The 555,914-nt window shown below is 40.8% G+C and overlaps 23 protein-coding genes and 5 long non-coding RNA genes across 61 annotated transcripts; 12 read left to right on the top strand and 16 right to left on the bottom strand.

Moving 5' to 3' along the window:
* Positions 1-11,992: 11,992 nt before the first annotated feature.
* On the top strand, positions 11,993-19,656 carry f11r.1 (F11 receptor, tandem duplicate 1). The gene is made up of 10 exons (XM_034605693.1): positions 11,993-12,337; positions 15,224-15,283; positions 15,751-15,867; positions 16,309-16,449; positions 16,569-16,771; positions 16,863-16,965; positions 17,273-17,380; positions 18,242-18,254; positions 18,364-18,424; positions 18,542-19,656. The coding sequence occupies exons 1-10, from the start codon at positions 12,286-12,288 to the stop codon at positions 18,575-18,577; spliced, it is 894 nt and encodes a 297-aa protein (XP_034461584.1). The 5' UTR covers positions 11,993-12,285; the 3' UTR covers positions 18,578-19,656.
* Positions 19,657-21,667: 2,011 nt separating this feature from the next.
* Positions 21,668-42,161, top strand: ubash3ba (ubiquitin associated and SH3 domain containing Ba). The gene is made up of 14 exons (XM_034605692.1): positions 21,668-22,282; positions 34,344-34,397; positions 34,616-34,802; positions 35,905-36,103; positions 36,309-36,478; positions 36,581-36,789; positions 37,674-37,818; positions 38,036-38,156; positions 38,265-38,387; positions 38,999-39,091; positions 39,532-39,676; positions 39,774-39,880; positions 40,793-40,902; positions 41,003-42,161. Exons 1-14 carry the CDS (start codon positions 22,137-22,139, stop codon positions 41,138-41,140), a joined length of 1,947 nt encoding a protein of 648 aa, XP_034461583.1. The 5' UTR covers positions 21,668-22,136; the 3' UTR covers positions 41,141-42,161.
* Positions 30,011-34,322, bottom strand: LOC117773875. The gene is made up of 3 exons (XR_004615987.1): positions 34,031-34,322; positions 33,629-33,718; positions 30,011-30,245 (listed from the first exon to the last, which is right to left on the bottom strand). It is a non-coding gene; the product is annotated as an uncharacterized LOC117773875 (long non-coding RNA).
* A 21,747-nt stretch (positions 42,162-63,908) lies between the features above and the next one.
* LOC117773876 lies at positions 63,909-67,326 on the bottom strand. The gene is made up of 3 exons (XR_004615988.1): positions 67,058-67,326; positions 66,224-66,467; positions 63,909-64,193 (listed from the first exon to the last, which is right to left on the bottom strand). It is a non-coding gene; the product is annotated as an uncharacterized LOC117773876 (long non-coding RNA).
* A 26,222-nt stretch (positions 67,327-93,548) lies between these two features.
* LOC117773874 lies at positions 93,549-96,775 on the bottom strand. Its single transcript, XR_004615986.1, has 2 exons — positions 96,368-96,775; positions 93,549-95,841 (listed from the first exon to the last, which is right to left on the bottom strand). It is a non-coding gene; the product is annotated as an uncharacterized LOC117773874 (long non-coding RNA).
* Positions 96,776-115,099: 18,324 nt separating this feature from the next.
* LOC117774501 (beta,beta-carotene 9',10'-oxygenase-like) lies at positions 115,100-128,115 on the bottom strand. Its single transcript, XM_034606972.1, has 13 exons — positions 127,980-128,115; positions 125,432-125,636; positions 125,125-125,336; positions 124,364-124,479; positions 124,115-124,217; positions 123,447-123,575; positions 123,188-123,348; positions 122,933-123,100; positions 122,352-122,489; positions 121,066-121,248; positions 120,340-120,450; positions 118,381-119,456; positions 115,100-115,111 (listed from the first exon to the last, which is right to left on the bottom strand). Exons 1-12 carry the CDS (start codon positions 127,996-127,998, stop codon positions 119,340-119,342), a joined length of 1,662 nt encoding a protein of 553 aa, XP_034462863.1. The 5' UTR covers positions 127,999-128,115; the 3' UTR covers positions 115,100-115,111; positions 118,381-119,339.
* An 868-nt stretch (positions 128,116-128,983) lies between these two features.
* Positions 128,984-137,355, top strand: snx19a (sorting nexin 19a). 5 transcript variants are annotated; one of them, XM_034606969.1, is made up of 12 exons: positions 128,984-129,244; positions 131,106-132,599; positions 133,199-133,337; positions 133,423-133,523; positions 133,588-133,707; positions 134,052-134,170; positions 134,500-134,596; positions 134,682-134,832; positions 135,027-135,150; positions 136,357-136,541; positions 136,632-136,719; positions 136,933-137,355. In XM_034606969.1, exons 2-12 carry the CDS (start codon positions 131,127-131,129, stop codon positions 137,057-137,059), a joined length of 2,724 nt encoding a protein of 907 aa, XP_034462860.1. In that variant the 5' UTR covers positions 128,984-129,244; positions 131,106-131,126; the 3' UTR covers positions 137,060-137,355. The 5 variants fall into 5 exon arrangements, with proteins under 5 accessions (XP_034462860.1, XP_034462861.1, XP_034462859.1 ...); XM_034606970.1 differs by lacking the exon at positions 128,984-129,244 and having other exon boundaries at positions 131,069-131,711; positions 131,793-132,599; XM_034606968.1 differs by lacking the exon at positions 128,984-129,244 and having other exon boundaries at positions 131,069-132,599; positions 134,506-134,596.
* A 58,398-nt stretch (positions 137,356-195,753) lies between these two features.
* adamts15a (ADAM metallopeptidase with thrombospondin type 1 motif, 15a) lies at positions 195,754-209,474 on the bottom strand. Its single transcript, XM_034607745.1, has 8 exons — positions 208,284-209,474; positions 203,524-203,656; positions 203,226-203,393; positions 200,576-200,859; positions 200,301-200,478; positions 200,025-200,197; positions 198,311-198,486; positions 195,754-198,173 (listed from the first exon to the last, which is right to left on the bottom strand). The coding sequence occupies exons 1-8, from the start codon at positions 209,211-209,213 to the stop codon at positions 197,381-197,383; spliced, it is 2,835 nt and encodes a 944-aa protein (XP_034463636.1). The 5' UTR covers positions 209,214-209,474; the 3' UTR covers positions 195,754-197,380.
* Positions 209,475-212,626: 3,152 nt separating this feature from the next.
* On the top strand, positions 212,627-221,287 carry stk36 (serine/threonine kinase 36 (fused homolog, Drosophila)). Its single transcript, XM_034607741.1, has 20 exons — positions 212,627-213,791; positions 213,871-214,011; positions 214,100-214,177; positions 214,488-214,618; positions 214,712-214,961; positions 215,572-215,665; positions 215,788-215,975; positions 216,062-216,243; positions 216,332-216,437; positions 216,587-216,718; positions 216,810-216,986; positions 217,077-217,168; positions 217,280-217,343; positions 217,453-217,563; positions 218,277-218,351; positions 218,463-218,580; positions 218,684-218,810; positions 218,902-219,085; positions 219,294-220,158; positions 220,484-221,287. Exons 1-19 carry the CDS (start codon positions 213,708-213,710, stop codon positions 219,891-219,893), a joined length of 2,934 nt encoding a protein of 977 aa, XP_034463632.1. The 5' UTR covers positions 212,627-213,707; the 3' UTR covers positions 219,894-220,158; positions 220,484-221,287.
* Positions 221,288-221,655: 368 nt separating this feature from the next.
* Positions 221,656-226,048, bottom strand: atf5a (activating transcription factor 5a). The gene is made up of 4 exons (XM_034607743.1): positions 225,798-226,048; positions 224,689-224,943; positions 223,190-224,375; positions 221,656-223,101 (listed from the first exon to the last, which is right to left on the bottom strand). The coding sequence occupies exons 2-4, from the start codon at positions 224,828-224,830 to the stop codon at positions 222,915-222,917; spliced, it is 1,515 nt and encodes a 504-aa protein (XP_034463634.1). The 5' UTR covers positions 224,831-224,943; positions 225,798-226,048; the 3' UTR covers positions 221,656-222,914.
* A 5,647-nt stretch (positions 226,049-231,695) lies between these two features.
* On the bottom strand, positions 231,696-263,726 carry phldb1a (pleckstrin homology-like domain, family B, member 1a). 11 transcript variants are annotated; one of them, XM_034607731.1, is made up of 26 exons: positions 263,585-263,726; positions 263,118-263,167; positions 257,668-257,766; positions 256,868-256,991; positions 255,776-255,946; positions 253,894-254,034; positions 251,394-252,487; positions 248,273-248,509; positions 248,052-248,183; positions 247,348-247,485; positions 246,665-246,793; positions 244,999-245,154; positions 244,807-244,917; positions 244,588-244,677; positions 244,353-244,490; positions 243,433-243,555; positions 243,102-243,260; positions 242,791-242,931; positions 241,670-241,783; positions 241,506-241,584; positions 241,115-241,259; positions 240,693-240,783; positions 239,317-239,463; positions 237,703-237,922; positions 233,262-233,347; positions 232,559-232,699 (listed from the first exon to the last, which is right to left on the bottom strand). In XM_034607731.1, the coding sequence occupies exons 3-26, from the start codon at positions 257,725-257,727 to the stop codon at positions 232,559-232,561; spliced, it is 4,167 nt and encodes a 1,388-aa protein (XP_034463622.1). In that variant the 5' UTR covers positions 257,728-257,766; positions 263,118-263,167; positions 263,585-263,726. The 11 variants fall into 11 exon arrangements, with proteins under 11 accessions (XP_034463620.1, XP_034463625.1, XP_034463623.1 ...); XM_034607729.1 differs by lacking the exons at positions 263,118-263,167; positions 263,585-263,726 and adding an exon at positions 260,137-260,375 and having other exon boundaries at positions 231,696-232,699; XM_034607730.1 differs by lacking the exon at positions 263,585-263,726 and having other exon boundaries at positions 263,118-263,282.
* A 2,627-nt stretch (positions 263,727-266,353) lies between these two features.
* Positions 266,354-266,992, bottom strand: LOC117774971 (histone H2AX). The gene has a single exon (XM_034607744.1). It carries the CDS (start codon positions 266,907-266,909, stop codon positions 266,481-266,483), a length of 429 nt encoding a protein of 142 aa, XP_034463635.1. The 5' UTR covers positions 266,910-266,992; the 3' UTR covers positions 266,354-266,480.
* Positions 266,993-267,383: 391 nt separating this feature from the next.
* c2cd2l (c2cd2 like) lies at positions 267,384-285,366 on the bottom strand. The gene is made up of 15 exons (XM_034607742.1): positions 285,084-285,366; positions 284,342-284,786; positions 275,234-275,329; positions 274,880-274,999; positions 274,201-274,311; positions 273,461-273,574; positions 273,245-273,338; positions 273,022-273,154; positions 272,821-272,885; positions 272,451-272,572; positions 271,600-271,771; positions 271,398-271,490; positions 270,837-270,970; positions 269,975-270,188; positions 267,384-269,271 (listed from the first exon to the last, which is right to left on the bottom strand). The coding sequence occupies exons 2-15, from the start codon at positions 284,705-284,707 to the stop codon at positions 269,021-269,023; spliced, it is 2,085 nt and encodes a 694-aa protein (XP_034463633.1). The 5' UTR covers positions 284,708-284,786; positions 285,084-285,366; the 3' UTR covers positions 267,384-269,020.
* Positions 285,367-286,266: 900 nt separating this feature from the next.
* dpagt1 (dolichyl-phosphate (UDP-N-acetylglucosamine) N-acetylglucosaminephosphotransferase 1 (GlcNAc-1-P transferase)) lies at positions 286,267-291,246 on the top strand. 2 transcript variants are annotated; one of them, XM_034607062.1, is made up of 9 exons: positions 286,267-286,910; positions 287,037-287,157; positions 287,240-287,453; positions 287,924-288,070; positions 288,376-288,460; positions 288,587-288,775; positions 288,886-288,973; positions 289,926-290,081; positions 290,167-291,246. In XM_034607062.1, exons 1-9 carry the CDS (start codon positions 286,744-286,746, stop codon positions 290,230-290,232), a joined length of 1,233 nt encoding a protein of 410 aa, XP_034462953.1. In that variant the 5' UTR covers positions 286,267-286,743; the 3' UTR covers positions 290,233-291,246. The 2 variants fall into 2 exon arrangements, with proteins under 2 accessions (XP_034462953.1, XP_034462954.1); XM_034607063.1 differs by lacking the exons at positions 289,926-290,081; positions 290,167-291,246 and adding an exon at positions 289,422-289,840 and having other exon boundaries at positions 288,886-289,089.
* Positions 291,247-292,443: 1,197 nt separating this feature from the next.
* hinfp (histone H4 transcription factor) lies at positions 292,444-296,655 on the top strand. The gene is made up of 9 exons (XM_034607110.1): positions 292,444-292,917; positions 293,545-293,771; positions 294,057-294,168; positions 294,339-294,491; positions 294,600-294,677; positions 295,123-295,243; positions 295,334-295,472; positions 295,570-295,694; positions 295,779-296,655. The coding sequence occupies exons 1-9, from the start codon at positions 292,758-292,760 to the stop codon at positions 296,107-296,109; spliced, it is 1,446 nt and encodes a 481-aa protein (XP_034463001.1). The 5' UTR covers positions 292,444-292,757; the 3' UTR covers positions 296,110-296,655.
* A 200-nt stretch (positions 296,656-296,855) lies between these two features.
* On the top strand, positions 296,856-299,505 carry si:ch211-117m20.4 (sushi, von Willebrand factor type A, EGF and pentraxin domain-containing protein 1). Its single transcript, XM_034607112.1, has 5 exons — positions 296,856-297,626; positions 297,804-297,968; positions 298,062-298,229; positions 298,305-298,505; positions 298,685-299,505. Exons 1-5 carry the CDS (start codon positions 297,521-297,523, stop codon positions 298,696-298,698), a joined length of 654 nt encoding a protein of 217 aa, XP_034463003.1. The 5' UTR covers positions 296,856-297,520; the 3' UTR covers positions 298,699-299,505.
* Positions 299,506-300,266: 761 nt separating this feature from the next.
* Positions 300,267-303,457, bottom strand: LOC117774447. 2 transcript variants are annotated; one of them, XM_034606883.1, is made up of 4 exons: positions 303,335-303,457; positions 301,086-301,227; positions 300,837-300,970; positions 300,267-300,477 (listed from the first exon to the last, which is right to left on the bottom strand). In XM_034606883.1, exons 1-4 carry the CDS (start codon positions 303,423-303,425, stop codon positions 300,404-300,406), a joined length of 441 nt encoding a protein of 146 aa, XP_034462774.1. In that variant the 5' UTR covers positions 303,426-303,457; the 3' UTR covers positions 300,267-300,403. The 2 variants fall into 2 exon arrangements, with proteins under 2 accessions (XP_034462774.1, XP_034462775.1); XM_034606884.1 differs by lacking the exon at positions 303,335-303,457 and adding an exon at positions 301,407-301,563.
* Positions 303,458-303,768: 311 nt separating this feature from the next.
* Positions 303,769-319,483, top strand: abcg4a (ATP-binding cassette, sub-family G (WHITE), member 4a). Of its 2 annotated transcripts, XR_004616082.1 has the most exons (16): positions 303,769-303,934; positions 306,545-306,782; positions 311,386-311,503; positions 311,627-311,759; positions 311,842-311,892; positions 312,588-312,733; positions 312,837-312,960; positions 313,190-313,304; positions 313,384-313,517; positions 314,621-314,719; positions 314,822-314,990; positions 315,073-315,173; positions 315,249-315,407; positions 315,497-315,615; positions 315,714-318,471; positions 318,518-319,483. XR_004616082.1 is itself a non-coding variant. In XM_034606882.1 (15 exons), the coding sequence occupies exons 2-15, from the start codon at positions 306,554-306,556 to the stop codon at positions 315,937-315,939; spliced, it is 1,923 nt and encodes a 640-aa protein (XP_034462773.1). In that variant the 5' UTR covers positions 303,769-303,934; positions 306,545-306,553; the 3' UTR covers positions 315,940-319,483. The 2 variants fall into 2 exon arrangements, 1 of the variants encoding a protein (XP_034462773.1); XM_034606882.1 differs by having other exon boundaries at positions 315,714-319,483.
* A 3,673-nt stretch (positions 319,484-323,156) lies between these two features.
* Positions 323,157-333,525, top strand: LOC117774964 (histone acetyltransferase KAT5). The gene is made up of 16 exons (XM_034607727.1): positions 323,157-323,273; positions 323,355-323,421; positions 324,351-324,419; positions 324,557-324,693; positions 325,346-325,414; positions 325,500-325,682; positions 326,213-326,383; positions 326,475-326,549; positions 327,824-327,886; positions 328,200-328,448; positions 329,189-329,278; positions 329,372-329,512; positions 329,604-329,697; positions 329,808-329,967; positions 330,086-330,167; positions 331,841-333,525. Exons 1-16 carry the CDS (start codon positions 323,244-323,246, stop codon positions 331,973-331,975), a joined length of 1,815 nt encoding a protein of 604 aa, XP_034463618.1. The 5' UTR covers positions 323,157-323,243; the 3' UTR covers positions 331,976-333,525.
* LOC117774966 lies at positions 325,867-342,256 on the bottom strand. The gene is made up of 3 exons (XR_004616146.1): positions 342,246-342,256; positions 336,579-336,586; positions 325,867-326,036 (listed from the first exon to the last, which is right to left on the bottom strand). It is a non-coding gene; the product is annotated as an uncharacterized LOC117774966 (long non-coding RNA).
* zmp:0000001168 (signal-induced proliferation-associated protein 1) lies at positions 335,952-370,833 on the top strand. Of its 7 annotated transcripts, none has more exons than XM_034607721.1 (16): positions 335,952-336,111; positions 352,915-354,518; positions 354,915-355,039; positions 355,133-355,321; positions 356,730-356,904; positions 357,226-357,329; positions 358,392-358,549; positions 358,891-359,497; positions 359,583-359,857; positions 360,540-360,971; positions 362,162-362,288; positions 362,399-362,531; positions 363,947-364,045; positions 364,865-364,937; positions 366,134-366,212; positions 367,810-370,833. In XM_034607721.1, exons 2-16 carry the CDS (start codon positions 353,405-353,407, stop codon positions 367,951-367,953), a joined length of 3,834 nt encoding a protein of 1,277 aa, XP_034463612.1. In that variant the 5' UTR covers positions 335,952-336,111; positions 352,915-353,404; the 3' UTR covers positions 367,954-370,833. The 7 variants fall into 7 exon arrangements, with proteins under 7 accessions (XP_034463612.1, XP_034463610.1, XP_034463616.1 ...); XM_034607719.1 differs by lacking the exon at positions 335,952-336,111 and adding an exon at positions 336,744-337,073; XM_034607725.1 differs by lacking the exon at positions 335,952-336,111 and adding an exon at positions 336,744-337,073 and having other exon boundaries at positions 366,145-366,212; positions 367,710-367,953.
* A 1,475-nt stretch (positions 370,834-372,308) lies between these two features.
* LOC117774965 lies at positions 372,309-374,290 on the bottom strand. Its single transcript, XR_004616145.1, has 2 exons — positions 373,549-374,290; positions 372,309-373,508 (listed from the first exon to the last, which is right to left on the bottom strand). It is a non-coding gene; the product is annotated as an uncharacterized LOC117774965 (long non-coding RNA).
* A 1,804-nt stretch (positions 374,291-376,094) lies between these two features.
* On the top strand, positions 376,095-420,647 carry LOC117774963 (sodium/potassium/calcium exchanger 3-like). Its single transcript, XM_034607726.1, has 17 exons — positions 376,095-376,609; positions 383,537-383,647; positions 391,794-391,870; positions 392,163-392,237; positions 392,331-392,415; positions 393,246-393,349; positions 393,439-393,513; positions 393,606-393,631; positions 413,958-414,011; positions 414,106-414,248; positions 414,963-415,129; positions 415,208-415,445; positions 415,591-415,757; positions 415,918-416,032; positions 416,117-416,229; positions 416,362-416,427; positions 417,027-420,647. The coding sequence occupies exons 1-17, from the start codon at positions 376,507-376,509 to the stop codon at positions 417,135-417,137; spliced, it is 1,830 nt and encodes a 609-aa protein (XP_034463617.1). The 5' UTR covers positions 376,095-376,506; the 3' UTR covers positions 417,138-420,647.
* Positions 420,648-421,409: 762 nt separating this feature from the next.
* Positions 421,410-432,072, bottom strand: dpf2 (D4, zinc and double PHD fingers family 2). Of its 4 annotated transcripts, none has more exons than XM_034606878.1 (12): positions 431,922-432,072; positions 430,062-430,222; positions 429,594-429,701; positions 429,185-429,363; positions 428,999-429,097; positions 427,984-428,065; positions 427,471-427,512; positions 425,252-425,389; positions 424,996-425,127; positions 424,792-424,904; positions 424,611-424,692; positions 421,410-423,796 (listed from the first exon to the last, which is right to left on the bottom strand). In XM_034606878.1, exons 1-12 carry the CDS (start codon positions 431,951-431,953, stop codon positions 423,714-423,716), a joined length of 1,251 nt encoding a protein of 416 aa, XP_034462769.1. In that variant the 5' UTR covers positions 431,954-432,072; the 3' UTR covers positions 421,410-423,713. The 4 variants fall into 4 exon arrangements, with proteins under 4 accessions (XP_034462769.1, XP_034462770.1, XP_034462771.1 ...); XM_034606879.1 differs by having other exon boundaries at positions 428,999-429,091; XM_034606880.1 differs by lacking the exon at positions 427,471-427,512.
* Positions 432,073-433,072: 1,000 nt separating this feature from the next.
* On the bottom strand, positions 433,073-481,309 carry LOC117773981 (spectrin beta chain, non-erythrocytic 1). 5 transcript variants are annotated; one of them, XM_034605949.1, is made up of 40 exons: positions 480,637-481,153; positions 469,300-469,487; positions 453,669-453,820; positions 453,324-453,497; positions 452,914-453,005; positions 452,694-452,774; positions 451,511-451,626; positions 451,058-451,170; positions 450,647-450,834; positions 450,420-450,537; positions 450,001-450,159; positions 449,622-449,924; positions 448,112-448,265; positions 447,611-448,005; positions 447,223-447,486; positions 446,931-447,142; positions 446,531-446,668; positions 446,201-446,420; positions 445,501-446,037; positions 444,714-444,916; positions 444,530-444,620; positions 444,274-444,420; positions 443,767-444,030; positions 443,243-443,467; positions 443,076-443,165; positions 442,658-442,936; positions 442,439-442,569; positions 442,132-442,336; positions 441,675-442,049; positions 441,331-441,575; positions 441,104-441,242; positions 440,904-440,988; positions 440,130-440,326; positions 439,871-439,998; positions 439,705-439,780; positions 438,727-438,804; positions 437,441-437,619; positions 437,076-437,249; positions 436,864-436,906; positions 433,073-436,733 (listed from the first exon to the last, which is right to left on the bottom strand). In XM_034605949.1, the coding sequence occupies exons 2-40, from the start codon at positions 469,454-469,456 to the stop codon at positions 436,521-436,523; spliced, it is 7,140 nt and encodes a 2,379-aa protein (XP_034461840.1). In that variant the 5' UTR covers positions 469,457-469,487; positions 480,637-481,153; the 3' UTR covers positions 433,073-436,520. The 5 variants fall into 5 exon arrangements, with proteins under 5 accessions (XP_034461840.1, XP_034461841.1, XP_034461843.1 ...); XM_034605950.1 differs by having other exon boundaries at positions 438,727-438,801; XM_034605952.1 differs by lacking the exon at positions 438,727-438,804 and having other exon boundaries at positions 480,637-481,309.
* An 8,472-nt stretch (positions 481,310-489,781) lies between these two features.
* ltbp3 (latent transforming growth factor beta binding protein 3) lies at positions 489,782-525,295 on the bottom strand. 4 transcript variants are annotated; one of them, XM_034606764.1, is made up of 29 exons: positions 524,686-525,294; positions 508,621-508,899; positions 508,360-508,523; positions 508,177-508,282; positions 506,948-507,034; positions 506,634-506,750; positions 506,346-506,501; positions 505,505-505,612; positions 505,356-505,369; positions 505,199-505,265; positions 504,593-504,670; positions 503,183-503,311; positions 502,120-502,251; positions 501,905-502,033; positions 501,616-501,735; positions 500,986-501,108; positions 500,711-500,833; positions 500,410-500,529; positions 499,330-499,458; positions 498,833-499,003; positions 498,489-498,569; positions 497,644-497,772; positions 497,392-497,529; positions 497,166-497,306; positions 493,745-493,873; positions 492,338-492,499; positions 492,166-492,255; positions 491,897-492,025; positions 489,782-491,098 (listed from the first exon to the last, which is right to left on the bottom strand). In XM_034606764.1, exons 1-29 carry the CDS (start codon positions 524,921-524,923, stop codon positions 490,947-490,949), a joined length of 3,741 nt encoding a protein of 1,246 aa, XP_034462655.1. In that variant the 5' UTR covers positions 524,924-525,294; the 3' UTR covers positions 489,782-490,946. The 4 variants fall into 4 exon arrangements, with proteins under 4 accessions (XP_034462655.1, XP_034462656.1, XP_034462657.1 ...); XM_034606765.1 differs by having other exon boundaries at positions 503,183-503,308; XM_034606766.1 differs by lacking the exon at positions 493,745-493,873 and having other exon boundaries at positions 524,686-525,295.
* A 3,961-nt stretch (positions 525,296-529,256) lies between these two features.
* On the bottom strand, positions 529,257-533,437 carry si:ch1073-224n8.1 (zinc finger protein 70). The gene is made up of 2 exons (XM_034606974.1): positions 532,254-533,437; positions 529,257-532,100 (listed from the first exon to the last, which is right to left on the bottom strand). The coding sequence occupies exons 1-2, from the start codon at positions 532,948-532,950 to the stop codon at positions 531,163-531,165; spliced, it is 1,635 nt and encodes a 544-aa protein (XP_034462865.1). The 5' UTR covers positions 532,951-533,437; the 3' UTR covers positions 529,257-531,162.
* A 4,063-nt stretch (positions 533,438-537,500) lies between these two features.
* LOC117774613 (LRRN4 C-terminal-like protein) lies at positions 537,501-540,240 on the top strand. Its single transcript, XM_034607174.1, has 2 exons — positions 537,501-537,770; positions 538,522-540,240. The coding sequence occupies exon 2, from the start codon at positions 538,527-538,529 to the stop codon at positions 539,262-539,264; it is 738 nt and encodes a 245-aa protein (XP_034463065.1). The 5' UTR covers positions 537,501-537,770; positions 538,522-538,526; the 3' UTR covers positions 539,265-540,240.
* Positions 540,241-555,914: the final 15,674 nt, after the last annotated feature.

Genomic DNA, 555,914 nt, shown 5'->3' with positions numbered 1-555,914 from the left:
AGGCAGATGGCCGCCCACACTGAGTCTGGTTCTGCCAGAGGTTTCTCCCCGTTAATTAGGGAGTTTTTTCTCTCCAAAGTGCTGCTCATTGTTGGAACTGTTGGGTTTTCTCTGCAAACCACAAAATTATGTTATGATTTGGCTCTTAAATTGGACTGAACAGAATATCTTTTATTACAATCGATTCTTCATTTGGCCACAGACGTTTGTGCGAAGCACTTAGTAACCTTGTTTAGAAAAGTGCTATACAAATAAAGTTATTATTATAATTAAACCTGCTACACAAGATGTGACGTGACGCACACAGTCACTAGTCAATGCAATAGTAAATTAAATTATTGTCTATTATAGACTTTAAATAGAGTTTGAAAATATTATTCATTTAAATATATTATTCATTTTGTTAAAAAGATGTGTTTACATTTTCCAGGACAGCCAGTCCTTCATCATTTGTGCGTACACATGGTCTGAGAAAGTTCTCAATTTGTTCGTACTCTGCGAACAAATTTAAGTAAGAGCATATTGATGAATCCCAGATTTGTGCATCAAACGTTCGTACGCATGGTTTAAGGACTGTTTGTGAATGAGGCCCAATGTGCTTGAACACAACAGCTATCAAATTATATTCAATGATGTGTGGCTTTGAATCAAAGCTATAGAACTAATGGAAAACAAGAAATGACTTAAATGAGCACCTTACTGAATCTGTATATCTATAGTAGAAATAATTGGCCCCTCTCTGTAGATGGCAGCCTTTATGGCCCCTGACAAATCCTAGATCCACCACTGGAATAAAGGGAAAAGTCATAACAGTGATTTCTACTGACTGTGATGCACAGCCATGCTGTTCTCTTTCCAGCCGCTGCCCTGGTAAACCCTGCAGGTGTAGGTGAAAGGCTTCTCATCAGCCATCGGGGCCCAGGTGAGGCGGCACAGATTGGGAGTGACCAGGCTGACGTTGCTCCTCCGGCGGTCATCGGCGGACACGTAGATGACATCGTTGGGGTAGGTGCTGCCCACCAGCCGACTGTCCTGCCGGTACTCACAGTAGGGGCCAGGGACCTGGTAGGTGGGTGGGAACTCGCAGTCCACCCTGACGTTTCTCTCCATGTAAGTTAGACATGGAAACATCTGGGGCCCACGTGGAGCGAAGAGAAACGTATACACTGAGTTCACTGAAAGAGATGTGAGCAGGACTTACAATCAGAATACACAAAACTATAGTCTTCTTTTCTTTGTGTTCATTGTGAGATGAATCGAGAAATGCAAAGAAATCCTGGATAAAGAATCATGTTTCCAAAAAGACAAAGATCTGAAACTAAAACCAAAGCTACAATGACTTCAGTCAGAATTTAGTAGAGACACTATGACAACAGATTGAATCTATTATGTGGACAGGTATATTATTAAAGGTAACAATAAAACTTCGGAAGAGTTCGGATTCTATAATAACTTAAGTTTTAAAATTTTCTAAAAAGTTTAGATTAAGATATTGTTTGTTTTAAAATTGTAAAAAGTCTGGCAGCAAAAGTTGCCAAACTCCTAAAAAACACTTCTATGCAGATACAAAAAACAGATACTAATACATATGACACAATATGATATATCTTTTTTTGTACTTTTTTCATAGAATTAAATGCAATTTATCAAATCCATTAAGCAATTGAATGATCCTGTAAAATAAAATCCATAATTTCCTGTTATTACTTTACAGATTACAACTTTTGTTTTCTGATAAATATTTTCAATAAAAGTACTTTTATTTTTTTTATTCATAAGTATATTTTAATGTATTTGTTTGACGTATACACTTTTCGATTAGGAAAAAAAAAACATAAAATAGTTAAGTAAATTTATTTATCTTTTTTACAGTGCACATGGGCCAACTACATTTCCTCTAGATTTCCATTAAGATGTATTAATATAACTTAATTTGGGCATTTAATCATGTTAAGTAGAAGCCTAGTGTTTTGTTTCTGGCCACAACAACCTCACGTGTATCTTCCCTACATGTAACATGTGACATATGCCATGCCTGATATTATAAATACAAAAATTACATGGAATGACACATACTGTGAGTCTGATGAGTTATCATGATCCTGGCAAGGAGGAGACAGGCGGTGGTGATCAGGTGCAGCTCCATGGTGATCGGCCCGATCAGATCAGTCACCTTCACACGCACCACGTTAGATCACCTGGCAGAGTTCAACATGGGACAACATGAGAAAGTTGCACACACACGCAGGCCCAGAGCACAGTGATCAAAGCATGAGGAGCACGGGATGCGCATCATAACCTGCAGACTCGGTGTAAACAGGCTGCTGCACCGTGTATCGCATCTGCGTGGAGCCTGGATGAGCTGCTCTCCCTGCAGCCTGGATGCAGACAGGTCTACGCCCATGCAGAGAGTCTGAGCACTGCAGCAAAGTACCGAGCTGCACTCTCCCTCTCTCTGTGTGTGTGTGTGTGTGTGTGTGAGTATGCGCACAGCCTGTCCTCACTGCAGGGGACAGGGCCGGACAGCCAGGCGGATAACTAGCCGCAGCACCGATCTGATAACATGACATTTTCTACACTGACATGTCTGCGCCTGGTTCTCAGCCCTTGTGGATGCGGAGTGCTCGGTCTCACCTGGTGTTCGGTCCCGGTGTGGAGCTGGAGCTGCAGCGCCGGTGTGCCTGTGCGCAGCATCAGCACTTTGACAGGATGCAGGGATGGAGCTGATCTCACTCAGACACGCACATGCACAGCGGCTGATGGATGTGAGACTAGAATAAAAGAAGAAAAAAAAAGAAACTTATAAACTTAATGCAATTTTATCCAGAAACAGGAGTTTGGAGGAAAAATTAAGTAGATTTTCTTCCATTTATCAAAAAACGAAGTTTAAGCTCTGGACTCAGATTTCGTTACTCCCTCGTGTGTGACTCAGGGTTATAGTGACAAGGCTTTAATATAAGTGCGTACATTGGGATTCTACTATAGGGAACTGGAACATTGGTATTTTTACTGTATTGAGATGTTCGTGTCTTTATTTATTTTTTTCAAACATATTGGAAAACAACCAATCAATTTTCAATTCATCCATAGATGTGCTATATGAGGAGTTAATGTTTTCTTGGTGCAAAGTAAGAGCTCCCTCTGCAGGACAAAAAAAACTGAAGGCACCACCACAAAAAGTGACAAAGCAACTGAGGTTTTAGTGGCATCTAGTGGAGAAGAAAGGTGTGACACACTCTCACACCCCCTGCAGTGTGTAATCTGATTTAAGCATCTGCAATCCAAATCACTCAGGCACTGATTTATTTTTTATTCAACTTTTATTAGCATCCATGGAATTATTTTCAATGGTGAATACATTCAATAGACCAACACAGACTTAAAAAGTGAGCAAATAAAACAGGAAGCTTTTATCGTCCAAATTATCTCTATAGCATCCAGTGTAGTTTTGGTTACAAACCAAAAAGTTGTTTTATGTAGAAGTAAAACGTGTAAAAATACAAATTTCTTTGCAAATAAAGCTGATCAGCTTGGCATCACAAAATGATATAAAAATAAAATAGAAATGAACTGTGGACACACTGCGTATGGCACATATAAACTACATAGTCCTATGTCCCTCAAACACACCCAGTTCCTATTGAAAAATAAATAAAGGTAATTGCTGCATTTTAATAACTTTACCTAAATTTATCTACAGTGAAAATTAAATATTGTCATTAAAGAGGATCAATAGGAACAATTGACTGAGAGAATGTGAACCTGTACAGAGACGACTGCAGGCTGTGACACACAGGTTGCGGCACCATGGATATTCGTATCTATCTGATCCGATCCGATCAATAACCTTTACACAACTTCTTTGCCTGGCAGAGTTCGACATGAGAAGGTTGAATATGCAGCCCCCAGAACACCATCAGGGATTGAAGCAGAAACACTCCAGAAGCTTTCTGTCTGCGTTCAGACACAAGGTGTAAACCGTCCTGTCACTGTATCCCACCAGTACACAAACAGCAGGCCTGGATGTGCTGCTCTGACTGCAGCGAAACACAAACTGCAGGTAAGACAACACACTCTGTAGTTGGGGTCACTGGGGCACAAAGATCTCAGCCTTACAGCATAGATCAAGCTTTGATGTCATATATATATATATATATATATATATATATATATATATTCTATTCCAGAAAAGATGGGTCACCCCTGCAGGATAAAAATCTGAAATGCACCAAAGACACATTTACATTCAAAATAAACTTTAGTAGATTTTTTTATATTGATCAGTTTAACAACGTTGGAAAATTGATTTGTAACATATCATTTAGACAGTAGTTTATAGATGGTATAGCTTTGCATCCAGGCTGTGATGTACAGCGGCAGGGAAGGATCCAGCTGTGTGTTTATGGAGGGAAAACATATATAATATGTACTAAATACTTTTAAAATTATGAAAGCAATGCAGAAGAAAAAAAGCATTCTTACAATACATATATCTGTCAACACTTATCACACTTATCTTTTAAATACAACAATGCAGTTTTTGTCAGATACTAAAACCTAATCATTATTTTTACTCTTTTTGAATTAGGAGTCTAAATATGACGATAAGAAATGTTGTGACAGAAGCATGTAGCCTGTACAGCTTCTAATGACAACCATTAATTCATACATCTCCCGTCTTTCTCTGAGAGGGAAAGTAAAGGAGAGTCAATGTGTCGCAAAACACACAATATCAGGCACAGTAATATAAAGAGCAACATTAATAAAGGATGAGACAGATTCTGGAAAACAAACACACAAATTTTGATTAACATTGTAACAAGAAGAATATGTAATGGCTTTGTGCCTCATCTGCAGTGTATCAGCAGCAGCAGCATCCAGCAGAGGGATCTCTAATGAATACCTCTGGCAGGGATCCCTACACCTGCTCTCTCTGCCTCTGACCGTCAGAGAGAAGAGACTGATGAGTAAAAAAATCAATATATGTTGGTAATATTTAGAATAAAATACAATGTAAGATGGTAATTTTCCCTCTGCTTTCATTGTTTGCTGTGTTTGTGCCTTTCAGAAAACTCAGCAACGCTTCACGCAGTGTCCTTGTTCAGCTACTGTCGAGGAAGGACCTTGACAAAATGGATGAGCTGAGGGAAGAGGAGGATACAGAGGACACGGTGAGCCGAGCTCAGTGGATATAACAAGGAGGAGAGTGTGTGTGTAAGTGTGTACTTGTACAGATATCTTTTGTGAGGACTATTTTGAGTAAGAAAACCTGCAGAGTGAGGACATTTTGTTCGGTCCACACTTTTCAAAGGGTTGTTCGAAAGTTACGATTTGCTTTTATGGTGAGTGGTAAAGAATTAGTAGGTAAGAACTAAGTTTAGGGTTAGGATAAGGATTGGGGTTTGAGGGATTTAGTTGTGAGGGTTAGGGTAAGTGAATGCAAGATATAAGTAAAAGAAAATACTCAAAAATACAAGGAAGGATTTTGATGTGGGAAAAATACTCGGGAGGGAACTTCTAGTTGGTTAATTATTTAGAGCTGACAGGTCTAATGTCAAGGTTAAGGTATAACAATAACATGGCCAGCATCCAATAGGACTATAGACATGACCTAAAGCTTCCACACATAAATCAAAAAGTGACGACATCATGGCTTTACTAGGACGTCACACACACGATCTGTGTCCTGGATTAACCAATCATTCCTCATCATAGGCTTTAAATTAAGTCATGATTAAGGTATACAAAAAGATGTAGATGTGGGTAATATTCAAGATTATTTTAAACATATCTCATAAAAAAAAAATCTGTTCAAATAAAAGTTGCTCACTAAACCTAACATGGATAGCAGCTCGATCATGCAGTTAGTACAAGTCATTTAGCCCCTGTGGAGATTTTTGTAAAACTCAGAGTAAAATGTCATCTCGGTGTTTGAAGTGAACAAATGACGCTTTTCAAATTTTGCTGGTATAGTGTGAAGGCTACTCTACATTGTTAAATGGTAGAATGGTAATGGGGCTGTATTTATATAGCGATTTTCTAGTGTGTTCTTGTCTTATCAATAACTCAAATCACATTACAGTCCGAGTCTCATTCACCCCTTCACACACCCATTCATACAGCACAGCTACACACAGCACGTTTTCTATCACACACCATTCAGACACTGTCGGAACAGCCAACAGGGGCCATTTGGAGTAGAGTATCTTGCCAGAGGACACTTTGAAATGCAAACTGGAGTTGCCAAGGTTCAAACCACCAACTGTTTTGTTTCGATATTACCCGCTCTACCTCCTGAGCCACACCCGCATCAGTTGCAGCCTCCACATAGATACTCAGTGGTCTAATGATACCACTCTTCTACTGTGTAATATGTGCGTGGTTATTTATTATAAGCCTATAACAGAATACTCACAAACACAAATTTGTATCATCCTTTGTATTTTTTCAGTTTTTTCAGTTTTCTTCACTTATGCAGATACAAGTTGTGTGTAATAGATCTTTAATACATGTATTTCATTAATCTGTATGTTTATATCAAAATATATATGTTATAATTTATGTTGCCATAGGTGAGAAACTTCTTTCCCACACACTGAAAAATGAGATGTAGAAAATCAGCGGAGGTGCCCCAGCTCATCAAACCCTCAATACAATATTTCCATCTTTTGATTATGGGGCCGGAGGTTTGAGTATTGACATGTGAGCCGGTGTCCTCCTGTAAAACAGTGAGTACGAATCAATAGAAATCCTCACATAATACAGAGAGACGTCCCTAAAGTCCCCTCGCCGGAGCAGCATTTTCTCCCACCTTCTCTCTCCCCCTCCCTTTCTCTCCCTCCCTCCCTCCGTCCCCCTCCCTCTCTCTCCTATGTTTCTTCTATAAGCCGACCTCTACTGTATCTACCCCCGGCATCACACTGCAGAGCACTGAGGGAAGCTCAAACTGCATCAGACAAGGTGAGAGTCCTTCATATACTATCACATATGTTGCATCTCGGCCACACGGGATCAAATATGGTCTTTAACTGTGTCATTCAGAATGATCTCCTTTCTTTCTGTTATTCTGAATGATATCTCCGGAGTCAGCACGAAAGCAAATGTATGAATGAAGGTGCGAGTGGGTTTGCATTGCTGAAGTGCTCCGTGCATTTTTCTTGGCATCTCCAGTGGGCAGATAATCAACCCACAGGAATGCGTCAATGTTGGCAATTCACCAGAGAAGTTTGCAGTTCATCCCCGCGGAGCGCAAACACCGAGGCTGTATTGCACTCAGTGATTCAGTAATATGGAACACTGACTTTTCTACAACCTCCTCCGTGGGTGAAGAAGAGCTGCAGATGTGGTGGTATTCCGTCTCTGAAACCCGACCCCCTACGCTTTACGGCACAGTCAGCTTTATTTGTTCAGAACTTCAATAATGTAAAGATATTCAAGCAAAATGAAAAGTCAGGCAGTAGCCTCTGCTGCTTTGAGTTTGCTCTAACTCTGACTATTCTCACTGTTTGTTCTCGTTTCTTCGTCTATTTTCAGGAGAGCTGCAAGAATGTTCCTCCTCACAACATTTTTCCTCTTTGGTAAGATGATTTAAGGTTTATATGATGTGGATGGAGAATATTTTTAAATTTGTCATTTTTTTCTTGAATATTTTACTCTGGTATTGATTATATATGTATTTAATAGATCTGGTGAATGTCTTGTCATCTTTGTGTTACACTGTACGTAGGCTTTGCATCAGCCCAGAGGATAATACAGTTGACCTACTGCTCTATAGACGAGCACCACCTCCGCATGGATTGCAAATATGCGCTCTCCGGTGAGTCACCAGAAGCCTTTTGCAAGTACACACAGGGCGCACGACTCTTCGACACCACCGACCCAGATGAGGAGCAGCACGCCCCCTTCAAAAACCGTGCCAGAGCTCGCATCTTCCCGGGCAACAACTGTCGCCTGCTGTTTAAAAACCTGCCCAACGGCAAGTCCAACTTCACCTGCAACATCAAGCAGGCCAACTTGGCCACAGCGTCCAAAACCTCTGTGGTGGACAAAAGTAAGCTCTAAATGTTTTCCACATCTGTGCACATCCTGTCAGGGACATTTAACATTTGAGGTGCCGCCAAACTAACACTCCTCCTTCTGAACTTGCATTATTCTGTCTTATTGCAGAGCTCCTCCTCCCCTGCTCAGCGAGGAGTGTCCTGTTACAAAGCTGCAGTGGCCTACTGCTGACCTTGATGACACTTCCCATGCTGCTGGAAATTCACTGGCTGTGAACGAGGCGCCAAACTGCAGCATACGTTAACACTGCACCCATAATCATCCGGTGACTGCATTTGGCCTTCGCACGAGTTGTGCATATGCACAAAGTGCAACGAGTGGAACTGAATATATGTACGATATATGCTGCGTTTATGTGACAAGCCTGCATACTCTGCATCATGCTCCCAATACTAAGCACAATACGTGCTACTGCTGCATACTCTGTATACTCTACAGCGCACTCACATATAATCAGTTGTGGAAATACACCGTATAAACCTGTATAAATCACAGACGTGGTTCACAGGATGACTATCAAAAAGCATGAATGTGACTTAGTTCTGAAATTGAAAATCTATATTCTGTATCATTAATATCGATGTTCAATAACTTTTTTGATTCTACTCTACATAATCAAAGATATTGAGCTTTAGCCTCTAGTCTTAATAGCAAGGTGGGAAACTTGTCAATGAAGGCTGCACAAACGAGGGACGACAAAGATTTCAAAACTGCTTTTGCTTAAGCATTTTAAATGTTCCCAGCTCGGTAATAATGCAACACTGCACCCCGCAACGTGACATTATTGCTGAGTTGCATCGCTCTTTAAAATAAGCAATCTATTTTGCCTGACTGAAATCTGTCCCCTGTGTCTCTTTCTTGGCTGCCAAACAGTGAGGGGAGAAGGAGGCGACCTTGTGCCACACAGGTCCTCTGGTGGAAGATTGTGTTGTATTTGGGCAGGGCAGCACCTTTTGGCTTTGGCAGCGATCAAACTGATGATGAGGAGAGAAGCGAAAAACTTTAAAGCTACAAACTTTCGGAATAAGTAATGAAGCATGCATGAGCAATAAAGTCTCCATTCTATTGTAAGGAGATGAGGTATATAAAACCGAAACACACACTCAGTGTTTAATTTGCCTTTCACTTGTGCCTAAGACACATGATCCATGTTCAGCCGAGGCTGCAAGTGCACAGACTGTCTCCGAGGGCTAAAGGTCAGATCCACATCGATGGTCCTATTTATATATTTACACTGAATATGCTTTTTATGGTGCAATGTATTCTCTCATTATGTAAAAGATTTTGTACTCGTATATAGTTGAGTAGGTGGCGTGTGGATAAAGCACAAGCATTTAAATGCACTGAAGAGCTCCGCTGTATGTATTGTATGATGACAGTAAACTGAACTGCTTGTCAAATGAGACTAACCAACCAAACTGAATCATTCAACTGAGTGTTGAGACTTTTTTTCTCAAAAACAAATATAATGTACATGTTAAATAAAAATGGATGTGCATGAAGTCTGTTGTGCTTGTCTAGTCTGTCCTGTCCTGTAGAGGGCAGCACTGGGTTAAATCAGAAAGTGCTAGAAAGTGTCAAAATAAGAGGGATATGATGGCAGCGTTTTACAGACGTGAAGAAATAATGATGTTAACGACTATATAAAGGAGCGTTTCCTGTTGAGCAGGTAGTTTTGGGAATACCATTTGGTGCCCCCTAAAGACAGAAAAGAGAAAGCATAAACATTACGGGAAATGTGCTGAAAATCCAGAAATGCTACAAAAATACACAAAAAACTGATAAAATATAATTTTTTTATAAAGAGTTATGTTAGGGTAGGTTAAATTAGGTTTCTTTAGATTGGGATGGGTTGGGATAGGTTAGGTTAGGTTAGGTTTGGATGGGTTGGATTAGGGTAGAATAGGTTAGGTTAGTATAGGACAGGATAGGTTAGGTTAGGTTATGACAGGTAATCTTAGGATATAGGGTAGGTTGGGTTAGATTAAGTTTGGATGGGTTACAATAAGTTAGGTTAGCAAAAGCATTCATATGATGGTGCTGTTTATCTAAAGCCTTTTTGTGTTTTTTCATTTTCGACCTAGTCACACAATATTAACAAAGGTATGCAGACAGCCAAGTAAAATAAGTGAACGCCCATACGTTACACCCACAATTCCAAAACCGTTGGCATTAACATGTTGCTACAACATACTCTGCTCCTCTGAGAATCCTGCAAGATTTTGTAACCTGGATGAAGGAATTTGTCTCCAGGGATTTAAGGGCGTTAGTTAAAATGTACACTGACATTTAGCTTTGATAAGTTATGACCAGCTAGTATGCCAGTTCCTCTAAGGTCAGGGATCTGTGATGCCCAGTCAAGCTCTGCAACAAACTGGGAAAACCCTTTTGTGGACATTATTATGTTAAAACAAAAAAAAAGAATTTTCCAGAAAAAGTTGGAAGTATATATATTATAATAATTCTGTGTTGCAGCACTTTGATTTATTTCACTGTAATTGAAAGTAAGAGGCCGAGGCCAAATCATGAAAAACTGCCCAATCACCCAAAAGTCTGTATACTTTTGACCATAAAGTGAATATTCTGTTGTCCTTAGGAGTCAGCAGAAAAATATGTGCACACTAAAGTTAAAGTAATAGCACCCAACATTCCCCTTGTGGCCAATTATACAAGCTGCGCAAGGTGACTCTCACACTTGAGTCTCCATGTTGCTCAATAAATCACATTCATAACATAACATTACACAAACATCTACCTGCATTCTAAGCGACAGGATTCAACTGTTTCACTTCCAAACTTGTTTGTCTTGAAACCTTTATTGAACACTGCAGGTGGTGTTTTACATTCCTTGTCTAGTTAATTTTGGTGAATAAATTCTATTTACATGCATAGACATAAATCACATTATAGCCGATGTGGATTTTGTAAATGCTGTATATCTACTGTAGCCTATGCTGACAGAAGATATGCAGTAGATATAAATCAAATTACAAATCAGTAATCTGTCAAACTGCATTATATCTACATTATGAAACATCTGCATTTCCCAGAGAGGAACTTGTCATTTATCTACAGAAACTGAGGAGAATGGAAAAGGAAACTGTTCCCTGAAACCGCAGGAGCTCACAGAAGGAGAAAGGGGAAGAGGAGACGACATAATAGGCTACAACTGATACTCCTGCACTCAGACTGTGGCAGTGTTTGTCCAGCAGACATTAACAGACTGAAAATCTGTTACAGTTTTTTTTATGTATCCACTGTAGCTGCTGTGTCAACTGTAAGTTTCAGAATTCCATTATTATTATTATTATTATTATTTGTTGTTGTTGTTGTCATCATTGTAGTAATAGTAGTCGTAGTAGTAGTACTAGTAGTAGTAGTAGTACAAGTAATTATTAGATATTGGTTTATTTGTTTTGGTTTTTAAGGTCATGACAATAAAAGTAAAACAATAATAATTGTAATAAAAAATTTTATAAACAGCAATGTAACATAAGTATATATAGTTTTCTTTAAACTTAAAAAGAAATGTGTGTGTGTGTGTGTGTGTGTTTACTTTCAATGTATTTCATATGCACTTGAAATAGGCCCCACTTTGGTCCTATGCTGTGAACTTTGACGGATTTGAAAAGAAACTTACGCAAAAAATGTCATTAAAAATTAATAATGTGACTTTTATCAAGATAAATATCGAAACATCACTAGAAATAATGAAGAATGTTTTCTAATGTTCCTCTGACCTCATCGTGGATCACATCTGTCCGCGGTTGGGGGGGGGGGGGGGGGGGTAAGGGTGGGGGGGGGGGGGGGGGGGGGGGGTGAAACAGATGAAATACATAAAAATAAAGAAAACAGTGTAAACAGCGGTTTCCACTTGCAGCTGAGAGAGAGAAGAGTCCTCACTCCGGTGTGTGAATCCATCGAGCTGTTTCCTCTTCTTCAGGTTACAGGTGCCGTGTTTCCAGTCGGACCTGTTCCTCTTCTTTCTCGACACCTGCGAGCAGCCGGAAGTCACCGGGCGTCCCCGCTGCTGCTTGTCGTTACCTGGGCGGACTCCTCAGGTGAGAGAGAGCTCGGTGATCACAGGCGGACTCCGTCGAAAACAGCGGATTTAAAAACCGAGGGGAACATCTCACACGAGGAATTCACTCGACGGGAGGAACGTGTGTTTGTTTCTTTGGTTTTCCCACAGGAGAGTTTTCTTTGCGTCGTGTGAACGGAGCAAACATGCTCGTCTCCGGGCTGCTCCCCCTCGCTTTGTTCCTCTGCGCAGCCACAGGTGAGAGGTTTCGACTCGTAAAACTGAACTCGGGTCCACTTAGAAACGTTTAAACATCCGTGTTCGTGTGTTTTTTCTAACTTTACAACATCTGTCAAGGGTTCGTTGCGGTAGTTTGCCGCTATTTGTCAATATGAACCTCGGGGCCTGCTCCTGAAAACAACATGTTGACCTGCTGTGCGTAATGTCTCCTTTCTGTGAGTTAAGGAGGCTGGTAACAAGGCGAACTTCGTATAAACGTAATCATTTAAAAACGGCTCTTGTTAATAAATTACAAGTTATTTTGGTGTTTTACAACTTAATCTCTGATGTTTTTAATCAAAGGTGCACTCGGGCCTCAAATATGTGGAAACGAGAGGGGGGAAGGTTTATTAGTTCCTCCTCAAAATAAATGCCATTGTGATGTGGTCACTGAAGTGGAGATCGTGCTTTACTGATGGAGGAAGCAGGAAGGTTCACTGCATTTTCACATTCCTTCTCCCACTGTGCTGATTACTGGTTTGAAGATAAGATAACATTTCCCTTTTATTAGTCCCACAACGGGGAAACTTAATAAAGCTCACTAACAAAATTAGACATAAGTAAAAAGTAGTAAACCATGACATATAAACACACGGTGATATAAACACTGTATAAACAGAATAGACGAACATTAATTGTATTATTCCGCTTCAACGTCCTGATACAATACAACATGGATTAAAATATAAATAATATTTCCAGTGTAAATGGAGAATGTACAGTGTGAGAAGTATATATTGCTTAGTAGCCATTGAATTGCTCCGATAGAAATGAGTACAACATCATGTTTTCAGTGAGGGTGGATGCTGAGCCCCCTGAACGTCCCGCTGGGTTTGATTCCTTCTTTTGCCAAGTTTTTCATTGATCTTGCACGTGAGCTGCATCCTGTGAAGAAAGTGAAAACTGGGAACACAACCCAGGTCCCCAGCTCTCACCATGTGATCCAGCTACTTGGATTTAATTTGTCCGGGGGAACAAATGCATTATTCAAAGCAGCTGCTAATGACGTCCTGCTTGTTGGTAACGTCACATGTATTCTAAAACGTGATGCACGGGGAGCTGCGACTGTTAAGAATTTCCAGGTTCTTACACATCAGTGCACCCTGCTTTCTAATCTGCTCACCTTGTAAGTTATTTATCTCCCCAGCGCCGAAACTCTCAAATTATGCAAACAAGGAAGTCATGGAGTTCTCAGGTTTCACTTTACACAGGAGCCCTGTCTCTCTCGGCCAAACCAAAACTGTGACGGTGCTGCCTTATCCCACCTGAGACCAGCCTTTAAAAATGTCTGCAGGGCCCTGTCCTTAAAGCACCTGTCCAATAAACATGTCACTTGTAAGTTTGAATCATCAACTCAAGTAAATTTAAGGCCCTTGCTTTAGTTTTTATTTAGCTGTGAGCTGGGTTATGTACACAATGAATGACTCGACACACAGTTGATAATTAACTGGCTCCTGTTCTCTGTCGTCGTTGAAGTCTCTCTCTGACTCGTCAAACAACAAGGTAGTTGAATCATCTCACTCCCGACACTTAACGCATTGGCAGCGGTGTAATGTAATGTAAAGTGTTGCAACAGATGCATAAATGGGGCGAGAGACCGGCAGCATTAATGATTTAGCCAGCCGTGTCTGGTGTCAGCTCTGTCGTGCCCGATAAGACCAAGTATCAGTGACACTTGCTCGTGGTTTCACCGGAAGTTTTCTGGCCGAGCAGACGAGAGCAAGCCACATTTTTGTCGTCCACACCCTGAAGGCTCATAAGCACACTGGCATTGTTTTACAAGGGGCGTGTTCTCTGATCAAGTGCTTTTAATGGGAACTTTAGCAGAATATAAATAACGTGAGCTGCTTCTGAGGGGATGATGAGCTGGGTTCATACCCTTTTCATTTATTGGTAACACATGTAGATATTTATAGTCTGGTAGTGATAAAAAGTCTTGTTTGTAAGGCAGCAGCTAAATATTATCTTCACAATGAGCAATAATTACATCTTCTTGGCAAATCGACCAAATCATTTAGTCTTTTACACGTCAAATAATTTCATACCGAGTGTCATTTTCTCGAAGGGCAAATTGACTTCATATTATCCTTTAGATATTTGATTTACTATCAAAGAAAATGAAGAAATCCTGTAAATATTTAAATTTCCTGAGAGGGAGCAAGTTTTTTTTCTCTCGACTGATATGGACTCTTTGGTGCTGCTACCAATATTAAGTATAGTACAACATTTTGGCTACCAATTAAATCCATAAATAAATAGAAACACAAATACAAACCAATATACAAAACATGTTATACATAAAATGCGAACATAAATGTTTCTCTTTTCAGCATTGTTTATTGTATACAAGGTAAATAAAAGGCTTTGGTCAAACATAAACACTGATACCTATGTGACCTTAAAGACTCATATTGGCCAAGTGATGTATTGGTCAGGCTCAATTTATTTTCTTTAAAATGACAGCATCAATTTCACACATTATTCCTTAAAAGAGAAACCAAGAATATCTGCTAATCTCAATATCTAGGGCTGCTTCTTGTGTTTTAGCCTCATGAATATTACAACAAAGAGGGGTTTTTTTTTTAAATCCAGCTCTGGCCTCATACGAGGAAGACTAGAAATACAGGCTTCCCTTCCAACTCTAGCTACAACATGACCGTTCTGTCTGCTTTGGATTGGTGCTGCTGAAGTCCTCAGAGAACACTCCATCACCGACCTAATAATCATTATAATCATATTCATCGAGATTGAAAGATGTAGCTCTACTTACAGAAAATGAGAATTAATGCACAGCATCCTGTGGTCTTAAGATACAATTTACTCAAATAAGGATACGTTATTCTAATCAGTGTTTTTTTTGTTTAGGTGTAAGAGGCTTCACAGTCACTACCAGTACTCCAAATGTGCGGGCGAAAGAGAATGACGGTGAGTCCTGGGAGTATAAATGAATTTAAATGTATTTAGTGATGAGGGTTTGTCGTCATCTTGACGTTTGCACGGACGTCGCTCTGTGAGATGTTTGTGAATGCAAAGAGAAACACAACTGAGCCTCTTTCAAGCTGTCGTTTTTTTCATTCCATAGTTATATTCAAATAAAAAAGTTGCGTGATTGTATTTTATTCTTTGATGTCTTGGAGTAAAATCATGTTTTATCTGTACTATTGTAGTTATTATTATTATTATTATTATTATTATTATTATTAGGGGTGTAACAATTATCCATCTTGAGCTGATAAAACTTTTGCCCCTGGTATGAGCTTGATGATTTTTTGCGGTCGCGAAACAAGATTGTGGTTTTCCACTTGTAGTAATAATGATAGTAGTTATAATAATCATAGTGATATGGTGGATGGGTATTGTGCATTCTCTTACTGTGAGCTCTGTTATTTCAGGAGCTGACCTAAAATGCACTTATTCGGCAGACTTTGGTTCAGATGCCAGAGTTGAGTGGAAATTTAAGGACTTAAAAGGCTCTCAGGCGTATGTGGTCTTTGATGGGAAACCAACAAGTAAGTAGATGGAAGTTTCTTTCTTTTGTGTCTCTGTCAATGTAAACATTGTCTCACTTATGTGTTTACCTCCTCTGAGGAAGTTCTGTTTTTGATCTTATAGTCTCTGTCCCTATTTTAGTTAGCGTAACATCTCAAAAAATTCTATAAATATTTAAAGGAAAATTGGTAGAAAGTTTGGTCAGCTCACTCTATCCATGCCTACATTTGACCCATTTCTCAAAACATTCATATCTCAACCTGTCTTAAATTAATTTATTAAAATGGTCCTTTTTTATTTCCATATAATTCTCTTACACACACTTTAAGTTGACATCTGCATACAGCCTGTGTTGTATGATGCAGATTGAAAGTTTCTAATGTTGATAAATAACACATTTAGAGAATCAGGAAGCTTTGCCTGAATCTTTTTTGTTCTCTAATGCAACGACTTTTCTGCAGCGCCATATTCTGGTCGCGTGACAATGTACGGCACCAATCTTAGATTCTCCAAATTGACCCGTGAAGACAACGGAGTGTACGACTGTGAGGTGTCTGGTGGTGGGCAGTTTGGGGAAGCCAGGGTGAAGTTGACAGTTGAGGGTAAGGATTCCCAAAACAAGCCTCACACCACAAAATCAATGATATTTGGACATAAATTTAGTCCTGTGTTGCAATGTGCATGAGTAGACCTGCTGAAAACTGAACATTATGTCCCGCAGTGCCTCCATCTCCGCCACTGTGCAGGATCCCCTCGTCAGTGACGACGGGCAAAACGGCCATGCTGTCCTGTCACGACAGTGTTGGCTCACCTCCTTCCAAATATAGGTGGTACAGAGATAGCACGCTCCTGCCCCCCGAACCTCAAAAGATCGCTGCCTTCAAAAACTACACCTACTTGCTCAACACAGACAATGGCAACCTGGTCAGCTACCTATTTACTATGACTGTGTTTTGTCTTTACTGCGAGCGTTGTGGCTTTTTAAACTAAAAACTTGTCATGCCTGTCTGCTCAGGAGTTTGGCAAGGCAGCCAAGAAGGACTCAGGAACCTACTTCTGTGAGGCGTTCAATGATGCTGGTCCTCCTCAGCGCTGCAAAGCAGTGAAAATGGAAATCCGTAAGTGCTCTTCACTTTCATTTCAACAGCTTCAATGATACAAATGTATTGTATTCATTCAACAACTTCCAGCCAGTGTCTGTGGTCTATATGCCCTTAAAGGACATTAAACTGCTTTATCAATAGAGAAAATAATCAAAATTTCATCATAAAGACACAATCTTCATTTGCAATTATGTTTTAATAATTTGGGTGCTGAGGCAGTTTGATTTTAACTTTCGGTTATTTATTTATTTTTATGAAAAGTTACTAGTTTACCACTCCACTGTAATTCAATGTATCCTTAAAATGTGATGTTTTCTTTAAGGTGACCTCAACACTGGAGGAATTGTTGCTGGAGTAATAATTTTTCTGCTGCTTCTGGCCCTGCTCGGATTTGGCATTTGGTATGCCTACAAGAAAGGATACCTGCCCAGTGAGTGTTCAACATTGTATTAAATCATAGAATTTGAAATGATCATCTAGATTCTCATACTCAATGTTGAGTTTCTGCTAACCTTGGACGAGGGTTGTCACGGCGTGGACCAATCCCACATTTTATGTAGCTCTGGCTAACGCTAAACCACTTCTTCACTGCTCTAAAAGCTCTAACAAAAAACTGTACAACTGTGGTTTTGTAGCAGTGGATCCTTGATTTCTGGGAAATGTAATTTGCAGCTTTATCTGGGGGAAACTTGTGTACTTAAAGATCAGATTGGTACAGAGATTCACATATTCGCGATACCCCAGCCAGCATTTATGGGAGTATCAGATGTGGTATCGTAACATCTACAAACAGTTACTGTTAATGGCCGATTTGACGTACCTCTAATTGTGCCTGTTGCCAAATTAACGTAAACCTAAAGGCAAAGAAGGCACAAGTTTGCCAACTGCAAATTCACTGACGCCATGGCAACGTAATGTTCTCTATTCACATCCCCCTAAAGACCCCAGATTATGGGGATTATGTGTTGTCGTAATTACTTTTTCTGGATTGAAGCCCACAGTGTTAGTCTGTGATAATATGTAGGTTACGCCGTATAAGTTTCTATTTCTATATCCTGAATTAATAGATTTTATTTTGATTTACACCACAAAAGAGAAGATTCAAACTCGTGTTCCAAAATGAATAAGTGTCTTTCTGGTGAAAATGGAGTTTGCTCTTTTAAACCTCAACTTGGTCCCATCATCATGAGGCATGCCCTTCATAACAGAGTCATAACTGTCAGCTGTATGTGTTTACATCTGTACCAAGTACTTCATCTTACTGATGATGTTTCCCTTTTCCCCTCCACAGAGAAGAGTGAAAGGTAAGAGGATTTACTTTTTTATTGTTTTTACTGAATTTTAGCATATAATCAACAAGCGGATCTTCCATCTCTGTCACCAACCTCAACATGTTTTTGTTTTTTCCTGCAGCAAACCAAAGCCAAACGTGGTCTACCAGCCTCCATCTTTGTATGGCGGTGAAGATGATGATGTAAGGATGAACCTGCCTGTTTTTGACCTGTGCCATGCATTGTTGTTATCTCAAATCTTAATATCACAAGTTTATTTGGATTCTTTTGTGATATTTATTTGATATGTTTGTTTGCAGAGGGATTTCAAACAGAAGTCGTCATTCGTGGTATAGTCCACAAGGAGATGTCACTGCAGGAGATCACCTCGGGTTTCAAAAGGCTCTCAGCTTTTTTTTTTTCTGACAATTTTCTATTCTGTTCAGTAATTTACAACAGATAGATAATGAGATTTTAATGGAATGTGCTGTGACCAATTTTGGCCTCAGATATTTCTCCAGCTATGTTTTGAAGTGTGTGCGTTTGTGTTTCTGATTTGTTTTGTTTAAATGATGCATCTTCATGTAAATACTAAATATAGTACAGATAATATCAGCACCATCAATTGGGTTTTTTAAAGCAGTTTTTTGTGGATGTTCGTTGCGAACACACACAAAACAAACTACTTATTGAAGTACAATAGACACAATTTTAGTAAAGTACAATAGACACAATTTTCTCAGATAATGCAGTGTCTTGATGGAACTTTTTAAACTCTAACAGATTTTTATTATGGCACCTTCATTTAAGTCTAATATCTCTGTCTGTCTGTCTTTTAACAATGCACAAGCTGTTGTAATGTAAACTATTCTTTCTGTAATGCTTGACTAAGGTTTTCTTCCTTGTAAATAACATTCTTTTTAAATTACATCGGTTGAAACTAGGAAGTGTTTTTACCGAGCTCCTTGACACCAACTACAAACTTACTTCACATCATCTCTGGCTGTTGTTTGCATGACTAACATGTTTCAGGGGCACATTTTCCTGAACATATCATTAAGTAGTTGAAATATATTTTGTGTACACGTGTTGTCTCAGAAATACATTTGCAAACCTATCAGCTACGTTGACATTTAAATCATGAAATTAGTTTCATCAGCAAGCAATTAATGGTAATGTGTTAAACATCATGCGTCACCTTTTCATAACCATTATCTACCCTGACATGATGGTTCTGTAGTCGACGTCCAGACACTGAAATGACACAGATGATTTTGTATCATGCACAAACTCAGTTAATGTGTTTGGGTAGTTTGCTTCACTGCACATTTTCTGTATTGCTGGGCCTTTTTATAGACGTTTTAGAGCTGTTGTGTCAGCTGACGATTGTAACGCTGCTTAATGTATCGGTTAATAAAAAGTTTGTTTTTACGGCTTTTTTTTCTCTTGTGTCGACAAATTAGTGTTCAGCTTTACTCAGGAAAGCCTCATTAGAAAAAGCTTGTCTTTACTACTTTTGTTTTTCTATTCATGTGTGCGTGTCTGAGAAATGGAAAGTAGAGGTCAATTGCTGCAGATTACAGATGAAGACACAGCTTGGTGTACTAAATAACAAATTATATTATTTAAGGATCCAAGAATACCGTACAATACAAAAGTATTTTTACTATGAAAATGTGACTGCAACCTCATTAGCCCTCTGTTCCAAGAGCTACACTCATCTATTTCATCAATATATTACTCAAAAGTGCAAAGTCATGCAGTAAAGGCATAACGTACTCCCAAAGCAATGGTTCAGTAAAGAGCATGAAGCATACAGTCACTCGTGCATCATCAGCAGTCTGGCTGTAAGTGAACTACTGTCTAGGTTTTCTATGTGCTCATCCTTGTGTCACCCCCTTGTCTCCACATGGTATAAAGATGACTATCACTCGTGACTTTTAAACCAGCAAGTAAAACAAAGAAAAGAGGAATGTGTCTCCACCTTGTTAAGCAGTCACAAAAAACGTTTTCTGTAACTTGTGAGGGAGAAATGTTGAAACCAGTGGACATTTTAAAATTTTGAATCACTACTGGTGCAGTGAAATTATTGTTTCCATTTCTAACAATCAAGATATAAATACACAGAATATAGTGGAAACGTTTTAGTCAGTTTAGATGTTTAGATTCTTATCCATCATGCAGCACTATGAAGGAGGCATGTGATCAGTCCCAGAAATATCAGAGAGGAGGAGTCTGAACATCATGGAGTCATTTCACATAATATGAAGAGACGGAGACCGCCACAATCCACAGGTGAACCAACTTTATTTTTGAGAGCATCAAAAACCTTTGTTCTGAACTGCATATACATGAACCATCCCAGTCTTTTACAGTTTACATGAGTCCAAATCTGAGCATGAACCGAATGCCCAGTCACTAGGACCCAGCCTTTTTGTAACAATATGAATAAGCTATGTTTTTTCTGTAAGTGCATCCTGCTCACACGAGAGGGGGATATTCCCTTTAATGTTCATGATACAGTCTGACAGTTTGTGCATGTCCATGTTGTCACCACAGTGGGGTTTCAAAATAAAATGCATGGACTTAAAGTGTAGAATCAAAAGGTCTACACAAGTCCTGATGTTGACCACGATGGACTGTTAATTGCTGGATAACCCTAACCCCTTAATCTTAACTATTAAGAAATATAAATTATGATATCTCATACACCAGATTTTTATTTTATTATGTGCATCAAAGATTCAAGACAGGTTTTTCTCTCACTGTGTAAACTGCGTTCTTTCTCTCCAATACGAGTGTACTGTCCCTGTAAGAAAAGTGTCCTGTCTCTTTAAGAAGACTGATCTGTCTCTTTAATGAGAAGAGTCTACTGTCTCTTTAATTAAACTCTACTGTCTCTACTGTATTGTATTTTTAAGGAAAGTGTACTGTCTCTTTAAGAAGAGTGTACTAGGAATCTGTACTGTCTCTCTAAGGAGACTGTACCGTCTCTTTAAGGTAAAGTGTACCGTCTCTTTAAGGAAAGTGTGCTGTCTCTTTTATGAAGACTGTAGTCTCTCTAAGGAGACTATACTGTCTCTTTAAGGAAAGTGTACGTCTCTTTAAGGAAAGTGTACGTCTCTTTTATGAAGACTGTACTGTCTCTCTGAGGAGACTGTACCGTCTCTTTAAGGAAAGTGTACCGTCTCTTCAATAAGACTGTACTGTCTCTCTGTCTCTCTAAGGAGACTGTACTGTCTCTTTAAGGAAACTGTACTGTCTCTCTGAGGAGACTGTACCGTCTCTTTAAGGAAAGTGTACCGTCTCTTCAATAAGACTGTACTGTCTCTCTGTCTCTCTAAGGAGACTGTACTGTCTCTTTAAGGAAACTGTACTGTCTCTCTGAGGAGACTGTACCGTCTCTTTAAGGAAAGTGTACTGTCTCTTTAAGGGAAGTGTACTGTCTCTTTAATTAAAGGGACCGCAGTACAGGGCTGGAGCTGTTCTCTCTCTCTCTCTCTGCTCTGTATTCATTCATAAATAAGACATCTTGTGCAGAGGAAGCTCATCTGTTAGCATCATATTCTTCATCCAGTGAACCGGATGTGAAGGTCGAGCAGGAGCCAGACCCGCTCACCTCCTCTGCGGGCGGACAGTGAGTCAGGGGCCCGATGGAGCAGAGCTGACTTCCCGGGGCTGACCCCTTCATGTGCGGGCCGACAGGAGGCAGCTCGGTCCAGCCCACAGCGTCCGTCGAGAACCGAGAACATGCTCGTTTCCTCGCAGGGTTTGGTGTTTTCTACGCGCTTCCGCTCAGCACAAGTCCTCCCGGATTAAAGAGCCCGCCGACTCCTTCCTGCTTCAACCCTCCGATCGCTTCTTGATTCTAAACAAATGTAAATACGCCAGAGGAGCCGAGGAGCGGACACACTGATGGAGCAGCAGTCAGATATGGCAGCGAAAGAGGACGTGTACGCCAAAGTGACCCCGCGGAGGCAGCGCCAGAGCCGGCCGAGCACCGTCAAACACGGGTCCGCTCTGGACGTGCTGCTGTCCATGGGGTTCCCCAAGACCAGGGCGTGAGTACACACAAACACAGACAGACAGACAGACAGACACACACACACACACACACACACACACACGGTTTCCAGTCTGCATCATCAACATCAGCAGCTGCAAGGAGACACTACATGTCTGCTTCTTACTCCGCCTGTTGTAAACACACGTCCCAGGCTGTGGTTTCCCCCTCTTAAACTGACATTTATACTCTTCAATACACACTAAGTTCATCAACAGGACCATTCTACAAGTTTAAATGTATGTTATTCAGATTTATGTGTTTTCCCATTTTAGTGGCGAATAACACAGACGAAATAAACCTACATTAAAGGGATAGTCCACCCCAAAATGACAATCTACTCTACCACTATGCCGATGGAGGAGTGGGTGAAGTGTTAGAGTCCACAAAAGTATTTTGGTATTTCAGGGGTAAACAGCGTTGCAGCCAAATCCAATACAATCGTTTTTTATGTTTGAAGACGTTGTCCCCAGTTACTTCAATTCTATTGGATTTGGCTGCAAAGTCATAGTGGTGAGTAGGTTATGATTTTGGGTGAACTATCCCTTTAACATCAGTTTGTATGTTGGACTGTAACATTGTTCTATGGATGTGGCTGTTTTTCTTATATAATAGTGGTGGCAGAAATATGTTTATTACATTCATGCAACAGTGTGTTACACTGAAAAGTAAAGGTCCTGATAACCAAAGTTAAAAAGAAAAGTAGTGAAAGTTTATACTACCAGAAAAGTTTCCATAAAAATATTAAAAGTACTAAATGCAAACAGAGCAACTCCTTCTAGTCTTATGTTGCTATATATTATGCAATAGCATTATTATTACTGATGCATGAAGTGGCCTTTTAATGTTGTTAATGGTGAAAGTAGAGCAAATTCATATGAATGATGAGTTTAATTAATTATATTACAACGCAACATATATGAATTGTTAACTGTAAACCTGATGGCTCCTGAACACTTTGAGAATTTGCCAGGAGACGAGCAGTATTGGCTTGTGATTGTAGCCTGCGGATTATGTAATGCCATTCAAAAATGACGAGCAGTCATGAGTGGTCATGTGTAGTCTGCTCGCTGCTTGTGTCAGTGGGGTCAGACATAGCATAACGGTGAATGATTTATTGATGATATGCTCGAGTATTTGGTTTAGAAGTAGAGGATTGATTAAGTCTCAGTGACTGAGACCATCAATCAACAGAGGCATCTTTCATATAAAACCGGAAACCAGAGAAATGATAAGAATGGTAAATATAGACGTGTTGCATTGTCAATGAATCAGAGAATAACCTGAACCAGCCTGAATCATTTTACCCCTGAATACATCCTGTGACAGGGCTTCTGTGGCCACAGACACTTAATCGCTTCACAATTTCAATTTCAGTTCTCACAGCTCAGTTTTTACATCTCAGCCTCCTCTTTCTGCACCGGCTCTACCTCATCAGATAACCTACAGTCATAATGTCCCCGTCTCATTGTTCCTCTTCTCTGTGACACGCCCGTTATATATTAAGCCTGATGATTTGAACAGCCTCGTCTCACACAAAAACCTTTCTGAACGCACAGCAGGGCCCCAAACTGCCTCCAATGTATCAAAAGAAATTTAAAAAAAAAAGTTCACAGTCGTCAGTGGCAGGAATCATCTGGGAGCTGATTAACTCCTGGATCTATTACAGTATCTGCTTTGTCGGATATAAAACCGTCTCCCAAAGTAAAACCAGGGACTAACATTTATCGTGGAGTGTTGACAGTTTCTATTAGCTTTGCTAAGTAAGACAGAAATGGTGAAGAGTCACTTTTCTTTTTTCACTTTTAACTACACTGATGCCGTATCTCAAAAATACAACCTTCTTATCTTCCACCAAACTGACTGGAAGGTCATTCAGGCTTTGATGGTGCCAGACGCCAGCTCTGCCTCCTCCTGCCTCCTGCCCCACTGCAGACAGAGTGAGCAATTGAATTTGGTTATATGTGCAAAACTGGCATCTATTATTGATGACAGAGAACACACTTTGATTTGATCGAGGCTTTAAAATTATAATGAAGCAGAATAATTCAGCGTCGGTAACTTCAAGCCTGTCTGGTCTGATATCTGTGAGGACACAAGAAAAGAACACAAATAGTTGGATAATACAAAAGACGAACGTGTGAACGGCCTGAAAACCCTGATCACCCTGGGTGCTGGAGTTTGTTGTATTAGTTTGATGTGACTTTATTCCAGTAGTAACATACAGATATAAGTGAGAGAGTATTGGTTGGGTATCATTAGAAATATTTTCTTATCCTTTTCTAATAGGACATCCCATGTTTTTTATTAGTGTTAAAAAAGATAACCGTGGCACCTTCCTACTCTATTGATCATTTTAGCTTCTTTCAGAGTTTTTTTGACTCACAACTTTTTTTTGCGGCGGCTCACTTTAGTGCCAGTCAACCACAAAGTGACCTTCACTCACCCACACAGAAAAACAAGTGGGTCCAGGGTACATCATCAACGTGTGTGTGTGTGTGTGTGTGTGTGTGTGTGTGTGTGTGTGTGGCATAAATAACTGGGCATACTGGAGTCACATACCTGTTAACCAGAACTAGGAAACTACAATAATAAGACTTAATTTTATACTAAATGAGTATTGAAAGGACTAGTTATTGAATTACTGTAGTGAGCTAACCAATAACTTTCTAGCTTGTCCGACCCAGTTAGCTTTATTCACTCCCTTTTATCCCAACAGTTGTGTTTACATTTCCTGGAAGCTGCTGTCAGCAAAAGGCTCTTATATATACGCACTGTACACTATCTGCCACGCAACAAGCAGCAGGCAGGCACATTGGATTGCTTCATATCGGATCCATGTGAAAACAGGCAACTGTTTTGATAACAACTTCTCAATGGAGGTTTTGTTTTGGGCAAACATGAGCAGCAGTTTAAGAGTTTTGGCTAGATATAATACAATCTGAAACTGGGAAAATGTTGATTTGAATGAGGACGTGTCCAAAATATCAAAAATAAATGTCAGTTTTGCTCAGGCCTTTCCATAGATGGTGGTGAGAGAGGGAATAATAGGAAAATCAGTTATCAGTCATCGCTTCAGGGAACAAGAGCTTCATTGTGTTTGAGCACTAGGGAGCATGAATCATCACAAGCACACACCAAACAGCCTCTGTGATTTTAATTGGGGGGGGGGGTCTGCTGAGTCATTCAGGAATTGACCAGTGTAATCGGATAGGAGCTGTGTGGACAGGGACCTCTCTCGCTGTGCTGATCGAGCCTGATGGTTGGAGGCGTGCAACTTTGGGAACGTATCCGACTGAGAGTGTGACAGACACACAAGAGGCTATTCTCAGGTTATATTCCTGTGACTCTGGTAGCTATAGCGTGCAGTGAGTGGACCAGAGTAGGGTTAGATCAGGTTTGGTTGGACTATAATGAAAATTTAATTGGGCGGAGTGCTGTTAAATGCTTATGACCGCAACTATTTTCTGATGAGTAAGATCTCACTCCAATTGTCATTTGTTATTCAAAATTTGGGCTGTGACAAATTGTAAATGAGGATTATCACAATTTCTTGGACAAAACAATTAAGTGATTGAGTGAGAAAATAATCGCTTGTTGCAGCCCAAATATGGAACATTTTCTTAAGAGCTCAACTGAATGAACTGTATATAACATATCTGCGTGAGTACTTGGCCTCTACTTTACCCCAAATTCTCTAGTCCTAGAACTCTGGTGGCGAAATACTTATAGTCAACAAATAGTTTGTCTACAAATCATCATAAATGTGTTAAATCTTGTAAACTGTAGAATGTAAACTCTCCCCAAGGTTACTAAAACACACACAATTTCCTAAATAAAATACTGAGGAACACTGCTCTCATTCAGTGATGCACACATTCATGGAAAAACAGATGACTTAATTTCTCCTTCAGTGTGTGTGAATCATACGTTTGTGTTTCATTAATAGAACTTGTGTAACTAGCACTTTCTTGTATCACTGTGGTAAAAGTGGGTGAAGTATTAACTTCTTGTTTTGTTTCAATTTCCTTGGTATTCCAGTTATGTTCTATTGTGCTTGTGCGTAATAAAAATACTGGTTAGTCAACTGGTGACCGTTGAATACAGAACAGGCTGTAGGAAGTAAATTTAAATCGGCACATGTTTAGAGGAACCATTCTTTCAGTTCAAGTGAAGCCTGGTTAACACAGGAAGACAAATGATGAGTGTGTGTAGTTTTAAATGTTAAATGCTAGTGGCTAAAATACTGGAGCTGCATAGATGTTAAATGTAAACACTCATCACAAAGATGAGTCCCTCTGCTGCTCGGCTGGACACGGGAACCTACGGTAGTGGTCATAACGATACTTTAATTTAAACAAATGAATTGGTTTTGAGAAGCATTAGAAACTTCACAACAGCAAAGTGAGCAGAAAGCACGTCTGCGGCTCCGACATGTCAGCAATGCAACATGTCAGCAATGCGTACGAAGCACGAACCTGCCTCAAAGCAGCCGTGCAAAAAAAAAAACTCAACCGAAATAGAAACACATTTGACTATGATGCAGTTTTCAATCATCTACTGCAGCTTTGTTTAGTTTAGTTAGGGCAACAGCCTCAAAGCCTTTTTATTAATCTGGTACTAACATCATGGAGACGGTGGCATTGAACCAGAAGAAGAGGAGCAGTTTCCCGTAAAGGAGCACGACACTATCATGTGACATTTTACACCAATCACACACGTTCTTACAGTGACACTAGCCTGTGGAAAATTCTAAGACCACACTTTGGGGGAAAAAGCCTGTGCCCGGATATGGAGCCTGAAGCACATATGGTGCTTTATTATTTTCTTTCCAGCAAAAGTCATTTTTAAATAAGTAGTTATACGCAGATTTTAATCCTCCGTTGATTAAGTAATTGATTAGCATAGCATTAGCATAATCATTATTGCTCGACTAACCCCATGATAAGGGCCTGTAGGACTGACTTAGCCCGATGACATCTGACAACACAACCGTGCGTCATAACGGTTCGCTGAAATGTGAAAAGTAGCTTCTGCTTTAACATGTTCAACAGTGATACAGTTTTTTAAGGTTGCTCATTTGATGCACATGAAACTGTCTTAAGGCCCAGACGTGTTTATGGTGTGTTCCATCCTGCTTCCTTAGCAGAAAACTTAAAGGTCGCTGTGGTTACTGTGCTGCATCAGGCTATGTATGGTAAATTCACATTTTCTCTTCACCCAAGCTTTTGTGTGTTGAAGAGGAAGTCAGTGTGTGTGCCGACTACGTGAGACTGTGCTCTTTAACCATACACGTAAAAACCACATGTAAAACTTTTTTCTACCGTGGCAAAAAAATGCACTGTGACAACTTTGTCCCGTAAGAGCTCCAGATAAAGGTGATCATGACGCATTGTGTGTACAAACTGTACTTGGGAAACTTTCTGCGTGTGCAGCTCGCAAGCACACACAGCTTCTAGACGACCAAGAGGAAGTCGCCCATTTCCGGAAGTGGCTTGTGACCTTGACTGAGCGCTCTGTTGAGATGGTGGTTTGAGGGCGGCTGAAGCAGGGGGTTCACACGTCACTCGCAGTTGGATACACTGACTGAGTTACCACAGTTCTTACATATCTAAATCTTTTGACAGATTGACTAGTAGATCAGATTCCCAGATTTGATTATTGATTATAAATTAGATTATTATAGAGTTTGGATGTTTTAAAGTTTTTTTTCCTCTTTTTTTTTTTAAGACGCCTATTACGAATCATGGATGTAGCTCTCATACTTGTTTTGTATGACGCAGCCTGGGACTTAGAGGATTGCTGAACGATGCCTCACAGTTTTGGCATTGTGCCTCGGTTATTCTTAGCGAAATGTTTGCTTTGTGCACTTTGACTTGTTTCACTGGCGTCAGGCAGCGCTGAAAATAAAACAGCACTTTAGGTTTGACAGAAGCCTTGATTATCATTTGTTCAAACTGACAAGCTTGATGGACACCAAACTCCAATGAGGAATATTATTAACATCTTTTACACCAGACAGTTGGTTCCATGGTGTCAGTCTCTGTCTTCTGCCTGAACATGTGTACTCCTCATCTCTCTTCTCCAGAAATAATAAAGTGAGAGGAAGAGAAGCGGTTCCAGACACCGGCTGCACACAGCTGGCCTTGTTAGACATGTGGTACTGAAATGTTGCCTTGTCAGCTTCGGAGAAAAGCTTTATGAGCGCACATCACCAGGAGCTGGCCTTGTTAGTGGCTTTGCTGACCCTAAAATAAAGGTTGCGGGCCCCCAAAACACACTTAAATCTTATTTCTTATTCATTTTCTTGCAGAGAGAGGATACAGCTAGGTTGGCCCTGTCCAAAGGGAAGAAAATATAATAATAATAATGAAGCTGTACTTCCTATTTGTACAGCAGTACAAATAGGAAGAACAGCTACACTGCTGTACCAATAGGAAGTAAATAAAAAATAGAAAATATGTGTGCTTAACTTCTTTAATCAACAGACATCCATATTCTATCTGTACACAAACAGAAATGTATAAAGAAAAGTCCTCATATCTCTAATAATGTTTGGTTTCATGCTATGACTATAGTAAAGTCCAAAAAATAAACACAGCATCTTATTCCGGGATAAAGCTTCAACATGATAATTATTGAACTTCAGACTGCAGAATAGGTCATAAATCCTGCCTCCTCCATGTTCATAGACGGTTCATGGACCAAACAAAAAAAATTCTTTTAAAATTTTGAAGTACTTATTATTGGACCACGCTACAATGGATTCATCCCCATATCGCTGCTGCGCAGACTCTTCCTCCTGTGCTAGATGGCAGAGGTCCTATCTGTAACTTCATTTCTGGATAGCGAGAGGAAGTGGAGTGTTGTCCATCTTACAGTCTATGGACTCACATCAAATACTGAACAAATATTGAAAGCTGGATTCATATGGTCACATTTTCTTTCGTAATTCCCCCTGACTGAAGGTCAATGAAGAGGTCAAAACATCAGGTGTTTGGCTCGGTGTGGGCTGGTTGACCAGGCTGGACACAGAGAATCACATTTCCTCAGCTGACGGGGCTCTCCTTAGGGAGCAGTCTGGTGTCGGGCAGTGCTCTCAGTGCTCGTAGTGCGATAAGGGGTTTGTAATGTGTGTTCCCCATCGGCTTGTAAACAGGAAATGTTGAATCGCCCTAAGAGCTGAGTCAGGGAGGGGCCCTTGAGAGCATGTAGCTACAACTTCACACAAGTGTATTGCCAGGGAGGCATAGTTTTTCTCATTTCAATACACTTGTTACGTTATAATACGATCTCCTTGTTGTTTCTTGTTTCTTGGCAATATAGAGCCATGAAAAGCACGACATTATTTCATTGTCTCTGACATTTGCCATATGCGGGTGAAATTAAATGCTGTTTCCAAAATTCCCTGCAGCAGTGGTGCATGTGCAGAGGCCCTCATCTAATAATGCTCATTGTCATTTACTCACACAGTGCGGCTGATTTGAAACCATAGCTAATCTAGAGTGAGTTCTGTCCCTGGCTGTCTCTAATATTTTAATCTTTCTCTAGCTGTGAACAGGAAATGCAGTTTATAAATAACTTGCTTAGTTCTTTCTAAGAGCAAAGGGGAAGCCTTGGGGTTGGATGCAGTTATTGAGCACAGTTTGTCTGTCACCGTTTTATACATTTAAAAAAGGAACTTTCAATCGAGCAAAATCAAACTCTTGGTCACAAAAATATTGAGTTGATTAAAAAAAATGACAAAATGATCAAACAGCAGATGTTATGCAGAGAGCTGTGGTGCAGGATGTCCCAGCTTCCTGGACAAAACCTGCTGGCTCATAAGGGAGAGAAGTTGCCTGTGGAACGCCTCTGCTAACTCTGCCCGGCACAGCTCCATCTCCTGTCGTCGCTCGGCAGCTCCCTGCTACTCCTCTCCTTCTGTCTCTGGAGATGTCGGTGTCCCACATTTCTTTTGCCTCGGGAAATGGAAACCGAAAGAAAGAAAGTTAGTTTGACTTTCTTCTACTCTGGAAAACTAGGGTCACTAAACCACTGCTAACATCCAAGACATGTGTCAGGGAATGGACAATAGGGAAGGGACTAGAAAAAGGTAGAAGCAAGAGTGAGATCACTGACCGACACATCACAGCAGGTGAATTTAACATTGTAGAGTTGAATCCACTATTCACAATCTCATCTGCAGCTGAAGCAAAAACATTCCTGGACAAGAACTTAAAATCAGCTTATCAATGCTGGCAGATATCTGTGTGGACTTGTCCCTGTCACAAACCTCAATCCACGCCTGCTGTAAAACAACCATCAAGGGACCACCGATAAGAATAAAACATGTCTCAGCCTCTTAAAGCCCATTGCACAAACTTCTATAGTGAAGAAATAGCTTCGAGAGAATCCTCCTGATTACATCCAGATTGTTGTTACAGACACATTGTACCGTCTCCAGTTCTTGTGTAGACCAAACAAGGTCAAAAAGAGGATGCCATTAGTACAGCAGCACACACTGCCCTCCTACCTCCTACACCTAAAGAGCAGGGACAACTATATTTGTCTGCTCCACGGGTCCGTCCTGTAGTCTGCTGGCTCTACACCCATGACTGTGTGGCCTCCCAGAACATCACATCATCAAACTTGCACTGATGTCTGGGGTTAATGAGTCAGCAAGCAGGAGGCAGGTGGCCGGTCTGGAGAAGTGGTGTCAGGACAATAATCTCTCCCTAAACGTCAGCAGACGATAATTTATCCACGGACGAAGCGACACCCACCACTGCACATTGGATAGACTGAGGCGGAGAGCAAGCTCTTTTAAACTCCTTGGTGTTTACATCTTTGTGGGTCTCACCTTGACCTGCACCTGGTGAAGAAATACAAAGAACAAGTTGTCGAAAATTTGGCCAAGTATAACCCTCAGCAGCTTCTACACATGCACCGTGCACAGTCTAGTTTTGCAGCTGCACATATGGGTGTTGCGACGGGGTAAGCAAAGCATCCTAGAATGGCTGATTTTGTTAGTTCACAGAAACAACATGATTCGTATAGGGCCCCCCCCAGGTCTCTTTTGCCTGGGGCCCCCAATGGACGTTGGCAGGTACTCACTCAAAGTCACCCATGCATTAGAAAGGCCAGAAGGGGCATCAATACCCAGGGTCCCAACTGTGAAGGGCCCTGTGGGAAGCTTGGATTGAAAAGTTTGTCTATCTGCAATTTTTAGCATCATCAGTACATTATTGTTGTTGTCAGAAACAATAGTTTGAGAGATCATTTTCTGTGCCTATAACAATCATGTTGTTAAAAACAATTCTCAACACTAACGATAATTTGTGGTTGCAGCCCTGTGAGAAACAAAACGTGGATCAGCTGCAGATCTGTCACCAAACCACAATGTGAAAGCGTTAGGTGTTGAGAAAAACGACTTTGAATATGTTGCAGTTCCTGTTTGTGCAGACGGAAACTCAGACAAAATTAACGATGTTTGTATTAAATGTGTTTATGAGCAGTTGAGTTCTTATTGTGTGTGATATGTTAAAGTGTTGATTCAGTTTTATTTATAAGAAAGGTTATAATAAGCGAGGAAGATTTTCTTTCTACGAGCATGTTATCCATTCTACATAACTACATTCAGTGTTAAACCTTTGCTGTATGAATTCATCACATAGATAAACTGCATTTTCTTTTGAAGTGCCCTCTTTTGCTATTATAGGAAGAGGAGCTATTATTTATCTTGGTGGTCCACATCAGAAAAGAAAACCCACTCTATTTAACCTCATGATCTCTTTCCTCATCAAGCTGTCAATGGTGTCTGGACTTTGCCGTTCACATATGAAGAAGGCAGCAGGAGATAATCCGGGTCAGACATGTTCACAACAACAGGAAAGTCTCCGGAGCATTCAGGCGAGGGCTGGCGTCTGGGGAGAGCGTGTAGGAGACAGGACATGACGTATACATTCCGCTGTGGAAATCAAGTGTTTGTTTACAGCACACAGATACCGGCGCCGACCCTTATCACCAAACGCCCTCGTATCTTGTTGTCCTTCCAAGATGACATCATCTTTGCCGTCTTCTGCATGTGTGGTACCTCTTTATCATCCTCACGCCCACTTGCTCATGGTGAACTCTCCGGACATTTTCCTGCTGTATTCTCACATGGGCTGTCAGAGATTCTGTGGAGTTTTTAGTGCAGCGATTGTCCGAAGTTACTGACTCTTGACACTTGTGTTTTCACATTCAGTCCCTCTGAATAATTTCAGGAGATTATCCAGAGCATGTCTGTAAGCAGCTTACGTTTTGACTGTGCTTCTCTGTCTTTGTAGATTGTATTCAATCTTAGTTCAACCTGCATATTATTATATTTGCACATTATTATATTTGTGTGTGCATGCTATAGTAGATTTGTGTGAGCCATCTGTTTTGATGCGGTCGCATTGGAGCTCCCTGCGCTCTGCGCTCTGTCAGGGCACACTGCCCCAGGCTGTGGGGACTTTGCTCTATTTAGGACCCTCTCAGTGGGACACATTTAAAATGGCTCATTGGATTTGAGCGCTAGAGTGGCACAATGGGCACTGTTGACATTGACAACACAATATTGTGTTAACAGTGGATGTGTGATGGTACAAATCAACACGGCTTCTGCTCACTCACTTAACTGTAACCTCAGCTATAGATTGTTATTTTCTACTCATGAGAACAACCAGTCTGAACAGTGACAGGCAGTGCTGTCTTAATGGGCAGCAAATAAAGCACAGCAGCCGGATGGAGCTCTCGTGTTTGGATATCTGATGAAGTGAATGGGTGCTGGGTTGGTTCTCATTGACTTTGCATTTCGCTGTCGTTCACATAAAGAACTGGAGCTGAAAGGAGAAGTGCTCGCATGGCTTGTGGTAGAGTTTTAAAGGTTAAATTCTTCGGAGACGATGTGCGGGTAATTTTCTGTTGCTTCAGACTGAAAAAAGTTATTTATTTATTTATACGTCATGTCCTGCCTCTTGCATTCTCTACCCAGACGCCACCTCTCGCCTGAATGCTTTGGATGTTTTCCTGTTGTTGTTGTTGGGAACATGTCTGACCTGGACAATCTCCTGCTGCATTCTTCATATCTTAAAGGCAAAGTCCCGATTGGCCGGACATTTTCCGTTGTTCATGTCTGAAAACGGCTGTACTCTCAGCTCCCACCATTTTGTATCTTAAACATATACACACTCATTTAGGAATGTTGTGTGTAGTTTTTGCCAGATCGTTTTAGATCAGGCTGTATAAGAGTGTAGTGTGTTCAAACAGTGTGTCGCTGATGCGTTGATTGGCTGAGAGAAGGCCGGAGATGTATGTGAACCTCCAGAACTACACTCACATTTAGAAATTCTCCGTTCATCCTCTCTGAACAGAAGAGAAGAAGAAAGCTGCTCGACCCAGTGAATCCCTTCAGAGGCGGCCCACAATGCTAGAGGTTTTATAAAAAGACACTAATTAGATTATGAGCACTCAAGAGTCATCATGTTATCAGCTCTCTCTTGTTTCATCAACGTCTGGAGAAATTAGAGTCAACGAAATGACTCAGCTAAATCTCGTCTCCGGACACAGACACTGCATCTTTCTTATTATTGTTGATTATACTAAGACACAAGGGATTGATGATAACTTTTCTCAGCATCACTGTCACATTTTGAGATTTTAACATTGTGACCTTTTGCTGCTGCAGGAATTCATTGTCAAAACCAAGACTGAGAGCTGGTTTTCTCTAGAACCGACTCACCTGTAACAAAACCACATCCTGATTGAGCTTCATGCAGCGGTTGAACACACTAAACGGGTGCTGGAGCCGGAGATTTCAAACAATACAACTGTTTCAAATCCATATCCGAGCTGTTCCTCTGAACCTCCGGTATGATTTAAGAACCCCTGTTCCTTTTGTGAATTATAGTGCAGTTGTTGTCATTTCCCAGCTCTCTTGGGTTCTCGCTTTGCTGACATGTGGAAGCGCAGCAATCTCCTCCCAATAACCGCGTCCGGAAGAGAATCTATTGATTTTTCTGACTGTGTTCTGACCTCCTCTTTTCTCTTTGCAGCTTGAAAGCTCTGGTTTCAACAGGAGGCAAAAACGTGCAGGCAGCTTGTGACTGGTGAGAATTACACTTCTCCTTAAATGCTCTCTCACACTTATTAATGAAAATGAAAATGTTAACAAAGGTAAACCTGACATGCCCCTGACCCAGTTTAACGTTTGCATTGACGTGTCACTGTGCCGTGTCAACAGTAGTGCCCTCTGCTGGACGTTGGCCGTCCTCACCTTCAGTCTTATTGGTTGTGTGTGTGTGTGTGTGTGTGTGTGTCGCTCCAGGCTCTTCTCCCATGTGGACGACCCTTTCCTGGACGACCCTCTGCCCAGAGAATATGTGTTATATCTGCGACCCAGCGGGCCGCTGCTGCAGCAGCTCTCACTCTTCTGGCAGCAGTCCCGCCTCTCCTGTGGCAAGAATAAGGCGCACAACATCTTCCCCCATATCACCCTCTGCCAGTTCTTCATGGTCAGACTCTGTGTGTGTGTGTGTGTGTGTGTGTGTGTGTGTGTGTGTGTGTGTGTGTGTGTGTGTGTGTGTGTGTGTGTGTGTGTGTGTGTGTGTGTGTGTGTGTGTGTGTGTGTGTGTGTGTGTGTGTGTGGGGGGGGGGGGGTCTATGCACCATATATTTGTGACATCCTGTCTCATCTCACTAAAGCTCTTTATGAGCATACAGTCAACAACATGGAATTCATTAAATGTGGTTTTCCTCAAGTTTACTTTCATGTTTCTCTAAGAAACTAAACTAAATTTCATATTATCTTGTTAGTTTGCAGAATTCATTGACTCCCTGTCATTTCTTCATGATAAATCCCTGTTCTGACCCCACTTCCTCTGTTTACACATTTTATGTAAAAAAAAAATCTTCTTTCTCAATATATTTGGCTGTATGGATTTTTTTCATTTTATTTATAATATAGCTTAAACTGTAAAATATCATGCCTCAATTACATTTCTTTGTTATATATATAACATCTTAAAAATCAATGCTAATGTTTTGTCATATCCGCCAATGTATTGGTATCAGAAATATTTTACTCCCTAATATTGGTAACAGCATCAGCCCCCAGAAATCTGTATCTGTCGAGCTCTATTCATAATTTTTTTATGTGCTCCTTGTTACATGATAGATTATTTTGTAAAAGATACAGACCTTCATGGTTCCCAGAGGATAAATTCTACCAATTTTTAGTATCATACCACTTTATCTCTAACGCCAACAGCAAATATCCCAACATCTCCTGCATAGTTTGGTGCAAAAAGTGATTCATGGTTCCCAGATTATGAACTTTAATAACTGTGGTGGTCCCCTCACCAAATTCCACCATCTGCTCCAAAGTTTTATCTGCTAAATATTTGTTTTTTGACCAAACCTGCAAAAATAATATCAACCTCAGCTTTTTGTATTAAATACTCCTAGCATGGCTGTTGTTGGATCATGATTCCACCTCTTTGACGTTCATTTATGTCTCATGGGCACATGTGATGGATGTCTCATGTAATGACCGGGTGCTCCCTGTTTCACTGCTGACGCTGACTTTCCTGTTTTGTTGTCTCTGCTTTTTCTCAGTGTGCCGACGGGAAGGTGGAGGCTCTGTCCGAAGCTCTCCAGACCACAGTGGCCAAGTGGAAGGGTCGCATACCAATGCCCCTCCCCCTGGAGCCCTACACCTCCTCGAGCTTCATCGGCCTCTTCGTGGAGGAGCAGGTGGCGGAGGTGCTGAAGAGCTTCGCTGCTGATTTTGCCACAGAAGCAGAAGCTAAAGCAGGTTTGAGTCACATTATAAACTGCCAGATGTGGACTTATTGCATTTACTGTAATCATCTTTTGGGGATTATCGCAACTGTATCACCAGATGATATATATTCATTGTGTGTTAATGTCAGCAGAGAACCTTTATAATCCAAAGAATGTAAAAGGAACTTTACATCATTGTCATATATCTGGTGTTCAAATGTTCCTCTTTTATCCAGATGTTCATGTGGAGCCCCATAAGAAACAACTCCATGTCACTTTGGCGTACCACTTCCAAGCCAGTCACCTTCCAATTTTGGATAAGTTAGCCAAAGACGTGGATGTGACTTCGGGCTGTGACTGGCTCTCTGTGCTCTTCTCGCGGGACATTCGATTTGCAAACCACGAGGTAGATACAGGTTCCCTTACTTAGTTATTTGCATTAAGTGGAAGAAATGTTGAACTTCTTATCACCACTGTCTAATGGTTGTTCACTGTCTGCCCCCTGTAGACACTGCAAGTCATGTACCCATACTTGCCACAGAATGATGATGAGCTCGAGCTGGTGACGGGGGACTTCATCTTCACGTCTCCGGCGGAGCAGGGCAGTGCCAGCGAGGGCTGGGTGTACGGCTCGTCGCTGAGCACGGGGCTGTCCGGCCTGCTGCCCGAGAACTACGTCAACCGTGCCGATGAGTCAGACACCTGGGTTGTTCACGGGTACGGGAAGCCAAATGCGATACTCTGCACAGACACAAACAAAATCCATGGAGGTGTAGTGGAAGCACCTGAGATTGTGCACAGACCAGTGACAGATCATCACCAAAACCAAAACGTCCCTTTTTGACACCACTTCCCTTCTATCTCAAACTTGCAAATCTCTCCAGTGTGTTTTTTTTTACAGCACAAATAAGAAAATGTTGTCGTGGCAGCTGGAAAGGTTACAGCAAGAGAACAGAAATGAATCATTGTGTTAGCCTGCCTTCTTACTGGCCCTGTGACTGGGCTTCTTCGCCCCCACATTATTATTATACCCTTTGAACATGCTGTGTTTCACAGTCATAGGAATTTCTCAGCAGCTGACACTAAACTACAGAACTCACTTCCTCCTTCCATTCATTCCTCTCACTCTATTGATATTTTCACGACTTAACAAAAACAATTTTACTTACTATTGTTTTTTAATAATATAATAATAATACAACTTTCTGTAGCTAAACAAGGTTACAAAGTGCTTTACAAAATACAAGGGAATAAAACAACATATAACAAAACGAGACAAAACTAAAATAAGAAACGTAACAATAAACATCCATGAAAACAAGTTAAAAATAATTTAAAGTCTTTTGGATAAAAAATATGTTTTAAGAAGCAATGATTTAAAAACAGGTTAATCTCCTCAGGTAAGGATTTCAAAGCCTCGGGGCCTTGATGGCAAAAGTCTGGTCACCGTTTATTCCAGTTTTTGTGCAAGGTCATATCACTTCATACTGTTAAGTGCACAGTAGTTGGTTATTTAATTTAATTTCTTTTCTTACTGTGGATAAATGTATTACTCATATTTGAAACTTGAGTTGAGTTCTGTGCGTTTGTCCGATTCTCAGGTCACACTCCATCCTCAACTGTGCCTCTCCATCTAACTCTGGCAGCACTGTGGGCGGGTTGTTGTTTGATGGACAGATCAACGACAGTCTACTCGACAGTCTGGTGGATTCTCCCAGCCTCGCCGGCCTCTGTCCTCCCCTGCAGGTACAGTGGTTTTTGTATTGTGGGACTTCTCCTTTTAAAACTAAGTATCCTCAGGCTGTATGATGAAGTGAAAACAACATCATGAACCTTGCTGCTCTCTAGTGGCAATGTTGTGCCTTCCAATGAGTGCTGTGATTAGCTGTGTAGGCATCCAGCTTCAGATCAATGCTGTGTCAGCTTGTGTCCAATTCCTCACAATTTGAAATCTTCCTCTCAGGTGTCGAGGCCACCGAGTCAGTCCTCCCTGTCTAAGATGAGACTGTTTGTGTGTCGCCATGGGGAGAGGATGGACGTGGTGTTTGGGAAACACTGGGTCACTCAGTGCTTTGACTCCAAAGGTTAGCATGCAGGGGAGATGACACCTTTTCACCCTGCAGACGGACATCAGACACGTTTGACTTGAGTATTTCTGAATTCTCATAAGAGTCTCATTTGTGTCCGTGAAGGTCGATACGTTCGCTCTAATCTCAACATGCCGTCCAGCCTGCCGGCCAGAGCCGGGGGTCATCGGGACTATGATAAGGATTGTCCAATTACAGTGTTTGGCTCCACCCAGGCTCGTCTTGTGGGTAAGTGCATCTTTTTTTGTTGGATTTCTTTTCTTTTCCTGGTGTTGTTTAAATCAGTTTGTAAAGAACTAATGAATAGTTACCACAGATGACTAAATGATTGAAAGACGGATACTGCTAACACTACAAATGCTAGAATGGCTGTCAGTAGAGCACATACCTCCGCCAAGGCAGCTGTCCCCTCATGGAACCACATTTCATTTTACTCTATCCATATTTTTATTTTGATCTGCACCAAAATGCACACACTAATAGATATGAGTCCCCTAAACATGACTGACTTTTATCATCAAGATCCTTAATTATTCTGTAAGAAATCAAGGAAAATGTTGAAGAACATCCTATCTCACAGTGTAAAGAAAGTGATAAAAATTCCTGGAACCGCCCCCTCATCTGGATCTGTACCAACATTTTATGGATTCTTCTCTGACCCCTCCCGCATCCTTCCACCAAGTTTTGTGTTAGTCCGTCCAGTAGTGTTTGCATGATCCAGCTAAGTGACAAACAAAATCAAATCATAACCTCCTTGGCAGAGATAATTATGTTTCCTTAATTATATAACAATCAAGATGCCTGACATAAGACTCACAGTGTTTTTTGATCCATCGCAGGTGAAGCTCTGTTGGAAAGCCACACAGGGATAGACTTCGTTTACTGCTCTCCTTCTCTCCGCTGCGTCCAGACAGCTCAGCACATTGTGCAGGGTAGGAACTCGTCTTCATTTCCCTCGTCAATACTCCGACCACGGTCACAGACAACTGACACAGCATCTTTTTTCGGCTCCTCAGCTGGAATGGTTCACAGACAATGTTGGATCTTAAACCTTCAGTTTGGTTTAGATGTGTGGTTGTTTCATTATTTAAAGCATTAAATGTTAACAACAAACCTTCTCAGACTCAGACACTGGAGAAGAAAGAGATTCAACAGAAAGTCTAACTTCTTTTCATGTCTTTGCACCTAATGAATGTTTTTTCTTCTTTTTTAGAAATATTTCTTTGTCAAAACCTTGTTGCTGTTCACATTAAGATGTCTTTATAGATTTTATACACAAGTTCTAACAGAGCAGGTCAAACTGACATTGAGTAAATGCCAGTGTGACCAGAAGACACGACTTCCTCTCTGACATGCGTTCTCTATGCGGCAGGTCTCCAGCAGGAGGGAAAGACAAAACTCCGAGTGGAGCCTGGTTTGTTTGAATGGACCAAGTGGGTTTCGGGCACGTGTTTACCCAGCTGGATCCCCCCGGCTGAGCTGGCTGCTGCTAACCTGAGTGTGGACACAACATACAGGTACACAGCAAGTGCTATAGAATCTATGCACTTTTTTTTGGTAATCTGTGATGCTGCGGTTGACAATAACCCTCTCTGGTTACGGTTTTGCTCCTAGACCTCATATTCCCGTAAGTAAGCTGGTGGTTTCAGAGTCTTACGACACCTACATCAGCCGGAGCTTCCAAGTGACACGAGAGATCCTGGCCGAGTGCAAGAGCCTAGGTAAAGTGGAAATGTGCATCCCCGTGCTCGTCTGAAGGTCCCAATGCCAGAGTAGTGTTGTTCTAATGTGGGTGTGTTCATGTAACAGGTAGCAAAGATAAAAGGACAGGGGTGATAGGTGTTTAATAATAAAATATAATATATATAAAATGTCTGTATTGTCTAAAAAGTGGTGTGAGACACTTGTGAGAGATGGACATGCAGTTTGCAAGTGACAAAAGTTAAACATAAGACAAGTTCACATTAGAAGCTACTATTTAGAGCGAATTGTAGAATTATATTTATTGGTTTATAGATAACAAGACGCCTACAACTCAGCAACTCGTATGCCAAAATGTTTGCCGACTTTCAGAGTTGTTTTTCCAGCCGGGAACTCCTTTTTACGATTATTCTGACACCACGTGAATGCACAAGAACTGCCACGTATCCACGGTCTTTACGAAAACACAAAATGTCGGCAACATCCACTTGCTACTTTGGCTATTTTGTTTTTGAGATGATTATATTTCACAGCTTCCTGTTTTGATTAGTTTTTTCTTGTTGGAATTATAATCTATGGTGGCCAGTGCGCACCGAGTATGAAAGAAAAATGTAAACTGAACAATGAAACATGCTCCTGCTTCGCTGGCCCTATCCAAAGAAAATGTACCAGACTCTATATACACACATAATATAACCTTCAAAATTAATAGGGTAACATAATTGTAAAAGAAAATGCCTTGCCTTCAGAATCTAAATGTTTACTTTTGATCAGGGGGCCAAAAGCAAAAAATTTTCTGTTGATACTGTCCCAGCCTCTATGTCAAAGAGCCTGAACACTTCAAACTGCGTATAATGACTGGTGAGTGTTCATAAACATCACAGTGAGAGAGAGCTATCTGTGGAATGTGCGTCTCTACCTCTTTCTCACAGGAAACACAGTCCTGATCGTGGCCCATGCCTCTTCCCTGGAGGCCTGCACTCGCCAGATGCAAGGCCTGAGTCCCCAAAACTCGAAGGACTTTGTCCAGGTTGTCCGAAAGGTCAGTCCGCTCCCCTAGTGACGATGCGTCTTTAAATTCTATCCTCTCCGCATCTCTTTTTCTCTGATAACAATCTCATCTGTCTGCTTTTTCTGTGCAGATTCCTTACTTGGGTTTTTGTGCATGTGAAGAAATGGGTGAGACGGGGGTGTGGCAGTTGACTGACCCACCCATCATGCCTCTGACACACGGACCCAATCACAGTTTCAACTGGAGGGAGATGCTAACACAAGACTGAGGGATGCGCTGTTTGGCTCACTGTCTTTCAGCTGCCCTGAACTGCTGAAAAAGTATTTATTTTTTAACTCACACTGCTATAAATCCAGCCCAACGACCAAAAAAAGCAAACCTAACTATGGCTTCTGTCATCGTGCAAAAGAAAATATGCATAAAGCGAGGCAAACGTACGGCTCAGGAAAGAGAAAAATCCGGTTTGTTTGGAGATCACAGCCAAAACCGGAGCTACAGGTCGGTGGCATGGCCGTCAACATTCCTCTGCTTTGACCCAAAATGTAGAGGTGCAGCTAGAATATCGGGAGATTGCTTGAAGGTTCCTGATGAGCCTGGTTTTATGCCACGAGAAGCTGCGTCATGAAGCCCCCCGTCTGTGGCTCCAGCTCAGGAGGAAAGGGCCGATGAAGACTCTGCTCTGCTGCCTTCGCACACACACTGTGACAAGAGTTCAATGAGAGGACTTGTACCACAGAATTACTTTTTCCATGTGTTATTATTTAACCCGTAGCTGTGACCCTCCTGCAGAAGAAAAAGCACAAAAGAAATGTTGACAATCAGAAACGGAAGAACTGATCTTCATTACTTCTGGTGCTGTGGTGGGAAGATTATCACAAATGTTTTATCCCTGTAAATGTCATATCATTAAGCGATTCCTCTTAAGTTAACATGTGTGTGCCCACGTGAATCCTTTAAGCTTCCTGTGAGGTCGTGGTCTGCAGGCAGTATGTGGAGGCAATGCCGTTTCTGTTACAAACTTAGAAATCAATATAATGAAATGGGTTGTTACTTATGTCCAGATGCATTGACTAAACCTTGTTGCTTGTTAATCATGACCCTGACACACACTCTCTGTAAGCCTGATAACCACACTGCTTTTCAAACACGTTTCATTGCATTTCAGTATTTCTTTGATCATGTCAGATGATTAAAATGCTTTCTGCCTATACCACTTATTTGTTGTATGACACAGAAAATCTCTCACCAATGAATAAAGCAAAGTTGTGGAGGTATGTCGGCTTATATACATCAGCCTGCACCATGTGATCTGTAAAAACGTCTTCATGCCAGGAAGAGAAGTGAGGAAAACTATATTCACTATATTATTTGAATATTATTTATTCACTATATCTTTTTACCTTATCTGTATCAGAATTAGGGACATGGAACCTTTTATTTTACATTCTTTTGACTTGACAAGGCAGGAAAAGCTCAGGTGGAACAACATTGGCACTGAGAGTACATACAGTACCTGCGCCAAGGCCCCACACATGAAACTACATTTAAATTAACTTGATCCAGATTGTTATTAGGATCTGCACCAATTTGCGCACACTCATAAATATCAGTCCCCTAAACATGCTTGTATTTTTTTCATTAATATCAATAAATTATTCTCTGAGGAATTAATGAAAATTGAATGAATGTTATAGAAAGTGAAAAAAAATAAAGATACTGAATCCACCCTTTATATGGATCCACACCAAAATGTAATAGAAACCACAACCTTTCCACGTGGTAATCCATCCTGTAGTTTTTGTGCAATCTTACAAACCAACTAAACAAACATACGGGTGAAAACATAAGCTCCTTGGTGAAAATAACATAAAGGCTCAATTCCATTTAGTGTCCCAGACTGTTCTAGAGACCTGCCAAGCACAACACCAGGACCTCCACCAAGGGGGATGCAGCCGTTATTAATGTTATTCCATAAAGCTGATGTGCTTTTCCTGTTGTGACATGTGAAAATGTCTGCTGTGCCAAGTAATGAGATCCTGTAAAGTCAAGTATTTAGGACAGAAAACGTACATCTTTTATATATTGATATGTATTTATGTATATTCATGTCCCTAATCCTTGCCCTTCAACCGAATGAAATTGAAAGAAGAAGCACTCACTGTTACTTTATAGGTTTTAAGTGTTTCGCTTGGGTAGAGGAGTTTATCAAGCACTGACTTTTGCCATAAAGAGTCTGCATCAATAATCCAGGTCCCTTATCACCTCCCAACAAATAAAATATCTAGTTGTCTTCCCTGAATATTAATGTTGATGATTATTCTGTTATTTTTATCATCATTATAATTAATAATAGCTTTTTGTGTGTTTTGAGATTAGATTTTTGATTGTTATTCTGCGTTACATTTTAGTAAAAGAATGTAATTAAAGGCCAAACAACAGAATCGATTTAACTAGACAGTTGGAGTATCTTTATCTTTAGAGTTTGTGGATAAAATAATACTTGGAATTGATATCCAAACTTTGATCGGGCAACTGTACTGATCAGACAAACAGCAGCCAATCAGAAACGATCTCATTAATGTCCCAACGGCAGACAGAAGCAGCCAATTAGAAACAAGTGTGAGGAAACATTAGGCTCCTGGAACAAACAAGGATTTATCAGAACTTTTTAAAAGAAACAAGGTTCGGAGCCCTGTGCTTGGTGTTTTTATGTGGTTTCGCACCAATAGTCTCATCTGTGTCGTGTCCGGCTGTGAAGCTCCATTTTGGGCTTCACCATCCTAAGGTGGGCGGTGAAAACGAGGAGGGGGACATGGGTAAGAGATGTTCCTCTGTGTTACATTCACAAAGCGTATCAATTAAATCTGTGCGCTGATTAACGACGTTTAAGAAGATTAGACGAAGACATTTTATTAAGCAGCTTTTTAAAAGTTGTAAACTCACCTGTCTTAGCTGGACTCCACCACCTGATGGCGCTGCTGTGGTGGTGCAGGTGTCTGCGTTAAGAAAATAGTTATAGAAAATAAAAAACTATGAAAGTATAATCTCTGTTTAACATGATTTGATAATACAATGAGAGTCATTGTAACTTTAAGTGAAAAGTGAGATACACCGATTTATTGTTTATGCCCATCATCTGGATCAAGCAAGATGCTGCCTTCACGGGAACTCCGACAGAAGACAACTCCTTGTGTATATTTAAATTCAAGGCAATAACAGCGGCGTCATCGGAAAGAAACAGTTCACGCCATGTTGGTGCAATTTAAAAGTTGACACCCTGACGGTCGGAGTAAGAACAGAAAGCTGACAGAAATACTGAAGTAAAGCAAAGGGTCGTCTCAGTTCTCCTCATGAATCTGTGGTGTGATAAAGGAGCAGGACGAGTTAGCTCCTGGTAGCTAACACTTACAGCCGGTTATCCTCTGTTGCTAGCGCAGGTGAGACATTCTGTGTTTAATTCTTAGATATAATATGAACAGCAGATGTGTAGAGTTGTGTTAATGTCCGCGGAGAAGAGCAGCAGCTTAGTGAGCTTGAAACATCAGTTTCACATTTAACAAATTCAAGTTTCTATACATTTGAACACACATGACCACTTCTTTACGTGTACAGTTTATCATCCTTATCTCCTGTACGTTCACGTTCAGCTGCTGACCTCTGACCCCTCTGACAGCCCTTAAAGTGCTGTCATGAGAATACAAACCTTTAAACACACTGTTTGTTGGTAACACTCAGGTATTGTGATACAAAATGTATCTTAAATCATATTCGTTATATTTTAAAATAAATTAAAACACATTGCTTTAATGTGACTCTAATGTTCCCATTTTGAATTCACAAGTAGCTTTATCAGCATATCAACACAATTCTTTTTTTATCTAAAAGAAGTGAGTGATGAATTTCAAAATAAGGCCCAGTTATACTGGTTATAGTGTTTTTCACATGTGGAGAAATGTAATCAAATGTTAACGGTGTATAATGTATGACTTAAAAGACCTGGAGTCCATTTATATTTCCTTGATTGAAAAAAACAAATTGATATTCTGAAATATGATAGTCTATATAAAAATGCATGGGGCTCTACTATTACCAGTATTTTAAAATTGTTATAAAGGAATCTTCTGTGCACGCAACAGTAAAGTCAATATTAGCATGGTCCTGCACACCACTAGAAAATTGTATGATCTTGTAATGTAATGTTCTCTAAACTGTTATATCTGGTTATTTGGTCAATACCATAGACTGTAAACAAAGATGGATGACACATCTCCACTTCCTTCCAGATAATCTACTTTTGGGTAGCAGCAATGTTGTGCATTTTTATATACAGTCTATGGTTTATACATACTATGAAAGTCAACTTAAGATATACTATATCTTCGGCTAAATTAGTCACTATATTTGAACATGTCTTTCAAAATACTGTAAAAGGAAGTAAAAGAGAGTCAAGGACCTTCTTCCAATATTTACACCTATATAAGGTCATTTAATTTTGAGATTAAGCTCCTCATTTTCCATGATGTCTTAACGCAGCACATTCTCACAGACAGACAAGGTTTGTCACAAACACTAGATGGTGCTGTATGATGACCAATAGAAGTAGGAGCCCTTCTGTGAACTACATCCAAACACTTGGACTATCAGCACATTTCTGTATTTCGATTTTCTCTGCACCAAATTCAATAATTTTATTTTATTTTAATAGCTCATACCAAAACAAATCTCTTTAAACGTCAACATGCAATCTTCATGAAACAGCACTTATATAAAATAGGTTTGCTTGGTGCTCAGTGGTTATACTTAATCCATGCATATCCCTGCAGGGCTCGGAGGGCAGGGGCAGTGAAGGCCGGTGTCCCTGCAGGTAGCAGATAGGCGTTCAGTGACTCACTCCTCTGGATGGATGAACACCTATGAGGTTAGTTCTTGTCTCTGTTTCCACTCTTCTTGAAGTTAAGAATTATGAAGAAAATCAGTAGCAGAGCTGGTGCTCTTTTTTCACACATTTATAGTAATATATTTACTGTTAGTTAATGGGCATTTGTGAAAGTAATTTCAAATTTAATTTAGATTAATAATCGAGTTTCAATATTCAAGCTTGAACCAAAATACATCAGAATTACACATTAACTCCTTTTAATGTAATAATACATTTCCCCCTTCAAAAGAGTATCCTTTTACTGATGTCTCTTCTATAGTACTACATCTGAGTTGCTATTTGCAATATATCTATATCTCTCTTCATTTATTTTTTAGCTAGCCACGCACTGTGTTTAATATTAAACAATCAATCCTCAGACAAGTAATGCAGGCAGACCATCACTTTCATTGTCATAAGTTAGGACAAATATATCCTTCTTGTCTTACCTCATGCTCTTACTTCCTATCATCGAAGAAAGGGGAATTGGGCGTGGTGTACAAGATCTACCAGGAGCTTAATTTAGCATCTTTACCAGTACTTTACATAAAACTGTAAAACATTTTCCAAATAGATATTTAATATGAATAAATATTTGTTTTTCCTTTTGGTTGCAAAAGTATACCATACAAATGCTGTGTTGTCGGATCTACACATAATAACTAATGTCTCCCCAATTAGATTATATGTATCTTTAATTAAACCCAAACTATTCACCTTTTGGCCACTTGGGGGCAGTGTAACAAGCTGTAAACTTAGCACTGATATGGTATCTTCACATTCTTAATGTTAAAGGTCACATCTCGCCAACACTAAGCCACATTCAAAGTCATGTATGTAGCGGCCAGATGAGGTTCACCGACTGGACTATATCTGGTTCTTTATTTGTTAGATGTTCCGCCATGTTCAACAGCAGAGAACTTACTTTGTCTTTTGTTTGGGCAGGTAGCAGATGCCTCCTGTGACCAGAAACAAGGTTTATGAGAGCAGCGACGACGATGATGATGACGATGCTAAAACCCTTTTGTGGAGCTCCAGGGGAACAACTGAGTCAGGTGATACTTCTGTCTGAGTTCAGCATTACGTAGTATTAATTGGATTGAAACATGTAATTATTCTGTGCATGGTCATCTTCACAAATCAGCTAATTCGTTGTTTACTTACAAATGATTGATTTAATTCAGCAGTGATTTGCTACTCCAAACTTACGGAGCTGCAGCTTGCGGCCATTTCGTCCACAATGAAAATATTTCGGACTTTTGAAGTCTCTGTAACTTCTGACAACAGCAAATGGCTGTCAACCCCCTTCTTTGAGCAGTTGAGGCTCTTCAGACACAGCAGAGCAGTCGTGAAGGTATGAAAGGGAGAAGTATCTTAAGTGGCTGTCACGCAAGGCTGCTGGGCTTCCTGTTCTCAATGACATCAGCTGAGACACTGGGGGAACTGAAATCTTGGTTTCCTTTAAGATGGTGTAGAAAAGGTCAAGAGGTGTGACCTTTCCCTGTTAAATGTTAAGGCCAGTTGATGGCAAAACCCAAACAACACAAGTGGAACATAATGGTGCGTGGAACAGGTTTTGAATAGTGTGCGACGGGTTTCGGAACCAGGAAGCTGCTGGGCGACATGAACTTTTGCTTCATTAGATTCAGGCACGTGGCAGATATGTGCACTTGTTCCTAAATTTGTGTCTGTGTTGCACTGGATGCGGGAAAGTAATGTTAGCTATTGGGTCATCTTGATTTTATAAATTTTATAGGTTCCTACATTTCTTTTTTTGTTGCGTAGTATTTCAGTATATACTCTACAGCTGTAGGATACAAAAAGTTATTTGTCATTCAACCCTTTTTCTGAAGAAACTAAAACTTGTGGCAGATCTTTGTAGTGATAAGGAGATGGTAAACCTCCTCTAATTAATACATACAACAAATGTTTACGTAGAAAAATCACATTTCAAACACCATTCAAGGTTTTCCCCCCCCCTCTTCCTGCCATCCCATAATAGCACCCAACAGCGCCACCAGGTTCTCACGTCAACTCCCAATATTTGTAAATGTAGTGAATGGAAATGTGGTGGAAGCGCATATTAATCAACATTTTCTTCAGCTAACTTTAGAAGAAAATGAAGACGTCTTGAGTGATTTTACCGGGGTGAAGGAGTTTGTGTGATTTAGAGATTTCGTCTTTTAGCCTTTGAACAACAGATCTAGTCATCCTGCCCACTAACAGGGTTTGACACAGCTGTCACGAGTTATTGAGGCCTCTTAGATGGACCAAACCGGCTTCTGAAAGCAAGAAGTGCAATTCTACTGCACTGGAGCAGATGCTCTCTATAGTAAAGTGCTCCTAAAATACTGTCCAAGATAATTGATTTGAATTAAAAATTATTCAACTGTAGCAGTGACACCAAATAAGCTTTTTTAATTTTTTTTTTTTTAATAAGTATTATAAAACATTTCAGTTTAGCGTTGTCCTCTGTAAACACAACTTTGTTTTTCAGAAAATTTTGAAAGTGAGAGCTTGCATGTTCTGTTTGAGGGCAACTTTAGCCCGAGGGAGGCATTGAGTGATGTTTCCAAAAGTCTCCATGAGCCCCCCCCCCCCTCTCCTTTCTTCTTTTATAAAAACTGAAAGTTCAACACTGTCGTTGGAGGCATTCTTGCCTGCCTCGCTAGGCTGACACAGACTAGCCACTAATGCACACTTATGCACAGTTCTATATAATGAAATTCTTCCAGAGGGTCAGTTAAAGTTAATGTGTTCTTTATATTCTCATGTGAAAGATGCCATGCTCAGCGACCTTTGTGTGCACAGAACTACAGTACGTTTGTGAGTTTCTGTGCAACTCTGTTGTGCACTGAAAGCAGTATCGGATGAATTATATCATACTGCACAATGTGAAGATAAAGATGTAAAAAATCTGCACTTTCATCTCTCGTCTGCTCTCTGTGCCGCTGGCCTCTACAAAGATATTTGTAAGAAATAGGTGTATAGGTCAAGTTGATTATCTCTTGTGCTGCTTAAAATATTAACTCTACTAATACTTCTGTCGTTTGGAAATAAGCTCAACGTGTGAAGAAAGAAGAGAAGGGCTGTTACTGCGCCTCATCTTTCTTGTACATAAGCTGTTTTGTGAGTTATTCAGGCCAAAAGTAAAGCTTCTGCATTACACTCACAGCTGTTCACAAGAAGAGGCTCAAGAAAACGGCCGCTTCTGAGTCGTCCTTTCTTTTCTGCTCTGTCTTGGAGCTGTTTGGGAGAGAGGGAGGGGAGGTGCAGGGAGGAGGAGGAGTAAGGTTGGAGTCCCACACAAGGGGGAACCACTGGCCAAAGCCGTTTCATACTGTGTTCCTCTGAGCTGTTTGTATTCGCTGGGAGTGAGCGTGCACCTGTATCTTTCAGGACGCACTGGTCTCTCTCATTCCAACTGCTTGTTTGTGAGTGCTGTCATGCCAGCGGCTCGTGCAGCAGACCAGCAGGAGGGAGGCAGAACTGGACCGGGCAGTCTCAAAAATAACAAATACTCAGAGCAAAGGAATTGTGTTTGGAGAGTTTCTGCCTCCATTTTGAGACAAAAGAGATCTGAGCAGCAAACTTGCCTTGCCGGGGATGAAGGACTGACAACAAGCAACCTCTTGTGTGGAAGAGGGTAAGTCACTCACAAACAGCTGAAGTTATTCTGGCTTGTTTGGCTTCGACCAGGATCTGTATATAAAGTGTTTACCTTCTTGTGCAACTCCTTGTAAACCCTTCAGCAGACCGAACAATACTTTCACCGTGTGTGAGTGTGTGCATGTGGGGGCGTGTGTTGTGTTTGTTGAATTTCACGATGCCTTGGTTGCTCTGTGGTTCATCTCTGGATTAGACTCAGCTGCTCTGGTTCTCTCAGGGTTTGTTTTGTTCTCCCCTCGTTCATCTGTTCAGACATGAGCACACACACACCTCCACACACAGGAAGCAACTGGACATTGTGATGTTTTCCCTCTATAGGCCAGACATTTACCCCTGCTTGTTCAAATAACAAACGTTTAGTTGTAAACCATTAACCTGTAGTACTTCAGTAATAATAAGATAAAACAGCTCAGTCAGTCTGCAGTGTTGTTGGTAGATTCTCTCTGATTCTAGAGAGTTTAGTTTTGTTTCTTTTATAAAAATTGTGTTTAACAAAAATACCACATTTGATCATTCTGGGAAGTTGTCATTTAATTACCTGCCTTATGTGTTTTTTTTATTGTTTGTGGTCGGAGTTATTCTTCTGGTGCAAAGTTTAAATATGATATAATATAATTAAATATAATTATGATCAGGAACCCAAAGGACATACTGTATGCGTAGAGTTTTGTGCTAACTTATAGCTTTTCTTCGCACTGTTAAAATAGCATCAGAATGGATCAGTCTGGCAGTAGTTAATGCAGAAGGTGGCGCTAATTTAAAGTCGAATAAGTGTTGATTTTTCATGAATTCCAGGTTTGAATGTTCATCAGAGGTGAACAAAAAAGTTTCTGGTCACCACTGACACCCAGCAGTGTCCAGACATGACAAGATTTTTGAACCAGTCGAAAATGGAACCAATCAAAGTGGAAAACCAATCAAAACCGCATGTGCATGATCAATTAAACATGATTGTGAGTAACAAACACCAGATAATCAGAGCCGGTAGTTGTAAATCATTTGGACCCAGCCCGACATTGGTCCTGAGTCAGGTTGTGATGGATCTAAAGAGGCTTTCAAACCTATCATGCTTGGTCCGGAACTTCTGACTTTTCCGTTTACTCCAAACTAAAGTAACAGGTGTGAAAGGTGCCTCAGACCAAAGTTGGGACCAAGAGACCAAAATTTGGTTCATCCAAAAGAGGCGGTTTTGGTCTGGATCAAACAAAACCAGGATTTGGATCTTTTGCAGTGTGAAAGCACTTTCTTTAATAATGGAGACAGTCTCAAACAATAGAAGAAGAAAAAGAGGATTGCACACAGTCTTCGCCTCAGACAATATGTTTGAACAATGTTAATTTTGCTGGTAGTAATACCACAATGATATTACAGTGGCAATGAAAGTAACAAAGTGAACCGGTTCATTCATTTTCTCCATTCTCCATTCAACCACTACTTTCTTCTTTGCATTTTATATAGATATACAATAACCGAACTGACAACACGCGTAAGTCAAAGCCACGCAGGTGATGATGACAGGACGTACATTTGTCACACAAAAGTTTTTAGTGTGCTCCCTAAATTACGATATGAAACAAAAACTAACCAGATCAAATGAAAACAATGTAACAAAGACCATTGTCTGGACTTTCAGGTGTGAAAGCATCCTAAGCCAACCTGTAACGATCTCCACTTATCTCATTACAATAGGAAATTAAAATTTCCTTTACTCTGAATTAGTGAAGTCAAATCATTTTACCGTATAGGTTATAAACCCCGCCTCCTCCATGTTAGTTGATGTGACTTGGACCAAAGTAAAAAGTCAAAGTACATTGACATTTTTCAAGTTAGGTTCGTTTTATTTGGTTATTTAATGATAGAAAAACAGGGTGAGACATCATGATTGACAGCTGAGAATGACTCGCTATTGGTCGAGTGTGTGGTCAAGACCTCGACTGCTGCTCCGCTCCACGATCACTACTGTATAGACTCAGGCTCCAGAAGCACAAGATGGTGGAGCCCATGTCCAGGATGTTTTAGCATCAATTTTTGTACAGTGGTAAGAAGTGGAGACTTGTTGTCCATCTTTATGTGCAGACTATGATCCATACCTAAAGTTACCTGCTGAAAAAGTTATCGTTCAGAGCAGAGATAATGAAAGCCCGAGTGATGAATTCCTCGTCTCATGTCTATGAGGTTAAGCACTCGTAAAATGGCTGACCACTCTTCGGTAGCCCCAGTTAGGCAGTTTGAAAATCTACACGCTATCCTGCAGGGAAAAAGATTAAAATAGCTCTGCTGTTTTTCACAGGTCTCTCTGATGATTACCGCTTGGAAATACTGACCAGAGTCATTACCAAACTATATTTAGTGATCTTGCTCACAATGCTGCAAACATAGGAAAGTTGTGGGACAGGACCGACAGAAGAAAAAGACGTTGACATATAGGAAGATGGAGTTACCTTAGAGTACGCTTCATGTAAATCAAATTCAAAATAAAACGGAGGTACTGTACCGGGGTAGCAGCAAAAAATATTGACAAAAAAGACGTGGAGGTTGTTGGGAAGAGAAAGGCATGATTCAGCCTCTGCATGCTTAACATTCTTAGCTGCTGACCTCTATGGAAAATAACAACAGCCGGGCTTGAAGGTCGCAGTGCGGTGGCCAGTGGCTGAAGTTGACTGGGTACAGACCCATTATGTTAGAAAGAGATATTTTAACAGAATGATTAAAAAAATGATAAAAACGTAATGTAACCTTACCAGTAATGATTTTCCTTATTACTCAGAAAAAGACCAGAAGTGTTGAAGATGCTTGTTACCTCTTCGCTGTCCATCTTTAATGTATGTTAATAGGTCAGATTATTCTGTTTTACATTAGGACCACAGCTGTCAGTGGTGTTTTTGGACTCAGACTCCTGTCTGTACGATGTGTGGTCTATTCAGAAGAGACAGACATATATATATCTGAAAATAAAGTAAAGTTATAAATAAAGACATATTTACGTTTGATTGTGAGGTGTCATAGGTTCAGGGTGGATTATTGCAGTCAGGAAATAAGTCTAAATTTATCTTGCTTGGAAAATGGAAAGGACGGATCACGTAATTGGCATGAGGCTTAGGGTTGAAAAGACAGCATCATTACAGTGATCACAAACCATTTCACAAACGGTTCAGACTAATCCCTGAACAAACATGTCAATGCCAATGTCATGATGAGGCACCCGTGTCAACCCAAACAGGAAGTGTCTAAGGTGTTTTCTGCACATGGATTTAGTGTTAGCAGGGAGCAGATATTTTTGAAGTAAAGCATTAAGGCTTAAATCAATATTTTTCAATCAATATTTGCAACTTTTGTGGACGTTTTATTACTTGATGTCCCTTCATCCACTTCCGTCACTTTCCCTGCTCCTGTAGTATTTCCTATCAAAGCTTAAGACTTCTCATCTGACGTCAATTTATGTTTTTGGCTCAGATGACATTGGATGGTGGTAGCTTAGCATTGCTTCATATTTAGTGCAGTGCCTGCTCTAAACTTGTCTGTTTGGAGCAGGCTGTTTGTTTGGCCTGTGGCGAAGCTGCTTTCAGCTTTTCTTTCTGAAAGCGTACAAGTGCAATTATTGAGCTGCGGCAAGTAAAGACCGACTGCAGCTCTCGACCCCTGCAGAGAGCTGTCACCTGTTTATTCAAAGTTCAGTAAAGCTCGACTCAGTACACAGAATCCTGAATTGGAGAATCAGTTCTCTTGGCTGTTCTTGTAAACGTGCTGTTGTCTTGATCGATAACATCTCTTAAGTTGATGAGTCCCAGACGCCACTGCTACAGACCGATGGAAGTCTAGTAACATTGAACGTATCACGTGTCCAAATCGCACCAAATTCGACACTGCACTTCTTTGGGCCCTTAACAATACACATGCCAATTGTGAAGCAGATAAGATAAATGTTTCTCAAGATATGCCCGCCAAAGACAGAAGAGAGCATCCATTAGTAAATGGATGATGTCTTCAAAATATTCTATCCCTGGCCACAATCATAGGGTTTGTTGTTGGAAGCTTTGTCAAAACACAGACATTTCACTCTCTATTGTAGGATAGCATGTTCATTAGTTTGGATGAGTGGAACCAGTTTATTTTATCCACATTATACAGCTTTATCATCAGTTTGTGTGAATCCCAATGGCTCTGCGTCCATTCCAAGGACTGTATATGGTAAATGGACTGCATGTGTATAGGACTTCTCTGGTTTAACGACCACTCAAAGTGCTTTAGAGTACAAGTCCATCCACGTACACATCGATCACACACTGTTGCTACAGCCATCAGGGCATTTAGTGTCTTGCTCAAGGACACTTTGGCAGGTGGATCGAACCATGTTATACCTCCCGAGCTGCAGCTGCATACAGTAAGCTGACTGTAGGTTACCAGCCTAGAGAGGCATTATAAGTTGAAGCAAGTCCTCTTAAACCTTTTTATTTGAGCTGTGAACTGTTGGATGTGGATCTGTGGATACATATGGTTTGCTTATATGAGGAGAGAGTCAGTAGAGTCTGCTATGGAGCCACATCCTTGTGTTAAAGAGTGCGTAGAGATGACTGGTTTCAACCTGCTCAACTTTTTTTTTCAGTAAGGACACCTCCTCGTAAATGAAACGACTCTAATAAAGTAACTCCTGCTGCGCCTGCCAGACCACACGCTCGCTGTCGGCTGTAAAATATGACCGTGCTGCTTCCCTTTTTCTCTCCTCCGTCTTTGCACTTTCGACCCCTTCTCATTTCTGTTCTCTCTCTCCCACTTGATTTTTTTTTCTTCCTTTCTGTGGGTTCCTGTTTTGCCTCTGTCTTCTTTTGTCAACAATGTACCTCCCTTTTACTATAGTCAGTTGTTTCCCTTTGTCTGGTTTCAGCATGTTGTGTTATTGTTAATCGACAAACTGCACTTTCAGTCCTGGAATATTTTAAAAGCTGCCATACCATAGCCCACTACAGTACGCCCACATTTAAATCCCTAAAGAGTTTTAACTAAAATGGAGTGAGGTCATAAATCCAAACCTGACATTAATCATTTTGTATATTTTTACAAATTGAAAAAGTGTCCTTTTCTCTAATAACGTGTTCAACAACATTTAATAAGAAATCTGTTATTTTCGCTCGACCTTGGTGGCAGTGATGTTTACAATAGAAGTCAGTTTTTTTAACAGTCAGGAGACAGTTTTGTAGCACACATGAAGAATAATGAAATTAGTTTCTCTGTTGACCTTTGGTGATCTCTATCCATGCTGCTGTCATTTGTGAAAGTGTAGAGATTAAACAGTAAAAATGTCATATCATAGGTGTCCTGAATTATCAGGAATGTTTTATTGTGGTATTGTTTAAAATGTGCCGAAAATGTTTAAAAATTACTAAGGCTGTAATGATTCTCAAACCCTAACCTTCGGTTTCGGTTTGAGAATCGTGTGGGTAGACCGACTTTGTGAATATACGGACTGAACTCTTGGCGTTGAGACTGTGGGAGACATCTCACCAAGTTTTATATTTAAACATTATATTTATTATTAATAAAAATGATAATATAGCCACCACCATATCGCATGTGCAACATAAATATTAAAGGTAGAAGGCTTTAGCTGTAGAAGCTTTTTGTCAAAGCTCATTTTCCTGAAATGCAGGTTTCAATTCAACTTAAATGTAAAAAAGTTGTGCGAATTGTTTTCCAGAAGTCTTATTTCAGCTAATATCAGAATGTCATAATAATAATGAAGACAACAAACTAATAAGCTTTGTTTCCTAATGTTCAGATCCCCCTGACGGCAAAGTAGGCTAATTGTATCTGGGAAACTGGCTTACTTTGGTTAATGCTGGACAGTGTCAACCAAATCACCGCAGTTATCTGCCACGGTACCAACGATACCAGTAGCTGTTGGGAATTTTACCGTAGTTTACCATGTAGTCATTAACCATTTCATCCCTAGTGTGGGGATTTTATTTCCGTGACTGTCATGTCCACACTGTGATCACAGTAGAGACAGATACATTGTGGTGTAAGAACAGCTTTTGCTGGAATGCAAACAAAACAGTCGCTCACAGAAGAAAAGTCCAGCTCATGCTTGAGAATATAACAGACATAAATTGTCCTGACAAAAAGGTCTGTTGGCTGGTTCTTATCTTTTTAATGGGAAGGATGGCTCTGCTCACTGTACATATACTTCCATACCAGCCAGATCTTTTTCTGCTCTGCAGGGCCTCACTGTGTCAATCCCAGTAACCTGGTGGTTGCTTCTAAGAAGTCTGGCTATTGACCAGAGAACAGGACCAAAATAAACAACATACTGTGAGGGGATTAAGAGTGTTGGAGAGCTTCTAAAATTACAGCCCTCAGAACATATCCAGATGTTGCCTTTCTGATCCTCCTCAGGTAGCACACGTGACAGGGCTGTAGTGTGCAGAGGAGCAGAGAGGAGCGAGAGTGGCTCATGTACAGCAACCCTCTGGGTTAACCTCTTAACATTCTTCTGCCGCCCTGGACTCCAGCTGGTGTGATCAACCTGCTGGAGGCAGAGGGTCTCCCAGTGTGGAGCCGGCTCTGTGTCTGCAGCTGATCCCGTACTGAGCCGCTGAGAAAAATACACAGTGTGAGGCTCGCTGGAAAGAAAGGCTATTAACTCTAAGTCACTCACTTGTTCCTCTTCAGGCAATATTTAACCTTTCAAAGTCATTGAGTTTTACTCTCACTTACCAGAGAGAATAATTTAAACAAACAAAGCAAAGAAGAAGCAAATTTAAATTTTAAACACTGATTTTCAACGTTGACCCTGTGTTCACTTGAATATGACAATTAAAACGTCACCTTGAAATGCATAAATCTGAAGCTGTAGGAAGTAAAAACAAAGTTTAAACTAAATCTGAAACCAAAATATCATATGATTACCTCAATATCACTTGCATGCATATACATTTTAATTTCAACATGGTTCCCAAGAGCCCTTGAAAGTGTTTGTCACAAGTCATTAAAACATTAATTCAATTGGTGCAACAAAAAAAGAGAAAAATAAGTTCTTTTTGTAACGTAATGTTAGGAAAAGGCCACGTGTTGCTGTCTGCGTGTCTCCTGCCATCTCCCACCTCTTCTACTCTTCTAAATAAATCTGCATCTATCTGCTGAAATGAATGGTTTTGCTACCCTGCATTTTGTCCTCACAGAAACAAAATTATCATCACACTGTCCCCACAATTGTGTTATTATATTGAGCAGCCTAACTGACAAAACAAGTGATAAAAAAAAAAAGAAATCACACGTTATTTTACCACCCTGTGAGTTGGTTCAGTCCAACCTGTCGCTGATTGTTTTCCACAGCGTGCTCTAGCTGTCAATCACAGAATGGTGAGAAAAGTGCTGCTTAGCTTACCTGCGATTGTTCCCTGAAAACTGAAGACAGAAAAAAATTGGCCCACTGACTACTATCAAACGTCAAATTGGCTAAAAGTCACATTGTACTGTAGCAGAAATGTTGGAAAGAAACTGTGAGGCAACATTGGTTTAATTTGCCAGCTTGTACACTTAGCGTTGGCTAAGTGTCAGATAGGATTTTGCTGCAGAGACAACAGCAGCACCGTGCAGCAGCAAGTTATTCAGACCATCAGCGGAAAGTGAGAAATGCTCACCAATCTGTTAAATTGTTATTTCCTTTCCATTATGCTGCTCAGAGTCATCAGCATCCTCTTTGTCTCCTCTTGTGCCGGAGACATTATTAGAGATGGTCATCATGCATTTATCTCCTTTTTATCAGTATTGATTCATGGCTTAATTTATCTTGGTGTCAGAAATTGTATTACCTTTGTCCAATCAGTAAAAAGTTAAAGTTATCTTTTTCAATAAAAACATATGACAAATCCAAGTTTAAAATTGAGTCGTGCATTAAATAGTCCTTGATTTGATGTAAAGTAGGATAAAATAAACTGCTTTTCTTATGATTATTCATTCCTGTATCACACTACAATTACACGTAGTGGTGGAATTAGATAGTTGATGTAAGGCCCATTTCATTCATCTAAAAGGTGTTTTTTTGCAGTTTGTCGACCTCTAAGATGCCTTGTGACTTGAGAAATGCAGGCCTCATGCTTACTATTATTGAATCATATTTTTAATGATCAAAATCATCTTGTAATGTGTTGTAAAGGTATTTTTTATTCATATAAATGTTTGTCCTTGTTTGACCTCAATGATGGCTTCAGCCTGTAACCTCAAACTATTTTAGGCCACATAAGGGTTTTATCAACATAATTTCAAATATGAAACATCCATTCTTCTTATAATCATTTCCTGTCCTTATCCGCGCTGTTACATGCTGGTCTTGATGTGTTATTGGTTTTTATAGCCTCCTCAATCTAACTTAAATGGATCAGTGCATGCTGGCTGGAGCTTGATCGACTCAATCCAAGTGGTTAGGTTTAAATGCAGACAATCTGTTTTAGATCATTTATTTTTTTGTTTTCGGAGGGAGGACCCACAGATCCCTGCCAATTATGTATCTTTCCAAGTTTGCTTCCCCACTATATAATATTAACAATTAAAAATGATCAAATATTGCACCATTATTTGGTTTATCACAAATAGACAAATTAAAGATACATGTTTAAAATATATGTGTTATTGATGAAGCCGTATGATATGGGTGTAATTTAAGAGAAATTGTCCATTATTCAGCCTCTTATTGTAACAGGCAGTAGGAGACAGAGGCTTGAGAAACAGCTGCATTCCCACAACACTCTCCAGCACCCTGCTGTGTACTCCTTCCAGAAAAGCTCCACCAATCAGCTGGTTGTGTTTAGGTTATAGATTCCTAATGTCAGTTTTATGAGTTATGGTCTGAGTTGGGTATGCTAATCATGGTGAAGGATTTATGGACTTTTAGAAATCCTGTCTCCGCAGTGAAGTGGCTGCCTCATGGCAATAAAATCCCTTGGTCAGCAAAAAGGTTTGGTTATAGAAATATTTCCTGTGGTTTTTCCTACACTCAGAAGTCTGCCACATGGCTCAAAGATAGAGGATTTAAGATTAAACTCTGGATTAAACACAGAAACCAGCAATAGTTTAAAGCTGCAATTTTAAAAAGGAACTGTGCTGATATTACTGCTTTACTGCCATCAAAGTCTGCTGACAGGTCTTGGGGTCTATTGCCACATATGGGAAAAGATTCTAGTTGTCTTTGGTTTCAGAGAGAGTGAAAAGTATCTCTCTCTCTCTGTGTGTGTGTGTGTGCGTGTGCGTGTGTGCGCACACACAAAAGTAAAATGGGAATCTCTTTCTAGTCTCTTGAGCTTGGTAGACTTATCTCTCTTAACCAGGTACATGTCTATTTTGTATTTTCTGTAATTGCAGGTGAGATGGGAGTTGCTGCCTTCGGATTATCAAAGACAAAATAATAAGAATAGAGTTTCAGATTCGACTCTTGATCGACAATAGGATTCCTATGAAGAGACTTGAGTGTAGAATTAAAGCAATATTTTTAAACATTCTCCAAACCCAATATAAATCTATAAATTCATCTTTAATTAGCTTGTATTCTGGGTGTTTATACTGAATTCCCCAATTCTGGATTTTGAAGACAGTGAGCAAAAATGACCAAGACCAAGATATGATTGATATAACAGATTATATTAAACATATCTTTGGTATTTCTTGCTGCAGTTTCTTGTTCCACTTTGGCTGACATACACCCTCATTTTTTCTTTCAATAAACTGTGTGTGTGTGTGTGTGTGTGTGTGTGTGTGTGTGTGTGTGTGTGTGTGTGTGTGTGTGTGTGTGTGTGTGTGTGTGTGTGTGTGTGTGTGTGTGTGTGTGTGTGTGTGTGTGTGTGTGTGTGAATAACTCAACAACGTTTTAACAGATGCTCGCTAAAATTGGTGAGAATATTACTTTGGAGGTTATCTCTAGATGATTAACTTTTGGGGTTGATAAGTCAAAGCTCAAGCTAAAGGCGTGGTCCAGAAACACTCCAAGACATCTTGGATAATAAAAGCTAGAGAGACGATCTAAAGCTTTTATTGATTAGAATCAGAGTAAAGTTAGAAAACAATGTTATGCATAGTTTGAAAAAAAAGATTCTATATGGGACAATGGACGCAACCTAAAGCTTATGTAGATTGAAAATTATAAATGGTCATATGGTAGGACTGATGTCGTGATGTCACTCTGAACTACGAAGATTACATCATTCGTATAGTAATGCATTAACTTTTGCAACCGATACATTTATTTAGATTTACCAATTATCCGTCATCATATGGTGTAAGTGACATCATGGTGATGTCATTATGAAATGGCATTATTACAGAATGAAAAAGTAATCATTGCCTGATTGGGTTAGATGCAACATTTATGCAGGGTATGCTTTGCTCCTCCCAAGCTTTTTTAGTCTACTCTGCAAGTCATGTGGCTGCAGATAAAGAATATAGAAAAAGTTGTATCAGTGCTTGAGGGATGACCATCTGTGAGTGTGAAAATAAACACTTGGTTTTGGGTAGCTCTGCATTTCCTCTTTCTCACCACCCTCCATTAAAGATGGCTCCATTCACTTATCTCCTCAATCACAACATTCACGCTTTACTTCTTTGTGCTTATCACTTGTGCTAGTGGTAAGAGTGAAGAATCAAACTAACAGACAAAAGAGGATTATAATGAGTCCTATTAGTAAACTGATCTCGGACTGTTCAGTTAGTCTTCTGACAGATGACTGGTTCCTTTCACTGGACTGTTTCCACGCCAACAGTCACATCATTCCTCTTCTGAATATCCTCTCTGGTACCTCTCATCCTAATCCCACTTCTGGTCCAGACTCAATGGCCTCATGTATCCATAGTAACAACATACAAACAACTGGCCTCACAGACTTTCTGCACATCTTGGGAAATTCCTCTTACTGAGCGTCCTAAAATTTTGACAACCATTACATGGCTCCAGACTAACTTCAGTTGCACCAGCACGTAATTTAGATACACCCAAAATCTTTCACTGCGACTTTTGGATACCTATTATACATTTTCTTCACAGTTCCCATATATATTTGTAATTTCTGAAGGGCTTGGTATCGCCACTGATTTCCCAAATCGATTCACAACGTTTCGATTCGATTTCAGATTCCATTCAGTTTAAGGATATTTCATTCTATTATACCAATTTTACCTGGATATGAAAGTTCTCAGAGAACTAAAGCTGTAAACTGTGCAAGAAAACCTCTAAGTTGGTGCATTATTACAAAAGTATTTTTAGGTAGGCTCTTCGCTATAACAAATTTTGTTGGACAATATTTCTTCCCAGAATGATATTATTGTCATGATAATATAATAGCATTATCATGCAAGTACACCCTTTCATAGAGCAATGACCTTAATTCTTAAGAATATTCTGTCTGACATTTGAATTAGAATTCAAAATAATAAAATATCCTGAATAAATGAGACATAAACCAAACACAACCAAAACAATAAATAATATTTACTCTCTGGCTCTGTTAACATAAATTGCTCTCGAATAAATATTAAACATTTGGTACAGGATGTATGTTACCAGCTCGGTAAACAGGATGGGATGGTTATGATTTACATGAGCTTTGAGGTTTGTATTGTATTAAGTTAATATCCCAGTGTTTCCTCGAGGATTGCGTGTGTGTGCGCGCCAGTCCCATTTTCTTTGTGTTTAAACATGTGTCTCATAAACTCTGGAGCGAATCAAACAAACACAAAGTAAACTTCAGTACTGTTCAGGTCCTGATAACTTGTGATTAGTGTTGGTGTTTATTGTTCAAAGTATAAAGTGAGCGCAGGTCAGCAGGAGTTTGGAGGGAGGACACTGACACAGAACAAACCAACTGCTGCCTCTGCTCTGATCCTGAAGCAGCAGCGCTGATCATTTAGCGTGAGCGCTCCATATCGAAAACCCTGTATTCACACTTTTTGTCGCCACTGTTCAACAGTTTTTGCCTCATTCATCGCATCTAATTTCTGCTTCACTGTCCGTGTGTCAGTGTGTGAGTGAGTGGGGTGGGGCCTGTGTGTGTGATTGTAAACTGTGAAGAGGAGATGAGGAAGCAACACAACTCGCTAAAATACAGAGACACAACCAGTGTGACCAAGGACATTTTTTTGTCTCACTGCACAGATTTTGGGTCGCACTCTGGAGCTGTGTATTATTTTCTATTGTATAATCTCCGTAATGCATCACTGTCCTTGGGAGTTGATCTTCTTGCCCTGAACTTCAGATTTCAGTGCTCCAAGTAATGAAATTAGTTTTTTTCCTCTGGTCTTTTCTCTTTTACTGCCCAACATTCTTCTTTCTATCCGGCTATTCATCTCTCAACCTAAGCCTCTGCATCGTGGGCTGAATCAGCATCATGAGTGGAAATGCAGACCCTTGGGTCAGAGAAAAGGCATGAGTGTGCAAAAAAGGCTGAAGTGCACATTTCCTAAGTATCTTCTATCCTCGGATAGCTCCCATGGCTGTTGCCCGATTCGCCTTCCAATTTTTCATTCCTATTTGCGTATATAGTCGATGCTCGTATGAGGAAGAATTTGAGTAAAATGGACGAAGGGAACAGTTGTGTGTCAGCCTGAACATGATATCTGAACATCACAGGAACACACGTGTGATGCATGTTTACTGGAAAAGTTTTCAACCTGCATTAGGCCTCATCAAATTAATTCATGGTTGGCTGCGTCAGCGGAGACTTCAGTCTGAAGTCACTGCTAAAACCAAAAAATCAGTAGCACAATGATCAAGAAGTTCAATGCGGTTTTGCATGGAATTCAAACCGCGACGTTGCAGTTATATTATATGCAACTTATCCTCTCTGCCATCAGGACACCCCAGCCCTGCAGATATTATTCTAACCCCTCTTCACTCGTGCACATGAAAGCTGGAAATGTCAGACCTGCATGAAACCCAGGTCGACTTCAGGCTCACAAGTTGCTCTAAAAGGGCTATTTGTGAAACAGCAAGGGTCTTTCTTGAAGTGGACCTTGTCATTGCTCTTTGTTTGTTATGTTTCCAAGAGGCATTTAGTTCAGCGGCCAACACCCTACCTTCATCATAAGGATGTAGAAGTCACTTTAGGGCTGTATAGAAATGCAGTACAGTGTTATTTTAATCTATGTTCGTCTTTGAGCAGGATTACTCAAAATCTACTGAACTGACTGTGAAGGTGTTGGGTATGGCCAAAGAGGGGTCTCTTCTTTCTTTAATATGGCGAGATAGGGCGGTAGCCTGGGTGGAGGAATGCGGTCAACTAGCTGCCTTCTATTTTATTTAGTTGTCATAATACCTTTGCAATTACAGAATTGTGGAAAATTCAGATATTGTATTACTGTTGGTAATATTATTAAACCTGGACAAGGATTTCAAAAATAAATTACAAGAAAGGAGAAAAAAGAGTCGCACACAGTTGGAATGGAGACTATGGATCAAAATGGAATTAGGTGTTGATTTTATATAATCTGTTCAAAATGGAGATTCTAAATAATGTAATTCACACATTGAAAGTTGTAAAAAAACATTTTGGTGGAGTTAAAGTCCCAGAGACAGCCCCAATGGATTCTACAGTTTCTGCCTCAGGGCGAGGTTCCACAACTATCAACTGGAAAATGTATATTTTATGTTCTATACCTCAAAGACGATATTTCAGATTACTCTTCTAAGTTGTCCTGCTGTACCCTGTGACATGTAGACTCCAAACTCAGTGCTGCTAAATTGCTAAATACTGTTCTTCAATGTCTACCTGAAATGATCTCAGTCAAAAATCATGTCAAAGTTTGATTTGAATCTATTATTAATAGGTTTTCAGAAAAGCACTTAAGGGGAATATCAGACATGCTCCTGTTCCTCTATGCTGACGTCCTCTCCCACTCACATGCTGGCAGAGGCATGGAGGAACTAAGTAAACAAACTTGCGCTTGGGATTATAACAAGCCAATGACGTGGTTTTTCGTTTTAGAAATTCTTAGCAGTTGTATTGAAAGGCAAAGCCTACTGACTTAAGCTAATGGAAGAAACTTCTGCATGTGGGTTTTCAACAGTTCTAGTAATATTGTGATACCAATGTGGTCGTCCAGACTCTCAACATCTAACGGATGGATTAGCATGACATTTTGTACCAACAGTCAAGATCCCCAGAGGATGAATACCAATGACTTCTGTGACTTTTCCTCTAGTGCCACCATGACAATGGGATTTGTTTGTTTTTTTGTGAAATATCTTGACAAATATTTAAATGAACATGAACATGTGTGCCCCCTACAGGATAACTTCTAATACCATAGGTTATCTTCTTACCTTTCACTTAGTTCCATCATCAGCTCAAAATGTCACCATGTCCATTACTGCATTCCTGCAAAATCTCTAACATTCCCATCAGCTTCTGTTGTATCATGCTAAAGTTAAAAATGAGCTAAACATTTGCGAGTATTCGTGACCACAACCCCTTCAAAGTGAAAAACACCTTATAACACTGACACATATCACCAGTACATTTCTTTAGCTTTCAGATGATGTACGTTAAGAATTCATAGAACTGAGTGTTCATTATTATTAAGCTGTCATTTTAATAACTTTCCTGGGACCCAACATCTTGGGTTTCATTCACATAACGTAAAGTCTCCACCTTCCCTGGTATATTCAGGGTTCAGAGCATGTCATCCTGCAAGTTTAGCCTTGCAGGATGACACAGAGGCTGTGGAGAATGATTTATAAGCCGTTTTCAGACATGACCTTCGGGTAAAATTTGAAGAATTGGCTACGGAGTTCATCCGCAGTTTGCTTTTCACACATGCACAACACAGCAGGAGGTATTTTGCACAGACGCGTTCACAACAGCAACAAATCCTTCACATTATTCAGGCGACAAGTGGAGCAGCTGGGTGCAGCAGGCAGAGGCAGGAAGCGACGTATTAGCTCCTCTGCAGAGATCACATGATTTTCTTGACAACAAACAGACACCGGTGTCGGTTCTTATTGTCACAAACTCTCTTGACATCTTCGTCTGTTTGTTCTACGTGTGTGTGTCACCACTTTTTCAACCGGAGAAATTTGTTGTCTTTTAATTTTTTTCATTTTTGCATCTTGCGCGTGTTAGAAGCGTCATCACCTCCCCCCCATCGCTCGCGGTGAATCCAGCAGTGGATCCCCTGCTGTGTTCACACATCGACTTCTCCTGGATTTCTAAGGACATTAAGTCAGGCAGGGAAAGTCCGCAGATTCACACATTCACCTCCTCTGGAGAAAATATGGAGGAACTGTGGAGTTCAGTGCATATCTGAAAGCAGCTTAAGAAAGAACACAGTAACATTGTTCAACACTGTAAAACTACACACTTACAATTAGTGAAAGCATTATTTCTACAACGGTAGTATTTCTATTACTGTTACTCTCGCTTGCTTGCTTGAAACCTTTCCACGCACCAGTCTGTCCACACCTCTGCTTTATTTTTTAGAAGCTGACTGATTTATCAGTTGGTTGATATGAGCATTTCACATATGTATAGGTATCACCAATTGCTGATATTTATTTTATTTTACAGAATGCAGAAAAAGATGTGCATTTATTTTTATTTTCTTAAGCCAAGTACGATATAGTTGGTTGTATTTGCTTTCTTTTAATTTTTTGATAACGACATCTGAGGAATCAATGACATTTTTGCAATATATACATCAGCGGATATATTGGTATTAGTAATTTCTTACTTACTGATAACGGCATCAGCTCCAAAAATCGGTTGTGCTCTAGTAATTTAAACATGGCAGTGGAGGTTGATAGCGACATAGCCTTTTATTTTTGAGGCGCAGTTTCCCGGTAAGTCGTACATATTTTTACATATTTTTGGAGAAGAACAAAAACAAAGAATAGAATTACTGGAATTAAATGAAAGATGGGAATCTGATTTCTGCTGGATAATTGTAACCATCACACTTCTCAAACATCAGGATAATCACTGTAGCACAGTTTAGCCCAGTTATCTCCTCTGGCTTCTCCCTCTGGATCCCTCGATCGTCTTTCCTCTAATGAAGCTCCTTGTCTGTTTATAAATATGCCTGGCCATGAAATTGAAGTCACTTACTATCGTCCAACATGGTTAATTTGGTTATAAGATGTTTAGTCAGAGCCATGTTTGCCAAATCTCTATAATGGTGGTGCATGACCCACAGTCAGAATGGCCACAATTACGAGAACTAAGACACAGGTTGAAAAATAACAGGACATCCCTGTAACAGTGCTGCTTTGTACCTGATCATTTACCTCGGACTATTTCCATTTAATTGGCTGCAGCTGTTTCACCCTCCACTGAAGATACGTGCCGCTCTGTATGAATCTGTGTGCACGTTCATTGTGCGCTGTTTGCATTGAGCTGGATCAAATATCTCAGGTTTAAGGGTACATCGTACATATTCGTTTAAAATGAAGTTGTCTGTGTTTCTGCATTTTGGCTCCCCCCCCTACACACACACACACACACACACACACACACACACACACACACACACACACACACACACACGTAAACAAACAGTCGAGCACACACACACACACACGCGCACACACACGCACACACGCATGCTTGCGCGCCCTTTACCTAAATAGCAGTAAATTGGACAGAGAAGGGCCACCTGGTTCCTGTGTGTTTCAGAGAGCTTTACTTTTAGGGCGAGCCTCGCTACTTAGTTAAACAAAAGGGCCTCCGTGTTGGTCCTCTAGATAAACACACTTTCCTGAGAAAACACGGACACGGTTACACTTTAACTTACCCAGGGAGGCCACAGCGACATCCTCCCGGACAGTTTAGGTCGGATTGGGCTAGAGTTCAGACCCGCAGCGAGAATCATGCGCTGCACGTGAAACCATGCTGGCCTGTCAAACAATGGAGCCTTTGACAGCCCTGCCCTCCCTCCCCGGTCCACAGTACAGTCGGAGCACTGTCTCTCTAGGGCTTGGGTGTCACTCCCCATCTCTGTTGTGCTCCCCTGGAGCTGACCAGCTGGCTTCTAGGCTCTGGGATGTGAAAGCAGCCGCACAGAGGAGGTACAGTCAAAGTTCAGCCCAGATTAGCCCAGCAGAGAGGCCAGCAGCATCTCAGCCAAGTCCAAACTATTCCTACATAAATAACCTGATAAGACTGGACAGTTTAGAGGAGGCTGAACTGCTCCTTTTTTAGTCCGAACCATCTCAGATCCTCTCAGCTCTACTCTAAAACAATTTTTTATGATGTGGTATTTTTTCAAAGCATCTCTACACATATAAAACACTAGAATTTCTTTAAAGGGATAGTTAGATTTGATTTTTTTGCAATAACATTGTTGTCTTCCAGTGACACATTGACAAGGTTGTAGTGGAGGCATACTAACTGTTTAGAGTGGATTACAGGTGCTCTCTGCTATGCTCCAAGTTCATACAGTCATATCACAAGTATCTCTGTGCATGTAAAACACAAAGGAAAACGGAGGTAAGCTTACAGTATATCACTCCGCCTGAATCACTGGGATAAAAGAATGTGTTGAGTGGTCTTATGCAGAGACAAGAATGCGGTTTCTTTGGTATAAGGTCAACCCTGAAGCCATTGAGCCAGGATTTACAGTACGTACAGTCAGGTAACAGTTTTCAGTATTTCAAACAATGAATAAAGGCTCCTTATCTCCGTGGTGGATGATGAACATAAATGCAAGCAATAAGTGTTATCTGATGATGTTGTTATGTGAAGCTGCCACCTCCCCCCCGGCCCAACAGCAGTCGTGTAAACAGACAGCACTCTGGAGGAATGCTGTACTCTGTGACCTCCCGCCCAGAGTGCTGTTACAGTGCACTGAGTTCAGCTGAAACAGCCTGCCCCATGCTGCGCCTCCCCAAAGCTCCGCCTCGCCCTACCCCAGCCTGAGGCCCCTCAGGGTGGAAAAAAACACACCTCTTTCACCCAACACCACCGCCTCCTCACATACATACGCAAACATGAACAGACACACACACCCACACACACACACACACACACACACACAGACACAGACAGACAAGTGCTCAAGTGCTCCCTTTCTTTATCACCCCAGCTGTCAAAGCAGCAAGGTTAGTTTCGACAGTTTCAATCTATCTTCGTTTGAAAGATCTAACGAGTCAATTTATTATACTTAGCCCTGCCTCATACAGTTCATTTTTTGAGTAAAGAATGATGCATATTGTTGTTGGAAATATACTTTCAATAAAAGAACAGATTTTCATTATTAAACTTGTGTCCGGTACTCGGAAGCCCCTTTTAGTCATTACTTTATCTCGTCAGTCAGTATTCCACTATTCTATTTGCAAACCTCCTGACAAGCAGATGTACTGAGCTCGATTGTGCGATGGAAAATAAAAGTGCATGTTTTAAAACCAAAAGGCCACGTTTGTGTTTTCTGTGAAATTAAACCCCTAATTTCTCAGAAAATGTGGTTGAGGAGAGGCCGAGTGTTGTGTCAAGCAGACACTGCCCTCTGCTGGAGTGCAAACAGAGGAGAGAGGGCAGGTCAGGGAGGGAAGAGGCCACGAGATGTGAGTTTTGTGACACACCGATTCACTCATAAAGAGAAACAGAGAAGAGGTGAGGCACAGTCACTGAAACAGAGGAGAGACATATTTATATTCAGTCTGCCTCTCAAATAGTTGCAGCTGTCGGCCCATTCAAATGGAATGAATAAATCAGGTGAGACATCCGGTGGAAGTCGTATTTAACGCATCCCATGAAGTTGAGTTGTAGCTGCTTATACCTGTCATGGGTAATGACTGTGAAGTGAATTGTATCACTGATTGCAGTAAAAGGCTCACTGATTATCACTTCGCTGCACCTCATCACATTCAACACCAGGAAATTTACACATATTTGTGTTGCCATGCACAGAATGAAGACACATGCATGCCTGCGTGTGCGGAGGCATGCATGCACACACAATCGCAGTTAGCCGATGTCTGAGGAAACGAGGAGATGTCTGGTGCCATAGCAACCAATGCGGATATCCCACCCCTCCAGAGCGAGAGGGGGAAAAAAGAGAAGTGGCAGTGACAGATTGACAAGACCCTAATGAGATATTTGATACAGAGATGAACTCTATCCATCTATCCATCTATCTATCTATCTGTCTGTCTATCTGTCTATCCGTCTGTCTGTCTAATGTCCCTGTCTTTTTGCCTCTCTCTGTCTCTCTTTTTAGTGTTTCTGTGTGTCTGTCTTTCTGTCTTGTCTCTCTCTGTCTGTCGCTCTGTCTATATAATGTATCTGTGTCTGTGTGTGTGTCTTTCTGTCGCTCTGTCTCTGTCTGTCTTTCTGTCTATATAATGTGTCTGTGTCTGTCTCTGTGTGTGTGTGTGTGTGTGTGTGTGTGTGTCTGTCGCTCTGTCTCTGTCTCTCTGTCGCTCTGTCTATATAATGTATCCGTCTCTGTGTGTCTGTCTTTCTGTCTGTCGCTCTGTCTCTGTCTCCCTCTCCCTGTCTGTCTTTCTCTTTCTCTCTCTCTCTCTGTGTCTGTCTGGTTGTCTGGCACTTTGTCACAGTGACACTAAACGGGGAAGTCGAAGCCTTAAAATGTGGGGACAAACAACATTGGGGCGTATTTGAAAAAAGGAAAATGGAAGCAGCGGAGTGAGGGCAAGAGAAGGGGAGAACACACACTGATGAGGGAAGGGGAGAAATGAAACGAGGCAAGAAGAAAAAGACTCCGACAACTCTCTGGGGCACGTCTGTCTGTTGTGAGCACGGAGCCACAGCCTGAAAACACAGACACTGCCGCAGTCTGCATCAGCCTCCCTTTCACCGCCCTGACTCCCATTTGAACTGCAATCTCATATGTAATGCTATTATTCTGGCCCATATACCCAGTTACGTAACACTCCGAGCCAAATCCTGTCCTCATTCTACGTAGCAGCTACTCTCGCTCTGATCAAAATGTTGGGCTCTGTGTCAGTACGAATATTTGATGGTTTGAACAGCTATTTGCTCTTGTTACGATCTGATCATCTTTGTTTTTCTCTTCCTTAGCTTCCTGTGGGAACTTCTGTAGAGGATGGAATCGGCGACCATGTTTGCCAACGGTAAGTTGAGCCTCACTTCCTGGGCTGGCCTGCAGGTGGAAGTCACACCCACTGCTCTGTGCTCTATACACACACAGTGCAATACAAGCAACAACACCACAGTTAGGGGAAAGAAAATAAACTCCACTCCCATTTCACTGTGCCCGTGTCTGCCAAGTCTGGTGTGATGTGACAAGGCGACAGAACGTCGATGGCCACTTCACCTTCGTGCGACGCCGTGGCGAGTGGGAGGCCGTGTTTTTGTTTTGTCCGTTCGCTGTTGCTGATGCTTATGTCAATGGTTTATGGCAGAAGACCACATGAAGTGACTCACAGCACAGGCGTGACCTAATTTTTTATATTTTTTTTAGGCCAGTGTCACTGTGAGGTCTACGTGCGGCGGCAGCCAGCTTGACTAATATTGTTCCGCTTCGATGTGCTGCCCTGAAGTGAGTCGGTGCTGCCAGGGAGGGTTGAATGAGACTGTAATTATCTGAAAAAAAGTGCACGATAGATTTTAGATACAAATTTTGACCTCTCTTAAGTGGTGCGACCTCTAGTAGGTGATCATCATAAATAAACAGCTTTTAGCTTTTAACAGCGTTAGGGTTTTACCTAAAAAATACTTAACCTCATATGACCTAATCTTACTGTGTTGTTGAGACTTGCTGGAACAAGTTTACGTGATGATAATTCAACTTTTTCACTCAGCCCTGCAAAATCTTAGAACAGTTTTAGTTCTCCAGTGCATCCCTGTCCTCACCTCTCTGCGAATGAAACGACTATAAAGTGCAGGGAAAAGCATCCTGTTGCTCGCCTGCTGATGCTCTGTTACCTGGGGTAGCACAGAGTGGCTTGTCCGCCTCCCCCCCCCTCCTCCCTGGGAGTGCAGCCCCACCTGATGCACACATCTGCTTGCCCACTCGTCTACGCCACGGCTTGGGGGAAGCGGGTGGTCGTGGGGGGTGGGGGGGTGGGGGGTGGGGCAGTGGAGCAGGGTTGGAGCGCCAGCCAATGACGCTCCTCATCCAGACAGCGTTGAAGTGACTTGACACCAGTATTCAGCCAATCGCAGAGCACTGCAGCAAAGACAGCAGCAGTAGTAGAAAAAAGAAAGAAAGAAAAGAGTAAATACAGTCAGAATTTTTTACAAAGGGGGAATCTTTGCTGTGCTGTGTCATAGTGTTCAGTATGACAATATTTCAATTGTTCGATCATAATTATTCAATCGCTCCTGGATATTGGATCCAACTATTGATAGTTAATATCGTCTTTTGAATCTGGCACAGTTAAAGTTCTACATTCTGTGTTTTGTACGATATCTATGAAAATGATTTGGATACAATTGAGATACAATTGGTTTTATAATCAGCAACATCTCATCCACTCCTGTTATTCACAAGAACAATACCTAATGGGATGGCTGCCCCTGAAGTTCCATATCACTCTGTTCAATGTTAAAAGACAAAGGAATATGACAGGCGATGATCGGTCTCTGTCTGAGCACCATCTCTGGATTGCCCCTCAACTCACCTTCATCTGAAGCCAGATCACATAGTCTTCACACAAGGTCATTGTGACAGAAATCTGTGTCTTTTAATAACGAAAAGGAAGAGTAGAGTTTTGTCTCTCCCTTTTTATTGTCATTCAGTCCTAAACCCCCGTATGTCCCAAACTCACTACCTCAAATATGTGGAGCATTTTGTTGCTACTGCACTGTTCTCAAAACTCAGCCCTGTCACTTCTTAAAGAATTAACCCAGAATGTGGGTTGTCAGTTTCAGGACCTGTCGAGTCCGTCACAGCAGAAAAATCTGACTCATTACCTCGAGTGACACTGTGTGGCTGTACAGACTTAGCGGCTGCAGATATGTGTCAGACAGCACTGGCCAACCGGCAGAAGAAGCTGTGTGTCGGTGTGCACGTTACTGTGCATGTCACTGTTCCCTCAGTGCTGTTATTTCTGTGAGGGAATTAGAGGAGGACGTAGACGACCAGTGCACTGTTTCAATTGCAGTGTCTGTTGTTTTGTTTTTTTATTGGGGTGTTGACGTAATAAAATCACATCGGCACAAGAAAATGTTTCACCAACATGATGCAAGATGGAAACAGTCTTTCCGACCATCTGTGGGTCGACGCAGTCTTAAATTTATTTACCCGTCAGCTAATACTTACACAGTGAATACTTCTGAAGCTCTTGGAGCGGCCTGAGAATCATGCACATTAAACACAAACAAGAATAGTTTCTATAGCTGCTCATTGTTTTACATCAGAGTGACCTCATATTGCTACCACAGTTTAGTTAATACATTCTCAGCATGACCTCGTCCCCACCCCTGAAAGGGAGAATATTGTTTGTTCTTATTTGTGTTGAGCAAGATTGTTTCCGAAGCTTTCTTAAACTAACTTAAATTACTTTTGTTTGTTTTAAATGTAAGATATGGGTAAAAAAACAAGTAAATCGTTTTTGGTATGGGACTGCATCAGAGAGAACCCATTCAATTTTGGTGCAGATCTTTAACATTGCAAGATCTGGTGTTTTTTAAGTATTTTCTCCATTTTCCCACGGAGTAATTCATGTGTCCTGATGAAAGATATTTAGGGAACTGATATCTACCAGTGTATGAAATTCTGTGCGACTGTATTGTATTGAAGGGGGCTGATTGGGCCTTGACGGAAGTATGCGCTCTGCCAAGTGCCACTCTAGTTTTATCTTTTGGGAGAGAAATGTTCCCTCTAAGAGCTTTGTAACGTTTACTATTGATAAATGATGATGTTAAGCTGCAGAAGTACTTTTTAATTAATAAAAATATATTTTAAAGACTAGATTCTCAACTTTTCAACAACCTGTTTAGTGAGTTTGCTTTAAATCCATTTTCTCTGTGGAAGGTTCCACTGTAGTGGATTTATGGTAATATTTGTAATATAACATGAAAAATAACCCACTTATTTTAGTTTGACGAATTTAAAATGAAGTGTTTTTGAAAAGTCAGTGCCACTGAAATGACTCCCCCCTCAGACAAAGTTGAATATAACGTCTGCAGTCCTCTTAGTCTGTTACTCAAATTATGGCAAAAACACAGACGGGTCGATTCACATTATGGATCCGAGTCCAAATCTCACGGTAAATATCGTCCTTTCTGTCTCTGACAATGCTACATAAATTCATCATTCTTCTACGTATGCTCTGTCTTAGCACAAAGAATAGATTTTTGATAAAACAAAATTTGACTTAACTACTTCATAATTATTTTATATTCTCAACTTCCTTTACTTGCAGTCAAATAACATTTAAGGACACACAATGTATTCATTTAGGAGCAATAACAGCCATATGCCCACTCTTTAACAACACAGAAATACCATCCTGTCTGTAAAGGTATAATAACTGTCAGCATGCTGTACCTTCCATCTGTGTTTGAGTCAATAATATTCCGTTATTGATCTCCATTGTTCAAACAACTGGGATTCCTGCCACATAACTTAGATACTTTTCAAATGGGCATGACAGGAATGTCTTAACACCTTAACTCACAAACACCCGCGAGAGAAGAGACAGAAGAAGAAAACCAACCACTTTTATCTCAACAAAGTTAAAGTCAGTGAAACAGGAGAAAAGTCTGCCTGATAATCCCAATGAACTGGTTTAACCTTTCACTTCACTATTTAAATCACTGACTTGGGATTTGAGCTGCATTATAGATGTGTGGAACAAGGGGACCTGAAAATAGGAGATTCAACAAAAATAAAATCAGTATTAAGATATCAAAATAGACAAAAATCTTAAATTAAAATTAAATTGTTCCGTGTTATTTTGAGTTGAGCTAAGTTATGATGTAGCTTTCAAATGAGACGTCATTTTGTTTGAGTTTTCGGAACTATTGGGCTCCATGCGTAATGAGCGCGTTATAGGAATGTGATTGTCAGGCGCGACTTCTGTTGGAGCTACACTGAGGAGAGAGACTGCTGTGCCCACTGTGTGTATCTGTCCCCCTGCCCACCCTCCATCCCAGCTTCACAGCTATAGTTCATGACTCGCCATGTCGTCTGTGCATGTGTGTGTGTGTGTGTGTGGTTACACTCTATGGGGAGTCGTCTACCTTGTGTGGACCAAAAGCAAAGCAAATCCCCAGAATGTAAATCATCAAATTTTAAGGTGAAGACGTGTTTAGAGGTTGAGGTTAGGGTAATGAATAAATGAATAAAGGCAAACAAATATAAGTCAATGTAACGTGTGTGTGTGTGTATAGGTGTAGTTGTGTGTCAGCGCGGACTGGAAAGGTTAAGGAGGCACATTGCAGACTTGGGTGGATCTCTGCACATGGCCTCGACCACTGGACAAGACTTTGTGAAAGAAGAATATTCTTGATTGTTCCAGATTGTGGGTGTGGGTCGGTGTGTGTGTTCGCGTGGTCAAGGATATGACTCAGGCTGAGTTTCTTTGGCGGAATGACTGTTGGTTTCATGTGATCACTCCAAGTGAAAGTGCAACTGAGTCATCAGACAGACACAAGGGTGCAGGAAACCACAGTGATGTCTACACACACACACACACACACACACACACACACACACGCACACACACTTTTTAGGAATTTTTTTTTCTTGCTCATAAAGGCTTTTCATTGAATCATGTCCCCATTGGTATTTTAAAGACACACCCAACACAATAGTTTGATTTATTGGATTTGAAACAAAAGCATTTGTTCAATAGTGACAGACGGACACTGGTGAGACACTCATCTGAACTACTGACCCACAGACGATTACAGTAACTAGAACTGTGCTGTTTTGATAGTGTTTCCAGGATTGAACACGTGTATGCAAAGGAAATTAAAGCTTTATATACATGAGAGAGAGCGAGAGAGACAGAGAAAATTATGCTATAACAGTATTTCTGATATTTTCCAATCTTCCAATCTTTTCTGTTTAATACAAACTCAAAAATGTATCATTAAAACGTTAAAGCTTGAACAGAGATTTTCAGAGGCTTTAATTTGAGGGAGGAAGAAGACGATATAACACTGTAGAATATTTAATAAGGGAGCATGTGTTGTAGTTAACTTGTCATATTTGTTTGAGTTTCTTGGTAATTGTTTTTTTTCTGTGACTTATTGTGGTTATCATTTGTTTAACATTTAGTTTTAAACATCATTTTTATAATTTCAGTGTTGGAGGGGCAGGATTTTTCAAAGGCCATAAACAATGTGTCTAGTCCTCATTATAAGAGAATTAAAACACAGACATTTTGCACTGAACAGTAGGGGATAACCACTAAACCCTTTCTGTCAATGTTTCATTTTTGAGACCCTGGCCCCTCTTCTGCCCTGTCTACAGGTGACAGACCCATAGGTCCCAAACAACCACAGGAACAGATTGAAGCAGAAATATCGTTTATTTATAATAAGAAGGGAAAAAGTTTGCCTAAGTTGGCTTCAGGGTGGTCAGGCCAACGCAACAAACAAAAACAATCAAACGGAGACAGTAACAAACCTTCATTAACAAAACTATCGGCCAACTCATTCTTATTCAAACTCCATTAGGACATGAGCATGGAAGATATAGGCCGATATCTTGCATATCACAAGTGAAACAAGTGTTAGAGGAAGATGAGTTATGCTCTGCACATCCCTGATCCTGTTTAGACTTTTTATAAAGTTTAACTTCTCCTGGGAGGAGAAGTCGACTGTAGGAGCCGTCATTCTGTTGACCAATAGACAGTTTTTTTTTATCTGTTAATTCGCATACATGGTCACACACACGTCACATATCATATGTTCATTTACAATGACGGACATATCGAATCTAATTTGGAACACGCAACAAAATGACCAGAGTTGTATCAATCTAAGAAATACTGTTAGCCGCATCCAGTCTAAATTATGTCAAAGCTCGATAAAAACAAGTATAAAGTACAAGTATAAAATTAATAGAAAATTACTTTTACTGCACCTCAGAAAGAGTCAGTCAGTCAGACTTGTGTATACTTTAAGAATAAATAACTAAGAATAAATCAAGATTGCTAATTAGGGATAATTTAGAGTGGGCTCCTCCTGGCAGTTTGACACGGTGCAGGTAGAGTAGCTGAAGTCACGTCTTTGTTCGAGCTTGGAGTGAACTTTTGTTGCCTGAGAAAAGCTTGTTACAAACCTAAATTGCGAACTTGTTTGCTGTCCGACTCTGACTAACTCTTCCAGACTAATTACTGGCCTCTCATAGATCCAGATGATTGGCTGTCCTCCTCCTCCACAGCAGACATGTGTAACAGTCTGGTAATGTCTGTGTGATGTTTGGCATTTTCCAAACCAGAGCACGCCGCTAGCTGTTTATTAGCACAACTACAAGAGAGTGATGTCCCAAATGAAAAAGAGTAACTTGTTAGAGGTGAAGGGTGTGACCACAGACGGTCTGAGTGACATCAGCCGCAGGTTTCTGAAGGGCGGTTTTCACAACGTAATTTTGGGTTTGCCGACCCGAATTTGGACAGATGGGGAGGCGGTCGGCTGTGAAAGATGTAATTCAAGAGTTGCTGTGAGAGGCAGAGAGGCCTGTCAATCAAACAGAGACCACAGATTGTCAGAATGATGTAGCGAAGAGAACGTATGAAAGTTTAAAAATTGAATAAAATAGGCAATAAAAAAAAAGATTAAATAAAATAGAAATACACAGAATATATAAATAACAGCTCTACATCAACAAAAGTCAACCTGTATCACACATTATTGATTAGATGATTTCCTCTGATATTGTATATTAAATGGTGTCTGATTGTGTAGTTACTAACCATTTTTCCGTTCCCAATACCTGGACTTTACTTATCTGTCGATACCGATCACCGATCCAATACCTGCACATTTAAAAAAAGAACTTGTTAAATGTGTTTTTGACAGTTGTACGCCACTAACCCTACATTGAAGTGATGATTGCTGTCATTGTTCTGTGGTCCATTGCTAGTGTTGTAATTGGCAACACCCCTCGAAACTGAAGCCTTGCAATTGGTACACTTCCCTGTTTTGCTTGTGGGTCTCTCCAGCGAAACACCACCTTTGGCACCTTTGGTTGATACGCGGTCTTGCTGTGGCTAACTCATAGCCTAGATCTTCCAAATAGGTACGCGCCGCCCAATAGCTAGCATTCCACATGGCAAGTTGGCCAGATGTGGGATGTAGGCCAAATCTGGGCCAAAACAATTTTGCTGTGCGTCTATGTGTTGAAAATATTGAACTGTTGACTGAATTTTGCTGTAAGTCCAAAGAAACTCTGCGTTATCTTGAGCCAGCGTTGGGAGTTTTGCTGCTATCTTGGGCTCACCATTTATAACATTGATCGTGATTTTCTGTCCCATGTGTTCATTTTAGCATTTTTACTTTAACAGTATTATTTGATGGAATTAAATATCAGGTTTGTAACATTATAACAAGGACTACAGATAATCAGGGTGTTGTTGAATGTAGTTATTTTGTCTGTTTCTCTTCATTATCATTACATTCGGAAGTTGCCCACATTGCCATTAATTGTTTGCTTCTCAGTTGCACAAGCTTTCTGCATTATTCACCGAGACAAATCAAGTTGTGGCAAAATATCTCCCTTTAAATAGAACTCGAACCGACCAATTTAAATTCAATTACAGTTGACACATACTTTGCACACAGATGGAATGGCCTCCCCCTTGCACGCTTGGCTTGTTGGCGTCTTTGTCTGCTGAGGTACTGCAGCAATAATCACAGCCAAATAGAGCAAACAGCACCGTTTTTTAAATGACCTGCAACCTTTTATAAAATAAAAATCTTTCTTATGCTTCAATAACTGACAGAGCTGACAGTGCACAAATCATCGTGCAACTGGATATCACATATTACCTGCAGAGTCCTTCACAGACTTCCTTTCCTTTAATTGAATACAGGCCCAGGCACTGGAAGTGTCACTATATTAATGTTACAGTCAATTCCTATGAATTCAATTGACAAAATTAGATTTATTCGATCAGAAAAATTAAGCTGTTTTCCTGGATAAGATTTGATCATTCGACGCTGTAATCTTGTTAATTTAAAAATGTATATGCCTTTTGAGGTGCTTTTGTGAGCGATCCCTCATCATCTGAAGTCTATCTATTAGGCCAGCCTCTCCGCAAAACTGACGAGTCTTGTGGCCAAGCACACCATTAACTGGGGAATTAGAAACCCTGAGAAGTTGTTAACCACCGCAGTCATTCACATTCCACATAGACTCTACTCCGCGCAGGACCTCTATGAGCTGGGGAAGGGGCATGGTCTGGGGGAAGCTGGGCCAATGCTATTGGACCCAGTGGTCTTTAATTAGAGGGAGAGTTTGGCAGGGACTGATGGAGGAGAAAGGCTCTCAGGATGTGAGTCCAGGGTGAGAGGGTTCACACACACAAAACACTGGCTTTTCATCACTGCATGACTCACTCAGCTTGTGTGTAAAGTGCGGTGTATGTGTGTAAATGAGTGCACGCGCACAAGGCAGATAAAGTGAGAAAATGTGTGCACTCGTACTGTATGCATGTGTGCGTGCACGTGCGCGCGTGAGTGAGTGCACATGACAGCGCGCGCATGTGTTTCTTACCTCACTGCTCAGGCATTCCAGTAGAGAAAGTGGTGTGAAGTGAAAGAGCGGCTCTCACAGTGTGGGTATTCATGGATCTGGCCCCTGTGGGCCGGTCCGGGCTCCAGTGTTCGCAGACAAAGCCTCTCCAGCAGAACCCAGACACACTCACACACACACAGAAAAGGGGAGCAACAGAAGGAGAGGAACGCTGGTGAGGAGGAGGGGTGGTGGTGGGGGGCAGGTAACAAGGGGAGAGAAAATGGAGAAGGGGGTGGGGGGGCAATGGGAGATGGTCTGTGCGGCTGCTCCCATTTCTCCAAGAATGCAGGTGTGATGGGTTTTCATGTAAAACCGGATCAAACCAAAGCTGCTCAGCTTTGATCACAAATCTGAAGTGAGTTAAGAAACATTGTTCATTAAACCAAAGACCTTGTCTCACTGAATATTTAGTTCTACATGTTAGACTTTGGAGTTATAACAGTCCTCCTTTTTATTTGTTCCTCATCTTAAATGTAACTTTACAATAAGAAAATGTCATATTTGAATGCATTTACACACGCCCCATCCCCTCCACCACCTTTACACCCCCCCCCTACTGGCAAAGGACATGAATATGCTCTCTTCCTGGGGAACAGGCTCCTCCCTCTTTTTAACAACAGCCAATCCCCGTCCCGCTCTCCCAGTGCTCTCTACTCCCTCCAGCACTGAGCAGCTCGAGCTCTTAGGATTCCATGAGAGTTTCTTCCACTTGGCTGTCCTGTCACTGTTCCCCCTGCCTGGCCCCTTCCCTAGATCGGGTAGCCTGGTTCACTGTGTCCTTAAACAACCCATGTGCATGTACAGGAAAGGGGCCCCAAAGTGGGGAGGCCCATCTCTTACCCTTAGTTTTCGAAGAGACAGACTTGCGCTGGAAAAATCTCTTCGCTGAATTGTCTTTATTGATGAACTCCAGGGTGTGATAATTACCACAGTTGGCATCATCACAGCAATATTTGTGTTCTCTATAGACGCACACATTGTATGTGTATTTTCAGCATTTGTCCAACAATGGACAGGAAGCATTTAAAACAGTAATAGACATTTTGTCCTTGTGCCTTCTGCATTTTTGCAGGGTAGTTTTTGAACAGTTGCAGAAAATGGACTGAGATGCATAATCTCAAATCTGTCTAATTGAAAACCACTAATGATTATTTGTGAGAATCTTGAGGTTGACCATTAAAAATATTTGAAGTACTGTTATAAGACAATGCTGCTTCAGTATGAAGGTGGATAAAGATAGGCTGGATTTTATATTGACTTCTTCACTTTTTCAAAAGATTGGTGGATTACAAAATTTCAAATTTTAAGGGGGAAAAAAACTAAAAAATGTCATTGTGGACAAATTTTAAGTGTATATTAATCATTATTCTAAATACAGTTACGAGTCAAATCTTTTTTCTCATATACAATTGTATATAACTTAAGTTATGGAGAGCTTGGGCCTCTCATTCCTCTCCCTATAGCATGAACATGGGGCACCTGTCTGTCTCCAGATGGATGGGTGGCACCAGCTCGGATAAAATTGATGGCCTTGTCCTGAAGGTGCAGAGTCAATAGGCGTGCAGGCGTGTGCAGCAGCCAAGAAATGGACAGAAGACGGATGAAGTCCCTTTTGAAGTTAAACTAATGACTTAGGTTATAGTATACATAACTGTATTTCACTGGAGGGAATTCAATTCACTGACAAACCACAGATGCAACTGACACTATTAACTCCAATATGTTAAATGTTTGATGATTTTCCTGTATTGTCCTAAATTAATAAATCGGATAAATTAGTATTAAGAATGCCATGGTTGAGAATACTCTGTTCATGTGACTGGAGAATCGTCAGTCTTTATCTGTGCCAGCTCTAAAACTATGAAAGCAGAGCACAATGTGGCTGCTTGTAGTGAGACCTGGTCTCAATAAGTGGAGGCACAAGCTTCGCATGTTACACTGAAATGCACTGAAGTGCACCCGATTTGTCAGATTTCCTCTCTAGTGGAGTTTCTCTATCCATTTCCACTCAAGTTATGTCTCCGTGAGCCATGAAATTACCAAACTGTTGCCGGTAGGGGAAGAAAAAAAACCGATTTCACCAAGGTCACACCACTGGCACAAAATTAAGATTTACAGTCATGTTCAAGTGCATATAGCAGCTCTCCTCCATGCTCACTTGGTCCACCAATGCAACTGCATGTTTACATCCTAGAAGTGAGATTTAGTGGTAGACCACGGTACAATAGAGGTTTTTGGAAAGGACATAAATATATATAATAATGTATATATGTTTGATTTGGCAAATTATGTCGACAGGACACAGCAGAATCAAGAGAAACAGAACAGTTTACAGTAGAACGTGATAATGTGGCAGCAGCTGATTTATTTAGTCGTTGCCTGTCTGGTTTCTTTGTAGAATAAATTTTCTAAGATACATATTATGTTGATTCTGTACAAGGTAAATGTGGCCGACATGCATTTTATTATCGGTGCATATGTACAGTATCTGCTTTGCTCCCTTGTTGGAAAACCTTCATGAATATTCTCTGAAGGCTGAATCTTAAATAGAGTGCATCAAGCGACTCAAATGAAGGAAAAAGCACCTTGATTGAGTTTGATTTGCAGATGTTTCACTCCAGGGCTTGCGCAGAATGCATTTAACCTACTGCTTGGTTAATAATGGATGTGTAAATGAAGCTGGATTTTGTCTGCAGTGTATTGAAATGGTGCATGTTTTGTAAAAATGATATTCCTCTTCCTATATATAGTTGAATACCTATACCACAACATGGTTCAGACTACTTAAAAGATTTTCTGAGCATAGTTTTGCTTCACTGACTCGAAACATCTGTAAATGATGACCATATGTGTAACGCTCTCTCCCTCTCTCTTCATTCTTACCATATCTCGGTCAGCCAGCTCACGTGGGATGGATTATTGGATTTAATACACAACGTTAAAACCACTGACAGGTGAAGTGAAAAACACTGAGTGTTTCTTTACAATGGCACCTGTCCAGGATGGAGTGGGATATGCACTCATACAGGCTCAATGTTACAACCAGAAACTGGCGTGGTGCTGGTGTGAATAAGATAATGAGATGTGTTGGATATTTGTTGCATCAAGGTATTCTCTTATTGAACTGGCTATTTGTGATGCTCCATATTTCTTTTTTTTAAAGATATATTGTATTCATTTAATCATGAATATAAATCAGTCGTCTGTCGGTTTGTCGACTGCAAATAAACTTTTCTTTCTTTGGAATATTCTCTTTACGAAAACTACTATGATCTGCTTTTTTTCACACTTTTAACTGGAACATGAATGAATGGCTCTGTGAGGATATTGAAAGCACTACACACACACACACACACACACACACACACACACACACACACACACACACACACACACACACACACACACACACACACACACACACACACACACACACACACACGTACGTCATATGGCTTTATGATCCCTCTGACTCCTGATCCCCTCAAATCCCCGCTGACCCAGAGGCCAGGACCCCGGCATCTGCCACCAGTGGCAGAAGGACAGAACAGCCACAACTGTCTGAGTCACACCTACACAGATGCTCTGGAACATGACGTTTTTTTCAGTGAAAGCCTTTTATTCTGCCACTGACTGAAAGTAAGTCATTAGACATTAATCCTGAATTATTTGGCTATGAGCTACCTGATGTGGAGCGGTGCAGATATTAGGAATGACTTGTAAGGATTTGTGTGGATCTGTGTGAAACGCCTCATCACCACATTGTTTGCTCAATATTCCCTAATAAGGAATGCCATTTAAAATGCAGTGATCTTTTTGTGGTGCTGTTGTATCAGGACTCACTCCAGTGTCAAAGTTCTGTCACTGTGTCAAACCAAGTGCCTGCAACTCCCTCAAGGTAACAATGCACCATTGTGCTTGTGATTCCAGATGGGATTTTGTGGAAGGTTTCGGTGCCAACTTTTAACTGTGATGCACTGTAATTGATACACAGATTGAAGTTTTAGGCTGAATAGGCGTAATGTAATAATGACCTGACGTTTCACCCTGCAGAGTCCTAAACAATGCAATGTTGCAGTAGTAAAAGCAGGCTTCAAAGCCGTATTGATATCTGAGGGACTATCTCCATGTTTTAAACAGTTCATAAGTTCATATTTTTAGATTGGATCTGGCTTCATGAAGCTTTGGGAAAAAAGTGCATTCAATCCCAATCATAAACTGCCAATAAATGTCCAATTAAAACTGAAATTGAACGACCACCAGTTACTGATCCTCAGGGAAAATGAAAAATGCCAAACTCAGGATAAATCAGATGCCCGGTGGCACCCATTTAAGAATATGTTTAATTAATTTATACTAATACAACTTTTGAATAATGTATTTTTAAATAATTTCTAAAACATTAACACGTGAATGAATGAAAAATGCATGGTGCAAAACCTAAACGTTCTCACAAATTCTCAAGCATACATTAACAACTTAATGTGTTATAAAAGATTCTTGACATCCCGTCATAATTAGTGTTGACTCTTTTGACACTCATTGCAGTATAGTTTGATTTCTAATTACACATTTCTCACCTTTGTTTCTTTGAAAAACACGTTTTCAACCCCATCCATTGCAGAATTTTGGCAATTTTTAATTTCTTTTTTTTAAAGAAAATCCATTAATAGTAGATACAATAGAATAACACTATCGATATTTTGTCTCCGGATATTTGGATTTGATAAGTCATTGATGTTGAGGGTGGAAATTATGATTGGAATAGTTTGCATATTTTGATCTGCCAAACATTTTAATGTTGTTGCAGCTACACTGACATGTATACGTGTAGGTGCATGTTCGATTTCTAAGAGTGGTTCATTTTTTTTTTTTACTTTCCATGTGCTAGTTACGTGAGTGAGTACTGGATTTATTTGTCCGTGCTCTCACTGTGTGCAGAGGTGCGTAAATTCGAGCGAAGTATATGTAAGTGAAGCTGTTTGCCTCATTCCTCCCTGTGTGTTCTGAAATCTCCTCTGCTGCAGACGGTCTGGGGTACAGAGAAGGTGGGGGAGCGGTGGTGGGGGGTAGGCAGCGGACATGGCGGAAGGCCAGAATCAATTGGCAGTGTAATGAGATGGCCTGGTGCCAGGTAACCATGGAGCTACCCTCTTTGCCTGTCTACCAGTGCAGAGTTCAAAATTAAACTGAATGAATGAGAGAGCCCGGGAGGGAGGGAGGGAGGGAGGGGAACGAGGGGAACGAGGGGAACGAGGGCAGGGAAATAAGGGTCTTAAATTGCAGGAGTGGAGGGTGAGAGAAAGAAAGAAATGGCAAAGAGAGGAGGGTCGCTGATGAGGCACGGTGGGCTATTTCTAAGCACCTCTGCGAAATCTAACTTGAGCCCTTATTTCAGAGAAGGGAGACGGCAGGAGTGAACTCAAGATTCACCCGAGGCTTTCTACTCTGTATATATTGTGTCCGTCCATCCACATTTTTCTGCCGCATAAAAGTTAACATTTAAGGTTAAAAAAAAAAGAAAGTGCAAAATGCTGCACATCAATCATTGCTTTAATTTCCCTGTAGCCCTCTGCAGTTCTTCATCCCCTCTCTCCCATACCCCGCGCTCTCTTCCTCCTGTCACGGAAGATGTGTTAATATCGCGTATTTGGCTGCATTCTTAAAGTGATTAGTACAAGCCAGTGAATCCTGCAGATGAATAGAAATTAAGTAATTAATACAGTAATTAGATCTTTTCCTCCTTCCTACAGCCTTACCCCTGCTATGTCATTGTGCTCACTCCTTCCCTCAGCCCCTTCCGCGAAGCATCTTTAAGAGGCTGTTGTACTCTGAACTTTGTCTCTGTTCGATGAATGCTGTTCGCGGGGATGTTGTCAAACACTGCAGTGTAGTCTAACCATGATCAGCTGTACTTAAGCGATGATAATGTTGAAAGACAAAGATGTAACATTTTCATTTCATATCATTAGTTGTAGTGTAAGAGGAAACCAAAGTGCCCCTTGGTTCAGGTGAGATTAAATCCACCCTTTTTTTGGTGCATTATCTGTAGTGGTGAAAGTAAATGTTAAACATGGCTGAACATACAGGTTGCATACTGTGTACCTAAGGGCTGGAGGGCTACTTCTCCTGAGATGACCTTTACTTTGACCAGCAGGTTGTCTTTTTCTCTTCTTTAATCAGTTGTATGTAGGGGGAGGGCGAGTGTGATATACCACCAGTCTGTCTGTACAGTAACAAGAATGTTCGGCGTCGGGCCTCATGGCCTGTGAAAAATGCTCAGGCACTCGACGCTGAAACGGCCCAGACTTCGAGAGTTTTGAGTGCACATTAAGAGAGAGACGAGACAGTGGGCCAAGATGTCTGTGGTGTGGATTAATGGGGAGGACTGGAGAAAGGGTGCCGCAGTTGTGCGTGAGCAGAATATTTGATGGTGGTGGGGGAGAGCGGCGAGAGGAGGGAACAGTGAGGGACAGGCAACTGCAAGAGATGGCTGAGATGAAAGAGAGGGGGGAAAGAGATAAAAACCGAGCGAAACATCAAGAAGCAAAGATGTATGTTAGCTCGAATGAAAATGTACAGTAATAAATACTGCTGCCGTCTGGTGTCTCCCACTGGTGCTTTATCCTGCTCTCTTGTCTGATTACACTCTTCAGCAGAGGCTTTTTTTTTCACACTCCCATTTTGTTGCACCAGGCTGAATATCTACATGAAGGCCTTGTTCAAAGACAGCCGGAGTATACACCTCAAACACGTTCAATTATGGATATCTCTGAAGACAACACATGTAGGGAACAGAACCAAGGAGAGACCAAACAAAGCAAGTCATAACCACACTGAGGTTGGTTACGTTTGCTTTATCCAGTGTGTGCACGGCCTGTGTTTGAATTCACAATTAATTTGACTTACTTCCATGAAACTTAGAATCCCTGTGAGACACAATGTGTGCACAACTGTTCCTATAATACAATTATAGTTCATGAACTACATGTTTCTTCTGGCAAATGGCTGGCAGACAGGTGGAAACATCTAATGTCCTTATGTCTGCTTTTGTTTTTAAATTCTGCAAATGTAGTCCAACAGATGTGGGGTTTTTGGGAGTAGATACCAATATTAGGAAGTAAACAAATTCCGATAGCAATATATCGGCCGATATGTATATTGCAAAAAAATGTTGACGATTCCTAAGATGTTGTTATATAAACCCTTATGATGAATGTAATCGAGGCAGTTTAAGCATAAAATTATCACAAATTACTGAATTAAAAGAAGACACAAATACAAGCAAATATATTGCACCTGAGTTTAGAAAAAACACAAGATGAGTACTTATCTTCTCTGCATTGTTTATTCTGTCAAATAACAGTTTTCATATTAGCAACCATAAGCACTGATACATTCTATACCTATATATATTCAACCTATATATATTGATCGGGCCCTAGACACAAATAGTTTGCCAGACAAAATAATCCTGTTGCTTCAAATACTGTAAACACCAATGACTTTGATTTGTATGGATGTTTATAATTTGGAGTTGTAGATAGGCAAACTGGCCAATGATTGCGTCATTACTGTTTGAATTATTCAAACACAACTTAAGTCTGTGCAGCGAATTCACATTACAAAAGCAACCTATGTTTTTGCACCTTCTATCTCCATCCAGCCGTGCTGTGTGTGAACCCTGCAGTGTGCTGCAGGTTGTCATCACATGTGCGTTAGTTTTGCCAGCTCCTCAGATAATACAGCCAACAGACTGGATTGTGGGCGCCTATCTCATGTTTTGACTGCGCTATCCAAACAATTAAAATCAGCCATTTGCAGTACCTACCCCCTGGGATGGTAAATTTCATTCTCGTATGTACTCTGAGTAGGGATTGTGATTTTCATTAAAAAGCCAATAGATAGGAATCATAAGAGGATCATCCCTGGACACCCAGGTTACCAGTGGCTATAACCTGGCACATGTGTGGGTATTTGTAGTAAATTAATCCAGGAAAGACACATAACACAAATATAGAATTACCAAAGAAGTAAAATGCTGACTGTTATGAGAGGGGGTTAAATTATGAATGCTTGCCGAAGCCTTTCCTGGAATCTTCTTTTGATCAATATTAGAATAATATACCGTGTATAATTCCCCCTTTGTGAATTTAATTTCCTTAAACATATTACCATGCATAATATACTTTATTGTACTAAATAGATTAATAGTCATATGTAAATGAGGACATCCATGGGTTTTAAGCCATTGACATAATGAAGGTTTAAAAGAAGTAGAAGTGATGATTAAATGTGATTTTAAATTCAGTTTGTGAACAACACAATATGAAGGCATTTTAAGTTACTTGTGTAGTGTGGGCGACAGTTTGGTGAAAAGTTTGAACTCAGTCCTATAAGGGCATGGAGTGGAAACAGGAAACAGGGACCAGAATGTGTCTCTAACAAAGAGTCATTGATACGACCAAGATACGACAACTCTACCTGTATCGCTGCGTAATAAATAACTAACACTAAGTAAATTATTACTTTATGTCCACACAAATTTACACAGAAATGTTGTAATAGAGAGGAACAAATATTAAAATAATCAATTTTTAAAGTTGGGTAGATGTATAACACTCTTACAGGCCACCTCTAGGCCTAAGATCAACAGTGATGAAGAGAGCTACTGCAAGATTGATATAAGTCAATGGAAAAAATTTAAAAAATCGGACAAATCCAAAGACAATCAATGTTTTTTCAGGCGTGAATTCTTCGGCTCACCTGTCACTGCCTTTTCTGCCCCTGACCTTATGTCACTGTAAGATAAAAAATGTGGTGATGTTTTTTGCCCATTGTTGGCTGCCCACTTTTTTCCTTCCCCACTTTCCCAGGCTCTGAGAGTGCTTTCAAGGGGTTACCTTGTTAGAGGTTTGGGGTTATGCCCATGTCGGTCACTCTTGTTTTCTTCAGCCCTCTTTTTTCCCGAGAGGCCCTCCTCTTGTGTCGGCGCTGTGACAGGGTTCTGGGCAATATCCTGAAAGTCAAATCTGTTCATTTAGATTCAAGTGGTGACCATGGAGCAGACAGCGGCCCATTGGCATGCTGTGGCAAAACTAGTTACTAGGGCACTTAATATCCTGAACCCAACATTTGTCCTCTATCATAACAATAACAAGCTGATATGTGTGAAGTTACTTCTTGTGACTTTAAAATATGGCTCATACTGTTTCTTCTTGTTATAATTTGCTTATCAATTATGCACAAATTAGCTGATTGTTCTAGTAGAGATCTGGATTTTCATGTCTTGCTTGTGGCATATCAGTAGAGCAACTGCTTACATATGTGAGTACAGGAGTGTTTGAACAGATACTTCATAAGGCCTCCAATGTTAATGCAGGTTACCTCACTGGTGGGTTGATTTCTCATATGTAGGATGGAAATATTTTGTAATTGTTTTGTGTGTGGAAACCCACATCTGAACATTCTACCGGGAACAAGTGCTGCACTGTATAAAACAGAAAGCTTATTGCTGTAAAGGAGGAACAACAAGATCAAGTGTATGGAAGTGGATTTCCCCCGCCCCTGGGTTTCTTGCAACGGGGAAAAATCCAGGATGTGCTCACATAAAATAATCTCACCCGGTTGCATCATTCTTTTTTTATTAAATGGGGAGTTACAAAATAAAAATTCATTGCCTGTGTGAATGTTGCCGGTTGTCTTTTAGCCTAATGTTGCTTCTTGTTGTTGGATTCATATGGTGGTGTTAAAGCTGAAGCACCTTTCTCCCCGCAGTCCTAATAATTGTCAACTTCGAAATCGTGTCCTAAGTTCTGCTAACCTTTCTTATTTTTCAATTTTCTGCATTTTAAATGTTCTTTAAAAAACAAACAATGGAGCAATATCGATGAACAGAATTGGTCCATGGACAGAGCCTTGAGCTACTCCTCAGGATGAGGATGTCGTACTTGTGACTGCAGCAGCCTGGCTTTGAACAATGTGCTGTACTGTTGTGATATTAGAAGTGGTGCTGAGGTTAAGTACAGCGAGAAAGACTCTTGGCTGGAGGAGTGCATTCAAGTAACCCAGCGTTCATGATAAACAGAAGTACACACCTCCAGAATACTCACACACACACACATACACACACAAATATATGGGAAGGACAACAAAATGGATATATGATATTTATTTCTGTAAAATAAATTAGAGCCCAAGTGATATGGACTTATGAGGACTCATGCCAATACGTATATTAGGGAGTATAAAAAATGTCCGATTCCGATATTTCGTACAATACATATATTGAACAAAAGTGGCAATGAATCCCTAAGATGTCGTTATCAATCCCTTATGACAAAGAAATGTAATTGAGATTGGTATTTTACAGTTTAAACATAAACTTTATTTCAAATAACTATAACTAAAAAGTAATGTATAATATAATATAGAGAAGTTTTCATATCAGTGCAGAGCAGCAAAGGTAAACACTGATACATTTGTGAAGGGCTCACAATAGCTGATATTATCGGCAAATCAATATATTGGTCAGGTAAAAGATAAATAAAAAATATTCTGTGATCAGACACAAGTCATTTGTCCTGTAGTGCTTTACAGACACATCAGAATCATAGAGGAGGACGACACATGCACACAGACGACAGTGCAGAGCATCAGGATGTGGGCATGTGGGAGACGCACAATCAGCCATATCAGCCGCACTCGTTTACAGTTCTAGTTCTTCTCTTGCATGGTGGGCCAAGCAGAGTTTCTTACGGACTGACAACACAGCTGCTTGCCATTCGTCCGATCTGAAAGACGGCTAATGGGACAAAGGGCATGAGTGAGGAGAGGGGAAACGAGGGAGAGATGTTCGTTGAATTGCCCAGCCCTCCCCTGAGCAGGATGGGGAGCACCACTCTTCCTCTCTGCTCACAGCCGCTTTACCCCGGCCCTCAGCCATTTTGGAGAGAGGGAAAAGTGGCTGCTTTCTCTCTCCCTCTCCCACTACGTGGCATAGCTTTTGAAAGGCTTCGGTTGCTGTGTTGTAGCAGCAGTGAAGACACTTTGCAGCTCGCACTTTTGGAGATAATATGTTTGCAGGGGGAAAAAATTCTGACGCGAAACAACCTTCTTACGTCTCGACTTTTTTTTTACATTTTTTTTTTTAATGAATTTTTTTGTGTCCCTTGCTCTGAGCTGCTAAGCCTCTCTCTTCTTTGCTGTGCACTTTCACTCATGCTGTGACCTTTTCTTCAATAACTTGCGCTTTAGTTTTTGGTGGCTGCTTCCTTTTCCCCCTTGCATCTTTTGACATATCTTTTCTCATGTCTCAATTTGATTTTATGCAACAAAGTTTAAGACAAAGGGATATGTCTAAATTCTGGCAGTGCTACGAAGAGACAGAGCTGCAGCCAAGGATCCTGCTGAGATCCAAAAAAGCCAAGCAGAATGAAGCACCAAAAAAATGAAAAAAAGAAAACACCACCCTTTCCTTTGCTTGTCACAAATTCCACTTTCTCTGTAGCCAGCCCTGCGCTGCGACTCCTCCTCATCCACATCGTACCGCATTGAACCTTTTGCCATTTCTCTCTTGCCGTACCTACCTTTTTTTTTTTTTAAAGGCGATTTGAGGTTTTTGTACCCCGGAAAAATGGGGACTGGACAACGGGTTAGGAGGGCGTAACAGGGAGAGTACGAGGGGTTGTTATCTTCTCACTTTTTCATGTTTTTTATCGCTTTTTTTTTACTGTTATTGTTATTTCACCGTTGCTGTGGTTGTAGTTTTTTGTCTTTTGTTTGTTTTAAGAGTGTGCTTGGATTACCACGTTTTGTGAGTGTGCGGTGTTTGGAATGTGTGTACGGGTGTCTCATCTGTGCACGTGAGGCTTTCTGCTCTGTTCAGTCAGTTTGTGATTATTTGTGTGTCTGTTTTTATAGGTTTCTTAATTTATGCGAAAGCGCTGGCCTACACTACCGCTCAAGCCTGACTCCATCTGATTCCAGAGGACGTCTGACCATCAGATTCAGCCTGTGCCCCACTGGTATGTTGGCAGTTTATAATACTCACAGTTCTCTCTGCTAGCTTGGCTCAGTGTAGTTTCTTATCAGCACTATACGATCTGTACCTGATAATTTTTTCCACAGTGCATGTTTTTGACGGTGTTTGCTGATCACACTAAATATTTTCTTACGTCTATGGCAGGTAGTAGGGACAGGAGTAACAGTGTTCATTATGAAAACGCATTTATCTGACAATAGAAAGAATTCAAAAAAACTATCACTTTTGTTTTCAGAATTAAAACCGGGGTCATATTTTATTTTGTTTGCACGATTTAATATGATTTCACAGTCTCAATCTTATTTTTTACGCGAAGATTGCGGATTTCCTGTAAAATGCTTTTGCATCCTTGTTGTGTGACTTTCGCTTGTATCAGTCTCAGGCCATTTTATTCTTATTGTGGTAATTAATAAAAAAAGCCATACTGCGGCACAAATATATTTTCTAAATTAAAATCATTCATAAGAAGGTGGCATTTTGCATTTTTTTATGTCCAGATGAGAAACACTGTACAGAACGTTAACGTGTGACATTTTAAAAATAAATGTTGACCTCCAAAGAATGTGACCAGTAGGTCCATCTCACACTGTTCTGTTCTCTGGCCTGTTCACTGTACCGTGGTCTCATTTCAAGGCTCTCCTCGGGAAGACGAACACAAACAGGAAACTTGCTTTGAAGCCACATGGAAAAGGTCGAATCAGATGTAAATCATGAGCAACACATTAAAGGGTCAGTATTTTATTTGACTGTCTCTGTTTATCAGGCAAAGATTTATTCCTTGAATATTATGGAGAAAGTTAAAGTGGACTGAACTCTTGAGATAATTCGACGTACATCGACACTATGATCTGGTGCCAGTGTTTGTTCATTGTGACTTTTGCTTGAATGAGATGAGTTAATGTGCTCAGACGTTAGCATGAGTTGCTGTTCTGTGGGTCTCTGCCTCCTCATGTGCTCTAGAAGGGGTGACGCCAGCTGCCACAAACCCGTAGATCCGAACTTGTGGTGACTGGCTGCACAAGCTCGTATCTATAGGTATGTGTCTTCCTGGCAAACACAACACCTGCCCTATGCCTGTAAGAGAAAAAAAAACGACTAGCTCATTGTAATTACCTTCAAAGCACACAGTGCTGGAAAGCCATAAAGACGGGAACTTGCAGACTTTTTTACAGTCTTGTCTATAAAGTAAAAGTCATTTATAGCCCAATCAGAGCTCCTCATGATTTAACAGAACAAACCCTGAATCCTGGGATACAACATATTCTGTAGCAGAGTTATCCCACATGCTTACACAGTGTCCCCACCCAAACTACCAGAAATTAGGCCACTGGGTCAAACTAAGGAACAGGATCACTTCGAAGGAATTCTGCATTTACAGGATGTTTGCATAAAAGTATAACTAATCATCAAGGACCTCGTGTGTTTATTTTAGTTTTCGACTTTTACTTACATTTTCTAACAAACGGCGCAGTCCGTATCATGTTAACGTTCGTTATCAGCGTACACAGCAAAATGGCATCTGCTGTGGAAGATTTGCACCACACCTACTCAGCTGCAGCCATCCTGCAGTTTCCTCCAGTGCTCCGCAGGTTGAGGTAGTAGGTTGTATAGTTCAGAGTGACACCACAGGAGATAACTGTACAGCCTCCTAGCTTTCCCTGAGGAAACACTACACACTCTGGACACTGATGCACCAAGCACCAAAGTTTTCTGCTTCATTAGAGAGATCAAGGGTTTATCAGTTGGTATTAAATACACTGTCATTATATCAGGTGTTTTTTATATCTGGCCTTTCAAAAAAATTGATTTTTGTGAGAAAAGAACTGTCTTTGTGTGTGTGACATTATTCATCACATGAATTAAAAGAGAGTCTGGGAAAAAAGAAATGTGTTGAGATTTGTGGGAGAGAAGCACCAACGTGCTGCTGCAGTGAGGTCTGTGGGCCGCTCTAATGAAAGAGATGCCACTGAAGGGAAACACCATACAGCCGCGGGGGGAAGAACGCAACCTTGGCAGCCAATTATGTACAAAGTTCAGCTTCACTTAACCAAAACGATATATTTCCTCTGCACTGCTCTGTGGTTGAGACACTGCTGTGATCAAAACAGCCAGCAACAACTTTCACTGCTTCAAATCAAGGAAACAGAACCCTGAAGTCATCTCGGCCCCTGACAGCGGCGTAAAAGACGCTGATTTATTGCTTCATTTCAGGCATATTCAAATAAATGTTTTGGTGACTTTTAGCTGTTGTTCACAGACGTGTTTTAACTGTGTAGCCTTTATCTCTGTCGAAGACAATATTTTGTCAACGCCCAGTAGAAGGTGTTGGAATTTCAGTCATGGACTCCCATCAACACCTCCATAAAGGCAATCATTGTTAAGTCAAAATGTGTATTTGTTTCCGATTGCATTACTTGTACAGGGAATCGAACGATGTGGAACATTATGAGTAATTTACAGTAAATATTACAACAGTTGTAGGATTTACTGATTTCCCTGTTGAATCTTTATTTGAAGTTCAATGTAAATATGTCCCCCACCCAGTTTGTTGTCTGAGCTTATCTTATAAATAAAATGGGTCAGTAGATGCAGTCCTGTTGGGGATAAATGGTATCCCTGTAGTGCGGTGTGCTGCTGTGTGCAGATGTGTGGAGCAGGGAGTGGTATGATGATGAAAGACTGTTTCCACTTAAACTCTTCGCTCTCTGTCCCAAGGCCACCGGGTTCGACGGAGGTGGAGTAAGGAGATCTGTGGGCCAGAATGAATTAGGGGCCCTTGGTACAGGGCAGCTTCATCAGTATGAGAGACTGAAAGACTCATTTACAGTAGATCCAACATGCATTTACTGTGTGTGTGTGTGTGTGTTTGTTTCTCGGAGCATAATTACCTTGCTTAGTCAGATTTTTCCCTGCTCAAGAAGAAATATATTTGATTTACCATCGTGTCTGTGTTAAATGTTATTTTCCTTTTTTTCACGTGGCCATGGGGTAGTGTGTTACAGTATACAGCAGGAGGCATACAGGAGCTCTCACTTCCCCCCCAGCACACACACACACACACACACATATACACACACACACACTGCCCTCCTTGTGGAATATAAGTGTAGGTTTTTGTCTTCATTGAAAATGTCTATAAATAGTCCTGTTTAGCTGTTCTAATATGAGGTGCGCGTGTGTGCGTGTCAGCGTTACTGGAGGGAAAGTGGAAGTAGAGACATGTGTAAAAGTGAGACTCAACCGAACAGACACTTCCCTGCTCTGAAGTGCATGTGATGTGTTAAGACGACACAGCATGTGACTTCTGTGACCCAGAGAAATATATATATATTTCTAAAATGGTACTGGAATGGAGTCAGACAACAAATTAAAAATAAAGACAAATCAAGTGAGAGCCTTTGTTTATATATTTTTTATTAACTTAGGAATTAAAGAGGCCGCACTCTTAGGGAAAATCCATTTAAACCAGTGGAAGGAAAGCGGCCGATCATGTGGGACCACACAGGCCATTTTTTCTGCTGTCATTGATCTCAGCCCATTATGTGTTGTCCGTCAGAAGAACCCTGCTCTGGCAATCCACTCTTCTCCCCGCTCGTCTCCCTCTCCTACCATCTTGTCTCCCGTCCTTATTTTTTTCCACCGCGCTTTTTCTGCTGCTTTACAGCGGCTAATTCTGATAAAATATAAGACCACCACATCACCAGGCTTCCAGTTACATTTCCTTTACTGCTCCCTGAACTCACGTGTTTTCTCTCCCTTGCTCCCTCCTTTTCTCTTTCAATCCCACCCTCCTTTTCTCCATGAAACGCACACCGTAATGCCCAGTCACTCTCACAGACACAGAGGGAGAGAGAGACAGGAACAGAATACCGGACTTGCCGACTGAGGAAGGATTTTTCTTTTTTTTTCTTTTCTTAAATGAAAAGGAGCTTGAAAAGAGACATTGTAAGATAAAACTGTGGTTACCTATTTTTTCTTTCTCTCCTCTGTGTGCTCTTGCTTTCTTTTTCCACTCTTTTTCCTCCCTCTCTACCTTTCCTTATCTCTCCTTTTCTGCATACAGCCGGCCTTTTAGAATCTAAGTGATTTCAGCTGTGGGAGGAAATGAATGGATGTTATTTATTTCTCTGTCCCCGCTCTGCTATTGCTATTTCGATGCTGCATGTAACAGGCAGAGAGGCTCTACGGTTTCTCTGCCCTGGGGACTTGAGCCTGCGATCCATGAAGCATGCGAGGCAGAGGAGGGAAAGAAAATACAGAGGCACAGACGCAGACAGAAGAGGTGTGATATAGCGAGACTAAAGCGTCGAGCGAGAGCAGGAAGAGAATGTGAGACAGATGGAGCAGGGAGACCGACAGACCGACAGACAGACAGACAGGAGAGGAAAGAGATGGGTAGTAGTAGTGTCACATGGAGAAAGAGAGGGGTGAGTAGCAGAGGGACGACAGCAACAGGCGTTACACATTTTCTCCTATTATTCTCTCTTGTGGCTGGTTTGGCGCTCTATGCCTGCGCCTGTTTTCAGAGCTTTTAATCCCATCCGCTCATATCTGATGATAACAAGAATTTCCACGTGTTTGTTGCTTTTCTAAGGTCTGATGATGTAAAGCTGTGATTTATACGGGAACGATAGAGATTGTGGGCACATACCTGCTTTATTAGATTACATGTGGCATGTATGTGCAGTGATTTTGAATTAGCTTTTAATTTATTTAAGTAATCAGTAATGTATTTTACCTTATCTGACCTTAATAATGCTTTTCTTCTTGTCTGTCTGTCTGTTTTTTTTTCTTCTTTTTTCTCTGTCTCTCTATCATTTGCCCTTGCTCTCCTGTTCTAAGTAAGCATTCATGTTGCAGTGCAGGCCCATTGATCTGCTTTTTCTTGTGCATGCAATTTCACCTCTGGTTTCTGCTGCAGTGCATGTAGTTGCATGCATCAACCATTTTTTATTACGTATAGTTTCTGTTGCTTCTTTACATTTTAATGTATTAGTATCTTTACTCCTATAGTTTTCCAAATTTTCCAGTTTTTCTATTTACACCCATCTTTGCTATTTTACTCGTTTACCTACTTTACCCTTTAACCTTGCACCTGTCGTCCCTCAGGCGATCTCTCTCTCTCTTTCTCTCTCTTCCTCTCTCTTCCTCTCCCTCTCCCTCTTTCTCTCTCTCTTGCTGCACATGGTATAGTCTTGCATGTCTGAGCAGCAGACGGCTAGACAGCAGCCTCATGTGCTAGTATAGTCCGAGAGATCCATTTAACAAAGCGTGAGCTCGCAGCACTAAAATCTCTTCTTCTTCTGCTTCTCTCTACAGCTTGTGTTTCTGTCTGTTTTTTTCTTCTTCTCACAGATCACTCTCTTTCCATTTTGTCTGGCCACATCCTCTCCCCCTCTGTGCTATAGGCTGACCGGGACGGACAGACACACAGAGCAGACTGCAGCAGCCACCGCGGTCAGCCGGGTGAGTTTTTCCTCCTCTCCTTCTCCCCTTTTTCCTCGCATCTCGTCTCATCATCACTTGCCCCAGCCTCCTCCATTCCTCTTCCTCTTTTCATCACGCGGGCAGTCACATCTCATTCGGTCCACCTGACGAATTAGCTTTCCCTCCATAATGTCAGAGCCGCATGATTGACAGGTGTGGTCCCAGAGGACTGACGAGCCTGGCGTGCCTGGCGATGGGATATCTGGTGGGGGAGATTGCAAGCGGTAAGGAGCTTTGGCTTTTTTCAGCGATGGGGAGGGATTTTTTTCATCCGAGCGAGACAGCCCATTTTCAGTCTTTGCTGCTGTCCTTGTCGTCTGACTGGTGCTGCTGTGCATGTGCACAGTGCAGGATTGTGGCATGTTAGATGAAAAATATACAGCGTTTTACCATTAATTACCACACCATTGTTCGCCCGAGCCAAGCTGTGGCAGCGACGGACAGGCCAAAATATGCAGAAGCAGAACCATCCTTAAGAACATCATGTGACAGTGCTGTCTGTCTGGGTGTGTATGGCCATTCAGTGGTGACTACAGTGCAATGTGTACAGTAAGTGTGTGTTCTCTTGCAATAAGCCGATATGTGGTCAGTTTTTGTGTGTGTGATGTGATTGACTGCACGTATCTCTATTTGACTCATGCGCAGAACATCATGCTTGTATCATATCAGAATAAAAGTGTTAAAATGGATGAACTAATGCATGTGCAGTGCAGCCGTGCAGACCTTACCGGCACCAGACCGGACTCAGTAGCAGAACTGAGACTCAGGGTAGAGCACAGCACAAAGCCAGGAACAGCGGAAGCTGCTATTGTCTGTCTCTAGTCTCAGCCATGGCGCTCGAGCAGCTGATGATCTACTGTATGTCGCATAGGAAAAGGCCAGACAAAAAAAAAAGCAATCTGTACCTCTCTCAATCCCTGAGACCCTAACTTGTGACGTTTTGCTGTGATGTGCACGGGTTGGGTTCTTGGGAGCTGCGAGGGGCACTCACACATCTCTGTAACCTAAAACCTAAAAAAAAAGAGAGAAAAAGGGAAAAACATGGCGGAAAGACGGTCAGCGCAGCAAAGAAGGGACGTCTTTGCTTTTTTAGTTAGGCGTGGTGACAGAGAACGTTCACTCGATCCACCCACACAGGGAAAACGGAGATAGACGGAAAAAAAGGGGAGATCATTGGGTTTCTTTTGGGGTTATAGAGTGGGTTTGGATCCAGAGGCAGGCGCAGCACGAGGGGCGTACGAGGGGGAGATGGATGGAGGAATGTTGGGTATGAATGTGGGCATGTGACTGGGATGGAGGGATGTCCAGACAAGGTGGGGTGATACGGAAAAAACACTGTCACATTTACAGTATTCTTGTTTCTTTGGGGAGGGGGGGTAGGTACAATGAATGGAGAAGGAATTTGTGACTGTGGTTACACCCACAGTGACTAATGCTACACATGCTAACACAGACGAGCTGCACTCGGATCTCACAACACAGCTGGAGACACTTGTCTGTGTGACAGTGACAACGTATATATTCGCCAAACACATAATATCATCAGGAGTATATTGGCATTCAGTGCTTTACTATATAGCCTTTTCCTCTATAAGTCGGCCACTCAAACTGTCCGCGGGCTCTTCACGCACTAACTTGAGAGCAGCACAAAGTACTGGTGAGAGCGTGACACTGAAAGCTCAGTACACTTGTGTTTGACCTCATGCAAATTCTCATCGTTCTCTTTCTCCACCGCGTGTACCTGCCTAGGTTTGCACCTTTGCTACGTGTGAATAGCAGATACTGAACAGAGGAACCCGGCTCACAGTCGAATCAGAGACTCACACATGTGCCAGAGGGTCCAAACCCCCCCATCATCAGCTCATTGATACCAAGTCATTTCACTGGGGATGACAGCAGGTTGTTATGATCTGTAGTGAGTGAAGACTAGCTGATTCAATATGTCACGTGAGGCCAGTTTACGCACTCGGCTGCTGACGACCAGCGTTCGCAGTTCTCCTTAAACCAGCGTGTTGAAATGTGTCTGGTCTGTTTCTATAATTGGTCGGTGATCTGTGATCACAGTAGCCTCTTCACTTCCAGCTTTCCCCTCCCTTTATCCATACCTACCGTTTGTAATCCTTCACATGTCTTCTTCTCCTCCTCCTCCTCCTCCTCCTCCTCCTTCTTCTTCTTCAGCCACTCTGAAGTCGCTGCAGCAGCGTCTGAACAGCGGCGCCGTTTGATGTTTTGTCCCCATTCTTTCATTAGCTGGGATTAAAGGTGATGCCATGATTTTGTAGTTGAAGGACGGGCAGCTTTGTAGCTGTGAGCTCTTGTTCTATTTTCAGCTTTGATTTGAAGGCATTTTTAGCCACATCAGGTGAGCAGTTGAAGGAACAGCTGCAGTTCCTTTGGTACAGTCTCCCCATGCTGGAGGAATTTGAGAGATTCATTAAAAAGGAAATTTACTATGTGGTCAGTCGCTCCTAATGAGCAATGACTTCTGTAAATCTGCAACTCATTGGCATTGTCACGCACTTTGATATCTTACTGGGAGTTTTTGCTCTCCAGCCTGGTTTCAGTGTACTGTGTGAGGATGCTGCTGTATGAGAGGTTGCCTCAGACTAATGCAGGTTTTCTAAAAGAAAACATTAGCATATCATATCTTAAATCATGTCTACATGTCCTGATCCTACAACAGAAATTAAAAATAGAGTGCTGTGTAGAGCAGAACCTGTTGTCTGAGATGTCTGATCTGTGTCCCAACTTGAATAGGCCTTAATCTGTCATTGTCAAACTACTGAGCTCTCCATATGTATTTTAAGATGTTTTATGTGTCTGATGTTTACATCTATGTTATTGGAATGCCATCTTTCAGTCTGAGATCTGCATCTTGAACATGATCAGAGAGAGGAAGCATTTATTGTCAGCAGAAGTGAACTTCTCTCATTTGAGTGAATTCTTAGTTTTTTTTAACATTCAGATAGTTGGTGGGGAAATATCAATGCAGTCATGTCATGTTCAGTGGGGTTTCCTACTGGGAGCAGCAGGTCTGCGGCAGTAGGTCAAGGTGTCAGTGTTTGTAACCTTGTTCGACATAAAGCGTCCAGACAGACACTGAGGAAGAAGAGAGGAAGAAGATGTGCAGATCTGATTTCTGTTTGCTTTTGAAATGTCGTCCTTTTGTACTCACAAAAGAAAAATTGTAAAATAGAACTTCCACACGTGCAGTTTAACAATTCACAGTGTACAGTGCATGTGTTTCTGTGTATGTGTGTGTCTGTGCAACAATAAGACCTCCCACCGCAGCCATATCCCCCCCCCCCTCCCTCCGGCCTCTGCTGGATGTTTTTCCAACTTGTGAAATGGCCGACCATTTAGAGGACTATAGATCTCTCAGTGTCTCTCACTGACACTGACAGCTTGCTCGGTGTGTGTACAGTGTTACACTGGACAGTCTGTACAGCAGCTGGACTTGTGGTGGTGGAAATTATTTGAAGGAAGGAAGGAAACAAAGCAAATATTATTACGAACATCAGGCTGATTTTTAAGCATCCCATTTTTAAGCTTCCCGTTTTCAGCGTTGAAGTAAAAAATACTTGTTCTTGTTATTTCTGTCTCATTTAGATAAACTCACCTCAGTGTATGTACAGTGGTTTGTTGCCGTCAGCCTGCCAGCAGTGAGGTAATGTAAGGATCCAGCCACCTGTGTGCATCATTGTCATTTAATTAAAAACTGATTAAATGAGGTTTCAGAGGAGGTTTTGTAAATCGTTTCTAAATTTGATCAGATACTTTAACACTGCAGCAGCATATTACAAACCCTGGAGTTCAATATACATTTGAATACACTAAAGAATCAATGATGCTCTGTTAAAAACACAAACTACATGTTTTATTTAAGATGTCTAAATGCATGAATGAGCGTGTGTGTGTGTGTGTGTGATTTGTGTGTGTGTGTATGTGTGCGCACGCGCGCAGCATATGCCAATGTGTGTCTCTTTGTCTGGTCCGCTGTGCTGTGACTCATGCTCCCAGAGTCCTGAGATGCCCTCTGATCGCTGGATGAGAGGCCGGAGTGGAGGCGCGTGAATCCTGCTCGCTCTGTTGCGGTCTCTGCTGCTCCAGCTGCAGAGGCAGGTGTGTCTGTACCTCCTGTGCCACCCCATCCAGTGCCCCCCCACCCTTCCTGTTCCCCTTATCACTGCAGTACGGCAGCTCTGTCTGGGAGGCAGCCATTCCATTGTTCTTGCGGCCCCCCCCTCCCACCCTTCCCACCCTCCCCACCATTACCTATCAGTGCTTGTGTGGGTGCTGGCGCCGCTCTGCCCGCCCCACCCTTCGAAGGGACTGGCTCCAAAAAAGCGCTGTGATACTTGGCACCTAGGTGCCCTTAGCAGGTTACAGCTCACGGCTTTCCTTCTCCTCTTTCTCTCTCTGGACAGAGCTTGCTACACTCTCTGCTGCAGACCGCCGCCATCTTGTTACTGCCTGCGCTGCCGGTCTGCCCGCCTCTGCTGCACTCAAACCAAATCATCTAACTTTGCCTCAAGTGTTTGCCAGCGTCTCTCTCTCCCTCTCTCTTTCCTGACACACTTGGTTTGCTCCATGCATGCCAACACTGCCTCAGCTTTGCTTTATCGCAACACTTCAGCAGCTAATGGACACGTTTTTATCGTGGGACAGAGGCAGACACACCTGGAACACTTTTAGGTGTGTGTTACTTTTAAATGGTTTACATAGAGTTGAGTTTGCAGACTGTCGTCAGGATGTTTCCTTATTTGTACTAAAAGGATGCAGATGAGGATGTAGACTGTGTGGTTTTAACCAGGATTGGAGTTAAAACCAAGAACAAAACCTCTGTCACCAAAATAACTTCCTCTAATCTTGACCTGAATAACTTTCCCTGCAACATCCCATGCAATACAATATAAACAAGTAAAGATAAGTAACACGTAAGTAATAGTTGTTCACTTACAAATTATATTATTATTTTAAGCAGGACATGATGCATTTTAAGCAGGATATGATACATTTAGCTTTTGGAAACAGTAAATATGAGCCACAATCTGTATACATGAGATAAGAGTGTATATATATATATTTGCTACCAAACTGTGTGTGTGTGTTTGTGTTTAAAGAGAGAGAGAGAGAGAGGGCAAGATGGAAACCCTGAGTAGGGGTAAGACAATCGTTCTGTTTGACAGAAATGATGCAGTTTGACCACATGTGCTCAGAGCAGACTTCCATCATTAAATGACAGCTTCACAAATGCTCACGTCCGCTATAAACACAGTTATTTTCACTGAACACACGTCTGAACATGATTAGTCTGTGGAGATAAATCATTTTCCAAACGGTGCCATAAATTATAGCTACACTTAATATTTTTGAAGATGCAGTCATGTTTCGTAAAAATTGGAAGCAAAGTAGCTATTTTGCAATGAGAGAAAGATGGTGAGAGAGCCAAGGCTACTAATTCAGAAAGCATATTTTCACAGAAGACATTTTGACATGTCACGGATATAAATATTGAAATATATTCCTGGGACTGTTGAATTTGTCAGTGGCGTAAAACTCACCTGGTAGAGGTCCCGTCCCATGAGGCTATGCTTCTCTGCTGCAGTCTGGGTTCGATTCCAGCCTGCGGCCCTTTGCTGTATGTCGCCCCCACTATCACCCCACTAGGCTCTCTCTGTCCGATCAAGTAAAGGCCATAAAAGCCCATAAATATATATTTAAAAAGAAAAATTGTGTAGGAGATCTAGCAGTGAAGTTACATGTTGCTACCCCTCGCCGCACCCTTCCTTTCCAAACATGTAGCAGAACTTACAGGGGCCTTCAGATAAGATAAAAACATGAAAGGCTGTTACTAGACTCGGTTTGTCCATTCTGGGCTACTGTAGAAACATGGTGGTGCAACATGGGGGGGACTCTGTGGAAAGGGACCCGCTCCAGAAAGGGCTCATTCTAAGATCACAAAAATATAACAGTCTTTGGTTACAGATGATTGTACTCTGATCAAAACAGAATTATGAATGTTGTAATCCACTCGTGGCATTCGATCTCTACACACTGGACCTTTAATGTCATCAGGAACATCTTTCTTACTGTGACAAGTCAAAACGTCTGCTGTGAAAAGCAACTGGAGGTAAACAGAGGTAAATTCAGAAGGTCTTCATTCCTAGAAGGCTGAGAAGATACAATGCTAATGAAATGTTAAAGAATATGAAGAAAACAGACCGTCCAGAGTATATCTGCACACCTGAGGTTTTGTTTATTAAAGTTTTTTGTTCATGTACCTTTGAGGTGATCCTGCAGATGTAATGTCATCGGCTGCCTTGCTCCAGGGTTAAATGTTGTCAGCTTTTGTCTGATGTTCCCCTTTTCAGGTCAGTGGAGATGGCCCTCTGTCGCACCAGCTGTGAGTCGGTCACAGAGCTATTCAATCATAGCCGCCAGAATTATACTAATCACAATCACACCGAGTCTGGATGTGATGTGGGTCAAGAGAAAGTAGAATTTAATCCAGTTTTGTTTAAGCGGTCCGTCCTTAAATGACTGTTAATGCTCAAGCTATCAACGACTCAGTGTCGATGGAATCTCATTCATATGGTTCTTATATTAGAAAAGCACCTTTTCTTCAGGTTAAACCTTTATTCTGTGCTGCCATCAACAAGTGTTTTTCATTCTTTACAGATGATATACACTTATATTTCACTGATCGCTGAAATAACCATTGAGGCAGTACTAAAAACAATGAAGCAAATTACGGTAATATTGTTAAACGATAGAAGAATTACAAAATAACAGGAGGGCCTTATTGTATCAAGTGGTCAAATAGAGCAATACAATAAATGTTGCCTTTAAGAACCAAATACATTTTTAAACTACAATCGGAAAAAAACACTATAACCCTCACAACTGAATTTTGATTACATTGTGATGCATTTTGAATTGTCGTCATGATGAGCTGAGGTGACGGGAACAGGAACAAACACCATTATTCTCACGTCATCAGTTTTAGGGATGGAAATGTTGGTCACTTAGTCAGTTCGCCACTTTGATTACTATTAACTATTCATGGTCCCCAGAGGATGAATCACCATGAGTTCGATGATCCCCTTTATTTTTCAACTTGTGTCACCAAAATCTATGACATTAACCTGTCACAAAATTGGCTTCAGATGTTGGCAGACGATGTATGTTACAGGTGATCGCCTGACCTTTCCTCTAGCGCCACCATGCGGTTAACCTTTGTGTTTTTACGGTAAATATCTCAACAACAACTGAATGAATTGCTATGAAATTTGATGCAAGCATTAACATCCATCCAGAAACATTAACTTTGCCTGTAACACCATCCATAAGTCAATATTTAAATTTTGTTGTTTTACAACTAAGATGGGAAACATATCTTTTAAACATTTGCGTTGCCAGTGTGAGCCTGTTAGCATTTAGCTCAAAATACCACTAACTCTGCTAATGTACAGTGTCACAGCTGCTAGCATGACTGTAGGGACTATTTTCTTTTGCAGATATGAAACTGAACTGTTGCACTTTCAGCAGCTGCAACTACAACAGTTACATGCATATTTAGCCGACAGTTCCTAAAGATAAATTTATATTTTAATTCTCTATTGTTTTTCATGTATATTGTCACATTTATGTGAAAGATGGTGTAGTTCCTTTGTATGATTTTCCACCATGCAGGTATTTATTATGTGTAAACTACTGACCAAATACTACTGTAACAGTTTTTTTGTTGTTTTATTGCATATTTGTTTGAGTAAAATAAATCAATTAAATAAGTAAATTATCACATGAACAAACAACTTATTAAATATCAAATTGATTCGTATTTTCTTCTCGTGCCTTTTCTGTAACTGTACTGTCTCACTGTATATTCAGGAATAAGAGAACCAGCGTGTTGTGAATCATCTTCACGGCAGCAGAGGGGACATAGATGGATTGCATGACATGGTGCAGTTTGCACATGGAATGTAGAAAGATTTCAGGCGCTCGGTGATGAAGGCCAGATGTTTGAGTTATGCATAGGAAGTCAATTGTCTGCAGTCGCTACCGGGTATGACAGTGATGCAGCCAGGCACCAGCCCTGGTATCTGCTGTATAATCAAATTTAAGAAGACCCTCTCACGTACTGGGGCTCGTGTATGACCAGTGCATGTGCTTGGTTTGCAAAGAAAAGATCCCATAAACAGAAATACATGAGGACAAATAGAAACTGTATATATGAGAGGTTAAAGTTTGAATAGCAAATAATCCTGTTTGTTTTACTGTAGAGCAACACACGAGTGTTGATCACTGTGATTGGTCAAAAATGCAAATAAAAGCAAATAAAATCACAATCCTTCCTCCTGACTCAGATTTAGATTTCTTAGCTTTTGCTTTTGTATTCAGTGATTATATATCTTTGTGGGATTGAGTCAACAGTCAGTTGGTTCTTCAAAAATAACTGATTCGAAACGTTAAAGTTTGAAAAGACGGTTGGAAATATTTGTGTGCTTTGCTTGAAAAAAAAAAAAAAAAAAAGCTTTGTATGGATAAAGTTTTCATCCATAAAACATTGACAGGAAATCAATCCACTGCTGAATTCTTGAAAAAGAGTTGAGGGCTTCTGCTGGACGTGGGGGTCACAGAATGTGAGGAGGAATGCAAATCTATACAGCAGGCAGCGTTTATGCACACAGTAGAAACTCATCTCCTACTTCTTCTACTTTCCTTTTCCCTTGTTCCCTCTCCCTGCTTTTTCCTCCTCGTCTTACACACACACACACACACTCACACTACCAGCCTGTCTCTGCGTCTCTCTCACACACACACACACACACACACACACACACACACACACACACACACACACACACACACACACACTGTCTTTTGTTTGGAGTCAGACAGCATTGAAGGCAGATCCTGTGGCCCTTCTGAGGAGAATGTTAATATGCCCGCTCTGGTCTCTCTGGGGACGCAGAGAATGGACTCTGGCTGCTAATGCACTGTCACACTAACCCGCTCACTCTTTTTTTTTCTCACACAGTTAGCAACTGCAGCATTACTGCCAACACTGTGAACTCAGCTCACAACTTACTGGATCATTAAGAGTTGCTCCAACTAAACTCCAGGTATTATGGACATGTTACTGTGCACGTCAGTTTCATGGATTATACATTTTGTGTTTTCACCAAACATATCTACAAAAATCATTTGTGTTCCGTGCTATCCAAAAATGGGAAATGACCTTGCTCAAGCTCATGGCTTTTATAATATAGAAGAAAATTTAAAAAAAAAATAAAACTTTTATGTCACACCGATGCTCTTTGTATCCGATTCAACAAAAGATGAGTCATTCAGGGTCAAAACCTTTGCACATCAACAGTGAGACGAATAAATGGGACGAAATAGCAAATAATTCAAATAGTTTTTTGAAAGACTCTTCAAACAAATAAATGAATAGTGTCCCAATAATTAATCGCACCTCTGGAAAAGAAGGATTGAGTCAACATCAAGCGGTGATCATCTGGTCCTTTTACTTAATAAAAGTATAAAATGACAAAATACCTGCAGGTACAATATTGATAAAGAGACTAGAACTTTGTCAGTTTCACTGCTTGGTTCAGGAGCTTAAACTTTACCACAGCTACTTCAGGACGTATTTCTTGGGTTTCTTGAGTTTTACATTTAACTAAAGTTCCATTTTTTGTAAACTTTCCCAGTTGTGTGCATTTGGTTCAATTCTTCGTCGGGGATTCAGTCGCTTGTTGCTTAAATCTACTTCATGTAGTCTACATATCCTTGTAAAGACCAATAACAGCAATGGCTACAAAATAAATCAACAAATAAAGTTTATATCAGACTGAGGAAGATGTTCTTCTACTGCTTGAGGCTTAGGGATTGGTTAGATGTGTTCATGTCGGAGGCAAAACCTTGGAAAAAACGACCCAAAGCTGCAATTACACTCACTAACACTTACACCAAATTTCGTCACTGATGTAAAAGCTCGCAATGAGTGGATACAGGTTTGAAAATTCACCAGAAAAATCGACCTAATGTGTAAATGCCTTTAATCCCATTATAATAAGACATGCAATAATAGACTAATGGTCTTAATGGAAATGGAAAAACAAACTTTTTCCTCTGGTCCACACTCAAACAGCATTTTTTTAAATCACTAAAACTGATAATTTTCCAAAGTGCAGATTTAGAAAATCTCCAGTTTTTGTGTATCCGTGTGTACGTGTAAAACAGAGCATGTTCGCGTACCCACTGTTGTTTTGTGTACTGAGCAAGCACCAGAAACAACAACAACAACAATGGCGGCTATATAAAGCATAAAGCAGGCTCACAATGTTCTTCTCTGGTATTAGATATATCATTGATGAAGATATGGACGGATATATTTTGTAAAACGAAGGTCGAGTGGACCGAAATCTTTTTTTTTTTAAACAGAGGGGGAAATATCCACAGTAGTGTTGAAAAGGCTTTGAAGATTTAGAACTTCTTTGATGGTTTGAGGACACCTAATATTTTTTCATCATTATTTCAGTTTTTCCACATTGAACTCATTTAACAAAAATATTTACAGGACAAACTCAAGCTTGTAATATCACCTCACAAACAAACAAAAAGTGAATTGCCTTCGCACATTTACTGTATATTGTACTGTACACGTATAGACATCTAATAGAACAGTTATTTACATCAACAGATGTTATTTCAGAGATAACATCTGGGCATAGCAGTAGAAAACTGTTTCACGAAACATTTGCGGGTCGAGGTTTACTCACTCGCTTGTTCTGGAGCTTTCATCTGTATCGCTCAGTCTTCATCAGCAGACAATGGGTCAGGATATGCCACTGTCCAGTGTCAACCTGCATCAACATGCGTCAGTGCTTTACAAAGGCATCTGCTCATCTCTTACAGTACGTTGACCTTTTCTGCCGTTTGTGTGTGTGCTGCGTCCCATGTTTGTTACACTTAGTGTGATACATAACCAGGAGTTTAAAAACACAGGAATGTGGAATTAAGGGGATCTTATTGATGGAAAGGTGGATATTTTTCCATGGTTTCACCCATATTTGAGTGTTTGCGTGTTCCTGCTAAATAAAGCACCGTTTCCTATTTGGACACAATACAGGCCTTTTTGTGAATTACTGGCGTAGAATCTAACACCTGAGGAAAAATAGTGTGGTTTTACTAGGCAGCTATGGTCAAAAAGTCAAGAGGAAATGAGGCTAACAATCGACTTTCCTGATCAAACAGAAGAAAACCAACACGATTTTCATCCTGCTCACTCTTGCCCTGTCCGAGAATCATTATTATTGTTGAGCACACATGAAATAAAAGCAGCAGCCACATGAAACCCTGCACATGCTATTAACACTGTAGGTTTAAGCTGCTGCGGCGGCTTATTTTTAAAATACCAATTAACAGCTCTAACCTTTTTCGATATCACCCAGCCGCCCAAATATATACGAATTAGCTTCGTATAATTGTCATGAATGATCCATTTGATTATCACTTGACTCGTGTTTAAATCCCTCGCTTCAGTAAACTGTGAAGTCAGTGAACTTTTCCTGCGCCACACATCCGTACAGCAGAGTTTCTTCTTTCACTCATTCATTTCTTTCCCTCTGTTTCCCCAGCTGTGAGCAGGGGAAATGCGCTGCAGCGCACTGAAGTCCTTTCATAATGAATGGCAAGGTACAATAATGGCCTTCAGGTTGCCATAGAAATGAGACAAGGGCCCTGTATGTGATTTCTTTTCCTTTTTTTCGCCAAGCGTAAATGACAGTGGACTCGGAGGCAAACACTTTCTTCCCTCCACCATCGCAGGCAGCTCTGCACTTTGCTTCCATCTTCTCCTCCTCTCACGTCTTTTATTAAACCGGCAATTCTGTTGCTACATCGTCTGATTTGATGCGTTAATAAAAGAATCACAACTAGTCAAAGTTATTTATCTGCCATAAATTAATTAAAACAGAAAACTGATGCATTTTAAGAATTATTGAAACCCCCCCCCGATGTGTCTATTCACTTTCTATCACCACGAATAATCCCGAGAGTTTTTCAACGTGGAGCACTGAGGTCGATGGCGGTGCACGATTAGATCACAAACACCCAAGCAGCTTTTCAGAATTAGTGTTGATGCAGAGGAACGAATTAGGACTCGAGGTAGCAGATGGAGCGTTTTCACCACACGAGGCGTCCGCCCAACGCATGTCTCCTCCCGGCTCCGAGCATCTCCGTGCAGCTGCTGGTGTGGCTGTTGAAACTGAGCTCTTGTGATCTCAGTTCCCTCCCAACAGCTGCTCCCGAGCTAAACAAAGTATTGATCCAGTCCATCATTTTCACACTCGTGTGTCTGGAGGTTGGTGATGTGTTTATGTCATGTTTGTGCTGTCAAGAAATGGCCTGGTGGAAAAGTTTGACTTGTAGCTGCTGGTGTGCGTGTGTGTGTGTAGCTCAATTACACAGCGGCTGTAAGTTTCATTAATCATCAACAGGCAGCCAATGAATTTAAACAACTGTAGATTTGAACACATTTATCAAATATCTGCAAAACATTTCATCAACATAGAAAAGCACATCACTCCACCAAGGCTAACGCCCTATCGCCATGTTTAAGAAAGTAGGGATGGGCCCGTTTATTTGAATCCCAAGTTTTAATGGGTTCTTCCTGGGGTCATGTCCCAACCCTCCACAAGACTTTATGAGAATTTGTTCAGAATTTATTTTGAAGCAAACGAACAATCAAACGCTAAAGAACATTTTGTTCAAATTTAGAAATCAACATAGTTTGATGCCAAAACTGTGTAAATGCCCATGTGGTGAAGCTTTAATAATCGATTGTTAACTTACAAGCAATTGAGCAGAAATGAATCACCAACAAGTTCGATAATTGTTTGGCAAGAACAAACGAGCAAGCAGAGTGATTCATTCAGCTAATGTAGGAAGGTGCTGAGAATTGTCCTTTATTTTTTCCTCCGTCCAAGTTGAAATGTCTTGGAAACCACAAATGAATTTGTTTAGAAAAAGTCTGTTTCATTGGCGCCTGGTGTCTTTTGTCCACCATTTCCTGTTGAACTCTGTGGGATTTTGAAGGAAACTGTCCCCAGAGACGCACAAAGACTTTAAATCCCCCTCTCTCTATATAATCCTGCTAATGAGTTTATGATTAACATCAATACATTTTTTACTCATACATACTTATCGTACCATTCTTTGTCTAAATTTCGTGATTTAGTTTAATGTGATAGAGTGAATGCTGTGATTGGCTGACGGCTCGGATCGCGTGGAACTCACCACCCCTGCTTCCTGTCTAGGGATTTGTTGGCCAACAGCAGTAACCATTGAAATGAGTTGCAACTTATTTTCCAAATGGGAAAAAAAAATGCAGCTGTAAATCTTATTTCCTCAACAATATATCTCATGCATATAATCTTTATTTCTGTCTTTGCAGTTTTTTTCTGTATTTGACAGCCTTTAAAAAGAGACAGGAAATGTGGGGGAGAGATGTATGAAATGTAATAAACGTGGGGACCTTAACTCAATGTCATGCGGGGAACTGAACTGTGGATGTTGCACTTATGTGACTTCATCTCGATAAACTGGTCAGATTCTGCATGTGAATATAAAGAATCTGTAGGCGGGGGACGAGGTTCTTCTGGTTATGTTTCTAGTTTGACTAATCACATTTGAGCAGGCTTTGGTTGTCTGCAGGTCAACACTTAGTGTGGAGGGTAAAGGAGGTGGAACATGTGACCGCAATGCATCAGCTATATCTTTTTTAAATTATTTTTATGTATCTGCGTTAATATGCAGATAGCTGTTAATAGAGATTAGCCAAAATGTTGTCTGGTCCTTTAATGGTTAGTTTAAATCCGTTAGTTATGAACACATCCAGTCGTAGATGTCGTCTCTCAACTCCAACTTCAGTCTTGCATCTAATGTTGCTAGTTGGACTAAACACTGAACTGCGATTGGGGATTCCTCGAGACGCTTCAGCTGCCAATGTTTTCTCAGATTTTGTGTGACATGATGATGATTAGAAGACTTTTTTTAAAGGAGTTTTGATAATATCTATTTTTATCTTACTGTAAGTCAAAGTGACATAATGTGAGTAAACATGTGGAAAACCGTATACAATCTGACGGAGCAGGTTTATGAGGCTCCAGCTGTTAACATCCAGATAACAACCACACTTTGACAACACATTGGATTTTCTGTTTGAAAATGCACATTTGCTGTAAAGCTGAGGTTTGCCACAACACTTTGTCTCTGGGTGTGTACTGATTGTAATACTGTTGTTGTAGCTGCTGTACTACATAAATCTTTTACTGTAGCCTGACCAGGCACATATGTTCAGTGTATTCATACTCAAGGCTGAAATGTTTTCCATGTCAAGGACCTGGTTTGTCACCTCTTTTTTAAACTATGTTGCCTGCTATGTATTCGCATGAAAAACTGGAGAATTTAAGTAAACGTAGTACGACTTCAAAGTGAATAAAAAAATATATATTCTGATTAACATCCAGTTTCCCTCGCTGCGTGTTTTTATTCACCGAACATGTTAATTTCCGTTTGACCCAAACAAAGAGACAGAATGTTTTAACACACGAGCAACTGAAGCCTTGAAAAGCAAAGACAAAAACCTTGTCTGCTTTAACACTGATGAAACTTGGTGAGTGATCTGGTCAGTTTGTCACACTGTATGAACATATACGTTATTAAATCTAATGTCAACATGAGATGAGGTTATAGGCATAAAGAAGTAATATATCCTGTTTGTGTGTGTGTGTGTGCGTGTGCGTGTGCGTGCGCGTGTGTGTGTTGATTAAGAACGAAAGCTGCTTAAATTTCAAATGAGCTTATACTGTTGTGACTGCTCGCATTGAAGCTGTGTGTTTTCAGGATTAGATCACACTTCAGGTGTTTACTTCATTTTTATCTGACCGACGATCACTCACAAAAAACACGTTTTTTTTTTAAGTATATATTGGACTTTTCTCAATGACCTTTTGTGTGTGTCCTTAAATGGCATCAGTGTCAGTTTTTCTACAATATTATTTATAGTGTAATAAATCCTGTAAGTCAGTTTAATATCAGCATTCTTGACCCGTAGAGAAACTGGTTAGTTTACCCATTGAGTGCGATGCCAGAATCAGAAAAAATAAAATAAAAGATATCCAAACTAATCCTCCTTTAATCATGTTCATCTGTGGTCTCTTGACCTGAAATGTAAAATCAAACTGTTGAAATCATCTCAATAAAGGACTTCAAGTACACTGATTATCTAAAGATAGCAAGTTTATTTAAGATTCTCCATTTTTTTACGACATTCGTTTGAAATAAGAAAATATTCGAAAACTACTCCCAATACATATTTTACTGAAGAGGAGACATGAAAACCTTGACCATCATCATCTTCTGTATAAAAAGTTATATGAATTATTACTTAAAACCCTTAGAACTTGAAAGATATTGAAGGACAGAATGATTGATCTACGGTTTATTAAAAGCAACTGTCGAACTTTTAATGTGAATTAATGGCTTCATGAAACGGGTGAATCAGGTACAAAACAACCTTTTGAATCTGTTTGTTTGCAGTTTAGCTGTATTAGCTCATTGAACTCACATCAATCATTCAACATGCCGCTTTTATTCCAGAGGGGGAAACGGACAGACAGTTTATTTCCTCCTTTGGAAATAAACATCTGTCCTTTGACCTTATCATCTACCATCTGCAACTGCTCACATGTCTGTAACTCACCGGCAAGCGAATTTTAAGACGGACGCGCCGAGGGGCGTCCGTCTTTCTGTCACAGACCTGTTTTTCGCAGGTCTCTGCGGCCAGTGTAACCAAAGACCCTTTTGGCCAAAGTCCACGTGGCACAAAAAGGCCGCAGCATTCCTGATGTCTGTGGCTAATCTGTGGTGTCAGCTTGTGTTAACGCCGCACCGCCAAATTTGAGGGCACCCGGTGCCGGGGAATATTAAAAACTCCCATCAGCAGCATTCCTCCCGAGAAGGGGGCGGGTCTGACGAGAGCAAGGGTCACCTAAGGTTGAACGGTGGTTGAGTGTTAGAGCCGCTCGTACTGTAACGGTCTGATCCGCTGGACAGGAGGTGGGGCCGGTGCGGGACGGAGGGAACACACTTCAAAGAGAGAGCGCTCTCTCCTTGTCTATCCTCATTGAAAGTGGGCTAAATGAGCTTTGTGGGGGCTTTTGTTCCCGCTGTTAGACAATTCTGAGACTGGACGGAAGATGCCGAAAAGGACAGGAGGTCATGTTGGTAGTTAATTATCTGCTTCTCAACCTGCCAGACGCTTTCTGCATGCCACCCCAATTGACCTATAATGACCATGAGATATTGTTCTGCTAAATTTGAGAAGTCTAGCAAGTGTAAGGTCAGACTGTTCCTACAAGTGCCACATGTCAAATTTCACACAGACCTGAGACGGACTCTGTACTTGAGTGCAGGCATTTCTCTTCAGATATCCAACCCTGCAGCATCTGACTCTACACAGAACAGACGGACACTTTGCTCTGCAGCTCACAAATTGATTCGTGACTGATAAAGAACCTTTTTCATTTTGGGTGCAACTCAGCAATCTGTGACCTCCCCGTACCTGAGCTCACTAATAGCAACATGATAGGCGCAAAATTCGACATACTTCTGGTGGTCTGAGGCTGCTGTGCAGACATGTAACATGTGCTCTGCTCTCCCGACTCCCAGAGGGGCAAGGACAGGAATGCATGCAGGGTCAGGGGTTGGACAGTCCTGTGCACGTGCACCGCTGTAGCCTGGCAACAGGTGCTGTGCAGGGGCCACAGCCAAAGTTTTATCTTTTTCATCTAACAGAACATTTGCACACTACCTGATTAAATCAGTAGTTTTACCTGTCTGTTTTAGAAAGATACTGCATGTTATAATATTCCCTCTACGTTTTTATTATAGTTTTGGTTGAAAATGTTCGATGTTGGACAATCCGAGCTGCGAGTGGAACATCTGCAGAGAGAGAGAGAGAGAGAGGCTCATAGCTGAGAGGTTGGTAGTGTCTCGGGGAAATGATAGCTCTGTGCCAAGGTATTCCTTCTCCCTCCTGAGAGAGGCCCCGCCATTCAGCGCGGTGAGGTCAACAAGTACAGACCATTACCCACAATGCCCCTGAACGGGAGGGGAAAAAAAGGAAAGACTTAAATAGGGCTGTTCCTTTAAGATGGTAAGACAGGAGCTGCCTGAATGCACTCGGAGACAGAGCTGCAGCCAAGATGGGGAGGAGGAGGAGGGAGGGTGAGGAAACAGAAAACAGAGATGTCGGAGAGGATCAACTTGTGTTTCCCCACGTCTCTGCTGAAAAGCTGTTAGGTTGCAATTATTCATATCCTTAGAAATTATGGGTGTCAGTTTGCTGATTGCAGCGCTCGGAGAAAAAGGAGTCTTGTTGCTAGGAGAGGAGAGATTCAGCCTTCTCTTATTGGCCACTAGGATGCGTAAGGTGGCCCAATGAGAGCCCTCCCCCTAACAGCGGTGCAATAGTAGAGCTGCCCCCACATGCAGACCTGATTAATATGTCAGACATGTTTTATGGGTTAACGTGAATCAGGCTCGATGTATTGAAAAGGCTGCAGCAGGGAGTTAGTCGGGGGAGACTGTGTAAGTGTATGTAAGTCTATACAGTGTGCGTGCCGGGGAGCAGACACACACACACACACACACACTCACTCACACTCACAGTACTCTGAGGTCAAATGATGCTCTCGACTCTGAAAAATGCTCATACACACACACACACACACACACACACACACACACACACACACACACAGAAGAATAAGCAGCTCTCTGCCTGTAGTAATGGACTAACTGAAAACAGACTAGTAAAGACTGGAAATAGGAAATAGGATTCCTCACATGTGCATGATTATAATGGGAATGCAGCACACAAAAGAAAAACGGAAGCTGAACATTTGACTGTGGTGTGATGCAGTACATTTAAGACGTGCTACAGTCGAACACGTTGTCAGGAGTCACCTCCGATTGTCTGGAAAGGTTGTTGCCGTTGAAGCCTGCCCATCTCTCTCTGTGTCGGTGTCATCTCAAAGCAGAGGGGGAGGTTTAAAGGAAAATCAGTGATTTGACACATGAGCTTGTTTTCTGTCTCACCTGCTGTCGGATGAGAAGATTGACATCAGTTTCATCACCTGCACAGATAATCAAGTCCAGCGCTTGTTTTGCCGAGCGTACTTCAAAGACTGCAGGCAGAGGGGGAAGCGCTCACATGTCAGGAGTGGCTGTAGCTGTAGTCTTTACAGGCTGCTCAACAGTACAGTCAAGACTCACCTTCACATATCAGTGCGTGATGGTCACTGTGTAATCGTGTGACTAGTGTGGAATCACACAAGATGGCAGCACTTAGAAATGTGATCAAAAAATGAACGCTTGAACAAACAACAAGCATGTGATAACAAAAACCTAAGATGTCACCAACCATCTTCGAGTTGAATGTATTTTTTTGTGCATTTTGACTTTTTAGTTTGGTCCATGTCCCATCCACTAACATGGAGGAGGCTGGGTTTACGACCTATACAGCAGCCAGCCACCAGGGGGAGACGCCCAACTTTATATACATGCTGCAATCCCAGACCAACCTATCTAACTTAGACCATAGCTGCTAAACTGTAGCTTGACTCAGACAGTGTGACCGCATGAACAATACAAGAGCCTGAAAGTGAAGCAGCTAAATGGAACCCAGCCATCGTCACTATTTTATTTACGCCGATGTTTCTCCTTTTGTCATTCTCCAATATGTCTTTCATGGGAAAAGCCTTTTGGAAATGATATCTCAGGTTGTGTCTGAAATCAAACACTCGGATTCAGCCCTAAACTGACTAGAAGTTGTGCAAAGTAATTGCAGGCATCAGACAACGTGATTTTCAAAACCGGATTTTTTTAATTTCAATTGAGAGAAGATTTTTCTCTTAAAATTTGACATTTACCCCGACTGACAAATTATAGGGCACTGTGATGTTTGTACAAGAAAACCGCTGTTGTTTTAAAATGATGTAATGTAATAGTGTTTTCACATCTGACTGAGAAGAACTATCTGTGGACTTGCTGCAGTCTCCAGGGTAAAAATGGTGCCGATTTAGGATCATTATCTCCAGTTATGTTTAGACAGAAAACCGTGGACTCCAGGTGTTTTCACTCTCATGACTGTGTGGGCGTGTTCACACTGATTCACTCATTCCCCCGTTTGTTTCTTTTCACCTGTAAATGTCTTTACTTGTGAAGTTAATGAATCTTTGTGCCACTTGCCAACGTCACAGCTGTTGTCTGTCAGATTTATTTGTGCTGTCATTTTTTTTTTTATAATACATATAATTCATCAGCTCATAGGGATGGTAAATGATTTCTGAATCCTGGCAAAGATTATATTCATTGTAAAACGTATTAAAATCTTTCTTCTTTCATGTCTTTGTTTTCTGGTTTCATATAAACTCTGTGATCGTGGTAATTGTGACCTGCTGCACTGGATAACACCCATGAGTGTAATAGTTAAGGCTGCTCTGATCAATATTTGAATTAACATTTTAATTGCATCCACTGACTCTGTGTAATGTGAAAGATGTTGCTGGTCACTAACCCTGCAGTGGCCCTCAGCTCTGCAGAGCGTTCCAGAGTCTTCCGGCTGTTTGTTTTGATTTCACGTTCACAGTTTTCAGCTCCAAACTCTCTGTACTCTGTCCACTCAGCACCAAACCAGAGTAAACAGAGAGTGAAGGTTTTTTGACTGACATTTGTCTGGTGCACACAAAGTGTAAATAATGTTGCTTCTCGCCTGCACCATGTAAAGGGAAGCCTTTGCGAACACTTTTCCTATATCAACTTTAAAATGATGAAGGTAGGTCAGTGTTGTGCCCCCAGGTGGCCGAGTTAGTTATTTCAGGTTAAGATCGAAAGCTCAATGACGAACTTTAATCATACTTGCAGGGCCCTAAGAAAAGTGTTTTAATCTCCTGCCTGCTGTTATCCCTCCTGCAATAACTTCTGTAAACAGGCTTATACCAATAACAAAAGTATTATTCAGTTTCACAATAACACGATACAGTATATGTTTTAACAGTGTACTGCTGCCTGTGACGGGGCAGATGTTCTTCCTGTTATCTGACTTCAAACGTCTCCCAGATTTGCACAGAGGGCAGCAGAGCTATTCATATCACCAGCACCAAACAAACTAAAAATAAATGTTGAGCTTCTTATTCCACAGCTCATCACAAACTATCATCCTGCCAGAAAAATCACGAATCCTGACCCGGGACACGTCTGACTGCTTCAATAGATGTAACAAAAGTGCCTGTTACAGAGCCTGCATGCTCTCTGTAGCACAGAACAACAGAATCCAACCAATGGTCAGGCAAGCAAAAACACAAAGGATAAAAAAAAAAGGGTTTTATGTAATGTTTGCTGAAAATAAAACTAGAAATCTATATATAAATCTATCAGAACTTCTATGCTCTATGAAGATCTGAAGTGGAACAATGTCAAACTAGAGCTGCATACCGTTGCTATTACCACATAAATTTACATTTATATTCACTGGATCCAGATTTTTATTTAGATCTGCACTAAATGTCACACACTCATAAATGTTTGTTAATTATTCTCTGGGAAATCGTTGAAAATGTTGAAAATGCCCTCATTTAATAAACATCCTTCCACCAAGTTTCATGGAAATATGTCGAGTAGTTTTTTGCGTAACCATGTTTACAAACCAACAAACAAATCAACAAAACAAATTAATGGGTGAAAACATAACCCCCTTGATGGAGGTGATCACTTCAGCTTCCCTGTAAGCAGAACGCAGTGATGAGTACTCGAAAGTACACAGTGACACATTCTTCTGGAAATGTTCTTTTTGATTTTTAAGAATTGTTCTAATATAATGTACCATCTGCAGCTCCACCTCATAATATCCATCATCAATGCAAGTTGTGTACTGTAAGAGCATCCCTAACACTTTACAACTGTCCGGGGAGAAGAACGTTTTCGATTCAGAGGTTTCATTTTAAGAGTTCGGTTCCTGTTGCTTTAACCGTCTGTCAGGAACACACAGAGAGGTTTTTTCTTTTTCTTCTTTTCCCTTTTGTTCACTCCTCTATGGAAATGTGCATCTGTTCTGCGGCCACACACGCAGCCCAATAAGTGAAATGGCAAGCTGCAGTTAGTCTTCTGCTTTAATCCACTGTCGATTTTGATCTATTCCAATTCTTTTTATGTTTTGTTTTCTCTCTGAACTAAGGTGTTCCTTTACTTGTTCTTTTTTCTTCTTGTCCTTTCAGTTTTTTCCCAGTGGAGGCACTTTGTCTCAAGTGTCCTATAAAGGCGGTTGTTAGGGTCACAGACTTGGAAATAACCCGTCTGGGGTTCAATGCCAGGCCTCTGCAGTGTTTGCCGTAAGTTTTTGACGAGGCAGGGTGGGCTGGCGGTTACAGACTGTCCCATTGTCAGAGGGTCACAAGTTTGATCCCTCTTATAGCCGCTGTGCCCATGTTTAGCCCGCCTTCCTCAGAAACGTTACTCCTGCCTCTCTCCTTTGTTGAACCCGAAAGTGGATCCGTTAAGATTCGTAGAATCATTCAGCTGAAAGCAGAGAGCGGCTGTTCATGAGGGTCACAATAAAACGACTGAGTGCAACACAGTCATGTTGTATCGTTGTCTCTCTCAAAACCAAGATCATACTGTCTCCGAGTTTCACACAAACAACCCAACATGCAACACTTTTCTTGCCGTCTCTTTATTTCTTTCTCCTGGTCAGGTAGTGAATTCAGGTCCTGAATGCAGAATCGCTCCATGACTGGAGGGACTGAGAGTAAATGGTATCATGTGCTGCCTTCTAGTGGACAATGTGTGGAGTTCTTACTAAATAACCTGCATTCACAGTCATTTAGCATGTTTGTGTGCAGTGCTGGTCGGAGTAGACTAAAATCATTTTTTTAAATCCCAGAATTTGATGTAAATGAATGTAAACAAATGCATTGAGTAAGTAAGTACCTGTGCACTTTTAAATGTGTGCATCACACTGCACATAGTGGTTACTAAGTTCTAAAAGTCAATAATACTTGCACTGATTTATCTGCTGCAGAGCCCATGTTTAGACTTACTTTGTAAAAATCCATGTTTTGAAACTGTGAAACTGTTCATAATGAACGTCCGCTGTGTTTGTAAAATGTTTTGAAAAATTGTGAGAAATTGTACTTTGTGAGAGAAACTTTCATGTCATGAAAGAAAAGGAAAATGTATCATCTTCGTTCTACACAGAATTTAAGTAAAGAAAAGAAAAAACACACAAAACAAACTGACAAGAATTGTGTGAAACTGCAAAATGACTGAACAATGAACTACTGAAGGACAATGAAAACAATAATAAAAAAATACATGGAAGATATAAAATCCTACGATGAAAAGAGAAAGTGGGAAGGACAGATGCTCTGAGAATTTCCTGGTAAAAAAAGAAACAACAACATGGCCTTGGTTTCAGATACATTTAATGATTTCTTTGTCAGTGAAGTCTGTGTTTGACTGAAATTTTGTGGGAAGCAAAGTTGTATTAAAGAATCTATATTAAAAAAGGAAAACGGATGGAAAGGAAATAGTTTTAAAGATCAAGAGTAATAAACCCACGGTCTGGAATCATATTCAAATGTTTAGTTAAAAATGTAAATGAATGTACTGTTAAACCTGTGACTCATATCTGTAACCAGTCTCTAAAATGGAAAATTAACAGCTTATCATGATACATAATAATATATAAAGCTGAATATAAACTGCAGACCTTTTTCCCTAGCTTCCACAGTTACTGGATACTAATGCATATTCCATACAAAACCTGATCACTTCATTAGAAATCATAATACATTTCATATGAGCAGCAACATAGATTCTGAGCTGGTAAGACAACTTTGTTTGTATAAAAGGAAGATAGAAAAAAATAGAAAAAGCAATAGAAAATAAAGAATATGTAGTAGTGGTCATTCTGGGGGGAAAAAAACTAAAATTTGACATATTAGAGCAAGATTTACTATTTAAAAAAATACAAAGATCTGGATTTGGAGGGAGAGGACTCGCCGCGTTAAAGTCTTTACTGAACATTACCTGTGGAGTTCCCCAGGGTTTAATGATGACTATTGATATTTATTTTAGAATGTTTTGGTAAATGCTTTATTTTGTTTGCAATTTGTTCACATGTTCAAAATAAATTGGTTAAATCAAACAAATTACAAACTTTAGTGTAGAAAATAACAGGGGAAAAATGTTTTGAGGGGAAAACTCCCATCTACAAAAGTAACACAATCCATAATATGACGATTTTCATTTTCCAGCTGTTTTTACATGTGATCATATTTGTGAACAAACACCTTGGCAGAGATTTTGTGTTTTAATGCACAACTGTGTAACAGCACCTGAAAATTCACAACGGTAAATATTGGATATAAAAGTAAATCAGCCTTTAAAAAAATATAGTCTGAGACTAAAAAGAGTACAAAAGAAAATGTCCATTAGACACTTGGGTGATATAATAGTCGGACCATCCTTTAAGCTCAATATAGATTGATGCCTACATTATAGTAATAACTTGTGTATGATACAGCATTTTGTATTCTTTGTATCAGAAGAGTAACATAGTTCGATCTATGCAGATGCATTAAAGGTTCCATGGAAGCCATAAGGGATGTTAACAGGCACATTGGCTCTTCCCAACTCCTCAAACGTCTTGGCATCCAAAACCAGGAGGAATGTCCCTTTATCCTGTAGAGAAAAGTTTGGTAGGGATCACAATCAGAAACCACACAGAGCACCTAATCCGAATGATGTCAGTCATAGTGTCACTACAGCAGAATATTCCTCTGTGCACACAAACAGCTCAAACTAACATATATGATGTGATTCAGAGATATTTGATGTGATTCAGAGATATTTAATGTGTTTCAGAGATATTTGATGTACTTCAGAGATATATAATGTGATTCAGAGATATTTGATGTGTTTCAGAGATATTTGATGTACTTCAGAGATATATGATGTGTTTCAGAGATATTTGATGTGTTTCAGAGATCAAGTGTTTCTTACAGGTGCTAAGGGAAATAAAAGAAGCATGAAAAATACATAAACAATAACATCCATTTAGGAGATTTTGTTTGGTATACTACGGTACTTTAAATTAGTATTGTATCCTCTGAAAGTCTTCCATCAGTTCTCCTGCTGGTCACTATACAGTTGAATTTTAGCTTTAATTCTCCACCAGCGTTTTAACAGCGACAGCCAGGGAACACAATGACAGCTCAACATGGTTCAAACCCTTCAAAATAGAAATAGTAGGGTTTATCTCAAATTTCAATTAGAGCTGTGTAATGTGTAGAATTAACTGATTTGCTAAATTGAGTAAATCTGCAAAAATCCTGTGTGGAATAATTTGCAAACATTGTAGGTTTGTTTTTACATGAGGCACAAAAACGCTTTTGTTCCTGCTCCAGCATCCAACAACGATTTCATGAAGAGAAATATTTGTAAATTAAAATTTGGTAATTACGTAATTTTCTCTCTCTCTCTCAAACCATTGAACAAATATTTTTAAAATGTCCGTGTCACATGGGCTCTCTCTCATCAACTCCTGTATTAACTTGAGACTTACTTGTGAGGGGGTGAGAACCACAGAGAGGACGACACCATCATCCTCCTCCACGGCTTCAGGTGACGGCACAAACACAGGCTCTGAGGGGTAGAGACCCTTCTGGTACCAGACCTGTGGTATATCAAATTCAAAAGTGTTTCAGCATTCTACCTTTTACGATAGGGAAACGGAAAAGCTGTATTAAGGCATAAAGAGGATGTTGATCAAAGCGACCATTAAAAAAAAAATGTTTTAGGATAATTATGTCTGCGCTATAAGTCAAAAGTATTAGAACATCTGAATTTTACTAAAATATACATACGTCTGTGATTAAAGAATAAAACAAGTAAATAGTAAAGATAAAATAGGAATTTGTCGAATTGTAAATACTTTGTTTTCACCTTATTCCAGTTAATCCCAAACCAGCTCTGTAAACTGGAAAGACGTTTGTGCAGCACTTTGCATTTACTTCCATTCATTGTGGACAGCCTAACCAAAACCATATCTATAACCTGAACCATTAGCAATTCATACCAAACCCTAACCTAACCACAATTCACATAATACCACTAAACTTAGCCAGGACCTAAGCAATGATTTTACACACACACACACACACACACACACACACACACACACACACACACACACACACACACACACACACACACACACACACACACACACACACACACACACACACACACACACACACACACACACACACACACACACACACACACACACCTTAAACGTCTTGTCGTTCATGTCCATCTTGAGCAGAGAGTCTCCCACCAGGTGTCTGAAGCCACAGCCGTAGAAATATCGGTATGGTCGTGTGTTACATCTGCCATAGTTGATCTGAGGGAACTCCAGGCCTCCGTAGTCATCGAGGTCATCACCATGGAGATTCTCATGCTGGCAGAAGACCTGTCGACAAAGTGTCTAATGTTATGATGTTTCTGCCTTCCTGACATCCGTTCACTGAACATTTGCTTCAGTTTGAGACGCTCATTTGAAATGGAAGAATTTTCTCAATGAGGCTGGGAGCAAAATTAAAAAATGTCATTTCCAGGATCTTTAAATTGTTGAGCACTGTCTTGAATGGGTGATTTTTTTAAGACTAGAGTTATGTATTGTTGTATACATCCGCCAACCAGTGCAGTTTCTGTGTACAAATTTCCACATACTTTTTTCACTGTAAGATTTACCTTTGACAACTGAGACACAATAACATGAGGCCATTGTTACCTTGACCTTTGACCCTGGGCTACTTAGATGAAATCCAAGCTCAAGTGAATGTTTTTGCCAAATGTGAAAGAATTCCCTCAAGTCGTTTTGGAGATAGTACATTCACAAGGCAAACAATGTGCTTTGTGAAGTCACTGTGACCTCCAAAATATAATCAGTTGAATACAAGTGAATATGTTTCAGGGAATTCTTGAGACATCGCTTTCACGGACAGAGGCGTAAACACCTTGCAGTAGACAGCAACCATGTAAACATTCTCAAAACATTTCCATCTCAGATTTGTTTAAGATTGTAAATGCACCACTAATGCTACACATATTATTTACTCAATCTCAAACTGGAGTTTGTCCTTATGTGTTGAATCCAGTTTTTATAATTCTTCAATTTAGTATGTGGGGTGATCTGTTTGTATTTGTGGAAAGTAACCCACTACAATTACCAAAGTACTTGGATCTATAAAAGTACTTTGAGTCACTTTAAGAGACTTGTATTTTACTTTATCTCAGAGGGAATTATTGCACCTTTTACTTCACTACATGAAGAACTTAATTCATCATGACCAACTAAAAAACCCAAACACACTTAAAGGATTTGTAATGCTACTTCAGTAATATAATATTCAATAATACACCTGCCACAGGGCATTTTTTGTACCTTATGGTATTGTTGCTTCTATTAAATAGTAAAGGGTTCTTCCACCACTATTTGATTAATATAGATTGATTTGTTCGATTGAAATGATACAGCAGAGTTTATAATGTACGATTCATTTTCCAGCTCACCTTATCCGTGCTGACTTTGACACACGTTGCGTCACTGGAGGGCCGTGTGTTCAGGTTCTGGCCTGTTGGTGTTTCACTCGTCACATTCAGGGGCAAAACAAAACGCCGGGGGTAATTCTTGGCCAAGGTGTTGTACACCTGGGAGGGACACACCACAGGAACAAAACAATCGTGAAGTATTTTGGTGTCTTTGGTGCAAAGAAACAGTAAGACGGCAAAAATCGAATATTCAATATAAACACTTATTCTCCTAAATGTATTTCATAATTATTTAGCAGAAAATAAAATGATGATTAAGCAGGTACACACCTCAAGATGAGGAAAAAACAGATGTATTGAAAATCTGCTCTGATCCTTTCTGACTGTGTTAGAGGATGTGAGGATGGATTTAGTTGAGATTATTTGTTTATCTCTCAGGGACAGTGCACATTGACAACCATTACTGGGAATATGATAGACTTAACAAAAAGGGCTAGTTGTCATGTGTAGTCCCTGGTCAGGTGTTGTCTGGATTTGTTAAATTCACTTTAATAACTACCCAGAGTGTTAATTTATGTGTGCACGAGTAATTAAATTCTGACCTCATCGAGTGCATCTCCTGACTTGCGTAAGTTCTGGATGAGGTAGTTGTTGATGGCTTGGCCGTCGTCTGCGCAGCACATGTCAAGCATCAAGAGTCCATCCTCCTCGAAGGCGTTGATCTGATGGAAGGTGGCAAGGGCTTTGGCGTGGTACTTCACTGAGCTGACCTGCGGCACAGAACACATGGTTAGACCACCCAGGACCTAAAGCAAGCTTCCTCACTTCCTCACCTCTAACCATCCCACCTATCTCACCTTGCCTGTGTGCTTGTCAACAACATGGAAGACAGTTTCCAGATTGGGATCCCAGTAGATGCCTTCGCTCAGAGCCTTCCCCCTCATCTTACATGTCACGATCTTCAGCAGGTCCATCTTGATTGGCTGCTCGATGAACACCACACAGTTCTCTGACATGGCTGGAAGCAAGAGGATCATTGTGCTTTGTGGCTTAGGACAACAGGTGAAAGATACCGACACCACTAATGCTGAGTGATATCAAGGAGCCCTGACTTACCAAAGCTGTGATAGTAGGAGGGATGGGACTTGTTTGAAGGCACGATAGAGCAGAGCACTTTGGCGCCTTGCAGCGTGTCTTTGGCATCGGTCTTCTCAGGCGGCACTTTGATGATGTTGTACTGGGCTCCTGAAAAACTTTATCTTTAGGCATCTTTAACACACAATATTACCTCCGCCAAGGAGGTTATGTTATCATCTCTGTTTGTTTGTTGCCTGTCTGTTAGAATGATTACACAAAAAACACCGGAAGGATTATTACAAAACTTGGTGGAAGGGGCGAGGGAGCACATATGTGCATGGTTTGCTTTCTCGTGCAGCAAATTCTGAGTGAAAAACAAGTTCTTTTGTGTGAGAGAGAACTGCAATACATTCCACCTGCAGGTACACGCACATCTGCAGCTGAAAGTACGAGGGACATCTAACTGCTAGGACGATAAAAACATTATGGCTGAAAGCACTGCAAATAGCACTACACATCTCCTATGTTATTATAAGAAGTGGTTCATTATGAAACTGCCTAGCCAAATTAATGGGAAACACTGCTTTGACATAGCGAGATGGGGCATTAGCCTTGGGGAAGGTATGCACTTTTATTATTTGATGATCAGTGAGTGAGAAACAAATAATTAAGGTGTCAATTTTAATTTTGTGGACAATGGGACTAACCTTTGCTTCCATACGAGTTGCCCATATTGTAGGTGGTACCGTCAGGGTCATAGTGTGGGTGGGCAGTGGCTCCATTAACAGCAATAAACTTGCTCCAGTCCACCTATGAAACAAAGCAGTGACTATGAAGAATCAGTGTGTGTGTTAATAACTGGACTCTATTATGCATATATATGTATTTATGCTGCATGTAATTCATAAAACTTAGATTAATATTAATATCTTACTGCATGACGCTCATGTTAGTACCTTTTCCAGCGTTTCTAGATTCTCTGGGTTCACTTTGTGCATGAAGTTTGTCTCTGTGCTGACATAGTAGTCACCTTTGTACTTCACAAAGCTCACACTCGCATTATCCGTGGGCTCTGCAACAAAGAAAGACATGTTACTGGATTGCTGGGGGGGGAGGGGCTTTTAAATGAACGACAGCATTTTTCCTTTCAAAATAATCAGCTTCCTAAAGGACACTGCTTTGTTATTGCAGCTTGTAGTTGCACAAGTCTAGTTGGGGGTTGTAGAATATTTTGGGAAGGCCTCTCCCCCCTCTCTGATTCCCCACTGTGGGGCATGTAATTATATAACCTGAGAGTAAACAGGATTCTTGGCCTCAACACATTTTTTAAAAAGAAAAGAGCTTGTTCCTTGTATCCTGGCTGTTGTGGCTATCTTTCTCAAATGACCAAACTGCTCTCATGACTGTTGCCATTTTTGGATTCGAGTAAATTATGGATCTTGATGAAAAAAAAAAAATCAGGCATATTTAGGAAACTGATATCTATGAGGTTACGCAACATGGTGCAGCTAGTTTGAATTTAAGGGGACCACTGAGTGACATCCTATAGTTGTTATTTCATTTATACCTCGGAGCGAGACATAAATAGAACGAGGCAGCTTCCATGTACTGGAAGTCAACTAACCAACCGCATCTAATTCCCACAACCCCTCCTCTTTGAAAGACAACACCCCTTAACACTAGTTTTTTCCAGTCCCATCTTATTACATCTACTCACCAATCATCTCAAAGCGAGACAGGAAGCGTTGAAAGAAGTTTTTACAGGGGTCGGGCATGGCGAGTGTCCCGAATTCTGACATCATGATGCGGTCCCTCTCACTGTTCTTCTTGTAGGCATCGCTGCTCAGGAACCGGCTCCTGTACGTCACCTGGCCTTGGTCGATCTTGAACTGGTGTAGCATTGCCATCCCGTCGAACCAGTGGTTATAGCTGCGGTGGAGTACACAAGTCCAGGTTCAATCACATCACATGTATTTAGTTTCAGTTGTGCTGTGCAGCAGTACATCGAGGTGTTTCCAACTCACTGTGTGTTTCCAAACTCAAACTTCCCCGGGCCGTTGCGGAGGAATTTGCCATTGATCCAGGGGGGAATGCTGCCTTGCACTGTGGTAGCGATCGGCTCAGGGGTCTCCTGCGCAGACTGGACCAAAGGAGAAATTGTCTCCAGTCCCTTCAGTGGCGTGTTGATGGATTCCTTGTCCTTGCCATTCTCAACAGGCTTGTCATTATCTGTAGGAAATAAACACGTACACGGTATCTTACCAAAATTGCGGGGAAATGGCCATCTTTGATTATGGTGCATTCAATTCAAACTGGATGATTTTATTGGCAGATCTAGGGTGAACTTTGGAAAACACTACAGTTATGTTTCTTTGTCTGATAAGATCCGCTGTCAACAATAACCTACAAAGAAAACTCAATTGAACTGCTCTCAGCGCATTGCTTTTAGCCAAAAGATTTGCGATACATTTCTAGAATATGTCTTAAAGCCGACCAGGACATCTTAGTGTTTAGTCTGAGGCCTTGCAACCATGGAGAAGAAAGAAAAGAGTTGCTTAGAAACATTCAAGCTACGAGAAGCATCAACCATTTCATGTAGTGATGATATAAAAAGGCTGGATATATGAATGTAGTTAAGTATTTTCACAAAGATTACATCCTTACAGTCGCATTTCAAATGTTAATGCGGAATGCAACATTCATCCTTTATACTTTTCTTTACATTTATTTAGGTGTTCAAATTCTGTTGTAACAAGCCAATCTTCTCGAAACCGGACAAAAAATTTGAAACTCGACCTAACTCTTAAATTATATGGTAATTAAATGGTGCAGTTTTGTTTTATAGAGTAAATGTCACGCGGCTTGTTTCAACACTATATTTGGGCAAAAGTCAGTTTAGATCCTCAGCGGGAATAAACACAGGCGGCTTGGTCATTCTGCTCTGGCGTCAGTGCAGAGTTTTATTGACTCAGCCTCCCCGTAGAACTCCGCTGAGAGACGACTTCTCCAGTGTTTATGAAGACATCTGACTTAAATTATTGTCAACAGTCAGCTCCACTGTTACCAGGCAACGGAAGCCCTTATTGGATTTGCCCCGTGTTCAATTATACAACCAGGGAGTGACTTTTATATAATCTTTGAGTGTAAACATAAAAAGGAACATATGTACAGTAAAGAGGTATGTTGATATTTTAATGAATCGTTTTAATGAATAACCACATGTGAAGGATTCATATGGAAACCTGAATGGACCTGGGTCCTTCCTTACAACTAAGCGGTGCCAACTGGGCCACGCAAGCTTTTTATTGCTTGTTTCACACTTTTCAATTTCCCATCCGGCACAATGTTGCTCAAACAGCAGTGCACGTGTGTCCATATAGGCTCCCAATGGTGTGTTGGTCTTAAAATGAGGCTTGATCAGGTTAAGTGAGGCAGTGGAAAAGCGATTGCACTTTTGAACCCTGTTAAAAAACCTGGTCGGAAGTCAGTGGCACAGTGTTTATTGATATTTTAAGGTCACATCATGAAGATTGTAATATTTGCTCACAGAGGTGAGTGCACACAGATTGTTTACACATGCACAGATGGTCTGCTCACAGTTAAACTGACACCAGGCCTTCTGCAGAGAGGTGTCCTCTCTTATCCCCTGCATGGTACATCTACCATTACACCAGCAAACAGCCTATAGTGCACCTGACTTACATTAGGAATGGGAGATGACACTAGGTGGCAAATTCTATTTAATAAAGAGCGAGGTCAACGCTGGACTTTTCTGAGATTTAATCTCTGCAGCTGCAGATGGACTCACAACACATCATGCAAAGATTCTGAGTAAAGTGAGGAGGGGGACATCAGGGATCTGTACCCGTCACACATCTAACACTGAGAAAGGCTTTGGGAATTTTTCGAGCATGAAATCACTATTTGGAGGTGTCGAAATCTCCCGTCATCTTTTCTTCCCCTGTTCTTGGACATGCAGTGACGTGCTGCTGCTTACACACGTGTGTCGTGTAAACACGGCACCTTCTCCTGCATTTTAAGCCAGCGGATGGATGGATGGATATGGACACGCCCCCCAACAGCACTTGGGCTACGCGCAGTACCACGTGATTAGCTCTATAATAGAACTAACGTTTAGCCCGAACCGTACCAGCGCTGTTTTGATAGATCATGTGACTGCAGCATGCGATGAATCAACCTGCGCTAACAACAATATAATCACGTTCTTTTCGACATTCAAAAGATCCGCGAGCTGCGATCAAACCAGGCAAACTGGTCTAAAGCGCGCAGAAGCATAAACAGCTTGTTCTGCCATCATCACAGTCACATACAGGAACCCGCACTGCAAACTCACCTTTTCATAATAAAAGGCAACAACGTGAAAAATGAACCTCCAGCCATCAGTGTGTTGAGCTATTCAAGTGCGCACAGGTTATACAGGATTTAGCTCGGCTGCAGTCTCACTCTCATCTGTGTGTGTGTGTTTGTGTGTGTGTGTGTGTGTCATCAGCAGGTGGCTAATAAAACGGTGCTAATGCGCAGTTCGAGTCAGTGTCAGAATAAATCCCTCACCTGAGCTCACAGGAGACATGGCCGCGGTGAACAGGGAAGGATACAGCCACTGGTCGCTGCATCTGCTGCACCATTGACTGCTGAGCCAGTGGAGCTGCTGGTGCTGCTGCGCTATTACATAACCAGGTTATATAACACAAAGGGAGAGAGGGAGAGAGGGAGGGAGAGAGAGAGAGGGCAGAATGACAGATGCGAAAAAGTTTCCACCGTTTTATTATTACGATAATAACAAAAAAATTATTATTATTATAATAGATGGGGCAGTAGAGTAATGCATACATTTTTATTTTGTACATTTTATTTATTATTCTTTCTTTCTCTTTCATTTGTTTTGCGATGTAGAGGGCTGTAGAGGAATGCATAGATTGTTATTGTTATGAAAGTTCTGTGGAAGCTGGTGAAAGGAGAACTCAGGCAGCAGCTGGTGTCTTGCGTAGAAGATTTGAATGTGGACTTGATGCATCAGGGAGACCAGAAGGTGGAACAATACAACAACGCTAACAGAGCAACATGAGCAATTGTCACCCCCAAGTCTGAAGATGTCTCCCACAGCCTCCCCATATATCTCCCTCTACTTGCGTCACCCACTCTAACAGCACATCCATGAATGGCTACAATTGCTTGTCACTCTATATGTTACATGTAGGTGTTCGCATCCTATTGGATAGTTAAGTGTAACTAAATCACATTGCGTCCTTACGCCTTGCCACTGGTGAAATATACGCAAAAGAGTTGGAGTTGATGCCTCTGACTTTGCAACAACCCCAACCAGAGTGGGAGGGATGAGCCAAATGTATAATGACAAAGAACAGCTTCCCATCGGGGTGCATATTACAAACTAACCTTTGTCTTGTGCACCATGCTCTGAGCATTAAAGTGTGACAATACTGTAAGAGGTTCGTGTCTCGTTCCTCGTTGTCAGAGTGGGATTGCAGAATTGCCACGACAGGCCCCACCCTCCTACAATTATCATTACTATTCTTTCTTTCTTTCTTGTTAGTTTTGTTCGTGTTTGGTCATGTTTCCATTGACAGCAGCAGTGGAGGAACGTGTCCCTCCCACAGATCTGTAAACAATGGGGATGTCTGCACCTAACGTCTCCTTGTCCCTCCATATGGCCTGGGTGTGTGTGAGCATGTCCAACTAGACCGGCTGATCCTGATAATCTTTGTTGGAGGATTAGAGTCATGTCCCACAGGAGGAGGAGGACGTCTCCTTCAGCCCGTGTTCCGAATGTAAAGCTCCAATAACCTGGAACCTTTCAGGTAATATTTGCTGTCTCCTCGCTGTCAGAACATGTGGGATGAATATTACAGTACCAGTACCAGTATCAGTAGATTATAGTATAGCTGCTTGTGTTAGGTGAACAGTAGCTCCACCTGTGACCTCAGCTGTAAGCTATAGGTGTAGCTACACCACATTTGTAAACACATGTAGTCAAAGTGGTGAAGAAAAAGAGCAATAAAGTAATAACAGGCTGGTTTCACTGCAGGAGACTGACAGTTGATGGAGTTTGCTGATTGCCATGGCAACAGGTCCCTCTCTGATAAATGTTGACTTCAGCCCTTTTATTTTGTAATGATTATAATGTTACACCAGCTTTTAAATGTGTTCACTGCTGTTATTGGTGGGAAGTAACAAAGTAAATTGAATCAAGTAGCTTATTGAAATATTTGAGTGTCTTGTATTTGAGTGTTTACATTTTTTGCTCATTGATATTACTCTCTGTTAATGTCAGGAGTTTATTATAGACAAACATACTTTATACTTCACTACAATAATAGTAGGTTTAGTTTTCAAACTAGTTATTTTGTGTTTTTATTTGTATAACTATTGTATTTTATTTTTATTATAGAATATATACAAATGTTGGCAATAGATATGTTAAAATGCACTTTTTAAGGATAAAGATAAGACTTCATTGATCTGTGACGGAGCTGCTTCGTCACTGACCGCCAGCTGTCCACGCACACACACTCACACACACGTACACACAACCACACACACGCCGACAAACATTTTCACGCTTCCTGTTACAGTTCCTAGTTGATCGCTATTTAACCATCACCTACTCTGTTTAGCTGTGGGGCGACCGAGGGTGCACACTCGTCAGCTCCGCATTTGGGTTACACACACACACACACACACACGAACACACGCACACACGCACGCACGCACGCACACACGCACGCACACGCACACACGCACACGCTCACTTACCAGCGGTTTAGGGACGCGGCTTGTTCACCTCACCGTCAGTGTAGAGTTCGAGGGCTTAAACAGGGGCATAACTTCCTGTTTGTTTAAATAGTTTCCTGTTGTGTTTTTTTTTATGATAATTAGTTAGAGTTGTACTGTTTATAGTTGATACCTTTTGTTTTACAAAAGTCATTTGATTTGTTTAAAGATGATTTATTTGGTGACATGTAAAGACTTCATTGTAACCTTTTATTATGGTTTCCAAGCACTGGCTTTGCACATAATATTGTTTGAATTAGTAATTAAGCCCGGTGGGAGGGGCTAAAGGTTTAAAAGGGCAGCTTCAAGTCCGTGCGAGGATGAGTCTGAATCCAGTTACAGATGAGGTAACGTCAGAGCGCATGGGAGAGTGAGACAAGATTTTTTCCTGTTTTGATTAAATATTATTTTGTTTTGTATTTTTTGTAAAAATGTCCACGAGCACCTTGGGGAGCCGGCTGAGAATAAATTGAACACGCCTGTGTTTTCACACTCTTTGAGGAGTTTTTAAGAGAGACCCCGCCACATGATCCCTTGGTGAAATTCACATCTACTCAGCAATATATTACATATAGTCAAAAACAAGCCTCAACAGATGGCTCAATGTCTAAGTGTTGTAGTTAGTGTTCACATTGGTGAATAAAAGAACTAACTCAATTAGCCTCAGTTGTGTCAACATACATGCCGACAGTCAAATTAGAAAACTTGCAGCACAATAGTAGCATTTCAGTATTTTACCACTGAGTCATGGTAAGATGTTCTAATTCCCTGACAGTTTTGCCACCAAATGTTGCAAATGGCCTTATCAAGTATTTAGTGTTTATAAATCAAGTAAAGACAATAATGACTTCTTCATTCTCGTGACAGTACATGGTCTTTTCTAAACAGGACACACTTCTGCTGACTGTGATGCCTTCCTCCAAGAGCTCCGATCACTGGACTTTATCAGAGTTACTCGGGCAGAGGAGGCTGTTAGGCCTCGGAGCTCTCCTGGCATGGCTCTTCCTCTTCCACCTCCTCGTCAACGTTTGGCTGCTCTGCATCTTCACCAGTCTCTTAGTGGTCCTCGGGGGTTGGCTCGGGTCTCGTGCTGTGCTGGACGCAAACAGCCTCCTCCACCTGGAGCATTTCTTGCCTCTTGGCGGCATCCACGCACCGCTGTGTTCACCCGAACACGAGTGGAGGTTGAACCATGAGATCGACAGTGCCGTCCACAAAGCGGTGCGTGACTTTGTGTCCTCGTGGTATCGTACTCTGCTGCCAGAGGTGGAGGGGGAGTTTGAGCGTGCAGTGCGTAATTCAATGTTGGAGTCGGTGATGGAGCTGAAGGAGCGTGCAAGGCGATTGGACAGGAAGGCGCTGGTCCAACGGCTGCTGGAGCTGTACGGCTGTCACCTGCAGAGCTACATGACGGCACGGCAGATACAGTCAACGCACAGGGAGGTTTTCAGCCTGTGGCAGCTTTACAGTGAAGTAGATGCTCCTCACCCAGCTGTGAGCAGTGAAGCCGTTGAGCTCAGGTACTCCAGAGCTCTGGTTAACCTCGTCTTACATGTGCTTGTTCCGTACCCTCAGATGGAGACCAGGACTGGAGGTTACATGGTTACAGAACTCATCACCTGCAATGTTCTGTTGCCGCTCATTAGCAGAGTGTCGGATCCTGACTGGCTGAACCAAACCATTGTAGAAATAATCACCAGGTCAAAAGAACCACAGGATGAGCTCCCGACAGCTGCACTGTACAGGTGTCAAATCCAGCAGGACTCCTGGACCACCTGCAGGTCACTGTCTTCTTCTGAACAAGCAGGTCTCTCCAGCATAAGCTCGTCAGAGCTTGAAGATCAACAGAGCCTCAGTCTGACCAATGATCAGGACTCCTCACAGAGCAGCCTGGTCAGCCTGACATCTATGGACAAATTAGAAAGTTGTCACGCAGGTTTACTCACACCATGCAAAGTGAGCTGCTGTACTCTCCCCTCTGCTCATTACTCCCAGTCGTCCGAGTCCAAAATGATTTCACTGGAGTCTCTGATTCAGTCTGATTCAGAAGAGGACCTGACAGGAGGCTTTTTTGACTGTGGTCCTCCAACAAACTTCTGCAGCGTGAGCCCCTTGAGGGACGACGAGGCCTTCGGCTGCTTTGGACATCTGAAAAATCTTGGGCCGAAGGTGGTTATGCCTGAGGACTCCCAGTGGCCGGCGGGTATAGCCCAAAAGAAATCCCCGTCTTGTTCTCCGAAAAGACTTAACTCCTACAACTCTGATTCGCCCAACAACCAAGCTGCACCTGTGCATGTCCAGAATGTACAAATTTCTGGTACAGTCGCAGCGAAGGAGCTGCGTGGCACAGGCGCACATCCCTATACTCTCTACACTGTGAAGGTAACAACACCTCCTGCTGCCTTTAAAGCAACACTACTAAACCTCTTTCCCTTAAAATAGTATCCTCATAATTAGTTTGATGGTCCCACTCCCATTCCCACTTCACACTCCCAATGCCTGTTCTGGCTCTATGTAACTTTAGTATGTGGGTTTGATCTCCTGTGGGAAGTGTGCAATCACAACTTAAATCATCAGAATTAAATCCAGCAAGTTCAACACTAATGCTGACTGTATGTTTTAAGTTAAAAAGATAAAGAAGACATTCAAAACCGGCATTTATGTCTGATATTCAGCGAAAAGAAACCTTTAAAATAAGAAGAATTCTTAGTTTGGTGTATTTGTCACACCCCCAGTTCTGCTGGTTCAGGAAACTGGGGATCATGTCCGTTCTGTTTCAGTTCAGTGAGTGGGACGAAACAGTCAACAGATTAATAGTCTTTGTTTTTCTCTACATGAAAGCCACCCGCTCAGACACGTGGCCTAACAGAACTAGTCACCAGTTCTGGCTGCAGATGTGCTTACTAAACATGTTGCTTTAATGTTTGACTGAATATGTGTTATCAATTATCACAGTTTGCCCTCCACTTCCTGTTTAACAGTTTGAGACATTGGCTGAGGCAGAATGCGCTGCGTCTCTGCAGTCTGCAGCCTCTCACACTGTCAACCGCAGGTACAGCGAGTTCCTCAACTTGCAGACACGTTTGGAGGAGAAGCCTGAAGTCAAGAAATTAATCAAGAGTAAGAAGTTATCCTTTGCTTTTAATTGGCCATTGAACTGTGTCACGATAGATACATTTTTGTAAGTCACTATTTTGCATTTCAGATGTCAAAGGCCCAAAGAAAATGTTCCCCGACCTTTCGTTTGGAAATGCAGACAGCGAGAGGGTCGAGGCCCGTAAAAGCCAACTGGATACGTTCCTTAGAGTAGGTACCACTCTGCATTGTCAGTGATGATTTGTGTGGTCCTGTAAACTGTTTGCTCTTCTAGCAACTGAACAACATTCCTGAGACGGCCAACAGTGAGGACATGCAGGAGTTCCTGGCTGTAAACACAGATGTTTGCACATATTTTGGAAGGAAACCTTTTGCCAAGTCCAGAATTGATAAGGTGAGAAAACATCAAGACCATGCAGTATGATCAGGAGAAAGTTTAATTAATTCATATTTATTTAATATATATATATATATATATATATTATATATTAAAAAAAGAACCCTATAAAAAAATCTGGTCTTAAAATCATCATCCAACATATACTCATTTCTAAAATAGATATTTCGTAAATACAATCAAATGCAAATGAATGGTTCCTTATTTCATAAAACATATAATCTCTCCTATATCTTAGTTTTCTCTTCTGTATATTATCTAATATCTAATAACAAAGACGTACCATAAATGACTATGAATATAATTTTCTCATGTCTCCTCCAACTTAATTTCAATTGAAGATGATGGAAAATGCTCTTGACACGTTGAAGACAGCGTTTCCTTATCCTGAGTCCCTCAGTCCAACAGAGGAGTTTGAGGGAGACACTGATGTAAGAACACTGGACCACAGAAAGTCCAGGTGAGAGCTCAGTGATGGCCCAACTAAAATGTTATCCCTCTTACCCCTTGGTAACAAAGCATTATGCCTGTGTGACCCCTCATCCCAGTTTACACTTGACATTAAGATTCTTAGATTCGAGGCAAATTTGCCTGAAATAAATCTAATTTTGTGCAGCATGTTTATAAGATCACTTACAGTTTCCCAACGTTTTGGTCACTAATCACGTTTCTCTTTCATAACTGATCAAACAATTAGTTCAGTACATGATAAATCAGTGCTGGTTGTTCTGGTACACTGAGTTTTGTTGTATTAATGTAATTGGGGAACTTCTGGTTTTGTGTTTCATGTAGCAGGAGATCTATGTTCCAGAGCAAAATTTCCCCATCTCTCAACATTCCTGACCTACACCCGAAAGTGACGTACTGCTTTAGTGAAGGCAGCCCTGTAAGTTACCATACTAAATGTATTATCCCTGAATAATAAACCTATTTTTGAAATTGATACGGCTGACATGGTTGCATCGCTTCAGGTCCTGAATGGTATGACGCTGTCGGGCCTGGAGAACTTTGTCACAGAGCAGGAAAGACTGTTATGTGGGCAGAATGAGAAAGAGGCAGCCAGACAGAGCAGTGGGCAGCCGGCCAAAGACAGGAGGACTTCAGGGAAAAGTCACGGCACAGGTTCATATTTACACAACATTGCATTCCTTGCAGCTCTAGAGAAGCAACATACACTAACCTAGCGTCACCACTTGGGCGCAGCAACACTCCACAAGCAGAGACGTCCTTGCAGTCACTTTCCACCACTGATGTGATTTGCTTGTGTTTCACATTTAAGGTGTCCCTCATTTCCAATTGTTGTGTCTTATGTGCAGACACAGCTGTCGCAGATGTTGTTTTGAACATCCTGTGTCTGCTGATGAAGGACCAGTGGAGTTGGCTGTGCACTGAGAACATTCAGAAGACCATCAGACTGCTCTTTGGCACCTTCATTGAGAGGTAGCGCCTTCTTTCAGTGTCTGTGTAGTGTTTTCCTACTGAACGAGTTACATTGCATCATTTAAATAAACTCTGTTTCAAGTGTCCTGAAGAAGGAAGGCGTGATGATGAGAGCACGTTCATTGGGATAATATATTTTTATAATTACAATTGACCTTATATCATTCAAAGCAAGAAAGCGAATAAGTGTATTATGTAAAATCTCTTTTAAAATGTATGTGCCTCAGTGAAAGTTCCCTGATTTATTCATTGATCTATCATAATAAAGATACAGTATTATGGCTTTGGCAGTTTTATTTATGAAGCATAATTTATACACAGAGGTAGATTCAACCTGCTGCACAGGGACAATAAAACATAAGGAGGCAATTTAAAATAAAAAGTACAATTTATAACTATTTGTTAAAGCGATTAAAAAGAGCAGAGACAATGAGATTGAAATTAAATAAAAAGAATAAATCTCTATAACAAGTTAAAAGAGCCTAATAACATATATGGAATAGATATACATCTGTAAAAAGTGAAACAAAATAAAATAAAATGATGTATGACCTCAAAGTTTCTAAAATGGTTCTAAAAAAAAGAAAGAAAATCAACTCATCCTACTTCCAAATGAAAATGTATGACTGCAGATTTGTTTTGCTACATTGCGGTCACATTGTGGGACTCAGTAATTTTTTCTTCCTGCAGCTGAACATCACGACACCGGCTCCTTTTGTAGAACAAGTGACGGCTTTACGAGGTACAAAGTGGTTTGCGGTGCACGGAGGCCTCGTGAGAGTCTCTCAGATTGACTTTCAAAACATTATTTTTTCTTTTAAATGAAATGTTTATGTCTTTGCTGGGTATTCAGCTTTAGACAAAGACTTCTCTAGAATTACCACTGGGGTTTTCTTTCTGTGGGAACTCGGCTCGTCTAATCTCTGGTGTTCTGCTGTCTCTAACTGATTATTCTGGCCTCCATTTCTGGACTTGACACATGCCTCTGGGAGCTATCAGGTTCACTGAGAATGTCAGTAAATACTGTTCATGCCCCGGCAATTTTTTATAGACATTTAAAACTGCTTGTTTGTGTTTCTTCCCCTTGTGTGCAAGCACAATCAGTCTGCGTGATTGTGCATTTTAATTTGTTTCCCCCATGCAGTCACTGATATGTGGTAGAAAAAACAGACAACGTTTGCACTAAACCACTGGCTTTTGTCTCAGATGGTTGGACGTAGGAGTTGCCCACCTTACCAGTGCCCCCTGCTGGGTGATTTACCTGCAAGTGTTGCAGGAAGCTGTGTGGCCAGGGGGCACGTTACCCGCTCAACCCCGGCCTGAGCGCAGCGCTGCAGAAAGAGCAGAGACTAAGGAGCAATGTCTGGACTGTCTCGTGCAGCTGCTCCCAGGTCTGCAACAGATGTTAGGTTCAGATTGTAGAGGTTAAATGTTGTCCTGATTTGCAAGGCTCCTAAAACTATATTGTTGTACTTGAACAGAGCTCATCACTGACATGCTGGGCAATGAGAAGTACAGACTGAGCTTGGAGACCATGCTGGAATCTTTACAGGACCATCAGATAAACAAGTGAGTCAGCAGACAAACTGTTGAGTAAATACTCGTCTGACTCTGTGAGCTGAACATGGCCACATCACATAATTAAACTAAGAGAGAAGAAGACTTTACCACTTTGTGGTTTTCATACAGTACATTTAAATCTTTGATTTCCAAGACTGAAATCTGCTGTATTTACAGTCGATGAGAGTCTATAGTTGAGCGTGTTTGTGTGATTCTGTGCAGGCATCTGATCTACTGCATCTGTGACCTTCTGCTGGAGTTTCTGATCCCTGAGTCGTGTGACGAGGCCTTCCAGAGGTCTCTGCTGCAGAGCCTGGCCAAAGACACAGAGAAGGACAGTCCTCACTGATGATAAGCACATGATAACACTCTGATGCTTCACAGGTGGAGACGGGTGATGGAAGACATATATATATATATGTGTGTGCTGGAGTTGTGATAAATCCATAACGGTCTGTAGTTACTTGATTCTATCAGTGGCAGCAGTCAAAACACATGTTCTTCATGTGACTGTCATGCGGCTCCACCTGCGTTTAAGGATTTAGAAATAAACTTCTCGACCATGTGACTGTATCAAAAAACATGAGAAGGATGATATGTATGTGTGTATTTCTGAAACAGCCAGCAGGGACGCATCAGGATGAAAACAACCACTATGATACCAGCATCGGCGCTTTACTATTGCATGTAGTTATGTGCAGTTATCACTTGTTACGTTGAATGTGACGTGACAGGTATTCAGTTGCAATATGCAACTTCACCACTAGATTTCACTAAATCCTACACACTGAACCTTTAATAAATGGATCCACACATCTAACTTTACCTATCACATATTCCAGTTATCTTTATTGCTATCGTCTTCCATGCCCCCCTTCATCTCTGTTCTTCATTTTCTTTTTGTATAAATACTTTTAACATTGATACACCTCTCCATTTAGGTTAGACATTGTCTTTTCTCATAAATATTGTAAATATTGTCGTTTTGTTTATGTGCTCTGTTCCACGCAACATTTGTGTGGCTATTAACACACAATAGTTCCTCTCTGACTTCTAAAGCTCCAAAGATATGTTATTGGATGTATTTTATCTACATTTTCATCAGATTTTGAGTATTTACAATATCTGGATTCTGAATAGACACAAAGTAAGACCATCAGTAAACTGTACAATTGAAATAGGCTGATTCACATTACAAAACGTTGCTACTGGGGCAGCATTTTATTCTAATTGTGTGTGCGAACATAACTTTTGACAGTAAAACTGTACATATTAGCTTTAAAGCGGCACTGGATAATTTCCTCTGGTCTGGTTTTACCTGATATTCTGTGGGAAACATCCTTAGATGAATCAATTACAGAGGTCGGACCATGAAGAGCACTGTTCCATGTGTGAGAGGAGTTTAGGATTTGGCACATGTACTATCAATAATTCATCCAAGAGCCCAGACATATATATTTCACTGATAAAAGTGGTTTAACAAGAGTTAGTGTTCAGTCTCCCTGTGAACCACTTTTCATCCTGACCAGGCTTTAAAAAGTACTCACTGCTTCGGAAAGGATTTCTTTGATGAAGCTGTGAAAGATTATCGCCCCCCCCCCCCCCAAATTATTTTTGTCTATTTCAGGCCTCAGTGATTTAAAGGCAACATTGAAACTTCAAGGGGCATTAGTAGAAACTATAATAGCAGTAGAGTGCAAACCTCTGCCAAGGCCCATCAGCCCCCTTATGAAACCACAAATTCACAAGATCCACATCAGTCCCTGAAACATACCTGATTCTTTTCATCTAAATCTTTAAAAAAAAATTTGAATAGGTTCTTTCCTGAACCTTTAAAAGTGTTTGTGAAATTGAAAAATATCTCAGAGTCAAGTACAAATAAGCTTTAAAGCTTTGCAGACACAAATCCCTCTAGATTGAGCTCACCACACAGTGTCCTGTGCAGGCATGTGATGATGTGCCAGCTGTGATCGTAATGAAATCATTCATATTTTTAGTGTCAAAGTTTGGGATTGATTAAGACAAAGTCTGCTAATATTTCCTGTCTGCTCTGTCTTCTCCCTGTGGCTGGAGTTACGGATATTTAACTTTGATGAAATGATCATGTTTGTGTGTTCCTACTGGCCCCAACATGTATTTAGGTGCTGAACACCACATGTGTTGACCACCTCTTAAAGGGATGATTTGATCCATTCAGCGCTCCCTAAGGACACAGACGGCAAACCGATGTTTCTGCCACAATGAGCGCACCGCTTTAATACAAAACAAGTTCAAAACGATCCGAAAATAATTAAACCAGAGACACGTGTTGTCTGCACCGCTGAGCATTTTAGGAAGTATCAGAAATAACATGCTTCAGAACAGAAAGTCCATCCATCTAAAGTTTATCTATTCCGTTAATCTTCTGAGGATCACAGAGGAGCTGGAGCCAATCCCAGCCTGGACAGGTCGCCAGTCCATCACAGGGTCAACGCACAGAAACAAATAACCATTCATGCTTACATTCACACCTTTAGTGCAAATAGAGTCTCCAGGTAACCTAAGCAGCATGTCGTTGGACTGTGAGGAGAAAACCCACACAGACAGTGCTCACCACTGCACCACCATGCTGCTCATATCCAATAGTGTCATCTACCTATCACACACTTCTACTCTAAAGGTTCAGTGTGTAAGATTAAGGTAAAAGGGATCTATTGGCAGAAATTGAATATAAAATACTTCTAGTGTTTTTTTTTACTAGTGTGTTTCATCTAAATTGTACAAATTGTTTACCCTAGAATGGACCCTTTATATTTAAATACTGCATATTTACACCAGGAGTGGGTCATCTCTATGGAGGCAGCCATGTTTTTTACAGCTGTCCAAACTGGACAAACTAAACACCTTTTGAGTTTTTATGACAACTGAAGGCTACTTTCATGTTTGGAAGGGGAGGGTGAGGTGAGGGGTATTCAGCTGCAATGTGCACCTTCACCACCAGATGTCACTAAATTCTACACACTGAACCTTTAAGAGACATTTTTAGGTATCCACCTAATTAATCTCTGTCTGTATGTGGGTCACATTTCTTGAGAACCATGCATATGTGTTGTTAAAGAAAGAAAAGAGGACACAACATACGACTAGATGCAATCTGTGTACATCTCAATGCAGTACTCCTGTAACTAATACAGTACCATCTCTATGAAGCTTTAAGATGACTGTCTAAAAGTTGTCTTTTTAATGGGGGTGCACACAATAACAGGAAAACCTGAAAAAACAACACAATCCAAACAGCTCCTGACATCATCTTCTTCCCAATGCTGACGTTCACATGTAGAAACTTGTATCAGATGTCAGTATAAATATCCTCAGCCTTTGTTTCCATGTGTAGTTCAGATGGACAAATTCGATCTTTGGAACATGTAGCACAGCTCGCTTACTTTCTCATGATATCATGGCTTATACTGGCAGGCTCCCACCTCCTGCCTCATGCGTTGGGACTTCAAGGGGACAAAAACACTCAAGCTGCCATGATGGTGGCCCAGTACGTGTTTTCAGCAAAGATCTCTCAATGGGGAAAATAAATCTGTGAGATTTAATAACAAATAATCAATTTCTTGACTATATAATTAAAAATATATTAAAATGTGCTGTATTTTATTAATTGTATAGAGCTATGAATCTCCTAAGTTTTACAATCAAACCAAACGATATTTCTTTCTTTCTTCTTTCCTTTTTGGTATTTACAACATTATTGATATCGTGCATTTAAACCACATCGAAGCAAGAGTTGATCCTAAGCAAGAGTTAATTTTGGAGTGTACATCAACTAAGAGCATGTTCAGTGCTAAAGTACAATTACCAGGAGATGATACTTCCCACATAAATTAGGATTTAGGTTTAGGCAGCTGGACGTAGCTTTCTGATGTGCACTCAGCCTAAACACATGTTTCCAGTTTGACTGTATTAACCTTCAGGCCTTTTCTCCTATTTATCCAAAGCTCACGTCATGTAACGTAAACTTCCAACTCAAACTGGTTCAAACCCCACAGATAATTCTCAGAAACTCATAAGTGACTGGAATTACATCGTATTTAGTTCTTCTGGCACTGGTTAATACACTGATAAGTCTCCTCCAGCACCAGCATCAGGTTCACATTTGTGATTTGGACTTAGAATTTACATCGAATTAATACATGTACACTTTTACACCCCCCTTTGGAAGGGGTGAAGGAGACGTTCTCAACATTTTATAAAAATGACCATTATGTTTTAGGGTTGTCCGTCCCTTTCCTGTGAACACAATATCACAAGAATGCCTTGAGGGAATCTCGTCGAATTTGATAAAAAAAACGTTCGGTTTGACTCAGAGATGAACTGATTTGAATTTGGTGGTTGAAGGTCAAAGGTCAAGGTCACGGTGACCTCACAAAGACCTTTTTTTCCCTTGTGAACATGTTATCTTAAGAACTCTTCAAGAGAATCATTTTAAATATAGCACAAATGTTCACCTAGACTCAATGATGAACTGATTAGATTTGGGTGGCCAAAGGTCATGATCACGATGGCCTCACAGAACCTAATTTCTGCCTCTTGAACATGATATCTCAAGTCTGCCTTCAGGGAATCTGTTTAGATTTTGAAACAGTTTTCCCTTGGACTCAAATATAAATTGATTAGAATACAGTGTTAATAGGTCAAAGGTCACAGTGACCTCATATAAATCTGGAAGAAAAATGTATGTAGACTGAATCTGCACTGGTTGGTTGAGGCATACATCCACAGGGCAGTGATTCTCGTTATAGCTGTATATTACTATTTCCTCTCAGTTTTCAACTTCTATTATCCAACATATTTCCAGATATCAACTACAAGTACTCGATATACATACGCTATTTATGCTATCTATACCCTAAACCTAGTCTGTCACAGATGATTAGGTAACACAACAGGCTCTGCATATTACAGTCCTTCTCAATTCATCCCGAGGACTTTCATTCTTCACTCCGCTCTCCAATGCTTTTATCCTGGTGCAGAAAAAAACAAATAGACATAGTAATAACTTATTTTTGACAAGGAAAATTCAACAGTGTTTTAGAGATCCATCACGAGTCACTGGTCTTACTGGGTGTGTATTCGACAGAAACAGATGTTAATGACAGTATCTTTTGTCTGCTTCCTGGGCACCGGGGATGTTGTTCCCTGCTACTGTTTTTATATATTTTTGCAGACTAATTAGCAAAAGCCTCTGAAGCAGACATCCTCGTGGTGCCAAACAACACATGCAGTACAGTCTTTTGGGGTGCCAGCCAGAGTTGACACTTTGCTCACTGGCTGCAGTGAGTCCCACGTTTTAAACCACAGCGCTGATAAAGCAAACCAACAGCTGCATGACAAGAAGTGAATACGTTTTCAGGGGGAATTCCACCTTTTTTCAAAAATGAATGTACATTCTCATGCACACACTCCCAGATGCAGAGATGACTCAGAGCAGAGGAGAGCTGAGGTCGACAAGTGTGTCTGTGCTCCATCTGAAATTCCCGGTAAATCTATACATGAACATATTGCAGTTATTTCCACTAATTAAAAACAGGAATATACTTGAATCTTAGCAGGTCACAAGTGCTGTCATTTAACATTCAACAACAATTTCAGAGACACATGCATCTCCTGGTTTGTGCGCTCCTTTACTGCTGCATCTAGCGTCTGACCTTAAGATGAGGCGAGTCTGGTTCCTGTTAGCGGTGTGTCCTCCGCTGCACAGTGCACATGTGCCGTGAGGCCTTTAAGGAACTCCGTCTATCTGCCCTACTTCCATCTACTTAGACTGAGAACAGCTCAGATGACCACATTTTCTGGACAACAGCAACATATTTTAATCAAAATATGACTTAATCCAATTCCAATGCAATCCTCTCGCCTATTCTCCACCCGTGTCTCATTTTAGTTGACTGTGAAGGTCAAATAGAAGAGCGTCATAGCAGGCGGAGTGGTAGCAAACTGTGTTATTATTTAAAAATGTACTTGTGATAAGCAGAGGGAGGAGCATGATACCTCAGAGCTGGGAAGAGTGCAGGGGCTGACGGAAACACTAAATCGCTGACCACCTCGTGACCCCACCTTGGGCCAATTGTCTGAGTCCAACCATCAGTCACTCTCAGTTCTGGTAACTGTCTCGCTCTTATGACTCTTGACCTCTTTGGCAAGTTCCCTGAAGGTTCAGAGTCTCTGCCAGGTCAACACAACAAGTTTGACAGCCTGGTTAAGAACACAGGTTTATGTCAATACACGGAACTTGTGTCTTATGTTGCTGCTAAGTTTGATTGAACTGAATTGTTTGATACAGAGCAAGAAATCAAGGAATAATTCAAGGACTCTAATAACCTTCCAATACAATAACTTCTCCTTAATTAATGGGTAAAAGATGAGTTTGCAATTTTCCGGCCTCAGAAAACAACTGTTACTCTTTGCGTTATAAGATTGAAAAACATGGGAAAGGAACCTGAGGTTGTCAGTGAGCTCAAACTTTTGTTTACATTTTGATAACAGGTTGTGCCATGTAGCTAATGTGCTTGGCATCTATGGGCCTGCACTTTCAAGTCCTGTACCCCTACATCCACTTTTCAGGGGACCCCCCCGCTTATATATGTCATGCTTCTCCTCTCCCCTTAGTATTGTTGTACTCTTCTTAGGAGGAGGATTTGCTTTTCACTTGGTGTGTCAGAAGACATGGCGATCACCTCCGAAGACATTCACGGTCCGGCCTTTCCGTCATATAAACCACAACGCAGACATCGCCAGACTCCACCGACACTAACCCTGTTCCTTTTTCCATTTTGAGTCTTTATCGCTGATTTATTGCGTAACACTTTAGAAAAGGGTTTACATGTTCTCATAAAACTGGATGCACTGTTGAGTTGAAATCAGTAACACATGAAGAACAGAGACCAGCAGCAGCATTAACATACTCCTCACAAGTGAAGATTGTGCAGAGCAAATGTGTGAAAACTGCTGCGAACAATTCCTATACTTAGCGAAATGTGAAAAGGGAAATTTTTACGATGAGTGCACTGCCCATGCCTGTCATATGCATTTATAATATTAGACGTAATTCCCCCAGACACGAGTGAGTTGAGGCCGCAGTTTGGTCAGAGATGCTTTTCACTCCTTTGAAGCTTTTTCCAAGTCATGCTGCCACAAAACGTGCAAATGAAAACGCTAATGACATAATTGTCATGAGTAAAGATGACTCACCTTTACAACTGTTTGTAATTTTCATGTAGTGCAGTTAAAATGTATCATTATCATCTGTTAGTTTTTTCGTAAACAAGTTGTTGGAAGGAGAGGGTTGAGACAGGGAAGAACCAATTAAAGTCTTCTTTTTTTTATCTCTTTCTTTAACATTGCATTTTAAAAAAATATTTTGACATTTTCCCCATGGAATAATTAATGTGCTCTACCGAGTGTCATTGTAGTTATTTACTATGTCGGTATATCACTTATAGAGACCTGTGAGCTAAAGATTGACCAAAGAACATCCGAAAACAAGCGTGTATGTGTGTGTTTATCCTCCGCTGAAGGAAAATTTCACTTCTCAGTCTTTCCTCTCTGCATGCCTCAGGTCAGCAAGTGCAGAGCTGCCCTGTAGCGTCTTGCCCAGAGGCACTTCAGCAGGCCGAATGCTTGCGGCCACAAACTTTCTGCAGCTCCCTACTGTTACACCTCAGATCTAAACAGCCCGGGACATTTTAAGGGCGCTCTTACTGAGGTCAAGGTGTTCTGTGGGGTATGTGTTTCAAGAGTGGAATGTATTTTGTCGCCACCACAAATTACCATGTCAGAGATCTCAAAATAGTGCAAGTTGGTGCATGTTTGGCAAAAAAAAAAAATTGGTTGATCACTATCTGTATCTTTACTGCTTGGCCCATGCGTAATTAGTAGGTGTCATTGGGGAGGTTGTCCCCAACATTGCACACTCCCACTGTCCAGCTTGTACAACCACTTTTATCACAGGCTTGTTAAAGAGACTGACTTCGGGTGTCTTAGTGGAAAAACACATCCCAACCTTTTCACCTTGTTACCATTTATAGCCGATCAATACCGAGCCGTGACCCCCTCTACCAGCTTACACATATCAATGTTCTGTGAGCATTTCAACATAAGTGATATTAGATCCTCAGCTTGATAGATAATCATAAAGAAGTTAATTTCCCAGTAAGAACGGGGAGACTTTTAATATGGCATCAAAAAGCTGTAGTGATAGTGGTGATAGAGGATGTGTATCAGTCTCTGTTTCATTCAAGATCACTCATATCTTTGCTGTAACGGTTGGAAACACTTTACAAATGGTTAAATTGAATAATCAATTTTAATTTTTTTCTCATAGATGAGACTACAGTCAAAGGATTGTGCAGTTTGCACGTACTGAAGACAGGTCCCTCTTCTTGTTTTTAATTTAGCTTTATTGCTCATCTTAAGATAATTACTATTTACGATTTGTGAAGTAATGCTTGTTGTTGTTTTTTTCTAGTTCAAAAACTACAGATCTTAACTGTTACTGCGGTTCTTAGAATCGTAGTGGAAAAAATGTGTTGTTTTAGTTATCTCAATAATTCAGAGCAGAACTTCAATGAGCCATATAAGGTCAAATCTGCTCTTTTTGTGGTCTAATACATTTGAACAGTGTGTTCATGCCACTTCTATTGGTGTTTCTCACCTGCCAACACAGTATTATGCATACTTTTAGAGCTTGGCAATACCACATCACAATCACAGAATATTTGGGCATGCAGAGGTTGCGCTGCAGCTCCTTGACAGCTGCTGTCTCATGGAGATGAAGCAAAGCACGTCGGTGTGAATTCTCTGTTTCACCTGTGAACGGATGGTGAGGGAGAGGGGTGCCCCTTGAAGCTCACGTTATGCAACACGCTTGTAAAAGTTTTTTCCTCCCCCTTGGTACACTTTCTTTACATGATAGTAGTTAGGGGCCTTACCTCAAAGGAAGTGTAAAAAGTGACACCACCTGTCATTTTAATAACCAGCCTTTGTAAGCTCCGGGCAAAGGTCAGGCTCACGCTCAGCCTTGACATTAACGCTGCCATGGGGCTGCTGGTTTGATTTCTGCTACAGACTCCGCAGGGCTCACTGCACCACCCACAGCATGAGACATAATCATTTTAAACAACTCCATGTAGCATCTGTTCAACTCTTAAAATACAACAAACCGACAGAAGCGTGATATGTGATGATGAAGATAAGAGCAGATACCGTGTCCTATTTCAATAAGAGTAACATTACTCATCATTCTCAATGGGTGAATACGTTCAATTTCTTAATAATTTATTGCGCTTACTCACATTAGCCACTATGGACAATATACTGTGTTTTATCATACTTGACATATGGTATTACACAGTGGAGAGGTTGTTTGAGGGCACATTGTGTCATTATTCCTACAGTGTATGAGGATGAGGTCACTGCATGAGGAGCGTGGAGGCCGCAGATACCGTATCAGACCCTGATAGAAGTATTTGACTTCTGTCCAGGAATTAAACCAACCCGTCATCAGATATCTTGCCCTCCACACAGACAGAGAATGGACAGAGGAATGTGAACAGTGTTACTCTATGTGCGATAAATCAGCTCTGTCATGGTAACCTCATGGAACAATGCTGTTCTGCAGTTGAGAAAAGTAATGAGTAAGTGCTTCACGGTGCTGGCAGAGGTTTGGAAATGTACAGTTTGGTTTGATGATGTAATACCATTGTGGTTTACAAAGTTTAAAAAGACCCTTGGGAAGCATTACGCCTCCAGGATTTGTACATTTCTGCCCCAGAGGCACATTGAAAAGCATCTGGGCAAATCATGACTAATTCAACAGGGTTGTGATTCTGATTTATGGTCCTGATTCAGTTTTTAACAGTATCGTGACATAACACTGGACTTGCTGAGCAGACATGATGGTTCAAAGCAAAACTTTCAACTTTACAGTTCTTATGTTAAAATAGAAAAGCGGCTTATTGCGGCAATAAAATTGTAGCCCCAGTGGCATCGCTAGGAATTACATGTAATGCCAACAGTCAGCGGCTGACACAAGTTCAATGCAGAAACACCCTGTGGGTTTTCTCAAAGTCTGAATGAAACTGTTGTCTGTGAGAGTATTGGTCCCGTGGCACGTCCTCAGGATTTCGTGCCTGATGAAGTCGAGGCCTTGAAGTTAGGATTCTCCTGATGATGTTTCAATAAGGAAAATCAGAGATGAGGTCATCATGACAATTGAAATTGAAATTCTACAGCATAAAGGGAACTTTAAGTAGGTGTTGATTTATGTTAAACCGGTCTGATTGTAGAGTTAGAGACATGCACAGTGGTCAGAAACAAAAACCATGAAGTGCACATGACCTGTTATAAGACTGTACATCTTCACCCTCTCACCTATCTGCAATATTTGCAAAAATGACTGAGCGATTTCTTATCAACCTGTGTGTGACTGCAGCAGTCAGCTCCTCACACCTCTGTGTGTGAAGTGACCTGGCGGAAATGGGGCCTGATGGCTTCATGGGAGAATTGGGACTTCTGGGAAATAGCTGTAAGTGGATTAAGACTGTTCTCCTGAGGTGTGGAGCTAAAAACTGTTAAATACCTGGGACCAGCCTGGGATCATGCTGTGGCACCGGTAAACACAAGTCACATAGAACAGTATTAAAACTCTTTCAATCTTGTTGAAGATGAATTCACATCAGGGTAAAGATGTGTTTTAGATTTGTTTTCTTTAGAAACTATCTGTGTTCTATGTTGCTATAAAAAAAAGTATTGTATGTGACATTTTATTATGACTAGGTTTAGGATACGTGTTAAAAGAGGGGGAGTATCAGAAGATCAGCCTTATTTATTTCCCCTTAAAATTGTCTTTTTTCTAATTAAACTACAACTTTATTCTTGTAATATTAGGATTTTTCCCCTCATTTAATTGAAACATTATTCTTCCAATACAATGACTATATTCGAATAATATAACTTTGTTCTCATTAAATTACAACTTTCATCTCGTTATTTTATGATTCATTATTATTCTTTTAACATAATGACACTATCCTCATTAAATTACAACTTTATTCCAGTAATGATTTACTTTATTCTCATAAGATTACAGCTATTTTCTCATAAAATTATAACTTTATTAAATTACAACTCTCATATCGTATTGTTATGACCGATTTCTCGTTAAATTTTGACTTTCATTTCATTCTCGTTAAATTAAATCTTTATTCTTTTAAGCGTTTGACTTTCTTTCTCGTTTAATTACAACAATATTCTCATAATATTATAACTTTGTGAAATTACGACTTTCATCTGTCTCATGAGAGACTTTATTTCAACTTTATCCTGGAAATCTCCCATTTTCTTTTCTTCAATAGAAAACCCTAACCATAATAGTCCGGTCTACTAATAACCTTTTGGAATTTCCTCTCTCAGTTATTCCTGTGTAAACAGTGCAGCAGCCCCTAGTGGTGATGTTGGTGAACAACCAGGTGCACAACGTCACCTGACCCACGTGTCAGCAGCCTAATCACAGCAGGTGTGCTGAATGAGGACCAGAGGAGGACGTGTTCACCCGCTGCCATTTTGGATTCTTTTGTTTGGTTTTAATCTCAGTTTTGTTCGGTGAATTATATTTTTAGATGGATTTTAAAATGGCTTTTCATTTTGGAGCATAGTTTACATCACCACAGTCAACTGTCAGCAGCCTGTAAAAACCTGAGGACCATCTGAACCCCACTGCTTCATCCAACTGTGAGTAGCCAAACAAAACAAAGTAAAACACAGGGTCTGTAATGTCATGGCGGATATTTTTTTATATTTTTGTAGAAACCATAATATTATCCACATTCATGGGCAGTAAATCCACACGTCACTTCCGCCCCGAGTCCTCCTCCTGGCTGTGGACGTATAAAGAGGAGCTAACGTGAGAAAACACGTGGCAGTTCGCTCAGTGAAGCTGGTGCTGACATTAGACTGCCGCCAGCTCATTGTCTGTCAGGGATTAATTCTGCCATCGGTCATCTGATCCAAACTGACAGGACACAAACTAGGAGAGCGGTGTGTCTGCCAGCTGCCAGAAGATCAGGCTCAAAGAGGGAACAGGAGAAACTGTTTCTTACCAAATGCACTGAGGGGAAAAAAAAGAAAATTCAGGTTTTATTTGACAATAGATGGCTTATACAGTATTTGAGTCTGTTGTACTCTGATGTGTAAATCCTGCAGTTGCTTTTCTGACATTCACGTGTATCTGGTGCAGTGTTTGTATCTATTTCTATCTATCTTTGTATCTACTTATGATCCAGGAAGTAAAGAAGCATGGAATCAAATACTTAAAATTAAACCTTTTTTATTGATTATGGATTTTTTGAGTATGAAATACTTTTTTGAACTTTGAGACTGTTCTATGTGTTGCAAATTAATCCAAATTAGAGTCCTGCATGGGTCCACTGTTGGAAGCCCGCACCGGCAAAGCTCCGACCCATTACCAACACTTATTTCCAAATCAAATCAGAACCTGTTAATACATGTGCCACGATCCGTGCATTCTACGTACTTCACTGGGTTGGGTTATGGCCTCCCTGTCCTCCTGCTTTAGTGGCCAAGTTGTGTTCTTGGAAAAGTATCTGTCAATAGTTGCAGCACCTGTGCTCCTGCAGCCGTTTATGTGATTCCTCAGCGCCGATGTGCTTAGTTTGTAGCTATCAAAAGCTAAAACGTTTTGGTACTTTCTTCAAGCAGCGAATCCATTGAGAACGTATTCACCCCTGGCTTATTTTTTGTCTTTATGTGATCCATTTTTAGGTTCTATCTAGCTCACTGTTGGTAGTGAGTTATTTGAGCAGTTGAGTTGTGTCATAGATTTTCCCAATAAAACATTTCCTTGTGGCTGACTAGGTTTGATATAAGCTGATTCAGATGTTAAAAATACTGCACAGTCATTGTATTACTAGCTGCTCCTGGAAAAAAAAAACTTACTTCATTTCCCACCTGCTGCTTGTGACTATGAATTTATATAAATCTTACTCGTTACACAACTTTTTTTGGGTTATCCAGCAGCTACTCACAGGAACTGCTTACTAGTTATAAATTGCATAACCGTTGCTATGGTTACGTCTGCTGTCCACACTATTTTGGAGTTTTCGAGTGCCTAAAACTGAGGGGAAAGCTGCTGGCCCAGTTTTAGTTTGAAACGGTGGCATTGCATTCTGGACGGGCCTAAAATGGAGACGTTAGGAAACATTGGATGATGTAGTCACCTGCATTGGCTTCATGATCGGTTTTTATATCAGTCACAAAGCGACTACCTGTGCTGAATGAAAAATGTTGCAAACACTTTCTTCAATAACTCGTTGTCGGTCCAAGAAATGAAATCCCTCGTCCTACTTTCACCGTTGCTGTTTCCCATTCGTAGTATTTTCGGTGTAAGTAACCTGCTCCAGAGTTGACACAGTAGACATGAATGTGACATTGTCAGGTGTGTTGGTATGAATGGGGATTATTACTGATACAGAGCTAAAATGCTTCTATCGACGTAGATATGTTTAGTTTTAAAAATGCCATTTTACAATGTAAACTTATGAGTATGGTTGTAGCCATAGCTGGTCCTCCAGAGGGAAGTTGATTCAATAATGTTCTTGATTTACGTTACCATCAGATATCAGCTGCAGGGATGATGATGAAGAGAGAAGTATCACCATCTGTGCTGCTCTCGAGCGTGAGCTGGTTTCACCTCCTCCACTCTCCCGTCTGTAGAGTCAAAGGGTTTGCATTAACGCTTGGCTCTGGAGAGAGGGACTTTCAGAAACATTTTCTTGTTCTTGGAAATCCACTCTCTGCCACAAGTCAGAGCGGTCTTAGCAGAGAGTGGGGGGTTCTGCACAAACACGGCACTAACCGTCAGAGAAGACAAACTAAGTGTGGAGCAGTGTTGACACTTTGGCATCTTGCTGTGATTGGACTCTGATTACTGAGAATGGGTTTCATGAACTCATATCACCATTGAAAACCCCCATGTTCGCGCTCTTAAAGTTGGTGTTCTCATCACTTTTTCCCCTCTGCATGTCACATATTTATTTTGTTCATATGGAAACTGCAGCTGGTTCACATCCCAGGAGCTGTAGTCATGTTTTGAACCATAAGATATTTAATACCTGTTCTTTAAAAATACAACATATGAAGCGATCCAACAGCATAAAGAGTAATACGGTTTGGTTCAGATGCATAACTGCAACACTAGTCAATTTTATTGATAAAAAATGTAATTGAGTATTTGGAGCTGTGGCAGTTTGGCTGGTATTGTTTTCACCTTGTTGGACTGTGTGCGTCATTGAGGAAAAACTTGGTCCTGGAGACATCTACTGTAGCAGAAATTAGCTGGAGGAGGTTTTGAGTGACATTGGCAGGTGTTTACATTCTGTGTACAGATTTTGTCACCAAGACAGTGTCACAACTGTGCAAGACATAGTCACAAAACTGTACAGCTGTGCAGCTGAGATCAAAATAAAGGCTGCAGACGGGTGTGGTCTGACCCACGAGTGCAGTGTACTCATCTAGTAATAAAGACCACTGAGTACTCATGGGTCAGAACAGACAGATGTGGTTGGTGGGATCCAATCGCAAGAATGTCTTTGTTTCAAAAGAAAGACTTTGTGGCTTCATTTATTTAGTATTCACTGTCCTTCAAGCTGCCTTTGCTACTTCAGTCACAATTCACAGAATAACAATTGTTCTTGAAGTTTCTGTTATTGTGTTTTTCATTTGGGGTGTAACGATTTTGAAACCGAGACTAAAACCACAACGCAAACATCCACAATTTCATATCACGTAAAAGGGCCTTTCTTTCCTGACTCACATCCTTCCACCAAGTTTCATGGAAATCTGCTCAGTTGTTTTTGTGTAACCTTGCATACAAACAAATGGACAAGGTTGAAAACATAACCTCATCGGTGGAAGTAAATATCACGTGTTACTCCTGTTTTCGTTTCCGACTTCATGTGATAACTGACAATTTTGTTCCAATCATCCTCACGCCAGCGGTATTAATTTGGTTGGTGTAATTAGCTCAAGATGGATGATGATCCTGAGATCACCACAGGGACAGACTCTTAGTGGTTAGTGAACATTGTGGTTATCTCTCCCACAAAAACAAACAAACAAAAAATGCTGGAATGAACGGAACTGTGCTTTCTGGAGATTTTGAAGTTTTACCTTTGCACAAGGGGATAGGAACTACAAGAGCATTAATCTCCTCTTCTAGACAACATTTGTGGTCCCAAACAACATGTTTTATGGCTGTTTTCTTCTCTACCAAGCACCTGTAACACAAGGCCACCTGACCACGTCGAAGATGAGTCAACCTGTGCCGCCTCTACCCCTTCCCAGGCCTCCACCGCAGGCGGTTTTGTGTTCAGCGTCAGTAAACCCAGGTTGGGTTATGCAACACCTCCAGGAGTGGGCTGATGATTTATTGTACAGGTGTTGGGAGGCTCTGAGCCGGTGGAGCTCCAGTCATAAAACAATGCTAGGGGCATGTTCACCGACGAGGAGGGTCAGGACGCACATGTGGACAGGTGGAAACACACGTTTCAAACATTGGAAGCTTTCACACTTAGATATCATACAAGCGGACACATTTATTTGACGATTACAGCGAGGACACGAGTGTCTCTGGTTTTCTTCTTGTACACTTTGTTCTAGTGCCAGGTGTTTTGTTGTTCTGAAGTTGTGAGAGTAGGGAGGCCCGAGGCTTCACTACATTTGTCAAATCTCAGAAATCATATATCTCAGGGAGCAGTGGTCTCAAGTAATTTTCTGTATTTTTGTCTTTATGATCTACAGAGGATTCAGATGTTTTAAGGTGAGGTGGAAGGACAGATGTCTGTGTGAGGCTCTGCTTTCATGACTTTTTTCATATTTTAGACTGATTATAAACTGTTAGTACTGTTCAGATCTACAAAACTCACTTGTAGCACAGCAGTAACATACAAATTACAGTTTTACAAACTATCGGTGAAAGTTTTAGTTTGTTTGGCGACGCTGTCTTATTGTATTTAAAACAAAGGCAGAAAACCCAATATCATAAACATAGCTTATTTGACATAAATACAACTGAAGACAACAAGAACATGAATGCAACAAAGGTTATTGCAGAATAAAAGCCAGTCATGAACATTATTCAAAAATTGTGTTTGATTGGATGAAAATCTTCAGAAATGTAGAACTTCTTTTGTCTGGAGCTTTGTGGTCTGTGCATGTGCTCGTTAATATCTTTTAAAAATACTGAAATATTGTGATTATGAAGATGTATAATGTTTATCATTTTGTCACAAAGCCAGGACTTGGAGACAAAAACCTGCAGATTAGGCACGTGCAGGTCAGATAGTGGGAACTCTAAATCAGATGGAGCAGGGATCCCTGGCATTTCTGAGCAGAGTCGAGTGTTTTCCAAGTTTTTGTAAAGGTGACAAAGCACCCTGACCTCTCAGGGAGGGATATTAAAGGTTTTTTATCAGTCTGGAACAGACATGTCGACTAGAGGAGGACCCGATCTTGGCATAAGTGAAGAAGTATCATCTTGAGCAGATGCGTCAGACCATCAACTACTGATTTTACTGTATGTTGTCAGGTTTTTTTTGCAAACATGGCAGGAGGTTTGGTTTTATTCAGATAAAGATCATCTATCACTACAAAAAATATGAAAATATATGAAGAATACCCAGAAGTGGAAGCCGAGTGAAGATTAGGGATGTTACTGGAATTTCTCAACCAGATATCTAAATCCTTCATTAGGATTTATGGAACTATATCAGTGCACTCAGTTTATTTTCACAGATAATTTACAGGTGCTATGACTGTAATGTCATTTTTCCTCAGTTTGCACATGGACACATGGTTCAAAATAATGTGCAATTCTACAAATATCTTGTACTTCTGTTTTTATTCAGTAATGCTAAATGAATAGATCAAGGGACGCATCATGTTGCATTTTACTTTTGTGAGAAAACAATCTGTCTGAAATCTTACTAAACAAAACATAACTGACTTTAGCCCTTTTTAAAGGCATGAACGCTGTTAACATTGAGGCGGTCATTACCACAGCTCGCACGGGCGAGGTGAATCTGGGTGAACTTAACTAACAAGTGCAGTAAGGCTAAACAGTCACACAACGCTGCTTATCAACTCGGTAACGAAGGTGGTCAACCCAGGTTTGCCTCATCAATGGGGGCTGTTGAAAGTTGAAATCTTTGTTGTTTTTTCTTTTTCAGTTTTGCGTCCATCGTGTGTTTCAAACGTCATCAACACACCTACTTGCTTCCATTGAATTTTCTTGCTTGATTCTTACACGGTCTCACTCAGACATTTTGTGGATATTATACTATTAAGATGCCAGGAAAAGTTGCAGAAAATGTCCTGAGCAACTGACTCGAACATTTGCTTTCTCACATTTAGTCCCTCTGGAAAATCTCTGGAAAATGTTTGGACACCAGTCAGTGTCTGAAAGCAGCTTTAGCGTGTTGCCTGTGCTTCGTGCTTTATGTACAGACTCAACTTTTTATACAGTTTATATATCTGTGGACTTCAGGGCATGTTATAATTGAAACTCTGATTACTGCTCTGAACGGGGCCAAGTAGAATATATGTCTGTACTTGGTGAAGGGCCTCAGGGAAACTGTCTGTTTTCGATTAGCGTGTAGAGGTTACAGAGATCATGTGAAACTTCAGACTCGTCCGAATAATGCTGATGAACATGCTTCTCCTCTGGGTGATTGAAAAGTGGAGCTGGGACCAATAGATGGATCTTTGGTGCCTTTAATTTAAATTGAATGTGCTGTATAATGGGGCCCACAGTTAAGCAACCGTGAGGTGTTAGTCTTTCGCTTACCAAAAATCTGTTTGAAGTAAAGACATGTGGATAAGTTAATTTTCTCTTCAAAGTGAGTGTTGAAATGAACAGCCACTGCACTTGAAAAACCTTTATGAGGAAAATCACTGATATAAACCAGATCTGACTTAGTCACTCGCTCTGTGTGCTCTATGAGTTGTAACCACAACTTAAATATTCAATTACCAAAATGAGCCACAATGCTGGAATCACTTAATACGAAACTTGATTTAAAACTGTATTTGTAATGATTAAGACGTATTTGATTAACTGTGACACTACAAAAAGTGCTGACCGCTATCAAAAATATACCAACATGAAAAGCTTCTGAGGAGCAACACACCCTGCAGGCACGTTGCATACGTCACTGCAGTGTTTCCCATTGTTGCTTTATTGTAGAGCTGTGTGCAGCACTTTTTACCCTTCTGTCTTACACAGCATGAACATGAATACTTCCTGGATCAATCTTCTCAGGTGGATGTGCTTATAATAATTATACAACTTTTACTTTCAGCTGTCATGTCCATGTATAATAATGCAGTATTTATTATGATTCAGTTTTTTACTTAACAATACTATGTTCAGTGCACACTTGAGGCCTACAAGAAGAGAGCGGATGTTGGTGTTAATCTTTTGTAGCACTAACATCTGGATTCAGACACTTAAACGTCAACAAAATGTCAAACTGACAGCATGTTTCGTTCATTGCTGCTGTTATATAACTGAAACTAAAACTATTCACCATCTTTACAGATTTAATTTCTCAGCAGGATGCTCACTCTTCTTCCTGTTTCATGGCAGGTGGCAAACAGCATTTAAGTGCTTCACCCACACCTACTGAGGTCACCCACTCTCAACGCCTGCTGTGTTTTTAATAGTCTCCCATATTCAGACTTGCAGTGCTGAGGTCTGGCTACACACATTATCATTCTGCCCCAGGGGGAAAAAGCGGTCTGGCGTGTATTTCCTTGAAAGTTGTTTTTCTGCTTTTTATCCAGAGCCAAAGCTCGTGGGCAAATATGCAAGTCCATCCCCGTTAGACAGCAAATGTTGTAAACATTCTTTGTAGATCTATACAACCATTTATGGAAAGAACAAGCAGGCCTGCTCTATTGAATAATCCAAGTCTTCATAAAAAGGCAAGTTGAGAGGTTGTTGTTTCCATTAGTGAAGGGGATTTTGAAAACTGTAACATGCAGATAGAAGAAGGGAAGGACAATGCTGTGTGGAATACACAATAAATTTGGACATCATCCAGAGATTTTACTAGAGGGCCTCCAGGAGACGCGCTGGACTATTCCCAACTGACTCGAACACTTCTCACAGCCTCTCTTCTAATTTCAGGAGATTTTCCTCCTGGGCTTGTCTAAAAGCAGCTTATGTTCATTTTAATAGCCTTTTTCTAAATCATTGTAGTCTTACTCTACTTTCTTCTACTTTCCATCAGACTCCCAGCAAGACGGCAACATAGAAACTTTTCTATCCCTGTAAAACCTAATCTTTTTTTCTGAAATGGGCTTTCCCCTTGCTTTCCAAAGGTGCCGTTTGGAAGGGAACCTCCAGATGTGGTTTTTCAAAGATACTAGAAGACCTGAGAGCCAATGTGGTTTTCCTGCTTTGATGGCTGTTTTTCTGCCAAGCCGTGAAAATGTGCTGTAGTGGTAATGTGATGCTGACTCAATAACAACGTGGCTGTGAGTCAACCTCCAGGAACCCTGGGTTCGTCGCGCTGGGCCCCATCAGTCCGTAACAACAACAACGCGCCGATGTCTGAGAAGCACAGCATATGATTCAAGAGATTAGCTTCCCTCTAATGTTATTTTCCTCTGAGAGTTTGCAGTGGAAACGTTGAAGAGATCAGGGTCTATGGACACTGGAACATGTGAACAGCATGTCGTCAGCGGTTTTCTGTCTCTACACATCAGTATACATTTGTTTTTTATTATTTTGACCAGTTGTGGTTAAAATGTTCACGTGGCCATGTCAAGATTTGTTGTTGTACTAATTATACGGCACCATGGAGATAATTACCACTGCTCAATGGAAGTGAATCAGAAGAAATGCTACAGGTATTTATAGCCCAGCAGCAGGTCATACATCTGAAATGTACCATGAACATATAGGGGGTCTCTGTGCTGGATTTTATGTGCCCTAATGAGCAGCTGTCCTAGAAAGAGGTTGATAGTAATGAGATATCACAGTATGTTTTGCCATATACATTCTGAGCAGATTACAGTATATTACTGTATGGAACATTGACTAGTCCATGCCATAAAAGTGTCTTTGATTCGACCTGTGTGTGTTCACATCCTGCTGAAATCACTCATGATAAACCACAAGGTGTCTTTATTTATTTGCATGAAGGGTTACACTCACTCGTAGACAATGGGTGTACATAAAAACATTTGAAACAGAGCTGACCTTATTATGACATGCTTGCAGAGTTGTTGGGGAGCAATAAATAAGTGCTGGCAGCCAGACAACGCTGCTTTATGAAGAGAACTAGCAGAGCAGCTTGAGTAACAGACTGCAGGGTGCTGCGGGTTTATTAGTCCTCCCCTCGTTCATAGACAAAACACTTAATCTTGAGACACCCGGTGCTTTGAACTGCGTGAGGGGATTCTGGTCATCCTGTCTGTGCCGTCTTCCAGGAATCTGAAGCTCACGTGTGTGTGTGAACACAAACACACACACACACACACACACAGGTAAATGCCCTGGCACACAGTATGTCCTTAAAGAAAGACAAAGTCAAGACAAATATCATTTTAAAAGCTACAGCTTCAGTTTTACAATATAGAGGGACAGTGTAGTATCAGATCAGTTTTTTTCTTCTCACTTTAGCTGTGTGGCCACAGGTATGACAATGTCAGCCAGTCCACCCACTACTTTGATCATGACAACTATTGGATGCATTGTCATGATCTACAGAGGAATGATCCTACTAATGTTGGTTATACTCTGACTTTTCATCAAGTGCCACCAGAGGGTTGACATTTGTGGCATTCAGTGATATGTCTTGGCAGTTAGTAGTTGGATTTGTGTGTTGTTTGGTTCAGTTGTTCATGTTCCTCACAGGATTAAGTGTAAAAACTTTTTGGTGATTCCCAGACATTCTCATCAACCTCAGCTGTATCTTGTGTTAAGTGCTAATGACCAAATTGTCCCAATGCAAACTCAAAACTAAGCTCCTGAACATGTAATGAATTAACGAAATGGTAAACATCAGCATGTTAACATTTCCATAATGGACATGTTGGCATGACAGTATTTAGCTCAAGACACAGGCATGCCCGTCAGTACAGACCCACGTGTATGGCTGTTTACATTTGGATTTAAATCAGCACATTTCAGTTCTTTTTTCAGATTGACCCAGTACTGATGCTTGAAAAGGTTAGCGAAACAATGCAATCTCATATTCATAACGTTAATAACTAAAAATACAAAGAATTATCCTATTGTCATTGCTGTGTCATGGTCTGAGTAGGACAGCTACTCGTAAGTCTTACATCCCCACATCTATCTAAATGGTCAGCTCATGTCATATAATAACTAGTGCTCAGATAATGCTTAGTTTATATTTATATTCAGCCAGGATCCCAGTAGTTTGAACCAACTCAATATCCTCCATGGACAAGGTCATTTGTGCTCAGAAATTGCACCAATTTTACACAATAACTTAACAATTTCTGTTTCACGGCAAGCATCAAATATAATGCTCTGGCTCTAGTGATGAACATGTGCTTTAAAACCTTAAAACCTTACTGCAGCTTTAAAAGTTATGCTCAACCCACTGGCTATAAAGTTCTTTTTTTCTCTGTGTGTTCCCTTACATTTTTTAATTCATAGCACATATACATATGTATTTCATCTATGTGCTACATGGGTGGCTGTTGGGTTATTTTATTGGTTAGAATATCTATTTGCATTTTCTATCTCATTAGTTAGTTTTCTATGTTTAGCTGCAAAGCATTTGAGTCTACCTCTGTATGAAATGTGCAATACAGATCAAAATGTATACAATTAATGATACCTTTATGACATAATCTTCTCAGAAAACTGATTAGTCACTAAGTTTAAGAGATTCAGAGATTTTATAGATGAGAAATGAGGAGTTTTTCTGTCCAACTCAAGCTCTGTCGATTGTAGTGTTTACAGCAGAATAAAACAAATCTTACCATCTACGTTTATAGCGGCTGCTCCATCCCAGAATAGTCTGACAACCTGTCTGTCTCTCACACTGACGACCAGGTGCTTTCAATCAGTTTCCCTCACACTGAAATGTCCTTACATGGTGCTCTGCTCAGTCCAGAAATTTCTATTGTGCTATCCCTTTTCTTCCAGAGCAGCAATATTTCTTCATTTCTTCACCAGTCTTCTGAATTTATGGGGACCTGGCTCATTTGTTTAATGGGCCGATCAGACCATAACATGTTAGACTACAGCATAATTCTCTCAAAGCCCCGCACTCCGAGCTGAAAGAGGGAAAAACAATGAAACTCTACGCAAGTGGTGACTTTAAAAGGCTGGCATCAGAAGTGCGGTTTACCATTTCGCATAAACAAATGAAAACAAATCTCTCCTAAGACAAAACCCCTACGTTTTAGATGATGAAAGTTGATCGGTTCCAGCTCCTTCAAGCACCCATCTGTCCAACAGGTTTGTGAGTCGCATTGTACACCACACATAAACATAATCACCAAAGTAAGCATGGAAAAACATAAATTTGTGATTTGGCCAAAAGAGTCGAGAAACAATTAAATGCAAATGGTAATTAATCCAAAATAATCAGTTTAAACGGCTATACAATTACACTGGCACGCTTAATATGCACAAATGTTTATACAGATTTTCTCATTTCAGTGCCTAATCCAGATAATGTAAAAAGTATAAAAACCTTAAAAAATCCCTAACAAAGTCAAAAACGGTAACAGAAGTGAAAGTGGGTGACTGTCATCGTTTACAATAGACTTGAGTTTTCAAACTAAAAGGGGCCAGCAGTCTTTGCAAAAGTCTTCATTGTAGGGGCTTCAAAGTTCTGGATTCATTATTGGTTTAGAAGTAGGATTGATGTGAAAGGAACACAATATATTGAAACTATAGGCAGCTGTCAGACTTTTTTACATTTTTCAAATATATTTCAGGAGCATATTTTTACTCAAAACTCATTATATTTGTAATATAATCTCCACAAGTTGTACGTCAGGTCAGTAGCATTCATGAATTGTTTGTACCTGAGATAAAGTCCCAAATGAGGAGAAATCGTTAAATTCCCAAAATTCTTCTATGGTTACACTTGCATTGCAGAGCTCTTTTTCAACCCCTTCTGGCAGGGACAGTAATTACACAAATACTGTTGATCACTTTTTTTAGGTCTGTAATGATAATATAATGACTATAATGATTCATCTGGAATGCGAGTCTCCTTTTGATCTGGTGCATCAGAAACTTATCTTAGACACTTTTTTGATTTTTCTGCTATAGGCTGGGCCATGTCCATAATTACTGTGGCCAAGTAATATAGCCATGCATTGCTACCTTTGGGGCGATGCTGGTGTGTCACCACAGACACCAGATTTAAAACTCCAATATACAGTGAAATACAAAGTTATTTATGTAGAGTCTATTTTGGGGCTTCTGGTGTAAACAGCCAATATCTGCGCCAAGACTCTGTCTTCCGATCACTGTGCACTGTGTACAGACTGACGAATCAAAACCAGTCACGGGTTTCTCCACACAAAACACAAATGGCAATATGTTTTAGAAGGGGTTTTGGTCCAGACAACATTTTTGGCTCATCTTCATTAACAGTTATTTGCATACAAATGTAAATTAAAAAGCAGATAGCCGTTTCCTTTTTTGTCAATGTATTCCACCTCTTTTACTCTCCACACGGACTGTTTACTAAAGCCAAAGCCTGCTCAAACGTGATTGAGACGGAAACCAGAAGCTTGTGAATCCAAAATCTACTCGCATGCAGAATCTATTATGATGGACTTAATCAATAACAGACGTTCATTTATGTGTAAAGATCCAACAGTCCTACTTTAAGAATGGACCTTATCACACAGGTGGTTCTTCTTATATGCGTCATGCTTTTCAGCAGTGTTTAAACCTTGTCTCGCTGATGACACTGATCTCATCTCTCACTCATATTGTACACCAGCAAAACAACTCACAGAAACGTCCCTGTCCCTGCAGCTGCACCACCACACTGATTTATTTAACTCACACTGTACACGATTACTATAGTAGAATCTGTGTGCTTGCCACTTTTCATTACACTTCTGTTCAACAGTTTCCAGTTATTGTCAGAAAACATCTGACAGACACGTTTCTGGTCCCATTTTGATCCAAATGATGTAAGACTTGGGTAACTACCCACAGTGAGTATTTTCTTTTATATCCAAGATTTGAAACAACCATATGGTGGGTGTTTTTTGACCTTATTTTCTCTCCTATCCTTATTCTACCTCCTCTCAAATATCTTGCATCAAAAAGTTGGATCATGTGAGCATTGCGTAAATGTGTAAGCTCCCACAGTGTATATACTTTCCATTTCATGAGGTTTAAAGGTGGTAACTCGATGATGATGACATGTTTTTTTTTCGATCATGTAATCCCCACATAAAGCTATTTCAACACCAGTGAGAGCATTCACATCCCTACAGCTGAGTATAGCTCCTCAAAGGACATGCCGGAGGAAAAGGATGTAGGTCAGGACACACCACTGCAGGCACGTGTGTTTTCCATTGCTTAGGTTATATGCCAGTGGATCAGCTGTGGCCAGACAGGCATGAAATGTATTAATTTACCGCACAATGGCTGTTAAAGGAATTTGAAATTGTGTCATGAACTGGCCTACATGTTGCTGCGGCGAAATGGAAGTGCAGGTTTCAACTTGTTGGCTTTCCCGTCTTCCTGGCTGTAAGTGATCAATTAGTGCCTGAGTTTGGCTACAGGTTTTACACAAACGACTCTGTTACCAGGCAGGGTAATTCAGGAAACGGCGTGCAGGGTGGTGGCTGTGTTTGGGATAGAAACTGGCATCCATGCTAGTCTGTTGGGTTTGAGCTCCTTCCTGCTGCTGTGGTCATGTGTTGAATTTGAGAGGACAGTGGACAACGGACAGTTTATTTTCCGATTACCGTTTGTCGTCTGATTCTACATATTTTATATGTCCAGTTTCATGCAAACATGGGTTTTATTTTGTAGTTTTGGCTACCACTCCCCCTGTGATATCATACTTACTGGGGCTTTTTACTTTTTACTATTGTGGACTGGCAGTGGAGTCACCAGGAACAACCAACATCAACTGCAACCTTGTCTGACTGCTCAAGACATAAAGTGCTCTATATGGCAGCACACTGGAAAATATAAAGACTCTGCTGGACTAAATTGAGTATGGTATATTCTGAGGCAGAAGAAAACATTGTACTACCTGTGGGAAACTCCTTTAAAAATAAAAGGTGCCCCTGAGACACCACCAGAGTAGACCTGGTCCTAAAAGACACACATTAAACTGACTCATGTGTAACTTTGTTATTCTCAAAGAATAGTATATTATACTGTTAATACATAACTGTTCAGTAGTACTTAAATATAATACAGCCAAAAACAACCACTTATAATCAGTTTGCACAATTTTAGAAATGAAAATGTATGTAAAGTACACTACTATTAAGTGTTATCACAAAAAATGTTTAGGTGATTTGAATGAATTGGATATTTGAACAGTTTTGTGTTGAAATGTTGCAGTGCCTAATAAATCCCTGAATGAGATATCAAATAATAGAAATTCTAATTAGTTTAAATGATAGCCAAAAGTACAAACATGACAATACAATCAAATGATCCATCCAAACACACTCAAGCACATTTCTGCTTGAGATGCACTTGTAAGATGCTGACTGATAATGACAGCGATAAAAATGTTCCAACATGTTTTTTTATTTGTCTTGAACAAAATACCATCTCAGATTTTCTCTCTTACATAATAATAATGATTCAGATCGTTTCCAAATCATTGCGGACACTTGCAAAGGTTGTCCATCACTGTCTGAAGAAGGTTTAACTTACTTTCTCATGAATTGAAGGATGCAGGATGAACAGTGTCAGTAGTCAGCAGCGAGTCAACACACATAAGTCATCAACACAGTAAAATTCCACTGGCTTCATCAGGTCACCTAGAGAGCATCACCTGAGGGGCTTTCTGTCATAAATAGTAAAACTGACTCGGACATGTGCGGGGTTGCCCTTTAAAGAGAAGGAAGCTGTGCACAGGCTGAGAGTCATTTATCCAGATCATGTCCTGCAACACATGTTAGAGTGCAGACAGAGGGGAAATCCCTGCATGTATTATTGCAGAATTAGTTGATCAAATTGGCGATTGGTTATAGTTGGATTATTTAATGAGTTAAGAATGTTTACAGTCCAAACTAAATGTGATGCTTGCAATGACCTCTGAAATCTCTTGCAGGTTTAACAACAGATCTAGGAAAAACATTTGAAGGACATAGCAGGTTTTATCTGGGGTAGTGGGAGGAAAGTTACACACCAGCTGTATTCATCAGTGTTGGGACAAGCGTCAAGTACAAAAGTATACTGATAATTAGTTGACCGTGTGCTGGTGTGAAGACTTTCTCTTTATCAAAAAACTGTCATTTTAAACTTCTAAAGCTCCCAAATGTCTGACTGGAACTTTAATTCACCCTACTTAATTATTTTGGAATGTTCTCTCCTCCTTCACCTCCTTCCCTTACCCGGCCTACTGCTTCCTGCAGCTCCAAGTACACAATCAGGATAGGAAGCCTACTCACCTGGCTCACTCGTTCAGAACAAAGAGACCTGCCCGGTTACATGGTGGACACTTCATCTTTTAAAGTTTAGACTGTGTACATCAAAATAAACCATTCCAAATGACTCACCATTAAAACAATAGACCGCAGTCCATGTTTGTCTGTCCTGATCGACTCAGCATTGAGTTGATTCTTCGGCCAGATTATTAGAACAGTACTCATCCTGAAATAAATATTATTATTTTTATTATAAATTGTTATCTCGTCCTACACTGAGTCACAGGTTCAAACACAAAATAATACATGTTTGTGGGCTTTAATAACAAAATTATAGCAGACATTTTAAAGTAACCCAGAAGTTTCTTTCCATAATAACTTATGTCACCTTTATATGATAATATCTGTTAAATGACCATTTATTTGAATCATGTCTCCATAAAATCGATCTAGGTGAATTGATCAGACTGCATCCATTATATCTGCCTTGTCTATTGAATCATCATCTCATCTTTTGGAAGTCTGATTTAGTATTTTATTCATGCAACATGCCTGGACCAATGTTTCTCATTTTGCTCTGATTTTGCACATGAAACACAAATTGCAGGCTGTGCTGAGATCACAGGCGCCAAGCTTTGGCGAAGCCGAGCTTTATAGCACTGGCAGCGTTCGGACTTCTTGGATCTGATTAAAGCCACTCTCCTTTATACAAGACAGACACCGTGTTGATTTATGTCAAAACCTCTTTGGAGGTTGTAAATCATCAGGGCCTTAATATCTCTATATCTGTTAATGGAAGATATAGATGTACAGTTAGCACAAATGGATACATTGGATTAAGCAAAAGACACATTTTTTTGGGGTGTTCAGTAACATAACAATGGATGTTGTCTCTTCAAACACAGATTAGATTATAAGTGAGTGTTGCCACGTTGTATCATTTGGTCTTATTCAACAACCATATGGTGACCTGAGATGTTCGACTTCTGCTTGTGTAACTCTTTCTCCATTTCTTCTTTTAACACATCCCTCATCTCTCATGTTTCAGTGTGACTGCCGCCTGTAAAATGCACGTTGTTTTATTTCCGAGCAAGTAACATCAGGTGTTTCTACTTAAAGCGTCGCAGTGTCGGTGGTCTCCAGCCCCACATCCACTCTCTGTTTGTGTTGAGGTGAACTGCACTGTCTGGGACACGCTGCCTCTTCTGTCTTTGCATCCACACACAGTGTTGAAAGTAATAAGAATTGTATTCATGTGCTTATCATGCAATGTCTCAAAACAGGAGGAAAGTAAAAGCATGAAATAACTCATCTGTGTCATCATGACTTTAATATGACACGTAGTGTTTTATTATCCTTCTTCCACAATGTTATGAAATCACTTCTTGTTATCAGACCTTAGTTCTCAGAACTGGAAAAAGTACTCATGATAAAATCTAACAATAAGAAAACAAGATTCACGAGTCCTCTACATCTGGACAACAATCCACGATGCAGGTTGCATAACACATTTTCATTTCAAAACAAATAAAGTAAGGTAGGATGAGGATAAACCTTGTTTGATGGAGCTCAGAATTTAATATACTGCCCATTTCAGACTATTATGATGCTTCTCCTTTTTTATATTAATGCTGAATGCGTCAATAACACGTAAAATGAGACATATTATCAAATAATACTGCAAAAGCCTGAGTGTCACACAAACTAAATTGTTAGCTTTCCAAATAAGCATAATGTAGCCCTCTTCATATCTCTAATCCAACTCTTTTTCTTCTGCATTCATAATCCCCCCATGTCTTAGGTATGCAGAGGAGAGAGAAGATTCATGATCATCTCTGTGCTTCAGCTGCCAATTGTAATCCCCTTTCAATCTTGTGTGTTATGCAATTTAATATAAAGGGCCAAAATAAAGAATATTGCCTTATGACGCTGACAATTATTTAAAGTCAGTGACCATATCTGCATGTCTGAACAAAAAGCTAAGAATACAAACAACAGTTTGTCTTCCATTTGTCTTTAAACTGAGACAACAAAATAAATCATCTATAATTGTCCAACAAATTGCAAATTTTCACTACTAAAGCTGAAGTTCTAATGAAACTATGCAAAACCAACAGAGTCAAATAAAATAAGACACAAATTAGTTTCTCAAAACTGACATAAAAATCCCCAGGAAGACTTGGCTGATACTCCCTCCATCATTTAATCTGACTTAACTCCACACTGATTTTGAAAAATAACCTGCAGTACTTCTGTATTTCGTGTCCAAGCACAGTTTTATTTCCAAAGCTTAAGGACACTTTATTGTTCCAGTGCTCAGGGGCAGCTTTAGTGCCTTCTGTTGGCTCAGATGTGTTTTCCATGATGTTACTAGTATCCTTCATCCTGTCAGGCTCCTCCCTGATAGCTTTTATTGACCGGGTTGGGACAGTCCGTCCTGTTTTCTCACCATACTTTGAAAGAGTTTACTCCGGATCTATTTTTGAATAAACTAAAAATGTTTACTACATTGATTGCAGCTGCTGTTGTTCTGTAAGCTCGAGAAGTTGTTTGGACAGTCTCTACAGATTATATATTAGATGAATATTTTCCATCTGCATGTAGAGTTTAGTGGAAATGGGCCAAGACATCTTAAACAAACTCATCGTTCACTGAGTTCAAGTCCTGAACAGGTTGACACTATAGGTCAGTTTTTAGGGGCACCCCTGAAAAGCTGCACTGACTCCAAGTGCACTTTCTGATGCAGTGTTGGTGACGGAACTGAGTATTACTCATGTCCATCACTTTTAACTTTGTTGACATGCTGTTCTAGCTTCCTGATTTGTCCTGTATTTTGAACACGGAGCCAATGCCAAGACTCATGAAGTCTGTGTCTTGACTAGTTTTGAATATTTACTCTAAACTCATTCTTCGTGACAAAGACCTCTGAGAACTTTAACTCCTTCCACTCCAGAAAACGTACAGCGACCACATCTAGAGGGAAACATAATAATGACCATAAAACCATTTGATTTAATTGCAGATGGGAATTTCTACAAACAAAACAATTTCCAACAAAAAACAATGTTTTAGACACCAAGCAACAAACATTTTCATACAACCAAATTAAAGAGGGAGCTGTAATGACATGTGATTGAACTTAGTTAAAAAATGATTTGTTTAGTATTTCTTTAAATTGATGTGGTGTAGCCTGAAACATTAAAATGCCACAATATCCCCATTTGCACAGGCTTTATAAAGTCATTACCATTGATAGAAGAGACAAGCGAATTTAATGGATATGTAGACATAAAGCATATTTTGAATTTAGAATTCTTTGTAGAAGTTGCAATTTCATTTTAGTCTATTTATTTGTTGTAAAAAAACAGCTTCACTTTGTGGAGTCATTACGAGATTCCCAGACAACCAGCAGAGACTGAAGCAAATCGCAGAAATAGTTCAGTGCAATTTCTCTGTAAAGCCTCAAATTGTTGTGTTTACTATTTGGTTTTGTTCAGATTCAGTGAGACAAAGTTTTGATTAATGAGCTTTACGGTTGATGGTGTTTAGGTTGTTGTTACCCTTTCGACTGTCCAGTCAAAAACAAGCCCATAGATTGTTTTTGCAAGGAGCTTACTGTAACTCAAAGTTAGATTTTGTTACTATGTGACCTAGTGGCTGTAGTAATTATGACGGGAGCAATGGTGGAAGTCAGGTGACAGTTAATAATGCAATGAAGTCTGGGTTAGGAGCATAGACTGTATATAAAGACAGACAACATAACGGTGCCCCAAAAGCTTTGCACGCCCCTACTACAGTTTAGGTCTATGACCAATACTGTGGTCTTTTTCTCTGTGAGGTTGGTTTTATTTACTAATTTGATGCTATAAAAATGGGGTAAAACATCTAGATTGACAGCTGAGACTGACCTGTGATTGGTCGAGCTTCTGTGTCGTGGGACCTTGCTACCGCGTCTTGATCCCCCAATTGCTACTGCACAGAGTCTGTCTCCAAATGAAATCATTGGCAGAAGATGGCAGCATTGTTATCTGGGATATTTTGGCTTCATTTCTGGATAGTGTGAGGAAAGGGAGATACGTGGTCCTTCTTTGTTTCGATCTATGGTTTGGAGGAGGTTGGGGGTTGATGAATGGGTCAACAAAACATAAGATTATGACTTGTTCCTTGTTTATAAATGATACCCAATGTTGCTTGTTTTTACCATGACTGTTGACGCTGGTTGACCATAACCACAACCACTTGTTCATTATTGTAACAATGATGATAAAGGTTGTCCAACCTTAAGTAAGCACTTAGGTTAGGGTTAGGGTTAGGGTTAGGTTTTACAAACCAGACCTGTAAAACAACATCAAAGCAGAAAATGGCTCTGAACAAGAGAATACAAAGATGGTTTTGGTTGGTTAGGAAGAACCCAGTCTGGTTCTGACATGTTTACCACATAACAGAGAAGCTCAGTGTACTTTTTAACCAACACATCCCACAATCAGCGATTTAAAAACTTTAAAAGGATTTACAAGAAATCAAAAAGAAAAAGGGTTTTAAAATATGTATTTACATGAAAGTCACCTGCCACATGATGGATTATGTTGGGCAATTCTTCCTAGACCTAACCAAGAAGTCATTGTGCCTAAAATCCAACCAAACCACAACAGTTATACAACCTCAACCACAGTGTTACACATCCCTGATCTTTAAATCAAAAGAAATAGTAATGTGTCATTTAATGTGATAATTATTGGTATCGACTGAAAATATTTATCTTAATATAATTCTTGACCATATCGTCCTGGCCTAATGTGTTGGGACATTTCCAGTATGTATGTTGAATTGAGCTAACTGGTTGCTAGCTGCAGCTCCATATGCACATTTACCAAAATGTGACTCAGCCACTGTTCTTCATACACATCCTCCCCTTGAATAGCCTATCTAATTGTTAACTGTAGAGTAAGAGTAAGCAATAAAGGTATCACTAACCAACAACAGGCACAGTGTTTTCAAATTACTCAGATTGGCCACGATTTGATGGCCTCATGTGATATCGTATACATTTCCCCTCCTCCTCTTCCTCAGCGTGCCTGGCAGCCGTCCTTTATGCTGTTAAACCTGCTCTCTGGTTTAATCATCACTCTGGGATACATCAAAGCTGAAATTCTTGGATGAGTTCCACATCCAGCATTTTCTGCTTGCTCAGTCGATTGAACTGTTTGCAGGGACTGTAACACTTTGTTATGACCTGTTAAACCAAAGAATAACAGTGGTCGGATCAGAAGATTTTCAGCTGCTGACTGTAACTCATCACAGCACAATGTATAGAAATTTGGGATACAATGCATGACTTTAAAAACTGATATTGCATATTAGCAAGCATTAAGGATAAGAGAATAAATCCTCTCAGCGGGATTCCGTCAGTATGATCCTTAATAAAGTTTCCTCGCCATAGAGGCTGTTTATGTTCTTACTTTTAAATTACATTTTAAGTTTCCAAACTTTTTTTGTCTTTCTCAGTTTAGGCCAAACCACCTCCATGAGAAGAATATCTCTGCTGACAGTATCGTCCAGTCATGAAGGCTCATGGACGTATAGTTCCACACTCTTACTTTGATTTTCCTGGGGAAGCAGGAGGCAGTTAGCAAGCGACCAGATCTCTGAGTGATTGCTGGTGATGGTGATGATTTCAGGCCTCCTTTGCATCTGACATGACCATGTTTCTCATATCCAGATCGTCTGTAGATGTGGTTTAACTTCAGAGGAAGAATCCCTTTCTCAGAGCGAACCCCTCTCTACACAGCTGTTCTCATTACAGCTGTGGTCAGTGTCCCCACCATCCGGAGACGTATTCAGATGTGGGAGTGGAGATTAATGGGAAAGAGTTTTGTTCAGTTACCATCGGCGCTCTGCTCACTATGAGACCACAGAGTGCGTGTGCGTTTGGAAAACTAAGAAGCACGACGATGTCTCATTAAAGGATGAAGAGCAATCTGTAAGCATCTGTCTTACTTTCAGCTTCTCCGCTTGAAGTAGTTAAATCTGTTGATAAATGGAAATGTGGTTGAATGCAGTTCATTACTATTAGAGGGGATAGTGATTTTTACCCATCTCCAGTGCATCATGTTTGCATTTGCATGTTTTTACACTGTTAATATTTGGTGCTGGCAGAAAAAGCATCACATTATGGGATAAGTTCACAGACACACTTATGCAAATGCAGGCAAATGTCAAAATTCACTAAAGTTGAAGCAAAGGTTTTTGCCCCCTCTCACAGATTGGAGGTGAACGGGAGACAAAGGTTTGCCATTGCTACATTTGTGTATGTTTGACCTTGCCCTTGGGCCTAAACTAAACTTATAAGCTTTCTGTTAATGATTTGCAGGCAGGAGCTCAAGCTTGGGTTTGTAGATCTTTAAGTAAAAAAATAAAAGACAAAACAACACAACAACACAACAACCCGTCAACATTTATGGATTCCCAGTCAAATAAACTCATTGTAATTCTAAATTTACAGGCCCTGCTGGGCAACATTGAGCAAAACGCCTCCTGCTTTTACAGTTGTTTCCATATGCGCTCACACGTCCAGAGTTACTTTAATAATTCAGCAGATATATAGATAGTCCCTAAAGCCATGAAAACATTTGCCTCATAAAATGGTTTGAACCTGTTTTGAACTCATTCTGTTGTGATTGTCTGTCAATGGCTGCACAGTTCACAGATATGTTTAATGATGAGACTTTGCATTGCAGCACCATGATATTGCATCAGCTTTCAAAAAAAAATTTATAAAACAAATCTCTATAAATTCTATAAACAAATAAACCTGAAATAAAATAAAGTCCATATAAACATGACTGGATTTTTGCTTTTATCCTTAAATGTATAAAATGCCTCTTCAGACCGTAGAACTGTCAGACTTCATGCTTGTGTAAAAGACCGAATCTGCTCCAGCTGCTGGAAAATAATTTTCCTTCCAGCTGCAAGGTCTTCATTATTTATCCGTGCTGATGCGTCACATCCTGACTAAGAACAGTTACCGTAGACGTTGTCAATCATAGAAACATCATCTGTGGAGGGGCTTCTCTGCCAGAGCGTCATTAGTCAGAAAGTAAATATCGTCAGCAGTGTCTGTGGGCTGTATGGGTGTTAGGATGGAAAATGATACTATGGCAGAACAGAGATCAGGAGGAGGAGGTAAATGACTCAGTCCTCCTACTGAGGAGGAAAATGCAGATTTGGTCATTTCAAGGGGAACTCTGACTTTACACATCTAAGTCTGTAGGTGTACATGGGAAATGAATAGGCTCCTGAGGGAGTTGAGTGACGTCGGATAAATTGCTAGTGATGGTAACATTTGAAGCATAGTGAGTGGGGATAGCAAATTTGAAACTGAAAAATATCTTGAGTTTGGATTTAAAAAGTGGACCGATTGCCAGACCAATGTAGCCTGTTCGTCATGTCTGCTTAGGGGAAGCACCGTTGGAACAACTTTACCTCTTCCTCTGTGTAACCTGGTGTGTCACGTGTGTCCTTAGTGTGACTATCCCTGTGTTTGAGCTATGGCTCCCACCGAGTGGCAGGGCTTCACCATGTCAATGAAATGGTATGCTCACAATACGATTAATTGCACAGATAATAGTTACGTTATTTTAATTATCTGCCAAGGAACAACAAATGTAAATTAGCATTCTTGCTAACTGCGGTATATTTAATATGTAAAGACAATGAAAATGTTCCAATCCAGATCCACACCAACATTGAACCGGTTCTTCTCTGACTCATACCACATCCGTCCACCAAGTTTTGTGGATATCCATTAAGTTGTTTTGCGTAATCCTTCTTACAAATTAACATACAAATCGATTAACAAACAAACGAACAGGGGGGAAAACTTAACCTTTGTGATATTTCCTCTGTCTATCGCCTGATAAACCCCATGTTCCCAAGTGGGTATTTATGTGAACAAAAACCAACCATAAATATTTAATAATAATAATAATAAAGACAAAAGGGACTTTACTAGAACCTCAAACTTGCCACGTTTCACCTTGTCCTCATGAACAATTTTCAGTTTGGATCGTTGTTCCACAGTCGTCTCTGCCCTGCCTCAGTCTCCCGCTGTGCTCCAATCCTTCACCCTGTTCTGCTGCCTGCTTCACTAAAGCCTTCCAGTGCCTCTGCCAAATCCAGCTCCAAGATCTCCCCAGCTAAGCCATCAGATCCATCTATAATACTTTCATAATAAATTACCCTTAAAACCATTCCTCATCTTCTGGCTTGTATTTGCAGTCTGAGTCCTGAAAGGGAACTGTTGCAAGCGACTGGAGGCTACATTAGCTTCTACTAGCACAACATATCTCCAACTACACTTTTGGTGGCACAGTTGTGTTGTATTTGATATATACATGTGCCAGGTTTTGACAAGAAAGAAGAAACTTTGATCCTTTTGTTGTTTTAAAGCTGTCGCCCTAAACCCCACCGACCCCGTCTCCTAAAAATTACATTCACATGTATTAAGAAACAGTTTTCCCAATTACATTGCGGTGACAAACGTAAGCGCTGGCTGGATCGAGTTCAGAGGCAAATGTTTTTGATGACTGAAGCACTACATTTATTAGCGGCAGTGGATTTCCCACAGAGGTGGTCAGGGTGGATGGTGCCTGGGTGGGCAATCAAACATGCGAGCACACATTCCTGGCAGTTTACTTAGTGTGTGAAACTTCTGCTGCTTACCTTGCAAAGCCACCACGATACCTTTGTTGTAAAGTTGTTGTAAAACCCTGTCTCTTATGGAGACAGGATCTGGACCCTATTTCATGTCTCACTGTTACCTGAAGCAACACGCCCCCACCCCTTGCGTCGTTTTAATGCAGGGCTGTTCGGTCTGAAAAGCTGCTAACGGCGAATTGTAGGACCTGACGACAGATTCACACCTGCAGATACATTGATGGCTGAGGGCAAAACTATCCCAAAAACACCCAGCTACTTGAAAGCCTGTTAGTCTAAGTGAGGCTGTCATGTTGATAAGGGTAAACCTCCCACGTTGGGAAAGATTAAAGGTTTAAGAAAGGTCTATAGAATATCTTTATTGAGGTAATTGAAGGTTTCTGTTATGGACAAATGACAGGACAACTGGTACAACTAGCTACTGCACCTGTATTGTACTATATGTGCAAATAAGTAAAAACTTCACACACTATTTGTCAAACGGCTGAAGGCTGGAGGTCCTGTTTTCAGGAAATCTCCGTAAAGGAGGGACAAAACCCAAACTAGCTCCTTTCAGCGAGCTGCTGTCCAACAATGTTTCTCACAGTGTTACCCCATTTTACACAATTTCATGCCAGGATTTCCATTTTATGTGTCACACCGTTTGCGGGAGCGGAGCATCTCAACATGTGGAACCAATTTGCCACGAGCTAATGAGTTTCACAGGTGGTTGGAGTCATTGCGTGCTACAGTGTGGACGGGAACAGAGAGCAGATACTGCAGTTTGGCAGAGGTAACTCTTGCCTCTATTGTTACTGAGGGCACACATGTATCAGGTTCCACTTTTACCTCCGATATTTTTTATGATCACACGTCTGTACTGCAGATTTCAAAATTTAATGTAAACGTCACGTGTAATATTTTATCTGAATCAAAGTATAATTTAACTTTAATCGTTTGAACATGAACAATGTATCCGTAACTAGCACTGAATGGGAGCTGCTGAGAACAGTAGGGGCCCAATGTGCAGTGTGATACACATGTACATAAATTGTACAGGCAAGGTATTGCTGGTGATGTGTGACTTTTCTGCTCAGGAAATTTGTGTAACACCACAGCTGTTTCAAGGCCATTGCAAAATACAACGGATAGCTTTAGCCTTGGGATAGAGAAAGAAATGAGAAGGGGGAAAATAGAATATTCTGTGAATGACTCACAGTGTGTGAAGGGCGGAGTGATGTCAGCCCAGTCTTCACAGCTGAGTGTGTGTGTGTGTTTGTTGGGGGTGGAGAGGGGGGCACCATGAGTATCACTGGGGCCTTCTGGACCCAAGCTGTTGTTCTGAGCGCAGACTGATACAGTTACAACCACGCATGCATTCACACAAAGAATACAATGAAGTAAACCACACACACGTCAAACTTCTCTTCACTTGTTTGTCGTCGCTGGAGTGGACAGTGTGCAGCAGAACGTCAGCTGTCCTCAGACTGGGGTCACTCACTGACACAGACAGTCACTTTAATCTCAGATTGTAGCAAAAGTGACCAGATAAACATTTTCATGATTTTTTAGCTTTTCATGGAGAAATTGATAAAAATTTGCTCCCTGCTTAAGATTGAGCTTTCCAGTAACTGTATTTAAAATGTATTTTAAGTGTTGGACTGGACAGTTCTGTGGGTCTGAAACTGTTATGTCACTCTAGTAATCCTTGTTTTAATATAATGTCATTAAACCTGATATGCAGAGATGTAATCTACTGCAATCAGCACTGTATTGAAATGCTCAAGGAAAGTGTTTTTTCTATGCTAAAGTTTTGACTGTTTGAAAGAAAAAAAAAATCATTTCCAGTTGTGGCTCAGAGCACTGGTCGGCCCAGATGTTTCAGGTATTTTCACTGTTCAGGAAGTTGCAGAATGCATTATATTTATATATATTGTGTAGTATATAGTGCGTTTGTGTGTATGTGTGTGCAATATTTTAACACATCAACCATTTCCCCTCAATGTTCATTTCATCTGATATGTCTGTTTATATAAAGGGGAAATGTCTTTTAACCAACAAAAGAACATAATGGAGCATGATGAAACATTTATGGACATGCAGAAAGCAAAATGGATGCATCTGATTCAACATTCACTACTTAATGAAAATTGAAGTCACACCTATTCATAATAAATTTTAAAAAAGAACATCAAAAATGTGATCACTTTTTAAAATCACAAGCTTGTACCTCTATCCAGGGGGCGTCACAGCAGTAAAACACTGGTGTAGTTCACTGGTAACATTTTCTGTAGGGATGAATGTAAGAATGAAAATGTCAAAGTCATTTGCTCCAGATAATCTTTGGAGTTTTTCCAGCCTACCCCCATAGGTAAAAACTCGGAAATAATGTCCAAGTGAGCCCATGTGAGTATACAGCGGGAGACTATCCGGAGAATTCCCCACGGGCGATTGGGCGAGTTAATGGCCTCTCTAAATGAAAAAACAAAAGAATAGAAATATCTCAGGATGAAAAAGAGGATGTCAAAGAGGATGTCGAATAAGACGTCAACTTGGAAAGACAATGAGATATGAGAGCTTTTGGTGATGAGGGCCAATGCCAGTGTTGATGTGCTGGAAATGAAAATGCATCATTTCCAGAGAAGAACTTATACGTCATGTCCTGCCTCCTTTTTGCTTTACCCAGATGCCACCGCTCGCCTGAATGCTCTGGAGATTTCCCCATTGTTGTGAACAATCTCCTGCTCTGTTCTGAAAGGCAAAGTAAAGTCCAGGCCCAGTTGTGCAGATATAAGTTCAAGTCTGTTGCATTATTTTGACAGGAGACATTAAACAACATTAATTATTATGATTTATAATTAAATTATAGATGACAAGTATAAGTCTAACTGTCTCTAGTTAAATCTTTACCAAGTGGCTACGACTAAAGCGCATTGCAAGGTGGCACACCCTCTACGATAGTTTGTCTAGTTTGACAGTTTCAAGGTGGCTATACACTGTCATCTTGCATTAATACATAAATGTCCATGGGCAGATGTTGAAGTGCGAGTGCCCTGAGAAAAAAAAGATCAGAAATCATTAATTATCTGTTTGAACATTTGTTCTGTTTCAGATTAAACAACCTTTCACAGAAACATTAGCTGCCTCAGAACTCAGCTTTTATAAATCCGCTCTGTGAAAACAGGACAATTCAACAGCTGCACTTCATAAACGTTGTTGCGAGGCAGTGTGGTGACTTGGCTCTAACTTTGAATAACGTAGTTGCGTAGAAATCAGTTCAGCTAATAATCAAAAACGACAGCTAACCACTGAACAAATTCAAACACATTCCTGCATCACATTCTGCTGGTTGCACGTGAGCTTTTCAGCGGGTGAAAGGAAGACGGTGAAGGCAGGATTTCCTCCAGGATGATCGTTATGTGCTGTATGCATAGGAACAACCGTCAAAACTAAATAAGTTGAACAATGTCCAATTGTTGTGCTATTGTGGTTTTTAATGGGTAATTCATTCGGAGGTCCCACTGAAACTGCAGTGAATGAGTCACTTCGTCACTGACCCATTTCTTTTTCGAGAGTGGTGAAAAAAAACAGGTTCTGTTTGTTTCTCACCATGACAAATTATTTTTTATCTTCCCTGCTCCCTTTAATGACTTTGCTCTGCTCTCTTTCTTCCTTAATCCTCTTGTCATCTTTGAGAGGAAGCATGATGACATCATAATCTCCGTCTCGACGTTGCCTTTAAATTCCACTGCTCTTCTCCTGCTAATTGCTGTACCTTCAGTTGTCCGCATTGACCTCTCTCTTCTTAAACTGGGTGTGTAAACTGGCAGCTTCTTTTTCAGCACAGCAGTGACGCCTCCTTGATGACGTATCGTCACAACCTTAAACTGAATATTTACTAAACAGAGAAATCTCCTTCCTGCAACATACTGTTCAATCTCACCCCGTCTTTTGTTTTAACTTTATCCCATTGGTAATCTGCTAGTTGACACAAATGCATTGACTTTATCTCCTGTCCAAAGCAGGTGTATTTACACAACCATTCATCATACATTAGAATTTAGTAAATTAGTATGATAAAAAATTATTAGATACAAAATAGAATCCCAAAATCAAGTTTGTTTTTTTTCAGTGATTGAGCATTAACTCTTCACTGTTGATGACCGTGGAGACCTTTTAAAGAAGTGTAACCAAGCTCTGCTAATGAACAAACCTTGTGTTTGTAGTTAGTTATTAACCAGGAGGTTGTTTAAATACATTTCCTTCAATTAACCTTTAACTAACTGGATGGTTAGACACAGGCCGTTCAGCACCACTTATTTCATGGATGCACGAAGGAAATTCGCTCCCATGAGTAGCGTTCATTTAGTTCTTTAATCTTTTTACATCCAAGGAGGTTGTTTTCATCAGCGTTTGTTTGGTATTTAGCAGGATTATGCAGAAACTACTGGATAGGTTTCCATTAAATTTAGTGGAAGGATGTGGTATGGGTGAGGAAATAGACTGTTAAATTTGAGTGTGCATCTGGATCGTGGGTGGATAATTGTTTTACACTTTCTTCAGCATTGTGAGATAGGGCATTTGTCAACATTTTCCTTGATTTCTCAGAGAGTAATTAATGGATACTGATGACATTTAGTATTTATGAGCAAGTGCAATTTGGTGCAGATCGAAATAAATCTGGATCTTGTGAATTTAAATGAGGCTTAATAAGAGGACAAACTTACACAAAAATGCTACACAAGCTGTAGATCTGTTGCTCTTTATTCTAGTAATGCTGTGCGTAATGATAGTAAAAAGATATAAAGTAAATAAGTCGATTACAAAATGTGTTAAATTCATCCTAAAGTCTAAATTAGGTTAAATGTTGCTAGATTTCCCCCCCCGTATAAATGTCTATTTAAATGTTGGTCTAGATATGTTGACCATATTACCTCTTTAACTCTTCAACTAAATGGGTCATATGCTGATGTTACTTTTGTTAGTATTTAGCTCCATAGCACACGACCAACTGGTCATTGGATGCAAATGTTCAACAGAAGTCCAATGTGAGAACAAGTTAATGTGGTGGAACCAGCCACATTTTTAAATCCACGATTTATGCAGAACTATGCTGAAATGAAGATAAAATATTTCAGGTATCAACGCTGCCATCTCAAACATTTAGTGCCAGAGTCTGCACTGTAGTAATCGGCGGATGGAGCCGCAGTAGCAAGGTCCGCCGCGCTTGCCCAATCGTGAGTCAGTCAAACATTTTTATAACATCAGATAACTAAATAAAAACAATCTTACTGGAAAATTTAACACTTCAAGTGTGATAAGAAATACATTAAATGAGGAAAAAAAACATCTTTGAAAAAAAGTTATCTGACTTTTTAGTGTGGTCATGTCAGATCCACCAACATGGAGGAGGTGGAATTTATTGCCACCAGGTGGCAATCAAGATGCTGGGCTTCACTTTTAGGGAGCTGTCATATCGTCTACCTTTTATATACAGTCTATGTCTGGGAAAAAAACACATCACTTCCTCTGCTGCTACTAAAACTGCCTCCTGTACCACCTCTACCATATTGATATACATATTGTACAGTGAAACAAAAGAAGGAAAAAGGTGAGAGCAAAAAAAGGTTAAGTGCTCAGAGAAATCCCATGAGATTGACCTCAGGATATCAGCTGCAGGTCTAATGTATGCAGGACGTCCCTGAAGACACAGATTTACTACTCTGTCCTGTGTTGACATAAATCCATGCCCTGATGTCATCCCCTTATCTGGAACACTGGCCCAGAACCAAAACCACACCTGCATTAAGGGAAGCCAGAGATGTGTGTGTGCTGAAAGCACCCTGAGCTGCTGTGACAGCCATAATTAAGATATCCACATCCGCTCTGGATGAACATGAGTCTTTGGCTGTCAGCCAGATAGTGCCTGTGGGTCAAGGCACTGCAGGGGTGTTGAGTGAAGGACACAAAAGAGATGAATATCCTGCCTGACATGTGTGCACTTGATAACCTGTTTGATCTGGCCTTCTCTGTAAAATATACCTCTGAAGAACACAGTGTGAGGCTCTTCATCTGCCTCGCTCTGAGATTTTTAAGGGTGGAATATGAAAATTAGAGTATCTGCGAAAGAACATACTAAGAAAGCAAATGTTAAATGAGTAACACCCAAGTCATTATAGGATATTTAAACTAATGAATGTCTTCTGTTTTCAATTGGTTGTACAAACTTGCAAAAAAGTATTTTTTCTGATACTTGTCACCAGATATGGTTGATTGTGCATCATTAACTCCGCCAAGGAGGTCATGTTTTCACCCCTGTCTGTTTATTTGTCAGTTGATTGGTTTTGTTTATAAGCAAGATTGTGCAAAAATACTGGATGGATCAGGAAAGAACCCATTAGATGTTGGTGCAGATCCAGGAATTATTTTGTCACTTCCTTTAACATTGTGAGATGAGGTGATTTTTGACATTCTCACTGATTTCTCCAAGAATTTGTCCCGGATCTGGACCGGGGCTTTGGCGGAGATATTCGCTCTACTGAGTGCCACTCTTGTTTATTTCTGCATTAGTATACAAGACTGAGAAAATCGAAGTTAAAAGTTTTTTAAACATAGCTATTTTTGCAACCAAAAAGTATAGGTATGGACTCCTCACATTGGTTTCAGAGTGACCTATATAAAGTAAGGTAACACTGCATATAGCAAGTGTAATCTGTCGGAATTGATGCAAAGGAGCATTGATGCACCATGTGTCTGGCTACCAGCTGACTCATTCTTATGTATCTATAACCTGCCACTTCTTATTACTCTGAAGATTACACATCTGGTTTATTATCTTCCCTCAGTACTGTGGTTACCCTCACATCTTAAAATGATATGACTTTGAGTGTGTTTACATTCACTCGGCAAGAACCAAAACAGTGACACTGGCAACTAAACAATACCCTTAAATATATCTTTCAAAAACATACTTATTTGTCTTTGATCAGTGTTGTAAAATCAGTGCTGTATGTTAAAATGACTCCGTTAAATGCTACATTATTACATGACTGGTGCAGACAGCAGTGATGTCATACTATGGTTTCAGACCTTTAAGATGAGCCCTGCTTTTTTATAATAGCAGATCCTTTTCCTGTGTTTAAACCCAAATTTATGATTGTCATTATTTCACTTGTGACTGTGTGTTTCCAAATACCAAATGTAATGCAAAACATTGCCCTACATGCAGCGTGATTAGTCATCACTACCTCCAGAGGTCTAAGGAATAGTGCTTGAATACAGGGTAGGCTTGTATCATATGGAAAACCTTTTTGTGCCATACAAACAGGAAGCTGCTATAAACGTCCCAGACAACCCAATAATTAACTTGTTCTTCACTGCATCCTTTCGCTTCTCTAAAGGAACAGTTGATGTTCCAAATGACTAATACCCTATTTAAGGTCACGCCATAATCTTCTTTTTTTTCTAAAAGATCCTTCTTCTTGTATTAAATGGGAGAAAAGTGTCATTCCAGTTTTGTATATTCTACCTTCAGAAGGCATAACGTTTACTGTATGTTTATTACTGACTTTTATGCTCAATTGAACAAGAATTTGTAGTGAGGCTATATTCCTGCATGATTCATGAGGAGGAAGAAATTTGTCACAGAGTTAATATCTCAACATTTCTCTCTTTGACTTTGATTAGCCACGAAACCTCACCACAGTCAGTCCTATCTATGTCACTATTTAATCACTTCCCTTGTTTTTCTTTCTGTTTCTGCACACAATTAATCTCCACATGGGAGAAATTGTACCAGGTGGTATGTTGTGGTGGTCAGCGATGTCGCCTCAAAGCAAAAAGGTTCCAGGTTGGAATCCCAGTTTGGTCGGAGTCTGTCTGTCTGTGTGGAGTTTGCATGTTGTCCGTGTTTGCACAAGTTCTCTCCGGGTACTCCGGCTTCCTCCCACAATCCAAAGTCATGCAGGTCGGGGTCAGATTCATTGGAGAATCTAAATTGTCTCTGTATGTTGGCCCTGTGATACGCTGGCTACCTGTCCAGGGTGTACCCCTCCTCTCACCCAATGTCAGCTGGGATTGGCTACGGTGCTGAACAATGCTGTTTATTTGACACAAAGAGACGCATTAGTTGGCTTCTTTCCAACAAAAGTTTCTATTGCAACTTTTATATGACAAGAAAGATTCATTTATTCACTCAACAAAAGTATTTTATGTGTTAAAAATGGTTGCCAGTAAAACATTTCACGTCAAAATATAATTAAAGCATTATTTGAATTTTACAATGTAAAAACTGGAATAACAGGCAACAGTTTTGAGTAAAAAAAAGGCAACAAAAATATAATTTATCACATTATTTCCATGGCTCAGCAAGAATACAAACCAATCTGCTTTGTATCTCGCATTGTAAAGCTGAATAATGAGGGGAAAATCTGGTAATAGTTCCACATTTATAAGACCACATGTGCTTTAAAAAAAAAAACACAACGCATGCTGTATGAAGCAATTAAATGAGAAGCATGCACTGACATAACAAAATAAATAAAACAATAATATTGATCCTGTGAACTGATACTTTTAGGTTTCAGTCCCACTGATGGTATCAGGCTGGAATGTGAACTCTTCACCCAGCGCTATACATTTTGAGGACCTTTCAAAACACTATATATACAGCAGACTCCCATACTGAGAAGGTTGACTTGTTTTGAGAGGAAACAAAACAGATTGTTATTGTTGGAAATAAATCATATCCGTGATGAATAAATGGAAAACAGAAATCTTGCAGGCACTGGATGATTTCTTCAGACAGGCTGTTGGCTATTAAATCCATGAAACATCACAAATAAAAGAATAAATGAGGGAGCTACATGTCTGTTTAAAATGCCATGAATCTGATTTTATAAAACTTTTTATAAAAACTTAAAACTGGTGTTGAATTGTAGTCAAGCCTTTGGATGCAGTAGCAGCGAGGCACCATTAAAAGCTGAACATTTTTTTTTAAAACAAGCAAAGAAAAGAAACAGTCACAATCTATATACTATATACCTTTACATTTTTCTCACATTTAAAGTCTCATATGAAATTATATCAATGCAACATTTGTATTAAGCAACCCCTAACACACTTGAGTCTACACTGGTGCTTGTGGCAAGCCAGACCACGTAGCCAGAATATTTAAGCAATTTCATTCCCCAAAACTGTTTCCCAGCCCACTGTGTCACGACCTTGACTCCAGGGACAACTCCCAAGTTCTCAGCTAAAACACAAACATCAATCTTATTTTATACTTTGAAAGAAAGCGTCACGGATTGAAGGAACTCTGGCTCTACTTGTGGGTTTTCTGACCACCAGGCCTACCTTGTGTGTGACATTTATCAACCAGAAACTCAGTAAAAGCACCAAGGGAGACTCGCCAGCCGAGGCAAAGCTCCAAACCATAACATGGCCAAAGTCATCTTTAAATGTGGCTGGGAACGTCCCATGAACACTCACACACAAAATTATGATAATAACAAATATCACTTTACGACTAATATTTTAGGATTGAAATCTGCAGTTGGCTTCAGATTTTATTCCCTGTGGATGATGGATTTTTTACTGCTGACAACAATGTAATGAGAACGAGATAAGTGTATCTCTATAATCCTTTCATTATAAGCCATCCTGGAGTAATGCAGAGTAATAAACAGATATCACCCGCTTATTTAGACAAAAGCAGCCGATTTTGGACCATGTTGCTGTCGGGAGAGACAGGGTCTGGAGATTTCTTGAGGTAAAACATAACGTGGTATTTGTGTCCAATAGCAGTTCACATTGAAACTCTGCACAGACAGTGTTCCACCATATCAAATGTGAGCTGACTTAAGGATAGAGTGATAAAAGGTCTGTCCATGCAAAGTCTGCGCATGTTCTCATGGAGCTTTATCTCCATTTTATCCACTCAAAACAAAGAGACACAAAACAGCTGAGTTCTGCTTTGTGTCATCTGCGTGTAGAGAAATACCGTTTGGTTGAGCTGAGCCTTAATGTTTTTCCTTGGTTGTAATACAAGTGTGTGTTCTGCACAGCTAGAGAAACCATTAATGTAGGTGTGACGTGAGCATGAACAAATTAGAAAAATTACAAACATGTTCTTGGGCATTGCTGCAGTGTCGCCTTACAGTAAGAAGCTTGTAGGTTCGAAGCTGACTGGGGCTTCTCTGTGTGATGTTTGCATGTTATTCCTACCTCTGTGTTGGTTTTCTTTGAGCACTTTGGCATTGTCTCCTCTGACACCTCAAACACTTGCAGGTAAGGTTAATTGGAGACTCTAAATTGCCCGTAGATGTAAATTTGAGAGTAAATGGTTGTTTGTTCCTTTTAGGCATATAGCTGTTTTTAGAAGTTTAAATCCGAAGTTCGCCTTTCAAGAATGCAGCAGGAGATTGTCAGGATCAGATGCGTTCCAACAACAGGAAAATGTGTGGAACATTCAGGCGAGGGGTGTCTTCTGGGCAGAGCATACAGGGGGCAGGACATGACGTATAAATTTCACTTTTGAAGGCAGTGTTTGTGTTTATAGGGCACATCAACACAGCATTGCTGCTATCGCTGTTAGAACCAAAAGCTATTGAACACTCATCTTTCCAAGTGGACATCTTTGTTAGCGTTTTCTACATGTGCAGCACCTCTTTTTCATCCTGACATATTTCTGCATTTAAAGTTTTGTGTTCGTCCCATGTTAAAAACATCGTCAATACGCTCACTTGCTCGCTGTGACAACTTTCCTGCTGGGTTCTCACATGAGCTCATATTACTAGGGAGTTGGCAGGAAAGATGTTCCAGCTAACTCTTGAGTTCTGTGTTGTCACACAGAGCAAATCCAGAAAATGTCTTAAATATTTTTGGACTTCAGTGCATGTCTGAAAGCAGCTCACGTCAGCTGGGATTGGCACAGTTTTTTTTTAGTTACCTAAACCTAGATAATGTCATTATAAACAAAGCTCTCAAAGTGACCACAAAAACTCTCTACGCTAAAGGACATTCAAGAGCTTTTAGTAAATTAATCTTAGACAATGTTTTTCCCATCCAAGGTCACAGATTAATTGTGGGTTGGGGCAAAAGTGGCTTAAAAGTAAGAGAAATAACTAATTTTAGAAATGCGGGTAAAGCAATACACCATGTATAGTAATTCTGATTTCTACATGTCACCCAGTTCAACTTTTTTCCACTGATGTCCTATCCTGTGTGCATGGATGTGCGCACTTTCTCAAATGAGTCACCAGAGATTATTTGTGGGAATATACAACCAGGGGGATTCTTTCCAGTGTGTTCTCTGAGGAAAAAAACAAGAAGCAGTTATCCATCCATAAACATCCAAGTATGATGCCCCAGGGCAATATCAAACGCCAGCCACACAATAACTGAGTTGAAACAGTAAAACAAACCAATGAACATGGAAAACCCCCTTAATGTTGTAAGATCTTTTTTATCTCCAATGAAAATAAAACATTTGTTTCAGTGGTGAAGTCGAGTTTTTGTGTTCTATTCCATTTGAGTTTCCATAAATTGCCAAGAATATCTGTAACTAACTAAAACTGTGTCATTCGTTTGCATCTTATAGTTATACCACAGGGTTAAAGGCATATTTTTGGGTGGTGTTGACTCTTGCCGTTCATGCAGCTGCAATGTCTTTATGTCTCTATGTCCATCCCATTCTTGTGACACCTTGAGGGAACATTAAGTTGGACTCAAGGACGAACTAATTTGATTTCATAGGTCAAAGGTCCGGAAAAAACTGCACTGGTTGTGGGAGGAATTTAACCACAGGGCGGTAATTCTAGTTTTAATAGTTTATTGTTTTTGTGTCTCCTTTGTTCTGTAACTCAATGTAACAGAACAGCAAGTCTCTCATAGTTACACATCACTTCACTTGTAATTTGTTTCAGGCAGCAGCTTTCAAAACACTTCTGACTCCCACGGTGGCTTCATTCGAAACAGAGATATCAATACTCAAATGTGCATAATAATGACATTTTAGTAACATTAATTAGAGAGAATGTTTAAGTTGTCATTGACAGGCCAAATTAAGCATAAGGAACAAACATCAAACAACGTTGCCAATGAGCCTGGATCACTCACATGACAAGCATAGTGCACTAAGTGCTTTTAACATAATGATGAAACTGAATACAGGGAATGTTTTTAAGTATTCATCAGATCCGATAAGTAATGGTTGTGGTGGCAAGTGAAGAAAATCCCCCGAAAAAAGGTTCATGGATTCTATTACTTGTTCTCACAGTCGTTGATAGAACTTATATCTTTGATGAAAAGCTTCACTGTTTGAGTTCAGCTCTCACAAGAACCAATATGAGACTGTATATGAAAACGTACACTCATTAGTTTCAGTTGTAAAGTGCTGATAAGTTGAATGTCCAGTCCATCAATGTATTTATTGCATGTTCATGTTCAAGTATTAGTTCATGAAGGTTCTCCATAGTGCTAACGTCCTGCCAACATCCTGTTAAATACTGGGTCAGGAAAGGTTATGATTTCAGTCCTTGAATGAATAACTAAGTAAATATAAAAAGCAGCAGGGAAGTGACTCTTTACCTCTGTAAAAACATCACTAACTGTAAAATACATAAATCTATGTTTGCCTTCAAAATCCACAACCTCTCCATAGTTGGCAGTAACCGTACAGTTCATTACATGAGTGGTGCAGTGAGGGAAATAAAAGGGGTATCATTAACGTATGTTGTTTTACTCTATTTTGTTTAATTAATCAGAAATGTACAGAAGCCTCTGAGGAGTAAGTCAATGTGATTTTAAGTGCTTTGCCTGGAACCAGAGACACTTTATGTATATAAAGATGGACGACATGACAGCTCAGCAAAAGTGAAGCCAAAGTGTCTCAATCTTCATCTTGCTGTGTAGTTCATACACCCCCCTCAACAAAAGTGAAGCCAAAGTGTCTCATTCGTCATCTTGCTGTGAACTCCTCATCTATGTTAGGGGCTTGGACATGGACCAAAAAGTCAATGTACACAAATAGTTTTTTCTCAGTTTTTTCCTGTCATTTTTGAAAGCTGAGACTGGCTTCTGATTGGTCGAGTCGTGCATTGGCGGGACTTGGGTACCACGGCTTAATCCCCCAATTGTTACTCCCCAGATTTTCCTCCTTTTGTGGACTTTTTAGTCATGCTAGCTCTCCGTTAGTCAGTTCGCTCGGACACTTTGGTCCAGACTGATCCTTACTGTTGGATGGTTTGCTGTAAAGCTTGCTCACATCCTGATGACATTAATGACCATGTGACCATGAGGTTCACATTTGTGGTTTTGAAATATGAAATATGCCAACAAATCTTGTACAGATTACCATGAAATCTTGCACAGATACTCGTGTTCCCCTCAGGATTGACCATAACAATGGCGATTCCTTGATTCGTCACCCCATGCCATCATCTGGTGAATATTTCAATGTGTCCAAACCTCCAGTGCGTTAATGACCAGCATCCTCAGCTTATCAAATATTATCATGGTAACAAGCGTAACTAGGACAGTGAACACTGTAAACATTATACTTCATACATCAGCTCCTAGCATTGTCGCTATGAGCATTTTGTAATGCTGACATTGGCATTTAGGCCAAATTACTGCAGTGCCAGCTTCAAAGAGCTGCCAGCATGGCTGTAGACTATTGGTCGTAAAAATGATCTGTTGAAGGTCTTCAGTTTCAGGAAGAAAGCTGAGTGCCTCTTCTCATTTTATCACTCGATTTCAGGTTCCAAAGGTTTCCCAGGATTTAAAGCTGTATCACCACCACACTGTGTTTCCAGGGAATACTTTAAGAGTGGTTCTATTTAAACTCTTCATGCAAAGGTTTTTAGTTGTAGTGATCAACTTCCTCAAGAGCCTAGATCTTCTGCATCTAGAAAACAAAATGCCTTATTTTGTTACTGTCATACAGATTTTTACTGACTTGATTTTGTCGGGGGGGGGGTTTATGTGCCACACAGGTATTCAATGCTTGAAATACTGCATCTGCTTGTAAAACCTGTACACACCTTCCTCTCTGTCCCACTGGAAATGAACATTTACAGGTTGTTTTGAATCTGCCCCTGAGCCCTCTGACACTTGGCATCCGCACAGTTGTTGGTTCCCTTCAGTTCAAAAGGAACCTGAGAGAAGAAAACAGACACTATTCATCATCATGAGCTCAATCATTACTCATGTTGATCTTTGACTTTCAGAGCTAGAGAATAATATTCTGAAGCAGGTCCGATAAAGACGTCTCGCAAGAGGAAATACTTGCACAGACTGAAGCCCCCCCCCCCCCCAAAAAAAAAAAACAGAATAGCTCAAAGTGCACCTGAAAATAATTTATCATGTCTGGTTTCCACTCCTTTAGAAACCATATTGCATGTGCAACGAGAAAATACATTCAACTGTTATTGAATATATCTTCATACTTTTGGCAGTACTTGATGTGGTCTACTATAGAAAGAGAAAGGGTTTGTGATTTACTATATTATTTTTGTTTAAATATTAAAATGGTGGATTGATCAAAAAAAGAACTAAATGAGATTGGAAACATGATGACACTTCCCATAAGCTTTGGCTAAACATGAGAGAGACCTGCAGGGACATTCGCTATATATCCCTTCCACGATTAATGAGTTGCACTTGCGCTGGTTTTCTGATATGAATTCCAGCTCACCCCATGCTGACATTTAGAAGCCAAGAGGAAGCATACGTTCTGCTGCTCTTGCAAATTGTTCTGCTGGAAACATATGTCCAGTTTCTCTCTCTCGCTGCTTATTTGTTTTCTTTTCCTTCTTCTGTTTTCACTGGGTAAACTTCCACATCTGCATGTCATCTTGATCTGAACATCCTGACTTGAACTTGATTGTTAGCTCAATCCAAAGAGAAAAAAACCCACTCAATTTAAAAATAAGTGAAGTGCAAAAAAAAACTTTTCCTCTTAGGAACCTGAGGATGTATTAATCTAGAACAAACATGCTGTCGTTTTTGCATATCCCAAGAAAGAGAACATGATTTTACGTCTGTAGCCACTTACATGAGAATTATCCACTCTGCAGCATATGTCCTCGCTGTGTGTCTTTTAAACAGATCTGATGTATTTTCCAGATATTTTAGGGTGTTTTGCTCACAGCAGGTTTGGATTAGTGGGATCCTGGCCTTGATTGCTCATGTTCATAAATCATAACTTTTAATGAGAGCTCTCGACTTCTCATTTTGGGATTATAGACTTTAGGTAAGTAGGTTTTTGATAATGCTACGTTGTCTGCAGCACATTGTAGTCTACATTTATATCCAGATAGAGAATAAAATACCCTTACTCCTGTTAAACACCAAGTTTTATAGGTTTATAGCATCACCATATGACTTCATCCTCTTGTTTCTCCCTTCAGGATGCTTAGCCAGTGAGAAATGAATTCAATCTTTGGCGATGGGCAGGGCCAGACTGATGTGGCCAAAATCCAAACCCATACTAACCACAGGCAGCAGGGCTTCACCTCTTTTCTGAGCCAAGGTTAACGGCACAACTTGACGTTTTGAAATTCAGCAGATCATCTGTCTCTGCCAGCAGCTTGTCACATTTTGGGAAAAAAACTTGCCATTTTGTTTCCCTAAACTGACTCAGGAGCATCATTAGGACTCCCTGTTGAAACCAGGAGGCACAGCCAGCCAGCAACTCTGAGGGAGTCAGACATGTTGCAACAAATGACACGTGAATACATTATATTATATGCAATACTTTATCTTCATAAATGTACTTCTGTGAATATTTATAAAACCTGAGAAAATTAATTACAGATTTATTCATTCATTTGCAAAACTGTAACGTTTCTGGCCATGTTAGTGGCAAATCAAACTTGCAATAAGTTCAGGTCAAACAAAGGATCCAAATCAGCCAGACCACCCAAAATATTCACGAGTAAATTTATGAGCAGCCAAGCAGCCAAGCAGCCAGCTCTAACTTTCTCTTTCAGTGTGCTGTATACTATGTGACTGTCATCACAGCTCCGTGATTGGTGCCATATTTGTATTTGCCTGGGTTTGTCTTTGTGATCAAAATTACAGTGTGAAGAATAAATGTCAGACCGCTTAAAGAAGCCCTCCCCCCCACCCATTTTTGGGACTTACCATATCCCCTCTCATAGCTAAACACATGGTTCTATTTAATCTCCGTCTTCATTCTGGGACCTTAAAAACCTCTTGATTGGAGTAAATGGAATATGAAACCTCAGATTTAGGGGTGATGGTGTGCCTTTGGATAACAAACTCAAATGAAACATTAAATTATTTCTCATACAGCTGCACTGGAGCAGTGTTCATATGGCTGCACTACAGGACTTTGATGCTGTGTTTGAACACAGAAATATTCTCTGTTACAAACTGAACTCTCCAGATTTTGCTCATGTGAATATGAACAATATTTTATATATATATAAAAATGTGTTCTACCAATAGATACACTGCATTGCTTTAAAATACATAATTTCAACAACTAAATACACAAACACCGAGCATGGAGCAAAGATGACAACAGAATTGTTTCCAGAGGAGACAATTAGAAAGATGAACCTGGTCACAGTTATTGTTCAGTTCTTTTAAACTTTTGAAGTTACTGAAGTTGGCTACTCGTCAATAGATTTTTTTATTTATATTAACATTATGATTGCATGATTCAAATATCAGATAGCACCAGTGAACATAGCCGCAGCCTTAAAACTAACTTCAAATTCCCTGCTTGTCAGAAGACTATTATCATCTATTACCTACTTATTTTTTAAGGACAAAGGGATCTGTGTCATCTTTTTGCATTTGGACATTTTGCTAATAACAAGGTGGTATCTAAGACCTATGGCAGAGTTCGAATTACAGGTGTAGACCACCGTGTGGCTTTATATGCAGATGATGTGCCACTTTTCTGACTAATCAGAATCAGTTCATCTCAACTCTGATTTGTGTACAGTGCAGCTTTGGGAACCTTGAGAAAGTTGCATTAAAAGTAAGTGAAAATCAGACATGTTTAGGGCACTGATATTTATGGGTGTTCACAATTTGGTGTAAATCCAAATAAAGATCCAGATTAAGTGAATTTAAATGTGGATTCAGAAGGGGACTGTTGGGCCTTGGTGGAGATATGCACTCTCCTGAGTGCCATTCTAGTTTCAATCTATCCCACTTGCAACCCCTCCAAGTTTTCCTCAAACTTTAAGAAGTGTTTTGCCAATTTTAATTGGAATAATAAACATCCAAGACTTCGCCTCACTTTAATATAACTCCCATGTGACAGAGGGGACACAATGTGCTGAACCTTATATGGTACTATTTGTCAGCCCAATTAAGAGCTGCCCCACTGTGGTTTTCTCCATAACCACAATTGCCCTGGGTGAAAATTGAGCCATTGCCCACAAATGGACTTGATTTAGATGTGTAGATGCACTCTGATCCGTGTACGAACTTAAAAAGGACTCTCAGCCTATTTGTTCGAAATACTCTGTTGATATGGCACGAGGCGCAAAATGCTTTAGGCAAAATTCCCCCTACATCCCGATTTTCCCCTATTTGGGTTAATACAGACCTCAGACCTGGGAAGAATTACTTAGGATTCAAGCAATGGTCACAGAAAGCAGTAGTAGGATAATGGATCTTTATAATGGGGATACTTAGTAGTAAACATAATATCCCACTGTCCCATTTCTTTAAATATTTACATTTGGGGAACTTTATTAGCTAAAAGCAAAACAGTTCATTAAACTGTCCCTGCACAATAGCACTCGAACAATTGGCAACACAACACCAACATATTAAATGTGAGATCTCTCTTCTGTACATTTTCATCTCACTCTATTATATCTACAATCAAACTCAAACAGTGATGTAGAGTACCGTTTTTATATTTGCATGGCATAGGCATATGAATTGGCGATAGAATTATAAGTAATAGAATTATAGCCCAGGTTGACGCTGAGATGACGTTGCAAACTAATGTCTGGGTTTAGACGTCTTTTCAACTTTGATCAATATCGAATCAATTAGCTCTATGAATTTATTTTGAAAGCTGAGATCATAAACATTATTTCACATCTTAAGATGAAACTAGAGCTTTGTGCCATCGTTGTACTTATACTGCTAGACTATGTAAAATCCCAGTTAACAGCTCTTTCTTTGTCTGACAAATGTCAGATTTAACATGAAGGGGAACAAGTCCTTTCAATCCCATTGCAGACAGGTTTTAGGCGATTGTGTTCTGTGTCTGGTGTCTCTACTTACTTTGGCCTAATCTCATGAGCATCATGGATGAAGTCTAAAATGTCTGCATTGTATAACCTGCTATCAATGCTTTGTATTCAGAGTCCTGACACTAAATGCTGCGGTTCAGAAAGTGGTCATTGCTCCTCTTAAATGCTCTGAGATTTAGTAAATAATAAGCTCTGGCCAGAGGAATGTCCTCAGTGACCCTGTTGCACACAGACATGCCACAAAAGCACACTCAAACTGAAGTCAAGGGTTTATCTCTTCAGATCTACAAAATAGTCCCTGAAGTCGACTGTTTCCTGTCCTCATCGCTTTTAACTGCGAGTGTTTTCCTTCAAAAAGCTAAATCATATATACACTGTATATATATATATATATATAAAATCACCTTTAAACATAACATTTTTAAATAAACAATGAAAACAGCAACGAAAAGAGGAGCAGATTTTGTTTCCTGTAATGGAAATTTACTTAATAACTTCTTATTTTATGCTTACAGCAGACATTTCAATCTAGGGTACAGCTTATATAGCATGTGAGCCCATTGTCTATTCATGTCTTGCAGAAGTTGATCCTGAGATCACTTGAATTCTATAGTGACCCTTTGCTCTACTCTGGTTTAACTGTGTTTGTCCTTTGTTTGAAGAACTCAGCTGACTGACACAACACCCTCACCATACATGAGACTATTTCCTCTCCAAACACATTTAGGATGCAGCCTATAAGTCACACCTTACAGATGATACTTTCCAGACAAAGAACAATACATTCCCACACACCCCTCTGCATGTTTTTGGGTCAGGAGGTAACCCAGACAGAGATACTTAAATATGAGCACAGACACTTCACATTTAATCACACTTGCAACCTCCACCTTGCCTGTGTGATCCTTTCTGCAGAAAGCTTTTTACAAATAAATGTACAAAGACAACTTGTCTCAGAACCTCGTTTGTTGACCAAATTTCCACCGCAATTCTTTCTCTGTCCTCATACACGTTTCCCCTCTAGCAAGGTCAAAGGTGACTGTTACGCGTAATGGAACAATCTTTGTCAGGCTAAGCCCCAGTGCTGCAATCACACTATGCTACAAGATTCATTTTTTGCTGAATCTTTGCATCAACAAGATATTCCTGTAGTTTCCAAATAATTAAGAGAACAAGTAAGAATAACTTAGAATAACTAAGTGAGAATATGTTCATGAAAATGTTAGCTATTAGCATCAGTCATTCTCATCTAACCCTCAGAAAATGTTTGAAGAGTTATGTTCATTAGGGCTAAATTATCGCAGACTGTAAACCAACATTTTTTGAGCAATGGTAAGAAGCAGAGACGTGTCGTCAATCTTTATTTACAGTCTATGGTTGGGACCAGATGCTAAGGGATCACCAGAGACTCCCGAACAGCAACCAGTAACACAAACGGGTTTTGCCATGTTTGGACAGAGCCATAGGACACCTTTCTGTTTGTGCTGGCTCAGTTGGCTGTCAGAAGCAATATAACCATACAATTATTGTTAGTGATATCAAACTTCTCCTTTTAAATAAATAAGGGTATCTCCCAAACATTGTTGAGCTTTCCTTTAAGTTGCTGTTTTTGGTAGATGTACCTTTTAGCTTTACTCTTCAACAATGCAATGACTAAATACTGTTGTGTTGAGAATTGTTTTTGACTTGTTGATAATGTTAACAGATTACAAAAGCCACAACCCCACAAAAAAACTGAATGTGTCAAAAAAAACAAACAGGCATGCAGTTTAATTCAGCCACACCAAGCTGAATCATTAGAATAGTTTTGAATGAACAAAGGTCAGCTGTGGATCTGTCATCACTTTTGTTTGCAGACTGATCCAGTTCCTGCTGCAGTCAGCAGACCTCCTCACAGATGCGCATTAATGAGGGTGCATTCAAAATTACATTGACTGTGCACAAAGAACGCCTTTGAGAGGGGATATCTTTAAAATGCTCTGTGGTGTGCAGTGCGTCTGACTCAGCAAAAAGCTGCAAAATCAACAATCTGCTGCTGATCAGACAGAAGACGCCACATCGAAAATTTGTCACCAGGCTCTTCACTCTAATTACCTCCAGAAACTCTTACCCGGCTCATAATGGCTTTACTAATTAGGGTGAAGGCTTTCCTTGGTAGGGGAACTATATTAAGGGAGCAGAGGAATTTGTGTTATTTCTTTTAATTGCATGTTGCACTGGTGGCTGAGTGAAGCTAGTGGAGGTTGTGGTTCAATATCAAGTCTTCACAGCAGTGGTGAGTGAAACAGAACTTAACTGTTTGCAGATTTAATCCAAACTAAAAGGAAGTAAAGACTTACAAACAGTAGGGGCAGTTAGTGGTTTTGTGTTTTGCTCCAGGATAAAAGGTCATTCTGATTTGTAGTAGTTTTTTCTGGTTATAATGTACTCGCCAAAGTAAGATCTTGGAAAACTGCTGCATCTCTGCAATAGAATTTGATTGGGCCAAAAAAAAAATCAGGATTATAAACTAACCACCAATTTAGACAGATTATCTCAACCACTTTGGAGGCAACACTCAAATGTCTGTGGAGAAATCCTTTACTACACAATATCACTTTGTCCACATATAATTAGAGTAAGTATGGTAAAGTTGACCAGGAAGTTGATGTGTAGATGAAGATAGATTCTTACAAAGGCCAGTTTGGTCAGAAATTTCTCTATGAAATACATTTTTTGAATTTATTTAGTGATGTCATCTTGTTCCTAAATTTCTAAATAGAGTACAGTGCTATTGTTACTGATACACACATGTATCATGCTGATTGTTAACAGTTATCTTTCAAAGGACCAGTGGCGACAATCCAACCTGTGATTTGCAGTCATGTGACAGTCTGCAAAATTATAGAACTACACATATAACACTTAGCATCACTCTTATGGAAAAGTGTTTATATAAACTGCACTACTTTAAAGACCTAATTATGTAGGTCAATAACTCTAACAGTAATTAGTTCAAATAAAACATGGGCCTCCTTGTGAATTAGATACATTTTTCCGAATCCAAAAATTCACTTGAGAGAAGCTGTTAGGACCAAACAATCTTGTAGATAAGGAGTCTGGCCCAATTAAAGCCATGTAACCTGCAACTAGATATGACTGCAATCCCAAGCAAGAGGCAACGAGGGGAACAAATAAATATTTCCATTGGCTCACCTCCATCTTTTCCTCTATCTGCTCTAATGTAGGTCAGACCATTCTGCCGTTTTTGACATAAAATGTCTGGGACAAGACCTCCCATGCTAGACTCTGACCCTTTTCTCAAAGTCCTCAGACATGCATAAGTCATCGTGTCAAAGTTACACAATTCAGATTTTCCACCTTCTCACACACAGCTGCATTCTTGGACTGGACACAGACCCAGACAAGGAAAAAGAGTGCACATCACCCAGTGGAAAATATCTGTAGTTGCATGTCTGAAATGTTAACCATGATACAATTGCACGGCAGGGTTTCGAGGCTACAGTGAAATGCTACAGGGCGTGCTGGCCACCCATCTCTCCTACAGTATGCACATGTGCCCACATATGTTTTATAGTCCACCCTCCATCTGCTTCCTCTCCTTCTTCTGTTACATTTTTTGCCGACCCTCGCTATAAGGTCGCTCAGCGTGGGTTATTTCTTCCGCTGACATTTACATTTTGGGGGAAATATGCATTACTTTAACCTGAAGACAGGATTTTTAGTCTATAAAAATTCATTCATTGTTTAAAGAAAAACCATGACACATGGTCAACATCTCTAGAGTGACTTACTTATAATGAGAAGTTGGATTTTTAAGCTGTTAAATGCAAAATTTCAAACCTCTTCAGGACTATGAACTATACATATTTACCCCTTGTCAGCATCAGAGGAAGGCTGATATTATCTGGTGGACCTGGGACAAGGCCAGCTTGACTTACTTTAGTTCCTTGAAGACGTTTCACCTTTCACCAGAATGCGTCTTCAGTTCTGAATGGTCGAGAGGCCATGACCTCCACAGGATCATTTTGTTAAGACTTGAATTGTTGGTCCATTAGGCTGTGGCAGCTGTTAAACAGTTATAAGAGTAGGTCATGCCAGAAAGTGTCACCGCAAATTTCATCTTTGAGAAAAATTTGACTCTGGAAGCATGGTGAGGTAGAGTGACCACTGACTTTGCTTGTTGGTGCTGTAGCTGCATAGTTAGCTAACCACTAATACACTAGCACTGTCCTAAGCCATTCAATCCAATATAAAGTTATTGAAGAGGAAAAAATAAGTTTTCCCAGATTACAAGGTTGACAAGGTTTTTTTTGCAAGCTTGTTAATTCATTGTTTTAGCGTGGTTGCCCACAGGACAGTTGACACAGTTGATTTAACAATTATATTTACCTCAGCCAAAGAGGTTATGTGTTCATCTACATTTGTTTGTTTGTCTGTTAGTTAGTGAGATTGCACAACAACTACTGTTATCGATTCCCATGAAACTGGTGGAATGAACAGCGATGGGTCAGGAAGCTACCTATTATATTTTAGTGCAGATCCAGATCAGAGGGGCGGTTCCAGGGACATCTTTCACTTTCTTTACCATTGGGAGATTTCAACATTTTTTATTTTGTGATTTTGTTTTTCCTCAGATATAATTAATGGATTTTGATCTGAGAATCAGACATATTTAGGCGCCGGATATTTAAAGGGATAGTTCACAGAAAAAATTGTATTACCCTCATTATCTACTCACCTCAATGCTTTTGGAGGAGTAGGCAAAGTGTTTGAGTCCACAAAACACTTGTGGAGTCTCAGGGGTGAACAGCGTGGCAGCCGAATCCAATACAATTGAAGTCAATTGCGACCGCTTCTTCAAACGTATAAAACAACATAAACAACATAACAAGCCTCCATAATGCTCGTGTGGTGTCAAGTGTCTGCAAGCCCCGACATTCATATTCGACTCGAAACGGCCTCATTTACACCATGTTTTTGGTGCAGATCTAAATAATCCAGATCAAGTTAAATTAAATGTGGTTTCATAAAGGGACTGTTGGACCATGACGGAGGTTTGTGCTCTCTGAGTGCCCTTCTAGTTGTACCATGGAATTCTACAGAAGAGGTTTAATAAAAGTGAACAGTGCAAACACAGCTATAAGCTACGTACAGTGACCTCTCCACTTCCGGCCTCTCTGAGTCTCTGTTCCCTCAGAGGTCAGGCCTTTGTATAAAGATCTTTGTGGAGATATATAACCCGAATCTGCATTTCATTGTTCGAAAATGAGCAGGATTTTACCTTGACCTTGTACTGATCATAGCAACTTCATTGGAATGAATTGAATTTGGCTTTAGGCGCCAGGCCCGAAAACCGACATTAAATCACAGAACTGAAAAAACACAGTATGAGTTATAACTTTTCATTAATGGCTTTATTTTTGGAATAAATATTCTGAAGTCAAAGACAATTACAAATACCTGTGTAAAAAAGTATTTAAAAAGTATTTACATTATTTTTTGCACAGAGCTGAATAAATGTATACATAGTATACAGTACAGCCTCTGTAGGTCATTGGTTTCTTTTGCTGTACAAAGTGCAAAAGCAGATAAAAAAAATAAAAATAGTAATCCAGCTAACAGAGGATCTGTCCTGCAGCTGGATATTGGAGTGGACAATGTGACCCTTTAAGAAACAAAACAAGAATATAATAGGTTACAGGATTTCATCGAGTGTGCAGAGAGAACATCTTGGCTCAGACTGTGGGGCCATGAACAAGGAGATCCACTGAAACACATTCTGCACAGTATCACAGAGGGCTTGCCAGTTTTTTTCCCCCTCTTCATCGTTTCACTGATAATAAATTATCTGTGGTAACTGTGCCAGACAGGCATGACTTAACAGGCTTCACAACTGGCTGAACACTATGAACTGAGGAGACAATTGTTGTGGTCTGATGAAGGAAGCAATCAACATGATGAACACAGAGGGCGGGAATTGAACACAATACATGTGGGTATGTGCATGCACATGAGTGTGTTAACGTGTGAGACATCAGGATAAGCCCATATCTGAAATGAGCTGTGCAAGTTTGGGTGTAGCCCGATGAAATCACTGAGCTAGCAGTCACACCAGCTGACAGGGAGCAACCCATCGGTCATTGTTGCCTGCCTTGTTTAGTTTTATCTGTCATGAAAGTCACTAGTGTGACCTCCAATTCTAGTTAAAACTGTTTCCATGACTGTGCTGAGTGAGGTCTGCAGAAAAATCTGTCTACAAGGCTGGAGATTCCTTCCTGCTTTTGTGATGATGAGAAATGCTGGCTCCATTGTTAGTATTTGTTGCTGTGAAACTGTTGGAGTAAAGCATGTGTAACAATCACACTGGTTTTTACTGGACAATATATATCATTTTTTCCCTGTATAAATGATGTAGCAACACATGTAACTAGCATCAACTGTACAAAAAAATGTGGAAAGCACAAAAATGTCCTTCTCTGTAAAAGTGTTTTGCAGGGAACAGAAATGACATTTTAGTCGGTACTTGGTTACGAAGCTTTGTCAAACCTATGTTTTCTTCTTGAAAAATAAATGGAGTAATGTTTCTGGCCAACCAGCAGGCCGCACTGATCTATTTGTACAATCCAACTAAAATTTTGAAACCTGCACAGTTACAATATTATATATAATTCATCCTGACACATTAGGTAAACTAAAGTGATTATTTGCACATGGGCATTCTGCATAGACTGTACAAGGGATTCAATTAAATATTATTTGACCTTGTATTATGTTATTTTGCCATCAGATTTAGACATGGATAATGTCTTTTTGAAGTCAGAGCAATGACAGGGAAAAATATCTTCCGGCATTCATCCTGCGACTTTCACTCTCCTTCCAATATTCTCATTTTCCTTCCAAGTTTCCATCATCCTCTAACAGTCCCATGGTGCAGGTGGAAAAAACCTGAAAACCATGGTGTGTATAATACTTGGATGTGGATTCATTTTAATACAACATTTTATTTTTAATGGTTTTAGTCACTAGCAAGGCCTTAGATTACAGAAGTCCAGCTCCTGTGGTTTGCGTAAGCCAGAGCAGTGGTTCCTTGGGAGCAGATGCCCAGGTTGAGTTTTGCAGTGCAATGGTCGTCTCTTGAAGCCCTTCCCACAGGTTCTGGAACAAGGTGACCACTGCCCAATATGCCACTCAGGACACGGGTCTCCACAAACCCTGGTGGCTGCGGGTCTTTGCGAAGAATCACATTCCCATCCCGGCTTCCCATCTGGTTTCAGACACTGCACCATCCTCCTCTGGATACCACTTCCGCAGGTCACTGAGCATTCATCCCAGCCTGTCGATATCCATTTCCCAAGAATAGGATCTTCCTTGCTGTAAGCATCCTTCAGAGTGTCTCCTCCCTTCTCATTGACACTATACTCCGCCAGTACACTGTTATGGGAAGTAATACGCCCCTCTTTCTTCTGAGTCTTGTCCTCCTTGGTCTGACGTGCGAGGTAGAAGGAGTAACGGATTCGAGGAGGCGTCATCTGGCCTGCACACAGCACCTCCACAGTCAGGGCTTCTCCCAAGGGCTTCACAGCCTGCAGTGTCTCGGAGAGGCCAGCTGTGCCACTGTAGCGCAGCAGGCTGCTCCTGATCATGATGTCCCTCTCCCCAGCAGATACAACGTAATTCCCATTAAGAAGGTAATGGCCCTCGCTGTTCTTCACTGCTAAGTAGTTGTCATCACTCATGATTCCCTTGTAGCCTCGCTGACGGATGTCTATGTTGGCCGCACCCACTGGCAACATTACCACAAAGTTGTAACCGTGCCTGCATGCCAAAACACATTACAGTCAATAAGAGCTTATAATAGAAGGCTGAAGTTGATAATGCTATCATATTGATGTAAGAATGACATAAACAGTATTCTCTAAAGGCTCTCCCATGACGTTGTGGGTTTTACTCACGCAGGCTTTGTGAAGAGTCCCGACACCTTCTTGCATCCCTTGTTATCACCTCCACAGATTCCACACATATCAAACTTCTTGTTGGAGCCAATTTTTACATCACAGCCAGCCTTGATGCACTTTCCTTGGACACACACTCCTGTGGAGTCTGGGGAGCATGGAGTCCCATCGACAACCTGGAAACACAAGGTTAACTTTTCATATACACTTAAAAGTCCACACACAGTGAAAGGTCAAAGGAAACATGACAGATGACTGTACACAATATAGTCCACATTCTTTTATAAAACTAGAATTACCCCACTGCGGTTGTATGCCTCTGCCAACCAGTGCAGTTTCCGTGCAAATTTTCAGACATATGCTTTATATTCCAGATTCATATAAGGTCACTGTGACCTTTGACCACTGAAACGTAATAACTTTATCTTTTACAACTGATCAAAAGTTGAAGAAATTCCCTCAAGCAGTCTTGAGATATCACATGAGGCAAAAAATGAGGCCTATGACCTTTGACCACCAAAATTGAATCAGTTAATCAGTGAGTCCAAGTGAATTGTATCAGCTGTAATGAAATTCCCTATGGGCAGTCCTGATACTTCACATTCACAGGGACGTGAGGTCACTGTGACCTTGTCCTTTGTCCTCCAGGCACCAAAATGTATTCAGTTCATCTTTGAGTCCAAGTGAAGACATTTGGCTACTAAAATCAAGTGTTTTACTCCTTGAGACCAAGTGAATATTTGTGCCAAATGTCAAAGGATTCCTTGATGGCATTCCAGAGATATCACCTTTACATGGCAAACAAATGTGATTTGGGAGGTCACTGTGACCTTAACCTTTTACCACCAAAATCGTATTCTTCAGTTCATTCTTGAGTCCAAGTGAATAATTGTACTAAATTTGAAGAAATTCCCTCAAGGCATTCTTGAGATAACGTGTGCACGGGAATGGGACGGATGGAAGGACAACCCGAAAACAAAATGCCTCCAGCCATTGGCTGTCGCCTGTGCGGAGGCATAAAAACACAAAGCTCTTGTCTCAAAGACCTTGTGAACTACATACACTTTGGTTTACATCTTTGTCCCAGGTTATTGAAGGGGCTAGATCCTTTCTTATTCTATAGCTGTTCTTATTTTATAATCATAATCATCTTTAACCGTTTGTTTTCCGTCATTATTTCAATACAGTCAGCTGGTAACGTTTATCCTAATATATACTGTACTGTTTTCTTAAGAAATAGGGAAGCACATAGAGTAAACTTTGACATTATCACCTATAGACTATTTACAGTCAATACACAACCAGAATGATGTGATATAGTGTACTGTATATATGTGACACGAGGCTGTCAACCAGATCAGCTTCACAGTACTGTAAACTCAGTTTTGGTTTAAAGTAATGACTCTGTGGTTAAAACATCCAGCTGCTCCGTGATTCAGAGCTACGTGTCCCCTGAGTGCTCTAATCTACTCCTCCTCGGCCAGTATGATGGAGTGAAGTGTGAACTCTGCCTCACTGCTGCTAAAGCTCACTCCACACCCTGCTATCTGAAAGAGATAAACTGTCCTCCACCTCTCCCTCTCCCTCATTCCTTCCTTCGCTCTCAGACCAGAGGCAGCTGGCCTACTCACGTTAGCATTCTCCAACATGGACTCATATCTCAAGATCTCACCTTATTTTAGTCACATTTTTTTCTAATCACCAATCAAATTACCTTTGGTGCCAGAACGTAGAAGTAACCGGTGCCATTAGCCCTGCAGATGAGTTTACACCTGTCATCGCTGGATACTCCTGAGTACTTTGGTACCCACACCACAGACGAAGCCACGCGGTTGTTGTTGAAATTCCGGCCACCGTTCTCACACTGCTCTTCACGATAAGTCTTACCTGCACAGAGGGGAGGGAGGGAAGGTACAGAAGGTGAGAGGTGAGAATGCCCCAGGGGAAAATACGTCATTGGACATACTTGTCTGTTTTGAGAGACTCGTACCTTCGTCAGGGCAGTGGTTCAGGTTGCAGGAGCGGTATTTGACCCGAACCCCTTGGCAGTATTTACCCCCATTTGACGGAACTGGGTTGCTACACTCCCTTTTAGACAGTTGGACACCGCCTCCACATGTGCGCGAGCAGGAACCAAATGTGCCCCACTTACCCCAGCGGCCATCCACCTGGGAATACACAAATACAAGGTATAATCAAACCTTTCCTATCAAACCCCAGTCTAGGTATATGTTATCAAGAACTGAGTCCATGTGTGAGTCTTACCTTCACAGTTTGGACCTTTCTGTCAGAGCAGACACCTTGGTCACACACTAGTCCATTCCCACATTGGGTCCCATCTGCCCAGGGGAAGTGCCGAGTCATGCACACCAATTGACCATTAGACTTTCCAGTGCACCACAGACGACCACACGGTGGTTGCATGAAGGGACAGGGCTTGGAGCCTTCTCCGAATGCAAGCTCACACTGACGGTCCAGGACGTAGGATAGTCCAGGCAGCAAGTCAGGGAGGGACAGCGGTTTCTGAGGCTGGTCAAGCAAACATTCCCCTAGAAGAGGCAGATTCAGAATAAGTAACACACTGAATCTATATCAGCTGTCATCTCTGTTTTCTCTATACCAGCTGCAAACACTTTTATTAAAGTTTTAAGTTCCAATGTTTTACCAAAATCATGAAAAACAATGCATTCTATAATTATGCGTCAGTCTTTCCATAATCCTTTTCATGAAATGCGTATGTGTATGGGTGGGATTGTGGGTTAGGGGCAGTAAGCAGCTATTGCCTTTGTGATCTGGGCTCTTTGAACTGAAAGTGCAGCTTGATGCTGTGCATGCAGTCAATGCCACATACCACACACAGATACATACACACGAAACACGCACATTTCCCCCCACATACATCCACCCCTGCGCCATGCCATCCTTAAACTCCCCCCAAGCTCCAGCTCTCATGTTTCATCTCACCCTTGTTGCATGACTTGTACTTGGACAAAGTTATATTAGAAAGTTCAACTTTTATGATGATCAAGATTGCAGGTGGAAACACATTCGTCATTTTCACTGGAGAAAAACTGCTGCTATCTTTCAATTTGCATCCTTCCATACTCTTCCATACACTTGCTATTTTGAGTGCATACGTGCATTCACTTTGCCAAGAATGACAACATGCAGTGCACTAAAAATACCCAGATGGTGCACTCAAAATTGACAAAAGGTTGAGTGCATTTGAAATGCTGCAAACTTCTCTCCTTCAACAGTCACTTTTCTACCTATGTAGCGAAAAGGAAAGACCAACAACTTATTAAGGAGGATCGATTTTTTGGCGCCAATCGGGTTATAGTTTCCATGTTGCATGAAAAAACGTTAATTTTTAAATTAATTGAGCAAAGCAGACACTAGATACTTTGGCAACAAGCCTGGTTAAATGTTGAGATTATCAATTACACAACAGCCATGTTTGATTTGAGACAACACTGGCACTGACACTGTTGAAATTAACAGACTATGCCAGTGAACTGTATACATGATGTACTACATGAAAGTGTAATAAATTAAATATCTGATTCGAGATGCAGCATGGGCCCACATTCTTTGAGCTGTTTTAATGCCATGTCATGTTGAGGTGAATTAGCTCTAAGTGGTTGCAAATTAGTTTTCCCCCATTGCATTACAAAATTTGCAGAAAAAGCACACTGATTAACTGATAGTGCACGCTGAATAAACTGAGCCTCTCCTCTTCCTTCATAATCTCTCTCTAAAGAGCAATAATGGAAAACAATAGCTTGTATTCTGAGTGTTAGTGTGAGGATGAATAAACAGGTTCCGAATCATTCTGGGCGCAGAACTGCATGAAAACTGCCTCAAACATGTGGCAACATGCTTTTTTTTCTCCCCACAGCTTTTTGAAGTCTAGATATATGACAGACGGCCAGGACTAACAATCCACAACACCGTCAGATAGCAATCACTCCCTGTCAAGTAAAAAATGTTCCTCTACGTCTTGCTCTGGACTAGTTAGCGTTCTGTTGTACTCAGGCCATCTCTAAAATGGACACAGAGAGGAGCAGAGGAGTTTGTCTATTTGGAGTAAACCTGCATGGGAAACACTGGGCACATATACCTCGCTATCCAAACCACTGCGGTGACTCTCCCCAGAACAAGCCCTCTAATTTGGGACAGATGTGGGAGCATTTTTAAAATAAAATTCTAGCATTGCTTCGAGGCCAAGTCCTGTGGTCGGGCCTGCTTGGCAAACAGTCTGCATCCAAATGAATTTCTTTTTGGCTTCCGCGAGTCATTTCTATCAGCATGGCACTATGGGTTAGGCAGATGTCACATTTGACGCGCAGATGGATGCTGAAACTCAATCATGCTCTCGCTTTTACCTGAGAAGATTCTAGCTGAAAAGCATCTTGATACAGTTACAAACAGAACCATTCATAGCACTCAGTAGAGCACAAACCTCCGCCAAAGCCCAACAGTCCCCTCAAATTCAATCAAATTGCACCAAATGTCCCACATCAGTATCAGTTCGCTAAATGTCTTCTTTTTTTTTTTTTATCAAGATCCATGAATTACTTCCTGGGAAATTTGTAAAATGTAAAAACGTTTAATCTCAAAATTTTAAATAAAGTGAAATAAAACTTCTGGAGCTGCCTCCTGATCCAGATCAGCACCAAATTCTTCCCTGACCCATACCAAATTCTTCCATCGAGTTTTGTGGTAATTGGACCAATTGGTAATTTTGCAATCACAATGTATTTTCCTTCTATGTGATCAGTGCCCATAGCTGCATGTTTGTTAACCATGACGGCCTGAAGATCTTTGACTACATGTCTGTTTTTAAGTGTTTTGGCTTCCCACCTCTTTAAACTCACTGTGGGGCTGTTAGCGCACACGGGTGGTGGAAACTCACCGTGCCCACTGTCCAGAAATTCAGTGATGATGGCAGCACTGCAGTGGGACCAGGGGCTGGTGCGGTTGATCTGAATAAGTGTGGGAGACATCATGTGGTTGTCCTGCAGTTTGCCAAACACGTCCTCGCAGGCCTTCACGTTGTCGTGTGGCATGTTGAACACGTGTCCTGGAGACGGGGAACAAGATGTCAGAACACACCGATACTTTTATCTGTGATAGTGCATATGCATTCAGACGATAGGAAAGGCTGCAGTACTAATGTGTAATTAAGGATGAATGGTGTTGGCGGAGCTCACCAAGCTCATGGGCAGTGGTGAAGGCAGAAGGCAGGCCGTCCTCTTCGATCACAGAGCAGCTCCTCTTGGGGTCGCACATGGTGCCAACATCCGCCATGCCGAGAGTGTCACAGGTGGAAGCTCCACACAGGTCCTGGAGGAAAAAACAGAATTTGCATTAGTTCGTCTGAGCTGATCAGGGCTACAGAACATGACACTTTCTTAAACTCCAGTATTTTACTATATGAGTCTCATGTTTTGTAGCTTTGGCCTTCACCATCTGTTATGGTAAGACTGTACTCTGGTTTTAACAAACATCTGGGACACATCATTAGTGATATAACCTGGGGTCATTGTGTTTTGGATCTTTCAACATCAGACACCCCCACCCAGGCAATCCCACTAGATGAATGGGCTTCTCCAATTCTCTGGTCATTTGCTCTGATCTAGAAATATGGTGACATAAATCAAAGTCCAGTGGGGCAAGTAACTTGATCTTTCAGGTGATCGGACAACAGTTTTGCAGGATTATTTAAACCAATTTATTTGGTGTTTTTAAAAAAACTCTTCAATTAAGCTTCAGAAAAGTCCACAACACTTCCTCGCTGCACAAGCAAACTGCAGACAACTACAGCAGGTACAATGGTCAGTTTGGGTACTAATTTTACGGTTTGGTCTTTGTGTTCTTTCCCTTACACATCCGGTTAATGTGGGAGTTTGAAAGGGGTCTGATGGTGAGACTCTTTAACTTGTGTGACTGATTTTTAGTGATGCCTTTTTTGTCCCCTGACCTCAGCAATTAACTTGGTGAGGAAACATTTAAAAATAATAATAATAAATTACAACCAAGTTGCAATAAACTATACTTGAACAAATGATCTCCTGCCTCATCAGAACTGTGAAGATGTGGTTTGACCATTAGCTAACAACCCAGCAACTCTCTTCTTATTATATTTCAAATGCATCTCATTTGTGCTTATGTGACTTGTGACATATATGGAGGCTCCAGTCCTCATGCAGCGGCCGCAGGTTTGGTCCCACTCTCTCTCTCTACATTTCATACTTATCCTGTCCTATGACTATAGGTAAAATGCTCAAAAGATATCTTTAAAAGAAAGAGTAAAGTGACATTACCTTTTTTCCAAACAAGACAAGGCCACTTTCAACAAACAAAAATTGCAGGAACACCTCCTTCATAGAAGCTGACTGATAAAATAGGTTTTCGGGACCTTTAAATTCTGTTGTTGACATGACCTGAATATTTGTTTTCTTGAGACTATGGTAAAAGATTCGATAGTGTTAAGCAAAGCTTCCCACCACCCAGTCTTTAAATGTTTTTAGTGGGCAACAGTGTTTAGAATACACCTTCTCCCATGAGGTAATGTAACTGTCCCCAATCATAACATTTCCATGTTGGAGCAGAGTTTCCACATGACCTATTTCCCCACCACAGGGTTTTTAAAACCTAATCTTAGTGAGTATCCATTTGGAGCTGAACCTCCTAATCACAGGACAACTTTGGCACTAACCGCCACAGAGAACCGCCCATCTGCCTGCTCCCTAAACAGCACTGTCTCTCCATGCCCCAAAACACAGGAAAACTAGCGGTGGTCAGCTATTACAGATAAAGCACAGCCCTGGTGTAGTGTCGCCCAGACGCTACAATGCTCAGCTGCACTGAATCTACACACACGAAACGCACATATCCAAGAGACGACCTTGAGTGCTGTGACAAATCATTCCTAGAATAAACCGCAAAACCACAATTGTTGGTCGGTGCAAATCTAATCCAGATGTGCTTGTGTGCAGGGTTCATCTGAACGTTTGGGCCATTTATGAGGAAAGAATTATAAAAAACAACCCTGCAAGACAAATAAGGGAGAAGAAACAGCTATGTCAATGAGTTTGTTCTTTGTTTTGACCTATTTCCCACATCTGTCATCTATCTTTGTGTTTCTGCAATTTAAAATCAGTACGTTATCTCAGCAAAGAAATATGTGCATTTTATTTTGTGTACACATTTACAAGCTTTTAACTACTCTCCAGGCTGTTAAAGTTTGTGTTTTAGATGCATCTTAAAAAGTATCGTAGCTTCTTTAAGCACTTTCTAAACTAAATGACTATGAGGAGTGGAAGAATAGGTCTGACTCAGCAGCTTCGCTGACAGGGTTTATGACATGCAGACATGTTATTTGGGTGTATATTTTCTTTCTCAACTCATCTATTATGAAAGCAAAAACAAACATGCTATGAGTTAAAGAGGTACCACCCCTTCTCTCAAGGGAAATGCATCAGTCAGATTTACAGTTGGATTTAATCTTTTGGAGGATGGCTCTTGTACGTACAATGAACTTTGTGAAACAAGTTCACTTGCAACATTCTTAACACAACAGTCACGCCAGCTGCAGAATTTAAAGACAACCGCAATTGCCTCTGGACAACTCTGAGTGGGTCTTCATAAAACCATACAAATTAGACTTTGGGCTAGTAAACAACATATACTGGACGTGCTTTAAATACTTATTGAAAACTATTGTAAACCAAAACAATACCACGGACCGAACTGTCCAAAGTCCAAGTCATCAAGTCATGAATCAACAGATTTGACTGTTTTGACCTCAGCTGATTTGTCGATGGACATGTGTGCAGAAAAATATCCTATAAGCACCTTCTATTTAAGGTTAAAGTAAAATGTCACTACTACGACATATTTACACATTTGCTCGAGTTGTAACTTAACAGCAGCTTGGTTTGTTGGATGGTGATGAGGGAGATGTTGAAGCATGACAAAACACAACTTAAATATTTACGTTTCCTGTTAGTTGTACACTCTTGAATGCTGCTCTTTGCACCTACACAGTCACAATATTTACCCAACTATGGCTATTCTGTTTTTCTTGCACTATTAATGCAAGAAGTTCCATCAGAAGAAGTGTGTCTTTTTACACTACAGGGTTATGGCCAATCCCAGTGAATGCAAGGTCTCCTAAATTGACTACAGACCGAAGCCACACTGGTCAAAAAACCCACTGACACCCACTAACATCTGGCTTTTGTCTGCAGTGGGAACAGATACAATCAGCATTTACTCCCAGGTCAAATGACTCTCAGGTTATCGGCTCCAGCTCCTCTCGCCAATTTCTATTTCTTTATTTTGGCAGTCTCTGAACATTTGTGCGTAAAAAGCCAGGAACGTTTGTGTACTCATTGTTTTTTTTACATCAGCAACAAGGATTTTTTTTTCTTCGTATCACACAAGATGCAACCCTGACGGCAAGTTGGAGAGCTTCTCAGTTTCCAGTGCATTTGTGACGTTGAACGTGACTCACCAAGGGAAAAAAAACAAAGGAAAACTCCGACTGGCAATGAGAAAGGAGTGCATTGCGTTTTTGTTTAGCCATGTTTTAAAACCTGTGTATACCTGCTTATTTTGGTGTCAAATAGGTATAACCTCAATTCTGCTAGTGCTGTGAATGGTCCCACAACCTGGCAACACCCTATAGGTCTGCTTTCTGAATGTGCAAATGGAGCCTTGCAGCAGAAAGAATGAATGAGAGAGAGGAAGTGCATGACAGAATGAAAAATGTGCTGTAAAAGATGCATCTGTGCAGGCTGACTGCAGCTGTGCAGAGCCGCCCCTCTGGAGCGGCTTGTTTCAGAGGTGGGGCGAGCAGGTGGGGGCATTAAACACAGAGGGATGTGACATCGCTGACATCAACATAGGAAACCCCCCAATCCCCCTTCTCCCTCCATCTCCTCCCTCTCTCTTCAGGGGCCTGTTTAATGAGGAGCAGGCAATGTGGTGGGAAGGACTGGAAAACCCACAGCTGGAGGAAGACTGAGAGAAACAAGACACTTCCTACTAGTGGATCTCAGAGGACACTGACAGACATTATATTTGGTAGTTACAGGTTTAACTAGTGCTTAATTGAGGTTTTATATGATTATGTGTCTGTTTTGTTAGTGACAATAGCCAAAGATCATTCAACGCCTTTCATTCTAGAGACTGTGATTACATCTGCAGTTGAGCCTTTGGGTGAACTTCAGCATAATATTCTGTTTCTCAGTGATTGAATCTGCATCTGCTGTGTTGATCTGTCCACTAAATTCCAATCTTTAATACCACAGTGAGATCAAACTGGCCCACGTCCATCAGGCAGACGTTTCATCACAGTTCAGTGGGTTACACACTGACCAACGCATGTGAGCAATTACTTCATCTCTGACCCTGTAGCCTCTGCCAGATATTTGGGAGTGTAGGGAGACTCTCCACTCCAAGGAGGGTTCCAAGTCTACAACCCCCCCCTCCTCCTCCTCCTCCTCCTCCTCCTCCCTCCCTCTCTCTCTCTCTCTCTCTCTCTCTCTTTGCATGCATGGCGTCCACAAAGAGCAATCAAGATTGTTGCTGTTTTCAGCTCAAGTAACTTCCTCTGGGACTCAGCCTCAGTGTCGAAGCGGTGATGCTATTCACTGAGAGGTTGCTCCCTGATCTCCCCGAGGTGCAGAGCATGTTTTGAGAGCAAACCAATTAACTGACACAGCAGGAGTGATGGAGGGGAAGGGTGACATGTCAAGTCTTCAGCATTAACCAGTTCCCTCTCTTATCAAAAGTAAACATGCACGAGGAATGTTTTATTTCATTTGAGATGTCAGGACTGGTATATTTGCAGAAACGCGTAATCACGCATTTCTGTGCGTAATCGAACTTGATAGAACTGCATATTTGCTGCTCTGTTGTTACGTCACACTCTGCAATTTGAGTTGAAATAAAGCATTGTTACCTGTCTGGTGAATAGTATCGCCGTGTCCCAGTAGTCTGGATGCTTGTCGCTGTTTTTGTTCAGCTTTTTTTGCCAAGTGCAAAAGTTACGCAGCGTCATGGCTGCGTTCCCGGACACCTTGGGTCCTTTGTCCTCCTCGGTTATAACCACGATCTTCACAACTGTGATGCTGATGGAGTTGAGGATACTGGGGTGCTTGTAGAGCCTCGCTGCCACTGACATTAGTGTCAGGAGGTAGTGTTTGAGGTCATCTCCGTGGAACTGCGCCATGGACTCGTCCGCCACTACGAGCGTCTCCACGTATCGGGGGACGGAGGCGAATCGTTTGGCTCTCCCCATCCTCCTCAGCATTGTTTCGGTCACATTGCTATGATCTGACAGTCGCTTGTATTTCTCCAGCGATTGCGCATCCTGGACACTTATGTCGCTGTCCACTGCGCACCTCGAGGTCGAATTGAGCTTCAGGTTGTTGCTGGCCCTGCGCCGGATGATGTGAGCGCCTTCTATGCTCCTGCTTTCGTTTTGCACCGGGCTGATGAAATATTCCCATCCCTGGAAGCCAAATGCACCGTGTAAACCCTGACAGAGGCTCAGAGCAGCGTACGAGTAGCGATCATCGTTCACATACCCGGAGTAGAAACACCGGCTCAGGTCAGTTGTCACATCGGAGCTGGAGAGCCAGACTGCGTCTTGGTTAGAAATGGAAGGCGCAATGAATTCAGAGTCCTGATGCAAATCGATCACTAACTCCTGCTGGAAAGCTCGTATCTTTAGGAGACATTTCCCACTGGGCACATGCACGTCGTTGTCAAAATCCCTCCTGTCATGGTTTTCCAATCTAACTGGGAAGCAGAGTTCACTTTCCAAGCAGCGCACAGGTTTTGGGAGTGAGACCACAAAGAAGAGCAGAAACGTTGCTCTGATAAACATGACGATGCCTGCATTCAGTGAAGAATGCAATGAATGACGAGCGGAGAAAACAAAGGTGATGGTGAAGCTGCGAAACTCAGTGGAAGCGGTGACAGATGAGCATGCAGAGCATAATCCAGCGCGCAGGGACTCTACAGCAGTGCAGGTCGTACAAGTCCACTCAGAGCAAACTCCTCCTGGTCATGACCCAATCCCATCCTCCACCTGTGTGTGAGTGCTGAGTCGACCGCTGCCTTCTGAGGACTTAATGCATTTTCGTCATGTGTAAAAATATGGAAACTCAAGCTCTCTTTTTTTTTTTCTTTTTTTTTTCCTGGAGGGAGGAAGGGGGCCAGGCTTTGGACTCGTTCATTGGATGCATGCAGGCTTTTTCTGCGGCCACTATCACCATGTCCCAAGTTAACGCACTGTGATGGTTTAGTTCATCTCACACTTCCAGAGAGAGCTTCAGACTGCAGACTGCCTGACTCCACGTAATCTGCATAAACCCATCCAGTCATGGGGAATCAATTTCTAGGTCTGTTTTTCTCTCACTGAAACAGCAACAGAAATTAGTCTTCTGTCCCCAATTTTAATGTTCAACCAACAAGGATGCTATAATAACTTCCACATTTTAAACATCATAGAGCTGCAGGAACAGCAAATGACTATTTACTTCATAACATGTATATCTGACATCTAGTTACTAATTGAAAAAATCGAATATGTTATGGTCTAAACCACTCATCAGTACATAAGTAGTTCACTTAGCTGTACTTGATAAACAAGAGTAAAATCACTTTAATATTGATCTATAATATAGATCAATAGAAAATATACTTTACTATTATTAAACACTCTGGATGGAAGCATTATGCATAATGAGAACGTTTGATAATATAAAGTTCCTCCTCAGCTCCAAACTGTGTTTTAGTCTTTGTTACTTTGATTCTTCTGCCACCTCTTGGTATGAGGGAGTATCACAGCGTCTGACAAGTCCTGCTGCCCTCAGATGGCTGCAGGGATTTAATATAATGAACTGAAGGAGAAACTTCTCATACAGTAGAGGTAAGCTGTGGACAACAGCTACTGTAACACATATTTCATTTATTGATAAATACACCTTGATACTGATGTTCCTGCTTTAAACACAAACTTTTTAACACAGATTAATGGGCCTCCTCTGATCGTAGATGAATTGGTTAAAATGGTTTATTTACATTTCAATTATTATTCCATTATTGTATCATGTATTTACTCAGTTCTTGTCAATAAAATCACCAGAGTGGGAGTAGAATGACAAATACAGACATGGACCTGTAGTGTCTATTCTCAGCATAAAGATAAGACACAGTTGATATTAGGTGAAAAATGCACTTTCTGCCCAACCTCCTTTTGGTTTGCACCAGTTTGCACCTCTTCTTTCTCATGTGCGCTGTGCACACATTGGGGCAAAGTCAATTTCAGGGTCAGTATGTCATTTTTGGGGAATGAGTATCCCAAGTTGTACTTTGGATAACATATCTACATACTTGGAATTATTGAATTCTGTCCTGTGATTTTAACTGAATCGAGTGGTGTGATGCTGATGCTTGTTTTTAGTGTTTACTTTTTTTTTTTTTTTAATTCAGAGCCATCCTTCTGTGTGGTTTTCATTGTGCTTCTAATTCTGGTTGTGCTGCTAATGCTCACATTTGATTTTGGCAAGATTCGTCAATAAAAAGTGCAAAATAATTATGTATCGCTCACAAAATGCTCAAGTGATGCATTTGGCTGAGGTAAGAAAACAAATGTAAGCCCCAAACATTGACTCATATATCCTGTAATGGTTGTCATCACACAACAAATGTGTGAACAGAGCGACACAGATTTTGCTCATAATGCAGTTAGACTTAAAGTTTGGCCATTTGGTGGCACTAGAGTAGAGCTCATGTTGAGTCCAGAGAGGAATTTGTTGAATCTTACAGCGGCAAATGCACACAGTTGATTTGATGACATTTTTGGCCACAAAAACTAAAAATATAAGCAGAGTGCAAGTTAGATTAACATTAATCGTAATTGTCTAGTGTCCATGAATATTAATTGTCAAGTCTCCTTGAGATGTTCTGCTCTCAAGGGGGTGTTTTGACCTGATGGTGGTGCTGTAGCCTAAAGGTCAGTGGGTCATTTAAATCATACTCATTGTATGTTGGCATCAAAGTTCATGGAAATTTTACCAATAAAATAAAAAGCAGCATTTCATATCACAGTCGTGGACAAATGGACCCACTCATTAATAATATCATAATTATCTTTGCTGGTAATTGAGTGAACATAAAAAGTTGCTTCATAGCACATATGTGTTAACTGATCCGTTGTTTCACTCTGTGACTGAACATGTTCATATACTGTATGCATTGTTTTTTTTTGTCTTTTTAGATCAACAGATATCAACAAGTTCCAAATGCTTCATGAGTCAGTTCCTCCAAACAGCAGAGCACCTTCTACCACAAAGAGAAAGAAGATGACGGTCGAGAGGAGTCACTCTATCAGAGAGGACATCTACAACATGTTACATTGTATAACAATACCAGTAACAGCTGAAGAGCATACTGTGCACACATGGCTGTGGTCAAACCTTTTTTAATATGGGGTGGTGTTTGTATCAAATTATGGTCAAAACGATCCTATTTGCACATTATTTCCATCAATAGAGAATCAATAAATATTCTTGGACAACTGTGGTCGAACCTTTCACTACTCCTCTTGAACATTGTGATTATTTACAGTGTAGTTTTGATGGATGTGATTATAAATGAATGCACATTCATTACTTTTTACTACCGCCAACCAAGCCAGATGTCCACAAATTAGTGAAAGGATGGGACATGGGCTCAGGAAGAATGGGTTGGGTTTTAGGGTCTTTCAACATTTGCACCGATTTCTATAAGAACAATTTATGGATCTTGATGGGAAAAAAAACAGGCATGTTTTAAGTGGACTGATGTTTATGAGTGTGTGAAATTGGGTGCAGATCCCAATAAAAATGTGCAACTCTTGAGTTTACATGTGGTTTCATCAGGGGCCTGTTGGGGAGGTATTTTCTCTACTTAGAGACATTGTTTGAGCCTGCATCCGTCCCTACAAGCTTAGGAGAAGTGTAAATTAACCTTTTGGATGGAAAAAGAAAATGATAGCATGCTGATTCAAAACAATAGTTTTATTGTCTGCTCAACATTGATGTATAATGGTTATTTTGTGAGTAGATGTTAGTGCAGTGGAGCTGGAGACTCAAACAGGATGACAGCAGCAAGTTAGACAATTATATTAATTATTATATTAATGAATGTTTCATCTAGTTTTCAGGTTTTTTAAACAAAGCGTATTTTATTGACTGAACGAAATCAGCCGCATGCTTTGTTTTCAGTTGCCAGGGAAGCAGCAGCGGTTGCTAGGGCTAGGGACCCTTGCTTTGGGGCTGTCCACAGAAAAGCCAGCTCTGAATTAATTTTTTCGTTGTAAATAAATGTTTAAAAATTCTCAAAAAAGCGACTGAACTTCTACGCATACAAAGTTTGACTATATACCTAAGTTTAGTCAAACTCTGAAGAATGTTTTTTTTTTTCAAATCGTGGCAGCGGCAGCTCGTAGAGGCACTTCCGGTCACAACGGCACCGCCACTGATTTGTAAAGGCAGCTGCCGCGATTTGAGGCAGCTGTCAGTTGCCACAGCAGATCCCGTCCTAAGAGAAACATTTGGGACAAAGTCAACTTATGATAGTAAATAAAACTGTAAATGGTTTATATGCAATTTGTAACACAAAAACACTGAATACATGTATTCAGCCTAGAGAGAATAAATATAAATGGAGAGTGTGCCTGGTCCTAACGTTACTACAAACTTTGTTCCTTTGTAGTACTTCCATCTACTTTGGTACAGTTGTATTCAATAAATTCCTACATGAGCAGTGGCATCTCCGTGCATCATTGCCATCATGGGGCTATTCACCGTCTTATGTAGAATTGAAGGCAAGGATAAAAATGTAAATTTTCCCTTTGGTTTATCAGTTTACTCAGGCACAGTATCAGTCACACTGTAGCTCATGTTTCAACAGTAGCTGATACTGGGAATATAGTCTTTGGGTTCTTAACTATCCATAGACACCAAGATCATATCATATGAATCTGATAGATCTGGAGCTTTTCTTGATTCATTTTGAGTCCAACCCCCGAGAGCCAACACACTTTCTAATAAACTTTCATGAACCAGTATATATCTCATTGAATAAATCACAAACAGCTTTAGTTGCTCTGAGACAGTGGGGCGGCAGTGACAACTGTCCCCAAACACGTGTGGCAACAGTGGCAGCTGCCTCCAAACAGTGTGGCATCAAAGGCAGCTGCCGTTAAACAGTGTGGCACCCATCAGATGCGGCCGTCTTTACATATCAGTGGCAGTTTCTGTTGACACAGGAAGCGTCTCTACGGGTTACCGTGGCCACCATTTGAGTTTGCCCTAACTGAGAATTCGTTGACATGAACTCGTACCGCGTCCAGGAGCTGGTGGGTGAAGGCTCGTTTGGTCGAGTTTACAAAGGGAGGAATAGATGCACGGGTCAGGTGAGTGCAGCTGTGTGGAGTAAAGTTTGACCGCTGTTTGACTGTCGGCCACTTGGTTTGAACCGTGTGTTTCCTCCAGGTGGTGGCCCTGAAGTTCATACCGAAGGTGGATCGATCCGAGAAGGAGCTGCGAAGCCTGAAGAGAGAGATCGAGATCATGACTGATCTTCAGCATCCACACATCGTCCAGCTCTATGACAGCTTCGACACGGAAACTCACGTGTGTGAACTGTCGTGTTGCAAAACGCACTCAGATTGTTATTGTCCCACTGTCTTCATAATCCGGTGACTGAAATCCTTTGTAACAGGTTGTGGTTGTGACTGAGTATGCAGAGCGTCAGTTGTTCCAGATTCTTCAGGATGAACGGAACTTCCCGGAGAGCCAGGTATTCACTGTCACTGAACCGCTAGACTCCAAAATAAGTTATATGGTTATATGAAGATGAAAGATCCCAATATATTGAGCAGTCAGACAAATAAGTGCCCTTTAAGTAATTAAAAGAAACTTAATATCAATTCTAAAACGTAATGGAAGCCAGTGTTAAGAAGCTTTAACTTTTTCTTTTTTAATCGTATGTAAAGTGTCTGAGCATCGTTAAAAGCGCTATACAAATAAAATGAGTATTAGCATTATTATTATTACTAGACTTAACAGTTTTCACATGAACCTTTTGCTCCCCCTTCCTTCCGTCTCAGGTGCGTGAGATCGCCTGCCAGCTGGTCTCAGCCCTGTATTATTTACACTCCCATCGCATTCTTCATCGTGACATGAAACCACAAAACATACTCTTGGGGAAAGGTGGGGTGGTGAAACTCTGTGACTTTGGGTAGGTACAGTACATTTATTATTTTTGAAGCAAAGGTATCTGTATTAACTCTTTCCACACAGGATAACAATATGTGTTGCAATCTTCCTGTAGGTTTGCCAGGTTCATGAGCACCTCCACCTTGGTGCTGACTTCTATCAAGGGAACGCCGCTGTACATGTCTCCTGAGCTGGTGGATGAGAAGCCATATGACCACACGTCTGACCTCTGGTCTTTAGGCTGCATCCTCTACGAGCTCCACACAGGCACACCGCCGTTCTACAGCAACTCCCTCTTCCACCTGGTGCAACTTATCGTGAGAGATCAAGTAAAATGGCCAGACACGATGAGCGAGCCCTGCACGGTAGAGTAACGCTACATTTTAACAATGTTGTATCATGTATGGATCCAATCCAACAGCTTCACTGTACGAGTATGTGATTTCCAAAAGGGCCAGCTGATTTAACAATGTAAACATAAAGTCGTATCAGTCCTCTTTACAGCGAGGCGACTCAGACATGTTCTCAAGGACAGGATGTCCCCATAGTAGTCAGATATAAGCTGTTTTTAGACATAAACTCTGGAGAACGTCAGCACAACAGGGTCGAGACTTCTACGGTTATTCATCATGTGTTAGACATGTCCACTTACTTGCTGTGAATCCTCCAGCTGTGTCCTGCTGTATTCTAACATGGGTTAATTCTGACATTATTCAGAGTTTTTACAAGTGGGCGCGTAGGAGAAACTCTGGAGAAGGTCTGGAGCATTTGACTGGGACATTAGTCTTCTCACATACAGCCCCTGCGGATAATGTCAGGAGATTATTTGAAATTCAGAGCACGTCTGAAAGCGACTATACTGAGAACATGACTGCAGTATCTTCAGTTATAGACCTGCTAAAGGGGGACTTCATTTATTTATTTATTTTTTTGATGGGACAGAATAAATTGACTTATCTAATATTTTCCTTGCAGAGTTTTCTGAAAGGTTTGTTGACCAAAGACCCTGAGAAGCGGTTGTCATGGCCAGATCTCCTGCACCATCCCTTTGTCGCTGACTGTGTTCTAGGTGATGCTTTAAGATTTTAAGAGATTGTGAAATAAACAATTTCCAAGAATGCATCATTCTAATCTACCTTTTTCAGCTAATTCTGATGTCTGTTTTATCCCCATTTTGATGTGTTGGTACAGTGCTGGCAGAAACCAATGTTTTCAGCCCTCTGACCGTCTCACCCAGCCCTGACATGATGGCGCTTAAACTTCAGCAAGTGGCAGCGAAGACTGTACCGACTTCTGGACGTAATAGATTACTGCGAAATGACTTGGAGCGGAGGGACAACAGTGGCCGAGAGAAACCAGTAGATTGTGCTAAAGCTGAAGTGAGAAGCCAGTTCATTTTCCTTCATTGAATTAGTCCCATTGAAATCCATGGAGGAGCTATAAACTGTTCTGTGTACATTACTAGGTTAAAAAGCATGGACTGGGAAATAAAAGGGTCGACTCCGCAAAAGCAACAAAGCTCCGCAGAGCCACGCCCCACCCCAGTGATGGTTCTGTAACCCCAGTTGATTCTGTCAGAGCTAAATCCGAAGCTGCCAATCAAGTCCTCAACCCAAAGACTCAAGCCTGCGTGAGATCAAAACCCAGGTATTAATGGAAGTTAGGAATAAAGATACAATATATAACCAGAGCAGGCTTATGTGTGTGTTCACCGCTATGGGTATTACCTCTGCAGGGGTCAGATCAGCATAGACTACGAAAAGGAATTTCTGTCTGTGAAGGTCGGCCCACGACTGCTGAGTAGACGCAATGACAACAAACAGACCAGTCATAACCAGCAGGTCAGTGCTGGTATTTTATTTTTTTTTGGTGATATAAAGACATTTCGTTTTTAGTGTCTTGTTCCATTATATATGTATATATTCTCTTGCACTAGCAAATGTGCCGTGGTAATAAATAAAGTGTTTGCTGTCTTGTCTCGCCCTTTCAGAATGTTGACAGTGTGGAGTACTGGGAAAAACTGGCCCAAGAATCAGATCAGAGCAAACAGCAGGGAGAGCAGTTTAACTACAACACCATTATACCTCAACTTAGAGCCAAGATTCTGTTTTTTAAAATTCAGGTAATTAGGTAAAATTTTCAATTGTGCATAAATCAACACTTCCTCAGCGAGGATTTTAAATTTAATCTCTTCTTTATTGTTGTTTGGTTAGTTAACAGGTGGCGCTGTTGAAGACGCATGGCAGATTCTCCAACCGCTGAAGGTCTTGCGCAACCTGCTTCAGACCCCTGACCTTAAGAAGTCCAACTACATTGGCCAGGAACTGGGACTACCCCATGTCCTCTTGGACGTTGTCCACGTTACTGTAGAAAACTCAGACTACGTCCCGGTTGGTTACATATCACTTACTCATTAATGCATTGTCAGGCATCAGTCAACAATAGATTTGACCTTTCTGGTATGTGTCTTTCCTGCTCAGCGACCGTGGAGTGTGTCAGCACTTGGAGAAATTATCGCAGTCGTCATGATCTACTGGGATAAACATCCCGACTCGATAGAAGAAGATCACAGGTTTGTTTGGGTCTTCACTGAAGCTGATTCTGTTGATGTGTTGAATACTGTGTGTATCATACATCACAGTCCTTCATCTAATGCAGCTCATCAACTGTTCTCTTACTCTAGACTGGAAGAGTTCACCAAGCCCTTTCTCGCAATTCTTAGTCAACCAGATTTCTTTCCTTTGTCAGTAAGTACCCACTCAAGTTAGTCCAAAGGAGCTGTCAACCATGTTCACATATCATTTACTATGACTCTGGCCAGTTGTCTGATATACTGTAACTGCTTCTCTTTTTTAGCCTTTGGCTGCGTCTGTTTTGTGTCTGTTTACACAACATAACGTCGATGTCAAAGCTGATGTGAACAGTCTAACCTCCCTGCTGCAAAACCTGCTTTCGGACTCATGTGAGGTCAGTGTTGGGATGTAGCGAAGTACATTCAGTACATTTTCATGTTTCTGTACTTGGGTAGATTTGATTTCAGGGACTGTTTTAATCCACCACATATATCAGCAGACATCTGTACTCAACTGCATTTTCACAATATGATGTGTTACATGTTCATATTGTTTTATATACTTTTTAAGAGTAATAAATAGCAAGAGGGGATTTGTTGCACTGATCCAGTCAAAGAAGACAATTAGACCCCGCCTCCAGCAGCAGCATCACTGGTGAAGTAGAAACAACTGAAATGGATGTAGAAGATACCAGTGGCTGCTTAGATTTCACCATTAATTACTTTGAGTGTTTTCAGCAGTATCAGCAGCAACATTTTGTATTAATATGTCAGAGTCTCTATTATTCTTGTATTAAACAAAATATGCACTAGACAGAGTTAATGATGTAGTAGAATTAGCGGATAGGCCACACTGGGGAAGTATATTTAAAAGCAAGAAGCACTAGAAGCACTTTTACTCAAGTAAAAAAGTAATGTGGTAGTGTTACTTTTACTTGAGTCCATATTGGTCTAACTTGTAAAATGTTTTACTTCCTCCAACACTGTATGAGGTACTGAATCAGTGATGATTCATTTACTCTGCAGTATACTTTTATCAGTTTTTGATGCAAAGTTTAAAGTGATCCTCCTCTGTTTGAAGTGCTTCCCTCTCCTCTTGTCTCGTCAGCCGCTGCTTCCTCTTCCCTCCGGCTGGGGGCTTTGTGATGGTCTGCTGTCTCTACTCCTACACACACTCTCTGAGGTCAGACAATACCTGTAATGTAATTTTAAAAAATGTACGTGATGAATCCCAGAAGAAGACCTTTAATATTTTCCTGTGTTTTCCTTTTGATGTTTCTTTTTTTTTTAACAGCATGAAAATGGCTCTGGATCTTCAAGTTTAGATCCAGTTGTGTTTCTGGATTTGTGGAAAAAAATTGGAACCTCACTAGCAAAGACAACAGCAGTCACAGACTTCTGTTCGGCAAATGGTAAATATATTCTTCATATGCGGTCCAGCCTATTAGAACCACAGACTGTACATTAAGATGGTTACATACATAATGCATTTTTGTTGTTTTCTCTTTCCCTCAGGGCTGTTTTCCTTTCTGTCTACTGCTTTCTTCCTCTTCACCGAGGATCCACACTCGTGCATCCCTCTGTTTTCTGAGAGTGGATCGAAATGCGTATACACTCTTGGTCGGCTGCTGGGCGCTGACGGGTAACTTAGTTAATCTACTGTTTCATGTAAATGTTCGAGCGGCACAGCCACACCACTCGGAGCTAACAGTAACCCTTTTCATGCCCTACAGTCTTCATCTGTTTGCTGAAGATTGCAGTCCCAGGAGATTGGAAGTGGATCTGAGTCGCCACAGCATGACCACGTTGAGCTGCCACTTGCTGTGTTTTCCATTTGCCCTGGACCTGCCTTCGCACACTACGTCCACCATACTCCAGCTGTATGACAGTTGTGGTATTGTCGAAAGCCTCGCGCAGGTTCGAGCCTTCCCATTCCTCTAATAAAGACCTAGCTGACAAACTGATTCTCTGATGCAACACAGCACAACTCTTGCTCACATCAGACACACACTACTGTACATCTAAATGCCTCTGTACTTTTGTGAGAGGATTGTCTTGTTTGTTGTCGGCTGTTTGATGTGACAACTTGTCAGGATGTTTATTTATTTTTTCATGCTTTGTGCAGGTTATTCAAACTCTTCCTCCTCGGCTGTTGGAGCTGCCTCTCTCCCTGCTGAGCCGTTTGCTCCTGTGTGACCCCGAGCGCTCCGTCCCCCGCCTCAGAAAGGCCGCCTGTGGTCTGTTCTCACCACCCAGGGGCCGACAGCTCACTGCCTCCAAACACCAGACTCTGCTAACCAGAACTGCCAGCTCTCTGCTCTTTGACTTGTTGCAGCAGGATGAGCTGTGGGACTCTGCAGTGGAGCTCTTAACTCTGTTGTCTCAAGTAGCCCGTTGTTCCGCTCGGCCTGCCAGCCTTCAGCTACACCTGGACGCCTCGGTGCTGCACCAGGCGCTGGCTCACCCTCATGACGGCGTCAGGGCCACCACCTGCATACTTTTGGGCAATCTGGATCCGTTCGGGCCTCATACCCTGCCGCCTGACATTTTCAAAAGCCTGATAGGCTGTCTTGATGATTCCTGCTTGCCTGTGCAGCGAACGGCTTGCAGGACAGTTGGCAACTGGTTGGGATATATTGCAGCAAGGCCAGGGTTTAAAATGGACATGGACAACAAGGTGGAGCAACGAGAAGAAACAAAACAAACACAACTATTCAGACAGTGAGCCGGCAGGAGATCTGGAAACGGACGATGATGAGGGGGAGGTTGGGCGTCAGTGTCAGTGATGAGACACTGACGCCCTCACACGACTCCACTGTTGTGCGGCCCTGGGAAACCTGCTAAATGTTGACGACGCTGTGTCCTTGTTGTTAAAGAAAGACGTGTCCAGTTTACTTCTGAGAGCTTCATGCACGGATTCCCATAATGCAGTGAGGCGAGCTGCCATAGCAACCCTGTGCCTTTACAGCGAGCAGGACGCAATCCGTCAGGTAATGAAAGGGACGGGTGACAGCAGAGTATAGACAGTAACGTTGAGTCTGTTTCTGGTTTGAAAATTTGGCTAGAAAGGAGTTTTTAATGTAATTGTCATATGTTTTATTACAGAAAGTAAGACACATGAGCTTTTATAGTATATTTAGTTTTTACATAAGAAATTTCACACTGAGATATTTCTGTATTAGAAAAATGTCCGTACTTCGTTGCATCTTCTTCCTCGAGTTATTGAAATATCTTTTTTCAATCTCTCACACTTCTGTGTACGTGTGTGAGCACTTTAAATTCCAAAAGTGACTTTTCTCTCGTGTTTATTTGAAGGTCCTGCTGTCCCTCGACGCCAGTGAGAAACAACTATCAGCAGCTCATTGGACAGTGAGTCCGCTTCATGAGTGATGGCAGGTGGTAAAAAAACACTCTCACTTCTTACTTTACAGCAGCCTGTGACTTCCTCCCGTCTCAGAATGATGTGGAAGAGGATGACAGATGATCATTTCTTATGTTTTGTCTTTTTTCTTTAGTGCGTCTTATCTTATTTTAAACATATATATAGTTTTGAATTAAAATGATGCAAATAAAAACTAAACTTGTGTGCTTTGTTTAACTGTAATCTGAAGGTAATTTGCATGACAACAGTGGGTCCAATTCCATAAATGGAAGTGTTGCACAGAAATGATGGTAGATTTTCTGTTTAATTAGAGAGGAATATTTCTGAATTTCACTTGAACATAAAACATTCAAGGTGCCATGTTGACTGACAGATTTAAAGGTCTATCCTTTATTTGTTTCCCCTAGCAATAAACAGGTTTCAAGATTAAAAAATGACTTGATTTTAACTGTCAGGGAAACTGCGCTTAAAACACCACTATTAATCTTTCAGGAGGTCGGATGTTGAATCAGTGAAGTCCATCTGAAGTTCTCATTTTGCAGCATGGGCTAAAAAAATTGTTTTTAGTGAAGATGGATTAAATGTGTTGGCGCCTCTCGGTGAGTGTGTGGGATTTGTCCGGGACCAGGCCTGCGAGCTCGGGTCAGACAGGAAATGGAGTCCGTCGGGCTCCAGAGGTCTGAACTTTAACCAAAAGATATTTATAAAATCTTTAAAAATAAAACTTTGAATTCTCATTGTGGTGGCACCTCATTATTTTCGAACTGAGTGTTATCGGGGGCAATAATCTTCTTTTTTTTTTTGCTCTGAGAAAAAAAGGCAGAATAAAACACAACGGACTGAGTTTGACATTTTATTTTGAAATGGAGAAAAGTTGATGACACACAAAGTAAATATGGATAAATAATTAAATTAAATAAGATTACAAACCCCTATAATGTGCTTTTAGATTTGCTGTCATCAGGCTACACGTGTATTTGGTTTTCACATTCACAGTTGATAGTACACCGCAGGGCGGGGAGGAGGAACAACAGTGTGACACCAGTTTTTGTCAAAAACTAAACAAACAATATAAATAAAAATAAAAATGATTTTTTTTTTTTTAGAATAAAGCGAGAAAAGAGCTGGAAAATAATTTAGACAGAATCCTTTCACACCAAAGCCAACACTGCAAAAGCTTTGACAAACAGTCTAATTTTCTTTCGGTTTCTACAAAGAAAAGGCTGAAACACTCCCTGATTATACAAAAGTCATTACAAATTAGTGCAGATCAGCCAGAGGCCTAGAAAACTTATTGCCTTAACAAGCAGTTTAGAGAAACTCATTTCTGAAACCCTACATTTTCTATTCCAGAGCGAAAAACATGCAGAATGAGATTGTTAGTTACTACCACTACTTACAATATTTGTACATATGGAAAACCCTTTCTTTCCACTGGGAAAACCTGTAAACCTGTCAAATCTTTCCCCATGTAAAATGAAGAACAGAGGAGCTATTTTACAAGTCTGTAATCTCCAAATGTCTACTGCTATTTATAAGGATGTAGGATAACAGGCTGCATATCCTGAGCTGCAAGACAGATTGTACAATTTGCAATGTGCCAGAGAAAAAATATCACAAATTACCACAAAACGATAAAGAATGACAAGCTCAAAACATACAAATCCCATCAAGGAAATAATATTTAGGGCTGCATTGGATCTAAAGTAAATAAAATTGTGCACAAAAAAGTAACAATAATAAAATACATTTTTGACAATAGGTTATTTTCCTCATCTGTATGTCACCGGATCCTTCAGTCAATACATTTATAATTTCTAAATGATCACATTTGAAATGTCGTCCGCTGTTCAAAGGTGGATTTGAAATTATTCTAGAAAAATATTCTGTCTGAAAGATGTCTTCAAAATAAAACGATGCAGTTGACGCAACATATTCGACTACTTCTGCTACTGAAAAGGGCGACACAGTAACTGCAATTCAAAGTTTAAAGTAGGAAAAAAAATAAAAATTAAGCTCTATCGCTGACATCAATTCCAATTTAAGGCTATCAAAAATATTAAACCTGCATAATAAATTACAGTAACTATTCAGAAATAATTTGTAGATTCATTCAGTGCGAGACCTATTCAAAATGATTGTCGTTTTTAAGCATTGCAATGCCACAGTGCAGGCTCGAGTGATTGGAGTGCGAAAGCAGTGGAAGCATTGGACAGTGTTAATTTAAAATGTAAAAATAAAGATCACATTAGCGAAGCATGCAGTTACCCCTCTCACCGTGGAAAAACAACATTAGAAACATTCAAAAAAGCTCCACATTTTCCCTGTTACTCCCTCTTTAAACGGACTTGCTCGAGCTCGGTGTTACGCTGTCGTGTCCTGCTTCAGCCTTTGGCTACGGGCTTTGTAAACTTCGATCAGCAGATCTTTAACGTACTGGATTTCACGTTCTACGGACTCTGCCTTGTCCCGGAGCTCCCGGTTCCTCCCTTCGAGGCCGTGCAGCTGTTCCTCCAAAATATCGAGCTCCGCCCTCTTTCGCTGGCGATACCTGCGTTCAGGAGAAGAAAGATTAAATGGAGATTTTTATGTTTATGTATTTTTTTATGTTTGAAATTCAAATAGAAACTATAACTCACCTGTGAGCGGCAGTTTTGTTCTGATCTCTCTTCTTCTGTTTGCGTTCCCCGCCTTCACCCGGGGTGAGGTCCTCGTCGAATTCTTCTTCACAGTGGTCTTCCTTTAGCCTACATGCTTGTCTGTGCCCTGACGACTCCAAGTCCAGACTCTCCCTGGCCATTAAAAGACACTCTGGGGCCTGATCCTCAAGGAAATTACAGTGTAGATCATGTTGCCTTAACTGCAGACTCTCTGATTTGAGCTGTTCGTTGACACTGCCTAAGAAGCTAGGATAGGCCTCGGGCTGCGGTGGTGGAAGATAACAGCCTTCGTTGCTCTCAGTTTTCCAACAGCCAGTAGCTTTTGTCACCTCTACGCTGCTCTTGATACTGTTCAGCACGTCGTGGCTACCAGACACTCCACTGACCTCCCTCATGCTATACATCAACAAATCCTCTTTCTTGTGTGGGACATCAAGGGATCCACCGAAGCCAAAACCTCCACCAACAACTTTCCCACCACCGATAACATCTTGACTGAAACAGCAGTTTTTGTCCTCTTTGGCTAGAGCAGCACATCGTCTGACTTCAACTGCACTACCCAGGCAATAGTTCTTTCCTAATAGCTGCTCGTCTTCTCCACAGCAATAATTACCTGACAGGTTCACCGCTGAGTTACCTGAGTTGCTTCCTTTGGAACTCAACAAACTGTTATCATAACCTTCACCGAACCTCACACCATCAGGGACTCTTTTCCTACTACACCCACTGGGGCGACTGCAGCTGTACGGGGCGTGTCTTGGAATTTTGGATCGCCCAATGGGCCCGCCACAGATACTCAGCAGGTCCAGTTCTCCCGTTGCCAGGGTGACAAGAAGTGGGCTGGTGTCCGATTGGTTGGATGCCGAGTATGATGCGTATGGCAGCTGACTGTACGGCTGAGGACCCGCCGGCAGAGGAACCCTGTCGCATTTCCCTAGCCTCGGCCCCTTTTCGGGCACTGGCTCGGACAGGAAGTAGTCCTCTAGCTGGGCGAGTTCCTCCTGCAGCAGGGAGGTCATGACCTCCAAGTCAGAGGGCACCTGGATATCATTCTGAAGGGGTGAGGGGGGAAGGGAGGCATTGGTGGAGGAGGGAGGGGAAGGGGGGTTTGGGAGGTATGAGGAGAAATCCACTTCTTCCGTCATCCAGTCAGTGAGACCATCACCTATTGAGGAAGGTAAAAAATTGTAGTCGTTAAAAGCTGTCGGGTGGAGAAAAATGTTACAGCAAAAAAAGTGTTTGTAAAAAATATAAAATAAATATCAGTCATCCAACAGCGCACGTCGCAGTTTCCTAATCCCTAATCGACTAATAGTTCATGCAAAGAAGATCTTTTTCTGAATAAAGTTAGAAACTATCGGTCGCGTATATTAGACAAAGCTAGTTTTTACCTACTGTTCGAGAAGGACGTATGTGCTGCAGTGCCGAGCCCACCTGAAATGGGAAAAATATAAAAAAGCGTACTCACTGCAACTCACCAATTAAGTGCTGACTCTCCTCTGACACCTCCCCCCTGCACCCCTGTGATTGGCTGTGGTTAGCCTGTGGGTGAGAGAGAGCGAGGGGGTCTGCCGGGCAGACACGAAGAGCCTTCCAAACAGGAGCTGATGTTGCCATCATTCTGTCTGCTGGTGCCGCGATTCAGGCCAAGTCCAAGTCCGAGCATGTGCTGAGAGCAAGCGGGGTCTGACAGATGGGCCACAGAGAGCAGGGCTGGGTGAGCATAATGAAACCTAGAGGACAAACGGAGACAGCGTTCAGAGACAAAGAACAGATCCAACTTGTTCAGTCGACTTGATGGAATCAGGAAAATCACTCCTGACGGTGTCGCTGACTTCCTCCACATGATTCAGCCTGTTGTGATGAAAAATGAAGACATCATGTAGTAGGATGATGGTCTTTGGAGCAATCCTAAATATACACATTTAATCGATGATTTCAATGATTTCAAATAAAATTGAAATAATGAATTAAAATAAAAACAGTCCAAAATAGCAGTGAGTGATCCAGATGTGAGAGCTGTGACCTCTGGGACTTTGAACATCCCCAAAGGAAAATGCACTCAAAGCACGTGGGACCTGGTGACGCTGTCGGGGGCCCAACTGTTGATGAGAGGCTCCAGACTCTCAGCAGATATACAGCACATCCCTCTAAGTGAGACACACCCTGATCCTTAAATCGGATCAATGCAGATCCGCCGCTTCCAATTACATGTTCCTTTTTAATCAATTACACCGGTTTGATCACTTAAGCTCTTTAAAAAAAGGTCAATAAAGTGATTTCTATGAGAGGGGACAGAAAACTGAAAGTGACAGAAACGTGACGCCATCGTCATCCTCCAGCATAACATCACTTCTAACACAACTCTCTTACAAGAAGACGTTAGAAGAGACTTTGACCCTAAAACCCACTGTTAACAAAGTAAACAACACTGGAAGGAACCACAACAAATAACAAGAAACTATTCAGACGAATTCCATGACTTGAAACAGAGGTAACTGTAGAGAAACCAGCCAAATAACAAACTCCTCCACACACACACACACACACACAGAGAGAGACACAACAAACTACAACGACGACTTACTCCATTCTTGCGGGAAAACGTGGAGAGCTCTTGGGGGTGCGTTGCTGAAGCAAAGCACGGTTTATTCTCGGGTCCTAAAGCTTCACGAATTCAAAAAGCCATTGCTGTCGCTGTTGCCGTAGTTTTTTTGTTTCTCAGCTCGGAGAATATCCGGGGAAACGGCGAGTTGTTGCTTTGTTGTGTTCGAGCAGTAAACTGAGGAGCAGCTTCATAGTGGGGAAGCATCACTTCACTCACACCTAGCAACCGACTGCGTCACGGGGACAACACCAGATCCCTCCGCCCACTCCCCGCTGAAGGACGTCCCACCACCTGCTCGCTCGCTCGCTCGCTGCTGCTCCGCCACAAAAGTTCGAGAGCTGCCTCCTCGTGTTAGTTTCTAAAGTAAACCCGTCACTTTAATGACCCGTCTTACAAGCGAGGGGTCATTCATTCAATCATTCGCTCAAATGTTGACACAACACGGCGATTTCTGTCCACTCTGCTCCTGCTGAATAAAAGGAAACATCAAAGGCATTCAATAGAAATTAAGCAAATGTGACATGAATTACAAAATTATGCTATAGCGGAAGTAGATTATTGCGCAGAGTCTCGAACTATAGTTTGGTGAAATATTATGGATTTAATGATATCTTCTGATATCAATTCATCAATTGAACAGTTCGATTTCAAAGTGGAAAGTGTAAACAAGACACGTTGCGAGTCTATCAAATAGAAGTGTATCCGTGGTAATCTGAAATGTAATCAGATTACTGTAACGTTACACTTTGTAATCGTTTTCTCTTGTGGTCCCCTGTTGCCAAGGGAGACGGCATGGAGGGCAGATGCGTTTCTTACAGAGCGGACTCACACCCTGAAACTAACGTCCACAACCTGCACACACAGTTTGGATTTACGTGCAAACGACCCTCCAACACAAACCAGTAGAATTCAGATGTCGTTCTTTATAATAAGGAGGCATGGTGTTGTTTTGGAAGGGGACTATTTGATTCACAGCACTTTGTTGTTCAGCTCTGTTGCATCTCCGTTGCATCAGTGGTCCACGCTCAGAGCCGATTGGCTGCGCGTGCTGAGGCTTCCTTGCTGCCATTGGTTGGATTCTGGTAGATGTGAATTGTGATTGGTGGACGCTCGGGAAGGCAGGCAGAGCATCACTGTGTTTTTTTTCTCCTGCAGTGCAGAGTGTGCACATGTTTGAGGTAAACAAACCGGGCGTGGAGCTCAGTGCTGCGGTTCTTTAGAATATAACAGAGCTTGTTTCTTTTGTGGCCATTAAGTATTTTAAAAATAAAAGTCTCTGGTTATACAGTAGAGCAGGTAAATAGGTGTAAATTATATGAATTATGATCTCACTTGTGGTTTGCATTTGTGTGTTGATTGAAAATATGCTGTCATCATAGACATATAGTCCAGTCTGGAAATTACTTTATGAGGCTATAATTATGTCTAAATTGTATTTAATACATTTTTTTGCCATATTCACTCCGTAGTTGTCAGCTCGTAACTTCACAGAGACTTTGTTTGATAAAATGACAGTGAGTCTATGCACAATTGAAGTTAAATTATTCGCTCGATGTTGTCGACTCTTTTTTTTTTCCATTGCTAAGTTAGTGAGACACATTCATTTATTGGTAAAGACTGTCAATAACAGTTATGTGAGGAATAAAGCTTTGTTTTTCTCCTTCAGCTGAGTGAATGTGCTGCTCTCCTGTTGCTATAGTAATAGCGGACACTGCCCCCTATTTTAGACTTGTTTTCTGGTAGCTGTTGCCATGGGATTTGCATCTCTCTCTCTCTCTCTCTCTCTCTCTCTCTCTCTCTCTCTCTCTCTCTCTCTCGCTCTCTACCCCTCTCTCTATCCCTTCCGCCTGTTTTCCGTACCCCTCCCTGTCCAACCATTCCACCGGCTCATTTGCTGAGTTGCACGTCTGTGACATGATAATTTGGCCAAAACTAATGGTCTTATTTCCAGTTCTGCTGAATTTGCATGTTGATGGGACACTAGCCTCTAATGGACTCGTCCGCTGAGCGATGAGTTTGTGAATCAAGCGAAAGTCGGGAAACCTCTAACTTGAATTGATTGCACATAAAGACATTATCCAAAATGACTGCAGAGGAGTTGTTTCCAGTCAAGTGAAACACGTCCACTAAATAATCTACAGATCCTCAGTATTTGTAGATTACACTGAATCTTAGTGAAATGTTCTGTTGTTTGTGTTAATCTGAGTCATTTAAAGGGACAGCTCTGTTACAGGGGAGCTGTTCAGCAAATCGCCCACCGTGCGATCGCTGAGTTTTGAGCGATTTGTAGAAAGGCAACCTGATGCAATCTGGATAAATGTGATCGTAACGGAGACCAGATTGAAACAGCAGTAGCGGGTGAAGTCAAAGGGTCTCCCAGGAAATCGCTGACAGCTCTCTCTGCCTGTGTTAATTGGTCCACAGAGGGCTTCCTGTTTGTGCATCATAAGAATAAGTCCAAGGTGCTGCTCACCACAGTGCTGCAGCGTTTCCCTGTTGTCTCCACCATCAGCTTCAATTTCCTTTTCATCATTCAGGAAAAGTTGTGAAATAAGTCAAAATACCTTTATTTCTCCCTTTTAATTCTCGTCAAACAAATCATCCAAACTTGTTTGCCGCTGAACGAAATGAAGGATGTCAAATTTGGATCAAACCGAACATCAAATTATATTTGAGGTGTTTGTTATCACGTTTCTTCAGCAACACAAGGGCTGCCCATCAAAATTATAAACCTAAATTTATTGTCTGAATATTGTGTGTGAGCCCAGAAGTCAGGAAAGTCAATGCTGCATGCCAAGCGCACGTATGGCGCGTTAGTGAGGGTTACACCATCATTTCATCATCATCTCCCTCCGAATTTATTGTCCTCAACTTTTGCCCCTCTTTGAACATATGAGGAAAACACGGAATTCACTTCCAACTTGTGAATGGGAGCCGCTCGGAGGGGATCATCTGTGGATGTTTTCATGTTCAGGCTACAGCTCATTCTCATTTGTTTCTGGCACGAAAAGTGATAATCAAGCCTCCAAAAAGTGACAAGCATGAGATACGTCTTTTATTCATGAATGTTTATACAAGGCTAAAGTGATTTGCACAAAGCCATGACGGATCTGAATCAGTCAGTCACATGGTTATGTTGATTTTACCGTTCCTCAAGGACTTCATGGTGAAGCAGACGTGTGTGATATGAAGGACGACAGCATTTGTTGTGTCTTTGTTTCGGGATGTCACAGTTTTTAGACCATCACTCCAATGCGCTCTAACTCCTGCAAGCATTTTCATGAAGGTGTTCACGGCACATGAATCATAGCTTATTCTTAAGTGGTTTGATAAAGTTAAAAGTCCTCCTGTAAAAGTTTACTGATGGACACTGTAGATAGAAAATTGAGTGTTATACAAAAATGTATGTTGGAAAAAATATAGAATTTACATAAATGACATATGAAGCGTAGAAAAACAGATCATTGTTAAAAACAGAGTAATCAGAGTTTGAGGTACATTTACTGATCGTGTCTCACTTGTGCCTCTCATGTTTTTTTTTAGCAAACACGTCCCCAACATGGCGAACACGTCCCAAATGGTTCCTCTGTGTCATTCGCAGCACTCAGGCTGTGTCCCGCTGCTCTGCAGAGTCATTTAAACCCCAGAGGTTGGACGTCTGTCACCTTTCAGCTTTTACACATCTTCATTCACGCCAAGCGCTCCTCCACAGTTTATACAAGGGTGGGATGTCACAAAGTACATTTACTTTATTATTTTCATCCATTCTTTATGCATCTGTACTTTAGGTAACATTACGCCGATTACGTCCAGACTGGCTTTACACTGATACAGCTCTAAATAAATTTCTACTTTAATTAACTCACAAGAAAACAACGTGTCTGAGGCCAAAGGTCAAACCCTTAAAAGTGACCGAGTAGCAGAGAAGAAATTCTGAAAAACCGAGCTGGTATGTAATTGATCTTTATCTGATTTATTGGCATTTAAATTTACAGTGTGAAAAATATGTTGTTGTCTAAAAACTGGACATTATAAAGACTGAATATACACAGTGTGATAATACCAATGTTCTATCTGCAGTGAAATTGGTGAGCACTTCACTTTCACTGCTGGTAGTCAATGAAATAAAAAGTAGTTGGCTGCAGCTGTGGTTTTACAATTTGTATTTTTGTTGGCTTCATTAGGTCAATGCTGGCGCTTCTCCCCTCCGGATATTTTTCACATATCATTGTTGTTCTTGCCACGAAACTCTCCCCTCCCAAAAAAACATGTTTCTTCTATTACAATTTAATGATCTGAATGCCACGTACCCGATTCTGAATTAATGACTGTCATTTTACATTCTCCTTCAAAGAGAGCGGAGAAGGTTTGTTCAAAGCGGTGCACATTAGGAGCGGAACTTTCTCTGCTGTTTCAGATGCATTTACATTTATTTGGAGGCTTTCATCTGCCGCGTGTGCGTGCATGTGTGTGTGCGTGTGTGCATGTGGACATGTTTGGGGTTGGGCAGGAGATTTTTTTCTCTTTAATCTCCTAAATTACTCTGAACGCACATGTGGATATGAAAACGTATAAATTACAAACGTCTGTGGTGAAATGTTGTGATGGGTGAGGGAGCGGGAGGATTTGACAGGTGATTTTTACTATGAACTTGCCCTCCGAGCCGAGAGACATCTCCATTTCATCAGAGCGCTTGAGCTTGTCTTCAGACGAGGTTAATATCCCCCCATTAATACTGACAAAACCATGAGAGACCTTCACTAATTCAGCGGCTGCACCATCGTGCTCATGCTCCAGAGGCCTAAGGGAAAGGCCGGTCTGCATGTTTAACAGTGATCATCCTTGGCTCATTAATATTTCACCAACAATAAGGCTGGGTGTCACACATGCTCATCACCACGGTAATGAGCTCACATTGATCTGTTTATAATTCAGACAGGCGCACCGGCGACTCAAAGACACTGATAATAGCAACGTGTGTGAACGTCTCTCCCAAGGTCAGAGAGACGCGGATGTTTTGAGCGAGTTCAATGAAGCTGCAGATACTTCAGATTTTTTAAATACCTGAATTGGATGCTCATTTGAATCACTAAACACTTACACTATGGAACCAGGGATTTTTAAAAGTTTATATTTCCAGTGCTGAGTCTAATCGGTACCTGTCAGGAGCAAAGGTGTGTTTCAGTGATTACATCTGTTAAATATTTCAACAATCCCCGCTATAAATTAATTTAACGGCCCCCGCTCACATATTATTATCTGTCTGCACCTGCACATCTCTATCATAGTTTTGAAACCAAGGGCGTGAGAAGATAAATAACACGTGAATATATTTTTATCAAGGAATAAATATTAAAAAAACTTGTTTATGGAGAATTTGTGTGAGACGTCTTCTCCGTGACGTGTTTTTTTTTCCCCCCCTCGCATGTGAAATTTCTCGATGTTGAATCATACATGTTAAGTTGCATGTAATTTCAATACATGTTTATTTTTTCTTCTCATTTTTTAAATAGACTATAGTTCAGGGCAAGACATCAAATGAAATACACTGAGCCAGAAACACATGGCTTCAGTTCTCTTACAACAACTTCTACAGTTAACGAATTAATGAGATCATTAACTAATTCAACCACCTGACTCTTGTTGTGTAAATAGAGGAGTTGTAGTGTCTTGAAGCGAACACCTTTTGTGTGCTCTCCATTTAACATGAAACGTGTGGAGCGTTTAAGGGCTTATGAGGTTATTTAAAGAAAGCTGGAAAAAATTAATGACTTGATTGTGAGAAACACTAATTAAGGAAGGAGCTGGTTTGTAAGTGAACGTGTTCAGTTTAGCCCATTTGTCTGGAACCAATTAGTTTGTCAGATAAACAAAGCATCAGATGCATCACATACTTTTATTCATTAGATATACACGGTAGTTTTACAATATCATTACAGGACTATTATATAATTTATGATTTCTGTTAAAATGCGAATATGTTTTTTTATAATACACATGAATGCTATTATTTATCTGAATGAAAAGCCCTTATAATATTGCACTGTATATTGAGTGATATTAAAATTTGTATTGTAAAAATCAGATAAAAACATTTCATAAAGTATTTGGCACCAAAGCTGCGTAATATATGACTCTTTAAAAATATTTTAGAATACTTGCTACAAAAACTCTGTTTTCCTTTTAGTGTTTTTGACATATTAAAAGATACATTTTTTAATCGGAAGGTTAATAAACTGCAGGGAAAAGTACAAATGTATCAAAAAGAGAAACAAGTTAGAGTGATAACACTGCACATGCACAGATCGGCTTCAGAGATGTAAAGAGTTTGAGCTTATGTGAAGTAAGAAATGTTCCAAGTGTTCCTCCAGAAACCTCCAAAATCATATTGTAAGTATTGAAAATACATGTTGGTAATAGAACGTGTTTAATACGGCTTTGTTTCTAGAAAGCTCCCTTCATAGATCCAAAGGCAGGTTGCTCAGTCTGTTTTCCAACTTGTGAATTCTTTCAAAAAAAAGCACCTCTGTCAAGCCTTCATTTGCACCAAAGCATCAGGCTTCTTTTATACGAGCACCGGATCATGTGTCTCCTCAAACGTCCATCCGTGACACATCAGCCGCGTGTCCTCAGCCTCAGCTCCGGCCCCAGCAGGGGAGCAGCTCAGGTTGCCGTGCAGGTGTCTCGGTGCTCGCTCAGTCCCCATCATCCTCCAAACCTGTCACCCGACACATGGTCCCTCAGCTCATGAACTGCGTGTAGCCTTCGGCACCCGTTACTATGACATCCATCCAGATCCTCATGGCCTCCGGGGACGGGGCCACCATGTAGTAGAGCCGGTCGTGGGTTTTCACGCAGAAGGTCAAAGAAGGATTGGGGCTCTGGAGGATCACAGGGGGACAGAGAGGGAGACGTTATAGACCAGAGACTGCAGCTGCACCTGTTGCACCTTTTTCCTCCGAGACGTTTATCAGAACAAAATACATTAAAATATTAGCTGACACATAATTGTCTGTTTCAAAAATGTTTTTTGTAAATAGTCTATACACTTTTGTAAAATAAGATAATAAGATTAATTTATTGAGGTTAAAAATTGCAAATCCAACCAAATCAATCCAGAACCTGGTACATTTGTATGTACCACAGACGCTCAAAGTTTTATTCTATAATTATCATATCTTCTATTTTGAAAAAATAAGCTAAATTATATTGTTAAAATAAGCTTTATTAGTTGTAATTTAATTTAAAAAGTAAGAGCTGGTCCAAAACCTTCATTTATAAATGATGGTTTCTAAAACAGAACATCTGTGATTTTAAAATTACTCTACATTTTTCCCCCTAATTTGATTAAATAACATTTTGAGTCAAAAGCCCTCAGATTTTATTCCATTAAATCTATGATCTAATAGAAGCCTATTATAAAATAGAATAGAGAGTGTTTACCTTGGTGGCACTGCGTAGGTGATCATAATAAACCTCTTCAATCGCCTGAAAGTAAATGAGTCCTTTCAGCTTGGTTTCATGCTTGTCTGAGAGGAGAAAAAGGAAAAAAAAACATTAAGAAACATTATATTACGTCTTTTACTGATGCAAGACCTCTGCCAGTCTGAGCTCCAGACAGTACAACCAGCCGCAACGGTGGGAATACAGCTCATGTTTGTTTTTGGACAGATTGTCAAAGCCTGAATTCCTTTTAAAGCAAATATTTATCATTTCATAATTAGGGCCATGGATCCCAAAAATGTATTTAAAATGTCTAAGTTAATTGTAGTCATTTTGTAATGAAATAAAGGCAACTGTAGAATAATCTCACACTCTTAACAGCTGACTGTGATCGAATGGTGGACAGTTTAAAACATACACAATTAGATGGAAATAAATGAAAATTAGAAACTGAGTACGTAAAAACATATTTAGTTTCTTACTGGAACAACTGCTCAGGTCAAACTGCATGTGAGAAAAGGCCTAATAGATAAAGTGCTATGTAATGTCACACACAGTATCCAATAATTTACAACGAGTTCCAGCAGAAATAAAAGTTGTATGATCTGGTCATTTATTCAAGATAAGATTGTTTTGTACCTAAAATGTGACTTTAAGAAGGATTCTAGGTAAAAGCCAGGAATCTTATCTTCTTGTAGATGTGTCATTCTCCATCACTCTTAACATTTATGATCAAGCTAAACTTTCTCTTTTTTTTTAATCATTAACAGTGATTTCATTTCAATAAGCTGAATATTGCCCTCAGGGGTGAGCAATTCAACAGTGAATAGCATATTTACTTGAATGGATGAGTATTGTTTGTTTCTGCCTTAATTGGTTTACTTTGCAGAGCAATTTTGTGTCTTTTTAAGTTATTATTTCTGTCCGTCTATTCTACCAAATGTAAAATTAATAATATTTGAAAAATGGTGGCAGTTTGAGTAAAACAGAAGAAGAATAAGTGAAATGTGGATGGAGAAACCCGATACGGACAAAAAGAAGAAAGGTGTTTAACCCCCACTTTTCCCAGCAACACACATATTACATGAATAGGTATGAGCAGCAGCAGATCAGAGTAAAAGTTAATTAAAAGTGCAGGTCTATTTCAAGCTATGCCTCAAGTCTTTGCCATCCTATTAATTTGACTTGTTTTCTTCAGTCGTACCCTTTTTTTTTTTTTTTTGTCCCCGCTGGCGAGGTTGAGATCTTTTGTAAATCTTAAAAGGAAAAGCCTCTTTTGGATTTGATCTTCAACATTTTCCCTTAAAGCAGGTCAGAGCTCGTGTCCAGTAGTTGGTTCTTTGTTCCCAGCATGTACCTACAAGCAGTTTTAAGTCACTCCAACACTGAGGAGTGTTATGTTTCCGTAAATTTGCTGGATGGATCTCAGCGGATGCAATTGCAGGATTGATGTTTTTTTTCTAGTTTGAGGCTAAACTAAAGGCGTTTGAGTGTGAAAGAGACTTTTTTTTTCTCATCTCAGATCAATTTTCTTCAAATTACCTCAGTTTAAAGAGTTTCTGTCTGATTCCGGTCTTATTCAAACAAACAGTGGCCCTTTTCCTTCTGTCTCCTCCAGTGCACGCTGCGGTGCCCGGCTCAGAAACAAACACCCAGCGACAATTAAAAGGCAATCTTTTGAAATACGTTCAACACTTTCTCTCGTTCTCCCTCTTCCATAAGTCAAATCTGCTTAGTAATGAGATAAATGTTTTTGAAATGTGAGTTTCGTTTTATTAGTCACGAACAAGCCAGGAGCTAGCCTCCTCCCCAAGAAAAACACATCCAGAGAAAGTATTGCATCTTATTTCATCACCATCATCACCACCATCATCTTCGTCAGGAGTGAGGGGGTGAAAAGGCTAGGCAAGAGAGGAGAGAGAGAGGGGAGCGAAGAGACGAGGGGCGTCAGTAATGAAAACATACTCGGATTGTGTTTCGAACTTTGTGTCTCAAAATGTGACGGTCAATTATTCAAACTAAATGTTCTCATTTCAAACGTCGGGGACAGTTTAGATGTGAGTTGCCAACTAATTTACAACAGCAACAGCGAGGGCGGAAAAAATTCTACTTTGTGCAGCATTATTCACTGTTTGGCTCCCGATGAATAAAGAGAAGTGAGGACAACCACAACTTAGACAGTGAAAACAAAGAAGTCAGGTCTCAGCCTGGTGAACAGCAGGAAAGTTTTCAACAAAAAGTTTATGCATTGGCGGATCTAGGATTTTTCTAAGTCAGGGGCCACAATTTACACAGAGGGGCTGAATATATGTCCCACATCCATGAACAATTCCTGATTCAGTAAAGTTCCCATTTAATTAATTTCTTGTTTACTGTTAACTCTATAACTTTGAGCAAAACCACACATCATTAAAAAACAATTTTTAAATTGTTTCTTGTTCAGGCACAATGTGTTCTTCAAAAATGCTGGGAAAATACATTTTTGTTAATATTGTTATTAAGTGACAATTTTTAGACTAGCCCACTTCAGGGGCCAGTCAGATTTCAGATGGGGCCAGTGCCACCTGACCCCTCCCCTGGATCCGGCCCTGAGATTATATTACTTATCAGTGGATTGTTTGATAATAAAATGGGTTTGATCACATTCATCTGAAGCCATTCCTATAAACGAAGCCCGAATTGGAAGAGTCTGCCCAAGCAGAACTTGAACATTCCTTTACGGTGAGTTTAAAGAGTTCATTTCAGTATGAAGTTTAGGGAAAGCTCCGTCAGGAACACTGTCTTCTTGTCTCCTGAATCACATGCACAGTGCTCACTGTCTCTACGCTCCCATCAGCTCATTCTCTCTCTTCATCCAATCACAACCTGACTCCCTCGCCTTGAGCCAATCAACTGTGAGCTGTCAAAGTTTTAAAATGTTCTCTCTCCTTCCTGTCATTCAGCTGTCAATTATTCCAAGTACCACCTTCACCCATAACCGTCCAATCAGAAGCCTCCATGAGACGTCCTAACTTCATGTTCCTTCCTCATCACCACCACCAGTGTGGAGTCTCCTTCATATCTGAAGCACCTAATTCATAGGACTGGTTCCATAGTGGTCTACTTGCTGGGGTCTATGCTCCATAGTCTATTCCTGCTGTTCTCAATACATTTAATTTGATTCTGATTAACTCATTCTCATTTGTTTGTCTCCTGATTGATATCCTAACACTCCTTCATCCTGTTCCGTCCTGGTGGAGCAGAGAGAAGTTTCTAGCACGAGGTGTAACTTTGAGGCCTCAGGGCCATGACAGAGGAAGGAGGGAGGGATGTTTTTACTCAAGCTGTTCTGCAAACGTGCAGATTTTGAAATGCACTTTGATGTCACATGTCACATGTTGATAATACAACTTTTCTGAACTGATTTTAAAAGTACAAGCTCTAGTTTGTGGGGCTGCGTCATCATAAAGAGAGCTCAACATATATTTATAAACAAAATTTATTTTAGAGTCGTTCCAGTTATCAGGAAGACATTTTTACTTCGCATGAGGTGAATTGACCCACTTTTCTAAAGCACTGGAGACTCCTGACAGAAAGTGTGAGTTCACACAATCAGGCCATCAGGACAATAAATACACTTTATTCTATGGAAAGACACATATCTGAACATCAAGCGTGTTTAGTGTTTAAAGGGCACAAGAAATAATGTGTCAGAGGGAGGTTAGACTGAAAAAACTTCTTCATATAGAAAGATTTTGACAAAAACTTGATGCCTTTATTATATTCAGGTTTGATGGAGGAAATAAACAGCTTTCTGAATCGTACCTATTGATGGGACTGCATCATGCTGTGGGATATAATTTGTATGGTCACTTTTTCCAGTAAGGAGGTTATGTTTTCACCCCTTTCCATTTGTTTGTTGGTTTGTTAGTTTGTAGCCAAGATTATGCAAATTAACCAGATTGATTTCCACAAAACTTAGTGAACTGACGTGGTATGTGTCCGAGAAGAAGAACCCAAAATGTTGGTGATGATCAGAATCAGGGGGCAGATCTTTTTTTTTTAATCTTCGGGAGCCCCCTAAGGTTCCCTGGACTAAATATATTTTTCTCAGTAATAGCAAATGATCGATAGATAAAACGGATTAAGTTGCTTAATATTTTTTTATATCGGTTACTGGATAACATTCCTTAATGACAAAGAATCTTCTCATATAGTTAAATGGCTGTATGGGAAGCTGTTACTGGACAACCAACCTCTTGATGAATGAAGCTTGTTAGCATGTGACCATCACCACCACCCACTCCCATCAAGAAACCACATTTTAAACCTACATACAGCCCCTTCACAGAGTTCATGGTATGCGTGTAAGTCTCCCTGAGTAAACAAACACAACTAACAATTCAGCCATAATATTCAAGCTTAAATGTATCCACATTTCGGAAATAAAATGTATCCTCACCCGCGTAATAACAGAAGTTCCTCTTGAGACGGTCAAAAACGAACCAGCGTTTCTTCCAGGATTTGATTTTACCGCCCATCTTCACCAGGTGGCCCTTACACATCTTCTCCGTGAGGTTGACGAAGGGGCAGGTGTCGATGCTGTGGCCGGACGACTCCACGTGGGCGCGCAAGTCAAACTCCTCCTTACGGTTGGGCAGGTAGCGCGTCATTGGACGAGCCTGTGAAGAAAATGTTTCATGTTGTAACTCATAGACTTGGTGATGTAAATGCTACTAAATGATGTGATGGGGATAATCAGTAGAGCCTAATTTTATGGTTTTTGGTTGAGCACAAGTCAGGGCCCAATATGTTGCAGCCAAATTTCAAGTAAAGAAGGTGTTTAGGTCTGTTTGAAATGGATCAGGGAAGAACACTTAAAATTTTGGATGCATTGATCTTCCTGGAAAAAATCAAACATGTGATATTGATATTTATGAGTGTGTGAAATTTGGCGCAGCTAGATTTGAAACTAAGGGAACTATTGGGTCTTACTGATTGACATTCTAGTTGGAGTTATTAACACAAGTCAAGATTTGAGAACTCTGCTTTCAAGTTTCAAGTCCAAACAAATCCGTAGGGATCCAGAAATCTCAGAGCAAGTAAGGTGTCGTGTTTCTATTTCTGTGACCTAAACCTGCGTTAGCCACTTGGTATAATACTGATATACTGTCAGCAATCATTTGGATTTGAGGGATAGTAAATCAATTTTTATTTTGTGTTCATCAACTACTAAGGGAGTTACCTTCATTCGCTATAGCCTCTGATTTTTCTGTATAGTGTTAAGTGCTGCTGTACAGGGAGTTCATCAGAGTAAAAGGAAATGTGCGGCGTCTGAACATATCTCTGATGAAAGTGGTGAGAATGAACAAACACAGTGAGGGCAGTGAAACCAAAACAAGGAGCTGAAAGACACTAAAAAGCTGTGGGAGACTTTCTGGGTTCATCAGTTTGAGCAACAGCTTTCACATTAGATAAGTTCATCACCTCTTTTTTTCCACTTTCTTTAACTTTGAGAGCATCTTTCATTATTTTCATTGATTTCGCAGAAAATAATAATAATGGGTGAAAAAAGATTAGGCACGTTTAAGGGACTGATATTTATGAGTATGTGCAATTTTGTGCAGATCAAAATATAGATCTGGATCTAGTGAATTTAAATATGGTTTCATAAAGAGACTGTTCTAGTTTGATCTGTTATTGATAATTAAAGTGTTTTCTAGAACTAATAATACGTTGAGCTATAGGTGTGTTGATATTTGAGCATATTTGTTTACTTGTACTCATAAGAGAGAAGCTGGTAATTAAACACAGTCAGATTAAAGCGTGATGTATATCATATATGTTTTTTACTCCTCTCAGCCCCACCCATTTCTCTCTGCTCTTTCTCTCACCCTCTCCTCCCTTCCCTCCCTTCCCTCCATTCTCTCCCCCTTTGTCTCCCTTCCCTGACAGTCTTTGATCTTCTCATCCACCCAGCCTCTCTTTAGTGTCTCGCCTCTCATCCTCTCCCCCAAGTCTCCCTCCCTCCCTCCACTTCTCGCCGTCCGTCGTCTCCTCCCGCTGCTCCACTGACCTGGGAGAAGTGTTTCTCTCTCATCTTCACCTCCTCCTCCACCAGCCTCTGCCTGTGGGCCGTCTCGTCCAGAAGCCTTCTCTCGGCCTCCTCTCGCCTCCTCCGCTCCTCCTCCAACATCTGCCGCCGAGCCTGCACCTCCCTCTCCTGGGAGCGTTGGGAGTGGAGAGAGGGAGGAACAGATGGGGGAGAAGGGAAGGATATGTTAATGGTAGGCAAATATTGCGATACAAAGTGGATGACTGTCAGAGGAGGAACATGAGAATTCAAGTCCCAATCCAGGGTTTTGTAAAATATATCCCTCGAGTTTGTGTATATAGAAGCTTTGCTGATGTAAAATGATCCTTTGCCACTTTCAGACACTTTCAACAAGATTTTTCAAAGCACTGCTCACAACTTCACTTCACCTTATGATCACTGATCATACTCAGACTGTTTTTAAGACACACAAAACTTTTACCAAAATCCACCTTAAGTAGACCTGGTAGGTTTGGTGATTGGATGATCATATAATATAATTCTTTTATAGAAATCTGTTGTTAAAAAAATAATTTCATACAAATTATAACTAAAAAAACAGATTTATTTTAACCAGTGAAATGAGTAATGAAAACGGTGGAGCAAATTATTGTATGTTTTACATTGAACATCAATTTGATGAGTTATATATATTTTTTTCATATATTTGTCTAATAATAATAATAATAATAGTAATAAAAGTAAACTTTGTATAGCACATTTTAAGACACAGTTACAAGGTGCATTTACAAGCTAATAATGGAAAATTTAAACGGATAAATAATATATATCATGTTGGTGTACACTAATGTCTTACAAATATTATATTCTGATAGACTTGTGATAATCCATATCAGGATATCATCCTAACCATAAAAATACTCTGTATAGGTTGATAAGTCATCCTATACAGAAAAAATACTGTATATGTGTATACACACATGTGATGTAAAACTATGTAAATGTTTTCCACTAGCACAGCTTTTGTTACATTACTAATTACATTATTTCCCCTATCAATAAATTTATCAATCTCATTAATCCATCTTCAAAAATCAATTTAATAATTTAGTTTGAAAATGTTGGTTGGAAAATATTGACAAATGCCTGCGCTAATTTGAAGGAGATTTTTTTCATATTCTTTGCTAAGAGAGTTTGTAAGTTTTTTGATGTTTAATTTGAAAGGATTTAAACTATCAATTATCAAAGCAGTTGCCAAATAATTCTATGTCCATCGATTTATTGATTAATCCACTAATTTAAATGATCATGGAGATGATGTTTTGGACATGTATATAATAACTGATGCTCAGTCGTGTTCACGTCTAAGCTCTGCAGCACTAAAGCTGGTCACTCACTCTGTTCTCCACGAGTCTGGCTTTCTCCTGCTGCGCCTCCTTCAACATCTTCTCCATCTCCTCTATCCTCTGGGCCTCTAACCCGCAGGCACTGCAACACACAGAGGGAAGCGGCCTCTGATGACACAGCTATATGACACAAGGCCTTGGATGAAAAATGTACACAGACATGCCCGGAGACCAAACACAGGAAGGAGACAAAGGTTTTTCTTTATGAACAAACTGAGTCTTTGAACTTCACAAAAAAACTTGAAGAGGTTGGCATGGCAACAGACAGTGTACTTGTAGTCATGGGAGCAGACGTGTAACGGAACATGATGTCAGTGGGAAAAAAAAGCACAGTGACCCTTCTCCTGGAAGACAGGGCAGACTTGAGTGTTCCCATGGTAACAGAGCCAGCCTCTGATTTTCCAGTCTCTCACCTTTCCGGGGTGCAGGCGGAGTTGCCGGTGGAGACGCTGGTCTCCATGCTGTCTGAGCTCTCCAGACTCAGGGTGTCGTACGCCTGGTTTCCGCTCGGTGGCGACTGATGATGCAGGATGGAGTGATGGACAGTGGGAGACACGTCTGTGCAGGCAGAGAGGCAGAGACAGCCGTCACAGACTTGCAGTGCCCTCTACTGATGGTGCCATGTCACTGCTACCAGTTGGTTATAATCATATAATCAGACAGATCATGTCAAACTAAGTGGAACTAATACATGTTCCTGTAAAAATTACCACAGCTTTCCTCTGGTTAAAGTCACATGGCCACACCCAGTGAAAGTCTCCACTGTGCTAAATAAATCAGATGAAGACTGAAGGAGTCAAGTACCTTTGCTCTGAATAACCATCTGCCTCCTGGACTCCATGTCTAACGGCATTGACATCTCTCCCAGAGCTAACTGTAACCCCTGAGAAACACATGGAGGGCATCACACTGTGAACTACCTTTAAAGATTTCATTACATTTTAGGCGTATGTACCAGCTGGACTCACCTTGGTGGATGCGTTTCTCTCATGAGCGCTGGAGTGTGGCAGGGCTGGGGCACTGCTGGCATGAGCGCATGATGCCGCCAGTCCAACCTCGCCATCTGATTTGGACTTCAACAGCTGAGGGGACAAAGACACATCAGTTTTTTTAATTGAGGTTTTGCACAAAAAAGACAAAGGATTTTAGATTTGATTTTAGCGTGACTGGAAAGTCTGAACTGAGGAAATGTAGAAAATCCTACAAGCAGATAAACAAGGTGGTCGTGATGGTCGAGTTCAGCACCAATCTGACCTTTGACCTCACTCTTTCCGGGTCTCTGCTGATCAGTTAGGGACTTGGGTCAGTCCTCCATGTTGCACCTCTTCAGCCGAGTGCAACATTGACTGACTGTCCTGATCTCAGTCATGTGAGCTGAAAGACTTCCTTATCCTGCTCACATTATTTCTTACAGGACCTTTCATGTGCTTCACTTTGTGGCTTCGCAATCGATTGAACATTAAATTTATATCAATGTCTCTCCTTGACATTTCCTTTTTAAACCATATTTGTCTCAGTGGTACCACTGATATACTTTGGAGGAGACAGGAAACAGGAGATGCATGAACTGTCTACTAGAGTGCCGCCTAGTTACAGGACCAGGGATGCATTTGGCCTCTCACTAGCAGTATTTTGCAAGACACTGAATTACCAGACTGAAAAGACACAACATTAAAACATACATGTCGCAGTTTTTTTACGCTCCAAGCTGCTGGAAGAGTCTACCAGAGGATCTGAGAGCAGATGGACGTGTTTTAGCCTGGCTTTGGATTAAGTAGGGTTTTAAGATATTTGTTTATTGCCTCTATGCTTACATTTTTATTCAAGATTATATACGTCTGTTTATATCTTTAGTCTGTGTTTTTTTGTCTGAATTTATTTAGATATTGTACTTTTGTTGTTTTTATAACTTTTAAAATCCATTTTATGGAATTTCTTTGTGAGCATTTGTATTCGTCTTGTCTATTCTTGGCTCATCAATAGTTGAACTGCACTAATCTGTATGAAAGTTGCTACACAAATAAAGTTTGTTTCATTGACAGAGACAGACATAAAGAGGCGAGCAAAAGAGTGAAAGTGGAGATTTTACCTGCCCGTGTCTGCGTGCGGAAAAAGACTTGGCAGGAAGCGGTGGAGGACACGACTGAGCCTCTCCAGCCGCCATGATGTCCTGGTACCAGCGCTCGAGATTAATAGGAGGCATTGCATTCCTGCTCAGCTCAGGCTGACTCTGAGGTGATGAGAGGCAACCAGCCAAAGAGAAAAAAAGAGGAAGCGGTGAAGCAAGAGCATCAGTAAGACAAGCATCAGGCGGGGAGGAAAGATCATTGTGGATCAGTTCTGGTGGCATTCTCAGATCAGAAATATAGAAACTCATCATGAACTGGGAGAAAAACAAACCTGTGCAGAGAGAAAGGAGGAAGGACCACAGGCAGCTGAGTGGCACGAGAAGACAGATTCAGAAGAGGCAATGTGGAATGATGGAATAGAGGCAGTGGAGGAGGGATTCAGTCTCTGCATCCCAAAGATCTGACTTAATTGACTGACTGTGATGTACTCCTTCACACAGACAACACACACACATGAGGGAGAAGAAAGTGGAAAAGAAAGTTAAGAGGTTGGGACAAATTTTGCGATGGTATTGATTTGCTTGAGTGGTTTCAGTATTTAGCACATAGATCAGTCAGAGGAGGATATGGACAGTGTGGCAGGAAGCAGGCAGAGTGTCTACCTCGCATGGCAGAGCTGGAGATACAGAGAGGGAGAGGCAGTGGAGAGCAGCAGGGGAGGAAGAGTGAGGCTGCACAGAAGCATTCCCATACATCTTATAGACATCAGACAGCCTGAGGTACTCCTGCATCAACGGCCAAAAGAGACATGGTGAGAGGGCAGGAGACAACAAACTGTCAACGCCTAGAAAAAGTCATGCAAAGACTCACAAAGCAAACAGGAAAACATCGGAACTTATTCAGCCTTGAAAAAAGTTACATTTAGAAGGTATTACCTCTGCCAAGGAGGGTATTTCACCCATCTTTTGTTCTGTTTGTTTGTGAGCAAGATCACACAAAAAACAACTAGAAGGATTACCATGAAACTTGGAAGGATGTGGTATGTGTCAGGGAAGAACCCATTAAACTTTGGGGGGACAGATCCAGGGTTCTTTTTTTTTTTTTTCGTCTTTAACATTGGGAGATTTTCAACATTTTCGTGGATTTCTCAAAGAATAATTCATAGATTCTGATGAATAAAATCAGGCATTTTTTAACGGACTGATATTTATGAGTGTGTATAAATTGGTGCACATTCATTCATATTAGAAAAATTCAGATCTAGTCAATTTAAATGTGGTTTCACATTGCAACAGTTGTGCCTTGGCGGAGGTATGCAGTTTTCTTTTCTTTCTTTTTTACATCTACCCCTATGCTGTTAGTTTATGTCAAAGAAAACAATTCTTTAATCTCCATTCAATTTAGATGGGATAACCACTACTTTGAAGAATGTACAATCCTTTAAAGTTTAAACAATATACAGAGAATATTCACACTGCAAGCTCACTAATGTTTGTCAGTATCTGCTTGGACACCATCATGCCTATTTTTATTGCAGCAGCACAGGCACGATTAGGGTTTGTTAGTTTTTGGTGGGATTTACCTCTTGTAGTCTAACAGGGTAGAGTTCAGGGGAGGGGAGGTGAGAGGAGGAGGAGGAGAAGGAGGCAGAGGAGGGACAGGGGCTATCAGGAGGACCGTCCACATAAACAAGGTCAGGTTCGCTGATGTGAAGCAATTCCTGTTTAGAGAGTTCATCTAAGTTTGTTTTTTCCTTCCTTAATCCACTTTTTCAGTAATTACTCTGCAGCTTAGAGATCACACGTGTTCGCACCCACCTCCTTCATGTTGCTGCTGGGCTTCAGGTAACTTCTCTCTCCAGTCAACGTGTGGTGCCTCTTCTCCAGAGCACACAACCTGTCTTGCTCCTGGGAGGCAGAAGGAACATAAATAGATGGATGCTTTCACCGTTTTGTTATAGCTACCAGCATGCCTTGCAGCACTGTTATGTGTTAAATACAATGCAGTTGTGACGAGGTTCATTATGAGCAGTTAACCTTGTGTAACATCTGCAGAGCCACCGCCCTGTCTCTAACCATCCTCTCACAGTCCTGCGCGGCCTGTAGCCCCAGCTGCTTCCCCTGAGCCTCCATTGAGGCCATCTTCTCCTGTGAATCCACGTATGTCAAACTGTCAGGTCACACTCACATACGACTTAATGATGATATGCTGTATGTGTGTGTTCCTACCTTCCTCCGGGCCACGCTGCAGTGGTACTCGGCTCTCTCTTGGAGGAGCTGCGAGCTCTGCGTCTCCTTCTTCTCCTCCAAACTGCTCTCCTCCTCCAGCTGGCAGAACTCCAGCTCCTCAAACTGCTTGGTCCCGCACTCCACAGCTTCAGCTTTCTGTCCGCATACAAATACACACACACTGCATGAAACCACTGGCATCACTGAGTTATTGAAGGATGATTGATGACTGGCTGACTGCTGCTGTCTGTGTTTGCAAAAACTACAGTTATCCACTATTAACTGTAAACTATTAAAACAATATCACCAAGTGTTGCAAGTGATGGTCCCAACTGAAATGCTGGAGAGAAAGTATTGAGAGAAGGACTCAAACACGAATTGGTGTTAATGCACACGAATAAATACATAGGAAACAACAGCCTCAGCCTTTAAAGGAGACACATTAAGCTCATATTCAGGCTTTTCATGTTCAGAAAAGGGATCACTTTCCTCATGCTGCCCAGCACATCTCTTCAGCCTCTGTCTGAAATGCTTGGTTTTAACTCCTGTCTCTTTAAGAGTCCCCTCCCAATACAGCCCAGTCTGCTCTTATTGGTCAACTGGTTCACTCTGTTGTGATTGGTGAACCGCCATAAGCGAATGTAGGAAATGTCGGCCCTTGCTCTCAGTTTACCTGGCTTTGTTTTGTTGACAGATTGGTCATTGCTCAGGCCAACTGTGACATCAACACAACATTTTGTTCTCTTGCTTGAGGTGCTGTGACTTGGTGTCGTGTTCTCCTAAGCGATAGGTGTCACAGTTGAGAAAAATACAACCAGACACCTGGAAGTATGCAAAGAAGTAGAAGAGGACACCCAAACAGACTGGTGTTTGCCGCACACGCCAAATCAAAAAAGTTAGGAGGTGCGCTACCAATCAAAACGTTGATGTGCGTCAGTGGAAGTGAAGTTGTTTCTGATGTTTCGCTGCACGCAAGGACAGACACAGCAAGCTTAAACTGATTTTTAGGGGGTGTCTCAGACTAGCTGCTTGGCGTGCATTATGCAAAAATCGGGCATTGTGCTGTCATGTCATTGGATTTCCCTTTACTGCAGACTTTGGGCTTTTTAACTTTGCAGAACTTTTCCAAACACAAACACCTTTACAACACACTAGAGGAAGGAAACACTGAAAACGCCTCATATGTCTCCTTTAAAGTTCACAAGGGAATAGCAACTATTTCATTCCATCAGTTGTGAAAATGTTCTGCTTAAAAGCAAGAAGTGGCTGCAGGTGACATGAATAATAATCAGTTTTCAAAAGCAGGAGGCATGCAAACCTTTAGAGCAAAGCTGTTAACATTATTAATTATGATAATTAATACTTATTGCAACTGGCAGAGTCAAGCATCCAGAATGAGGGAACAGCAGCAATAAAGCAAACTGCTGCTGGAGATGCAAAAGCGTCATGCTTATAAATGGCTCTGCCATAATGAACCTAAACAAGTTCAAGGGCCACAGCAGAAAAAGAGGAAATGCCGCCTGCAGGTTTATGAGTAGCTCTGAGTGCTTCACAACCAAGTCAGTGTTATGTCTGTGGTTGTTTCTGTGCAGTTCATACAGTACTGTGGTATTTGGTACATTATAACTCACTGTTGCCAGCCAGTGGGCTGCGTGAGAACACTGACCCTGCTGAGCTGCTCCTGTAACTGTTCCCTTAGAGACAAGGGGCACTTATCAAACTGCCTCTTCAGCTCATTGTACTCATTCCTCTGCTTTTCCAGGGCCTTCCGCTGAGCCGACACATTAGCCCTGCCCTAAAAACACATGGAAACACACACACATGTACACACACACAAATTGGGTCCGCATCCAGACACACACCACCCAAGGGAGAAACAAAACAAAAATCACAGACATCTTCAGTCCATGCAGCCAAGCTTTAACACTAACAAGCCAAGGCAGTTAAAGTATTAGTTGTAGCAGAGGTTAGGTTTGCAGGAGTGTTAAGGTTTTCTTTACACATTGGATAACACCAAAACAAGAGGAAAAAAAGATATGTCTGAGTCAACATTTTAGTACGACACACATCCAGCTAAAAAGATTTATACTGTTTTTGTCTTTTCAAACACAGGAACTGCCGGACACACCGCAGAGAGAAGACAGCGCTTTGTGTTTCAGGACAGACATGTACTGATTAAGCAGTGCAAGTCAATGGAAATATCGAGACTGTTTGCACATTCGTGAAGAGGTGAGTTTTTATATTCACACACAGAGACTGAAGGACATGTCCAACATTCACGTGCAGGAACCAGTGAGTGGTCCCACTGTGGTTTACAGTATCACATTCCTCTGTGTTGGGGGCACCTACCTCGTCCTTCTCTCTCTGGATGGCCTTGTCCAGCTGGCTGTGTTTGAGCTGCAGCTGAGAGATGATTTCACTCTCAGCCTCCACCTGCTCCTGCTCTGCCCGCCTCTCGGCCTGCAGCAGAGCCTGCTCCATCTCCGCCTACAGACGAATACGCTGAGTAAACGCTTGGTGAAGGTGAAACATCTTCCTGTCCTCTCACTGGGAGGGTCAGTTGATCCAAGCAAATAAAAAATTGTATGTTTGTGTGTGCGCGCACCTATCTTAGTATCATTTTGAGCAAAGACTTTATGTTGTGGACATTTTGGCCAGTCCTCACTTTTTGAAAGGGCTATTTGAGGGTTAAGACTCGCTAGGTTTAGTTTAGGGTTGGGGTTATGTATTTAGTTCTGATGGCTAAGGTTAGGGGGTTAAATGTGAATTGTGGTTAGGTTAAGGTTAGGGTTAGGCACGAATTGGCCATGGTTAAGATAAGGGATAAGGTTTTGTTTATGTTGTCCACAATGAATGGAAGTCAATGCAAAGTTTAATTTTAGGTTTGTGTTAGGGTTAAGTGAATATTAACTTTAGTTAGGGACGTTAGTTAGTTAAGTTCATCAATCTGATGTCCTCTGAAGTCATTGAGACATAATTGTGTGTGTTTGTGTGTGTGTGTGTGTGTGTGTGTGTGTGTGTGTGTGTGTGTGTGTGTGTGTGTGTGTCCTGACCTCCTGTTTGGTCTCTTGTAGCTGCTGCTCCAGTTCACTGACTCTGTGCTTCAAGTCATCAACTCTGAACAAGATCCTGCTCCTCTCCTCCTCCACGTAGACGGGCTCCTGACCAGCCATCAGCTCATCACACTGACACCAGATTTATGAAAAAAGCTTTTGTCAGAGGACAAACCCAAACAATGATATTCTCTCCCTCCATGTGTATGAGTGTTGCTTACTTCTTGGTGTGTGCTCTCTGTGCTGCTGGACTCCTCTCTCTGGGTGTCCTCATCATTCTGCCTCGCCCTCTGAGGCCCGTCTCCCCCCTGGAGGAACATCCCGTCTCCTGTGCCTGGGCAGACTCCTACAGCGCCCCCCAGCAGCCCACTCCTCACCATCTCGGCCAACTCCACGGCACTGCCCTCCTGATTATACTCTGCACACAGATTGAGGATGGTCTCCAGCCTCTGTCGCTCCTGCGGAAGACATGTGAGACGTAAGCGTGCCGTCCTACGTCATAGCTCATGTTGCAGATTAGCTTTGAATGTCCTTGTGTGACTTTGGCCCATTTCGGCAGCTGTCCCTCCGTCACTGGCACGGGACCACTGTAACCTGACCGTAGGAGGGGGGCCGAGGTTTGTCTCTCAGGAGGGGGTTCATAGTAAAAATTGCGAGAGCGTGAGTTGTTTATGAACACAGAATCTGACAGACTGTGATAACTGTCAGAGAGAGACATTGCTGAATAACAGGATCTCAGATTACACTGTACACCAGTTGTTATTCTGATCAGAGACACTTTAAATGTTTCATACACTCTTGTTTTCTGTGTCTCCACTGTGCCAGCCTGTCGTCTCTCATCACTCCAAACAATGGGATGCTCGCTGAAGTCTGACAATAATTAGGAGTCTGGCACGACGAGGGGCCTCATGTTGTTTCAATAACCACCAGCATCTGTTTGTCTGGTATTTAAATTACTCTGTCATTTACTTTAACTGCAAGATTTACACCTTAGACTGTTGTTTATGCTTTTGTTAATGTCCAAGTCATTTCTTGATGAAAAGCAGCAGTATTATATATTCATCTGAAATGCAGGTTCATTAAAACATTGACATGAAGATAAAAATATTATTATATCTTAAGTTATAGTGATGCTGTAAGAGTGATTAACCCTCTTTAGCCTCTTCTCGGTGGAACTGATGCTAAAATGTACTTTTCTATTACTTCTCCTCTGCTTTAGCCATGATGTCCTTTACTTATACTGAGAGGTGAAGTGCAGACCAGATTTTTCAAAGTCCAGCAATACCAGTGTGTGTAGGTTAGATTCAATGAAGTGAGAATAAAAATAAAATCCTGCATATCTGTGCCACGTGTGCCAAGAGAGCAGTGTCCCAAATATAGAGCACTGGTTTCACTGAGAGGAAATCCTTTCTTTGTCCCTCTCCTCTAAAGGTCTACACTTCATCATCTATCATTTTTCTGCTGTAACCAACAAATCAAGAACCTAATCCCAGACCCCAAATATGGTTCCTCGTGCACCAGCTGGTTTGTCATTTAATGTATTGTATGAGTGGTTATACACTATTTATATATAAATGTGACAGGAATAACAGGAAAGCTAGAGCTGCCCTGCTAAAAATGAGCCTCGGAAGAGCAGAAGCAGCCGCCAAGGCCCAACAGACCTTTAAATTAAATCAAGCTGCCCCAAATATATCTCATAGATGTCAGTTCCCTAAATAGGAAGACAAATTTAAATGTCACCGAAAAACAAAACCCAATCTGACAATGTTAAGGGGCCTCATAAAGAAAAATACTGGATCAGCCCAAACAAACTAACAGGGGTGAAAACATGACCCTTATAATAATTCCACATACTAGCAACGTAGCACAACAAACACTGAAAAGCCTGGAAACCTCTGATACATTGATTTATTAGTCCATTTGTCAGGTGTGGATACTTTTCTATACCAGCACATAAACGTAGCATAATATGGCTACAAAATTATTATCATGTAATAGAGTGAATATGTGAGATTACACCTAAAATCTAATCAACAAATCAACAGGGGAGTGATGTCTTACTGTACATCGTGTGCACATGGATGACTCAGCAGGACAGATTAGTGACACAAACATCCGCAGCAGGCACAGTGCACCACGTTGTCAGTTACTCTCTTACCAGAAACCCTTTGGTTCCTGAAATAGTCTGTGGACACGGAGAATGTCCGGGAATGACACCCCCCCCCCCCTTCTGTTGTCCCTTCAGCTGTCAGTATAGAAGCAGGCCGGGGTGGGGGGGTACAGAGAATGGCGGGTGGCCTGCTGGGTGTGGATTGAGGATGGATAACGTGTGCAGTCTATGATCCAGTGTGGGTAGGAATATGAAAGAGCCTTCAGCCGGGCGGTGGCAAACTTTGAAAGTAAATGCCATTCGTCGTTTTGGTAAATATAGTGTTGAGCAATGAGCAGCCACGCCCTCCGCTCTGGACCTTAAGGCTGGTGGGAGAATGTTCACCCCGCGTCTCTTGGACCAAATGTGCTGACGATGACGGTAACGCTGTGGGGAGACGAGCCGGTGGACGTGTGCCAGGAGATTTGAACAAGATATCTGAATGCCGACATGATGTCTGTGTATGCCAACAGTCTCAGCGCCTCTTCCACTCATCTTTATTTAAATGTCCTTTAAAACCAATGTGGTTGTCAGTCTTCATCAATCTACCTGCTGGGTTTTTACTGCTGTGTTTTGTTCAAATTGTGACGATAAGGTTCCTGACAAACGTGAAAAATAATTATCTAATCATATTATTATTTGCTTTAACAAACAGAAAGTGAAGTCTACAGCCAGGAGCTTTTTAAGGGACTTCAGGGGCCAAACACAAAGGGACCTGTGGGCCCCCCGAACCATCGAACCAACTTAAACTGGTGACTGATTTAGTTCCAAATCTTTTCCCTATTTTCCACCGAGTGGCTGATGAACATATTTTCAGCAGATATCAGGATGAAGTCATAGATATTTGTTTTCTCAGAAGTGCACAAAGCTAAAAGCTTTTCTGATGTTCGATAGAAAATGTTTTAAAACGTGTTTTTGGCGAACTGTTCATATGCTCGGATGCAGCTGTGGCTCCGCACCTTTAACCTTGTTGTAATGTTTGGGGGGATTTAAAGTTCTGTATATACAAATTCTGTCCATACACAGGATATAGAGTAAACATGAAGTCATAGAGAGCATACCAGACCTGCAAATATTTTCTTTACGACTTCCGAAGCAAAATTCACATCAGCATCCAGATGTGGACTGGACCTACATCATGGAGTTATTCTCAAGTCTACTTTGAAGTCATATTTGAAAGGCCAATCACTCACCAGTTTCTCCATTTCCTGCTCACGCAGCCTCTCCTCTCTCTGCCAGCGGTGGTATTCCAGCAACTCGTCCTCATTGTCGCTGATCTCAGAGATGCTGTTCTTGCGCTCCCGTGCGTATGGCTTCATTAGGTTGTGTTCCTTGGTTGAGGATCCCGTCACGGTCGAGCAGGAGGTTTTTCTTTGGCTACGAGGGCTCGTCAGAGGAGATGTACCCAGACCTGTTACCATGGCACCTCCTGGCCCAGGTCTTAATCTCCTGCCTTCAGGCTCCTTCTCCAACCCAGAGAGTTGTGATGGACTCTGGGAGTACAGCGCTCTCATGGCCTCTGCTTTTGTTGTGAGTTTGCTGGGGCCCTGGGAGCTCTCGGGGTGAGGCTTAGCAGCGAGGCCTTGTGTGGCGAGGAGGGAAGCTGAGCCCTGCGATCCCGGAGTCCCCTTGCCAGACGTGTAAGGGCTGACAGGAGGAAGTTCTCTCAGGCCGCTGGGCACAAGCAGCTCTGGAGTCCTGAGCCTTTGAGGGACTTCTACACTGGTGACAAACTGACCCTGCTCTCGCATGGGGCTGGGGGATCTGTGTTGTAGAGTAGAACCTCTTACTCGAGGGCTGGGTGGAGCCGCTGGGGAAAATTTAACAGATGATGATTTGGGAGTTGGGCTAGAGTTGTCTGTGCCCTGTCCTGACCCTGAGCCTGGCGGTGTGGGGGTGGATCTTACATTCCTAAGAAGCTTTGGGCTCTCCTGGGCTCTGTGACCACCGCCAGCACTGCTCGAGGCAACAGACAGCGAGGTCCGCGGATTGGGGACAGGAGTGTGGTTGGTGTGAGCGGACCGGGCAGGTACCGGAGGGGTTTTGTCGCCAAGGTTCTGGCTTCCCAAGGTTCTGATGTTTTCATAAATGCAGTCCTGTGTTGAGGAGCTGTTTCTTCCATTGAGCATGTTTGGAGGAGAGGGCTGAGGAAGTGGCTGTTTCCCAGGTCCTGATGATGATATGTTGACCATCAAAGAGTCCTGGAGGGTCTTTGCAATGTTGTTGATTTTAGAGTTGCCGTTGCTTGAAAAGGACTGATGGCTGCCGTTAAACACACTGTGTGAGTCTGCAGAAGGGAGACAGAAACACTTGTGCATGAGCATTCCTGTTGAATAAATAAGGAGGTCACACACAGTTAACGAGACAGTTGTAAAAACACACACAAACAAACATTTGACATCCGCCACACCTCAGGTCAGTAGTGCAGGACGAAGGAGGCTCGCTCATAAAAGGAAGAACACACATGCCTGAATATGTTGTTGCACACTCACACAGTTTCCCGATGGCCCACTTTAAATAGTGATAAATGTCTTGGAGCCCACGCCGCCCCGTATATGAACCAAACCCAGTGATCGGGATGATGTGCTCCTCACTTGTGTTGTAATCCTACAGGGATCTGGAGCTGCTAAATATAAAAGCTGCAGCCGTGTAGCTCATTCAGAGCAGATGAAATCAGGGCCTGGTCAGGAAAGAGTGGGCCATGCATGCACACTGGGCAGGGCGTGGTGGCTCCCGCTGTACTGTTCCGGCTCTGACAGCCAAACCAGTAAGGTCAGGGGAGAATGGCTTCTAAATATCATCCACAGCACAAGGAAGCAGTTGCCACAATTATATAACATCATGTAGAAAAGAAAGAAATGATCCAAAAGCTGGTGGCAAAGATTATAACATTCCTCAGTCACAATAGGGTCACACACTGAGCCCAAACTGCAGATTTAAATGAACTAGATCACAATAATGTAGGCCACAGATAATTAGTTTAGAGCAAGGATAATAATATACCCTATCACAAATGTCCAGACCAACTGGGCTTGAGATATGGGAAACAAGAGCTGGTAGAAGTTTGAGTCAGATTGGAGACGTCAGATTATCTCACCATTCAAGTGTTTAGTCATCTTTCATCAGGGTGCATGGTTACTGAACCATTTTAATATTTGTGAGGATGTCATCCTTGTATATGTCATCCTTGAAATGTATATTTTAGACATAGAGTCGGGTTTCAAAATTGTTATCCTATATATCCAGAGAACAATGCCCCACAATTCTCTGCACCTGAACTACATGAAACAATCCCTGATTAGAACTAGAATGGTACTCAGCAGAGCAAATACCTCAGTCCCATTCAGTTAAGCTGCACCAAATTTCACACACATAGATGATCCCTGGTTTTGGGGTAATCTTTCTTAAAATCAACCAACCATCCAACAGACAGGGGTATAAACACAACATCCTTGTTGGACATAATAATGGGAGCTAATGCAACTTTTAAATTTTGACAGAAATGTAAAAGGAACACAAAATGCTTCTAACAGTTCGTGTGACAGCCTAAAGCATTCACTCTGCCCAGAATAGCTGCTGAAGAGGAAAGTGTGCAACCTTCATACACACAGTTGTCCATGAGCAACTTATTTCTGGAACACAGGAACTGTTCAGTCTGGAGTTAAGATAAAAGTACATTATAAATATCTTTACCAGCAGGAAGAGTTTTTGTGGTGCTGAGTTCCTGGCCTCCTCCTCCTCCTCCTCCCCCGGGCAGCATGCTCTTCATCCTCACGGCCTCTTCTGGATGGTTGAAGCGGAAAAAGGCAGACTGACCGAAACACAGCATGCACCCTGGCAGGAGAGATGAATGATTGTATAGGACGGTGTCAGTGGTGGTTATTAGTGTCAGAGAGGAAAGTTTCACCATAAATATTCTGCTAAAAAAACCTGTTGATGCAGTGAGGTGTAAACACAAGCTCTAACTCAGACTATACCCAATTACAATTTGACACAAGTTCAAACTTACACTGAATTTAATCTGACCATATAATGACTGTAGTCAGTTTTTATTTTAAGTGCTGTGTGTATGCAAACAATATCATAGTAGTTACTGCATTTAACAGTCAGTACACTGTTCTCAGTAATAATAATAATAAAAATAATAACACTCGCAATGATAAAAACACTCAAAATAATAAAAAACCTTATAGGTTCAAATAAGAGAAGAGCAATAAAAGTAAATAACTGTACAAATCATTAACACATAGATGGGTTGATAGATGGACGTAGAGTTGTCAAGATCTGAAATTAATTCAACCATTTCTTAACATTTAACATTTCGGCTTTACATGAAGCAAAATTGCTTTGATTTAAGAGTGAACATTAGTATCATGATTCCAAACTCTGACATGTGGTTATTGTTCGTGTGGTAAACTGGAGACCTTGCAATTTACAACAAGTGGTTTGGTTATTTGTGAGATTAATGTATTCGGGCTCCTGAACACTCAGCAGTGTATTGACCAGTTTAACTCACGTGTGCTTAACCAGTGAGTCAAATCAACTCCTTCTTCTCTCTTGCATTTCCGGTGGCTTTAACGAATGCCTGAAATATTTCCTGAGACTCTCACGCTTCAGTCTCTTAATCCCAGTTATAGATCCTCCACAGGGACTCCAGTGTTAACTCCTTCCCTCAAAGTGAAGTCAACATTGTTCCTTGTGGTATACGTGAAGCTGTTTCCTCCGGTCCTGATTTGTTTTGCTCAGGGTTTCATGATTGTCCTGTGAATGGAGCAAAGCCTGAGGTATTCTGGTTGAGCAGCTGCTGCCTCCTCACACGCCGGCTGATCGCCCCGGCTTCAAATGACATTCTGGTGTGGCTGCTGGCTCGGATCCCGTGGAGAGGGGACCGAGGGGGTTGGGACTGTTGTGCTTTTTTTTTTTAACAGTATAAGTATGCACGTTACTGGAAGGACATGGCACTGTTTTGCTATTGTGAAGCTGGACAGTATTTTTATTCACTTCCCCTCCAATTTAGACACTCAGCAGAACCAAGTTGTGTAGTTTTTGTATAGTTTTTTAGACTTTTATTTGTTTTTATCAAAAATATTATAATGTTATTGATATAAGAATCAATATCAACTAGAATGCCACTCAGTAGAGCACATGCCTCCACCAAGGCCCAACAGTTCCCTTATGAAATCACATTTAAATTCACTAGATCTGGATTTTTGTTTGGATCTGCACCAAGTTTCAAACACTCGACATATCATTCCTCTAAACGTGCCTGAGCCATGAATTATTCTCTGAGAAATCAATGGAAATGTTGTAAAATGCCCGAGCTCACAATGTGAAAGAAAATGAAAGGAATATCCTGAGTATGCTCTCTGATCCGGATCAGCTCCAAAATTTAACGGATTCCTTCTTGGGTCATAGTCCACCCCTTTATACAATTTCATGGAAATCAGTTCAGTAGTTTTTTTGTATAGTCCTGCTAACTAACAGAAATATATGCAGATGAACCATAATGTTCTTGGCGAAGGTAATAAGCTGCAACGGTAACAATCATATTTCTAAGTCTGTCATTGTGCTATACCTTGTGTCAGGCGATAAGGTCTGGTGATGGGGAGGCCATCCACAGCGCACTGGTTCCCACACGGGTACAAAATGATGACGCCCGCCTCATTTTCAATGTAGCAGTGCTGCTCTGCAATGCCGTGGCCCTGCAGGGGGATATCTGTGTCCCCACTGCCCAGTGTGGTTCTTCCTGCAACAAGAGAAACATTTTCTCAGTATCAGTTACCGGACGTCCAGATTAACATGTTAAATAGTTCAGTGAAGTATTCTTAGGTTGAAGCCAGAGACGGTGGGTGCTCAGAGGTCACAGCCTCGGGTGCAGGGGAGACGCCTCTAACCTGGCAGATGATTAGCATCTCGTCGGTGAGAATTAATACTAAAGTGTCGGCTTTTTGATGTGTTGTAATTTGTTCATCAGTTCTAATCCTACAGTGTCTGAGTACAAGAGATGTGATGCAACACAAACAGTATTTATATATATTTGTTAGCACAGATGATACTGCACAACAAAAAAACTACTAGAGGGCTTTTTTCTTTGGTGCTACAGTCACACCCTCTCCATTCTTTTCCTATGTGGTGCATAAACCAGTGAGACAAAAGGTACATCAAATACTGTGGCACAATATGAGCAACAATAAGAGGGTTAGTCACTGCAATGTGTCATCGCTTTTTTGTCAATTCATCACTCATGACAAGTTGTGCTGCTTACATATTAAATAACCACTGACTTGTTTTAAATAGTGCTTATGGCCCACTTCCTTTGTCACTTACAATAACAAAAGTTACAGATCCTACATAGTCAGAACAGACGTGTCTGACAAACAAGAGTGAAGCCATGTAGACTTTGATCTTGCAGCTCCTCTCACAGTTATCTTTAAAAAGTAATTATAGAGCAATGACAAGACAGGGTTGCACATTTAACAAGCTGATAGTGAGGATTCAGACAAACACAATAAGACAACTGTGAAATAAGTGGCACATTATGTTTGAGTGAGTATCAGTTTCAATTAGTATTGCAAAATGTATTTTACCATTTTGACGAAAGCCAACACTGTTAAGTACCCACTTATCCTCCCAACCCACAATAGACGCTACGCTAGAAGTCATTCACCTTCCTGCAGCGGAAGCAAAGTGATGGCCGTGCTCAGACGTCCACTTCCCAGACTAACCAGGTGGGGGCGTTCTGCCTGGACTCTCAGGGACTTGCCAGTCTCGATCAGGTCTAAAGGAGTGCTCTGTCAAAAGAAAGAGAGTCTCAACACTCTGGAAGAGGACATATAGATTCTGATTATGTCTTGAACAGAATCATTACAATGAAAATTAGACATATATAATAAGATCTAAATATTGATATGTTCAAATAAGCTGTCCAGTGTATGTACTTGATTTAAAAAGTCACACTGTGAAGGAGACATTAGTTTTGAAACTATCGACAGGACATTTCACCACAGAGGTTATATGAGGTTCCTGCATTGATACTGTCGCTGTCACATGATCATTAATATCCACCAGCTACATTTAATGATCCTAAGAATACAGCCTCATGAACAAGCAGCCCAGATGGCTGGAGCTGGAGGAATAAACACGGTATGGTTTTAATGAACAGTTGTTTCATGCTAAGTCAGAAAAACTTGGTACAAAGGAACTGAGCATGGAAATAACTGGAGATTGTCATGCAACATGTGTGAGCTTTAAAAGATGCAGAGATAACTCATACCAGAGTATACAGAAAAAAAAAAGACTTTCATTCTTTTCAGCACTGACCACATTCATTTGATTTCTTTGGAAGCTGCTTACATATTAGGCTACATTCTTCAGGAAATCATTCATTTCTCAGTTTTGTTGAATAACAAGCTGCTTCGCCACAGATGGTACGATAGAAACAGTCGCAGTGGATTTGACCCGGCTCACCTGTAGGACCTGGTGCATCTGTCGCCCCTGCTCCACTTTATTCCTCCTCATGCGCTCCATGTCCGCCGGACTGTCAGGACTATCTGACACGTGAAGATCCTGCAGCACACACAGAATGAGAGATGGGATAGAGAGAGGAGCACGGGATGAATGGGAGCTCTGGGAATACTGCTACTACAGTTGCACTACAATGGGAACAGTGCTTTCCTTAGAAACCCTCCTGCCCCAGTTATAAGCCCATGTGACCAAACCATTATACTGGGTAATTGTTTCTCCAGAACAGGCCGAACATAGTGATCCGTCAAGAAAGCTGGCAGTGATTAATGCCTCAATTTAAAAGAGATTACTGTCTTATATGTTACAGAATGAACACAAGCAGGTATTTGACAAAAAAGCCAGATATTGTGTGTGTATCCTCACAGCAGCAGAAGGTGTGAGTGAGCTCTGCAGGTGCCTGACACACCAGGGGCTAGATCGCCACTTCCTCTGACCCTGATGAGTCACCGTGACTCACTCGCAGATCTTATAGTCTATACAAACACAAACACACAAACAGTGCACAGACCGATTGGATCCAGCTGTCTGCTCATTGCGCTCACATCAAACGAAAAGGGAAACAACAGATCAGCAAAGGAACCAGACGTGTCTGGAACAATCACAGACACATAAGCAGTCCAGATGACTGGCCTTATTTTCCTGCTAAAAGATGGTATCAACTCAGAGCAGCTGAGCATTCCAGGCAAAACTGAAGTCACCTACTATCCAGTGACTGTTTTGTCTACTTTTAGCCATTGGAAAAAATGAATTGTGTCATGTCCTGACATGTCATTCTCACAGATTTCCTCACTTTAACGTGACAATATAAGAAAACTAGTGCAGTGGCAGTTGTAAACCTGCCTGTTTGGAATGGCCTGTTCTCTTGTCCTGTGTTAATGTTCCTGAGCTACTTCAGAATTATTTCTTGTCCCTTGTCCTCCTCAAACAATTCTGCAATATTCTGTCACTTTTGCGTGCTGGACGTTGTGGGTAGAGCTTTTTATAAACAGTCGATGGTGCAGAGTGAAATTAGAAAACTTTGTGTTCATCCTACCTGGTGTATTTGCAAGTTAATTGTTATAGTCAACATTTTTCATAAAATGAAACTGAATTTGCTTTCTTACTATTTACCTGTGTAGCTTCTATATAAGTTTGAATGATTTACTTAACTGGTGTTATTTTTTCATACATTGCATGTTGGTTATTTTAGAGGTCTGTTATGCAATCGACCCAATCTTCTGACCCATGTTGTGGAATTAGTAGGTAGATATCCTAAATACAGTGGCACTGCAAGGTGTGGAGTTCGGGTTAGCTTTAGCACAGAGCATCTAAGATGCGACTGAATGGATGAACATGATTCTTTTTTTTAAAGTTTTTCACTTATTTGGTGTATTGATGTTTTGTCTGGTATCCAAAATCACAGCGGGCTTTGATTTTTCACCAGTCAGTCTGTTACGAAATGACCACATCAACTTGAGCTTATTCTGTTCAAGTTATCCTGACATCATCTCTGATAAGCTAAGATTCTTGAAAACAAGATAACCCCCAAAAAACCAACCTTGGCTGTCATGCTCCAAGTTTAGCCCAGTCTCTCTGAGACAACGGGGCGTTCAAGCTGCGTCTGATGTCACGCCAGAGAGGGCTGCCGGGAAGAAAACTATACATACATCTGACAATCACGTCCAGTGTGTGTGTGTGTGTGTGTGTGTGTGTGTGTGTGTGTGTGTGTGTGTGTGTGTGTGTGTGTGTGTGTGTGTGTGTGTGTGTGTGTGTGTGTGTGTGTGTGTGTGTGTGTGTGTGTGTGTGTGTGTGTGAGGACCCAGTGACATGGAGAACAGACCATCCCTCTGTTCAACGCTGCCTCTGGACCCCTCATGCCTCTGCTGTCAGCCCACTGGCTGTCAACACTGGCCCTCTTTCAGCCACGCACTCAGACACAGGCCCGGAGAGTGGGCAGGGTAATGTGCCTCTGTCTGACTGACTCACACACACACACACACACACACACACACACACACACACACACACAAACACACAAACACACACACACATGCTCCTGCTCCCACAAGCCTCAGTGATTGAACGTACACACCCAGGCTGGAGAATAGTTTTAATGCTCACAAGCGCAGGCCTTTCCACAGCAACCTGTCATTACAGGGGCAGTTATGCGCTTCAGAGTTGCCATGAGCTTCTGAAAATAGACACCGCCAGCCACACAGTCTGGGCTGCTACTTTTAAAGAGAAAGAACTTCTGCTGAGAAAGCAGACAAATCACAGGAAGTCACTAGAAAATTCACATTTAAAATGATTAATGAAATAGAAGAGAGCGCTGTTTGATCACGGGCAACACAACAGTAGAGAGAAAAACACACCAGCTGCTGCAAAACACACCCAGCACTTCCACTACTTCCCTGACAGACATGCAGCTCTTACCATTTCTCTGCTCTTACAGAATCCAGACAGCAGCTATAGATCCATGAGTTCATCTGATTCGATTATTCATCCACTGAGCGGCGTCCACATTATTGTTTATGTCATGCTCCCAGCTTTTTTCATTCACCCACTGAGTTCCTGTGCTATTTCCCTCCTCCCAACCCCTTCTCCTCCCCATCCCGGTGCAAAGTTACATCCCCAACAAAACCCGGCATTGGCACTGCCCTCCAGAATGAGTTCTTACTTCTGACTCCTTTTTTTTTTTTTTTTTTTTACTTCCTCTCTCATTTTGGCAAATAAACCCACAAGTATATCTGTTTACTCTAACACTGAACTTTAAACCGTTAAGAGAGACGTTGGGTCAGAGTTCAAATCACTCCCCAAAGATTTCCACTGATTGAAAGATCAGATGGACCACACCAGAGTATCACAGGAGGCTGGAGGCTGAGCCCTGCGCTGCTGTGACTCTCCTCAGTGTTGGCTATTGGTAAAGCAGGTGTTAACAGTCGGATCCAGAGAGGAAATAACATATGGTGTAGGAGTCGGAGATGGAAAAGACCTTGTGTCTTCTGACTTCCTGCTCCAAGCTTTCTCCCACTTATGCAACAAAATCTGGAAAGAGGGAATTTCCACTGTGGAAAACTGTTGAATTACAATTTGTGATAGTGTGACGAAGCACGTCGACTTACGATATGTCCACTGATACATCACTGATGATGGGATAGAGACATAACAATGTTCCAGAGGAAGTGAGTGAACACGTGAACTGTCTTTTTCTGACTTCCCATAGGAGCGCTTTGGCTTCAAGACAAGCGGAGAGAGGGAGAGAGTGGGAGCGAGAGTCCACTATTGATCTCTCGAGGCTTTTCCCATGGTCGGGGGCCAGAGAGGAGCGATGGAGGAAATGAAGCAGATGATGAGTCACTGAGGAAAATAAAAACAAACAGAGGCAGCTAAGTAACCAGATGGGCTTTAAGTAAAGTCTGTATCAAAGTTTGAATTCCTGAGTCATTCGGCCTTAGTGAAAGCTGAGAGGACGAAAAACTGCTGAATGTCCTTTAAATGGGGATTTTGAATGTAGATTGGTCATTATAGCAAATGTCAGCATCCACTGACTTGGGAATCATATGTCTTTATATTCTATTTGAGAAGCAGACATCTGTGATGTGCTGTTTTGTCTTATCTTGTATTGTCTTGTTTCTTCTTGTATAATTTGTTGTTGGTCCTTTGCTCTTGGAGTACAGATGCAAATTAGCTTGAATATATAATCTGGTATGATGCATCATATGGGGACATGTCACTTTTAAATCATTAAATAAAATTAAATAAATGAATGAGCAATGAGAACTTGTAAGTTACAGAAACAAAGACGCTTCAGCACAATGAGAGTTTCAATTAAGATGTGATGTAATATCAGCTAAAAATCATCCAGGCTATAAAAAGAAAGTTCTTATTTTGGGTTTTCTGCTGTTAAAACATATATCTTGAGAATATTTTACTGACATCTTAATTATGTAAACTGAATATTGTTTAACATAAATGTCTTTCTGCCGCTTGCTCTTCAATATTATGTCGTTATGTAACCTGGTCTTGGCTGTAAGTGTTGCCTGCACAGTGGGATGATGAGAAAAGTTCACCACTGTTGGAAGATTTGCCAGCTGCAGCGTCAGTGTTTGTATTTGTTGATCCCACCGGTGTGAGGATTTCTCACAGGTGTTGAAAAATGTGTCTGGTGAGAGGATGAGAGTTTTCAGCTTGTGTATACCCTGCAGTTGCATTCTAATATGAACTGTCTAAACTGTACTGTGGAGCAGATGTGTGCAGTTTCTGCAGCACATCTGGACATGACATGACAGTTGAAAGAATGCTAGATAGTAATAACAAGTGGTGTCTCACTCAGAGTCTTAGGAGACTTGAAAAAATGCCTAATTCATACACCTGAATGATGTGTGCTGAGGAAACAACTGTCAACCGACAGATATGTGCAATTTGCATTAAAGCCCTTTAAGCTGCTTGCTTGTTATGTTTTTTATCAAGTTTTAATGTTACATGTTTGTGTCTGTTGTTGTTTTGAAGAGCGACCTGCACCCATATCTGTGGAGAACCACATTTCACTCCCCTGTGTGCTGTTAAGTGTATTATAGAAGTGATAAATTAAGCTGCATCTGAACCTTTTTAGTTGCCTTTCTCCTCTTATGAATCCACGTGGACTTTCTCGCCCTGATCGCATCCTCTCAAGCCGGACTTCCTTTCAGGCCGGCCACAAATCCTGCCTCTTCCGCTGACACTGACAGACCAAAATATCACCTTTGCCCTGAACTTGACCTAAACTCAAACATAGCCATCCAAATGGTGGTGGCGCTTGTTGGTGTAGCTTGTTGACAAGCTGGGAGGAATGCTGCATGGGAGACTCAACCCAGGGCAAGACATACCCTCATCCTGAAGGTATGTCCTGCATGGGAGACTCAACCCAGGACAAGACATACCCTCATCCTGAAGGAGGAGTGATAAGAGATAGATTCACAGATGTGTTCCATTGACAACATGTGCAGCACAGACCAGATGGTTGCAGAGCACTGGGCTATAATATGTTTTTCAATCTTGAAAACAGAAAAGTGTTTTAATACAGCAATAAATGAACCGTTCGTGCACATAAATAGTCATTTGAATCATCTGATATTCTCTGCTTCATGTAACACCCACGTCCTTACATGTGGCAACAGTTATAATACAATACAACAAGAATATCAAAATAAGACTGGTCCTCAGATGAATCATAAATAATGAAAACCAACAACAGGAAGCTGCAGATATTCCCAAAACACTTTTCTTTGAGTCTCCCACCAAACATTTATCACTTTATTTCTTACAGCTGTCCCCTTTGTCTCTCATAAATTTATATGATCAAGAAAACACATTAGAAGAATAAAAACACATCAAATGAATGGACGGTTGTTATTTTCTAGTTAAAATATACTCACTCAGGCTCATGTGCACCTCAAACTCCTGTCAGGGGAAATACTTCATCAACCTGTAATTCCACCAAAGTGCATTATTAGACGCATGAGCCCCTGAGGCAGCCTGATCTCATACACACACATGAAAGTGTCCATTCACACAGCCTTAATCTCTCTCTCTCTCTCTCTCTCTCTCTCTCTCTCTCTCTCTCTCTCTCTCTGAAACCAGATGACGTCCACCTGCAGCTCCCACTGCTCTGTTGTAATAAAGTTATGACTGGAAGACGTTGATAAAGGAACAAAAACAATCGAAAAAGGAATGTAAACTCTCTCACACACGGTCCATAGTGAGGGAGAAGTAACTGGGTCATAATGGGCTGCAACCACCATCGTAACCTGCCACAATAACCCCCATTATCTCCTCCTCTCTCTCTCTCTCTCCCTGCAACGCACTCTCAGACCACGAAGCAAATATTTTAGTTTCTAATTACCCAGGCTGGCTCGGCACATCAGAGATGAGGTGTCATTATGGGAAAAGTCGCCCAGTCCTCTCCTTGAGGATGGAAATATACTGTAGTTTCTTCACTGCTCGTTGATCTCTTGAGTTCTTTTCAAAGTCAAACCATCCAGAGGATCCACACACATCTTTCCAACGGGTCCACCCCTCTTTCCGGCCCTCTCTCTCTCTCTCCACTTATAATTCCTTCTTTTTTCTTCCCCTTCATTTGAATCTACCCACGCTGTATCCCTGCATTGCTCTGTGAGAAAAGACAAAACGTGGAGAAAAGTGTCACCAGGATGAGATCACTTCATAACTCATTGAGGATTAGACAAAGTGCAAACATGAGTTTGCATTTTGAGGGAAGCACGAGAGACTTTTAAAAGCCATCAAGTCTACCTCTCTTTTTCCTGCACAGAATTGCAGAAACACACAAAATGTCCATAATCTGATAAAAACTGCACATCTTTTACTTGACTCTACCACTAACAGTGAGTGAGAAGAGCGACAGTGGTAAATTTAGAGCCTTTGACAGGCTGCCAGTCAGGAAATTATAGTGATCACAGCCAGTGGACACTCCGGTTTTTCCTCTCAGGCTGGAGTTTTTAGCCTGGCTGTTGGTGTTGGACACGTTGTCAGGGCCCGAGTAATTGGTTCAGCCTGTCCTGGGTTCGGTTCAGACTCAGTGCGTCATGCTGCTTTTCCCACTAATAAAACAGTGAAGAGCAGACAGAAATATCTGCGTGCTCTCCTCCTGTGGAAAGGTTATGGGCGAGTTTAGCTGCACATGTCTGGGATGTGATGAGGGAAAAAAGGGATCTGCACCACAGCTGAGTTAAAAAAATATGTCATCTTGTATAAATCCCACAAAGAGTTGTTAAGTAGGACTGTTGGAAGGTGTGGTGTCTGCTCGAGATTCCTTTTTTTTTAAAAAAAAGATGTTTTACTGTTTGTCATGACACTAAAGGAAACACACACACCACATGAACACTCATCACACACATCCTGCATTTTCAGATATGAAACAGCTGACACCTAGTGGCAAAGTCAATGAAGTGCACCTCCAACATCATGATTGCATCATTTGCCCTGCAACTCAGTGTGTAGTCTGATTAAAGTACTGCAGAGTTGTGTGGTAACCTGGGGAGCAGTGCTGACATGTGGTTTGTGTGGCCGACAGATGTTTTCTTCAGCAGAGGTTTTATTTGGTCAGAGGAGGTTTCGTGGTTTGTCCTGACCCTTGTTTAAATAGACCACACTCCTGTCAGACAGGATAAAATACAACACTAATATTGTTGTGATGGCTAAATATAAGTTATAGTCGTATGAAGACGATAGAAAATGTACAGTAATCTTACTGCACTACCAGAAATGACTTGATATACTGTTTTTATTGACTGCTCAATTTCTGGCACATTTGGATGATGGGATTTGTGATTTAAAGAGATTATTGAGGCTCAGCTAAATTATGCTCCTTCACAATGTGATGGATTTTGTACTATTGAGTTGTGTATTTGATCACATATCACTGTGCTCGCTCTGCTAAACTGGCTGCAGGCGTTTATCTGCGAAGGATCTCCGTCATGGTATTTGCATGTGCACAGAGGAAACTGGACTTGCTTGTGTTTTGTTCTTCTGAATTTGGATTTCAGTGATCGGATCTCAAGATGCGAACAGGACACGTTCAGACCTGTACTTAGTGCTGTCCAATAAGGTGATCAGATCACTCAGGGCAGAGGTTATGAATGAGGCCTTGAAGACGTTTTACATCTCATCCAAGAGCCGTATTCAGGTCTAACTGAGGAGAAGACCCTTTGACTCAGGGAACCTCAACGAGCTTCATGTTTAACATAACGACCTTCAACATGAGTAGCAATCAACAGAAGTTTGATACCGGAAGCCTCCCACTAGTCAGTGAGAACAGATGTGCATTTGTAAAACTGTTGAAGGCTGCAAATGTTTGTCTTCACGTGTAACAAGGAAACACCTGGAGCCTCAAGCATAAAGAGCCGTTAAACAGACTTTAACCACAGAGATGCACAAACACGCCAAGAAAGAAAACCCCTGAGATGCTGTGTCTCTCTTGCCGTGACTAAAACTTTACAGACTTTGTAGAAGCATAATTAGGGAGACATCAATTCATCATATTGGTAATTTCTGAAGCATGTAGGATGTGGTGCTTTTATTTTGTTCACTGATGTAAAAGGGTGAGGCAAGTATTTACACAGCACAGCCTCCAAATGACTACACTTCAGATTTAATTAATCTTTACCAGGTTAATCTAATAAACTAGGAAATGAGTCTGAATAAAGATTATAGACTACGCAGTAAATTGAAGCCCAAACGCTAGTGCCATCAGCTGGGCAGAATATGCATTAGTTAGTTTGCAATGTCATGTAGTGTAGGATTTGTTTGTCATTTATAAAATAAGACTTGAGGGATTTATACCCAACTTCCACCAAAATGCAGTCTTGCAGGAAGCACGTGAAGGACAGTTAGCTGGCTCTGTTGCAGAGTCAGGCCCATGGACCACCATGCATGCTGGGAAGTTAATTTTCACTGGACACGTGATGCCTGCTGAGAAGCATTGGTGCATGTGGCAGTAAGCAGATCTTACTTTTACTACAGCCTAACATATTTAAAAATCATAAAGTTGTGGTTTATATGTACATCAGCAAAACACCCAGCGGCTACAGACAGTAACCACACCTCCCCCTTTACTAGCAAGAAGTCTATCATCACAACGAGGGTAACAAGCAACTTGTATAAAAAGCGTTTATTAAATTAAAAAGTCATGCTAAAGAGGAACACAAGGACAGACTGCTCTTTAACGGAGGAGTGGGTGGCCCTTAAAAGGGCCTTTGGGCTGAGAGTTATTAGCCTGAGAGCTAATACTCCTGGGACTGAGAGGAGGCCTTCTTTCCCGCCTTGCCGGAGCTGGGTGCGGACTGTCCGGTCTTCTTGGGCAGCAGGACGGCCTGGATGTTGGGCAGGACGCCGCCCTGGGCGATGGTGACGCCGCCGAGCAGCTTGTTGAGCTCCTCGTCGTTGCGGACCGCCAGCTGCAGGTGACGGGGGATGATGCGGGACTTCTTGTTGTCTCTGGCGGCGTTTCCAGCCAGCTCCAGGATCTCAGCGGTGAGGTACTCCAGCACGGCCGCCAGGTACACGGGAGCCCCGGCGCCCACTCTCTCGGCGTAGTTGCCCTTGCGGAGGAGACGATGGACGCGGCCGACGGGGAACTGCAGACCGGCTCGGGAGCTGCGAGTCTTGGCCTTAGCGCGGGCCTTGGCTCCGGTTTTTCCTCTTCCAGACATATTGGTTAGTTCGCTTCTTTTTCTCTCAGTAAAAAATACTGCAACACACCAGTGTCAACCAGGATATAAACCCTTCTGTTAGTCCCGCCCTTCAACGCGATTGGTACTGAGGATGAAATTAGCCGTGTGTGATTGGCTGTCAGAGGTCAAAGGGAACAGGAAGTGGGCGAGTATTGGCGCGACTGTTCTTACTTTAAGCCAATCATGGTGGGTTTTACAGAAGAAAGGCGGGCGCTGTTCCTCCTGCGTGTTGTGATAGGGTCATGAAACAGCGGCTGAGACGGATGACCAATCCAACGTCTTCCCTCCAGCTTCAAAGTTTTAGGCGCGTTTAACTTGAGCAGTGAAAGTATAAAATAATATCTAAAAGTAGTGTGTCTATATATGAGATTAACAGATGTTGTAAATTAACATTTTAAAGAAGCTGGAAAAATCCATAACGCCTAAAATAAAAAAGAGCCACAAGTCAACGCGGGGTTCACAGATCAATTGAGCTTCAAAAATAATTTATTTGCAATAAATTAAACATTTCAAATATTACAACAGAAATTAAACACATCTTAAAATTTCCAGCAACTTCCTGTTCACATTCCAGCCACATATCATGTAGTGTGCCTTTAGTCAACGAAGTGGCTTTGTTCGTTTATTCAGCATTTTGAATTGGTTTTATTTTTGTAAAGCACATGGTATATGATCAGTAGAGTTCCTTTGACAGCGTTTGGCTCCACGTTTTCTCAATCCTTTTTAGCAGGTATTCTTTTATTGATACAAATAAACATGACAATTCAATTATTTAATTTGATCTCTGAATTAATGCAGATGATTAAAGTATTTCTCTTTTTCTCAGACTAATCACAATTTTTTTTTGGCTTATGAGGATGCAGTATATGTCATTATATCTCTTGTTGCTATAGCAATTTATTTTCTTGCCCTGAGTGGGTCCACTATACCCGTTACCTTGTCATTAACTCTGACAATCTTGTTGCTTGCGATGCCTTGGCAAAATGTCTCAAAATACTTCCCTGCAGTCGCTCATGTGAGACTCAAGTCTGTTTAAAAAGAAACACAATATGATAACAATCCTAAATCTTACAGACAGGATACGTTTTGTAAGGTTTAGATTATAATAAGGAGCCGATCACATGTGCAAATGTCACATAATATACCGTATGCAAACTTGTTCCACTGTAATGATAGTTATTGCAGAAGTAAAATGTCAATATGGAGCATGAAGTTTATAATGCGCTTAACTGCACATTTCACTTATTAGAGTCAACACTAGATACAAAGTGAGCAGGACTTGATCCTGTCTTTCTTCCTGACAGAATACCGTCTTGTGGAGAGAGTAGTGGAGAGAAGTTTCCAAAGCAAACTAAAATGCATTTATGAGCTTCACTTCAAATGAAATCCCACAGAAAGTACCTTTTTATAAAATATAAAGCACAATAAATATATGATCTTTTCTGCGTCTTATGTAAGATACAACATTTAACCACATCCTAAAACCAATTTATAAACAATCATGAATGGACATTACAGCTAATTTAAGACAGATTCTTGTTAACTCACTTAAAACTAGGTGATAAAATTACGTGTGCATGGAAAAACACATCAACGTCTCTATTTTACAGGATAATGCAAATATGACGAGTCATTTTCTGGGAGAATGGAATGAATAGCACTTGTTTGATGTGAACCACATAATAAATAAATGACATTTTATACAACCCAGGAAGGAGTGCAACCAATAATGTTATACTGGCCTTTTAGTTTAAGAGCTTCCACCATTGGTCACAATCAAACACTCTGGGCACACAGCGTTTCATTGTAGTTATTTCCTTCACTTCACTCAGCAGCGGATTTCTCCTTGAAAGAAATAGATAATCACATTTAAACCTCAGCGATGTGATTAAACAGGACTTCTGTTCTGAAGGTGCGATAGTTAGACTACAGAGGAAGGCCCTCCCAGAGGAATCCTCCTTTCAACATGTACAGGTGATAACCCTCCGGGGGCTTTCAACCTGACATAGTCTGGACTCGAGGTTTAGTTCTGACAGAACCAACAGAGGCTTTAAAACAATCCTGTTGAGTTAGGATGAGGCCATTGATAATCAGTTGTCCAGCTCGCTCGCTCCTCCGTTGGTGGCAGAGCCTTTGCCTTTTGATTTGCCTGATGAGCGGAAAGAGAAGCGCTTGATGATACGCCGAGAGAAGCTTCCGGACTTTTTACGGGAGATGGTTGCGGCAGCAGCAATGTTATTGCCCATGTTTGAGATGTCTTCATGGGATTGGCTGAGGCAGGATTCCTTCTCTCTATGTCTCCTGCGGAACAACATCTTTGTCCCGCTCTGCAGAAAGCCCACTGCAGGAAGCAGACAGACAGAAGGGACATTGTGACATTGATGAACAGCAACAACCAATGATTAACCAATGATTTCAAATTGAATTGATCACTTATCCATTCAACACCACTCTTGTCTGGTTGGAGTATGTATCAACATGGCCTCTAGAGGGCGGCAGCGTAACTTTAGAGTCAGTAGTTCTACCAGTAGCCCCTTTTAAACAGCCTGTTCAAAGTGGGGATGTTGCATAATGGGGGCAACGTTCTTCAGCCTTTATGGGGCAGCAGAGGAATTCACAGAGCCAGATTTATGCTTGTGAAAAAGGAAGGGGCCAGCATGATGGGACAGGGCGATACACTGACACCAAGCAGACATGCTGTTTAAAGTCCCACCCTGGAGCAGCATGATGCAGACTTAGTTCGATTCAGTAAAAACAAGCAAAAGGGGCAAAATGTGGGGGTCTCCTTAAATGCAAGAGATCTGTATAAAAGTGGCTAGTGATTGCTCAATTGAAGTTCTGAATGTAAATCTGATGCATTTGACCTTTTTAATAAAATAACAGCTTTAATATGTTTTACAATAACGAGAAGGGGCAATATGCTAAAACTCAGCAAATATAACTTAAAGTTTACCATTAGTGTAAGACATTGTTGAACAGCTTCAGTAGAAATGAAATCAACACCTCAGATGATTTTATTCCACAGACCAAACTGCACGTCTTACCTTTGTGGTCTTTGAGGCTGCGGGTTTCCAAGGCACCAGCGGAACCAGTATCTGATTCCACATCGTCCACAGACGGACGCTCCGACACGTCGGAGGGTGTAGTTTCATCTGGGTCCTGGTGTTGCCCCGCCCCAAAGTGGTTGCCGTGCATGGCTGCATCCATGGCTGCAGCGTAGCCACTTGATAATGCACAGGCGTCCTCTGAGAGTGGAACCTGACGGGTGTTAGATACTGAATCAATTTACATCCTCTCAAAAATCTTATCTCAGTTGATCAAGGGATTAGACAGGACAGAGGAGGAATAAGTTAAGTTTGTAAATTCTTATTAGACACTTAACCTAAAAATGCTGCTCAAAACACTTTATCTGTTTACCATAGTTTTAAAATACACACTTAATCACCAACATTTTGAACATCACGACACCTGCAAATGTCAGGTTTCAAGTCTAGCCTCTTACACTTGATATATTACTGCAGGATTTCAGGCAAAATTGAGGTCAGAGGCCTGATGCTCCTCTAATGTGGTCCTACAGGGGGCTGCGACTGTGGACTAAATTTAGATCAAACTCAATTTGCCTGGTTCCATGTCTCTGTATTTTAGAATCCTTCTAATTATGTTATGTTGGTGAATGATTCCTGTACTATAAGTGAAGTTTGGTTAAAACAAAACCAAGTTGAAATATTATTCTAATTAATAAATGTAGCTTTGCAGGCAACTTGTATCCTACTGATAAGTGAACAAATACTGAAAATTACATTTTCACATCAAAATAATTGCACTTAATTAAACACACATTTGTTTTACCACTGGCAAGACAAATTCCACAAGCCACTGCCTTTGACACAGTTTCCATTCTCTGACCTTTGACACGCCCGAGATGATCAGCGTGCTCCTTTTTGTCGGTGTCTTCCTAGCTACTTTGGAGGCCGACTCCGTCAGCTGGCGAATGGCCGTATCTGCAACAGGATCCAGGCCATTAGAGAGGCGGCTGCTCTCTACGCAACAAAAAACGGAAAAATATGTAAATCAGCACTATACCAGAAAACTGCGAATTTGCTGTTTTTCAAAATGTACCTTCAGATTAATTCATTTTTTTGCAGTGTGATTTGAAAATGTATGGTTTATTAGAAATACATACAAAAAGAATTGTATGAAAGTAAAACATTAGTATTTTAATGTCTAAGAGATCATGTACATTAAATTAGTGTAGACCTTTTGTGCTTTGCGATGTAAAAGCATGTATTTTCCATTTTGTAAACCTGTTGTTAAAGTTGAAGGTTTTTGAACTGGAGAACCTGCATACACTTTGTGATGCATACTGTAAAGTGCCATTCTCTCGTCTCATGTTACACTGCAGCTTCTTGCTTATCCAACTTTGCATCTGTCATGTAAAACCATGTCTGGCCTTTCAGTCCGACTCACTGCTCGGGTTGGGGGTGGTGCTGCCATCAGACAGGATGGTGGGTTTCTTCTCAGTCACCTCCACTTTGGATGGGGATCGCAGAGGGGAATCACCTGAAAGGCGTCAACATTTTTTCATGCCATTGTTAATATGATCACAATATTTGATCCCTTATTATGCAGCTACCCTGAAGCAATGTATTACTTCTCTCAGTAAACCAACCTGGACTGCGTTCCACTTTTAGTCGGGACTGAACGGTCGTGACAGTGGTGATGATGGTTCCATCTGGCATGATGGTTCGGTCCACGTCGACTTTCTTGGTCGGGGTGAGCGAGGAACGAAGTGGCAAAGCATTGTGGGTGCTGCGCGGCTCCTCTGTTTCCACATACAGCAGCTGGTGGAGTTGAGAAACAGTTAGATTCTACAACATTTTATTAGGCTTTTACATATTTCATTTCACCAATAAAATGTGTAGAGTGGGTGGGCAATTCATCAAACAAGAGGGCACTGTATTTACGAGGTAGGTGCATTATTTAAACTGACATTTGGATCTGCAGGGACAATATTGGATGACCTATCAGTGGGTACAACAGGTTGCTAGAGGAGATGTTATCTTGTCTCCTGTAGGTTATTTTTTCCTCTTTGGTTAGAGAACCACAGGTATTTTACGGTCATTGAAACAAAAGCAGATCTCCGCAAGACGTAAAGAAGGCATCAAACTGGCTGTGAAAAGGCCAGAAGAGATCTTTGACAACTATTTCAAACATGGCAATGGACTGTTTCAGCGTTGCCTCTCCTTTTGTCTCGTTTAAGGTTGGTTGATGTTCGATGACAAACTGAGATGTAGCTGTACACTTTAAATCCTTGCACTTATATATTGCACTTGTAGTTTGGCTTTTTTGAAGCTAATTATATGGTTCTTGCTGTTCTGGGTTTGTACCCTCATGGTGGAATGCACTTATTGTAAGTCGCTTTGGATAAAAGCGTCAGCTAAATGATATGTAATGGAGTGTAAATGTCTTTGCAGCGGTTTTCTATCATTTTGTAGAAATATTTTATATCTTGCCACTCACTTCTGCGGTGATAGTAGTGTGTGGTGCCAAGCCGAGGCCGGGGCTTATTGACAGCGTGTGTTGTCCACTGAGAACTTTGCAGCGGAGATCCAAGGTGATGGAGGCGTGACCCGGCAGGAATTCTACCCAACAAAAAGACATATTTGTAGAAACAGCATGAAAGCCTTTGAAATATACTGGAGCTCTCGAGTCGGCACAGGAGAATCTCCTGAAATTTTATACATCCTAAAACGCTGACAAAGAACATTACCATGAGCCTGCAAGCAGAGCATTTTAAGCGAATAGTGATTTTTGCTTAGCCAATCTAAACGTTCCTGCTGATCAGGTTTCTGAACAGCCAATAGTGAATTGATGTTGAGTAATGCCTTACGTTCCCTCTTGCCATTCCGCTCCAGAAGTCTGACTCTCAGCTCTTTGGTGTCTGGGCTCAGCTCCCTTTAACACACAGAACGCAGCTGTCTGAGATTTAAAGTAAAACTCCACAACACAAAAATAAATAACTGCTTCATTTTGGCATGACTGTACACAATGAAACATTAACAGCAGTTTGATGTCACAGATGCCTTCGTACAGAGTCATTTCTTCACTCCAATCCAGTGGCGTGTTGGGGTTGCCGGGCACAGGCAGGAAGCGGGTCGCCCTCTCTGTGGAGGGTGGATCCAAACTCAGGACACAGCATAGCTCCTCTGATGTTGACCACTGACCTGCAGACACACAGCAACACAGTGAGTCGCCATTGAAAATCAGCGGGACGCTGGACGGAAATGATCTGAGGCCAATGGAAAATATCTGACCTTTACTTAAGGTCGCTCGGAGCTGCCGGAGCTGCAGTCGCCGCACCAAGACACTCTGGGAGTTCAATCCCACTGACAGGAGGTCCATGGGGGCCTGGGGGCGTTCAGAAAATGGGTGCAGATCTTAATAACATAACAAGTTCAAATATAGGATTTGTGGTACAGCATCCAATTGTAGAAATTTATGTCAGAAAACAATTAGTTTGTCTTTCTCACCGAAGGACTGGAAGCACAGGTCTTGAGGTTGAGGACCATGGCTGGCTGAGTGTTGAACAGAGTGTCCTCTATCAGTCCCTTAATCATGCTAAGGTCCACTTCACCCTCTGTCCCCTGAGAAGAAAAAAGTAGTAACTGATCACTCTCCAATAATTAACCAGTGTGTGTAAACCATTCAACTGAAACAAGCTGAGGCTTTGAATGCATTTTTTATGTCTGATGTCACTTTAACTTCTAATAATATCCAAGAGGAACAAATCAAATGTGATTATTTGCTGTTGCTTTAATCTAAAAAGTTAGTTTTTCAAAAAGCCTTGCGCCCTTGGGCCAGTCACAACATTTCCCAATAACTGCACTTGGCATGATTAGAAAAAAAATGAGAAAAATTTACATTTCAGATCTAATAGTATCCAGGAGATCTGTCTTCAGTAATGACACCAAATGCAGTTTTTTCTTTATTTACTTTGTTGCCATCTCAAGCAAAAAGACAATGGCATGAACATTTATGTTACACCATTAAGGAACGGCATTTCCTTCATGACTCATGATGAGTTTAACAGGGGAGAAAGTGACTCATATGCAAAACATTACATGATGACTGAGATTTATGAAGAGACTTTGACTGAAAGCGTGAGTGCAGCCTCAGAAAGCTTTGCATAATGTGTATTTCCTTATTTTTGGACATATGAAACCTTCCAATATGTAAAGAGGGTAGTGGTTCTAATAGCACATGTTCTCACTTGTCTCTGCAGCTTGCGCGGAGACACGCTCAGAGAAAATGACGGCTGCTTGGTGAGAGTCCAGGATATCAGCAGACCCTCGTCCTCCACCTCCTCCAGACACACCACCACCTGATGGAGACAGAAGGGGGGAACGAGGTTGGAAAACACATTAAACTCTACAATAACTACAATATTTCACTTTCGTCACATTAAGCAGAAAAGCAGTAGATGATACATAACATTTAGTGGATACTTTATCAGAATCAGAAATACTTTATTGATCCCTGGAGCGATATTGGGTAAATTGGTTTATTTTCTGACAGTGCTGTATGCTAAAGGGAGGGAAATGCACATGGAAAATCATTTCTAACATGAATCACTTCTTCAGTGACATAAGTGAGAAAAACAAACCTCACCAAGACAGGAAGCGACCTGATTTATGGGAAACAAGTTCTTAGCTCTGTTGAATACTGTTGCAGCCACACAATAACTAGAATAACACTAAGCTTATTCAAGTTCACTCGTTTAACAACAGTGACTGTGATGGCAGGAAAGAATTTAATGTGATTTTGTTTTTGTGTAAATGTACACATTTGAATAACAATGCAAATGTTGCTCTGACTTTTTTATTGGTGTCAGAGGCCTGCCCTCAAATGTGCAAAGTTCAAGAAAAACTCCAGTGGGTGTGTTTTTGTACCTTTGTCATCATAGGTGCGATGCTGATCTGATACGTGTCCATGGAAACGGCAGCAGGTGACTGCTGGGTGACCGTCACGGGAAATGTCACAGTGTCCACCCAACAGTTACAGTGTAAAACCTGTGAAACAAAGCACGCTACTGAAACGGGGGGGAATTATTCAAGGTTGTTATTAACAGTGCTGCATCATAACGTCTCTAAAATTAAAATTCACCCGTGTTCATCTTAATCTCACACAATTTTGTCCCCGGATTTTTTTTTTGTCATCCATTGTTCCAATTAAAATTCACTGGGTCACTGACTAAAGATGTTAATCCCTGTGTTTATTGAACATGGACCATGGCATGAACTCACCATTCTGTATGTAGACTGGTCTGTGCAGGTCACACTATCTATTGCAGAGGCAGCCGTTAGCTGTGGTGTGCTGTCAAAAGTGATCTGGATGGAACTCTGGGAGAAACAGAGGAAGAGAACAAATGTCCTGAATATTACATAATGGATGGAGCAGAGGAACTTGGGGATGCTGTAAAATGTATATTCAAATGCAAATTAACTGAGGATTTCATGAATTTTAATCTTGTTTGGCATCAACCGTCAAAAAACAAGTAATTGGTAATCACTTGCATAAAATACTTATGGTATATTCACAATCGCATACCATGAATCCTTAAAGACTCCTTTTTGGGTGCCATAATAATTATTGTGTTTACAATGCATAGCAAAGTACAAATGTGATTTTAAGCCAAGGCAGCTCTGTGGATTTGTGCGCTCAGATGAAAAGTGCCTGAAGATGCTGGCAATAAAATTACAACATATGTTTTGCCCAAGGGTTGTAACATTCAAGTTAATCTGAGTTTTTGTGATAATCCAGAAATTGTAATTCGCCTTTCATCAAACTGCAGCCTGCTCTGACCTGCATCAGTCAATGCTTAAGTCACATTACAGCACCCCTAACAAGACTGTGTGTGTGTGTGTGTGTGTGTGTGTGTGTGTGTGTGTGTGTGTGTGTGTGTGTGTGTGTGTGTGTGTGTGTGTGTGTGTGTGTGTGTGTGTGTGTGTGTGTGTGTGTGTGTGTGCGCAACCTACGGAGTGGGCATTTTGGGAAAGTGAGGACCTTTTGGCCGGTCCTCACTTTGTGACCACGCTTTAGCTGACTGTTTGGGGGTTAAGACTTTGTTTTAGGGATATTTTTAGAATCAGGTTTAGGTTAGGTTTAGGGTTAGGCATTTAGTTTGGATGGTTAGGGTAAGGGTCCACGGAATGCATAATGCCAATGAGTGTCCTCACTAAGACAGCTGTACAAACGTGTGTGTGCGTGTGCCAGAGTGCCAGAGAATCTGTTACACTGGATGGCTTTCACTGGCTCAGGAGATACAAGTGAGAGAAAACAAATCCCCTATTGTCAGGACATATGTTCCTCTAGGTCCAAGTCCAAGCTCTATCAAACACAACAGAGAAGGCAGGGCAGAGGTGAGAGGATGATGTAACAAAGTTTATGGTGTGTGTCCATGTTTGTGTGTGTGTGTGTGTGTCAGTGTTCCGGCCAAAAGGGCAGGAAGCTGAGCCAACTGCGATGCCGCAAGCTTGCGTAGATTCCCTGGACCAACACTGCAGTCACATGACTTCACCATACAACCGGCTGTGTTTTCGCTCTTGTTGGCTGGAGTCTCTAAACCTACTCAGTCACCCAACCGTTCATTACACCCACCGTAGTGCAAAACAAATATGCTGTGATGTATTTCATATTGTGAGGCTTTAGAATAACACATTAACCACAGGGTTGTCATCACCTGCAGTTAAACACAACTGCCACATTTGTAAATAGGCATTAATAGAGTGAAAAAAACATTTTACCCAAGTTGATTTGTTTTTAGGTCCATTCATCCAACAACAAATTTGTGTGATGAGAAGAAAATTGTTTAGTATTTTTCTAGATGATTCTTTTTGGTGTTTTACCCTCATGCAACAGGTTGGAGTTTAGATATATGAAAATATGAGCGGAGAGAGTGGGGCTGTGCATGCATTTATGGGCCCTGGTCCCAGAATCAAACTGAGGACTTAGATTATAGAGTGTTAGATTATGACCTCCAACCCAAGGAGATTATGTTTTCAACCCTGTATGTTGGTTTATTTGTTTTGGTTGTTTTGGTTGTGTGTTTTTTGTTAGCAGGATTACACAACAACTACAGCACAAATTTCCATGAAATTTGGTAGAAGGATGGGACAAGAGAGCACCCATTAGATTTTGGCATGGATCTGGGCAAATGGGCGGATCCAGGATTTGTTTTTTTTCACTTTGGGCCTTGCTTGGCAATGCACTACACTAAGTACCATTCTAGTATGGTAAGTCTTAACTTCTAGACCATCAGATGCCTCCTAGTAAAAATTCCTCGATTTAAAAACAAGTTATAGATTTGTGTTTTTATATCAAAAAAGCTAATCAAACTGACAATTTAGGGATATGCAGCAGCACATACTTGCCAAGATATGTCGGTCAAAGTCTTGCATTCCTGAGAGGGTTGTCATATTCTCAGTATGTTGTTGTTTCTGCCATGGGGTGCTGATATTTTTTGAGTTTACCAAAATGCTCATTTAACATTTTGAAGCCTGTATGCTTGGAACTTTGGCTATAATGGCCTTCATCCAGTATTTAGGTGAAGTGTGGCCTGAAAAGAATCCACTGAAGTAAAAATTTCCAAGAATATTTTGGGTAAAGCAATATCCAAAAAGTCTTAATTGTATTGTTTTATATTTGTGCAAAGGGAGTTTTACATCATTGGCTTCACAGGTAGCCATCTGGTGCACTGTGGTGCTGTTTATCCTACTGGTAATGGCTCCAAGCTCGTTTTGTCATGGAGAGGCAAATGCTTGCAGCATAACCACAGATTTGTCCTTGTGAACAATCACTGCTTAACTGAGTGTGTATGTGCAGGGTATTTGTGGAAAGAGACCGTTCCTGAGGACATTCATGGTGTCACTTCAGGTTTGTCAGCGTCGCCGCCTTTGGGTCTGACTGGCTGATCGCCTCTGAAAGCATGTGGGTCAACCAGAAATACACTCCCACCCCCTGTGGCTGTAGTTGACCCTCAGCCTCCCCTCCTGTGTGTATCTGAGGTTCAGATGACGGCAGTGTTTAAATATTGTGGTGGAAAAGAATTAATAATAAGAATAAACATGGTTATTATTACTTGTTGTCAAAATATTAGCAGTGCCATTGTGACAATGTTAGTATGCTGTCAGCATTAACGCCATACTTGCTATTATTATTACATGCTATACATCAGAATATTAGCGGTGCCATTTTGAACATGTTAGCATGCTGCTGTTGGTAGAATTAGCCTCACACTAGCTAGCATAATTTGAAATCGATAAAACCGTGCACACAGACTTTGGAGGCCATGTGAATGTCAGTTTATTTTACAGCACAGTGTCCTGTACTACTCTTCATGAGCTATAGCCCATACCTGAAACTGCTAAATGATAATCTATCAAATGCAGTTCATCATAATAAGTTGGAACAAAACAGTAGAGTCTCCCATTGTAAGCTTTTATCATCTACCTTTACTTCACACTGTATTCTAAGGTAGTGTGTATCAACGCACTGCATTATGTATGTGTAAATCATAATTGCTGAGTAAAAGGAGCAGCCTTGAAGATTTAATAATGCAGTTAATTTTTTCTGCTGCCGTTTAAAAGCGTGGCAATTTGAAAGCAGCGACTGGGGGATAAAAAGAAGAGTTTCCTGTGCTATCATAGCAAATGAGTGCTGGGTGCTGAAAATCCCCGGTCTTTCGGAGGGAATCTACTTGAGCATAATGACGGAGCATTAATCATCTACCAGCAGCAGCTCGCAGTCAGTCAGAGAGGGAAGACATGAGCTGTGGCCTCATGCTAAACACCAGGTTCTTTATAAATGCAGATCTTGAATGGACAGGGAACTTCCTTCCCTGCAGGCCCTCTCATATTCTCTATTACGCCTCCTTCACTCACTGAGCCCAGTGACGGTGGCTCGACATCATGTGTCAGCTGCAGATGCACACACAGTCTGATGATGCTGTCATGATCCGAAGGTATGAGCAAGGTCAACAAGTCCGGGGCCTTCAAGCCTTCACTTGAACTCATCCAGCCAGAGGCATCCAAATAGCTCCATATCAAGTTCACTCTGCCATTATTGTGAGAGGCTCCTGCAGTGATACTTTAGCAGACAGACATTTTCTCGACATAAACAACTGAGTCATGGAACAAGCTGCATCATGGGATACTGTCCAAAGGTGCAGCAGGGAGTCCACGAAATCAGATGTGCTGTTGTGCTGCTGCACAGATTAACTCCATACATCTATTCATATTCATACAGCTAAATTCTTATCACACATGCACACTCACAGTTGTAATGTTAATTTAAGTGTTTGAGGGCATACTTGTAAATGTAGTGAGAATGGTATCTCCAAGGAAATCAACGTTTAATAGGCACTTGAACCCATCTGGGTGCCTGTGGGAGTGTTGGTCTTAAAATGAGGTGTCGTCAGATGCATTGTTGGTACATTACTGTCTTGAGGCAGCGGAGAGCAAATGCAATATTGACCAAGAAAAACCTGCTCTGGAGTATTTCACTGTTATTTTAAGGGCAGATTGTTAAAATAGTAAAATGCGCTGGTGACTGAGACACAATGACAATTTGTTGTTCACGAGGAAAATCCAGGTCATGAAAGGGATATCACGTCTCACAATGATCTTATGAGCAACAAAGTACTGAAGACAATCATGTGATAAGGCAGACTACCAGGTTACACCTTAGCTCCTTTCAAACAGCATATGTCATATAAGAGAAAATAATCCATGTAATATGTCACAGCAAACTCCTTAGCTTAGAAGACTTTTGCCCGTATTTATATATACTGGATTTAATTTGTAATATAATTTTATTTCGTTTTTTATTTACTACGTATTACTGTTTATTAGTTGTATCCTTTTGTGAAGCATTTTGCAACATTATTATTAAGGTGCTGCACAAATAAAGCTCATTATTATCATTATTATTATTAGGTATACAATCAGGCCTTCAACAAATATTTTCCTATGTTCACCAATAATCAATCTTTCCTTATTAAACTAGGAATTTGAGTCAAGCTGCACCAGATATCATAGATATCAGTTTCCTAAATGTGTCAAATTTGTTGTCATTACAATCCATGAGTATTCTCTGAGAAAACAGTGAAAATGTTGCAAAATGCAATTTTCGCACGATGTTAAGATGAAAAAGTGAAAAAAACAATCCTGCATCCGTCCTCTAATCCGCACCAAAATTTAATGGGTTCTTTCCTGACCCATACCACATCCTTCCCGAGAAATTCACGGTAATCCGTTCAGCTGTTTTTGTGTAATCGTGCTTAAAAAACAAACATGCCAACCAACCAACAACTAGACAGGGATGAAAACAAAACCTCCTTGTCATCTGTTGTTTTGTCAATAAAATGTGTGAAAATAAAACAGCTGGAAAAGCCCACCATCATTTCTAAAGAGGTAGGTGGATCATATTTGAAATAACTTGTTTGGTCCAGAGAACAGTTCACAACCTGATAAGATATTTAGTTTGTCACGATTATTCAAAATAAAGAAAAACAGCATAAAGATTTGAGAAGTTGGAATGAAGCAGATTTAGCCATTTTTGCCAGGAAATCATTCTAAATACCAACTGATAAGATAAATAGTTTCCAAATAACTTTCTTTCGACTGACCAATCAAATTAATGAAGGATAGAAATGGATATTTGCAGTTTTTGCACAGATTTTGGAATCTGATTTCCTGTTACACTGGTTTAATAGTTGTCTTTATCATGATGGGTTTCATAGTGTTTCTCTGTTGCCTGGGCAAATACAGTGGAGCCTGCAGGGCAAAGGGTTTGCTGAACCCTGTTTGATGAGCATTGCAGGCTCATTCAACTTGCCTTTTCTTTGGATAAATTTCATCATAATTATTTAAAGACCTCTGTCAGCATCTCTCTTAAATGCCGGAAAAGTACTTAGGTTAATGCTATAAAGGATTTGCGTGCTAATCCCCACATGATGACACCGAAGCCGTATCTTCATCGCGCCGCGCTCCTCCAGGGAAGCTCATGTTTTGTCCGATGCAGAAACATAATCATGAAATGCAACTTAGAGGCGAGTGTGAGCATAGTCTGGGCAGTCGCTCTAGTCGTGTCTGTTTTCCAAGTGGCCACAGCAACATGCCTGGCAGGTGGCAGGTGCTTCGTAAGCAGCAAAGAATGCAAAGTGACTCGCTTGCGGGCATTTGTTTTCTTGCCATATTTTGACAAAGCAGCAGGTATTTCCAGTCATGTTTGGAGGGAGGAAGTGAAAAACCAGAATATAAAGGGAACAACAACTTACTGGGCCACCAATTACTTTCACATTTAGTGCATGCGATGTTGAAAGGACCAAGCATGTGACCTTGAAGGGCAATGTCATCAATCACCAGGCCTTGCCAGTGCCTAGATTAAGTCCTCCACAGGTATATCTATTCAACAAGACATGCAAGACAAGAGTGTAACGTGAAAAGTTTCATTAACAAACCCATTAGTGATTTGCATGCGCCCCAGACACATTTAGCAAAACAGATTGCTGCGCACACAGACAATGACAAGCAGATATTTCACTGTGATGAGTGAGCTCGGGAAGCTTTGGCTCACATTCACAAACTAAACACAGGGACAGACCAACATGGACAGCTATGCTATAAAAGACTGTTTTCTACTTAGTTTTTTCAGCATTACAACTACTTTTATGTTATTCTCCTGGGCTTTTTTAAAGCACTTCACAAGACAAGGTCAAACTGTCATTATATATGAAACAAAACACAGAGACTAAACCTTCAGAGAATGATGTTTGTAAAACACACAACCCTGTCTTCTCTCGATGAAGGTTAACTCCAATGATGTGCTGGTTTTGTTTAGACAACTGAGAACCACAATGGTCCCAATGGATCAACTAATTAGGCCCCTAGACTGTATACAGAGATGGATGACGTGTCTTCACCTCCTCCCACTATCCAGAAATGAAGCCAAAATATCCCGGGTTAGATTGCTGCCATCATGTGCCGATTTGGAACCAGAATCTGCGAAATAGTAATTAAAGGATGGAGCCATGGAAGCTGCTGTCAATTATGATGCTTCAGCCCATTTTTATAGAATTTAAAAAGTAATTAAAACAAAACATATGGGAAAACAACCACACTTGAATAAACATCTGTGAGATAAGAACTACCTAAAATGACAGAAACCATCTTTAAGTATTTGATGTGTGTTTTGACTTTTTAATTTGACTTAATTTAATTTTTTAAATGTCCTATCTTCTAACATGGAGGAGGCGGGATTTATGACCTATACGGCAGCCAGCCACCAGGGGGACAATCGAGTCACTTTGGCTTCACGTTTGGGGAGCAGACATGTCATCCATCTGCATATACAGTCTATGATTAAGCCACTGTAGGAAAATCAAACTGACACACACACCATTTACCTCCATGTAATAAAGAGAGGCAGTTCCACAGAACCACTGAGACCTGAGTACACAGAGAACATGCAAACAGATCCTTAGAGCATGAAGGAATCACATGAACATGAAGCGAGTGCAGTCTTCAAAGCTCTGCGCTCTTTGTGTACTTGTATGATGTTAGAGAATATACAGCAGACCTTTGGGTGTCCTCATATACACCACTGTCCTTTTCATATTCAGTTAACCCCCGAAGAGCAACACAACGTTTAGATTGTTTGATAAGTACTGTTGATTGATTGGGTGAACTGAGATCATGAATTGGTGAGCAAGTTACACATCTATCAACTAATTCCAGAAATCTCTGTCTGTCTGTGCCTCTTACATCTCTTATATCATGTGTATTGTTAAGTGCCCAACGAAGTGCAGTGCGGGATTTGGTGCACGTGATACGTTCAGTATTAATAAACTTTGAACAAACCCAGCACTCTGCAAGTCGCTGCTGGGACTCAACGTCAACATGAGTGATGTTGCTGATCACAACAACAGCGTGTTCACAACAATGGCTGCGTCTACGACAATGGCAACTACAACGGATTCTCCAGTTCAGGGTTCTGCAAGCTTCACCAAACTTTGAAAGCAGGTTACTTTTACAGTTTAAGAAAAAGAACTGCAAGCAGCATCACCACAGGCCAAACAAACAGGCAGGTTTAGAACGGGCACTACCCTGGTCTTTCTAATTTGGGCGCTAAAACAATGAGCCATTAATTCCAAGTTGGCTTTCAGTGTTTCTCTGGTTAGGTACTCATTGTTATTTGTCTGACTTTTAGCAGGATACGAAACTACTCAACTGATTTTATTGAAACTTGGTGGGAGGGTGGGGTGTTGGCCAAATAAGAACTCATTAACTTTAGGGGTGGATCCAGGATTTTTGTTCTCACTTTCTTTTACGCTGCAAAATCAGACGTTTTATTGTGAAATTCTCAAGAAATAGTGAAGAGATCTTGATGAAAATACTGACTGATAGTTTGCATTGAATATCCCTTGTACGTTCGCTGGTCTTTTGCACTAGTTAAGTTGGCAACCATCAGTAGATGCTAGCATATCTTCAGTTGTGTACCTTGGCATCAACAGGTTTTACAATCTTTTTATTACAAGACACCCTCTGCCAGGGCAGGCCGAGGTGTATGTCCCTAACATCATGGGGCCAAAGTGTTAACTTGAACATTTGAGGGGACGATTTCAATCTGCCAAGGTGAGCTGACCCCTAGAAATCCGAAACGATTGATGTGGATTGATGCCTTTAAACTCCCGGCCAACTCAAGTCTAACTCAGCCCACACACACACATACAGTTTTCATGTGGGGGCAGAGGATCCATCTCCTCTTGCAGTGCGCATTTAAACCTCTGGCTGGGTGGCAGACAATGATTCAAACACATCAAAGTGACAATTTTAAAGGCGAAAGACCTTTCAAATGTACGCTAAGCCTTTAAGACGTGTCTGACACTGACCACACTGAATCGGTGTTGTACCTTTGCTTTAATACTGCGGGTGAAGGTTATGAGCAGTAACAAAGGTGAGTCAACTATTCTTTTGTCGCCTCTTCCCACTGTGATCAAACGCAGCCATTTCCCCCACAGGCCTGGGTATCAGACTATTTTTAGGAGGTGTGGGTGTTCATACTGTAGCTACGCTCACTGGTCCTGCCTCTCCGCTCTTATCTGCATTGATTCAGAGCTGTTACGCAAGTCTCTGCCCCCCATCCTCTTACCGATTAGAGACACTCAAGCTCCCACACCTCCACCTCCCTGCCTACACACACGTCCACACATGGGCTCACCAACTGCCTTTGCTTTAACTATTTATGCTCCTGCTTAGTGGTAGTAACCCAAGGCATGCTCTTCCACACACTGCCACCAGCAGCTCCCCATTCCTCCTGTTCACCACTAAAAGATCTTAACTGGTCCAACTCACCCCATGCCTGCAGGCCTGCTCATTCAGAGCTTTGACCCAGGTCCTCTGCCAGTGCTCCCTGAAGGACTTGAAGGAGAACAGGGAGGTAAACAAGCCTTTGACCCCGGCCTCAGCTGCGGCTCCTCCATCCCGGCCCGGGCGGAGCTTCCTTAGGAAGCCCCACACACCCCCGCCCGGGCTGTGGTGGGGCAGCGTGAAGCAGAGCGGCTGCCGGGCCGGTGCTCCCCTGTCCGACCCAGCGGTCTTCCTCGCTCTCCAGAGCCGCAGTGCGCTCTGCAAGTACTGGAGCAGCCATGTCAGCACGATGAGCAAGGAGGCCAGAAAGAGAGCCACCAGACACAGCCAGGCGAACTCCTGCAGCTCCATCACTGCCTCCCTCTCATGTCAGCAGGTCCGGGTGGAAATATCAGGAGGTGTCAGTCAGAGCAGCTCAGCTCCCTTCAGCCTGTGAGATGGCAGTAAACACACACTCAGCCCTCCTCATCCAAACGGTATAGACATGTTATAACTGAGGAATAACACTGAATGCACATGTATGATGCATGTCAGCTGCTTGACTTTCAGTTGTTTGTTATGGGTCACGTTAAACACGGATAATGCGCGTGTGAAGCAGAAGCCCACGCACTGAAAGATGCGTAAACGTTACCCACACATCTCGGATATTTTGGACCATGCGTTAGTAGAGAGGACGATGCGCAGCCGGTTAATGGATGGAACTCAGATGATGAAGCAGGAAACCTACCGTGTCACTCACACGCTCCGGGCTGCGGGCTGCTGGGGATCGAACGCACGGCATCGTCAACGTGAAGCTGGATTCTTTGCGATGTGCAACGGTGCCAAGAACAAACACACTCGTCCCATCGTCAGTGTTCTCAGCGCTGTTTGTACTGATGTTACTCCAATGTCACCTTTCGATATTGAAACGACCCCTCTGCTCTCTGAGGCTGCAGAGGCTCCACTACGTCCGCTGTTCGAACCCGCCTGCCCGCTGTTCCGTATGCACAGCGACCATCTGACAGCTAACAGCCGCGGCCTGCAGGGGGCGCTGCAGCGGACAAAGCGCTACAGCAACAAGGAAGTTAAAAACTCCGCCTTCAAACTAAAAGCACACCACCCAAGACGTCTAAAAACATCTAAACAATCAATAAAAAAGTCACTCATAAGTTTTAGATTTAAGTGTGATTTGTACTTTTTGCAGAGCTCAATCTGAAACCCCGTCTTTTGTGGTAACTATGATATAATATTGATGAAATATCATACATTTTTGGGATAATCCCTGCCAAATTATGTCACATAACATAATATACATAAATTCAGTTTTCCATATAGAAATTAGAGAGAAAAGGACCAAATAATTTAAGAACAACAACACCAGAAAAATAGTAAATATATTTGAAACCGGTAAACTGTATGTCTTATAAATTTACTAAATGTGTGTTGTGAATATTTAAAATTATCTTAAATTTATCTACATGTTTTTTCATTCATTTTTTATTTCATATATTTCTTTATTCTTGTCAATTTTTTTCAGAATTTTTGCTCAAGTACAAAATCAACTGGATCCATTTAACCCAGTTCCAAAAACCCTGGTTCGTTTGTTGATGTTTTACTGATGTTGATGTAATATTAAGTCAATTTGTGTTGATCAAATGTTGACACACGAATCTAATATTGGTATATTAGTTTTTTATTAGTTTTGTTCAATAACATCATCAACTTGTTTCGTTCTAATTTTTATATTTGTAATGTGCCCACCATCGTCTTTATGATATCAGAGAGAAAAAAAAAGAAAAAGAAAGAGTCTTTTGATTTATCTTTTTTTTTTTTAAATGTCCTGACAGTTCACTTCCGTGTCAACACAGTTTTGACACTGACCGGAAGTAAAAAAGCAAATGATCGTTTACGGGTGAGTTGAACGAGGGCAAAAGTTTGTGTACAGGAGCAATTCCCTTCAAATCTAAAAAAAAGTCATTCTTATTGTCTAAAAAACAACACAACTGCATTAATTTACCACCATCAAAGCGTTATCCTAAACACAACACTACCCATCCAACCAGAACCATGAAGCTCTGCCGAAGTTTTGTTTTGAAGAGCTGAACAGGAAGTGTCAGGCTCGTCACACAGGAGGTCTTAACAGAGACGTGGAGTTCAGACAGTTGGAGGCGTGTGGACACAAACCACCATGAACAGCCTGTAATGAAACTTGCTATGGATCTGTACTGGGACCTGTGGACTCTTCTTCCCCTGACAGAGGTGTGTTTTGCTCTGAACATGGCGGTGTGACATGTTGTAGCTCCGTGAAGACTCCAGCCGAAGCTCGTGCATCGATCGTCTGAAAGGGGGGGAAACGTCAGATTTAGCTGGAAACCTAAACTTGATCTGTCGGACCCTGACTCGCCAATATGCCGGGAAACACGGCACCGGTCCCGGTCCAGCCGCTGGTCATCAACTGCTTCATGTCCTTCCTCGGCTGTTTGGCCACATTGAAACTCATCCCTGCTTTCAAAGACCACTTCATCAAAGCCAGGTTGTTCGGAATAGACCTGAACAAAACATCCAAAAAGGAAGTGTGAGTCATTTTACCCTCGGTCCTCTGATGGGTTTTTCTTTCACTTTGTCCTTTTTGTCGTCATTGTGCTCTTTTCCGGCAATAATTCTCGCTTTTGTTTCTCTTCCTGGTCACGTGTGTTTGCAGTCCCGAGTCTCAAGGAGTCATCAGTGGGACAGTCTTCCTCATCATCCTCTTCTGCTTCATCCCAGTGCCTTTCCTCAGCTGCTTTGTGGGAGATCAGTGCATGGGCTTCCCTCACGATGAGGTGGGTCTGCCGATGTCGTGTTTTTCTCACATGTTGACTGTAGTGGCCCCTGCAGCTCTGACCTGTGTTGTGTGCTGGTCAGTTTGTGCAGCTGATTGGTGCCCTGCTGGCCATCTGCTGCATGATCTTCCTGGGCTTCGCGGACGACGTGCTGAACCTGCGCTGGAGACACAAGCTCCTGCTCCCCACCATTGCCTCGCTGCCGCTGCTCATGGTCTATTTCACCAACTTTGGCAACACGGTCATCGTGGTGCCCAAGCCCTTCAGAGCCCTGCTCGGCCTGAACTTGGATCTGGGTGAGTTGTGCGGCAGAACTGTTCTTGTAACCAAGGTAACCACATGTCCGTTTTCCCCTTGATCAACTTGTCCAACTCCTCCTGGAGGATCTGAAGATGCTCCCAGTTGATTCTGACAGATTTATCAGTTGGCTGATATTATATGAGCCTTTCACAGACATACCAGTATCAGCATTTGTCCACCGATGTTTCCATAATGCATAAACATGTTTACCTTGTCCATTCAGCCCTCAAATATCTTCATCGTCTGGCTTTAGTTCCCAGGCCAGATCGGATTATATGATGATGTTCTCTGTCTGGCATCTCTTTTGAAATATGAATCTTGAAAGAAAAGAAACCTGCTTTTCTTTTGTACATAGAAACATAAAAACATCAGCTTGACTGTCCATTATGCTGATTAACACACACATTTTGAGGAAACGCATTATACTTGTTATCTAAACAAACAATGTAAATTCTGATCCCTGCAGGTATTCTCTACTACGTCTACATGGGGATGCTCGCAGTATTCTGCACAAATGCCATCAACATCCTGGCCGGCATCAACGGCATCGAGTCAGGTCAAGCCCTGTTCATCTCCGGCTCCATCATCGTTTTCAACCTGCTGGAGCTCAATGGTGTGTGTGGCTGCCTAGTCCCTCCTCATCATCATCACAGATCTCACTCTATACGCTGCAAATCATATGTTATGGATACGTTTGTTTTCCTTGAAAATCCCTAAAACAAGCAAAAATGCAAAAGTGGGGAGTTATCGTATCACGTCGGATACAGAGTTTATCACCTTTTTAGGAATGAATATGATACTTTATGTTTTAAAAATGTGGATGTTTTTTGCTGTGTAGCTCACCTGATGCACAGATATTCATTGTAACATACTAAGTTTCTAACATTTGGTTTGTGTTCTGGTTTTGTCATTAATCAGGAGATTACCGCGATGACCACGTTTTCTCCCTCTACTTCATGATACCATTCTTCTTCACCACACTAGCACTTTTTTACCACAACTGGTAAGTTAAACCCCCCCGCTTCACCTCGTACTGTAGGTATCTGCTCTATATTTGAAAGTGCGGTGGGATACATTGGTGTCCTTTTTAATGTAAACATTTTCTAACTTGCAACCTATTTTGCCACAGGTACCCCTCATCTGTCTTTGTGGGAGACACTTTCTGCTACTTTGCCGGAATGACCTTTGCTGTAGTTGGCATATTGGGACACTTCAGCAAAACAATGCTGCTGTTCTTCATTCCTCAAGTGGTAAACTTTGTCTACTCCTTGCCTCAGCTTTTCCACATCATCCCCTGTCCCAGACACCGGCTCCCCAGGTAACACACTGCCTGAGGTGTTTTTCTCATTCATTTATGCTGATTATATTCTCCAATTGTTTTCATTTTTACCCTTTTTGTCTTTTTCCCAATGTTCCTGCAAATAATAGACTGAATCGAGACACAGGCAAGCTGGGGATGAGTTACTCTAAATTCAAAAGAAAGGATCTTTCTAGTTTAGGTCACCTCATATTAAAGGTAAAGCTCTCATTTTTGTGTTATCTTATATACTTTTGTTGTGTTTATATATGTTTATTGTTTGATCTGATCAAAGGTAAAAACAGTTTTACTGAGCTGAAACATTTCCCTGCAGGGCTCCAGAGGACTTTTGTTTTGATTATGTATTATTCTATTGATATTTTTAAAAACGTATTAATTAGTTTAATCCGATTTTCCTAGAGTTTTCAAATGACTCATTATGTCTCATCAACAGTCAAATCCAAAGCTATTTAATTTAAAATTATATTTGGCTGCACCCAGATTTTATTGTTGATTTTGATTATTTTGTTAGTTGCTTGATCTAAAAAATGTAAAAAGACACAAGTGAAAGACAAAGATAGTCAAAGATAATTTAATAAGTAATAATGATGTAATAACTTCCCTAAGCCAAAGCTGATCGTCCCAAACCCCAAGACATTCTTATAAGTCTGTAAAAGTGGAAAATCCTCATTGTGGAGGAGTTGGTACCATCAGATGTTTGAAATTTTTTCTAATAATTTACATAAATGATCCTTCAATTGTCAAAATTGTTGCTGATCCTTTTTTTTTCAGTAAAGACTTGTGAATATTGCAAGAGGGTGACTATACCTTCAATACCTGAAATTAAAATGCAGTAAAACCCAAAACAATATTGCTGGTTGACTAATTAGTCTCACAGACCAGTCTCTGATTAAATGTGAATTCCCTTATTAATTAAACTGATAGTTAGACAGAAAATCCATTTGGTTTCACTTCATAATTTTTTACAATTGATTAACTAAAAATGGAGATGTGGAAAGCCAATGAGAGCTCTGACACCAGGTTAACTATTAATAAAGTGCATGTGGTAAGGAGTGGTGTAGGTGGGTAAACATGGGCGTGATGCAGATCAGTGGCAGGCTTCCAACTGGGTTTATTGGGTAATAACAGTAACATGTTTGATCCTCAACAGGTGGCAGAGTTATTGAAGCTGCTCGAGGTGCAAAGAGCTGAGGAGGGAGATGATGACTTTATTGAGTGCAACAACATGACTTTAATAAATCTGGTTCTGAAATTGCTCGGCCCCATCCACGAGAGAACTCTCACAGTCATCATGCTCACGATCCAGGTATACCAGAGCCGCTGTGTCCAAATACACTGGAAGTATATGAATGCTTCCCTTGGTGCTCATCTCTATCTCATTTCTCCTTCAGGTGATAGGCAGCGTCGCGGCTTTTGGGATCCGTTATCATCTGGTGCGTCTCTTCTATGATGTCTAGACGGCTCTGCTGGAAACACGAGCGAGTTCTGTCTGAGAAAATTGTTTTGGAACTATTTAACAGGCATCTGCCTTTTTAATAGGTTCCATGCCTCAGACTCGACCTGCAGGAGGGACTCAAGGTGCAAGGTTCAGAGCTGTGTTTCACTTTGCCAGAACATTTTCACATAAAAGCATAAACGGCATCAACCAACAGCTCTACTGTTTGTCATCCTCCTTTGAATTTCACTGATTACAAGCATGAACATGTGTCTGGAATTGTCTGTAATGTCCTCCCTGAAAGTACATTTTGTGTACTGGGTTTTTTAGAGGACAGAACAGTCCGTGAGGAAGAGTTTTGATCTTCAGGACAGACTCCGAGACGTTTATGGAGCTATAATTGCTCTATGAAGATTTAAATATAAATTAAACATAGTGGTCCATTGCTTGAATGTGCTGTTGAAGAAAAATGGCTTCGGGAAAATGTACCCATTCGCGCTTCGTTTTGCTTGACTATCAATCCATGCAGCAAAGTTAGTGTAGTGGGAAGGTTGGACATCATTTTGAATGTTTGGTTTTTACCTCCGAACAAACGCACACAGAATGGTGATTGTGAAGAAAAGATAAGACTAGAAGTCTGATGACTGTTGCAGGGAATTAGGTGGAGGCAGGTAAACAAAATGGAACAATAGAGAAGATAAATGAGATTATTATCGCTGGGTTGTTGTAAATTACTAAAAATATGGAAGGTGAAGGATGTCCTTACTACAATAATTAGAATTGATTGATTTCTACCTGTTTTTGTTTTATTTGGTACATAACTGTATTTTTTTATGACTGATATGCATTTACCTCCCCACACAAAAAAAGGTTCAGCAAACACCAATGTGAAGTCAACTAGCACTGGACTGTTTTGTTTAGGAATGTAACTACCTGTGAGAATCTGTTTACTGTCGAGATCGAAGGCTCAACTTCAGAAATAAAAACTGAAAAAAGTAATCTGACATCATTATTGGATTTAGTGTTCATGTAACTTGTAATACTGCATTACAAAAATACTATACAACGTATATTTTATTTTTATATTTATATGGACTTATAGTTTAAAATATAGCTGAATAAATGGATAAAATTGATCATTTGAAATATCCTATACATTTGTGTATATATATGTGAATATAGCAACCAAATAAGTAACAAGAATTGCAGTGCAGACATGCCAAAGATATGTTTAAGATACACACAGTATTCTGACATGTAACATGACATTAACTAAATGTTTAAATTGATAAAAAATAATTGATATCAGTCAATCAGTTAGGTGTTTTTTTACTCTAATACTGCAATAAATGATCATATTTTGTGAGTTAAAGCCAAAGTAGAAAAATAAATGTGTAGTGGGAGTACAACGTACCACATTTATGGAAACCCATTTCCATTACTTTGTTAAAAGAAAATTATGTGAGAAAATTTCTCAACATAATGACTCAGTAAATATAAAATAAAGACTTAGTATCTCAAAATAATAACTTACTATCTCATAATTTTGACTTTTAAATTTCATAATTTTGACTCACGATCTCTTAAAGGTTCCACGTGTAAGATTTAGGTGAAAGGGATCTATTGGAATTGAATATAAAATAATCTTAGTGATGTTTTCACTAGTGTGTTTCATCTTTTATATTTAAATACTTAATTCTTTCATCAGGAGCAGGTCCTCTTTACTGAAGCCGCCATGTTTTTTTTAAGTATTCCAGACTGGACAAACTTTTAGATACAGACCAACCTTTTGAGTTTTTATGACAACGGAAGGCTACCACAGGTTCTCTTACATGTTTGGAAGGGGAGAGTGAGGTGAGGGGTATTCAGCTGCAACATGCAACTTCACCACTAGATGCCACTAAATTCCACACACTGAACCTTTCATTTATCATAATTTCGTAATAATGATTTTGAATTTTGATTTAGACTTCATCGTCTTTCTTTCACTGGCAGGAATGGGCTTCCATACATACTAATCTGTAAGTAGAAAAATAAATGAGGAGTAAAGTTGTGTAGTTGAGTCAAAGTAAACAGTGGCTTAAACTAAAAAGTACATAAGTGAATTACAACAGATCAAATTAAAGTAATATTCTGTGCAAATTGTTTGAAATGATTATGGAAAAATCTAAAGGGGATTTTGAGGCAGAACCATAGAAAGAAACATAAGCGCACCGGGAACTATTAAACACTTGAGCGTTGTTTCAGGGGGGACTTGTATCTGCACTGCACACAGCCCGCGTAGTGAAAACAAACTGCTGTTTACATGATGTCAGTGCCTTTAGCAGGTTATTGTGTTGAGGCTGATATCCAAGGTAGAATTTGACTTCCTGTGTGTTTCCGTTTGTCGCAGAGCTCCAGGATAGAGCCTGTTAGCTTGTGTTAGCTCGTGTTACAGCTGCTCGGTGTTTTTAAACCTGCTGTTAGCTAAACACAGCCAGGGCTCCGCAGGTGATGCTCACACCTCGGGAAACAACGTCTGTAGCTTCGGCCTGACTCAACGGAGAGATGCCTCCCAACACGCGGATCCAGAAGAAAGCCCTGAAATTCGAGTGCGAGTGGGGCCCGTGTCAGGAGTCCTTCAGTCGGATGGAAAACTTCTGCAAACATGCGGAGGGTCACCTTAGTGCTGGGAACATGGCGGAGGAGGACGAGGAAGAAGCAGAAGGTGAGGAGACGAGTGTTGTCCATTTATATGTAAGAGGTAAACGTAATTGAGGAGGGTAGTCTGGAGGTAGTGGGGCACTGACATGGCTCTGCAACAGATTGAAATGACTGAAGTTCAAGTGTCATTGTGTCAAGTATCGTAGTGAATAGCTGAAGACCTCACTGGAGGCAGAAAGACCAACAAAACAAGTCTTTGCTGGTGTCTATTAAATATGATTACTAAGTTATACATCCATTTAGTTTTGTCCCCTAAAAGTGGTTGAATCAGTATAAAGGGGACTACAATTCCTACAGTCTTTATTTGACGTGTTTGCTCCTCTCACCCCGTCTGGTCCAGGCAGATGACCTCCCAAACGGTCCCAGGTCTGGTGCTGTCAGAGGTTTCTCACTGTTAAAAGGGATTTTTTCCCCCCCACAGTTGCCAAATTTTTGCTCATTGTGGTAACTGTTGTGTTTCTCAATAATATTGTGAGCTCTCGACCCGACTAAGTGCCTTGTATGTTGTACAATTTGGGGCTATAAAAATGAAACGTAATGTCCATCCAGTGCACTCTCTGTGCTGTTAAATGCTGCCCCAGAAAAGGGTGATTACTATTCCTTATGCATGGTCTCTGCTTTCCGTGCCAAGGGGAAAGAAACTGTCTCTGGAGAGACTGTGGTTTCTGCTCACTGGAGGGTCCTGAGGAGTTGCGGCGGCATCTTTTCTTTCACTGTTACCACACCAAGCTGAAGCAGTTGGGTCAGCAGGTGCTCAATGCGCAGCCAGAACTCGGCAGCTGCTCCATCGGCTTCCACAACCGCAACATCATCCCTGAAATCCCAGACAATTTTGTCTGTCTCTGGGAGGAGTGCGAGGTACAGTGGACCACAGTCTACACGTGTGAAACATGCCACACCAGCATAAATGACAACATCTCGGCAGTTGTTCCTCATAGCCCCAGTTAAATTAATATATCCATTTTTTACATCAGTTAAGAGATTTGGTGGAAACTTATTTTAAATGTGATGTAATTATGATCCAGTGACACGAGATAAATCGAAGGATTTCTTCCGTTTCAAAAGCTGTGAAGTAGACTTTAAACTTAAATGTCTCTCTGCCTATGCATTGATGGATTGTTTTTTTCCCCATATCTATCCAAGCAACCACCATATGAAAACCCTGAGTGGTTCTACCGCCATGTGGAGATGCATAGCCTGTGCATAGATATACCAACAGGAGACTGTGAATTCCTAATACGCTGTGGATGGAAAGGTAATGTCACATGATTCATCTTTAGATTTTATTTTAGACATGTTGATGTATCTGTAAATCCTATATAGTAAATTTATTGTGAAAAAGGTTTAAAGGGATGAGTAACTATTCTATCTAATACTAAGAATATGAGATTGTTGAGTACAAGTTCTGCACTTGTCTGTCATCAGATTGCGAAGCCACTGCGAAGGGTCGTCCTAAGATGAGGGAGCATCTGCGCAGCCACACCCAGGAGAAGGTAGTGGCATGTCCAGGCTGTGGGGGGATGTACGCCAACAACACCAAGTTGTTTGACCACATCATACGACAGAGCGCCATGGAAGGTAAAAAGAAATGTCAGAATCATGACCGGATGACTAATAACAATATTTTGCAACTTATTAAGTTTTGTAATTTAACATACTTGCTTTTTGGGCTTGTTTGGGCTGTAGGTCAGAGGTTCCAGTGTTCTCACTGTTCCAAACGTTTTGCAACAGAAAGGCTGCTGAGAGACCACATGAGGACCCACGGTCAGTCATTGTCACAATCAATTTTCTCATCTCACTCAAGGAATGAAAAAGAAAGTATTTCCCAAAATGTCATGGAGGATGTTCTCAAATAGTATTGACAAATAATCTATTAGTTTAAAGTAGTAGTTCCCTTGATTCAAAGCGTGAGATGAGCAGCTCTATATTAGTATGGAGGTGGACTAAGGACATGATTCCCACTGACCCCACTGAATTTGCAGAAATGAAGTCACACCCTTAAACACCAGACTGCACTTTCTACAAGCTTTAGCCAAATAATTCAAAAGCGTGCTCAGTTTATTCTATTAATCATTTTCAAACCGTGTCTTACATTTGTATATTGATCTCCACCCTTCACGTAAAACCTTGAAACAGTAAACCCTGAGATTCACAACCCCCCCACTGATGATACAACAAATCGCATTTGTCTTTTTCATTGTTTGTACAGTGAGCCACTACAAATGCCCGCTCTGTGACATGACTTGTCCATCACCCTCCTCACTACGCAGCCATATCAAGTTCCGCCACAGTAACGAGAAGCCATACAGCTGTGAATACTGCGAATACAGGTTTCACATCCACTGAAACAGCAGCAGTTTGAATTGACGTTAGATTGTGGACACACTTGCATTGAAGTTTTCTTCTTTTTTGATTTTTAGCTGTAAGAATCTGATCGATTTGCGTAAACACCTGGATAGCCACAGCAGCGAGCCGGCCTTTCGCTGCGATGTTCCCGCCTGTGGTTTCACTTGTCGTACCTCCACCACCATGAAGATACATCACAAAAAAGAGCACGAGGTAAAAGGGGGAATCCTTACATTTTTTAATTGCACTCTTTCGTTCAAGGAAGTTTTATATAATTAATTTTTCTGTGATGTTTCTCCTCCATAATCAGGGGAATTTTATACCTCGCTACAAGTGCCATGTGTGTGGTCAGTGCTTCACCAGGGGCAACAACCTCACAGTCCATCTGCACAAAAAGCACCAATTCAAATGGCCCTCTGGACACCCCAGGTTCAGGTATGTCTTGCAATGATCCGTTTAGTAGCACTGACTTTGAGACGTGTGGAGTATTGAAGCACTGAAGACCTGTTTTTCTGTCAGGTACAAGGAGCACGAAGACGGCTTCATGCGGCTGCAGTTGATTCGCTACGAGAGCGTCGAACTCACAGAGCAGTTAATGAGGGAAAGGCAAACCAGGCAAGGGGAGGAGGATGAGGATGGTGGACACAGTGAAGGCCAGGGGCTGGAGGAAGAATCTGCGGGTGCAGCTCCTGCAGAGTTGCAGGTGGAACTGAGGGGGGTGCTGCTGGAGGAGCAGAGGACTGAGCCGACCGATGGCGCTGAGGAGAGCAGTCAGGAAGAGGGCGTGTTGTACGTTCTCACTGGAGCTTTGTCACAAGAAGAGGAAGACTCTGCCATGCTGACTCTCTAGGATACTGCTCAGTAGCAAAGAATGCAGATGTTTTGACCACCACAGTCCTGAATGCACGTCCTTTACATGGAAGGACATTCTGTCATCAGCTCTGCTGTTTCATGGATGGTGAATGTATGAAACATCTTGTGGACTCTCTGACCCTTTAACGAGGGCTGGTGCAGAGATGTAGCTATGATCAATTAACATGTCTTAATGAAGGGAAACATACTCCAGGGTCCTGACCATAAGCCTATATTAGGTAATAAGCCTTTTTATGTTTTTTGTTTGATAATATTGAACCTGGTTCTTTTTGTATTTCAAATTAATTCATTGTCCTGCAGCATGATCAGATAGTTGAATACTAATGCTACAAGGTCTAGTGGATGGTCAGTCTCCTGTAGATGGGAACGCTGTCCAAAATTCTGAAATGCATCCACCACACATTAATATTCACCATAATGTGTGGAATCCAGCAAAGAAGACCAACCTCATGAGCTTGGAAAGTGTATTTTTTTGAAAATTGCTTTATAACTTAAATAAACTTGTTTCACAAAGGGTTTGAAATTAGCAAATACTTTTTTGTATTAGCATTAAAGTGTTTTTAATATGTTACACAATATTTCTCTGACATCTATCAAGTCATCTCGAGGAATATGCAGTGCCACTGCTGTGGTTGCATTACGGTGCCCTCTGCTGATACAATTGCTCAACTTCAGCTCTATTTTATTGCATAAATTAACTGTTCTAGAATGGACATGTTATCAATCAATGATGTACAGACTGCGCTCACAGTATGTAAACTGATATTAGTTGAGTCAAAGGCAAAGTGTTGACTTTCTAGTATTGTCAAATTTTTATAGATTTAGTTTTCATGCATGTGATTTGAAATGTTTTTGCCGAAAAAGCTAAGTAAATCTGGATAGACAGTGAAAAGGATCACTTTGTGTTCAAACTAATCTACTGAATGAGTTTTTTTGTATTATATATATATATATATTTTTGTATTTTTATTCTTTCCACCAAGGTCATGTTATAATTGCTTGGATTTATTGGCAAATATTTAAACTATGAAATTAATGTTTCACACCACACAGTCATCTCATGGGCTTTGTTTGCTTTATCTATCAAGGCTCTGCTGATTAGGTGATTTGAATCATGACAAATGTTTGCCAAAGCCGTGTGTGTCCAGTCACAGCATGATTTACAGGACATGGTGGCAGATTAGTGTAGTGGAGAAGATTAGGCAGCACATACAGCTTAGTTCAAGTGTTAGTTACTGCTCTCTGCTTCCTCATTCTGCAGCTTGGATACTCACTTCCACTAACTTCAAGTCTGTGGACTTCGCAAAGCTGATGATGTACAGTGCTAAGTTTCATGACAGGTCTCAGATCCCTCTGCAGATTTATCATAGGAATTGATTCCATCAGACATGGGCACCGTGAGGTTTCACCCTCTGCTGCTGTTTTCCCTGTTTGGATTCTTCCAGGGAGGAATTTCTCAGCTGCCTGAATGGACTGAAGAGGTGGAAGGTAGTGGTAAGACCTGTAATGGTAGTATAATGTTCACCGTACAGCTTTTATGGATCCCTATATAACAACAATCACATTAATAACAAAAGAAAAACCTCAGGAACCAAAACTTGTATTATGTCAATGTTTGTCCCATTCTAATGTATGAAGAAGTTGATTAAACATTTGGTTTTTTTACTGTAGGAGAGACAGAATGGAATCCCCAACCTGACTACATAGATGACATATACTGGTCAGGGTCAGCACCCCTTTGTCTAGGAGGCTGTAAGGCGCTGCACCAGGAGCTGAGGAGGGATCGCTGTGGGGACTCGAGCTGCTGCTGGCTCGGCTACAAGTCCCTGTGCAAAGGTAAAAACTTGGACTACCACACTGTTTGAAATGTCACTGTCTGGTCTGTCAACCTTGTTTTGCTTACTTGCTCATCTTTCCTGTGTGCGCCAGTGAACTGTGGGAAGCCAGCCGTGGATTATAATGGTGTAGTGTACGGTAACGACTGGTGGGTGGGCTCTGCAGTGAGGTACACCTGTCGCCCTGGCTTCATGCTGGTGGGAAACCCTACCAGAATTTGCCAGCCTAATGGTCTGTGGACGCCGAAACCGGCATGCCTCCGTGAGTAAACACTGACAGGAAGGTTGTGTGACCCCCTTTCAGCTCAGCATGTGATTCACTCTGACTGTCTTGTAGGAATGTGTCAGCGAGGCAGCGTTGAAGTAAGTGAGAGGGAACTGAACGGGACCTGCAACTCCACCTGCGCCTACAAGAGCTACTTCGGCCCGCCCAAGCAAGGCTGCAGCCGCATGGACAACTGCAAGAAGAAGGAGAGCGGCTGGAAGCGCTTCTTTGCACAGTGTGTCCCTTGCATTTGTGACTGCGCTTTATCATGTGGTGAGTAGTTTCCTCACTATACCCAAAAAAAGGAACGGACTCGTTGAACTAAAGTTATGTGAACATGTTGCAATGTTATCTCGGTGCAAAAACACTTGAATGTGGTTAATTATTGAACTGCAAACATTAATTTGCTGTCTGTCATTGAGGAATTTCATGCCTGTGTCTCTTCGTTTCAGCATCTGCAGGCTAGAGCATGGAGAAAGCCCAGAGTTGACTGTACGGTGAGACATCAGATGAAGAAGAAATGCACACACACACACTATGATTCTCCATCTTTAATCTCTCTGGCACACCCAATTTCTCCTTGAGAGTTTACAATATGACAAGAAGATGGCAGTCAGTCAGTAAGTGGTGAATTATGAGCAACTCAGAGCTGCTGATCTTATCTGTGTGATGTAGGGTGGCGAGAAAAGAAAAGTGAGGGGAATTAATGTTCAAACTTTGAACAGTCCTGTCAGACTTGGGTCAAACAATTGTTTGATATTCTTAAAATCATTTTTTTATAAGTACCTTAAGTGCCAGGCTGTGAGGTCTGTTATTATTTTAAGGTCATTTTGGGCAAATTATCAGGCTTTGGGGGTTTAGACAGCACTCAGACAGAATTATCATTTTATATTCATCTTTTATGTCACAAATTTAACCTCTCGGGTGTATTGAATATACTTTATTTAACATGTGTCTGTAAAAACATGCTTGGAAGGTAGAACTAAAGGAGAGAGGGGAGTGAAATCACAGAGATTAGTGTCTCTGCATCATTTACCTCCTCTCAGTCCATCTGTCCTGGACGGAGCTGAAACCTTAATCTTGTTACAAAGGGAGGAGCTGTGGTCAGAGATAACACAAGTGCTGTAGAACTTATAAGCTACGTGCTAACTATTTCTACTGACAGGAAGAATGCTATATGTTTTGATATTCAAATTATTTATAAGTGGAAAAATGGCACATAAAAACTTTGTTGTAAAGTCAAATTGTTATTTTTATATAGATTGATGGTGTAAATGTGAAATGATGTCTGGAGAATTTTAAAGGAATAAAATGAACAAAAACTAGCATGACTATTTGAACTCAACCCACAATGACATATTTTATATGAAGATATGAAGCGTCCACACACTTCACAACCAGTTCATTTTATTTGATTTTCATGCTCAGAAACTTTTGTTAGTTCTTATTTATTTTTGCATCCGGCTTTTCCATTGACTTGTGCTTACATTGCTGATACCAGTTTCTTCCCCAAACAGACAGTTAACAGAAGATAAAACATTATGCTACTTATAACTGTTAGTATAACAATCACATAATACTTCTCACCTCCCAATGTTATTTATGCCTTTTTTTCTGAAGTAATCATGGTGGAATGTGCCATTTCTGGCCTGTTGCCTTTCTTAATATTTCTATCCTAATATATGATTATAGTACAGTTTTATATGTGGTTTTCTGTGGCTACTCTGGCTTCCTTCCACAGTCCAAAGACATGCAGAGACAATGGAGACTCTAAATGATCCATATGTGTGAATGGTTGTTTGTCTCTGTTGCTCTGGCAACTTGTCCAGGGTGTACCCCGCCTCTTACCTAATATCAGCTTGGATTGACTCCTCGATAAACGGGAGAGATAATGGATGAATGGATTATTATATATTTGTAGTATAATTATAAAATATCTTAAATAAGCCTCTGTCACTCTTTGATTATTTGTTCAGATGTTTGATTCTTTGCAAACCCGTTTGATAGATGACATTACTCCTGAAAGCCAGCAGATGTTGCTATTTTGTTTATTCTCACAAACAGCAGTCATCAGCATCAACAATAACACACGATGCAGAGACGGTCATATATGCAAAAATTTAAAATAAAACAAATCTTGATCATCGACGTCTGACTCCACAGCCCTTCTGCTAAACGTGTTGAGGCCACACGCCGAACCTGAGGATGATGTGTTCATTGGCTTTGGGTTTGTAGCAGCCAATTCCTGCGATTAATAAAAAGACAAAAGTGTGGATCAGGTATATTTATGATTTAAGATTTAGTGCTGCTCAGTCGCTGCAGCGCTCTTGGAGTAAAAACAAGATAATGAGGGACTATTCATCCAGCAATTTTCTCAGAAATAATCAAAGAGGCGCTCATTATATTACAAAACAACAGACTGTAATTATGGACGGGCAGAAATAGAAAACATTCATTGTCACATCAATGCAGTTTTTTTAATAGTCGCACTGAAGAACATCCTGAGGCAGTAAGTGAAAGGACAACCAATTCTCCTGCTTCATTACAGCTCATTAAGTCCTCCACAGATACGTTGTGCTGAGACTCTGGGGAGGATGTACTCACCCACATCCAGTCTGCTGTACTCTCCTGAGCTCCCTGACAGGATCTCCCAGTACGTCTGCTCGCTCTCGCTGCCAGCCACTCCGTTCACGCTCTCCAGCATCAGTCCAAAGTCTGGGTCCTCCTTCACTGTGAACCTGAGAGACACAAACGGAGAGTCGTGTGGACATGTGGAGTTTCTTTGAGAGCAGAAGTGATCTTAAATATGCAGGAGAACCAGCCGAGCCGGGGATGTCACGGGGGGGGTCTTACTTGAAATCCTGCTGTGTGTCCTGAACTCTCCTCAGAGCGCCCAGCAGCACTCCTCCCTCCACCACAGAGCTGGAGTAGGTCTCAGGGGTCATGTTAGACAGGTCATTCTCCACAGTCAGAATAATTGGAAGAGACTCTGGACCTGTAATATCACATTGTTATAGCAATAGTTTTCATGATGCGCGCACACACACACACACGCACACACACGCACGCACACACACACACACACACACACACACACACACACACACACACACACACACACACACAATAGTGAATCTTTCAATGTTCTATTCCTGGATTCTGCTCTAAATTCACCATTGCTCATGAGAGTTGCTTGTGGGAGCAGCAGAAGAAAGCCCACGGAGAAGAGAGCCGTTGAGCTGAGTTCCATCCTGAGTGATCTTTTCCCCTCTGATGTGTGTCTGTAACGACACAGCAGCTCTGTACTTATAGGACGCCTAACCCCTCTTCTGGGAGCACACTCCGCTTCTCAGAATACCTCCATTGATGCTGTCACCTTGTCAATGTTCAGCAGACGCAGACCGAACGTAAAACTCCCACGAGTGTTTGCACTTATCTCAAAAGGTGCGACAGGTGCGGGCCCGGTTAATGTGCAGTTCATGAATAGAGAAACACTGTTATCTCTGACATGGATTAATGATCATTTGTACGATTGAACGATCTGCCTCCCGGTTGGTTTCTCAAACATTCGGGCACGAATGAGAATTGTTGGCTGCTTTTAGATGATTTACAGTTTGTGTCAAATGGGAAATTATTCTACAGACGATGGATGAAAGGTCATCCCTCTTTCTTCAAAGCTCATTTTATATCATGCAATCGGGATTTGGCCTTTGCAGAAGAATAACAGATTAAAGCAGCACCACTTCATGTGTCCCTGAATGCGAAACATTTGCACATTCAATCTTATTCTTTTTTATCCTTCTCTTTTATTCTGTCTCTCTTCTGGACTAATTTGAGTTAATTACCAAGTCAAGTTTCAAGTTAAATACAATTTCAAGTTTAAGTAAGTTCACAGAGGGTCAGTGGTACATTTAAGTGTTGGACAAGAGGGACATGTCAGCTCAGCAATGGTGTTACTGCAAGTGTATCTTCTGTAAGTATATGTAGGCCGTTTATTAAATCACCATTGTATCACATTAAATCAATTATTATTATTATTATTATTATTATTATTATTAATAACATTAATTGTATTATTCATAATTACCATTATCATTATATATATATATATATATGTTATAAAGAAAGAAAGAGCGGGATCTGTGCCTTTATTATTTGGACACTGAGACACTGATTCATCGCCATCAGATGAAGCCTGAGTCGTACAGAACATACTAAGAAGACATATGTTAGTTAACACTTCTAATCGTGTATTCTGAGTGTGATGGATTCGCTTGTTCCTGGTGTGTGGCACATCATAGCAGCTATAAGGAGGCACAGTGAGGGGGGTGCATGGCTCGCTGTGCTCGAGCTGCTCGTGCATGTGGCGACTCTCGTTATTAAACGTCTCTGATGAAGAGGCGCGGTGCGATTGGCTAAAAGTGGTCTTGATTCCCTCTCAGGGGTGATGTAAGACATGTAGGCCCCGGCTTGAACGCGAGTAACCCCGGCTGCTTTACCGAAAATAACCCGGGCACTGCAGCATCAGCACCGGGCGGGCAGCTGCGCAGGTGCGGCCTTTAAAGAGACAGACCTGGATGTCACCAAAAAAAGATCCTCCTCACGTTTACACTGACCGTCAGTGGCAGAATGAAGCCGTGCTGATCATATGACCCACATATGTATAAACAACAGTGTTTCGATTGCATTAGTCCCCGTTTCATCTTGTTTCCTCGTGGATGCGCATCAACCCAGAGTAGTCCCGGAATAGAAAATCAAATCATAACATGTTTAAATTGGCATCAGTGACACAGCCTCTGCACATAATCTGATTTAACAGTGAAGCCATTCCAACTTTTAGTTCATGAAATCCTTCAAATGTGTCTTTTTGATTTTCTGAATCTTTTTTTTTTTTTTACTCTGTAAGAGCGTATTTATCTAAAAGGTAAGAATTCCGAGGAGCAATCAATCAAAACCAAAACAATAAATGTAATTTATTTGTCCTCCTCCTGTAGCATCCTGCCAGCAACGCCCTGCAGCCTGTGCATCCATGTCTGTAGCCTATCCTAGACCGGCGTGCGCACCACACACGCACACACGCACACACGCACACACGCACAAACCGGTCCAGAGGATAACGGCGGTTGCTGCTGTATCGAGCTGGTGCTGGTGCTGATGCTGCTGCTGCTGCTGCTGCTGCTGGAGGATCTGCATCACTGTTTTGGCTCCAGATGTGAAGACTGTCCCCGCTGAATGAAGATGAGTGCGAGCATTTCAAGGACGGATGGATTTAACGAGAGGGACTAATAATAATAATAATAATAATCATAATTCAAACAAACATGCTGCCCTGACGATTCTCCTCTCCGGGATGCGGTCATAGTTTGAGGCCGGACATGGTTTTAATCTCATGAGTTGCTGTAGCTGTGCTGGATGCGGGATGATGTGCGCCGCACCCCGGGAGAGATACTAGACAATTGGAGGAACACTGCACGGGCCTTGAACGCATCATAACCGATCCGGATTTTTTTTATTTAATTTCATTTGTTGTGGTTCCTGTGAGCATCTTGTTGTCTGTGGCTGACTGGGACTGTGTTTTGGTTTCGGAGGAGGGGGACCTCCTAAATGTGGAGGGACTGCGTCTGAGAGGATCTGTTGCTCACACCCAGAGAGGAGAGCCAGGGCTGAGCTGCTCACCTTCTCATCTCTACACACAATAATAATAAGTATGTGAATGCATGTGCATGTGCGTGTGCGTGTGTGTTTGCAATGCAACACAAACACTGTAGAATACTGACACAGATGCTGTAAAGATGCCATTGGGAGAGGCTCATTTGTGAGTCATCCGCCTCAGAAACTCCTTCTTTGTCCATTTTCAGTATTTTAGATTGTGTTTTTTGTATTTTCTCAGGCTATAGATGGAGTGTCGTGCTTTCATCCTCATCAGTTTGTTGTTAACAGGTGCTTTTTGAAGAGCCAGGGGCCTCCTCCATCGGCGCAGAGCCCGGAGTCCACACACACACCACTGCAAAGCCTGTACATTTAATAACCATATTTCATCCCTTCAGCACACTTTTACTAGGGCTCTGTGTGTGTGTGTGTGTGTGTGTGTGTGTGTAGCGTGTGTGCATGCTCACGTGTCCTGGCTTTGGGGCCGCACATGACAAATCATGGAGAGGCCTTCATTTTCTGACTGAGAGACCATTAAAGTCAGCAGAGCTTATGCAGGCTGGTAATGGAAATACACTAATGGCAGTATGATCAATACAAGCCATGGTCAGTTGTCTTCACTTGGTCCTCTTCACAGGAGAATATTCTGTTGCACATAGTACAGGTCATAGTGCCTACAAGACTGAGTGAGGCATTGCATGGCAGCAGAAATGTTTGTATACAGTGATTACATGATTCACAAGGAGTGTAATTCAACCACGTTTTGCTGATAGGGATTTTTATTCTCAGTGTGATCTCTCAGATTGGTGGTTGTGTCATATTTGTCCGTTTCTGATACAGTGTCACAAGATTATCTTTTACGAGGATAAATAATTACAGCTTTGATAAAGGTGGATGAGTCGTAAATATAAACAAAAAGCTTCAGTAATTCATTTCTGATGTTAACATTTTTTTCCATCACCACAATCTGTTTATTCTCTAATATTGATTTTAATGCTTATTCCAGGTCTGCATGTACATAAACATACTCACACCACTGACTTTTGTATAAAAAGAAATGATCAAATTACAGTTTTCCACATTAGTCTGAATCAGTTTGAGAATATTCTGTTGCACATAGTACAGGTCATAGTACAAAAAAAAAAAGAATTCTGATTCTGATGTTCTTATAAGTAAAAAAAAAAAACTGTATTAGTCCTCAAACACGTTTTTATAATAATGCTCCCAAGAGTTTAAATGCAGCAGAGATATTTTCTCTAGTGTACATTTAAACCATTATATTTTGCATTAAATACAGGGGCAGGTCCAGGGGTGAATTTTGATTGGCCCCAGAAATGTCCCTGTCCTGTCAGTAGTCTTTTTTCCTTTTGAATAAACTAGTAATTTACTAACAATAGTTTTTTTTTTGGTACACAATGTGCTTGAACAAGGCTTTGCTCAAAGTTATAGAGCTAAAAATAAACAAGAAATGACTTCCATTTGCACCTTTGGACTAAATCAGGAATTGTGCATGGATGTTGGACATCCATTATAATTGGGCCCTCTGGGTAAATTGTGGCCCCTGATTTAGAAAAGTCCTAGACCCACAACTGTTGAATTTGACTGTAGACATTTAACTTGTAATTGCATGGGATTTATTCATACCTAAAGTACTGATCTAAACTTTTAATAAGTAATTACTGCAGTATTTTGTGTTAAATATTTACCTGCACAAAATGATATCTTCAGTATATACAGAAGCAATGTGGGGTTTCAGTCTCAGATAACCTGAAAGCTAATGGATCAGCAGGCACTATATGGTTTAACAACCACTTCAGACAGGCCGTCTTATCGGGGGAGGAAATTTATGTGAATCAGCAGTATAAGTGTGCTGCAGGACTGAAACCAGACCCTGGCTCCTCACACTCTGGATCTCATTCCCCTCAAGTAGCCAGTCCATAGAATAAAAGGTAATCAGATCATGTGCAGCGCCTTGTTTTTAACATGATGCCTGCAGTCGTCCTAAAATCATTCCTGCAACAGATGCTCTGTGTCCGCACATCTGGTTTAGTGAACACCAGGGAAACATTCAACCAATCAGTCACATGCTGATCTTGTTAACTTGGTCAGTTAATTTCACATCAACTTGGTTACTGTAGTGTCTGTCGGGATTTGTGTCAATGAATTTGTTACTTTTACACCTTTTAATATTGTGTATGACTTACAGTGCTTTTGTTGTACCTGTACTTTACACCAAGAATCTTCTCTGTTGACAGAGCGCTCTTATAATAAATTCATCTATTCAAGTATGGACAACTGAGGCTCATTGAGTTTATTCTATTATTCACTACTGAGAATTAGAAAATTCAGCCTCTTTAATCAGACACCTCTGCAGAATATCTTCATCAATTCTTATTTAATAAAATCCTAAAGCCCTTGACATGTGTCAGCCACACTCTTTAACTATTCTGTATGTTTATATCAAAAGAAATGTAACACATCACATTGTGTTGATGCAATGGAAGTTTGATTGATTTTTCAAATGAAAAAGTGTGTGAAACTGTAGGAATATGAGACCGGATTGATGGAGAGCAATGAAACATCCTCTTGTGAAGCAGAGGAGAGAGGAGGTGAACTTAAAAAAACAAGTTTTAAATCTGACATGTGTGTTTCTCCCCATGCAGCCTTTCACGATGGCCGAGAAGACGCAGGAGACGGGCTCGGTCAGCATTCCCATGGAGGAGACCAAAGTTCACACCGGAGCACCTCAGGAGGCGCCGCTGCTCATCCACCTGAAGAAAGTGGAGAACCACATCACCGAGGCCCAGCGCTTCTCCCACCTCCCACGTCGCTCTGCTGTGGACCTGGAGTTCAATGAGCTCTCCTACACCATCCGAGAGGGTCCCTGGTGGAGGAGGAGAGGTACTGAACGCTCACTTCACTATAGTAACCATGATGGATGAGCAGGAAAGCAGCGCCCATGACGATCAATAAGCTGAGAGCAGGAATTTCAAAGGAAGGCATTTAAAAGCCTTTGTGAGAAAAATATTTGTCTTAGTGTTGAACTCTTTATCTTGACCGGCTCTATTGTTCTGACACATGTAGCCCAGCCCAGTCCTCACACACACACACACACACACACACACACACACACTGAGTCCCCGCATGTTGTATAGCAGCCAGTGTTCCTATAAGCTCTGCTTCGCTCAGCAGAGTTTAGACATAGTAAATAATTTACACTTGCAGGTTGGCAGGCTGCTCGCCTTTCTTTTCCCTGTGCTGTCTGACAGTAGGCGGTGGCAGCGAGTCAGGCCCACGATTGATCCCGCTCATGAAATATGGACGGCATTTAAACTCACCGGCCTTGTCAATGACGAGTCTCCAACCTTTGGCCATTTAGCTGTTCGTCGACCACACCACCCTCTGTGAACTGTTGTGCTCTTGTTGTGCTCTGTGTATTCAGCAGGGTGGGTATGTGTGTGTATGTGTGTGTGTGTGTGTGTGTGTGTGTGTGTTCGGTGGGGGGGGGACGACTTCATAGGAATTCTTTATTGACATTCGCCACATGTTATTCTTAGGAGAGGCCCTGTTTGATGCATTGCAGGTTGTCTTGTGTTATTTTCAGCCTTGTGTAATATTGATGTGCATTATGAAAGCCTGGCACAGGAGTGTTTGTTGTTCCACTCAATGTATGGAGAGCATTAATGGCTGGGAAGAGGAGCAGTGGGGGAATCTCATGCAGGGGGACGCTTGATTTGACACCGATACTTTTCTTTAGTCATCCCATTAAAGATCGTCTCCTCGAGGTGCTTGCCATCGGGCTGATGATGTGTGAGCAGGAAGTGTCTCAGCTTTTATTAATTAAATGGTTCCTTTCATAAAGAGGCTGGCTTTCCATTTTACTCTTAGAATCTCCTGCCTTGCACATCCTGCTCCTGCCTTTCTAAATACGTTCCATTATCTATTGATGGTGCGGGGAGGCTGGAACCACCCTGGAGGAGATCGCTAGTCCACCACAGGGCCAACATACAGAGACAAACAACCATTCACACCAGTTATAGAGTCTCCAACGTGCATCTCCACACAGAAAGACCCATGGATTCAAACCAGGAACCTACTTGCTATGAGGCATCAGTGCTAACCACCACATCACCATGGTACCTCCGTACTCACATAAAATAACAAGCCATACCTTTAGCTTTACTATTAGTGTGTTGCCTCATATCTGACATAAGCTGTAGATCATTCTGAGGGACTTTTTGTCCAAGCTCAGCTCAGAGCTGATTCTTTGCACTTCCTGTTTCCCGCCCGATCAAAGCAACAAACAGGTTTAATCCCTGAGACTGTTGTTCTGCTTTGATTATTTCTCCTGGAAAAAAACATTACTTTATGTTCTGTTGAGTTGTACAGTTTTATATGTAATCGTGCGAGAGGGTTGGAAGGAAAGACGAGAAAGAGGATGACGTGTAGCACAAACCCTGAGCCTTAAACCCATGATGTCACCTTTAATTGAATGTGTTTTTGTCTTTGAGTCATGAGACACGCTGCTTATGAGTCATTTTTAAAAAGAAACGAGGGGGTCCATGTTTGATTCCACTCTTATCCATAAATTGCCACAGTGTGAATGTAAGACTTGTTTCTTTTTATTGTAAAAGGGCTCAGGAAGGTCAGCTGCTGCACAGGCTGCCCTCCGTCTGAGTTTGTTATTGCAGGCTCCTCTCGGCGAGGGCATCCATTTATCCCTGTTAGGATGAAGCTGCTGCGAGCTTGTTTCATGTTGAGGGTATTCTCCTCCCGAGGGAGACGACTGGTGAAACACTAACCCGGCAATGAGAGGGGGAGGGCAGGAGGGGAGGGAGGGAGAGCAGGGAAATGTTTACATGCCTTCAGGTGACTACAGATCTGCATTTTGTTTATTTACCGCCATTGCGTCTCGGCCACTGGGTCTATTATTTGAGTTGGTTAGGGAGAGAATTCGAGTGATCATTTTACAGAGATAAAATCACAGCTTACACTTGGCTTGCTTCTTGCTAAGTATAACATACCGGTTTTCTTAAAGGCATCAAAGATAAAATGTTTGTTGATTCTCTGTAGAGGACATTTGAATTTGACACAGCAACACGAGAGAGGAGCAGCGCAGGAAGAAAATGCAGCAAAAATTAAGAATGGCAACAGGATCTAGAATCAAATAGATAATAAACTAGAAATGTACGGCTGTTCTATGAATGTTTTGTGATTGTGCAATTTGTCAAAATTCTTTGTAATATGCAATATATAATATGTGAAAGCAATCTTTTTTTTTATTAGTTTTCAGTCTTAGACTGTGGGTGAAATTTATGACTGGGATGCAAATCCATGTAATCCCTGTATTGCAGAACAATTTTGAAAATTTACTATTCGCTTTCACCAGATTTGAAAAGATACTCCACACACGTAGCTCACAGTGATGTGTAGCAGTCTTGTATTTGCCTTTTTATTGATCATGTTATGTTGTGGACAGTGTGTCAGGCCAAGGGTAAAACTGAATTCAAAGTAATGCATTAGCCGTATGTATTTATCCTATGACGAATGGCAGCAGTTTATGCAGAGCCTGAGTATGTTCTCAATTTAACGGCCTCATGTGAGAGGGATAGACCACAGTAAAATGATCAAGGACATCAATCAGATTTTACTGCTTAATTTTGTTCATTTCAATTCTTCCTTTTTTATTTTCTGCTCACACAATTTCTCAGGTTAGACCGAATAAAACAGGTCGTCCTGGTTTATGGCAATATTATAATTCCATATTCCATTAGGCAAGTGATGACCCCCACATCAACCGTGACTCATAACAATTTGTCCAACACTTAACTTTGAGATCACCTGTGAGATCAGGCTCTCTGGAATCGACTGTCACATGCAGTTAAACGTGTGTGTGCACTCTGCGGCGCCCATGAGACCGGGTGATCAGGATGTAGCGGCAGTCTCGCACAGATGAGACCATTGCTATGCACGACCTACAGCACTGGGTTAGACCATCAGTATGCACCTCATGCCAGAGCAGGGCTGCTTCACTGACATCATGCCGCTCTGCTGTCTGGGTGGAGCTGTCTGATGTAAAAACACTGCCAGGGAGGAAGGAGCACTGCCATGAGGCTACCTTGCTCATAGAGTTTGAGTTTTGGGGGCTGGGAGCTCTGCTGAGATCCTAATTATACAGCTGGAGACAGGGAGAAATGTCTCTGAAGGGATATGTGGTATAAACATGGTGACAATAAGGCAGGATACATAACCAGAGCCTTTTTGAACATTCCATATGTGGAAGGGTTCGGAATCTACGTCAGTTCTAAACCTGTTGTTTCACCATTTCTGCTCAGCGTCAAGAGCCGCAGTGGTTAGGAAATGCATCAGGAGCAAAAACTAAGCCATCTGCATTAGCAGGCTACACCACAAACATGTTTTTAACTGCTGCAGAGAAGTTATACCTGTGGTTTTTCTGCTGGCGCCACAGAGGGCATCATGAATCCCCCTCTAATGCTATTTCCTTTTTTTCTGAATTATAATTTTTCCATTACAAAACAGTTCAGCTGCACACCTGACACCCAGCTCTCTTTAAATGCTGTGAAATAGTCTTCACATCCACTTTACCTTGAATTCTCTTACATTGAACTTCCTTACATTTTCTCACTAGCAAGTGAGAGACAACACTAAAGCTTCATAACAGTATAGGAGACCTTGAAGTGAGTATTAAAGTTGCTCAATAAGACATATTTCCCCAGACACTGATAACAGCTTGTCTTTAGCTCCCGTTTCCAGCATTCCTTGTATTTTAATACAGTGGCTGCACAGTCAGTGTAATCTGCTAATTAGGATGATGGTCATGTGTGACAACACGTGTGTCTGACGTTTTATGATTGACAGCATTGATACCTTTTCCCCTGAGAGCTCCTGATAGTCAGATTTACTCGTTTGTGTCTTCCCTCCTGCTGAAGTGAACCTAGACTTGAACTATCCATTTAGAATCTGTAAACTGAGATCAGTTCATTACACTGCTGTTCACTGTTCCTGGTTCATGTTGTCACAGTGAGGAGGATATACAGATATATAGAGAGCAGATGGCCCATGGCTGTGAAATCACCACAGGGTAAAGGACAAATGTAATTGCATCCCTCAATATTTGACCTATATTCAATCATTGACCTGAATCTTATTTTTAACCACTTATTTGTCAGATAAGCAACAGTCAAGTTAGCGTTATGCTTAGTTCTGCTTATAGGCTATTTCTCCCTTATTATAATGTTTTTCTGCTGTTGTTTAATGTTTTAGTTTATTTTATGCAGTCAGTAAAAATGCAATATTACTGTTGTTACATACTGTGATTTGTGAATGTTCAAAATACACTATCAGTCGTGTCTGTTTTTCCAACTTATCCTAATGTATGGCATACAAATATCCACGTAAAGTTAATATATCTAAGATGATTGTGAAGAACTAATTCAGAACAATTACAACAGTATAAGTAACTGAGCATCTTCTTCTCACTCAGGTTACAAAGCCCTCCTCAAGTGTCTGTCTGGAAGATTCAGGAGCAAAGAGCTGATTGGCATCATGGGGCCGTCCGGAGCCGGGAAATCCACTCTGATGAATATTCTGGCAGGGTACAGGTGAGATCCCTAACCAGATTATTTGCTCTCACGTATTCTTTTTTTTCACGAGATGATACTTTAGATTTGATTTAGTGCTTGGAAATTGATGGCAGTATAATTTTGTTTTCTGTTTGGAAACAGGGAGACGGGCATGAAGGGTAAGATCATGGTGAATGGACGCCCGAGGGACCTGAGGACCTTCAGGAAGATGTCGTGCTACATCATGCAGGATGACATGCTGCTGCCACACCTCACTACCAGGGAGGCCATGATGGTGAGGTCATTAGAAAGAAACAAAGACACTCCCAGAATCTCATTTAATCCTACCATTCAGAAATAATGTGTTTGTCTTTCAGGTGTCTGCCAATCTGAAACTGAACGAGAGCATGCAGGTCAAAACAGAACTTGTAAGTTTGAAACTATTGTTTCCATTGCATTGTACATATATAATGTTTCAAATTAATGAGAAAGATCCTTTTATGATGATATTATTTTACAGGATTTTTACATTAATATGTTGACATGCCTTGAAAATGACACATATCCATGTGGAGGAAGTCATGTGACATCAATAGCCTGGAATATTACAGATAACCAAATGCTACAACTTCACATGAGAGCATGTAATAGTTTGATGTACAGAAGTAGGCAAAACAACACAAAAGTTTTAAAACACAAAAGCATACAGAGGCTTGAGCCCTCCTGCAGCAGCCACAGATACAGTTCCACCCTGGCCCTTATACTGCTTATATCTCCCCCCATTCTCTGTCTCCCCATTTCACGCTTGCACTGTCCCGTCAATAAAGACAAAATTACCCCAAAATATCTTAATTTAATTTGATAAAAGTTTACTTTACCTGATCCAAATTATTCCACTTGCAGCCATGATGAAAGCAAATAGGAAAAGATCGAACACAGTATGACATCTACCATCTTGCCTGCTGCCGGGTCTTTCTGAATAACATCACAGCATTCGCCCACTATTGCAGTATACACTTCAAACATACCATGATAGCATATTGTTTCCACATTGCCCACTTCTGGTGTTGTATACTGTATGTGTGTTATCGTGTATTGACTTTCATCTGTGTGTGTGTCTGAGGTGGATGAGATCCTGACTGCTCTGGGTCTTCAGGAGTGCGCTCAGACACGCACCAACGCTCTCTCAGGGGGTCAGTGTAAAAGACTGGCCATCGCCCTCGAGCTGGTCAACAATCCTCCAGTCATGTTCTTTGATGAGCCCACCAGGTGAGATACCACACATCTGAATCTGTGTAAACCCAACATAGATCTGGACTAAATAGTTTATATATGTATATATATTTATATATCATCTTGTATCCTGTCCCAGTGGTCTGGACAGCTCGTCCTGCTTCCAGGTCGTTTCCCTCATGAAGTCTCTGGCTCTGGGAGGACGGACAATCATCTGCACTATTCATCAGCCCAGTGCCAAGCTCTTTGAGATGTTTGATAAGGTAACTTGAGTGCTCATAGTGCCGGACACGTCTGGCCCTCCATTAGCTGCCGCTCAGGCCAGGACGTGAAAGCTGGCATGATTAATTTTATCCAGCTGACAAGCAGCGCAGAAGTCGATATCCAGGCCTGTTGTTTTGTCAGGTATTCATACATTATTCAGGGAGTCAGTGTATTGGAAACTATGTTGGATGCCCTGTAACCGTGTTCCTCCTCCTCCTCCTCCACCAGCTCTACATCCTCAGTCAGGGTCAATGCATATACAAGGGCACGGTCCCTTACCTCATCCCTTATCTGAAGAACCTGGGCCTCCATTGCCCCACGTATCACAATCCAGCTGATTTCAGTGAGTCCATCCTCTCCCTGTGAGTGTGAGTGTGAGTTTGTGCGAGTGTGCTTGTTCTTACTGTCCTCTCTGTTCGCAGTCATTGAGGTGGCGTCAGGGGAGTATGGAGACCTGAATCCAGTGCTGTTCGAGGCCGTCCAGGGTGGACTGTGTTCCGAGGAGGGGAAGAAGAACTCCAAAAGCGATCCGTCCTGTCCCTCGCAGTGTCCCGCTGTAAGTGACACGAGCCCCCCCACCGAGCACCACACCATCATGTCACCAACAAAAACCTTTACTGATCTCAAAAAATTGTTTGATGTCAGGATATTGCAGAAGGTTTTCTCAGTTCCCTTTAATGGTAGCTGAAGAATCAACAGCATACATTTAAAAAATGATGGAACGATATCTCAAATCTACATCGGCAAAATCCAATGCAGAAATTATAAATGTTCGCCTCAAACTGTTGGTGGTGTCCATTTTGATCAAACGTGGCCCCCTGTGATACTTATTTAAATCTCAAACATAACGGACAATAAAAGATACAAAAATGTAAAAAATCTGACAAAAAATGTCTTCCCCTCTGTTGTGCTCTGCTCTCAGTCTCTCTCAGCTTCCTCTCACTCTTACTTCTCACTTAGCCTCATGTGCTTCTTTTGATAAGATAATCAGCAAAATGTCAAAACTGTAAATGCAAACCACCAAGAGCACTTTATGATACAGTTACTTATATAGTGTACTGTGCACTGTGCAGCTTGGGCCTTACATTTTACCAGTTTATTGATTTTGCAATTTCCAACCTCTTTAGACTCATTTGCATCAAGTATTTTTTCCCACACATAAGGATAATTTTCTGCTCTTGTTTACTGCGTCTTTCTTCATATTCATTGTTGGCCATTGCCTGCTACCTTTATCTTCTTTTATCTTGTGGTGTAATATGTAAACATTTTTACTGTAGATCTGAACCAAAGTGACACTGTGCTTAAACTTCTCAGCTTCTAGTTTAAATATCTGCCATTGTTCATCACCACCCGTGTTTCCAGTTTTTGTGCTAAGATAAGCTAACGTCTGCTGTCTGTATGTAACAGACAAACATGAGAAGTGAACAGTGTTGTCGGGGACATTTTGAGTCACTTCCTCCTGGGACTGATTCTGTACCTGGTGCACAAATGACACATTTCTTGCATGGCATACGAAACAGACATTTACACGTTATATGAAAATATCTAATCTAATAATTTATGACTATTTGCCTTCCTCCACTGTTAGAACAAACATTTATTTTGGAGAATGATTAGGGGATGATTCCTTATCTATTTCTCGCTGTCTTTAATCCACAGGAAACAGGAACTCTTGAGAAACGCAGCTTTGCCACCAGTACATTCACACAGTTCTGCATCCTCTTCAAAAGAACCTTCATCACAATATGCAGAGACACGGTGAAATAACTTTTCTGTTAAACTTTGACAGGAAAAACAAGGTGAGGTTGAATCTTGACCTTGTTTTTTATGTTGTGTGTTTTTGTTTTTCTCTTTTTCAAGGTGCTGACCCACCTCAGGGTCATGTCCCATCTTGCTGTTGGAGTGCTGATTGGTTTGCTTTATCTCAAAATTGGAAATGACGCCAGCAAGGTCTTCAACAACACCGGTTTCCTCTTTTTCTCAATGCTGTTCCTCATGTTCGCCGCCCTGATGCCCACTGTCCTAACCTGTAAGATGCTGCGTCTCTACCACTGATTTGTGTTTTGTGTGGTTTAAGTGAAAAATATTTGAACGCTGCTTCTACTCCACAGTTCCTATGGAAATGTCTGTGTTTTTGAGGGAACATCTCAACTACTGGTACAGCCTGAAGGCCTATTACCTTGCCAAAACTATGGCAGACATACCGTTCCAGGTAATGTTCTGTAATTTATTACTCCACGGTTTAAAAGTGTGACGACTATAAATTAATGACACTCCTCCTTCACAGGTTATTTGTCCAATCCTTTACTGCAGTATTGTGTACTGGATGACAGAACAGCCACCTGAGGCAAGTCGCTACCTACTTTTCATGGCCTTGTCTACATCCACAGCCCTGGTAGCGCAGTCCCTGGGTCTCCTTATAGGGGCTGCATCAACATCTCTGCAGGTTGGTGCCGCTGCGTATCATAAGTATCTTTTTACAAGATATTTCACCGAGGGATATACTGAGGAAAATACTGCTTATTTGTTCCACAGGTGGCAACTTTTGTGGGTCCAGTCACAGCCATACCTGTCCTCCTCTTCTCGGGCTTCTTTGTCAATTTTGACACCATTCCCAAATACCTACAGTGGAGCTCTTATGTCTCCTATGTCAGGTACTGTCAGATTTCTGAGAGTTTAACCACTAGTTTTAGGCATCTTAAGGCTTTCAAATGATTCTCTTTCAATCGGTTCATGTGGTTCTGTCTCTTAGGTACGGCTTTGAAGGGGTGATACTCTCCATCTACGGGATGAACCGGTCAGAGCTGGAGTGTCCGGTCTCTGTGTGCAAGTTCCAAAAGCCAGAGGAGGTCCTGCAGCTGCTGGACGTGGAGGACGCAAAGCTCTACGTGGACTTCATGGTGCTTGGGGTTTTCTTCGTGGTCCTCAGATTGGCCACTTACCTGGTCCTGCGTTACAAAGTCAAGTCGGAGCGTTAAGACATCCAGAGGCGACCGCTGGTGGATTCGGACACTCGTGACATATCCCGGCAGTGTGAGATAGTAAGAAAACGCGTAGTCTGTCTTTCACTGTCTCTACTTCACACACATGTACAAAAGACGTACACAAATCCAGCATGTGCAGTCATCCAAAAGCTGCTCTGCGTCATTACCCAAACTGTACACTACAATTACATCTTTCATTAAGGCTTGAAATACAACAAAAAGGAAAGTTTAGACTGTGACGAATGGTGTTCTGCCCCCTGCCCATTGCTAGCTGTCCTCCAGGTAATAGTATTTCTCAGATCACCATTACCTTCCCGCAATATTGTGTATTTCCACCGTACATAAACAGAATGCTCAGCAAAGTAGCAGAAAGCATGTTTCATTGAACTGAGAAATGCAGATTTATACTTGTTCGGCCAAACCAGGAAAGTGCCATGTGAATAATGAAGTGTCCAGTGACATGTAGCCTCTCAACCCAATGCCTGAGGAGGAAATCCAAGGCGAACGTCAGAATCCTGTTAGTTGATACTCAATTGGAAAACACCCATGAAGACATCTGAGGAACAAGATTTTAAAAATCAGGAGAAGAGGTAACGGCGCCAGGAAACTTCAGATTGGCTTCTCTCTCGCCTGGAGGATCGTCTTATTAGTCATCATCACCAAGACTGTGAACACGGTGGCTTTTCTTGACGGAATACAACCCTATAACAAACTGACTGCCGGTGGGACTTTCCACTCTTTCCCTCTCCAGTGTGATCATTTTCACGAGCCTTCTGCCCTGATATTGTCAACGGTATGTTCAGATGGGGATGAAATGTCCAGCAGTGTAACTGATCTGGAAACACCCTGGGACCAGGCCTACGAGTCCTTACTTGCTCCTTGTTATAACACGTGGGTTTCTCCCACAACATACAGTGAAGCGGGAGCAAAATGTGAAAGCAAGCGTGACTGCCGTCTCCAGCCTGACGCAGACGTCTTTCTCAATCATACTGCTTACACAGAGAGCATGGTGTTTTAGGGTGAAACGCAATAGCCTGTTCTAGAAAAAAGAAAAAAAATGTGATGTTTGACTAATCGGTGTTGCTCTTCTGACACAAATCTTTGAACTGCTCGTTTCCACTCGTCAGATTCTTCAGCTGCCGCCTCCAGCTGAGCTGCGATGGGAAGTATCCCTTTTTTCTCTCCTTCTCTTCCTCTCTGCTTTGCTGATGTCTGACAAGATGTGTGTTGTCCAAAAACAATGCCAGATAGTTGAACTGCTGGCTGGGCAGTTTTTGTGCCTCTGAGCTAGAATGATTTGAGTTTCCTCTGCTTCATTGTTTGCATATACACCTTATGTCAGCATACTGTACATGCTGTCTCTTTCTCTCACACACACACACACGTATACACATGCACGCACACACACATACGCACACACACACACACGCACGCACGCACGCACACACACACACACACACACACACACACACACACACACACACACACACACACACACACACACACACACACACACACACACACCCTTGTAATGTTTAGAAGCCTGCCTTTGTCACAGGGCAATGCAAAATTTTCCAATAGACTTGCTATGAAATATTTCTTACTCAAACTATGCTACTTAGTAATCCTTATTATAATGCATAAAATTATGTGAGCATATAATCAATGATTGTACAGTGAATATGTCATGCTGTAAACAAATGTACATTTGCACTTTTCAATGTATGTTTAATTCTTTTTTTTATTTATTTGGATTCGATTTCCTTTTTATATCTATCTATGTGACGAGTGCTGCTTGAAAGTATAATGGGAAAAACAGCAACTGAATGTTGCATGATCACTTTAGGAATGAAGTTCATGAAATATTAAATTTCAGAGAATAGCATACTGAGTTTTATTCCATCATCCAAATGTATGTACCCTGCGGTGTTCGAGGAGACGCAAATCCTCTGCTTTCTGATGAACATTTTTAGAATCTCTGGAATTAAGTGTGCATCACTGGTGTAGATTAAAAAAAGAGAAAAAATCACGAGTTGTGGAAGTAAAGTAGAAGTAGGTGAAACATGACAGATGGAAGAATAAACAACCAAATGTATGGTTATGTAGCCGATGAGACTGGTGGTAGGGAGCAGCTGGGTCAGAGAGAAATCCCTGATCTGCCTCAGTGTGGTGGCAGCAGGCGACGATCTGCATCAAGAGGCGGCTGCAGCAGCTGAGGCTCGGATTCTGTCATTAATAGCAATAGTCAACATTGTGAAATTGAATTGTTACATGTATACCTCCCACTGCTGTGGCATTAGATGTGTATATGTTTTATAGCGACAACTTGATTTGAGTCATTTTGTTCCTATACCTGTTTTATTATGTGCAATAACCATCCAAAGTTTAACTCTGTGAGACCAACTTCATGAAGAGAAATGTGATTCTGCAATCTGAACTTTTTCATCTTTGTCTTTGTTGCTTCAGTTAAGTTAAATTTGGTGGACATGCTGACAACATAATGATTTGACAAGCGGGGTGAGAGCAGTCTAACAATAGCTGGAGGTGCTATAGATGGGAGCTGAAGTTAAAGCCACTGGGCAGACGCTGCCACTTCATTATCAGAACCTGTCAAAATAATTGGTTCTCGAGTCAGTGCAGGAAACTTTGTAGCACGGGGGGAAATGTTGCATAAAGTCAGTTTTAACAGCCAAAACAGCAGATATGTGTTTAAACCTTCCTCAAATTATATCAAAATCCATGAGCTCGTAGGGGACCTGCAGCAATGACTTTGTAAAACAAAAAAAGGAATCTAGAAAAGAGACAGCTCCAAGCCAGAAACAAAGCAGGGATAATTAGCAAGTGCTGAAGTAATTAAACAGTCTGGGAGAGTCTCTGCCTCAGGTCTCGAGGCCTGTGGTACCAAAGAAGAAAACAAATCATCCTTCCTCTACTGCAAGATTTGAACTTGAGTGGGTGCATGTCTCTGTGAGATTATGTCACAGTGTTCTCATTAATTTTCGGACCAAAGAGAGATCTCTGAAAATGCATCCACACTGTTTGTAGGGGACCTTCCTGATTTCTGGATTTCTGATCCTCTTAAAACTGTTTGTGTCTATTGAGATGTGTTTTCCAGACACTGACAGACCCCATTAAGCTCCAGATACTAAATAATTGCATCTTAATATAAAGTAATCCTGTGTAAATGAGTGATCAGGGAGGTGTATGTGCTGGATGCAGCTGATGAGCCTATTCACTTTCTTGGACGCTTTTATTCATCATGCCACTATTTCGCCTGCTCGTCATAATAAGCCACTGGATTGTAGTGCACTCATTGCATGGTGAATAATAATATGCAGGCGATCCTGACAGAAAACTGATTGAAAAGTTAATATTGCAATGGAAGGCTGTTTAACACATGTTATTTTTGTTTATTTTTTGTCAGATATAATTTGTTTAACATTTTCATTTTAATTTTTGGTTTCTCAACTGAAAAAATGCAAATTCTGTGTAATGAATGCTGTTCCAAGGATTATAATAAAGATTATTTATAACCTTTGCCCCTGATTGGTGAGATGATTGGCTAAAACACTGACAATTGCTAGTTCACATTATTTACTCTATACTCTATTACTCTATTATATATATTTCTTTATTAGCGATCAGATATCTAACACAGGGGACGGTAAGTAAACTGAAAACTTTTTTCATATTTTCCAGTCCAAAGGGTTTCAACGGTTATAGATGTGGTTGCTTTAAAGGGGACATTGTATGCCCATTTTACCACAAGTTGATATGGTTCCTTGGGGTCTTAATGAAATGTCTGTAACATACTTTGGTCAAAATACCACAAGGATCATTTAAAACAGCACCCTTTTTACCCTGTCTAAAACAGCCCTCCACAGAGTGACCTGTTTTGAGTGCCTGTTCCTTTAAATGCTAATGAGCCAGCTCCCCCCTCCCCCCTCTCCCCCCATGATTTTAAACGATATCAATTACATATTTTATAATATAAATTATCAAATAAGCATCCCATACTTTGTATTCCCCTTCTGTTGTCCTGGAGTTTTAATTTTCCCAATCACATAATTAAATGTCCCCCTCTGCCCATCCACTACAAGCACACAAGCAGACAGACAGAGAGAGAAAGAGAGGGGTGGGGGGGGGCTATGAAGACCATCATTTACCCCCGAACCCCGACATTCAACGGGTACAACAACAAGCGGAGAAAGCAGAATCGCGGGCTGACCTTATATATACAGTCTGTGGGGCTGACCAGCGGAGAAATGCGCGTCCCGTGTGAACAGCCAGGCGGCTGCGCGCTTGGGAACGGCGCTGCGCTGCCTCGCAGCCTTGCTGCGTCCGGTGTAAACCCGGCGTAACGAGTGTGGGGGGACGGGGGGGATTAGGTGGGGGGTGGGCCAAGGCCATGTAGGGAGACTTCCAGTGCCTTGTTACGACACAATTACCAGGAAGCTCATTCGAGTCACTCAAGCATGACGTTTCTGACTTAGAGGAACATAACAAAACGCGCGAGTGTTTTTTTTCCACCGTTTTTGGGTTGGTAGACATGCCAGATACCCACATTAACGTGTAGAAGCACTAACAAAGTGGAATTTGCATGCTATGTCCCCTTTAAATGTATTTCATGCATAACAAATTTGTGTTCACTTTTCATGTATATTTACCACGAGACACTGATTTTAGCTTTTAAGTCACATCAGAGGCATTTTAACAAAAGCTAATTATAACTTGGCTACCGTTTCATGTCACGATTCAGGTAGGTTTGAACAGCTTTTTCAGGCTATATTACTGTGGACAAATTGTTAAAAGGAAATCTACCAGTAAATATCATAAATAACCAGAAACATATGACTTCCACACTTTTTTACACATTTTACAACAAGAAGACACCTTTGTCCTGGTGACTGTGTGAGCAGTAGTTGAAGACAAACACACTGCAGCATGATGACAGTGATTTAAGAGAGGTTATTAAAGATGTAGATTCACTGACTTAATCACATGTCTGTACTCAACTAGAATGGGTCAGGTTAAGAAACTAAATTTTAGACTTACGTCTTAAGTGACTTGAGTTACATCATAGTAGGTGAGTAAAAAACTAATAATGAAAACAAATTTATTTTAAATGATTATGTATTTACTAACAGATCTTCTTGCAGTCTTCATAGTTGTTGTTGAGGCTCAGATCCCATGTTATCAAACTAATATTGAATTCTCCATTTAAAGAAACACTTTTGTTGCACTTAACCCAGACAGCATGCTCTCTCTCTCTCTCTCTCTCTCTCTCTCTCTCTCTCTCTCTCTCTCTCTCTCTCTCTCTCTCTCTCTCTCTCTCTCTCTCTCTCTCTCTCTCTCTCTCAGGTCGTGTTTGAATTTATCAAACAAAATACGTGAATATTTTCCTTCGATGTTTCTAGATCAAGAGGGTTGTAAGAAGACGTTTCTATGACAACTACAGGAGTTAAAAAGGTTTAGAAAGTTAAGAGTTACAATGTTACAACTATTTGTTTGTCACCTGCAGACAAACATCATTTGCCTTCAAGATCCCGACGAGAGCAGAAGCTTCTTGAGAGAACGAATCCTCGACAACCACCAACCGACAAGAAAACAACAAACAACTTAGCAAACAAGAGAAAACTGCATGTGCATCAACTGTTTGAACTTGAGCACAAGTTTCTTCAGAGCTTCATCAAGAAGTAGATCTGCTCTCTGTTGTGAATCATGCAGCAACAAGACCTTGTCTGCACCAGGAGCCGCCTCAGCCCGAGACAAGCTGGAGCAGAGAGGTGGAGGTCAACAAGGAAAACCAGGCTCTGAAGGAGCAGGTCAAACTGCTGAAGGTCGGAAAGAGGACGATGGAGGATGAGCTCATGAACAAGAACCAGCTCACCATGAGTGAAACTAAGAAAAGGAGAACATATGCCAACACCTACATCTACTGCCTGGCCATGCTCGCTGCCAAAGAAAAGGAGCTGAAGAATAATTGGGCAGAGACGGTGGAGGTGAAGCTGCAGCAGGAGACGACTCCAACTGAGGGACTGAGCTGCAGAAAGGTGGAGGCCGTCAACTAAGATAACAAGTCTCTAAAGGAGCAAGTTCACCGACTGAAAAGTGAACGGATGAAGCTCGAGAAGGAGGTGAGACATAAGAACGAGCTGATAAAGACAGAAACAAAGGAGAGAAGAGCTTCCACCAAATCAATACCTCGCCTGCCTGGACAAGCTGAGTGAGACGGAGAACGAGCTGGAGAGTGTTGAGAGGAAGTGGAGGAGAAAGGTTGTGCAGCTGGAGACAGTGAAGGTGGAGGACAAAGACAAACTTCTGACCCCCCATCCTCCCTTTGAATACATGTAAATATTATAAAGATTTTAAATCTTGTAAATAAATATAACAAGTACAGTAAACTCTACCTGTGTGTGTCTTTCTGAATATAGATACAGGATTCATGGTCAATTAACACAGTGTTGGTTTTGTTTCTTTATATATTTAAATATGCCAAAAGTCGACAACAGGAGTTAAACACATCAGTGTGAATCATTTTGATGATGAAATGAGTGTTAATATATAAATAAATGAATATAACTTTTTCCCTTATTTTTTCATTATTATAAAAGTTTACTTGATGATTATCAGTTTGTAAATGTGAAACTTTGTCTATAATATATATACATATTTAGATATTATTATTATTCTGAAACCACATGAACCACACAAATAATCTTAATTTAAAAACAATATAAAGTTCACACATAAACTAACATGTGGGAAATCTGTTCCCCCTTTTAGGACAAATTAGTTTATAGACAACGTTGACCCCTGGTGGTAAGAAATGTATAGCACCAGTTCCCTAAAAGACAAAAGACAATACTTCATTATGGCTTCTCAACCCATTCAGGTGCACTGGTTATAATCAAAGAAAATATTATAAGTATTAATAAGTTCCAACCAAATTCTGCATGAGAAACAACAATGTTTTTATCAAGCCATTTGCAAGTGTTTTGAATAATAGAGTACTTTAAGTTCTACACACACAGGTACCCAGTTGGAACATACACTGAATAAAAAGATTAATCTAAATTCAGATAACTAATACATAAAGTTAAAAAAAAAGCTAAGTAACTAAATATAGACAATTCAGATAGTGCAGCTATTATTGCCTCATTTTCCGGGTTGGTTTTTATCGACTTCCGCTCACCTGACTCGCTCTTGGGTGTTTATCTTGCTTTTTGTTTCATCTTTGACGTGGACCGGCATTTTCCCACAACACCCCGCTGCTGCTGCTGCTGCTGCTCTCACTGATGACGAAAATGGCGGACAGCGGATCCTCGGTAGGTTTCCCAAAGATGCAATTTTATTTTAGACGTTTCTAACGCTGTTTGGGTGGAGTTTGACGTGTTGTCTTCCCACAGGTGGAGATTGTGGAGGGCTGTCGCCTGCCCGTTCTTCGTAAAAACCAGGAACACGAGGACGAGTGGCGTAAGTATTGTCCGGTTCTCTTCCCAGTGCTAAGCTAAAGCTAATGCTATGTGGCTAACCTTAGCTGTTGTTAACGGGCTCCGCTGCTCAGAGCAGCGTAAACACTCACAGGGACCCACGCTGGTGTAATGACTTTAATTTGGATGCTTACCAAGACACTGCTACATCCAATGAGTCGTTACCAAGTCATGTCCTGTGGGTGTTTTCATAAATAATACATTTTATCCCGAAAGATAAAGTGAAATCTGTGTGACAACTGGCTTTTGTTTACAAACGTAAATTACACCTGTTCAGGTGAAACAACAGTTTATTTGAATTCTGTCTGGCTCAGTTATACATGTCAACTTCAGGCCAAAGTTGTTGTGGTTGACTCTACTTGTTCTGGCAAGAAGAGAAAAGTAAGAGCCACAGTAAGATCTTAGTCGACAGCTCAGTGACTCTTACTTGTATGTTATTGACAAGCTTCAACAAACTTATTATGAGGCAGCGTTACCATTCTTACATTTCCATACACATGCACAGACTGACAGATTAAAATTTTACATCATTTTGGGGTTTGCGCAGTGTTTCCCTAAAATTGTGACCCTTGTAATCTAAGCACGAACTCCTCACCACCAGAATCATCTTATTGAGCTAATGCTTGTCATTATTCTTTACTTCATGCAATTTTATAAAACTGAAAGATGGCAAAACCCTCCAAGTGCTTGAAATTAAGTCTTTAAATGGCTTGTGTTTAATCAGTCTTTCATTAAATGATACTAAATTTGCATTATTTTAACAAACCATAACAGTCAGTTGTCATTTTTTATTAAAATGTTCTGTCTTTCTGCCATTTTAGCATTACTTGTGACCCATACATGATGCTTTTAACCCATTATATTGGTTGTGAGATATTAAATCTAAAATGTTATTAACTTCTCTTCATACAGCATTGGCTGAAATTCTAAGTGTAAAAGAAGTCTCTGCGAGGAAGCTCTTCTATGTTCACTACATCGACTGTGAGTATTTGTGCATTTGTGTCGCTCCTTGGTTTATACTGGACTGTATAACTGTTATAACGCTGTGTAGGCTGTATTACACATAAAACATCACAGCAATTGTGTTCTTCTCTGTGTAAAATGACTTGTGTGAAAAGTCAACAAGCGTCTGGATGAGTGGGTCACAGCAGACAGGCTGGACATGAAGAAGCTTCAGTTCCCTAAGAAAGAAGCTAAAACTCCAACTAAGAATGGTCTTCCAGGCTCCCGTCCCAATTCTCCAGAAAGAGAAGTGGTAAGCGTGTATAAGTACTACACCACAAAACGTTTATTTTGAACCGCAAAATATTGGCAGTAACTCAGTAATTTCAAACTTTGTTGCGAATATTGCCAAATGGCTATACTAGCGTGTATTGCTGTATATTGATATTTGTAAGCAGTAGTATTTACTACAAGCATCTTAACACTAGTTAATGAGAATAATTATTATCAGATCTTTTATAACAAAATTTCCCCATGGTTTTGTTTGTGTGGTAGAAAAACGAAACAAACTACAAGATATCAGCCACCAATCATATGGTCACTTTACTAATGACTTACATGCTGCTTGAATGATTTGTTCAAATCTACCCACAAAATATATGATTTGTTTCCGAGCCTTTATATGTTCAAAGCTTTTTGCCCATAATACCCTTGACCCTTTATGTAGAAAAAAATCCCTTGGCAGTGCAGCCTAGAGAAGTCTTCATTCTTAAGTAACTGATTTTTTTTATATTTCTGTTTTACTAATTCTTCAGATCTAATTTAGATTCAAAGAACTGCCACAGAAACTGTTAAATTATCTGTTTATGTTTACAGTGACTAATAATTATTTATACAGTATTAACCCTCTGGTAACATGACTGTGAGTTAACCCCCGTCCTTCTCTTCCTTTCTTTTCAATTCAGAGGAAGAGTCTAGATCTCAACGCTCAATCTGCCACAGCCCCTTCCAGAGGCAAAACTCTTCCCACACCGGTACAACTTGAATTTACCCATTCCAGAAGTGACTGAGACCTTGTTTAAGCCTGGTGTTTAACATGCATCTTGTATGATCATACAGCTGTCGAGTCATGGCGAACTGCATGGAACTCCAGAGACAAACAACCATGACACAATAAAGGAAGAGGATGATCCACTCGTGCAGATCAAATCCGGAAGTGATTTAAAACACAGTGTATCCAAGTGTTTGTCGGGTGTACGCACTGGACTTGTCAAGCCAAATGTCAGCTTCAGATCTTTCAAGGTAGCTGGCATGTTTTTTCTTTGTTGCAATCTTTTGTGTAATCATACTTTAATTGTCTGCAGACATAAAAACAAACAATATAAAACCCCATTCACAGAATTTATTAAATAGCACAATGGGAAAAAAGTGGAAAGTGGTTGATGCAGTTGGTATTTTAGGAGGGGGAATATAAAATGTATTGATAACTTCTTTGAGAAGACATATTTTTAGTTACATGGAACACACTGCAGTCTTACCTGATCTGTGTTTGTTGCATCTTAATGCAAGGATTACATGCAGACATTGGACAAAGTTTAATCTGACTATATCAATGAACACATTGTAAGTAATACTTAGATGACACCCCTCTATGAACTAGAACTGGAACCCCCAAGATGTAATTATTACATTGGTGATACTTTAAAACATAACCACATGCCTCTTGTCTGGCTGGAATCAAAAATATCTGCAAACAAAAATTCTGATTCAATAATGAGTTTGTTCTGTCTGAATTTAAATCAAAGTGTCTTAACAACATTTGTCTGCTGCAGAAAAGGAAAGTCGAGCCTGTCCCCATGGTGACTCAGGTACCCCCAGCCCCCCCGGTCCCCTCCCTGCCAAGTTCAGCTGAAGCCACTCAGGCATCTGTTTTTCCTGCTGTGCGGGAGACCAACACCTTCAAGTCCCGCGAAGACCATGACCAGCTCGCCTCGCTCACAACGGTACATTACATCTTCTTGGGCTCTTTATTTTTCGAGCTGAGGTGTTTTATCACAGGCTCATGTGTAACTTTTCATTTCTATGCAACGATAGAACGGCACTGCCCGACGGCTCATCCCCCCTCAGCCTGGAAGGAAAAGGAAAGCTAATTGTGGGGGAACTGATGAGGTATGAGGCTAATTATTTTCTCATTTCAAATATCAGTCTGCATTATTTTTGTTTTGAAGATGCATGATTATTTTTCAGTTTGAAATGTGCCAACTAAAATACATATACATTTTATGCTCACCTCTGGTAGCATTATCCATGTTAGAAGGTGAAAATCAATTGAATTGGTGCACAGTATTCAATTATGCACCACAGTCAAGTAACAGATTATAAAAATCCTTGTTATAATAAATATTAAAAGCTTTAAATGAAAACACATACTCTTTGTAGAGTTTCATAATGCTCTTACAAAACATGTTTCTGATAAAACACATTTTCTTAAAGTAATAAAACAAAGAAATGTTTTGTTAATGTTTTGTCTTTTGTTTTTACTCATTTAATTTTTCACCATTGTCATTTCTATGTCACCATTACTAACTACAAATATACAAGTGCATTGAAAACATATTTACTAGTAATAGGTAACTAAGTAGCATGTATTGCTGGGTTACCGTAGGTCACTGTTTTAGTTATTCTCTACATTTTCTCTTTTGTGTCTTTAATTTTCATATAATTTTTGATTGATGTTATATTGGCCTTGTAATTGTTGCAGCTGTACAGTGAAGAATTACAATTTTGAAACTAGTCATTTTCAAAGCTATTACACCCAAAAAAAACACCTCCCCCAAATTCATATTAATATTCATCTTAAATTTAAGCATTTGCAATTTGTATGTCAGAATGTTTGTGATCTTTTAACAAAATGTATGATGTTGGCTGCATAATCCAGCAGGAGAACGGATAATATTTTGGCAATAATATATTTTAATTCATACACATAACAAAGCAGTGACCTGCACTGAAAAAAACCTAGCACATCAGAGTTTCTATCACTCCATCAAGCTTCTCTCACATGAGCAGCTCAGATGCTGTATGGAATGAGAAAGTTGCTGCGGCTGGTATTTCTGCTCACATTTCTGAGGACTGTGGCCAGTGGGGTTGTCATATAAGTGAACTAAACCGTCTGTTAAACCCACTTGAAATAATTGGTGGTTTTGTGTTTGCACTTTTCCTCACTCTTCATTCACAGTTTGACATTTCTATCATTGTCAGAATTGCTGGTCGGCTACCGATGAACCCACCCTGAAATGTACTAAAACTACAATGTTACACTGAAGTTCATTATTGCTTTCAATCTGCCCCCTTAACCAAACTGTTCAGTGTAAATAAGAATTGTTTTATTCCCCTCTTTAGTTTCCTAAAGCCTGTGTTTTTGTCTTTTTTTTCCCTGCTAGATGATAAAGGTTTTGCAGTATAACAACCCTCAAAGTGCCAGTGTCTTTCTACCACCACCAGAGGTCTGTTTAATTTCCTATTATTGCCCGTTGATTGTATGTTGCTGTCCAAATTCAGCTGTGCCTTAGTGGGTCCCATAAACCTGAGGGGATACTTACCTCCGACCCAAGTTTAGTCCTTGTAGTAACGTGTTCAACCACTGTGATTACACGTGTTACTATAAGAAATCGAATTGTGTAAAAATACATAAAATAAAAAACATCTGCTCATTTGATCGAGCAGCTTTTTGGTTTTAAAACAGTTTTTTTTGCTATTAAAGAAAAAGCTGCAACAGGAGGTTCTAATGTTTATATTGTCCACATTGTTTACTGCCAGGATTCCCAGGACAGTTCGGATGGCATCCCATCTGCACCCCGCATGACAGGGAGTCTGGTGTCTGACCGCAGCCACGATGACATCGTGACACGGATGAAAAACATCGAGTGTATAGAGCTAGGACGTCACCGACTGAAACCCTGGTACTTCTCACCATACCCGCAGGAACTCACCGCGTTGCCCATCCTCTACCTCTGTGAATTCTGCCTCAAGTATCTCAAAAGCCTCAAGTGTCTACAGAGGCATTTGGTAAGAATCATCAGTTTGTTGTTTGCCTCTGGCGGCTTAAGCAGATTTTACACAACACCACAGGGAACAGGGTCACACACTACACAGCTTTCCCCAGTAGAAACCACCGACTGGTCCCCAAACATGTTCAATTACGAAAAAGACAAAGTGCATCTGACTGATCCTCCTGTTCTTCTCTGTCATGACACGTTGGAGGCTGGAGAAGAGATGAAACTCTCAATATCAGTTGATATTGTTTTTTAAAAATAGAGAGCAGCGCAGGTTGCTTTTTTCTGCCTGACCCGAACCAAAACCAAGAGACAACGAACCGAGCCCGACAGGCATTATTTTTTTTATTTTTTTTTGTCCAAACCCGACCTGACCCCGATGCAGTTAATATAAGCTGTGCCGAGTTTGTGTTCCTCTCCCAAACACACATGGTAATGGCTTGATTTCCCAGATTACAGACATGTGCAGTGTAAAAAATCAGGGGGCACCTCCCCATTGTCCTGTGCTCTTTTTGGTTGCAGTTGCCGCAGACTCCGACCATCAGGTTGGAAATCCGTCTGCGACCTTTGTAATCGCATCTTTGACAAGTTCACTCATAGCATTTGGCGACTGCCAATCGAGCGCTTATCAGGGCTTTAGTCTGTGACTTCCAAAACACATTGGAGACTGGCAAATTGGGCTGTAAATCATGTAGTGTGAACAAGACTTTGGAGATTGTTGGACATCGCTCTCATCCTCTCTCATCTTTACAGACAAAATGCAACCTGAGACATCCCCCAGGCAACGAGATCTACCGCAAAGGCACCATCTCATTCTTTGAGATTGATGGCAGGAAAAACAAAGTTAGTGACTGATATCTTTGTCTCTCCTCAACATTTGTACAGCATTCATTATTGTTATTATGTTTATCATTAATGTGTGCATTTATTTTTCAGATGTATTCCCAGAACCTGTGTTTACTGGCTAAATGTTTCCTGGATCACAAAACCTTGTATTATGACACGGACCCTTTCCTCTTCTATGTAATGACGGAGTATGACTCCAAAGGCTTCCACATAGTGGGGTACTTCTCTAAGGTACATAATTCATGCAGACGATTTTGAACTAACCTCTTTTTTATGTCAGGGGTTTCCAAATCTAAACATAATTAGTATTTACTGTATGCAGGAAAAAGAGTCAACTGAAGATTATAACGTCGCCTGCATCCTGACCTTGCCTCCCTACCAGCGGAGGGGCTATGGCAAACTGCTCATTGAATTCAGTAAGTGTACTATCAAAAACAGTGGCTCAGGAAATATTAGTATTATTTTGTTTTGGTCATATCTGTGATCCCCTCACCTGTGCTGATTATCTGCTCACTGTGTTTGTCAGGTTATGAGCTGTCCAAGGTCGAAGGGAAGACGGGGACTCCAGAGAAGCCACTTTCTGACCTTGGTCTTTTGTCCTATCGTTCCTACTGGTCACAGACCATCTTAGAAATTCTCATGGACCTTAAACCTGACAATGGTGAAAGGCCGCAGATTACCATCAAGTATGTGACTGCTGCCATTTTTATCTCAACTTAAATTCACCTCTTAACAAACCTTTCAGATAGAGAATATTGATAGTTTTCTCTTCTCTCATTTGACCCTTTCTTGTTGTTTTCTCAGTGAGATCAGTGAGATCACGAGTGTAAAGAAAGAAGACGTCATTTCAACACTTCAGTACCTCAACCTAATCAACTACTACAAGGTGAGAGACCCCTGCTCTGTGTTAAGAAATTGAAGTTCTGATCTAAAATGATCTAAAAAGTACGGCTGAACGATATATCGATATCAACGTGCGCAATAGACGTATCGCAAAACACAACAAAAACAGTGATAAGTGATGTTTCATGCGCCACGCATTCTGCATGTCAATATATTTGGCCAATCAGATGGAGCCCTAGCTTATAAATGAAAAACATTTAGATAATTGACAGGTTTTTCCGTCAGTGAATCATGTTCGGAAGAAGAGAATAGAGAGAAAACAGATTTGATGGAGCGACGCAGCTCTCTCTCTCTCTCTCTCTCTCTCTCTTTCTCTCTCTCTCTCTCTCTCTCTCTCTCTCTCTCTCTCTCTCTCTCTCTCTCTCTCTCTCTCTCTCTCTCTCTCACCCCCTCTCTCCATCTCTCAGCTGAAGTCTGTTGACTCGCTTCAGTTTAAAAGTTGATTTGTTTGTCCCCACAATATCATCACTGATCAGAGCAGCGCATTCATCAGCTGGCTCTCACTCACTCACTCACAAACAAACAATGTGATCGGACACGTGTATAAACTCAGTCTGAGTAAAAACAACAGACCTTATAAACTAGGTAAATGTATGTGGAGATTGAGGAGAAACGGCACGCTCCGTTTGGTTTGATGCAGTGGGCGCAGCCTACAGCGCGAATGGCAGAGGCACGAGAGAGGATGTAAATTACTGACAGAGCTGCTAAAAACTGTAAAAAAATAACTTTTCATGGTCCAAACATGTACGGAAAGACCCCAACTTGGTGGCGCTGCGGCTGGGCTGTGCACCTTCTCTCGGCCAAGGAGCTGTCCGTGGTCTCTGCCTCCGTAGCCAGGGACTGTTGTTTGTTAATCCCAAATCATATCGTCTTCGTGATATTACACAACGTTATCGCATATCGCATGTTTTCCTAATATAGTGCAGCCCTACTAAAGAGTAACATAAATGGAAATAGAAAAACAGCAGAAGTTAGTAACTGTGGCATTTTCCAGAAAATGTTTCTCAACTCTAAACCTTGAGTTTCCTAACATCATAATGGGAACCGCAGATTTGTTTGTTTTTAATAGATGATCACACTCACTCTTAATTCACCAGGCTTGCATTTCCCTAATGGATGATGAAGTGGTGAAGTCTCTCAATTTATTATTCAGTCATTTTTATTTATGAACTTATTGATCTGCCATACACAAAACGCACTTGGCAGCAATTGAAAGAAAAATTACAAGAATATGGAGCCAGCAGAGGAGACACAGAATGTTGCCTACAATTTCAACCCAGTAATTCTGATTGTTAAAGATAAGGGTTTTTAACAGAACTTTCTATGACTTTCATGAATATATATTTAAAAAAACAAAACATAACCATCCTGTTCTGCTATAGTTATTTCAAATGCACTGCAAAAAACATGAACCTATATTAGAATAATCTCAGTGTGAACAAACTGGTGGAAAGAAATCACTTGGAGATGTTTTGAATTGTAAGTTCAAGAATGTTTTCAAAGTCAAACTTTCTGTCAAATAAAGTGAAAATATTTACAAATTCCAGTGAAAAGGAACATTGTAGTTTAATTTAATGCATAACTTAAATTATTTAAAATGATATTCAATATGCTGTGGAGAGTATGAACTGACTTTGTCTTGTCTTCTGACTCCAGGGACAGTACATCCTGACTCTCTCGGAGGACATAGTGGAGGGACATGAGAGAGCGATGCAGAAGAGACACTTACGCATCGATCCAAAATGTCTTCACTTCACACCTAAGGACTGGAGCAAGAGGGGCAAGTGGTAGAGCCCGAGCCTGGTTCACAGAAACCCATCCCAGACTGTCAGATTACAGACTTAAAACAAATGATGGATCAGAGCAAGTTTTTTTTTTCCTCATGGAGAACCTCAATCAGACCCAGACAATGAACATAAACTGTGACTTGAGAAGCAGAAGCTTTTATTGTGAATATTCATTGTATATCTGTCAAACCCGCCGACAAGAAGAGAGACGGTGACTGCACACAAAAAAAAATAGTGTAAATGAATAGTTAATATTGCAAAACATACAAACCACCTAATGAAAAGGAGATTTCCTTTCCATGAATGCAACAAGGACAGTTTTATGTTCCTGTTTTGGCCACCACAAACATGAGTGTCATTTTGTCTACATTCTTTGTATCTGCCACAAAGTTGTGGAAGTAAAATTAAAAAGTCATCAGAAAGTTTTCAAAATTCCCTGTTTGACTTAAACCAGAATATTCCCTTAAGTTTTTCATACAAGTCATACTTAGAACACTTAGTTCACTATGATTACATTCATTAAACAATGCCATAACTCACAGTCCAAACCTTAGTAATCACTTTCTACATTGGTATGCAGACGTCAGCACCTCTTCCTGTCTACAAAGGTTTGAGTAGTAATAATAGTGATTGAAAACAAAACCCACTGATGATCAGACTGATTGTATTTATATATTTATATCAATGACTCAGTGTGATCAGTATTGTGATTGCATAAACAGGAAAGAAAGTCCAAGGAATCACACTCCAGTTCTGTTTTCAGTGTAAAGTTCTGCCCAGTCAAGCTACTCATAGCACACAGTGCTTATCCGTTTATTGTGATTCCCCTGGCGACGGTGCCTGAAGGGGAATAGAAATATGCTGCTAAAGGCTTCTGGATCCTTTTGTGTCAAAATCAAAGGCGATTATTACTATACGTATCTCTATATATACAAATATATATTCAGAACTATTTGGAAACAGACAAATATTTAAAACTAGACATAAGATCCGATGTTTTAATGTTGTTAATGGTCAGTTCATGTTTATCTTTTACAATAGAAGCTCTGCTTTTCATTTCCATGTATTTTAAATTGTTGGAAGAGTTTATGATTTTTGTTTGTGACCATTCAGGTGAATAGTTTGTTCTCCGTTCATCCCCTGTTGCGATCATCTGTACACAGTGTGCAATGAGACAAATCCATAAGTTAAACATGTTGCTTGTTACTGTACATATTGAACCTGATTATTAAAAAACCTTTAGAAGACAGAAGCCATGTTGAACTGTTAGAGGAATGTAAATTTTGTGTACAGTTGTCTTTCTTTTTTACTTGATGTAAACTAACAGGCCTCACAATATTAACAGGACAAGACCTTAAAGTGATATCTTACTTTCAAGTTTGTGTTTTTATGTTTACATGTGAAATAATTTAGCATATCTTTATGTGAAACACAGTTGGGAGTATGATTTGAACCTTTGATTTGAAAAGCTTGTTGAATTGATAAAAAAAAACATTGTAAAAAAAACCCTGTAAAGTGTCTTTAATATTTGATTTTAAAAGTGTACATTTCCCACCTCAGTATCCTGTATTGATTTTATCGGCACAGAGTTCTGAGAACCACGTTTAATAGCCTGCGAAGCTTGATGAACGTCACTAACATAGTGTAGTGAAGTTAAAACACCGGTAAGTATTGATACCTGCAAATTTCTGTCGCATTGCATAACTGCTAATTTCACATGTAAAGACATTCAAGTTAAAAACTCGCATAGAAGAATAGAAAGCCTTTGTTGTCATGTTATTGTACAAAATACAGTGAAATTACAAGTGCTACTTCTAGTTAGTACATACAATGTAAAAGTAAAAAAATTAATTACATAATATATCACAGTTAAAGATAATTAGAGCAATGCAAAAGCCAGCATATGGCACAGTCTATAGTAGCTTTTGCTCTGTAGCTTCAAATGTAGTGTTTTTTCATTTTGTGTATTAATTGTGACCAGACTTTTGAAAAAGAAACAAACAGGAAAAATAATCTAGAAAATAAGCTTGTTGGTATTTAACATTAAATAAGAAGACTTGGATTCATCAAAGTCAACTTTTACAAATAGGGAAAAAAAATGCATATTTATCATTTTTTTAGCAGAATGTGGCCAATCATGAATACATGAGCTCTCATTTCACCGTGTCTATATACAGTTTGTCCACCAGGCGGCAGCAGCGTGAATCTTCTTTCTTTTTGTGAAGTTTCATTAGCCGAGTTCAAACCACGAGCTGAAAGCAGGAATGAGTGATGCTCGTTTGTAGCTAAATGTAAAAGTGCAACCTGAACAATGTGACTCTGTTACAGGACTGACGCTCTGCATCAGATCAAATGTGGAAACCGAGACTACAAGATGCAACAACTGGACTGAGGAGGCGACCTGAAGCTGCAGGACAGAGCCAGGTAGGCAAAGACTCATATCAAGATTCTGCTGCATCTGCTCCTATTTGGATTGATGCTGTTAAATGTGTGTGAATCAGGTTTGAACCAGTCCCCATGTTGAGAGAGAGAGGAATTTCACACTCATCTAACATCCTCCTCCTTCTCCTCCTCCTCCTCCTCACTGTTTGGCTGTTCCTGCAGCATCTGGACCTCTGAGAATAAATATTGTTTAATTCTGGCACCATTTGCTGTCATAAAGAATTACACAGAAAACATTATATATATAGACTAGAGCCAAAATAATCCATTGATAAATCAATTAAGAGAAACGTGATCAAAATGTTAGAATTCACTTACTAAACATTCAGAATATCCTTGGGTTTAGGCCTCTTTAGGTGATGATTCACTGCTTTTCTCTGTCTTCCATATTTCACAGAATATCACATTGTAATGGACAGATCAAGCAGTCAGATAATAGTAGATAATCAAGATTATTGGGTGATGGAAATATCTGTTCTTCACACATTTAGGAATGATGATTTAAGTGCACTTTAAATGCCATTTTTGCTTATATACATAATTGTGCTGATGCTGGAGGAGAGTTCATTGACTGTCATTGTTTCAAATAGCAAACAGGAGGAAACTTTAAAATGTCAACCATGTTTCTCTGCAGAGCCGCAAACGTGACCGCGGTCTTAGCGGGACATGTCCACACGGTGTCACTGTAGCACTGATCGTAGTGAGGCCTTTTCCTAAATGACCTCTAGTGAGATTTCTGGGTGATTTGTGATGGTCTGAACTCTCAAACTGTTGTTTACATCAGAGGTCATTACCTTCGCCAAGGAGGCTTACGTTTTCAGCCCTGTCCGTTGGTTTGTTTGGAAGCAAGATTACGCAAAAACAACTTAACTGATTTCCCCCGAAACTTGGTAAAAGAATGTGGTATGGGTCAGGGACGAACCCAGAAATTATTTTTTTTACTTTCTATAACATTGTGAGATAGTTTTTTTTTATTAGACACATTTAGGAATCTGATATCTGTAAGTGTGTGAAATCTGGTGCAGTTTGATTTAAGGGATCTGTTGGGCCCTGGTGGAGGTATACGCTCTAGCTTTGTAAATGATATGGCCTTTTTCTACATCGATATAATATTATACATATATAACTTTACATCCTCCAGTAAGTAAAGAGCACCAAAGAGTATTGGTGTTTGAATTTAGTATTCATGGAAATGTAGGTGACATCTCTCCTGCTCTGAATGTTTAAAATGTGATCTTCTAAAGAACTGGTTATTTGTAATGGCTTCTCTTTGTCCTCTCCTTTCTCAGATTAAAACAACGATGAACCCTGGAAGCAACAAACTCCCTGATGAGCACGCTCTGAGGTATGTTTGTTTTAAAAGAAAACTGTTTCACTACTATCAACCAGTGCCTGTGCTCTTATATTTTCTTATCTCTCCAAGACACACATCACCAGCAACACAGGCTTGTCCTCCTACTCCTCCTCCTCCTCCCCCTCCTCCCCACCCCCAACCCCAGACCAGAGCCTCTGACCTGGTAACACACACACACACACACACACACATACACACGACCATATGGTACAGCCAGGACGAGCCTCCAACCAGTAATTAGGGGGATGGTGCCGGACACTTGGCTGCGCCGCTGCAGTGGAGGTTGAGCAGCATGATTCATCTTCTCCTCTCCTGAGCATCATGTGGTGGAGCCGCGTTCACAGGTACTTGTTCTGTAAAGATGCGGTGGGAAGGAAAGAGGCCGAGCTGTGTTGTTATTTCTCCTGCGCTCTCATTGTTCCTGAGCAGGTCGGTTGTTTGTTATGGTCTCGACCCACACTGGCTACGTTTGGGGAGTACACAGAGGTCTCTACAAATAAACACACTGTCACACACACACAAACACACACACAGCCATTTTCACCTTTGCCCTTTGGCCTTTGTCTCTGCCGTGCAGAAATGTCAGCTTTCGGTACCAGAGGGGGAGACTTCAAATGAAGGTGTTGGATATTACAATGAATATTCATCTGGCAAAGAGATCAGTTCAAGCCAAATATGTAGGTTGAGAAGTTGTGTGTATATTGTGTGTTGATACAACACTGGATCAGCATCTATTCTGCCACACAGTCCACTTGTGCATGTCATCTTTTGAGATCTTGAAATTCACGCTCTCTGAATATCAGTTTTAGACACAGAGAGCTTGGCCTGTCTCTCTCTGACAAGGAGCTGAGGAGGGGGGAGGAGAGAGAGAGAGAGAGGCCGGGTAATGCTCTGTGTGTGTGTGTGTGTGTGTGTGAGAGAGAGAGAGAGAGAGAGAGAGGGAGGAGGAGAAAGAGGGGGTTGGCACTAGTGTGATGTGAATGGAATAGAATCAGCACGAGAAGGAGAAAGAGGGAGGAGGACAGCACAAATCAACCTGCCTCTTGACTCCAACAGCAGAATAGAGGAGCCGGCACAGACACACACAGAGAGAGATCGGGAAGTGTGTGTGTGTGTGTGTGCGGTGCGTGTTTAAATTGTATTTCTGGACAGAGGAAGAGGACGGGAGGAACTGAGGGAGGAGGAAAGCAGCCTCACCGTGGAGATAGATAGCAGAAACATGCTGTCACGGGGAGAGAAGGGGAGGGAGTCGGCGGAGAGGAACAGGATGAGACAAGGCAGGGTCGAGCAGAGCTGAAATGTGGAGGTAAGCTTTTTCCTTTCCGCGTCGGGATTAATGGAGGATTCACATTCCGGCCGGCCCGCGTCCTCTTTTTCTGGTGATAATGAATTCAGGAGGATGGATGTGCTGCACCGTGCCACGTTACCTCTGTACAGGCACGCGTGTACTTACACAATCCGGCCAGAGACAATGTAATGAGAGCGACAGAGGATGTGCAGTAATGGCTCGTGTGGTATCGTATCATGGTCCAGCTTCCACCTCCGTGCCCGTTGTTTTGTTGTCAGCTCTTCGTTTTTATTGTGTGGCTCAGCGAAGCCCGGATCGGATCAGACCGTTTACGCGCAGCGATGTGGGTTTAAATCCAGCTTCCAACCTTTGTCGCATTTCATCCCTGGCCTCCCCCCCCCTCCCCTCCCTGTCTCCCGACACTCACTCCCCCCCTCCATCACCACCACCACCACCACCATCACCACCATCATCTCTCCTGTCTCCCTCCATTGTGCACCCTCTCCAAACCGGGCAGGGTCGTCTTTAAAACAGTGTTGTGACATCGCCCGGACGCCGGCGAGAAACCTGGTGGCTGCAGGACTCAGGGGATGAGGGCAAGGTGGGGGGAGGAGGGGATGGAGGGGCACTGAGAGAATGAAAGAGAGACAGAGTGGGGGGGGAGGAGATGCATGAACAAAAAAGAAAAAGAAAAAAAGAGGAGCGGGGATTTAGATCCAGATACATATTTTAAAAGCCACCAGTCAGGGGGGGATGTGCGGCGGTGGGTGGGTGGGTGGGTGGGTGGGTGGGGGGATTTGCGTGGATAAAGGGGATTGTAACGCCGCTGCATGTGACGCGCGCAGACAATGATGGAATGGAGGAGCACCAGCCAGGAATTGGGGTGTTGTTTTCAAGGTGGCACAGAAAATGAGGGATGCGGGAGTCGGGGGGCCCCCCCTTTCCCTCCCCTCCCCTCCTCACCTTCATCCTCACCCTCCTTGCTCACAACCCACCCACCCACCCCCTGCACTCTCTGGTTTAGGGATGGGGCTGTGTGTGTGTGTGTGTGTGTCTGTGTGTGTGTGTGTGTGTGTTTACGAGACGTTTGGGTTTCAGGGGCAGGATGAGGCTGCTGCTGCTGAAGGGAAAGAAAGGCAGGGATGGAGAGCAGGGGGGGGTTTGCTAAGCAGCAGCAGCTTACATAAGCCAGTGCACTCAAAGGACAGGCCATTTAATTTACATTGAGCCGCATGGTTCCCCGTACAATGTGGTATTCACTGTGGTTGACATGAGCAGTTTAAATGATAAAATGCAGTGGGTCCTGCCGTGGTGGTCGGGGGTGATGTGTGATGACTGGACGTGCATCGATTGTGTTTGTGTTGATGTTTTCCATCAGGGTCAACTCTAACTGTAGGGCTGTTACTGGTTTTCTAGAGGACCACTCACAGATCAGTTTTGCCATTCACCCCTAACAGTTTGTCTATTTGCTGCACTTTCTCTATCACACACACATACACTGCATTCACAATTGTCAGGGGCAAATGTGGGATTAAGTATCTTGCAGAACGGAATCAAACCGCCGACCTTCTGGTTAGTGGACGACCCGCCCTATCTCCTGAGCCACAGCCGCCCTGTGTGTGTGTGTGTGTGTGTGTGTGTGTGTGTGTGTGTGTGTGTGTGTGTGTGTGTGTGTGTGTGTGTGTGTGTGTGTGTGTGTGTGTGTGTGTGTGTGTGTGTGAATGAAGTTCACTGACAGCAGGATGCTAACAGTATGAAGCTTATTCCTCCTAAACTCCACTGCTGCAGACGTATGTGCTGCTGCCGTCCACTGCACTCACTGCATTTACAGCTTTCCTCTACTATATCAAAGCGCTGAGACTCTTAGTTATGTCTAAATAGTCAAACGTGCATGTATATGCATGTGCACATTTATTATTTTTAAAAAAACGACTTAAACCAGAATAAGTGAAGCCTCTCTAAATCATCATGGTATAATTTTCTTTCCAATCCCCATAAATTCTGAGCATCATCTGTATTCGGCATAAAAAACTCAATCTCTGAAGAATTTATTTCTCAGTTAAATTGATGGAATCTATTGGTAAAGTAGTGGTTTTCAATATTTAGCATAATTGAACCATCTCCAACAGTAACATGGATGACAATTAGCTGTCTGCTTGCTATTACTAAGTAGTTACTAAGTAGTTACATCCTTGTTTGTCATGAGAGACGATGGGCGTTTGGATTCAGATTGCACTTACAGTGTCTTTCATTTTTGGGGTTAATCTGTGGATTACTTTCTCAATCAGTGTTTCTGTCTCGTAGAATATTAGAAAATATTTATGAATCATTATTTCACCGAGCACTTTTGAAATAATCACATCCCTTGTTTTGTCCAAACAACACACTCAAACTCAGAGATATTCAGTTTACAGTCATTGAACATGATCATCACATTTCATCACATTTCATCACCTCTTAAAAGCTAGAATCAGAGAGAAAGTTTGGCATTTTAGCTTTAATTACTTAAGAGATCAACTATCAAAATTGGTGCAGTTCATTGATTGACTTCATGGGTTGAGATACTGTGACTTTCAGGATATATTTTTCAGTCTGGACACACGTTCAGTCCTCATGAAGTTTCTGCATGAACGTGCTGGGACTCAGTCTGTTGCTCCTCTGCTCAGCGGCCGTTATTCATTTAATATGTGAAACTATCACCCAAATTTATTTTGCTGCCCAAGGTCACCGATGGTCCATGAGCAAAAAATAACATACGTGCATACTGTCATTTTTTAGCACAGTAATTTACAACCTGTGTGTCTTTTCCTCAGATCAGTTTCCTCTGTGGGTTTCGTACTATTCCAGGTTGAGTAGGAGGGAAAGAGTCAGAGGACACTCTTGAATCGATCGGCCTACTTTTATTTCCTGCACCACACAAAAGTCAAAAGAGCTCGACTGGGTACCTGTGTCATGTTATGGATTCTCATGTATTCTTATTGTCCAACACAGAGGTAGAGCTGTGAATATAATCTTTAACCTTCTACATCAGAAACCGGTGCAGAGCTGTAGAAGACGGCTCTGTTTATCAGGGTCCGTAAATGCAGGTGCAGTAGTGAATAACCTTTTACAGTGAATAATGATGATGACAGTCCAGCAGCATCACACAGTCGTGCAGCACGATTGGGTTACTGTCGGAGCTGGTAGCTAATATTTTCTGAAGCAGAGTTTAAACTTTGCTTCTCGTTGTTTGTCCGGTTTCTGAACTGAATGATACCGTGACTCCTGAAATGACTCCACACCCACAGAGCCTCAGCTTCAGCCAACAGCTGACAACAGGCAGCAGTTTGCTTTTCACAATAAAAAAAAAAAAAGATGCAGACGACAAAAATGTTATTTCTAAAGGTCTTTGTTTTCACAAGGATCCTTATGTGTGTATTTTAGCAAAAACTAGAATAGATTTGAGAATAGTGACTCTAATGCGCTTTCTTGTAAAGATCGCTGTGGGAATTTAGATGAACGAGTTGCAAAGTTACCAGGCAGATTTTGCTCTGCTCTGAGTCAGCATCCTATCAGTCCTCTCATTTGGAGCCATTTTGCATGGCTACACCCCGGCAGGCTCCCTGTGGTGGCTCAGCGAGGAAGGCAGTTGGACAGGCGGAGCCTTCCCCTCGTCGGATGGCAGGATGCCGGCAGAATAAGCCACTGGGTGGATCCTCTTAGCTTGTGCTTGGTTGTCACCTGGCCCCTGTTGGCATTGGACCTAATGGAAGATCAGGCCTTATTGCTTTTATTTAAGGCTGTTGCCCTTTTGTAGCCGTCCAGTTGAACTTTGCACTATTACAAAGGACTAGAAAAAAAAGCACAATCACTCACTCAAAGTGTCAAAGTGGGATTTTGAGATAAATTAGTGTGACAAATATTCAGTGAAGTTCTTTATCATTAGGGGAGTGTTAGTCACTGTAGAGACACTATTCTCTTTCTGAAATGTAGCACTTAATGCTTTTAAAACGTCTGCACAAACACAATTCTGTCAAATGTTCAAAATTACACATGGGAATAACAGCCATTAATGTCACAGCATCCAGCAAAGAAGCTGATGCGTTAAGTACAAAGAAAGTCATCATTGCTGATGAATGATGTCGCTAAATAAATGATGTAGTAAGATCCTTGTACGCAGAGAGACAGTAACTGAACCAGGCACATCTAACAACAAAACCCTGATGTAATCCTCCCAAAATATGTGGATGCTTCCGTCTTTATGAGACATCTTTATGTAAGGATGTGCTGTGAATACTTATGAATCTTTCTGTTATATTTATACAACCCACGTTAATAAAAACTTGACCCACGTTCACACAATGCCCCTCTCTGTTATGTCACACATACATTAAACCATCCAGTGGTGCAGAGACTCCTTGCTATTGTCCACGTTGCTATAACAGGAAAAGTGCACTCACGGGTATTCAGAGCCACTGAAAGCAGACCAGGAGCGACCATTCATGGTCACACCGCGTCATGGAGATAGAGATCAAAAAGGCCGAAAACGTCCCTCCTTCTCCGAGAGGAGTGTAAAAATACCATCATGAAAACAATTCTGTTCTCGGCCCAATGCACGAAATACTAGAGATTATATATTTTCAAACTCAAGGGTTTTTTGGTTCTGATACATCTTCGTGGAGGTGGTTTCAACCGTATCTGTTCCACATACACGTACAAGTCATGACGAATACAGAAGTGAGAGCAGTTTACCTCTCAGTGCTGCGTCGTGTGTTGACTCTTACATGACCGAACAGCGACCGCACACACACAGGAAACTGACTACGAGATTTGACCTCATGAAGTAGCAGCGACGAGGGCTGGGGAGGGGGGAGGGGGGGGGTCGTCTCATGTTTGCTTTGAAATGAAGGTCAATCTTATATCTAAGTGAACAAAAACAAAATTAGCGGCCGAAATAATAATAGTGGCCCCCAGCCTCCAGGCAAACAGTAAAGTAAAATTGAGCAGGTTCTGTGCATAATGGCTCAATGAATCATTTCACGGAAACCTTAGTGTTTTCATTCACAAGTGTAAAACCACAGACGCACTGAAGCTGTTCCTTCAGTAAATCGGCTGCTATCTGCATCATAGTTAGCACATCGGTGCATGAGCTGCTCAGCTCTATGTAGGTCAGAAGGTGCAGAGCCGCTGGTGCAAATGACACAAGTCCACCAGGGGAGAAAGAAGCTGTAAACAGCAGCAGGTCCTTGCATGAACTGTGCAGGTGTAAGATAAGTTTTAGAACTTCAATGCGACAGTAAGATACTGAAGTAAAGCAGCCTATGATTACTCTCGAGAAAAGGTCAAAATTACCATTTGAGAAACAAACACAAGTGAAAAGGATTCTGTGACTGTCATAATCAATCCACATGATTCAGATGTTTACAGTTTATAGCCTCTATTTGTTTCTTCATAGATTAAATCTGCTTTTAATGCGTTTTTAATGGATGTGAAAGTTTTGCCAGACTGCCAACTTGTGAAAGCGTAATGCAGTAATGCTGCTTACCAACACGTCCACCAAAGCCATAATGGCATTACGGTTCAGTACTGATTCATAAAATCTTGATGGCCTCATGTTCTGTTTTATGAAATGTATTTTGAGATTTGTGAGAATATGTATTGCCAGGCCATAGTGCTCTGGGGTTGAGCACCCACCCAGACAATGCCAAGCACCCACAAGCCACATTCAGAAGTAATATCTTGTACAAGTAGCGCCTATGAATTGCCTAACAATTTCAGTTTTGCACTTTTTATAACATTATTTCATTTGGGTGTCATAAAAGCTCATTAATGGCCCAGTCAAGTCAGAGTGGGTCACCATGAAAGGAGACCTAACGTCACCTAACAAGTGTGTAATGTGCGACGGGTTAAGTGATCAGCACCTCGTCCCAGAGAAATAGTTCCAACCTCCCTGTATGAAATCGTGCATTATTGTAGCATTCCTTCAATATTAGTGTATTTTACAGTGGAAGACACGAATGAATAAAAATGGAAGGAGAGACTGAAAAAGGGAGAAGTAATACAAATCTCCACATAGAGAAGCTTTTCTTCAAGGAGTAACAGGTGTAATTTGCTCTTCAACCTGGCCTTGATTTCTCTGTCAAATGTGCCTGGTTTAGCAGCACGGCAGACTTTACCGATGCCCGCGCTGCGAGAGTCTATTTCTCCAATTAATGTGTCCACTGAAATCCTAATGGATATGGACTGGACGGGTGTAGATTGTGAGTTTTATGACGTCCATTTAGAGCTGGCCTTTCCTCGCCGCCGCACTCCCGAGTCATCAGCAACACTTATTGAGAGCAACCGAAGACAGATTTGGGAGATTTCCTCCGAATAAACAAAGATTTTCAGCTGAGAAATGGGAATGAGTTTGGGCTCCGTCGGCTCTGCTGTCGTTTCGCCGCCACCCGGCCACATTTCAGTGGACAATAGGGACGGCGAGGAAGCGGAGGAGGTCAGCGTGTCTTCCTCTGTAGGTGGGGGTAACGGTTCAGTGCTATTAGAGCAGTATTGGGCTGTTTTCTTGCCTCAGAGCCTACACAGATGACAGGGGGGGTAACAGTGAACCGTTGAGCTCGACATAATAGATACAGTCATGAAGCTGAGGGTCAGTTCCTTTCCCCCGTCACACACACATGCCTACACACACACACACACACGCACACAGGGGGGTTGCAAAGGGACAGCTGCACTTCCTGTCACTGCTAGGACAGTGTGCCACATCTTTAAAGCACGGATACTTATTTTATGTAGTCAGCAAAGACACACAAACCATCTCTCTCATTTCGGCCTTAAATCTGCAAACACACACACACACACACACACACACACACACACACACACACACACACACACACACACACACACACACAGCCTGCCACAAGGTGTATTTTCAGATACACAGGAAGTGGCAGTGCTCTGCCAGCACACAGTGTTGATGTCATGGCAAATAACACGTCAAACAATAGTAGTGTGAGTTCGGTACTTTCTTTTATGGAACATGCACGTAGCTTAGATGTCAGAAACAATAGCGCTTGAAAATGTTTTTTTTAAAGTGCATCACTTTTAGGTCGGGCTATTTATTACAAGAGGAAGTGAGGATTTTAATAAGAACAATACTATAGAAGGAGCTTTTCTGAGCAACTTCCTCTTTGCATTTATTGAAACAGGAGGTCCACTGTTAATGCATCCGCTTGGAGTAGAACAAAATAATAATAATAATAACAATGTATGCACTGATTGTTCAACTATCAGATTAATTGCAGACTCCCAGTGACTCCCAGTGTCTGACTCTACTACACTGTAGCAGCTCATTTCTCCATGAAACAAAAGCAGCCCAAAAGAAAGAACTGAAACTGTACCAGATGACGTTAAAAGCACGTCGCATGACCTTTTCAGTATTGGTTTACTGTAAAACATGAGCCAGACGTGCACAAAGACACAGACGTTTGGATATAAATCATAACAAATCAGCTCCAGTTTGTGTGCATCCTCGCTGGTTCAGGAGTGGACAAGGGAGCGACCAGGCCATGAATAATTAACATCTTGGTAACCCTCGCCCCCTTTCGCCCAGCTTCATTCATAATGTATGAGACCGAAGATTTATTTTCAATTTTTGAAGGACACATTTTAAAGGGGAGCAGCTCTCCTTGAAATTAAAGTTATTTGATTGTGCGGAGATGATGCTGTGGCCTACTGTACAGCCCGGGGGGAGGTTTGACCTCCACATACGGCGATAACAACGATGCCATACAGCAGAGCTGATGCAGACAAAGACGGCTTTTCACTGACCCCTTTCTGCTGATTGGTCCTTCTGCGGGAAAAGGCATTTAACATTTCCTCTGCGTTTCCTCTTTCTGGAGCTAAATCATGTTCCTCCTTTGAAATAGGACAAGACATATGCATTGAGGGGAAAACCCATTGTGTCCTTAAAAGATACAGTTATTATCAGTGTGCTGTGACAAAACTGACACAAGGAAAACCAAGAGAGGACAGGTGTAGTCAATGTTTGTGTTGCGATGCTCCAGTTGTCATTTGTTAAGGAAACAACTGCCAACCAGCATGTGTCTGCTCTTTTATCTGTCACCTTGACAGGCTGGGGAAACATTATTAGAGCAAGAATTCAGAAATCAACAGTCAAATTATCTCCACTGGTGATGATACATGCATAATATATAATACAAAAAAATGTGTGGCTCGTGCAAAAAGGAAATTAATGTGACAGAACGTTTTTAGTTTTTCGGAGATTTTTCAACAACCTGCTCTTTTCTCTGCCTCCTCAGCTGTTATATAGATACCGATATACCTGCAGATACATAAATATATTTAACCAGAAACCTTATAATAAATATCTACAGATAAAAAGAAAACACATATACAACCCAAATAGACCAAAATGCACATCTTTTTTCAGCACACTTAAACACAGATATCCCTGTGATGTAGCTCTCTGGCTCATTTAGTTTTTGCAGGTATTGCAGACAACTGCAACTCCATCTTTGGAGTATAAGTTATAGTCCCGTACCTTATTGTCTGTTCGCTGTCGGTAAACTTTGAACTGAATTATTTTTATTATTTAGTGTCTACTAATACCCACTTTTATTTTAATTGAATGATTGCACTGCTGAGCTGATCTGTTTCTTCTCATCACCTTTCATTGTACTGTTGTTGACCCTGTGTTAACTTGCACATGACAAATAAAAAACGTGAAACTAATACTTAACAATAAATATATATAGGCCAAATTCTGTCCGATGTCGATACTCACCTATGTTACTCTAATATCGGCAATTGATAAATCAGTTGGGCTCTATTCTTATACTCCCCTTTTCCTTAAACACCAGCCCATCGGACATCTGGTGCCAGGGATGCATGCTTGTCTTTGGGGACCAATAGCTCAGACTGACGTTTGCCAACCGCTTGAATGAGGAAGGGAGATAAAACACATGACAAAAAAAGACAGAGTGCTGCAGTACCATCCACTTAGCAGCCTCTGGACTTGGCCCAGTTCACTGTCCGCAGTGTGGTGAAGAGGAGGGTGGGGCCGGGTAGGGGGGGGGGGGGAACTGAGGATGCCTGGAGCAAGTGTTGGGCTTTAGAATTAAGTCATTTTCTGAATCGTATCCAGCCACGTTAATACCTATTCACTCTCTTAAAAGCATCGAAACCAGCTAAAGTTCAGATTCTCTTCAGCAGCAAAGCAGGGATGCAACCTGATCTGAAATGTAACAGGGCTGCGACGGATCAATAATGAGAGTGGGACTGAGTCTGGCTTTAAATTTCCCAAAATCAATCTCTATTAGGGAGTTGATTTAGACCTTGCGGTTAAGAAATCGGCAAGCTGGCTTTTAACTATGAGGATGGACACTGACACTCGAGCAACTGACCCCCACACTTTCTGAAAGAAGTATCCACCGAAGTGCAATAACATGTTTGTCACAGATGTTGGAGTTAGTGCCGGATTCTTCATCTTTACGTGTAATTTTAACATCACATGTCACAACAGTCGGCTGCTTTGAAACACCGCTTGCATAACACGTGGAGGCCTGCAGTGTATTTCACAAGTCTTTTGACACAAATACGGCATTATGGTGTGAATCTGAACAGCTGCTGCAACTTGACAGAGTGACGTGACGGAGTTGATAAGGCACAACTCATGTCACCCATCACATCTAATTGCTGCTAAGCTGCTAAGCGGATTTCCACGGCTTCACCTGAAGGGGAAAACAGATCAAATCTCAATCGTCTGCATCAGGATGCAAACCCCTTTTCACCATTAATCGGCATTTAGTGCGACGAAACCACACAAGTGGAAGTTAAAAGTTAATTCCAGTTACTGGCAGAGAGCAAACAACTGCTCATTCATGCTGCAGGGTTGCAGTACAGTCCACCATAGGTGTGGAAGGGTTGAGTTGGAATGATGACGACACCCATCCTCTCAGGGTTCAAAAGCCAGTCGTCTCTTCCTGTTTCACAGGACGCAGGCTTGCACGAGCGGGCGCAAAATAAGTCAAGTGGCCGTGACTTCCCCAAAATGGTGCGAGCTTAATGCAACTCTCTGCTGTCTTCAGTTTGTGTCCTGACGGTTTACGCTAGAGGCCCATTGACCTTGTCCTGGGCTCAACGTGGAAGTGGTCATCATTTATTATCATTAGTTAAACCAAACACGTATCCCAGGCAGCTGTGACCCGTCAAAGTGAATCTGGTGCAAAAAGGACAAAAGAATATTGTCTAAGCAACAAGATACAATCCTGAAAACAGATAAACTGATGCTGCTCCACCGGGTCATTTCACATTTCCTTCCTTTTCTTATCCAAGTGTTAAAAGCAGATCCTTAACTCTCGGTGATGTAACAACATCAAGAACACGAAACTGGAGCTGAGCACACAGAGAAATATATTTGATAAAATATAGATTTATATTTGTAAAATAAAGTCTAGTTTATCCGGACCATGTGAGCACGATACTGCGATCATTACAGTCTGTGCGCTGGCGGAGTTGCAGGAATAAACACTGCTGTCTGCATGCATTATTGAGTTTCTCTGGCACAGAGACTGGCGCTGGTACCGTGAGGGAATCTGCAGAGGGCAGCCGGCTCCCAGTGGTCTTAGTGGATTCTCTCAATCTTAAAATAAAAAATCCTGGAGAGCATCAGCAGGATGTGTGTGTGTGTGTGTGTGTGAAGAGGAAAACAAAGGAACTTTTATTTTCTTTATTATTTTTCATTGATAGTCCCAACAATGTGAACAACAAAATCTGCAAAAATATTGAGCAAACAGCTGTTATTATGAATGAGTCTGACCATGTGAATATATGTCAGCGTTACAATGCACGATTGGATTCATGTGGTGAATGGACTTCCGTCAGAGTAGATGACGGACAGGAGAATGACGTTTTTCTTTAATAGTTAAGATGACACATGGAAATATCAGTGATAATACAACCAGACAATAGTCATATCCATCCATTATCAATACAGTTTATCCTTTGAGGGTCCTGCACTTACATTGGGCGAGAAGCGGGGTACACCCTGGACTGGTCGCCAATCCATCAGAGAGGAGTCATACAGAGACAAACCATTCACACCTCCATTTAACCTAACCTGAATGTCTTTGGGCTGCGGGAGGAAGCTGGCGAAAATCCACATATTCACAGAGAGGACACGCAAACTCCAGCTGACCCAGAGTCTACCTTCGCTGTGAGACAGTGCTAACCACTGCATCACCCTACTGCTGCATGGTAATGTAAGTCATGCCAAAAAGGTCAGTAAGTCCTCCTTGAGGCCATTTAATACAAAGTGTTTAAGATGCTCCTGCTAACCAGCTGAAGGAGAGGCCGTGTTTCTGTCGATGTGGTGGTGGAGTTGTGGCTCAGGGAGCGTCAGAGGTCACACACGGTTTCCATCATCTCATAACCCGACGGACATGGAGAAATGTTCGAGCAGCACTGTGGACATGGGTTAGCTCATCCAACTGTAACGGTGCAGGGTGTTTGTTTCCTTATGAGAGTTGATGCGTGCTGCTACTTAATATTAGCCTGAAACTATCTCTGTAAGGATAGTAACCTGCTGTTTTACTTGATGATACACCCCAGTATGTCAGTAGCATAAACCATTTGAGGCTTCGTATTTAGTTTACGATCTTTCTAGTCTAGCATGTCGTCCAGATTGAGCCGAATCACGACACAAGATCTAAGAATTAGAAGTTTTAAACCTGTGAGATGCAGCATCATCAGACATGAAATGTCTGATGATGCTGCATCTCACAGGTTTTGCGATTGGTCGTTTCCATCGATTGGTCGTTTCCATCCCCCGATTGCTCTTACTCAGACTATGGAAATGATGTAAACAGCGCAAGATGGCAGTGTCCAAATCTGTGTTATTTTGGCTTAATTTCTGGATAGTGAGAGGAAGGGGAAACATGTCGTCCATCTTTCTGTATTTCTTATCGTCTCAAGCCTTCATCATGTCTTTAAACAGTTTTTAACTGTCACACAGTCAATCCTGTGGTTACAAAGTTATCCATTTAAGACCATATTAAGGTTTAGTTGATTAAAGCTCGTAACATTGTTTGGTATCAATGACCTTTATGTTTTTTTCATATGAAATCAAGATATTTGGATCAAGAGGTAGTTGTTTAAATGATGAAGCTTCACTGGTTTTGAGTTGGGGGGGGATGTACAGTGCAGTGACATTTAAAATAACTTACTGAAATCTAAAACAATGGGTTCCCAAATAGACAGGAACCCATAGACAGAAACCCGAGGGGGCAGGGACAAAACCCAGTTCTGCTTTACTTTGTACGTCTCTTTAAGGTATGTCACGCACTTCTCTATAACACACACAGAGGTCAGCTTCTATTCAAAAGCAGGCCACTTTTGCAGGAATTAGTATAATATATTTTTATTTTATATATATTTAACTGTAGTTTTCTGACTACCTGGTGAAGATTTGATTGTCGCACATCAGAAATGGTAAGAAAATGAGTATTTAGCTTTTTAAACGTTTGGCGCCTGCATGACTGAAACTAGACACCATCACTTTCTGTTCCCGTCTTTGATTCTGCTTCAAGCAGAATGTGTTTATCACCCTCACACAGCGGCAAACATAGATGACTAATAACTTCATAACACAGGACTAGATAGAGGCAGAAACACCAGACACATCATGTGGATGTGAATTATGCAAATGACTTGGTGATGAAATAAAATGGCTCTGTGCCGTTTCTCTTGAAATCAGGATCACTTTCTGTCCTGAATGATAAAAAACTTTTTCAAGTTAGACAACATTAGTTTAGTGTTTTATGATCAGGCTGTGATTCTAAGTAACTTATCAGGAATACAAATGTTTTGTTTTGCACGTTGCACGTTTTGAGAGAATTTGTTTCATCACAGGTTTAAAACAATTAAAAAAACAACAACATGTAAGCGTGAAAACGAGTTTCACGCTTACATGTTGTTGTTTTTTTAAGCTTGACGATACAGATTTAATCATGTTTATATTTATCCGCGACCTGTTTTCGTGTGGCCGCTCAACCCATTCAGGGTCCTGTCACACATATGCCAATATCTCACGTTGAGCTCTGAGCGAAGCCATGCTGCGATTTGCCTCACCACAGGAAGTAAATATTTTCTATTGATACATTTACATGTGTGTGTGACCAGGCCGTTGATACAACATCTGGTATTAAAGATGAAATGTGAATGAACCTGAAATTATTCCGTCAATCAACACTATCTTGTTTTGTAAACGGTTAAATCTCGACAGGAGCATTTCTCTGCCTTGTTTCTTCTTGTTGTATTTTTGCTGAGGAGTAAACACCAAGGTCACTGACCCAGATATCATCTGTCTCGGGCTCATTTCACAAAAAACGAAACCTTTTCTCCTCCTGAGTGAGGAAACCAGGGTTGTTATAAAACACTGGTGGACTGGATACCTCCTCCAGAGAGGGTGGCACCGGAGCGGTTACTATGGAAACAACGACTGATTCACGGGTCGGGGTCTTGAGAAGCTCAGGAACATGTGATTTGTACAAAGGCAGTGATTGATAAGTGTGCAAGCTCAACCCTCGCTGTGTTGGTGGACAGCGGGAGGGTTTCTCTCCGACCCTGGAAGTTCCGTTTGCTGTTGGAACAACATGAAGGCAATCTGTGATTTTTAATTAAAAGGGGGAAAAAAACAGTCATCCACACCCCCACTTGGAGACAGCAGAGAAAATTGATTGCTCACACTTGTTTGAAGGCTTTGTGAAACATGCAGATGATGCTGCGCCTCACGATTGCAGATAAGCATCGACATACACCAGTTGAACTTCTGCAGCATCCCTGGGTCATTTGAAGCGCATGTGACATGATCAAGATTAACAGTCACTCCGGCACGAAAGCAGGTTATTTTATCCAATGTTTTGTCCATTGTTCCACATATTGTTCAGTCATACATGACCAGACTGTCACCTCATAGCAAGAAGGTTCCTGGTTCAAATCCCAGCCTAGCCCGGGTCTTTCTGTGCAGAGTTTGAGGTTTTCTCCCATTGTCCCAAAACGTGCACATTGGGTTTTGGTTAATTGGGGTCAGACCTGTCCAAGGTGAACCCCGCCTCTCGCTCAATGTCAGCTGGGATTGGCTCCAGCCCCGTGCGAACCTTAAAGGATAAGCAGTATAGATAATGGATTGATAGATGGAGGGGTTACACTTTCTCTGCCAGACTTATATTCCATGCATTGCAGTAAAGGTTTTATGGCCTCAATATCACAGGGATTAAACGTTTAAAGATTTTGTGAGTTTCTTTTAGTCTGCTAGCTTTCCTAAAATATTACATCTCAGCTCAAATGTGAGCTCAAGGACGACCTGTGTGGCTTCCGTGAGAAGAATCAAATGACTGTCCAATAAATGATCTCCTTTTCATCTTCTATTGAGATTTGAAATGTTGTGTGACAGTGACCTTGAAAAAAAAAAAGTGAAAAGTTAGGGCTTCAGGTAAATTATGATAGTTTACCTACATATTTCATACATTTTTTAGAGCTCTACACTGCTGTTACAGAGTGAAAGGAGAAAATAGACAATGTGAAACAATAACATGTAATGTAATGTAATGTTGCAAAGCCCGGTACACGTCCTTTTTCTCTTCTTAAAGAGCAGATATAATTCATTACCAAGACCCTTTAAGATAAACTGACTAAATCTTCATCCAGTGTCACTTCCTGGTAACAGAGGGAAGCCTCACGTGTCATCGAATGTCTTCTATGATAGAAGTGCATGTTTAAACCTTGGCACACATTATCTCCTTACGCCATCAAAACTGCTGATAAATATCCACTGATTGTGCACAACTTGGAAAAATGGATGTGTTCTCTCACTGTGATGGAACAGACAGTGTGAGAGCAGGGGAGGAAGGAAAACAAACAGTTCTTGTGACTTCCTCACTTTCCTCTATAGCATTTTTTTTTACGGTATGTGTGTGAAAGGCTTTCCTGGTAGCAGCGCTGCACAACTGCACCTGCTCTTCGAGGCTGCAAACGCGAGCGAGCAGATGCGTGTGAGAAAAAAAAGAAAGAAGCTATAGACAGGAAGAAGCCTCTCGTAGCTTTTTGAAGCAACAAAAGGTTCCAGCTCGAGCAGGCTGGCTTCAGTTCGGTCAGGGACGGGGCATCAGGGACAGATGATGACAGGAACTGGTTGATCTGTGCCCGACACACAATCCACTTTACTGGTAAGTTAGAATGAAAACTTGTACTGCGACTTAAAAAAAAAAAGGGGAAGCACACAACTTCTTGATCCAAATCTCTTGGCTCTTTTCATTGACTCAGTGAAGAATGAATAACAGTCTTAACAACTGCTCTAAAACCTCATACTGATAGTTATCGATAATGTCTGTGTGTTATTACACCATAACATCATTGAACTACTACACTGTGTTTGTGTGAGTGAGGCTGAGAGATAGTTTACGCTTATTTCTCTCGTATGTTGGCACACGGTCAGTAAGCCAGGAAGGCCCCCTCCCCTGTGTTAACACTGTCCATTGTGAGCATGTGCAGGGTGGACGTGGGGAGCTTTAAGTCTGGAACTATTTAGGGAAACTTTGGAGCGGAAAGTGTGTAACGGAAAGAATAATAATGAAATAAAACAGAGGTACAAGGCATTACTCAACAATAAAACACACAGTGGACCGGCTCGCTGCTTTACTGTTGGATTTCAAAACTTGTTTTCAAAGCCAGTGTTTTCTGTGTACTCGCTGACAAGCTGCTATTGGGCTGAATATAAAGCTGTTGATTAAGATAATAGCGGTTTTGGAGAGTGATAAGAAAGACTAAGACGTTTCATCTCTCTCTTTTTTTTTCTATACAGGTGGGCAGGGGACGAAACCAAAAGGGAAGCTGCAGGCACTGAAGAGTGCAGGGGAACGGATGCCATGTTACAGGGGCTGATACACAAAGAGCCTCTTCTGCACAGTGGACAGAGAGTTTGGCTTCAGTGATGATCCCTACATCCTCACGCCACAGGAAGGAGCATCCCACATCCGGATTCACAGCAAAACACACATCTGCACAACTGGACGGAACCTTGCAACGAGAAACAGCCGAGAATTGCCTTCAGTCGTTTACGTTTACGCTCATTGTGACTTCAAAGTGTGGCACCTCACGCAGATGTCTATGAGAGCCCAGGGGGTCGAGACGGTTCAGCCATCTGAAGTGGTGTGAATCAGGACTGTTGCTTTCACTCAGAGGGGTTTTCATCTTTGTTAACACCAGCACCATAGAGACCAGGACAGAAACGTAACTGGGAGAGCAGAAGGCTCTGGGCCAAAGTGGAGCGAAGGTTTGGTTTCCCTGGCACCATGCAGTCAGATGACCTCTTCATCCGCAAGTTTCGCCGTCAGAATGTCCGGCCGCCGATTGCCTCCGTCAGCTTTGACCCCAAACGGGAAGAGGGTGTAGTGGAGTGGCCGCCCAGGAGGGACGGCGACGGAGTTGACGGCGACAGCCTCACTCCGAGCCGCGTGGGCCTGACTCTGAGGGCAGTGGGCCGGGGCCACATCATGCAGAGAAGTAACAGCGATGTAACCCTGGGGGACCTGGACTCCTCTGGTAAAGCAGGGGGGAAAGCAACACGGGCGGTTGGTGAGAAGGTGGGTGTGGGGGCTCAGGGCGACTCAGGGATGCTAATACATAGGGAATACGGCAGCCTGTCCTCACTGGAGAGACAGATTCAAATCCAGGAGTTGAGCACAGATGACCAGGGGCCCCTGAGTCCAAATGCCCTTAGATTCAAAGACCCTTTCCTGCTTTTAGGCCTGCAGGGCAACCCTCCGGAGCCTGATGGCTTCTTTCGGGGTCTGTCTGTTACCACAGGGGACTCCCCAAAACCTGCCAAGCCACCAAAGCCTGAGGGTCTGGGTAAGAAGTCCAAACCTGGGCCCCTGCAGATCCCTCAGCCCGGACCTTATGACAACATTGGGGGCGGGGCCTGGGTGAGGAACTTTGCCCACTATGATGTTCAGAGCATCTTGTTTGACCTCACCGAGGCGGCCACCAACAGAGACAGCATTGGGCGGAAAAAGAACATCACCTCAGGGGCTTCTGCCGCCTCCCAGCTGCGGCCCCTCTCCCAGGCCACCCCCTCCTCACCTGCACAGGGCGCGGGAGGCAACGGGGGGAATGCAGAAGACCCTGAGCAGTCGCTGCTGCTGGACGAAGGGGATGGCAATGATAACGAGCTGCTGCTCAGCTGCCCCCACTTTCGCAACGAGACGGGGGGAGAGGAGCAGGTGGGTCTGGGTCGATCCCAGGACCGGCGGGGACTCTGGTTAAGCCTGCGGACCCCCAACGATGCCGTGTCCGTTCTGGAGGAGCCCAGAGAGAGTCACATCCAGCAGCAGGGCAAGAGCAACTACTTTATCGGGCATGCAGATCTGGGAGCCCATTACTATCGCAAATATTTCTACATGAAAGGTACGTGTCGATTCTGCTGATTCTGTTTACCTGAGCTAATTAAGGGAATAATATTTTAGCCTCAAAAAGAGTGGAAGTACAATGTGGTCCTATTCAATCATTGATAAAATCACATTTTAACTATTTTTTAATCTTTATCAAGGTATAAAAAAAATTTTAGGTCATTTTTATTTCCTTCCCTTGTAAAAGTTTATATTTTTCATCAGCTAGTTCTCAGTTTAAAATTTGGTCAAAATATCAAAAACTCCTTGGAGGGTCTAGCTTTGTTTCAAAAACTCCAATACATTTCACACAGTCCCATATTGTATTTTGTTTTAACCCCAGCACTGTCCCAGTTGCTGCACTTCCATTATCAATCTTCACACTTTTATTTATGTGACTCCACTTTCATCCCAGAACACCAGAATTTCTTCGGCATGGACGACCGCCTCGGCCCGGTGGCCATCAGCTTCCGTCGAGAAGAGAAGGAGGGATCCAGTGGAGCCCAGTACAATTACAGGATCATCTTTCGCACCACAGAGGTACGACTGTGCTTTTCTCGCCTCGGAGCTCCCTTCAGGTTCAGTGTGTGTAAAATGGATTTTGACGGGATGTGATGAATGTGAATTCCTCAGATGAAGACGCTGCGAGGTTCCATCCTGGAGGAGTCTGTGCCGTCTGCTGCTCGTCACACGACCCCCAGGGGCCTGTCTCCCAAGAGGCTGCTGGAGTTCATCATGCCTGAGCTGAACCTGCACTGCCTCCGCTTGGCCTCAAACTCGCCCAAGGTCAGGGACACGCTGCTGAAGCTGGACGAACAGGGGGTGAGTAAGGACACGTCTGTGGATGCTGAACACTTTCTGCATGTACGAACATCTTATAGTGTCCAATAGCAACACATTTTTTTATTTATTTGAATGTCGCACCTAAGAACCCAGAGTCTAAAAGCAAGTACAGGTTTTTAAAAAGTCCACATCTCTCATCCGCTGTCCTCTGTGATCGATCAGTGTGCTTCAGTGAGAAAGGGATGTCATTAGATCTGTGTATTCTTACGTTCTGTGCTCTATAGTTTCCTCCTGTTCACTCAGCATGTAGGACTACACCTAATGATTTTGTCTGATGTTACCTACTGATGTCAAATAGGTCATGTAGTGTAAAAAAAAAGCTTATGTGCAGTAATCTGTAGCTTCAGCAACTCTACAACCTTTGGTTTACAGGCAATATTGATGCTTTGTTGTTTTCTATGATGTTAAATTATGTTGTAACTACAACGATAAAGTTATATATTACGAGAATGAAGTTGGAATTTAATGAGAAAATCAAACTATTGCAAGAATAAAGTCGTAATCTAACAGAAAAAAAAACAAAAAAACATTCTTAAACAAATAAGCAGCAATGTGAACCCTTGCTTGCAGGAGTTCTACTCCAAATGGATCCCAAACTTCGATTACCACGTCTTTGAATATCACTCAGATGTAACCAACGATAACCTCACACTTGAACCACTACCAAACATTTCTTCATCCACAAAAGAGACAACTCTGTGTGGTCTTTGGAATAGACACAGTTTCTTGCACAATCTTTTCAAAGTCCTGATACTTGCTGATGACCCAAAAGATGAAGTATTTTGTTATTTTTTAAACCTAAAGAATAACCAGATGCTCCACATTTCTCATCTTATTTCTGGTAAAATTACGACTTAATCTTCTAAAGCTGGGGCCCTAACACAGCAAAATCTTATTTTATTATAATTTCAATTATTCTGATATGGTAATAATGAGTTTGTCCATTTCCGTCTCTTTTAACATACAGTTGTTTCTCAGAGAAAACATAAAGTGCTGCCTTCTTTCACATGAATAGAGGCTTTATTTTTATGATTTTATTGCTGAGGCTGCTGAGCACTTAAATTCACCCACGACAGACGGGATCAAGTGGCAGCTTTGAGATGAACTAGTTCAGAGAAGCAATGAACAAGATAGACAAAATAAAGTGTCTCTCTATTTGAAGCATTGAGCTGCCTGAATCCTGATGTAAAAGCTCAAGGCCGTTGATAGGGTCAGTAATCTAATGTGTGCTGCGTAGGTTTGTGTCATTTCACCACATAAATGAGCCTTTTGAGCTATCGAATGATGAGCATTCATCAATATTTCTAAAGTCTTGGTAGTTGGAATGAAAAGAAGGAGAAGATGGTATAAATATGCATATTTGACTCATCTCTGTCTCTGGTTGCAGCTGAATTTCCAGAGAAAGGTCGGGGTGATGTACTGTCGGGCCGGCCAGAGCTCAGAGGAAGACATGTACAACAACGAGAGCTCCGGGCCGGCGTTTGAGGAGTTCCTGGATCTGCTCGGGGAGCGGGTGCGGCTGAAGTGCTGGGAGAAATACCGAGCGCAGCTGGACATAAAGAGTGAGCTGAAAACACGCGACACGCCCCCGATCTATTGGCTGCATCTCACCTTGTCGCAGGGCCATTATCCGAAGGGCATCAGTGCGCTACTGAAAGCCTAAGATAACTCCTATCTGGCCACATGTAATCTGAGTAATGCCTGCAAATAAGCACAGCGACTGCTGATTATCTCCATGCTGCTTTCCCCTCACTGAGCTGCAGAGAACGGCGGACGAGGCAGATTTCACCCTGACGGCGACACTTTGTTTTCATCCGGAGATGTTGACTGATTTTCCTTAATCTCTACCTCTTTGTCTCTTTGCGTTTGTGCGTCTTGTGCAGCGGATTCAACTGGAACACACTCCCTCTACACGCGCTACCAGGACTACGAGATTATGTTCCATGTGTCCACTATGTTGCCCTACACAGCCAACAACACACAACAGGTAAAATAAACCTCTAATGGAACGGAAGCAGAAGAGTTCCTCGTCCTGAGCTTTGTGTTTCTCCAAAACCAAGTTCTACTCTTGGGAGGCCACTGTTCTCAGATGCTTCACCTCTGTTCTTTAATTCTGCAGCAGTGTGGGTTCAAGCTTCATTGACGATCTTTGTTCACAGTGTCATGCTTTAGTAAAAGCCTTAGGAAAAACCTCTGTGCTCTGCAACAAGCATGACATAAAAATCCTGCCCCCCAGTGTTCACTCCCACCGTGAAGGGATTCACTGTGCAGCCTCCCTCTTCAGCTGACTGTCACTTCTCCATGTGCCCTCTATCCAAAGACCTGCCATAGTGATGCAGCTTCAAAGTTTATATCAAACTAAACTTTGGGATTTGATAGTTTTCATCTAATGATATTATTATTCTGATTTTAGATTTTGATATATATATATATTTATTTATTTGAAACAAGTGGCATTTTTTCAAGTTATAAAATGTTTCTCAATGTATCGTAATGATCTTGAAGTTACAATATTAACTTTAATTAATTGACTTCAACCATATTTGTTTTACAAGTTAACTTTTATTTTTCAATTAACAGCTTTTGATTATATGGTTTATTTGGACTTCCATTTGTTGTTGCACTGGCATCAGCTACTTCTTACTGTATCTCTCCTCCCAGGGTCTATATAAGAAAATACATTAAATCCTCAGACAACCTACAGTTAAGTAATATACAGTTAAAATATCAACATTGTATCCAACAATTATATTACATAGAAAACAGACAAATACACAGCGTAAAATAAAAAATAGAATGGTGTGATTGGTAAAACAATAATCAACTTGATAATTTATATCATAATAATGTTAGCAATCTTGAACATCCCCAAAAATATTTTTTTAAGAATAACCCAATTCTGCTATTTACCAAAACATTTATTTTGTCGATTATTGAGTCTTGCAAGCTGTTCCAGTGAGTTAAGGCTCGTTCTCCTCTTAGTTATATTTTACTGTGACTTTGGCCTTTCTGTTTAGTAAAATCCTGTGTCTTGGTTTTGTCTCGTCAGTTGCTGAGGAAGCGACACATCGGAAACGACATTGTGACGATCGTTTTCCAGGAGCCAGGTGCTCTGCCCTTCACTCCAAAGTCCATCCGCTCCCATTTCCAACATGTCTTCATCATTGTTCAGGTTCATGAGCCCTGCACGGAGAACACCTACTACAGGTAGGATTCTGCAAAATGCCATTATTGATACACAGGCCTATTAATCATAGACATTTTTAGCTCCCATTTTATTGATCTTTTAAGGTAATGAATACATCGCATGTGTATGTGTCTTCATAGGCAGTGGTGAGGTAAAATAAGTTATGGAAAGATCTGAACTCCGAGGAAAGATTAAAAAAAAAATCTTCATAGGGGTAGCAGTGTACCTCAGGGGGGGAAACAACAGCAGCAGATTCATTGTAAATGTTTGTTATTTAGGAGACATTATCTGGCACAAAGAAGACGTAGATTGACGGTTTCCACAGAACCTTTCATTCCTCTTTTTCTCTTCTCCATCTCAGGGTGGCTGTGACACGCTCGAAAGACATCCCATTAATTGGCCCGTTGTTCCCCAAGGGCGCCCGATTCCCTCGCTCAGCTGCCTTCAGAGACTTCCTCCTGGCAAAGGCAGTGAACGCTGAAAACGGCGCAGAGAAATCCGAGAAGTTCCGCTCCATGGCCACGCGCACGCGGCAAGAATACCTGAAGGACCTGGCGGAAAACTATGTGACCACGACACCCATCGACTCCTCCACCAAGTTCCCCCTGCTCTCCCTGGGTGGCAAGCGCAAGGACAAGCTGAAGGGAGCCAAAGGTGCCGAGTTGCACAGTGCCGGGGCGCTGGTGTGGGCCGTGATGGTCTACAGCAGAGATGAGGGGGAGGTGGGAGAGCTCAAGCTCCCCTGTCTGCTGGGGGTGTCGGCCGAGTCGGTGGTGCTCATCGAGAGGTGCACACGCAAGGTGGTGTTTAACTGCTCCTGCAGAGATGTCATTGGATGGAAAGCCGTGACAGAGACTAAGGAAGGGGGCCCTTGCTTGGATATATTCTATGAGCGTGGGGAGTCAGTGTCTATCAGTGTGATGGAGAGCCAGGTGGAGGACATACGTGAGGTGGTGCAGAGGCTAGAGGTGGGTGATTGTGGCCTGATAGGAAATTATACAGTGAGTTGTCTATGTGTTTCTGAATCATCCATACTTTTCTGCACATCTGCAGTTGGTTACGAGGGGCTGTGAGGCGCTGGAGGTCACCCCTCTGCGAGACGGGGTCGGTCAGCCGGGCTTCCTGATGAACGAGGAGGGCTTTGTGACGGAGCTGCAGCGGTTCTGCTATGCAGAGAGCGGAGGCCTGCAGCTGTGGGCTCGAGTGGTGCGGCTATGCGGACACTCGCTGGTTCACCTGAGCCCCGAGGAGAGGACGAGGCTGCTGCGCACGGCGCACAAGATCCACATCACTGTCATACCGCCGGACGAGAACGGCAAGCCTCGCAGGTGGGTGAGGCTGCAGATAGGAGGAGAGGGGGGAGGGTGAAAACTAACAAGGGCACGCTTGGGTCAACATAAACATGGTGAGAGGGGCCTCGTGGGAATAGAGCTGCGGAAAGTGAAGAGTGGTCCCAGTGAGGGGTGGCGCAGGGGTTGACAACAATTAAATGGGACAAATCAGTTGAGAAAAACAACAGAGGTGCCACTGAGGGGTCACAGTTCATTCTGCTGTTGATGGCAGTCGGCAGCCAGTGTCAAATCAGCTGGCTAACAACCAATCAATCCCTCTAACGACGTTTAATCACACTGGCACAGGCTGTCCCACTGTTACCAGCACGCTCTCCTTTCAGCTGTCACACAGATGGAATGTTAAAATAATGTAAATAAAACCAATATTTAACTGAACTCAGTTAAAAGAAGAAACGTTTGAAAGCTGGCAGCAGAAGTATCCTCAGAGAACCCCAGGTTTATTTATATTTCAGGCCTGAAATGCTTATTCTGTGACAACAAAGACGTCATCATTTGTGATAAGTGAATTCAAAGCAGTATAATACAATCTTAGACATTTTATCTTTCTTTTTGACTTCTCAAATAATGTATGACCATGAAATGAGGAGCTGGACGGAAAACACAGAGGTGTGACAGTTTTTTTTTCTCACTGAGTATGTTGTTGTTTTATGTTTTGCAGAAGTTTCTCTGAGTTGTACCAGAAAGCCATCAAGGATGCGGAGTGCAAGCCTGGCGAGGATCAGTCGGGAGAGGCTTGGGTGCTGGACGAGAGGGAAGACGAGGAGGAGGACGAGGAGGAGGACGAGGAGGAGGAGGAGGCGGCGAGGGAGGACGACCTCAAGGCGGATGTGGTCAACGAGACAGACGCAATGGAGGTGCAGCTGGCGGCCGAGGAGGCCCAGGAGGCCGAAGAGGTCGAAGAGATGCCGTGTGATGAAGGGCAGAGCGAGAGAAGTCTCGACTCGTTCCTCATGCCGCCCAGCTTGCCCTTGTTACGGGCCACGTCGCTGCAGGACCAACCGGCCAATCAGGGCCAGGAGGGCAGCGCCTCGAAGCTCCCGCGCAGCTTCTCTTTGGAGAGGCAGCCATCCTTCAGGGACACCTGTGATGGGTGAGTGTTAAAGTGGATGCTGCTGTTAGTTCAACCTGTCATGTGAGAGTTACAAGGTGTTTTAGAGAACAAGAGGGTTTCACGCTATAAAAACAACAGGAAATTTGCTTTGCTAAATGCAACAACCGATCTAGACACAACTGCAGATGAGTCGACTATGACCTCATCCAACATGGCTGAAATCCTCAAACTGAAGCTGATTCATCACAATTACATCACTGCGTAATTTCCGAGTCACAGAGAAAGGACTGTGACACTAGACTGTTTCCTTAATGCAGTGGTATTTAAATTATGATTCATAATAAACTTTCATTTTAGTAAAGATTTTACTTTTTTTAATGTACTTTACTTGAGCATAGATCATTTTATTCTTCAATGATAATTTTTTTTTTGTTTTTATGTTTTTTTGGGGCAATAATGACTGAAAACAAGAAAAGTAAATTGACTCTATTTATTTACACAGAGCTTTTCTAGTTTTATCGCTCACACAAAGTGTGACATTACAAGTCACATTTACCCATTCATTCATACAGTGCTTCTATATGCAGCACTTGTACTATCATACACCATCTATACACTTCAGTATCTTGCCCAAGGACACTTCAGAAAGCAGAATTGAGGAGGCGGTGATCAAACCACCGACCTTCTGGTTTTTAGTAGACAACCCTCTCTAACTCCTGCTCACAGGAATGCACATTTGTTTCCCTTTGTTTCCATAATATCTGCACTGGGGGAAATAAAATATCACTATTCTCTCATTTTTCTAGGGTCACAAGAATGTAATAAACCTGTGTGATAGCAGCACCACATATACATTATGTTCCTGCCTGTGAATTATTTTCAACACACTGATTGGTTTCACTCCAACAAGTCACATCAGCTTGAAGAGAACATTGTGCATAAAGGGAATATTCATGAGGATAATATCAAACTTAAATGAATTTGACTTTTCATCAAAGTAGAACTGAGTCATTTGACTGAGCTGCATCAGATATGATATTTTTGAAAGATCATTTTCTGAGTGCAGGATAACAAATGTCAATCAAGCCAGAATCTGTAGATTACTTTTCTCGGTGCTCCTGTTTCTGTTTTGACCTCTGGATTGGATTAAAATATGAATCTCACAAGCTATCAGCCACAGATTTACTTTGTGTTTTACCATAACTCTCCCTTTCCTCCTTGGCGGACAGGCACGTGTACGACAACGTGGAGCTCAAGCCGGAATGCCACATCTACGAAAACCTCGGCAAGCTGCGAGACGACACGCCTGATCTGATCCTGGCCGTCAAGCCCAAGGTTCCCCTGGAGGACGAACAGGTGACAGACTAAGACGACATGACATCTGAGCGGTTTCTACCCCCACAACGCGCCAGCTCCTCGCTGACTGTGTCGTTTCCCCTTTATCTCTGTCTTTATCTTGTCTTCAGTTCATGGCGGCTGAGTTTGGCGACGACAGGGCATCGGCGAGCGACTCCTCTCTCTCATCTTCCCGGTTGTCGTGTGTAGACCGAGCCGAACGAAATTCACGAGCCCTGAGTCTTCATAACTCCATCACCAAGAGTGAGTACTTCCCTCTGCCTATAGATTATTGAATGACCACCAAGTTTTATTTGGGCAGTGCTGATTTGCATGTTCTCCCTGTGCCTGTGTGGGGTTTCTCCAAGTACTCCAGCTTCCTGCTACAGTCTAAAAACATGCAGATTGGGGTTAGCGTTGATTGGAGGCTCTAAATTGACTTTGGCCTTGTGATTCGCTAGCGACCTTTTCGAGGTGTACCCCACCTCTCGCCCAATGTCGCAGCCCTCAGGATAAGCTGTACAGATAATGGCTGGATGGATGGATACAGACATTTTATTAATTTGTCAGTATCATCAATCACTCTACATATTTATTGTGTTGTATTCTTTAACATAAGGAATATTAGCACCATGAGATGAGAAATAAACTATGAATCTGATCCTGGGTTCAGAACAATGCTCCGTACGGCTTGAATGATGCCGAAATGGAACAAACATGCACGTTTCAGCCTCAGATTCCTTTTTTCCCTAATTTCCTCCTGCCTTAAATCCCTCTCCTCATTGTCCTCCCTCCTCTCCCCACTGCATCCCCCCTTTGTCCCTCCTCTTTCATCCCCGCTGCCCCCTCTTCCGCTAATCTAATATCACCCCTGCTCCGCTGCCACCCCCTGCCAGGGCTGGGATAAAAGGGGGACAGATGGGTAGTGGGGGGGTGGAGTTTTTAGGCAGCCCCAAATCAAGGAACCCCTCTTCCGCCATCTGCTCTGCCTCTGCAGAGACTATGAGACTCATCATTTAACAGCCATAAGAGCACACTCATCATCACACACGCATCCTCTCTTCAGATCCTTTTAGATTTCTGTGGGGGAGGACGCTGAGGCCTCTGATTGTTTCACATTACGTTCTTTCACAGGAGGCCTGCAGGTTTTTTTTATAACTGAATAATAAGATTCGAGGACTTAATAGATCTTAAAAAGGAACAATTGTAGATTCTTGAATATGTTATTTTTTTATTAAGATTGCATCTGATAATTTACCAAAACATTCTGATACTAAGCTGAATTTCCTGTATGGTGACGTTTATCTTCATTTTTTAAAGTTTTGTTCCTGCAGTAAATTTCATGTTAACTAATGTCAGAAACATCTTACAACCTTAGTAAACTGTTTCCATAGAAACCTGCAAGTGCATTATATATATATATATATATATATATATATATATATATATATATATATATATATATATATATATAAATCATGGCATTTCCTCCTTGTCCCTGTATTCTCATTTAACACAGCAGCACCCCCCAGTGGTGACTCTTTGTTACTGAAGAACCAAAGTGAATCTGTGCTCTTACACTGACTAAAATGTCACTGTTCTCCTGAATGAACGCAGCTACATTTGATTCCTTCACTACACTGAGTTATGATCCATAAACCACAACCTCTTTCTCTCAGTTCTCTCAGAGACGACAGATTCAACGGAGGAGGAGTGGCAGTCCATCGCTAACCTGGCCACAGCCTGCCGCAGCATCCTGGAGGCTTTGTCACGAGAGGGTGAGGATTACCATACGGTTTATATATAGATGTAAAATAATACAACACGATTTCTATATGGTCAACACAGTCACAACATCAAGAGAAACCTGGATTTGATTGCCAGATACCTTGTGTTTATCTCATCCTGACGTCTGTTTCAAAATCTAAAATTTCTAGTTAGACAGATTCGAACATTTGTATATGTATGACTGTATATATATTTATATATATATATATATGACCAAAAGTATGTAAGTATGCAATTTCATTCTAGATGAACAGTTATTCCGAATATATTAGGCAGTCGTGTGCTACACTGTGCGGACTGCGGCAGCGTTTTTTGTGTCAAAGGCTCTTACCTGATTCAACATGAAATGAAAACACGAAGATGAAAATAATGGTTTTCCCGGTTTGGGATGAATAAGAAAGACAAGTGTGAGTCAGGCCTTAGTAAAGTTGAGTTGAATTTTTTTGTTTAGTTAACAGGGGTCATGCGCAACACAGTACAATACAACAAAAGTACATCACTTACAAACAGTCTCCATGTTATAAAACAGTTCCAAAGGTCAATGATCAAATGTCTTATTTGTTTTGAGCCCTATTTTCAGTGTTATTTTAAAAGTACTGAAGTTTGTGAATTATCGTGAATTATCACTCAACGACAGTGACTGACCTCACTAAAGCTCTCATGGCTGCAGCCCGATTCTAAAATTATCCTAAAATCAGAGAGAAAGTGAACATCCCCCATCTTTTTACCCTCCCCTTTACTTTTGAGTGTTTTATGCTCTGCTGTTTTAAGTGGCAATAATGTATATAACATTCTTGTTAAAATCACAGACCGCAAAGCTGGAGACCCGTCACAAGCAGGAGCTGACCAGACTGATGGCAAGCGGAGAGAGTCAAAGGAGAGGTGGGTTGCTCCACAGTACAGTCAGGGTGAGACAGTTCAATGTCTCTGCTGTTAGTCTCTCTGTTTTCTTTATCTGAATCCCTGCACATGTTTCTCAGCTCGATTCGTCCTCTTCTCCTTTATTCTCTCTCTTTTTATTATTCAGACTTTATTGGCTTCATCCAACTGTTTGAGTCAATTCTCTCCCCTACGAACAGAGCTCTGATTCAGACACTCACACACTCACACGGATGCACTTACGTGTCTGACTCACCCTCATTGTCATCTTTCTGTAGAACTCCCACCCTAATCCATTCTATTCTTCTTTTATTCTTTTCCCAGATCCTTCTTTTCCTCTTTCATGCTGTTTCTGAACACGTTAAGTCCACAGTAGTGTTATCCTAAAGTGTGATGAGGCAAATGCTTGAAAAGAACATAGAACAGTACACTCCATATACTGCACCATTTTCTCACCCTGCCCCTGACCTTGCAAATTGCATTAGCTATTACCAATTGTTGCCCAAAATCTTAATATTTAGTTTTCTTATTTTCTATTTTTCAGTAAATACTAATTGAGTAAAATATGTAAAGGCAAAATAAAAGCAAACAGAGGCAAACTGACGGCATCTTTCAGGGAATTTCTGTCGTCAAATCTCTTTAAATGCTGAGATAACAAAAAGCACATCATCAAATTTAAAAATATACCACTTGGTCCAAATCATTTAACATCAACGCTGTGTTCTTTCCTCTAAAAGCATTATTATCATGATTCTCACATCACCAGGAGAGTGCCGGCGCTTTGCTCTGAAGGGTCTAATCATGATGTGTAACTGCAATCAGACGAAATGCATCCTGGGAGGACTATACTCAGAATAGGTCTGATTGGCGGCCGTAGCAGTAATTGTAAATGGATCTCGGGAGTATTACAGGTTACGTTAAAGGCAGTGGGGACCATGAGGGCGTGGGAGCGGCTCTAATGCCAATCAGGCAAATCAAAACGTTCACTCTGTATTAGATAAAAGTTAGTTTAGATTATTTATATAACACAAAATAAATAAATAATCTTTCTATAAAATGCAGCAGTTACCAGTGAAGACATCCGTCTCTCAAACAAAACCATGTCGACACCTTGGTTTCTATTTATACATTTTCCAATTACAAACCTCAAAGTGCTGCGATTGCTTTTGACGAAGTGTCACTGCGTCTCTTTGTTGCAGTGACTCTCCAGGCCACCTAGAGGAGAAGGTGTCCCAGCTGGAGGCCATGCTGAAGAAGCTGCAGGATGACCTGCAAAAGGTGCTTTGACTTTCATGACTGTTTTTCTCTCTAGCTGTATTTTCAGCGAGCTGCACAGGAAAAGTCAGCAGGTAGGAACAAGGATTTAAATGGATCAGCTCCTGTTACTGGAGGGAGAGGAATTGGAGTTTCTGATCAGCCCTTTTTTTTTTACTTGTACAAATCGTCTCATTCATACAACTATTTTCAATCACAGCTGATACACTCTAGAGATACACACAAACAAACAGACACTCAAAAGTCTTCTGAGTATTTTAGAATTTTTGGAATATTCAGATATCATACTTAAAAAAATAAAATAATAACAAGCTATTATATTTCTGCACAACTAAACGTAAATCTTAATTTTCATGTAAAACAATACTGGACGTGACAAAGTCCACTGAACCACAGCTCATGGTCTTCTTCAGTGGATGAAGCTGCTCAGTCAATGACAGACAAATGGACATTGTGTTGTGAATTTCTTTCAATACTGTGTATGTCTCTGTATGTACGAGTATTATTCATCCTAATCACATGGATATTTTTCTATTTTTAAGTTCTTGATTAGAACTGAAACCTATTTTCATTTTTGATGAATCTAATGTATCTTTGTCAAATCAATCATTTCATGATTCATGAGCTTAGTGACACAAAATGAATCAATAACAAAAACAATTCTGATAACTTTCTGTTAAATTATGATATATGTTTACTTTTTTGTCCTCTTAAATGTGCTGGTTTGCTGCTTTGCTCTGTTTTATATAATTATAAACTGAATATCATCACTTAATTGAACAGATTTGAAGACATCCCCTTCAGACTTTGCTTAGAAATTCTTATTCCCTATTCTTAGTTGCATCCCTGTAACAATTGTAAGTGATGAGTTACTAATTTATACCACAGAGTATTCGGGCCATGTTGAAGAAAACATTTCCTGGGATTTTGAGAATAAAGTCATAATATTACCAGAATAAAGAAAAAGAAACATTCCCTAGCAAACAAGCAGCAAGTAGAACTCGTGCCACAGTTTCACTCCTGGATTCAAAATCATGAACCAATCTCATCGTAAATTCCCTTTGAATATCATGCAGATGTAAGAAACGGAAAACTCACAGTCGACCACTGCTAATTTCCATTTGCTCCAAGTTCGTGTGTTTCTTTTTACACAAGCTTTTCAAAGTCCTGATGCATATAATACCTAAAATACCTAAAAGTGGTGCTGACGTGCCAAAATATTAAGTCTTATGTTATTTGTGAGACTTATACTAAAGTAAATTACATATTGCTTCTCGTAAAAATAGGACTTCATTCTCAGAATCTCAGAATTTCTTCTCCCCAACACTGATTTTATTCAATGCTGTAAACAGTGAAAATATCATATAAATGATCCTTTCAGTGACTTATTTACTGTTTCTGTGCTCTTTAGTGTATTCTTCCTCACTGCAGTGTGATGTGCCTCTCGACACTTGTTTGTGTTGTTTTATTTCAAGCTCTGTGTTTATGTGTGCCCACTAGTTGCCTTAACGCCACCCGCTGTACCTGTCGCTCCCCTCCCGTTCCTGCCACAGCGATCTGAGCGACGGCTTTTGTTTTGTTGTGTGCCGATGTCTTTCAGGAGAAGGAGGACAAGGCGGTGCTGCAGGCCGAGGTGCAGAGCCTCAGGCAGAACAATCAGCGGCTGCAGGAGGAGTCGCAGAGCACGGTGGCCCGCCTCATCAAAGTCACCGAGCTGCTGTGCAACGTCAACAAGCCCTGCTAGCTCGGCCGCCGCGCGCACAAACGCATGAGCTGATCAGCAGACAGATGCAAATCGAACAATGTCCCTGTACGCTCAGTGCACTTGATTTGTTCATGCATATCTGCAAAGGCAAACACACACCGATCCTCTTCAGTCTGTGTATTGGCACAGTCTCTGTCCTGAAACCTGCCTGTTGGTGAGGGAGTATGCAAATCAACATACAAAAGAAAAAAAAAGAAGACATTTTTAAGATCCCATGACCCTCATAGACTGACCAATGAGCAGCTCTCAGGCTGCTGTGTTGGCGTGCAATGCTGGAGTGCTTCTCTTGGTGTGTGTATAATACAGTGTGTGCGTGGGTGTGTGTGTGTGTGCGTATGAATGTGTGTGTGTGTGTGTGTGTGTGTGTGTGCGTCTTTACGTGTGCATCTCTTACTGTACTTTGCTTCAAATACTTGACAAGCTGGGCTGAATAGCACTTGCATAAAAAGTGGCAATTAAGACTGACTGAGAGACACTGTATAGCATGTTTAGTGGTGTCTTATCTGAAATGACCAAAAGTGTACATATATATATGTATATATACATATATATATGTATGTAGGTATGTATGTATGTATGTATATATATATATTTATATATATATCACCAATAATGTATGTGAACAGTAGTATTGCTCTCCTCTCTCTGCCAGACGTGTAGTTGCAGTGTGGTTCTGCCTGGCGCTGCCTGTGTGGAAAGCCTCGTATAGAAACACAAAAAGAGAAAAAAAGGGAGCATGACAGCGGCGAGGCTGTAGGCAGCCTTTTACTCCAAAAGATGTAATGATGCTAACTGATGTTAGGTCAGTTTCGTAAGGACGCCACCACTCCTGCCCTCTCCACTTCTTAGTAGTACTGTATTAAAGAGTTTTTAAGGCGAGACACATAACAAAAAAAACATAAATGAAAGGGATGTAAACTGGAAAACAAATAACTGGGCATGTTTTTCTCCCACGTGGAAGTGTGTATGAAAACAGTGTTGAGTGAATACCGAAAAAGGTTGATACCTCTCCCGAAGACACAGGCAGGAACTAGCTGCTTCAGATTCCTTCCGCTAACGCCTGTAGCTGTCCTCTAACCTCACTATTGTAGCAGCCATACTGTAGAAGATCTCCTGCTGGCCTGAACCACAACATGCCAAACGGCAGCTTTTCTTTTCAACTCGCAAAAATAGCTTTACATGTCTGGACAAAAACACCTTGGACTAATAGTGGAATACAGAATATTGTATTGAAATATGTTTTTAGTGTTTGGCGGACGTCTACAGTGACTATTTTTGGGGTAATAGTGAAGTAATGCTTATGAGTGGTATAGCGGTGAGGACAGTAGGTGAAATCTTACAACCTGATGTGTGTTTCTGTGTGTTTCTGTGTCATTCTTGCACTTTTTCTTTTCTTTTTTTTAAAATTGTGAAATCAGCACTGGACAGGGCCCACACTGTATTTTATTTAGCCTGCCCGGGTTATGTCTTGTTCAACATAAAAAAGGTGGATAAGTTCCCCCCCCTCTCCCCCCTGACGCCACCTTACCTCACCTTTTTTTTTGTTCACGGCTGACGGCGCCGTTCTATGACTGTGTGTTCAGAGGAGTTGGACTGCTTCTCCTCAGTGCCAACGAAAAATCCCAGGCAGCTCTCCTGAAACACTCCCAAACAGAACTGACTCAACCACAGACTAACCCCCCCCACCCCCCCACCCCCATGACCACGAACTCTGAACTCCGACGGAAAAAAGGATGCCAAACTTTCGCCAGTCACTCGGACTCTCTTATTTCTTGTACAAACTTCCTCTTGTAATTTTATTTTAGAGTCACTGTGAATACCTGGTACCAGCATATTAAGATACAGTATATACAGATTAAATTATGAATCTAAAACTTTATCAGTATGTGAAGATACTGTATGTACAGCCGAACTGTTCCATGTTATTTAGTGCATCGGGTTGTGTATGTCCTCCCTGTGCAGGGTGATCATGCAGACGAGGGTTGTCTCATCCGTCTCATCTCCTGTACACGCTGAAGCCTCGTATCTGGACAGGGAGACGATGAGAAGTGTGAGAAGACCTGTTTTACTGTGTCTTGTATAGTTATTTAGATTGTAGGAGGTTGGTCAAGCATGAGAATGTGCCAAGCAACTTCCAAGCTCCCCCTCTGTACGTGTGTATGTATAAAAAAAAAAATGTAACTTATTAATCATGCAAATGTGGATTTTCTTGTTGCTGTTGAAACTGGAGGGGAAAAAAATAATGTGAAAAGGGGCAGAAAGGAAGGCGGGCTTGGTGATCAATTTTAGTTTTATTTTGTAGAAAGCCAACAACCGTGATATGACACGACAAAATACCATCTGCAACTATGGCTGTGGTTCCCCTTGTCGTTCCAGTATTGAGCTATTTCAGCTACAGCTCGTACACATTTAATAAGGTCTTAAAACACCATGAGGTACGCCTTAATGAGTGAAACTCTTATTTCAGAATGGATGGTCAGAACTGGTCATATAAAATGTGAAGGCTTATTTCTCTGACTTTGTGCCTACCTGAAAATGTAATGTATGTTAATCCATCATAGAGATCTCCTCTCTTTGTCTTTGGTTGCACTTGCTGAGGTGTTTATTTGTTTTTGTGGCGGATGAAGGATTTTCTCAGAGACCGTCTCAACATCTGGTCTTTCATCCGCCGTGCGAGGAAAAGTCATTGGGTGACACGTGATCTGAAAGAACAGATGATGATAATAATAATAATAATGGTAATAGATGTGTGTTGTTGAGCGTCATTGAAGGTTTACAGCTCCATGAGTACCACAGATTGTTAAAAGAGCCGACAAATATATAATTTTTAAAAGTGAATTAAAAGGAAAAAGGTGCTTTGAAAATGACTGATGATGGTTGAAATCGAGTTGAATTGAGATGAATGTGTTGAATGGCCTATGCAGGAGGGTTATTATGAGGTATTTGAATATTTAAAAAAGAAAGAAAAGAAAAAGCTAAATGTGGCTGAATGACCTAAAAGGGACAAAAGCAGAAAAAAATACAGGCAAAAAGCTTTTTTTTCCCCCATTCAGTTTGTAGAAATTAAAAAAAAAAACTCCATGAGAGAGAGAGAGAGAGAAAAAAACAAACAAAAAACTTCCACAAGTCCACAAACAAGATCTCGAGAGTTTTAATTGGTGAAATTGGTTTTGGAGGGAAGAGAACTCCATTAACTTACATGAAAAAAACTGACCTCCACAGAGTGTGAGCACCACTCTCACTCCACTTCTCTGTTTACTTTTCATTCAGTTATCAAAGTTATTATATTTGGAGAATTGAAAACCTGAGCAGGAATAGAAAAATGCAAAAGGAAAAGTTAGGACATCATCGGACTTCTAAGAACCTTCCATCTCTTTACCACTTCATAACAATCAAGTAGTCAGAGATATTATATTGATAGTAATATATATATCTCACTCTGGACCAAACTGATGAGTTCAGAATCTTATCTGCATCTTCAACAGCTTTAATATCACAATCAGCTGTTTCTCATGTCATCAAATTCTTAAAACTCCCCAAATGCTTGAATGTCAGCACAAAAGTCCCATCAGCAGCTGACATTCAGTCCCTGAAATATAAAAATAAATCTAGCCTGCGTTGTCTCATAAACACATGTAGAGATTTACAGGGAGATAACACAGATTTAAAGCAGCTTGAAATCCTGATTGTGTGCACATTCCCGTCTCCCTGAATTGATGCAAGATGAGGTAAGACAAATACACTTTCCGAAGCTCGGTCCATGATCATAATACAGCACGACAACATCATACAAACATTTCCCAGGACTCTGTCCACTGGAAGGCTTTCCTAAACACTAGCTGGAGAAAAACGCTTTATCTTCCCTGCCCTGACACCAGCAGGGGAGCTGATGACAACAATGCGCCGGCCTATGTCTTTATTTGGGGTTGGAGCACAGGACGTCTTCACTAGGGGCTATGTGTCACACACAGCTCAAGGGGCTTAACGCCAGTTTGACTCATCCGTTTTCAGTAAATACAGAGGCCGTATGTGTGTGTGTGTGTTTCGACTCAGGGTAGTTGCATTTTAAATGGCCACTGTTGCTCCATACACACAACTTGCAGATGAGGCCTATAATATGAGTTTGTCTGCAACATGGCTGCCGACTTCCTGTCATAAATGAGACTTCACAACATTTTTGAGTTAGATTCCGTTGGTTTGATCGATGTCATGCATCCACAGATACAAACAGCAGATAAATATTTGATCCGAGAGGGCTCCTGATGTTTAGAAATACCCAAACAGCTGATTTTATCAGGCACAGCATGGGATTAAATTGAGGATTTCCATTTTTGGGAAACTGAAAGTTTGGTTTTGATGCATTTTGAACAAAATCAATACTGTCATAATGTTAAATTAACAATTGTAAAGAATTCAAAATCTGAACTTGAATAATTTAAAAGACAAGACCTCTTTGAGTTCTGCATTGCAGTGTTGTTGTCCTGCCGTGCAACAACCCATGACATGTTTCTGTTTTCTTTACAATCCAGCCTGTTAATAAGTGATGCCTCCACCTCATATAACAATTACTGTGGGTGATAAATGAATCACGTCATAAACCCTCAAGTCATAAACCCTGCATTCAAAGACATTAAAATATACAAAACTCCAGGGTGCTGCAGCTATGTATGAGGCTCCATTGACCTTTATTATTTGATTTAAAGTATGCCTTATCCTGTTTTTGTTGTAATTTTTAACAGCAGACATTATCCAGGCCACTTCCACTTACGTACATTCTTTTTTACGCAAAAGGGGGTTTGTGTACTTTTGCTCTTTCTGGGAAACTGGCAGGGTAGATTATTAGCAGACAGCATCACGGAGCTGCTTCTTAACCTTAACCCTGTTTCTGGAAGGTCTCTGTGTGACATGAAGTCTTGGTTTCCTAACACAGGCAGCGTGGCAGGTCCCCGTTTTAATATTTTTGAATTTTGTCTTAAATGAGACAATAAGACTGAAGAATTTATAGCGGAGAGAGAGAGAGAAAGAAGATTTATAGAATCAATTGCAAAGCATGTAACATATTTTACTACATTCTATTATTATGGATTTATTTTTGTCAAAACAAGGATTAATCCAAAGGTCTGTATGTCATTGATTTACGTTGTTTCTACTGGAATCAAGCCATTTTTGCCACCGACTCATTTATTTTTGTTAATAATAGTAATAATAATAATAATGTCATATTTAGTTTGTAGTCAGGATGGACATTTCCTGCAAGTGGGCCCAACAGAATATAATTAGAAGCATCTATAAACCCCACAAACAAAGTTTCATGCACAACTAGAATCATCACATCGTCATCAACAATAGGTACAAAAACAACATTGCTGATTGTAGCAAAGGATTGGACTATTCATCACACTTTATTATACAATGTGTATGGTGACTTAATCACCATCTTGTATCAGTGTAGACAGTATACACTCCATCCTGGTATGGTGTTACCATAACCAGTTAGTTCACTATTTGTTATATGGAGACAGTGTTAAATTAGACTTAAGGGTTAACTAGAATGTCATTCAGTAGAACGGATACCTCCGGCAACAGTCGCCTTAAATTGCACAAAATTTCACACATTCATAGATATCAGTTCCCTTAAAATGCCAGATTTTTTTTAATAAGAAAGTTATCCTCTGGAAAATCTATGAAAATGTTCTAAAAGCCTTATCTCACTAAGTTAAAGAAAGTACAAAAAAGAATCCCTGGAACTGCCCCCTGATCCAGATCCAGACCATTATTTAATTGTTCTTCTCTAACCCAGTGGAAATCCGTCCAAACAATCATACAAATCAACCAACAAACAAATGGACAGGGGTGAAAACGTGAGTGGGACAGTTGAGAGAATCAGTGGAGTCTCTCCCTCTAGTATAGATAGTCTCCCTAATCAAAAAGCACTGTTTCTGCTCCTCTGACTGACTCCTTGACTCCTGGGATCCTGATGAATGTACCATAGTCAATAAACTAGAGTGCATGTTGGTGTCTTTCCCAGAAGGCTGAACACTCTAACACCCGCCCACACATCGTAAAACACATCTTAGTAACCTTGAATATATGTAAATTATGAGCCATTAGGACTTTGTACATATGTCTGTATAATGTATATTGTAACTAAGACATTTATTGCACTCACACCTTCATGGACATTTATATATTTTAGAAGTTTTTTATGTTTTTAATGTTTACTTTGATGTTGTAGTTTAATCCCCTGCCCCTGAATAAACTATTGGACTTTAAATCATTGACAGGTATTTTAAGTCACAAGAGTTTTTTTCATTGCACCTTTAGGGTACACTGTCTAGTTTTAAACACAGATAGAAAAAATGCATGTTTCAAATATTCAACTTATTTACTTTTTTACAGCTCAAAACCCATCTTTTTAAACTGGCATATTCAGTCTGATCGTTTTCCATTTGGCCAACCTACATCAAGTTTTATTCACTGTTCATTTTATTGATCATTTTAATACATTGTTTTTTGTTCAGTTTTTATCCATGTCTTGTAAGGTGACCTTCAGTGCTGTGAAAAGCGCCTGTAAACAAAATGTATTATTATTACTTATTTTGATGTTGTAGTTTGAATCCCATGCTCCTGAAGAAACTACTATTTTTCAAAGTTGGAATATGAAGATTAACTTGAGCTTGGACTTTAAATCATTAAAGGGTATTTTAAGTCATTGGGGTAAGCTGTCAAGTTTTTTACTGCACAAATAGTGCAGTAAACATGAATAGAAATTATTTTTCAGAATATTCAAATTAGGCAATGCTTAATTTGGAAGCACAATGTGTTGGGTTTTTTTAAGGTAACGATACACACAAGATATTGTGGTGAGTGACTATTGCTTTGTTCTCTGCAGCCAACAGACAGTACATGGAGGGTCTTTAAGAGCAGGGTGACTGTGGAGCTGGAGGCAGAGCAGGTCATCCACTAATCACAGGGTTGGCAGTCAGACTACCAGCTGTGAACACAACAGCTGTATTTATAGCATATATATATATATATGTGTGTCTCCATGCGTCACACAGGTGTATTTTGCAGGGGAAAAGAGGAGCTGTCACTCAATATCAGACGAGCTCAGCTGCAGTAAGGAAGTGGAACTTACAGGTTTAAAAATCATCTGCTCGTGAAAGCGGCCGGATCTCAGTGTCTGTGTGAGAACAGGTTCCATCCACATGTTTCAGAGAACAGCGTCGTCATGCAGCACTCTGCGAGCAGACCTGTCTGTTGTGATGTAACTGTCTGTTGTGATGTAACTGGTGTTTATTCATCTGCATTATACTCTTGTTTTGTTTCCCCATTGTTGTACAACACAACCGTCAATATTCAGTGAAATGCAGTTACACCGTGAGTGATGTTGTTTTAGCATCTCTGACCAGATGACTCACAATGTTGAATCACTTAGAAACCGTCTCCCTGCTGAGTGGTTTCATGTTGTACTTGTGATAGCTGACTATCTATACGATCAATTTTATATTTTTCTAAACATTTCAATCAAAAGCACATCTTATAGTAGATCTTGCCCCGGTGTCTCCGTTCAGCCCAATGCAAAATGAATGTAAAATATGAAGCAGCTTTCATTATAACTGTTGTGTGATCTGGTTAATATGATTATTTGCACGCACTGGACTGGTGAACTTAATACATTAACTCACATCTGATTCTGTTTGTCAAATTATAAGTAACTGTTTGTGGAATGAAATGAGACGACGGACACTTTTAATTGTAATGGAGTGTTTTTCCAATAATATTCATCGATGTGTGGCTTTGCACAAACAGAAAACCAGGAATGGTTTAAATGTGCACCTAAGCGCATCAGGACTCATCCATGGTAAATTGGGCCCCTTTATGGCCCCTGATTGAAAAAACTCCTAGATCCGCCACTGCCCATATGTATAGATACCACATCCTTCCACCAAGTTTCATGGGAATCCATTCAGCTGTTTTTCAATAATCTGGATCACAAACAAACAAATAAACAAACAGAGCTGAAAACAAAACCACTAACACGCACCTCCGCATGTCCTCTGACCGAGGTTTCCTGAGTTTGTCGCCGCCTGGTGGCCACACAGGGGAGGTGTCGGTGGGAGCAGGGGGAGGTAGGGGGAGTGAAGGCGCACGGAGCTCAGAGCATGTCGCCTCCTGTGGCTGCACCTCACTGCTGTCGACCTTTCAGTCTGAGCACATGAACGCACAAAGCTCCTTTTACGCGTCTTCCTCGCTATGATCCAGGCGGAGGCTCGGCGCACTGAAGCGGCTCGGCCTCTGCTCTGAGCCCGGACAGCAGAACCAGGCTGGTCCCTGACACCAGCGGGGATTTCTGTTGTTTTTGTTCTCCTGTCTTTTAGAACTCAACTTGGCAGAGAAGTCGCTCGCTGCTGTTGTCGCCCCCGCTGCCCTGCCGGGAGGAGGCTTGTGCGCGGACACAAAGTGTGGAACAAGTGTGAGAAAGCCGGAGAGCAACAGATGTTTCTTGGTGGATATGCGGCCGGCTGAGGAATGAGAGCTGCTGCGAGGCACCGGCGGCCCTTCCAGCGGTTCTGCTGCTGTGGAGTCGGGCTGCTCGCCGTCATTTGGCTCGCTCAGGTCATCCAGGCACCAGGTGAGACCTTAATATAGACTCTCATGCGGTGCGCGCCCAGTCATTTTAATCCTATACATTCTTATATCTAGCCACAGGAACATAAACGACACAGCAAGGCAAAAGTATTTTTAAACAATTTATCATCTTATGCATCATAGGAATCTGTTTTTATACATTTGATGTGTGTGTTTGCCCTGAAGGATGAGAAGAGGTGCAGCCACCAGGAGGTCATAATTTACAAATAACCATATTTTAACCTTATATATAAAGATCATATAATGAAAGAGAGAAAAGCAAAACCATTTATATAAAATAAATCTTAAGAGAAATGAAACTGTAAAGAAAAAAGAAGATATATATGCTGTATGTAAGAAGATATGTATGCTATATTACCCGTGAACATCTATATAATATCTCACCTGTATGATCCATGTGTGCAGAGTACAACACGAAGTGCAGCAAAATCTCTAATAGGCCTCCCCTCTTGTCCATTGATCTCAAATTCCTCTTTCCTATGGATTTAAATATGAATATATATATATATATGGACTGTGCCCAAATTCTCCATCAAAATGCATTTGTAGGTTGAACGTATATGTTATTATAGCATAATAAAAGTAAGATAAGTAGGTGCAAAGGTTTCAAGGTGTGATTCTCCAGCTATTCTTAAAGCAAAGCTTTATCCTCAAAGTGATGAAACCGTTCACCTGAAACACAGCGTTTGAATATTCAAACCTTACTTACATTATTTTCTAACACGCCTTCTAACCGTCTGCCAGCTTCTGTCCTCCTGCTCATGATTTTTACTCGGCTCTTTCTGCAGGAATCTGACAGTTTGCTGATTACATAAATCACACCCAATTTGTGGCGTATAATAAATCTGCTCGCTGATTATAAGTTCAGTTTGGTTGTTGCAGGTTCAGCAGGCGTTGATTTGATGCCCTGTGTGACTGGGCGCGTTATGGATTTTGTCGTCTTGTCCCTTTTTATATTTCTGCGTCTTACAATAAGAATGTGTTTTTCATTCTGCCAAATAAATTCTTATTAAACGTAGACGAATATAAATGAATTCTATTTATCTTGAAATTATTTACGGTAACTGTCATTTCATCCTATTAATAACCCGATGCCATACACATGATTGACATTATCCCGATTTTCTGATTTCCCCACGGCCTGATTCCTCCTCTATCCCCACGGCAACATTGAACTTGACACAGTAAGAACAGCATCATCTATAAAAGGACATGTGGTGTTAGTTCATGTCACACAAATCATCGGTTTTATCATAGTCCATGACCAGACGCACCTTCACTATGCGACCCTCTCTGACACTCACACACAGACACACACACACACACACACACACACACACACACACACACACACACACACACACACACACACACACACACCCTTCCCCCCAGCTCATTATCCTCTCATCACCTTTTCTGATGTGGTCACACTGTCGCACACACTCTTCAGCAGCTTCAGTTTTCCCCCGTAATCCTATGTGTGTGTGTGTGTGTGTGTGTGTGTGTGTGTGTGTGTGTGTGTGTGTGTGTGTGTGTGTGTGTGTGTGTGTGTGTGTGTGTGTGTGTGTGTGTGTGTGTGTGTGCGCGTGCTGTGAAGATTTGAAGCAGTGAACTTTTTGTTCCATCTGCAGTGTTTTGATTCACGTTACGGTCTCATCCTGGTATTGCAGGATGCTGTCCTTCGCTGAAGAGTGTCCTGGTGAATGAGCCGTGTCATTAATATTTATACTTCACCTTTAAAATATGAGTGTGCCATCAACCAGAAGAGGTTTTTTGAACCGAGACCAAGGCCGCTCAACTTAAACCATGTAAGAGCTCTGGGCGAAGCATGTGGTCTGCTGTTTGTAATGGCGACAGGCAGGTTACGCTCGCAATGTACTCGGAAAATATGACACATCCTGTAGCATCCCGAATACCACGGCCTAGTATGACTATTTATGGTTGTGCCCGAACACTGCCATATCAATATTAGTCAGATTTAGTAAAACAACACGAAGTGACACACCAACACAAACTGTTTACAAGTGTATTTTATCACCATCAACTCTCAAAGGATTATGACAAACTGTACAAGCATCCACTGCCAAAAAAGCAACAAACATGGTTGAAAGCAGTGAAGAAGTAGGAGAAACTCTCTAAAGACAGAAGCAGCAAGGAAAAGCTTTTGTTATTTCTGTACTTTTTGACCTTTTGTCTTTATATAAGGGAGGTTTAATGCTTGATTGATAGTTTAAAGCCTTAGTAACAACATTTTATTTCCAAGATGGCTGTCTGGCAGCAGTGAGTCGAACAGCTGTCACACCCATGGACGTCACATCCGTGTTTGTCAGCACACAAAATGCCACATGGATCTTTTTTTTTAAGAACTTAATGTTAAACCTGGAATAACATTATTTGGGATCCCTGAGAGCAGTGGGAACGAGCTGTAAACGTACATCGGCATATTATTTTTCTGAAGGTGAAATAGCAAATATAGCAAATGTGTTCGCCAGTAGTGGCTTATTTGCACATTGAGCAGAGACACATCACCTCTGTCAGTTTGTTTATTTGTTTGTTGGTTTACTGGGTATTTAGCAGGATTACACAAACAGTACTGGACCGATTATCATGAAACTTAGTGGAAGGATGCTTAATTGGTCAGGAAAGAAGTTATTACATTTTTATGCAGATCTGGATCACGGGAGAGAATCAAGTAATTTTTTTCCTACTTTCTTTTCAACATTTTCTTTGGTTTCTGAGAAAGTAATTTATTTGATGGAAAATAAATCAGGCATGTTTAGGGGACTGATATTTACGAGTGTGAATTTTGTGCAGATCAAAATACAAATAAGGATCTAATGAATTTAAATGTGGTTTCATTAGAGATCTGGGCCTTGGCTGAGGTTTCCACTCTTAAGTGCCATTCTTGCTGTGTTTGGTCCCCACTGTGGGAAACCTCTGTCTCTTTGTCTCTTCAATGTTCTGCTGTGCTCAGTGGCTGGTTGCTTTGTCTGTCCCCAGTTTGGTGCTGGGGAGGTCGTGTGCAGTGGTTTTTTATCAGAGCCAAAAATAAAAAATACGTGCCTAAACTTGTTACAATCCTCTGTAGAGCTGAGGGAAGCAGATCAGTTGCAAATGATCCTCTGTGGGGTTATTATCACATCCAGTCATGTTGCCCATTGTTAGAATACAAGGTAAATGGTTACAGCCACTACTACTACTACTATGTAGAATCCATCCAGTGAGTCTATTGGTCTGGAAGCGTATACACACGAGATTGCACCAGTTTGATTCATTAGTGTGACAAACAAAAGTATTCATACACCTTCGCGGTTTCAGCTTTCTGCTAAAATCAATATATTTCCCCCCTAAATCTACCGTCGATATCTTGTTGTATTGTTATTTTGTTGATGTGGTTCTACTCTGTGCACTCCTGTCCGTGCTGGAAGAGGGATCCCTCATTTCTGACTCTCCCTGAAGTTTGTATGTTTTAAGTTGCGGGTTCAGGAAAACAGGATGGTGCCCTATGTGGGCTATACAAATACAATTTGATCGTTTTTTTTTGATGATTCTTGAAATCTTACATAGACATAAGTTTTCAGACCCTTTGCCATGACACTTGGAATTAGTCTCAGATATCTCCCATTTCACTCGACCCTCTTTAATTGCAGCTCACTCGTGGTACAGTCATGATTGGACGTGGTTTTGAAAGTCACACTCCTGTCTCTATAAGGTGTCTCAGCTGACACTCAATGTCACAGCAAAAACCAGGTCGTGAGGTCGTAGCGACTGCCTGCAAAAAGCTCAGTGATTGGCCAATCGGGCCTTGGTAACAGAGGCGACAATCACCTGATGGTCACTCAGACTGGGCTGCGCTGATTTTGCACGTCAAGGACTCTCAGACAAGATTCTCTGGTTTGATGACACCAAGATTGAACTGTCAGGACCTCGGACTAGACATCGACCCAATCAAACATCTCTGCAGCCTTAGAGACGGCTCTGCGCCCACAGTCAACTTGAGAGGACAGAAAATCCAGGTGCGCAACGCTTGTCACGTCATATCCAAGAAGACTGGACACAGCGATCATGGCCAAAGGGTCTGAACAGATATTCTTTTTTTTGTCTCAATCAATTATCAAACATTTCTATAATTCAATTTTGGATTTGTCATGGTCGGGTATTGAGTGTTGACTGATGAGGGAGAAAATTAATTTGAATCGTTGAAGCATTAGGCTGCAGAATAATGGGTCTGACTTTTCTTTTCTAATGCACTGCAGATTAGTACCAATACGGGTTTGACGAAAAAAAGAAAATGTAATCAAGTCAAGTATGAATACGTAATTGTTGCAGCTGGATGTGCAAACTCTCTGCAGTGAATATAAACTGGTTATATTAATTTACACATTAATAGGAGAAAGTTTACCTGATCGTACCGCGTCATAATCCTTTTTCAAGCTTTGGTTTTTCACTATTTGAACTCGGTGGTGTCTACGCTCAGATATTTACTGCGGTTTGATCCCATTTAAGGTCAAATCCAAAGCTCATCCTCTGTGTTTACTGCAACATGACACTGACTGAACGTTCGGTGTGAATGTCACAGAGAGACCTGCACGACTGCTCTGTTTTCTATATGAAAATGTTGGACTGAGATACAGATATTTATTTTACATTAAGCAATATCCAAAGATTCAGGTTTCAGATGCAGCCGTGTGCAACCTGCTTGTGGAGGATTTCCCAGTCAGAGACCACACAGGTTCACCACCACAGGCTGCAGTCACTGAGTCCCTGTGGAGGCACTGAGCCTGTTTGGGGTAAGAAGTGAGGAAGCCGGTCTGTTCAGTCGATGTGTGATTGATGGGATCAAATGTCTTGTTTTTGCTGACGGAAGAGGAGGCAGCAGTGGTGTGTGTGTCTTCTGAATGGAGCTGATTACTGTGTGTATGGCTTCGGGCTTTCCTTCAAATAATGGTTTCTTCTTCAAGACCTCGGAAAGTTAAAAAAGTTACAATGATTTTCAGCTCGTGTCATTCCGTCCATGTGTTAAGACTACAAACAAATCAATGAATGCATTTCACAACACGAGGAATACATGAGTGGCACAGAGCTTCAGTGCCAGTTCCCCGTGCTCTTTATTACCTCTGCCAAAGAGGTCATGTGCATTTGTCTGGTGGTTGGTTGGTTTGTTAGTTGGTTTGTTTGTTAGTTAACAAGACTAAACAAAAGGTCCTGGACGGATTACCACAAAACTTGGCGAAAGGATGCGATATGGATGAGAATAATTTATGGATCATGATAAAATAAATCAAGATAATTCATAGTGTGTGAAAGTTGGTGCAGTCTGATCGACTTTCAGGGGAGTGATGTGTCTTAGTGGAGGTTTGTGCTCTACATATAAGAGCTACAAATGTGAAGAGAGATGAATTGTAGTTTATATTATTTATACCTAACATGATGGTATTTATACTTACCTTTCTTCGTTCAAGCAGCGTGTTTATGCTGAGGAACGTGGAGGCAGGATTAAGATATTTCCACACAAACACCACATTTCATCAGCTTTCATCACTGATCCTTCTGTTACCTCTGCACACCATGCGAAGTGTCTTAAATCAACTGAATCTGGGAAAAAATAAACTTTTGAAAGATAATCACGTATTTTATTTCAGCTTTTTCTAATGAGACAAGATGTGGTTGAAGGTGTTGAAGGCTTCACCCCGGTTCGATGTGTGAAAGTGGTGCAGAGCCATCTGTGGCAGTAACCCATTTGAATTTCATACGTGTCGAGCCCCTCTTGATGCCTCAACATGAAAGCCTTCACGTCTCCTCTCAGCCGCGGCCGCTGCCCTCGCCAAACAGGCTCATTGAGCTGCATGCTACAAAGAGACACTACAGCGCCTGGCAATCACAAAATGCATCAGACACAGGCACCAAGCCGCTTCATAAATAAAAGGCCCCTGTGTAGTGCAGGGCGTAATAACCGTCTCGCTATCTTCTCGGGCCCTCGGTGGAAGGATCTCTGGGTAGCAGAGGGGGAATATGTGTATTTTTCTCCCCCCACGGAGGAGAGATGATGAGATAGATGATGAGACAGCTCTATCTGTGGGGAGTTCCTCAGCTGTCAGCCTAGTAAAGCTGTAAAAACTGGAAGCCAGACGGAGATTAGCTACTGAGGAATAAAATGCATGGAGCTGAAATACACACCTTTTAAAGATTTCAGTGCTGATGGCTCAGGACAGCTGACGGCGGCATGGAGTGAATTACTGAACATGCTGTTATCTCCCGTGGCCAGAAACATGAAACTACAGTCTGTTGAGCCCTCGCTCAACTAGAGACCAGAATAACTGGAGACACAATTAGGAGACGGAGAAAAAAGGGGATAATTGAGACTCTTAATGATGGTGGAGAATTGTACACAATTCTCAAAATAAGAAATATATGTTTTGATTGCTACTGAAACGATTATTAAGCGAAGCAGTGGGGGGTTATTTTTCTGCCAATCAACGAATTAATTGACTAAACCAATAAATACAAAAAAATCAGTGCTTAAACTATAACGGCACTTAGTAGAGTTCGTACCTCCCCCAAAGCCCAACAGTTCCCTTTTGAAACCACATATTAATTCACTAGATCCAGATTTTAATTTGGATCTGCACCAACTTGCACACACTCATAAATATCAGTCCCCTAAACAGGACGGATTTATCTAATCAAGATCAATGAACTATAAAACAAAATCCCTGCATCTGTTCCCTGAACCAGATCTGCACCAAAAGTTAGTTTTGCGTAATCCTGCTAACTATCAAACTAACACAGAAGAAGACATAACCTCCTTGGCAGAGGTAACAACAATCAAACCACAGTTTCTAAAGCTGGAGTGTGTGAAACTGGTTTTTACACTAAAACGACCCCGGTGTTTTTTTCTTCCTTCCAACAGAAACCGAATCTTCTGCTCTTCGGCCAGGCGTGAACGGCGGGACGCTGCGATGGACTCGCAGGCTGATGCAGGAGAAGTCAGACAACCAGAGCCTGGATCAGCCCCGAGCAGGTGAGTCACTCTGCTTTCAACCAGAAAGATCACGTCTGTGTTCCTCCAGGACAGAGCAGCAAACCCCCCCCCCCCGCCCCCAGACTGTCTGCAGCACTACCTTATCATTCATCATTCAGTGTAGACATGGGTGCTGTGGATAAGATCATCTATAAATCAGAATAACGTGATATTGCGAATTTTTTTTTTTTATACGTCTTTTCAAAGATGTCTGTTTTTTATGTATCCTGTGAATCAGCCCCCATGAAGGTACAGTCGAATTTCTTGCAGCATGAGTGCATTACACTGTCATACTGTCCAATTCATGGTATGATATTTGGAATGGCGCACACAGCCAGAAAAAGGTGCATGGCGAGCGTGGTATTGGTGAGGAAGTGCTGTAGAGAGTAGGTCACGTGCATGTGTGTGAGTGTGTGCGGTGTGTGCAGGTAAACAAGGAGGGCGGAGTGTACCAGAGATTTCTGCCTCTCCCCCCTGCAGGTGAACTTGAAAGGTCATGCGGACGAAGCATTGTGCCGGTTGTCAGGAGTGTGTCGTCACTGTCAAGGCTGTGCACTGAAAAACTCAGAGAGCAGATGAAGCACAAAAGTCAGATTCGATTAAGGTGTTTTTAAGGTGGTCTGTTTTTCTTTTTAGCGGGATACAAGTCACCTGCCTTTGCTTCTCGAGTCTGGTCGCACCCTGAATATTCTGCACAGATTTCCAACTGGCATCTTTGTGAAATTATCCCCGAGCCGTGCCGCCAATCGACAGCACATAATCAGACCTGCGCCTCTGTGCTTCCCAGGCTGATTAGCTGGCTGGCTGACATGAGCTGCATTCATCACAGCTGACAGTTTTATTATTAAAAATTCAGTTCGGGGAGGAAATCTCTTTATTGTTGTGTGGAGATAATGAGACGGAGTAGATAAAATAACAATGCTGCACAAAGAGAGAAAAGAAAAACCCTTTGCCCCTTCTAGGAGAATTCGACTCTGTATCTTCATATCATTTGCATTTACTTTATGACTCTGCTAATATTGGGTTGTCACTCACAATGGAGCATTGTATGAAGAACTGTGTGGGTTATTGTTCAGCTCTGGCAGAAATGTATGCAAGTCAATGTTAATGATATAAAGTGCAAATAACGTGTTAGGAGAGTGCAACCCTGAATATTTTACCCACACAATGAATCATTTTAATCATTTTAAGAATAGATTTGGGTAGAGGACCAGTGTCTGATCATTTCTGCGTTTCTCACTCATCGTGAAGCACAACTTCTCACATTTGTCTTTTTCATCACAGCCGTCGGGAAAGATCAACATGTCAGAGCAACTTAATTTATTCACAACAGGTTTATATAACACGGGCACAGGCGGGGTTTTCTATTTTTATGTGAGTAATGTGTAATTTGGAATAATTTTATTACTGACTTTATCAAGAGGTTTATTTATTTTGGAGGTCCTGGCTGTGACTTGGTCAGTTTATCCACCGTGTGACCATAGATGTCAGTTTTAATTCTCTTCATCGTTTTATCACCAAACCTTGTTCCTCTTAAGCCATTTTAATCTTAAAACCACTCTAGGTTCTGATAATCTGATCTAGAAAAGTAATTCCGCGTCTCTGTGATATTACATAGTTTATATTTTTGCGGAGCTCTGCAGGAACACGGACTCATAGGGGACAATTGATCAGACACCTCACTGTCTTGCTGTCACACATCCTCATCTGTGATGTTACATCAGAGATGTGTGTGTGTGTGGGGGGGGGTTCTTCCACACTTGAGAGCGAGAAATGAGATGAAATGAGAAAAATGACAATGAGAATCGGTGCATCTCTCCAGCATCGCTCCATTTGGTCTGCACAGCCATTTGTGTTTTGCTACCTGATAACACACTTAACCTTTATGAGGCTCCTCGTTATCTCTCACAAAGACACAAGCGGAGTACTTCCCCCGTGGTAAGACTCCGGAGACGTGCAAGGCGAACAAAAGGCTGAACAGGTAGTGTAAGGCGCAGCAGTGAGCGCGGCTCCGGGCTCAGGTTGCCGCCCTCCTCCTCAGCAGGCCGTCTGACAGTGATTGCATAATCTGTAGTGTGATTAAAAGCCTGCCCCGGACCTCGGGGGATATTATCTTGGGGATTGCACAGTAGCGTCCAGCCACAGGCTCTCTCACTGTCTTTTCATCCCTACTCCTCTCAACAAGATGGAGACGGTGTGATCCGCCTTCAGCTGACAAGCCTCGGAGGCTGCGGTTGCTAGGCAACTGAATGCTAAATTTTGAAACCCAGACAATTCTGTCTTTCAAGCATTAAAAGTACAAAGAACTAAAAATAGACGAGGAGGAGATGGAGGATGAGGAGGAGTGGGTGAATTAATCCGAATAATGTAAATGAAGGAAATGGCTCGTGTGTTGCTGAGGCATGTTATGATGTTTATTTTGGCAGGCGACACTCAGCTGAGAATAGTATTTTTCCACTGTCGTGTTTTTGGGGGGTTTTTTTGGAACGGCGTTGAGAAAGAGAAGCTGGCGGATAATCTAACACAAATGAGCCTGGAATGGTGTCGGACATTTACGGGAACAGACAGATTGTGGATGGCACACAAAGCAAACAGCAGTTAATTTGTAATCTTGAGGTTTTGGAAAATTTTGAGCAGAGTTTGGATGTTGCTCAATCCCATTTGCTTTCTGCCCACCAACCAAAATAAGTAAAAAATGTCCTTTGTCATGTACGTTTCATTTTATCCTTGTCCACCAGGCTGAGGATGTGACGGTGTTGTCTGAGTACGATTAGGCTGCATCAGATTTTGCGTTCACTTCTGTCACACCGGAGTAACATGGTGTTCGGTGTGTTTGTTGAGGGGCGAGGTGATTGGTGCGGTTTGAAGCCCTGCTGTCGTTTCATCAACGTCGTATTCAAAGTGCCTCAAAGGAAAGCAAATCAAAGAACAAATGCATAATTGAATTTACATTACACACCTGGATGAAATATTTATTTTTTGATTCCTCATGTAAAATGCAGCAGTGTTGCAGAGGTTTGTGTGTGTGTGTGTGTGTGTGTGTGTGTGTGTGTGTGTGTGTGTGTGTGTGTGTGTGTGTGTGTGTGTGTGTGTATGGATACACCAGCGGCAGTTCGGTTGGTGCATGATACGACTTGACTCAGTGTGCCAGTCGATACCGTAGCTTGACTCCAGGACACCCTGCCGACTTCCAGGTCGATAGCATTATTCCGTCCTGCCCACATTCACCGGCACTGAGGCCTCCTGCAGCAGATTGACTCAGAGAGACATCAGCACACCTTCTACTCAAAGATCTGATCTGCTGCACATGTACCATTATTCTGCACTTCAATAATAATACATATATAAAACAGAATCTGTGAAACAACCATAAACAGTGCTACACATATAGTTTTAAGTTCATCCCTTCCACCAGGGCCCAACAGTCCCCTTATGAGACCACATTTAGATTCACTGGATACAGATTTAATCTGCACCGAATTGCACACACACACATAAACATCAGTCCATTCATCCATTCATTTTCCGCTGAGTAATCAATGAAAATGTTGAAAAACATCCTATTTCACAATGTCCTGGATCTACATCAGCATTTTTAGTTTTGGTGTAATCCTGCTAAATAAAAAGAGGAAACAAATGTAGAAAAAAACATAACCTGAGGTAATACAAGACAGAAAACTGCTTTTCTTTTTGATATAAGTAATATCCAACCTCACACCAAAACAAACTATTTAATGCCCAGCTGCTGTTTGAAATAGGCAACAGTGTTTTATAATTAGAATGGCACTCAGTAGAGCACATTCCTCTGCCAAGGCTGAACAGACCCACACAGGATCGTCTACTTCTTATAGTAGTAATATAAAAGAAAAAAGGTAGCCTGGTAACTTAAATGATTTATTTTTCATAAAACATTGTAAACAATGAAAGTGAAAAATAATTCCTGAATCCATCCATTATTTTTCATCAGCACCAAAATGTGATGGGTTCTTCCGAGGCCTCATCCCTCCTCTCTGTTTGGTGAAACTCGGTTCAGTAGTTTTCCTGCGAACAAATAAACCAACAAACACACACGGGTGAAAACATAACCTCCTTAGTGGAGGTAATAAATGTTGTGGTGCCGCAGCTAAAAGCTAATAAAGTTTTATTGAGTGCACTCAGCGTGTTCCGGCTAAAAGCAGATGCATTAGTCAAATTTACACTTGGCTTCTTTTTATATATTCACCTCTTCATGGAAAAGTTCAATAAAACAAATAAATAAGTCATATAAACAACTCATAATTGTTACTTTGCCGTCAGCAGGTTTGGATATTGAAAAATCAGGAGGCACAAGGGAACGAGAGTAAATTAAAACCAATCGTCAATTCCTTCCCCTGCAGGCCCGGACTTTAGATGATGTTTCCGTCATCGTTCTTTTTCTCTAGGGATTAAAAAATGTAAAAGATAAAGTGTTAGTTGACTTCACATTAATCCACTTTATGTTAACATGTAATTTACAAGATGTTCAAATTCAGTTTTCTCAAGCCTTTTTTTAAACTGGGAAAGAATCAACATGGTTTGATATATATATCATTGGTCATCTCTCCTCTATTGTACAATTTACCGTTAAAGGAAATTCCGATTTTTTAATTTCTTTAACATTGAGAGATTGGGTGGGTTTTTAGATTTCACAGTTTTCCAAGGGAATAATTAATGGATCTTGATGAAAAGATTAGGCACATGTAGGGAACTGATATCTATGTGTGTGTGGAATTTGAAGCAGCTTGATTGAATTTGAGGAGACCTTTGGGCCTTGGTGTGTGTGGTATGTGCTCCACTGTGCGCCTAGCTGTCAATGGATCTAAAATCTATCTTAGCATCTATTGTTAAAACCGAGGCACCCAGTACACACATAAAACTAAGGACCCGTACACACCCGGTATTAACATGTGGTATTTGTGATCCGATCTCAAGTGGACAGGTCTAAGTACAGGTGTGAACGCACTCAGGTCGGATGTAGATACGATCACGTCAGAGCACATTGGGAGGTGGTCTGTGCCACAAGTGTCCACATTCTTTTAAGAGTGTGAACGCAAATCTGTCCTGGGCCACATATGAAGGACCGACTACTCAGCTGACGTCCTCCACTTTCACCATGAATCAAACTTTTTAAAAAATGTATTTGTAACCACATTATCAACACTGATCACCACATCATGATCGATACCTGCCTCGCTCGTGCAGACACACACACACACACAGAGTGACATCGGACACACCTGTGTGTTCAGACTGCGTAAAAAACGACACAGCTTGGAGGTGAGCTCCGATCTGAGATCCGATCACGAGACACAAGTAGGGCCACATTTTAATGTCAGGTGTGAACACACGCACTCAGACCTGTCAATTTGGGATTGGAACACAAAGACCACGGGGCCTAATTCAACAATGTGACAAAGTGTTGTTTGGTTATTCTCCAGTTTAGTCTGATGTTCTCACTTGCTACTGACGCAGTTTGTCACTTCACATGCTGCCTCACACCGACTACATCACCAGATCAAGTCATCACACAGCTGCAGCATCACGTGAAACCCAATGATGTGTTTGTAAATGAAGGAGGATGTAAAAACGTACACAATTCTCAGAGTTATTGAGCGATCGTGCTCAAGAAATCTGTCTCTTCTTTGCTGTTTCACCTTTTTATCAGTGAACGATGATTCAACCAGTTCATTAAAGCTTCTCTCATCACATCCACCCTCTTTGTGCTCTCTGCTGCACAGGAAGTGATGTTCCTCATGTCTGAGCAGACGCCACAGCAGCAGCTTCAGTGCAGCGACTGTTTGAAAAGGTTCAGGAAATAAACAGAGCCGTGTACACCTGTGGGTTATGGAGAAGTTCGAATGAAACAGAGATACGTGAACTGATGAGACGACTGTGACAGACAGAAGCAGATCAGAGGTGGAGGAGTTGTGGGAGCAGTTTGTGATCGTGGCAGAGGAAAGACACCAGGAGCAGTAATGTTGGAGGTCTGAGCACAGAGTGACGTCTCACCGCTTAACTTCTGACTTCAAAATCACTGCTCGTGTCGAGATGATATCCCATCTGGATTAAATCCCTGATTTTGGAAGTTGCAGATGTGCGATTTGTCTTCAGCGCGTGTGTTTCAGTTTGTGGCTCTGTGTTGTGAAACCACAGCGCAACAGTCTTGGTAAGGCACATTCCTGTCCAGCAGCCTTCAGTAAACCAGTACGCACTTTCTGTCCCTGTGTATCTTCTCGCCTCCCCCCCCCCCCCCCCCCCCCCCCCCCCCCCCCCCGCTCTCTCAGACCTCTCCTGAGGGTTTGTGAGGAAAAATAAATATTTTTAGACATTACGGTCCAGAGCTGCTGTCACTTCTCTTTTTTTTCATTTTTCATAAACCCCAACCATGGGAAACACAAATTCACCTCCCCCCTTTCTCACTGTTCATGCAATCGCCTTGCCTTTGGCTTCCTACTGCCACCCATCAAAAAAAAGAAAAAAAAAAAAGCTGCCCCCGGGGAGAGGGTCTCCATAGCAACTGCCTTCACCAGAGCAACTCCTCAAAGCGTCCATCTGAGCTGCATGTCGCAGCCCCTGTGTTTCCACCTACTGCAGAACCTGGGAGTTTGTGTTTTGGGGCAGAGAGGACGCTGGGAGTCGTCCAGGGCTGTGAGACAGGACGCCACAGGCCAAACAAGAGGGTGGAAGAAATAGAATCACAGAGAGCGAGAGAGAGAGCGAGAGAGAGAGAGAGAGAGAGAGAGCGAGAGTGCACAGATGTCCAACAGCTGATCAGCGTGACAGGCCGCTTCAGAAGACGCACACAGGGCAGCCTCACATTCAGGCTCTGCTCTGTGCAATAAGATGACAGAAAGTTTACATGCTAAGCCTCGATGATTTAGTGGATGAGCCCTGCCCTGCAATAACAGCTGGCACACGGATGAAATAGGTTTTTCCCCGAGTCGACTAAGCGATCAGAAGACAAAGGCACGGTGGCCCTGCCCGCGTTCACAAACCCACTCCTACTGCAGGCCTTAAAATTGACACACAAGAAGCAGTAGTAAGAATGCAGGCAGCACATGTGTAAACAGTGGTGCACAAACATTTACATTTTCCGACTGAACATGGCCAAGTCACTGTCCTCTCCCCGGGACCATATGGCCTCCTCCTCTCCGTCTCTGACACCACAGTGTCAAAGATTAAATCTCATATCCCTCATCGCAAGGGACCCGATCTTAATCCACGCAGTCTGTTGTTCAGTTTCCTTGCAGCCACAGTGTGCATCGTGACGGCTGCACTGTGCTTATTGTGTGCTTGTCGACCCACTGTTGTCTCACACAGCACAGGAGCTATAAATAGCTCCGTGCTCCCCCGTAGTTTAAATTCACCCAGCTCTGCTCCGAGTTGTAAATTGGAGCTGCACCTCTCTCTCTCTCTCTCTCTCTCTCTCTCTCTCTCTCTCAAATTGGAGCTGCACCTCTCTCTCTCTCTTTCTCTCTCTCTCTGGTAACGTGTTGGGAGCAGAGGGAGGCTGAGCTGTCATCAACAGTCTTCTTTATCTTTTACACTCGAGGAAGAACAGGAAGCAGCTGCCACTTTCGATTCGACCTCACTTCCTGTCTCGGCCTTGAGTGCAAGACTGTGTCTGCAAGACGTTGTGGTTTCTGCTGCGTCTGAAATGTGACAAACAGGCGGATAACACCATTTTTTATCTGCACGTTCACTTTGAAATGAGTGGATGTAATGAAAGAAGCAAACATCTTTTAAAAATAAAGCTTTATATCAGAGATCAGGAGAAACAACATCTTATAGAGAGAAAATAATTCAACTGTGTAATATGTTCCCTAAATTTAAGGGAAACATTTTGTATTCTGGATTTATTTTCCCGAAAATGAGCAGGCATTTGCTGCAGGCATTTGCTCATTTTAGGGCATCCGACTTTGTGACTCACATCATTTGAACCTGTCAGCATCCATTTGTCTTTGAGTGTTTTTTCAGTGAAGTGATGTCACGTTACATTTAGGCAGATTTTTATTTTATTTGCAGCTGCCAAAATCGACGTTTGTTTTTAATTAGAAAAGGAAATGGAAAAACTCTGAAAACTAAATGAAATATTCAAATCCTCCCCATGTCCGCCCTCCTCCCACAGCCATCCACGAGTTTCCAGAGGACATATTTACCAAGGAGCAGAGGAGGAAAGGGGCTGTGTTGCTTCATACGCTCTGTGTGAGTATTTCACACAATATTTGCCTGATATTTTTTTTCCTTTTTGTTTACATGCTCGACTCATTACGCTCATATTTGACATGATATATTACAAACAGAGGCAGGATGTGTGTGTGTGTGTGTGTGTGTGTGTGTGTGTGTGTGTGTGTGTGTGTGTGTGTGTGTGTGTGTGTGTGTGTGTGTGTGTGTGTGTGTGTGTGTGTGTGTGTGTGTGTGTGTGTGTGTGTGTGTGTGTGTGTGTGTGTGTGTGTGTGTCCCTCCACTCTCTGATCTGTGCTCAACAACTCTACAGGCCATTTACATGTTCTACGCTCTGGCCATCGTGTGTGAAGACTACTTTGTCCCTTCCCTTGAGAAAATATCTGAGGTGAGCATCAACCTGCCTTCGAATATACTTTTCTTCAATCAACAGGTCATTATTTGATTTGTTTTTTTATGGTCTGTTTTTTTTATCTTTCAGAACCTGCAGCTCAGCGAAGATGTGGCCGGGGCAACATTCATGGCGGCAGGAAGCTCTGCTCCAGAGCTATTCACCTCTCTCATTGGTGGGTAGCTCAGCCATTTTAGAGAGTACTTACTTTAGTTCATGATAATAAATTTTTACTTATTCAGATTTAAAGAGATACATTTTGTTTGTAGTTTCTGCAGTAACAGACTCATCCATGAGATGTCAGCAAAGTCCAATTCAAGTGAACTTCTATAACCCCAATTACATACTTGATTTTCACCCCCTCTCTATAGTCTAGTGTGTGTTTGTGTGTGTGTGTGTGTGTGTGTGTGTGTGTGTGTGTGTGTGTGTGTGTGTGTGTGTGTGTGTGTGTGTGTGTGTGTGTGTGTGTGTGTTTGGTCCAGCTATTACTCACGTTGTGGGGACCCAAATCTGTATACACACTCACATTATGGGGACTTGTCTGCCTTATGGGGACAAAATCAAGTCCCTGTAATGTAAAATCATTACATTTTAAAGTGAAAACGTGTTTTAAGGTTAGATTTAGGTTTGGGTTAAGTTTAATATTAATATTAGATTATGGTTAGGTTAGAATAAGGGTTAGGATTAGTCAGTTAGTAATTATTAGGTTTCAGTGAGTCTCCAGCAAATCAATGTAAGTCGATGTAATGTCCTCTAAAGGGTCTGTGTGTGTGTGCGTGTTTTGCTTTTGTGTGTGTGTGTGTGTGTGTGTGTGTGTGTGTGTGTGTGTGTGTGTGTGTGTGTGCGTGCCAGGTGTCTGTACAGCTGCCCACAGAATCCGACAGGAGATGACAGACTGCTGCAGTGATTTTTATCTCATCTGAAACCAAACAAAGCGAGACACTGAATGGACACATCTGACTCCCTCTCTCTCTCCCCCCGTCCCTCTGTGTCTCCCACCCGCAGGTGTTTTCATCACTAAAGGAGACGTCGGCGTCGGCACCATCGTGGGCTCGGCCGTCTTCAACATCCTGGTCATCATTGGCCTGAGTGGGATCTTTGCAGGCCAGGTAGACTTTTAAACAAAATGTTTTTACCAACATCTTCTGTGTAGATCTCACAGAGAATGAACACTAACATTTTTAACTTCACTCCTCAGACAGTGGTTTTGACATGGTGGTCTCTGTTTAGAGATTCCTCCTACTACATCCTCTCTGTACTGGCGCTCATCATGGTGAGATCTGCTTTCCTCCTCGGGAATCAACCTGTTTGTAGCTTTGACTTTTCCACATTGTGTTTAATTAATCTATTTTGTTCTCGCTCTAGGTTATCTATGATGCCAGAGTCGTCTGGTGAGTTCATACACTTTGAATTATGTTATATTTTTTATTCCTGTGTTATACTGTCTGTCAGGTGTCCGCATGTAATTTCAAAATTGGTCCAAACCTTCAGGGAAAGAAGATGTGATTAGATTTTGATGGTCGAAGGTCAAAGGTCAAGACCAAACAAAAGGGTCTTTTCCTTGTGAACGTGATGTGATACCTCAGGAAGACCTCCAGGGGATCTTTTCATATTTTATACAGACTTTCACAGATGAACTGATGGTTGAACTAAGGTCAAGGTCACAGAGACCGCGCAAATTTCCCCACTGTGGGATGAATAAAGGATTATCTTATCTTATGAATGTGTTATCTTAAGCCTCAAGGGAATCCTTTCAGATTTGGCATGAACGTTCAGTTGGACACAGATGAAATGATTAGATTTGAGTGGTCAAAGGTAACAGTGGCCTTTTGACCGGTTGATTCAAAGATGAACTGGTAAGATTTCAGTCAAAGGTCACCGTGACAGTCCCAGAGGGTTAAGGCCAGAGGATGTCAAAACTCGTACAGATTGTTTAAAATGACATGATTTTATGAGTCTGGAAAAAAAACGTTTTTAGACTGAAATTGCACCGGTTGTAGGAGGTGAACGACCACTTCTGCCTAAATGTTGCAGTAGTTGCTTTATTTATTGCATGAGACGATGTTTTACAATGTTTTAACAGATACTAAAAGTATAAATCAGTTGAGGTTTATTCTGGAGGCTCAGCTTGTTTGAAAGGTCTTTAAACTTCCTGCTCTTTCTTTAAACGTGGAGAAAAGGAGCTGAAATTCCTGTTTACACTAACTCACATTTACATCATCGCTGAAACGTCACCGATTTACTTTTAGGCTCATTTAAAAAAAGCAAAATCACAATAATACTGTTCCATTATAATGTATGAATAAATATGATGCTCTGAAAAATTGTTTTCATCAAGCAGTGCTCATATGATCACATTTCTGTAGCAGCACTCCCACAGTGGCTGTGTTCTGCATTCAGATGTGGAAATTCGTCTCCTTCGCCTCAGGCTCTGATTGGTGTCACGACCTCTTCCTCAAACCTGTGTCATCACAATCATGAGGTTGAGGGTGTCAACAAGGTGATTGTGCAGTCCGTGATTGAGCAGCACGTTGAATCGATTCAGTTCAAAAAAACAAAACAGCTCGATGTGTGTTTCCAGTCAGCCACTGCTCATTACAGAGTCGGCGCAGGTTCAATTTAAAATCTGCTGTCAGATGACTTTTCATTTGTCTAATTTGTGTGGAGGAGGTCTGTGTCATCTGTGGCAACCACTCAGCAATTTGGAGCTTGTTAGATTGATTTAGAAATAGTTGTTGCATTGATTTCTTTTGTGCAGACTTTTCCTTCTAAACACGCTCATTTATGCTTCCAAGCTGTTGCGAATGTTTTCTTTTGGCCTTTAAAAAAAATGGGCTTTCCATTGTTGTATATGTCAGTGGTTTTAATGAAAGAGTAGATTTAATCCTGGATTTAATGTCAGTGCTTTCCTCAGTGATAAATGACAGACAGTTATTGAGTTGCAGCGAGCGGAGCCAAAGCCGCTTGGCTGTATTTCACCTCACCCCCTGTTCCTCTGGATCCACTGTGGCAGATTTGTGTTGTAGCTGAGTTTGCCAAGTCACTGCATGCTCACAATATCTGAGTCTGCACATGTGCAGCAGTGCGGCCTCAACAGGCTCAGGGGGACAGCAAGAGATCAGTGTGGGTGCTTGTTAGGGAGGATGTGCACACACAGGTACAGTGTGTGAGTAGAAGTGTGCAAAGCTTCTTATGTGTTGTGTTGCATTTGTTTTCCATGTGGATAATATGACTAAACCCTCCTAAAGGAAGTCTCTCTCTGCAACTTTAAATGTTCATGACTAAATATAAATTGATATAAGTTCACAAAAGAAACATTTTGAGTTACATCTATAAGATTAATGAAGAACTGGGATTATTTTTTTTGCAAATTGCAATAATCTTTACATAGTATAGTATAAGATAAGATAAGATAAAATAGGACAAGATAGGTAAGGTGAGACTAGGGCTACGTTGTAGCACTAATGGGCCCGAGCACACGCATTTTGAAGCCTGTTGCGGTTAGTGGAGAGAGCGATCAATGACCAAGCGCACGCGTTGCATGCGTTTTGCGCACTGCGGCAAGGACAAACGCTTCACTTCCTGCGTCTGTCGAGCGATGTCGATCCTTGCCTGCTAATTGCTCATTACGGTCCACGCTATCAATTGCACATCACACTGTGAAAATTTTATGTAAATTGAATGATAGTTGTAAAACAAAGCTTACTTCCTGTTGCCAGACTAATATCTGTTCAAGTAGGGGCTCTGATGTAAGCGTGAGCAATTTTGTGTCAATTGGACAATGTTACAACAACATAATTATCACACTGATCAGTAGGTGGCGCTATGACCCTGCACTAATATTAATATATGGAGCGTCCGTCTGTCCGTCCGAAAAAAAAAAAATACGGACAGACGGACGAAAATCTGTCCGTCTGTCCGTCCCAAAAAAAAAAAAATACGGACAGACAGACGGACGAAAATCCGTCCGTCTGTCCGTCCAAAAAAATAAATAAACCAAGCACACGTCTCTGCGTTGCATGCGTTTTGCACACTGCGGCAAGGATAAACGCTTCACTTCCTGCCTCCGTCACGCGATGTCGATCCTTGCCTGCTAATTGCTCATTACGGTCCACGCTATCAATTGCACATCACACAATTCATTATTAATCTTAACGTAACGTAACGTAACTAAAAGTACGGAAGTAACTAAGTAACGAAATGTAACGAAAAGTAACGAAATGTAATGAAAACTAACGGAAAGTAACGTAACGGAAAGTAACGTAATGCAACGTAACGGAAAGTAACGTAATGCAACGTAACGTAACGTACAGTCACGTCACGTCACATCACGTCACGTAACGTCACGTCACGTAACGTAACGTAACGTAACGTAACGTAACGTAACGTAACGTAACGTAATGTAACGTCACGTAACGCAACGTCACGTAACGCAACGTCACGTAACGCAACGTCACGTAACATAACGTAACTAAAAGTACGGAAGTAACTAAAAGTACGGAAGTAACTAAGTAACGAACAGTAACGAACAGTAACGAACAGTAACTAAGTAACGAAAAGTAACGGAAAGTAACGGAAAGTAACGGAACTAACAGTAACGAAAAGTAACGAAAAGTAACGGAAAGTAACGTACAGTAACGTAACGTACAGTAACGTAACGTACAGTAATGTAACGTACAGTACGTAACGTACAGTAACATAACGTACAGTAACATAACGTACAGTAACATAACGTACAGTAACATAACGTTGCGTTGCATGCGTTTTGCACACTGCGGCAAGGATAAACGCTTCACTTCCTGCCTCCGTCACGCGATGTCGATCCTTGCCTGCTAATTGCTCATTACGGTCCACGCTATCAATTGCACATCACACAATTCATTATTAATCTTAACGTAACGTAACGTAACTAAAAGTACGGAAGTAACTAAGTAACGAAATGTAACGAAAAGTAACGAAATGTAATGAAAACTAACGGAAAGTAACGTAACGGAAAGTAACGTAATGCAACGTAACGGAAAGTAACGTAATGCAACGTAACGTAACGTACAGTCACGTCACGTCACATCACGTCACGTAACGTCACGTCACGTAACGTAACGTAACGTAACGTAACGTAACGTAACGTAACGTAACGTAATGTAACGTCACGTAACGCAACGTCACGTAACGCAACGTCACGTAACGCAACGTCACGTAACATAACGTAACTAAAAGTACGGAAGTAACTAAAAGTACGGAAGTAACTAAGTAACGAACAGTAACGAACAGTAACGAACAGTAACTAAGTAACGAAAAGTAACGGAAAGTAACGGAAAGTAACGGAACTAACAGTAACGAAAAGTAACGAAAAGTAACGGAAAGTAACGTACAGTAACGTAACGTACAGTAACGTAACGTACAGTAATGTAACGTACAGTACGTAACGTACAGTAACATAACGTACAGTAACATAACGTACAGTAACATAACGTACAGTAACATAACGTACAGTAACGTAACGCAATGTAACGTCACGCAATGTAACGTCATGTAACGTCACGTCACGTCACGTAACGTAACGCAACGTCACGTAACGCAACGTAACGTAACGCAACGTCACGTAACGCAACGTAACGTAACGTAACGTACAGTAACGTACAGTAACGTAGTGTAACGTAGTGTAACGTAACGCAACGTAACGTAACATTGCTAAACTAAAAGTACGAAAGTAACTAAAAGTACGAAAGTAACGAAAAGTAACGAAAAGTAACGAACAGTAACGAAAAGTAACGAAAAGTAATGGAAAGTAACGGAAAGTAACTAAGTAACGTAACGGAAAGTAACGTCACGTCACGTCACGTAACTAAAAGTACAAAAGTAACTAAAAGTACGGAAGTAACTAAGTAACGAAAAGTAACGAACAGTAACTAAGTAACGAAAAGTAACAGTAAGTAACGTAACGGAAATTAACGTAACGTAACGTCACGCCACGTAACGTCACGTCACGTCACGTAACGTAACGTAACGCAACGTCACGTAACGCAACGTCACGTAACGCAACGTCACGTAACATAACGTCACGTAACGCAACGTCACGTAACATAACGTACAGTAACGTACAGTAACGTACAGTAACGTACAGTGACGTAGTGTAACGTAACGCAACGTAACGTAACATTGCTAAACTAAAAGTACGAAAGTAACTAAAAGTACGAAAGTAACGTAACATTGCTAAACTAAAAGTACGAAAGTAACTAAAAGTATGAAAGTAACGAAAAGTAACGAAAAGTAACGAACAGTAATGAAAAGTAACGAAAAGTAATGGAAAATAACGGAAAGTAACTAAGTAAAGGAAAGTAACGTCACGTCACGTCACGTCATGTAACGGAAAGTAACATAATGTCACGTCACGTCACGTAACTAAAAGTACGAAAGTAACTAAAAGTACAGAAGTAACTAAGTAACGAAAAGTAACGGAAAGTAACGGAAAGTAACGGAATGCAAGGTAACGTCACGTAACGTAACGTACAGTAACGTAACGTACAGTAACGTAACGTAACGTAACGTAACGTAACGTACAGTAACGCAACGTAACGTAACGTGACGTAACGTCACGTCACGTCACGTCACGTCACGTCACGTCACGTCACGTCACGTCACGTCACGCAACGTCACGTAACGTAACATAACGCAACGTAATGTAACATTGCTAAACTAAAAGTACGAAAGTAACTAAGTAACTAAAAGTACGAAAGTAACTAAAAGTACGAAAGTAACTAAGTAACGAAAAGTAACGAAAAGTAACGAAAAGTACAAAAGTAACTAAAAAGTAACGAAAAGTACAAAAGTAACTAAAAAGTAACTAAAATTACAAAAGTAACTAAAAGTACAAAAGTAATTAAAAAGTAACGAAAAGTACAAAAGTAACTAAAAGTACAAAAGTAACTAAAAAGTAACGAAAAGTACAAAAGTAACTAAAAAGTAACTAAAAGTACAAAAGTAACTAAAAAGTAACTAAAATTACAAAAGTAACTAAAATTACAAAAGTAACTAAAAAGTAACGAAAAGTACAAAAGTAAGTAAAAGTACAAAAGTAACTAAAAGTACAAAAGTAACTAAAAAGTAACGAAAAGTACAAAAGTAACGAAAAGTGCAAAAGTAACTAAAATTACAAAAGTAACTAAAAAGTAACGAAAAGTACAAAAGTAACTAAAAGTACAAAAGTAACGAAAAGTACAAAAGTAACTAAAAGTACAAAAGTAACTAAAAAGTAACGAAAAGTACAAAAGTAACTAAAAAGTAACTAAAATTACAAAAGTAACTAAAAGTAACCAAAATCACAAAAGTAACTAAAAGTACAAAAGTAACTAAAAAGTAACGAAAAGTACAAAAGTAACGAAAAGTACAAAAGTAACTAAAAAGTAACTAAAAGTACGAAAGTAACTAAAAGTACGAAAGTAACTAAGTAACGAAAAGTAACGAAAAGTACAAAAGTAACTAAAAGTACAAAAGTAACTAAAAAGTAACGAAAAGTACAAAAGTAACTAAAAAGTAACGAAAAGTACAAAAGTAACTAAAAAGTAACTAAAATTACAAAAGTAACGAAAATTACAAAAGTAACTAAAAAGTAACGAAAAGTACAAAAGTAACTAAAAAGTAACTAAAAGTACAAAAGTAACTAAAATTACAAAAGTAACTAAAAAGTAACGAAAAGTACAAAAGTAACTAAAAGTACAAAAGTAACTAAAAAGTAACGAAAAGTACAAAAGTAACTAAAAGTAACTTTTTAGTTACTTTTGTACTTTTAGTTACTTTTGTACTTTGTTACTTTTTAGTTACTTTTGTAATTTTAGTTACTTTTTAGTTACTTTTGTAATTTTAGTTACTTTTTTACTTAAAATTATAAAAGTAACTAAAAAGTAACGAAAAGTACAAAAGTAACTAAAAGTACAAAAGTAACTAAAAGTACAAAAGTAACTAAAAAGTAACGAAAAGTACAAAAGTAACTAAAATTACAAAAGTAACTAAAAAGTAACTAAAAGTACAAAAGTAACTAAAAGTACAAAAGTAACTAAAAAGTAACGAAAAGTACAAAAGTAACTAAAAGTACAAAAGTAACTAAAAAGTAACGAAAAGTACAAAAGTAACTAAAAGTACAAAAGTAACTAAAAAGTAACGAAAAGTACAAAAGTAACTAAAAGTACAAAAGTAACTAAAAAGTAACGAAAAGTACAAAAGTAACTAAAAGTACAAAAGTAACTAAAAAGTAACGAAAATTACAAAAGTAACTAAAAAGTAACGAAAAATACAAAAGTAACTAAAAAGTAACTAAAAGTACAAAAGTAACTAAAATTACAAAAGTAACTAAAAAGTAACTAAAAGCACAAAAGTAACTAAAAGTACAAAAGTAACTAAAAAGTAACGAAAATTACAAAAGTAACTAAAAAGTAACGAAAATTACAAAAGTAACTAAAAAGTAACGAAAAGTACAAAAGTAACTAAAATTACAAAAGTAACTAAAAAGTAACGAAAATTACAAAAGTAACTAAAAAGTAACGAAAAGTACAAAAGTAACTAAAAGTACAAAAGTAACTAAAAAGTAACGAAAAGTACAAAAGTAACTAAAAAGTAACTAAAAGTACAAAAGTAACTAAAATTACAAAAGTAACTAAAAAGTAACTAAAAGTACAAAAGTAACTAAAAGTACAAAAGTAACTAAAAAGTAACGAAAAGTACAAAAGTAACTAAAAAGTAACGAAAAGTACAAAAGTAACTAAAAAGTAACTAAAAGTACAAAAGTAACTAAAAAGTAACGAAAAGTACAAAAGTAACTAAAAGTACAAAAGTAACTAAAAAGTAACGAAAAGTACAAAAGTAACTAAAAGTACAAAAGTAACTAAAAAGTAACTAAAAGTACAAAAGTAACTACAAGTACAAAAGTAACTAAAAGTACAAAAGTAAGTAAAAAGTAACGAAAATTACAAAAGTAACTAAAAAGTAACGAAAAGTACAAAAGTAAGTAAAAGTACAAAAGTAACTAAAAAGTAACGAAAAGTAAAAAAGTAACTAAAAAGTAACGAAAAGTACAAAAGTAACTAAAAGTACAAAAGTAACTAAAAAGTTACTTTTAGTTACTTTTGTACTTTTCGTTACTTTTTAGTTACTTTTGTACTTTTCGTTACTTTTTAGTTACTTTTGTAATTTTAGTTACTTTTTAGTTACTTTTGTACTTTTAGTTACTTTTGTACTTTTAGTTACTTTTTAGTTACTTTTGTACTTTTAGTTACTTTTGTACTTTTCGTTACTTTTTAGTTACTTTTGTAATTTTAGTTAATTTTGTACTTTTAGTTACTTTTGTACTTTTAGTTACTTTTGTACTTTTCGTTACTTTTTAGTTACTTTTGTACTTTTAGTTACTTTTTAGTTACTTTTGTAATTTTAGTTACTTTTGTACTTTTAGTTACTTTTTAGTTACTTTTGTACTTTTAGTTACTTTTGTACTTTTCGTTACTTTTTAGTTACTTTTGTACTTTTAGTTACTTTTGTACTTTTCGTTACTTTTTAGTTACTTTTGTACTTTTAGTTACTTTTGTACTTTTCGTTACTTTTTAGTTACTTTTGTAATTTTAGTTACTTTTGTACTTTTAGTTACTTTTGTACTTTTAGTTACTTTTGTACTTTTAGTTACTTTTGTACTTTTCGTTACTTTTTAGTTACTTTTGTACTTTTAGTTACTTTTGTACTTTTCGTTACTTTTCAGTTACTTTTGTAATTTTAGTTACTTTTTTACTTAAAAGTACAAAAGTAACTTAAAAGTAACGAAAAGTACAAAAGTAACTAAAAAGTAACTAAAAGTACAAAAGTAACTAAAAAGTAACGAAAAGTACAAAAGTAACTAAAAAGTAACTAAAAGTACAAAAGTAACTAAAAGTACAAAAGTAACTAAAAAGTAACTAAAAGTACAAAAGTAACTAAAAGTACAAAAGTAACTAAAAAGTGACGAAAAGTACAAAAGTAACTAAAAGTACAAAAGTAACTAAAAAGTAACGAAAAGTACAAAAGTAACTAAAAGTACAAAAGTAACTAAAAAGTAACTAAAAGTACAAAAGTAACTAAAATTACAAAAGTAACTAAAAAGTAACTAAAAGTACAAAAGTAACTAAAAGTACAAAAGTAACTAAAAGTACAAAAGTAACTAAAAAGTAACGAAAATTACAAAACTAAAAAGTAACGAAAAGTACAAAAGTAACTAAAAGTACAAAAGTAACTAAAAAGTAACGAAAATTACAAAAGTAACTAAAAAGTAACGAAAATTACAAAAGTAACTAAAAAGTAACGAAAAGTACAAAAGTAACTAAAATTACAAAAGTAACTAAAAAGTAACGAAAATTACAAAAGTAACTAAAAAGTAACGAAAAGTACAAAAGTAACTAAAAGTACAAAAGTAACTAAAAAGTAACGAAAAGTACAAAAGTAACTAAAAAGTAACTAAAAGTACAAAAGTAACTAAAATTACAAAAGTAACTAAAAAGTAACTAAAAGTACAAAAGTAACTAAAAGTACAAAAGTAACTAAAAAGTAACGAAAAGTACAAAAGTAACTAAAAAGTAACGAAAAGTACAAAAGTAACTAAAAAGTAACTAAAAGTACAAAAGTAACTAAAAAGTAACTAAAAGTACAAAAGTAACTAAAAGTACAAAAGTAACTAAAAAGTAACTAAAAGTACAAAAGTAACTAAAAGTACAAAAGTAACTAAAAAGTAACTAAAAGTACAAAAGTAACTAAAATTACAAAAGTAACTAAAAAGTAACTAAAAGTACAAAAGTAACTAAAAGTACAAAAGTAAGTAAAAAGTAACGAAAATTACAAAAGTAACTAAAAAGTAACGAAAAGTACAAAAGTAAGTAAAAGTACAAAAGTAACTAAAAAGTAACGAAAAGTAAAAAAGTAACTAAAAAGTAACGAAAAGTACAAAAGTAACTAAAAGTACAAAAGTAACTAAAAAGTTACTTTTAGTTACTTTTGTACTTTTCGTTACTTTTTAGTTACTTTTGTACTTTTCGTTACTTTTTAGTTACTTTTGTAATTTTAGTTACTTTTTAGTTACTTTTGTACTTTTAGTTACTTTTGTACTTTTCGTTACTTTTTAGTTACTTTTGTACTTTTAGTTACTTTTGTACTTTTCGTTACTTTTTAGTTACTTTTGTAATTTTAGTTACTTTTGTACTTTTAGTTACTTTTGTACTTTTAGTTACTTTTTAGTTACTTTTGTACTTTTAGTTACTTTTTAGTTACTTTTGTAATTTTAGTTACTTTTGTACTTTTAGTTACTTTTTAGTTACTTTTGTACTTTTAGTTACTTTTGTACTTTTCGTTACTTTTTAGTTACTTTTGTACTTTTAGTTACTTTTGTACTTTTCGTTACTTTTTAGTTACTTTTGTACTTTTAGTTACTTTTGTACTTTTCGTTACTTTTCAGTTACTTTTGTAATTTTAGTTACTTTTTTACTTAAAAGTACAAAAGTAACTTAAAAGTAACGAAAAGTACAAAAGTAACTAAAAGTACAAAAGTAACTAAAAAGTAACGAAAAGTACAAAAGTAACTAAAAAGTAACGAAAAGTACAAAAGTAACTAAAAGTACAAAAGTAACTAAAAGTACAAAAGTAACTAAAAAGTAACGAAAAGTATAAAAGTAACTAAAAGTACAAAAGTAACTAAAAAGTAACGAAAAGTACAAAAGTAACTAAAAGTACAAAAGTAACTAAAAAGTAACGAAAAGTACAAAAGTAACTAAAAAGTAACGAAAAATACAAAACTAACTAAAAAGTAACTAAAAGTACAAAAGTAACTAAAATTACAAAAGTAACTAAAAAGTAACTAAAAGTACAAAAGTAACTAAAAGTACAAAAGTAACTAAAAAGTAACGAAAAGTACAAAAGTAACTAAAAAGTAACTAAAAGTACAAAAGTAACTAAAAGTACAAAAGTAACTAAAAAGTAACGAAAAGTACAAAAGTAACTAAAAGTACAAAAGTAACTAAAAAGTAACAAAAAGTACAAAAGTAACTAAAAGTACAAAAGTAACTAAAAAGTAACTAAAAGTACAAAAGTAACTAAAATTACAAAAGTAACTAAAAAGTAACTAAAAGTACAAAAGTAACTAAAAGTACAAAAGTAACTAAAAGTACAAAAGTAACTAAAAGTACAAAAGTAACTAAAAAGTAACGAAAATTACAAAAGTAACTAAAAAGTAACGAAAAGTACAAAAGTAACTAAAAGTACAAAAGTAACTAAAAAGTAACGAAAATTACAAAAGTAACTAAAAAGTAACGAAAATTACAAAAGTAACTAAAAAGTAACGAAAAGTACAAAAGTAACTAAAATTACAAAAGTAACTAAAAAGTAACGAAAAGTACAAAAGTAACTAAAAAGTAACTAAAATTACAAAAGTAACTAAAAAGTAACGAAAAGTACAAAAGTAACTAAAAGTACAAAAGTAACTAAAAAGTTACTTTTAGTTACTTTTGTACTTTTCGTTACTTTTTAGTTACTTTTGTAATTTTAGTTACTTTTTTACTTTTAGTTACTTTTGTACTTTTAGTTACTTTTGTACTTTTCGTTACTTTTTAGTTACTTTTATAATTTTCGTTACTTATTAGTTACTTTTGTACTTTTAGTTACTTTTGTACTTTTAGTTACTTTTGTACTTTTCGTTACTTTTTAGATACTTTTGTACTTTTCATTACTTTTGTACTTTTAGTTACTTTTGTACTTTTAGTTACTTTTGTACTTTTCGTTACTTTTTAGTTACTTTTGTACTTTTAGTTACTTTTGTACTTTTCGTTACTTTTTAGTTACTTTTGTACTTTTAGTTACTTTTGTACTTTTCGTTACTTTTTAGTTACTTTTGTACTTTTAGTTACTTTTGTACTTTTAGTTACTTTTGTACTTTTCGTTACTTTTGTAATTTTCATTACTTTTGTACTTTTAGTTACTTTTGTACTTTTAGTTACTTTTGTACTTTTAGTTACTTTTGTACTTTTAGTTACTTTTGTACTTTTAGTTACTTTTGTACTTTTCGTTACTTTTTAGTTACTTTTGTACTTTTAGTTACTTTTGTACTTTTCGTTACTTTTCAGTTACTTTTGTAATTTTAGTTACTTTTTTACTTAAAAGTACAAAAGTAACTTAAAAGTAACGAAAAGTACAAAAGTAACTAAAAAGTAACTAAAAGTACAAAAGTAACTAAAAAGTAACGAAAAGTACAAAAGTAACTAAAAAGTAACTAAAAGTACAAAAGTAACTAAAAGTACAAAAGTAACTAAAAAGTAACTAAAAGTACAAAAGTAACTAAAAGTACAAAAGTAACTAAAAAGTGACGAAAAGTACAAAAGTAACTAAAAGTACAAAAGTAACTAAAAAGTAACGAAAAGTACAAAAGTAACTAAAAGTACAAAAGTAACTAAAAAGTAACTAAAAGTACAAAAGTAACTAAAATTACAAAAGTAACTAAAAAGTAACTAAAAGTACAAAAGTAACTAAAAGTACAAAAGTAACTAAAAGTACAAAAGTAACTAAAAAGTAACGAAAATTACAAAAGTAACTAAAAAGTAACGAAAAGTACAAAAGTAACTAAAAGTACAAAAGTAACTAAAAAGTAACGAAAATTACAAAAGTAACTAAAAAGTAACGAAAATTACAAAAGTAACTAAAAAGTAACGAAAAGTACAAAAGTAACTAAAATTACAAAAGTAACTAAAAAGTAACGAAAATTACAAAAGTAACTAAAAAGTAACGAAAAGTACAAAAGTAACTAAAAGTACAAAAGTAACTAAAAAGTAACGAAAAGTACAAAAGTAACTAAAAAGTAACTAAAAGTACAAAAGTAACTAAAATTACAAAAGTAACTAAAAAGTAACTAAAAGTACAAAAGTAACTAAAAGTACAAAAGTAACTAAAAAGTAACGAAAAGTACAAAAGTAACTAAAAAGTAACGAAAAGTACAAAAGTAACTAAAAAGTAACTAAAAGTACAAAAGTAACTAAAAAGTAACGAAAATTACAAAACTAAAAAGTAACGAAAAGTACAAAAGTAACTAAAAGTACAAAAGTAACTAAAAAGTAACTAAAAGTACAAAAGTAACTAAAATTACAAAAGTAACTAAAAAGTAACTAAAAGTACAAAAGTAACTAAAAGTACAAAAGTAAGTAAAAAGTAACGAAAATTACAAAAGTAACTAAAAAGTAACGAAAAGTACAAAAGTAAGTAAAAGTACAAAAGTAACTAAAAAGTAACGAAAAGTAAAAAAGTAACTAAAAAGTAACGAAAAGTACAAAAGTAACTAAAAGTACAAAAGTAACTAAAAAGTTACTTTTAGTTACTTTTGTACTTTTCGTTACTTTTTAGTTACTTTTGTACTTTTCGTTACTTTTTAGTTACTTTTGTAATTTTAGTTACTTTTTAGTTACTTTTGTACTTTTAGTTACTTTTGTACTTTTCGTTACTTTTTAGTTACTTTTGTACTTTTAGTTACTTTTGTACTTTTCGTTACTTTTTAGTTACTTTTGTAATTTTAGTTACTTTTGTACTTTTAGTTACTTTTGTACTTTTAGTTACTTTTTAGTTACTTTTGTACTTTTAGTTACTTTTTAGTTACTTTTGTAATTTTAGTTACTTTTGTACTTTTAGTTACTTTTTAGTTACTTTTGTACTTTTAGTTACTTTTGTACTTTTCGTTACTTTTTAGTTACTTTTGTACTTTTAGTTACTTTTGTACTTTTCGTTACTTTTTAGTTACTTTTGTACTTTTAGTTACTTTTGTACTTTTAGTTACTTTTCAGTTACTTTTGTAATTTTAGTTACTTTTTTACTTAAAAGTACAAAAGTAACTTAAAAGTAACGAAAAGTACAAAAGTAACTAAAAGTACAAAAGTAACTAAAAAGTAACGAAAAGTACAAAAGTAACTAAAAAGTAACGAAAAGTACAAAAGTAACTAAAAGTACAAAAGTAACTAAAAGTACAAAAGTAACTAAAAAGTAACGAAAAGTATAAAAGTAACTAAAAGTACAAAAGTAACTAAAAAGTAACGAAAAGTACAAAAGTAACTAAAAGTACAAAAGTAACTAAAAAGTAACGAAAAGTACAAAAGTAACTAAAAAGTAACGAAAAATACAAAACTAACTAAAAAGTAACTAAAAGTACAAAATTAAATAAAATTACAAAAGTAACTAAAAAGTAACTAAAAGTACAAAAGTAACTAAAAGTACAAAAGTAACTAAAAAGTAACGAAAAGTACAAAAGTAACTAAAAAGTAACTAAAAGTACAAAAGTAACTAAAAGTACAAAAGTAACTAAAAAGTAACGAAAAGTACAAAAGTAACTAAAAGTACAAAAGTAACTAAAAAGTAACAAAAAGTACAAAAGTAACTAAAAGTACAAAAGTAACTAAAAAGTAACTAAAAGTACAAAAGTAACTAAAATTACAAAAGTAACTAAAAAGTAACTAAAAGTACAAAAGTAACTAAAAGTACAAAAGTAACTAAAAGTACAAAAGTAACTAAAAGTACAAAAGTAACTAAAAAGTAACGAAAATTACAAAAGTAACTAAAAAGTAACGAAAAGTACAAAAGTAACTAAAAGTACAAAAGTAACTAAAAAGTAACGAAAATTACAAAAGTAACTAAAAAGTAACGAAAATTACAAAAGTAACTAAAAAGTAACGAAAAGTACAAAAGTAACTAAAATTACAAAAGTAACTAAAAAGTAACGAAAATTACAAAAGTAACTAAAAAGTAACGAAAAGTACAAAAGTAACTAAAAAGTAACTAAAATTACAAAAGTAACTAAAAAGTAACGAAAAGTACAAAAGTAACTAAAAGTACAAAAGTAACTAAAAAGTTACTTTTAGTTACTTTTGTACTTTTCGTTACTTTTTAGTTACTTTTGTAATTTTAGTTACTTTTAGTTACTTTTGTACTTTTAGTTACTTTTGTACTTTTCGTTACTTTTTAGTTACTTTTATAATTTTCGTTACTTATTAGTTACTTTTGTACTTTTAGTTACTTTTGTACTTTTAGTTACTTTTGTACTTTTCGTTACTTTTTAGATACTTTTGTACTTTTCATTACTTTTGTACTTTTAGTTACTTTTGTACTTTTAGTTACTTTTGTACTTTTCGTTACTTTTTAGTTACTTTTGTACTTTTAGTTACTTTTGTACTTTTCGTTACTTTTTAGTTACTTTTGTACTTTTAGTTACTTTTGTACTTTTCGTTACTTTTTAGTTACTTTTGTACTTTTAGTTACTTTTGTACTTTTAGTTACTTTTGTACTTTTCGTTACTTTTGTAATTTTCATTACTTTTGTACTTTTAGTTACTTTTGTACTTTTAGTTACTTTTGTACTTTTAGTTACTTTTGTACTTTTCGTTACTTTTTAGTTACTTTTATAATTTTCGTTACTTTTTAGTTACTTTTGTACTTTTAGTTACTTTTGTACTTTTAGTTACTTTTGTACTTTTCGTTACTTTTTAGTTACTTTTGTACTTTTCGTTACTTTTTAGTTACTTTTGTACTTTTAGTTACTTTTCTACTTTTCGTTACTTTTTAGTTACTTTTGTACTTTTAGTTACTTTTGTACTTTTCGTTACTTTTTAGTTACTTTTATAATTTTCGTTACTTTTTAGTTACTTTTGTACTTTTAGTTACTTTTGTACTTTTCGTTACTTTTTAGTTACTTTTGTAATTTTAGTTACTTTTGTACTTTTAGTTACTTTTGTACTTTTAGTTACTTTTTAGTTACTTTTGTAATTTTAGTTACTTTTTTACTTTTAGTTACTTTTGTACTTTTAGTTACTTTTGTACTTTTAGTTACTTTTGTACTTTTAGTTACTTTTTAGTTACTTTTGTAATTTTCGTTACTTTTTAGTTACTTTTGTAATTTTAGGTACTTTTGTAATTTTCGTTACTTTTTAGTTACTTTTGTAATTTTCGTTACTTTTTAGTTACTTTTGTACTTTTAGTTACTTTTGTACTTTTCGTTACTTTTTAGTTACTTTTGTACTTTTAGTTACTTTTGTACTTTTAGTTACTTTTGTACTTTTCGTTAGTTTTTAGTTACTTTTGTAATTTTCGTTACTTTTTAGTTACTTTTGTACTTTTAGTTACTTTTTAGTTACTTTTGTACTTTTAGTTACTTTTGTACTTTTCGTTACTTTTTAGTTACTTTTGTACTTTTAGTTACTTTTGTACTTTTCGTTACTTTTTAGTTACTTTTGTAATTTTAGTTACTTTTGTACTTTTAGTTACTTTTGTACTTTTAGTTACTTTTGTACTTTTAGTTACTTTTGTACTTTTAGTTACTTTTGTACTTTTAGTTACTTTTGTACTTTTCGTTACTTTTTAGTTACTTTTGTACTTTTAGTTACTTTTGTACTTTTCGTTACTTTTTAGTTACTTTTGTAATTTTAGTTACTTTTTTACTTAAAAGTACAAAAGTAACTTAAAAGTAACGAAAAGTACAAAAGTAACTAAAAGTACAAAAGTAACTAAAAAGTAACGAAAAGTACAAAAGTAACTAAAAAGTAACTAAAATTACAAAAGTAACTAAAATTACAAAAGTAACTAAAATTACAAAAGTAACTAAAAAGTAACGAAAAGTACAAAAGTAACTAAAAGTACAAAAGTAACTAAAAAGTAACGAAAAGTACAAAAGTAACTAAAAGTACAAAAGTAACTAAAATTACAAAAGTAACTAAAAAGTAACGAAAAGTACAAAAGTAACTAAAAGTACAAAAGTAACTAAAAAGTAACGAAAAGTACAAAAGTAACTAAAAGTACAAAAGTAACTAAAAAGTAACGAAAAAGTAACTAAAAGTACAAAAGTAACTAAAAAGTAACGAAAATTACAAAAGTAACTAAAAAGTACAAAAGTAACTAAAAAGTAACGAAAATTATAAAAGTAACTAAAAAGTAACGAAAAGTACAAAAGTAACTAAAAGTACAAAAGTAACTAAAAAGTAACGGAAAGTACAAAAGTAACTAAAAGTACAAAAGTAACTAAAAAGTAACGAAAAGTACAAAAGTAACTAAAAAGTAACTAAAATTACAAAAGTAACTAAAAAGTAACGAAAATTACAAAAGTAACTAAAAGTACAAAAGTAACTAAAAAGTTACTTTTAGTTACTTTTGTACTTTTCGTTACTTTTTAGTTACTTTTGTAATTTTCGTTACTTTTTAGTTACTTTTGTACTTTTAGTTACTTTTTAGTTACTTTTGTACTTTTAGTTACTTTTGTACTTTTCGTTACTTTTTAGTTACTTTTGTAATTTTAGTTACTTTTTTACTTTTAGTTACTTTTGTACTTTTAGTTACTTTTGTACTTTTCGTTACTTTTTAGTTACTTTTATAATTTTCGTTACTTATTAGTTACTTTTGTACTTTTAGTTACTTTTGTACTTTTAGTTACTTTTGTACTTTTCGTTACTTTTTAGATACTTTTGTACTTTTCATTACTTTTGTACTTTTAGTTACTTTTGTACTTTTAGTTACTTTCGTACTTTTCGTTACTTTTTAGTTACTTTTGTACTTTTAGTTACTTTTGTACTTTTCGTTACTTTTGTACTTTTAGTTACTTTTGTACTTTTAGTTACTTTTGTACTTTTCGTTACTTTTTAGTTACTTTTGTACTTTTAGTTACTTTTGTACTTTTAGTTACTTTTGTACTTTTCGTTACTTTTGTAATTTTCATTACTTTTGTACTTTTAGTTACTTTTGTACTTTTAGTTACTTTTGTACTTTTAGTTACTTTTGTACTTTTCGTTACTTTTTAGTTACTTTTATAATTTTCGTTACTTTTTAGTTACTTTTGTACTTTTAGTTACTTTTGTACTTTTAGTTACTTTTGTACTTTTCGTTACTTTTTAGTTACTTTTGTACTTTTCGTTACTTTTTAGTTACTTTTGTACTTTTAGTTACTTTTGTACTTTTCGTTACTTTTTAGTTACTTTTATAATTTTCGTTACTTTTTAGTTACTTTTGAACTTTTAGTTACTTTTGTACTTTTCGTTACTTTTTAGTTACTTTTGTAATTTTAGTTACTTTTGTACTTTTAGTTACTTTTGTACTTTTAGTTACTTTTTAGTTACTTTTGTAATTTTAGTTACTTTTTTACTTTTAGTTACTTTTGTACTTTTAGTTACTTTTGTACTTTTAGTTACTTTTGTACTTTTCGTTACTTTTTAGTTACTTTTGTAATTTTTGTTACTTTTTTACTTAAAAGTACAAAAGTAACTAAAAAGTAACGAAAAGTACAAAAGTAACTAAAAGTACAAAAGTAACTAAAAAGTAACGAAAAGTACAAAAGTAACTAAAAAGTAACTAAAATTACAAAAGTAACTAAAAAGTAACGAAAAGTACAAAAGTAACTAAAAGTACAAAAGTAACTAAAAAGTAACGAAAAGTACAAAAGTAACTAAAAGTACAAAAGTAACTAAAAAGTAACGAAAAGTACAAAAGTAACTAAAAGTACAAAAGTAACTAAAAAGTAACGAAAATTACAAAAGTAACTAAAAAGTAACGAAAAATACAAAAGTAACTAAAAAGTAACTAAAAGTACAAAAGTAACTAAAATTACAAAAGTAACTAAAAAGTAACTAAAAGTACAAAAGTAACTAAAAGTACAAAAGTAACTAAAAAGTAACTAAAAGTACAAAAGTAACTAAAAAGTACAAAAATAACTAAAAGTACAAAAGTAACTAAAAGTACAAAAGTAACTAAAAAGTAACGAAGTACAAAAGTAACTAAAAAGTAACGAAAATTACAAAAGTAACTAAAAGTAACTTTTTAGTTACTTTTGTACTTTTAGTTACTTTTGTACTAAAGTGCACTACGATTGGCCGACAAAAAATCGATAGGGACATGTGTCTTTTCATAACAAACAAATAAGTCTCTTGGATAGATATGCTAGACCAAACAGGAAGCCCGCCATTTTGACTTTAGTGGCCATTTTCCACATTTTCCACATTTTTACTTTGACGAACTTGTCGTAGGGCTTTCATCAGATCAACTTCATATTGAGGTGAGTGTCATCTCAACATGATGGAGATATAAAGTACCTCTAATTTTGCGTTTTTGTCACACAGTCTGACCGTGGCATGGCATTAAAGTTTGATGAGTCAAATCAAGATGATTTAGCTGCAGCTGCAATATTGGTCATAGAGGGCAGTGTAAGACCATGGTTTGCCCAAGGCACAAATCTTTTTCCCCAGGGCTGAAGAGTTCGTTCACACATTGTTAATATGTTGGAAACTAAATTAAACTTACTGATGTGTGTCAATTAATGTTGAGAGATAACTTTAGTTCATGATTAAGAGTAAAATGATAATGTATTATTTATTTTTTTGGATGGACAGACGGACAGATTTTAGTTTTTATTTTATTTTTTGTCTGTATTTCTTTTTCTTTCTGTCTGTCCGTCCAAAAAAAAATATATATAAAAAAAAAAGTTGATTGCGTGGACCGTAATGCGCAATTAGTAGACAAGGATCGACGTCGCTTGACAGACGCAGGAAGTGAAGCGTTTATCCTTCCCACAGTGTGCAAAACACATGCAACGCGGAGCCGTGTGCCCGGTCTCCGATCGCTCTCTCCACCAACCAGGTCCCGAGTTGCGTGTGCTCGGCCCCGTTCAGTGCTAAAACGTAGCCCTAGTTTTAGTTGTATTTAATTGATAAAAAACATGCTGTTTTATCCATTTGCAATAATATTTAAATAGTTTAGGATAAGCTAAACTTTATTGAATATGCACATTTCACTACAGACAGAAATATTTTGTGTAGAGATGTAAAGAACAAGAAGAAAGTGCAGTAGCTCAGGATGATTGTATGGCATAATTATAACTGCATAGATTTAACAGATATGGAGGGTGTGTACTGTATTTGTGCATATGTATAAGGCAACTTATATAAAAAATATAGGCAGGTATAGTGTTAACGAAATTGAAAAACTTAACCTAACCCTAACCCTGCTTTATCAGGACTGTGTGGGTGTGGTTTGATCAGGTTTGATTTACAATGTACAAAAAATAAGCCAACAACCACACAGATGTCATCACATGAAGATATCACTTGATCACATGAAGATGTCAGTGGTGCATAGAATTATATCACAAGTTTACAGCTGAGCCCAGAACACCAGTGAGAAAAATCAAGGATAAGAACACAAATATAGATAAATATTGTGTGAAATACCCAAAACTGTTCTTATTTTGTCATTTGTTAAGATATTAAGAATGTAGAAATAATAAATCTTTTTTATCTTTTAACAGTCTTGTTTATAGAGAGATAAGTAGAGAGATGATGTGTGAATGTGTTGTTTCTTATATTTTATAATATAATATAACAATACTCCAATAGTCACAATGTTAAAGAAAGTGATAATTTCCTGAATCTGCCCCCTGATCCAGATCTGCACAGAAATGTGATTAGTTATTTCCTGAACCGCATACGGCTTCCTTCCAAGTTTTGTGGAAATGTGTCTAGCAGTACTTGAGTAATCTTGCTTACAAACCACCAAACTAACAGACAGGGATGACAACATAACCCCCCATGGTGGAGGTAGTAAAAATGTTATGCTCTGTAATTCGGATCATACATATTTTAAAAGTGCCTTTAAAATGGTTCGGTAAGTTTGTTGTGTGTGAGACCAGACTAACACAAATCTATTGCTCACTGTGCAGGTGGGAATCCCTGCTCCTCATGACCATGTATGGAATCTACATTATAATCATGAAGTAAGTTTTAAAAAAAAGAACAAACTTCCTCATCAGTCATCATTTCTGACTCTGCATCTACGGATCTACACTAACAGCTTCTGTCGGGTCACAGGTTCAACTCCCAGATTCGGGCGTTGGTGACGCGTCAGTTGAGTAACGCCGATCCGTGCTGCCTCAGATCAGACGATCACAGAGAGGACAAGATGGGAGAGGACGCCTCCGCATGCAACACGTCCATGGTGCTGCTCAACAAAGGTCAGAGGACGTTACTGCTCAGGCTGATAAACATGACCCCGAGGTTTTTATGCCACTGCACCGGCGACAGACATTGTTTACAAGTTGTCCATCCGTCTCATTCTTGTGAACATGATATCTTGAGGACGCCTAAAGGGAAGTTCTTCAAATTTGGCACAAGCGGTTCTTTGGAGTTGAAGATGAACTGATTTGATTTTGGTGGTCAAAGGTCAAAGGTCAAGATCACGGTGGCCTCTTGAACATGATATCTGCCTGCATGGAATTTCTTCAAATTTGACCAGTTTTCCTTTAGACTCAAACTCACATGCTCTCGGAACATCCCAATACCTGAGTTTGGAAATCATTGTTTAGACTTCAGTTTGCTTTGAAGGCAGAATGTGGGAAAAACCTGGAGGCTGGTATTCAATTATCACATTGACACCTATTTCCAAAATATCTGTATTGGCTTAAAAGTCTCTTGTGATTTTAATTGTTAGAGATTCAGTTTGCAAGTGTAGCAAGTGACAAGTTGAAATTAGAAGCTATGATTTAGAGCTGATTGTGAAATTATGGTTTATTGGTGATGATGTCAGCAACTCATAAACAAAACCTTTGTAGATTTAGTTCGTTTTGCTGTGAAAACAATGTATGTTGATTGAAACTGCACAGGTTGGTGGAGTCATACATGTTCATTACTTACGGGGATTTGTTACGTGTTTAATTCTTTTTTCTCAGGACAATCTCACGGTCAGGAGCCTCATCCAGTCATCATGGTGGATGAGCTTCTGATCCTTAACCCCCACAAACTGTCCTTCTCCGAGGCCGGCCTGCGCATCATGATCACCCCTCACTTCTCCCCCCGCACCAGGCTCTCCATGGCAGGACGCGTGGTCATTAGTGAGGTACGTGACCCACACATCACAGGTTATTATATCGGCACTGGAGCTCCCTGACAAACACGTCCCGCTCTCCTCTTACAGAGACAGAGGCTGATCCGGACTTCGAAAAACCAGCGAGAGAGCGAGGCGAGCGCCGGGTCGAGAGGCGGGTCGACCAACAACAGTCTGAAGAGGACGGGCTCCTGCACTGTGGAGAACGGAGGAGGGAGGCCGGGGATAGTGGAAGCAGAGGTGGGAGACAAGCCGGGGGTCGAGGTGTGTCAGCAAGAGGAGGAGGAAGAGGATGAATATGGGATTTTCAGTCCTGTGCGGATACCAGGTGAGAAAGATCCAAACCTTTCTTAAATAGATCAGAGTAGTTTAATTTATTTGTTCACCTGTTGAATCCCTCAAACTCGAGCCGGCTGATCACTTCACATGATTAAATCCCTGATCCTGTCGGCCCCGGCTCTCGTTCTTCACAGGTGGCTGCTGTGCGAGGGTGAAGTGGGTGATCACGTGGCCTCTGGGCCTCCTGCTCTTCTGCACTGTGCCTAACTGTATTCAGCCACGCTGGCACCGCTGGTTCATGGTCACCTTCGTGGCCTCCACCCTGTGGATCGCCATCTTCTCCTACTTCATGGTGTGGATGGTAAGGAGGCAGGACCTAAGCACTGCACAAAGGGATTATGTGTCACCTTAAAATGTTCCCTCGGCCTACACTGTATTGTGAAAAGCTGCCGTTACCATATAGCACAAGCAGCACAACATCACTCCTGCAGCTCTGTATAGCTGAATTCTCATTTTATCAGGTCACCATCATCAGCTTCACACTAGACATCCCAGACTACATCATGGGAATAACCTTCCTGGCAGCAGGAACCAGCGTGCCGGACTGCATGGCGAGCCTGATTGTAGCACGACAAGGTAAAGAAAACAGCGTGCAACTTATTATTCTATATCTCTGAGTCCTTTTTCCATGTTTCAGTCACATTTCCTGTCTCTTCTCAGGCATGGGCGACATGGCGGTGTCAAACTCCATAGGCAGCAATATCTTTGACATCCTCCTGGGTCTGGGTTTCCCCTGGGCTCTGCGCACCCTGGTGGTGGAAAATGGATCAGCAGTATGCACTAACTTTATCCCTCCACAATACAAATCATTGTTACTGGTGTCTTCATGCACGTGACAGAACTTTTGGATTGTCACGTCTGTTCGAGGTCATAAAATGGTGACACTTGTCGTTTTTTCCTCACAGGTCTTCATAAATAATAAAGGACTGGTCTATTCTGTCGTCCTGCTGCTGGCCTCTGTGTTTCTGACAGTGAGTGATCACAACACACCAAACATTGCTCTATAAATGATTAATAACTGACAAATAAAATGTCTAAAACTCTAAAGCCCGATCGATATTGATCTTTGGGGGTTTGATACTGATTGCTGCGTGTCTTCCCCTGTGTTCCCCCATTCTCTCTCTTGAACTGTCCTGTCCACAAAGGCAAAATGACCCAAAAATGTCTTTCAAAAAATAAATTAAAGAAAATAAATGCACATCTTTTCTGTAGAGTTTATTCCGTAAACGTTTTCACAGTGTCGATATAGATGTGTCTGTGAAATGCTCATATCAGGTTGGTATTATCGGCCACCCAATACATTGGCTCCTATAAATGCAACCCTGATATTCCCTAGATACTTTCCAGGTCATAAGTTGAGTGTTAGAGGGAGAGAGCTGATTTAATTTTTTTTAATTTATTTTAAATATTTTGTAAATGCTGTTGAAATAATTGAAATTAATCTTATTATTATTATAAGAAGTCTTATATTTCTAGATTTACAGGATCATTTCTTTCAGAATTTGGTTAAAAGCTGTTCAGGTGAATCTTTTCGTCTCTCCCTCACCACTGTGTCTTCCCCCCCCCGCAGGTGATGAGTGTTCACCTGAACCACTGGAAGCTGGATCGTCGGCTGGGTGTGGGCCTGTTGTTTCTCTACGCCATCTTCCTGCTCTGCTCCATCCTCTTCGGGCAGATGTGAGGCCTTGAAGGGTCAAAGGTCGAGCCCTGTCAGACAAACGCACCGAGTACCTACCTGGCTACGACACGTACTCTTTCCCAAAGCCAAAACAAAAGAGTGACAGCGTTGATGTGTTCCTTGTGAGAGTGTGTGTGTGTGTGTGCACCTCCGTAAGATTCGTTAGAGTAACACATACAACTACACACAGACACACACTGAAATCTTTTATCAATAGCACAGTTGTTTTTTCTTTTTCCTCCTTTTCGTGCAGTGCAGTGTTGGGAAGTCTTTAATGTGTCAGATCAGGAAACTAACTGTTCTGGTCGTAGTTTGGTTGTTGCACACTGTTGTGGCTGTGCACTGATATTTGTTGATATTTATAAATCCTAAGTGGGCAAAAAATTTCAATTCTGTAACAATGTGACATTATACTTCATATAATTTTAATACACAAAAATGTATTAATTTCAAAAGAATCAGCCCTGCGTCCTGTTAAAATTAGCTACAAATCTAAACTGCTCTTGCTTGATAATGAATTATGTGTTATCAGTATTTCATTCAACACCCTTTGAGGCATTGACAAACTTATTATTGATTATCACATTCATCGTTAATGTCCCATGCATTGTGAAGGTCTTAATGACACAAAGGTCCGGTTCTGTCAGGGACCGTCCATGCAGCTCTTCTCCTCCGTCTACTGTTCACTTTATTTATTTCTATGTTTAATGTTTGTGTTCTGAACGCTGCTACAGCCGAGCAACTCATCTACGGACCATTAAAACGTTTATTGACAACACAAGCAAGTTCATTTTAACAGAGTGATATATTATCACCTACGCCAAGGAGGTTGTGTTTTTCAGCCCTGTCCGTGTGTTTGTTTGTGAGCAGGATTACACGAAAATAACAAAAAGGATTTCCACGAAACTTTGTCTGAGGATGAGATACGGGTCAGGAAAGAACCCATTCAATTTAGGTGCAAATACATTGTGAGATAGGAAAACATTTTTATTGATTTCCCAGGAAATAATTTGTGGATTTTGATGAAAACCATAAGGCACATTTGGGGAACTAATATCTGTAAGTGTGTAAAATTTGGTGCAGCTTGTTTGAATTTGTTGGGCCTCTAGTTTTCCTGAATCTCATTCTGCAGTAGTAAAGGGTTAGAGTTAGGTAATGATTTACTCCTGCAGTTTTAAATGAGACTAGCCAATAAAAAGCTCCACTACAGGCGACAGCCCAGAACTAAATAAGTTGGGAACCATAATGTGACAGGATTCATCAGGCGGCTGTGATGACTTTTATTTAACTCAATAAACATCTTTCCTCCAAAGATGTAAAAAAAAAAAAAGTGATACTTAAATACTTTGTCAACCATCAGATTATCAACTTGTCTGTGGACCTTGGGTTTGAATATGTTTTTGAATGTACACCCTGGCTGTGGAAATATTTACATGCATTGAAATGTAGCAGCAAAGAACCTGTGAACACACGACGAGGAATTTTCGCTGTGCAGCAAAGGGCACTGTGTATGTGCCAGAGGACTTTTAGAACAGAAACACTGATGTGAAAAATGCACATTATTGTGAGAATATTTAAACGATTTTTGACTCATTACCTAGAAGCAAGTATTGGTACAGGTTAGTGTATGTAAGAAAAAGGATTAACCTATTGTTACAGTATTTTTTAGGAGGTCTTATTACTACGAAATGAATATAATGTACTTCTTTGAGTGTCACGGACTTTGAGTGCAGGTTAGTTGTAAAACGTCACGTTTAGGTACGACAATCGATGTTCGTATTGTTTCTTGTACATTTAAAGAGATTTTAGTCACTTTGGTGGAACATTTTTACAATGAGCACAAACTCGTATCAGCGCACATGCAGAAAAATAATAATAAACTATAAAACTATATATTTATACTGTGTGTGTGTGTGTGTGTGTGTGTGTATTATAGCAAATAATGCTGCATCTTCCGCACATATATATAAACCAGCTGCTTTTCTGTTCTGCAGAGAAAAAACATTTCATTCCTGTTGATAAAAATGTGTTTTTAGGTTTTTTGATGACGACGATGTGCTGTCAGTTTTTGGTATTTGCTGTTGTTCAACCCATGAATTTAAAATCTGTTCCACCAAAGGGATGAGAGATTTTTTTTTTTTTTGGATGGCTGTATAATTATGATTGTCTACTTGACTTAACACTTTGTACCGTTTGTAAATGTTCAAATAATTGACATAGTTTTACAACAAATGTCTGACAGAGACTAGATTTGTGCTGTTTTTTGATATTTTTTAAGAAACTACATATTGTTAACCTGCTTGTGAATTATAATTATCATAACAGAAATAATAGATATTTTGTCACTTTGCTTAGTGGAACATGAAGACGTTAACTTTGTTATGAATTCTACTGCAGTTGTGTATTTTCATATTTGAATCTTTTCACCGTGACGTTTTTCTTTTATTTCAGTGTTGACTCATCGACATATTCAACCTCATGTCTCCTCGTTTCATGTGAGGGGAAACACAGAAAATGAGACTCCGGTTTACAGGTTGAAATTAAGTAGAAAATAGTTTTTAACTGTTTTAAAAGAATCTTCAAATTTACAAGAGTTTAGTTTTTCTTGTTTCAGTTTATTGAAACTATTTCAATTGGACACATACCAATTAAATATTTTCCCCTTTTCAAACTAAATTGTCACAAAAACATGAATAGTTTTTTTCCACTGTTCATTCTTTCTTTTTTAGAGACACAATTCAAAAGTGTAGTTCAATTTAAACACACTTTACTTCCCAATAATGCATCTTAATGTGTTTTCAGGGTAACAGGTGACCTTCAAAATGTCAGATCCAAAAAAGGAAAATGAGATCATTATCCTGTCCGACACAAGATGCACTTTTCTACTTGAAGCGAGACAGAAAACGTTTAATAAAGTGTTGATAAGTTGATGGACAGAAAGTTAACTGACAGTTATTCTGATCAATCAATTAATTATTTGAGTTATACATCGAGAAAAATTGCAGAACAGTCACTTGTCAAAGCAAAAGGAGGATTTGGCATTTTTCTCTTTGAGTGTGTGAAACAGCCATTACACAACACTGGGTAATTTATTGAGGAAAAACGATTTAAGGTTAAAAGTTAATGAAAATAATCATTAGTTCCCTTCTTTTAAGTTGGCATTTTTGGGAGTTCATTTTTTAATTTTACCTTAAGAAGAGACAGTCTTCTCACATCCTCATTATCCGTCTATGTCATTGTGCCAGGTGAGGACTTACATACTCAGCTGTTAGGGTAGTAAGGAGTTGTTGTGTTTAAATCTAGTAATAAATTCAATACACTCTTTGTGGCGAAAGAGGGACACAGCAGCAGAACGTCTTGGGTTTCACGGCTCGCAGAGGACACTGCGTTTGTTCTGCTGCGACCTTGGAACTAGACGATGTGTTCCCAGTTTAAATTTATTGATTTAGAGGTCGTATTGGATCATAGAAGACTGTTGTATCTTGAGTGCAATAAAAAAATGTGCAATAACAATTCATCTCCTGGTATTTTCTCAAGATAGCACTGATGATGAGACAGACGGCATTTAATCCTTGAGCGCCATCTATTGGAGTAAGATGCAAAAAAAACATTTGTGTTGAACAAAATTGTCTGAATCTCAATAAGGACTCAAGCACTGAACCCTCATGGACTTAACTGACAAGTGACTGATTGTGAGAAGCAGCAAGTTTGGATCTTCTATCTTATAGTCTTACTTTCTTTACAGCCGTGATGTTTGAGGGACCGTCTGCCTGATTTCAAGAGAAGATGATTTTTTAAATAATTAGTTTACTTGTTTCTTGGAAAAATAACTACACAAAATCTGTCTATGAATCAACTTGGAGCTGTGTTCATACTTCTATCTTGTAATATCAACTCCGGGATTGGTCGCTCCTTCCATGCTTATTTGTTTATTGTTGCGTAATCGTTCGGTTTGTTTACCAACATCACAATGCGATGAACTGTGGGTAAATCCCTTTGGTAAAATCTGGAGAAATGCCGACTTACAGTAAGTGTGTGAGAGAGTCAAATAGTCAAATAGTCATCCATTTGACTATTTGACAGTGGGACAGATCAGAGCCCTCACTGACTTACCAGGAATGTGCCTTGTGTCCTTGAGGGTGGACATTGGACCTGGGTCATTGCCTCATCAGCAAACGGGATGTTTGCACTTACGATTTTTTAATTTGATTTTTCTATGTGTCTCCCATGCCGTGGTCCAATCCTCACAAACGAAACAAACACTACAGCAAGTTATAGTGCTTAGTATTTTATTTTCCTGAAGACAAATTTCGTACAATTACATTCCATTACAATCCAAAATGAAAGTCCAACCAAAGAGAATTCACCTACCGAGTAAACCTATGAACCTTTTCAAACATTTTTTTGTTTTGAACAATTCTCTCCCAAAGCTAGAAACCAGAAAACCATACTATGGTATTGAACAGAATTATATATAACATGACAACAAAAGGTGAACTTCCTTGTTTCTCACTTCTGTCTGAACGCAGCCTAGAAATTGCATTGGTCCATCATTACTTAACCATTCAGTGTTGAAGGTGCCGCTCCATAGTTTGCCTCTAATCACATTACGGGCTTTGCTTCTCGTTTCGAGGTTTGGAAGAGAGCGGCTCAGTCCATCACAGGATTAACTAGAAAGCAACTTCCACCTAAGTCCCAAAATGTCCCACACATCAGGTTTGCAAACATCGATGAGTACAAAAACCACCCGCAAGAATATTCTAGTAGCCCCTGTCTCTACATAACTGTAAGTTCAAAACGTGATGAGAAAAGAAACCAAGATATATTTGTGTAATGCTTTAGTAATTGTTAGTTGGCTATTGAAACGACATGACAGCATGGTTAATTATATTACACCACTTCCCAACACCTTCACCGACCTAATGCTGAGACGACTACGAAGCGTATGAGAGTGCAGATGTTTACTGAGCATGCACTTGTTTTAAATGTAGAATGTGCAGATACTGAAGCAAGATACTGCTCCGTTCATTACTATCCATCCGTCGGCCATTAACCGATCTATCTACAGCATGTTTCAACATGTGTTTAAATACTATTTCTCTTTGAGGTAAAGTAACTGCTTTAGCAGTTCAGCCACACATTTTGCTTTAAGCCTTGCCACGGAAGGAAACCATTGCATAATAAATCTATGAAAGCAGTGACAAAAACAGCTGTCTTTCCATAGGACGAACACATCTTCATATATGTCTACAATATGGAGCCACCATCCACAATTTCTGTCACAGTTGCCTTGTCTGTAATCATTTCTGAGATAGAAAATTTACAATATCGCACATTATAGCCTGAACAGACTGTATGTGAGTCACTCTCATCCTGGCATATTGCTTTACATTGTCAGCAGGTGACCATCTGCGTGGTCGCATAGTCCTCAGTTACATACAAATAATCTAGTGGTGTCACATCTGCAGATATTGGATATTGCATGAATAGCGAACTGCTAGAACACAGCGATGAAGACTTTTTATCCATGAACCTGGCTGATAATGAAAGTAGATTTCATTTTTGATTTGACTAGAATTATCATCACAACTTTTGCACGTCTGTCAGGAAAGGGCCAAGTGTGCAGACTGAAGTCAAGTATCAGCTTGAACTGTCCAGCTGCAGGAGTTTTGTCAGCAAAGGCCCCAAAGCCTGAATGAAACATGCACGTCAGTGTGTCCTTGTGCGTCCTCTTGAACTCTGTGCATCTCGAGCCACCAGCAGCCAAGAGTCAACAACCAGATTCAAGTCTAACCTGCCATCCCTGAAGTCCTTCAGCCTTTGGAGCCACTTTGACATGCATGTCAGGGTTTCTACTAGTCGTCCCTGTTTGGGTGTGTTTGTGTGTGTGCCGGTGGATGAAATGGAAAGTCTTTTGCAGTCTCAGCAGATCCCTTTGACTCTACACAGTTAATCATCAAATATCAGCAGTGCCACAAAAAGAAAAGAAATGGTTATGGATTTTTCCATAATGATGGGATGGACACTAATATAAAGACTATTACATGACCATTCTTTTTCCAATCTGTACATACTTAACACTATTATATACCATAGAAATATATAAATACTATAAAACGTTTATTTTTTCACGATGAGCAAGCATTGGCATGCTTATTTAATCCAACAAGCTCTATTTCTGCTCTAGTCATGAATCCAGTACACTGCAGAATAGAGACAAGGGTTTAGCAACTTTATATCTGTGTATGTGTAGAAAGGCTGAACAAGAAGTCATATTTTGCTGTTTATGCTGTGAATCCAAAAATTCAGCACTAATCAAATTGGCTATGTGGCAAAGAGGTGAAAATAAAAATCTCTTGGGCTAATTCTGAGCTTGTAACTGTGTAACAGTCATATCTGAAGCTAAGTGAGACCTGTTTGGTAAGGTGTACTTCCCTTTTCACAATTTTTTGCCCGTTCTGAGCACACTCCCTCTGAGGTCAGCTTGTCAGGGGGAGCTCATCATCGGTGTTGAAGGGTAAATCACACTTTTGCTGCTGGGACGGTTGAGTGATGAGTGTGTGCGGGCAGGAACGGCCATCACGAGGGTGGGGCGTTCTGGTTCTGGTAGATGGACGCCTTGTCTTTTAACAGTTCCAGACATAGATGACAGCTCCAGCTCCCTGAGTGAGAACACAGAGGAATGTTTAGTGTCAGAGATGGTTTAACACAGAGTTTGGCTAAATGTCATTCTGTATGTCCTTGAGCTTCAGGCAGCAAGGACGTCCACTGACTGGTTCATAGAGGAAAGACATCCCGTCAGTATGGATCCATGATGAACCTTTCAGACATATTGGTATTGGTCTTTATGTATTCTGATATGTGCCAATAAAAAAACCTTTTTAGAAAATATGTGATTTATTTTTAAATTGTGTAAAAAATAAAGTTTATGATTAAAAACATTTTTCACTTTTCATTTATACTATTTCAAATATCTTTGACAACTGCCTAACTAATTTTACACTCTATTAAAAGGAAAATACAGGTTTCATAGAAAACTATTTTCCGGCCAAGAGGTTATTTTTGTGTCTGTGTTTGTTTGTTTGTTACTTAGTGGAATTACTCAAAAACTGATTTCCATTTAAATGTTTTGGTTTTGTTAACATGGCGAGATAACTCATTAGTGGAGTTATGCGTTCTCAAAGAAACCTTGTAGTTCTTAAATGGAGCTGTTGAAAACTAACAACTTGGTTTTGTCACATTAATGTCAAAATCCAACATTTTCAAATGTACCAACACTTTAACAAGTAGCTCATACATTTTAGTTACAAACTATGAATAATAAGTACAAACAGTCAGTGCTGACTCAGTAACACAAGTAGACGAGTTTCAGTGTTGTCCGACCTGAGGCTTTCAGGGTGTGATAATGTTCTAAATCATGTGCATTCATTATTTTCTACTGAGCGGAACACTGTTTCTTTCATGCAGTTCACTCACCCTCTGGAGGCTCAGACATGGGTGGGTTGAGACAGTACATGTGATAGCCTCGATCGCAGTCGTCACAGAACAGAAGCTGATCCTGGAAAGAAAGAGATGACGACAACAAACACTTGAGCCTTCGGCCCAAACAACCCAGAGTTTAGCATGCACTGTAACGTCTGATAGTAGGTGAACTCACGTCATTCTCTGAGGTGCCGCAGATGTTGCAGCACTTGCACTCTATGCACTGCCAGCGGTACGTCTTCACTGCGGCCATCATCACAGAAGTGAACTGCAGGCAAGACGGGTGGCCTGCATTGAGGAAAATTGTGTTATCACTTTATCTATGCAGATGTAACAGTGGGATTATTTGTGTAAACAATTTTCCCTCTCTAGAACGTACCTGAGCGTCCGCAGTCGGAGCAGGACACCAGCTCCTCTGACTGACCAGTCTTGTGGTTGGTTTTGGAGTCTCCCAGGCAGAAATCACAGTACTTATTAGGCAACGCGAGACCATCTGGGCCTTTCTTGGGAGCTGAGAAGCAAAATTAAAACACCCAGAGAGCATCAGTAATAATAACAAGGAAACATACAGTACAAGACAGTCCAGTTGTGCAATAACCCCAGCAGCTTAAAAATGAAACCTCTGTTTCACTTACTTTTCGGCTCATCTGGCAGCGGCCTGGCAGGCTCGTTGATCTCCACCTCCTCCTTCCCCTCACCCTCCTCCTCAGCCAGGTGGGAGTGGGCGTAGTGGTAACTCAGGCCGGGGCGGTTCTTGTAGCGCTTCCCACAGACTGCCACCAACAGCAGAAACACAACATGTATGAAAACAATGAAAGCATGAGTAACGTCCAGGTTGTACAGAGTCAGCGGTTACAGGAGGGTGACTAATGGAAAGGATGACTGGTCCCTCATGGTGCTTGTGTGATATTTTTCACTTCTGACCAATAAACACTGCAAGTCCTGCTGAAAGTAACAGAAACACCTGCTGTTATTGTTTATTTCCCTTCATCCAGGTTGAATCTTTTATGACGATCCGAAGACTTGCTTTAAGAACCAGAGCGCTGCAGTTTCCTACTTCAAACATAACTATGCTTACTGTACACGAGAAGGGTCTATTCAAACTTTTAACTATTCTAGTTTAAAATCAGTGACATAATAGTTATTAATAAATAATGTGTCAACATTTTGTGGTGGAAGCAGCGACCAAGATATATTCAAGTCTAAAACTGTTTATCTAAACAGACTGTAAAGACCCTACAGACAAATATGACCAGACTTAATGTGATTTCTGATCTCTCTGCCCTCAGATACTGAAATAGTGTAACAATCTAACCAAATTCATCTATTTTAATGTGGCGAAGTGATGACGTATGACAAACCAAAGAAATCGTGGTATTTAAAGAATCCTGAATAGGTTTTATATGCTATGTACAAAATAAACATTATTTGACTCATACTGTACACTGCTGCAGTGTTGTTTTAGCTCTTGGTCGGCCCCTAAAAAAGAAAAAAAGAAAAACAATATGCTCTGATTGGTCAGCTGACCCACTTTCTTGTGATTGGTCAATCACTTAGAGTGTGTGTCAGAAATGCCATGCCTCCTGATCAGCTGTAACCTCTAACCATAGTAACAAGGATGATGGCCTAGCTAACCAGTAGGTGGCCACGTTACTTGATATTTGGGGACATAGACACTTAAAGGAAAAAAGCGAGCAATGCAAACAAAGCATTCAAGGTGGTTCTCGATGGGAGAAGACTGGGGCAGAATTTTACATGCAAACAAAACTGTATGACCTGAAAACATAATAAAGACACAATGATATATGTTGGCATGTACTAATATTCGAGGTGAAGAAGTCTGGGGTTACTGCAAAGGTGAGCAATCTTTATGACACTGGTTTTAACAAAGTAACTGACGTGCAGTATCTCACTAGTGTTTAACTTAAATTGAAATGTATTTGTATTTTGTATCTATCTTTCTAAAATTATTTGTAAGGGTAAATGACCTCAGCTCCATACCTTCAATATTAATGTTTCTGATCAGTTTCTACCATCAGAGGTGGAAGGAGAGGCCAATGGGATAGTGTGAGGAGGATTATTTGACTTTAGGGAGGACAAAGACGCCACTGTGAGCAGCCGTTGTCACAGGGGGTATGTGAGGTCTGTCATAAGATAACACCCGAGGACAAAGTACTTCTTCTTTCACTACCATAATTTTCTGATTTCATTCCCTTAAAGCCTTGTGCTCTGTTTCTTCTAACTGCCATCTAAAGGAATAAGAACTCTATGGGACAGTTTTCTCCAGAGCATTTTTTTGCAGAAGAAACAGTGAGTCTCATGCCAATAGATTGTGAGGTGGCATAAAGACATGAAAGAATATTCCCCAAAGGTCAAACTGACTCAAAAGCACAGGCAGCAGTTCACGCTAAAACATGAAACACTGAATAAAACCTAACAGGGTGCAGGTGTGGTGAGAAGGAAGAGGAAAAAGTAGTCAAATTGAACATATTAAATAACAAGACAAAAGACAAAGCACAGAGAGGGAAAAAAAGGAGCAGAAGCAAGACTCTAGATTATCTAACTCTGTGGGAAGTAAAAAAAAAAAAAGAGTTTATCTCTTACCGGCTGCAACTGCTCATATATTTGTCTGATTAGAGACGACAGCTTAAACAGGGTGTATAATAACAGTGTTGACCTGAATCTAAATCTAGTTAATTACATTTAAGTAAAGGGTCTAGAACAAAACTTGTATCCAATGTACTGAACTACAAAAGAGGGCAAATCTACTTGGTAACAGACAGAAATGAAAAAACAGGCAGTGAAGACGAAAGACAAGGCAGACAGGAGTAAAAAACAAATGAGAGAAATATACCTCTTTCAGAAGGTTTTGAAATATGCTTTTGTTTGATAGTGTCTGAAAGAGAGAAGAGAAGGAGAAGAGAGCAGAGACAGAGACTCAGAGAAATAAGATCATAGACCGACAGGGAAGTGCAGCTGAAAGTGAAAATGCTTCATAAAGAGAAAAAAAGAGATCACATCAAGCAAGTACACAGTTTGACAAAACCGAAGAAGTCAAAAGAAACATCCCCTCCCCCCCACACATGAAAGATTTGAGATGCAAGTATAAGAGAGATTTGATATCCTGATGACAAACAGAAACAGCTGAGCTAAACTGAGACTAGCTTTAGAGATGCTCAGATACAGGAAGTCTAAAAGCAGAAGGGAATAAGGAGGAGGACAAGAGAAAAGGGAGAAGATGTAAAGGCGGATGATAAAGAATGAGGTACTGGGGCAAAGTCTTGCTTGATTAGATTACAAACATTACAGCTATTAACATGTCTTTAACTTGAGTTCACATGTTCTGCTCTCCACCAGCATGACTCACTGTCACAGGCGAACGGCTTGTCCCTGTCCTCCTGTGCTGCTGTATCCAGCTTCTTCCTGGTGCTGCTGCCCACTCCTCGACCCTGAGGACAGACACATTAGAGTCAACAGTCGGGCCGGTTTTAAACACAAACTCATTAACATTAATTGCAGTTTTTCTTATTCTTAAATCCCAGAATTGATCTTTGCATTTTCTCAATAAACAACAAATGAACTAAATGTTGTGTATGCAGTGTTTACTTGTTGTGAGTGGTACACAATGATGTCATGGTTTTGGGAACGAGTGTATTTTCATACACTATACAATATACTGTATGATTTATAAAATGTCTACAAATTGAATTATTTTCTAAACAGGTATTTTCCGCTCAGTATACAAAAAATAAACCATAACATCCATTTACAAACAACTACAAACACTCAAACAAGCATGCTGGGTCAGCAGGTAGCGATAAAGTCTACATCACTCGTTTCTCAAATACCAGAGAATAACACAGTGAGCATGCTGAGTGAGCTTAGGTCTTAAGTTATATTGGGTGAGGCTAATGCCTGTGAATGCCGGTAATGTGGGGCAGTTATGTTAAATTTAGCTTTAAACTTGTAATTAGCCCTAACAGTGCTACTCCATCATAGAGAAACCGGTATATAGCCACCATTGTATCATTGCTCACCCTGGTACATACTATTGTATGTACCAGGGTGAAAATAAGCACCAGTCTCCACTCAAATTCTGGTGAAGTAAGAAAGTGTTCAGTAGATTTCAGACACTAATTTCTAATTTAGTATTAGGTGGATTGTGAATTTGAATACACCCCATGTCAGTAGCTGGTAGATGTTTGCATTTTAAAAAGTATATATCCCATCCTGGTATTTACATGAGAGAATCTGACTGGACTTTGTGAATTGAAATTGAATTGGGAGATCAGAGCTGATATGTGTAAACCCAAAGGCTGTGACACACATGGAGTTGATGGACTTATTGAGAAGGTGTATCCATGTCCGAAGATGTTATTTACCTTCCCTTTCCCTTTGCCTCTTCTTTTAGGTGTATCTTCCTCATAATCTTCATCGTCTAGGTCGTCCAGGAAGTCGTCAGGCTCGACGATTTTCTGTGTTGATGCAATAAGAGAATGAGGCAAATAGTTGTTAAGTAAAATTACTTTCTTAACTCTAAAGCTAGCTTGTGCCTAACGCCAAAAAACCTTTCTGATCCGAGCTGCAGGGTTCAAGACTCCAGTGTAATCACTCGTGTTTGAATCTTCTTCAGACCCTCGGATCTCTGTGGTCGTACGTTTGTCCAAGGAGTCCCCCTTCAGCAGGGCCTCCAGGCTGCTGCCGTCCGACGACAACACAGTATCCTTCTTCACTGTTAAATCCACCTCTATGAATACAACAAAGACACAAAGATGCAAGAAGAAAAACTAAACGTTGGAATACTTGTAGTGCCCCTGCTTGTGATATTGACGGACTAAGTCACATTTCAATATAAAAAAATAATTACAAATGATTTGATTAGCCCATAAAATTACATAAACAACTACTTTTACAGCCTTTCATAAAGATGACACGGTACAGTGAGCTAAGCAGAGCTAAATTATGTCATGTCAATACCTGACTTGACAGAAGGGAAGACAAGTCGTGGGTCGTCTGGAGGATGAGATCGCCGTTTCTTCCTCCACCTCCTGGAGGGGTAGGTGTAGAGCTGCCCTGGCGCTATGCCTGAGGGACAGCAGAACAGATCCATCAACACAACAATCAATACTTAAATATAAAATCTCTCTCTAAATCTATTTTTCGGTTTTATTAAAAAAGGCATGTGGGTGTAGCTAGATTATATGCATTCACACTTTAGCTTGTTGTATGAATGTATATGACTTATTTTCCTCAAATATTCACTCTACATACATTTTCCCTCCGTTTTGTGCCATATAATTTACTCACCATCTTTCCCTTTCACCCATTCATTCAACTCTTACCTCTCTTAAAACACTTGTGGAGTATAATAATGACTGCACGTGAACTTCATGTTCTAGGTCTTAACCTTAGACCATGTTCCAGTGAACCTGTTTTGTATCTCACCTGGTCCCCTGTGTCTCTTCTCCATCCAAATGTAGCAGTTGCTCTGAGCTACGCCGGTCTGCGAGTCGAGGAACGGCATCCGGACACTCCTCTCAGCACAGAGCCTGGCGTTGTAGTTGTGACATTGCTCCATTGCATCTCTGTAGTACTGCTCCCCGAGCCTGACAGAACAAAACCAGAGTCAGACACCGGTTAAAAGACAAATCAGCAGGCTACTCCACAAAGAGAGAGGAGCTACTTCGAACTTCTGAACCCCTCTGACAGTTTCTGTGGTTGTGCTGCCACCTTAAGCTCACGCACCAGACAATGTCTTTGTACTTCAAAAGGAAATCATTTGAGAGAGCGCCACAGCAGGTTCCCCGTTTGTTGGTACATCAACAATAAAAAGCCTGGTCGTCAGCACAGTCAAAAGTGAGCTGTGTTTTCATCATAAATAAAGTCAAACAGACAAGGTTTTTTCTTTTTCCCTGTCAAGATTTATAAAGTCTTCCTTCAAGTGTGGCGAGCAGGTTAATGACGGAGACCTTACAGGGGGCACTGGAGCAAGGCAATGGATCAGCTTACATCGTGACCTCCACCAAGGAGGTTATGTTTTCACCTCTGTCTGTTTGTTGGTTGGTTTGTGTTTGATTGTAAGTAAGATTACTCAAAAACTACAGAACAGATTAGCACAACACTTGGTGGAAGATTGTGGTATGAGTCAGGGAAGAACATTTTTCATTTTGGTGCATCATATCCAAATATTATGTTTTGGTGTATGTATATACCTCTTACATAGTGTGTATATGATGATGGTCATACATACATATCTTACTTTATTACAACACTATTGCTACTGTATAATTACTTCTATTGCCATTATTATAACATTACGCTGTTCCATTCTTATTATTGTTACTATGCTATAACAGTACATTATTAATAGTATGTAGCGTGTGCACTATTATAATTATTATTAACATTGCTGTTAACATTATAATCATTTCATCAGCATGTCATCACCACCATTCTTTACACAGTATCACGTGTACCTTTGAACCTTGTGTATATAATCTCTCATTCTGTCGTAGTATATTTACTTTAGGTATGCTTACTTTGTATTTTATTGTATTTTGATATATCTGGCTGCTGTGACAATTTAATTCCCCCCCCCGGGGATCTATCATCTATCCATCCATCTAGTGTCATGGCACAAAGACATTTAAATGATCAGTGGAGAAGTAAACAGAGGAAAGTTTCAGTAGAAACTTAAATGTTTAGTTTGCACTGAACACAAACTGCAGGCAGCGGGAAATGGAAGCACGTTCTGAACCGGCTGGTGTGAGGCAGTGGAACCTTCAGACACTTCCGCAGAGTAAGTGCATGAGATGCAGAGCTGTCATGGATCTCCAGCGTGACACCGGGCTGAGGGGGTGAAGCGGGCTTTCATTCATTCTCCCCCGCGTGTCCGCTGACGACGTGGGCCACTACTACACTTCACTTTAGCTTGTTAGCGTGCGGTTAGCTGCTGCCCTCCACTGACGTTAGCCCCGAGCGTAGCAGGGAGCCGCGGACCTCCACAGACACAACAGGTGACTGTGCGACCTCTGTGGAAGTGTTTACTGATAAACAACAACACGGTCTGTCACACAGACTCGTCGGTGCCTGTTTGACAAACGTCAAACTGCGTGTTCGCTAACTTCCACTCCCACACCAGGATGTGAGCACACACGACGGCTCCCACAGGCTAACCCCACTAAGTCACTGTGGCTGAACTAAGCTAAGCTAAGCTAGCGACACGCCGGGTGGAGTGCGAGGGAGCCGCGGCGGTGTGCGCGCGGCAGGAGGAAGGTAAGGAAGGAATAAAAGTGCAGCACTTACAGTTTGACAACATTCTCAACAACAGCTGCCATCTTGCTTTGACACACGGGGGGAAGTGGCTCCGGGGAACTGTGCCCTCTGCGAGGACTTGCAGGCAACAGAGAGCGAGGAGCGTGGTGTCGGGAGCCCCCTGCTGGTACGGATGCGTCACTGCAGGAGTGGTCAAAGAGCTGCGATTCTGCAGCTGAATTATTCGTTTTTAATTTATTCAAAACAGGATGAATTATCCTCTAGTAGCACAACCTTAATCATGACCATACTAAAAAAATATGGTGCATGTTATACACAACATGCTTATTAAAGTGCTGCACAGCAAGTCTGAATTAAAACATGAAAAGACAATATTAAGCTGATACTTGTTTTCACGTGTGATCAAACTTCTTCTCTAGATCTAGGTGGACAGTTGTGCAACTTCAACTAGAATGACGCTCAGTCCCCTTATGAAATTAAATTTAAATTCACTAGATCTGGGTTTTCATTTGTATCTGCACCAAATTGCACACACTCATAAATATTAGTCCCCTAAACACATCAAGATCTGTGTTGTTTTTTCTCTCTCTGGGAAATCAATGAAAAAGTTGAAAATTCTCAAAACATCTCCTAGTGTCAAAGAAGCTTCCTGGAGCTGCACCAAATTCAATGGGTTCTCTTCTGACTCGTACCACATCCTTCCATGTTCTGTGATAGTCTGTCCAATTTTGACTCACACCAAGATATCTCTTGACTGTTTTTTTTTAATAAATCTGGCCTTTGTGATTCCGGCAACTTCATGGAAGCACAATAGTAACAATATTACCCCATTTAACCAGGTACACAACCTCTTAATGAACCTCTGGAAAATGTTAACTAATTACTTTAGTCATTTTTTTCAATTGTATATAGTTTGATTATACATAGTTTTTTGTCTCTTTGCTGTGCCTACGCCTGCTCATTGTGGGACCTAAGGTGTCAATCTCAAGGTGTAAAGTGACTTGACTTAATACAAATAAAATAGAATAGTTGAGGTATATTAAGACACATATTTAAACAGTTGAGTCCCAGATTAATAGTTTGCATTTTATAGATTTGTTAAGTGACCATAATTCAAACATCTAACTTCTTCTCTCTGTTTAGCACATTTTTTCAACATAGAAAAACCCAACATCCACATATTTTTCATTAAACCATGTTTTATTATTCCTAATATTAGATGTAGATACACAAGTCAACAAACATTATTTTCGATTCGTAATGAAAATGCTCCACAGCACACTGACATCGTGTGGAAGGGTCTGGTATTACAGACACGTACCTGAAAATGGACAGCAGTTATACTTTTTGCAATAAGTTGCATTAGTAACAGTAGTAGTAACAGTAACAACAGTAGCAATAATGATAATAATAGCAATTAATAATAGTAGTGGTATTAACAGCTCTGAATTACAGAGGGAGGAACAGACATTCGTCAAAAGTAAATCAGAAATGAAGGTTGTCGAACAGGCTTATCAAATGCTGCAAGACAGACTACTGGAGGAAAAAATACAAGCTCCCACTAGACAGCAAAGATCCTGCCTTCTTCTAAAAAAAAAGGAAGCTAAAATTATCACCAGTCTGTTTTCACTCATATCTAATACTCAACAAGTAAAAGTTGTAATTCTTTCTTCATGAAGTTCTCCGTTGTGACAAGTTCTCTCATAACCAAAGACTCATCTCTTTGACATCAATAATACACACGTCCCATGTTCTGCTCGAAGCTCACCAGTAGCACAGTGTTACTTTTTTTTTAAAAGGGTGCCATATGCAACATCGAATCAGCCAGCTGAGGACATTCCCACAAGACTGGATCGCCAAGGTCATTCTGCATTGAATATACAGTACAGTATCAATGTGTATGTGAAAGAGAGAGAGAGCTCGTGTGCAGTGTGTCAAGAACATTTTTGCTTCACGTGACCAATTTGGCCCAAAACTTATTTGAATCTTCACACATTCAAATGAGCTGATAAGAAAACACACTGTGTGAGCTATGAACTTGAACTCCCTATAACAGCGAATGGAGGATGTGCAGAGCAGTGTTCACTACAACCAGCTCGTCCACTGGGGGAGAATGATTCATAGGAAATTGTGCACAATGTGCTAAACTGCGTCGGCTCACCCGTGTATGCAATGACCTCGTTGACCGGTTGAACTTTTAGTTTGAGGTTACTTAAAGTGGACTGTATCTATAGGGAGCTCTGTCACGCACCCAGGATGCTAAGTCCCACTGACAGAGACAAGGCAGTGTTAGGTGGTGTCAAATTAACCCTGATCACTAATCGTCTCAAAGTGGATGTTGGGTGTCGGATTTGAACAACGTTTGCACATTCGTTAGGAACTGGAAAAATAAGGCCGACCAGCTTAAACTGCAACCAAATGCAAGTTTACTTCCCCCTGTGTGTGTTATCACAACACTTTGGTGTGACATTCCTGTGAACTCATCAGCCCTGCAAGGCCTGTGACGCATCCAGGCAGGTACCAGCTTTTAAGAGTTACTTTCAACATCTAAGACATGTCAAATTATTATTTAACTGCCAAAAATGCAACCTACTGAAGATTTTTTAAAAAACGTCTTTTTGCTTTTTGGCAGGTACAAAAGGCAAATTAACACTTGGATTTAAGTGACTGACTCGACTAAACAGTTACCGACCCCTCCAATGGTCTCTAGATGTGTCTGTGTAATTGAGCTACTGTCTAGTTTCACAATATACTGTGAATGCATCTTTCCTATCAATTATGTTCAGTATTTGAGGAGACTAAACATGGATCTTTGTTAGATTGCCTTTATATCTTGGATGAATGTAAATGCCAATTACAGATAATTGGTTGCTCTCAACCCTGAATATGAAGTGATTACACCAACACAGAAGAGAACAGATGAGACACATACGAGTATAAACTTACACGAAGTCATGCCACATATGCAAGAGCGCAAAGCTCGTTTCAGAGAGAATTCAGGGCTTCTCCCTCTGTTGATTCATATCTTACCTGCATATACAATCCACTGACATACATTAGATCATTGCCACAGGGCACATGTTTAACATTCTTATCATTTGTACTAAGAAAGCTTTCTTTAAGACTGTTTGAATGGGAGGTGGGTTTGTAAAAAAAAGGGTTCAGTGTATCTGTAGTGGGTTCAAGTAAGGCTCACTACACCTCTCTGTCAAGTAGCACACAAACCATATTCGTCACTGCCTATCACTTCCACGCCCCTCATTTCACCTGCAATAAGACCTGTCAGCTGTCCTGCTCACATGTGCATCAGCTTTTTATCTACACACTGCCCCGTGCCTTCACAACAGCAGATGGAGAGAGAACAGAAATAGATATTGAGAGAAACAGAAATAATGAAACCATCTTGAGGAACTTCATTGGTAATTTCTTCTTACATATAATAAAAAGCTAAAAAAAACAAAAGAAAAAGAAAAGGCATTTTGATGAAATAATTCCAGTAATATTGTGAGTTTGAGTTTGTCTGGCTTTTGTCTACATTTTTCATACCGAAAAGCAGCATCAGTCTGGCCACGTTTAATTAGGAATAACATAAACGTGCAAAATCCACAGCACCACAACTCACACGCGCACACACACACACACACACACACGCACACACACTAGAAAACTAATCTTATCTGCTTTGTACAGAAAAAAAAGGTTGAAAATCAAGCAGAAAAGATCACTCAAAAGAAATAATCAAATACAGGCAAAATTATAGATAAAATAAAAAATAAAACCACTTATTAAATATATATATATTTATATATCATTTCCCAATGAAACGTGTGATCACTTACGCCACGCTGCTAAAATTGAAAGAGTTTTATTTTTTCTCAAAACACCTCAATAACTGTCATAAAAGAAATACATACAAGGGCAAGCCCAACATTCTCCACTAGTGAAAAACTAAATTTATTTCTCTCCACAACATGAATCAAGATCATCTACTGTCAAATTAGTTTTCTCAAACCAGCAACAGCAAAAGATAAATAATAATAATAATAATAATAGCAATAATATTGGTCAGGTTAATAACATCAATACCGAGAACAGAAAAAAAAGACTGATGTGATCCTTCCCAAAGAGAGAGCACTTAAGAGTGAGGGGAATAAAACCAGAGTGCACCACAGTGGAAAGCCACCATCCAGTGTTTTATTAGTGGCACAGCATTAAAATGACTCTGCTAGTCGAGACTCACAGAAATGAAAATATTCATGCTGAAGAGGAGATTGGAAGTGAACTGGGCCTGGATCCCTGCTAACGACAACCAGACCTGTTACTGACTCACACCGAGCTCTGCTGGTTGGCTGAAACTGCCTTTGGATGAGGGCTTTCATTGTTGGGTGCAGATAAATGTGAAATAAAAACTGGGTGAACGAAAAAATAAATGACAGATAAAACTGGCGAGGGAGAGAAAGAAAAGAAACAAAGTTCACTGTGTGCCACGTACAGTAGCTGTCGACAAATTCCTTGGGGCCTGCGCTGAAAGCAGTGTGTTAGGTTGACCTGTTTGTACTTTTCATTCTGCCTGCGTCACTGTGTTGAAATTTGACAAATCTAGTTTCCATCACTGGTTTTACAAGTGTTCTATTTCTTCTTGCCAAAGAAGCTGAACCTCTTCTCTCGATCCTTGTCTTTCCCCTCTCTGTTGCGCATGGTGACGCCTCCAGCTTCACCTGAGCTGGGGGAGATGGGGGGCATCGTCATGGCGCGGCTGAGGGCCCGCGGAACTCCGGGTGAGTCTCCTGATCCTGTTGGAATGGAACTGAGGATGGAGCGGATCCAGGAGCTCATTTCCGACTTCAGACGGACAGAAAACATTATTATATGTCAGACAGAGGCACAGCAAGCAAACAAGATATTTTTTCACAAATTTATATATGGTTTCATTTTATTTTATAAATGTAATACTGTCCTATATATATCTCACCTCATCCTTGGCTTGGAACAGGTACTCTTTTCCATCCCCTAGCCTGCAGACACAGTAGAGGAGGTGAATCATTAGTCAGAGAGAAGCTATAAAGTCTAATACATCTCATCATTTGTTATTTTCTTGGCATTTCATTATGATCTCTTATTTTATCTATGAAATCCAGCAGTGTGACAGCAGTACTGTAACAGAAATCCTTGTTCTCCTCTCACCTGAGCTTGAATACATGTTTCCTCTTCTTATAGCCGTTTGCTACCTCACACACAGCCTCGCCGAGGCTGATGGGTACCTCTCCATGATATGGAATTCCGTTGCTGGCACTCTTGCCATCTTTATAGAAACCCAGACTTCCTTTTCTTAAGACACAGTACACGTTCTGCCAAGACCTATGGGAGCAAATACATGGCATTGGAAGCAGCATGTGTTGCATACAAAAACAGAAAGTACATATATTTTTTATATCTATAACACTCTTTTTTGATATCTTCCATTGTTATAAATTCTTAAAACCTCTCTTCAGTGTCTGCCCTCTCCAAGGTCTATTATGTTGTCTGACTGCCCTCGTAAGAACACTCACCTGGTAGCTGCCTTTTTGCTGTGGGACTCCATCTCCTGTTTTCGACAGAGCATCCCCTCCATGGTGTCTGGGTCTGACTCTGCTCCACCCCTGCTTGGTAACGTTGCAGACGGTTCGAGGCGAGAAGATGCCAGCCCACTGTCCCTACCTGGCCCGTTCACCGACTCCGACTCTGAGCCCTGTGGTGCAAACCAGACGTGAATGTGGGTATAATGAGGTAGAGAGAAAAAAAAAACCTTGAGTGGATGGAAGCAGTGAGCAGCAACGCAACCATTCACAGCCACACATGAAGAGCCATGATGACGTTAGCGCTGATGGCAGTGTGTGATTACCTGAGGTAACAGCAGAGCATGGGTTTAAAGGATCCACATGACCACAATTGCAGTACACTGATATTTAACAGGACATTTAAGTCGCTCATATGCGTAAGACATACAGTTAAAATGAATATCTCGGAAAAATGCATCCTATAATTAACACATTTGTTTAAAAAAACAACATCATAATGTACCAAAGGAACTTTTTAGATTTATTTGTGAGAGATTATTCTTAACACTGTGAATAGTTCCTGAAAATATCAGTAACTCTCTCTCCTGTCTTCAGTGTCTGGCCTCTGAGGTCTATTATGTTGCACCTGCCAGACTCACTTCATATAAACACTGACCTGCTAACTGCCTGTTTTCCATCCAAATACAAATGTGTCAATACTATGATACTAAAGATAATCTTCATTTTTTTCAGCCAATCCTCAGTAAATGAATAAAGGATGACACTACATTGTAACAAAAAAATGTTTACCATTTGCATCTTAAATATGAAATAGTTATATACAATATTAATTCCTCAATAAACCTTTTCTACAAAGAACTGATAATTGACTCCATGAAACGACACTCATCACAACAACTGTACACATAAAGGGACAGACTAAAACAAACTACATATAAAAAAAGCTTTGAACAGCTACGATATCACCACATTTACAACTCTGGGCTCCACATTTAAATTTACTCCTGTCCTGGTCAATATGAGCACAAATGCACCTGCAGGCAGCATATGTGATCCATGAAGACAATCTTCATGAATCTGCATCATGCTTTTAAACAGCAATGGGGCTCATTATATAAACAAAAATTAAAATAAAAAAGCAATGGATTGCATCTGTGACAGAGAGCAATGGCCTCCTGATAAAATAAAGAGGCACTGCAGTTGACCAGGAGCTGAGCAGAGGCTGTGAAGGGCACGACGGGGAAGCTACAAAGCCAAATCCACGGCTTGGTACTCACACGCTCCGGCTGCTTTGGCTTACACACACGTTTAGGTTCTGATTTCTTTCCCACTGACAACGATAGCGATACTGACTGCTGGTAAGAACGTAATAAAAAATTGTTAAAACGTCTTTGTCTGGGGCAGAAATCTGATCAGTTCATGCAGAAATGGCTCCGTCTCTTTGACTGATTCTTCTCTAGAGTATCAGCTGCAGACCTAAACATACTGTAGGTTCACTCCAGCAGCCACTGTAGGCTGTTTCCTAGTATCGAGTTTACTTTATCCTACCCCAGTCTCAACCCCCATCCTCACAGGTGGGCCTACACTGTAATTCTATAAGGGTCCCTGGATGTCACTCTGCAAACCTGATTCTCATTTTCAGAGATACCACTTCTTTGTAATGTTTATATGACCATAAAATGATAAGCAAAGCTCTAATGCTTGCCTCTAAAATAAAACAATGCTGATAGACATTATTGATTAGAAAAGTTATATTTCACAGAAAACATTTTCTTTTTTTTTTTTAACTGGGTAATAGCAATTCATCTGATTATATGACATGCACCGAAACAAGTCTGTGTATTGGGCTTGAACAGACAGAGACAGGGACACACACTGACAAAGTGTTGTACTGTATGAATGACATACTTAGAGCTTTGTTTTTTTCTTTAAAAACCCAAAGCAAACATGTTGTGTATTTTCATTTTATTCATGAGTTGCTGCAAACTGTTAACATATTTTTATAGTTTGCAGGGAATTGATACCAAGTGAATGATTCGAGGCAACAACGATGCCAGTTACCAATATTTTAAACTATTGTTTCTCTGTTGAACTTTAAAACAGATTTAGAAAAATAAAACCAGGGATGGCAACATGGGAAAAACATTACAGGACATTACACACAAGATTATTTGAAAATCTTTAAAATAATTATCAGTGCAACAGAGAACAAACACTGTGACACTCAAAAGTATTGAATCTATACTATGTCTTACCTGAGATGTGTCATTATCACTATGTACTCCATTCACTGACACAGTCTGATTGAGGGTGGTCTGGTCCAGACTGGTTCTGTGTTTAAAGAGGGGGGGAAAACCCTGTTAATAACAAAAAGATAAAATAGACCACAACCATTGTGCTCTACTCATAAGTCCCCTTTACCTGGCTGCAGAATCATGTGCATGACTTTCTGCCTCAGATTGTGCCACTTCTTCAACTGGGGGTGGTGTGGGGGGTCGGCGAGCCCTCTCCTCTTCCTCTCGCCTCCTCTGGATCTCCTGCTCCTCAAGCTGAAAAATGACAACGCAGCCGTGTTATTTAAATAAGTGAGGGCATTCTGTATATAGTGCATCTACCAGGCCAGGCAGGAATCTAACCAAGATGTGAATTGTTCATGTAATTATGATGTCACTGTACTTACTGTAGTGAGTTTCTCCAGAAGGACAAAGCGATCTTCCCAGGCTGCAGCAAGTTTTTCAAAGGCCTCGTGACGCTTAATTAGGCTCTCGACCTCGTCCACATTTGTGCCCAGCTCTGCTGCTCGCACCAGAGGTTCTTGACCTGCCAACCAAGACTCCGCCACACAGGCATCCCGTCCAAACTGCAGCACCTCCAGCACTGAGATGCAGAAACAAAGAGAAAGGGTATCAATAAATAGATAGTGAGTCAGCTGTACATCCTCTAAATTAACAAACACACAATAGCTCTTAAGCTTCTTTGATTTCAGAGAGACTGTTGGTGAAAGGAAGGTTACAAAGCAAAAAGGAGCCACAAGATAAACAATAAAAACATGTGTAGGCAAACCAAAAAGTTAATCTTGGTACTGCTTTAGCAATAGTGTAATCAATACCAAACAAATACATGGAAGTACACATGCCTTGTAGAGTATGTGTAGTATAAACCTTGGAGCATTGTGCGGTTTACCTCACGGGAACAGACAGAGAAAAAATAATGGCTGCCATGATAATTTTGTACAGTTGAACTGTACAATTAGAGAATATAATTGGAGTACAAATTGCTGTCTGGTTTCTTTGTCACAGGCCTTCAAACTGGACATACCTGTTTGTATTTTCTTTGCTATCTCTAACCTGTAGCAACATGCCCACATTAATTGATCTCTTGCGTTTTTTCACAATCGCACTATTAGATTGAATGTCCCCTTGCACGCACTTTAACACATGTTAAGCATGCTTACCAATTTGTAGATGGTCCATCTTGTCTAGCCAGTTTTTGTTGATCCTGTCTCTCTTTTCCTGGAGCTGAACCAGTTTCTCCCGAATCTGGGAATCAAAGAATATTCAGGAACATTAAATAATAACTTGTGATCATAATGTTTCTTCTTACTCAAAACATGCCTGAATACAACAATAGTGAAAGTGACCCATTGTATAATACCTCATCAGCTGCATAGTGATTGTTGTTAATGAGAGTATTTCCCATCTCAGTACAGGCAGTAAAGCTGTCGGCCCTGGTCTCAATCTCTGACTTGATGTCCTGATGATTGGCAATGACCAGCCCTGCAGATGATACATCCCTGGGACAACAGAAAGGAGAAAGGTGAATTTTGAATATACACGTACCACTGATCACAACAGAATTCATAATAATAAAATGACATTCACCTTGGACTGTCGTGTGCGTCAATTTGCAGGTTGACACCATCCATCCATAGCATGAGGTCTCGCACCATGTTGAAGAAGCGGAACTTCTCCACCGTGTCCAGCAGGAGGAGCCTGCGGGCCTGACCAGTCTCGAGCAAGCCCTCCCAGGCAGAAGTCACAGCATTTTCACTCCTGTGAATTTCATCAGCTTTCTCTCCAGCATAAGCTTTCTGCAGCCGTGCTGCATCCTCTTGCACCTGGTTCACCTATGAGGTCAAGAGGGAATTGGGGACATTCAGTATTCTATTAAAATTGCTCTCTTCCTTGAATCTTGCATAACATCTCTTTATCAACAGATAGCTGACCTGTCCACTGAGGGCCTGGATGTCATGTTCAAAAGTGTTGTGCTGCCTGTGTAGATGCTGGACAGTGTTCAGGTCACGGCCAAGGTCAGAAGGCAGTGCCTCATGCTTTTCCTTAACACGTCCGAGCACCTCCATGGCATCCTGATGGAAGCGGTGCAACTCATAGGAGGCAGCCAACATTTGTGTGCGTGTGTCAATCAGCTCCAGCAGATCTGCCCAGGCCTCATTTAACCCATCCTTCCACTCAGCCACGCTGGCATTCTCAGGATGACCCGACTCAATCAAGTCATCTGCCAACCCATTTACACCATCTACTCGCTCTTGGCCAATAGTGCTGGTGTCACGAGCAAACTCCCGGAACTTGTCCCTCAGCATCTGAAGAGAGAAAATCAGGGCGAATGTGAGCAACATAATTAATTCAGCTGAATTAATTTAGATGAAAAAAGAAACCACTCACTGTGACATGTTCATAGTCCTGTCCTAATTCATGGGAGCCAGCAACCACCTCCCTCTCAGCAATCCACTGTTCTAGGTCATCCACCTCCCGCTTCAGCTGGGTCAGCCGCAGTCTCTCCTGAAGCCGCCCACGACGCTCCTCAGCGAGGTCTTTCAACCCGGCATACAGCTTGTCCACTTGGGCTTGCCGTAAGGTGATTCTCTCACTGTTAAATGAAAAATTAAGGAAAGATTTGTCAGTGGTTGTGGGTGTATAACTTTTGCTTAAGAGAGGCGTGTGTCACTGTCAATATTCAGATCTACTTCACCTCTCTGGGTGTTCACTGGTGACCATGAGACGGCTGCTATTGGCTAGCTGGTGAATGGTTTGGGCGTAGTCTTCGAGTGCCTGTTCCACGATCTGGTGCTTCTTGACCATCACTAGTGCGCTTTGCTCGTCCTGAGAGAAAAACAGGAAATTATCAAGTTTTCTCAAGACATAAGATCGTGAAACAGTGGCAAATCTGTGTCTTATTTTATCTGTGTACCTTGGCCTTTTCTTCTGACATCATGTGTAGCTCTTGTTCGCCCATCCAGGCTTCGGCCTCCGCTGCATCAGCATAGAACTGCTGGGCGCGATTGGCCTCTATTAAACGTGCACGACGTTTGTCTGTCTCGCCAATCAGTTGGTCCCAAAGGTCCTTCAGCTCAACGAGACGCTCCTCTAGGACAGACTGTCTCTCACCATCGACCTGGCTCTGAGTCTTTCCTCGTCTGTGGATGTCATCAATGCGAGGCTGGTGGCCCTGGATCTCCTTATGTAATGTCTGATTCAGAAACAGAGGGTGTTCACTGGTGTGTTGCAGTTACATTTGCCATGAGTTAAGACATTCAATTAAGATTAAGATAATTGTAAGTCACTTTTAAATATGATTATATCATCCTGCATGTAAAAAATTACTTTACCTGGTTCTTCTTGATAAGCAGCTGAACGGTAGGCAGATCTTTTCCATGGTCTGTGGAGGTTGCCAGGGGCATCCTCTCTTTCACCCATAGCTGATAGAAAAACAGACTGAGTAAAACTCCACACTTCTTTATCTAATGTTAGTAGTCAGACAGGTAATCCAACTCACAATTTCATCTTCCAAATCTCTGTTGAACTGATGTGCTTCTTTGGAGGCGAGTAGTCTCTGTCTCCTCAGTTTGAGAGGCTCCTGGAGGTTTGAGAAGTTGTCAGTGACACGCCTTTGCTGACCATCTACCTCTGCTAGTCCAGCATCCTCCTGGGACAGCGCTAGAGCCTGAGACTGCAGGGACTGCACCTCCTTCTCTCTGACCTCCATCTGGTGCTCCACCATCTATACAGGGACAGTAAAAAGATGTAAGAAAAGAAGGAAAGGCATTTGGTAGTCTCCACTACACAGATTTGGCATGTTCCACCACATGCACTGAAAAATATATTCAACATAAAGTACAGATTCACTTATTTGATAGCTGTAGGTTTTTCATGACATTGAAAACCATCTTTTTGACACAAGATGTTTTGTGTTCATGAGAACTACTAATTGTGCAATATGATATTAAAGCTCCATGCTACAACAGTAATTATTGATTGTAAAGATGATATGGACATGGTTTGTTGCACAATGTCGTCTACCTGGTGCTTCTTGAGCAAGATGTTGACACTGGTCAAATCTTTGCCATATTCGTCATTATGCAGCTGACCCTCGAGGTTCTTCAGCCAGACATCTAGAGCGGAGCAGCTCTGTGTAAAGAGCTCAGCCCTGTTAGCATCGAACAAACACTGGGCCTTGGTGCGTGTGGTGCCTTCCAGCTCCTCCCACTGACGCTGTAGGTCCTCCAGGGTCTGCTGGACAACAGGTTTCAGCTCAGGCTTCTCTGCCACCAGAGCCTGACCCTCCTGTTAGAAACAGGAAACATACACACATTTATATTTAAATTAATTACATTAGTATAGCTGTAATTGGCCACACAAAGGCAAGCAGACTGGCCCCACTGTATAAGAACATCAACATCAATTATCCACTACAATTACATAACAGTCATGTAACTATCAGCAATCATTTCCACCACCTGTCCACATATCAAGCACAAAACTTATCACAAAGTTACCCTTTTTTTATTAAATCAATTATAGTGTCACCTTGTCAATTTTGTCCAGCCAGTCTTTGTTAGAGGCCAGCTCTGCCATGAAGGCCTGGTGCTTCTGCCACTTGCTGTGAAGATTTCTGGCCTCATCATAAGACATGTCCTGTGCGGTCAGCATCTTCTCATTGATCCACAATGTGAGCTATGGAAGAGAGGAGAGAATTACAGAATAAGCATTATCAACTTCACATGTTAAAACATCTTTATTCATTATGCTATTATTTCATTGAATCTTTAAAAGATGTTTTTACCTCTTGCCCATCTTGGAGGAAGTGTTGAAGTTCACGGTTGTCCTTAAGCTTCGTCAACAATTCATTTGCAGCCTCCTTATTCTTAAAATGCCTGGAGAAAATTAAGGAGAAAATTAGCCACTCTTCAAATATCTATTGAAAAAGGGGAAAAAAAGCAAATCTGCTTTCTTTTACTGTAACTAACCTTTCCTGGACAGAATCAACTTTTTCCTGGATCTTATCAGAGTTTGCATTAGAGTCATTCATGAGGCGCCGTCCGTTCTCCACTACACCAGTTATCTTCTCCTCACTGGCCTCTGCGGTAGTGAGGAAATCCTCATGCTTCTTAATGGCCTCTTCTGCTCCCTGAAGACTGGAAGGCATCTCTGTATGTGACAGCACATACTCCTACACAAAAAGGAAAGGAATGTTAAAACATTTATTATATGCAATCATCCAGTTCCAATGATTTTTCGTTATTTTGTCACTCTGAGTGATAAATTGATGAAACAAGCAAAAAGTTATAATCATGTGCTGCAGCTTTGGGGTTATTGTGAACTTTAAATTCCTCACTATTTTATTTCGGTGTTACTAAGAACTAAACAGTAGTTGATTCATCTGATTCTGATTCTTATTAAAATAAACTTAGTATTGTGGCCCACACCTACACAGATCGAGGCCTATGGGCCACTTACAGGTCAACACACTTTTCTCCCCCCAATTACTCTGATCTGAGAGCTAGCTGTGTGAATACATATAACTTGACACCAATGTAAACAAACCACAAAACACAATCATTATAAAAAGCGATACAGGGTGAAACCTGAACTAAAATATGTATAAAGAAGAACACTTGTGGTTCTGGGTTTGGTACTGGCTGCTGGACTTGACACTAACCCAAGAAGGTTGTGTGTTGATACTTGGTTTTTGTTTCATTAAAGCCACAGCTCACTGGCACAGGCTTTAATTTATATAGTGCTTTTGTCTCTAACCTGGCTGTTGAGGAAAGCTTCCGCCTGCTTTGCATCTCTTAGGAAAGTCTGGAAGTCGAAGGCTTGGGCCAGAAGACTGTGGCGGTTCTCCCACATGCGACGCAACTCATGCCAGCCAGTATCCAGTGCCTGGAGCCTCTGAGCCAAGAACATGTACTGGGCATCTGTCTGACCTTGGGTGACCTCCTCACCGACTGCACGCATCTTCTCATAGTCCTCCTTATAGTTATCCACCTCATTCTTTATATTCTCATGCTGGGCTAGTAAACTCTCAGCCTCAGGCAGAGAAGTGGGAATGTCCTCTGAGGCCACGGCTGTCTGGGTGCGGGACAACCAGGACTGGAAATCATCCAGATCCCTGAGGAAGCCCTGCAGCTTGCTGGCTTCACCCAGTGATTCCTCACGTCGCTTCATGGTCGCGTTCAACTCCTCCCACACCTCTTGAATCCCAGCCAGGCGGCCTTGGATCTCTCCTGCCTGATCTGGATGTTCCATGGCCAGCTTTTCTGCCTCGTTTCTTAGGTCATCCAATTTGCCCTGAAACGACAAGAAGATCGTTTAGATACTGAAATAATGACAAGATTTATTTGCCTAGCACCGAAATGATTCATTCATTAATTTGCCAACATTTTTAGTATTTATAGTTTTTTACGGTTTCCCATCTTTATCCTATAAGTCACTGCATGTAAGATCTCCATACCTGAATGGCCTCCAGGTCCCTCTCCATGCCGGTGAGTTTGCGTTGCAGTGCCATCACTCCAGCCAGGTCATTGCCCAGACTCTGAGTGGATTCAATCACCTTGGTCTTTTCCTTCATCCAAGACTGGATCTCATTACACTCCAGGTGGTAGTTCTGGATGTTGAGGGCAGACTCTAGGGCATGTTTCTTTTGACCAGCCAGTTGTTCAAACTCTGTCCATCTGAGGCCATATAAAGTGCAATATTTAGGTCAAAACCATTAGTAGTAGTAGAGCACAAACATATTTCTTTGCAAAAAAACGTTTATTTGGCTTTGTTTGTTAGTGCTGACCTGTTGTTGAGTTGGTCTTGTGTCTGGTGGATTTGGTCTTTACTACAGTTGTCAGAGCTCAGCAGCTGCTCTGCCACCTGATTAACATCAGTGACTCGAGTGCCTAGATTATTCATCTCAGGTTCAAGAGTCTCAAATCTGCAATTGTTAAATAAAAAAAAACAGCATTCATTTTCTAATTCTAAAGAGAAAATGGCAATTTAGACAAGATATTTCTGTAGATTTTAAAATGACATGTAAAAGAGATCAGTGATAATTTGTATACATTAGAGCAACAAAATGATGGTGAGTCTTAATTACTGTTTCACATCTGAACCTCAATTTCAATGTCTCCACCTTGAATATTTTTGGGGGATATGAACTGAGCAACATTTATCCCTTCTCTTCCTCACAGACTGACCTCTGCTGCACCACCTCCAAGTCTTCCAGTTTGGTTGGGATCTCCATGCTGTCTAACCACTGCTCCTTTTCTTCCACCCAGAGCTGGCAGGCACCTGCTTCACTGAACATGCGGTAAAGAGCCAGGGCACCTTCCAGAGCCTGCCGCCGAGCTACTGACAGAGTCTCCAGTTCTTCATAACGCTGTTCAATAGCAGGTAGGCGGCCATCCACCTACAGTCAGCAGTCAACCATAATTTAGAACTCTAATTGGCAAGTCATCATTAAAGAAGTATGAAAACAAAGCACCCTACCTGAGGGGATTGTATATAGGCCTGCGGTAGTGCTTGAACCTGCTCTTGCAAGGAGTCGATGACGGGGCGGTGGCTTTGGATCTCCTCATCTATCTCCCTCTGTTTGCGAGCTATAGTTTGAGTGGAGAACTCATCATGGCCCAACTCCTGACTTGACACCTGTCTAAGTGTCTCCAAGATCCAGGCCTCCATGTCACTGGCATCTGTTTGGAACTGATGCAGGGCCACAGCTTCCTTGAGTCTCTGCTCTCTCAGCTTAGTTGTCTGGGGGACAGGAAGAAAAGGAGAATTACAGAAACAGAAATATATAACAGAAAAAATATATATTTGGAGAAAATATCTTTATACTGTGAGCAACCATCTAAAAAGAGTCATGATCATCACCCACCTCCTCAAGATGTGCCCACTGTGAACGGATGTCTTCAATCCTCTCTGTGACCTCTGGGGCTCCAAAGTGTCCCTCGTTAACCAAAGCTTCCCCGGCAGCAATGCTGTTACTCAGGGGACCATAGCGGGCAGCCATCTCATCTCTGAAAGCCTCATGTTTACTGAGCAGGTGAAGAGCAGAAGTGAGGTCACGCCCACAGTCTCCACTAGCCAGGATCTGCTCCTGCTCTCGGATCCAGGCTGCCTCCTCTCCTACATCCCACATGAACTGCCACAGACGGCGAGAGTCCTCCAACCGCTCTGTGCGTTTGCAGGCAAGCTGACCAAGCTCTTCGTAGGCTTGACCCAGCAGGTCAACCTTTTCACTAACTAGTCCTGGCTCACATGGTTTGTAGGCTGGCAAAAAACAGAAAAGGAATGCTTAGATATAACGCACAAATAGGTCAAACTAAAGCTGTGTGATTTGTACAAGGAATGATTTAAAGTATGTTTTAAAACTCACCCTGTTCATAGGAAGTGAAGCGCTGTGCTGCTCCCTGCACTGCCTTGATCCTCTCTGCCTGAGCTGAAATGTCGGCCTCTACCAAAGTGTGTTTCTGAAGAAGGTCCAACACATCATGCAAATGTTTGCCACTGTCCTGAGACTGCAGACGACTCTGAAACACACAGAGGACACAGCCCATGAGAATATTTAGTTTTTCAACTTAAAATGTAACTCCCTTGCAGCAGCACCCAGGTAGGGAACCATGTCAGATATTGTGTCCACAAACAGAATATGACAGAAGAACAGGAGCAAAATTACTCAAAAATCTATTAGACAATAGATATTTATAATACATGGTGGCATTTTGAAAACAAAAAAAGATAATAGCTGACGACAATATTTCATCAATGATGTAGCCTTTGACAATTAACCTGAACACAACAGGAGCTATAACCTTATTCAGATGACAGCAGAGAGAGTCATAAGATTAGGCCATTAAATGACAACAGGCTATAATAAAAACAGATTATAAACTGTATACGAGCATTTTATTTATATGGTAATGACCTACCACTGAAGATTACAGAAGAAACTGATTAATGTCCTAATCAACTCCATCCCAGACAAACAAGTGCAGACATATACATCTCCACCCAGCTGTCTGCAGCCACATTCAACATCTACTTATAAACTTTCTGAATTGAGGAATATAATGAAAACATCAAATACTAAGTGTTTGTTTAAAGTTGGGGGTGAATAATGACGCCAAGTCCTAGGTGCTATGCAGACATTTGATCTGAGGAGGTGGAGACAGGAACATATTCTACTTTTTAAACAAATACACAACTAAGAAATGTTTTAAGTAAAATTATTAATGAAATGAACGTTGAAGCTTAATATTCAGGACACCTATACAGTACATTTAATGCCACAGCATATCAGCAAATTCAACCTCTTACTACAAAGTCTAATAAACCCCATCAGATGTCTAGAATCATATTTTCTGGGAGTTAACATGTGCAATATTACTGATATATAAATTAAACTAAATGATACTGCACACTTTTTAAACATTTAAGCCAGTCAAGTGTTAAACTATAACTGGCTACTTTAATGGTTGCCTAATTTGTAAAATGCTGTATCAGTGGCTATCAGGGAATTACATTTCGGGATACCAGTTTTTGAGACTGGCACAATCAAAGTTAATTAATATCATAGTATGTGGAAAGGGTGTCACTAAATATAACCACCTAAGGAGAAAGGCTTGGCCATTCTCAGTAAAGCCAGCAATGACAGGCAGCACAGCTCAGGCTAGGCCTATAAAAAGCTAATTACTCCTATTAAGTGCAGATACTAAACCTGCTGTGAACATATGTGAACAACTGAATGGATTAGGAAATTCCTTTTTGTTAATTAAAAAACAAAGCCAACTTAATGTTTGAATGGAAGCAGTAGTTCACCATACGTTAAAACAGTGTGAACCTTGTTAAAATACTGCAGGCATTCACTTTAATGATTGGGTCTTTACCTTCATATCTGCCATCCAGTCCATGATGTAGCGCATCTCCTGGAACAGCCTCTGTAGGTCACGGTGGGCATTCAGCCGCTCTCTGCGTGCAACCAGAAGCTCTTTCAGATATTCCCAGAGTCGAAGCACATTATCCCTTCGAGCAATTACACGCCGCACATCATGGTATCCCTCTGCTTCCAGCTCTTTTGCAACAGCCTCCACAGCAGCCACACGCTCCCAATATGCCCCAATGTCTGTCTCAATGGCCTCGTGTTTACGGGTGGCAGCTTCCACCGCTCCCAAATCAGTTCCAAAGTTGTCCTAATAGAGGAAATGCAACATATTGCAGTAAAAGTAATCAATGTATTCAAGTCAGAATAAATGTTCATCTCTCTACCTGAGACACCAGCCTCTGGTTCTCACTCAGCCATGTCTCCCTCATAGCTGCTTTGCGGTCAAAACGAGCAGCGAGCATCTCCAGCTTCTCCTGTCGAATCAACTCATTTCGCAGCGCCAGCTCACGTTCATGCTCTGCCTTTTCCAGTCGCTCCCATGCCTGTCACACCAACGAAAACACAAAAATAACATGGTAAGTTGGTGTCCAGCAACAAGGATACGTATACTACATGCATGATGACAATTTTGTGCAACCACACAGTCCTGTGGTCGACAACCTGAAAGTTTACATGACCAACTTCGCCAAAAGCACACAACAAACTGCCTATTTGAAATACTTATATTGACATTACATTATGAAACTAGAAACTTTCTCGATGGAAGGAGTTATTGATAACCTCTTCTCATACAAACGCATACCTTGTTGATGTCCGAGATAAGTTTGCCCTCTCTTGGCATATAGACTTTCTGGTTGTTTGCACGCATCTTGCTTTGGATGGTAAAGAGAAGAATCTCCAAGTTTCCTTTCTCTGTAAATCTGTAGAGATAAACACAAACTCTATGTAATATACTGTTGCTTCACACTTTTGGATCCTATAGCACAGGATCACCACTTAGTTGTATTAAACTAGTTGTCTGTTACTCACTTGGGGGGTTTCTCCACAGTCCGGTAGGAGTTAAAAGCCTGAAGCTGGTTCTGCACAGCATTCAGTGAGTTAGCTAGCTGCCTGTCATTGAGTGTCCCTATGGTCTGCTCAATCCACTGCAGCAGCTCTGAAGCCAGGCTTTCATACTTCTCTATCAGCTGGTCAGCCTCAATCGCATAGTCCAGCACCTGCAACAAGGAGAGATCTGTAAATGAAGACAGCTCACACTGCACACATTTACTCAACTGTATTACTCACATACATTCACACACACACACACACACACACACACACACACACACACACACACACACACACACACACACACACACACACACACACACACACACACACACACACACACACACACACACACACACACACACACACACACAGAGAGTGAGAGCTAACCTTGCCAATTCTTTTGCCCTCCACTGCCAGGGCCTTCATCTTGGAGAAGTAATGATAGTAGGTGGCCACATAGGTAATGATGGACTTTTCATCAGGCTGATCAACATTGACATCTGAAAAAGAGAATGCATTATCTATCTGTACCCTAACCCCCATTTCTTGTCTATTTTGTATAAAATTCAGCATGCACAAACTATACAATGGCTTTCAAAATAGCCTGAATTAGCAGTTTATTTGTTGCCAAACCATTACCATCTTTAGACAAGGTTTTTGTGATGTCACTATAGCTGATTTGTGATGTAGTGTTGTCTAAGCTATAATTAATTCCAGTAATCCTCTATAGTCCAACACCCGTCAGTCTTGCGGGGAGCAGGCATCAGCTTAATGTCTCAGTGGATGGTGTCAGGTCATCAGTGTGACGTACAGGAGTGCTTCCTGTTTTTACACACTAACCTTCTGGGTCCAGCAGCTTGGTAAGTCCCAGTTCCTTCTCAGCCACATTGAAAGCATTCTGAAGATTGTAGTGAGCATTGGATCTCTTCAGGTTGTCAAACTCAATCAGGTCAGATCTGCAGAGTCAGGGGAACAATTAGGACTTTAATAAATACAACAACAACAAATGGCAATGTCATTCATAAACCATCAACCCGCGGCAAAAAAATATTTTGCCAAGCACTGAAATATGCGTTTCTGTTTTCAGAGCAGGATACATAAAATAATCCACTGGATTTGCATAAAGTCTGCAAATGTGGATTATGCAAACTGCTCCAGCCAATTATTACACAATTTTGGCAAAACAATGTTTTTATACAGCCCTTACTAGTATAATATTGGTCTGGGAGGCCAGTAAGCATGAATTGGCATTCACAATACATGGAAATGAGATGGAAAATTACTAGTTTGCCTTTGACTTTCATTGATCATTAACTTCTTAGATTTTGGAACTGCACCATGGCCATGGAGGAAGCATATTCTTCATTCAAGAAACTTAAGAAATTATATTGTGAATAAGGGGAAAAAAAACATTACAAATAGTGTAATTGCCTCCTGTGGTGGCTCCTCTGTAGTTTGAATAAGGATCTGATCATGTAAACTGCAGCATCACAATTTACATGAATATCTCATGGTTCAGTAACTCCAGTGAAACCAATATTAGCATTCATGTATCAAGGCATTCATTGTCATGAACAATGCTCTCTGTTCTACTTGACACAAAAGTTGAAGGTAGACCTTTGGCTTAACACAAGCTGTTCGTGCTATTATTACCAGCAGGGTGTGCAAGTGAGTATACAAGCATAGGTCTTCATAGAAAATAAGTGGGTTATTATTTTGGTGATCTAGGTCATCTTACTCCCTATTTTATTTTCATCCTTTTAGCCATACCGCAGACTGTGTGAAGGATGGGAGGAGTGGGAGGAGACCTAAATAGAAGTGTGATTGTAAATTGACAGGCGCTCATCATTAGATAAAGATAAAAGAGCAGGGGGGATAATGGATAGTTTGGTCTTGCAGGATAAAATTCTCATTTGAAAAGCGAGCCCTGTTAAAAGTATTATTGAATACTGTTAATAATATACTAGTATGGGCCTAAAAGGGTCGGGTTGCATTCCACATCACACAGGAAGAAGTCAGTGACCTGTGTTTGTGCACGATGGCATTGAACGCCAGACCATCTCGCCAGCTGGTAGTGAAGTTGTGGATGTTGACGTTGGGATATCTGCAGAGGTCAGAACAGAAATGATTAATCATTAAATCAACAAAGCAAGATTAATCAGCAACACCATATATTTCACTTCAACATATTGACAGTATGGATCCTTTGTTATTACGCCCTCTCTCTGTCTCTCCTTTCTCACCCAGCAGTTTTCATTTGGCACCAAAGTAGCAGGGCATCTTTAGCTGACTTTTTCTCCTTGTTGTCTTCCGTCTCCACACTGATGTCCTGGATCTGTAAGCAGAATATTAATTTACTTCAAACTGAATTGTACAAAATTCCAAGATTATTAGACGATCCCACATTATTAATATGGGAATGACAGTAGGTTCAAGACTAAAATAACGACATGATAAATTGCCCCATAAATCACATCCCAGTGGCAGTAACCTCTTTTACCCTATTTTGTGAGTTTGCCTGAGGATGGACTCGACTACATGCAGAGACCAGATGTCTCACGGTCAAACTTCTCTTTGAAAGACGTGGAGAAATGTGGCAGATGAGCTGAGAGAGAATATAAGCAGTGCTATATTCTGCTACTTTATAAGTTACCTGGAAGCGAAGGATAATGGTCCAGATGAGACCCAGTGTGAGGCGGTGATTCCCGTCCACAATGTCATGGGAGCCCATGTTTTCTAGATGGACTTTTTGCTCCTTGAGAAACTGCAGGGCTTTATCAACATTCTCCAGGCAGTGGATACGCATGCGTCCCTTGGTGGGCTTTGGCTGTGGGGAAAGAAGACCTATGTTGACATTGTTGAACAAATTGATTACAACATAAGTTATGGGGAAAGGGAGCAGGAATTAAAAAAGAGGAAGTAAAAGGTCACGTGAGTGCCACGCTGCTGCCTGGGTCAGGTTTGGGACAGAGAATGGTAGTTTCTGCGTGATACTAACCAGCTGTTCTCCTGAGAGCACTTCCAGAAGGCGGATTAGCATACGGCCATCGCGTAGGTCGGTGTACAAATCACCAATGCGACAGGTCACTCGGCCTAAGTGAGAGTTCACCCATTTGGTAAAGGTCTTCTTCTGAACCGCTTCACGCTCATCTGCAAAGTGCAAAAAAGAGGTGGTGAAGTTACATTGCATGATTCCCTCTATGGACTGAGATGCCTCTAGTCCAAATATCGTTCCTATCCTATTAGAGAAATAAATACTTGCAGGAAATTAATTTTGCTCAATACAAACACCATTGTCTACAGCTTTGATCAAATCTTAGGACAGACAAGTAGCAGTAAATCATAAGGACTTAAGCCCTTGGCCTGAGCAGTTCATAAGCTGCACCATTAAGACTCCAGGAGTCACTGTATTGACAGCTTAGTGAGAGGTTTTCACTCTTAATGCCAACGTTTACTGATGGCTCTGCTCATGTGTGCGTTGCCAATGTGAGTTCAGGGGTGAAAAGTGACGATGCAAAATTGCGCGTAGAGGCAATGACATTTAGTGAGCACTGTTGTTACGTTATTAGAGCAGGACTAAAAAAAGAATTACAATAAATTAAGCTGTAACAGCAGCTCAGACATATGGACCAGGGGAGTAAGAAGCTAATCCTGCTCCGCCACCTAACAAGGTGACCTTATTTCTAGGACACAAGGTCTCCCTGCCTTTTGAAAACACTTTTCTAGCATTGTACTTAATGCACAGTACCTAACACATGCCAACACAGAACAAGCCTGAAGCAGACAGAAAATAGATCTGAGAAACAGCCGTGTACTAAAGAGTTCAACAAAACACTTACAGGCAAATAAAAACGAATGTAAAGGTAGAACAATATTCAATAATTTAATTACTAAAAACTCCTAATGTGTAACCCTTATCCCAATTCAGTTCAACTTACTACCAGTTTATTAATTTGTATATATTATATTACATGTTATTATGTAATATGTGTAATAATAAAAGGTTATAATATTATGAAATATTATATCATGGTAGATTTGATCAGGTTCCTACTACCAAAACACATTTTAATGTTTGCAAAAGGTCTTGTTTTCACTAAAGTAAACACCAAGTTTGAAAGATGTAATAATTTCAAATGCAACAATATTGAAAACCCAGCTTCAACCCAAAGTCAAGAACCAAATACCTCAGTGGTTTGTGTAACAGAGACTAAAGATAAGCAAGTAAAATAAAGTCATTTTAAAAAGAGATCAACGAGATCACCCCCTGAGGTCAGTACATGGCAGTTCTTCTGAAATTATTATTATTATGTATGTTTTAAATGGGGTATTTTGAGGTGAACAAAGACAGTATGTTGTGGAATCAACCACTGTGCCAACTGTCAGCTAAAAAAAGAACATTGTGAAATTACACACAAGCCTTCTAGGGTGGGGTAACACCACAGAACATAAAGCTGTTGCGAGCTGCAGGTGCTTCCGCTGTTTCATGACTAAAGATGTTCTCTCTTGAATCGATACAGTGACAGCAAACTGCAGTCTGCTGCTAATGTTTTTTAAACAAGAAAGACTGTCACTGATAAAGTTTTAACATCTACCTCAATGTAATTCAGGTATTGAAACGTATCCTGTAGAGGTGTTGACCTCTAGTGAAACTGTACAATGATATATTAATAAGCAGGTCTCCATATTGTTTGTTTTATTTATTGTATGTTTCACAAACACGCTCACATGGATGTTAATGTCTCCCAGGAGCATCAGGATTGTGTAACACAGATTCTTATTGACAAAAGAACGCTGCAAGACTCAAGTCACATACACGTTTGTTATGAAACTATGCTTAAAATAAAACATCAATGCACAACAGATTACCCTTCCTTGCTTGAGTTGTTTTTCTCCTAACAACACTGTTTGTCAAAGAACAACACCAACAGAAGAATAAGAAGGTGCAAAAGAACCTACACGTGTGAATCTTAAGAACATATGTTGTGTATTGCAATTTCCATATTCAGAACAGATACTGTGCATAATTGAATTTTCCATGAGACAAATTTGAATTTATTTATTTTTTTATTTTTTATGTTGGAGAGACAAATAATTATCTGGCTGCAAAGATACTGTATGTTAATTCAAAGCAGGTGATAGTCATGGCCTACAGACATGTGAATAGCCGGAGCTGTGTAAAACTCAGTCAAACAGCCCTGCTTTATTTTAAACCCAGTTGGCTCTGTACATACTGTAATATGGTGTAATACAGTATGATGTGCTGGTTGTTTGGGGATGTTTGAGTTTTGGGGACTTCTGAATCTGTTCAATGAACCGGCAGAGGTGGATTACTGTGGCAGGTGGAGTAAAGTGGAGAAGCCTACATTCCTCCTGAAGCTTGGTCATGTTGTGACAGCACCCTGCACTGAGGTGAAGGTAGTGGGGCAGTGGGCTGGGAATCTAAAGAAGACGTGCTGCTACCCTACTGGTGATGTACTAATAACAAGGCTACTGAACAAGAACACAAGAAAGACAAACACAGATATCCATCTCTTGTGTGTTTGCTCATTACAGCAAGCAAACACAAACTTGTCGTCAGTCGCAGAGTCAGTAGATAAGGGCAGAACTGGTGCAGCGGTTTTCTCTAATAATGTGACATTTGTGGATTGTGTTCGTGCAATGTCATCTGTCATTTTACTAACCTATGAAAATGGCCATTGTCCATTATTAACAGAGTATCCTGGTGACTGGAAGGTGAGAAAAGATCAAAAGGACCAGGACTAAGCCTCCTCTAAACAGTCAGATCATGCAAAATGCCTGCCAACACTGTTCTAAAATGACATATGGGACAAGAGAGAAGAGTGGGAAAACACAGAATGAGCTTAAGACAAGAAGCCTAGTAATTACTATCTAGTTTTGCGTCATCACAATCCCTCTGAAATGACTTTACACACCAGCCTTTAAGTACGCACAATTCAAAATGATAGTTCTCCCACACTGAAATGCATTGTCCCAAAGTCAGAGGCAACAAGATACGATACAACTGCCATATACTTATATTGACATCCCCGTTGATCAGCACAAAATAGATATTGGCTGCTGGGAAAATGGTATGAATCTTAGCAAGTATATACGGTGTCTAACATGGATTAAATAATCTAGTTTAAGATACTTTCTCTACAATTACAACTGCACAACAAGATTACTTTGTAGTGCATTAAAATAAATAGTTATTATAAAATAAAGAATTCAAAAAATTCCCCGACCATACAGGAGATCTACCTCTCCTCCTTGAGAGGAATAACAAGTGATTCCAATTTTTGGTGCCACGTTTTTCTAATGGTTTCTAATAGTATATCAGAACTAGTGGTTAGAGGCACCATTGAGGGTTTCCAAAACTATTTGGGCATGTCCAGTCACTTTGAACATGTTTGTCACTGGTAGTAAGCTTTAAGTATATGTCAGGACATGGACTGTAGAGTGGGGCCTTGTCCTTTCCACTGTGTACTGAACTCACAACTGATTTTGTATTTAACCCCAAACAAACTCAGACAGTGCTGATACTGACTGATTATTTGCACGTAATATGAGCAAATATGCTGCCAGGCTTAATCCTGTCTGCGTGGCACATGGGGGCTAAGATCGTGTTTGAAGATACAATGGAGAAGGATACAATACTAACATCGAATCACACACCTAAAGAGAGCATCAGAACAGCACGTGTGCAGTTTAATAAAAGTCTGTAATCAGCTGTACCATGTCCTGAGTTCATGGTTCACATTTAGTATTAAGCAGGTCATTTATTGTTACATGAACAAGTGTTGACTGATGGGAAGATCAAGTCGAGTTACATCATGGTTCAGTAAATGAATTAACGAGTGAACAGACGTCACTGATGCAATGAAATACTAATAAATAAGGTTATGGCTAGTAATGAGTCTTTGCTGTTTTGATCTGTAGTTTATATCGTGTTATTTCTTTTAATTAATTTTCTATAAAGTGTCCTGTCATCTTACCAGTTTCAGACAGTATGCTATGTAACTGAGGCAGTTGTCTGCAGAAGGAGTCGAGCTAACACACAGTGGGATGACCTTAAGAAAAGGCCGTGTCCTTCAGACAGCAAGACACCATTTGTCATGATAAAGTTTTTCTAGCTGCCAGCATGCAAAGTTTATGGTCATTGATGACAAATTTTCTTGATTGCTATACAAATACAGAATGTTCTAAATATCCAATACTGCCAAAAGCTGGTTGGAAGCTATAGGATTCAACCCAAAGGGATTTAATTAACTCTGCAGATCATTGATCACAACTAATTGAAGATTATGTCTGTGATGTTCATTGTTCACAATGTTTGGATAGTAGTGAAGCTTTATTGACCTGTACATTTCAGTCTCCGTGTTGGCGTGTGTTGCTGTGTACACAACAGACATTGGCCTGGTACAAGATGTCACCACTGCTGTCTCTACCCAGTGATCATGCCCTGTCGTTTGTTTATCCATCACAGAGACAAAGATAAGTGTGGTGGTAATTTCTTTTGAATAAAGAGCAAAAGTCAACGCCAGTCTTAAAAACTCCTCTGTGGCGAAAGACTAGACACAGACAGACTGAGTTTCTCTCCCGGTTCTCGTTAATGAATGCTCAGTGTTTTCTCAATGACTCCTGCATCCCTCTGCTGTGTGGCATGACACTGCACTTTTGGCTCCCATTGGCCTCACATCATCAGGGGGCAAGAGACTCCATTCACAAATAGTTTATCATAGTAAGCACTTCTTACATTTGGCAACAAATTAATATTGCAGATTTAGTCTCAACTTTTCAATTTGCTGAACTATTGTTATCATTTATGTATTTGCAAATATGTACCACGCTTTCAGAAGAGAGATAGAAAAGGTCAATAGCAGTATTGGCTTGGATTCAGCAAAGACTGTTCACTCAGAGTTGCTAACAACTTCATCTTGTGTCATTTCCTGCTCAGGTCAAGTCCCTGGTCATTACTGGTTCCCTTTGTAGCTAGCAAACACCCTTGACTGCATATGCTTTTGATATTCTGTCTCTCACCCACCCTGGGCCTATGACTCTGGTCACCCTGAGCTCAGAAAGAATGAGTAAACTACTTCCCTTAGTCTATTTCCTTTAATCAGCTTTAATGACCTTCTCTTGGACATTCCCACACAGACAAGATTATGGTATTGTGCCAAAGGGCACAGGGAAAGGCACTCAGCAATGGGAGTTTAACTTCTTTCAAATGAGTGTGAAACTTGTTTTGAATAACAGCTTTTACAGAACAAATTAAGCATCAATGTGATGTTGTAAACATGAAGCAAGTGACCTAAAAACCACATTGTGAGATGTGTGTATATACCTAGTGTGTAAAATGGACATTTTGGTTTGATACTTGTATATGTGCTCGACTTGACAGATGTGAAACGATACATATTTTGAAAAGTCAAAATATAGAAGAATATTACTTGAGATTTAACTGAGAACCTATGAACCTGCAATAGTTTTTTTAATGCAGCTATCGGACAGTTCATTGTCATATAGTTACCAGGAATTCTTCCAAATAAAGCTAAAAAGTATGGATTAAGAATCAATTTCTCAACCATCAGCACCTTCCAAACTGTCTGTTCCTTTCCGAGATTACAGAGTACATCCTAGGCACTCATTAAAGGAATACTTGTGCATCTTGAATACAGTGCAGAGAAAACAATAAAAACATCAGACAGTCCATAGCAGCTTCTCAGCTTTGTGGTGCATAGTTGTCATTTTTATTGACACCTATGAGAGGTTTGATCGGAGAGTCACCTATGGACATATCCATCAATTAAAACACATTGTGAGCTGAGCAATGTAAAAAATGAGGGCAGGCTGTTTGAGGAGTTATTTGTAAGTAAATCTTCAGCAACAGGTGGAATAAAATGAATGGCTTGACTCAAAAAAATGTCCAACTCCTCTATTTGTAAATGTTTAGATCTGTACAAAAAGACAGAATCACACATTAAGACATTTCCTTTATGGGTCAGAAGGGCATCTACACAAGGAACCTTCAATTAGGATGAGCAATAGAACACGCGTAAGACAATTTTAGTTTATATATTAGCCTGTATAAGTTTGTGTATTAATTAAAATCAAGATTATAACTACTACATCTTGAAGTCAATGTGTGCATCAATTACTGTACTAGGAAGTAAGCTACAATTTAGAAAAAACAAGTTATTGAGTAAAAATAATATTTCACTCATCTAACCCAGTGCTACCCACAACAGAGCTGTAGCCTTCATCCCTGCTTATCATTAGACCAATTCATTTATGATATTCAAATAAACAGTTAGCAAGTAATGACTGTATGATGCAAATTGAGCAATATGGCAAATATAGATGAACACACGCTTTGACATTTCTCTCCCTATAAAAGCGCAACAGCCTTTCCTTTGCTTATAACTTTGAAATTAGGGCTGTGGTAAAAACCGCTGTGGCGTAACTTATTTTTACACATTTAACGGTTTGAGGTCACCAGTAGAGAAACACATTGTGTTTTTTGCCCAACTCTCACAGGTTTGTTCTTACTGAGAATTCATGCCTCTCTGTGCCATCTGCAGCGGCAACTGATAACGGGGGAGGATAGGGAAGAGGAGGACTGGCCAAGGCCAATCCCATGAGAAAGGAGACAGAAAGAGGCACCTCTCAGCCATAACATCTGGACACAGGAAGGGTGTGAAATGTCAACAAGACAGTAATTGTCCTGATGCCTCAGAGATGGCACTTTCTTGTTGCCCTCCCAAGTAGGAAATTGTCAATATTAGTTAAACTGTACAAACAAAGCATCGTGCATGTGCGCCTACATGTGTGTGCATGGGTGTGTTTTGTGTGTGTGTGTACATATGGCAAACCCTGACCAAGGTAATGTGACTCTCTCTGGCTTGCAGCTGGAGGGCACTAAAGTCAGAGCTGTTGGAAATATCAATTTAGGATATACAATTTCAAGACTTGAAACTTGACCCACAATGTGACACTGAATGAAAAAGTAGATTGATTATACACAACTAGACACAACAGTGTGAAACTCACTTTTTCCAGTGTTTGTAAAAAAACAAAATACTGATAGTGTCAAAGTCCTGTCTGTCTGAATAAAGCCACCCTGCTAGAGCCTGACGGTCGAAAGTCCACAGCAGTAACTCAGAGGGGCCAGGTAAACGGGACAGTGACCCTTTGAACAGGGACCCTGCACCACACTAAACTCACATTCTATCTATCTCTGGACTGCAACATCACAGACATCATGCCGGTATCTTGGCACAGAGATCAATAACTTGAGATATAGGCCGAAGGCATTTGTCAATTAGTTAGTACAGGCAACAGACACTGTAAGAGTGCTTTGTGCCTTAAGAAAATACTAGGGAGGGGATTTAATGGTGCAAAGAATAATGCTGGGATGGGCTGGGAAAAAAGCTTTTAAAAAACAGCAACTCTCCCTCTTTTATTAAAAATTGTTCCATGGAAAAAAGATTAAAGTTTTTTTCCCTCTCACTTAAACTTCGCTGCAGCCTAGTCTTTCATTAATCCGGTCTCCCTTGGCCAAAGTTATTTAGTTACTCAGTTCATTGTTTACTGGTTAGATATCACTTACCAGAGAGTCAGATAATGCTAAATGGGTTTAGTGCTGGTGTTAGACTTTTATAGCACCTGAAAATCGTCAACCATTTCCAGCCATTACATTTCGTTGTTAAGATCTTAAAATGTTCAAAATGAAATGAATTAAGAATACTGTATAGCTCAGGTAAGTTTTTCCCAAAACAGACGTTTTGTGAATCAATGATTGCATATAAGTTGACAAATATTTCAAAATAGAAAGACACTCAGAGTGCATACCTACACCAAGGCCCCACATTTCTATTAACTAGATCCAGATTATTATTAGGTTCTGCACAAAATTGCACACACTCATATATCAGTCCCATACAGGCCTGTTTTTTTTCTTCATCAAGAACCATTAATTATTCTGATAAATTAAAGAAAATGTTGACCAAAGTGAAAAAGAAATTCATGGATCTGCCCTCTGATCTGAAGCAGCATTAAAATAGGTTAATGGATTCTTCTCTGACTCATACCACATCATTCAACAAAGTTTTGTGGTAATACATCCAGTAGTTTTTGCGTAATCCTGCTTATAAATAGACAAAGAATTAGAAATAGAAAACATTACCTACTTGGTGGAGGTAATGCAAACACACATGAATCTTTTCATATTCATACGAAAGTCAAGTCAAATCAGGATTATACACGGTAAACATAAGAACAGGATCTGGGATGACATTAAACGACTTCAAGGAACCTGAGTCACATGGCCTCCTCTCCACCATGAAGAAAGCCATGTTGGGAATGCTTCCATTTGTGTGAAGCAGTTGTATAATCACGCCAAACATGTCAGATCTTCTAATTAATCGTTTGAGCAGACTTCATGATTTAACACGGGGAGGCAGGGAGTAACATAAAGACTGAGCCTCGGGGGTAGTCAAACTGGAAATACAACTGGGTGTTGCCAAAATGTGTTTGTGTGTCTGAGTATATTTACAGCAAACTTCATCTAGCATTACCAGGCACAGATAACCAACAAAGAACATAAAAGAAGTAAAGTATATGTATCAGACATATTAATCCTAAATCTTAGATATTCTTAAATAGCTCCATTTCACAATATTCTTAGGGAAGTGTGAATAAATCCTGTCAGCAAAAATGTGGTTGTTGATCACTGCCCCCCAAAATTACACTGCAAGTTTAAGGTTTTCCTGCCTGGCAAGTTGAAAAAGACGCGTAGGTGTGTACCCTTTGTTTCTCTGTACTTCACGGTTGACTCTGACAATGTTGTAAATCTTGTACTTTCTTTGAGGTAAAAGATAACATCTTTTCCATGGGTCTTATCTCCAGTCAAGAGCACCAGTGCTGTCAGGGTGGAGGTGTACACATTTTCTTATTTAGATAGGACTGCACAGACATATGTAAATACATACAAACATACATGTCCCATCAGGAGAACAAAGTCTTCTTCAATGGCCATGAAGATATTATCTAATATGGGAGGCGAAATATTGTTGGTTCACTAAAAGAATGTCAAACATGCAGAAAGAGTAGACTTGCCCCTCAAGTAAACTCAAAGACAGCTCTCCATACCAGACAGCAACCAGGGAGGGACAGGAAACTAGCAAAACTGTGATCTTCTTGCACACCACTGACTGACAGTTTCACATACTATTGCACGTACACACTGCTACTGGAGATTCTTTACCACATGGCCTGTGAGTACGATTTGTAAAGCTCACAGGAACAAGCCACAGAATGATGCAAGAATTCTTACAAGGTACAAATGGTAATCAGAAAATAGGTTTTTTATCCCAAGCATTCCCAGATGTTAGTTAAGTACTTGGGAGTTACAGGTTTGATTAAATTAGTAATGAAAGTTTAGCATAACATTTTGTGATGTTGTTGTAACACTGACCATGTCAAAACTTTCACATTATTTCTAAAATCCTAAGTCACAACCAGTGGCCTGTGTGATTTCTATGTGCAAGACCTCACAGACCTAACAGGCTTTGGTCAAAGACAGAGCCATGCATCGTAATAAGATAAGAAAGGACAGGTGGCCCAGTGATCAGTGGCCATACTGCTTGCCTGCCTTAGAGCTGAGCTGAAGCCTACTGTGTATATCTACTATAACTCTACTTGATACCCTCTACATTATGCTCTGAAATAGTAATTAATAAGAAGATAAATAGGAGTCTTTTCAAGCTCTCACAGATAATCACTCATGCCAGAAAAATGCTTTATTTAGTGACTCATTCAGAACACAAAGCACCTGCTGTAGGACTACCACTTGTAAAGAAGCCAAAAAGCCATATATCCTGTTTAAAAAAAACAGAATGTGTTAAAGGGTAACAATTCTAAACCTAGCACAGTCTTATCAATTACCTGAAACACCAACAACTGTTTCCATAAGCCACACTAGAGACCTTGAGACTCCAGTCTGAGATGTCAATAGGACAACTGTCCATTCAAATGAATTTGCTTAACTAATTTAAACCATAAAAAGAGATAACAGATAAGCATATTTCAAATTACCAAATGGAATAGAAGTTGGTCAGTACAACTCTTACCTTGCAGCTGTTTAAACCTTCCTTCCAAGATGTTTGAGTATTGCACCTGATTAACAAATGCTGCTGGGGACAAGGAGGGCTCTCTTTCCCTCTGGTCCCACTCCATGGCCGCTTTTCTCTCTCTTAAATATTCCTCTCAGATATGAAGTGAATGGGAGTTGTTGTCCATAGCACAGCAGAGCAACCCTTTCCCACTAAAATGTATCAAATCCTTTAAAGTGTTTTCCAAAAGAAAAAAAACGTGGCTTTTCCAGATTCCCTCAGCGTTGTGCCTTAGTTAGGCACAACACAAGCTTGAAAATATTGCCGCCTGTTCTTCTCTTCATCTACTGTATGTCCCACCTTGTCCAATGAAAACACAGCAGTGAGCGCTGGGGTTTTCAAAGAAGCATTTCAAACAAAACCGAAGAACAAAATGTTCTCTGGTTTCACCTCCTCCTATGAAGAATTTCACCACAGTTGTGGCCTCTGAGCAAAGTAAAATCTTTTGGTTGCACTCCCTCGTGGTTCGAGCATAGGAACAGTGGCAGTTCCTTTCCCTCCAAACTCTGAACTCACACTTGCTGAAACAGAGCACAGCAGAGCAGGCTAACTGGCTGCGGTCGGATAGCTGTGTAAACAAAGCCTGCTGTGCCTTCTGAAAATTGTGGCATTTGCATAAGGTGTGTTTGAGGGAGGAGCACAAAGGCAGAACATGGTGGAAGGATGAGGGGAGGGAGGAGGTGTAGAGGTGGACTAAACCATTAGAATTCTTTGCTCAGTGTAGCTTGAGGCAGGATTATTAAACTCCACCTTAATTCCAAGGAGCAGCGGGGTGTGGCTTGCCAAATAGGTGCATCACGAAAGTCCCTGTAAGATTGTGACGTCTTATCCTCTTGTCTCGCTGTGTGGTTCCCTTTTATTCCTATCGCTCGCTAAGACAATGTTTGATCTCCCCTCTTCTGTTAGGGCGGTCTGCCATATCATAAGATGTTTAAGACAGGAAGGAAGTTGTTGAGAAAGTCTCAACACAAAAAGCTCTTTCCTGTCTCAACAAGATTTGAAAGTGTGAACCTGCATGTCTGTATGAAAGGAAGCGTGTTATAAGCAGTGATGGGGGGTATAAAGAAGTGAGTCAGTAAGAATAATGGACCTATACTATATCAACACATTTTACAACATTGGGGACAAATATAAAAATGATGCCTGGCACCTCTTGTTGAAGAAATAATGTATATTTTTAAATGTAGTATGGATTTAGTTTAGATTTTTGCAAACACTGGAGTAAAATGAACACGTAGTTTCAGTTATGCTTGGACTTCAAAACTGCCAAATATTTGTACCTATTTGTACAACAATGTATTTAACCACCTTAAAAAGAAGTATAGAAACATGTCAGAAGTGTTTCATTAAAGTCAGAACAATCCCACTAATCCGTACCTCACAAGGTCCCGCAACAGTTATAGATCGACACAGAGAGAAATTGAAAAAATACAATAAAAGCATTAAAGAGTGGGAAGAGGTACTTAGGCAGATATTTACCAAATGCCTGTATGTGCCAAAATTACACAACACTGTAAACACAGAGGTCTAAGGTCACAGCCTTTCTTGCAAGTGGATAGTCCGTCTGATCAGGGTCCAGTAGTTAAAAGGCCTGGTTCTGCGCTTGATCTCTGTATTTGCTGATGAGCTAGGAGCATCTGGATGGGTCTCATTAGATGACCAAATGCCCCGGGCCTTCTGTGACTGGATGTTTATAAAGGGGAACTGGACTAATGAGATCCAAAGAGAACAGGCTTCCTTCTGAGGAGCAGAGGCTACGCTGTGATCACATGCAGAGGGAGAACTAGTAAATCCCAGTAATGGTCATTTAAGATCCCAATGGGCATGTACCAAACATTGCAATTCGAATTAACATGAGAGGCAGCTGTGATGGCAAGTTTGTGTGTCTGGTATATGCATCTTAACATGTTATGTTAGGGGAGTTTCCTCCCTTTAAAACCCATCAGTCATTCAGATATACTAATAAATAAACACACTGGGTAGGATTAACTGTGATTTAATGAAGCTTGTGAAATATGAAAACAAACCGCGAGAAAGGCTGCCAAAGGGGGTTTATTTGCATTGAGCAAACTGGAATTAATGATAATTTATGATGGTCTGACAAGAAAGAGGAAAAGATAGGAGCTGCTGGAAGTCTAAGCACTGCCAGAAAGGCATGATCTATTGCTGAGCACGTTAATTATATCCATCCTACAGCACCACCCCTTCTCCAGACCTGAGGGAGGTCGGAAGGGCGGACTACTTAATAGAATCCCCAAAATCACTTGAGTGTTAATAACACTATTTCAAAACGTGAGAATTAATTGATATGATATTATTCGTGCTTCTGTGTTGTTTCTTAAATAATATCATGTACACATCATATATGTGTATATTAATTTGTGGTTTCTTAACTGATTTGTCACATCTATGCCAATGATGTGAAGATTACTAGTGTAAATAAAAGTGAAAAGATGCTTTTCAAAGTACAAAACTATGCTCTTTCCTACTCTGGAAACTTACACAGTACATTTGTGTAACTGTTTGTTTTAAGCAAGCCATTTCTAAAGGCAAATTTGCGTAGTTTGCCGTGCAACCTCCACAGTACAGACGAGTAGATAAGTGGTTATCTAAGCAAATTACAATGATCTTAACACAGGGGAGGCTCTTTCTGCGCTGTATCAAGTGGTGCACTGCAAAAACTGCAGTGTGAAGGTGTGAAGCAGGAAATGAGGAAATCATATTACAGAGAGGCAGTGTCACTGAATGAGAACATCAGAAAGATGCGTAAGAAAGTAGCTGCCTATAGAATGCAGAAGGTCTTGACATTTGGGGATCAGTTTAAAAAGATGGGCCTGGGGGCAAATAGCTGCTACAACATGTCAAAGAATGTGAACGTCAAGTCTAAACTTGTTAAACAGAGATGGTATCACAAGTATTCACACAGGAGGGTACACACACACACACACACACCCACACACACACACACACACACATAAACTCAAATCTACTCGAACACAAAGTTTTACTGCCCTCTGCTGCTTTCTTTACATGACAGCAAAATTAACACAATCTTTAAATTCACTACAACGAATACAAGCAAAAAGAAAAAAAACTACGTGTGTTTTCTTTTAGCATGAGGAAATGAGTCAGGCTGTATTTGTAAGTAAAATGAGGCTTATCTTAACTTTGACTACCACCATGCTCAAAGATAATCAGAGCATGTGGTTTTTACTTTGTGTGCATGACTGTGTGTGTTTTGGTGCCTGTCTGCCTCTTGCTCCCCTCTGCTGAATTCTCCATGATAATTAAACTTCTTAAGACTATTAATAGGGGGGGTTCATCTCTTCCTTACAAGACAAATCAATATGTGTCTAGACAAATTGGCCACAATAAGATTCAGGGAAGAACCATTGGGCCCTAAGTATTTGTTGCAATTCAATCTGACAATAATTTGCCATTGTAAACTAGAAGAAAGAGCTTATATAAAATTGCTTACCTTGAAATCGATATTTCATAAAATAAATCAAGTATTTTTTGTTGCTTTATGACAGGAAAAAAATGGAAGATATAATTCCTTTCAGAACTACATGTCTGTAAGTACTAAACAACAAATACAGCAAGCAGGATTTTCACCTGGGTCATCTTATTTGGTGTCTCCAACAAGACAGGCCAGCCAGACATGCACTTAAACATCTATAGTTTGGAAGGGTGTCAAGACTGTCAAGGGAAGGTGATGAAGGAAGAGAATAAAGCCATATTCAGACAGACATTAGCATTATATCCGAATATAGAGCCTTCTCATTCATTTCGGTAAGACACCAGCCTTGGCACAGCAATGCAAGAGGCTCCAGCAAATTTTCATGTCATGTTTTATTTTTTTTCAATAATCATTAAATGGGAAGACTGAAGAGAACACACAGACATTATTAAAATAACACTGTTAATCTTCTGGGTTGTGTCCCATTGATGGAGGATTTTCACCACACCTAGCCCTGAGGCATAGTCTTCCTTATTGCATCAATGCTTATTGCTCTTTGGTGGATTGACTTAACAGCTCCCTGGCTATGTCCTCCTTTTGGAGGTATTTCTGTCTTGCCCTATAAAAAAATTTGCCTTTGGGAAAGAATCAATTAAAGTTTGTTCCTTAGTCTACAGAACCTAATTAGATTTATGCATATTGCAGTTAGTCAGTGATTCTGTCTGTGAATGTGGTCTCTTTGTCATGTCACATTTTTAAAAATGTTTTAAAACAAGTTACCATATCAGACAAAACACAAGACAATGTTATAATTGGATTATATATATATATATATATATAATATTTACATTATCATCTGATGAAAGTAATGTAATATTTATATATTATATATATATATATTATATATATATATATATATATATATTATATATATATATATATATATATATATATATATATACACACACTGTATATATTCAGTATCACAAACTGAGAGTCTGTAGTGACATTCCCGGATATAGAATTTTGTTATGTTAATGCTAATGTAACATCTATGAAAAGATATCTGCATATGAATGCAGAATGCTAAATTGTCGTCAAATGACAGCCAATGCCTTTTGAGATTACTGTTAATGCAAACTGAATTTTTCTAACTACTGCAGCTTCAAAATTCACTTAACATTGCTATCGTTTATCAAAAAAGCATTTACAAATCAAGATGACGAGAATTTTCATTGGAACATTTTGAAATATTACAGGGAGTAACAAGAAGGAGCAGCCACAGTGAACTGTTAGATGAAGAGCTGCAGGCGACAGGCTGCACACCCCTAATATCTCAGCGAGGTAACACTCTCTTTTCATTGTGCACTGCTGTTTGCTGATTTATGCTGTGTGCAGCATTAAATCAGATCTTGGTTGCTCACTGAATGCTGAAAAAAAAGGTCAATTCTTCTCTGAGTTCTTTATTAACATGACATGAGTGTTTTTCTGCCCATGAAAATTTGTGACATGTAGTCTTAGAATGCATTTGATGTAACCACCAATAACTACAGATGTCGCTCAAGAAACTAGAAAGTTCATACACAGATGTTGTGATTGAGTGGTGTGTATACCGTCTAGTTTTGCTAGTGTTAAATTATGCATAATTTCTAGCCTTTTTGCTCCTAGACTGATGACTTTCTATACCTCCGTTTATAGAGCCCCTCCTAGCAGTTTTCCATAAGCACTAGCTGTCTGGACAGCCGGACATTAAAACATTTCTAGCTGACCATTTCCATATTGACTTATAGACTTTGTCATCATATCCTGCACGTCAGCAAAGCAAGTGTAGAGAAGATATGGTTACTAATGAATCTATACATGTTGCTAATCTGACAGAAGAAAAAAAAAAACACTTCTTCACACATTTGTCTGTCATCAGCTCACACATGCAGTAGGTGCATGATGACTTCATGCAGGCACTGTGCATTGGTGTGGCCTAAAGTGTAGCATACCTGCGAGAGCCTTGATTCGCGAGCGCTCAAAGAGGCGTGCTGAACTGTTCTCATTATCCCAGTCAGTCTCTGCTGCCAGATCCCAGCGGTTGTTGATGTCATTATACTGCTGCTGGATCTCCAAGCTGTCAAAGTCTGTCGGTGAGATGGTACTCATGGTGTCCAAGCTGGAGGAAAACACATTCAACCTACAAATCAAAAGAGACAGAAAAAAACGTCCAAAATCAGTGAAAACAGAAGGAAGAAGACATTGCTTACTACTGGAAGCTTCATAAAACTGAGCCTTGATCTGTTTGAGAGCCGATGTTTGGAACGTTCAGTTTAGAAACCAAGAATCTATTTCTATTTTATCAGGGGCATGAGGATGCACAGTAACATACATCACCCACACTCTCCACACAGCCTCTCAGCTTCACTTTAGTTTTATATTCTCAGATGACAGTCATATGCAAATAGTAGCTTGGACAGCACAACTGCCCGAGTATGTAATGAGATAAAAACTTTGAGATAAGTTCAGCAACTGCTATAAAGTCGTTAGGTTAGCCAACCAGTAATTGAATATAACTGCTCCTCTAAGCCGGGGCAGCGCCGGTAATTTCATTATAGCCTCAGTGTCAATGGCAGAAACAACCTCAATCTACATTAATTAGATCTTGACTTGCACACGTAAAAACCTAGAAAGGTACACGCACACAAAATTTATATTTGAGAAACCTAGCAAGCAGAACTGCTACACACATAGCAGTACAAACACAAAAACTATCAAAACCTCCCTCAGCATTACGCCTGGGTGGTTCTGACTAAAAACAATTAAACAAGTGCCTGAATATTGATATGCATTTTCAAATTAAAGATGGCCAAATAACAACATTAGAAGAAGCATGGTTCAATGTTTAGTTGCCACAACAGCAGCAGTGTATAAACTACTATTATTAATTCTAATATATCACGCTTGGGTGGGAATGAAAAGTGAACAAAACTGTGGTGTCTTGCTGTTGCTATGTCTAAAACAAAGAGCTTTTTCCTTTCAAGTGAGCGTGCATGTTGCACTGCTGTGATACGCCAGTTCCAATTTGAAGAGCTAAGGTAATTTTTTTTTGTAGCTGCAGCTTGCATTGACTGGGCGCAGCCAGTTTTGCGATCCAACCTTGTCGTAATCAATGGTGTAGGTTACATGGATGCTCTACCCCTGCTCTATCTGACAACTACTCATCGAAAAAACTAAACTCTGCACTTCCATGGGCCCTCAGCAGTACACCCACCAAGGTCAAGTCAATCGTATGAATGTGTTCATTTTGTAGTTATAGCGGTAGCTCACGGAGATATTTGACAGTCAACTCAAAATGTTATTTTTAAATTTCTCTAGTGCAGTAGTTTCCTGCAGTTTAATATATGTCTTCTCATATTCAACAATGAACATCCTGACCCCTCGCGGTGATGCTGCAAGCCCTGCAGCACAGACAACAACACAGATCAAGACACTGACCCGCATTTAATACTTCTTATGTGTTGCTTCTGGAGCTGCTGTTTGGGAGAAGCTTATTACAAATTTTCTGATTTACTTACAATACAGTAAGTCATTAGTCAATAAGTCAAGTAAATAAGGTCTATGCTAATTATAAACACAAGTATAACTGCTCACACCTTTTACATATGCACTAACATTAATAGGGCATAACTACATCTAATTAAATGGACGAATGGATGGATCAATACTGGTATCTTACAATCAGAAACAAGCTGTGATACCAGCTATTACAGAAGATGGAGTACCCTATGGTAATGTTTCACTCCAATACATATATTGTATAGATTTGCTAAAAATCACATGTTCTATCGGTAATAGGGCTTCATCTGTTAATAATTTCACTCCATTGTTTAAAAGGAAAAAAAAAGGTATGGCAAGCGCATATGACCAGACAGCCTAAGTCTTATGCACTGACACCCAAAGGGGGATCTACATCAAGATAAACCCCTCTCCAACGACCCATTAACTAACTGGGGCCATTTGTTTAAGAGCATTGGACAGATTAATAGACGAGGTTGAGGAGACGGTTTGCTAATACCTGTTACTTTATCTTTTGTTGTGTCTGGCAGCTGTGGCTGCGTTACCGTACACAAAGATGATGGAAGTAAGGTCATGGTGATGTGTTAAGAGGCATTTCTAAGCCAAGCTCCACGGAGGACTGCCAACCATGTGCTTTCATTCATGGTATGTTGAGTTCATTTTAGTCTATGTTAGATTACATTTTGCTATAATGAGACGATGAAGGAAAGAGAATCCTTGGGAACAAAAGAAGTGATAGTCTAGAGTAGATTTAGAAGGCCATCTAAACAGCATAATGCAAATTAATGAGACTACACATTCATTCTATACCATTTTATTTGCAGTGTGATTGGAAAACATGACAGCAGCTTATGAAAGAGCTTTATCTTGTTGAATATGAAGCCGACTCTAAAGTGTCAGCTTGGATCCATTCCTGGACTCATCATGTCATGTCAAATCAATGCATCCTCTAAATGAAACCTGGAAATCAATAGCAGACAGCAGCCAGAACCAATAAATATCAATACTGTATACTGCCAATGTGTAGCCACATTGGACCCATATCTTCGTTGCATCATTATATGCACACAAAAATACCCAACCCACCTTGAAATCTCAAATGTCATTTCACAGCACTAGTAGCTATTCTTTCTTAAGCTCCAAGAGGAGAAAGTTAAATCACAGTAATTATCTGCATCTGGATAGCATGGGGGCACATTAATGTGTGACTGAGTCACACTATCACTGCAGGCTTTATTGTGTTGTTTTTAAAAATATTTTAAACATACATTTTGGCAAATTTGCAGATATTAGATTGTTTGCAGTGTAGACACAAACAGAAAACCAGGTAGAATGAGACGGATGAATCAAAGGTCCATTGCCATAATTGAGCAAGGGGTGCTGTAGTTATGTGTTATGCAATTTACATCCGAAAGGCCACCAAGGTACATTTGGTTGATTTTTAAAGGAGGATGTTGTCATACTGTCATAGATTAGGCTCTGATTTTGTTGAAGCCATGTATAGCTACTGTAATTTTGGATTGCACTATATCAACACAACATCTACTTAAACATTATTAGGCCATTAAAATAGATACATGTGTAATGTACTAATGTAATGTAAATTATCTTTTAACGTAAATGTAAATTTACTGTGTATGCTGTTTTACATCTACAGACTGTGGCATACATTTTTATAAATATTGATGGCTTTAGTTTTGAGTCCTCAGACCATATAGTTGTCCATGGTCACAACACTAAAGTATACATCACCATTGTTAAGCCAAGTCAAACCAGTTTAACATTCCACCTATAAAAAAAATTAAACAAAATCTCAGCAAATCCCATTAGTGGCAGATTAAGAAGTGGCTGGCAATAGAAACTAAATGCAGGGATTAGAGAGGAAGGAAGAACAACGCCTCCACACTTCCTCCCGACCTGTCACCTCTCTACTCACTGACAACCCAGGACTTGGCTAGTACATCAAACACACCGAGTGTAGGTAGTCAGTATGTTTATTTAGTCCCCTGTTTCCACATTGGATATTCTCCAAAATACATTGATCACTAAATCAGTCCACAAAAAACAACTCTTCCATGCCCTGAAAAATAATAATATCACATTATGGGGCCAATTAAGTAATAAAACAAACTAATTAAACACACAGAGAGGCTGGTACTGATGGTGACGTGGTGCTGCTGACAATGAGCTAAGTGATAAGATTTCTACCCAACCTAAATAACCCAAATGTCATGGCATTGAGGCAAGAGCCACAAACAGCACAAACGATCCAGGACAGACCAGACAGCTATGATGTGCATGACAATCTATCTGTGGGAGTGGACCAGGGCAGGGGCTGGATGGGGGACGGAGCAGTGAGGTCACAAGAGTCTGGCAGTGGCAAATGGAGGGCAATCCTCCCGTTGTTGTGGATAGGAAGAGGCTCAGCTCAGGGTCTGCACTAATCGCTCCTCAATGGATCAGACAAACAATCCCCTGACCTACTATGATACAACATACTGTACTCATCCTCCACACACACACACACACACACACACACACACACACACACACACACACACACACACACACACACACACACACACACACACACACACACACACACACACACACACACACACACACACACACACACCAGTGTGGCATGAAACCGCACATGAAAGCTGAGCTGACCTATTACACCTCCCCCACCACCAACCCACACCCCCCCCCCACCACCACCACCACACCCCCCCCACCACCACCACCACCACCAACCCACACCCACAGCCTCTAAAAGGCACACATACAAATGCACCCACTCATGATGTAACCATATAGTCTATTTGCATTCAGCACACAAAATGGGTCGGTTGCACACTTACAATAGTGCGAGTCTGAGTGATACACAATTGCCCCCGCCAGTCTAGAAAGAAATCACATCAGAGACAGAAAAGAACCAAAAAATATGACTTTGCTGTGTAACGTTAAAAAGAATAAAGGGGCCTCTCCAGTCCTTTTTTCATAAACAAGTCTTCTAGGGGCATCAGATGTTAGCCCCAGAGCTACAGCAATTTATCTTCCAACTGTGTTTCTGATCATAAAAAAAGACACAGACAGGCAGTCCGACAAACAGATGTGACACAAAAAGCATGCATAAAGGAGGTTCTATGAAAGGAAATCCCCTCAAGGCCTAATCCACAGACACACATTAATGTAATGAAAGATTTCTAATCCGTCACATATCCTTCGTATTCCTTTTGCTAATAAAACATCATTGAAATAACCGGGTAACTATAGGTCAAGTGAACAGATTCAATGACAGAATGCATTCAATATAAATATTATTTTTATATTATAACCTGGGTGGAAAGGCTTGGCCTACATGGAGAATAGCCTTTGCAAACATGACAGCACAATGCTTTCTCTAAATTAAAATATTAATCACGTACTATAAGTTGGATTTTTCTGTGCTTCTGAAAAAAGAGAAGAGTGAAATTGGGACACAGACGAATGCCTCGAGGCTGAACCCCAGCTTCTGACCAGACACACATCAGGCTATTCCTCACAGCAGAGTGACACCAGCTAAGAAAGCAGGACAGTGCCAGCAGCATTATAGGCAAAGCCACCACCTCTTTCTGTCTCACTCTCCCTCCTCCCTTCCCAGACCTGCTTCCCTTCACCCAGCTGGCCAGTTTGTCAATGCACCCGTTAATGAGGGAGAGAGGAAAAGAGAAATAGAGCCCACAATCAGTCCCCTGCAGGGAATTAGGCCTGTGCACATTAGCCATCCACACAGCCACCACGCACCAGGGGAATAGGCAAGACACACACACACACACACACACACACACACACACACACACACACACACACACACACACACACACACACACACACACACACACACACACACACACACACACACACACACACACACACACACACACCAAACAAAGGAGCTATTACCCTAGCCATACAATAACTACCAAAAGCCATAGTATGATATTGGTATTTAAAATACACTTTAAAGAATTACATTTTAAATATTTTTGTGAAAACGAATTATAACGGCAGTAAAGAAGCCAAATTTACAGCCACGTTTACATAAATTTAATTATATGAATTTAAGCTGAGGTGGCACCTCTGTGTTGCCCCATAATCAGCCTGCCTGTGATGCCTGGATGAGCCTAGAGGGTGCGGTGGCAGATCCCAAAATGCAGTGCACAAAGCCTGCCCCGCCAAGCTGGCCCCATACAATGGAGGAGTCAGCAGAGAGTTGAGTCCAGCCGTTCGAGCCTTTCCTGTTTGCAGAAATGAAGCAGCCAGAGGCACACACGTATCGGAGGCCCCTCCACAGGCTGCTGATCCTGACCTGAATGCCCAGCTGAATAGGACAGCAGAGGTCCTTTGTTGACCTGTAGCATCACATTCATCAAAAACTCAAGCAGCCAGAATGCCCGCCACACGCAGACATGCTCCTTTGGTTGAAGGCACCAGCTCTGACCACAGCAGAGTGGTATTTAACTATATAATTTAATTTTATATAGAAGTTTGTTAGCTTTTAATCATAACTGAAAGTAAGTTAATATAAGTTATAGTTTTTAAAATAACTATTTGGTTTTCAGCTGTCAATCATATTTATACTACATCATAGTTACACCATTTTTAAAATCTATCAATACAATACAATATTTGTGGCAATTTCACTCTTAAATTTCAAGATTTCATTCATATCCAGATAATTTAGAAAATTCTTATTAAAAATAATTTACAAATGTATCAGTGTAGAAATGATAGAAACAGAACCTAATGACATCTTATGGAGGTTCCACTGTGTTCTATAGCTACAGCTGGACAATGAAGAAGTGCCAAACAGTGCAAACAATATCTGTCCTATATCTCATACCCAGAAGTGAAGTATATTATTTGAATTTAAATAAGACAATACTGTCTGACACCGTCTTTTTAAATGATTCTTCAGTGAAGCAGTGCAGCATTGACACATCACAAGTTAGTGGGGGAAACCAGATGCTTACTTCAGTCAATGAGAGGCATGAGCAAACAATAATAAGGAGCAAAACAAGTTTCACTGTTGGATTTTACAAAACATTTTCTGAAGAATAAACCACAAAAATCCAACTGATCCAAATGATATGCATATCACAATTTCTATGCTTTATAGTGAAGCGACCCTGATATATCTTCATTATCTTCTTCACAGTCAGGCAAATATGTTAATTTCAAAGAATTACCCTATAAATAAAAAGACTATTTTCTAGCTTAGCTTGTGCTCTTAAATACATTTGGCTGGAAATTGCAGTAGCAGCATCGATCTACGGCACTGAGAGAATTAAAAACATCAGTGAATTAAATTTGGATCAGGCAAATCCACTGTGGATTGGTTCTTGGCATTTTAAAAACACACAAGACACAGTGCAGGCATTGGGCCTGTTGGCACATCTATAGGTCTGCTCCTGTGTGTTAGGGATCTAATCTTGCACCCGGTGCAAAGCAGCGCCAAGCGCAACAGAAGAGTGTTTGCCAGACTAATGCAGTTCTGCTAGCACCAACTGAACCACACCTGGAAAACAAGCTGCATCATAATACCACCATCTGTTATTAGATGCCTTGAAAAAGAGCAGTTCCAGGAATAAAGAGCATGCTGTAAATATAACTTTAATGGTGTTAAGTACTGTAAATACAGAAATTGAAGAAGTTGTTAAAAACTAGACATGTTTTCCAGATGGTTGTGTGGAGGCGGCTGTCACATGTGACCCTGCCATGCCCGTATTCCTCTCCCTAAGCCACTGAGCATTTATCCGTGTTTGTCATTCCAACTTTGACTCTTACATGTTGCACTACAGTTATCATTGTGTCACCAGTTTTATAGCTTACAAGCCTAAGACACAAGGTTTTGGATTTATCGTTTCTATGGTCAAACTCATACTTGACAAGGGCAGTATTTCCAATATTCCCAAAGGAAAGCTGGATGCAAATTTTATAAAGCCCAGAAAAGTGCATGCTTTGCTTTTAAGTCACATTTTGTGGAGATAAATTAGCTGTAACATTTGTGCTGATTAACATTTTTTCAATTCTGAAAATGAAGATGGTATTTACCAATGAGTAAATGCTCAAATATATCTCCAGTTTATCAACTTTTAATGAACAAAGTTATGAGTCTTATCAAACCTAATCTAAATGGATAAAACTTGTAAAAATAGTTCATAAGCTCCATGGGTTGTAAGATTTTCGAAGATCTCATTTTAAATAATATATTTTAAAAATGTAAACTACTATGCATTTTATTTTCCAAAGCTTCAGGTCCAACAACAGTTAAAGGTCTCCCACAGGCGTGGGTGGAGGAAGGATAATGATTCTCTTATTGTCTACGTCATGGCAGCAGATTAAGAAAGAAACATTTTGACCCGGAGTCAACAGTCACTTTCTAGCCTTCACAACACAGGACACATGTGCCAAAAACCTTCCAGGGTATGTGAATAGATTGTCTGAACAAAAGCACAATACCACCCAATACTGAACCCTCTGATGCACTTTGAGATGTTGCAGAACAGAGATCTAAAACACAAAATGTTACATGAAGAACTGCACATCAGGAAGCAGCACCAATTACACATGACATGCACTGGGTTAGTGATAGTGTTCACTGCAGCACAATGAATGTGTGAATAGCAGGAACTGAAAAAAAGCTTTTTTGAGAGGGATTTTGAGAATCAGCACTATGGGGGGCCCACATTCACAGTGCCGTTCCATTGTTGAATGCTGTTCATGTAGACAGCCATCTAGCCAGCCAACAGTTATCTCTCTTTTATCTATCATCACAACCCGTCTGTCTCGCCGTCAAAAAGGCTCTACAGTTTTTGCAACAGGGCAAGAACTAGGCAACAATTCCGAGGGCAAGAATTATCAACAAACGTACTCAGCAAAGTCAAAGGATGCTGTTGATGTATTATATTCTGTTTGGTTTTTTTGGTACGTATTCTCTCTGGGATCACCAATGCAGAGCTAACTGCTATGAATGACACAAAGGATCACAATAACTACCCAAGTACCCAAGTGCATTTTAAATAACAATTACAGTGTTGTTCTCATTGTAATTTTCACATTTAGTGTTCAGTGCTGTATCTGTATGTGCTAATATCACAGCAGGCCTCTGCAGCTAGATTTCAGCCACAGCACCATAGGGATGTTGTTAATTATTAAATATACTGCATGTGGCCTACTTTAACCTTACACCGAATGCCGCCTGCAGACAATGCTCCGCGCATCATTTCAACCAAGTGAGCAGAAAGAGAAAGTCAGCATGTCGCCCTCTGCTGGTACCAATTCAAACTTACTGCAACCGTGTGTGACTTCTCAATGCATCTCATTTGCAGACCATTTACTTGGTTCTTAATCGTGTTGGCATAGTGACTATCTGTGCTGATTTGTAAGGTAAACTTTTAGTGGGTGTAGAGATGCTGAAAGAAAATATTCTCCATGACATATCCATGTTTACTTGGATAAAAGGTTCATCGAAGGAGGCCTCAGTTGGATGCTCCATTTTTTATATAGTGTATGATGAGTGTACTCTGCACAAAGTGGCTGCTTGGCTTAGAGACAGTGGAACAGGAAGCAGCAAGAACCAAATATCAATTATCAGACCTCTAACAAGAAGCAGTGAAACATTTAGAAGAGAGGGGTACCAAAATAATCTGTTCTCCTTAATACCTTTGTCTATTAGTGCTAAACAAAAACAATAATTTGCTGAGGATTATCCAATGCGATGTCAAGGCTGTACCCATCATTGTGACAGACAGTCGAAGGCAAACTCCAAGTAGGAAATTAAAAAGATTCAGGATGGAAGTCATTAACAGGAATTATTAAGAATGTTAAAGGGATAGTTCACCCAAAATTGAAAATTCACCCATTATCTACTCACCACTATGGTGATGGAGGGGTGGGTGAAGTGTTTGAGTACACAAAACCCTTTTGGAGTTTCAGGGGTAAACAGCATTGCAGCCAAATCCAATACAATTGAAGTAAATGACTCATTCTTCAACATAAAAATACACAGAAAAACACCACCCCTCCATCGGCATAGTGGTAAGAAGATGAGTGAATTTTCATTTTTGGGTGAACTATCCCTTTAAGAAACAGGAAAAACAGCAAAAAACATGGATACAAATTAAATAATTATAGTTTATGTTATAGTTTAATACTTTTGTTTATTGCTCATTTAGCTGCCTTCTTAAGTTAGACATTAATCTAAACTACAACTCTGTTTAAGTGATCTAATTTCAATTAAATAAATGTTCAGGTCACAAAGCAGAGGAGGATGTGGAAGTAAAGGACAAGGCATTTTAAGTTTAACAAAACGAACACCTGACCCCCCTCTAGATGACTGTGATTTATTGCATTAAGCTTGCAATCAATGAGCCCTGGATATAAAGTCAGCTGAAAACCAGAGGTGTGTTTTATTGAAAGACACTGATAAGAGATCAGTGATTGTTTTCCTGATGGAGACATCTTTATCTCTTACCAAAGTGTCCTTTAAACAACACATATATCCTGTGAACAGTCCTGGTCTAGAAAAAGCACTTTGTAAACGTAAGTGAGAAGACAGGTTGGTCAATGGTTTGTTTTTAGGCAGCGTTATCCTCCCCTTTAACTGCTGTACAATTCTGTCCAACAGTGTCTAATCCATTCGGCACTCTTTCTCTCTCTCTTGTTTCTGCTTTCAGAAAACCATCAAATAATATCCATCCATCGTGAAACATAGTCCTTCATCACCAATTCACTACTCCTGTTCTTCATCAGGGGTGTATGTGTGTGTGCCCACGTCATTGTTATACAAAAACCTCAAAGTAAAAAATAAAAAAAGCTCAACAACAATGATGATTTAAAAAAGAAAATCTTATTACATTATTATGGCACCCATGTGTTTTATATATTCTACCATTTTTTTCTTCAACGGGGTGATGCTGTCTGAGGGCCACGAAACCTGCTCCTACACGTGGTGGCCAGCCAATGTCAGCTCTGATCATCTGCTCAATTAGAGGAACGGTCTTTAAAAATGCTTAATGGGGGACGTGAACAACTTATCGTAGCGGTGAGCCCTCCGCGACCACTCATGTGTACCTGATGCATCCCCCTGCTATGACTCACAGGCTATAGGCCAGGCACGCAGAGTCAATCTCAGTCCTGTATCACAACATAACCACACAAGCCCCACAATGTCGGGAGGAGGGAATCAAACAGCGGCTTTTACACCGTTCTACTCCACATCTCGGCGTGGTTGGAATGAAGAATCTGGCTGGGACCTCGCGGCGGCTCGTTTGATAGCAGAGGTGTTGAAAGGCAGGAGAGATCCACAGGCTGGAGAACACGCAGATAAAAAAAAAAAAAAAAATGTGGCTGCGTTTGACAACCGATTCAAACAAAGGCAAGAAGACACAGACAGATAGAGAGAGAGGAGGTCCCCCCCACCCCACTAACCAGCACCCGCAGTCAGACCACAGCTCCACCGGGCTGCTAGCTCCCACCAGGAATGAATGAACGAGGGGGTTTACATTACACCAACATCTGTGTCAGAGTGTAACACACAATGTGTGGGTTATGTGTGGGCTTGGGAAGCTAATAGCAGGGGGATGCTAGCAGGAGTCACCTGAATATCACACACACACACACTCCCCCCACCCCCCTCTTTTCATTAGCTTTGTTATTAGTGGTTAGCCTGCTGGTGATGCTAGCGGTGATGGAAACAAAGATGTACAATAAAACACGCTCACCTCTTGGTTTGTCTTCTGGAAGAAAAAAAGCCTGTCGCTGTGGTGTAAAAAAAAAAATTAAAAAATCTTCCTCCGCCACCGACCGAAGCTAATTCGAATTTTAACGGTTAAAAAAAAAAAAAAATCCCAGGTGACGCTGATAACGTTTCTCCGTTAAATCCGCATCCTCTGTGGGGAGAGAGAAAAATGACGAATCCCCTCCGTCGCTGCTGCTGCTGCTGCTAGCACCGGTGCAGAGCGTTACGAAACCGCGACCAGTCTTTTCTTCTCTCGCTCTCTCTGTGTGTGTCTGTCTATCTGGCTTTCACGCCACCGGGGGGGAGAGGAGACACGACGAGCCCGTGTTCAGGAGGCAGGTGAGAGGCGGATATCCGCAGCAGCAGCAGCAGCGGCAGGAGCAGCTTCTTCCCCGCGCCGCCGAGCATCCGAAGGGCCGAACCGTACCGCGCGCACTCCCGCTCCCCGAGCTCCGGTTCGACAGGGAGAAGAACGACGAGGTGGTGGCGGTGCTGGTTAGGGGTGCTGGTTAGGGGTGCGTGTGGGTGCGTGCGTGCGTGTGGGTGTGCGCGTGTGTGTGGTAGGTGGGTGGGTGGTTGAGTGGGTGGGTGCTGCTGACCCCTCACAGTCACATGGGAAACACCGTCCTCGTTTCTCACTATATTCTTCACAATAAGCGAGGGAGGAAGATGCTCCGTGTGCGTGTGCGCGTGTTCGTGTGTGTGGTGCTGTCCCTGGTGCTAAAGCATCTAAGAAAACAGAGGGGTTTTTTTGTGTTTCAAAAAAGCCCCTTTCAAAATCCATCTGTCTTTGCACGCTACAAAGAGCAGCGCTGGAAAAAAACTACAATGTACATTGAATTGATTTGAATGTATTGAAATGACAGTGCCCATCTTAGTTTCGAAGGGTGCGCAGTGGCGGATCTAGGGTTTTCCTAAATCGGGGGGGGGGGGCCAGTTATGTGTCTTAACATCCACGCACTGTTGCTGATTCAGTGGGGTGCACACTAATGTCATTTCTTGTTTGCTGTTAGTGCTATAGCATCACACACTCTACGCAGAGAGCTCAACACACTGCAAATTAAAAAAAACATAAAAATAGACAACTATATCAATTTGACGACACGTGCTGCAGAAAGTCCCAACACATGCAAATACAGGAACGAGCTGCAAATTGTGAAAGCGATAACGGAGAGGTTTCCAGGGGACCCAAAAGAAGTGATGAACCTGGCTCTATAGTTCAATGCTTTGTGAAGTTCCATCACCACTGACGAATAGGAGACTTCAATAACATCACAGTAAAAAAATAATATACAAATTGTCACATTTGTTGTTAGTATTGTTAGTAAGTGACAATTTTTTTTTTACTGACAGGACAGTAGCTCTTTAGTTGCCAATCAGATTTTAGCTTAGGCCAATGCCCCCCCTGGATCCGCCCCTGCCAGGGGGTCTCATAAACACAATTACAAAATTGACAAACATGCAGCCAACAGCACTGCATACAAATACACAAATACAGACCACTCGCTCACCCTCTTCCACCCACCGCCCCAGACCTCAGCCACTATATCGAAAAAATCCTATAAATTAAAGGCACAGACAGGCTGTTTTGAGATGAGAAAGATAAAGATGACCTGAAGTAGAAAGAGGTAATGGATCTCAAAATGAGGAGGATTCTACTTAGAGGGAGTTTTTTATGCTATTTGAATGATCTACTTATGTACATCTGATTTCTTTGGAAATTTGGACCAAAAAACAGGGATATTGCAGTTGCCTGAGTGGATATGAGGACAGACATCAAACCAAAACAAGGAAGGATAATTTGATTGGTGAATGCATCACCCTCATTCAAAGCACACTTAAACATCTCCCTGATCCTCAAAGCTTCAAAGTCTCCAGGCATCTCCTTTATAACTGTTGAGGATTTTTTTTAAGGGACTCAATAAATAATTCATGAACAACATGTCCCTAGTGGCTTTGTATATTCATGCATACTGTATATCCTACTATATACATACATGATACTGTAGGATCACAGTATTATTCACTGAAGCATCTCACCTTGTAGTCACTTTCTATTGTGTCAAAATATCAATCCATCCATAAATTGTAGCTCTTTTGGACTTTGTGACTTTGGACCACAGGAAAAGGCTGTTTAGCGTACACACACTGGGAATACACAATCCCAGCTGGGGTTTGAACACATAACCCTTATTACTGTGAGGTAACAGCGCCAACCACTGCACCACCATCCTGAGACAACAAAAAATACAATTGCTCCAATCTTGATTTTTCAGGATTCGCTCCGTTCATTCCAGCGTTTTCCCTCTGAGGGTCTGCTCCAGCACTAAATTATTCCTGAGACTCGGTGCAGCACCTGGCGAGTGTGTGTGTCACCGGGCAAGTCATCAAGATCTGGGTTATTCATAAAGCCCCTGGAAGATCCTCATGCAAGAGAGCTTCTGGACGAGGAGAAGTGTTTCCCCCCCCTGTGTCTGTCTCTGTTACACAGTGGGTTATAATGTGTGCAGTGATTTGACGATTAGAGTTGGAGAAGATCTGGACCCTCTCGAGAGAAAATGATGTTGGGTGTCCTGAAGAGCGACACTGGCGAGGGTACCCACACTCCATCACCGAATTTATATTTGTGTTCTCTGCAGGGTGTGTATCTGTGAGTATGGGTGTAGCTGAACCAACAAAGTGGTAGTGGTGAGGGCTTTATGGGATGATGGGTCTCTTAGGGAGGGCCGAGCAGTTTGGAAAATAGCATGCTACTCATTATAAGCAGTTAGTGGTAATGAAAAAACTTTGCCGTGTTGTTAGCGTGGTTCCGGTGTGCTGCATATTTGCTGTAAACTTATTATTGCAGTTGAAGCTTTTCCAAAAAGACGGGGTCCTCTGAACTGCAGCTATATCATTGGCTTGCAGTGCCAATGAATTTCATCAAATTTGTGATTGTTCAAAATATTTGATTGACTTTTTAACCTCAGTCAAAAGACTTAGTTGACAGTGGGGTTGATGGATACTTGAGGTGAGGGGAGGCTTTAACTCTGTCAGTCAAAGTTATGGGAAAAGTGGGTGTTGTCACTTTTTATGTAATTAAAATTGCCTGGGGTTTTAGTGGTTGGACATTATATTTTTTGATTGGTATCTGTTTTGACAGAAATACAATATTTTGGATTAGATATTTTTAGGATTTTAATCTGTTTATCAGCCAAGTTCATAACATTTATTGTCTCACTGTCCCTGCTGAGGTGGCATCAACCAAGGCCCTTAATCTTCAACTGCTCCAGCGATGCTGATTAGTGGCCGCTTAATTAGACTGTGGTTGCACTGGGCCTCCCCCGGGTGTAAATGTTTTTAACTGTATGACTCTGACCTAAAAGGCCTTGTTGCTGTCTGAATAAATACATTTTATATTTTAAACCTTCAGTTACATTATTACCTCCACTGAGGAGATTATGCTTTCACCTGTGGCTGTTTGTTGGTTTATTTGTTCGTTGTTTGTAAGCAAGATTACACAAAAACAACTGAACAGATTTCCACGAAACTTGGTGGAAGGATGTAGTATGGGTCAGGGAAGTACCTTTTCAATTTTGGTGAAGCTCAAGGGCCGGATCAAGGATTTCCCCCCACATTTTTTGACATTGCAAAATAGGGTGTTTTTCAAATTTTCAGGGTTTTCCCAGGGAATTATTCATGGATCTTGTTGAAAAAAATCCGGAATATTTGGGGAACTAATATCTATAAGTTAGTTGAATTGAATTGAGACTGTTGGGGCTTGGTGGAGATATGCACTCTACTGTGGGCCACTTTAGTTAACTAATTATTACTTTTTTAAATTAATGTTATATTCATAAGAGCCATATAAAAAGGTGTGCTCTTATAAATACCAAGCAATACTTTTGGCCTGATACAACCCCAAATTGCAAAACCTCAAGTTCAGGTGGATTTACATTTTACTTCCCAGAGGGTTAACTATGAAACACATCAGGTTCTCTGTCCAGATCCTAGACAGTAAAGTGATTAGGGCTAAAACTAAAGCCCCGGGGCTTCAAAAATCACTCATCTGAGCCGTGTGCTTGTGGGTCAGCATTGACAGCACACTAACCCCCCCACACACACACACACACGCAACCTGTTTACTCCCCCGGCCCCAGTCCCCACCCCGGCTCACAGGCCCACACCCCAGCAGAGAGCTCATCCACAATCCACCATGACAAAGGGAAAGAGCTGAGTGCAGGATATAAGGCTGCCGCTGGCTGCCAGAGTGTGTCCAGCACAGTGCTTTCTGCAGATTGCAGCAGTTTGAGCTAAATCCCCCTCTGTCTGCTCACTATAGACGGGACATGGACAGGGTGGGGTCACCATCAGGGCCTGCAGTGGGCCAGGGTGGAGTCGGGGGGGCCTTGTGTTTGGTAAAATCGGTGCGACTGTACAGCTTCACAGCCGCGTGGACATGATCTCCATGTTTTGTTTTTTTTATTACCTCAGGATAAGGAGTGTGACTGATATTCTCAAACTTAAAGCTGAATCATATGACTCCAGTTGGTGGTCATGGAGGGGGGTCTGTGTGCTGCCCTAATGTGTCTGAGGGAGAGACATACACAAAGAAGCTGAAAGAAGCATAGTGAGGGTTTACTCCAGATACTGTAAGCAGGTCTCTGTGGCCTGGAGCAGCACAGTAAACATATCCAAAAATTAGAGTTAAAAGCCTGTCTAAAGAAGGCACATTCACAAAGTAATCAGTAGCATAGACTGTACTGCATTTCCTCATCCAGCTTTCACAGTTGCAACCCCACAATCAAAGTTGACTGTACTTCAAACATGTCTTTGTTATCACTGGGTGTTTTACTTCAGATTCAAACCCCTTTTCAAAGAGCATAATTCATCCTAACATGCTACTTTTATTTTAGCTGATCCACCCTATATGCCGGCCCCGCTGGGTTTGTTTCCTTATTAGCATCTCTAACACACTGAGAACGGTTCTCCCAAATTTGGCCAGACATGGAAATCTCTCTGTGCTAAAACATTTCACTTAGCTCAAAGTGCCGGGGACGGTTTATTTATTGATGAATCTTAGAACTTATGTATTTATGTTTATATATTAGCAAGAGAGTTGATGTTTTATCACTTCTTGTTGTCTTTTTCTTCAACACTGGCTTGTGTAGACAATCCATACTTCCTCTTTTTATTACCTCCACCAAGGAGGTCAGGTTTCCATCTGCATTTGTATGTTTCTTATTTGGCAGGATTACGCAAAAACCACATAACCGATTTCCAGGACATCTTGTGGAGGGGTGGGGCGTGGGCTAAGGAAGACCCAATTAAACTTTGGAGCGGATTTATAAATGGGTGAATGCAGGATTTATTTCTTTAAAAAAGAAATCCGACACATTTGGAGAACTGGTTCCTCTGTGTGAAATGTGGTGCAGCGTGATTGAGTTTAGGGGGACTGTTGGACCTTGGCCGAGGTTTGGTTGTAAAAATCAACTACTGCAATTACATGGATATTGATGACTGAACTGAACTGAAGTGACTGTCTGAGGGCCCTAAAGATGCTGTGATGTTTCTAACTATAAACTTGAGTCGATCTTTACGAGACCGCTATGTAGCAGTCATAAAACCTCAGATTATCTGGGTGTGTGTTTGCCAAGTCACAGATGTGAAATATGGAAGTCATTAACAAACATTATCATTATCTTGTTGTGTTATGTCATGTTGGATCCCCATCTTCCAAAGCTTTATTTGACCGAGAAACAAGAAAGTTTGGTAGCTGCAGGCTGCAGCCATCAGGACCCAGCGGGTTATACTCCGGTCAATGTGACCTAATAACAGGTATTTATATCCCCCTACCACCTTTTTGAGTCATCTCCCAAGGACAACTGGGCTATTTCTGTCATGGTTCTTGCTCATCCTCTATCTCTCCCGTCCCTTTTCTTATCTCACTTCCTCCCTAAACTAGTTGCTGGAGGTCACCCTGCTGTTCCAGTTTAAAATTACACGATAATTCGACAGAATGAAACTAGGACGGTGAGGAGCTGTGGTGCCACTATGGTGCAACGTGACTCAATGGGCTCACAGGATGAGGACTGTGTATAGATCTGGATTTCCTCAGAGGGAGTCAGACAGACAGCTTAGTGACTTATGACACTCATTAGTTGGCCGGAAAATCAGCAGAAGAGCTGTTTCACATGCAGCTAACATTGTTAAATCACATGATAATGCTTTACTCTCAATCATATGTTGCCTGAGAGGATTTGCAGGTGGAAAATAATAGTGTTTAGAATAAAACACAACAGGAGTGGCAGCCAGTCTAAAACAGACCTGCAGCATCTGCACATGACGCAGAGGAATGAAAGAGGATACAACGTCACTGGCACCTTTCAAAATGTTATACTTTATCCTTCTATTAATTATTATGTTCATTATATTGCACCAACGTCAGGAGAAATGTTTTGAAAGACTTTTCCAGACCTAATAATTGACAGGAAAAAAAGTTTATTTAATTGTAATATCTTTAATGATGCTGACACCCATGAGATTAGGGTGAGTTTTCCTCTTTTTATTGTAAATTTAAAGTGGAATGAGCAATTCCGTTAGAATAGAGACAGTATAGTGCAACATAGTGAAGTGATAGTACTCAATTACTTGATGAGAACTGTGCATGTATTATACTATACTAAATGTTTACTATATGTGTGTAAATGTCTGGGAATAATTAAAGGAGTGATCTTGTGTGAAAGTTACTGTTTCCTCCATAGTGTTCTGCAGTGTACGTTCAGTGTGTAAAAAGTCATTTGTTTATCATTCAAGGACATAAAACCCCTATAAATAGCTTCTTATCTCATGGATTATGTCATTACTTAGAAATATACTCTCCTCCACGAGAGATGACTTCACCATGCTGCACACATGATGACAGTGAAGACCCAGTTAGACGAACAGAAAACGTGTTCAAAAGTGGCTGCACCAGTACCAGCAGCTCCCTCTAGTGGAAGCTCTTGAGGATTTGCCCCATTTTCAGAAAATATAAAATCCCTTTTTGGCTGAAATGTGAATGTAGGAAAGAATGAAGAGAACTATTGATTTTATTAATACACCTGATAGTACATCAACACCAGTTTGAGCAACAAAACTAAACGATCCTCTGATTGAGGACTTAAATATTTTTCGTTTTGATTAACTGATAAACTGTGGGACAGATAGTGTTACATACCACAGCTGATATTTTGTGTGGGTTGCAAATGATCTCTTCAAACATTTCTACTGCCTCCATAGGACATTATGTGAAGAGGTGGGGCACGAGGAGGAACCATTAATCCTTGGTTTGGATCCAGCATTTTCACTTTCCACTGATTCCCCGCAGAATAATTCATGAATCTTAATGGAAAACATCAGACATATTTAGGAGACTGATATCTCTGAGTGTGTGAAATTTGGTGCAGCTTGATTGAATTTAAGGGGAATGTTGGGCCTTAGCTGAGGTATGTCCTCTACTGTGTGCCATTCTAATTTGTTGATACTAAACCACTAAATAACTGTGTTACTCTGTGTGGAACTGGAGTAAGAGTGCGCATGAATTAGGACATCTGTAGCTTCGTACAAGATTTTCACAGACCAGTGAATAATTAAAGTCTAATTCAATATTAAAATATGTTTGGACAAAATCAAACTCAAAATCCAATCAGCCTACAAATTAAATTAAGTACTGATTGATTAGGGTAGATTTGTATGAAGTCAAGTTTCATTTTCATTAAAGTGATGCCATTAAAGCAACACTGCATTTGACAGACTGAGGGAGAGTTGATTACTAAGGTTTTGACAAATAGATTTATTATTAAGAATCAGAGACTTGATGTGAATCAAATCACAATAGAGGGATTTTACAGATGCCTTATTTAAAATGTCATATTTACAGTTCCTCTGTTTGATTGTCATTTTGAGAGTGGATGCAGTGCTCCACCAGTACGTGATCCTCACTGCGCAGGGGTCAACCTCCACACACAGATGCTCCACCTGTGGGGAAACACAGTAACATGGATTGACATCATGTGCCGTATGAATATAATTGTATGTACATTATGTCAAATATGTGTCACCATCTGGACACTGACTGTACGGTGTGTTCACAGATGAACTGGATGACGTGGGCCTTTTGGTGACGTGGTCCTCTGTCATAGATATATTTAGTCTCAGCTGGATTCACTTGCATTGATGTCATCATTTTAATGAATAACACTACATCATGGTGCTGACTCTGGATTTTGCTGGCTTGTGTTACTGGCAGGAGCTGTAGCAACATAAAGAGGCCACAAGATGGTGGTGTTCTACAGGTGGGTAGTGTCATCTGTGGTGAAACAACCCCCACTGAGGTACTGCTTTTATTTTGTAACTGCTGTAGTTCTCTGATAAAGTCACACTGAAGTCACTCTCGACTCCTGAACCTGAAGAAAACCCTTAAAGCTAAAGACTGATGTCTGAGGTTTTGGAGAAAACAAACCCACCCCTCACTCCTCCACACGTCTCAGTGCCCTCAGACTACACTGATATCAGCATTTACCCTTTAATTCCTCTGTCAGCATTAGTAAACCTGCACCGAATCAGCAAGCAGAAAGACACATGCACTAACAGGCTGACTTTACACGATCACAATGAGCTTATATAGAAGAAAAGAGAGCATGTTTAACTACCCTTTCTGCTTCTTCTTCTGTTGTAGATTTGTACATTACAGTTATGAGCAAAAATAAACTACCAAGTCACTCTTTAGAGTTCGAGCCTAAGACCAGGCCCAAGAGTCATCTTGTGAAACCACATTTCAATTCACCAAATCTAGATTTTTATTTGGATCTGCACCAAATTGCTCACACTCAAAATATATAATTTTTTTCCATCAAGATCCAAATCTTTTCTGTCTGAGAAACCAACAAAAATGTTGAAAAACACCCTTTCTTGCAATGAAAGTGAAAAAAAATTCTTGTATTCACCAGTGATCCGGATCTGGACCAAACTTTTATAGACTCTTCCTTGGGTCATACGCCATCCCCTATATAATATCATGGAAATTGGTTAAGTAGCTCTTGCATAATCCTGCTAAATAACAAACAGAAACAGAAACTCCTCGGCAGAATGAACAACAAAAGTGAAAATGTGTTTTTAAAACGTTTTACAACTTTATTAAAATCAAAATCTCGTTTAAAAAAGTATTCAGAACCTCAAGTCACTACTTTGTAGAAGAGTCTTTGGCAGCAAAGTGACTTCCATTTGTCCGCTGCACCATGAAGGCCTCTATGATGGAGAGCTGCTGGGAGCAGCGTGGTTCTTCCAGCGGTTTGTCTCGTCTCTGCGAGAGGCTCTGTCGCCGCTGGCTCCTCCGTCACCTCCCTGTCTGAATTCTCTCTGAAGCCACAGTATGAGTGAACAACACAATGCTCCAAAACACAAGAACAACAAAGACATGACTGGTTGACATCATCTTTTTTTAAATTCAATTCTTCTCATCGGAACAGCGTCTTTGGTTTTCTAAATACTTTGATGCAGCATTAATGTCAATGAGTGTCAAACATTCTCGGATTTCTGGAATAAGCAAATATTCCCACTACATTTATTGCTAAGTGCATGTCCTTTCCTTCTAGCTTAACAAATACTTAAGTGTACATGTCAATTTATACAAACACTTCAGCCTTCTCATATCAAACAACATCAACAAATAACAACAACAAGGGGTGGGACAGGGACCATTCTTAAAGAAACTGACAAAATGTACAATAACACAAAATCAAAAGTGTGTGGTTAGAAAAGTTTAGAATTGAACATTTTGTTGACTTATGGGAATGTAAAGGGAAATGTCGTCATATCATTTAAACGTATACAAATATGAAATGGGCTGCAGCAGAAAACCTGGTAGGAAAATATTTCCTTATTAAAACAAGAGAGGGCTTGACATCAGCATTTCAAAGTAAGAGTTGAAAGATCAATGCAATAAGGAAATTAAAAGATGAAGAAAATTACAAAAATGCACAATTTATACTTAACAAAACAGTTTAAAAAACAATAATTACAAACAATTAAACAAACATATTACTTGTCTGAATTTCTTTAAATGTGAAATGGTGGGGTGAAAATTAGTTTGCCATTGATATGTTATGTTCTATCATATGAGCCCTTCCTACAATCAGGCTCCGGACGAGAGCGTGCTTTTTAAGGTTCACTGCACACAGTCCCATGTTTGTTCTGAGAGACGGAGGTGCATGTGTGGGGTAATTGTGTGTTTTGCAAACTTCCGACAGGCATAAACACAGGGACACGCAGAGGTTACCGAGTCCTGCGACGAAGGCATATGTTTGGCCTGCGTGTGGCCACGAAGCCGTATTTGCAGAAGCACTTGTATGAGCCGGCGGTGTTGACACAGCGAGCGTTCTTACAAGGACTGACACGAGCCCCTGGCTCCGCACACTCATCAATGTCTGAAAAAAAGATGAACACGAGCACTCATCAGGTTGTGTCAGCTAGAAGACAGTAAATCAAACATTGCTCAATAGTGATGAATACAAGGTTGATACATAAACTAATTAATGTTAGCAGCAACTGTAAAGTCCTTGAAATACAATAATGAATTCATATCACCCTGCGGTTCTAATCCTCCCCCATCCAGTGCAGTTGCAGTCTACATTCCTTTTTTCAGACTGAGTCACCGTGACCTTTGACCACTGAAATCTATTAATCTTTGGGTCCAAGTGACAAATGGTCAAAATGTGCAAAAATTCCCTAAAGGCAAACTGAAGATATCATGTTCAAGAGGCCAAAACATATTTTTTGACGCCACCTTGACCTTGGACCATCAAATCTTAATCAGTTAATCTGTGAGTGTAAGAGAACATTTTAGCCAAATCTGAAAGGATTCTCTCGAGGCCTTCTCAAGATAACATCTTAACGAGACAAAAACATGTTTTGAGAGGTCACAGTGACCTTGACCTTTGACGGCCAAAATCGAATCAGTTCATCCTTTGGTCCAAATGGACGTTTGTACCAAATTTTGAAGAAATTCCCTCGAGGCATTCCAGAGATGATGCGTTTACAAGACCAAAAACGTGTTTTATAAGGTCACACTGTCCATGACGTTTGACCTTTGATTCCCTCAAGTTATTTTGGAGATATCGTGTTCACAAGAATGGGACAGATAGACGGCATAAAAACATAAAAACACCACAGTATTTTTGTAGTTTTAGTCTAGTGAAGTATAGTATTCATGAATAAGTACAAACCTATACAGCGGGTGCGAGAGTGGTCCAGCCTAAAGCCTGTGTTACATTCACACATGGTGCCCAGGTAGGAGCGGACACAGCGGCCATTTGCACAGCTACATTCATCTGAATCCTCCTCTGAGCTGTCGCCTGTTTTGGACACACAGGCAGGAGAAAAGAGAAAATGTGGGATATAAGACATAAGCAAATTTAATACAGGGCTCATTTAATTCCATATATTTTAGCATTTCATATAAAATATTGACTGCAGAGAGGGTGTGCGGTTCTACCTGGGTTGTAGTTGGCGAAAGCAGCGAGGAAATCCTGCTCCCCATCAGACTCAGTCTCCAGATGCATCTCACACAAACGACTGAACATCTCTGAGCACAAGGAATGAACATTTTTAGATTTAAGGCAAAATGGAAAAGCTGAGCGTGTCAGTCGGGACAGCAGCTTGCTCACCCGAGTTTCTGGGTGGACATGTGTTGCACTCGGGCCCCCATCCGCGGCCGTAGTGGCAGCAGCACTCTGAGTAGGTCACCACCATGCCGTTTCTCGGCTCGCTGCAGATCAAGCCCTCGTCAACCTGCAGGAAGCACACGTCCTTGTGGGCTGCAGTGCGATCTGGGTTAAAAAAAAACATAGACATAAATGGTTAAGTGTCGTCAGATTTACATAAGGTTCATTACAGGAAGTCACAGTCAGGCTGTTTGAAGATTAATATCATGTAAAACAGTATCTTACAAGCCAGTGGAGAAAGTGCACAAAAAATTTATAGTAGGTAAATTTATAACTTTACAGATAAACGTAATTTCAGATGTTAACAGCATTCGAAGATGAAAAATCTATAAAAACAAAACATCAATACACAGACACTATTTTAAGACTTTCTCCATAACTGTTGCATGCTGAGGTTTTGAACATTGAAATGTTGTTTATCAAGCAGACGTAGCAAGAACCACTAAGTACATAAAATTTACTTTTTCCCTTTATAATCTGTGTATGCGTGTTACAGGTTGGTGTTAGAGAAGGTCAGGAGCTTTTTCCAAATATGCAGCTGCAAAAGTGCAGAAATGAGTCCGCCCAATAATACAGTACGTATTTGTGTAGCCTACAGTAGCTATAGAACTTTTTTGTTTTGCTGTGCCACACAGAATATTAATAGATACATTAAAAGATTTAAGTCCATTTTATTTAGATGAAACTACTTATTTGCACTTAAAATTTGAATCTACAGTTAATTTAAAGAAAACCGTGTTTAAAATGCTATCATCCTTAAAGTCTTATCAATGAAGTGTCCCTATACATAACATATATGTAGAGTATATATGTTACGCTATTACATATATACGCTGTTACAGTCCTGCAGTGTTAATTACAGATGTAAAACCAGCCATGACCATGACATGCGATACTGTGCTGTGAATCATCTATCTTACATCAAAATTAACCCTACAGAGTACATTCTCCACTAAATGAGCAGCTTTTAAATGCATTATCTGTCTTTTCCCTACCAAAACAATGACATTTTACAATATACATTACGCAGACAAAGGAGACACATGCGAAACATTCAGAAAAATGGCTAAAATCACTTTTGCTGACACTGATCATACTCTGATATTGTTTTACCTGCAAAGCCGTATACATATTTAGTTTTGGTATCTTGTTTTGGTATTTATCACTTAAGTGGGTGAGAGGGGAAATGGTGTAACACAAAAGCACTACAGGCTGCATGGGGACACAAATTAAGAAGAATTACAAAGAGCAACATGAGTGGCAGATGACGACGTAAGCCAAAACTCATTTTGATCAGTCAGGCTCAGGCGAGCTAACACTAATTTGTTTTTTAGTTTTTTTTTTACCCACCGTCATAGACGCACTGTTTCAGCGCTGCACTGAAGGTGAGGGGCGGGTCGCAAAAACAGTGAAAGGAGCCGGGCGTGTTCTCACACCTCCCATTCTTACAGTACGAGGGGTCCTGGCACTCATTCACATCTGCAAAGGGCACCACAGACACTGGTTACAGTATGAACATCTGCTTGGAGCCAGCTCTGGTTGGCAGGTGGTGGACACAGTAACACAAGCATCAGTGCAGTTGAGTTCAAGTTCAATTCAATAGTTCTGAAATAAATTCTCTGTTGGATGCAGAATTTCTTACACTCGTTGTATTGGCTTGTAATGTACAGTGTTATTGTGTCCATCACCTTTATTTAAAGTTTTCTTACTGTATAGGCCTCTATCATACATGTTGCATGCATGTTATTTCCCTCACCTGTATAAACTGAACTCTTGGTCATGCACTGTACAGCTGGTCTGTAGTTAACATGCAACCACACTGTGCTCCATGCATAAAAAAGAGGGCTGCAGGGTAAAACAGGAAGCTTGGCTGCAGCAACACATCAACTGAGGAATCTGTATCTGTCAAGATGTTTGCAGGCAGTTTGCAGAGAAAATGAATGACAATGCCAAGTAGGCAGGTGTGGGCTGAAACAGAGCAGATACTTGGATGAGGATTACTTCTGTACGGGGGAGTGAAAAATTCAATAGACTGATGTGGTGTTTAATATTGCTGTTGTTGTTCTCAGTTTGGGTTTACTCAATATACTTGAAGTGGGTCTAGTAGGGGGCATACTTATAGTTAAGTTAACAAATACATAATTATTAAAAACTACACAGGCTGAGAAAAAGAGACTTAGAAATGCTCTTTGAATGCAATGGAAATTAGCTCTTTTATATTTTGTTATTCTTAAGCCACATATTCTTCCCTCTATATTTTTTGCTTTTATACTCATACATGTCAAATTTTCTCTTTGATAATAATATACAGTATAACCTGTATTGATGATTTAGTTGATTTTGAAAGTTAAGTCAGAGGTCTAGGTCAGTACGGTCATATTCACTTTCATTCACGCCCTTAAACTACAAATCCAGAGCTTTGTGTTTCTCAAATTAACACTTTAATGACCAAAGCCTGTCCCTGGTTTTAAGCTCATCAGTCTGTCCACTTTTCAATTTCTAGTCATTCATCCGTGCCTTGGTTGCTGTGGTAACGGAGGCCTCTGTACTTTCTATTCTCAAGAATCCAGGACTCATCTGAAGAAATGCTGAACACTGGCTCCAGTTTTTATTTAACAACAACTACTACCACCACAACTCCTTTGTTCCAGTGTAGCGTTCGGCCAACCACACCTCACCACCACATGGCTTCAGAGTGATACTGTACACCATTCCTACATATCAAGCCTTTCCAGGCGTCATCCATCATCCAGCAGGAGGAACCCAGCTGTGCTGCCGGCATCTCCACGCTCTGACCCTCGTACAGCTTACAAGGGGAGAGAACGGCCCTATCAAAAAATTTAGCTACAGAGCTGGAGCCTGTTACTAAGCGTATACGTTACATCTGGTTGCACTCAGCTCCATGTACCACTCTGGTTGTAAATAAATCGTGTGAAGCGTTAGAAATCTCCGTCACAAAACCGCTTATGTATATAATTTGAAACAAGGTGAGTATTTTCAGATGGACGTAGATTTAGATTTCTCAGAGGGCAATTCAATATTTTTTAACTGCACCAGCCATTCAGACAGCAATGACGGTAAATTGCAAGAGCAACTAATCACTTATTGTTAAAATTAGATAACACAGGACTTCATGAAGCCTGAACTACTCTGTGGGTTTTTAAGACTTTCTGTTTATTAAATCTAAAATAAAGATGAGGACTGAACTGCATTAAAAGAAACAACACATCACGTGATGGTCTTCAGGCTTTATGGAAAAAATATCTGAGGGAAGTAATAAAAAATCCACTGATAAAAAAAGGGGTGATGAAAATGCACGTGAACTGAAAAATGTAACCGAGAAAATGGATCTGAAATGAAAAATGTAACTGAGAAAATGGATCTGAAATGAAAAATTTACAGATTAATCATCGAGTGATTTGTTTCATTTGAAGCTGATTTGTTGTGTTATGATGAAAACAGAACTACATTTGATCATTGTCCACATCTTGACATTTTATCGTTTACCTTTCACTACACAAAATTGCCATTTATCATTTAAGAAAAGTCGCCTCAAGGGTGAAAGTAACATAAAAAGAACTGGAAAAAATGGAAGTGATGAAAATGCTTACAAATTAATAATGGAGGAAAAAGCCTATAAAAAAGCACACGCCCACACAGCTCAACTCTCAACCTTTTCTGCCATGAGTTTATGCCTGAGGACATTATTCACGAGTTTGTGGGCGCTGCTTTTGATTTATAGTTCAGTCCGAATTTTAAAGAATTACATGTTGAAAATGATAAATTTTCAGTCAGTTAGGTGTTGTGAATGATGAGTTGTGAAACACAGCCCAGTTGATTATCAGAGCAATGTAGTTTTGAATAAAACGTCAATTAGTTTATCAAATCAAATGACAATATATCACTCAAATTTTCCATTCCCAATTTTCATCACTTCCATTATTTCCATTTTTTTGTTACTTCCGCCCCTGAGGCTACTTTCCTTGAATGATAAATGGCAACTTTGTGTTGTGAAGGATAAATGAGGAAAACGTGGAAAAAGATGGAAAACATGGTTCTGTTGTCATCATATCACAAACTGTTTTAATCAAATCACTCGATCATTCACTTAATTTTCCTTTTCACATCTGCTTTCAGTTCACATGCATCTTCATCACCTCTGTATTTATCAAATAATGTTTGTCACTTCCACCCCTAATAAAAATATGTTATGTCCATTCACTATATGTAACTTAGACCTTGATTTAAAAAGCATGTTCTGAACTGGTTTATTTATTGAATTATTTTATTTTTACTTTGTGTGGTTTGTGTGGTTTTAGCTCAGGATGACTATTATAGATCCTCTAACATCAACATCCTGCCGCCGCGGTTCGTAAAAACATAACATGAGGTGCGTTTAAGGTTGTTCCTATGTGGCGTTATGTGTTTATTAAAGACTCCAAGTGATAAAAATAAAAATAAAAAAGCCCCTTTCAGCCACTTAAAATGCATGGAAAACATTTGACATATTTAATATAGAAACTCACATAATTTGTGAATTAGTTCTGACTACACAAAATGCTAAGCTTCATGTTTCATTTTCCTGTTCAATATGATAAAAAGGGTCCTTCACTGTCTTTGGCTCTGAAATCAGTTTTATCTACCACAAATGCAAAGAGCAAAAACTAAGATTTCTTTCAGATTTTTTTGCGTTTTCCAGGATAACCTGCCGTTGCCCACCGCTGCCTTGTTGCTCTCTGTAACCCTGGCACTGCAGGGGGTCTGCACTCACCAGCCTGCTCCTCGGGAGTCACACAGCTGTTGCGGTCAGTGGCCAGGGTCCATGGCGGCGAGCAGATGCAGTAGTATGACCCCGGGGTGTCCACGCAATGGCCGTTCTTACAGTTGGCCCGGTCCCCGCACTCGTTCACATCTGTGCGAGCAAAGAGATGAACTCAGTGTTCGACATAATCCCACCAGTAGCTCGGCAAAATGGGAGAAGATGCCAGTGGACTCACCTGCTACTATTGCCATCACACACTTCTTCTTGTTGGAATCTGGAGTCCAGGGACGCTTACAGTTGCAGTAGAAGGAGCCCTCGGTGTTGACGCAGTGGCCGTTAGTGCACAGAGACTCGTCGTGGCATTCGTTCACATCTGAGGAAGAACATGCAAAAGCAGAATCTGTAATGAGGCCTCTGCAACATTGTTCTGTATTCTGTGTGAGGATCCATTGAAGTGTCATGTTTTCCTGTGTATCCGATCGCTCACCAATGCACTCCAGGAGGTTGCCGTCATAGTAGAAGCCCTGCTGACAGTAGCACTCGTAGCCCGGCAGCGTGTTCTCACAGCGGCCCTTCTTGCAGATTTCATCAGCAAACAAAGAGCACTCGTCGATGTCTGCAGGCGATAAAGGAATAATCTGTCCTCAGTACTTACAGGAAGTGTTGTTCAATGCAGTGAGGTCAGTGTGGGGCGATCTCATGAGTCACGACAACGGTAAACATTAGGAACTGACAACACACAGTATTTAGACAAGGTTAAGTACAATTACAGTATTTAATTCAGGCACGACTGTGATCATTTTAATGTTTAGAGCCCAATCGATATATTGGTTGGCTAAAAATATGTGATGTGAGCCTTTCACAGAAATGTCGTTATCTGCGTATATATCTGCCAGCATGTAAGACTTTTATTTTACAGATTTAATAACGGAGGAAAGATGTACATTTGTGTTTAAATTTCACACCCTTTTTTTTTTTTTTCAAGTTAAACATATTTGGTTGTATGTGTGTTTATTTCTTATTTCCATGTACAGTTACTTATAATAAAGTTTATGGTTAAACTGTAAAATACTAAACCTCAATGACATTTCTTTGTCACAAGGGTTCGACTATGACATCATAGGAATCATTGCAATTCTATTTTTAAATATATGTAGCAGCAAATATATCGGTATCGTAAATGTTTTACTCCCTAATATCAGTATCAGCATCGACTCTCAATATCCATATTGGTCGGGCTCTATTAATGTTATACCACAATGGATGCTTTGGTTCAAATAGCTGAATATTTCAGCACTGTGTAGCCCTGGTGTGTGTTAACAAAATATGTACCATGGAAGGCAGGCAGGCTGTACTGGAGTCCTTCTTCATTGTAGAGACCCTGTCCGTTTGGACACAGGAAGTGGAACTCGGCTGGGAAAAGAAGACCAAGAGGATTTTAATAACCACTGCATGAGATATAGATACAGTGTATGGCTACAATAAGGCTGCGTAACGCTAACGTTTAAGTAAACCAGAAATTGAATTCCCTATAATGGTGTTAGCACAAGCTACAACCATCATCCAGCCCTTGAACACACAGTATTTTCAGACTTTGAGGCTCAGGATGATCAATAATCTTCTGTAAGACTTGAATGAGTTTATTTGCATGTGTACACAGTAGAGTGTAAATGTACCAGAATGGGAGACCGGACAGGGGTAGATCTCACAGTGGTCTCCCCATCCCACTCCAATGGAGCAGCAGCACTCCTGCTTGGTGACGTTGGTGGCCAGGACGCTGTCGCAGAACACGGTGTCGTCGAGGTTCAGGTAACACTCCTTCTTCTCGTCCATCAACACATGAACGGCTGCGGGAGCAAACGAGGTGAAACAGAACAGGATGATTTAGCGTCTAAATCCAGCGACTAGTCTTCACCTTTAATCTGCGTTCCAAGTTGGTCTTCGTTTTAATTTACAGCTCTAAAAATCTGAACTGGGTCATGAAGAATACAGGATTTGGTCATTTATGACTAATGATTATAATTGTTTGGCTTATAGGCTTCAGATGTGGTTTACATTTGAACAGAAATGTTCTGGGTTTGGGACAAGCAGGGATCAAATGTTCAGGCCTGGTTAAAGCTCTGGGATGAATGAGGGTCAACAGTAGAGCAGGAGGGAATCCGTGCAGGCTTACCCTCACAGCTGTGTTTGTCCTCTGAGAGGACATAGCCGTGCTTGCAGGCGCACACATACGACCCCGGTCTGTTCTCACAAGAGCCGTAGGGCTGGCAGAGAAATCTGTCTGCAGCACATTCGTCAAAGTCTGAAAAGGAAATCACACAGGTGGCTTTAAGACCTGGTTTCTACCCAAACACCACGTGAGTTGCAAACAAATAGGTTTTCTTCTTTAGCAAAGTAAGAAAACATTTTTAATATATAAATATTGGCCAATGTTGTGCCATTGCATGAACACTATGGAGTTTTTATCTATATTCAAGAACTTGGTCTTTCAGGTTTTGTAATGCTTTCAGTCAAAACCCTGCGCTCACACTCAAATAGCTCCTGCTCGTGCTTGGTTTTGCTCTGCTTGTGCTCAAACTGCTCTTGCACTTTGTCTGTACGGATGTTCTGTGCTCCAGTTTCAGCTCTTCTTCTCGCGCTCAGAATTCTTTCGTACATGCGTGAAACATCTGCTCTTGGTTTTCGGGACAATTTAATTTGTCAACACTACACCTGGAATTCTGTTGGTTGGGGAACTTTGACAGACTTGTTGCACAAAAAAATCCAAGAGCAGACGTTTCACACACGAGTGGCTTGAGTGCTAGGAGAAGGGCAGGAAATGGCAGGAAATCTAAGTACAAACAGGGGCTATCTGAGTGCAAGTGCATGGTTTTGAGTGACAATATTACAAAATAAACAGTGAAATGAGTGCTGCTCTCAAACTCATATAGAGATAGAAAACACGGTACACTACTTATTAGGTAAAATCCCACAATAGAGATGTTTAGATTACAATGAATTAATAATTATTTACTTTATCATGCAGAAAATAAAAGAAGACAAAGACAAATGTGTCTTTAACAGTAACATCAGCTCCTAAAAGAGTTGAATGAGATTTTGAAAGGTTAAACATAAGGATACAAATTAAGACACTGCAAATAAAATCAACCTATTAACTCCTGCATAAGAGTTAGTTACTAGTTGGTGGCAGAACGACAGACAGCACATTGTTTTCTGGTAAAGGTCATGACCTTAAAGAATGTAAAAGACTGACCTTGGCATCGCCTGCCTCCGACCAGCTTGTAGCCTTTCTGGCACTCACAGTGATATGAGCCCATGCTGTTGATACAGTGGCCCCTCTGACAGTTTGATGGCCTCTCACACTCATTGATATCTGGGAAGGGAAGGAAATAAAAACAACTATGTCGGAATGTGAAGCATGTGTTGAGCAGTTTTAGATTCTCTCTTTAACCTGTTGGTCACTCTTTATGTTTATTAGTTATCAAGGGACAATAAAAAACCTATTACTTTAAGGTGCTAAATAATTGCATATTGGTTTGTGGAATTATTCCTGCCTTCGCAGTGGCTGCCTTCCTGTGTGCGCTGGTATCCCGGGTAACACTGGCACTGGAAGGAGCCTTCAGTGTTGATACAGTGGCCGTTAGCACACAGCCGCACGTCCTCACACTCGTCAATGTCTGATTGAGAGAAAGAACAGGAAAAAAAAACGCAGCTACTTTGATGATTCAGGATTCATATTAGGCACCAAACAGCCATCAGGTCACTCGAGTGCATTATAAGCAGCCTAATCTGTGTACTGGGGTGAAAGGGTTAGAATAGAACTTCTCACCATTGCACCCTTTGCTGTCTGCTAATGGAAGGAAGCCCTCGTTGCACAGGCACCGGTAAGTACCAGGGAGGTTCTCACAGCGGCCGTTAGGACAAATGCCCGGCTTCTGACACTCATTAATGTCTGGTGAAGCATCAGGGAGAAAATAGAGGAAAATAAATTACACATTTGTTGTATTGATTAGCTTTTTTTTTATTACCTCTACCAAGGAAGGTTTCCACCTCTGTCCATTTGTTTGTTAGTTGGTTTGTACAAAAATTACTGGATGGGTTATTATGAAGCTGATATCTATGAATGTGTGGAATTTGGTGCAGCTTGATTGAATTCAAAGGGACTGATTATTAAAACACGCAGTAACATATGATATCTAATATTTATCTTGTACTAGGTAAACATCTTTTATTTTCCCTCTACAGTATGTTGATCTGAGATGTTCCTCTGTAATAAATCCCAACACACTATTGGCAAAATTTAAAAAAATCTGTTGTGATGGTTTTCACAGTTTTGTAGATTAACAGCAAGATACCATATATCGGACAGAAGTATAAACTCTCTTTTTACTGGGGGAGGTGGTTAACTTTGTCTTGAATTTGAATTTTTAGCGTGATAATCACATGGGTTAACACTCACCATAGCAGGTGCCGGACCTGGCCTCGTGACCAGGCAAACAAGGAACACACTCATAGGAGCCCGGTGTGTTCTCACACTGCTCATTGGGACAGGTGTCGGGATTCAAACACTCATTTATATCTGAAATGAGGGAGAAAAGGTTGAACATAGCCTTGTTTGGATTTACACAGACACACATGCAGGGCACAGATTCAAGTGTATGATAGTTGCACACACATAATAAGTGTTTTGTCAGCGGAAAGCCTGCACACTAACATCCATGGTGTCATAATAATCAGCATCTTTGTACCTTCACAGGCTGGATGACGGTGGGACTTGCTCCTAAACCCGCTGTGACATTCACATTTATAAGAACCAGGCAGGTTTATACACTGGCCGCCGACACCACAGATGTCCTGCTTAGAGCACTCGTTCACATCTGCAAAACAGGAAGGATGAGGCCAATGCAGGTTTTGATATCTGATAAAAAAAAAAACACCATGGAATTAACTCAACTGAACGCACCTATGCACTTAAGTCTGCCGTGCTGCACCATGTGTTTATAGCCCTGACGACAGAGACATTTGTAGCTGCCCTCTATGTTGACGCAGAGGCCTCTGCCGTGGCCGCACGGCTCGGACTTACATTCGTCATCATCTGGAAAACAGGAGAGAAGAGTGATGTAAATACATATCATGGAAATTAAGTCAATTAAATCCAATAAAATGTGCAAATGTGCAGATTTAAAATCATTATAAACATTTATTTAAATAAGAATAGTGTCTTTTTAAAGATGTACTCAGTATTGTATTTTAAAAAAGAGACAAATTTAAAGACATGACGTTCTGACCTTTAACCTCTAGTTTAGGTCAAACTCTTAAAATACTGAATCCTACACTTTCCAACACGATGCAACTTGATAGCACCTTTCTTTAGACCCGTCCCCAAACTGGTTAAATACCCACACGTTCCAAACTTCACAGCCCCAGGTAGCAATGGAGGCTTTCTGTTACAAACTTTTTGTTTCCGAGCCCAAGCCAAAGTATTTTCTCAAACTTTGGAAAGTTCCCTTCAGAGCCACAGAAGACACACAACTGTTTTGGCAGCGTGAGTAGAACGCCTCTTGTTGAGTAACCTGACCTCTATGGGCTGCTTTACTGAAGCTAAATATTCATACAGTTGACTAGGAAACTAAAGCAATAATAGCGATATCATCACTTAATTTTAGAGTTTTGGCTTTAATGATCAAGACACAAATGACATAAGACGAGGATGAGGTTGGGTTCAGATAAAAATGACCTTGTCATTCATCTATTTTTGATTCATAAAAATATATATATTATATATAGAATATTATATGAAATAATATTTTTAAGTTAATATTTTCAAATTTAAGTTGCTATCCTTCCCGTTAATTACAGTATGTATCCATCAATGATACAACATGTTTTCTTGAACCAAACAATAAAGCAAACAAATAAAATGTCAGAATGAGATTGACCTGTGTTTGCAGCATGCATAAGAAATTACTCATCAGCATTCCATGCCTGCACCTCATCTAACAGCCGTCTCTACCATCGTCTCTTACCCTCACAGATGTTCCTCTGCGGGTTCAGATGGTAGCCAGGGTGACAGTGACAGATGTGGCCGTTCAGGCTGTTCTCACACTCGCCACGACCACAAATGTTCCTGCTTAGTCTACATTCATCTGTCACTGCTTCAAGGAGGGAACACAGAGTGGACAAGCATCATATATATATATATATATACATGCATATATATATATAGATAAATATATTGTCATTAAATATACACTGTATATAGACAAACAACATCCATGCAATACCTAGGATCTGCTATTTTGGGCCATGTTCACACTAATCAAGATTTGGTTTGACCTCTGAGTCTTTCACATCAGAGCCGATGACAGGTGTCAGTCAGACAAACAGAGAGAAGCTGTATTAGATTTCTTCAGCAGTACTTTCTAATAATCATAAATGAAAACACAAGACAAGTGTTACAGACCAGAATCTGGAGATGTGGAAAACACGGAAGCCCAACTGATATAGATTTTTAGGAGCCAATTCCGATATCCGTATTAGAGCGTATAAAATATTGGATACAATAAATCGGACGATATGTACGTAAAAATGTTTTTAAATGTAATTGAGGCTTGATACTTAAAGTTTAACCATCAACTTTTCCATAAATAAATATGAATTAAAAGAAAACACAAATGCAACGAAATATCTAGATCTTGAATTACGTAAACAAATGTAAACATAAATGCACATCTTTTCTCTACTGTAAAATAAAAATAAATAATTTTGGAGCATATCAGCAAACATAAACGACGATTCCAAAATGCTCATATCGGCTCCTATGATCAGCAAACTGATATATTGGTCGGGCTCTACTTTCCAACACTCGCCAAAAGGAACAGTGTTATGATTCTGGTCAGTGTTTTGTGTCTTTTAGGAATTTTCTTTTTCTTTTTATGGAAATGAAATATGTGTCACATAACCTGCTGTAAAAATGTGGTTATGGCAACACTTGCTTCCTAGAACACAAAGCAGAGTGTGAACATGGCCTGAAGGTTGGTTCATGCTTCATGGTTGAATGCACACGACATCCAAACTGTCCCAAAGCATCCGTTAACCCTGAGAGAAGCATGCGTCTGAGTAGATTTAACTTCATGTCAAACTGAGCTCTTTTCAATTTCTGATATTAACTCTAGCAACATGGATCGTCTTAGTGTAAAACAACATGTGTGTGACATCATAAAAAATAAATCTATTGTATAAATTAGCCTATCAGAGAAAGTCAACATGTCACGTGTGAGTGATGGACCCGTCTTTTCTTATCAGGGAATGTGGAGAGCTGGAATTTCCAGTTCTGAGGCGCATGAAGCATGAACCAGCATCAACAGGAGTAACTCACTACCAGGTTAATACAGGACAGATATTTGAGTCAGTTTGAAGTTTGCTGGGAAACTCACGAAAGACTTTAGTCTGTGTTTCGAAGGGGTCATTGCCTGGGGTCATTCTGATGATAGTCGGAGGGGTGGGTTTAACAACTGTGGATCCGACAAAAGACAGATGAAGCGGACAGAGTTTAGGAAGGAATAGAAGATGTTGAACTTGAGTCCTGCTGTTTTTGTCATCACCACACGGAGGATTGCTTATTGTTACTGTTAGCAGGAAGACAGAAATGTTTCCCTCACTGTGACAGATGAAGTATGTGAAGTAACAGGAGCAAACATTTGAGCTTCAACAACTTTGAACAACCTCCGCAAAGAGGTTTGTGCATGGAATCCATCGGAACGTGGTGGAAGGATGGGACATGGGCCAAGAAGGAGCCCATCACCATAACAAATGGGTGGATCCAGGAATTTATTTTCACTTCCTTCAGCAATTTTGCAGGAAAATAATTCATGAATCCCGATGATCTTGTGTGTTATGAGTGTGTGTGAAATTTGGTGCAGATCCAAGTAGAAATCCGGATCATGTCACCGATTTGAATGTGTTTTCGTAAGGGGACTGTTGGGCCTCGGCGGAGGTGCGCATCCTAATTTGTGTGATTCCAGTATCGAATGTGTGTTTACCGGGAACACGAGGACTGCTGGTGGTGGTAGGAGCCTGCACGGTGGTCGTTGTCTCTGGTGGCCTCTCCTGATTGAAAGAGTGAATCAGATCTTACAACACCTAAAACTTAACCAGCCATTATCGTATCGTATTGACGACAATAAAATAATGTCTTACCGGCCGCTTCGGCTCTGGAGGGAAAAAAAGACATAGACACATCGAGAGAATTACTATTGTGTATTCACATGAACCATACGAAAGAACGACAGGCTGAGAAATGCTTGATACCTGAGAGAAATCCTGAGCTGTAAACATGTTGGACTCACCCTCTTTGACAGGCTTGCGGGGGAAGATGATGGGAGGGAAGGCCACACTCTCTATAATGTCCTGGAGGAAGTAGCCTTTCCCAGCAGGGCAGATCTTACTGAAGGCCACTGAGCACCACATGGAGAAAGGGGAGAGGGTTTCACAGTTAGTTCACCTATACTGCAAAATACATAATGACTCTTTTGATATTTGAAAAGCACAAATTACAAATGAACCAACGGCACAGACAGTGGATTGTATATATGAACGTATAAACATCCTTTAAAGACACTGTGCATTGAAAAGAAATACAAGCACTTTCTAAGTCTTATTAGAACTTATGATAACAGAGCATTACTATAGCGTATTAGGAGAAAATACAGATTCTGGCTTATTGCTGCGTCCCAGTGTATGATCCCTGTTAATTAAACATAGAAACCTCATACATATCACAAAATGAGCTTAAAGAGCTATAAAGATTAGGTTTAAGTGTCATCACTATATTTTATTTTTCTACATCTCAAACTAAACTGAATATATTCTGATGAAATTGGTATTTAATATTGAGCCGCAAATGGGAGAAATTAATGTGACCAGAATCAGACACCAGTTTCTTTTTGGGAGGGTTGTAAAGCGTCACTGATTTTATTTTCTGCTTCTACTGTTTTCTCTGTCTGACTCTAGTCTGTAACATTTATCTAGTGTCTTCGTTTATGATTGTAAGAAAAATACCCTCTTTCTCTGTTAATATGCAGCGGGTCATGAAAACGTAGTGGCCCACACATCATGAACTGCAGCACATTTCAGTCCTTGGAAATCATTAGGGTCTCTAACTGCTCCTGTTGGTCTCCATCCACTCACCTGTGCCATCCTGAGGACATCTTTCACAGTTGCGGCCCCAGGCTTTGCCCACCGTGCAGCAGCAGATCTTCTGGGTGAGGTGGGTCGGCACCGCGTACTCGCAGCCCCTGGCCTCGGACGCCATCAGGAAGCACTGCGCCTGCTCAGCTGGAGACTCTGACAGAGGAGGGTTTGAACAGGGTTTGATTTTGGTGATTAATCTCGACCTTCCAGTTTTTAAAAACGACAGTTTAATGTCATTGGAGTGGGTGCTCTGTTAAAAAAGACCCAGAAGGCGCTCTCACTCACCAACGCATCGATGCCTGTCCAGCACTAAACCAGCCTTACAGGAACATTTGAAGCTGCCCAGTGTGTTCAGACAGTCTCCATTCTGACAGACGCCCTGCATGGAGCACTCGTTGATGTCTTCAAGTGCAGGAGGTGGGGTGGAAAAATTTAAATGTTATTTTGAATACCTTGCCAAAGACTTTATATCGTCAGTCATTTATCATATGGTAACTGTAATTACAATAAAACTGGATAAATTTAAAAAAAACACTAAAACCGAACTCTTAGGTCTAATTTGTGCTCCTTGTTATAAGCTACATCCTGCCCTGTGTTACCTTGACAGTGAGTGCTGTTGAATCTTTTATAGCCTTGTGGACAGGTCGAGCCATACTCTTCCACAATTGTCTGTTTGACTGATGCATCTGAGGGAAGAGAAGACATGGTAAAGACCAGAGACAGGACCAAAGCATAAGTGCAATGACGTGAGAGGAGCAGCAGACAGATGATACAAACTAAAAATATAACTGTGAAAACCCTATCTTGGATATTTTGGTGGGAGGAAGTGGAGATGCGTCGTCCATCATTAAACTCAGTCTATGTATGAGATCCTATCATCTAACTCTCTGCCAGCATGAAGATACGCCTGTATTCCAAACTCGAAAAATCTTTGAACACTTTACTTCTTTTCTAATGACAGATGTTTTTTACGAGGCCTATAATCAAGTGTAGCTTGTTACAGAATAGACAGCAAATGTCTTTCATGAGGTTTTGACTCATAACAATACAGGATTCTCCCCCTTCAGGAGCCTTAAACCTCCAACACAGAGGAATGTCCTATTTTCCACGAGGGAGTACAAACGTGTAAGGCCGTTTTATTAGAGCGCTGCGGGAAGATGGAACTCACACAAACATTTTGGAAACAGGCGATGAGACAACAGCTTACTTTTGTCATTTAGACGAATGGATATGAACGTAACAAAACAGGCAGCTCTCTGGGCAGGGATCCAGTAATCTAAAGACTAACCAGACACACAGTATCAGGTATTTTTTTTGTCAAAGGAGGTATTGTCTGAGTCAGAACTGAGAGGCGGAATAATAGCAGAGTGGAAAAAACGGGAGCAGCCAACTTTTTTCTTGAAACCCAATCTTCAGCAGTGTGATGACAGTCGTGCGCTGGGCAGGCCTATAGGAACATGCTTAAGTAGAGGGTTATTTTCCACATTCTGTTTTTCTGTCTCACTGTCTGTGTGTAATTCCCGTAATTTCTTCCGTTTTTTTTCTTCCCTCCCCAACGTTTGACACACTCCCTCACCCACTTCACCACTGACTTTCATCTGCACACTCAGACACATTTTTAAAGAGGTATGGAGTGATTGTTTGATCGTAGGGGCCATCATTTCAAAAGGGGGATGATAGACATTTACTGATTACTGTAAGAAGACAATAAGTTTGCACTTTTACACCTGAATATAAGCCAAGTTAACAAAGAGAGAAGGCCATCAACATAGCTGGAAAAAAAGGGATTGAGAGCAGCAGAGATTTTTTGATGTGCACTCTCACTCACTTGGTAGTTTGGGGCACTGATAACACTTGTTTTGTCCCCATGAATTTCCCACACTGCCGCAGCAATCTTCCTGGTTGGTCAGAACAGGAAGTGGGGTGCTGTTGCACTAAAGAAGGACGAGATGGAGAAATATTAACGGTGGAAATACAGAGATAAAGGAAGTTTGCACGTGACTAAACTCACAGCTTGTTTGGGCGTGGTCTCCTGGAAGCAGCGCCCCTTCGGTTTGTGTCTCTGGGGGAGCAGGCGGGGCACTGTCTTGTGAGGAAGCTTGACGTCTGATTGGTCGAGAGGTTGAATGACCACAGACGTGTCCGGCGTGTGGTGAACACGCACGTTAATCTGCACTGGAAATAGAGAAATGGTAGAAATCAGAGGAATGAAACATGTCACAAAACTGATTTTCACTTTCACTCAAACCAACCAGGGATAGAGGATAAGTACCTTCAGATGAGTGGTGCCCTACTTGTGAAAAAGGCAGGGTGAAAACCGAGTGTGTTTGCGTCAACTGGGTCCGCCCTATGCCTGACTGCTCCACCAGTTTGAGGCCGTCTGGCTTCAGAGATACGGGGTAGACGGGCTGCTTGTTGCCTCGCGCTGCCTGAGCTTGCTGCGTCTGCTGGAGTGGAAACTGGCAGAGCCGACCGGTGAAGCCTGGCGGGCAGAGGCAGTGTTTCCTCGAGCTGCATACTCCTCCGTTCATACATGTCAGGGGACACACAACTATGGAGAAAAAGAGAGGAGGAGAGATGTCAAACCAAGATGTGCAGAGACTCCCACCGGTCGACGGTTCATCGCTATGAATCACATCAGATGAGAGGAAAAACACAAGCACATAATAACAGAGGGAAACAGCTGATTTAAGGTCTTTACTTCAGGGGGGGTGATATGTTCACATGAGCGGCCTCATGATTTAGCTTTATATAACAGAAATATGGCAGACAGACAGCAAAGTTGCATGAGCAGTGCCACATAAAATTTTAACTCTGAGCTGAACCATTGCAAAAGTCACACCAGCATGACGGACTAACGGCCGGCAGCCGAGTCTGAGCAGGAACGCAGGTAAAGTGCCTGATCTGTTTGACAGTCCCACATATGGGAAAGATCTCGAAATCTATGGGAAAGCCGCTGGCTGGAGACAAGTTCGCGGCATATACTGTATTCATTGCAGTTTTATTAGGTCTCCCATTGTGTTTATTTTAAGTTCAGTTGGTTTTGAAATGTGCACAATAGAACAATTATAGGAAAGAGAGCGAAAGAGAGAGAAAGAGAAAGCAGGGTTGTGTGGAAAAGTAGTTTCAGCATTCAAGCAAAAAATATGTTTTTGATCATATTTGCATGCAAGTTTGAGCATGTACAGTATGAGCATATTTTTCCTCATTGATCAAGTAGCCAAACTCCTGAAATGCAAGTTTTGAAGAACAAAGTGCAGAATAAATCATTAACTCTATTTCAAGCACTAAATAAATAATTAAATCTAAAAGGAAAGGTTGATTGATTGGTAGGAAATTGATCTGCGACGATTTTAACCATGTGGAATATGGCAGATATGAGGGTGGTGAATAGAATAACTAAGCAGAGGCTATTTCTCATAATCCTGAAATAGCAAAAATGCCTAACCCATTTGTATTGTTGTTATTCAGTGCAGTGAAATGTTCCTCCTCCTACTTTGTACCATGACTGGGCTAAACAGCACATGCCTTCTCCAAGTACCTGTTAAGTGTCAGGTGTTACAGCCTTTCCTCATGTTCATCAACTCACATACATCAACTCAGCATCATCACAATCCAATGCAATCCAGTGCTACAACTCAAAACACAACTTTTGCAAATGGAATAGAAAAACTGGCTAGTTTAGACGAGAACGCCCTGACTCAGTCATTAAGTAAACACAAGAAATGATTATTACAAGTGCCTGTTTTAAACCTGCCTGTTTATTGGGCCTGTGGTGATGCTGGTTGCAGTTTTTCTCTCTGAAACTGTAAAAGAGACCTCCAGTAAAGAGCCGTTGCAAGTAAAGACCTGCTGCTGAACCCTGAAGCTGCACCACGGCTGCTGCACAAAGAGCTGTTCACCTGTTTATTCAAAGTTCGATGAAGCTTGGTTTATCAATATTGAGCGTCTCGCATGTCCAAATCGCAAAATATAAAAATACAAATGCCAAGTGTGGAGCCAATACGATGAACAGAGATATGCGAGAGATTTCTGGAATTATTAGCCATGTTAATGCAAATTAAGGGTCACATATTTACACTTGATCCTTTGAGCACTTTTCAGACCCACGCACACTCGTCACAATAGTCAAATCCAAAGTTTAAATATCGAAAGTATCCAAAGGTTGCATAGGAACAGAGAGGAGAGGAGAGCAGGCCTCTTTCTCCTGCTGAGCCAAGTGTGCACACATGGAAGTAATTAGGAGCGCACTGCCAGGGAGTCTGGGCCGTGGCGTAATTAGGGGACTAGATCACTTTCAACACAGCAGGGACATCCTCACATAGTGAAAGTCAGGCAGAAAAAGTCAAGGACATCAATAGAACAGCCAACTCAGAATTTCAAATCGGAGGTGAAGCTGACCTCCACCATCCACCACCATGTGACGGTGGTCTTTAACCACAAGGAATAAGTGCAGGCAGCAAGGCGCGGACGAGCGGCACACCGGAGAAAAGACCACTCAACTTTGTCCGACTTTCTTCTGACATACACTGAGAGAGTTTTTCATGGCTCCAATTTCGTCCAAGTACTGGATTTAGAATGAGAGGAAACTGGGAGAAAGACGCGGGGGTTGAAAATTGGAATTGCAGACACGGGGAGACAGGAAAAGAACCTCTTTCCAAATGTGATTACACAATCTCAAACCCACAGAGAGCGGAGAGATGATGCAGGGAAAGTCTGGGCTGAGGCCTCGTCTGGCTGGGAAGGTGTCTGAATCAGAGCGGGTACTCTGACGTAGCACGGTCAGGGTCAACGCCACAATAATGGAACTCCGACCGATCGAGGAGTCATGTTACACTTTTCGGGTTATGTTTCTTGGGGAGGGAAACCGTTTGATGTGAAAATGAGCCCCATGTGATGCCATGCAACAGACAGTGCCAAGTACAATACACAAGCTGTCAACAGATCTCCTTCTACAGTCCTGACAGGGTTATTCCTGTGTCAAGGAAGGTCCATAAAGATGTTTGGCTCATGAGTTGCCCAGGTGTTGTCTAGACCAAAATGATTTACATGAATTATTCAAAGCCAGCCCAGAAAGCAGTGATTTCTGCTGAAACAAAATCATATATTCAAAGGCGGGAGAATAAAAGAAAAGATGAGAAGGGGAAAAGAGGAGAAGAAATAATGCCCTCTTTTACCTCCCATTTAAAATGTATATTGTTTTATGGGAGGTAACATGAGGTCATCACTAGGACACACTGACTTTCATATTCACATTAAAAGGGCAATGTCGACCAGTCAAAACAATATAAAAACAAACTTTATTCGTATTGCATCTTGTACAGGCAGACCTGATATGACGGAAAGTTTTTTGCTAATTTTATGTTGGAACGTTTCCTTGTGTGCAGTAGTCAGATTTCAGTTATGTAACATGATTTATACAGCCACTGATTTTATAAAAATGGAATTAGAGCCACGGTGGTTTGGATGGATGGATGGATGGATGGATGGATGGATGGATGGATGGATGGATGGATGGATGGATGGATGGATGGATGGATGGATCTACCTGTAATGAAAAATACTATAATAACTAGAATGGCCTTTGGTAGCGCGCACCTCCACCAAGGCCCAAGAGTCCTTGAATCCAACTAAGCTGCACCAAGTTTCACACACTCATTTTAGTTCCTTCAATATGACAGATTTGTTTCATCAAAATACTAGAATTATTCCCTGGGAAAACTATGAAAATGTTTTCATTTTCACCTAAATTTATTACCTCATAATTCCACCAAGTTTTGTGGGAATCCATTCAGTAGTTTTTGCATAATCTTGCCTAAATTGAACCAACCAACCAACAAACCAATGGACAGGGTGGCGTGTCCCACTCAGCCCTACCACTTGGCCCTACCCCTTTGCTTTGCACGTGGCCGTGAAGGGGTAGTGTTGTCCAATTTCTCTATGTGATTAAGGGGTGGTGGCCATCTATCCCTTCAAACACCCCTTCAACTATTGTGTATTCAGGACCCCCGTAAAAACAAAAAACATTTCGGGAAATTCCTGAATGTTTTACGAACTGCGAATGCTGTGGGGCAAATTGCTCGTAAATGTAAGTATAAAATATTGCAAAATAACCATGAAAATGTTTTTAAATCCAGCGGAACATCTTGTTTTAATCCAGTAGCAAATGAAAATATAATTGAATCGCGGTGACAAGCTTTTCCGGAAAATCCCTATTTGCGCTGTCAAAACAAGCATGTAACCACTCTGAGTGAGAGTAACGAGTAACGTTCGTTGTTTAATGGCTTCTTCCCTGGCGCATATCGCATCCTTCCACTAAGTATCGTGGTAACCCGTTCAGAAGTTTTTGCGTAATCCTTAGGTGTACTTAATTAAGGATAAAACATTGCAACTGCACTGGTGGTAATATACCTGCAGAAAGGTTACCAGGTTCATCCCAGCCCCCGCACAGCATCAAACTCACAAGTAGTATCACTGCACTTCATGCCCATAATATCTTGTTTACTGGAGTCTGTCTGAATTAGTTGTCTCATTTCTGTTCGAGCTCCAGGACTGATTCATTTGCATGTTATAATAACACACGACGACGCCTCTGCTCCAGATGTGCCTCGTACACTCAAGCTCAAGCTATGCTGGCAATGTATGGGCTAATGCTTTCTGCAGATCTTGTATGAGAATGGGCGTGTTTGTAAGTGTGTGTGTGTGTGTGTGTGTGTGTGTGTGTGTGTGTGTGTGTGTGTGTGTGTGTGTGTGTCAAAGTTATTAACTGGAGGGTATGGTGTCTCCTGGAGAGCTGCTGTGGTTATGTGACTGCACCACATTATATTCTGAAAGGAGAACAAAGCTTTAAAGCTGAGATCATAACAAGGATTTGACTTTTCCAGTGGATTTTCCCTTTATATCATCACCTCGGAGTTCATTAGCAGAATTTATGATCCCAGATCACTCACTGAGTCTCATCGTCGTCGCCAGTGGGCTCAGCGTCTCAGAGGCAGCCCGTCCTCTGCTGCGTGCACCACACCTTTGTCGTGGTGGATCTAACACATTCCTGAGTGGTGGTGTGTCATTAAAAATCAAATGCACCTAAGAGTTAATGTGGCGGTCTGAATGAATGTGAGGCATGAACAGAGAGGACTGGCTGAATGGTGGAGGGAGGAGCAGTGTCATGAGCCTCATTTTCCACACGGCCTTGTCAAAGAAAACAGAGGAAGTCAGGAAACTCATACAACAACCACTCGTCCTGCATTTGTAGCATTTCATCCTCACAAATTCAATAACTTTAGCGTAGAAAAACAATTTGGACGAGGACACATTGTTTTGCCATTAAATATATCGCCACATTTTCGCCACCAAACGGCTTCAGTTATGCTACAAAAACATTCAGAGTTTACTTTATCTTTCAGGCCTTTAAAAAACCTAATTTAATATAGAACGTCAGCTCGCAGGTATGTGCCAAGACAGTCGGGAAGCATATAATTTTCCCATGCAGCGCTCACTCCAGCTGAAGGAGGGAATGGAGCTGAATGAAGAGACAGAAAGAAAAGGGGGAAAAAAGGACTTTGTCTTCAAGCTCCTCTCGTTCAGAGTATACTTCAAGTGACATATGAGTAAGCGCTACTACTTAATAATGTCATGATTCACCACAAGAGGAGGAAGACAGATCTCTTCACAGCATTGAGCTGATGGAGCGAAGGTATTATATTATTTATCTGGGAAAGTCAGGGATTAAAGCAGAAACAGTCAGAGAAAAGAAAGTATGACGTTGCAGTGAGATTGTTGTGATTCCCAGACACTTTTTCTTTTCAGGAAAAACTAGCTGCACATTCCCCAACTGTTTAAAAAGCATGACTCATGTAACCGACAGGATATAGTTTAAAATTGTATGTGGGTGAAAATACTGATTATTATATTTTTACCTTGGTAAATTAGTCTGTTCTTTTTTTGGAGGGTGATGAGAAAAATGTCTTTGCACAGGCAATAAAAGAAACAAATAAACAACAAATATAGGAAAGAAAGAAAGAAAGAAAGAAAGAAAGAAAGAAAGAAAGAAAGAAAGAAAGAAAGAACAAATGAACTAAAGGAAAAAACAAATGAACGATAGGACCAAAGAAAGAAAGAAACAACAAATGAACGGAAGGGATAAAGAAAGAGAAAGAGAAAACAAATGAATGCTATGACTAAAAAAAGAAAGAAGGAAAGAAAGAAAGAAAGGAAAGGTTGCCCTCAGAGTGCCCTGTTAGCACCCACCCACTCACTCCTGTCTGTCTGGAGATGACGCATCATCAGCCCCTCCCCTCCACCTCGTCCTCCCCGCCGCTGGCCGCACCCTCCCAGCGCAAAAACAACAAATTACAGCCCAACAAACCACAGTTGAAAAAGCTCCCCAGCTCACTGAGCCTGGAGCTGAGTGCAGACATCATCTCCCACCAGGCGCACGATACGACGAGCCCGTCTTTGAACACACTCATATTGTGGCAGAAATACAAACAGCAGTTTAATTTAACCAGTCTGCAAGATTCACACACACAAGTCTGTGGTGATGCTCTTTGAGTCACTTTCACTGTGATTCAGTCTGAATCCACCCACTCAGACAAGTCAAAATCGATGCCAATACACTTTTGGATCAATATGTGATTATTTCCAGGCTGATAGAGAAACCTGGTGTAGTAGAGTAACGGTGATGGATGGTTCGGATTCAGACTGGTGACACACAAGACCTCATGACTAAACTATGTCTCACTGGACTTTCACTGGAGGAACTGATTACATAGAAGTCAAACATCCTTTGTAACTTGCATATTTTTGTTGGGTCAACAGCTCATAATTAGCCATGGTCATCATATCACACATGTTGTTGTCATTGTGAGGTTACGGGCGACCAGCAGAGACGATACAAATAGCCCAAAAAACTGTCCCTGAAGTAAACCACTCTATTGAACAAACATATGTATTGTGTTAAAGACTGAGCTTTAGACATGGTAGCTTAAACCGATTTTTACCCTTTGGCAAAGTCAGAACCAGCTGATTCCAATCCTTATGCTAAGCTAAGCTAACCATCCCCTGCCTCCAGCTTCATGCTCCTTGGACACATGTATGTGTGATGTCAACCTTCTCATCTAACTCAAATGTCTTTTCTAAAAGCTCTGCCTTTGACTTGTAACTCTGGTTTGGTCTACACCAACTTCAGATTACAACAGCTGCATAAGTAATAAACTCAAGTTTTCGGAGCTGGAATTGGATACTCTGGTGTTTTTAGGAGGGGGTTGGCTACATGAGAGACTCAACCACATGGTCAGCGTCCAAGCGGGGAAATCAAAACAATGAGCTACAAATGGCTAAAAGCTGCTTAGAGCTACAGAGTCAGGTGTTATTACTATCAGTGGGTTCAGTGCTATCGTATCACACAGTAATTTCATTAAATGTTGTTTTCAACATTTTCATTTAATCTAAGTTTATATTTCTATAAGTATTCCTGTGCAATGTTTTGCTCCTGTCGAACAGTGTCTTTGTGGCCTTACACTTCCGAGGGTGGTTATCAGTGGCAGAGTTACAGTCAATCATAGCATCAAAACCTGTGACAGACAAACGTCAACAGGCCACAACATGCAACAGCTGTTCATTCTTCTTTTAGATAAAATATACTGTCCAGTTAGTTACCTCCGACAAGTAAGTTCTGTTTTGATCAGCAGGATTACGCAAAAACGAGTGAAAACATTTTGGTGACGATCTGGGTAAATTTGGCAATTCCTCTTTTGGGAATTTCTATTTTCTCTTTTCTGTAACATTGCGGGATATGGGGTTTTTCGAAATTTACACCAATTTACATGGAATAATTCCTGGATCTTGATGAAAATAGTGTATTCAGCAAATCTAGTGGCAGCCAACTTGCTTTTGTGCCTTTCCCATTGTGTCATAATTTCGAACCGGCCCCAATTCAGATACATGGTCAGTGGCCAGTGATTAAACATGAGCTTGCCGATTGGTCTGGTGTTTAGGCTGCCATCTTCCATGACCATACAGAACTGTGACTAAACAACACTGGGCCCCATTCACTGGAAACATATGCCCCAAGACCAACTGTTTGAGAGAGAATATAGGGGAATGGCTATCATTGTATGACGCGGTTGCCTTTACCATCAGGTCCAAAGCAGGAAACCACATCCCCAAAATACTCCTCCCATCAACTGGCACTGTGGGACCACATACCACGCCAAGTGAGAAAGAGCAACGTATGAAGTGGGTCAGACTCCTGCAGCTGAGCCAGACGTTGGGAGTAAATGACATAATCACTGCCTTTTGAAAACACAAACCTGCGTACGCATTCCTCCTCCCCCCTGCAGAACTCTCAGTGCTCTGTCAACCCCCTGAAACTGAGCAGCCTCGGCCTCAGCTATCCAAACAATAGCGCAGCCCTTTTCCCGGGTCCACCACTGTCACCGAAGGCATTCATTACCCCTCACAGTCAGCCTAAAACAACAGTTTGTTAACCTTACAGAAACTGGACGATGACGACGAGCAGACTCCTCCCTGAGAAACGGAGACAGCCATTGTCAGGAAGATCCGGATGGATCTTGCATTGAGGATTTAGCAATTATCCAAATCTAAATTAAAACTCTGCCTTGCACAATGGGATTTTTACATCTAATTGAAATATGCTTTGCGGTTTGAAAAGTCCTCGTGTGGGTATCCAGCGTTACCCTGTCAGTCCCCTCTGGCAGTGATGTTTATGGAAAGAGAGCCAGAGAATTAGACAGGATCTTGGCATGAATACGGATGATGTCATATAATGACTGTCTAAAAGCCTCAGCTAAAGGAACTGGAGGCAGGTAGAAGAGTGCTGACAGTGCTCCACTGAGATTATGTCAGATACCTGCCCTGAGGGAGAGTCAGCACTCAGCGCCGGAGAGCGGGGCAGGTAACGTCTGTAGGTTGCACACTCTCAGGCCACGTACGGCGGCAGGCAGCGCTGGCAAAAGCCGTGTTGTTCTGTTTACCCTGGCTAATCACTGCAGCTACAGGGTCCTGCACGGTGTGGGTGCAGCTCCTAGCGCTCGCATTCCTCTGAGCAGCTTTAAATAACTGCTCCGTTTCTCCCCCTCGCTAAGCAAATGGGAGGAGAGTGTTAAAGATGGCAAAGAAGGCTGTTTGTTTGAGCTGGATTCAGTACACCACTCTCGAGCACCAAACACACTTAGGTACACATACGCATGAAGATACGCACACTGTTCCCTTGTGACGTTAAAAAAAAAAAGCCACTAATTGCAGCTTTGTTTTCTGTGATGCCTTTTGCAACCTGGAAATTGTTTTTCTTGCAGAAAGTAATGGCACGGAGGAGTTTGATTTCATGAGGGACTTGTGTATGCTCTGAGTGAATGTTTTGATACAACCTTAATAAATATATATACTGGAAGAATTTTAACCCATAAAAAACACCTTTCTTTAGATGTTGCCATAAATTGGAGAGTTGAAACCCTTGTGATTAATGTGGACATAAACACACTTATCCCAAAGGCGTTTGTGAAGGTACTGCATACAGTACTAATAGTGTCCTTCTTGGGAAACAGAGGTAAAAGGTTAATAAAAATGGCAGATCCCCAAATAACCACGTGTGATTTCCCCAGCATGCATAAATAGACGGGGAGAGATGACAGAATGTGCATCCAAAAACATTAAAACGCGTCCTTGACAGGGAGTTGGAGCTCAGCCTCCAAGCACACATGATGAACGTTTCACCACAAGTAAGAAGCTTTTTCACGATAAATAAGCTGCAGATGAGCGTGCATGACGTGAGCGAGCGCAGGAGCCGTGCCCGACTTTGCCCCTTGAGCTCCGTCCAACCTGTGGCAAAAAATCCGGAGTGCTGCAGGTTTTTGGTTGCCTGTGTGAGACCGCCTTCTCCAAAGTTTTGGCACGGACGAAACAAGAGTGTGTGGGTAAGAGCAGAGGGCTCTGGAAGGTAAAATAAACTCGACTTCTAAATAGAGAAAATGCCGAACCAGCTCCGTCGACTGCGTTTGACCGACTTGTCCTCGTTTTCATGGCTCCCATGGACCTCTGACCCATGCCAAGGGAAATCCAAAACAAACCACAGGGCTACTACTGTCACTTTACTCTAAATACAGAACCACATGGGAAATCCTGAAATAGCCGTATCCACTTCTTATGATGCCCATTTTAGGTGAGACGTGGCTCAGGCTACGATATGATAAGCCCATTTCCTGTCCAACATGAGGCCCAGTGCTTTTATTTATTCCAGAAAAAGAAGATAATCTAAAGCAGCAGACGTGTGGAGGCCCGTTGAAGATGAGATGCGGAAGAGATGCGGAGGACAGATGAGGGTTATACGACTGTCAGGGAGCCAAGCTGCTGATGCATACACGTAAAAAAAAAACTTACATTCTCCAAGGAGCGGAAAGAGGCATTGTCACATTCTCTTCCTCTGCCTATCCTAGAATTTACAGCATGGTTTCATAAGCTGAGGATTTTAGAAAAATATGTCGACTGTTGGGTATTTCCACAGACAAACACGTGGAGATAATTACATAAGAAATGCTGGTAAACAAGTCCAGGTTCAAGGGAGCCATAGCACAACATGCACAAATTCAAGAGTTAACAATTTTACAATCTGAAAATCCAACTTCCCACCATTATCACATGCAAGCCCGGCTCCCTCCGTCATCCCTCCAGATTCTTTATGAACGCTGTCCTAAACCATAAATCCAGATGTAATAAACAGCACAAGATGCACATAAAGAGTAACAACGCCTCCGCTTCCACCCATGCACGGCCTTATGATGACTTACACAGATACGATGTGGAATCTAGAAAAAAAAAAAAAGGCACATTAGGCCGTAAAGTCTCAACTTTAATCCGCCTGCCAACGTGCCTGGGGAGGAGTTCAAGTTTCCGTGCTTTCATCAGTTTTTAAGAAGTGCATGGAGAAATAGAGATCTATTAGGGACATGTGGGATTCCCTGGAGACATGTGAGCGGAGCATTTCTGGCACGTTTTTACCGTTACTGCGGCGGATTCGAATGTGTCAAGTGAGTGTTCAGCTGTCAAGGTTTCTTAATCTGATAAGTATGTGGTTTGAATTGTAGTGTGTGCCGGAGCACGGAGAACACGTGTAAAATAATGATTACACAGATAGACTGCTATGATGTACTGTGTACAATGTAAGTTAAATAGGCCGGTGCATGAGGTCCGCTAACTGCTACTTAGCTTAACCGTAACAGATATTCTATCATCGCCGGCTGTCTGCGTGACAATGAGTTCAATGTTACAGCTGAGTCGAAGCTCGGCCCCCACACAGGTTCAAAAGTACAAAGCTGCGTGCTCGTTCACGTGATTTGTCCTTGTGTTCACGGCAGACTGAGACGATCGGTTCTGCTAAAAACATCTGGGTGGTCGTCTGTCCTTCTGTCTCACGCTGCGAAGGCGTAATCACACACTGCTCAGATCAGACAGGTCATAATTTACATTTATGACTTTGTTGAACTTGAGATGATTTATGTTTATGAGTGAATTTCTCTTTTTAAACAAAGATCATGTCTGTAAGCAAACAAATACACTACAGTGTCTGACAGCAATTCACAGGACAAATGTCTAAAGCTTCAATCGATATGGTTATAACTACACCAATAGCTGTGTCTCAATTCAAGGCAACATTCTTCAGGGGCTGCATTTGAGGACTGATTGCATCACAGCGGCTTGACTAGACTGTTCCATTTCAAAGGCTCCTTATAATGCAGTTTCCAACGGATGGATCCTTTGCGGCCCAACCTATCCCAGGATTCATTGCACTTTGGTGATGAACCGTTTTTTTCAAAGAGCTAATGGTGCCAGCAAGCCACCCAGTGCTTGAGTATCACGCTTTAATTCAACCGAATGTTGCACTCAAAACTTTTTCATCATGTCCAACCTCAGCTCTGTTGCTAGGCAACAGCAACAAGCTGGTGACGCCAATCAGGCAAATCTTCTGGAGACCAAACCTTCTAATTTCCGTTTAATTTCGGTCCAGCCTTTGCAGTTTACCCAGCCCATGAAGATTGCATCCTTCATGGGCCGAATAGACCGGATCCTCTGAAGTAGGTGGCGCCTGAAATTTGGAAACAGCTTATGTCCAAATGCAATTGCTCATTGTGACATGCATGGAGCGTTTTAATGTCTTTCAGCTAATTGTTTTGTTTTGTCAGCCCAACATCACTTCCATGTTGCCATTTTTAGCAAATAAAGTATCTTGAGTAGGATATAAATGTCTGCACCACATTTCATGACAATCCATCCAATAGATGTGGAGGTATTTCACTCAGAGCCGCAGACCGGTGATCAGCAACTTCAAACGAATTCATCTTCTGGGCACCATGAATGTCCGCCCCAGATTTCATGGCAATCCATCTAATGATTGTCCAGATAGTTCACCTTGCACCTAAGTCATGCACCGTTACATTAGCATGGCTACAACAAAGATTTGCAGGTGCGTTATCTGTGATCTGCCTCCTTTTCTCCTTTTCATATCTCTGTAAATGGAATGCTTTGGGCTTTAGACAGCTGGTCAGAAAAAATAAACAGTGTCAAAACATCTCCTTGGAATCATGAAGCCCGGCCAACACTGACATATTCTCCAGTTTGTTGTCCAGCTGTTATACTCTGGGGTATCCTAGCATTTCAAGGATTTTCTTTTGATAAACAATTCATAATCTGGTAAACATTCCTATAGGATTTAAAATAGTATTACTGCAACTGCAATTTTCCCTGTGTTAGTTAGTTTCTGTATTGTTTTCATAGTTATGGACATAAAAACAATCTTCATCTGCTGGAAGAAGTCCCAGATCCATCACGACTCAAACCTGACTGTTTCTTGGCTTGTCCACAAAACGCCAGCCAAATTCAAGAGAACTACTTTACAGACTGTGAAATGTTGTTGCATACTGAAACACAAAAAGGCCCTGAAAAGTATTTCAGCATTTTCCCAAATTCTCAGGAACTACTTTTCTTTTGAGGAAAGGTTTGGGTTCGGCTGAGTTTTGCTCGGCCTTTCTGTCTTGGCGTCAGAATCGCTCAAATATGGAAAAGTCTTCATATTGTTGCTGCTCTAGCCATGGCCGTTTTAACACGGGAGAGAGACATTTCCACTTGTCCGCACCACATTCCAGCCCTGACACTGAACATCATCTCTCTGAGCAGAAGTCAAACCCACGATCCTCTGCTCAAAAAAAACGTGTACAACTCAGGAGGGATCTGTTTTCGGACGCTTTGACTGTGAGGTCCAGGAGACAGGTGACTGCAGAACAGTTTCACTCCCCAGTCCGAATGTGCCGCACCGTGAGGTATTCCTGGAATTTTAAATGTCTTTCTCGGATTATTTGCCACAGAAGTCCCAAAATGCAACGCAGCACAAGGAAACTGAGGGAGAAGAGGAAGGCCTGGTGCCCAAAGCAACTCTCGGACTCTTCACACGTTGAGGAGGAAGAGCGCTGTAATGGCGCTACAAGTGGGATTCACTTGACCTTGATTAAATCCAGCCTGTTTACCTCCACATGGGCATACCAAAGAAAAACAGCTGGAGAGGCTCCATCTGTATCCCCAAGTACAGCTCCTCTGTACTGCAACACTGTCTGTGGTAACAGTAAGAAGCACCACAACCATGCACCTTAGAGTCAGTAACATGGATATGATTTGTATGCATTTCTTTTATAGGAAAGCCTTTTATTTTATGATTTTTATCTGGTTTTAATGGACGTTTGTTTTCTTTAATGCTATCTTTCTTGTTTTTGTTTTGTCTTGCTCTGTTCTTTGTTTTTTTATTCCCATATATTTTGAATAGCACTTTTTAAACTTGTTTATATATACGTGCAATAGAAATAAAGTATTACTATTGTATTATTTGCTTTTACTGACGCCCTGGATTTCTACAGCCCCAGATGAATACACAGCACTGATTGAGAGTCATTTTCATCCGGTAGTACTACATCTAACCTTCTCCTTTAAAATTCTAACATAAAAACACGTGTGTAATGATTCAGAGGGGCTGCTAAACTCTGGTATTACAATTAAGATTATAGGGGTGAAAAAGGTGAGAACAGAAAGTATACGACAGCATGCACACTCAAACTTGAGGTGCTGGAACAGAAGTGATGAAAACCAAAAGACAAGACATTTTCGCAAGGAGTTAATAAAGGTAGGGTCATTAAAAAGTTTGTGTGAGGCTCAACTGGTGCGCAGACATTTCTTATCTTTTAAGGAAACGTTAGGATGACGTGAGTTCGAGGAACAGTTCAGTTGAATGTGCTCCATTTCTTGTAAGACAGAAGATAGTGGTTCTGGCACTAATGTCCAGGGATATTTGACGTTGCATCACATGCCTCAACCTCTGAAGAGCTGTTATCATGTGTGATTTATTATTGTAGACGATAGTGCTACTTAATGTATTGGTTTCACGATGAATACAGGGTTTTTAATCAACCTTTGGTGAAACAGAGACAAACTAGAATAGTAGAGCGCATATACCACACACTCAAATCTCGGTCTCCTAAATATGCCAGATTTTTTCCCCTCTTTCTTTAAGATCATTGAATTGTTCCCTGGGAAATCCAAGGAAATGTAAAAAAAAAATCACTGAAAGAAATTTATAAAGAATTCTCAAATCCACGCCAAAATTCAGTCGGTTCTACCAAGTTTTGTTCAGTAGTTTCTTGCGTGATCCTGCTGACGAACTAATTTTGCCTCTACTGGTACAAAGACAGCCATGACTCGGACTATCCTTTATGGCACAGCACCCCTGTACTCCCCCAGAGACGTCAGTGAGCTCACTTCATCTCGTGCTGAACCTCTTTGGTCCTGGTGACTGTCTCATTCTCTACTCTGAGCGGGTGGGAGGAATAGCGGAGCGGTGGGAGTTGGTTCCGGGCCAGAGGCTGACGTATAGACTGCCAGGCTCCATGTCTCACCACAGCTGATGTGATGCAGCACGTAAAGGCTCCACTCATGCCAACCAGACGCTGGAGTCGAGGGGGGAAAGTATAGATCTTAAAAGTACATTTATATGCGACGTAATGAGCCATGCTTCACTAATTAAAGTGTAATGTGGGAGCATTTTCCAGCAATGCAGTGAGAGGTAAACCCTCCTCACCTCATCTTAACCTCCTATTTATTTACAAAGCCCAGTTTATACCCACTTGACATAAATCATGAATTCATGGTGGAAACCAGCTTGTGTTACTTTAATGTAAGATATAAAGAAGACAGACTCCAATTTTAAGGAGATAAAGGTACTGATTGTTTTTCTTGTTAATATCTACGACAGGAGGTCACAGAGGAGCACAGTTACTAAGGACATCGTGTTGGACAGTGTACTCTTTTTGACAATGTCCATTACTTACTCCATTACACTACAGAGATTAAATGTGTACTACATTTGTACTACTAGTTACTTGGCTGTTGAAAGTTTTGAAGGTGATAACATAACAATGTGAATGTGAAATGTGTTGCACTGTTGCAAGTTTAAGTTTCAAATTAACCAGACACTAAAAGACTACAAAAGTTTAAAAGGCTACTGCTACAGGGCTGGGCAATAAAACAATATCAATCATTGTTGCAATATCATTTTCGTCAATAGCAATACAACAAAAAGCCAATATGTATATCCATAGAATGCTTATACATCGTGCAAGCACAGAGTTGATCAACCTCAGATTTGTAATATTTTATCAATTCATCCTCACAAAGAAGCGTTTGGAACCACAACCTTCACCGAGGAGCAAACTTCTTTAAACTTCAAATAAATACTAATGTGACACTTATGGTGATAATTATCTCTATCGACTTATATGAAAAATGTTATCTTGACATATCGCCCAGCCCTATACTGCTGTATGTGCAATGAAGTAGGAATATAGATGAAGGACTTTTACTTGTAAACAAGCAAAAGGCACTGGAGTAATATCACCCCCCAACCCCATCTGGTAAGAACATTATAAGTGAGCAAATATATCCCTCAGTTTCCGTCTAAATAACTATTACAAGTAGTTAATCTCACAGATTAATGTCTGGAAAGCAGATAAATGTGAAGGTAGATCCAGTGCACTGTGATAAACAGTTAGATTCACAGCACAGTGGCTAGTTGTGTGAGGATTTCCTGCTTATCTTGATATCTAACTTTTTGATAACTCCACATAAAGTCCCTGTATGAGGCACCAACTCCCTCCCTTCACCTCTGTGCAGGGGCTGTGAACCCGGGGTCAGGGCCATTAGCTAATCTCAGCGGCCTACTTAAGAACCCCCCCCCCTCACAAATAAACACTATTGTTCCAGCCTCCATCGGGGCCCGTCCACTCACCGACCCTGAAGCCCGGTCCGATGAGCGTGTCGGAGGCCTGGCCGTTCTCGGCGATCAGCGTGGTGTTGTTGCCCTGCTCGCAGGTATCCTGACACTGGCCCTTCAGGCAGATCCGCTTGCAGATGAGGGGAGCGATGACCACCTTGAAGCGCTCCCGTGTGGAGGAGCGCTCCGTGCACCACGCCAGCCTCTGCACGCTCAGCCAGATGACGAGCAGATGGGGGATCAGAGAGGGCATCCTGGCATCCTTCACCGCCCTCCACACAGACCCGGGGACATCCACGGTTCCAGCTCCACAGCGCCTGCTTTATTTGCCTTTAAACCCGAGGCAGATTTTTTGACGTCTCATACGGCGGAGGAGGAAAAAAAGAGCGCGTCCTCCCTCCTGTTTTCTCTCCTTAAAAGCCTCGCGTACCCAAGTGATCCGTGCGTAAAAGCGACGCGCTTGGCATCTTCGGGGAGTTTTCTCTTTGCCGTCCCTGCTTGTTGTTTGAAAAGTTTTGTGGTTCTTCTTTCTTTCCTTCCTTCGTTCTTTCTCTCGCCTTGTTCCTTTGGAGAGAGTTGCGGAGAGAGTGCGTATGTGGGTTCGAGAGAGAGAGAGAGAGTGAGAGAGAGAGAGAGAGAGAGGGAAGGGAGGAGAAGGAGAAGGGAGTGAGCCAACCCTCTCTGGAGAAAGCTGGCAGCGGGCCAGCCAGGCGGTGCAGGAGCGAAGCTTCAAGTGGTTTCCTTGTTGGTTCATTCTCCCAACATCCCCCTCCCCAAATCTGCTGCCCCCACACTCACACACACACAGTGAGTGTCACTCGGAAAATAAGAAATATAGAACATATTACGCATTGCTGTATACACACCTTTGTGTCTGATGAGGGATTCTGAGGAGGGGAAATATCAACTATTCTCAACCTCCAGTGAGTGTAGCATGTCCAGAAACAAAGTGTTAGACATCTGTGATATTATATGAGTCATCAGGGTCAGTCTGAGATCACTATCAGCAGGGACTCTGCTGGTGGTGAGGATGTGACAAGATGGACATTATAGGTTTTTTGTGTCTCATAATAGTTGAATAAAGTCTAAGTCTGAGAATTTCAGCCACAGACTCATTGAGTCAGGAGGTCGTTCCTGTCGACTGCCATCAGACTTTACAACTCATCATATTTCTCAGCAGCTTGATTATTATACATTACACTTTGCCCCCTGGACATAAGACCATCACTATATTGCTTGGTATTTTTCATATTTTTTATACTGGACCTTATTTAATTGTCTCAGGGATGAAAACTGTGTTGTTTATTTTGTATTTTTGCATCTATGTGTAGTTTGTGGTCCGTCTGCCATCTATCTATCTATCTATCTATCTGTCTGTCTGTCTGTCTGTCTGTCTGTCTGTCTGTCTGTCTATCTGTCTGTCTGTCTGTCTGTCTGTCTGTCTGTCTGTCTATCTATCTATCTATCTATCTATCTGTCTGTTTGCCTGTCTGTCTATCTATCTATCTATCTATCTCCATCCATTCTTTACACGTCAGACATTTATCTGTCACATACCACCATCACAAACCACCATAATGGTTGGTCTAAACTCCAGCAGTGCATCATGAACTTCCTGTTTGTTTTGTGTACATATTTTGCAGAGAAGTCATAATCACAGTAAAAAATGAAAAAAACTCCAAAAGAAATATGGTAAAAGATAATAAGTAAACAAAAAAACACATGAAGACAGAAATGGGTGTATGAGTGTGTGTAATTTGGTGCAGCTTGATTGAATTTACAGGGACTGTTGCGCCTTGGCGGAGGTATGTGCTCTATTGAGTGCCACTGTACTTGTGCCAGCAGTTTTGGCTGTTGTGTTTTCCCCAAAACTGCAACAAGATACAGCCTTATACCTTTACACATGTAACCAAATAACCATCAAACCCTGCTTCTGTCCAGTCCGAAAGGAAACTGCAGCTCAGCTCGTCCCGAGAGAAGAAGGCCTCTGCCGCAAAACCTCATTTCATTCCTCTCACACACTGACCTCAGACTCTCTGGGAAAAAGTGAATGATAATAAAATACACAAAGTTGCACCGGTGTCGGGATCTCGTGAGTCGGCCTGTGTTTGGGGTCACATGGGCGAGGGGGGTGAAAGTGAGAAAGAGACAAAGAGAGTTGAGTCACTTCCTCTCAAAAAACCTGAGAGTGTTTACTTTCAGTCGCTGAGGAAATAACTGCATGGGCCTACGGAGAGTTCACAGGCCGCTCTCACATTTCTCTCTGCCTCTGCTGCTGCGCGCCATCACTGCGTCAGCGGCTGCCAAGACACACACACACAATGCAAATACATCGCAGGTCACTCATGAAACATCCCTGAGTATTTTTAATACAACATAATTACTTCCCGTCTGAAACTGAAACCGTAGCATTAGACGTTGGAGCAGACAATGACGCCAAACAAAAATAAACAGGTCTATTGAATGACCTATAGAGATGAATACAGCTGTGAACAGAGAAAAAGGAATTCTGAGTAGAAATATTTGGAGCCTTTAAAGTAAAAGTAAAAATCAGTAAAATTCTTTAATGTAAAAACACTGGCATTCAGAATTTGGCATGATAAAAAGTAAAAAAAATCTAAAAGTCAGAAGTACAAATAAAAGTAATGTCCATGCAGATGACGTTATATGGTACAACTACTACCACTGCTACTACTACTCATAATAATACAAAAATAATAATAATAACAAATCTTATGTTTTAAATATGTTTTAAGTAGTTTTGATTTAAATACAGGTAAAGTGCTGAAAAGTCCAAACTCCTCAGGCACGAATCCCAGAGCCTTGGGCCTGGTCACCCTTAGTAACAAGGTTTAAGTAAGGAACCCCTTGATTGGAAGATCTTAGGTTACAGCTCGGAGCATGCAGAGTTAGTGGCTCTGTACTATAAATGGGGGCCAGAAAGTGCTGAGCTTTAAAAGTTATAAAAAGCATCTTAAAATCAAAACTAAATTTAACTGGCAGCCGAAGGGAGGTAATAATAGGAGAGATCAAGGCCCATACGCTTGGTGTAGGTTCAAATACGAGCGGCAGCATTCTGCACCATCTGAAGCTGAGACACTGAGGATTGACTGGTACATGTAAATACTGCATTGCATGTACCGCTATATAAACTGTTGATTGAGAAACAAGTCAATAATTGTGTTATTTAAAACCATCGGATTCTGTAGTTTAAAAGTATAAAGCTAAGATTAAGAAATACTTATCGTGCATTCTTTTTGTTTTCATGAGTCACGGGCTCTGCACTGTGTGAACTTCCGCTGGCTGTGTTCATGGGGGAAATGTGTTTCAATGCCCTCCACATCACTTGTTTCAACTTGATGTCTTACCTTGCGTTTGTGGTGTGGATTGTCGAAACAAGTTTGTATGTCTCCATGTGAGTCTCCGGTTACCTCAGCTCAGCTTCAGTGCAGGGAGTCAAGTCTCTGTTTGTGGGCTTGTTATATTTAGGTCCACAAAGTCGGGGCCGAACATCCAATGGGGCCCTGTGTACGTTAGAGAAACTGTGTCTAACAATGTCTATCACATTACAGTAGCATGTTCTATTTCTACAGCAACAAAAACTTGGAGCATATACCTCCGCTATGGCATAAAAGTCCCCTTAAATTCAATCAAGCTGCATCAAATAACACACACTCATAAATATTAGTTGCCAAAATGTGCCTGATTTATTTCATCAAGATCCATTAATTATTTCCTGGGAAAACTGTGAAAATGTTGAAAAACATCTCACCATGTTAAAGAAAGTAAAACAAAAAAAAATCCTGGATCTGCCCCCTGATCCAGATACGCACCACAAGTGTAAACGGTTCTTCCCTGACCTATACCACATCCTTCCTCTGACTTTCATGGAAATCCGTCAGGTGGTTTTGTGTAATCTTGCTTACGAACACCAACCTACAGACAAATGGGGGGGGGGGTCACATGCACACGATGAATCAGAGGATTCGCAAGATGAACAAGTTTAATCAAGAAGAACAAATAAGTTTCTTCTGCTCTATAGAGATATATAATAAGAACGTCATTTATCCTGCACAGAACTATGGACTTGTATACAAAAACACATAAAAAAACCCTGTATGGAGGATTGTATCATGGATGGAAGGCCACTGTGCGCTCACGTGTTTTTCAGCCTGTTAAGCTTCAGTAATCACACTAAAGGCTGCCTCAAATAGCAGTTTATGTATATGCAAACAGACGCCATTACTCAGCATTGAGGAAGGCGTAAGGTGTTATTTGGGGATCTGTCTCTGGGCGCGTCCCCAGCACGTACACGCACTCTGGCAACTTTTCAGATGCCGTGGAAACTCTCCTCCAGGGTTAATGTGGTTTTCCTCCCACGATACAATGAAACGCACCGACTGAAAGTTAAGTAATAACGCTGGTATAAACAGACGGGGAGGATCTAAAGTAAGGATTAACCCGCGGCTTTGTCTTGGAGCGAAGAGTCACAATGTCGGATGAATTTACTGTGGTTTTACTTTTAATTTAATCTCAAGAGTTTGACAGTGAATGTGGTCAGGTAATGTAGCAGCAGAGAGACGAGATACAAACAAGGCCCTTTAATATAGTCACATTTACAGTTGGTAACAGGATGGATGTGAATTGTAGGAATATATTTTGAACACAGTGGCTTAAAAAAGTAATTCATTTTTCACATTTAATGATCTGTTAAGGAAGAATGCCATTTTAATTTAAACCTACATGCAAAGCCCCCATGTTTGTAACACTAAAAATAATAAATATGATCAACCGGCACTATGTTAATCTGCAAATCGTTACCTTGGTATACAGTGACTTATATTTTACATTTCGAGTGCCTTGTAAAATGACTTACACTTGTAGATGTACATAGAGATCATTAGAGTAGTATACATGGCAAATGACACAAGAGACCTAGAGAATAGCTCAGAGGGCTGAGAGGATTCGTCCGTTGTTAAACCTGATGCCTTTGTTGCGTTGGATTAGAGCATCAGGGACAACATCAGTAAGATATTTAAAAAGATATATTTACATCATGTTAGCATAATGATGGTTTAAAAGCACGGTACATGAAAAAAAAAAATTGCACATCCACTTTTCCACAAACGTCCACCCCTTATTAAACTGGATAAAATGCCTAAAACTATATTCTTATTTACATTAACACCCAGGAGGCATCGTCATCAGCGGAGAAACAAATATGCACATGCAAGCACCAAAGTCTGTCCGCTAGTGACCGCTAGTAACTGGCTGGTAACAATAATTATAAATACAGAGGAGAGGTTTTCTAGACAGAGTAGCAGCTTGAATTTGTAAAAAGAAGGAATGCTAAGAAATGGTCCATGTTTGATCTGTGTGAATGATGATGTTGTGTCACTCTTTAAAATAACCCTGCACGTTTGGTTTAAGAAAAATAAAACATTTAATGCTCTGAATGACACGGCGTCTTTAAACTCGAGATATACTTGACACAGATAACTTCAGCATTAGGATTGTGTAACTGACGATGGCTCTGCAGAGTGAGAAGCAGAGACGAGAAGGAGCCGAGCAGGGCTGAAGAGGAAGAGCTATAAATGTAGTCAAATCTAACCACTTCCATCAACCGGGAATTGGGTGTTTTTGTGGTATTTTTTTCATTGTGGAGAATGGAGAATGAGGTAGAGCTGGGAGACAATAGTATATTGTCCATTTATCACGATAGGAGCCAGTTACCATGTGGCATTTTTATTAATATTGCAATAGTTAAGATGTCTGTTTTTCTTGGTCTTAAAAGGATGAAAGTGAAACAATTGCTGCTCTGGCTGAGTAAACTGAAAATGGTCTGGAATGATCAACACATGATGATGTTGGTCACTTTCTGTTGTAGATCCTGTTTCGTAAAGCACCAGTAGTAGGGACCCACACAATCATCACATCAATGAATTAAACCATAACACTGTATGCTTTGGTTTAGCCCCAAAAAATACACGCCCAGCTATACAATGTGCATGGTGGTTTGTCCTGCACATGAAGCATGAACTCGCACTATGCATCTATTCCGGTCTACTGGATTAAAGCAGCTCAGCACAACCTAAAGCTTTAAAAAGTCACGACTAAAATCCTAACAGTTTATCCTGACTAACATCCGGGGACGATCTTAAACAGCATCAGCAGAGACTCTGTTGAAGGTTCAGTGTTCTTGTATTTTTAAAGTGAGAAAGCAGACCCCGTCCACTTCTCTAATTAAAACCAGTACGCTGCTACTTCTGCTGCTGCTGCCTGATGAATGTCCGGCGAAAAAAAACCACATGCTGCTGACATGAAAACAGGAAGATGTCAGATATAAACTAAACTCAAAGTCTAGGGTTATATGTCTTCACTCTAACAGCATGGAACAGAGATGATCGTATTCATCATATCAAACTGCCAAAACACCTTTTTCCACATTTTCTGATACGATTACTAACCGACAGTTAATCTTGAAATGATCCACTACACACAGTCCGCAACTGAGCTGTCGTCCTCCTCTGCCCCCCACTCTCCGAACCTCATCTGAGGGGACGGAGCTGCTGGATGGAGGTTGTTTATGTCATCTATGGCGTCTGGGTCTGTGTCTTCATTGGCAACAATTCCCAAGTGGCCGCCTTCCTCCCTGTGCGTGCGGATGTGTTTCCGCAGTGCCGCGGGCTCCTTGAAGCTGCGGTTGCAGAAGGGGCAGCAGCACGGCCTCTCTCCGGTGTGGATGAGCTGGTGGTGCTTGAGATGCTGCAGACGGCTCAGGCGCTTCCCGCAGATGGCGCACACGTAGGGCTTCTCTCCGGTGTGCGTGCGCCGGTGTTTTCGCAAACCGTCCAAGTGGCGGAAACAGTTCCCACACTCAGAGCAAGAGTACGGCTTCTCACCCGTGTGTATGCGCAGGTGAGTTTTGAGAGCGCCTGACTCGCGGAAGCGGCGGCCACAGACCCCACACGGGTAAGGCTTCTCTCCTGTGTGGATGCGGATGTGCTTCTTCAGGCTGGAGATCAAGCGGAACGTCTTTCCACACTCCAGACAGTGGTGAGGTCGATCTAGAGCGGGATCCACTACTGTGTCAGAGGCTGAAGGTCCTGCTGAGTCATCGGCCCTGCCAGGTGAAACACTGTCTCCTCTCCCAGGAGTCCTGGCCAGAGCTTTGTGTCCATCGAGTCCGCCCTGCTGCAAGGCATCACTAAGTTCTCGCCCAGGCCTTTGGTGCCGCAGGGGGTGAGTAAATGAACGCTGAGAACCTCCCTCCCCAACCTGAACGTAGTTGAGGTCACCGATGTTGTGAGACGACCGCTCTCCGTCGTCAGACTCCTTCCTGCCGGGCTGACCGGAGCCTGAAGCTAGTCCCTGCTCCTCTTTTATCTCAAACCTTGATGGTCCACCTGGTCCGTGAGGCTGCCTCTCGTCTAAAGACAAATCGAAACATACATGGTTATGGAGAAGTACTACTAAACTAAAACACTGAAGTAATCATGTGTCCGTTTACAGTAAGTTACAGGCTGTTTTTTTGCTTCTTTGCAAAGCAAATCCACAATACACAACACACATTGTGTATTTACCTGGCCGGCTGGAATCGGAGCACATATGAGATGCGTTGGACGTGAAGGAGTCCAGAGCGTGGTTGGTCACAGAGCCATCTGGTTGGATTGATAGCTGGCACATCTTGTAGTCATCTCTGGGCTCAAACCCGTGAAGCGACTCATCCACAGAGCCACCGAGACCCATGTCGACACCGGCTCCGTTCACATTCCGGGGGTTCTGGTGGTCCCGGTCCAGACCCGAGGTCAGGGAAGCCATGGAAGACAGAGATGGGGCGAAAACGGACTGACCGATAGACTGAGGGCCCGCGTACGAGATCTGCAGCTGGTCGATGAGCTTCTGGGCGCTGCTCAGACACTCCTGCAGCGTCTTCAGCTCCCTCTCCGACACCTCGAGTCGCACCTTCAGCCTCTCGTTCTCCTGCTCTTTGTGCAGCAGCTCCTGTTGGGTCTCGTTGAGAACGAGCACCACCTCGCCCAGCAGGGTGTCCACCGCGGCGGACATGGCAGTCTGAATGGTCGGGGCCAGGCGGGACTTGAGCGACGTTACGGTCATGTTGCCCTGCGCGGCCCCGTACGCAGCCTTGTCGGCTTTGCGATCATAACAGGAGTCGGTCCTGTCGATTATGCTTTGTTTGCGGTTCCCACTGTGGATGGAGCCGCTGTTGGATGGAGAGGGGTCCATGCTGCCCGCATAGCCCGTCCTCCTGGAAGTCATGGCTTTAATGCACTTAGCCCAACGTCTGCAGACGATGCTAACGTATCCAGTGCGACTAAAACCAGCCCTGGCTTCTAGAACAGCGGCTCGGCGGTGTGGGGGGTTGTTGCTGGGGTCAGTTCTATCTGCCGGTTCAGCGGTGCGAGAGGCGTCGCTGAGGGAAACACAGCAGTGAACTCTTCTTCGCCGGGCCTGACTCCGCTCGCTAACAGTAGCCTGCTAGCTTCGAGGGCTAACAACGCCAGGTGCTCCAAACAAGGCGCAGACACTGCGGCTGCACGGCACAAGTGCGCAAGTAGTGTTTTCAACTGCGTCACTCAAGTCCGCACGTTAACAGAGTGTGATGCCGCGGGGCGTCGGGGAGACTCACCCATTTCCAGCTGGAGTACGCAGGACTGTACTGTACTCACACTGAGGCCTGTCGCACAGCGATGACGTCGACAAAGCCGCATGGACGGTGTTAATCCTGCCCTGAGTGTTGACTCGAAGGAAGCTCCATCTCCTCCAGAGAACAGATCACAAGCCTGAGGTGTAGATTATCTTTACCTTATCATAACCTGAAGCCTATCTGCATGTAATAATAATAATAATAATAATAATAACAACAACAACAACAACAACAACAATAATAATAATAATAACAAAAACAAAAATAATAATAATAATAATAGTAATAATAAGAATTCAAAACAACTTCATTTGTCCCCGGAGGGAAATCCTAAGGCACATAGAGCATGTCAAGACAGCAGGTAAAACAAGAAAGAAAAGACGATGACATCAGTATAATGCCCATGGACAGTTAAAATTCAGTGCAGTATACTATAGTTATAAAGTAAGAGAGTAGTGTATGTGATTGTAAAGGGACGGTGAACAGGATAACGGCTGTGAAAACTGATTGTAGCAACGTAGATAAACACTGAATGATTAAAGTGATCAGAGTGCACTGAGGTCAGTAACACAGACATAAATTGTGTACAGTTAAGGTGATGAAGAATATATGTACAGGACAGGTAGCAGCAGATGAATAAATACTGTAGCGTATAAAATAAATATATATGCAGCAGATCAATATATATCTGACTGATCTCGTACCTTTTCCTCCTGTTGGTTTTTCTCTTTTAAGATTATAGTGAATACAGTGTGGGGAACCATCATAAGGATTCAATTCGTTTAAAATTCCACTAAAAACAGGAAAGAATTTATAATATATATTATATAAATTAAATAATCCCAAAATAAATACCAAACGTTGGTCACTATTTTATGTTTCAAAAAATGATGTATTCATAAAATAACATTAGAGTCAATATGTGACTTCACAAATTAATTGGTTAAAAAGATGACACTGTGGTCCTCCATAGATCCTTTAATGATATTTATAATTATTAATCATTTCGCTTTTTAAGACATGTTTTCGAGCATATTGACTTTTGATGCATGTCTCTTTTCACAAATAAATAGCTATTTGGTGACATTTTAAGTGCTCCTCAATCCAAGTCTGACAGATTTATTTATTTAAGAGCCAGGTGTCTACTCCACGAGCAAGTGTAATATGCATCCTGTTTTTCAGCCTGTCAGTCAAGGTTCGGGGTTAAAAGTGAACCAAACTTCCCGGTAAGGCAGCAGCCATTTGAGGAGAAACGCTGAACTTTGCTCTTTTCAGTTTAGAATTACACCATAGGCTTCTGAACCTAATGTACCCGTACATTCTTGACCTGAAGGTGAGGATGAGTTCAGACCCTGAAAGTGGAGAAGGACACTCAGCCTGTTTGTTTGTTGGAACCAAACACAAGGGGCTCAGCTCATCATGAGCACAAATTAATAATATCACCCACACCCAGTTGCATAACTGAGGACTCACAGGCCCTGCCAAGCTTTTTGCTTTTTCCATCCACCGGTGTCGGCTCTAGGAGGCACTGCAGGCTGCTTTAATAATAAATGATCCAGTCAGGTAATAAACCCTAAACATGGCCTAGACATTTCCCTTTGGAACAGCTCCTCACAAACGTGATAATACAGAAAACTGCTGGTTTTAAAAATAGTTTTATTAGCTTAAAAGGCACTGCATGGACTTACACGGACCACTTAACAGAACAACTTGTAGTTTGTAAACCAGGAAGGCCTCTCAGATCCTCTGGTTCCTCTCTATTAGTTGTTCCACAAAGCAGAACCAAACATATGCTGTTTCCAGCCACCATGCCGGAACAGGAGGATCTGAGAGGAGCTGAAAATGTTGATATCTTTAAACATGAATGGAAAAACCATCCATTTAGTTTGGCTTTTAACAAATTTTATAATTATTATACATCTTATTTCATGTTTGTTTGATTAAAATAACAGTGTTGATTATATACATTTCATTATCTCTTTCTTTTATTGCTGTTTTTTATTATTATTTATTGCTTTGGTATGCATTAGTCTCTGAAATAAAAAGAAATAGAAAGAATATTCTATAATTTGTCAAACATTTGCAAAATACTTACAATTGGATCTGGATTTAATTCAAATGAATCTTTTTCTAGATCACATTATATTTGTTTATTCAGAAAAGGGGAGTGAATCATACTGTCCTCTGAATACAGCCTGCAGGCGTTGTAATCCAAAAATGTTTGTTGCAGTGCCTCATTCCTGTGTGTCTACGTTGGCTGGATGTTCTCATGATGAATTAGTTTTTTTAAATGAACCAAAAAAAAAAAAAACATTGGCTTGTTGATTCTGATCTACCTTTGTCTCATTCAGGGGTCGGAGAGAAAAATCACAGCTGATGATTTAATCAACCAACCATTGGGAAATAAGTAAATTAATAGATAAATAATGGCAGTTCAGACACAGGGCATTGTAGTATTCATTTGCCTTCATTTCATTTCTATATAAAAAAAAAAGTGTTGTGTTTTGGTGGGGAAACCACACTTGTGTCAGCCAGATGTGGTGGCTGGGGAAAGAGTGACGTGGTCCATGGGCAAGAAGGGGAGGGTATAATGGGCTTATATAAGCATTAGCTGCTGTCTAACAGTTACCATCTGCTTGACTTCGCGTCATTTTTTAGGAAGTATATGTGACTTCATCACTGCCTCTTACTGGTTCCTGTCGTCAGTCACACCATCTTTGGTCCTGGTGTTAAATGTGTTTGCGAAACCTCCTTTTACCATAAACGGGAAATAAGGCAAAATATAAATACATGTTTTTCAGCATTAGATTCAGATATTAAACACAACCTGTATTACACAACATGTACCCACACATATCCTAGATGCAAATATATGCATCTCCTTCACACTTACACACCCACACTCCTTCCTGTGTGCCCTTAGACGCAATAAGGAAGAAAGAGAGACAAAAAATAAATAAACAACTGATAAAAATGTAATACTGATATAACAAATTAATATAATTTATATTCCTTCTTTTGGAAAAAAAAGGATATTTGTGATGTTATACCTGTTGGTTTCTTAATTGTACATTTGCCGGCTGTATACCAGGATATGACTCATCTGCTAAAACCGCTTAACTGAGGTAACTTCATCAGTTTGGTGAATTCCTCTGGCTCAGGACAATGAAAGCCCATTTTGGTCATTTTTGTGCAGCCTAAGCTTGAAGGCAGGGTGGAAATGTAAGCGTGAAGCTGTATTTTAAAGCCACAGCTCTCCCACAAACGAAACATCTTGTTCAGTCCCTCTCTCATGGAAGTGCTGTGTGGAGTTTACTTATCGCGATGTTGCTGGTGTGTTAAATGAATCACCACCTCTTCTTGTTACCTCTGACAAGAGGATTCGTTTTGTAATTGAACAGGACTACTTCAAAAAAACGAATCCACTGATTTCCATGAGATTTCATGGAGGTGTGGGACATGATCCAGATCAGAGGGTGAATCCAGCATGTATTTGTTTTCACTTTTTTTAACATTGTGAAATGTCTCAACATTTCCCTTGATTTCTCAGAGCGTAATTCATGGATCTATGTGAAAAAATCATGCATAATAAGGCGGCTGATATTTCAGAATGTGTGAAATGTGGGCAAGAACCAAATGAAAACCGGGATCTAGTGAATTTAAATGTGGTTTCAAAATTGTTGGGCCTTGGTGGAGACAGTGCCATTCTAATTTCACTTCTTATTTGAATTATATTCAGGTTTTTTTCAAGTTTGTTAAGTTGCATCCTGGCATTTTCATGCATCACAAATCATCCCCAGAACAAGTCCAGTCAGGTTCATACCCGCTCTTTGGGGAAGCAGCGGCACAGAATGTTTCAGTTTAGCTGCTATGATTCAATTCATGTCATAAATTTTATTTAGGTGAGGGGTTAGGCGGCTGGGATGATGGGATAAGCTGTCTGTAGCCACCGATTATGTCAGGAATGAGTAATTCCAGTAAATCAAAGCCATGGAACAGAGATCTCCCCTGATTTATTCAGCTCTCCTCGGCCCTAAAAGGAGAACAGCTCATCAACAAGTCAGACACGCTCTGAAAATCTTCCACTGTGAGGCAACGCAACAAGAGTTCACGTGGTTTATCTCACCAGAAATCAGACGGCGGTGATGTTACTAATAGCAGTGATACCACTAATAGCAAGTACACTCACTCACTCAGGCCGTCATTCACATTACTGAACCATTTAGCAAGGAGGGAGGAGGAGCTGGTGCAGGAGGGAATAACAGAAAGGGGGGACTGTGGGAGGACAGAAAGAAGGAGGTGATTGTTGGGGAGAAGAAAAATATATAAAGGAGGAGAGAGCAAGAGTAAGGAGCAAGTGGAGGGAAGACGAGGAGAAGAAGCTGCTTCAAATTTGAATAGAGATTACAAACTTTTATTTTGCAAGCAACAGGTAAGATCATAACTTTTCATACTCGACACAGACACATAGTTTCAGCTGGCACATACAGCTGAGTATTCAGTGGAGGCTCCTGCTCTGTTTTCCATGCATTTAAACACACACACATGTTCTTGCCTTTGAATGGACTTCATTGTTATCTGCATGTTCACCACCGAGCACATGTCAGGTACGTTCATGTGGAATCTGCTGTGGAAATCGCACATTTCTGTAACTTGATCCAGCTGACTGGGCAGCGCTGTGTCTTGGGTGTGTAGGCATTTGGACCTGTTGTGCAAGACAGAAGGGAATGTTGAATTAGTGTGAATATCTCCAAAGCTCAACAAATGAGGATTATTCCCACAAGCCCTGTGAGGAGGAAAGACTATAAATCATTGACAAATATGTCGCTCAGTAATGCATTTCTGCTAATTAGGTGTTCATGTTTTTCTCATGTGCTTACTCAGGAGCCTCCCTCTAGTATCAACAATTTATGCTTCAAAGTGAGGGAGATTTTTTTTTATTCCTCAGCTGAAACTTGGCTCGTATTGAAGCTAGCCAATTCAGTCGACAAGTCGCTCCCTTTGCAGTCGTATAATCTCTAAAAGTCTCAACACCCGGGAATAAACGTTGTTTTATTCAAGTCAACAAGAAACTAAATCTGAATGTACACATAGCTGGAAACCCAAGGGGGTTGTACTTATCATTCCTATGCAAAAAAACAGATATTCCAACACGACTGACTTTTACTTTTTATGATCTCCAGACAGCATGTTGGCTGCCAGCAGGGTCCTTCCTTTTCCCCCGGTGATCGTCTGCCTGTTTTTCATCAGCGGTTGCTCTCCCCTGCCAACATCATCACAAGTCGCAGGCACGAATCCCATGGGACCTCTGAGGCCACATGGGTTTTCCACCGAGGCCCTCAGACTTTCCACAGAAGATTACGACGAACTTGAGGACAAGGTAACCACCATCGTACCCAGAAGAGGTCTTACAGATGTAAGACCTCCTCAACGATGCAACTACGACCCCTGTCTTGAGGGTCAGATCTCCTGTTCTGTGCTTCGAGAATCCACCAAATGCTCGTGTCCGGGGCACACTTTACACAACCAGGCTCCAGAGGCTCCCAACTTAAGATCGGTGTCCTGGAATGGGTCAGACGTTGTGATTCAGTGGTGTGCACCTTATTCCTATGTCACAACGTATCTGGTGACAGTAGGGGACCAACAGCAGCAGATCTTTGGGAAGGAAAAAAGGAGTGGGGGGTTGGGCATCCTAGAAAACATTGCAGAGGTCTGTGTGGTTGCAGTGAACGGGATCGGATCCAGTCCAGGCTCATGTATGATGTACCACCCCAGAGACAGCAGTCTGCCCCTGACAGCAGGACTCATCGGAGGAGCGCTGGGCTTCCTGCTGCTCCTCTTGTTGGCCATCTTGCTCTGGAGGCACAAGAGGCAAAGGAAACAGGAGGCCAGCATCTCCATGCGTGACACTGCTGATACGCAGTGAACAGAAAACCGCACACGGCCGGGTGCTCAGCGAGATAAGACTTTGTCCCTTGAGACTTTCTGGGGTTATTGCAGTTAATTAACTTTGACTCCATTATATCGTCTGTGGTTTGATGCACAGAGAGGTTTTCTGAAAGCGCAGCAGGAAGCGAGTCTCATCATCTAACATAAATGTGTCTGCCTGCTCATGTTTTACTTCACCCTTAGTGGTGAGGTAAAAACCAGAAGCTAAAAACTACAGTAGCCTCCTTATCTGATCTATATTTTCCGGAAATTAAATTCCAGACAACAAACAATAAGAATGTTGGATACGGTTTAATATATATCAGTTTTTTTCTTTGCATTTCAAAAATACACTGTTCTAGCTCTGAAATATCAGGAACTTCTGAGCATGTCGTCCTTGCTTTATCTCCAAAACATCAGCTTTTCATGAGCGTAGAAAATATTTTGTTTTCAGCTTTTGCGTCTGTGCATTTGATCCAGTTTGTTTTTACATTAAGAATTAGCAGAATGTTCTCACTCATAATCCATAGGAGATGTTCTGCTTCTCTTTGCACAGATGACAGAAATGAACTGATCTGAATTTGTTCCGAGTCGAAGAACAACACGACAGAAAGACACAACACAAAAGGCTGATGGCTACCAGCAGCATCATGGCATTATAGACAGTATATTATATTGTTTTGAAGGTGTGAAGTTACTCTGAAACTCTCTGTTAGAGTTCCTCATTTTATGTGTTTAATTAAAGAGCGAGTGTTTTTTTAGGCTCAAAAGTGAACTATGTGTTGTATCATAATAATAGTAATAATGTCTTTATTTATATAGCACCAATAACATAAACATTTTTTAAAAATAAAAGAATGAAAACACCAAACGTGATTTTTGAGCTTTGATTTGAAGGAAGCTAGTGACTCAGCCTGTCTTTTAAAAGCTCTGTAGCCCTGAGTCTTCAGCAGAGACTATTTTGTATCATGACCACCATTTGGTTTGATGTACATTTTCAGAGTTGGATTCAAACTAAAGGTTGGAGAAACCGAGTGAAGTTTAAAGCAACGACACTTGTTTGTTGAAAGGGCTGAAATGTGGCCTTGGGTGTAGCCATGTGTGTTAGGATGTGTTTTACAGCTCTGGGGACGGGGGAGTTTTTCCATCTGTCTTACAGTCGGAAGTTGTGTCAGTGCACTGGAGGAGCACTGGTCTTCAGTGCTGTTTTCCCAGCTGTCATACAATAGCCTTTCAGCGGATATGGAATTTGTGAGCCTCCTCTCATTCCAGCTGAGATTTCCAGACATCCAGAACTGGGTGAGAAGCTTCAGGCTTTTTTTTTTTCTTTTTTTTGCCATGATGAGAAAGGGAAGAAAGTCCAATATTTAAATCCACCCTGTTTATCTCATATTCAAGCCTGCATGTCTCAAAGCCATGTTTTAATTCCTTTTTGCTCCGCTTGCTGCCACGGAGTCGTTCCACCACCCCTGGCGTTTTTCCTTTTCCAACTGCACGGCACAACTTACACCACTCCAAGCTGCATGGAAGTCATCTAACATGTGTAATTTGGAGATACAACAGACTGTTTTTCTCTGCTGCTGAAATGGCCTCGAGATTTGTGACACACATGCGGTCTGAGTGCAGTCAAAGTGGGAGGACCTCCTTAAAGATGGTTTACATGTGCGCAATATCATGACGCGGCAGCAGCCTGTTTAAAACAGACTGAGATGAAATGTCTGTAAAGCAAAAATGCAGAATTTGTTTAACCAAAACCACAGAGTTGATAGAGCAGTGCAGAACAGAACAACGTGCTCATTAGAAGACAAGTAGATGTAAAAATGTTTTATTTCCAAATGATGTTATTTGCCTTTTCAAACTTTGAATGTTTTCTTAATCTTAACAACTACACAAGGTTCAAAAACTTCTCAGTGAGCCAACTGGTCATGAAGCTAAAAGGAGAGTGAGGCGGCTGGGTGTGTCTGTTCTGATGTTCTTGTTTAAATGCTTTTTGATCATGAAAAATGCACAAACCAGAAATGTGTCACATCGAGTGTTACGTAAAAGTAAAGAACATTTTTAGTGGACTTGGTAAACACCAACATTTTCATAATCTGTCACCATGGAAGTAAAAAATGTGATTTGCATAATTTTCAAGGCCATTGAAAAACTTATTTTAACATGACTGGACAATTCAGTTAAAAACACTAATTTAAAGCACAAATGTGAAAATTATCTTTGAGAAAGAAAGTTGGTTAACACTAGGTTTTTGATTGTTTGATTAACATGTATAGATAAATATTCTAGTGGCTCATCTGCACCTCGCTATGGAATCACATCACTGACCGAACATTATACCTTTTCACTCAGAGCTCTGATAAATTCCAGTTCCAATAATTAATTATTTCATCTATGAAAGAGCAAACATTTTTTACTTGACTTGTTCTTTTAAAAAACTTTAAGCATTTTAGACAATTCAAGCAATGCAAATGTGGTTTTTGAATAGTGGCCACTTGAATTTAAAAAACTAGCTTGAATTAATACTTCGAGGGAAAACGTTACCTGAATTTAGGTTAAATAATTCTACATGGTTCTACAACATTAAGTCACATTTTAATTCAAATTCTTTCGACCTTTCTTTGCCTCCATACACTGATGTTAGTCTTCTTGGCAAGACTCACATCACTGGTAGAAATGCTGGATCGCTTGTAGATTCATTTATTTGATGAATTTTCCGATTTAAAATATCATCTAAAAACTAAAAACTAAATAATCACAAATAAATTAAAATAAAAAGCAAAGGAAGTGATATGTAAAGATCATATGGCACCAGGGATACACAGACTTACACAATTAGCTAATAGTTTGCTGATGCTGGGATTTTTTGGGGGGGGTTTTAATGAATGAGCCAGTGGAAAAAAATGCCACATTTTTGCAACAAAAGATCCGAAGCTCCTGAATGGGCAGGGTCTGTCTCAAACAGCTCACAGACCGGAAAGGCCCAGTGTGAGTAGGACCTGACCAGCTCATTATTCTGCTGCGGTGACTTGTTTTAGATTTTCAACATATCATGACGAAGCAGACAAACTGGTGCTGATTAATCTCACGATGCTGGTCACTTGGCATTTTTGTAGCTGCAGGCAAATGTTGGTCAGCAGCTGGGATGTGTGTTGACAGGACTCTTCTCATTCAAGAGGAGTCATGTTGAATCATATCATTCAGTAAACTGGTGACTCACGATGCTTTTCTGGTAAAGAGGTGAGTGATGACGGGGAATGAGCTCAATTCATGGCTGCAGGATTTCACAATAAAATATACCATAAAAGGCTGCCTACGTGACCAATAAACATTTCTTTATTTGTATTTATGCATTTTTGGAGTCTACCCACTGCATTACCACCACAGACAATGATGTTTGTTTGTCAATTAGCAGGATTGCGTAAAAACTACTCAACTGGTTTTCGTAACATTTTATGGAGGAATGGCGCATGACCCCAAAGAAAAACCCATTCAATCTGGGTGTGGATCCTGATCGGTGGGCAGATCTTTTTTATTTTTATAATCTTCAAAATTCTGAGATAAGTTATGTTTCATTCATTTCTCTGAGAACAATTCATGCATCTTGATGAAAAGGGATCATGCATGTTTAAGGGACTGATATCAATGAGTGTGTAAACATTTGTTGCAGATCCGAATAAAAATCCGGATCTAGTGAATATAAATGTGGTTTCATAAGGGGACCATTGGGTACGTGCCATTCTAGTTGCATTTGTGGCTAATGATGATTAAATACACAGAAATGAGGAGTTGACTCTATCTCTAAATATGAAATGTCAAATGGGCCCCGGAGCAGATGTGACATTTAAAAGGATTCGATTTTTAGAGTAAGTCAGAGGTATTTTCTTCAAGCAGATATCTGAGGAGTTATATATGGCGTAAGATCATCATGATGCAGAACAGGCCTCTGTAACCGCATGCAGGGGAGTATCCCTCTCTGCTGTTTACATTCAACCCCGAGGGAAGAGGCCAGAGTGCACGGAAAGGCACAAAAAGAAACATAATCATAGGGATAATGATGTCCTCAAATCTTCATTTTCGACTCAGAGCCAATTAGAAGCACACTTCAAAGTAACATGAGACTAAACAGATCTTCAAAGTGGGATAACTCACCTGCACTCAAACACTGCAGGTGCATCAGTAAAAAGTACTGCAAATCAAATATTTGACATTAACAATGGATCAAATGACTGTGTGTAGTGAAACACATTAACTATGAAGAATATGAGCATCTTTCAGCTCGTTGTTTCATGCTTTCATGTCTGCAAACCTTGGTTCACTTTCATCTGTGCAGTTTCCAGACGTAGCACTCGCCTATTTTTAGTCTAAAAACTTAAGTAGTAAGGTCTGTAAAATATGAATCCACAAAGATTACATCTGTAAATATAACGAATGCGAATAACAAAATTAAAATGTTTAAGTAAATTACATGTACCTCAAATTTCCACTTGAGCATACATAAAATATAATATATATAATAACGATGATTTACAGGAGGAAATATCAATACCACTTTGAAAAGGTGTCTAATACATCAAAATGAATAGAAAGCATTCAAGGATAGAAAATAGAAAAAAGGAAGTGGAAATAACGAATGAACAGTATGCAGCATAACGGGATTGAAACTAAGCTAATTGGCAAACCAAATGTATTCCTCTTTTATTGCAGCATTTGCAACATTGAATTATTTTTGTTATTTACATGATATTGTGTATCCTCTGTGTTGTATATGACATTACACCTAATAAGGAGTAATTATTTCATGTGTAGATAAAATCAGTCTCCTTCTACTAAGCAAATTTTCAAGGCTGCGGCTCGAGGCTTTAAGAGGCTTTACTGCAATGGAAGTGATTGTAGGTTGTAATATTCCGTTCATCTCGCAACATTATTCTCAAACCTACTCAGAAGCATCATTCATTTTCAGGCAATTAATTATTCATGAAAAATTAATTTGCATGTGGCTCTGGGAAAATGAATCTCAATTTTTATTATTAGTATAGTCTATCCCACCAGCAGGGGCACTAATGGCTGCTTTCTCTGCCCGCTGGGGTCAGCTTTTATAGGGCATGAAATGCTCTAAGTAGGTCAGACATCCATCAGAGCCCATTATTTGACCTGAACCATCCTCTACAGCCAGGCAAGAAATGTGAACACGCACTGCTTTAATCCTCCTGTCTCCCTGAATCCTCTATAGCACTTTGTAGACAGGAAAATGAATTGCAAAGAGAGGAAAATGAAAAGGTGTTGGTCACTAAATGCAGAATGATGGAGGTGTTCAATAAAAAAAAAGCAGAGAGATTTTTATTTTACAAGTAGAAACTGGGCCATGCTGTGGCCTTCGTCAGAGGAAAGTGTTGGTCTAAGTGGGTGGTGCATGAAACTGCCCCCCCCCCCCTCCTGCAGGCATCGCATCCTGTTTATTCCTGTTATGTCTTTCACAGTGTCTGTCTGTCTTGGCTCAAACCACAACTCTGTAAATAAAAAGAATAATGGTCTGAGTTACAGGAAGGATGCTCAGGGTTTATAGCTAAATCCAGCTGGGGTGTACATTAGTTTGCATTTTCTCCTCTTGGCATCATTGCCACCGAAAAGACAAGAGTGTGAGATCTTTCATCCAGACATCTCTCAGAACGCTCTCAGTGTGAGTCAGCACCACTCTCATTTGTTTTCACGGGGACCACTAGAGGTCATGATTGCAAAGAGCACTGAAGAAACCAAAGCCACCTCTGGCATGCACTCAGTGATAATGTAGTGGAAATGGAAATGAGTTACTCTGGTAGGGATGGAAATGAGTTTGCGCAAGTGATCAGCACAGCAGCATTTCTACAACAAGAGTGAATGTTTGTGTTTGAAGAGGCTGCTAATGTTTGCCCTTCAGTCACTGCCTCTTGACCCCCCAAAAATGTTCATTCACTGCTACACACAGGTCAGCGCTCTCCTCTCAACTCCCCAGGGTAGATCAGCGAGAGCGTTTCTCAAAGGAGAGGAGGAGAATTTCCTTGATTTTCCTCTTCCACCGTTTCCTTGTATGGAGAGCTAAGGTAACCATGGTAACCTGGCATTATACACGACAGAGCTGAGGAAGCTGAAACTGAGGAGAGTCATCGATCACTTTTGGCATTGGCATTGTCACACGTGCACATGCGAGGCACCTGCTCTTTCGCCCTTCACATGAGTTCACATGCAGGAATCATGACAGTGTTCAACAAGGAGTCCTCCTCAGTTTGCCATCCGCCCATTTGCCATGACACAGCACCTTGTAATCTTATGGGGCAACTGCGACAGTCCATAAAATTAGCTCTAAAGGGGCTTTTTTTTGCCAACAAAAGGCTCAAATTGTTATTCTGGGAATTCCTTCTGTCATTTTTCAATATAGGATTAAAATTAAGATTAAGATTCTTTTATGGTCATTTGTATGTAAGTATATAAAATGGAAATAGCGTTTCGCATGAAAAAACACATGACAAATAGAAAAAGACATTACAGTGCAATTATAAATAATAAATAAATAAGCATGAGAAAATAAAAGCTGATTAAAATAGCAGTGCTCATCAGCTATATCTTTCTGTTTGGTGATCATTTCTGATGCTTATGTAAGAGTAAACAATAATGATGTTATTTATTTTCTTTGCTGGAATACTGAAGGAACTATTGTATATTTCAGAAGGAATTCTGAAATATACAGGGACAGACAGACTATTGTGTCATAAATATGGAGTCATGACATATATCATAACATAGTCATATATATATATATATATGTGTGTGTGTGTACTAATAAATACTCATTGTTTTTTATTGTCTTTTACAATTTATTTGAATTTACAAGTGGTTAAGAATGAAATGCTGCTAAACTGAATGTCGTGTGTTTTAATACAATTCAAATCAAGAATGTATCGGATTTCATGAAAACACCTAGTAATATATAACATATATAACATACATATACATACATATAACATCTTAGAGGGACCTTTCAAATCAGATTGGTTTTATTCACAAAGCTTTAACATGCCACGGCACCACTTACACCTTGTCAAATTACCTGGCTGCACATTTTTTGCACATTTTTAGAATCAGCAACTGTTAGTGTTGTATGCTGGGGCTATATATGTGTTTAAATGTTTGACCACTGATATGTTTTGACTGGGTTTGTAAAGGACTTCAGTTCCAGCTCAGGTGCTGTCCACTCAGTTGTATTTAACCTTGTGAGGTAAAGCAGTTTTCCCACAGCAGCTTCACTGTTCCAGCCTCTCTGCTCTTCTCAGCTGATCTGGAGGAAGTGACTCTTCACTTTGCAACATTAGAAAACAATATTTATTGTTTGTTTCCTCAAAGGAGAATCAGACAGTTTAGTGCAAACGACATAGCCCTACCTATGAACACCCCAGCTACACCCAACCTCCATCCCAATTTATATTCTCTGCCTACTATACTGTTTCCTTCTCATTGTCAAGGGGGTACTGGAGCATATCCCAGCATGCATTGGGTTGAAGGAGGGGAGACACTTTGGACAGGCTGCCAGTCATTCATCAAGTCTCCACTCCAGGAAAAACTGGAAGTGAACACGAGTCTAAAAGCTAAACACCAGTCCCTCTTCATCAGCATCACTACAAAAACGTAGTTTTGTGCACATAAATAAAAAAATCATTGAGCTTTACATCCAATAAAGTGTTAAGAGTGGTGATCAAGTACATTGTGAGGGTACTATTACGCAGTTAGCACATTTAGATGAAATACTAGGGCATGAACTCAAATCTAGGATTGATGCATGGCCAGATGTTGAACAAAACAAATCCCAATTACCCCTCCCACTCCAGCTAAACACACACACAAACACACACACACACAACGCGCCAGGGCAGGAACAAGTGCTGGAACAAGAGAACAATCGGGGACAGATTATTCTGGATACAGACATAACGGATGACAGAGCTGGAAAGGAGAGTAAGGACTTGACCTTTTCTGAATATTCATGATGAGCGAGAGAAAAGAGATTAAAACTTCATCTGAGACCTAAAACCTTTGTGGAGTCTGATATCGGAAGGCAGCTTGTGAGTGCAAAAGATGAATATGTTTAGCAGGTGTAACATCAGGATATGTTGGCTGCCTTCCAGAGGGATCAATAGCCATTAACTCCATCGTCCACGCAGTCAGAGGACAGCAGGGATCTGTGGCTCTGTATTTCATCATGGTGAGAGACGCATTGGAAACCATCCCTCTCCTCGCCGCTCAGAGTGATGCTTTCTGACTGACAATGTCAACAGAGTGATGTGTATGCAAACACACCCAGCAGCCTGGAGAATCTGGGTCATTTTCTGCCTGGGATGAGAGGAGAGGAGGAGAGGAGGAGAGGAGAGGAGGAGAGGAGGAGCCATCTGGAGAAACACATAGCCACAAATGTGTGTTATGCTTATGTGTCAAGAGTTACGTCGTAATCCACATGCTTCGCCAATCAAGTGAACAAGACTCCAGTGATGATGAAAAAACGTGGTGAATAAAAGAATGTCTGGCAGGAATTAGACAGTGGATGTGGAATATCATGTGCTGCTTCTGCTCTCCTTTCTACTAGGGCCACCGGGTAAGACTTCCTGGAGGGTAAAACCAATAAGGAAGTGGGCGGGGGGAGGTTGGTCAAACTAGTAGGTTGTAGGTATTTTTTGTATGATCATTATTATTTATTCGTGATAGTTTGGTTTTATGTAAATATTTTAAGCAAATTTATATTGGGGATTATGTGTGGGATCTTAAGATGGTATGTGCCAACTTAGTCATTTAACAGCCAATTCAAACGGCAGCCAGTCTGATAGTGTGTGGAGGCTGTAACACCTGTGCACTATGGTGTATAAAATTGCTTCAAACCTGAACCGGACCTGTTTCTTGTGTTTTTCCTTGCGTCTGGACCGATCGGGCCAGGTGACACGATGAACAGAAGAGTTCTTTGTAAAATTCTAAGTGCACAACCTGGTTTGACTGCTGGAAGAGGCAGAGAGTTTGGCAACGTGGATAAAATCCCCCATTGTGGTTTAATTACATATTATGATATGGTATACAATAGGAGACACTGATCATATATTTTTGTTTTGTTTTTTGAAAATCAGAAACAGCAAATTATATGTAAGAAATTGACTCATTGAGGCAAAAATCACATAATAAGCCTGAGGGCCTATTGTCACGCGAGTGGTTCTGAGCTTCTTCTTCAGCAGGTATAATGTTAATCGTGTTACCCATCACATGTAGATGGTGGGATTTATGACCTACAGTCAGCCACCATTGATTATCCAGATGCTTTGGTTTCACGTTTGGGGAGCAGTCTTGTTGTCCATTCTTATACAGACTATGGTTTCTTCATCTTCACTAGACACATGAGAAGAGCCTGATCAACCAGTTCCTCTACCAGCTGTGGCTACAATGTATTGTGGGACTTTGCTTAAGACATTGCTTCAACAAGTCTCGCTCAAAGATAATTCTCATTCTCAGCTCTTGTGAGACTTGGGTTATTGCAGGAAGAAGGAGGTGGAAAGCTGGGTTAGTTGGAGGGAGGAGGTTGAGAGATAAATTATCATGGCTGAAACCTTTTCTGGTGTGGACAATTACGATGCTGCATTTTCATTTAAACTCAGTTTTACAGTAAAGCACAAAATTACAAAGCTTCTTCTTCTAATGTGGCCTCTTTTCAACGGCTTTTTCTTCTTCGGCCTTCAGCTCCATCTTGGCCTTTTTCCAAATCAGCCCGTGGCTGCATGATGGTCGCTTCCTGGCTCCTCAGGATATTGTCTTTCTCCTCCAACAACTGACTGACCACAGATTCTGTGATTTGCTGCAACTCACTCATGCAGAGGTGAGACATTTCCTTCTCATTATCCTGACGTTCCTCTCTGACCATATCGAGCTCAGGACCATCTTTGACCATTTGGATTTCAGGAGCCTCTTTGACCATTTGGAGCTCAGGACCATCTTTGATCATATCGAGCTCAGGGGTGTAAGGTTTAACCATGTCCTGGATGTAGACTGGAACCGATCCGGCACGGTACACAAATACTAGTTTTTTTAAACGGATGCGGGCAGCCACTGGTAACCAGTGAAGGGAGTGGAGGAGCGGAGTAGTGCGAGTGAATTTAGGTTGGTTAAAGACCAGTCAAGCTGCTGCATTCTGGATGAGCCACAGAGGTCGGATGGCACTAGCAGGTAGACCAGCCAGAAAGGAGTTGCAATAGTCTAGGTGTGAGATGACCAGAGCATGGATCAGAACCTGTGCCGCCTTCTAAATGAGAAGGGGACATATTCTCCTGATGTCCTCCATATTCTCCGTCGATTCAAGATTCAAGATTCAAGAGTGTCACACCCAGGTTCCTAGCAGTCTGGGTGGGGGCTACCACCGAGTTGTCAAAGGTGATAGTCAGGTCATGGGTGGGAGAGCATTTCCCTGGGAGGTAAAGTAGTTCGGTCTTGTCAGGGTTGATTTTCAAGTGGTGTGCATGTAGTAGTAGTATTTTGTTGTTGCGCTATATGTATTGAATGACAGGAAATTCCCACAGCTACTAAAGTAGACACTTTTATTTTGAAGGGGGGATCGTCACTTTTGTGTTAAGGTTATTTTTGTTTCTTTCTTGTTGAGTTTTCAGCATTATGTTTTGTCATAGTTCTATATAAGTATGTTGAACACCATGTTAAGTGTGCGAGACTCCTTGGGGGGGAGTCGGGAAGTACTGGCGGAAGTGGAGTGGGAGTTTTACTTTGACAATGACATTACCCGCGCTTCCATGGGTGGGGCTTCCTCTTTGCCTTGGATTCCCTTGGGAAGGTACGCACTTTCGTCGCTCTTCTGACTTTTATTAGTTTTAAGTTGTAAATAACATCAGAAGTTAGTGTACATGTTATATAATGTTGTTTTAATGATTTCCTGTTAGTTTGTTGTGTTGCCAAATATTGTATTTGTGTAAACTTGCATGTGATGAAGAGGTGTGTCTGCTGCATAGCGGGGTTGTCCGTGTAGGTACTGTTAGCATGTGTAGCGAACATTGTGTTGTTAGCCGAAAGTTAAGTAATGCTATGTATATTGTACAGGCGATGAGCACGCAGCAACTTCATGCAGACACTGTTTTGTTTCCACAACTGCAGGTATGTGAGTTTATGTATGTCTTGTTGTATTATTTTCTTGATGTCCAACACGTAAGTTAGATTGTTTAATTTATGTAAAGTGTATTTTATTTACTTTATTTAATTTGGTTATGTTAATTATATTATTTAGTTTTAGTGATAACTAATGTGTATATATATTCATTGGGGGGGCGTCCTCTTTGCCTTGGATTCCCTTGGGAAGGCGATGAGCACGCAGCAACTTCTTGCAGACACTGTTTTGTTTCCACAACTGCAGATATATGCTGGCGGTCAGTGTGGAGTACAAGGTCTGAAAATCCCAGTCATCTGTGTAGCTGTTGCTGGACGGACAATAAAAACAATTGTAAAGACATTGTATTTGAAGTGTGTCTTAAAAAGCATTCACAACGCAGAAGTAAAGACACTACATGCAGACATCCACTGAGAGATGTCAGTCAGACATGCAGAGATTGGTGCTGATACCTGTGTTTCAGATTGGGGAAATGAGAGGATTATGTAAATTGTAACCAGGGCTGACCCAGTACCAGAGGAGAGTGAGGTGAGGGGATTATCAGGAACTGAATGGTCTTACGATGGTTGCCAGAGGTTATAAGAGTTATAGGGGTGGTTTGGTGGGTGATTTTAGCCAGGTGTCTGCCATCTAGGGCATTCACCTCTATGGGTTTGGGAAGTGGGGTGAGGGGAATGTTACGTTGCGATGCGTCCATGAAGACGCATCGCAAGGTAACATTCCCCTCACCCCACTTCTAAGAGTCCATGAAGTTTTCATCAGCGCCTGAATCCACCAGGGTTTTGAGGGGACTGAGCGTCTAGCAGCGTTTGGGATGGGGTTCTGTTGCTGGAGGATTGTGGTTGGCTTAACAGTGCCTCCTTTCCCCGTTGAGCCTAATCTTTTGGCTGATTAGGGCACTGGGCGAGGGTGTTGCCAGGCTGGCCGCAGTATAGGCAGAGCCTCTCTCTGAATCTCATCTGACGCTATGCTGCGGTGAGCCGAGTCCTCCCCAGCGGCATGGGCTCCTCAGTGGGTTCAGCAGAGGTCGAGCAGGGTAATGGATCAGGTTGAGGTTCTAGTGAATGATGTTGGGGTTTGCAGGCTCTCTCTTTTTCTCTCTCTAATGCGATTATCAAGTCTGATGACTAAAGAAATCAATCCATCTAACGATTCTGTATTATCTTTAACCGCTAATTCATCCTTAATGAAATCCGCTAAACCTTGTGAAAATATGCTCTGTAAAGCGAGCGCATCCCAGCATCCCTCTCCGCGGCCAGAAATCTAACGTGGCGAAGGAACCCTGTACCCTGTCGGAGCGAATGCAAGTAACAAATGATTTAAAAAGACTGATCAAACAGCACAGGATCATGTGCAAAGTATGGAGTACTGGCCTGTACTTGATATAAATAACAGATTAAAAAGAGAGAAGTTAAAGGCTCCAGACCCAATTTAACAAAGCTAAATTATCATGCATAAAACAAGCACAGCACACTTTAAGAATCCCAACACTGGTGTGATTGCACCAGTGGATTATCACTGCAAGCGATATTATACAATGAAATGACAGAAGAGGGCCTCTAGTTTACAGAGCCAATAACTCACCAATATTCAAGCCATTAAATATTAGTGTTTGGGCATGGGTATGTGGGAATCACGGGAAGAGAGGACAGGGAGAGCCGGCGATGTCGGGGCTGATTGTTCCTCCGCTGGCGATCCAGTGGCTTGGTTGAGGTGTGCGTGGAGTTGCGTGAGCATGGCTCCTACGGTGTTCATAGAGTCCACTAATCCTTTCAGGGCTTGATCAAGCTGTCCGGCAGGTTTCCCTGTGCCGTGATGGCTTGGCGCAGTGCGTCTGACTCTGCATAACTCTGATTATGCTAAGCAGACCTGCCGAGAAAGAAAAACTACCACTGTAGTGACGAGGACGAACTGGCGATGACTGTGAGCACGACCAGGGTTGATATCCTGCTGGTGATCAGCGAATGAGCTGCAGGTGCGTTGGTGAGCTGTCCCTGGCCGCGCCTCCGCTGAGTCATCAGAGGGAGAATGGCAAACACCTGCGGAGGAGAGAACAGACAAGGGAAGGGGGGGAAACACTTGGGGGAACAGAGGAGCTGTGACACTGAGAGCTTAATGAAATGGGAACACAAAGTCTTTGATTTATGTAACTGCCAGTGTGTGATATTACTAGTTACCGAAATTCTTTGACTTCACTCAGTGCTTTCCACACATTTAGGAAAGTGTTGGGACATGTTTTTTTGTGAGACCACACTGCGGCCTATATGGTAGTCAAAAGCCTGAAGCCGCATGTCCTTTGTCTGGAGAAAACCAGAGCCTCCCGAACTCAGTCTCCCAGGGGGCATCAACCTCACACAGAGATGTGAAAACCCCCCCAGGGACACAGGTTTCAACTCCCATTGGTCACTCTGGACCCCATGACCTGTGAGGTCACCGGGCCAATATAAGGCCTGTCCCCACTTTCTTCTATCTCTTCCTACAATCCTTCCACAGGAGGGAAGGCTGTCGAGCCTCTTCTCCAGCTCACATCTTCTCTTCCCATCCAACTCTTCGAGAGGAGCACAAAGGTGCAGCTTCCATCTCATCTCACCAAGGGAACCTCCTCGCACTCCAAGCTCTACCAACCCTTCAAGCAGCGACTCGATGTCCTGCTTGAGAACCTCAAACAGCAACTGAACTCAACAGAATCACCAAGGCAGGAGCCACAAACCAGCCAGACGACTTCACAGAACTTCGAACTGCACAGAACGGAACCAGGGGTTGCGGGAAGTGCTCGATGTAACGGAGGGACTGCACGGTCGTAACGTCACGTGCGACAATTACTTCACCTCCTACGAACTCGCGCGGCAGCTCCTGGAGAGGAAGCTCACCGTGGTCGGCACTGTTCGGAAGAACAAGCCCGAGCTCCCGACCGGGCTGCTCGCGGTCAAGGGAAGAGAGTTGTTATCATCCAAGTTCGCATTCACGCCCACCGCCACTCTTGTGTCCTACATCCCAAAGAAAAACAGGAATGTGGTGCTCCTGAGCACACGGCACCCCGAGGCCGACATCAGCGACCGCGAGGACGGGAAACCGGTCATCGTCCTGGACTACAACCGCAACAAAGGTGGCGTGGACAACCTAGACAAGGTGATCGGAACGTACAGCTGCAGGAGGATGACCGCGCGCTGGCCCCTGGTCGTCTTTCACAACATTCTTGACGTCTCTTCCTACAATGCCTTCATGATATGGAGAGAGATCAACCCAGACTGGATGCCGGGCAAGCGGAAAAAGCGGAGGGTGTTCCTAGAGCAGCTGGGAAAGGCTCTCGTGACTCCGTTCATCGCACGAAGGGAGCACATCCCCCGCACAGATGCGTCCGCCGCAGTTGTGAAGGCTGTAAAATCCGCCGCCGCCGCACAGAGAGCTGTTGACTACGACACTGGACCCGAGTGTCCGGCCTCCTCCATAGCCCTAGCAGCAGCCCCGCTCGGGGCGAGTAAGAGGAAGAGGTGTGTTGTGCCATAATGCATCAAACGTGATACCATGAAATGGTGTGCCTTTCGGCATTCAATAAATTTGGTTATCAAAATAAAATATTAAATATTAATATTTTATTATTAATATTAAATAATAACTTTAATTGATTAAAGTTACCTCGGGGCACCACCCTTCAAAGGAAGGGAAAAGATAGCCAATTTATTGAATAAGTCTCATAAAGGTTCTAACTACAAATTTGGAACTCTGATTAACAATTAAATTAATAACTATAACCAAAATTACCATATAGATAGTTAGCTAAGTTGAAGGATATGGAGTTCTTGACAGTGTAGAGGTTGGCAAAATTCACTTATGCAACATTAATGAAAAAACATTTGTGAAAGAAAAACTTTTATTATGAATATAATGAAGTATAAAAACACAAATTACTAACGGTCTAATTGCTAAACAAAGATAGGTATGTGTGTGTCTGTGTGAGTCAGCGTGCTTTCAAAATGGTGGCTGGCCAAAGAGATAACACCCTTCCCCCACCTATTGGAATGTTTACGACCTGTAGAGATAATGAGGTGAAGAGTTATGCGTGTGTCGACACGACCAGAGCATGGATCAGAACCTGTGCACAACGAAAGACTGTGAAGAGCATAACAGACTAACATTTGGGTACAAGTTATTCTCAATAACTTGTACCCAAAATATCACAACACCACAAATCAAACTTATAAACCTCACACAGAATCGAATAAACAGTCTTGCTTAGCCTAGTATAATTATTAAGCCCAGTTGTGTTACCCGTCTGTGGAAAGGGGAAAAAGGAAGTTGCTGTGCAGTTCGAAGTTTTGTGTCGTCTTGCTGGTTTCTGTTGAGCTGTGTAGCTCAGTTGCTGGCTGAAGTTTGCAAGCAGGACATCGCGTCGCTGCTAGGACGTTGGTAGAGCTTGGAGGGCGAGGAGGTTTCCTTGGTGAGATAAGCTGGAAGCTGCACCTTTGTGCTCCTCTCGAAGAGTTGGATGGGAAGAGAAGATGTGAGCTGGAGAAGAGGCTCGACAGCCTTCCCTCCTGTGGAAGGATTGTAGGACGAGGGCAGAAGAGGCTTGACAGCCTTCCCTCCTGTGGAAGGATTGTGGGAAGAGGCAGGAAGAGGCTCGACAGCCTTCTCTCCCTGGAGGGAGTGTAGAAAGAGAGAGAAGAGCTCGAATAAACAGTCTTTATATTGGCCCGGTGACCTCACAGGTCATGGGGTCCAGAGTGACCAATGGGAGTTGAAACCTGTGTCCCTGGGGGGGGGGTTTCACCCTCTGTGTGAAGTTGATGCCCTCTGGGAGACTGAGTTCCTTGCTCTGGTTTTTGATGGCCCCTGGGAGACTGAGTCCTGGGGGAACATGCGGCTTCAGGCTTTGATGGCACATGTAGGCCGAAGTGTGGTTTCACAAAAAACCATGGCCCAACAGGTGTCAGATATGTACCAGGAAAAAGGATTGTAAAACTCACACCGTGTGCCGCGGGTGTAACAAATACATCTGCAAGGGCTGCTCACTTGTCTATTGCCCTACGTGTGCATCCTAATATGGGGTGGGCTATGTGAGGGGGCCAACAGCCGGGGGAAGCAGGGACAAGGGTTATTAAATAATTTTATTATTTTAATAATCATATTTTATGATTATTAATAATTAGCCAACATCAAGTCTACCTACTATTGCACAACACAGCCTTATCAAACAGTTCCGCTTCTTGGGCTTCTTCTGAAGTGGACTCTTTTGAACGTTTTTTTCTTCTTCAGCCTTCAGCATTATCTTGGCATTTTTCAAATCAGCCTGGAGCTGCATGATGGTCACTTCCTGGCTCCTCAGTGTATTCTCTTTCTCCCCCCTCAACCGCCTGACCTCAGTTTCTGTGATTTGCTGCACATCACTCATGGTGAGGTGAACCATTACCTTCTCATTTTCCTGAAAAAGATTGACCATTTGGAGCTCAGGACCCTCTTTTACCATTTGGAGCTCAGGAC

Source organism: Hippoglossus hippoglossus, chromosome 14 (assembly GCF_009819705.1).
Source record: "Hippoglossus hippoglossus isolate fHipHip1 chromosome 14, fHipHip1.pri, whole genome shotgun sequence".
Lineage (NCBI taxonomy): Eukaryota > Metazoa > Chordata > Actinopteri > Pleuronectiformes > Pleuronectidae > Hippoglossus > Hippoglossus hippoglossus.
The sequence above is the reverse complement of the archived record's forward strand: the minus strand, read 5'-3'. Positions and strand labels throughout refer to the sequence as shown.

Coding starts and splice junctions, on each gene's coding strand:
- f11r.1 (XM_034605693.1), top strand. CDS start 12,286: ATGCTCGTCTCCGGGCTGCTCCCCCTCGCTTTGTTCCTCTGCGCAGCC. Junction 15,284..15,750: donor GCGGGCGAAAGAGAATGACG/GTGAGTCCTGGG, acceptor CTGTTATTTCAG/GAGCTGACCTAAAATGCACT. Junction 16,450..16,568: donor GGTGAAGTTGACAGTTGAGG/GTAAGGATTCCC, acceptor TATGTCCCGCAG/TGCCTCCATCTCCGCCACTG.
- ubash3ba (XM_034605692.1), top strand. CDS start 22,137: ATGGAGCAGCAGTCAGATATGGCAGCGAAAGAGGACGTGTACGCCAAA. Junction 22,283..34,343: donor GGGTTCCCCAAGACCAGGGC/GTGAGTACACAC, acceptor TTCTCTTTGCAG/CTTGAAAGCTCTGGTTTCAA. Junction 36,104..36,308: donor AGAAGCAGAAGCTAAAGCAG/GTTTGAGTCACA, acceptor TCTTTTATCCAG/ATGTTCATGTGGAGCCCCAT.
- LOC117774501 (XM_034606972.1), bottom strand. Junction 124,480..125,124: donor GTCTCGCTTTGAGATGATTG/GTGAGTAGATGT, acceptor TCTTTGTTGCAG/AGCCCACGGATAATGCGAGT. Junction 119,457..120,339: donor TGGTTCTCACCCCCTCACAA/GTAAGTCTCAAG, acceptor TTTTCTCTACAG/GATAAAGGGACATTCCTCCT.
- snx19a (XM_034606967.1), top strand. CDS start 131,088: ATGGTCTTTTCTAAACAGGACACACTTCTGCTGACTGTGATGCCTTCC. Junction 132,600..133,198: donor ATACTCTCTACACTGTGAAG/GTAACAACACCT, acceptor CCTGTTTAACAG/TTTGAGACATTGGCTGAGGC. Junction 133,524..133,587: donor AACTGGATACGTTCCTTAGA/GTAGGTACCACT, acceptor TTGCTCTTCTAG/CAACTGAACAACATTCCTGA.
- adamts15a (XM_034607745.1), bottom strand. CDS start 209,213: ATGTTTATCAGAGCAACGTTTCTGCTCTTCTTTGTGGTCTCACTCCCA. Junction 203,657..208,283: donor CGATACTATTCACCAGACAG/GTAACAATGCTT, acceptor TTTTTCCTCCAG/GACCTGTGTGGAGCTTCCAC. Junction 200,479..200,575: donor GAAAGGTCCAAACTGTGAAG/GTAAGACTCACA, acceptor GTGTATTCCCAG/GTGGATGGCCGCTGGGGTAA.
- stk36 (XM_034607741.1), top strand. CDS start 213,708: ATGAACTCGTACCGCGTCCAGGAGCTGGTGGGTGAAGGCTCGTTTGGT. Junction 214,012..214,099: donor GCTTCGACACGGAAACTCAC/GTGTGTGAACTG, acceptor CCTTTGTAACAG/GTTGTGGTTGTGACTGAGTA. Junction 214,178..214,487: donor GGAACTTCCCGGAGAGCCAG/GTATTCACTGTC, acceptor CTTCCGTCTCAG/GTGCGTGAGATCGCCTGCCA.
- atf5a (XM_034607743.1), bottom strand. CDS start 224,830: ATGATGGCAACATCAGCTCCTGTTTGGAAGGCTCTTCGTGTCTGCCCG. Junction 224,376..224,688: donor GGAGAGTCAGCACTTAATTG/GTGAGTTGCAGT, acceptor CTTCCTCAATAG/GTGATGGTCTCACTGACTGG. Junction 223,102..223,189: donor AACAAAACTGCCGCTCACAG/GTGAGTTATAGT, acceptor TCCTGAACGCAG/GTATCGCCAGCGAAAGAGGG.
- phldb1a (XM_034607729.1), bottom strand. Junction 248,510..251,393: donor AGCAGGAAATGGAGAAACTG/GTGAGTGATTGG, acceptor TGTCTTCCGCAG/GAGCGACAGAGGCTGGAGAC. Junction 237,923..239,316: donor GAGAGAAACACTTCTCCCAG/GTCAGTGGAGCA, acceptor TTTTCTTCACAG/GCTCGTCCAATGACGCGCTA.
- LOC117774971 (XM_034607744.1), bottom strand. CDS start 266,909: ATGTCTGGAAGAGGAAAAACCGGAGCCAAGGCCCGCGCTAAGGCCAAG.
- c2cd2l (XM_034607742.1), bottom strand. CDS start 284,707: ATGGAGCTGCAGGAGTTCGCCTGGCTGTGTCTGGTGGCTCTCTTTCTG. Junction 273,339..273,460: donor CCTGTGCTTCCAGTCCTTCG/GTGAGAAAGACA, acceptor GAACGCCCCCAG/GCCCCCATGGACCTCCTGTC. Junction 270,189..270,836: donor TCATCTCGGGCGTGTCAAAG/GTCAGAGAATGG, acceptor AACACCCGTCAG/GTTCCACTCTCAGAGGACGC.
- dpagt1 (XM_034607062.1), top strand. CDS start 286,744: ATGCCGGGAAACACGGCACCGGTCCCGGTCCAGCCGCTGGTCATCAAC. Junction 287,158..287,239: donor TGGGCTTCCCTCACGATGAG/GTGGGTCTGCCG, acceptor TGTGCTGGTCAG/TTTGTGCAGCTGATTGGTGC. Junction 288,071..288,375: donor CAACCTGCTGGAGCTCAATG/GTGTGTGTGGCT, acceptor GTCATTAATCAG/GAGATTACCGCGATGACCAC.
- hinfp (XM_034607110.1), top strand. CDS start 292,758: ATGCCTCCCAACACGCGGATCCAGAAGAAAGCCCTGAAATTCGAGTGC. Junction 294,169..294,338: donor AATACGCTGTGGATGGAAAG/GTAATGTCACAT, acceptor GTCTGTCATCAG/ATTGCGAAGCCACTGCGAAG. Junction 295,695..295,778: donor TCTGGACACCCCAGGTTCAG/GTATGTCTTGCA, acceptor TTTTTCTGTCAG/GTACAAGGAGCACGAAGACG.
- si:ch211-117m20.4 (XM_034607112.1), top strand. CDS start 297,521: ATGGGCACCGTGAGGTTTCACCCTCTGCTGCTGTTTTCCCTGTTTGGA. Junction 297,969..298,061: donor CTACAAGTCCCTGTGCAAAG/GTAAAAACTTGG, acceptor TGTGTGCGCCAG/TGAACTGTGGGAAGCCAGCC. Junction 298,230..298,304: donor GCCGAAACCGGCATGCCTCC/GTGAGTAAACAC, acceptor ACTGTCTTGTAG/GAATGTGTCAGCGAGGCAGC.
- LOC117774447 (XM_034606883.1), bottom strand. CDS start 303,425: ATGCAGATCCTCCAGCAGCAGCAGCAGCAGCAGCAGCATCAGCACCAG. Junction 301,228..303,334: donor CGCCGTTATCCTCTGGACCG/GTTTGTGCGTGT, acceptor GTGATATTACAG/GTCCAGAGTCTCTTCCAATT. Junction 300,971..301,085: donor GACACACAGCAGGATTTCAA/GTAAGACCCCCC, acceptor TGTGTCTCTCAG/GTTCACAGTGAAGGAGGACC.
- abcg4a (XM_034606882.1), top strand. CDS start 306,554: ATGGCCGAGAAGACGCAGGAGACGGGCTCGGTCAGCATTCCCATGGAG. Junction 314,991..315,072: donor GATGCCCACTGTCCTAACCT/GTAAGATGCTGC, acceptor TCTACTCCACAG/TTCCTATGGAAATGTCTGTG. Junction 315,616..315,713: donor TCTTATGTCTCCTATGTCAG/GTACTGTCAGAT, acceptor TCTGTCTCTTAG/GTACGGCTTTGAAGGGGTGA.
- LOC117774964 (XM_034607727.1), top strand. CDS start 323,244: ATGACGAAAATGGCGGACAGCGGATCCTCG. Junction 324,420..324,556: donor CTATGTTCACTACATCGACT/GTGAGTATTTGT, acceptor TTGTGTGAAAAG/TCAACAAGCGTCTGGATGAG. Junction 329,279..329,371: donor TTGATGGCAGGAAAAACAAA/GTTAGTGACTGA, acceptor TTTATTTTTCAG/ATGTATTCCCAGAACCTGTG.
- zmp:0000001168 (XM_034607721.1), top strand. CDS start 353,405: ATGCAGTCAGATGACCTCTTCATCCGCAAGTTTCGCCGTCAGAATGTC. Junction 359,858..360,539: donor GAGAACGGCAAGCCTCGCAG/GTGGGTGAGGCT, acceptor TATGTTTTGCAG/AAGTTTCTCTGAGTTGTACC. Junction 364,046..364,864: donor GGAGGCTTTGTCACGAGAGG/GTGAGGATTACC, acceptor TTAAAATCACAG/ACCGCAAAGCTGGAGACCCG.
- LOC117774963 (XM_034607726.1), top strand. CDS start 376,507: ATGAGAGCTGCTGCGAGGCACCGGCGGCCCTTCCAGCGGTTCTGCTGC. Junction 383,648..391,793: donor CCTGGATCAGCCCCGAGCAG/GTGAGTCACTCT, acceptor CTCCTCCCACAG/CCATCCACGAGTTTCCAGAG. Junction 415,446..415,590: donor CAGTCCTGTGCGGATACCAG/GTGAGAAAGATC, acceptor CGTTCTTCACAG/GTGGCTGCTGTGCGAGGGTG.
- dpf2 (XM_034606878.1), bottom strand. CDS start 431,953: ATGGCAGCTGTTGTTGAGAATGTTGTCAAACT. Junction 430,223..431,921: donor GTTGAGAATGTTGTCAAACT/GTAAGTGCTGCA, acceptor TTGTTCTGTCAG/GCTCGGGGAGCAGTACTACA. Junction 429,702..430,061: donor GAAGAGACACAGGGGACCAG/GTGAGATACAAA, acceptor GCTGTCCCTCAG/GCATAGCGCCAGGGCAGCTC.
- LOC117773981 (XM_034605949.1), bottom strand. CDS start 469,456: ATGAGTACCATCTCACCGACAGACTTTGACAGCTTGGAGATCCAGCAG. Junction 450,160..450,419: donor TTATCTCGGACATCAACAAG/GTATGCGTTTGT, acceptor TTGGTGTGACAG/GCATGGGAGCGACTGGAAAA. Junction 442,050..442,131: donor AGGACTATGAACATGTCACA/GTGAGTGGTTTC, acceptor TTCTCTCTTCAG/ATGCTGAGGGACAAGTTCCG.
- ltbp3 (XM_034606764.1), bottom strand. CDS start 524,923: ATGCCCTCTCTGATCCCCCATCTGCTCGTCATCTGGCTGAGCGTGCAG. Junction 500,530..500,710: donor GGAAGGCAGCCACTGCGAAG/GCAGGAATAATT, acceptor TTCCCTTCCCAG/ATATCAATGAGTGTGAGAGG. Junction 497,530..497,643: donor CAACCTCCTGGAGTGCATTG/GTGAGCGATCGG, acceptor GTTCTTCCTCAG/ATGTGAACGAATGCCACGAC.
- si:ch1073-224n8.1 (XM_034606974.1), bottom strand. CDS start 532,950: ATGACTTCCAGGAGGACGGGCTATGCGGGCAGCATGGACCCCTCTCCA. Junction 532,101..532,253: donor CTCCGATTCCAGCCGGCCAG/GTAAATACACAA, acceptor ATTTGTCTTTAG/ACGAGAGGCAGCCTCACGGA.
- LOC117774613 (XM_034607174.1), top strand. CDS start 538,527: ATGTTGGCTGCCAGCAGGGTCCTTCCTTTTCCCCCGGTGATCGTCTGC.